The sequence below is a fragment of the Taudactylus pleione genome, unplaced genomic scaffold (genome assembly GCF_031769625.1).
Source record: "Taudactylus pleione unplaced genomic scaffold, aTauple2 ptg000372l, whole genome shotgun sequence".
Classification (NCBI taxonomy): Eukaryota; Metazoa; Chordata; class Amphibia; order Anura; family Myobatrachidae; genus Taudactylus; species Taudactylus pleione.
The window spans coordinates 6,517,967-7,094,682 of record NW_028284773.1 but is presented as its reverse complement, the minus strand read 5'-3'; the positions used below and the strand labels follow the sequence as shown (position 1 = coordinate 7,094,682).

The window sequence follows — 576,716 nt, the reverse complement described above, 5'->3', positions numbered from 1 at the left end:
TAACGCCACCTGGAGGTGGCGTTATCCAGGGTCTCCCCCGGTTACCGGGCTCCCACTCTGCTCTAACGGGGAGAGCAGAGGCGGGAGCCGGTACCAGTAATCAGCTATGTGGTCTAAATAGACTGCAAGCTGATAACTGTAAAAAAAAGAAAAAAAAATTAAACATTTTTTTTTTCCTTACCTGAATCCAGGGACCGGTGATCGGGCCTCCGGTGATGGCTCCTCTCTGGTCAGCTGGTCTCCCACAGTGCACTGGGGCCCGGTCATCAGGTGATCGGGTCCCAGTGCAGTATGGGAGATCACCTGATCGGGAAGCCCGGAGAAGATCACCGGAGGCCAGGAGGTGCAGGTAAGTGTAATGAAGGGAGGGGGGTCGCGGGGGGGGGGAGGGGGGGTCACGGGGTCCGCAATCGCGGGGGGCGGGGCTTAGCACCAGGGGGCGGGGCTTAGCGTCGGTGGGGGGTAGTAGCGACGGTGGGTCGGCGCATGCGCGGGCTCTTAGTCGCGGTATTTTTTCCGAAAATACCGCGACTAGAGTGCGGATGGGATCCGCAGGGACAGAGCTTTATCGCAAGCTCTGTCCCTGCAAGGGATTTATAGTAAATCCCTGTGATATTGCCTGAATTCGCAATGCGAATTCACTCGGTAATATCACACTACAATCCGCATTCAATATGCGGATTGTAGTAAATAGAGCCCATTGTGTGTATTGCAGTAACACATTGATATATGCACTTGCCACTTTGCATATTATACCACCTCATATAGATAACGAGGGGTATAATAGTGACAATTGGAGATTCTGATTCACACTATTATGGAGTATACAGCTAATGCTCCATTTATATTTGTGCTTGTGCAAGACGTTTTATGAATTGGTTTTCCATTTTATATTTTTATTTTATTTTATTTTATCATTTTTCTGCATGCAGAATAGGCGATTGTGGCCATTTAAACATACTGTTTGTATTATTGAATTATTATTTTTGAGAATTGAGCTATTTATTGATGGTATTGCACCTTACATGATATCAGTACAGGATTATTACAGTCCTTCTATCAAATGAGATTTTTTTTTTTTTTTTTTAAGTATTTGTCTTTTTTATTGCAATAAATATATTGTTATACTATACTTGTATTTGGTCTATCTCTTGGGTCCGTAATAGGCTATTGGCGCTATCATTTATCTATTTACATTTAAAGCTATTCATGTTTCTGGAAACAGTTTAACCCCATAAGTCACATTTCCTAAATTTCATTAGTATTAAAAGCTACATCCTTGTGTTTCCCTATAGATATGTGAAAAGACCATTCAGAATGGTCAGAAATCAGTTAGAGATCCAGTCCACATGTTACAAGAGCAATTTGCTGATTTGGCTATTATAGTAAAGAATTTGAAAGAAGAGAGAACAGAACACATCACAGGCCTGATGATGGCCCTATTTTTGTTATACTAGAACCTCAAATGAGACGGAGAGAAGACTGGTAGTAGCCGCTGCAAAGAAGTATGGGGAGACGACCCACAGACCAATTTGATGCCCATGGTCAGCCAGTTTATAAAAGGTGTAAAAGGAGTGGACATGTGTAAATAATGTACCAAAGCTCTGAGCATTTAAACTTTGAGACCCTGAGGCTGAGATCTGCCCCTCAAGCAGTGGTAAATACAGAAGAGCATTACAGCACACAATAAGATTATTCCAGGGGTATCAAGGATTTGTTATCCTGAAAGAAAAAGTCCTGGGTAAGTTATGTGGCTCAATGTGCAACTTGGCTATGGCTTCATAAACCGAGATGACACTAATAAAGATATATTTGTGAACTACATTGCCATTCGGTGGAGCAACCGCAGAAATAATTTTTTGAAGTTTGGAAGTAGGAGAGATTGTCGATTTTGACATAGCACAAGGAAGGAAAGGCATAGAAGCCACAAATGGTCTTAGTGGTGTCCTGGTACAGAGCGAGATGGTGGGAAGATCAGTGCATCAAAAAGCCTAGGTTTTGGTAGATACCCCCTCCCCTTAGGAGAGTGACAGTATTTTTGAAGGAGGTGACCTAGAATATGGTTGGTCCAGAATCCTACATGAAGATCCAACACTTTATCGCCTGATGACCATGCTGACTTACTGTAAAACTTTGACCACAGCTCAGAGACAAGAAGCAGATCCTGAAATTGTTGAGACAATGAGACCATTTAAATTCCAGAGAGGATTGTTAAACCGAGAAACTATTGACCCCAGAACTCATCAAAGAATTAAACAGATTGTATTGTCACAACAGAAAGCTGCAACTGTATTACAAGCATACTATGACTAATCAGGACACATTGGATGTAATATGTTATGTTCTGGGTTATTTGTGGACCCGGGGTGGTAGCAGGAGCGATCACAGAAGCAGATTTGTAAATAAAACTAGGATTTTTAATAAGTGCTCGAGTGGACATATAATGTGGCAGTAAATAAAAGTCCAGGAAAATATAAATGTGCACAAGAGTTCTGTGGTGGGAGCAAAAGGGTTAATGTCCAGGTAGAAACAATTAGAGCAGTCCAGGTGTGCAGGTAGTGAAACTGAAAATAAACAAGCCAGGTTTGCAGATAGTGAAACTGAAAATAAACAAGCCTGGTTTGCAGATAGTGATCTGAAGTGCAGGATGTCAGCAGGCTCAGGCACTCAGGTATGGGCAAGGGTGATGGAGGTAGCGGGGTAGTCCAGTGGGAAATAGGAGCTGACAGGCAGACTGGCAGACAGCGGATTCACAGGAACAGGAAAGCACAGAGAACTCCCTCTCAGCTAGGCTGAGATACACGTTGCACTGGCAAAGAAGGAAGGCACTGACCCTTCCTAAATACCCCATGCCGTGCTGTTACTGGCCGGAGGGAACATGTGACTCACCAGGATTGGCCAGCTGCATCACATGGCCAGAAGGCAAGATGGCAGCGCCCATGCCAAACGGAATGGAGACGCCGCCAGGCCTTACCAGCGCAGAGTGACAACAGGCCCGCACAACAACGCGTGCAGCCAAAGCCCCCCGCCAGACACCAGCTCCGCCACCAGACAGACCACGCCACAATGACCTCACAGGTAACACTCGCCTAGCGCCATGCTGAAATACCCTGGCCGTGACATAATAGAAGTGGAAACAATAAGTTGAAGAAGATTTTTTTGGATTGGGATGCATGAAGATATAGAAAAGTGGTGTGAAGAGTGTCAATTGCATTGACTGCTGACCTGTTGATGGTGGCCTGAGGGACCACTGCAGAAATCCAGCAGAGTGAGGCTGAGAGCCGAAGACCTCTCCCTCTCTCTGCTCATAGCTCCAGCTGTCTCTCTTTGCTATTTCCTCCTGGATGTCCCAGCATTTTCTTAAATTAAAAATGTCTAAAGGTGGGTACACACCTAAAATATATATAGCGGGTAAAATAAGTATTGAACACATCAACATTTTTCTCAGTAAATATATTTGTAATGGGGCTTTTGTAATGAAATTTTCACCAAATGTGAGCAGCAACCCCTGCAATCCCCACATGCAAAGAAATCAAACCATAGATGTCCATAAATTAAGTTATGTGTAATAATGTGAAATGACACAGGGAAAAAGTATTGAACACATGATGAAAGGGAGGTGCAAAAAGGCATGGAAACCCAGGACACCAGCTGAAATCCATCAGTAATTAGAAAGCAATCCTGCCCCCAGTGCAAATTAATATAAGCAGGTGTAGTCCCAACTGTTGGCCTATAAAAAGGTGTCTCATTACCAAGTTGTCACACATGAACCATTTCACGATGGGTAAAAGCAAAGAGCTCTCTCAAGTCCTTCACAACCGTATTGTTGCAAACCATACTGATGGCTTTGTTTACAGAAGGATTTCTAAACTTCTGAATGCTCCAGTGAGCACTATTGGGGCCATAATCCGGAAGTGGAAAGAACATAATTTCACCATAACCCGGCCACGACCAGGTGCTCCTCGCAAGATTTCAGGAGTGAAAATAATTATCAGAAGAGCCAAGGACCACTTGTGGAGAGCTTTAGAAAGACCTAGAATTAGCAGGTACAATTGTTTCAAAGAAAACAATAAGTAATGCACTCAACCACCATGACCTGTATGCACACTCACCACGCAAGACTCCATTGCTGAAGAAAAAGCATGTTGAAGCTTGTTTAAAGTTTGCTGCTCAACATTTGGACAAGCCTGTGAAATACTGGGAGAATATAGTCTGGTTAGATTAAACCAAAATTTTTCTCTTTGGATGCCATAATACATACCATGTTTGGAGGAGAAATGGCACTGCACATCACCCCAAAAACACCATACCAACAGTGAAGCTTGGAGCTGGGAACATCATGGGGCTGTAGATGATTGAGGGTGGACATTTCAGCAAAACAATGATCCCAAACACACAGCCAAGGACACTCTCAATTGGTTTCAGAGAAAGAAAATAAAGCAGCTAGAATGCTCCAGCCTATCACCTGACTTGAATCCAATAGAAAATCTATGGAAAGAACTAAAGATCAGAGTTCATAGAAGAGGCCCACGGAACCTTCAAGATTTGAAGACTGACTGTGTGGAAGATTGGGCCAAAATCACACCAGAGCAATGTATGCAACTAGTTTCTCCATGCAGGAGGCGTCTTGAAGCGGTCATTACCTACAAAGGCTTTTGTACGAAGTACAGTCAGGTCCATAAATATTGGGACATTGACAGAATTTTCAGATTTTGGCCTCTATTCACCACCACAATGGTTTTGAAATTAAACAAACAAGATGTGCTTTAACTGCAGACTTTCAGATTTAATTTGAGGGTAATTACATCCAAATCAGGTGAACGGTGTAGGAATTACAACAGTTTCAATATGTGCCTCCCACTTTTTAAGGGACCAAAAGTAATGGGACTATCAACTCAAAAGCTATTTCATGGACAGGTGTGGGCTATTCCCTCGTTATTTCATTATCATTTAAGCAGGTAAAAGGTCTGGAGTTGATTCTAGGTGTGACATTTGCATTTGGAATCAGTTGCTGTCAACTCTCAATATGAGATCCAAAGAGCTGTTACTATCAGTGAAGCAAGCCATCATTAGGCTGAAAAATCAAAACAAACCCATCAGAGAGATAGCAAAAACATTAGGTGTGGCCAAGTCAACTGTTTGGAACATTCTTAAAAAGAAAGGATGCACCGGAGAGCTCAGCAACACCAAAAGACCCGGAAGACCACAGAAAACAACTGTGGTGGATGACAAAATAATTATTTCCCTGGTGAAGAAAAACCCCTTCACAACAGTTGGCCAAATTAAGAACACTCTCCAGGAGGTAGGTGTATATGTGTCAAAGTCAACAATCAAGAGAAGACTTCACAAGAGTGAATATAGAGGGTTCACCACAAGATGCAAACCATTGGTGAGCCACAAAAACAGGAAGACCAGATTAGAGTTTGCCAAACAACATCTAAAAAAGCCATTACAGTTCTGGAACAACATCCTATTGACAGATGAGACAAAGATCAACTTGTACCAGTGTGATGGGAAGAGAAGAGAAGGAAAGGAACTGCTCATGATCCAAAACATACCACCTCATCAGTGAAGCATGGTGGTGGTAGTGTCATGGCGTGGGCATGTATGGCTGCCAATGGAACTGGTTCCCTTGTATTTATTGATGATGTGACTGCTGTCAAAAGCAGCAGAATGAATTCTGAAGTGTTTTGGGCAATATTATATGCTCATATTCAGTCAAATGCTTCAGAACTCATTGGATAGCACTTCACAGTGCAGATGGACAATGACCCGAAGCATACTGCAAAAGCAACCAAAGAGTTTTTTAAGGCTAAAAAGTGGAATGTTATGCAATGGCCAAGTCAATCCCCTGACCTGAATCCGATTGAGCATGCTTTTCACTTGATGAAGACAAAACTGAAGGGAAAATGCCCCAAGAACAAGCAGGAACTGAAGACATTTGCAGAAGAGACCTGGCAGAGCATCACCAGGGATGAAACCCAGCATCTGGTGATGTCTATGCGTTCCAGACTTCAGGCTGTAATTGCCTGCAAAGAATTTGCAACAAAGTATTAAAAAGTGATAGTTAGATTTAGGATTGTTTAGTTTGTCCCATTACTTTTGGCCCCTTAAAAAGTGGGAGGCACATATAGAAACCGTTGTAATTCCTACACCGTTCACCTGATTTGGATGTAATTACCCTCAAATTAAATCTGAAAGTCTGCAGTTAAAGCACATCTTGTTTGTTTCATTTCAAAGCCATTGTGGTGGTGAATAGAGGACAAAATATGAAAATTCTGTCAATGTCCCAATATTTATGGACCTGACTTGTATATAGAAGTTTCAGTAAGCGTGTTCAATACTTTTTCCCTATGTAATTTCACATAATTACACATAATTTATGGACATCTATGGTTTCATTTCTTTGCATGTGTGGATTGCATGGGTTGTTGCTGACATTTGATGAAAATTTCATTACAATAGCCACATTACAAATATATTTACTGAGAAAAATGTTGATGTGTTCAATACTTATTTTACCCGCTGTATATGCAGAGCGACTGATTTGCAGATAAAACTTCCAGATTATGTTTTTTTTATACACACTGAACAACCATCATCTGCCATCTGACCGTGGGTCCTGCTGGCCGGGGGTCGCGTCGCACCCAGGGCCGGTCCGCCCGTTACGCCGACTACGCAGCTGCGTAGGGCGCCAGCCAGCAGAGGGCGCTTGCATTAGTCACCAGGCCACAGCTCAATAGCGCGCCCACACTCCTTCCCGTCCCCTCCCGTTGCCGCACTCCTTCCCGCAATACTATGGCCGCCCCCCCCCCGATTCTACTAGCGGGCGCCCGGCTCCTCACAGCGGCAGCCGGAGCTCACTTCTGAGCTCCGACTCCCCCACAGGCACTATGGGAGACACGTCATGACATCTCTCCCATAGTAACGAGGAGCGGCGGACGGCAGAGGACGCAGGATCGGGGCTTGAGGTAAGTATTGTGTTTTTATTTGTGTGTACAGTATGTGCGGCACTCTTACATAGGGCATTAATACTGGGGGCACATTTACAGGGGGCATTACTACTGGGGGCACATTTACAAGGGGCTTTACTACTGGGGGAACTCTTACATAGGGCATTACTACTGGGGGCACTCTTACATAGGACATTACTACTGGGGGCACATTTACGGGGGCACATTTACAGGGGGCATTACTACTGGGGGCACTCTTACATAGGTCATTACTACTGGGGGCACATTTACGGGAGCATTACTACTGGGGGCACATTTACAGGGGGCATTACTACTGGGGGCACATTTACAGGGGGCATTACTACTGGGGGCACATTTACAGGGGGCATTACTACTGGGGACACTCTTACATAGGGCATTACTACTGGGGGTACTTTTACAGGGGCATTACTACTGGGGGCACATTTACAGGGGCATTACTACTGTGGGCACTTTTACATGGGCACTACTACTGGGGGCATTATAACAGGGGCATTACTACTGGGGGCACATTTACAGGGGGCATTACTACTGGGGGCACTTACATGGGCACTTCTACTGGGGGCATTATTACAGGGGCATTACTACTTGGGGCTAAGTACATAGTGCATTATTACATGGACATTACTACTGGAGGTGCTTTTACAGGGGGCATTATTACTGGGGACACTTTTACAGGGGCCTTACTATTGGCTGCAGTACTACTGGGGGCATTATTGCAGGGGCATTTCTAATGGGGGAACTGTTACATGGGGCATTACTATTGGGGACACTACTACAGGGGGCACATTTACAGGGAGCATTACGTTTGGAGGCACTATTACAGGGACACTACCACTAGGGGCATTACTACTGGGGCCACTACTAATGGGGGCATTGCAGAAGGGGTGCCACTACTGGGGGCACTGCATAAGTGGTACCACTGCTGTGGGCATTATGTGTAAGTACTAAAAGGAAATGGGGGGAGAGGGATATCATCGCACAGACAAATGAAAAAATAACCTATATATATATATATATACATATACATATAAACGACCACTGTTCCTATAATAATGTGACTAATCCTTAGAAAAGGAATGCACTAAGGTGGTGGCGGTGCTCACTAGAGTTGATGCAATTGGCAAAGAAAGGGGAAAGAGAAAAAACTCTGTTTGGTGAGCACTCTTTAAAGATAAATATGAATATTAAAACATAACTTTTAATAAATCAAATAATAATGACCAAGTATCATTGGTACATAAGAAAACTGAATACACATGAAAAAAAGAACATTAGTCTAATTGACAGATATATGACAGAACAAGGACAAACACAGACGAAAAACATCAAGGAATGGTGATGGAGGTAAATATATAGTGTGGTACATCAATCAATAAATCACTTACTGCAGCTCTATCTAAAATAAAGTAGTGCTGGATAAATGTAAGGCGAAATATAGAACGGAATACATATCATATCACAACACCGATTGGTGTGATAAATAGAGAGTCAGTTGGTATCATAAAATGCAAACATACATATGAAAAAGAAATATCAGAAAAGTCAGGAAAAAAGGTATAATGTAGGCAGCTCTGCTGTATCCCACCTGGTCCTAAGGCCGTCTATGGGAAAACTGCTAAGCCTTCTGCACATATTAATCCTTAGAAACAACAGAGTAATTGATACATTGCTCAGATATGTATTCTCACCTCTGGGCGTCTTGCTGACGTATAGGACGCACAAGGGAAGACCAGTTTTCTGAGTTATTTTTTGAATCAATCAGAAAAATAAAGTTGTGATATACTTTTAAATGAATTTTCTAAAAAGAATTTCATATGGTATTAAGGTGTGAGGATAGTGAGGGAAAAGGACCGTTACTACCAGTTCTACCACTACTCACTTGTTTTAAATAACCATAGGTGAGAAGTGTGACATGGAAGAACGGTAAACCCTCTTGAAAGAAAGAAATGAGTGATATGTTACTCAGATGATCCTTTCTGCTTTCAAGTGTCATACCAAAGCATAGGACACCTGATGAGAGAAGTACTAATCTGAGATTATAACTAATCAATATGGAAAAGATACATTGATAAGAAATAGATAGTTTTTAAACACATACATTTTATATATTCAGAATATCAATAATTCAGTGCATAGAACAGTGCAGTATCTGCCAAAGAATAAGGAAAGATGGCAATATTATGTTTTAAATAGAATACAGCTAGTCTGTGCTGTTATTATGCCATACTAAAAATGAAATACAGCTAATTTATGCTGTTTAATCACCTGTTACTGACTTGAAATACACGTTAATGAGTCTAGAACATATGGTCTGATATACTGTGCGTGTATTCAACAATGGGGATGCATATTTCAGGCACAAGTCAAACATACACATTGATTAGAGCTCATGGCTAGATAGTAATAATAAGTATTCATCGCTGTATAGTCCCTGATTACTGCAACATGTGTATAGACCGCAAAGTCAACTATACGCATGTGTATATGCTGATCGAAAAAAATATACAGATAATAGCAGAATCATTTATTCAATAGGATACAGCTAGTCTATGTTGATATTATGCCACAATTAGAATAGAGTACAGCTGATCTGTGCTGTCTGATCACCCATTTGCTGACTAGAAGCACAAAATTATGGGTCTAGTGAAAAGGCATATAGTGTGATACATTATACGTGTATTCATAAGAGGGGATTCATATTTTCTGGCACAAATCAGATATAAACATCAATTAAAGCTCATAACTGGAGAATGCTGATACTAATGAACATATATCATGATGTGATCCCCGATTGCTGCAGCACATGTATAGACCGCAAAGTCAACTATACATATGTATGCACGTTGATCGGGAAGTAATTAAAATATGGTGCAAGACCCAGTGAAAACATTGCCCATAGAACGATAAAGTAGGTGTCAGTAACACAGAGGTGAAGATACCAACTAGTTGCTGGGGTGTCTCATGCTGCGCAGCCACGAGCTGCAGCTGTTTCCACCGTGACCAAGCCCTCTCCGGCGAAACGCGCATCGGCAGGAGGGGTGCTCGTAGCTGCGCAGCATGAGACACCCCAGCAACTAGTTGGTATCTTCACCTCTGTGTTACTGACACCTACTTTATCGTTCTATGGGCAATGTTTTCACTGGGTCTTGCACCATATTTTAATTACTTCCTGATCAACGTGCATACATATGTATAGTTGACTTTGCGGTCTATACATGTGCTGCAGCAATCGGGGATCACATCATGATATATGTTCATTAGTATCAGCATTCTCCAGTTATGAGCTTTAATTGATGTTTATATCTGATTTGTGCCAGAAAATATGAATCCCCTCTTATGAATACACGTATAATGTATCACACTATATGCCTTTTCACTAGACCCATAATTTTGTGCTTCTAGTCAGCAAATGGGTGATCAGACAGCACAGATCAGCTGTACTCTATTCTAATTGTGGCATAATATCAACATAGACTAGCTGTATCCTATTGAATAAATGATTCTGCTATTATCTGTATATTTTTTTCGATCAGCATATACACATGCGTATAGTTGACTTTGCGGTCTATACACATGTTGCAGTAATCAGGGACTATACAGCGATGAATACTTATTATTACTATCTAGCCATGAGCTCTAATCAATGTGTATGTTTGACTTGTGCCTGAAATATGCATCCCCATTGTTGAATACACGCACAGTATATCAGACCATATGTTCTAGACTCATTAACGTGTATTTCAAGTCAGTAACAGGTGATTAAACAGCATAAATTAGCTGTATTTCATTTTTAGTATGGCATAATAACAGCACAGACTAGCTGTATTCTATTTAAAACATAATATTGCCATCTTTCCTTATTCTTTGGCAGATACTGCACTGTTCTATGCACTGAATTATTGATATTCTGAATATATAAAATGTATGTGTTTAAAAACTATCTATTTCTTATCAATGTATCTTTTCCATATTGATTAGTTATAATCTCAGATTAGTACTTCTCTCATCAGGTGTCCTATGCTTTGGTATGACACTTGAAAGCAGAAAGGATCATCTGAGTAACATATCACTCATTTCTTTCTTTCAAGAGGGTTTACCGTTCTTCCATGTCACACTTCTCACCTATGGTTATTTAAAACAAGTGAGTAGTGGTAGAACTGGTAGTAACGGTCCTTTTCCCTCACTATCCTCACACCTTAATACCATATGAAATTCTTTTTAGAAAATTCATTTAAAAGTATATCACAACTTTATTTTTCTGATTGATTCAAAAAATAACTCAGAAAACTGGTCTTCCCTTGTGCGTCCTATACGTCAGCAAGACGCCCAGAGGTGAGAATACATATCTGAGCAATGTATCAATTACTCTGTTGTTTCTAAGGATTAATATGTGCAGAAGGCTTAGCAGTTTTCCCATAGACGGCCTTAGGACCAGGTGGGATACAGCAGAGCTGCCTACATTATACCTTTTTTCCTGACTTTTCTGATATTTCTTTTTCATATGTATGTTTGCATTTTATGATACCAACTGACTCTCTATTTATCACATCAATCGGTGTTTTGATATGATATGTATTCCGTTCTATATTTCGCCTTACATTTATCCAGCACTACTTTATTTTAGATAGAGCTGCAGTAAGTGATTTATTGATTGATGTACCACACTATATATTTACCTCCATCACCATTCCTTGATGTTTTTCGTCTGTGTTTGTCCTTGTTCTGTCATATATCTGTCAATTAGACTAATGTTCTTTTTTTCATGTGTATTCAGTTTTCTTATGTACCAATGATACTAGGTCATTATTATTTTGTTTTAATATTCATATTTATCTTTAAAGAGTTTTTTCTCTTTCCCCTTTCTTTACCATTATGTGTAAGTGACACTATAGCTGTAGGCATTGTACAAGGGACAGTACTACTGTGGGCATTGTATTAGGGACACTACTACTGTGGACATTGTGTATAAGTGGCACTAATATTGGCACTGTGTATAAGGGGCACTACTGTGTGGTGTAGTTTGAATTGGGGATACTATTGTGTGACCACACCCCTTTCTTTTGAGACCTTTAGCATGCCTCTTAACCACCCTGATTATAGCGAGAAAGTGTCCCAGATGGGGGGGGATGGTGAATAGATGCCATGCACATGCATACGGCATTTATTGACTGGAGAAAGGGACAGAGCATGCCCAGCAGCTCCAAGAGCACTGGGCATGTACCCAGTATTATTGGAATGACAGGGCGGCGCTCATGATTATGGCTTTTTCCATTATACCACACTCCTTTCCTTTGTCGGGTGCATGCACCTTCGATACGTGCAAATTCCGCCAGGGGGTGCCAAAATGTATCTTCGCTTACCAAAAATATTAGGCTCGGGTCGGCCCTGGTCGCACCCCCTCTCCCCGCAGAATCTGCAGCAAGTGTACTGGCGGCCGGCTGACTGCCCGTACACACAGCACGATGTGCATATATATCTGCCATCGGCTGTGCTGCAGAGCCGGTGCAATATGTCTGTGAATAATGTTGTTCACAGACATATCGTACTATGTCTGCCTCCCCTCTCCTACTGTACAAGCTCTACCTCGACCCCTTTCCCCTTCAGAACCCAATCCAAACTACTCACCCTCACTTACAAAGCCCTCACCCAATCCTCTCCTTTTCATCTCTGACATTATCTCCCTTTATACTTCTGCCCATTCACTTCGATCCACAAATGAAATCTACCGCTCCTCCCAACTGATTACTTTCTCCTACTTCCGCCTCCCAGATTTTGCCAATGCTGTTCCCTGCCACTGGATCTCTCTCCCTCTCCCTATCATACACTAGAATCTCTCTGCAAGATGTCAAATGGGCTATTAAGACTGCTTTATTAAAGCTTCAAGCTCTCATCCTAACACACTGCTCCATGCGCCTTACTATCTCTCTCCTGTGTGTCACCCATCTGTCTGCCCGTCCACATTAGATTGTAAGCTTTCATGAGCAGAGCCCTCTTCCCTCATGTGCTTTTCCTTCCCTTACTTATACAATCATTTCCTCCTCACTGCCTATAATGGCACAAAACCTTTGGGTTCTGCCGGTCTGCTGCACATTTGGGTATTATGATAAATATGCAAAGATGGTCCATTATAGATTATATTGCTTCCAAAGCAAGCACGTGATGGTCTTTGAACAGCAAGTAGAACTTTGGATTTCTTGAACTCTCGCTGAGATCTAGGCAGCCTAGACCATGAGTTGGCAACCTATGGCATGCATTTTGGGTACCTCCCGGAAGGACCTCCTTGGCTAGCACCCAATGGCACCTCCCCAGGGGCCAGACATTTATGCTGCTGGATGCCACAGATGATGAGGAGAGGAACGGCTCTCTGATATCTGTTCCTCCCTTAACTTCTGCACTAAGGGCCTGATTCAGACTATCACGCAGTCCTGATTCAGATGCAAGTGTCCGATGGTTGCTGGACTGTGCATTTGCCACAGTGTGCATGCGCTACAATGCTACTGCAACCCTGTTTGCAGTACTCTGGATTCCACAGCCTGCAGGTATGCAGGAGTGGAGCAGTGGACCATTTTCCAAAATGGAGGCGTGATGCCTCCATTTTGTGGGAGTGCCAAGGTCTTCCGACACAGATTTGCTGGCCTCAGCAGTGAAGATTAGGTGCCATCTGAGTAGCCTTAGGCTCACCAGGACAGGCAGTTATACTTTTTTAATGAGAAGGGTAGGTGCTAATGTTTTAATTGGTGGGACATATTATTTTATTGGTGGAGGTCATTTATTCAATGGTGGGGATAATTTTACTTAATAGTGAAGTGAGTGTGGTGCCTGTTTATTTTAGGTGGGATGGATGGGCCTTTCTGGCTGCTTTGGTGAAAATTAATTGATGTTGGGCAGAATTTGGGGAGGAAAGTACTTATATACTTAGTGCTGTTATTTATTAATGTCAGTTTCGTTGAAAATTAGTTTCTATCTCCAGAGGTGGCATGAAGCCATGCAAGATCCCTTAAATTTCCTGCCGACTTCACCTTCAAATAAAGCATTTTCTGCTCTCCTTACTGCAGGCTCAACTTCACTGTGCCCTCATCCCTTTTGAATCTCTTTGTAAATACCATCTAACCTCCAAGGGTATGATTTCTCAGATCTATAGCATCCTCTCAGATGCTACTCTCCCTGTCTGTAATCCCCATGAATCTGCTTGGAAAGAGGACCATGGCCCTCCGCCTGATGAAGAGGCCTGGGAGGACCTGAGACTGGCGATTACTAAATCCTCCATTTCTACCTGCTTTAAGTAAGCCTCTTATAAACTATACTACTCCTGGTATTATACTCCAGTGCAACTCTCTCAAATGTTTCCTTCTGCTTCACCCCTCTGCTGGAGAAACTGTGGCCTCTGAGGTACCCTCCCTCATGTCTGGTGGACATCCTGTGCTAGAATCGTTCTGGACTTCGGTAAGCACACTGCTTACTCACTTGCTTGAGTCTTCTATAACGAAAGACACGTGGATCTTTCTTCTAGGTTATCCCTCCCCCGCTGACCTTTGTAAGGCTTCTGTCAAATTGCTGTTCCACGTATTACTTGCTACTAAAGGTCTCATAGCCCGAAATTGGAAGAACCCCCACCCGTCATCTTTCTTTGTTTTAAAATCGCAAATTAGGCACGTAGCATCAATGGAAAGTGTTACCTACTACCTCCATGACAGGGGGAACATGTTTACCAAAATATGGGCTCCATCTGACCCATGCGCGATAAACTGGTATGTTAAATCTGCCATTTCTCAACCTTGCTGACCCTCTTTTGCTTATTACTGGTCTCCACCACCTCCTTTCTCTATTTGTGTCTGCTTTTGATGTTTTCTGGCCACCATTTATTATTATTTATTTATTTATTAACAGTTTCTTATATATCGCAGCATATTCTTTTGCACTTTACAATTTGAATCAATATTATTAGAATGCAAGCTTACAATCTATAGGGAATTAGGTGTTGATACACAAGGATAGGTGCAACATATTGCAAATTGGTCCAGCCCGATTGCAGTTGATATACTCCATAGCATTTTACCTCTCCCTGTAGTCCTGTAATCCCTATTTCCCTTTCCTCCCCCCCTACTCCCTCTATTTACCTTATGCATAGTGTTTATTATTGTGTACAATTTGTTTACAAAAATTGTCTCTCTCGTTTTCCTTTCTCTTTTAGTTATTTGTCTGTTTATGTGAGCTCTCTAAATAAAGGATTAAAAAAATAGTTTCTAGTTATCTAATGTGGAGACCTAGGGCTTTTTGAGGACAAGAATATATAGTAATTGTTAGGCTGTCCATGTTTTATGAACCTATCCCATTTTTCTGAACAGGGCCCTGACAATCACCAATGACAAGAGGATCCGCAGGTAACAAAGTTTCAAGCAGAACATTGTGCTTACTGTCCTGCTTCTGGCCGGGCAATCACGAACTTGCATGACAGACCTGCTTAGTAAGGACTTTCATTCAACTACAAGGGTAGCTAGGAGATATGTCCTAATTCACGCTGTCCTGTTAGTGAAGGGGGGACTATCTGCTTTTAATGTGTGTAATGGGGTGGCATCCAAAAAAAGCTTTTTGACGTTGGTCTAGAGGTAACCGTTGGGAATATGTGTGCACAGTGATGGTTTAGCAGACAAATATACAAACTCAATGGAACTGTATTTGACCCAATCACAAGGTACAGCCATACTCTGGTTGAGGCATCAAGTGGAGCTTGTAGTGGAGTGGGGTTGGGACAACTCACCAGCCGGTGACTGTCTTCTGGATGCATGTAGCTGTGCAGGGGACTAGAAGAGCAGTATCGCAGGTAAAATCAGCAGGTCTCTTGGAGCTAAGAAGGAGCAGTGCTGTAACTAGACATTTTAGTGCCCTGTGCAAGAAAGACCATTGGTATCCCCATACCCCTCCAACTTATAGTAAAACTGGAGGGGCCATGGCCAATGATACTGTGGCAGTGTGGACCTGGGCCTCTTGGTTGTGACTAAATCTCAGTTGTTACTCCCCCTCTCCCCAAACCCCCTCTCTATGCCTCATGCTCTCCAAAATTAACTTTACCTGTCCATTAATAACCACCCAAACCCCATTCCTGTGCCTCTATTTCATTTGTAAAGTAACCTTTCTTAATATAAATATCCTCATGATTCAATGATGAAGTGAATATTACTGACAGTAAAATTTATATTTTTAATATAAATAACATTGTACAGTACTCACCCCCCCCTGTGTCATTGGGTGCTGCACTGCTCCATCACTGCTGCTGCCTGTCCCTGTAGTACTGTAGGCCAGTGGTTCTCAAACTCGGTCCTCAGGACCCCACACAGTTCACGCTTTCCAGGTCACCCAGCAGGTGCACAGGTGTATTCATTACTCACTGACACATTTTAAAAGATCCACAGGTGGAGATAATTATTTCACTTGTGATTCTGTGAGGAGACCTGGAAAACATGCACCGTTTGGGGTCCTGAGGACCGTTGAGAACCTGTGCTGTAGGCTATCCGTCAGTCCAGGGATCACTCAGTTGAGCTCACTCTGCCTTACCATCTCTTCTTCTAGGCACAGGGAACTGTGGGAATGGATGGGGAGAGATGTTATCATGTCTCTCCCAGTCCTAAGAGACACTACAGGAGACGGGGGAGGGGGCGAACCAAAAGTAGCAGGCTGTAGCGCTGCCCGCTGCAATGTGGAATGGTAGCAGTGTGCCCGGCACTGCCAGCAGAGAGGGAGCTGGATGCACCACTTCTATTATACATTGCAGTGGGCAGTGCACAGCTGCTGGCAACAGCAGCGCACACAGGCAAAGGTGATCGTGGGTGTATGCGGCCGGATCCACCCAAAGAGCATATGCGCTCTGTGCTGGTGCACCGGTCGCACCACCCTAGTTATGGCCATGTGGAGGAAACCTCCCTCTCCCGCTATGTCAGCCTGCACACACCAGTCAAGGTGGTGCGTGCGCATGCACATTAGTAACTCCGGTGGCCATCTTGGTAAGGGAAATAAGCATTATCCTTTTTTACTGAAATGGACTTTTCTCCTGCCAAGGCCTCATTTTCCCCACCCTCTCCTTCTATTGACAACATCACTCTACTCTGATCCCCAAGTCTGATATCTAAGTGTGACCACTGACTCTGCCTTTTCCACCCTCATCCCCGACATCCAATCCGTATCACAATCATACAATTTCCATTTATTTAGAGGATCAAGCCCTTCCCTGGAAGCTACTGAAACTCTCATTCATAGTCATCCTCATTTCCTGTAATCTGTTCCTCTCTGGCCTTCCTCACTGCAGCCTTGCCCCTCTGCAGTCTATCCTCAACTCTGCTACTGGTCTAATTATCGTCTCTCATCGTTCCACCTCTACTGCCCCTCTCTGCGAGTCACTCCACTGACACCTTTTACCACACTGAATTTAATTCAAACTCCTCTCACCAATGAAGCTCTCAACCTCAACACTTCCGTTACATCCACCAGCTTCATTTTCTTACATACAGTACTTCATCCCTTCCTTTTTGCTCTGCCGATGATTGCTGCCTCAACTCCTCCCTCGTCACCACTTCCCATTCTAATGTACAGGATTTCTCCATGGTCATTTCTAACCTATGGCATGTCACCCATCACCCCATTAGACTGTCATCGAGCCTCTCCATCTAATTATGTAGTCTCTGGCCTCTTTTCCAATTGTGTCTGACCATATAACATATCGATTGTAAATTTGTATGAGCAGGTCCTTCTTCCCTTTGCTTCCTATATATAATATTGAAAACAACACACTGTAAATATGGATATATGTGAATGTATATAATGTCTCTATTAGTCTGTAGCCTGTTGTAAGCTTGATCCCATTGTACAGTGCCACAGAACCCTTGTGTGTCTTATAAATAAAAGATAATAATATTAACAAAGTGTAAATGCTGGATCTTTATTACCAGGATTACAAATTCTTTCATAACATTCGTAAATGCTCCAACCTGAGAAAACATCATGATAAGCCTCCTAGATACAGTGCTATCACATCTTCTGAATTGATTAAGAACCTCAGAAATCATTTGTTTCAGCTCTGTGGGCGGCACCGCTGCTGTCCCAAGGCCCTTGCTTCTAGCTAGCAGGGTTCATGGATTGGCACCTTGCAGCCACTATCACTGCGGCAGTGCTGCCCAGGCTCGCACCATGTCATCTGTGCAGTCACTGGGCGCATCCTCAGGATGCTCCTGGCAGTACTGCACTTCCCGGTGCTGGCGCAACTGCCCTATCATGGTGTCATGCGCTCAGTGAGTGGGGCTGGCACAGGGTGTGCTGCTGTCCTATTTTTACAGCACTGCAAGTACAGTTCTTAATGCCCTTCTGTTCAGTATGGTTTTGAACTTGAGGCCAATCTCACACACTGAATAGTGGTATGGCAAGTCCAGTCGGATCCATAAGAAATTGACAATATAAACCTCTATTTCTATACTCCTGTGACTGATACACTCTTGAAACTCTACATAGAGGACACTGACAGACAGCCTTGATGCAGTGCAGTGCTATCTATGATTAGACCCAACTTCCCTTCTAATCATGATTTTCTTTTTATAGTGTCGTTATTGTGATGTCATTGGGTACCTGCCATTTTTTTATGTTGTCTATTTCCAAATAAAACCTAAATGTAAATAGTTTATTTGACATGGATGCCTTGTCTGCTTCATTGCTCTCCATGGTGATCTGATTTCATAAAAAAGGAAACACTTTCACGCCATTGTTAGAGCTAGAGGACATTCTTTTATATCTCCAATAGCTGATCTAAGAGCCTTAATGAGTTTGAATATTTTTTTCACATGGAAAATGTTAATAAACCTAATTCCAGTGGCAGAATCTTACAAAGTCAGGGCCTGATGCTGAGCGCTCGCAAGCGGGTCGATATTGGCACAGTGCGCATGCGCACGACGGACCTGGCTCCGTTGTGCGCATGCGCGAGACCCGGATAGCGATGGGCAAGCCGTCGCTATGGGTCTCGCTACAAAGGGGGCGTGCTGTCGATGGTGAGTGACAGCACTCCCCCTTTGGTGGGCGTGCCGGTTGCGTGGCCTCACCAGACGGAGGCGTTCCCATGGGAACGCCTACCGTCTGGGCCCGGCCCCACTGACATCACAAGTGATGTCAGTGGGAGTGCTTTCGGCTCTGATAAAGCCAAAAGCACTCCAGGGCTTGCGGCAACGAGACCCTACCACAAGGGTCTCGTCGCAAGCCCGATGGTCGCGATGGTCTTGACCATCGCGACCATCTTCCTGGCTGCACGCTATAGCTGTGGGTGGTCACCCACAGCTATACGAGCGGCCAGGAGGCCGGTCTAAAATTAGGAAGGACGGCCCTAATTCAGAGCAAGCGCTGTGTCAGAGCGTCCGGCTCTGAATCAGGGCCTCAGTCTCTACAACAGAGACGTAACTAGGGTCTTTGGTGCCCAGGGCGAGATGAACAATGCCCCTTGACATGCCACCCATTTCTCATCACTCTGGGAACATTCCTTTCCATTCCATATGCACCTTACCTATATGGTGGTTTCTCACAATGGGCACTGAAGAAATCACATGGTCTGGAAGATGCCTGTTTGTGTAGGAATATAACCAAGGTCATTATTATACAACAGTGGATTAACCAGACTCATGCCTCCTGTGTAACTTTCTGTCTCCTACGTCTCTCAGCCACACCATCATGTGCCTCCTGTGTCTCTCAGCCACACCATCTACCCCCATGCATCTCCCAGCCACACCATCATATCCTTCCTGCATCTTCCCTCAGCCACACCATCATCTTCTCCCTGCATCTCTCAGCCATGCCATCATCTCCCCCTGCATCTCTCAGCCATGCCATAATCTCCCCCATGCCTCTCTCAGCCGCACCATCTTTTCCTCCCTTCATCTCTCAGCCACACCATCTCCCCCTGCATCTCTCAGCCACCCCATCACCCCCTGAGTCTCTCAGCCATACCATCATCTTCCCTGCATCTCTCAGCCACACCAACATCGCCCCCTGCATCTCTCAGCCACACCATAATATCCCCCCTGCATCTCTCAACCACACCATCATCTCCTCCCTGCGTCCTCTATCAGCCACACTATCATCTTCTTCCTGCGTCTCTCAGCCACATGATCATCTCCCTTCCACATCTCTTAGCCACACCATCGGCCCTCTGCATCTCTCAACCACATCATTATCTCCTCCCTGCATCCTCTCAGCCACAGCATCATCTCCTCCCTGCATCTTCTCTCAGCCACAACATCATCTCCTCCCTACATCTCTCAGCCATGCCATCATCTCCTCCCTGCATCTCTCAGCCACACCATTTCCCCCTGTGTCTCTCAGCCATGCCATCATCTCCTCCCTGAGTCATCTTTCAGCTACACCATCATCTACCTGCATCATCTCTCAGGTAAACCATCATCTCCTCCCTGCATCATCTCTCAGCCACAACCATCATCTACTCCCTGGGTCTCTCAGCGACACCATCCCCACCTGCGTCTCTCAGCCACACCATCATCTCCTCCCTGCATCCCTCTCAGCCACACTATCATGTTCTGCCTACCTTTATCTTCCACACCATGTTCCGCCTGCATCTCTCACCATCCACCTTCACTCTGTATCTCTCACTCTCTCCCCCTTCACTCTGTGTATCCCTGTGGCCCCCCTCATTCTGTGTTTCTGTGTTTTCTCCCTCCAGTCATTGTGTGTCGCTCTGTTTCTTCCCTCCAGTCATTCTGTCTCTCTCTCTGTGTTTGCCCTCTCCAGTCAGTCTGTATTTGTCCCCTCCAGTCATTCTGTGTCTCTGTGCCCCCCATCCTGTCATTGTGTGTTTCTCTGTGTTCCCCCCTCCCCAGTTAACTGTCAGCTGCCCTCATCTCTGTTTGGATGAGCCGGAACATGGTGAGGCCAGGCAGATGCCAGGGGTCTTCTTCCCAGCAGGACATGTGACCTCATGCTCAAAGCAGCAAATGTGCAGGCCCATGGTGCTCGGCAGCCTGATGCAATAGCGGGTCTGACTTTAAGGTGGCGCAATGCCATGCGGTATGTGGGTATGCTGCCCTGGCCGGTGGCGCCCCCCTTCTCTACTGTGCCTCTCATGGCACCCAGGGCACGTGCCTTGCTCACCCCATCCATGTTACGCCACTGCTCTACAATAAGTATCTTAAAAATGACACTGGGCCTAATTTAGCAGCCTACGCAATGGCAATTACAGATGCAGATCGAGCGATATTTTGCCATTGTGCTTTCGTATAAGCCTCATTGCACGTGCGCAGCGATTGCATTGCGATTACGAATGCACAGAGTAACACATAGTTAAGTGAGTGACAGGCTGTAAGCGTTTGGGGGTGCTGATAGGGGTGGTCATAAAAACGCAGGCGTGTTTTTCCGTTTGAATGTCACCTAATGGCATAAATTAGCTACTGGGATTTTCCTAATTTTATTCCCTCATGTTTAACTGTTATAGGTACGACATTACCCTATATTGATGAAAAGGCTGTGGCAATATTAACATATATAGATATTTTGTGCTTATATACCAAATTATTTTTGTTTGTTTTTGTATATTTTTTATAAATATATAAAAATAATAAATCAAGTCCTCCCCTATTACTGATTATACTGTCTACTGACTGCAACTCACTAAAAAAAAGGATACAAACAAAAGCAGACTGTTCCTATTTTGTGAGCTGCTATATGGTATTAACTCTATTGTACAGATCAGCGCACCTGTATTTCTTTGTAGTGGAATATCAACAATAGGATAGTCCAAAGGGTTGTCTAAAGCAAATAGGTTGTCATCCAGGAGCCTTCCAGAGTTAAGGAGTCTATTTACTAAGCAGTGTTAGGAGACACAGTGAAAAGTGATAAGGTGCCAGCCAATCAGCTCCCAACTGTCATTTTTCAAACACAGCCTGTGAGATGGCAGTTAGGAGCGCATTGGCTGGCACCTTATCACTTTTCACTCTGTCTCCTAACACTGCTTAGTAACTAGATCCCGCAGTCTGAAAAAGTATAATGGAATCAACAAAGCTGTAGTAGATTGTAAACTTAAACTTTTGCCACACGATGTCATGTGGCAAGAGAAACCCAGCAATAGAAAGAGCACAACCCCTGCATGCCAACAGCGAGTCCTTAAGGGAATATGAACCAGGGTAAGACAGGGGCTGAACCAGCACTGGACCTAATATTGGGTTTATGTATGGACCTTATAAATTGCCACCACTTATAAACTATCCTGAAACTACTTTGTGGGCTTTCTCTGCACATAGGGTTGGTGAGAATCCCTCAATACTTGCAAGAAATTTTGTTTGAAATCTTTAACCTACACAATCCCAACCCCTGGTGATAATGTCCATGGAGTATTTATTGAAACATAATTTTCAAACAATTTATAGCAATGTTGGACACTACAATCTGATAGGAATGATTTTTGTTATGTAACTTAAATAGTATGTCTAGTTGTTTTCCAGAGCGCTTTCAGAGACTGTATACTTACTTATCCATATCCACTGATTCAGGACACCTAGGGGCTAATGAGTACTACTTTATGCCAGTTGTCTGAACTCATATGCACCCATTCAGATTAGAATGGGTCTACCACTTAGTACTGCCTGTATCTGAATAGGGGCATCATAGTGCAGACTGAGTACAGTGGTGCTTCGGATTAGAATGAGACCCAATAGGAGAACCCATGGACTATATTTTTCTCATCCCACCCTGGCATATTTATTAGAAATTCCTTCTCAATAGTATAGATTACTTGGATAGCACCACAATATTATTCAACACACCCCAGGCTTTGGTTTTGCATCTGGATCCATTTTCGTGTTTTGGTTTTAGTTCTGTAAAACCACCCTCATGTGTTTCGGTTTTTGGACCTGCATTTTAAAAAAATAAATTAAAAAAAAAATCTAAAATGATGACCTGTTAGCATGCAATCCAAAACCTGAATTCAGTTTTTAAATCCGAGTTCCGTACCGCGGGAACACCTAAATCAAGACTCGGTACACCAAAGTGATTCCAAACTCAGACTCGGTTCAACTCGGAACCCCTAAATTCGGTCGTAGTTGGACCCGCACATCTCTAATACTACCTGTCCCATTGAACCCTACAATTTAAATTGCCTACCGCACACAAAGACACACTAATGTTCATTTTGTCAGGTGCCAATTAATTTATCAAACAGTGTGAGGAAGGTGGGGTGTGTGAAAAACACCCACATGAACACAGGGAGAACTTGTAAACTCCACACAGTGCCCTGGTGAGAATGGGCATCCCATCTGTGTCACTCCTATTTGTCTGCCCCTCCCTTAAAGAATGTAAGCTCTTTCGAGCAAGGCCCTCTTCCCTCTTGTGCTTCTCCCTACTGTAATTTCATTTATCTCTTACTCCCCACTAGGGCAACTAACACTTGGCTGCTTATGTGGATGTAAAGGTCACTAATATAACAATGTTTATTATCCATGTCTGTGTCCTGCTTGTATTGTATTGTATGTCGCTAGTTACTTATTTGTTTATGTACTATGTAAGGCGCTGCGGAACACTTGTGGTGCCATATAAATTCAAGGTAACAATAATAATAATAATAAATGGAAATCATGGCCCCAGCACTGTGTGGCAACAATGTGAACCACTGTGCCAATGCATACTGTAGCTTGTAGACTCATTGACTCCTTTTTATGTCATTACGGTAAATTTGCCTAGCGGGTAAGCCATGAGCCTAGATCAGGATGAACACCTGCAATGTTTTCATGTGATAAAACAACTTTCTTTGTTTCAGTTTTAGGGGACTTTTGATGGCTAGGAAGCATAATCCATACTTTTCCTTAAGGACCATCTGAACATTGCCTTCAGTCATAATTAGGCAACAGGAGTGTTAGGTGCATTAACTTTCATTTATTTATTCGATTCATGGACATTTTTCCAAGGGCAAACCCTGTGCAAAGTGCTATTCAGACACAACATAATAGAAGTTATAGCATTTAGATTCATATTAAACTGTAGCCAACAAATTCTCTTTGGTGCTGTTAGAGTGTCAGAGCTCATTTACAACAGTGATTCTTCCCCGCACATTTGTCACAATCTGAACTTACCATGTCAACTCTTTAAATGATTTACAGTCCAAGTCTGCGCATATTAGGCAATCTATGTTTAAAACAGGCAGATGGGAATTCCAGATCTCTGGCAGGCTGAGACTGAATACTTTTTGTTATGGGTAACACAGAATTAATGATCTGGAATGGCTGTCACTATATAACAATATGTCTTTTGCTTGTGTTACATAACCTTCTCTCAGATATATTTTAAGGAAAATGTTAAAAAGTGAAGAACTTCCTGGAATAAGATTGGTGGGTGGAAGGTGGACAAGACTGAAAAACGGAGTATAAAGTTGGAAAGGGCTTATGTTACATGGATGGGATAGTTTTAAAGATAGTTCAGTTGGTATTTAGAGGGTTTAGGAAATCTAGTGAATATATTAGTGCTTAAGCGAAGAAGGACTAAATAAATGTTATATGTGCATCAACTATATCTCCCATACTCTCACCAATATGGATTAGTCTGACATTGGGTTGATTATTTTGTTACAGAGAAAAGGTCCCCAAAGGGTATGGTCTAACAGGAAGGAAGGGGGCTAGTGTGGTTGGCATCTCAAGCCAGGCAACTTGAAGACCTATGGCGCCCCCACGTACCTGAGCAGTTAGGTAGTTGGAAGGGGTATTTAAGGATAGTTACTACTAGGTAGTTAATTTAAGTTTAGGAAAGCAGGATATGATGGGTTATGGAATGCTTCAATAGAAAATAGCAACAAGTCATTGAAATGCTGCAGAATCAAAATATGTAATTCTAAGGAAGAGGTGGAAAACAGATTTTATTAGAGATGTGCGGGTTCAGTTTCCTGGAAACCAAACAAACCTGAACCTAGGGGAAACAAGTGATTTAGAGTCTGGGCTTGGGTCTTTCCTCCATCCCAAAACGAGGCAAAACGACATCTTCCTGGCGTCGGATCTTGCGTGTTTGGATTTGGATAAAGTTATTCCCTCATGATCGGGTGCCATTTCACACAGGAGAGCAGGAGGGAGAGGGTGTGGGACTGTGGGCTTTGGCACTGTAATAAAAAAAATGCCCTTAGCAAGCCATCAGAGTGCCATTAGCATTAAGTTGGGAGGAGTTAAGTTTAGGTTCAATAGGTAGACCTGGATACAGGAGTAGGTGTCTAGGAACTTAGTGTGACTGCAGGCATCATTGTCACTTGTCAGTGTATGTGTGTTTGTCACACACACTCAGGGCCGGACTGAGATTAAAAATAGGCCCTGGCATTTAAAGCACGCAGGCCCACCTCGCGTCAGCATCTGAACACAGAAGATGACACATCTATGCACATCAAAGCAGAGCCATAACTACACAATTTGGTGCCCTATGAGCTTTGGTGCGGAGGAATGGCAGCAGGCAGGTGTGAGTGCATCTTCACTCACAGTGAGGGGAAGACTTTTGGAGGATGGCCTGGTGTCAAGAAGGGCAGCAAAGAAGCCACTTCTCTCCAGCAAAAACATAATGAATAGACTGATATTCTGCAAAAGGTACAGGGATTGGACTGCTGAGGACTGGGGTCAAGTTATTTTCTCTGATGAATCCCCTTTCAGATTGTTTGGAGCATCTGAAAAAACGCTTGTCCGGAGAAGGAAAGGTGAGCGCTACCATCAGTCCTGGGTAATGCCAACAGTAAAGCATCCTGAGACCATTCATGTGTGGGGTTGCTTCTCAGCCAAGGGAGTTGGCTCACTCACAATTTTGCCACTAACACAGCCATGAAGAAAGAATGGTACCAAACTATCCTACAAGAGCAACTTCTCCCAACCATCCAAGAACAGTTTGGTGACAAACAATGCCTTTTCCAGCATGATGGAGCACCTTGCCATAAGACAAAAGTGATAACTAAGTGGCTCGGGGAACAAAACATCTAAATTTTTGGTCCATGGCCTGGAAACTCCTCAGACCTTAATCCCCTTAATCCCATTGAGAACTTGTGGTCAATCCTCAAGAGGCGGGTGGACAAACAAAAACCCACAAATTCTGACAAACTCCAAGCATTGATTAGGCAAGAATGGGCAGCCATCAGCTATCATAGCTATCTCAATGCTGACAATTCCTCACTCTGGAAGGGTGTCACTGTCAGTTCCTGGGCTAATGTTTGGTTAATCTTTAGTTTTTTAAGCAATCACATTCTTCTTGCGAGCAATCACATTTTTTCAAAGAAGAAGGGTGAGTAAAACTGGGCATAACGTTCTCATAGAATGAAAGTATTAGTATATTGTCAATGACTAGTATGAACCAACATTTGTACCACCATCACGACCACCACCATCATCATCATTTAATGGACGTGTAATGGTAGTGTTATCTTGGCTATGCATCAGCAGCAAAAGTGAATTGGGACTGACTTCTCTTGCCCTTATTAATCCAGTGGTTGTGTAAGGATTCTCCAGAGAACTTACTTGTTTACCCAGAAGTTTAATATGTCCATAAATCCTCATCACAAGTATGCAGGGTCACCATTTGTGATCATACTTCACATGCCACAGACGCAGTATTTTTATGCCTCTGTTTTGACACCACTCCTGGATTCAAACTCTATTGCAGTAGGGAGGCCTCTGAAGTAGGCTAAAGCTAAGTACACACACTATACAATTATTGGGCCCATTTGCCAATAATCAGGTGATTGGCCTCATTTATTGTATGGTGTGTATGAACTATCGTTTCACCGATAAAACGGTTAGAAAACATCCACAAATGCATTCCTTCCATTATCCGATCTGTCGGTCAAGACCAAAAATTTCAGCCTCAATTTCCCGATATGGAGTAGTGTGTGTGCAATCTCAATAATCTGCCCATATTTCTTATGTTCTCCTGCCACTATGTCATCCTCCTTGTCAGCAGATATATGCAAAATCAGTGTGGTGGAAAATCTGTAACTTCTAGTAAAGAAAATAGCATAATACGTAGCACAGATACTGGGGCTTTCAATTTGCTGAAAAATCACCCAGTTTGTCGTCCCGAACAAAGAAATCAGAGAGTGTGTACTTAGCTTTAGGGCCTGATTCAGGTTGGATCGCAACGGAAACAGCATACGCAGACGGACGATTGTGGCGTACTGTATATGTATAGCAGTGCGCAGAGCCAGCCCTAGACATAGACATAATAAGCAAATGCCTAGGGGCGACTGGAATGCCTAGAGGTTCTGCCGCGGTTCCCCCCTACCCTGCTGCTGCCACGATCCGATCGGGCAGCGCAGTGGCCAGTTGAACCGCTCAGGTCACAATGAGCTTCTGTCCAGAAGCTCATTCTGGCTACAGGAGGAAACAAGATGGCCGTGGGAGGGCATGCTGCGGGCCTTTGTGGAGCAGAGCCATGACTGACACGGCTCCGCCTCCCAGGTACACGGCGGTAGTGTGTTTGTTTTAGCAGCCGATGAGAGTCAGACAGACTCTCATCGGCTGCTGCGCCCACTGCCGGAGGCAGGCTTCCGACTCCCACAGTGGCTGATGGGAGTCTCTCCCATCATGCAGAGTGGGCAGCGTGGGAGGACGCTGGACGTAGGAGCGGGGAATAAGGTAAGTGGAATTTTTAGGGTTTTTTTCCGTGTGTGTCTGTCGGGCACTGCTGGAAAGGGGGATGACTAGGGGCACTGCTGGAGGGGGGGACTACTACTAGGGGCACTGTTAGGGGGGGACTACTACTAGAGGTACTGCTGGAGGGGGGACTACTACTAGGGGCACTGTTAGGGGAGGGACTACTACTAGGGACACGGCTGGGGGGGACTACTACTAGGGACACTGCTGGGGAGGACTCTAGGGGTACTGCTGGGGGGGCCGCTTGGGGGGCTACTACTGGGGGGAACTGCTTGGGGGCACTGCTGGGGAGGCTACTACTGGGGGTACTGTTGGGGGGGACTACTACTAGGGACACTGACTACTACTAGGGGCACTGCTGGGGGAGGACTAAATATATATATACACATACACACATACTGTGTATACATACACACATATATATATGTGTGTGTATATATGTGTGTGTGTATAGGAAATTTAAAGAGAGGATGGCACAACACAGGGCAGCCATCCGGGCAGCATTGTTGTCAGGTCTAGCGAACAAGCAATGGCTAGACACTTTGCAGAAGCCAGACACAACATGGCTATGTTAAGATACCGGGTTATTGACCATGTACCCCCATCTTTGCGGAGGGGTGATAGGTCGAGGAAGTTACTTCAATTGGAATGTAATTGGATCTTCCGTTTAGATACAGTGAGTCCTAGAGGGCTCAATGAAGCTTTAAGCCTTAGTTGCTTTCTGTAGAGGTTGTTGATTTCTTATTTTATGTAGGTTGTTCAGTATTGCCACATACGCCCACTAGGGAGTTGTTATGTGACATGGGGCCTGATTCAGAGCTGAACGCTCTGACCAGAGCGCTCGCTCTGAATCAGGGCCCTCCTCCATGAAAATGGAGCGGCCTCCTGGATGCTCGTATAGCTGTGGGTGACCACCCACAGCTATAGCGAGCGTCCATGATGATGGTCGCAATGGTCTTGACCATCGCGACCATCGGACTTGCGACGGAGACCCTGCGGTAGGGTCTCCCTGCCACAAGCCCTTGAGTGATTTTGGCTCTATCAGAGCCAAAATCACTCCCACTGACATCACTAGTGATGTCAGTGGGGCCGGCTTCAGACGGTAGGCGTTCCCATGGGAACGCCTCCGTCTGGCAGCCATGCCCCCTGCACGCCCACCAAAGGGGGCGTGCTGTCAATCAACATCGACAGCACGCCCCCTTTGGTGCGAGACCTGGAGTGATGGAAAGCCCGTCGCTCCCCGGGTCTCGCGCATGCGCACGACGGAGCTCCCTCCGTCGTGCGCATGCGCAGTGGGGAACATCGACCCCCTTGCGAGCGTACTGCTGCTCGCGAGCGGGTCTGAATGACCCCCATGGTTCACAAGCTAAATGTATATAGAAGGAGTCATAGATCATTTTAATTTAAAGTCTGGTTCATGTCATTTATTTGATGAGACACATTTTGTGACAGTGGGAGCTGCCATGTTAGAGGTTTGTTTTTAACTTAAAAGTTGAGCACAGTATCACTAATCATATAGGTGACCAATGTTATTTGTAATTTTGTTTCAAGTAGATGGGGACATCTCTAATATGTAACATCATTAAGCACAGTATTCAACACATATATGGTCCACATTGGGAGGTTGCACATATAGATTTTGATATTTTAGTAATTTAATTTAATATTTATGGTTTTAAAATATTTGGATATAATTTATTTAGAAATAGTTTATAGTATGTGCTCCATCACTTAGTTTTTACAATGTTTCACAGATACATGTTGTGTGTATATTTGTTCAAATGTTTTGAGGTACGATTAGTGCGGTGATAGTTTTGGTGTCACTAATTTGGCTTTATTCACAATGTTGTATTCATTGTTATTATGCAATTAGATGTACAAGTTTCACTAAAGTATCACATTTTTGCACTGACAGCAACGATGCAGCCCTGTTGACCTGCGCGTGCACCTGTCACCATGGAGACTCAGACACCAGGGAACCCTTGCTGCCCCGGGTCCATCTCATATGACGTCACTTCCGTTGTAGCGTCATTTCCGGGAGCGGAGGTGCGGCTTGTGCTGGACGCTGGGGACCCGTGGGAGGACGGGTAAGTCTTGATTAGACTTAGTATGTATTTGCACAGTTTGTCATTCACTGTATGTATGTCATCATGAAGGGGTAAATGTCCCCGAAACGTTGGCTTGAAATACACCCGTTTTTTCACAAAATCTGGGAGTGCCACCTGTTTATTTGCTATATATATATATATATATATATATATATATATATATATATACACACACATACATACATAAATACAGCCCGGCACTCTGGATACATTTACTAGTAATCTCGAGGGTGCCCTCCTAGCATAATAAACAAATTCCTGTACCGAGCTGAACAGCCCCTCAGGAAAAAAACATGCGGCACTCCTCAGTAGTTGTAACAAAGTGATATTTTGTCACAAATCACATAGGTTTTGTTGATGTTTCAAGACCCATTGTTTTTTTCATCAGGACATGTCCTGATGAAAAGACAGTTGGGTCTTAAAACGTCGATAGCACCTACTGAGGAGGGCCACCTGTATTTTTCCTGATGGGCTGTTCAGCTCGGTATGGGAAGTTGTTAAGGGGCACCAGTCAAAATTTTGCCTAGGGCACCAAATGGGCTAGGGCCGGCTCTGGCAGTGCGCGTGCTTGTACCAGTCACTGCAATCGAGACTGCAGTGACCCATCGTAGAGTGAATGACAAGAAGTGCCATTTGGGGAAGGTGACGGGGGGTGAAAAACGCAGGCGAGCCAGTGTGTTTGAACGCCATTGCAGAGGCATGCATAACTTATCCACTATGATGGCATACACAGCATGAGTTCTCGCTGCGTAGCCGAAGATTAGCAATTTCTGAGTAAGGTCTGACCTTGCGCAGGTGTGCGTGCGGCTGCAATGGTACTCGATGTTACCAATGTTTTCTCAGTCTTGCAAAGTATTATGAATGTGTGCTGCAATGGCATAGTGATCACTGAGCATTAACATATCTGCATGCATAATCGCAGCTGCGATCACACTTGCGATCCGACCTGAATCAAGCCCTTAAGTTGGCCACACACTAGACCAACTTTCATCCAACCATCCAACTAGTTGATTGGTTGGAATGAAAATCTGGTAATGTATGGGAGTAAATGATGATCAGCAATTTGCTCCTAAATGCCAGAAAACAGATGAAAATGGTCGTCAGACAAGTTTGTTAAATGTTTGATCTAAACAATTTGTTCAAACAACAGTTTTTGTCCATTTTCCGGCATTTGGGAGCAATTGCTGATTGTCATTTGCTTTCATACCTTCCCAGATTTTCATTCCAACCAATCAACTAGTTGGCTGGTTGGATGTAAGTTGGTCTAGTGTGTGGCCAGCTTTAGTTAGCAAATCTTCAACTTTCATTGATGATGTTAACCTGCACCAGAGAATGACTATATTATCTGCTTCTGGTAATTAATTGCTAACACCTGAGGCTTGTTACCACAGATTCAGCTTTATATAAACAGCTTCCTACAATACATTGGCAGTTTTTTTAAATAGTGCTCCTGAAAACTACTTGGACTGTACAATTACTACTACTGACCTGTGTTTTAATTCTATGATTTTGTACGAATTCCTTTCAGGTTCTTAACCTTTTGGCTCCAGATGACTACTTTGCTAGCTCTTATACCTTGTTTACCCTGTGGACCTTTCTACCAGCTACATATTACATAACTTCTAGACTCTGTTCTTGACACTCTGCTTTTCTCTCGTATACCTCTTATCTCAGTGAAATCACAAGCTCCTTTGTCCTCCACCCTTCACTACCATCTCTGTGCTGACAATAGTCAAATCTTCCTCTGACTTCATCCTTCTCTCTAATACCCCTTTTACACCGGAGCTAAAACCCGGGTTTTTGAAGGGTTAACCCGGGCAGCTCCCTGGTGTAAAAGGGCAGAGGGTTGGATCGCCGGGTCGAGTGACCCGGCAATCCAACCCAGGTAACTAGCAGGGTTTAACACAGGCGTAGCCCGTGAAATCCTGCTATGGGAACAGTGCACTCCGGGTCGCGATGACCTGGAGTGCGCTGCTAGCCGGCCGATTGGTCCGGCTTCAGTGGCGCTTGGAGATGACGTCATCTCCAAGTGTCCACTTTCACTCCGCAAAAGCCGGGTCTATGCAGACCCGACTGCGGTGTGAGCGGCGCTGACTCGGGAATATCCCGAGTCAGCGCCGGCAAAATTCCGGGTCTGATCCGGATAGGAACTTTGTTCCAACTCCGGGTCAGACCCCGGAATTTAGGTGGAAAAGGGGTATTATTCTATGCATCTATCTGCCTCTCTGCCATCTTCAACTGGATGAACCAATGCTACCTAAAGCTCAATGGGGTCTTCACTAAGCCTTGGAGAGAGATAAAATGGAGAAAGATAAGTCCCAGCCAATCAGTTTCTAAATGTAATTTTTCAAACACAGGGCCATATTCAATTTGAAGCAAAACGCCGTTTTTGCGTGTTTTTGGCGAAAACTTGTCGCCGATGATGTCATTTTCGCCTGTTTGGATTTTACTCCGTATTCAATTTGGAAGACTTTGCGCCTAGGCGGAAAGTCAATGCAATGTAATAGGCGAACAAGTTTCGCCTATGAATGGGAGGCGGAAAAAAGTGCAGAATTGGGGTTTTGGGCTGCAACGTTGCAGGAACCCCCGTACAGCCTTCAGACAGTCCTCCAAAGGTAAACTGTGTCAAAAATAAAAAAAAACACTTAAGAACACCCCAAAAAAATGACTTTGAATTTGGGGGGTGTAAAAAAAAATGTTGGGGGACAAAGTTAAAAACTAGCGAACTTGACTCTGTGGGGGGTCCCCAAGTATGCCCCAGGTGTTTTTTTCATTGCAGGTGCTTGCGGGAGGTGGATTTTTCATGATTTTTTCAATTTAACTTTAGCAACTTTTAAATATGCTGGCCCCCATTTTCAAGTACCCCAAATTTGCTGGGATAAGTTATTTTCTGGAAAAAATACTCCTGAATATTATTCTGCACCATGTATAGAAAACCTCTATTTAGCAGCTATTGAGCCCGTTTAAACATACCAAATACCTTCAGCAAGCCAAATCGGAGGGTACAATAGTGAACCCCAATGTCAGAGCATCTTTTGGGGGTGTCAGGCTGATTTCCCCAAATCTGACAGGACTTTCCACCTGTTCAAGTTTCGCCGGGTCCCGTTCTTGCGTACTTCCATATTGATTATGGGGTAAAGCGGGCACGGCCGCGATACTTTTCCACCTACAAAGACGCGATGTAGGCGTAAAGTCTGGGAGGCGAAAAAGTATTGCGGATCCGCTCTAATTGAATACGGCTCACAGCCTGTAAGTCAGTTAGGAGCGGATTGGCTGGGACATCTTTCTCCATTTTATCTCTCTCCAAGGCTTAGTGAATAGACTCCAATATGTCTGAAATAAATATAATCTTCCCTCCTCCTAGTGTTACAACCCCTCCTCCGGGCTCCCACAATGGTTATAATTTCAATATCACTATCTCCCCTGTTCCTCAAGCCAGCGTCCTTGGTCCAATCCGTGGCACCTCAATCACCACCACTTGATAGTACTTTGTGCTCCATTGTCTTCTCTTTGTAAACATTTCCAGAATAAGCCTCCTTTTTCACTCAAGGTAATGAAAACCCTTATCCATTCTCTCATCATCTCCCATTTAACTACTACAACCTCCTACTATCTGGCATTCCCCTCACCTCTCTTTAGACACTACAATCTATCCTTAAAAAACTCTTGTGCTAGATTCTCACTTCTTCACATCTACTGCGCCACTCTTCAGTACCCAGAACTAGCTCCCTATTGACTCCAGAAATAACTTCAAGCTTCTAACTCTCATATTCAAAGCACTCACCAACTTGTTCCCTTCATATGTCTCTGACCTTGTCACAAGATACACACCCACTCACTCTTATCTTCCTCTAACCTTGCCTCTCCTCCTTCCTGATGATCACATCTCAATGCCACTTCCAAGATTTCTCACTAGTTGGTAGATGGCTCAAAGGTGTGGCTAGATATTACTCATTGCACCTTTAAGGAACACATGAGTATAGATAAGCATATTCAAAAGTCATAGCAGTTCTGTAACAAATGATCAAATATCTCCCCCACAGCACTTAAAAGTTCAATAAAGGCCTGCTCCTGTGTATTGCCTTCATAATGGACATTGGGAGTACCCGATGGTACAAATAGTGAGTTGGTGAGGGTAGGTGTGAGGGTAGGAACATTCATTTATTGTGTGTTGGACTATCTCTGGATAGCTACTGATTGGCCTGAACCAGCCCTCGGGACTTAAAAGGATACCACAAGCTGGGAGTAAGCGTGCCCTTTTACTTGGACTAAGACCACATATGGACACAGTGTGATCTGATGATTTATACATCTGAATCTATCTATCTTCAAAGAACATTCCTCTATTGGTGATAAATATTACCATCTAGTGGACAGCCCTCACTATTTGTACCATCAGGCTCTCCCCATATCCATTACAAAGGCAATACACAGGAACAGGCCTTTATTGAACTTTTTAATATGCTTATATATACTCATTAGTTACTAAATTTATTGCGACCTTCTAAAATACTGAAGAAATAAATTTTATGAATTTTATTGCCATATATACTTATACCTATTTTCATCATTTAATATTTGAAATTGGTTTTTCTAGTGCTACTCTACCCTTTGTATCTATATTGTGTTCATTCAGGGACTGACAATCCCTTCCCTTTGAGCAGCTGTTCAGATCAACCAGTCATTCCGGCGCCTGTTTTCAGTGCCTCATTGGAATATATTTTTTTTGTGTACTTTAAGGAACACATGCCTACTATCTAGAACTAAAACCATAAAACATATAGAGCTCTATTTATTAAAATTATTTTTACTAAAATAAAGTGAAAAAGGGTTCCCTTCATATGTCTCTGCCCCGGGCATTAGTGACCCAGTGCTGGGTGTGCTTAAATATAGGGGACTAACGACGTAGGGGTCCTCCGTACTTAAGCACAACCAGCACCAGGTTAGTAAGAAGCAGCCCTGGTTGCCAAAATACGGGGGACAAACTACGTAGGGGTCCCCCGTATTCTGCACAACCAGCACCGGGCTCTGATCCGGTCCTGATTCTGGAAATACAGGGAAAAAAATTAGTAGGGTTCCCCTGTATCTTCCAGAACCAGCACCAAACTTTTTGTAGCGGGGGGCTGATGCCACAGCCAGAGGAGCCCTTTCACCAGGCACCCCAGCCACAGCATCAGCCCTGACCACTATTCAGCCCAGGCCGGGGATCCATGGAGAGCTGGGGACCCCCTCAAATAAAGGGGTCCCCCTCTCCAGGGCACCCCAGGCCCAGGCTGATAGCCCGGGGCTATCCCCGCCACCCCTGAGCGGTGGGTGGCGGGTTGATTGTGTGGTGTGGTGTAAATAATAAAAAGAACACGATTGTCTTTACAAGTAGAACTGCAGGTCCCAGCAAGCCTCCCCCACATGCTGGTACTTGGCGAACCACAAGTACCAGCATGCGGGGCATTAAGGGGCCACTGGTACATGTATTTCACCTGTAAATAAATGGTTAAAAAATACAGGACACACACACCATGACAGTATAAGTTTATTAAACATACATGCACTCACACACACACACACACGTACACATACTCACCTATCCCTGTAGCTATCGGTATCCATAGGGATACCTGTGAAAAAAAAAACATACTCACCATCTCCTATGCGAGGTTCTGTCCTCTTCGTTCCGAAGTAGGCATCCCACAATGTTTGCTATTATTTATTTACACCACACTACACAATCAACCCGTCACCCACCGCCACCAGGGGTGGTGGGGATAGCCCCGGGCTATCAGCCTGGGGTGCCCTGGAGAGGGGGAGACCTTTATTTGGAGGGGTCCCCAGCTCTCCAGGGATCCCCGGCCTGGGCTGACTAGTGGTCTGGGCTGATGCTGCAGCTGGGGGGCCCGGTGAAAGGGTCACTGATGCCCGTGGCTAGATGCTCCTTTTTTTGGGGGGGGCACGCCATTTTTTTCTTTTTTTTTTTACACAGGTTTTTTGTTTTTTACCGCGGCAGCACAGACTGGTCTCACAGAGCTCTGCGTCAATCACATAGATGCATGTAGCATGGATCTCCCGGGTCCGTGATACATGCAAATAGGCACCATAATGTTGATTGGCTTCCTGTCTGCCACTGCAGTGCCACTCCTTGATGGGCCACGTGTTTGTACCGTCCCCATTTGTGTCGCTTAGCATACTCATCCAGCTACCTTGGTGCAACCTTTTGGCCTAAAAACAATATTGTGAGGTGTTCAGAATAGACTGGAAATGAATGGAAATTAATGTTATTGAGGTTATTTTAGCTGTTTTTTTTATTTTTTTAATAAAAAATCCAGATCCAAAACACAGAGGTGAGGTTTTGGCAAAACCAATCCAGATCCAAAACCAAAACACGGGGGTCGGCACACATCTCTAATTTTTAGTAAGCATATCGCATTTCCGATAATTGTAATGGGAAATGGAATCTGGCCAAAGTTATTAAAAATAAATTGTGAAAAAATACCGGAGGAAGCCCTGTGACCTGCCACCTGGAGATGACGTTATCCACGGTTTCCCCCGGTTCCCCGACTCCTGCTCTGCTCTAACAGGCAGAGCAGAGCCGGACCCCAGTGATCAGGTGTGTGGTAGACAGACCACAAGCTGATCACAGCAAAAAAAAACCACCTGCATCCAGGTTGATTGGTGATGTCCTCCTGGGCTCTGGTCAGCTGGTCTCCCGGCTTCGGCACTGTGACCCTGGGCAGATGCTGCATAGAACAGCTGACTGGGGTTACAGTGCAGGATGGGAGACCAGCTGACCGGAGTCCTGGGGAGAACATCACTAGAGCAGCCATCACCGGAGATAAGTGACAGGGATGTCTGCTATGGTATCTCTTAAGGTGCGTACACACGGTACGATATCTATGAACGATATGAATGATAATGATATCGTTCAATGATATATCGTTCATATTGTTCATTTTTATGCAGTGAATGACCAACGATGCGCGTTTCCGCATGAACGATATCTATGATCGTCCATACATGCAGGCCAACTTGCACGATATCGTCAACTTTTCCTGTTCAGAGATGTGGCAGGATGACTTCACTGAAAGATATCTTTCAAGTCGTTGGTGGTACAGATCGTACTATGTGTATGCAGCATAACATACATCTGGGTGGTACGCAATATTTGCAGGTCCCCATTTTCGGGTGATATCACATTAATAATTGTTGAGGAGAACTGGACAACATGCACTGTTGATGGCCTGTGAGGACAAGAATTGATAAACACTAACTTAGGGCAAAACATTATCTGCATGAGAATTCAAGCTTTGCAAAATTATAGCTGGAACTGCCATAAGGTTACATGATTATAGTAATATAATATCACAAGTAATACAAGTATCATCAAGATGATGTTTTGCCACGTTCTGAGATCCGAACTTGGCGGTAAGGTCCAAGCCAAAGCAGAACCACTCGTCTCTAACATTAAGTAAATTAATTTATAGATACAGTAAGTGGCCTACTTTAGAATTAGGCACACACCCAGCTAAAGGGTGCAACTTTACACCTGAACGAGTTGTGTTATGATGAAAATGCTATATTTGTTTGCAGGCAGGTAAACTACTGGATGCATTGGAATAAATATTAGGCATATTTCTATTGACACTGTGATTTAGTGTTGCATTACACCTACTTCAAGCTCCAAATGTATCTGTTAGTACTGATCTGTCTTTTTTCTGGTTGAAATTCATTTAGCAAAATGCTACAATCCTAAAAGCAGAGGGCCTAATTCAGACCCGCTCGCGAGCGCTGAGCGCTCGCAAGCGGGTTGATGTTGGCCCAGGGCGCATGCGCACGAGGGAGCCGGCTCCATCGTGCGCATGCGCGAGACCCGGATAGCGACGGCCAAGCCGTCGCTCTGGGTCTCGCTGCAAAGGAGGTGTGCTGTCGATGGTGAGTGACAGCACGCCCCCTGATGTCAGTGGGAGTCAGTGGGAGTGCTCTCGGCTCTGATAGAGCTGAAAGCACTCCAGGGCTTGCGTCAGACGGGACCCTACCACAACGGTCTCGTCGCAAGCCCGATGGTCGCGATGGTCTTGACCATCGCTACCATCTTTTTGGCCGCTCGCTATAGCTGTGGGTGGTCACCTACAGCTATGCGAGCGTCCATGAGGCCACTCAAAAAAACCAGAAGGATGGTCCTGATTCAGAGCGAGCGCTCTGTCAGCGCGTCCGACTCTGAATCAGGGCCAGAGGGCTTCATTCAGAGCCACTCGTAAGCGGCCGCTCGTTCATTCCGAGCGATGTTCGCACATCTGCGCATGCGTACAGATGGTAATACGCATGCACGAACCAGTCAGTGCGGCCGAAAATCGTGTGCTCGCTAAATAGCGAATGCCTGCTATTTTGAGTGACAGGAGGAGGCGTATGTGGGTGGTAACAGGGGAAGGTGCTTGAAAACGGGGAGTGGAGATCAGAATGCAGGCGTGCCTAAAGGTCAAAATGGGCGCTTTAAGGGTGTGCATAATTAATACAGCAGCGTCATTGACCACGTCACTTGGTTGTTTTATAGTCAGAACTGCTCGCCAGATTGCGGTAGGAAAAACCAACCACAAGAATAGCGAGCAGTTCATACGCCATTCGATGTACTCGATTAATCTAATAAATAACGGACATGACGTATGATGCGAGCGGCCAGGGGGCGTTTTTTTCAAAATTACGATCGCAAGTTTTGTTCGCTCGTTCAGACATAGAGGCGTCAACAGACTGTAAAGAGCGAACGGTTAATTTGAATAGCTACCCCTTTTTTCTGAACGAGCGAGCGCAAATAGCGTCCGGCTCTGAATCAGGCCCAGATATCCTTAGCTAGTTTGCAGACTTCACAAATACATTTTTAAAGAACATCATTATTGTCTCTTTGTTTCAGTCCCCTTATATTCTAAGGCAGTAATTCCCAACCTCGGTCCTCAAGGCACACTAACAGTCCTGATTTTGGTGATATCCAGGCTTAAGCACAGATGGTTAAATCAAAATAACTGAGGTACTAATTAAGTCACCTGTGCTCCAGTATGGCTATCCTCAAAACCTGGACTGTTAGTGTGCCTTGAGGACCGTGGTTGAGAACCCCTGTTCTAAGGATACCCTCCACTTGCTCATTGACTGGAAGGACTATGACCTTGGGGAGCACACCTGGGTCGGAGCCTCTTTCATGCATGCTCCCCGTATTGTGCCCCCTGCAGTTCAGCTTTGTTTCTTTTTTAGCAACAATGGAAAATAAAAAACAGGATTACCCATTTCTAGTGTACTCTTTTACATCAAAACAATATTACATTAAGAAATGTATAAGAAATGTATGTACAATGCAAGGTTACAAATTCAGAAAAAAACATTCAACTAAAAATAATAATACGTGAGACAAATAATTAACAAATATGTGAATAAAATGCTGAGTAGGGTTTGCAATATTGCACAGTCTGGTTGTACTCTTAAGTCTAAGGGGTCTGTTCATCATCAAAAGTAGGTGAAAATTAAGATTTTCACCTGTTCTGGGAGATATTAAGTGCCAGGGTAATTCATCAGTCTTGCAACGCAGGAGATATCACTTATATCTCCTGGTTACAATTGTCCTCCGATAATTTCCATAGTCTTACTGTACTGGGGATGTGGAAATTATGAAATTCATCAAGTTTCGAAAAAGCATTTTATTTGAAACTTGACAGTGATACGGTGTACCACACACCCTGAGATGCTGTACAGTATCCGACAGAGCCGTAACTAGACATTTTGGTGCCCTGTATGAGAAAGAACATTGGTGTCCCTCCCCCCCCCCAAAAAAAAATTATTAAATCAGGTGCAATATTTAAAGTAAAAAATAAATGAGACAGCATGCAGACAAACCGTCCACAAACCCTCACACAGCTCCGGCACTGATCAGTCAGCTCAATGCTGGTCAGACCAGTGTCTGTAATGGCAGAAGCATGCTCCACTTCCCAGTTTTCTAGCTTGAAACAACAAACCCAACTCCCCACTGACATACTGGCCCTTTAATGTGTGTAAGAGTAGGAGGAGCTAACCTTGCAAATATCTATGGACCTGGACACCGCTGCTGGACCTATGACTAAGATCTGCTGCATGCCACTGCCGGAACCTGCTGGTGATGAATGCTGCCACCGCTGGACCTGTCACTGTAACTGGGTGGGACCTGCAGTGTGGAAGGAGAGATGTCATGACCAGGGACGGATTAAGGTCTGTGGGGGCCCCTGGGCAACAAACTTGTGGGGGCCCCTTATGTAATGTCCCCAGTAGCAGTGCCTCTTATGCAGTGCCCCCAGTAATGGTCCCCCCTATGCAGTGCCCCCAGTAGTGGTCCCCCTATGCAGTGCTTATATAATGCCCCCAGTAGTGGTCCCCCTATACAGTGCCCCCAGTAGTGCCTCTTATATAGTGCCCGCAGACCCAGTAGTGGGACATTGACAGAATTTTCATATTTTGGCCTCTATTCACCACCACAATGGCTTTGAAATGAAACAAACAAGATGTGCTTTAACTGCAGACTTTCAGATTTAATTTGAGTGTAATTACATCCAAATAAGGTGAACAGTGTAGGAATTACAACGGTTTCTTTATGTACCTCCCACTTTTTAAGGGGTCAAAAGTAATGGGACAAACTAAACAATCCTAAATCTAACTTTCACTTTTTAATACTTTGTTGCAAATCCTTTGCAGGCAATTACAGCCTAATGATGGCTTGCTGCACTGATAGTGACAGCAACTGATTCCAAATGCAAATGTCACACCTAGAATCAACTCCAGACCTTTTACCTGCTTAATTGATAATGAAATAACGAGGGAATAGCCCACACCTGTCCATGAAATAGCTTTTGAGTTGATAGTCCCATTACTTTTGGCCCCTTAAAAAGTGGGAGGCACATATTGAAACTGTTGTAATTCCTACACCGTTCACCTGATTTGGATGTAATTACCCTCAAATTAAATCTGAAAGTCTGCAGCTAAAGCACATCTAGTTTGTTTCATTTCAAAGCCATTGTGGTGGTGAATAGAGGCCAAAATATGAAAATTCTGTCAATGTCCCAATATTTATGCACCTGACTATATATATATATATATATATATATATATATATATATATATATATACATACACACACAATATCGTTTATAGGCTGTGACAGATTTGTTATACTCTGCAACAGCGTGACTGCAACGCACACACACTGCTTTTATACAATCCAAGTTCCAACTGGCAGCCGGGAGGCAGGAGCAGCCTGAGCCCTAAGTCAGTCAGAGTAAGATCAGGGATTGCCCCAGCGGCTGCTCCAACCCTGCGGGAGCCCGATCGCAGCTCAGGCTCCCCTGCTGGTGCCCCCTCCCTCCTGTCCTTCTCTCCAAACTGCAGCCCGAACTGCTGGGGGAGCAGGTCATGTACAGCTGGAAATTGCCCCCCCCCTGGATCCACCACTGCCCCCCTGGATCCACCACTGACTGTGTGGGACCGGGTCGGGAGGCAGCCGAAGAGTATGCAGGGGCGATGCTGCCACTTCAGTTTGCTGGGCACACCACACCATTATTAATATATAAAGCAGCGGGCATCCGGTGGACAGAGATTGCAGTGGGTTGCTCCCTGCTGTGTCCTCTCACCTTACATGATGCTGCCTACCGGCTCCCCGAGCTCTCCACCAGTGTGTCGGGGCAAGAGAGGACACAGCAGCAATGGGGGACTGTGGCTGCGCGGTCTCAGCGGGAGTCACAGACTCCCATGACGGCTGCAGCTCTACGGCGGAGGGGGGTGTCAGGGGACACCATCAGCGGGGTAGGCTGCGGTGAGCAGGTAGGTGCCCCGGAGTGAGAATGGGAAGGGGGGCTGCACTCCTCCGGCTTCTCCCCTGCTGCTTCACTGTCTCTTCGCAGCCTGTCTTCAAACTGCGCATGCGCAGCTTCAAGACAGGCTGCTAAGAGACAGTGAAGCTGGAGAAAAGTCCCATCTTTCTGAAAAGTTGTTTCTGCAAAAAGAGAAGCTTTTTGAAAGTGATAAGTACAGGAAGCATGATGAATGCCTCCAATACAAGGATTGAATTTGCAGGGAGTTCAATCCTTAATTATTACAGGGAATACTCTTCCCTTTACGAATAGACCTCTAAATGTGTTTTTCAATCCATTATTGCAATAGAATCAGTGGCCCTGATTCAGAGATGGACACAATGTCGATGTTGCATGTTGAGCAATTTTATTGCCAGTGCACATGTATCAAAGCTGCACTGCGCATGTGCGGCGATGAATTAGCGACAATGGTAGCAATGAGGATTTCTTTGCAAAGTGAGTGACAAGTAGCGTTTAGGAGAGCTATCGGGGGTGGCTAGTAAAACGAAGGCCAGGGACGTGCAGTCAAGGTAGGCAGAGCCTCCCCTGTTATAATCCTGATATTTGATATAAACATTATTAGAATAATACAAAGATGATATTTATAACTTATAAAAATCTTTTTGGTTTATTGTAATCATTTTTATAGTTAATACTCACCAGCTTTGTGGAGCTCATTGGGACTGCAGTGAGACAAGAGATGAGTCAGCAACAGCTCAGCCTCTCTTCTGTAGAGTCAGACACTGCTTGCAGAGCTGGGGGCAGGGCAACACAAGGGCAATAAGCTGCACAGAAAGAGAGCTAATAGAGGCGTACCTCTGAGTATGTGGGGGCATGCCTTGAGCACTGATGGATACCTTGGATGTGTCATGTGACCAGGAAGTGTAGTGTTCCGAGATCGGAGTTGAGCCAGCAGCAGCAAGAGCAGACACAGTGATGCAGGTAGGAGAATCAGTGGACACTGAAACTTAAGTGTAATGAGGGGATATTTACAGTAAGTAGAGGGTGAGACAAGCTTCCAGCTCTCAGACCCATCTCCATGTGTGCCTCACCAGCCATTGACCTCACCACACTGACGCAGGCATGGCGAGACCGTTTTCTGGTCATGCCAAAGTTAGCCACTACAGATTCATTGCATCTGGAGAGCTTTCGGTGTCTTAGGAGAGCAGATCTGTCTGAGACAGCATAGACTAAAGCTGGCCACACACTAGACCAACTTACATCCAACCAGCCAACTTGTTGATTGGTTGGAATGAAAATCTGGTAAGGAATGGGAGTAAATGATGATCAGCAATTTGCTCCTAAATGCCAGAAAGATGAAAATGGTCGTCAGACAAGTTTGTTAAATGTTTGATCTAAGCAATTTGTTCAAACAACAGTTTTTGTTCATTTTCCAGCGTTTGGGAGCAAAGTGCTGATTGTCATTTACTCCCATACCTTACCAGATTTTCATTCCAACCAATCAACTAGTTGGCTGGTTGGATGTAAGTTGGTCTAGTGTGTGGCCAGCTTTACTCAAAAATTTGATAGGTGCATCTGATGTTTCTGCTTTTGTATGCCAGCAGTGGGTGTGTCTCTATGCACAATATTGCATCGTTTCGCAATTGCACAATGAGCAAACTCGGATCTGCAAATGCATTTGTCTGCATCTCAGAATCAGACCTAATATTTTCATTGGCAGATTTGATAGCACCTTTTTACTTTATATTACTGCCAGGGTGTGTAAATGGTCATGTAACAACTTTAATCAGGGAAACATGTACTTATTTATTTATTTATTTCTGCAGCATCTGCATAAACCATATTGATTACTATGCAAGCAAAACTAGTTTTGTTTATTGGTAAATTACCATTCACTGTAGTTGGGCATCAGCCTATTTCAAAAAGAGCCTTTAAGTCTTACGCAAACAGTTTTCAGTCTACTTTGATTGTTTGTGTTTCGATGTGATTGTTTGAATGATTTATTCATTTTTTGATAAGGTGCTTGCACAGCATGGTGCAATGAGCCAATCCCAAAACTGAACACAATTACTAGGTTTATACTGTATTTACAAAAGCTAAAATTATTCACTGGGAGAGAGATTGTTCATCCAGCACTGAGTTATATTAATTTCTGCAGTGATCACTAAATCTTTTCACAAAGTATATCTATGTTTTTATTGGGTTGCTCATACTGGAACAAAGAAAATAGTTGGTTTTAGTGAGCAAGGTGTTTTATTAGTCTTTATATTCATAGAACACTGATAGGGAGGGCAGTGTGACCTTACCTTAGTCATAGTGTTTCTATAGAGAATGACTGTTCTGCAGTTAAATTACTTCCAGTAATGAAATACTGTACGCAGGGACTGGCAGGCATATTTCAGCCTGGGGGGCAAGCACACATCATTGGCCCATGAGCAGCAGTCCATCCTAAAAATATGTTTTAAAGTAAAGCTGAGTTGCCAAAGGGTGAAGACCAGTTTTGCTGGAGAAAAGATGCTTTTTTGCTGGCGATAGGGCTCATTTTTGCTTTGACCTGTATATAAATGGAATTACTGCCAGAAATAACCTCTGTTTGGGGATTCTACGATAACACCATACTCATATGGCATTGCTGGGAACAGAAGCAATAAAAAAGATCTTTCATTCTTAAGGGACAATTTGGTGAGGAGCAAGTTGGCTGTGAGCTATTATCACTGCACATTCACACCACAATTTCCATTTACATTCAATTCCAAATTTGTGCAGCATTTTTCCAGCAGTTTCACAATTTTTGTGCCCACCACCCTGAGCAGGTACAAATGTAGGGAAAGTCTTTATTTTAAGGCTAAAATGTTGGGACACAGTGCAGAGCCTCTGCTACACCTTCCCAATGAGTAATCATGCATTTGGAGGGGTTTAGATTAGAGATGAGCGGTTTGGTTTTGCTGAAAACTTAACTCACCCGAACTTTGGGGATTTCGAGTCGAACAGAGTCTTGGCTCAGGTCTTCTCCCCAAGTCTGGAACTCAGATTTAAAAAACGGATCTTGTCTGTTTTGGATTGCATATTAATCCCTCCTTCATGATTTCAGGTGTCATTTCATGCTCCAATACTACAGTTGTAGTAGGAAGATAGAGTGGGTGGAAAGCATGTAAGAGATTGCAGGCATCTTTGTCACTACAGTATGTATGTTTGTTTGTCAATCACTAGCTGGAAAAACAAAAATCAACCTAAGCGCTTAAATGACACTAGTAATGTCTATATCTGCAGCAGTTAAAAATAGGGGAAATTGCAACCCCACATGAAATGAAGACAGGCAAAAAACTGCGCTAGTGTATAGACAGATAATAAATATGGATATATACCAAAAATCAATCAGGTAGAGTATGGAGTGGTGGATATAGTAAATGGTGGCTAGATAATGGAGGCTATATAAACCACAAACCTGTAGGCGATGAAGTTATAATCAAACATATTATTTAATATTAAATAAAAAAAATTAAATACATAAAAAACATACATGTGACAGTAAAAACCACATTATCCACAGCAAAATGTATACTGGATAAATATGCTGATGCAAAAATTGATATGGATCATAAAAATGAAAAAGTTAAATGACCATCGCAATATGGAATGAATCCAATTGTATCAAGTGGCAATGTTAGTCACGCTAGTTAGTAAATAGCGTTATCTTGCAACATTGTAACTGCAAGCCTGCAATTAAATATCCTTTTCAGTATTCACAGTGGTATGTTTGCTGAAGTTTATATTGAGCAGAATATTCTTTGCAAAGTTCAGAGTTTTCACCCTGTCGGATGCACAGTGATAGGAAGGATATTAATACTGACCGGCTTCAAACTCTCAAACGGCTGTTGGTGTAAAGCGTGACTTTCTATCCAGTAATGGGATGAATAATTTTGCCGGAGAGAGGAACACGGCCTCCGTGACTCGCAGTGATAGAGTGTCAGGTGGTATGGCTCTCTATCCAACTGGACAGTGTTGATAGCCTGCCGGTGGGTAAGGCCACGGTGAGCAGGGGGTGTAGATGGATAAATATGCGCGGCCGCGGCTTTCCAATCCGCTGCATCAAACGCTTGTTAAATCTTCCCACACCAGATGGAACTGCGAGCACTGGTAGATTATGCAGGAGCTCGTTACAAGGCAAATTAAAGGCAGTCAAATACAGGCAGCTACGCGTTTCATCCCGACTCGGGACTTTTTCAAGCTGACACTCAAGCTGCTACAGTTCAGCAACCGGTTCCTGTCACTGTGGAAAAGTTGGCACTTTGGTGTCACCCCTTGGCGTGGGACACCCTGGTGCGGACTGCACCCCCCTTGTGACACCACTGATTTGACACCTTTTAAGAACCTCCAGTACTCTATGTATGGTCACTAACATCCTTTTATACTGATCTGCTATCTTAGATGACACTTTTTTGGGGTACAGGGAGATTTCCCCACTTTTCCTGCACTTCTGCCAAGTTACTATATGTAGAAGGTGCACACATTGCTGCTATTATGCAAGTTTTATGCTGAGAGTTCACTTTTGTAAACTCACATCTAAGTGAATTGACTCTTTAGAATAAAGTAGCTTAAACAGATTGATTTCTTTAAAGCAATGAAGATCTAGTTCAAAGATTAAGGGACCTATTAATTAATAGATTGCTTTCTCCAGCAAGAAGGATGATTTTTTTATACTACAATTTATCGAAAAATATTTCTAGGAGCAGAGTGGTAAGGATTAAGTTACCAATTCACTGTGCTAGTCTCTGTCCATGTATTTATTATTTATTACCAGTTATTTATATAGCACACAGATATACTGCAGGACTCAATATGTCCCATGCGACTCGACTTCTGCCAAGCAACTTTTTTACCTGAAAATGTGTCTTAGTCACAATTTCATGAGACAAAACCGCTTAATGAGACTGCACTGAGCAATTTGATGTGCAGCATTTGTACATCTGTGTGCGAATGAGTCTGAGTATGTATACAAAGTTTTTTCATGCCATGTTCCATTGTGCTTCCTCTGCGACTTTGTACATACAGTGTTTAAAACGAACTCCTGTGTGGTTAAAGTCACAGCCTAATGTCTCTGGTATAGCTAGAGTGGTGTTTTGTTGTGTCTGTGGTGCAAATAAAACACGTCTCCTGCAAATAAAACACGTCTCCTTATAACCCTCTACCTCTCCATGTCATCAACCACTGCCTTTTCCCATCATCCTCCCATGACACCATCTGCCTCTCCTTGTCACCCACTGTCTCTCCATCCCCCACTATCTCTCCCCGTCACCCACTGCCTCACCCTCTGCTTGTCACACTCTGCCTCTCTTTGGTTGTCACTATCTCCCCATTAAGGGATGTCATAGCAAAATGGCTTACCCCGCTTGGAATCTCCTCAGGATTTGTGATTTTTGAAAATGCCACAAATATTGTGAGAGCGTTACAGCTGGGTGAATTTGAGCACATCCCATATTTTGCTCACACAATCAACTTGGTGGTGCAGAAAATGACAGGGGAGTGCAGGAAATGCTGTCTGTGACCTGATTTCAAATGCCTGATTTAAACCCTCTATGTCCTTGAGCACTTACTTTAGTAGATGACATTGAAGGACTAGTATCATCATGGCTTGTGGCAGCAGCTGCTGCACTAGTACTTGGTTGCTGCTTCTGCTGTTCTATCGATTGATTGTTGTGATCCATATCGACTCACAGCACAGATAATATTAAGGCAGTGGCTCTTGATCTACTGACCATTAGTGTTTCGTAAACACAGTATCACATCTGAAATTTTTTGAACACATACAAAAAATGTTTTTTTTATTTTTATAAAACACACAACTTACAACAACAGTATCAAGGCCTGAAGTTTTTTGCACACACACAAAAAATATTTTTATAAAACAAACAACTGCCCACCAACTGCGATGCACTGCACAGACAATATTAAAGCAGAGGCCCTTCACCTACTTATCGTCAGTGTTCTTAAACACAGAGTGCTAAATGTACTAGGATGGGAGTACAAAGTCACATCATCTCGCAGCGTGTAGGATGCGAGTTTGTACTGAAACTCACACTAGATGGAAAATGCGAGTATGTCAGAGATATGAATTCATGCGAGTTTTTCTGGGTGAAAACTCGCAACTTGTAATACAAGTTTCATTACAAGGTGTTAGTTTTGCAGAATCCTAAACAGACCAGTGAGATCTGTGTAGGTTTCTCTGTGTAAAAAGGCAATGAAAGCGTTGAAATGTAAATTCCCCCCCAAAAAAACAAAAAACGAAAGCACAAACAGCACTGGGTTCTAAATACAATATTATACACTGCTGGCTGAACATGACTAATTTGTGTACACAGAAAACTGCTCCTTTATTATAAGACTCTATTAATGACAATGTACCATATAGTTTAGGAGGGGAGTGGGGGGTGCATATCAATTCCAGTTTACAACTTTTAGTTATACTGATTAAATTAGTTTATATTCATCACTAAAGTGCCAGTAAGGGATTGTTACTTTGAGCTATAATAATTAAGTAGGCATGGAATACAAATAAAAATCTGACAGCAGTCCCCATATGTTCAGAGTGTTCAAACTGTAAATTTTATTGTACATAGTGGAGGAAAGGGGTTGAGATCAAACAGAGAGGAGAAGGGATTGGAAGGAAAGGTATGAGGAATGAACACAGGGCCTGATTCAGAGCTGGACGCTCTGAACGAGTGCCCGCTATGAATCAGGGCGTGTTTTTTGTTTTTGCAAAGCGGCCTTTTGGACCATCGCATAGCTGTGGGTTACCACCCACAGCTTATGCGAGCGTCCATGATGATGGTCACGATGGTCAAGACCATCGCGACCATCGGGCTTGCGACGAGACCCTGCGGTAGAATCTCGGAGACCGCAAGCCCTGGAGTGATTTTGGCTCTATCAGAGCCAAAATCACTCCCACTGACATCACTAGTGATGTCAGTGGGGCCGGATCCAGACGGTAGGCATTCCCATGGGAATGCCTCCGTCTGGCAGCCACTCCCCCGGCAAGCCCACCAAAGGGGGCGTGCTGTCACTCACCATCGACAGCACGCCCCCTTTGGTGCGAGACCCATAACGATGGCTACCCCGTCGTTATTCGGGTCTCGCGCATGCGCACGACGGAGGCACCTCCGTCGTGCGCATGCGCATTTGGGCAACATCTACCCGCTTGCAAGCGTACATCGCTTGCGAGCGGGTCTGAATGAGACCCACAGCCTTGATCTGCAGCGTAGTGTATTTATGGATTGTCCCAGGTGATGGAACAAGCTACCAATACACTGGTAGAAGAAAACTAGCAGTGTCCTTTCTCCTTTAGACCAGTGCCAGTCCCAATGGTCCTCATAATGCAGATTACCTGCTAGACAGTCTATGCCCAGGCGTGGAGCTGGGTCACATAACAGCCCCGGTGATCAGACATGTGCTAACTTTGAATCCTCTCAGTCAGTGTTAGGATTGGCCTGCGTGTGTCAACAAATTGGGGGCAATTGGTATAACTTCTTGGCATGTAAAGGATGGTTGATTTACAGTCATACTATTTTACTAAGTAATGGCTTTTTTTGTTTCTATAACGAATGGGTAAGGATTTGTTTTTGTTTCCATAAATATTAACAACATGCATATAGTTAATTCTTCATATACAAAAACATATTTGAACATATAATAAAGGAAAACTGTCATCAACAGCTTTACTGAATAGTAAGAGGCATAGAAACACCAAATATTCAAGTGAAGCAAGATAATATTTGTGTTCACAGAGCACAAAGGTGCATTGGCACAAATCAACACAAGAACCTCATTAACCACTAACTGACTGGTGATTTTTTAACCCTTCATGACTAGACCAGTTATTTACGATTTGGAGACGCACTGATTTCACTGGGAAAACTTAGGGGCTGATAATGAGTCTCATGCAAAGTGGCTGTAGCTGTAGAAGCCTGATTTATTACTTTAGGGGAGATGTACTAAGCCTTGGAGGGAGATAACCAATCAGTTCCTAACTGTCATATTACTGGATGTATTTGAAAAATCACAGCTAAGGGGCCTATCCATTAGCAGATAAAATGAACAATTGAACAATATATCGTTCAAACGTTCATTATATCTGCTAATGGATAGGCCCTGAACGATGACAGAAGCGCACTCCTGTGGCTGATAAATCGCATCTATCATCTCTCCAACATGTTGGTCAATTATCGCCTATAGCTGTACGATATTAGCAATATCGTGCAGTTTATATGCGGTAAACGATGAACGACAAAAGATATTAGCAGCAGCTATAGAGCGCTGCAGAGAAAAAATTCCACTCCCTGAACGGAGTCATGTGATATCGTTCATCATTTGCCAAAATCTGTCATGTACATGACAGATATAGTTCAGCACAGCCACCAGAATTTTCAAGGGATATCTTTTGTCTTTCATCGCTCAGAAATACATCTGCTAATGAATAGGTCCCTGTAGGAGCTGATTGGTTGGTACATATCCCCCTTTATGCTGAAGCAGTATAATTAGATCGAATGCAGGGGGGTTGTGCGTCTGCAAGCAGTAACCAGTGCTGTCCATTGACTTTACACCGGCCGACACAACCGTCATGATTAGTATCTGCACTTGCACTAACCCCATGCTAGGTGCAAGAGAGCTGTCTGAAGCAGGTTTCCCTTACAGCACTGTTCTGCTCTCATACTGTAACTGCCCCCAATGTGTTATAGAGCAAGGACTTACAGTGTTAAACTAGTCTATGTACAGCACCAACTGACTGGTTTCCAGCACTTATACCAGACTCTCCGTCTGGGTCAAATGAATATAGAAGATTTTTTTTAATCTTTCTTTTGTGACACTGTAACTGCACATTAACTCCATTAATAAATGATATCCTAGTTTCATAAGGATTAAACCCTTACATTCATTCACAAATCCTTTATAATCCTGGGAGTGATCATACCACAAGCATGTCTTACTTCTGTATTATTATTATTGCTGATTATAATTAGTATCACCCCCTACTAGGGAGACTGTAATACAGAGCTATGAGTCATTTCAATAAAGCACATCTTCCAAGAGCCAGCCCAAAGAGAGTGCTCTGGCCACATACATTCTTCTGTGGTAACTAATCTCTTTGCACCTACTTTCTCTAGAAAAGCAGAAAGGTTACAGAAACCAGAGATCGTCCCTGCGTTCTACACAAAAAACCCTACCTCCTGCTAAGATGCCTGAGGTGTAGCAAACAAACAAGAATCTGAGCAGAAGCACAAACATCATTCAGAAAAGATACATAATTCAAGGAATTCCTAAGTTCATCCTTGGGCTGTTCTGTATATAGAAATAAACCTGCTTATGTTCCAAAATGCTGGAAGATAGTTTTTGTAAACATTTGATTTATTTAAAATAGTTTTTTTTTATCATGTAAATCTGTACAGTGGTCAGAATACATGCACTCGGTAAATCACTAAAAAAAACAATAATATACAATATTGCATTGATTTATATGTTGTAAAATACAACTGCTAGTATTATAACTATAGTCGCTAACAAACAAACTACCTATTATATTTGCTATTTTATACAGAATATCTTCTGATCATTTATGCAACGGCCGCATAGGTTCACCTTGCACATCAATAATTTATTTGTTATGTGTTACTGACACTGTGTTTATATGGTATGTAGTCATTGTGCTGATATTCACAATGTCGACATCAGTGGTGCAGAGCCATAGCTAGGGTAGTGCGGCCGGTGCCATCGCACAGGGCACCACAGGTCAGGGGGCGCTGTTTGGGCCTGTCAAATTTCTGTTTATTGTCATTCCTGCTTGACACTTCCTCTTATTTCATCCCCAGCATCTCCTGGCCTCTTCTATCTCTTCCCTGCTCCCTCCCCATGAAGCCATGGCCTTTTTTGGGTGCATTATGTCCCTTTGAAAAATTAGGGGGGCGCCAATGCTCTTTCTTCCACAGGGCACCAAAACGTCTAGTTACGGCTCTGCGGTGGTGGATACAGGGTGGTGGTGGCGGGGGGGGGGGTGATCCATTGTGATTGGCTAGCGCAGCTGCAGGTCACAGTGTAGATGCTGCCCCTGTGTGTAGCTCTCATCTGGGATGCTGCTGAGGGCAGGGAGCTGGAAACACAACAACAGCTTTTTATGTACAGTATCCCAATGTTAAAAGAACATGATAGCCATTTATCATGGATTTTTTCCAACCTTAACCATATACCGCATCTATGAATGTTTCCTGAGATACAGGTATGTTGATGTCAGTGGTGAAAGCTCAATTTATCTTGGTTTAAAAAAAAAAAAAAAAAACAAAGCAAAAAAATATTTTATGTTTTTCTTGTCTAGATTAATTCCTCCCTTACACACTCCTGTTATGGGCTTATAAATTGATTTGAGCAACCACCATTGAGTGTGTTTATTTTGGCTTTAGAAAATAAGTTATATACAGTGTCTTATTAGTAAGAACATACTTACTGTAGAAAGCAGTCAATGAATAACAGACACAGTCGCCGTCTATGTCTCTTAGCCGGTACATCCATGCTATTGTCAGCGGAAGAAACATTGATTTATTTAACTTAATCATCTGGGTCAGGTTTGTACAAAGGAAATATTGTTTTATCTTTGGCTTTTGAAGGAGGCATAAACCTTCAACCACATATGTATCTAACTATCTATCTACAATATCTATCTAATATACATCTACAACCATAAAGCACACAGCCCTAGACTCCTGACAACAATTACATCTAACTCATGCTATTGTATACTTATGGTATGAATGGCATAGTAACCTTTACTTTTAGGTCTATGCCATATTACAGAAGGGAGAGTTGCTGGTTGGATTATTGTAGCCAATTAGATGTTATCATAATGGAGTTTCATTGCACAATTCACTTGTCTTACATATTGTCCATTAAGTGATGAATGTTGTTTTTGCCTTTCCTGGATTCGATCTCAATCACATGGATATGTTGCTGCCAGGAAGGTTCTTTAATTGCATCTCTGTCCAACAAAAAAGTAAAAGCACTATTTACGCATGAAATCCCGGCTGTCGTGATGCCGCTAGTCAGAATACAGACAGCGGCATCCCGACAGCCAGAATCCCGACACCCATAGGAGTGAAGGGTGAGTATTTTTGTAACTCTTACCCTAACCCTAACCCACCCTACGCGGTGCCTAACCCTATCACCCCCCTTCTAGTGCGTAAACCTAACCTCCCCCTCATTGCACCCTAAACCTAATACCCTTCCCAAGTGCCTAAACCTAACTTCCCCACCTAGTGCCTAAACCTAACCTCCCCCTCCCTGCACCCTAAATCTAACACCCCCTCCCCAGTGCCTAAATCTAACCTCCCTCTCTAGTGCCTAAACCTAACCTCGCCTTCACCGCACCCTAATCCTAGCCCTCTCTCCCCGGTGCCTAACCCTCCCCCTAGTGCCTAACCCTAACCTCACTAACTAACCCTCCCCTCCCCCTGCACCTCGATACTTACTTTTGGGATGCCTACGATCGGGATACTGGTGCCGGGATCCCGACCTGTTGGGATTTCGGTGGTGGTATTAAGACCATTGGCATCTCGCACGCCGGGATGCCGACTACATCCTGTAACGAATACGTGTGATGCCCTAGGAGAGAACAGCAGAGTGTAGTAGTGATATGAACAATAACAGCACAGGACATCATGGTGCAGCAAGCTGTAGGTATCCTAAGTAGAAGCAAAACATGTTGATGGTGATAGTTAAAGAAATTGTGCAGAAAAAGAGGAACATTTTGTATTTCAAACAGAAAATCAGGTGCCTAACCCTCCCCCTAGTGCCTAACCCTAACCTCACTAACTAACCCTCCCCTCCCCCTGCACCTCGATACTTACTTTTGGGATGCCTACGATCGGGATACTGGTGCCGGGATCCCGACCTGTTGGGATTTCGGTGGTGGTATTAAGACCATTGGCATCTCGCACGCCGGGATGCCGACTACATCCTGTAACGAATACGTGTGATGCCCTAGGAGAGAACAGCAGAGTGTAGTAGTGATATGAACAATAACAGCACAGGACATCAGGTTGCAGGAAGCTGTAGGTATCCTAAGTAGAAGCAAAACATGTTGATGGTGATAGTTAAAGAAATTGTGCAGAAAAAGAGGAACATTTTGTATTTCAAACAGAAAATCAGGAAATGTATTTGTAAAGTGTAAATAAAATAACAATTCAACTCACTGATGTATATTATTGGCATGAACCAGAAATGTTGAAGAATACAGTAAACACAGAAGAGAATCTGGGGGTTCAAAAAAAGTGGGAAAAATCAGGAAGCTCATAACCAGGTTTTTACTTTTTTTTAATTATTATTATATAATCGGACATCTTTAATAACAATTTTTATTACTACTATTATTATTAATAAAAATAATGATTTATTTATGGGGTGACACAACAAGGGTGACATGGGTGTCACTGCGAGGTTGTGTCAGTGTATTAGGTCAGAGAGAGTGGCTTAGGATGATAAATAATAAGCTTTGGTAAAGAAATTGATGTATATGTAATAGTTTGCTCACTGATTACAGATTACCTACATCTTCCCTTTATGTCATTATGCTACTTGCTGCCTTATAGAATGAAGTACTGTATTATTAGAATGCAATTTAGGGGTTGGGTACGGGCGCTCAGGATCCTGGCGATCAGAATCTCAACTCCTAACGCCTAACTCCTAATGCCAATGCCTAAAGGTAAGTACTCCTAACCTAACCCTACCCCTAACCTTCCCTCCCCACACCCTAAACCTAACCTCCCAACCTAGTGCCTAATCTTAACCCTCCCCCTAGTGCCTAACCCTAACCCAGTGATTCCCAACCTCAGTCCTCAAGGCACACTAACAGTCCTGTTTTTGGTGATATCCATGCTTTAGCACAGATGGTTAAATCAAAATAACTGAGGTACTAATTAAGTCACCTGTGCTCAACGATGGCTATCCTTAAAACCTGGACTGTTAGTGTGCCTTGAGGACTGTGGTTGGGAACCCCTGCCCTAACCATTCCCCTAACCTTACTTTTGGGATTCCAGCAGACGGAATGCCGGCACCAGTATTCTGATAAATGCTGGGATATCCACATCAGCATTCTGACCACCGCAATTTCAGTGGTCGGAATTCTGACCGCATCCCCAATTAGACATAAAGAGGGGGACACTGAGTTGGACCCGTGTGTACACAACAAGCTGTTGTCTGTAAATATAGTGCATTCACGACCATATGTTGAGTCTGACTACATCAGATACACGTACACCCAACCAGGTCATCAGCACAAGAAAATATATTTTTGTTTTGATAGTAATGAAACACATTATCCATTAGGTTTGACTTCAACAAAAACCCCTCTCTAATACAATAGGAATCATCTTCCTACACGTTCATGAATGAAGGTAGCAGAAAATTAATTCTATAATGCGCACACAAATCACATAATAGGAGCACGCTCAATGGATAAAGCACTTTCAGCTTCAGCAACTGTCCAGCATTTGCGAGTGACATGGCTGCTGACAAGCTAATAGGCATCACAGCTTTTGCCCGCCCCTTTCCTCCCTCATTCCGCCTCTCCAAACAAAAGGAATCTGCTGCGACCAAATCTGCATACGGACATAGGCATATGCTTGTAGGCATGTGCAGTAAATTACATTTACACTAAAAAAACAGGTGTATACCCAACTCGGCATGATTCTTGCATCACTTATTCAGCACTGAAAGGATCCAGGATATTCTATCCTACTGGTCGATATTACAGAGCAGTACTGAGAAAAACAAGGACCTGGTAAGACATTTAAGGCCTATTTATCAAGCCCAAAAATATAGTAAAGTGATCATGCAATCGCTTCAATTCAAGTTGGAGCCCGTGTCCCAGCAAGAAAATACTGATGAATTGCCACGACGCAAGATCTGTTATTGCTGCGATATGCAAGCTTATCACAGACCCTCCACCATCAGCAGATTATTGCACTGACCTGGACCATTTGTACAGTGACAGCTCTGATTAACCTCACTGGGCAATTTATGTGACAGCACTCTGCATAACCAGTGACCATGAATAAGCAAGGCCATTCAGGGATCCAGCGGGCGTAATGCTGAGAAGAGGGGTGTACGGGGGACGTGGTACAAAAAATAGGATTAGGAATGTATCCAGAGTATAATATTTAGACAGAAAAACAGACAGAAAAAGAATACTCCTGTATTAGGGGAGCACTCAGTGCTATTTTGCAGCAGGAACAAATAGGAACTCAGGACCTGATTCAGACCCGCTTGCTAGGATGCGTTCGCTCGTAGCTGCCGATTGATCGGGAAGTGCTAGCTCGCTGCGCATAGACTGCTCATCAAAGTGAGTGACAGAACAAGCCGTTTGTGGCTGGTAACAGGCTGGCCATTAAAAACGGGGGAGTGGAGGTGCGAACGCAGACATGCCTGAGCGTCTCTACGCCGTTTCAGAGGCGTGCATTTTTAAGAGACAGCATCATAGTACACATCACCTGGCTGGTTTTGACACTGAAGTGCTCACAGTACTTGCGGTTGGGTATGGTCTGCCTCAAGCGCTGCGATCGCATCCGATGGTACCCGATGTACCGATGGGTTGAATACAAAAATGGTTAAAATGAAAATGCACCACGATCCATATTTGTGTAATTGAGCATAACAAATCGGTAATAGCTCTGATCTTTAGGGAACCAAAAATATTTATGCAAGGTGGATAGAGGTAATGTCAGAACCTGTGTACTTATGTGTGAGAGGATCTGCTGTCCCTGTTGTGCCGCATGGGGAGGCAGTGAAACAGATGATGAGAATCCTCCCACCCCGGCACAGTGAAAATAGATTAGGGCAGCTTCTGCTGTTGCAAGGATCACATACCAGAACACACTGTTGCTGGCAGCATTGCAGGGTGATTGGATATGCAGCCTACAATGAGAGTGCTGCAGAGTATATACTGTATAGAGGAGAGACAGTAGGAAGGTGCAAATATCTTAAGGGCATTCGCAGAGATCAAGGATTGTTGTGCAGGGGAGCCCTTGTGTGCACACGGGGAATCCCTGGAAACTGATGCACATTTCGCCGTGGATTTCTTTTTAAAGTTTCTTTACAATAAAACTCACAAATAATAAATTATATTTCAACCTAACAGTACAGGTGGAAAAATTAAACCATGAGATTTTAATGCAGTTAAGTAAGTGACAGTTAATAACAAAAGCTTAGGGTGCTGAACATATATGAAATCTGGCAGGATGTGGTTTACTAGGTTTGCACTCACCGTGGTAGAGATTCATTATGTGGACAAGATAGACTGTCGACAAGCAGTCCAGCTCCCAGTGGTCAGTTGAGGACATGTGTCAAGTAGTGTTCCAGTGTGTATTCTCCTCTTATCTCTAACCCTAATCCCTACTCCTAACCCTTCGCCCTAGTGCCCAATCCGACCCCCCTCCTCCACCACGTACCCTGACCCTAAACTCCTCTAGTGACCTAACCCTAATGCTCCCATCCTGCAGCCTAAAGCTAATATCAAGATTCATATGTCGACATTTCAGACGTGGACATTCTGAACATGTCGACATTCTGGGGATGCCAATGTGTTGCTTGTTGACATTTGAACAGTCGACTAGTTAACTGTCGACATTGTGGTGATGACATTATGATCATGACTGCATCTCATCTGGAGTCCCTCTCCACAACCTGCTCAAATTTCCAGTTACAACCCTGGCAATGGGATTATATATATGAAAAAAGGTGGAGTAGGTGCAGAAAGTCTTGTATAATTGCCACAGATGGTGTAAATGCTCAGGACTTGAACTTCGAGATCCGAGGTGAGAACTGATTTAGGCTCGGGTTTTCCCGTCTGACTCACATCCAAAAATGAGGCAAAATGTGTCATCCTTTCACTGTGGGATTTTCACAGGTTTTGGATTATATAAAGGTCCCCACGATCAGCGCTATTTTCACTCTGGCTGTAGAGAGAGAAGAAAGAGAAGCTAGCAAACATAGTCATGGTCAGTCACTCACTGACCATGACTATGTTGCTAGCTTCTCTCTCTTCTCTCTCTACAGCCAGAGTGAAAATAGCGCTGACCGTGGGGACCTTTATATAATCCAAAACCTGTGTCTAGACAGTGTCTTGGCCTATAGGCTGCTGCTGTGTTGTCCATAAAGGGGCTTAGGCTGCAGTATATAAAGGGGGGCTTCCTTCAGTGGGTGCTGCAGCTGCTGTGTCACTTGTCCTGTCAATTAACTGTGGCTGCTGCTGTGTTGTTGTCCTGTCCATTAGGCTAGGGCTGCAGTCCATAAAGGGGTGCTGTGCTGTCCAGGGGGGTGCTCTGTCAATTAGGGGCACTTTTATTTTTAATTTTTTTGTGTGTGTGTGCATTAGCAACTTAGCTGCGCTATTATTGTACGGTGACACTGCCACAGTTTATCGTCCACATATTTGTGACTCTGCAGGTGGTCTGTCCACACTTGGCAGGGGTGCTTTGTTGTCCATAAAAAAGGGGTGCTGTCTGTTTTGTTCATCAAGGGGCTGCTGCCTCATTCAGGGGTACTCTTCCCCAGTGTCAAAAAAATATTGTTCTGTGACACTGCCAGTCAGATCACAGTATAAGTTTGTTGATATGGAGGATGATCAAATGAGAGGAGAGCAGGAACCACATACCAGTCTTGCAGCTGCTGCCAGCAGTCATGATGATGATGATGTAAGGCCATCAACATCATCTATGAAGGCTGAAGGGCTTAAGTCAAAATCAAACAAGCAATGTTTTATAGTGTAAGAGAAAAAAAAAAAAAGCTAAGTTAGCTGCAGAAAAAGAAAAAAATGGCAATATGCCATTTACTACACAAAATGGCAAGGAAAGGGTAAGGCTTTGGCCTTTAGTTATGACTGGTGGTTCTGCAGCTTATGATGTAAGCTCTTCTCACTGTAGAAGTGTCAAAAAAATGACAATTGCTATGGCGCATGAACCGACTGTGTGCTCAGAAAAGTCACAGACCCCGAGGAGAGTTCAAGTGTGTCCGCGGTTGCCAAGTGTGAGCCTGACCTTTCTAATACTGTACTTGAGGAGGATCCTCCTTCCACCATTTGTGTGCCCTCTGCAAATGTGGGGATGAGCAGCACAAGTCAACATGCTGACATAGAAAATGAGGATGCTTCTGTGGAATTGCTCGAGAAGGATGAGGAGTATATATCTGTAGTTGGCGCTAACAAGGATGATGAGGATGTTGATGCTGAGGATGTTGTTTGTGTAAATCAGGCAACAGTTGTTGTCCATGGTATGAAAAAGCCCATAGTTGTCATGCCTGGGCAAAACACAAAAAAATCCACTTCTCATGTGTGGAATTATTTCCACCCAAATCCAGACAACAGTTGTCAAGCCATCTGTAAAGTTTGCCAAGCAAGAGTGAGTAGAGGTAAGGACCTTAACCATCTAGGAACCTCCTCCCTGTTACATCACTTGTAGTGCATTCATCACATTCAAAAGTATTATTCAAATTCAGAAACTTTGGCTAAAAACTTAACAATCAGTCTAGTGTCACCTAGCTGCTCCCTTCTGTCTGTTAGATCCAAGTGCCTGCAATCTAAACCACCAACACCTGCATCATCATCAACATCCTCAATCATGATTGGAAGTAACCTGCATCCAATTTCATAAGCATGACTGACTCCTCTCCTATCCGTGATTCCTCAGAAAGATCCTTGAGTGCTACGCCTGTTGCTGCTGATGCTGCTGCTGCTGCTGGGGGTAGATCTTCATCCCAGAAAGGGACCAAGAAGACTACTACTAGTAGTAATTTAAAAAAAACAATTGACTATTAAACAATCCTTTGATAGATGAAGTAAGTATAACAGCAGTCCCCCAGTTGCACAGTGGATCACTGATACCATGACGACTGTGCTAGTATTAGATGGTGAAATAATAAAAAATCAGGATGATAGTGTGGTGGAAGTGCAAAAGGAGGATGAGGGGAAAATTTGTGTCCTATCTGATGCAAATGAAGATGTTAAAAAAAAGGATGGGGAGTTTACTGTTTAGGGCGCATACACAAGCTGCCACTGATTAAGTCCAAATCCCTACAAAAATCTCACCCTGATTTTAAACAGCAACACAAAATACAAAATGGGAAATAGACAAAAAACTGCGGTGCTAAAAGGATGTGTGACAATAATACATCCCTTAATTGTGGATAATATTGCTGAGGATTTTCTTCATATTAGCAGAAATTGTTGGATAAAGATACCTTTACAGGAGCAACATCACATCATTATACGTGAGTTGGGGTACGAATCCACCCTTTACATATAAAGAAACCTTAATATGAATTAGCATCAATCATTAAGCTTGAGTAGGGGTACGCTATTCAAAGAGAAACGTCCTCCTTTAACTTATTGTTTTTTCCTGTGGGCCCATTCTGCATACATCTTATTGCGGTATTTGACCAGATGGAAGGAATAAAGATACCTTGATGTGTATTCAACTATGAGTGGGAGAAGTGAGTTTGGAATGCTATCCCTTCCTAGATGATTCCTGGCTAACATAATTTCTTTTCTTCATTGAGGATTTAGAGATATATGCAGAGGATTATACACCCGATCTATCATAAAGAGAATATTATCCACAATTAAAGGATGTATTATTGTTACACATCCTCTTAGCGCCGCAGTTTTTTGTCTATTTTCCATTCTGTATTTTGTGCAAATGAGGATGTTGATGATGAGGATGTTGTTTGCGTAAATCAGCCATCAGTGGCAGCAGTTCTTGCTCATGATAAAACGAAAGCCAGAAAAGCCACGTCTTGGGTGTGGAATTATTTTAATCTAAATTCAGACAACAGTTGTGAAGGCATCTGTTCCATTTGTAAAGCCAAAGTTAGCAGAGGAAGGAACGTTAACCATCTAGGCACCTCCTCCCTGTTACATCATTTGGAGCATTCATGCAATTTGTTTAACAAAACTATAATAATTTGTAAATTAATAACAAGCAGTCCAGTATCAGCTACCAGCAGTTTGGACCAGCTCATGCAATCTCCACCCCACCACCAACACCCTCATCATCAACCTCCTCCATAATAATTGAAGGTAGTCCTTCACAAAAATGTTTTGTCGGGGCCCAAACAAACCAAGGACTTAAGCCACAAAATTGTCAGTCCTAGTCGCTAAAGTGCTTGGTAACTATGCATGTCCTTTTTAATATCCCACATAAGAGTGGGTGGGAGGGATAATTCCATCTTGCACCTCTTTTCTTTACATTTTGCACAATTTGGGGCATTGCCAACTGACATTATTATAGTTTATTAAACTGCCATCCTGTCTGCCACTGCTGTGGGGCAATGTTTCATAGATGTCCTATTTTTTTTTAAACTGCCGTGCATTTGTGCCGCTGCTCTGTTGCTTATTTAGCCAGCCAGCTCGCTGCAGCCTTTGGCCTATATTGGTGAAAAATAGTGAAATCAATATTGTGAGCTGTGAGGTGGTTAAAAATGCCTGAAAATGATTGTTATTAAGGTTAATAATACTGTAGGAACAAAAACAGGCCCAAATGATGTGGTTTTAGCTGTTTATATAATTTTTTGGAAAAAAATACAGATCCAAAACCAAAACACGCAAGGGTGGTTTTGTAAAATCAAATCCAGATCCAAAATCTTGAAGGAGATACAGATCTAAAACAGCGGGATCGGCGCACATCCCTACTTCTAATGGGATGCAATTTTCATCTTGCATTTGCAATTTGGGAAATTGTGTTTATAGACACACTTTAACTAACTATAAAAAGTCTAGTGTAAATCTCTCCTTTCCCCTGTGAGTTATTAAAGCCATACATGATGCTACATCTGAGCAGTAGTTTAGAGAAAGTATAGAGGGGTGGTCTTAAAGACTACTGTAGGTTGTAATTTTTATTCTTCCCAGCTTGTGCCTTTTCAGGTTCATCCAAACCACATGAATAGGCTTTAATGGGAATATTTCCAAAGACATAAAATCCGGTAAACTCTTCATCTCACAATGCACTTGGCAGACAAGGCGCAGCACCAAAACTTAAATCATATTGAGTCTTTTGGATTTTACAGTTTATAAATGGCCCATAATATAATGTATAGCCTATGATCAGGGCCAGATTAACAATGGGGCCAGTAGAGCTCCAGCTCCAGGCCTTCACATAAAAATAGGCCTGTCATCATGGCAGCATGATGATTACAGATCCCCAGCTGACCACACAGTCAACCAAAAATCATAAGTATTAAAATTAGAGATGTGCGCCGATCCTCGTGTTTTGGTTTTGGATCTGGATTGGTTTTGCCAAAACCTCACCTTTGTGTTTTGTTTTTCAGTTTTGGTTTTGGATCTGGATTTTCCTTAAAAAATCATAAAAACACCTAAAATCACATAAAATGGGCCTGTTTTTGTTCCTACAGTATTATTAACCTCAATAACATTTATTTCCACTCGTTTCCCATCAATTTTGACCACCTCACAGCTCACAATATTGATTTTTTTTCATCTAGTTAAGGGTCAAAAGGTTGCATCCAGCTAGCTGGCTTGAAAATGAGTGATAAATAGAGTTGAGGACTGTGCAAAGATTATGGTTGGGGTACCCCTTGAGGATTGAAGAATTGATAGTTGATAGTTGGTGCAGCCACTGGCTGAAGAAGAGTTGATACTTGATAATTGGTGCAGACACTGGCTGAAGTAAGAATAGTTGATACTTGATAATTGGTGCAGCCACTGGCTGAAGTAAGAATAGGTGATACTTGATAATTGTGCATCCACTGGCTGAAGAATTGATAACTGGTTCAGCCAATTATCCAGAGATCCAGATTGGTTTTGTATCTGGATCTCCCCTGGTTTTGGATCTGGATTGGTTTTGCAAAAACCTCACCTCTGTGTTTTGTTTTTGGTTTTGGATATGGTTTTTTCTTAAAAAATCATAAAAACAGCTACAATCACATAAAATGGGCCTGTTTTTGTTCCTACAGTATTATTAACCTCAATAACATTTATTTCCACTCGTTTCCAGTCAATTTTGACCACCTCACAGCTCACAATATTGATTTTTTTTGCATATAGTTAAGGGCCAAAAGGTTGTATCCTGCTAGCTGGCTCAAAACTGAGTGATAAATAGAGTTGAGGACTGTGCAAAGATTATGGTTGGGGTACCCCTTGAAGATTGAAGAATTGATAGTTGATAATTGGTGCAGCTACTGGCTGAAGTAAGAAGAGCTGATATTTGATAATTGGTGCAGCCACTGGCTGAAGAAGAGTTGATATTTGACAATTGGTGCAGACACTGGCTGAAGTAAGAAGAGTTGATACTTGATAAATGGTGCAGCCACTGGCTGAAGAATTGATAGTTGATAGTCAATTGTTGATGCAGCCTCCGGGCTTTGTAGTAGTAGTGGAATACAGAGCTATGATTAGGAAGGAACCAGTCCTGCAACAGCCTTGAGGGCTTGAACTCTTGGCAAGTTGCGGCCGTTACAGCCTTGAGGGCTGGTGAGGAGTGACGACAGGTGACCTTTGGGCTATGAAGCAGAATGCGGTCTTTGGGCCATCAAGCAAAATGTGGAGTTTGGGCCATGTAGCAGCCTTGAGGGCTGAGAACCCTTGGCTGAATGTCACTGCTGTGCGACTTGTGCCGCCGGGTTAACACAACAAGCAGCAGTTGGTTCAGACTTTTCTTTAAAAAAAATGAAAGGGGCATGCAGGAGATGCTGTCTGTGGCCATTACAATTTCTGGACATTCATAAACCAAGCAATGCCCCAAACAGCACATAATGGAAAAGAAAATGGTGCATGATGGAATCATCCTTGGGCCCTCCAACCCACCCTCATGTTGTCTACATGTTGCATGAAACGGGACATGCACAGTTTAACAAACCAATCACTTCAGTGACAGGGACTGCCACTTGTGGCTGAAATGATTGGTTTGTTTGGACCCCCCACAAAACAAGCTGTCAATGAGCAGTGGACATTGGTGGCAATGATCCCGTACACAAACTGGCTTTACAACATAGGTAAGATCAGATATCGTCATCGTCATCCCCATCAGTGTGTACATCCTCTTCATACAATATTAATTTGTTGCCGCTAGAATCCACCATTACAGACGCTTCTGTATTTTTTGGACTTAAGTGCTGGTAAAGGTCTTCCTCGTGGAATTTGTAATTCATTTTGATGAACATGATCTTTTCCACATTTTGGGGAAGTAACCTACGATGATCACTGACAAGGTTCCCAGCTGCGCTGAAAACTCTTTCAGAGTACACACTGGAGGGTGGGCACTTAAGTACAGCAAAGCCAGTTTGTGTAAGGGACTCCAAATTGCCTCTTTTTCCTGCCAGTAGTGAAAGGGTCTGAGTGACATGCCTATTTGGATGCTATCCCTAAAACAATCATCCACCATTCTCTGAATGGTGACCATATCAGACAAAGTCACAGTAGACATGTCACTCATTGTAGCCGGTTCTTTGCTGACTGATCTGTTTCACCACCAGCAGTGGGTCTCTTAGGAAAATTTAGTTTTTTCCTGGCTGCTGTAGAAAATGAAGGAGATGCTGCCGCATCACGTGCCGCTTGAGCTGAAAATTTTTTCACCATCAGCTCTTTGCATCTTTTCAGATTTATGTCCATCAGAAAGAAAGATACAAGGTATGACAAACCTAGGATCAAGTATGGTCACCAAAATATAGTGATCTGATTTCAAGAGCTTGACGACCCTTGGATCCTGTCGAAGCGAATGAAAGGCTTGATCTACAAGTCCAACAATCTTAGCGGAATCACTCAGTTTCAGCTCTTCCTTCACTTTCTCCAGCTGGTTTTGCAAAAGTCTGATTAGGGGAATGGCCTGACTCAAGCTGCCAGTGTCTGAACCAACTTCACGTGTGGCAAGTTCAAGGTGTTTGAGAACCTTGCACAACACGAAAATTATTCTCCATTGCGCTTGACTAAGGTGCATTCCCCGTCCTGTCCCTATGTCATAGGCCGCAGTGTAGCCTTGGATGGCCTTTTTCTGCTCCTCCATCCGCTGAAGAATATAGAGGGTAGAATTCCACCTAGTTACTACCTCTTGCTTTAGCTGATGGCAGGGCAAATTCAACAGTACTTGCTGGTCATGCAATCTTCGACACGCAGTTGCTGAATGTCGAAAATGTCCAGAAATCTTTCGGGCCACCGAGAGCATCTCCTGCATGCCCCTGTAATTTTTTTTTAAAATGTTGCACCACCAAATTCATTGTGTGAGCGGCATGTGTTTGAATTCGCCCACATGTAATGCTCGCACAATATTGGTGGCATTGTCAGAAATCACAAATCCCGAGGAGAGTCCAAGTGTAGTATGCCATTTTGCAATGATTTCCCTGAGTTTTTCTAAGAGGTTATCAGCGGTATGCCTCTTAGTGAAACCGGTGATACACAGAGTAGCCTGCCTCTAAATGAGCTGGCATTTGTTAGATGCTGCTGCTTGCACTGTTGGAGGCAATACACCTACCCAGTGGGCTGTCACAGTCACGTAATCTTTAGTTTGCCCTGTCCCACTTGTCCACATATCTGTGATTAAGTGGACAGTGGGCACAACAGCATTTCAGAGGACATTAATATGGTTTCTTTTAATGTCCTTGTACAGATTGGGAATTGCTATTCTAGAGAAGTGGAATCTAGAAGGGACATGGTAGCAGGGCCACAGGACCTCCATTAGCTATCTAAAACCCACTGTATAAATGACGGATACTGGATGCACATCTAATACCAGCATATTTGTTATGACGTCAGTAATTTATTTATTTATTAACAGTTTCTTATATAGCGCAACAAATTCCGTCGCGCTTCCGTAATCCGCTGTGCAACTGGGTGTTTGCTGTCAAATTTGTTCGCCAATGCAAAGGATTGTGTGACAGTCAAATGTTTGGTTGAACTTGAACTACTAAAAGTAGTCTTCTTCCTGGTCCCCTTCTGGGATGAAGATCCACTCAGCAACAGCAGCAGCAGGTGTAACACTCAAGGATTCTTCTGAGGAACAACGGATAGGAGAGGAGTCAGTTCTTATGATATTGGATGTTGATGATGATGCAGGTGTTGGTGGTGGAGATTGAATCCAGATAGAAGGGAGCAGCTAGGTGATACTGGACTTATTGTTGTCAGTTTTTTTGTCCACAAAGTTTCTATACCCTTTCCAATTTGATGAATGTGCTGCAAGTGACATAACAGGGAGGAGGTTCCAAGATGGTTAAGGTCCTTAGCTCTACGCACTGTTACATGGCAACGGTTACAAATGGCTTGACAAAGGTTGTCCAGATTTGGGTGGAAATGATTCCACACATGAGATGTGGATTTTGCGGTCCTTTGCCCAGGCATGGCAACAATGGGATTGTTCCCACCATGGGCAACAACTGTTGCCTCATTTACAGTTGTTATACAAACATACTCACCATCAACATCCTCATCATCATCAACATCCTTGTTATCGCCAACTACATAAATATCCTCCTCATTCTCCTTGTGCAATTCCACAGAAGCATCCTTGATTTCTACGTCAGCATGTTGACTTGTGGTGCTCATCCCCACATTTGCAGAGGGCACACAAATGGTGGAAGGAGGATCTTCTTCAAGTACAGTATTAGAAAGGTCAGGCTCACACATGGCAACCGCAGATACACTTGGACTCTCCTCTGGGATTTGTGATTCTTCGGAGCACACAGTTGGTTCCGGTGTCTTACTCATCTTAACTATTTTTATTTTTTTTGTACCTCTCCTACAAGCACCACCAGTCATAAATAATAAAGGCCAAGGGCTTATCCTTTCCTTGCCACTTCATGTAGTGAATGGAATATTGCAAATTTTTTGTTTCTCTAAAGCTGACTTAGCTTTAAAAAAAAAATTCTTTAACAGGGTAAAGGTTGATTTTTTTAGTCTGATTTTTTGGCCTGACTTAAGCCCTGGTACATCAACCTTCATAGATGACGTTGACTGCCTTGCATCGTCATCATGATTGCTGCCGGCAGCTACAAGACTGGTATGTGGATCCTGCTGTCCTGTCATGTGACTGTCCTCCATACTCACTGCGGTCTTACAGTAGTGTTACCAAGCAATTATAGCGCAGCTAAGTTGCGGTTAACGCACACAACCAACCACACACACAAAAAATTGTTTTTATTTTTTCACTGGTGGTGTGGCTAACACACATACACAAAAAATGTATTTTTTTTTTTTTTACACTGCGGGTGAAGAGCACCCCTGATGGACAGAGCACCCCCTGGACAACACAGCAGAACAGCCAGCAGCCCCTATGGACAACAGTGAGCCAGACGCTATGGACTACAGCCAGCCAGCCCCTATGGACAGGACAACAGCCAGTCAGCCCCTATGGATTAATATGGACAACAGCCAGCCAGCCCCTATGGACAGGACAACCTCAAAACAGCCAGCCAGCCCCCATGGACTACAGCCAGCCAGCCCCAATGGACAGGACAACAGCCAGCCAGCCCCTATGGATAACAGCAAGCCAGCCCCTATGTACAGGACACCCTCAATTATGCACAACAGCAGCGCAGCACAGCTCCAAGTACAACCTCACAAGTCACAATGCACAACAACAGCACAACACAGCTCCCAGCTCCCTCCGTCTTCACTCTCCACAGCCAGAGTGAAAAAAATGGCGATCACAGGACATTTATAGCATCCAAAACCCGCGAGAATCCGACAGCGGGATGATGACGTTTTGCCTCGTTTTGAGATCTGAGTCAGCGGGAAAACCCGAGCCGACTCGGATCTGACTCGGATTCCCTAAATTCGGGTGGTTTCGGATCTCTGAGATCCGAACCTGCTCATCTTTAATTAAAATAGTATTTTTAGTTTACTAACATAAAGATGCAATTTTTCTATTTTTATGTATTCAGGGAAACATTGGGGCTGCTAGTGTAGGATTGTACATGCCAACATGGCATTGGCCACACCCATACAGCACTGGTCTCAGCTCCTTTTCTTCTCAGTATAGGCACTTGAACATTTTCAACTCCAGGCCCATGTGGCCCTTAATCTGACCCGGTTTATGTTGACTGGAGGTCAAGAGTTCCTAACAACATAGTGACAAAAAGAGGCTTTAAAAAAAAAAAGTGGGGTAAATGTATGAAGCAGTGAAAAGAGTGGAGAAATGTGCCAGTGGAGAAGTTGCCCATGGCAACCAATCAGCTTTGAGGCTGCATTTATCATGCACATTCTAAAAAAGAATAGGTAGGAGCTGATTGGTTCCCATGGGTAACTTCTCCACTGGCACATTTCTCCACACTTTTCACTGCTCATACATTTACCCCAGTACTAGGTAGTAGATTAAATTAAGACAAGGGGGAGATTTATACAATTTTGTGGAGAGAAAAAGTAAAGAAATTGCTCATAGCAACCAATCAGCTTTTTTCTAGAACAGCCTGTAAAATGAAGGATGCGGATTGATTGATTTATTGGTATAAGCATCTTTTTCACTTTGGGGGTCTATGTACTAGGGTCTGAAGAGAGATAAAGTGAACGGAGATAAAGTACCAACCAATCAGCTCCTGTCATTTTTTAAACACAGCATGTAAAGTGACATTTAGGAGCTGCTTGGTTGGTACTTTATCTCCATCCACTTTCTCTCTCTCCAAGGCTATATACTTCTCCCCCTGTGTGTGGATACATAATATGCTGGCATCTTATAAAGGATATAACCAAAAGAACGTGGTTAACAGGGTGTGCTAAATGTGTTGCAATATTAACATATCCCACAGGGATCTTGCTAAGTATAATAATGTGTTAAATAAACAGTATTACACAGAGTGTGTGCTTTCGTTATTTACTCAACAGACCATCACAAAGTAAAGATAATTGGATTCAAATTGGGAGAATGAAATATCTGATTTAATATGCTTTTGTTCCTTTAGCTGTTGATACAGCAGACAATGGAATAAAACAAGTGTCTTGTTGCCTCCACTGCATTATGGGTAATATTAAGTCAAGTTCAGTGTACTCAGAAAGTGGTTCAGTCTTGTACCAACCCATTACTTTGTTCTGACGGAATGGGTATGAAGTCGCAGCGGCTGAATATCCCGACGCCGGCAGCCCGAAGGGAGAAGAACCAGATAGGGCAGGTGAGTACCCTATCCCTACCCCTCTCCCCCCCAACCCTCCTTTAGTGGTTCTTAACCCTGACTGACCTCCCCCCAGGGGTGCCTAACCCTAACCCCCCCTTACAGTACCCTAAACCTACCAGGGGAGTGCCTAACCCTAACCCTCCTACCCTAGGGGTGCCTAACCCAAACCTCCCCCCAAAACCTAACCACACTATGCTCCCTAAACCTAACACCCACCCCCGCGGCTAACGTTAAGGGCGCCCCGGACGTACCTTGTTCGGTCTGGCGTCCTTCGGCGTTCCTGTGTCGGTATTTTGACACCTATCTTAAGTCCCTTGCCGGGATTTGGATGTCAGTATTGAGACATAACTACATCCCATCCTGACATATGAGTGGCTGCAAGTTGTTCCGGTCATATTCTTGAATTACAGTTTGCTCCTTGTACTGTACATATAGTAGACAAGAAAAATACATCTATACTGTTTCTATTACTCCACTGTCTCCGGGCACATCTGTACTTAGGTGGTAATCAAATATTATGTTTTACCAGTAAAGCTTTTATGTATTACATTGGAGTATATTCCATTCTATTCCAAAATAAGGCAGCTCATACAGCAAAGGATTAATGTCTAGAGACAGATTGCAGAGTCCTTTCCTTATTATGTATTTGAATCAAAATAGTTTACTGTTAGTTTGTTTGCTGTATTTCTTGGTTATTAAACAATACTGAATTGATTTGTGTTTCTCTTCCATGTTCTGGACACTACATAAAACATACGATCTATGAACCTATTTATGTATTATTACATACAAATAGAGGCGCTACAGTATACAAGGTGGGAGGAATTTTAAAATACATAAACATAAAAAGTTACACATAAAAAGAGGAGAACAATTTGGACTTTAAGTGGAACTATAAGAAAAACAAAACTAATCTCAGCACACCTGCACACTTCTTTATAAGAGGTGTTGCATTCATCCTTGTGTACACACAACGTGCAGGTGCCCTTATATGTACAAGTTCTCTCTTGTCACTATGTAACCTTCCCTCAATCACTGAGCCATTTCTAATGTGTGGTGTTTTTAAAGCTGGCATGTTCCACAGGACTTGTATGTTTATTGGGATAGTGTTTTGGGTCACCTACCTAAGATTTGGCTTGCAGCATTGCAGGTGTAATTTAAAGAACAGCTAATCCCCATCTTGACATTTCTCTTGGACTGCAGAAAAAAAGGAAGTTGTATACAATACACGGACACTGACTCATTTAAGTTACAACTACATCATGTTTTACATCTCACTATTCTGGCATTGCTACAGTAGCTATGAAGTGCATAGTAGTGGACATTAGCCTGTTATGTACATGCCCATCTTATATTTTACTACAGTGAACAATCTAAATATATGCAGGTATGTCCATATCAAATCAGTTACACTTGGGGACACGGAAACTCTGTCTCCGCACAGCAGACTTGATCTTAGGGACTTCTTGGCCAAAAACTAGTCACACCAGTGTAGTTGTCAACTTTTTAGCTGTGCAGGTGATCCATCCCTTTTGTTAATACATTGTAGAAGTAGAATAAAAACTACACAAACATGTTTGGTTACTAGCTAAGAACTGCTGCTGTATAATGGGCATCTCTGTAGATGGTGTGCCTGACTTATCTACAGCATTATGTGGAAACTGTGCTGTCTACAAGGGAGGTAACACTGCTACCCCTACATGCTAATTCACTTGAATGCAGACACACTGTTGCTCACAACTACACATTTACAATTGTATTTTATTTATTTTTTTACATAGATTATTAGATTGAGGGGAAATTAATACTATATACCATGATCACAAGTGCCATTACTGTGACTGAGGGCATTATGGGACAAATTGCCTCACTAAACTCCTATCTGCCCCACATAATTCACTAGATCCTGATCTTTTAAGGAATTTCAGTCTTTCTTGATTTAAGTCATTTCTTATCTTTTATTAAAGAGAGCAGTCATGATTTTGAAAACAAATTCTCCCTCCATACTACAGACTAGCAGAATGGCTGACATGGATGTTGCCATTTAAATTCTTGAGGCCTCACAGACTGGATAATTCTTGAGAGGTGAAGTCTGATCTTCCACAGCTGCCGATTGGCCATAGCATGAGTGATGTCAGTCACAGCTGCCTATTGGCCATAGCATGAGTGATGTCAGTCACAGCTGCCTATTGGCCATAGCATGAGTGATGTCAGTCACAGCTGCCTATTGGCCATAGCATAGACCTTCAGCTGAGCAAATGAGTCAAGCATACTGCAATATGGCCTGAAGAATTAAAATTTTGGACTTTAGATTTAATAAGTTGGAGAGAGCAGCCAGCAATCTGCTACTAGGACTATAGCTGGGTACACACTATACAGTGTGACAAATGCTGTGATGGTAGTCCTAATTTCACCAAGTCCCACAACACACGATATAGAGTATATAGACAATGCAATCTTCCGAACTACAGCAGAGGAAACTGCCAGTTCCGTGAGACAGTGAAATGTGTCAAGGACTTATTTTATAAATGTCTTAATACCATCAGACATACTCTGCAGGAACACTAGAAGTCGGCTGCTATTCATACTGTCAACTGACCTGCAGCACATGCACAGCTGGCACTTGATCCAGGAATACTACACACCTTAGAACTACAAAAACATTTTTGGTGCCTATAGGAGGTGTGGGGTTACTCCCAGGTGGAGGGCAGCTTTATACACATTTGTTATTCATTATCATAATTACTGATATACACCCCTTTGTGGCGCTTGGTTTTTTGTGTATTTTTGTCCATACTACACACCTTAACCGATACCCAGTAAAATATTGAAGCGGACAGTCAGCGGTAATCTCGCAACAACAGCTGCAGATAAACAGCCCTAATCATCGGGGTGTATACAGTACTAAGCGTAGAAAGCAGTGCCGGTGCAAGGTTTCTTGGCACCCTAGGCATGTCTTCAGCCTTACGCACCCCTCCCCCCTGCCCCCACCCTTGATAGCTACACAAGGCCTTATATAGTGCCCCCGGTAGTGGCCCCCCTGTGCAGTGCCCCAGTAGTGGTCACCCCATGCAGTGCCCCCAATATAGTTCCCCTTATACAGTGCCCTCAGTAGTGCCCTTTATACAGTGCCCCCAGTAGTAGTCCTTTACCTACGCAGTGCCCTTTATATAGTGACCCCAGTAGTAACCCTCCCTATGCAGTGCCCCCAGTAGTGGTCCCCCCGATGCTGTGCTTCCAGTAGTAGTCTCCCCCCCAGCAGTGCCCCCAGTAGTAAGCCCCCCAGTAGCAGCCCTCCCCCAGCAGTAATCCCTCCCTATTCAGTGCCTCCAGTAGTAGCACCCCCAGCAGTGCCCCCAGCAGTAATCCCCCCAGCAGTGGCCCCAGTAGCAGTCCCGCCCAACAGTACCCCTAGTCGTAATTCCCCTCTATGCAGTGCCCCCAGTAGTACCGCCAGCAGTGCACCTAGTAGCCCCACTAGCAGTGCTCCTAGCAGTACCCCCGCAGTGCCCCTAGTAGTACCCTCAACAGTGCTCCCAGTAGTACCCCCATCAGTGGCCCCAACAGTGCCCCTACTGTACCCCCATCAGACACACACACACCCCAAAAAAAAAAAAACCTCCGCTTAACTTAATCCCCGCTCCGGCATTTCTCCTCCGTCTGACATCCTCCCGGGCCGGCCCGCTCTGCATGATGGGATAGACGTCATGTCGTCACTCCCATCAGCCACTGTGGGAGCCGGAAGCCCGGCTCTGGCAATGGGCGCAGCAGCCGATGAGAGTCTGGCTGACTCTCATCGGCTGCTAAAACAAACACACAGCTGCCGGTGGCGGCTGTGTGTTTGTTACTAGTAGAGTAGTGCGGACGGCACTTATGTGCCGTCCACACTACCGCCCTGTAGTGGCCGGCGCTCTTAGGCAAATGCCTAAGTTTGCCTAGTGGTAGCGCCGGCCCTGGTGGAAAGATATGGACATTCATATCTGATAACAAAAGGACTGTCAACATATGGGTGAGATCATCCATTTCTATTGAACATTGTAGAAATCAGGAATACTGTACCTCAAGTTGAAAAAGAAATTACAGCAGATATATTGTGCATTCTTATTAGAAATAACAATACTTACTGGTATATATATATATATGTTTGAAAGATTTTATCCACTAATATTTGAATAGGTTCAATCTGTCTCAAAATCATGTTACATACATCTAAAAAACATATCCAAATTTCGATCATATATTACACAAGACACAGCAAAAACTGTAATCCCTGCACTCATTATTTCCCACAATGACTATTGCAATGCTGACCACCGCCATTTTTCCAGGGCTTTGCGCATGCACAGTCAGGAATGCGCTGGGAAAATGGCAGCCGCGCCATTTCCCCAGCAACCTGCGCATGTGCAGTAGACTCTTGGCACACTCTAGTGCCCAGAGTCTATCGATGCTGCGATCGGCAGTCAGATGCATCAGTCTGCTGTGGGCCGCTGGGGAGAGAGCAGGGGGCCCCAGACAGGAAATTAACATGGGCTCCCTCCTCTCTTAATACGCAGCCTAGAGAGGGAAGGGAGTCAGGGACTGAGCAGGGACATGTCTGAGGCAGACAGAGAGCCTCCAACGAACCCATGAAGATGCCCTGAAACAAACACAGTTGTCAGGTAGGAGACAGGGGAGGCATAGCTATCAGGAATAAAAAAAAAAATAACTGCCACCATGAAATAGTAAACATACTACCATTGGAACAAAAACATTAATGGTTACTAACCATCGAATTCTGATATCCATCCCTACGCTGAACCCGCAGGCAGACTTCGGCCACCACTCCACCACTGTGAAGTGCTCCCTCTCCAGCATGATGTTCCCGCTCAGCCACATGGCCTCAATGAACAGGAGGCACCTCCCATGGAAGTCAGCACTGTTGTCGGACAGTGGCACCACGGCGAGGAAGCTCAACAGGAAGCCCAGGAAATACATGGTACATTGTGTAAAGAGGACATTTTTCATTGCCATGTTCGGCAGCTGCGGAGATGTGCACATGGAGACTGCAGAGATATACACAGGTTTCCAAGCCCCGGGGACATGCTGCTGATAATGCTTACGGTAGCTGCAATACAAATCTCTCATCCATGATCGTCCTGCCAATTCCAGCATATCCCAGTGGCATGGTCCCAGCCAGCTGCAGGGCAGCAGTAGTGGGGTTGTGGTGACACTGGTGAGAAGCAGGGGGAAGGAGTGAGAAGCAGGGGATTGTGGTGAGATGCCGGGGACTGTGGTGACATGGTGTAAGTTGTTATGAGATGCCGAGGACTGTGGTGACATGGTGTAAGTTGTTATGAGATGCCGGGGACTGTAGTAACATGGTGTAAGTTGTTCTGAGATGCCGGGGACTGTGGTGACATGGTGTACCTTGTTATGAGATGCCGGGGACTGTGGTAACATGGTGTAAGTTGTTATGAGATGCCAGGGACTGTGGTAACATGGTGTAAGTTGTTATGAGATGCCGGGGGCTGTGGTGACATGGTGTAAGTTGTTATGAGATGCCGGGGACTGTGGTAACATGGTGTAAGTTGTTATGAGATGCCGGGGACTGTAGTAACATGGTGTAAGTTGTTATGAGATGCCGGGGACTGTGGTGACATGGTGTACCTTGTTATGAGATGCCGGGGACTGTGGTAACATGGTGTAAGTTGTTATGAGATGCCAGGGACTGTGGTAACATGGTGTAAGTTGTTATGAGATGCCGGGGGCTGTGGTGACATGGTGTAAGTTGTTATGAGATGCCGGGGACTGTGGTAACATGGTGTAAGTTGTTATGAGATGCCGGGGACTGTGGTGACATGGTGTAAGTTGTTATGAGATGCCGGGGACTGTGGTGACATGGTGTAAGTTGTTATGAGATGCCGGGGACTGTGGTGACATGGTGTACCTTGTTATGAGATGCCGGGGACTGTGGTAACATGGTGTACCTTGTTATGAGATGCCGGGGACTGTGGTAACATGGTGTAAGTTGTTATGAGATGCCAGGGACTGTGGTAACATGGTGTAAGTTGTTATGAGATGCCGGGGACTGTGGTGACATGGTGTAAGTTGTTATGAGATGTCGGGGACTGTGGTCACATAGTGTAAGTTGTTATGAGATGCCGGGGACTGTGGTGACATGGTGTAAGTTGTTATGAGATGCCGGGGACTGTGGTGACATGGTGTAAGTTGTTATGAGATGCCGGGAACTGTGGTGACATGGTGTAAGTTGTTATGAGATGCCGGGGACTGTGGTCACATGGTGTAAGTTGTTATGAGATGCCGGGGACTGTGGTCACATGGTGTAAGTTGTTATGAGATCCCGGGGACTGTGGTGACATGGTGTAAGTTGTTATGAGATGCCGGGGACTGTGGTGACATGGTGTACCTTGTTATGAGATGCCGGGGACTGTGGTAACATGGTGTAAGTTGTTATGAGATGCCGAGGACTGTGGTGACATGGTGTAAGTTGTTATGAGATGCCGGGGACTGTAGTAACATGGTGTAAGTTGTTATGAGATGCCGGGGACTGTGGTGACATGGTGTACCTTGTTATGAGATGCCGGGGACTGTGGTAACATGGTGTAAGTTGTTATGAGATGCCAGGGACTGTGGTAACATGGTGTAAGTTGTTATGAGATGCCGGGGGCTGTGGTGACATGGTGTAAGTTGTTATGAGATGCCGGGGACTGTGGTGACATGGTGTAAGTTGTTATGAGATGCCGGGGACTGTAGTAACATGGTGTAAGTTGTTATGAGATGCCGGGGACTGTGGTGACATGGTGTACCTTGTTATGAGATGCCGGGGACTGTGGTAACATGGTGTAAGTTGTTATGAGATGCCAGGGACTGTGGTAACATGGTGTAAGTTGTTATGAGATGCCGGGGGCTGTGGTGACATGGTGTAAGTTGTTATGAGATCCCGGGGACTGTGGTAACATGGTGTAAGTTGTTATGAGATGCCGGGGACTGTAGTAACATGGTGTAAGTTGTTATGAGATGCCGGGGACTGTGGTGACATGGTGTACCTTGTTATGAGATGCCGGGGACTGTGGTAACATGGTGTAAGTTGTTATGAGATGCCAGGGACTGTGGTAACATGGTGTAAGTTGTTATGAGATGCCGGGGGCTGTGGTGACATGGTGTAAGTTGTTATGAGATGCCGGGGACTGTGGTAACATGGTGTAAGTTGTTATGAGATGCCGGGGACTGTGGTGACATGGTGTAAGTTGTTATGAGATGCCGGGGACTGTGGTGACATGGTGTAAGTTGTTATGAGATGCCGGGGACTGTGGTGACATGGTGTACCTTGTTATGAGATGCCGGGGACTGTGGTAACATGGTGTACCTTGTTATGAGATGCCGGGGACTGTGGTAACATGGTGTAAGTTGTTATGAGATGCCAGGGACTGTGGTAACATGGTGTAAGTTGTTATGAGATGTCGGGGACTGTGGTGACATGGTGTAAGTTGTTATGAGATGTCGGGGACTGTGGTCACATAGTGTAAGTTGTTATGAGATGCCGGGGACTGTGGTGACATGGTGTAAGTTGTTATGAGATGCCGGGGACTGTGGTGACATGGTGTAAGTTGTTATGAGATGCCGGGAACTGTGGTGACATGGTGTAAGTTGTTATGAGATGCCGGGGACTGTGGTCACATGGTGTAAGTTGTTATGAGATGCCGGGGACTGTGGTCACATGGTGTAAGTTGTTATGAGATCCCGGGGACTGTGGTGACATGGTGTAAGTTGTTATGAGATGCCGGGGACTGTGGTGACATGGTGTACCTTGTTATGAGATGCCGGGGACTGTGGTAACATGGTGTAAGTTGTTATGAGATGCCAGGGACTGTGGTAACATGGTGTAAGTTGTTATGAGATGCCGGGGGCTGTGGTGACATGGTGTAAGTTGTTATGAGATGCCGGGGACTGTGGTAACATGGTGTAAGTTGTTATGAGATGCCAGGGACTGTAGTAACATGGTGTAAGTTGTTATGAGATGCCGGGGACTGTGGTGACATGGTGTACCTTGTTATGAGATGCCGGGGACTGTGGTGACATGGTGTAAGTTGTTATGAGATGCCAGGGACTGTGGTAACATGGTGTAAGTTGTTATGAGATGCCGGGGGCTGTGGTGACATGGTGTAAGTTGTTATGAGATGCCGGGGACTGTGGTGACATGGTGTAAGTTGTTATGAGATGCCGGGGACTGTGGTGACATGGTATAAGTTGTTATGAGATGCCGGGGACTGTGGTGACATGGTGTACCTTGTTATGAGATGCCGGGGACTGTGGTGACATGGTGTACCTTGTTATGAGATGCCGGGGACTGTGGTAACATGGTGTAAGTTGTTATGAGATGCCGGGGACTGTGGTAACATGGTGTAAGTTGTTATGAGATGCCGGGGGCTGTGGTGACATGGTGTAAGTTGTTATGAGATGCCGGGGACTGTGGTGACATGGTGTAAGTTGTTATGAGATGCCGGGGACTGTGGTCACATGGTGTAAGTTGTTATGAGATGCCGGGGACTGTGGTGACATGGTGTAAGTTGTTATGAGATGCCGGGGACTGTGGTCACATGGTGTAAGTTGTTATGAGATGCCGGGGACTGTGGTGACATGGTGTACCTTGTTATGAGATGCCGGGGACTGTGGTAACATGGTGTACCTTGTTATGAGATGCCGGGGACTGTGGTAACATGGTGTAAGTTGTTATGGGATGCCAGGGACTGTGGTAACATGGTGTAAGTTGTTATGAGATGCCGGGGACTGTGGTGACATGGTGTAAGTTGTTATGAGATGCCGGGGACTGTGGTCACATAGTGTAAGTTGTTATGAGATGCTGGGGACTGTGGTGACATGGTGTAAGTTGTTATGAGATGCCGGGGACTGTGGTGACATGGTGTACCTTGTTATGAGATGCCGGGGACTGTGGTAACATGGTGTACCTTGTTATGAGATGCCGGGGACTGTGGTAACATGGTGTAAGTTGTTATGGGATGCCAGGGACTGTGGTAACATGGTGTAAGTTGTTATGAGATGCCGGGGACTGTGGTGACATGGTGTAAGTTGTTATGAGATGCCGGGGACTGTGGTCACATAGTGTAAGTTGTTATGAGATGCTGGGGACTGTGGTGACATGGTGTAAGTTGTTATGAGATGCCGGGGACTGTGGTGACAGGGTGTAAGTTGTTATGAGATGCCAGGAACTGTGGTGACATGGTGTAAGTTGTTATGAGATGCCGGGGACTGTGGTCACATGGTGTAAGTTGTTATGAGATGCCGGGGACTGTGGTCACATGGTGTAAGTTGTTATGAGATGCCGGGGACTGTGGTCACATGGTGTAAGTTGTTATGAGATGCAGGCAGCTGTGGCGAGATGAAATTGCTCCCATGTGAAGCCAGGGCAGGTAGTTAGTATAATATAAAATAGAAATTGTTGATGTTGTTTTAGCTGTAGTTTCTGATTGTTGTTTTATTTCATCTAATTAATTTGGATAGCTGCAACATATTGGTATTAAACCATGTACAATAAAAGAGCATTTTTTGTTGTCAATAATCTTGTCAGGGGCGTATCTATAATGGGTGCAGGGTGTGCGGGGAACACGGGCCCCTAGGTCCAGGGGGGCCAAGCACCGCACACCCTGCACCCATAATAGTACTTAGCTATCCGGAGTCCCACATCGGCGTGGGGGTCGGGCGCTGTAAAACGACTGGAAAATGGCCGGCGGCCATTTTCTCGTCATTTTCACATGCGCAGTGCAGGGAAAATGGCCGCCGCGGCCATTTTCCCGGTGTCCTGTGCATACATTATAGACTCTGGGCACACTCTAGTGCCCAGAGTCTATAACTCCAGCGCTGGCCACGCACAGCTCAGTGCGCTGCCAGCCGCCGGAAGGAGAGGAGGGGGCCCGTGTCGGAGACCGCACATGGGCCCCCTCCTCTCTAGAAACGCCCCTGAATATGGTAAACGTTACATAGGTTTTGGACAAACAGATTTAATTATGATGTAGTATGTACAAGTCAATATTCTCCCCAGGATTCATTTATTTAGAACTTTCACCAGGTTTACAAGAGGAGACCCACCAAGGGATGTATTCAATTTAGGGGTGTGCACCGGCCACTTTTCGTGTTTTGTGTTTTGGTTTTGGATCTGGATCTTTCTTCGTGTTTTGGATCTGGATTGGTTTTGCCAAAACCACCCTTCCGTGTTTTGGGTTCTGGGTTTTGTGTTTTGGATCTGGATTTTTTCTTAAAAAATAAAAAAAAACACTAAAATCACATAAAATGGGCCTTTTTTTGTTCCTACGCTATTAATAACCCCAATAACATTAATTTCCACTCATTTCCACTCTATTCTGAACACCTCACACCTCACAATATTGTTTTTAGCCAAAAGGTTGCACCGAGGTAGCTGGATGACTATGCTAAGCGACACAAGTGGGCGGCACAAACACGTGGCCCATCTAGGAGTGGCACTGCAGTGGCAGACAGGAAGCCAATCAGCGTTATGGTGCCCATTTGCATGTAGCACGAACCCGGGAGATCCGTGCTACATGCATCTGTGTGATTGGCACAGAGCAATGACAGGTCCGTGAGACCCGTCTGTGCTGCTGTGGTAAAAAAAAACAAAAACCTGTGTAAAAAAAGAAAAAAATGGCGTGCACCCCCCAAAAAAAGAGCAACCGCAGGGTAAACTTTAATAACCTTGCGGCTCCCACCATTGACTACAATGGAGGGAGCCGTTCATTGGCTGAGAGAGACGGGAGATGGCCTCTCTCAGCCAATGAACGCTTAGCAGCGGGGTTTCCATGGTGATACCCCGCTGCTAAGCTCTCATTCGGGAAGTACCGTTCTATAGAACAGTACTAAGTTCGTGGATCGCGTTTTCGTTATTTTTTTTTGCCAAGTCCGGGGATGCCTACTTTGGAACGAAGAGGACAGAACCTCGCATAGGAGATGGTGAGTATGTTTTTTTTCACAGGTCCCCTATGGATACTTTACCGGACAAGTGGACCGATGCTACAGGGTTACATAGGTGAGTATGTGTACATGTGTGTGTGTGTGTATGTATGTTTAATAAACTTATACTGTCACGGTGTGTGTGTCCTGTGTTTTTAAAAAAATTTTTTTTACAGGTGAACTACAGGTACTAGTGGGCCCTTAATGCCCTGCATGCTGGTACTTGTGGTTTTCCAAGTACCAGCATGCGGGGCAGGCTTGCTGGGACTTGCAGTTCTACTTGTAAAGACAATGTTTGCTATTCTTTATTTACACCACACCACACAATCAACCCGCCACCCACCGCCACCAGGGGTGGTGGGGATAGCCCCGGGCTATCAGCCTGGGCCTGGGGTGCCCTGGAGAGGGTGACCCCTTTATTGGGGGGTCCCCAGCTCTCCAGGGATCCCCGGCCTGGGCTGACTAGCGGTCAGGGCTGATGCTGCGGCTGGGGGGCCCGGTGAAAGGGCTCCCCTGGCTGTGGCATCAGCCCCCCACTAGAAAAAGTCCAGTGCTGGTTCTGGAACATACAGGGGAACCCTACTCATTTTTTTCCCCTGTATTTCCAGAACCAGGACCGGATCAGAGCCCAGAGCTGGTTGCGCAGAATACGGGGGACCCCTACGTCGTTTGTCCCCCGTATTTTGGCAACCAGCTCTGGTTCTGACTAGCCCGGTGCTGGTTGTGCTTAAGTACAGGAGACCCCTATGTCGTTTGTCCCCTGTATTTAAGCACACCCAGCACTGGGTCACTAATGCCCGGGGCTGGTTGCTCTTTTTTTTGGGGGGGGCACGACATTTTTTTCTCTTTTTACACAGGTTTTTTTTTTTTTTTTACCACAGCAGCACAGACGGGTCTCACGGACCCGTTAGTGCTCTGTGTCAATGACACAGATGCAAGTAGCACGGATCTCCTGGTCCGTGCGTGCATCTGTGTCATTGAAATACACAGCAGCACAGACGGGTCTCACTGACCCATCTGTGCTCTGTGTCACTGTCAATCACACAGATGCATGTAGCACGGATCTCACGAGTCCGTGCTACATGCAAATGAGCACCATAATGCTGATTGGCTGAGAGCCGTGACAGACGGCTCTGTCAGCCAATCAGCACTTTGCCCATTAAAGGCAAAGGCATTTTTTTTTAAATGGCCGCTCGAGGCAAAACCTCGAGATCCGACAGCAGATCTCGAGGTTTTGACTCGGGAGAGGGATCCGGGGCAGACAGGGAGATCCGAGCTTGGGCTCGGATCGCCCCGGATCCCCGAAGTTCGGGTGGGTTCGGTTCTCAGGGAACCGAACCCGCTCATCCCTAATATATATATATATAGCAGTTATATTATATAGCACACACTTTTGAGGGGGCGCCATAGCACACTCGTGCTCCAGGCACACTGGCCACAAACTATACCTCTGCATGCACTATAAACATAAATTTACTATTCTAAATGAAGGAAAAAAATACCTATCTGCATTTAGTCTAAGGAGCAAAACAATCTTAAAATATTTGCAGACTATTGGATTATTATTTGGCGGACATGTGTGGATGTCTTAAAGCCCGAAGATTGACCTAAATAAATAAATATATTGAGGATATGGGAGCTATATCATTATATAGAAGTAAATAATGGAAGGTGAATAGAAAATCAATTAGGAAGTGTCAAGTAAAATGTAATTAATTTTTGCAGAAATGACGCTGCCCCCCCTCCCTTATACCTGTCAGCAGCCCAGAACATGCTGCTGTGTGCTGGGCTGCTGCAGTAGGACACCAGGGAGAGCAGCAGCAGCAGTTTCCTCTCCTCTGCCTGTGGAGGGGAGCGATCACACTGATTGCGCCCCCACCCTGGATTTGCCCCGGGGTGAGGGGCTCACAACGTCCCCCTAATACTGAGTCTGGGTCTAGACCATCACCTGTGGTGCCATAGTGACCACCTGTGACCAGGAACGAAAGACCATCTGTACCTGTGGACAGGCCAGGCCGCCAGGGACTGGCTGAGTGTGGGTGCCAGCTAAAGGCTGTGGCATGGCTGTTTGTACTTGCACTGTAGTGTAAAAAATGTGAATAAGCATGTACAGTAAAGTCATTTTCTAAATGTTTGTCTTTTTCATGTTAATACAAGTAGGCCTGGTGGGTAGAAGGAATTGTCCAGCCCCTGTATTTTTGAAAAGTGACAACCCTAGATGTGAATGCAATAGTGGCCCTCTTCCAACCACACTATGACATGCCTGACAATGATTCTCTTGGTTTTGATTTGACCTTTATAGTACATTGCACTAATTTTTGGGCCCATTGTGCTAGGGTACTGGACCAATTTCCAGGCGATTCCCCAGTAACTCTGTGTCCAGCTAGATGGCTGTGGGCACAAGTATGACTTTCAAAGACCTCTTAACAGTCCAGCTGGGTTTACTTGACAAAAAAAAATGGGGCATTTTTAAAGAAGAATTAAAAGATAAAAACGATTAATCATAATATATACTGTAGTATGGAGTAAGAATAAGATACAAATATTTAGTAATAAATTATACTGTAGTTTAAACAATAATGTGCAAGAAAAAACAATTGAATAAATAATGGTAATAAATACATGTGATGTAAGAGTAGGGCTCCTCTGATGGGCAGAACTAATTATCTGACATTACAATGCAAGGCCAACAACTGTGATAACTAAATACACTATGGGCCTGATTCAGCTTGGATCGCAGTTCCTAATGCCCATAATCCCTTTATCTTCTACCACAGCTTCTCCTAATAATCTTATTAAAGTGTAATAATCTCCTCGCAGTACAGTGTCTCGGGATAAAGCATAGCAACAAAGGATGTCAGGAATTTAGAGAAAATATGACAGAGAATGGACATAGATGTAGCAGATAGTTCTCTGTGACATATCCTGCATAGAGTACAATACACACACATAGATATCTGCTGTAAGTATGTGTGTATATATATATATATTATATATACATACAATATATATTATATAGCTATGTTTTGAGGTTGCACCTAAAGCTACATGGGGGGGGTTCACACTGCCCACCCGCAGCCCTCCCGCTGCCCGTCCACTACCGTACAAAAAAGGTGGGGTTTTTTTTGAGACCCGGTGTGTGACGTCATGACATCACACCGTGCCGCTGAAAGAGAGGAGCCGCGTCGCGTGAAGAGTAGGACTAGAAGAAGATACATGTTTGGGCTGGCTGTGGCTGGAGACACAGAAGGAGGGCTGTGCTGGAGACACAGAAGGGGGGCTGGCTGAAGATGCAGAAGGGGGGCTATTTGGAGGCACAGAAGGGGGGCTGGCTGGAGACACAGAAGTGGGCTAGCTAAACCTGGATTGACACTGCAGGACTGGAGTTGCAGAAACACGGGGGGGATGCCTATTTTGTCAGTCCTGGGCCCCATATAATAATGAATCATGCGCTCCCAGTGATAAGCAGCTTTCTTTTAAATGGCCAGATCACTGGCCAGGTAAGGGTTAATGTATGCTAAAGAAGCGCTTGTGTAGTGGATAGTGCTTAAATGTAATACCAGCAATAGTGAAACATACACACAATAACACTCAATACATATAACGTAGATAAATGTTTAAGCGCTTTCAGTGAAAAAATGAAGTGTCCTGAAAAGGTTTCCCCATTAAGACGTGGGCGCTGGATACCAGGGTAAGTGGGATAAACTGACCCTACCTTTCCTTGTGTAAGATCTTCTCCGTGCGGGGGCTGGGTGTGTCCAGGCGGCTGCAGTATAATCAGCTGTATGACAATTCCGCCTGCCGCTTGTAATATCAGAGGCTCGCCGGAGCAGCGTCTTTCTGCACTCTTCTGCCTGGTGGAAATCTGCCGTTCTCATGGAGAGGAATTCGCGCTCACTGGAATAGTGACGTCAGGGGTAGTCTAAACATCAACGCGTTTCATCCGGTAGGACTTTATCAACCTTGATAAAGTCCTACCGGATGAAACGCGTTGGTGTTTAGACTACCCCTGACGTCACTATTCCAGTGAGCGCGAATTCCTCTCCATGAGAACGGCAGATTTCCACCAGGCAGAAGAGTGCAGAAAGACGCTGCTCCGGCGAGCCACTGATATTACAAGCGGCAGACGGAATTGTCATACAGCTGATTATACTGCAGCCGCCTGGACACACCCAGCCCCCGCACGGAGAAGATCTTACACAGGGAAAGGTAGGGTCAGTTTATCCCACTTACCCTGGTATCCAGCGCCCACGTCTTAATGGGGAAACCTTTTCAGGACACTTCATTTTTTCACTGAATGCGCTTAAACATTTATCTACGTTATATATATTGAGTGTTATTGTGTGTATGTTTCACTATTGCTGGTATTACATTTAAGCACTATCCACTATACAAGCGCTTCTTTAGCATACATTAGTCCTGGGCCCCACAATTTCTGATGGCAGCCCTGTGAATAATACCTCACTAATATGACTAGGCTCTAATACAGGGGTCTTCAACCTTTATGACAGCGTGGGCCACATTAAAAAATTAAATGAAAGCAGAGGGCCACTAAGCTATGCTGCAGTATTTAGACTCTGCCCCCTCCTTACACAATTATATCCCTTAAGTGCCCCCTCCTACAATTTTAATTAGGTCCCAGAATGGCCCCCCTCCTAACACAATTATAATTATGCCCCATAACTGTCCCTCCTCCTCCATTAATTATATCAGATAGTTGCCCCATCCTCAAACAATTATGTCCCATAACTGCCCATCTCTGCAGTGCCCCTTATACAGTTCCCCAGTACTGGTCTCTCCTATGCAGTTTCCCCAGTAGTGGTCCCCATTATGCAGTGCCCCCAGTAGTAGTCCTCCCTATGCAGTGCCCCTTACATAGTGCCCCCATTAGCAGTCCCCCCTATGCAGTGCCCTTAGTAGTGGTCCTCCCTATGCAGTGCCCCCAGTAGTAGTCCCCCCTTTGCAGTGCCCCTCCAATGCAGTGCCAGTACCCCTTACATATATAGGACAAAGACACAAAAAAAAAAAACACCTGAATCTCCACTCCTGCGTCCACCATCGCCCGCTCTGCACTATGGGAGAGACGTCATGACATCTCTCCCTTCACCCACTGCAGGAGCCGGGAGGTGGAGCTCATGAGTGAGCTCCAGCCCGGCTCAGGCCATGGGTGGAGCAGCCAATGAGAGTCTGTCTGACTCTCATTGGCTGCCAAAACAAACATACCACTGCCGGGTAGTACACTTGGAGGTGGTGTGTTTGTTACTAACTGAAAAGGACCTGGACCGTGCCACTGGTGAGGAGGTGACATTAGGGTGTGCCTGTGCACATCATCAACGGGCCACGGGGAACAGCGCCATGAGTTGAAGACCTCTGCTCTAATATATATATTCTGGATAACAAACTCTGTAGCTTTTTATTAGATTTATTACACACACATTTCTCAGGGAAACACTGTGGTAGGAAGTACAACCCACCTGCCAGTCATGGATTATATTAAATAGTACTTAGGTCCAAAAATAGGATCAAGTAGTTGACAAGTAATATCTGGGCCAAGTTTTAATTCCACTGTGTTTTCATTACGGCATTTCAGGGAGGGCTGTAAGCCAGCAATCACAAGTATGTGATGTCAAGCATATACTTATTAAAGTGACAGTCATACTATTCCGTGCAAGAGTGTGAGTTTACCATGTGATCAACCTTCGAGAATTCACAAAACAAAACTTGCTGTATGGATTTTTGTTCATGGTATGGGTCTCTAATGTACAGGAAAAGAGGACAGCAGTGCTAAAGCACAGTTTTACACATCAACTTAGCAGCTGTAGAAGGGGGGTGCCGAGCAGATAGGGGCATTCCTTGAATGTGAGGAAACTGCAGTAAACAGAATTGTTCTTTGGCCATATACACAAATTGGATTTTTGTTTTGGGGAGAGTATTTTTTTTTTTTTTTAATTCAAAGGGTGCACTCATACTTGTCTACTCTCCAGGAACATCAAGAGACTCCTGAAATTCCAGAAGTCCCCCCGGACACTTGGAACGTCAGGTCACCCTGCTACATCCTGCCCATTTCAGTAGTGGGGCATTATGGCATGTTTTGCAGCAAACTGCATCATCATGATGACACAGACCCCACTACGCGATACTACTAATCACTGCACGGTGACGTATGCGTTTACTAATTGGGTCTCCCAGGTGTGGTAAGTAAATATGCTCGGAGTCTTACAGGAGGACATCCCCAATTTGCAGAGCTTGTTAAACCCAGAAAATGCACTGAAGTTACACGTCGTTGTGTACACTTTCACCTGCTTACAAATTCTCATTTCTTTAATTAGATGTCAATTGTACCATCCGATATATATTGTTTGCAAAAAACAATGTCATATACGATATAAAGTCAGATCTGATCTCTGATTACTCTTGATATATACATTGGGCTCCAGTGAGCATTTAGAAGAAAAAAAAGAAAACTTGTCATTCAGAGTTCCAGACCTAACTGTAAGCAGGAGGTTCAACTGATATTTTTGCAATTACCAGCTTATGCGTTTCCATCTTGGAACCCACTCTAACATACTGTTTACCAAAGTGTCTGTACACATGAGAGATGAGCTAAATTGCTGCGATATTTTGTGCAAATTAAGTTTCACAGTGGAAAAGGATGCTAAACAAGGGTGCAAATGTCAAGTGACACAGGGGTCTATGTACTAAGCCTTGAAGAGAGATAAAGTACCAACCAATCAGCTCCTAACTCATTTTACAGGCTGTGCTTGAAAAATGACAATTAGGAGCTGATTAACTGGTACTTTATCTTTGTCCCATTTATCTCTCTCCAAAGTTTAGTACATAGGGGGTCATTCAGACCCGCTCGCGAGCGCAGGACGCTTGCAAGCGGGTCGATGTTCCCCCACTGCGCATGCGCACGACGGAGGGAGCTCCGTCGTGCGCATGTGCGAGACCCGGTGAGCGACGGGCTCTCCATCGCTCCGGGTCTCGCATCAAAGGGGGCGTGCTGTCGATGTTGATTGACAGCATGCCCCCTTTGGTGGGTGTGCCTGCCAGACGGAGGCGTTCACATGGAAACGTCTACCGTCTGAAGCAGGCCCCACTGACATCACTAGTGATGTCAGTGGGAGTGATTTTGGCTCTGATAGAGCCAAAATCACTCCAGGACTTGCGGCAGCGAGACCCTACCGCAGGGTCTCCGTCGCAAGCCTGATGGTCGCGATGGTCAAGACCATCGTGACCATCATCATGGACGCTCGCATATGCTGTGGGTGGTCACCCTCAGCTATGCAAGCGGCCAGGAGGCCGCTCCATTTTCATGGAGGGGGGCCCTGATTCAGAGCGAGCGCTCTGGTCAGAGCGTTCAGCTCTGAATCAGGCCCATAAACCCCATAATCTTGGAGTTGCACTGACTCTGTATCATTCCACACTGTACATTTTTATTTCTCTAAATTAAAAGATGTGACAATGACAGACAATTGATTCTTATAATAATAGAATTTTATGGAAGAACATAACCTTATAGCGGATATATGGGATATGTTTTGGGTAAAATTACAGCCAAATTCAGACTGCTGAAATGTGAAAATCTAAATATGGAACAAGGTGAATATTTTACAGTGGATCTGACTAAGGAGAAAATCTAGCTACAGGGTGCAAACTTGGATCTGGACAAACCATTTTACATTGCAAGGGGTGCAAATACAATTTTTTATTCATGCAGGAACCACACATTTTGCAATTGCCCCACTAGCTTTACAATGGTGCAATATTCTACCCTCTTACTGGAGTTACTCCTAACTCATACGTGTAAAAAATGATGGGATCCAAATCATAAATTGCCCTTTGTTTCCGAATGCATTAAAGTCTTAATACCTATTGGACCTGTCAAAAAAGTAAAATGCCTAAATACATTAGCCATGAAGTCTGTCTTTGTACAAAATGTTGTATGTCAGATAACTGGTGCCATAAAATAAATACAGCAAGATTTATTTTTGAGAAATCTGTGTACCTTGAATTTAAATGGCTTGCTCTTGTTTCTGGATGACTTGTATACCACATGCCTCAAGATTAATGCAGCTGTCCTCACTGATGGGGAAACTCTCCTGTCAGAGGTCTGCTCTAGTACTTTGTGCTCTTCCATTTTGTTTGTTCGTTTGGCTGTAATGACTGCTATTATACTTTGTTAATCTGCTTTTCTGGCCTGTGCTGTTGCATTCCAACGATGCATTACTTTCTTACTTGTCTTCTGTACCTGCTACCACTTAGAGTTGGCATTGTCCAGCCATCAATAAGCAATGACAGTAAACACACACACCTATTGTCTTCCATATGTTACCTCTCACCCATATACAGGTAGGTCACCTATATCCCACTACAGTCCTTTGTAGTTAATGATGGGTCAAGCCTGCAGACTGGCATTAAATGATGAGTTAGGCAACAAGTGAACACCAACGTTTATTAAGTTATTACTAATTATCTTCTCAAAATAATCTTCAAACTAGTCCTAAATTGTCCTTTTTCCCCTCCTCATGTGTTAGGACATTATATTATTATTCAGTGCTCAATGTGTGCATTGGTGCATGATTTTCATGCTTAGTCATGTTACATATTTTCCATTGTTTTATGACAATTTTGCTACCAGGTTTGCTAGCTGAAAACATTGTGTATACTTTTGTGTATAATATTCTTCTTCACAGACATGTCAGTGGTAACATTTTATTAATTCAAGCTAAATATATCTCATCCCTTGGATTACCCTTTGCTGTCAGCCAATCACAAGTGTTTCCCATACCGGATACTTGATTGGTTAATGGCTAAGGGGTATCCATTGCTTTGATCATTTAGTAGCATTAAATGCTGGTAAGCGGTTGGGTAGTTTTGTATTAACATTTCCTCCCCTCCTCCTAGTTGACATGGCGGGTGATGAACAAATATTTATATTCAAAAAACATGGTGTGGGTGATTTTTTTTTAATGAAAATGTATTTAAAAGCTGTACTTTATTTATTTATACTAGTAGAAATTGGTTTGGCAGCTTAGCCCCCATAGGGTTCATCAGATTGGGGTTGGTTTTGGCCGGGAGACACAACAGTTGTGGTATCACTTTTATAATGGAAACTAGCTCAGCCTGTCAGCCACTGGGGCTGCTTGAGACAACTGTTATAGAAACTCTCACTAGCCTCAAATGGTGAGCAGATTTTGGAAAATGACTTTGCCTGCTGGTGAGAAATGGTATTAATTGTTTTTTTCACCTGTGTAAAGTGGAAAATCAGGCAGCTGAGTAAACTCTGTTGCATTGGAGAACTTTCTTTTCACACAAAATATGGAGCATTAAATAGCCCCATAAATGTCACTGTTTTATTGCAAGTAAATATAGCAAACAAAATGGGATGTAAGCACTGAAATTCATATATGTAGATAAATTAAGTTTGGTGGACATAGCATGAACAGAAATTATTAATAAACCAACTTGATAACATGGTGTATTTATCCTAAAGAGTTATATCTCTTTTAATGGCCAAACATTTCCATAATATGATAAATGTGCATTGTGCAATGTATGTAATGTACGGTTTTTTTTAACAAGCATCCTTGTAAAAGAGGATTTGGGCACTTGTCATTTTGGATTAAAAAATGTGCCTATAGCTTTAAATAAAACTCATCATTTGTAGTTATAAAACCATAATTTATGCATAAAATAAATTTTTGGTGTACAGTACTGTGCAAAAGTTTTAGGCAGGTGTAGAAAAAATGCTGCAAAGTAAGAATGTATAGAAGTGTTAATAGTTTTATTTTGTATCAATTAACAAAATGCAAATTGAATGAACAGAAGAGAAATCTAAATCAAATCAATATTTGGTCTGACCACCCTTTGCCTTCAGTGATATGGTTGCACCCCTGAACATCCTTAATACTTGGTAAGTTATTTTCCCTAATACTATGAACTACTAATTGGGGGTAATATATTGTCATAGGCTGTGAGTTGTTTTGTAGGCATCTGGAGACTGCTTTTGATCTCCTTACACCCCAGATTATTTATTGCATTTGTGTTTTTTTTTACCTGAATGACTATCATATATGCCATCTACTCCCCTAGAATATTTTGTCATCATGGTGGCATTACCCACTTGGGGGCTAATTCACTTAGGTGCGAAAAGTCCCATACTTTTCGCCATCATTGCTGGTTTGCCATGCGAAAAAGTATCGCGCACGTCCCTGCTTATCCCCGTATTCAATTACAAATCAGCAAAACTGTAACATGCAAAAAGTACTGTCAGATTTGGGGAAATCAGCCTGCCACCCCCCAAAAGTTGCACTGACATTGGGGATCACTATAGATACCCCCGAATAGGCCTGCTTTAGGTATTTGGGGTACTTAAATGATCTCAATAGCTGCTATTTAGCGTCTTTGCATAAGTGGTGAAGAATAGCATTTAGCAGAGTTATTTGGTGAAAATAAGTAGTCCCAGCAAAATAGGTACATGAAAATGGGTGCTAACATATTTTAAAGTTGCTAAAGTGAAGTTTTAAAAAACTTTAAAAATCCACCTGCCGCAACCACCTGCAAACTTAAAAACACCTGGGGCATACTTGGGGACCCCCCTGGAGTCTATTTTGCTAGTGTTTAACTTTGTCCCTGAACTTTGGACTTTTTCGCCCCCAAAACAAAAGTACTTTTTTGGGGTGATCTAAAGTATTTTTTAAACTTTTTTTGACGCAGTTGTACCTTTGGGGGACTGTCCCAAGGGTGCAGGGGATGTTTCTGAAGTTTGCACCCCAAAACCCCAATTCTGCACTTTTTTCGACACCTATTCATAGGCGAAACTTTTTTGCAGGTTCCAATGCATTGAGTTTCCGCACCTGGGGCATACTTGGGGGCCTCCCTGGAGTCTATTTTGCTAGGGTTTAAGTTTGTCCCCAAACTTTGGACTTTCTCACACCCAAAACAGAAGTACTTTTTTGGGGTGATCTAAAGTATTTTTAAAACTTTTTTTGACACAGTTGTACCTTTGGGGGACTGTCCCAAGGGTGCAGGGGATGTTTCTGAAGTTTGCACCCCAAAACCCAAATTCTGCACTTTTTTCGACACCTATTCATAGGCGAAACTTTTTTGCAGGTTCCAATGCATTGAGTTTCCGCACCTGGGGCATACTTGGAGGGCCTCCTGGAGTCTATTTTGCTAGGGTTTAAGTTTGTCCGCAAACTTTGGACTTTCTCACCCCCAAAACGGAAGTACTTTTTTGGGGTGATCTAAAGTATTTTTTAAACTTTTTTTGACACAGTTGTACCTTTGGGGGACTGTACCAAGGGTGCAGGGGATGTTTCTGAAGTTTGCACCCCAAAACCCCAATTCTGCACTTTTTTTCGACACCTATTCATAGGCAAAACTTTTTCGCAGGTTCCAATGCATTGAGTTTCCGCACCTGGGGCATACTTGGAGGGCCACCTGGAGTCTATTTTGCTAGGGTTTAAGTTTGTCCCCAAACTTTGGACTTTCTCACCCCCAAAACGGAAGTACTTTATTGGGGTGATCTAAAGTATTTTTTAAACTTTTTTTGACACAGTTGTACCTTTGGGGGACTGTCCCAAGGGTGCAGGGGGGTTTTCTGAAGTTTGCACCCCAAAACCCCAGTTCTGCACTTTTTTTCGACACCTATTCATAGGCGAAACTTTTTTGCAGGTTCCAATGCATCGAGTTTCCGCACCGGCGAAAAGTCTCCGGAATTGAATATGGAGGAAACTTTCACATGGCGAAACTACATTACACGTGATACTTTTTTGCAGAAAACGGCTTTTTACACCTAATTGAATTAGGGATGAGCGGGTTCGATTCCCTGAGAACCGAACCCATCCGAACTTTGGGGATCCGGGGCGATCCGAGCCCAAGCTCGGATCTCCCTGTCTGCCCCGGATCCCTCTCCCGAGGCAAAACCTCGAGATCTGCTATCGGATCTCGAGGTTTTGCCTTGAGCGGCCATTTTAAAAAAAATGCCTTTGCCTTTAATGGGCAAAGTGCTGATTGGCTGACAGAGCCGTCTGTCATGGCTCTCAGCCAATCAGCATTATGGTGCTCATTTGCATGTAGCACGGACTCGTGAGATCCGTGCTACATGCATCTGTGTGATTGACAGTGACACAGAGCACAGATGGGTCAGTGAGACCCGTCTGTGCTGCTGTGTATTTCAATGACACAGATGCACGCACGGACCAGGAGATCCGTGCTACTTGCATCTGTGTCATTGACACAGAGCACTGACGGGTCCGTGAGACCCGTCTGTGCTGCTGTGGTAAAAAAAAAAAAAAAACCTGTGTAAAAAAAAGAAAAAAATGGCGTGCCCCCCCCCCCCCCAAAAAGAGCAACCAGCCCCGGGCATTAGTGACCCAGTGCTGGGAGTGCTTAAATACAGGGGACAAACAACGTAGGGGTCTCCTGTACTTAAGCACAACCAGCACCGGGCTAGTCAGAACCAGAGCTGGTTGCCAAAATACGGGGGACAAACGACGTAGGGGTCCCCCGTATTCTGCGCAACCAGCTCTGGGCTCTGATCCGGTCCTGGTTCTGGAAATACAGGGGAAAAAAATGAGTAGGGTTCCCCTGTATGTTCCAGAACCAGCACTGGACTTTTTCTAGTGGGGGGCTGATGCCACAGCCAGGGGAGCCCTTTCACCGGGCCCCCCAGCCGCAGCATCAGCCCTGACCGCTAGTCAGCCCAGGCCGGGGATCCCTGGAGAGCTGGGGACCCCCCAATAAAGGGGTCACCCTCTCCAGGGCACCCCAGGCCCAGGCTGATAGCCCGGGGCTATCCCCACCACCCCTGGTGGCGGTGGGTGGCGGGTTGATTGTGTGGTGTGGTGTAAATAAAGAATAGCAAACATTGTCTTTACAAGTAGAACTGCAAGTCCCAGCAAGCCTGCCCCGCATGCTGGTACTTGGAAAACCACAAGTACCAGCATGCAGGGCATTAAGGGCCCACTAGTACCTGTAGTTCACCTGTAAAAAAAAATTTTTTAAAAACACAGGACACACACACCGTGACAGTATAAGTTTATTAAACATACATACACACACACACACACATGTACACATACTCACCTATGTAACCCTGTAGCATCGGTCCACTTGTCCGGTAAAGTATCCATAGGGGACCTGTGAAAAAAAACATACTCACCATCTCCTATGCGAGGTTCTGTCCTCTTCGTTCCAAAGTAGGCATCCCCGGACTTGGCAAAAAAAAATTACGAAAACGCGATCCACGAACTTAGTACTGTTCTATAGAACGGTACTTCCCGAATGAGAGCTTAGCAGCGGGGTATCACCATGGAAACCCCGCTGCTAAGCGTTCATTGGCTGAGAGAGGCCATCTCCCATCTCTCTCAGCCAACGGCTCCCTCCATTGTAGTCAATGGTGGGAGCCGCAAGGTTATTAAAGTTTACCCTGCGGTTGCTCTTTTTTGGGGGGGTGCACGCCATTTTTTTCTTTTTTTACACAGGTTTTTTTTTTTTTTTACCACAGCAGCACAGACGGGTCTCACGGACCTGTCATTGCTCTGTGCCAATCACACAGATGCATGTAGCACGGATCTCCCGGGTTCGTGCTACATGCAAATGGGCACCATAACGCTGATTGGCTTCCTGTCTGCCACTGCAGTGCCACTCCTAGATGGGCCACGTGTTTGTGCCGCCCACTTGTGTCGCTTAGCATAGTCATCCAGCTACCTCTGTGCAACCTTTTGGCTAAAAACAATATTGTGAGGTGTGAGGTGTTCAGAATAGAGTGGAAATGAGTGGAAATTAATGTTATTGGGGTTATTAATAGCGTAGGAACAAAAAAAGGCCCATTTTATGTGATTTTAGTGTTTTTTTTATTTTTTAAGAAAAAATCCAGATCCAAAACACAAAACCCAGAACCCAAAACACGGAAGGGTGGTTTTGGCAAAACCAATCCAGATCCAAAACACGAAGAAAGATCCAGATCCAAAACCAAAACACAAAACACAAAAAGTGTCCGGTGCACACCCCTAATTAATGTACAGTAGGTGGAGGCTGGAAATCCCCTCAGACTACACAGCAAGTGTAAACATTGTACTTTTCTATCTTTCACAGCTACAGTTTTACCATTATGCATGGAGAATGCTCAAAGCTATGGGTACAGGTAAGCAGAGGCAATATGATTTGTTTTTATCTTTTACTCTACTATAGAAAATGTATTTTAACTCTGCCTTCATTTTGGTTGGCCCCAGAGCAGTAACTGGACTTTTTGGTGCCCTATGCCAGAGAGAGCATTGGCGCACCCTCCCCCCCATTTTTTAAATAACGACATAACATAGTGCACCTTTGAAAGGGCCATGGCCTCATGGGTAAGGGCCAGGGAAGAGATAGGGGAGGCCAGGAGATGCTGGCGATAAGAGAAGAGGAAGCTACAAGTGAGAATGATAATAAACAGGAAAATTGACAGGCCCAGATAGTGCCCCCTGCCCTGCGGTGCCCTGTGCCATGGCACTGGTCGCACTGCCCTAGTTACGGCCCTGGTTGGCCCTACCTACATTTAATATGTTTGTGCCTATATGAGGCCATTTTCATAATTGTTTTTCAGGGCAACTTTAAGTTCCCAATCTATTTTGTTTTTTGAGTCTAACCCACCAAGGGAATATAAGTCCTGATTCAGAGCCGGACACTCTGACAGAGCGCTCGCTCTGAATCAGGGCCAGGCTATTTTTTTTAGTACGGCCTCCTGGCCACTCGCATAGCTGTGGGTGACCACCCACAGCTATAGCGAGCGGCCAGGAAGATGGTCGCGATGGTCAAGACCATCGCGACCATCGGGCTTGCGACAAGACCCTTGTGGTAGGGCATCGTTGCCGCAAGCCCCAGAGAGATTTCGGCTCTAACAGAGCCGAAATCTCTACCACTAACATCACTCGTGATGTCAGTGGGACCGCCCCCAAACGGAGGCCTTCACATGGGAACGCCTCAGTTTGGGCAGTCACTCCCCCGGCCCGCCCACCAAAGGGGGCGAGCTGTCACTGTTGCGAGACCCGGAGCAACGGAGTGCCCGTCGCTATCCGGGTCTCGCGCATGCGCACGACGGAGCTGGCTCCGTCGTGCGCATGCGCACTGGCCCACCATTGACCCGGTTGCGAGCACACAGCGTTCGCGACCGGGTCTGAATCAGGCCTTATATTTCCTTGCTGACAGACCTAGAACTGGTTGGTCATTATGCAGTGGGACCCCACTCTGTGTGCTTCCCTGCTAATGTTCCACCAGCTGTGGCTGGCAAAGCCTTGTCCTGATAGCAGTTTTTGTTGCCCTGATTTTTTTACTACCAGCCTAGGCTGGTTGCATTAACACTGTTTGATATCTGGGGGTAGGGAGTGGCAGACTATTTGTTAATGTACGTATTTATTTAGCTTAAAGAATATAGCTGAAAGGATTATAGTGGCTTTGTGGTGCTCTGACTATAATAAAAGTACAGGTATTATGGGTGGTTTTAGGTTACAAAGTCAAAGCACCCTTTAATAAATTCAGTACTTTTGACCTGTAAACCGCAGCAGACTGGATGGGTTTCAGTCTTGCTGGACTAGGAATGAATACTTCTCAAAACATTATGTAGCACACTAGCGTGGTGTGTGCTGTATGAGATGTACCTGTTATCTTTTGGGCTTTCTACTTTCACGCCAGAGAGGCAGAGGGTCTTCCAAGTCCCGACACAATGAATGACACAAATTACAGAACAACGGTCCATTTTATAAAACTGGATCTCTTCAGTTTGGATCCTGGACCACCTGAGCAAATGGTTAGGGAAGGTTATACAGTATTTAACACAGTTACACAATATGCTATATTCTAGACCACATTTAACCAAGTATTCTCAATACCTATTTAAGGAGCACTAGTTTCTAAAAAACAATTACTTATTATACGCTAAGCAGGTTGACTCTTAATGCAAGGGTTATTTCAAATAAACAACAGTATCTATAAACAATTTATATCGATAAACAATTTAGTTAGGGATATGATTTTAAAAAACCTACAACTTCGCCAAAGTCCTTACTATAGTAGTTCTTTCAGTATTCCCCTGTAGGAACAATGAAACTTTCTCAGTCCTAAGCAGCTGGAGTTAGGTTTATAAATGATAACAATGTCTATTGTCGCTGCAGACCTGATGCTGCAAGGAAATTGCCTTCTATGTTGCTGAATTATACTAAAGTTTCTCTGCTTAGTAGTCTGTTCCTGTGGACAGTTATGAGGTATACGTGGGCTATGTACGGCAGTTACCAACCTCTCCAATGTCAGCAGCTTTCTCAGGGTCACAGGAAAGCTCCTCCCCTGGGGGCCTATTCATCATTGAAGGCCGTATGGCCTCCGATGATAAAGTTTTGAACTCGCTGCGAGGGATACTTAAGTATCCAACTCGCAGCGGAGGAAATGTGACACCGGAGCAATTCATCATTGCTCCAGTGCGGGGACAACTGCTCCAAAAAGCAGTTGTCCCCATGGTTAATATCGCTGCTACTTCTGTAGCTGCATTACTTACCTGCTCTTTGTCGTCCCAGCTATGTAAAGCCGCCAGGGAGGTAGTGAGGATCCCTCTTCACATCCCCAGGAAGGAGCGGGGATCCAAAAACAATCACAGTCTGAAGCTGGCGCTTGTCCTCGGCAGCAAACGCTGAAAAATTTCAGTTTTCAGAGTTTGCTGAATAGCAATAGCAATATCGGACCCCTGATGATGAATGGCCCGGTAACATAACTATGCAGACACTAGTGGTTTTGCATGGTTACCGGTCATTTATTGTTTGATGAATAGGCCCCTAGGTCTGTAACAGATGCTCTCTGGGCTGTCAATCACTGTCGGGGACTCTGGCTGTAAGCCGGGTCAATGTGCCTGGGTATGCCTCCGGCTCAACCCCCTCCTGGGGAGCTGCGCCTAATGATTCTCCTCCCCCTGGTAGACACTTTGGGATTGGCTGGCTTGGGTGTCGTCCTGCAATTATTCTCTCCACCTCTGTTGGCCCGCTCACGGAAGCAGTCACTCGACTGCCCTGCTGCTCTCCCTGGAGCTGCCCACCACTCCCCGGTCTCTCCTTCAATAACAGCAGCTGCTGTCTGGCAGCGCCGAAGCCTTCTCCAGTCAGGTGGTGAGGCAGCAGCACAGCCCCTGTTCTCCTCCAGACTTCCCGGCAACCAGCAAAATGGCCGGTGAATCCCCTTTTTAAGCCCTCCTCTCAGGTGCCCAGATGGTTCTCTCTCTTCAGGCTCGCGGTGATCAGAAGTTTCACCCGCACTGCAGCTGCCCCAGTCCCTGCCAATGTCACCAATGTAGTACTGTACATATGCGGGCACTTATATGGGGGTATCACAATTATACTTACAAGGAAATGTATTAAATATAATGAATATAATGAAGTACCCAACCCTTCTGAAATTGTGCTTACATTCAACATTTCTCAATTTATGGTGTCACATGTGTACTGGGAATACCCCATGGAAGGCATTACCACCCACTATGGACAGCACAGTGGCCGACTACAGATGCTTAATGATCATGACCAACGGTGTCTGACCAGAATTGTCCATGGTAACAGACAAGCTACAGTGGCTCAAATCAGTGCAGGAGGAACCTCAAAGCAGGAGGTACCAGATACATATACAGCAGGTCAGTGCAGTGTTCTTTAGCTTCTATGGGATATGGGAGCAGAAGACCCACCAGAGTGCCTGTTAACATTACAACACCAAATGCAGCACCTCACCTGGGCTTGTGATGTTGCTAATTGGGCCCTGGAGGACTGGCAACATGTTGCATGGTATGATGAGTTATGGTTCCAGTTGGCTCTGGCTGATGGTAGGGTTGGGGTGTGGTGCAGACCCCAGTTGTCAACAAGGCACCATGCAGTGCAGATTGGTGGTGGTTCCATAATGGTGTGGGGTGTGTTCACATTGCATTAGTTGGGTCCGCTGGTCCATCTGAACACATCATTGACCAGTAACCACTATGTTGCATTGCTTAATGACCATTTGCAGCCCTTCATGAACTTCCCCCTCAATGATGGACTATTCCAGCAGGATAATGCACTGTGTTATCGGTTCCAAGTTGTCCAGAATTAGTTCGAGGATCATTCTGGATAGTTCCACGTTCACCCGACATGAACCCAATCAAGCATTTATAGGACATGGTGGAGAGATACATTTGCACCAAAGATCCACACCTACAAACATCAGGGAGCTGTGAGTAGGCTATCCAGATGGCATGGGGCAACATCTCCCCAGTAGTCTTCCGTCCACTTGTGGAATCAATGCCACGTCGAGTTGCTGCACTTCACCAGACTAGAGGGGGTCTTACACAAAGCTAGGCATCTATCCCATGACTTTTGAAAACTTCAGTGTATGAGTCTCCCATATCCAAATATTCCGAAATATAGATTTTTTTTAGCATGACTGAGATAGTGAAACGTTTGCTTTTTGATGGTTCAATGTACACAAAACTTTGTTTATGGCACAAGATTATTAAATATAAAGTATAAAATTACCTGCTGGCTGTGTGTATAACATGTATATGAAACATAAATGCATTGTGTTTAGATTTGGATCCCAATCTCAAGATATTTCATTATGATATGCAAATATTCCAAAACACTGAATATACCGATATCCAAAATACCCCTGGTCCCAAGCATTTTGGATATGGGAGACTCAACCTGTATATAGTTAATGTCATGAATAACTTTCTGGTTAAAAAGAATATTTTGTATATTAGCCAGAGCTGGCTATGATTTCTGATGTGCACCCTATAATGTTTATTAGGTGTTTTTAGCCAAAAGCAAGTATTACTCATAGGTGTCATGGGAGGATTAGGACTTGGACCCGGAGTGGAGCTAGGAGAGGTCTTCAGGGCAGATTGCTGGTACTGGAAGGATGCAGGTTTCAGAGAGGTATGATTCATGACTGGCCCGCTGGCAGGTGGTAGCCTAGACGGAGGTAAACCCAACAGATATGCGGAGTACGGCCGACTGGAAACTGGCTGACTGGGGAAAAGCGCAGACTGTTCAGATGTCAGCAGGAGTCCCCCTAGGGGTGGTAGCCTGGGGAAGCACTGCTGTCTCACAGAGGTCTGACAAGAGTAGCTGGAATCTACAGCAAGCAGGGTCTGTGGATAGTAGCTAGGAACAGGTAACAGCAAGCAAGCACAGAGAAATAGTACCCAGTGGGATTAACGTTGCACTGGCAAAGAAATGACTGCTCAGTGGCCCTAAAATACCAAAGGAAGTGCATGGTTCTAGGATTCCTGATAATGCTCTGGCTGGATTTGCTGAAATGAGTCACCTGATGAAATCCAAGATGGCAACGCCCATGTAGTGCTGCAGCACTGCCTAATGTGACCCAAACCGACACCTGCATTCATAACTCTGTGTCTGTGTGACCCCAAAGTATGCAGCGCTGACCTCCAGATGCCCTCGCCCCTGCCAGAAGGTCCCCGCCACAGCATCCAAACAGGTAAGGCTCGCTAGCCCTGGCCACATACAGCCCTGGTCATGACAGTACCCCCTCCTTTGTGAGTGACCTCCGGGCACCTCTTGGGTTTTTCAGGATTTTCTGAATGGAACTTCGGAAGAAGATGGGGAGCATTGACGTCTTCCTCCTTTACCCAACGTCTGTCTTCGGGACCATACCCCCTCCAGTCCAGCAAATATTGGAGTTGTCTACAGCGGTTTCGAGAAACCAGGATCTCTTTAATTTCAAACGCCTCTCCTCTCTCGGTATTGACTTTGGGAGACAGAGGCAAAACTGGAAGGAATCAATTTAGAACCAATGGCTTGATAAGAGAGTTGTGGAAGGAGTTTGGAACTTTAAGATATGCAGGAAGTCGGAGTCTATAGGCCACAGGATTGATCACTTCAATGATAGTAAAAGGACCGAAGAAGCTGGGAGCAAACTTCATGGAAGGTACTCAGAGTCGAAGATTATGAGTGGAAAGCCATACCTGGTCCCTGACTTTCATACTGGGAATGAATCTTCTCCTCCTTTCAGCCCCTAATTTGTAACGATAGGATGTTTTCAGAAGAGAGGCATGAACTTGGGCCCAAATTCAGATAAAATCTTGTAGGGAGGTGGATATGGCTGGAACATCGAAGGCAGGAAGACTTTGGAACTCAAGGACCCTGGGATGATGACCATAGACCATAAGGAAAGGAGTTTGCCTGGTAGAAGAATGATATGAGCTGTTGTGTGCAAACTCTGCCCAGGGTAAATAATCTGCCCAGTTGTCTTGTGAAGAATAGATGAACATCCTCAAGAACGTCTCTAGGTCTTGATTCACCCTTTGTGTGCACCCGTTGGTCTGGGGGTGATAGGCTGTGGAGAATTTCAACTTGACTTGCAGAGCAGAACACAAGGCTCTCCAAAATTTAGCCATGAACTGAACCCCCTGGTCAGAAACAATCTCGGTTGGGAGTCCATGCAGACGAAATATATGGAAGATGAAAATCTGGGCAAGCTCAGGAGCGGAAGGTAGTTTCTTGAGGGGAACATAGTGAACCAATTTGGAAAAATGATCAATCACGACCCAAGTAGTAGAGTAACCTTTAGAGACAGGCAGGTCAGTCACGAAGTCCATGGACAAGTGGGTACAAGGTCGAGTCAGAATGGACAGAGGTCTCAATTCACCGGCGGGTGTTCGCCGGGGAGTCTTATGTTGGGCACATTGGGTACAGCAAGAGATGAACTCAGAGATTTCAGCTTTCATGGCAGGGCACCAGTAAGTCTGTTGGAGAAATTCTAGAGTTTTGCGAATACCCATATGTCCGGAGAAACGAGACTTACAGTATGAGCCCAGGTTAGAAGCTGTATCCTAAGATTTGGGGCCATGAAGATCTACCCCGGAGGTGGTTGAATGTTAGTGGCAGCAAACACCTTGGATTCCAGGACAGGTGTCTCCCCTAGATCTTCTGCAGGATTTTCAGACAAGAAGGACCGGGACAGCGCACTCGCTTTCTGGTTTTGAGATCCTGGGCGGAAGGTTAAGGAGAAATTGAACCAGGAGAAGAAGATTGCCCATTGAGCTAAATGAGGACTGACACAATGGATGTTTTTTAGGAAGCGCAAATTCCTATAATCTATAAAAACAGTGATAGGGTGCTTAGCGCCTTCATGCAAATATCGCCATTCTTCAAAGGCAAGTTTAACAGCTAGAAACTCTTGCTCCCCAATAGGGTCATTTCTCTCAGCTGGGAGGAACTTCTTGGAGAAATAGCCACAGGGATCGACCCGATTATCCTCGAACTTTTGAGAGAGGACCGCTCCAACTGCCTCAGAAGAAGCATCCACCTCCAACTAAAAAGGTCAATCCATGTCAGGCTGCCTCAGGAATGGAGCAGAGATAAATGTTTGCTTTAATAATTGAAGGCCATTGAATTGCCCACTTACGAGTCACAGCAGGTATAGGTGCTACTAAGGTGGAGAAGCCTTTGATGAAACACCTATAATAATTGGCGAACCCCAGGAATCATTGAATGGCCTTTAAAGAGCCAGGACAGGACCAATCAAGAATGGCTTGTACCTTTTGAGGATCCTTTTTGAATCCAGAGCCGGAGATATCCCAAGAAAGAAATGGAGGACACCACGAATACACATTTTTTAAGCTTGCAGTACAACCGGTTCTTTCGTAAGCGAGACAGGACCTCTCTCACATGTTCTTGATGTTCCTCTGGAGAGGAAGAAAAAAAATCAAAATATCGTTGAGATAGACCACGACAGGGAAATACAGCAAATCTCTGAAGATTTTGTTCACAAATCCTTGGAAGACCGCAAGGGCATTGCATAGGCCAAAAGGCATCACTAGATATTCAAAATGTCCATTCCGAGTATTGAATGCGGTCTTCCATTCATCTCTAGATTGTATTCAGATGAGGTTGTAAGCCCCTCTCAAGTCCAGTTTTGTAAAATGGAAGTGCCCTTTACTCTGTCAAAAAGTTTGGTAATAAGAGGCAAGGGGTAACGGTTCTTTACAGTAATGTCATTTAGTCCCCAATAGTCAATACAGGGACGTAGGCCTCCGTCCCTTTTAGCAATGAAGAAAAATCCTGCCCCAGCTGGAGAGGTGGAATCCCTAATGAAGCCCTTTTTGCTAATTTTCCTTGATATATTCGGACATTGCTTTGGTATCAGGCAAGGACAATGGGTACGTGCGACCTCGGGGTGGCAACTTTCTGGGAATCAATTCAATAGGACAATCCCAGTCCCGATGTGGTGGCAAAGAATCAGCTCCAGTTTTACAAAAGACACCACTAAAGGATGCATACTGACAAGGAATTAGTGAATTTTCATGTATTTTCCTCATAGATTTAATACAGGGTAAGCAAGATGTTTGACAAGTCAAATCAAGACAAAATTTGCATAGCGTCCCAGTCAATCCTACGGTTATGTCGGCATAAACAGGGATATCCTAATATAATCCCATGTGAAGCCTTAGGGATAACTAAGAATTGTATGGACTAGGTATGAAGAGCCCCTATGTGGACTCGTATAGGGGAGGTAACTAAAGACACAGTTCCATTACGGATATGGCTTCCATCAACTGCTGACAGGGCGATTTCAAGGTCAAGAGTCTCGACAGGTATCAGGAACTTCTTGACAAGTTCGGCTGTGATGAAATTCTCCGCAGCTCCTGAATCAAGGAGATAAAGCACAGTTTTATTGTCCTGTACCATCTCGAGAGAAAGAGACAGAGTTGATTCTTTTTTGGATGGATGCAAAGTCATAACTCCTACCCTGGTGTCCCCGATGACAAATGGGAGCAAAAGTTTCCCGGACGCTGAGGGCAGGAAGCCACCAAATGTCCATTTCCACCACAATACAGGCATAGATTCTCTCGGTGACATCTCTGTAATGCTTCGGAAGATAGATAGATGAGCTCTATTAATTTGCACAGGCTTGTCTCCGACTGGTTCTGGCGTGGGGGTACTGGAGGGATTAGTTGGGTGAAACCGGTAGCGGTCCCCTTTAGATTTCTCAACTTGGCGTTCTTTGAATCTCTAGTCCACCTTGTTACAGAGGGAAATAACCCCATCCAGAGTAGAAGGAAGGTCTCTCGTAGCCAGGTCGTCCTTTACTCGATCTGAGAGACCGCTCCAGAAAGCCACTATCAGAGCTTCCTTGTTCCATCCCAACTCAGATGCCAGCATCTGAAACTGAATAACATACTGGCTCACAGGACAGGTGCCTTGACGGAGTCACATAATCTCAGCAGCAGCTGAGGTTGTTCTCCCTGGCTCGTCAAAAATCCTCCCAAAGGAGGCCAGGAACTCAGAATAGTTGTCCAGGATCGGGTTGGATCTTTCCCAGAGAGGAGATACCCAGTCCAAAGCAGACCCAGACAGAAGAGACACAATGTAAGCCCACCTTGGATTTAGCCATAGGGAAGTTCACTGGTTGCAGCGTGAAGTGTACGTCACACTGGTTGAGGATTCCCCTGCACTGTTTCGAGTTCCCGTCAAACTTGTTGGGTGTTGGAAGGTGCCGGTGCGATGGAGCAGTTGGAGCGGATATCACAGGGGAAACAGTCTGACTAGCAGAGGTTGGCATGTTTACGGTGACCAGCGAAGTCTGTAAATTGTCTTGGCGAAGGGACATCTTCTGTAAAAACTGGGCCAGCTGCTGCTGCGAAGCTTCCAGTCCCTCCAGGCAGCTGACAATGCCTTGAAGGATATCTGTCCTGGGATCCTGTCCACTGGCCAAATCCATTTGGCCAGTGCAAACTGTCACAGGAGGATTAGGACTTGGACCCGGAGTGGAGCTAGGAGAGGTCTTCAGGGCAGATTGCTGGTACTGGAAGGATGCAGGTTTCAGAGGGGTATGATTCATGACTGGCCCGCTGGCAGGTGGTAGCCCAGACAGAGGTAAACCCAACAGATATGCTGAATACGGCCGACTGGTAACTGGCTGACTGGGGAGAAGTGCAGACTGTTCAGATGTCAGCAGGAGTCTCCCTAGGGGTGGTAGCCTGGGGAAGCACTGCTGTCTCGCAGAGGTCTGACAAGAGTAGCTGGAATCTGCAGCAAGCAGGGTCTGTGGATAGTAGCTAGGAACAGGTAACAGCAAGCGAGCACAGAGAAATAGTACCCAGCTTGCACTGGGATTAATGTTGCACTGGCAAAGAAAGGACTGCTCAGCAGCCCTTAAATACCAAAGGAAGTACATGGTTGCTAGGATTCCTGATAATGCTCTGGCTGGATTGGCTGAAATGAGTCACCTGATGAAATCCAAGATGCAGCACTGCCTAAAGTGACCCAAAGTGACACCTGCATTCAGAACTCTGTGTCTGTGTGACCCCCGAAGTATGCAGTGCTGACCTCCAGATGCCTGCGTCCCCGCTAGAGGGACCCCACCACACCGTCCGAACAGAACATACAGCCCTTGTCATGACAATAGGTGGAGATGTAACAACCCAACCATTTTATAGGCTGCCCTAAATAAATGATAGCTAGAAGTTGATCAGTTACTATAGGCAACTTCTCCATTTGTCATCTTTAGAAGGTTTGCATACCTCCCAACATTTGCAGGCAAGAAGTCCGGGCTGAAGGCGCGTGAGCCCGAAAAGGGGGCGTGACCTGATTGTAAAGGGGGCATGGTCTGATGACACGCCCCATTTACATCACTAATGGGGCATGCCCAGCATCTCCAAGATGCTGGGCTGCCCCCAGGCTTCACCCGTACTGTGAATAGATTCTGTGCGCATGCGCACAGCATCTATTCTCGCTCTGCATACATGCTGCCCTGCATAGCAATGGTGTATGCTTCCCCAAACTTCCCCCCCATCGCGGGACACTGCGGCCCACGGGGGGAACAGCGGGACAGTCCCAGAAAAACGGGACTGTCCCGCTAAATGCAGGACAGTTGGGAGGTACGGGTTTGATACATTTCCGCCATAGTGCTTTGTTATTCTGTCCCAAGGAAAATGTCCAGCCAAAAATCAGTGATCTTCATATTGTTTTAAAACTGAATTCATTACAGTGAGTGATGGTAAAACACATATACAGTATATACAGGGAGTATCTCATACAGTTCTGGCTCGAGGGCTATTTGAGCGGAGCAACCATACGGGGGCACCACCCTATAGGAGACACAGAGTGGTCACCACCTAGGGTTATCACGGGCAGTGTCAGGACAGTGTAACTCTTGCAAAATGATCAGTTGCCACCAGGCCCACCAAGAGCCGCGGCGGGCCCGGGTAACGGGGAGTGGCCTAATCGCGGGAGGCTTAGCAATGCCTCCTTCGGGAAATTTTTTTTACATTTTCAGCGCCACAAAGCGGCGCTGCACACTGGCGAGGGGGGCACTCTGAGCCCCCTTAGCCCGGTGCAAAGCCAGGGGGGGCGTGATCAGTGTGATCGCTCCCCTCCACAGGCATAGGAGAATGCACGTGTACTGGGCTGCTGTGAGGGAGGGGGGGCGGCATCGGACCCGGGCCCCAACTGGGCCCCTCAGGAAGCCTTGGCAATTTTTACCTGCTCCCCCCCCCCTCTCGGCGCTTCTGGTTGCCGCAGGACACAGACAGAGGAGGAGGAGGATTCAGGCTTTGGCACTGTGTATTCAATTGCCGATGCAGTGCTTCTCACCTACAGTAATGTAACACTACTGTCCTGACAGGCTCTCAATATACTGATGACTGCTCTTCTTAGGAGCTACTCTCTTATACCCCTTTTACACCGGAGCTAAAACCCGGGTTTTTGAAGGGTTAACCCGGGCAGCTCCCTGGTGTAAAAGGGGAGAGAGTTGGATCGCCGGGTCGAGTGACCCGGCAATCCAACCCAGGTAACTAGCAGGGTTTAACACGGGCGTAGCCCTTGAAACCCTGCTGTGAGAACAGCGCACTCCGGGTCACGATGACCTGGAGTGCGCTTCTAGCCGGACGATTGGTCCGGCTTCAGTGGCGCTTGGAGATGACGTCATCTCCAAGCGACCACTTTCACTCCGCAAAAGCCGGGTCTATGCAGACCCGACTGCGGTGTGAGCGGCGCTGACTCGGGCATATCCTGAGTCAGCGCCGGCAAAATTCCGGGTCTGATCCGGATAGGAACTTGGGCCCTCATTCAGAGCCGTACGCTCTGAGCAGAGCGCACGCTCTGAATGAGGGCCGCCCTCCATAATTATGGAGCGTCCTCCTGGACGCTCGTATAGCTGTAGGTCACCACCCACAGCCTATACGAGCGTGCATTTTGATGGCCGCGATGGTCGTGACCATCGCGACCATCGAAACTGCGAGCCGGAGTCTGCGGTTGAGGTTTTCAACTGCAAGCCCCGGAGTGATTTTGGCTCTATCAGAGCCAAAATCACTCCCACTGACATCACTAGTGATGTCAGTGGGCCGGCTTCTGACGGTAGGCGTTCCCTTGGGAACGCCCCCGTCAGGGAGGCACGCCCCCGGCACGCCCACCAAAGGGGGCATGCTGTCAATCAACATCGACAGCACGCCCCCTTTGATCAGACACAACGAGCGAAGGAAAGTCCTTTGCTCGTCGCGTCTGGCGCATGCGCACGACGGAGCTCCCGCCGTCGTGCGCATGCGCAGTGCACAACTTCGACCCACTTGCGAGCGGACAGCCGCTTGCGAGTGGGTCTGGATCAGGCCCTTTGTTCCAACTCCGGGTCAGACCTGGAATTTAGGTCGAAAAGGGGTATTAGAAAGTGCTCCATCTTCACAACCAGCAAAGTGAACCCAGTGCAACTATTTTAGATGTTGGCCTGCTAATAAAACAGTCTCCTGCATTCTGCTGCTGAGGACTGCCTTGATTATTTAGAAGCGGATTCTTTCACTGTCAGCACTGGCGCTGCCTGGAGATCAGCTGGAAATTGAGTTAAGCTTCTTGCAGGTCTGGTGAACATTTTTATTTTTCTTTTTTTTCCTGTGGGGGATAATTTGTGTTTTTTTGTTACTGGAGGAGGGGTGTGCTCCAAAATTTCTCTAACTGGGTGTTAGTAGACCTGGTGCCCGCCCCCATTCTCATGTAAACAATGTATTCCTTGCACACTACCCTGTGGATTTTGAGCTCTCTTATTCAATATTAAAAATCTAAATAGTTTATTTTAAAAAATATGATAGATATGTAATTCACTCTTACAACACTCCTGTAACACTCCTGAAATCAATGCCATTCATAAGGAGAGGTCTGTCTTGTGTCTGCAGCAAGGCTGTCATATAACCTCTCTTATTCAGCTGACAAGACAGGTCACCTGTACTCTATCTGCCGACAACACTCAGAACAGTGTCAAGTGCTAACTAAGAGCAAACATTTACTTCAACCCCCCAGGGTGTTAAACAAAGGAGTTTACAAAGTTGCTTGAGATTTAAAAACTTGGAATTGCACTTTATCTATCAATAAAGTGTCCATTAATCATAAAAAGCTACTGATAAGAGACAAGAGGAAACTACTGACAGGTCTTCAAGAGTGAATATATTTCATAGTCCAAAATTTTAAAAGAAAAATAAAACACATAGGAGCATATTTATCACAATACGCATTTTTAATGAGCATGTGATAAACATTCTTTGCGGAAAATTGCAATGTGAATATGAATATTTTGACACAAATGTATAATTCTTCTCTTGCCAGGAGACACGCTCCAATAAAAGTCTGTCCTGGTGAAGAGATGGACACTATCACACTACTTCCTGGTTTGGGTCCCCCACAGTCAATGGGCATGCATGGCCGGACACATATACAGAGTGGAGTTCCATGGCTTAAAAGCAATGGTAGTTTGAAACAGACTGTGATATAATAACTTGGCTGTCAAATATATTAAAACCTCCAGACTGTGCAAGGGTTAAGCAGAGGGATTAACAGAATTGTATGTTTTAGTAACATGACATAAGCACATTCCTAAGACATGAAAAGATTTAATCGTTGTATTGAATAACCCTGCACCCAGACCATAAGCTTCCTAATTGTTTTTCACTAGGTACACCAACAAACCCCTCCCCTACTCCATGTGGCTTCAAAATAATTATGCTTCATTTTCAGGGGCACAAGTCAGAGCTGCACTTGTGCACTGTAATGGCTCCTTGTGTTTGCACACATTAAAGTTTCTATTTATAAAAATGCTAATTTAGAACTGATTATTTCAGAAGTGATGGACCTCATAAAAAGCAGCATTATTTTGTGCTGTAGTTCTATCATATAAAAACAAGAAAGCAAGGACTAGTGTCTAAGACCTGTAGCCAGGGCCGCAACTAGGGGGGTTTAGGGGGGCACGTGCCCCTGGTGTCAGATTTGAGAGGGTAAGGGCGCAGTGTCCCCGCACCCTTCCTGTACTTGCAGTGACTGACAGTCTCTGCATTTGTAAATGCAATGCAATAGCAAATTTGGAACCACTAAGGCAGTACTGTGATTGGCCACTTCCACACCACGTGCCCTGAAGTAACTAAAGACCCACCTGACGGTGCTGGCTGTGCTAATATACATCTACAGAGACCCTGGGAGAGCAAAGGACAGTCCTTTTGAGCCTGGGAAGGGTGGGGGCTGCTGAATGAGAGGGGACTGTGGAACCATAAGAGTCAGCTGCCTGTCTGGGTTCACTCTGCAAGGGAGTAGCTGAGAGCTAGAAGTGTTTCCCATCTGCGTCTATCGTGGTCTCCCTACACACAGTCCCCCTAAGATCTCCGAGTAAAATAAGTTAGGATTTTGACTATCATTTACTTTTATCTGTAATCAATCTGAGCATTTATAACTGTATGTCTTGTTAATTTACCTGTTTTTTTTGTCAATTAACCCCGGAGAGATTTTCTCATAAATCCTAAAACTTTATCAGCGGTATGCCTGGAGAGGTCCATGTTACATTGGTGTAATACTTGTGTGTTTGAGTGAGATTAAAGTGTCTGGCGAATGTAAAAGCGCTATTTTAATACTCTTTGTGGTGGCAGCTTAAGTAAAACCCATGTCACAACCACCCAACTGCATCAGGTTGGCATATCTGAGTGTAGGCTGGGGCAAGGTGCCATGACAGCGACCCTTACTACCCTTTAAATTCTGGCCCTGATTCAGAGCCGGACACTCTGACAGAGCGCTCGCTCTGAATCAGGGCGTCTTTTTTTTTTTATGGAGCAGCCTCCTGGCCACTCGCATTGCTGTGGGTTGCTACCCACAGATAATGCGAGTGGCCAGGATGATGGTCGCGATGGTCAAGACCATCATGACCATCGGGCTTGTGACGAGACCCTTGTGGTAGGGTCTCGTGACCGCAAGCCCCAGAGAGCTTTCGGCTCAAACAGAGCCAAAAGCTCTCCCACTGACATCACAAGTGAATGGGAACGCCTCTGTCTGGGCAGCCAACCCCCCGGCCCGCCCACCAAAGGGGGTGTGCTGTCACTCAACATCGACAGCACGACCCCTTTGGTGCGAGACCCGGAGCGACGGATTGCCCATCGCTATCCGGGTCTCGCGCATGCGCACAACGGAGCCGGCTCTGTCGTGCGCATGCGCTCTGGGCCACCATCGATGCGGTTGCGAGCGCTTGCGACCGGGTCTGAATCAGGCCCTCTGTCCCTATCATGTTTTTTTAAATTGATTCAAACCACACAATGATCAATGTACAGAGAACAGACTGAATTGTTGCCAAATAAAATAGACTCAACAACTCCTGCGGCAGTCTGAACTTTCTCAGCTGCCGCAAGAAGTACAACCTCTGCTGCACCTTCTTCACAATGACATCTATGTTGGACCCCTACTTCAAGTCCCAGGAAATCACAGAACCCAAAAACCTGAAGGTATCAACCACAGACACTACACTGTCATTAATAGTAATGGGTGACACCACCAGTGAATGCCTCCTGAAGTCCACTATCATCTCCATTTTTATTGGATTTAACTCCAAATTATTCAGACTGCACCACAGGGCCAACTGTTCAACCTCCCTTCTATAAAAGGACTCCTCACCATCCTTGATAAGTCCAATAAGCATAGTATCATTCGCAAAAGAGTTTCACAGATGGATCACTAGAGGTGCAGCATTTCCTGTTGCTAGGAGATGTGAGGAAACAGCACTGCGGACAGGTATTTTGGGGGATCGGGCTATGGGTGGTGTCAAGATCCTGACTATTTCTTTCATTTGTTAGTCTTATGACTTACCCCTGTCACCTGACTTGCGGATCTAGATATTCTAATTGCCTATCAGATCTGCTCAAACGTGCAGGCTGCAACACATTTAGACTGTGATATGTCTCCCAAACTGATTACTCATCTGAGTCCCCTTCTGTTTGTGAACTCTGCAGGTTCCTCATTGGATTAGTGGGTGTAGTCCAAATACTAGTGCTGGTCTTGAACTGCAGAGATTAATGATATAATTGCTCTCTGTGCATGCTGTTTCCTCTACAATTCCACAGCATGCTAGTACTCAGGCTAAATGCCAGAGTTTCCTCCTAAATTCAATATGGGCGCAGCCATGTTGGATTCAGTCATCTGACTTTCCTCCACTACTCTGAGCGCTCAGATGCTCTAGGCTCCAGTTCCCTGACTAGCCATCTACGGTTTACCAGTGGTTCCTGCTGCAGTTCTAGCTGCTACCTTTACCATCGGTTATAGCCGATACCCATTACCTGTTACCATCAGTTCCAGCCGATATCCATTGCCATTGGTACCAGCTGATATACATTACCATTGATTCCAGCTGATATCCATTACCATCGATTCCAGGTCCCAGCTGATATCCATTACCATTGGTCCCAGCTGATATACATTACCATTGATTCCAGCTGATATCTATTATCATCGGTGCTAGCCAATAGCTGTTATCACCAGTTCCAGCTGATACCTGTCATCATCTGTCTCAATCCGATTGTATTAAAGTCCGGTCCCAATCCAGTGTACTCTTCAAGTCCGGTCCAGTCAGGCACCGGTGGCTACTACAATGTTAATCCCAATGTTACTTCAAACCTCCCGAATCACCATCTCTCTCTCAGGCAAACCAAAGTCCCCAGCACTGACAGGTGGGCCGGGAACCTGCTGATTACACTGCTGCATAGTGTACAATACTGCATATGTACAATAGATTTTCCTGCAGTTCATAATGACATAATTTCTCTTATGAAGACAACTTATTCCTAGATTGGGTAATTAATAATACTGGCAGCCATATTCTTGTAGTAATATGAACTTTCTCATAGGTCCTAGATTATACCATTTATCTTTAAATACTGGGTGAGGTGATCCTGTGGGTCTTTATTAGAAGAGCTGACACCAAATAACCCCTAACACCAGGGCCACAACTGTGTGTCATAATGTGGTATATGGGTGATTACTTAGTGCAGGGCCATAGCTAGGGTGGTGTGGTTGGTGCCACCGCACAGAGCGCAACAGTGCTGAGGGCGGAACACCGGCCGCCTACCACATATCTGTAGACTGCTGGCACCGGGCAGCTGCTGTTGCGCAGCCATGGCAACCAGCACAGAGGAGTCGGACAGCCGCAGCCTCCCCTCCACTTTGTGTACAGTATGTATATATACTGTAACATAGGCTATTGAAATGAGGATTCCAGACAGGCAGGTACTTGGTGAAGCAGTGTCTTTTTAATGGTAGCAGACACTGCACCTTAGCGTACGTGAGTTTAGACCTTCACACATACAGGCACAGAACATAAAATAACAAATAAAGGTAAATGTCTCAGCACTCCTTGGGCTAATGTCTGTGGGCGCCCAAGGTCCTGGCACCCTAATGATAACCACCGACCTAGCCTATAGCCTAGCTAGATTATCCAGCATCAGAAGCAAGGAGCATCAGGTGTGTGGAAGTTTTAAACCCTTCCTGTGCTCTAGTGATTATTCCAGCTGGGTCTTTCAATGTGATAACCTGGAATTCCACAACTCCGCTGCTAATGCAGAATGCACAGGTTTCACTTCAGCCTCCATTTGAGGGAGCTGTTCCACCAGAATGTGGGCAATTCAGGTGAGAGACAACCCCTCTCACCACACATAACCCCCTTTTGCTTGGCGATGGCCGACACTTTTCAGTTTACAACACTGGGTTGTACTTTTCCCCGCCACTCCATGGACAACGTATCTCTCAAAGAGCCAGTGCGACATCCGATCGGTCTAGCAAGAAGTACAGGGTCTGGAATTTCTTCTTGCCAGGGTTTGAGCAAGTTGACATGGTAAATCTACTCTGCATGTCTCCTTCCTGGCTGCCTGACACAGTAATTTACCAGTCCTACAGGTTCCACCACTTCGTAGGTCCCTTGCCAATGGGCAAACAATTTATTTTCTTGTGTTGACACCAACACTAGAACTATGTCCCCTGGATGAAACTTTCGGACCTGAACTGTGGCATCATAGGCTCATTCAGAAGAATTTTCTCGAACAATGGGCCCTATTTTATAAAGCCGTTTATATAATTTTGTAACAAACTCCACAACGTTTGGTTCCTCTATTTTCTGCTGTTCCCAGCCTTCCTTCAAGATGTCTAGGACACGTCTTGGTTGCATTCCAAAGAGGAGAGCAAATGTGCTAAACCCGGTTGAGGATTTTGGTACATGAGTTAAGGGAGTACTTTATCCCACTTCTGTTAATTATCCAGGACAGCCCAGCGTATCATAGACTTTAAGGTCCTGTTAAATCTTACCACCAACCCATCCATCTGTGGGTCGTATACTGAGGTATGCAGTCATACAGTTCTGCCATTACTTGGGACATAAATGTAGTCCCCTGATCTGTAAGGATTTCTTTAGGGAACCTGAGGTGAGAAAAGAGGAGCATCAACTCCCTGGCAATAGTAGTTGTTTTGGAATGCTTCTGGATAGCAGGTGGCATAATCCAAGATCACCAGAACATATTGGTTACCCTACTTTTTCCAGTGGACCGATGAGATTCATTGCAATGTGATCAAATGGTACCCCACACTAGTGGTGCTCTCAAATAAGGCCTTGGGCCAGTCTTCTGGCACACGGGACACCGTTGGCAGTATCTGTTTACTTCAGCCATGATTCCTGACCAAAAGAATCGGAGCAGAATATGTTCCAGTGTTTTCTCTTCTCTGAGATGACCTCGCCAAGGATGGCTTTGAGCGGCTTGCAACACTAGTGGTATATGTACCCTGGGCACAAACTGCTCAACCTTCTTGCCTTGCTACATTTTGACTCTATATAGTAGAATGCCTTTAAGGACAACATATGGAGTGCCCTCCGGTGGGTAGGTAGTTTCTACGATGCCATTAACTTCTATGACACTAGTCATGACATTCCTGAGGGCAGCATCGTTTTGTTGATCTCGGGCAAAACTTCGCAGATCTATGTCAGGTGGTGTACTCAATCCGAACTGGGGCTATTCTTACTTAATATTGGTGAGTCAGACGTTCCTTCTCCAAAGAGAACTGGCCGTGCATTTCCACTCTTCACCCTTTTCCAAGGTAAGGGCCTTGGAGACTTTACATTGGCGTTGTCTCTGTAGTTCCTTCACAAGTGAAAACAAATCCTGGGAAATTGCATCCCAATATGATAGGGGAGCTTAGGACCAACCGTGGCAACGACCACATAAGTGCGCCCCTTTATGATGAGGCTCACTCGCACTCTGGAAAAGATTTCTGTTGATCCATGAATGCAGAGTACTTCAACTAACCTTGGCACTTTTTCTACTGCCCTGGGCAGGACAGCTTCTGAGATCAGGGTTAGCTCACTCCCTGAGTCTATAATAGCTGGGAGTTCTCGGCCACTCAACAACCCAGTTTCTCACATTAACAGGGGTCTGGAATCCAGGAGTACCATTGTGCAAAAAGTGGGGTACACAGCACCCGTACTATCAACTCCATACTCCATAGGCTTTGTTTTCCTAGGACAGTCCCGCCTTACATGACCTGGCTCTCCGCACTCATAGCAAATGACCCTGGCATCTCCAGTGGCATTTCCTTGAGGTCACCCATTCCCTGGTGTTTTTTCTGGCATTTTTGTCATATTTCCTTCTCATACCGCCCCAACACTGTACTTAATTCCTCTATATTTTGAGGATCAGCGTGTAAAACTAAATCTAAAACTAAATTGTTTTACCCAGCAATGAAGGGGTTAAACAGAACACAGAAAAAATCCCTATTTTTTCCTCTTTCAGCAATGCAGTGCTTAATTAAGCATGTATGTGAGGTCTGCTCTTGTTCAGTCAACAGGTGAACTTAATTACCCAGCTTGCTAGCTGGTGAAGATACTAATCAGCATTTGTTATATTTCAAGCACCTTAGTAAAAACAAAGCAAAGTAACTTTTTTTCTCAGTACACATAAAGTTTTGCACAGCAAGTTACAGTGTAAAGCAGGTTACACAATGTCCCTGATACAACTGTGGTTTTTCTGGTTCGCCAACCATACTCATGTATACCGAACATTCTGCCTTGTCAGTTCCTTTGCCACACTTGAATCAGCTGGTGTATGCACTACAACAAATCAGTGCAGAGGTCCTCATACTGGCCACCACATGTAATACGGGGTATTGTAATGAGGATTCCAGACAGGAAGGTACTTGGTAAAGCAGTGTTTTTTAATGGTAGCAGACACTGCACCTTAGCATATGTGAGCTTAGGCCTACACACATACAGGCACATAACATAAAACAAACAAACAAATATAAACATAAATGTCTTAGCACTCCTTGTGCTTATGTCTGTGGACCCTCCAGGTCCTGGCACCCTAATGCTAACCACCACCCCCAGCCTATTGCCTGGCTAGCTTATCCAGCATCAGGAGCAAGGAGCATCAGGTGTGTGGAAGTTTTAAACTCTTCCTGAGCTCCAGTGATTATTCCAGCTGGGTCTGTGTAAATGCGAAAACTTGGAATTCCACACCTCCACTGTTAATGCAGAATGCACAGGTTTCACTCCAGCCTCCCTTGGAGGGTAAAAAATGAGACAGGTGGCACAGCTAAATGTGTATATGAAAAACATATAAAATATTATATAATATATAAATATAAATTTTAATTAAAATAAAATACACTACATGTATTCTCCCGGGAGTATAATAAACAACATCAATATTTTATAAAAGTACACACCAAACAGCATTTGCAAAAATTCACAGATGAATCATTAATACACTTGGCATAGTGTTCAATGAAATATGTACACTATAACTAATCGAAGTATAAATCTCTGTATGAGAAACAAAGTTGCCAGTATTTAAAGTCTCGTAATATACAGCAGTGTGATCTGAGCAGCTCTCAAAAATGGATAACAGTCAGCTTGTAAATGGAAACAGGAGCTGATACAGGGCCGCTCGCAAGCGGCCCGATGCTTGCGCACTGCGCATGTGCCGTGTCTGGCAGGCGCGAGCCATACTGAGCAACTGAAGTTCAGTCGCTACGAGGCTCGCAACAAGGCGGGGTGGCTGTCGATGTTGATTGACAGCTCACCCTGTTTTGTGGGCGGGTAAGGGGGGTGGCTGCACAAACACAGGCGTTCCCTTAGGAAAGACTGGCGTTTGTTGGGCGGGTCAACTGACAGCACTATTGATGTCAGTAGTGGATTTCCTGCCCTATTAGAGCAGGAAGTCCACACGGCCTTGCGGCAGCTAGACCCTACCCCAGGCTCTTGCTGCAAGGCCGATGGTTGCGATTATCGCAACGGTCTCCAGCCCGCTCGCACAAGCTGTGGGTGGTCACCCACAGCTTTGTTAGTGGCCGGAGACCAAAAAAATACATGCCCACATTCAAAGCGAGTGGCCGCCAGCAGCGAGCGGCTCTGAATGAGCTCCACAATGTATGCAGGTTTTCACCAGTTGTCCTAACAAGCTTGTGCACGGGGAAGTAGCAGAGCAAAGAAATAGTAACGTGGAGACTCTCGATGTAATCCTCGTCAGTCTCTACAGGGTATACTAGATGAGTAGTAGTTACATCCCTCTTTTCAGTGCGGCAGCCTCTTATATTTTTGTGTATTTTAATACCACCACTGAGCGCCAAGACTATTTATTGATTTATTTACTCCCTTGGATTGAGCTGATTCCACCAGAATGTCGACAATTCAGGTGAGAGACAACCCCTCTCACCACAATACACACATTTATATATATATATATATATATATATATATATATACACAGCAAGAAAAATAGTCAGCACTGGAGGACTTAAATGCGAAATAGAAAGTCTTTACTCCAACGTTTCAGGGCATATACACCCCTTTTGTCAAGGTAACCTTGACAAAAGGGCTGTATATGCCCTGAAACGTTGGAGTAAAGACTTTCTATTTTGCATTTAAGTCCTCCAGTGCTGACTATTTTTCTTGCTGTATTTACCATTTTAAGGAAGGCACGGAGGCCAATATAGATTGAAGGAACAGAGTGCAGGACCGTTTGTACTATATATATATATATATATATATATATATATATATACAGTAAGGTCCATAAATATTGGGACATTGATAGAATTTTCAGATTGTGTCCTCTATTCACCACCACAATGGCTTTGAAATTAAACAAACAAGATGTGATTTAACTGCAGACTTTCAGTTTAATTTGAGGGTAATTACATCCAAATCAGGTGAACAGTGTAGGAATTACAATGGTTTCTATATGTGCCTCCCACTTTTTAATGGGCCAAAAATAATGGGACAAACTAAACAATCCTAAATCTAACTTTCACTTTTTAATACTTTGTTGCAAATCCTTTGCAGGCAATTACAGCCTGAAGTCTGGAACGCATACACATCACCAGATGCTGGGTTTCATCCCTGGTGATGCTCTGCCAGGCCTCTACTGCAAATGTCTTCAGTTCCTGCTTGTTCTTGGGGCATTTTCCCTTCAGTTTTGTCTTCATCAAGTGAAATGCATGCTCAATCGGATTCAGGTCAGGGGATTGACTTGGCCATTGCATAACATTCCACTTTTTAGCCTTAAAAAACTCTTTGGTTGCTTTTGCAGTATGCTTTGGGTCATTGTCCACCTGCACTGTGAAGCGCCGTCCAATGAGTTCTGAAGCATTTGACTGAATATGAGCATATAATATTGCCCGAAACACTTCAGAATTCATTCTGCTGCTTTTGTCAGCAGTCACATCATCAATAAATACAAGGGAACCAGTTCCATTGGCAGCCATACATGCCCACGTCATGACACTACCACCACCATGCTTCAATGATGAGGTGGTATGTTTTGGATCATGAGCAGTTCCTTTCCTTCTCCATACTCTTCTCTTTCCATCACTCTGGTACAAGTTGATCTTTGTCTCATCTGTCCATAGGATGTTGTTCCAGAACTGTAATGGCTTTTTTAGATGTTGTTTGGCAAACTCTAAACTGGTCTTCCTGTTTTTGTGGCTCACCAATGGTTTGCATCTTGTGATGAACCCTCTATATTCACTCTTGTGAAGTCTTCTCTTGATTGTTGACTTTGACACATATACATCTACCTCCTGGAGAGTGTTCTTGATTTGGCCAACTGTTGTGAAGGGGTTTTTCTTCACCAGGGAAATAATTCTTTTGTCATCCACCACAGTTGTTTTCCGTGGTCTTCTGGGTCTTTTGGTGTTGCTGAGCTCTCCAGTGCATTCTTTCTTTTTAAGAATGTTCGAAACAGTTGATTTGGCCACACCTAATGTTTTTGCTATCTCTCTGATGGGTTTGTTTTGATTTTTCAGCCTAATGATGGCTTACTTCACTGATAGTGTCAGCTCTTTGGATCTCATATTGAGAGTTGACAGCAACTGATTCCAAATGCAAATGTCACACCTAGAATCAACTCCAGACCTTTTACCTGCTTAATTGACAATGAAATAACGAGGGAATAACCCACACCTGTCCATGAAATAGCTTTTGAGTTGATAGTCCCATTACTTTTGGTCCCTTAAAAAGTGGGAGGCACATATTGAAACTGTTGTAATTCCTACACCGTTCACCCGATTTGGATGTAATTACCCTCAAATTAAATCAGAAAGTCTGCAGTTAAAGCACATCTTGTTTGTTTCATTTCAAAACCATTGTGGTGGTGAATAGAGGCCAAAATCTGAAAATTCGGTCAATGCCCCAATATTTATGGACCTGACTGTATATATATATATATATATATATATATATATATATATATATGAAAAGACAGTACAGTACCTCAAGCCCTGTTATCCAGAGGGCGACAAGGGCTCTTTGGCCCATAGTGTCCACAGATAAAGAGCTACCCTTCTTGAGAAACAAAAGACCTGTGGCCTGTTTCACTAGGGGCAGAAACATCAAAGACATTGTCATGCATACAGACGATTCGAATTTTGTATCTGATAATACCACCACATCCCCTACATTTTTGTCCAAGGGTCCGGGTTACTATAAGTGATTGAGGTGCACAACTTGCAGTCACAAGGATCATTGGGACAACTTTCTTACATCCACATACCAGCCGTGCTTTCAGTATTAGATTCATCTTGACGTAAAGCTTATTAAATGGAGGAGCGGACACTCAAACAACCTTACCTTTACAGTCTAATGTAGTGAGATCTTAAAGTGACATACTTTGCTCCATTAGCATTATATTGAGGAAAAGATTCGGCTATTGGACGCACCCACCTCTACATATAATTGCGCAGATTTCTAGCATGTTATATTGTATAGTACATCTGAATATGTATGCTTTTTATGCTTTTTTATTAATTAGATTATTTGATATAAATATATTTAAAACTATTCTGGTGTCTTGATCTTATTTGTTTCTGTCATATTTGGTAATAGTGTTGAATAGCGCAAAACCCGTTCATTTTCTAGTGATTGGCTGTGTAATTTTTTTGTGAATTTACACAGGTTCACAGGTGGGTTTGCAGCTTTATACAATTAATTTGTGCATTAAATATATTGGTATACATTGTTTTAAGTATTAGCACCCTGCTAATTAGTGTGTTAGTGTAAATATTTATATTTTAGATATATGTGATACTCGAGTCCAATGTTAACTGTTTGATATATGCCCAGTTTTACATACAACTCATAGGGGAAGTGTTGTGGGTATGTAATGTTGGATATATTTTAAATATTAGAATAAAGCTTTTTGATGTTTTAAAGTATTGGAACACTGGTGAGTGCACCTCTACACTTTACTATTTTATATATATATATATATATATATATATACACACACACAGTATATATATATATATATATATATATATATACACACACACACAGTATATAGGATCACTGGTAAAGTGGTCTGTGGCAGGTACATTTGTCCCAGATTCCTGTCTTATGTGTTTTAAACCCCCAGGAGAAAGTCTGCAGTGTAGCAGGCTTGAGTTTCGGCTTTTTGAAAAGCCGGTTTGGGACCTGGGGGTTGTGGGTGAGAGGAGAGGGAGGGCTCCACCCACGGCCACTCCAGGTTTTGGTTCTCGGAGCCTGGTAACAGGCTTGCTAGGGTTTCCACCTGAGAGTGGCCAATATAAGCCTAGTGTGTTTATTGCTGAGTGTCTCACCTGGGAGAGCAGGCAGGGAGTTTGCTCAGAGACACTTGGAAACCTAACTGTGAGTGTTGTGCTGTGCCTTTGTTGCTGGCGAGGGCATTAGGCCCTGCCAGGTTCTGGTAGTGAGGGAACTACCTGTGAAGTTAGTGCCCCGACAGGGCTAGGATTTATATTTATGTTTTCTTTATATTTCTGACATTGTACAATAAAGACTGGCGCCGACCAGCTTGTACTTGCATCCAGACTGGTGTGCTGCTTCCCTGCTGCTGTGTGTGTGTAAGGAAGGAGTCCTCTACCCAGGAGAGGGACCCCCTAACCTAACTGTGTCACAATATATATATATATATATATATATATATATATACACACACACACACACACACAGTATATATATATATATATATATATATATATATATATATATATATATATAAAGTGGCTGGCCGGCACTCATTTATTTAATCTAATAGTGCCTGGGTGCCTCCAGAGAGAAAAGTTAATATCAAGCAGGGTTGCTGCGGCACATACATGACTTGTATCATAGTTAAACAGAATAGATTGGTGACACAACACCTAACAGGTGTTGTATCACCAATCTACTCTGTTTAACTATACAAGTCTTGTGAGTGCTGCAGCAACCCTGCTTTTTATATATATATATATATATATATACATACACAGATGCGCATAGGTTCATTGTGGCTGATCGCGCCACAAACATGCGCACATCGCGCTATGCACCATGAGTGCATCTCCATTCAATCCTATGGACATGCAAATGACCGTCTCCGATTGCGGGAGGGCGTCTCCCATTCAATCCCGTGGAGACGCAAATGCGCTTCTCCGATTGCGGGAGTCCGTCGCTGTGCTACAGGCAAGGATGTAGCTGGGCATATCTGTATATATATTAGGGATGTGCGCCGACCCCCGTGTTTTGGTTTTGGATCTGTATCTCCTTCAAGTTTTTTGGGTTTTGCAAAACCACCCTCAAGTGTTTTGGATCTGTTTTTTTTTTTTTTTAAATCGATAAAAAGTTTTAAAAACAGCTAAAATTATGTAATTTTTGCAATCCGAAATCCAAACCGCAAAAAGATCAGAACCGCAACTCGGATTTACCCGGATTCATGAAATTCGGGTGGATTCAGATTTCTGGAGAACCGAACCGCACATCTCTAATATATAATGGTGAGTGCAGGTTTGCACCCCAAATCTGGGAGTGGCGAGTGCAGTCGATTTCTGACTTTGTTTGGTTAATTTATAATTAACCTTTTTGTGATTACAGCTTTCTCATGCACCCCCTTGCAAGCTCATTTGTATTAACCTGTGTCAGCTGCCTTTTTGGTAGTATGATAGAAGCTATGTTTGGTGACTGTCTTGCCTTTAAAAGCCATAAGTTAGTTGGCAGGTGAGTAAACCAGTTAACATTTTTTCAGTTTAACTCTGTGATAGCAGTTACCAGGTTTCCATAAGTATGACAGATAGTGTAGTACCTGCAGAGAAGTGGGGTCCCGCATACCTCCCAACATTTGCTGGGAGGGAGTCGGGACCTGCGCCCGCCGAAGGGGCGCGCGCCTAAATAGGGGGTGTGACCTAATCATAAAGGGGGCATGGTCCGATGACACGCCCCTGTTGGCATCACTAATGGAGCGTGCTCAGCATCTCCGAGATGCTGGGCAGCCCCCGGGCTTCCCCCCTGTACTCCCAATAGATACTGTGCGCATGCGCACAGCATCTATTCTTCCTCTGCATACACGCTGCTCTGCATAGCAGAGCAGCGTGTATGCTTCCCCCAACTTCCCCCCCCACCGCGGGACACTGCGGCCCACGGGCGGGATAGTCCCAGAAAAATGGGAGGTATGGTCCCGTGATATGGGCTGCAGGCTTAAATGCATTGATCAATCCATGAACCAAAACCCCATTATTTATGTATTATGGTGAGTGATTTAACAATGGTGAGCGCTGAGTTATCAGATAATATATATAAATTTATATATATACACACACACACACACACATTACCAAAGTAAATCGCTCGTCTTTTATAACCAAGACTACTGCAGAAATCAGTAGTTGTTTTTTCTCCTGATGTCAACACGAAGAGATTTTGGGGTATATTCATATAGCAGTAATTTTATTTATCCTATTCATAGAAGATGTTACCGTGGAGAAATCTATGATCACTTCAGCGGTGCCCCTGATCAGTATACACGTCGCTTCCCCATACAGCAGTATGGAGAAAGTGATTTCACTTCTACAATGAACTTCACCATGTCATGACGGCATAATGTGCCTCCTGAGGGGAGAAGAGCAGAGAAGACTCCTGTCTCTATGTCTTCTCCCTGTTCTCCCACCCCCAACTCAGTTACCAGCCAATCAGAGGAGCACGGGGGAAGGAAAAAAAACTGCTACCCTACCACCACCACTCTGAACTGTATGTGCCGGGTCACCCACCTCAATGTTCTGCTGACTGGCTCGCTCTAAACCCAGCTCAATATATTAGGTTTCCAGACATTTGCATATGCCGTATCACCCCTGACTGCCCCTTGCCCCCATGGGCGACTTGTTCTCTGGCAGCAGCATGCGCAGTAAAGAGTTCAAAACTGTGCATGCACTGAACAGTAAAGGGAAAAAAAATGAAGACACACTGAAAAAACAGAGTAGACCAGACCACTGTGTACAGGATTTACTGCATCACTTCTCTAAACAGGTCAGGGTACATGAATTGCTATTTAGCAAAGCTATAGATTCCATCAAAATGATGCGTTCTCTAGTGATAAGTAACAATTCTGTACCACAGATCTACCTTAATAGACCCCTTAGTTTTGGCGTGACACGTGAAAGGGACACGTAAAGTTATCCATGAGATAAACAGTCTCCACTTAGGTCAACTCCACCCACATTAAGTGTCTGTCCCTGTGCTTTATTTATTGTCATGCCAAAGCAGACTCTTACCGTGAAATGGAAGCCATGAAAGTGCTTGGACAGCCGTTTTTTCATTGACTTGCTTCACTAAAAACATCACCGCTCTGCTCCCCTTTGTTATATATTAATGTTAAAGCTCTATAGCATAGTGAAAAATGCATCAAAATCTGTCCAGTGGTTCTCGAGATTAGCCCGAACGAACAGGCAGCCCCCAAAATGGGAACTTTATTTTATATATGCAGTATATACAGATAGAAATAATCTAAATAAAAGAAGGGTGTGAATTAGTGGTGCAGTATATTTAAGTAGTCTTTTACTCAATCCAAACATACGCCTACCTGGGACTTTATTTTATACAGTGTATAGATTATAGATCATTTCCCTGTGGTAGCTATTTAGTACATTAATGGAAGTTGATCTACAATCTATATGCACCTTCCAGCAGAAGTGCACTGGAGCAGCTGACAGAGACAGGGGAGCATCTCCATACATACACGCTGTATGGAGGTGTTCTCTATTCACAGCAATGGTCAGATGGATTAGACACATTTGAAACCAAACTGAACTATCCAGACTGTTTTTCCGACTGTTTTTTTGACAGATCATCGCTCAATACTATACACCGTCATTTGGTCGGCTGGTCTGCACAATTATCGTGCAGTGTATGGCCAACTTAACATTTAAGATTAAAATAAACTAATTTAATGTAAATTATAAACAGATCCACGTGCACTCTATACATGAAAATTTCACACCATTACAGTATTTCAAACACAAAATTACATGAACTACCTTACTAAACAAAATAATAAAATTTACACTAATACTCAATGTGTATATGAGACAGAAACACACATGGAGGCCAACATAAGTCATGTCTGTACAAATCTGAATTATAGAGCCAAGAGGGCTAATAGAGAAGTACTATGGTATTTGGGTCCATCAATAAAATAGATGGGTTTTGTGGAATGTGGATAATGTATAATATGCACATGGTGGACCTACAAAGTACTGATATCAATAAACTCTTGTTGAACTATTTGCTGTCAGTGTCCAGTCACATTTGTCTATATAGTGTAGCTGGCAATCACTGAAGCCCTAACCTGCCTCCCAATTTGTGTGCTCACAGAGTCACCAGATGTAACCAATAGCCCTGCCTGCTCACTCTCTTTTGCATAATCTAGTGGGGGAGGTTGTTGCAAGCACAGATTATACAATAGACAGCATCTAAGCGCTAGGGCAGATATTTTATCAAAGAAATACAGCAAAATCCCACCGGACTTATCAACACAGTGGAACTAAGATTTTAGTAGCCCAAATGTACATTCTATCACAGATCTAGTGAACTTGCGTTCAATGGAGGAAGCGACAATGGAGTCAGTAGCCAGGAGAAACAGCCATACCCTGAATCCCCTGTAAGGCAAATGTAGAAATGCAGGTGAAGGTTGACATGATATAATTTATAGGTGTAGAGTAACAATATAACCATTGCAATGTGTACTTACCCAGAAGCCATCCTTCCAGCATTTGTCCCTCCTTGAACTTTGCATAGAGAGATGACTGACTGAGGATGAAGGCATCATGACATGAACCAGAATAGCCCACCACAACACTCATAATTCATTGTTTTGCATCACAAACCACTTGTACGTTGATAGAATGTCCATGGTGTCTGTTGAGGTAAATGTGGGTCCTAGTGCTAGGTGGTCTCAGCCCAATATATGTGCCATCTATAGCACAAAAGACATTTGGAATGCCTGAGATGCTATAAAAAGCTAACCTGACATCATACCACTGTGAGTCCTGGCTAGGGAAGCAGATATAGGTATAGGAGAGGGTCTTGAGTATGGCTAGGACTTGGCCCAGGTAGCTTGTGATATTCCACCACTCTCCCGGTCACTGCCTGAAAGTTCCCAGTAGAAAGTTCCCAGTAACCAAAAAGTGCAAAACAGCCATCAGTTTGTGTAAGCCTGATATGACTTGTGACTGTGCAGTATCTGGCTCAAGGTGAGTTTTAACAAGGTCATACAGGTGCATTAAATAGTGAAAGAAGTTCCTGTGCCCACATGAAAGAAAACCCTGCCTGCCTAAGCCAAGTTTAGAATCACAGAGAGTGCTGCAGCTAAGTTAGGTGCCTTTTATAAGCATCATGATTGAAACTGTCCTAATTAAAATGGTTTGCACATGCAAACTTGCCACTGATTTGGTAGTCTATTCATTTTGTGAATGGTGTTGCGAATTTTGTGCAAGATCAGTCATGTTGTCCAACACGATTATTAGTAAATTTGTGATTTGCTTTGATGACAATGTTAATCATACAATATTTGGTCAGATGGTGATTTACTGTGATTTGGAGTGTGAAGTCATGTTTGACATGCGATAACCATGTGTGTTGTCCTTTAGTAAATTCCCGATTTGCAAACCGACGGTTTTATTACTAAAAATCATCAAATTGCACCAACATGATTCTTAGTAAATTTCCCCCCAGTTCTCATATATGTCTGTACTATCAGTTTATTGTGTGGATTTCCTTGTAGAGAGATTCATATCATTAACTATTAAGGACATTGTTGAGAAACACTACTCCATGCATTCATATTGATATACGTTCTTCAAAAGCTAATGGCCGCCCTCTAGTGGTTTATTTAGAAGATTCAGCATATGTAAGCCATTACAACCAGCAGAAACAGGCAAACAAGTCATACAAAATGTGTCACTTTATGATCACAAATATGTATTTTCAATTCTTTGATTGGATAACAAAAAAATAAATAAATAAATAAACTTTGACTCACGCTGCAAAATGTCCGCACTTGTTGTGTGGTGGTACATGTTTTATAATCATTTTATTTTGAAATGAACTGCAGATAATAATATACTTGAAGGAAGCATGATAGTTTAAATCAGCAGTTTTCACCTTCTTTATTTATCACCATGTTTATTTCTTATAACATTAATTTTAGATGAACACCTCCTCCCTCAATTAATTGCTCTCTGTCTGGCATTTAGGGCTGTGTCAAATGGGAGTAAACATAAAACAAAAATATAAAAAATATCTTTCTAAAGGGATTAAATGCTCCTATACTTTGAAATGACACTGAACTGAGTACACCGTTCAACTTACAGATAGGAGTGCTTCAGTTGTTAATGTGTTCTGTGCTTTACAACATTATGTTGCATATTTGGGTCTAGCCTGAATAATTTTAATTTCAAATCGCCGCTCAATATATTATTGTTTGCTTGAATGTATTAATCACATGCAGGGACAGGAGCTCTGCAAGGAGCCCATCCCTGCAATGTGTAAGAAGTAGGGGTGTGCACCGGCCACTTTTCGTGTTTTGGTTTTGGATCTGGATCTTTCTTCGTGTTTTGGATCTGGATTGGTTTTGCCAAAACCACCCTTCCGTGTTTTGGGTTCTGGGTTTTGTGTTTTGGATCTGTATTTTTTTTTTAAAAAGCATAAAAACAGCTAAAATCACAGAATTTGTTGGTTTCTCTGCTCCTATGCTATTATTAACCTCAATAACCTTAATTTCCACTCATTTCCAGTCTATTCTGAACACCTCACACCTCACAATAGTGTTTTCATGTCCAAAAGGTTGCACCGAGGTAGCTGGATGACTATGCTAAGCGACACGAGTGGGCGGCACAAACACGTGACCCATCTAGGAGTGACACTGCAGTGGCAGACAGGATGGCAGTTAGAAAAACTAGGCCCCAAACTGTACATAATGCAAAGAAAAAAAAGAAGTGCAAGATGGAATTGTCCTTGGGCCCTCCCACCCACCCTTATGTTGTATAAACAGGACATGCACACTTTAACAAATCAATCATTTCAGCGCCAGGGTCTGCCACACAACTGTGGCTGAAATGATTGGTTCGTTTGGGCCCCCACAAAACAAGCTGGCAATTAATGTGTCCCTGCACAAACTGGCTCTACGGAGGCAAGATGTCATCCTCATCCTCCTCATCCACCGATTCCTCACCCTCTTCAGTGTGTACATCCTCATCCTCACAAAGTATTAACTCGTCCCCACTTGAATCCACCACCACAGGTCCCTCTGTACCTTCTGGAGGCTGGTCTCCCTGGAAGAGCTGATAATTCATTTTGATGAACATCATCTTCTCCACATTCTGTGGAAGCAACCTCCTACGCCTTTCGCTGACAAGGTTCCCGGCTGCACTAAACACTCTTTCGGAGTACACACTGGAGGGGGGGCAACTCAGGTAAAATAGAGCCAGCTTGTACAGGGGCTTCCAAATTGCCTCTTTTTCCTGCCAGTACAGGTATGGACTGTCTGACATGCCTACTTGGATGCTGTCACCGATGTAATCCTCCACCATTCTGTCAATGGTGACAGTATCATATGCAGTGACAGTAGACATGTCAGAAATTGTTGCCAGGTCCTTCAGTCCGGACCAGATGTCCAAACTTGGTCCTGCCTACCCTGCATCACCGCCAGCGGGTTGCTTAGGATACCTAAGTTTTTTCCTGGCAGCCCCAGTTGCGGGAGAAAATGAAGAAGGAGCCGTTGACGTGTCACGTTCCGCTTCAGCTGACAGTGTGTTCACCAGCAGGTCTTTGCACCTCTGCAGGCTTGTGTCGGCCGGAAAGAGAGACACCACATAGGCTTTAAACCTAGGATCAAGCACGGTGGCCAAAATGTAGTGGTCTGATTTCAACAGATTGACCACCCTGGAATCCTGGCAAAGCGAATGAAGGGCTTCATCCACAAGTCCCACATGCCGAGCGGAATCGCTCCGTCTTAGCTCCTCCTTCACTTTCTCCAGCTGCTTCTGCAAAAGCCTGATGAGGGGAATGACCTGACTCAAGCTGGCTGTGTCTGAACTGACTTCACGTGTGGCAAGTTCGAAGGGCTGGAGAACCTTGCACAACACGGAAATCATTCTCCACTGCGCTTGAGTCAGGTGCATACCCCCTCCTTTGCCTATGTCATAGGTGGATGTATAGGCTTGTATGGCCTTTTGCTGCTCCTCCATCCTCTGAAGCATATAGAGGGTTGAGTTCCACCGCGTCACAACCTCTTGCTTCAGGTGATGGCGGGGCAGGTTCAAGAGTGTTTGCTGGCGCTCCAGTCTTCGGCACGCAGTCGCTGAATGGCGAAAGTGGCCAGAAATTTTTCGGGCCACCCAAAGCGTCTCCTGCACGCCCCTGTCGCTTTTCAGAAAATTCTGCACCACCAAGTTTATTGTGTGAGCAAAACATGGGACGTGCTGGAATTTGCCCAGATGTAATGCCCGCACAATATTGGTGGCGTTGTCAGATATCACAAATCCCCAGGAGAGTCTAAGTGGGGTAAGCCACTGGGCGATGATTTCCCTCAGTTTCTCTAAGAGGTTGTCGGCGGTGTGCCTCTTACTGAAACCGGTGATACACAGCGTAGCCTGCCTTGTAACGAGCTGGCGTTTCTGAGATGCTGCTACTGGTGACGCTGCTGCTGTTGCTGCGTAAGGTGATACATCTACCCAGTGGGCTGTCACAGTCATATAGTCCTTAGTCTGCCCTGTTCCACTTGTCCACATGTCCGTGGTTAAGTGGACATTGTGTACAACGGCATTTTTCAGGACACTGAGGACACTTTTTCTGACGTTTCTGTACAGTCTCGGTATCGCCTGCCTAGTGAAGTGGAATCTAGACGGGATTTGGAACCGGGGACACACTACCTCCATCAATTGTCTAAATCCCACTGCACTAATGGCGGATACCGGACGCACGTCTAACACCAACATAGCAGTCAAGGCCTCAGTTATACGTTTTGCTTCAGGATGACTGCTGTCGTACTTCATCCTCCTCGCTAAGGACTGTTGGAGGGTCAATTGTTTAGTAAAAGTAGTGGTGTTCCTACTTCCTCTCTGGGATGATGAACGACTCCCAGCAGCTGCAACAGCAGCAGCGGCAGCAGTAGGCGTAGCAATGCAGGATCCTCCAGAGGAATCCCGGATAGGAGAGTCAGTCATGCCAGTGACATGGCCTGCAGGACTACTTCCGATCCTGACTAAGGAGGAAATTGACGAGGAGGGAGTTGACGGTGTGGTTTGCAGGCGCTTGGATACAACAGGACAACGGGATTTAGGTGTCCCTGGACTGCTTACGGTCTTAGCCAAAGTTTCTGAACTTGACAGTAACTTTTTATGAACGCGCTGCAGGTGCCGTATAAGGGAGGATGTTCCTAGGTGGTTGACGTCCCTACCCCTACTTATTTCACCTTTACATATGGTACATATGGCAAGACAGTTGTTGTCCGGATTTGGATAGAAATATTGCCAGACCAAAGAGGTGGAATGTTTGGTCTTCTGCCCAGGCATGACCGTGATGGGCTTTTTCATCCCACGGACAACAACTGTCTCCCCCGGAGCCTGATTTAAACAAACCACATCACCATCAGAATCCTCCTCGCCAACTTCCTCCTCAGCGCCAGCTACACCAGTATCCTCATCCTGTTGTACTTCAACAGTGACATCTTCAATTTGCATATCAGCAAGTGGACTGTGGGTGCTCCTTTCAGCACTTGCAGGGGGCGTGCAAATGGTGGAAAGAGCCACCTCTTCCCGTCCAGTGCTGGGAAGGTCAGGCATCGCAACCACCACCACACTTGGACTCTCCTTGGGGATTTGTGATATCTTCTTAGAAAGCACAGTTCTTCGCTGTGCTTTTGCCAGCTTAACTCTTTTGATTTTTTTAGTGGGAGGAGGGCTTCCATCGTCATGTGAAGCTGAACCACTAGTCATGAACATACTAGGGATCGACCTTAGCCGTTCCTTGCCACTCCGTGTCGTAAATGGCATATTGGCAAGTTTACGTTTCTCTTCAGCTGATTTAAATGTCTTTTTCAAGGTCATTTTCCTGAACTTTGCCATTTGGGATTGTATGTGCCCTCTACTATGACATTGGGCATCGGCCTTGGCAGACGACGTTGATGGCATGTTATCGTCTATGTCATGACTAGTGGCAGCAGCTTCAGCACTAGGAGGAAGTGGTTCTTGATCTTTCTCTATTTTATTTTTATCGGAGAAAGTTTGGTCCTCCATTTATGTTATATCGATTTGATATATACGTGCGGCTAAACCCAGAAAATAATTTTTTTTTTGGTTTGGACTGGAGTGTACTTTGGGGGTTACAGCACCCTTTAACGGTCAAGCCAGCCGGCCCTTTACTTATGACACAGGCGCACGCTTGGCACTACTTTGTTGATGCACGTGCGGCTACTGCGCACACAATTCACAAACACAGAAAATAATTTGTTTTTGGTTTGGACTGGAGTGTACTTTCGGGGGTTACAGCACCCTTTAACGGTCAAGCCAGCCGGCCCTTTACTTATGACACAGGCGCACGCTTGGCACTACTTTGTTGATGCACGTGCGGCTACTGCGCACACAATTCACAAACACAGAAAATAATTTTTTTTTTGGTTTGGACTGGAGTGTACTTTGGGGGTTACAGCACCCTTTAACGGTCAAGCCAGCCGGCCCTTTACTTATGACACAGGCGCACGCTTGGCACTACTTTGTTGATGCACGTGCGGCTACTGCGCACACAATTCACAAACACAGAAAATAATTTTTTTTTTGGTTTGGACTGGAGTGTACTTTCGGGGGTTACAGCACCCTTAACGGTCAAGCCAGCCGGCCCTTTACTTATGACACAGGCGCACGCTTGGCACTACTTTGTTGATGCACGTGCGGCTACTGCGCACACAATTCACAAACACAGAAAATAATTTTTTTTTTGGTTTGGACTGGAGTGTACTTTCGGGGGTTACAGCACCCTTAACGGTCAAGCCAGCCGGCCCTTTACTTATGACACAGGCGCACGCTTGGCACTACTTTGTTGATGCACGTGCGGCTACTGCGCACACAATTCACAAACACAGAAAATAATTTTTTTTTTGGTTTGGACTGGAGTGTACTTTCGGGGGTTACAGCACCCTTAACGGTCAAGCCAGCCGGCCCTTTACTTATGACACAGGCGCACGCTTGGCACTACTTTGTTGATGCACGTGCGGCTACTGCGCACACAATTCACAAACACAGAAAATAATTTTTTTTTTGGTTTGGACTGGAGTGTACTTTCGGGGGTTACAGCACCCTTAACGGTCAAGCCAGCCGGCCCTTTACTTATGACACAGGCGCACGCTTGGCACTACTTTGTTGATGCACGTGCGGCTACTGCGCACACAATTCACAAACACAGAAAATAATTTTTTTTTTGGTTTGGACTGGAGTGTACTTTCGGGGGTTACAGCACCCTTAACGGTCAAGCCAGCCGGCCCTTTACTTATGACACAGGCGCACGCTTGGCACTACTTTGTTGATGCACGTGCGGCTACTGCGCACACAATTCACAAACACAGAAAATAATTTTTTTTTTGGTTTGGACTGGAGTGTACTTTCGGGGGTTACAGCACCCTTAACGGTCAAGCCAGCCGGCCCTTTACTTATGACACAGGCGCACGCTTGGCACTACTTTGTTGATGCACGTGCGGCTACTGCGCACACAATTCACAAACACAGAAAATAATTTTTTTTTTGGTTTGGACTGGAGTGTACTTTCGGGGGTTACAGCACCCTTAACGGTCAAGCCAGCCGGCCCTTTACTTATGACACAGGCGCACGCTTGGCACTACTTTGTTGATGCACGTGCGGCTACTGCGCACACAATTCACAAACACAGAAAATAATTTTTTTTTTGGTTTGGACTGGAGTGTACTTTCGGGGGTTACAGCACCCTTAACGGTCAAGCCAGCCGGCCCTTTACTTATGACACAGGCGCACGCTTGGCACTACTTTGTTGATGCACGTGCGGCTACTGCGCACACAATTCACAAACACAGAAAATAATTTTTTTTTTGGTTTGGACTGGAGTGTACTTTCGGGGGTTACAGCACCCTTAACGGTCAAGCCAGCCGGCCCTTTACTTATGACACAGGCGCACGCTTGGCACTACTTTGTTGATGCACGTGCGGCTACTGCGCACACAATTCACAAACACAGAAAATATATTATTTTTTTAGCACTTGGGGGGAGCACCCCTGATGGACAGAGCACCCCCTGGACAACACTGCAGCACTCCTTTAGGACTGGGACACTGCACAGGACTTTGGAGTGGACACAGCCCCTATGGAGAACTGACTGCACAACACAGTCCAGCCAGCCCCTATGGACTTTGAAGTAGTGGACACAGCCCCTATTAACAACAGCAGCACAGCACAACACAGCCAGCCCCTATGGACTTTGAAGTAGTGGACAACAGCAGCACTACACTACACTACACTACACAGCCCTAACTCCCACCCTCCCTCTTCACTGTCCACAGCCGAGTGAGAAAATGGCGCCGACGTGGGTACCTTATATAGGATCCAAAACCCGCGAGACTCGGAAGGCGGGATGATGACGTTTTGCCTCGATTTCAGATCCGAGTCAGGCGGGAAAAGTCGAGCCTGATTCGGATCGGACTCGGATCGGGGGGGCTCGGGGGGGTTCGGATTTCAGAAATCCGAACCCGCTCACCCCTAGTAAGAAGTGAAGTGATTACTAATGCGATGACTTCCCACTTTCTTCAGGACCCACCATGCTACTGCGCATGCATGGTCTGCTGACCACGCATGTGTGGGCGGCCATTGCCAGGTAGAGATCCTATGGATCCCTCTCCCACTAAATGCTGCGATAAGTTGTCCATAGGCTACAATGGCTAACACCATCTAAAAATGGCGTTAGCTGCCAGAGCCAAGCTCTGGAATACTTTGCATCCTTGAGCTTGGTAAGTTCCACAATTAAGCAACCCCCATAGGGGGAGGGTTAGGATACGGACCATCAGTTGTCGTTATCCTAACCCTGTCGGGATGCTGGAGTCAGTATTTTGACCACCGGGATCCTGAGCACTGGCATCCCGTACCCATCCCATATGTAGTACTCAGGACTTATAATCTACTAGACCAGTGTGTCAGGATGCGGTCTGGGATCGGCTGCTACTCACCTCCACACTGGCATCCTTGGACTTAGGTGCTCAGTCGCTGAGAGTGGAGGTGAGTGATGACTGAGTATTCTAACCAGGGTCTGCTAGGGCTTCCATGTTGGGCATGGGCGCAGCCATGTTGCCTCCCTGTGTTACTGGTGTCAGCTTTCATGCTAATTTCTAGTTAGCTCTCAGCTGGACTCTTTACAATTCACAGTGCATTGCTGTGTTACATTTCCCAGCATTTCTCAGTGCAAGTCAGCAACTGGATCTTTTATAATTGTCAGTGCATTCCTGTGTTACATTTCCCTGTGTTTCTCAGTGCAAGTCAGCGACTGGTTCCTTTACAATTCTCAGTGCATTCCTGTGTTATGTTTCCCTGTGTTCTCAGGGCCTGATTCAGAGCCGGACACTCTGGGAACACTTCCATCTGGGCAGCAACACCCCTGACACGCCCACCAAAGGGGGCATGCTGTCACTCACCATCGACAGCATGCCCCCTTTGGTGCGAGACCCATAGTGACGGCTTGGCCGTCGCTATTCGGGTCTCGCGCATGCGCACGATGGAGCTCCCTCCGTCGTGCCCATGCACACTAGAGCACCATCGACACACACACGTACACACATCTAGAAACTCAGATTTTGTGGTGTATTGGTGAAACCGGGCGCTCCTGTTGAGGGTAAGCGGGCCGTGAATGGTAATGGGTTTTCCCTAGTGAAAACCAAAGTCTGAATTATGTGTCTAAAGGTAGGTATTACCATGTATTTAGGCGCTCCTCAACATAAATGCTGTGACGGAGTCGACCGTATAGATGACATAGGTCAGTGTAGACATAAAATAAAATTTATTAATGAATACAAGGTGATGCATGGAATATAAATGCATACAGTCAAGACGTGCTGTAGATTCAAAAGGGATGAGAATTCACAGAATCAGTTGATAAATACTGGGTGAGGCAGAAAAATGGTATCTGCCATGGACATTAGACATATGCAATAGGTGAATTATATATATTGTGGATGAATCAAGGCATGAAACATAAGACAAATGACAGGTCTGGTGAGTTCTGATTGCAGCAGGAAATGTGACTCCTGTTTTTAAAATAAGCACTATCGTGCAATGTACAAATAAATGGTAATAATTGTACACTTGGTAGTAGGCAAAAAAGTACAGGATATCATACCCGGTGGGTGATGGGGAGCCAGCGGGTGTTGAATTGCAGGGTGCCCGGGTTGCCCTGCAAGGCTCCTTACGCTTTACCCAAACGGAAATCAGATCCTGTGGAAAAAGTCCAGAGTCCTTGGAAGTGATTACAGGTGTAGCTTGCCGACGCGTTTCGAGATACTGGGTCTCTTCTTCAAGGCTGTAGCATACCTGTATTGCTGGGGGTCTTTTATAGCAGTCTCTGGGTATGAGGTGCACTTGCTAAAGCTTCCTCCTTGCCCCACTTATGGTTTTGGGCGGAAGTGATGTCATCAGTACTTTAGATCTTCTTTTTAAGGAATCCTGGCATCTTTCTGTGCGGCCCAGGATAGCAATGTGTTGATTACCAGAGTAGGTATCTTTATTGAAGGCTGTTGATGATGGTTATCATATCAATGTGTGGTTATGTTCGCCAAACCGGAAGTGCTCCAGCGGCCATCTTGGTAGTGCAAAAAAAAAAAAAAAAAAAAAAAAAAAAAAGATTTTTTTTTTTCTTTTTTTTTTTTTTTCTCTTCTTTCTTCCTTTTTTTTTTTCCTTCTTTTCCCTTTTCCCCCATTCTCTTCCTCTCTTTCTTCCTATGTCTCCTTTTTGCAAGCTGACATTTTGTAGGAATAGAAGAATGTGTCCATATATGTTATTGTTAGCTTGATTGGTGTTCTGTATTCCACTTGTAGATGACTTTTCTTGGTATGTGATGCCTCGTGAAAGGAAAGAAGGTGAGATTAGTTAGAGGATGTATCAGATGACATGAAGTGGGGATGGGATATAGGGGTATACAGGATGATCACAGAAACCATTTTATTTCGAAATCTGCATTTAAGCCTTTTGGTACAAGGGTTTGTAAATTGAATATACTTTTCATCTCTGTACGTGCCAGGTTTCTCTCAACAGTTCTATCTCGCCAGGTGGGTTTTATCTGTTTGAGACCTGTGAAATATTTTATGTGATTGGCTGAACATTGATGGTGTGTACGAAAGTGATCAGACAGATTATGAGTCATGACCCCTTTCTTGATATTTCGGAGATGTTCTCCTAACCGAGTTTTGAGAGGTCTTGATGTTCTTCCAACATATCCTTTTTCGCAAGAACAGACAATCATTGTGCATTGGAAGTAAAACCCCCTAACCCAATCAGGACAAAAGGCTTTCATCGCTGTGGCATGTGCATAGCCTGTAGACAAATCAAAGACACAACCACCAAATACACAGAAATAGAGATGAATGGCTCTAAATTAAAAATTAGAGACTTTATTACCTGTAACTCCATCAACGTAGTGTACCTGATTGTCTGTTCTTGCGAAAAAGGATATGTTGGAAGAACATCAAGACCTCTCAAAACTCGGTTAGGAAAAAAAGGAAGAAGAGAAAAAAAGAAAAAAAAAAAAAAAGGAAAAAAAAAATTTTTTTTTCTTTTTTTTTCTTTTTTTTTTTGCACTACCAAGATGGCCGCTGGAGCACTTCCGGTTTGGCGAACATAACCACACATTGATATGATAACCATCATCAACAGCCTTCAATAAAGATACCTACTCTGGTAATCAACACATTGCTATACTGGGCCGCACAGAAAGATGCCAGGATTCCTTAAAAAGAAGATCTAAAGTACTGATGACATCACTTCCGCCCAAAACCGGATGTGGGGCAAGGAGGAAGCTTTAGCAAGTGCACCTCATACCCAGAGACTGCTATAAAAGACCCCCAGCAATACAGGTATGCTACAGCCTTGAAGAAGAGACCCAGTATCTCGAAACGCGTCGGCAAGCTACACCTGTAATCACTTCCAAGGACTCTGGACTTTTTCCACAGGATCTGATTTCCGTTTGGGTAAAGCGTAAGGAGCCTTGCAGGGCAACCCGGGCACCCTGCAATTCAACACCCGCTGGCTCCCCATCACCCACCGGGTATGATATCCTGTACTTTTTTGCCTACTACCAAGTGTACAATTATTACCATTTATTTGTACATTGCACGATAGTGCTTATTTTAAAAACAGGAGTCACATTTCCTGCTGCAATCAGAACTCACCAGACCTGTCATTTGTCTTATGTTTCATGCCTTGATTCATCCACAATATATATAATTCACCTATTGCATATGTCTAATGTCCATGGCAGATACCATTTTTCTGCCTCACCCAGTATTTATCAACTGATTCTGTGAATTCTCATCCCTTTTGAATCTTAATGTCTTAATGCCGATACTGAATAGAGTACCAAGATGTCCGCCGTTTGAAACTTAATAAGGTGCAGCAACATGGCCGCTAACAATACAACAACATGTACACGTATGGGCGGAAGTGATGAGAGAAGCCATAACACAGCCGGGCGGAAACCACACAGTGGACAGCAGATGATGATCCAGCACATACGAGCGGTGTAACGTGAGTGAATGGGCGGAAGTGACGCAAGAGGCTGCATCAAACAGGGCGGAAGTGAGGAAGCGGACATCACGTGACGACTAGGCTCATTCCGCATAAAACACCAAAAAAACTAGTTTCAGTATCTAAAATCACACACTGTGGAAGCGATCTACTTTTATAAATGAACTTTACCTTAGCTATGTATTAGCCACGATGTTTGAAAAACTTTTTTAGTAAAAAAAAATAAATAAAAAAAAGGGAAGTGGTCATAATTGTAAGCACCTCCCACCATCCTTATTGAAGGGGTATATATATCAGGTCCCAGACAGGAGAGGTACATCCCTTGAAGAAGTCCACCTTACGGACGAAACGCGTTGGCGACTCCTGGTTCCAGCCTTACATGAACTTACCTAATTGCGATCCAGATAAGCTCCTATTCCTTATCCCTACCCCTTCTATTGTTTTTTATATGTGCTTTTTTCCACTTTTTAATTGTATTGTACTGCCCTATATATTAGGGTCAGCTGTTATTTGTAATAAATTACCCCTTTTTTATCTTATTTATATTTGTCATTTATACAAAATTATATGCACTTTATAATAATTCGCTACCACATTTATTTGTGTTTATTTGCACATATTTTCAGTCTTGCATATTTGCACATTATTTATTGATTTATTTTGCACTTTATCAAAGTATTTATTAGCACATTGGTCACTCTTTTATCAGTTTCACTTTCTCTATGTGTATATATATATATATAGATAGATAGATAGATAATCACAAATGGCGGCACTCTATGTCTTGGGGCTGTATTTACTACAATCCGCATATTGAATGCAGATTGTAGTGTGATATTACCGAGTGAATTCGCATTGCGAATTCAGGCAATATCACAGGGATTTACTACAAATCCCTTACAGGGACAGAGCTTGCGATAAAGCTCTGTCCCTGCAAATCCCCTTCGGAGCCTTATAACGGTATTTTTGCAAAGAATACAGCGATTAAGTGCCCGCGCATGCGCCGACCTGTCGCCGCTGCTACCCTCCCCGGCGCTAAGCCCCACCCCCAGTGCTAAGCCCCGCCCCTGTGATCACGGACCTCCTGCGACACCCCCCCCGCGACACCCCCTCCCTTAATTACACTTACCTGCATGCTCCAGGCCTCCGGTGATGTTCTCCATTCCTCCGGTCAGGTGATCTCCCACACTGCCTAATCACCTGATGACCGGGCAGCAGTGTACTATGGGAGACCAGCTGACCGGAGGGGAGTCATCACCGGAGGCCCGATCACCGGTCCCTGCAGTCAGGTAAGTGAATTTTTTTTTTTTACTATTTTTTTTTTCTTTTTTTTTTTTACAGTAATCAGCTTGCGGTCTGTTTAGACCACACAGCTGATTACTGGGACAGACTCTCGGCTCTGCTCTCCCCGTTAGAGCAGGGCAGGAGTCCGGTAACCGGGGGAGACCCTGGATAACGCCACCTCCAGGTGGCGTTATTATCACAGGGCTTTCCCCGATATTTTTTCACATTTTATTTTTAGTAACTCTGGTCGGATCACATTTCCCATTACAATTATGGGAAATGCGATCTGCTTTACTAAAAATAAGTGATACTAGGGGTTGGAGTAGAATTTTACGAATTCTACTCCAATTGCCCTGTAATAACTATAGGTGATACTAAAATAATGTGAAAAGGGTGTGAAAACACCCTTTTTCACTTTATTTTAGTCAAAATAATGTTAATAAGTAGAGCCCTTGATCAGATATAAACAGGCTTTAATCCAACGACCATTTCGGGCACATGCCCGTCATCAGGGTATCCCTCGTATTAGCGTCCATCTCTGAATCAGCTGGGGAAGTGTGTGTAAGATGAAAAAAATAATACAGTATATATAGCTTACCATGTACTACAAGCCCTGCCATGCTGAGAGTTGTAATCCCACAAGAGACTGCAAAAGATGCAAAAGAAGTTTGAGCCTGATTTCAATATTTGATTGAATATTTGAAATAAAAATTTTATAAAATGTATGCAGGGGCGGATTGGACCATTGAAAAAGCAAGAAAGTTCCTGCTGGGTCAGTCTCATGCTCCCCTCTGCCAGGCCGGCTCACACTGCTTGCTAGACTTGACAGTTGCTTTCGCAATCAGAATTTAGCTCCGATCGGGCAGCAGCAATAAGCTTTTGCGCATACGGTTTAATGTCTGGTGCCTGTGTGCTTAACTTTGTATGGCCTGGTGTAGGAGTCTGACATAATGTATATTTACAGGGCTCCTGCCTATGAAGACCAGTGTAATGATGCTAATGTGGTCTGGCTGCTTCCTGTATACTGTGTACTGCTATTTACTCTCATGCCTTTTGGCAGTGAAGAGGTTATTACTATTACTACTACTATTTTTATTATGTGCAGTGTTAATTAAATATCGTGGGTGCATTCTTATGCACTTTCTTATATAAATATATAGTCACAGCTGGGATGCCACATTTATTATTTATTTATTACCAGTTAATTATATCGCGCAGACATATTCCGCAGCACTTTACAGAGCAGAGCCGTAACTAGACATTTTGGTGCCCGGTGCCAGAGAGAGCATTGGCACCCGCCCCCCATTTTTTAACTAGGGACATAAGATAGTGCACCTGTAAAAAGGGCCATGGCTTTTTTGGAAGGGTCAGGTAAGCGATAGGGGAGACCAGGAGATGATGGGGATAAAAGAAGAGGAAGCTACAAGTGAGAATAATAATGAACAGGAAATTGACAGGCCCAAACAGCCCCCCTTGCCCTGCGGTGCCCTGTGCCATGGCACTGGTCACACCACCCTAGTTACGGTGGTGGATGTGGTGGAGCAATGTTTTTCATCTGGTGTTCTTACAGAGTCACAGTACTTATTCAGATGAATACACATGAAGAAGTGTATTAGAAACGTGTTGGGCATTCCTGGGTAGTTTCAGGTGGTTGGCTAATCAGACATAGAGGTAATGTAGTATGGGTGTGTTATTGGAGTGACAGCGGAGTGTTGCTTAAAGCAGGGCTCGACAAATCCTGGGGGCCAGGTCGCCATGGTTTTGCTGCCTGGCTACTAGATTTTGCAGTGAGGGAGGAAGCAGATCCTCATCAGCTCCGGAGGAGATTTGTGCCTATATTACTGCGACGTTCATATAATGCACAGGAGTGCATGTGCTGAGTGTCGCCTGCGGTGACTGCTGTGCCTCTGTCCATCCCGGCCTGTGCTGACGACTCCTCTCCATCCTGGCCTGCTCTAATCCCTGTTGTCTGTCCCAGTCTACGCTGATCCTCCTGTATGTCCTTGGCTGTCTACTGTCTCCTATCTCCAGTTGCACAGAGCTCTCTGGTAGTAGGGTCTATGTGTGGCCAGGGATTGCGTAGCGGCTTCAGAGGGATAGTGGTGTGACCACGAGGGGAGGGGGGTTTTGTTGTACTTTCTGGCACCATTATTTTATGTGAAATGTGGTCTGTTATTACTGGAGGGTGGGGGGTGGAGCAGGGGAGCCGTACAGAGCAGGGAGGGGGCCTCCATTTTACTGTATCCATTCAACTGTGACCATTTTGTGGACTAGTATAGTGTGTATAACAATTGCATAACACACAGAGCTGTGCTCCTTACTTACTCCTGTAATTATTTGGGTCTGGCTGGTCTGGCTCCTACACTTTCATCCTGGCTCCTAGATTTTCGAAAAATGTGTCAAGCCCTGGCTTAAAGTAGTTATGTACAGAGACACTGAATCACTCACATTGGAGGCCTTACTCAGACGGATGTTCTGCACCTAGCATCAATGATGCAACCAATGGTGACGTCTAAGGCTGCACAAAGCTTGATTGCAGCATCTGTAGACACTGACAGTGGGCGTCTCAGTCCTTGCACATTCTTACGCATGAGGAAAGGGCTTTGTAGCAGCATTAGCAAAAAGGTTGCAGACGCAGCTGAAGCAAAAGACTCAAGGAAGTCCGCAACTGTGTCCAACTCAGAATTAGGTTCGATGAGGAGTGATCCCGTCCTCCTCAACAGACTCCACCCCCTCAACAGACCACGCCTTCATTAGGGCTGCTTCCAGAATTTTCCCGGGCTGGTTTTCCATCCCAATCCGCCCCTGGATATATAGGATAAGAGGGTTAAAAGGGAGACAGACACATAAAGGAAAGAAAGAAATGGGGGCACACACAATGCATAGATTTGGGAATGGTTATAATACAGTATAGAGACTAGTAGAATCTGGGCAGAGAGAGGAGTAAAAAAGACAGAAGCTAGACAGAAAGAGACAGACAGAAGCTGGTCAGAGAGAGAGAGAGACAGGCAGAAACTAGAAAGTAGACAAGTACAGGGAGACAGACAGAAGCTGGACAGAGAGAGGTGGGAGAGAAACAGAAGCCGGGCATACAATATAGAGAGAGACAAAAAGAAAGATGCAGAAGAGGTATAGAGATACAGTGTGTGTGAAAAGGGGAGACTGACAGTAGCTGTGCAGCGATCATGGGAGAAACACGCAGGAGTTTAGAAGTAAAATACATATACGGAATGTACTGAGTGGTGCTAAGACAAGCAAGGACTGTGCAGAGGGCAATGAGATGCACAGGATATGTACAGTGAGAAGGAAAAGACAAGAAGGGGCTGTTCGAAGGGAAACCAAACATACAGGAGATCCATCTAAAGGGGGGGGGGGAGAAACCTGTAGCAAAGGATAAAAACACATGTAGGATGTATACTGAGAGGGGAAGGAGACAGGTAGGAGCTGTACAGAGGGGAAAAAGACATGCAAGAGATGTACAGAATTTACAAGGACAAGACAGGAGCAGTGTAGAGAATGAGAAATACAGGCAAGTGACAGATAGGATACAGAGAGAGGCCCATGCAGAGAGAATAATGTCCACCTACATCATTCCAGGGGTCTTAGGAGCATATGCAGAGATCCTCCATTTAGGGCTTAGCACATGCTCCTCTTACCACAGTTACTCTAGAGACAGTATATTGTACTATAGGAATAGCTGTACATGCTACACATTACCCTACATTCAGAATCAAGGCCCCAGTGCCTTCAAGGCAATTTTTATTTAGGGAAAAAAATTCAAACAGCTGGTAGGACCAAGAGGGCCCCTTGGGGCCCACTAGGCCCTATAGGTCTGCCTAGATCACGTTATCTGTAAACCAGCTCTGCATAGAGCCAGTCCAAAACTAGGCAAAACATAATGCTGATATAGTTAGAACAAGAGTCCCACAGTTTAAACAAATATTTGACTGATGAGTACTTAAACATTTATGGCTTCTAAGAAGTTTATCTGCAGTCTGGTTACCAAGACAAAATTACAACATAGATAAACAAAAGTGTGTTATTAAGAGGGGAGAAACCATATCTTACTGTAATTATCGTGTTCAAATAATCACACACCTGGACAGCAGTGTAAATGCATTGCATAACCCAAGAAAAGGTACTTAAACCAAGGCAAATTCCGAAAAGGAAGTTGGAGCAGTAGAGATGTGTCAAAAGGTCATCTTCTAATCAAACTTCCATCATAAGGGTTTGGACTAAATATATCTAATACTGGGCATACACTATACAATTATCTGTCATATCTATCCAATCTGGCTGGTTGGAATGAAAACCTGGTAATGCATGGGAGCAAATGACAATCGAACATTTGTTTACAAACACTGGAAAAAAGACAAAAATGGACGTTCAGACAAATTTGTTAAATAAAACAAATTTAACCAATCTGTACAATTGTTTGTCTGTTTTACAGTGTTTATAACCATATAATTGACTGTCATTGGCTCCCATACATTACCAGGTTTTCATTCCAACCAGCCAGATTGGACAGATATCTGACATAAAATTGTATAGTGGATGCCCAGCATCAGTCTTTTTGTCTGTCTGTCTCTCTCTCTCTATATATACACATACACACACACACACATACAGTATATACAGTACTGTGCAACAGTTTTAGGCAGGTGTGGAAAAAATGCTGCAAAGTAAGAATGCTGAAATAGAAGTGTTTAATAGTTTATTTTTAGCAATTAACAGAATACAAAGTGAATGAACAGAAGATAAATCTAATTCAAATCATTATTTGATGTGACCTCCCTTTGTCTTCAAAACAGCATCAATTCTTTTTGGTACACTTGCACACAGCTTTTGAAGGAACTCGGCAGAGAGGTTGTTCCAAACATCTTGGAGAACTAACCACAGATCTTCTGTGGATGTAGGCTTGCTCAAATCCTCCTGTCTCTTCATGTAATGCCAGGCAGACTCGATGATGTTGAGATCAGGGCTCTGTGGGGGCCATATCATCACTTCCAGGACTCCTTGTTCTTCTTTATGCTGAAGATAGTTCTTAATGACATTGACTGTATGTTTGGGGTCATTTTCCTGCTGCAGAAAAAAATTGGAGTTACTCAGACACCTCCTTGATGGTACTGCATGATGGATAAGTACCTGCCTGTATTTCTCAGTATTGAGGACACCATTAATCCTGACTAAACCCCCAACTCCATTTGAGCAAGCCTACATCCACAGAAGACCTGTGTGCAAGTGTACCTAGGAGAATTGATGCTGTTTTTGTTAATTGATAAAAATAAATTATTAACACTGCTATTTCTGAAAACATTCTTACTTTGCAGAATTTTTTCCACAACTGCCTAAGACTTTCACAAAGTACTGTACATACACGTGTCCTCATAAACCTAGAGTCCATGCACCATATGGCGCGCCAAACTCAGAGAAGTAGCATACCTTTTTTTTCTTACAATGTCGCATCTTATTCGTATTGCAGATGAAATTAAACACCACCAAAGTGTAGTAGAGACACTGGGCTGTGACTTTTACCACACAGGAATTTGTTTGAAACATGTACAAAGTCGCACATTTAGCACAACGGAACTTGGCGTGAGAAAAAGCTGCAGCTGCTACATTGTAGCACTTTGCATACAGATTCAGACTCAGTTGCACACAAATATACAAATGTTACATATCAAATTGATCACCACAATCTAGGATTGTATTTTTGACCCTCCCAGTTGTTTTATTTATGTGAATAAGGTGCACTTCTTGAGCAAAAAAGATGCTCAGAGCCGCCAAGTCACCCGGGACCTGGCGTGCCAAGAAGGGGCTATTTGTTCTGAGGACACATCTGTGTGTATATAGATATATACATATAAAAGTGGAGTCAGAGATCTTGTGAAAGTGCAAAAAAGTTTAATTAAACTTGAAGAATTGCAAGAAATTACAATGGTGTGGGGATAGTTAGGCGAGAGAGATAGATCAGAATAGCAAACTGATAGCAAGATGCCAACAACCCAGGATTGCAATAGGTAACAAAGAGACAGGGACACCAGATTTTACATGGATGGCAGAGTGAAAGAAACTCAGAAATTCACATCGATAATATTATCAGAAACCCAGGATTGCACACAGGTAGCAGGCTGTCATAGATTCAGAATTGTGCAAGTAGCAAAGCGTAAAGGTCCATAGCAGAGTGTCAGGGGCTCACAAATGGTCTAAAGTGGGAAAATGTTGGGAACGCAGGACTGCACACTGAAGCAGAATGCCAGGTGCTCACAAATGGACAATGGTAGCAAAATGTTAGGACACTCTGGTAATAGTGTCAGGAACTCACACTTAACAATTTGTAGCAGAGTGTGAGGATCTGAGAATTGCAAAAAAATGCTGTAGCAAAATATTAATTATCAGGATTGCATTCTAGTGACAGGAAGGTTGAACCTCAGGATTGTACACTGCAAACAGGGAGATAGGAACTCCTAACTATACACTGAGAACAGGGTACCAGGAACTCATGATTGCTCACCAGGAACAAGATGACAGCAACTCAGATTTTTAAGATCAAAATACCAGGGATTCAGGGTTGTAGGAGCTTAGGATAGCAGGAACATGATCAGGACCCATTACAGCATAAAATACTGTAAGTAATAATATGGCCATGACTGCATGAAGGTCCATAGGTCAAAGGCCAAGCAATAGGAGCAGCTCAATGAATGATGCAAAATGCAGATTAACTGCTGATTTTCAAGGTATAGCTGCACCTCTGGTTGGAATATGATATTGCAACAGTCAGCAGGACCAGGGCTTGAAAGCCTGACAGTAACCTTCCCCCCTCCCCCTATGCACACATATGATGGTAATTTCCAGGTGCAATAACACACAGTTCTGGGGTTTTATCAATAATTTTTATTAGAATTTTTCAAGATATGATCAATTAAATTGGGTACAGAAAAAAGAAAAGGAAATACATAAGGGGGGGAAGCATTTGTCATACAATAAAATTACAAAACATAACATGTATTTCAGAATAAAGGACATATAAATTTTGCAAATCTACAGGAATATTAAGATTTCTTTCAGAATACTGGCTCCAAGACAAACATTTTATTAATGGTGAATTAGTAAGTTGGTATGAGGACAGTTTAAAGTTTCCATTTGGAAACTATAATTTAATTTAGATATAATTAAATGAAAAGGAGGATAAATTGAGCTATAGCAGCTTTTGTTGAAAAAAAATATGGGTTATAAGATATCTATGATGTTTTGGGATATTATCTGTAAATATATGTAGTAGTGAAATAGCAGGTATTAAAGAAATTTGAAGACCGGTAACTTGTAGCAACAAATCTACTATTTCAAGCCATAGGGAATGAATATTTGGACAATCCCAGAAAATATGTATCAATTCACCAACTTGACCACATCCTCTCCAACATAAATTAGAATATGAAGAATACATTTTGTGCATTTTAGCTGGAGTTAAATATATATGATAAAATAATTTAATGAATATTTCAATATGTGAAGTAGATTTAGACATTTAAAAAACAGATAAAAACATCTGAGACCAAACATGTGATTCCAGACTTATTTAATGGTTATGTTCCCATTTTAAATGAAATTTTGTTTTATCTGGTGCATCTACTGCAAGAAGCAAGGAATACCAGTAAGAGATACCTCCTTTTCGATAGGGGGAGGAGATATACGAGATAAAATATATGTAGGAATTTTACACCTATTTATTTGCACTAAAGGGAAGGATTGAACCCAATGTCTAATCTGAAGAAATGTATAAAATTCAGCATGAGGTAAAGAGAATTGGGATTGTATTTGAGAGAATGATCGAAAGGATTCTCCAAGAAATAAATCATTAAGATTACGAATACTATGAGTAATCCATATAGATAAATTTAAATCTGGGATAAGACAAGATAGACCTTATATAGAAAAATTACTTGCAGGTACATGTATTTCAAAAAGGTTAATAAAACTATCCCATGCCTTTAAACTCTCAAGAGTAGCTCTAGAAGTAAATCTAGAGATTACTCTGGAACCAGATAGAATCCATAATAAATCAAATAAAGACATTTTACCTATCAAGACATCTTCCAGGATCATCAAAGGTTTATAGTTTGGGGCCAGAACCCAGTCGCTAATTTGGTTGATCATACAGGAAAGTTGATATAATTCAAGTATAGGAAATGCGAATCCTCCCGTAGATTTGGGCATCATTAAATATTTTTTAGCCAATTTAGTTTTTTTTATGCCATACGTATTTATTAAGAACAGCATAAAAGCGGTTCAGCCAATTTGAAGGAAGGATCCTAGGAATAGATCTAAAGAAATATAAAATTTTAGGCAATAAAACCATTTTAATTACTGCTATCCTACCCAACCAGGAGATCTTGTGATTCATCCAGTCATTTGTAAAAGTTGAAATTTGTTTCAAGAGGGGACAATAATTATACTCTAAAAGAAAATCTTCAGAAGCAGATAGGAAAATATCTAAATATTGAAGAGAATCGGTTTTTCAATTATACTTATACTTCGATTTGAGAGATTTAAGGATTAAAGAAGAGATATTAAATGGTAAAACTTCAGTTTTAGAAGTATTTAAATGGTAATATGAGGCTTCAGAGTGTTTCTGTAACACCTAATGAACAGCTGGGAGAAAAGATTTTGGATTAATTATAAAAAGTAAGACATCATCTGCAAAGAGACACATTTTATGTTGTAGGCCACTAATAAGAGGACCTTCAATAAATGGAGACTTACGGATACTCTCAGCTAGTGATTCCATTGCTAGAGAAAATATCAAGGGAGAGAGAGGACAACCCTGTCTCGTACGTTTTGAATAGATGAAAAAAAAAAAAAAAAAAAAAAAGGATGTTGGCCAATATGTTTTATGGGTACAAAGAATACTTAATCTGAAGGAAATTGTGACTGAGAAACATCAGAAAGAGGCACATGCAAGCTACAAGTATGAAGGATGTAATTTCCTGCACATAAGGAACTATTGAGACAGTTTGCATGGCTCTTTGGTTTTGCAGCAAGGGATGGCAGAATTACTGAGGCATGCAATGGATCTGATGCCATATACAAGTCTGCACAGCTTGGGATCACATGCAGTAACTGACGGAACTGTGTGTTGGTCAGCACTCACAAAATAATGATAATGGGTTTAACCACTACCTGCTCTTTTTTATCAGAGATATTCCACACTCCTATTATTCAAACATAACTTTTGGCAAATGGGGGGGTATGGGGAGAGTGTGAGGAAAAAAATATAGGGACGGGGATGGAAAGAACTAGTTAGACAGTCAAGGATAAGCGCTCTGTGGTTAACAATGTATGTTGTCTTGTATCGGAAATTATAATCCTTTAGCGCATAGAATCCTAAATTTGAGCTGTTGTGTGGATCATGTATAGCCGTCGCTTAACAGTCCAGGTGGGCAATAACTGTAGGCATGTACTTGTGGTATGTAGGTGGTTATGATCATCTTTAAACCGGTGGGCAAAAGCTTTGGGCTGTATCTTGAGACAATGTTAGTATTCCTTAAATAGATACAGTCATGTGTGATGTAAATAGTCTTGTCTCTGGTGGGCAAAAACTTGAGGCAGATTGTTCCTAATGATTAAAAGCATCTCAATCTGCTTGTCAGATCGCCTCAGCACCTTCAGTTCCACTTCAAACTTTTCATAATATTAATGGGTAATTGTGGTGTCCCCAAATGTGGTACCTCAGAAATAATAAGAGCGCAGTATCAGAGTGGGTGGACAATTATGCACCTGGTAAGTGTAGGGTTACTTTTGCTTACCTGCGATGCTGCTGGTCCTTTTCCTCCCTGTGTCTGCTTGCTTGAGACAGGTTGAGTTCAAGTGAGAGGGCTGGGGTGCAAAATTGAGGCTATATGTCGCTAAAATCAAACTATATTTAAATTACATCAACAAAATGGATAGGCAAATAGCTATAGAGTCAATGTCCATGGTGCAGACCCAATGCGTTTCATCCCTTATATGGACATTTTTAAAGGGCAAAAGGTGGTGCTGTGTGTTACCGTAGGCTGCTTTAATTCTCTCTGTGGTTCCTCTGTTTGCGCGCTCTTTCACTTGGCTGCCGCAGTTCCGGGTTCCAGTCAGAGCTTCCTGGATTCCCGGCTAGCGGTGGTGCACATGCGCGGCCTTGTTTTGGATAGTTAGCACATTGTCTTGTGATCTTCCAATTGCCAGTATAACAGAGTCTGGTATTGGGTGTGGGCTACAGTCTTTACTTATGGTGGTGGCCATTTTATTGTGGATCATTTTACAATCTTGGCATATTCATTTTGCTGCAGTGATTCAATGTTAATGCTTTGATGTTTATGTTCCAAACTGCTTGACTAGTTGTTAATGTAGATGGCTCAAAGAATGGAATCTTCATTGTGGTTGACCTAATGACTCTCTATGTGTCTTCTCAACATCATAAAAATGTATACCAAAAATCTGCATGTAGTTCAAATGATGTCTGATATCTTCCAATGTGGTACCTAATTGTACATGTCCTGCATAGGATGACAATCATTCTTCACATGGTATGTTCTGGAGTGAACAATCACCCGAGATGGACTAATAGAGTATCAGGTACCATTGTACATTTTGTGCCTTTACTGATTAAATATTGAGTGGGTAGTTTTAGGACAATGTTCTGGTTCACAGTGTGGTTCATATATGATTTAAGGTGATCTCTGTATATATAAGTGTGTATGTGGGTAGAGATTGGTGGATTAGTTTCAGGACCCAGAGTGTGGGGATAATGGGTTCTAAAATACATCTGGACCTGATAGTTGCCCCCCTTAATATACAGACTTATGTGTATGATATGTGGGGATGTAGATATATCTCATCCAGTGCGCATGCACGCCATGCACAATCCGCGTGCACAAGCCCCGGAGTGAGTGAGAACTTCTATTAGAGCAAGAAGTTCACTCGAGCTTGCGGGAGCCGAAACCCTACCACAAGGATCTCGTCGCAATTTCTTATATAGCGCAGCATATTCTGTTGCACTTTACAATTGGAAGCATTAATAGAACAAAACTGGGCAATAACAGACAGATATATAGGTAGGAAGGCCCTGCTCGCAATCTTACAATCTATAGGGAAATAGGCATTGATACACAAGGATAGGTGCTATATATTGCATTTTGGTCCAGCCAGAATGCAGAGTTTCTTGGTGGGCTGCATGATCCAGTCACACAGGAATGTCGGACAAATATCAGGAGGATGTGAAAGAAAGACAAATGTGTGAGGTTGTGTGTGGACTGTGAAAGGGGATGTAATTAGATATGGAAGCTATGAAGGTTATGTGGGCAGTCCTGGAATCTGATAAGCTTGCCTGAAGAGGTGAGTTTTCAGGGAACGCTTGAAGGATTGGAGACTAGAGGAAAGTCTTATTGTGCATGGTAAAGCATTCCAGACAGTGGGTGCAGCCCTAAGAAAGTTGTGTAACTGTGAATGGGAGTAAGTAATGCGTGGGGATGAGAGACACAGATCTTGTGCTGAGCGGAGAGGTCGGGTTGGGAGATATTTTGAGATGAGTGAAGAGATGTATGTAGGTGTGGTTTGGTTAATAGCCTTATATGTAAGTAAAAGTATTTTATATTAAATACGGTAGAAAACCGGCAACCAAAGGAGGGACTGACAGAGTGGGGCAGCAGACGATGAATATTTGGCAAGGAAGATAAACCTCGCAACTGCATTCATAATGAATTGTAATGGCGATAGCCTGCTTTTGAGAAGACCAGTAAGGAGACTATTGCAATAGTCAATGCGGGAAATAATGAGTGCCGGGATTAGAGTTTTTGCAGTGTCTTGTGTGAGATATGATCGAAGTTTGGATATGTTTTTTAGATGTATGTAACATGATTTTGAGACGGATTGAATGTTGGAAACAAAGGACAATTCAGAGTCAAGGATGACAACTAGGCAGCAAGCTTGTGGGGCAGGGCAGATTGTCGAGTTATCAACAGTGATAGAGAGATCAGGTTGGTAACTGTTATTGGCTGATGGAAATATATTTAATTCTGTGTTAGAAATATTAAGTTTCAGGTGGCGAGATGACATCCAAGATGAAATGGCAGAAAGACATTCAGTGACACGGACCAATACAGATGGTGATAAATCTGGGGAGGATAGGTAGATTTGAGTATCATCCGCATACAGATGGTACTGGAATTCAAAAGAGCGGATTAGTTTGCCAAGAGAGGTGGTATAGATTGAGAATAGCACAGGACCTAAGACAGAGCCTTGCGGTACTCCAACTGATAGAGGTAGTGAAGAGGAGGCAGAATCCGAAAAACAAACAGTAAAAGAGTGATCAGATAGGTAGGAAGAGAACCAAGAAAGAGCTGTGTCCTTAAGACCTAGGGATTGTTGTGTTTGTATGAGAAGAGAGTGGTCAACAGTGTCAACAGCAGCAGAGAGATCTAGAACAATTTGGAGTGAGTAATGGCCTTTAGCCTTGGCAGTAACCAGGTCATTCACTACCTTAGTCAGTGCTGTCTCTGTAGAGTGTTGGGAATGAAAGCTGGACTGAAGTGGGTCCAATAAGTTGTGTGAGTTAAGAAAGTGTGTGAGGTGGGTGTAGACAAGTCTCTCAAGTAGCTTGGAGGGGCATGGGAGCTGGGAGATAGGACGTTAATTTGAGAGAGTGTTAGGGTCAGAATTTTGTTTTTTCAGAATGGGAGTAATCACTGCATGCTTGAACAGTGATGGAAAGATGCCAGTAGAGAGAGAGATTACATATTTTAGTTAGGGTTGGGATGAGCACAGGAGACAGAGCTTTACTGATTTGTGAGGGTATAGGATCTAGAGGAGCGGTATTAGAGTAGGAGGATGAGAAGAGAGTAGATACTTCATCTTCATTTGTGGGACAAATGAAGAGAATGTGCCAGAGGGTTCAGGTAGGGAATTGAGCAGGACACTAACTGAGGAAGAGCATACCATTTCATTTCAGATCTTATCAATCTTGTCCTTGAAATAGGAAGCAAGATCTTGCACAGATAGTAGCAGGTGGGTTGGGTGAGGGAGGGGTAGGAAGCAGTTTAAATGTATTAGAAAGTTGCTTGGGGTTAGAGGCTTGAGGAGAGATTAGAGATTGGAAATATGTTTGTTTGGCAGCATCCAGAGCAGTACGATAAGAGTTGTAGATAGTCTTGTATGTGAGGAAGTCACTTGGAGTACGAGACTTTCGCCACTGACGTTCTACTTTACGTGGGTTCTTGTAGATGCCTTGTTAAGATAGAATGCCATGGTTTACATCAAAGTCTACGTGGTGTGTGATGGGTAGCTGGAGCCAGTGAATGTAGAAATTGGTGAGAGTAGTTGTTGTAGAGAGGTAGATAGTTGTTGAAAGTCAATAGCATTAATATTTCTGCATGTTTTAGGAGGTTTGGTTGATTTCAATGACATTGAGGTTGATGTAATGGAGGAGAGTGTGCAGGTGATAAGGTTGTGATCTGAGAGAGGGAAAGGAAGATTAGTAAAATCAGAAACTGAGCATAGTCTGGTGAATACAAGATCAAGGCAGTGGCCCTCCCGATGAGTAGAGGAGTCAGTCCATTGGGAGAGGCCAAGAGAGGAGGTTAAGGAGAGAAGTTTGGAGGCATGAGGGGATTGTGGACTGTCAATGGGGATATTGAAATCACCCATAATGATGGTGGAGATGTCTGAGGATAGGAAGTGAGGGAGTCAGGCAGAAAAATGTTCCAGAAATTGTTGAAGTGGCTCAGGTGGGCGATAGATAGCAGCAGCTCGCAGAGAGGAAGAGGTGAAAGTCCTGATAGAATGTACTTCAAATTATGTAAATGTGAGTGAAGGTACCTGTGGGAGAATGGTGTATGTGAAAGATTGGGACAGTAATACTCCTATCCCACCTCCTTTACTATTACCAGGCCTGGAGCTATGTGAGAAGTGTAGGTCACCATGTGAAAGTGCAGAAGGGGAGACAGTGATAGATATATACATATATATATATCTTTGACTGCTTCTCATCTCAGCTATAGGCACTGTAGCAGCTGCATCCACTGTTGCTTAGTCGTCATAGAAATTCTGCATTTGGGTGTTATTTTCCTGTACTGTATACAGTATATACTGTATACTGTGTCCTGTACTAAAGAATCAGGAGATGCAGTTTTAGAGCTATTGACTAGTGTATATTGAATCCTGCCACTAGGTGGAGACAGAGTACTGTTCATTTTTTTCTGTAGCTATTTGACATACCAGTAGTAAAGCACATATATCAAGTTGGGACAAGAGAACATTTGCCAATGTACATAAACAACATTAAAAAAAACTAAGTTTTCAGCCCCAACCTGTGCCCTTACAAATAATGTTCACCTACATGTTCAACAAAGCAACAATAATACAGCGTTTCACACTTACGAAACAGATTTTCATGTTATAAACATGTACTTATATAGCACAAGCATACCCTGCAGAACTTTAAAATTGGGGTAAAAAAATATAGTAATAATCTAGATTGAGTGTTCGCAAATAGCCATAAGCCAATGTATCCAAGTTATAAGAACAACTCATACATAATGTGTGTTTGAACACAAGGACATGCTGTTGAATGATGTGTATGGAGAGATTGTAAACATACTGCATGAAAGAGGTTTATACAGTATTTATAGTGACCAACCTTCTATGTCCTTATATATAAAAGATCAGTAGAGTAGGCTGCTATGTTACTAATAAATACATTACATTGGATGTTAGAAGGTTCTATAAGCAAAATAGAAGACAACTGTTATTTTGTATTCACAGTAAGGACAGCAAATATGCATAATATACTGTTGTCAGCTGCATATACACTTTGCTTTGGAGAGAAGAAAGAAATTAAAGTGACTTCACTGCTTTCTCTTACTCTGCATCATTGTTGAAGTCATACAATACAATAGAGCTGAATTTGACGGACTTCTGTCTAGGTTTCAGATCTTTTAATAATAACTTTACTATATCAAACCTTGAAACTCTCATTGATCTCATCATGCACTCAGTCTTTACCTCCTAGAAGGTTGTTGCTTTTGGTGTTGGGTAAAGATAACACATCTAAAAAATAATAGTATTAGTCGCTCCTGCATTACACAATGACCAGCTGTGTTTCTGCAATGTGACAATGTATGTGACATGGGATAGGATTGGCTGTCCTCCAGTACAGTTGTGTCTCACAGTACCTTGGATGGATTATAAAATTATAGCGCGACAGCCGTTTCCTACTACTGAGAAACACAGCTGGTAGCGAAGATTTATGCAGCAGACATTTACTGCTTACTCACAACGCAATGCATAAATTAAAGATTTGTATTTGGGGAAGCTGGAATAATTTATCTTGTACATAATTTTAAAATGTTGTGTTTTTTTTATTAAAGTCACAATTTTCCTTTTAGCTACTGTTTTACACAATGCATGGATTGAGCATCATTCACATGGAGTATTGAAGGCACCTAAAACCATATCAGTACCATGAGAATTGAATGGACATGCAGATTTACTGTGGCAAGATCAAGAAGCCTATGATGCCTCAGCAGTAGCTGGTTCACATCATTGTTTTATAAGTCTTGTACTCTATCCCTGCATGCCATAATATACAATTACAATTCTTCAGATTATAGTAGACTAATCACCACAGTTATGTCTCCCACTACATCATTTTATCATTTTGGAACACAATCAGTTTGCCAATATGTAAGATCTTCTTTTATGTATATCACATTTTTTCTAAGCCTCGTATAAATCTCTTTATAGTCATAGAGGCCATTATGAGCACAGGCATCAATACAGCAACGTGTTCTTTCCACTCAAATCAATAGCCTGGTTGAAATGAAAAAGAAAAATAACTGCTTGAAGATAACATTGTAACATAGTCATATGATCTTCATCTTCCACCAAATGTGTCTGTGGACAACACACACACACACACACACACACACACACACACACACACACACACACACACACACACACACACACGAGTGACACTATCACTTATACAACAGTCTCATTTTCTATTTAAACCCTGACTCTCATTTGTCCGTTTCCTTCCTTCCTTCCCTTTTGTTTGATTTAAGGAGCACAAGCATTCCCTACACAACACATAATAGAATAAAAAGGAAAACATACAATTCAAGCTTATAAACGAGGTGCTTACTTTGTTTTGTTCTTTATATTATATATCACTTTGGCAAACATCATCCCTGCATGAAGTTGAAGCTAGTATAATCCTATTCACCCACATGTTTTAGCATAGAAGCTTAGCACAGATGACATTATAGACCACTTCAATTTATCATATTTCTGGAAGATTCCTGCAAAATGTGTCTGCATTATAGTTGCACTCAGTGGTGACATTGGGCTGGTATATGGTGGCATGCCATGCTGTCACTTCTTCAAATGCTGATTGCAAAACTATCACATTTATTTCACTTACATTTTTCTTTTCTACCACTCTATGCCAGTCTCAGGTACACAAGGGGCATGGTTATGTATGAGCATAGGAGAAATTACTCCAAACGTTGCAGCATACTCAGAATCTGACAAACGGTCTTGTCATGTGACTTTATTGGACACAGCTAAGGGCAATCACAGTGGGATTTCCGCTGTGGTGGAGACAGACTGGCAGGTATTTTCTACCACACTGGGCCTTCACTCCTTATTCCATTGCGTGTAGGTAGCTAGAGCAATTGAAGTGAAAACTATTCTCAGCCATGTAATGAGATCTGTTTGCGCACCATTTGTGCCCAATGCATGGCTGAGCAACATGAGAAATAAACACATGGGAGAGGGAGCCACAGTCATTACAACGGGACAGTGTGTCATTGAGGTCGCAGCATTGAAAAGACACAAGTAGCACAATAAGTGCAATAAAAAGGCATATGTGGGGGAGAGAATCACATATATATGGAGGAGAGGGCATTTAGTTCCATTAAAGAATATGTATGAAGGACTGGAATTGTTGGCAGTTGTGAATTTGGATTAGTTATCCTGTGGTACAAAAAAAAACATACCAAACTCAAACTGCAGGTGATGTTCGGCATTATGTGGTAACTTTAATACCGGAGTATTAGAAAATGATTATGTTTTTGACTGTCCGTTTCATTACATACTTACATTAGTTGTTAGGGGTTGAAGAGCTATCAGGGTAGAAAGAGAAGATAAGTTAATTCTTGATGATATATAAATTTGTATTGTCTTGTTTATTATTTAAGTGTTGTTATCCCTCTTGTTGACTTTTTTGGGATACATTTGTGTCTGTGTCTTACCTAATATTGAAAAATCATTTTAAGGATATTAACTCAGAAATGTACCATGTATAATGTGCTATCCAGCTAAGGGAGCCAGTCCAGATCCAATCAAGGGGCATGTCTAGTTCCACCCATGGGGTGTACCTAGTGCTGTCCAGCACCACTCAGAACTCCTCATATGACACTTAAGTCATCTCGAATGCCACTCAGACCTCCCACATGCCAGCTGCCCATAATGGCATAATATGTAATCGAGTCCTTAACGTATGTATTTAAATAATGCACAGCCCACCTCTGCATTCACTCAAAGATTAATATAGTTTTGACATTTGCTGAAAGTTTTTACTTTTTCTCCTGCCCATCTCTGCAGTGCCCTCTCATGTACCTCCAGTATAAAATAAATACTTTCATTCTACAAGAAATGTAAATGATCATTGGTGTTTTTATGCCAGTAGACATATACAAGGAAAAAAAATGTGGTAAGATTTCAATCTGAACTGTATGTGGCTAAATTGTCATAAAGAACAAAAAGGTCCAATGACATTATTACAATTAATAATATTTGAATAAGGCATCACTATAATGGGTGCACCCTGCACCAATTATAGATACGCCCCTGCCCCAGAGGTGCTGTGACTGGGAGCGTCAGGACTGCAGACTGGATGCTGAAAAGGGGGTGCTGGGACTAGGGGAGGGGAGTGACAGCAGACTGGGAGCAGGGGTACTGGGACTGGGAGGGGAATGGTCATCAGACTGGGAAAAGTGTTTTGAGACTGGGAGCAGGGGTGCTGGGACGAGACCACATACACTGGATGAATGTGTGCTGGGACTGGGGAGAGCAGCAACTTGGAAAAGGTGTGCTGGGAGAGGGAGACACACCGAAACCCTCTACTTACAAGAAGCCGCAGTCTGCAGGCAGAGCAGCAGAAAAGGCCTCCCAATGAGTCACTCCCATGAGGCTTTGCTGCAGCTGATCTCCTCGGGTGAGAGCAGCATATAATGGGCTCCTCCAATCAGAGCTCAGCACATGCTCCTCTGACTCCTTTGCAGAGGCTCATGGGAATTAACCAGTAGTGCATTGTCACGATCCCCTTTGTTTAGCTGCCGGCTGGGACAGTCGAAAAAACTGCCTTGATGACTGCCCGGTAAGGAACTGCACTGCAGCCTGATCCATTCTATAGTGAATGTCGCCATAGGACCCACCCGCCCATGCTAGAGTAGAGCCCACTGGGGATCTCCCAGACTCACTAGTCCGAGCCTGGTTGGAGCTGAGCAGAGAGTAGAGCTGGGTAATGCCATTGAGCAATGTGCAGCAGATAAACAGATAAGCAGCTAAAAGCTGGATTCAAGTAGCCACGAAAAGCAGAGATCATCGAAAAGTGCAATGTTTTCGCCTCAATGCGCGCACCCGCTTTTCGCCCTATTCAATCATAAAACGGGTGAAAACGCATAATGGCGAATGCAGAGAATAGCAGAACTGGCAAAAAGGTCAGTTTTTTGGGGGGAAATCAGTCTGTACCCCCAATAAAGCCTAACTCAGCCAGGGAAACAATATAGAAGTGTTATATGCATATTTGCATAAGTGTGGAAAAATAATAGAAAGCATTTTTTGGGGGGGTATAATAATTGCTGTTGTTAAATTGGGGGTACATTAAAATGGGTACTAGTATATTTTTGTGTCTATAAAGTGCAGATTTAAAAAAAAAAAAAAAATACACCTGCCACAGCCACCTGCAATCCTAAAAACACCTGCCTACTTTAGACCCATGTTCTAACACTTTTAACATCTTCACACCAAAAATTACAGTCAGTTATTTATTTATTTTTTTTGCCTAGTCATTAGGGGGCGGTGCCCAAAGGGTTCTGAACCAAGTCCTTGAATTGAGTGCAGCCGTTTTCCGCAAACTTTTTGCGGAACGCGGCTTTTCGCCTCAATTGAATACGGGACAAAGAGGGAGAGACTGCAGCAAACAGACTGGCTGAGACTCCCCCATAGTTTGTGGTACGTTTATATACATATAAGCACTGCAACGGTGCCATCTGACTGCTACTGTAGTTGTATATACACTTTAAGGGCCCCAATGTGCCCATGAAGGCTCAGACGTGGCTCAATTACCAGCATTTAGAGTTTATCAGATTTCATAGTGTTGTGGACATTGATATTTGGGTTAACTGACTCACAATTACTTAAAAGGACATTTGTAGAGTACTAGCAGAATGTATATTATGTTAGGTTTATGGGAATATCTAGTTTTTGGGTATTTTATGTATATAGAATTTGTCGTAAAGAAACGTTCTGTAGTTTTATAGTGATAATTCATTAGTGATATAGTTATCAGTAATTGTGAGACTGTATTTTGATTTATTGTAAATTTAATTTATTATAACCATCTTGCTGCCCCATCCAGGTCTCACCTGGGGTCAGTTAAATAAAATATTCCATTCTTGCGCATACCAGCCTGGTTGTGCATTTACTGTGTCTAGAGGAAGAACCCTTGCCTCTCTGCTGGGAAGAGTGAGAAGTTGCCACCAAACAAAGGGCCTGATTTAGAGTAGTACGCAAACCTAACGGCCGTTTGGGGGCGGAGAGTGGGTGGGGGTGTCCGTCGTTCCCAGAAATGGGGGCGTGTCTCTCCCATTATCTGGGAGTGCTGAGGCCAGGGTCTGTGTGCAGACTTACTGGCCTCAGCACCTCAGGGTTACTCAGATACCTATTGGTATTGCAGAGAATCCAATGCTGCAACTTAGGATGCAGCACTTGGATCTGCGATGCAGTAAGGAAGCATCTATTTACACCGGACTCCACCTTCTGCATTTGCATATAAACTGTATGGAATTGCAGAGCTGATTCCCTGCAGCTGTGCAATACCAACCATTAGGTTGCGCAGAGGGGGCGGGGCCACCAGCACCTGTAAGTGCAGTACTGCCCGGAGCATCCTGAGGATGCTCCGAGCAGCTGCAGACTGTCTGCCTGAAACATGTTACAGCCTTGCATATCATCACCTTAAGTAGGGAATCACAGATGAAGGCTCTAAATCATCTATCACCTGCCCATAAAGATTCTGGAGGTTGGCGCGGTTGAACAAAAATATCTGCATGACCTTCTAATCTGAGTCCAGGGCCAATTATGCTCCAAAACACATCTGGTGCTGAGGCTCCTCCTCCTGTCTGCACAAGTCCTCCTCAATGTTAAACCCAACCAGCCACAATTACATGTGGCACTGGGTAGCTCTTCATAGGCTTCTTCCTGTGTCTGACTTGAGCCATTCCATTGACAAGAGGCACCTCTATTGTATTGCTATTTTTCTGGTGTGTTTAACAGATAATTTGTTAATTCACAGCTCTCTGCATCCAGTGCTTTGTATTCAGAATACTGTTTGAAAATCAGTTTTCTGGCTATTTTGCCTTTAATACATCCTGTGTTTCGCAACACGCCCAAATATTGCACTGCATTGCATTTGCCCTAAGTGGATGTACAGAAAATAGGTGGATTAGGGTCACATTCAAATCCTAATAGGCCAAAGATCCTTCTCCGTTTTGGAAACAGATTTTTATTATTTTGGGTTTTGGCAGGAGTAGCAATTCTGCTTATGTGACTATTTTTTATTTCACTTTCCCTGTAGCTCCTGTCTAGCTATATTAAACAGACCTATTTATTATTGTTGTCTGTACAATTACATATCAAGTGTGCATGTGATGGAACAATGAATATGCTTGGCTTGGCTGAGGAATGACCCTTGGATGTGGGATAGCTCCCACTGTCATTTGAGAACCTAGAATTACAGCTGTAGAATTTGAACTACTATATTAAATTGTTTGACATATTCCTTGCACATAAGCCATTTATTACATGTTCTTATTATTTACAGTTCTTTTGGAACAGCCAGTGATAACTTTGAAGCAGCATCTGCTTATTCATACCTCCCAACATTTAAAGATGCAAAAATTGGGGCCAAATAAGAGCCACTCCTAATCTGCCCATACTCCTCCCCTCTCTGCTAGAAATGCCTACTTTTGGGCAAAACTTGACCTATTTCAAGGTTCCCAAACAGTACGCCAAAATTGGGAAATTACAGCTTTTGACAGTTATCAACTGGTTCCAGCATGATATGCCAGCTTCAAGGCTTGTGCTCTGCCTTGAATATGGCATAACATCCCAAATGTCATAGGAGATCACTCTGAATGAGAAGAGAAGGCTTGTTATACAGTATATACATTATCACTACCACTTACAGTATGATTTGCACTTAGAGTTCCTTTTTTGAAAGAGACTTTTGTATACAAGTGTATCAGAGATAGACATCACATTGTTTCACTCCAATGTGATGTCTATCACATTGTAGCTACCCTCTACCTCCTATTCTTTTGAGTTTTTCCTTTTTCCTGTTTTTTTTTCCGTTAACATGAAATTAAATTTTTAAGATCAAGTATATAGATGATGTTTTGTTGCAGCATTTCGTGAAATCCTACAGAGAGCAGAAATTGTACATCGTTTTGTTTCAACTAAAGACTTGGAAAGTAAATTGATTATGATTGATAATTCTTGACTACTTACCAATGATCTTTGTTTTTTACATCAAGTGGCCTACTGAATGAAAATACATGTTTGACCACTATGAATATCGAATCATAAATTAATGAATAATATCCACAACAATCAGCAAAATATAAGTGATTGGATAAATTAATTCATCTATTACTCCGGTATCTGTGGGCTTTATGTACAAAGTTGTGTATTCTGTAAACCACCGCTTGCCAGCAGGTTACAGAGGAAAATTTAAAAAGCCACTCACAGTAATCATTCAACCTGGCGTGCTCTACACTGTTTGCGAGTGACGTTTTAAAATTTCACCTCCAACCCGCCGGCAAGTGTTGGTTTACAGAAGCCGCCTCTTTGTAAATAATGTCCTAAGTCTCTAAATAATTAATTTTGATACAGTAATAAAGAATTCAAACACTTTTGTTTAATATAGTACTTAGCAGGGTCTGATTAAGGCTTCTGGCTGTCCAAGGCTAATAAATTGTAGCATCCTCTAACACATACACTCTCTACCCAGCTCTTGTATGTCCTGCAACATAATCCTACTGTCAGTATAATCCATACTGCTCAGGAATAATTTCTAAAGTAATATCTGAAGTCAATTCAGAAGTGATGAGACTGAGAGCTTCAGTGTGCAGACCTTCATCTACACTCTCAGTAATGTAGTTCCAGTCGCAAGTAGATCCACTCCTCCCAGTCTGCACACAGTGATTCTGGGACAGGTTGTAGCATCATTAGAAGATATCCGTGACCTGAAAGGACAGGTGGGCAATGGCGCCCCAAACAGCTCATATTATAAGGATAGGAATATTTTGGTGAAGAGTAAAATTAAATCCCCTGTGGTTTTTAACATGGGGGAACATGTCATTTCATGGGGGAACATATTACATGGCAAGCTCCTATAAAATGGTAACATTGTTTAGGCTTTGGTCATCTCCACCCTAATCAATATACAGCCATGGTCAAAGTTTTGAGAATGACACCAGTATTGGTTTTCACAAAGTTTGCTGCTTCAGTGTTAGACCTTTTTGTCAGATGTTACTATGTTATACTGAAGTTAAATTACAAGCATTTCATAAGTGTCAAAGGCTTTTATTGGCAATTACATTAAGTTTATGCAAAGAGTCAATATTTTCAGTGTTGACCCTTCTTTTTCAAGACCATAGGGATTGACCATAAGTTCTCAATGGGATTAAGGTCTGGGGAGTGTCCTGGCCATGGACCCAACATTTTGATGTTTTGTTCCCCGAGTCACTAAGTTATCACTTTTGCCTTATGGCAAGGTGCTCCATCATGCTGGAATAGGCATTGTTCGTCATCAAACTGTTCTTGGATGGTTGGGAGAAGTTGCTCTTGGAGGTTGTTTTGGTACCATTCTTTATTCATGGCTGTGTTCTTAGGCAAAATTGTGAGTGAACCCACTCCCTTGGCTGAGAAGCAACCCCACATATGAATGGTCTCAGGAGGCTTTACTGTTGGCATGAGTGATAATTAAATGGTTTGGGGAACAAAACATTGGAATTTTGGGTCCATGGCCAGGAAACTACCCAGACCTTAATCTCATTGAGAACTTGTGGTCAATCCTCAAGAGGCAGGTGGACAACAAAATCCCACAAATTCTGACAAACTCCAAGCATTGATTAGGCAAGAATGGGTGGCCATCGGTCAGTATGTGGCCCAGAAGTTGATTAACAGCATGCCAGGGTGAATTGCAGAGGTCTTGAAAAAGAGGGGTCAACACTGAAAATATTGACTCTTTGAATAAACTTAATGTAATTGTCAATAAAAGACACTTATGAAATGCTTGTAATTTTACTTCAGTATACCATAGTAACATCTGACAAAAAGGTCTAAAAACACTAAAGCAGTAAACTTTGTGAAAACCAATACTTGTGTCATTCTCAAAACTTTTGGCCATGGCTGTAGGTACTTATCTGTTCCCTGTAAACAATGACAATGAAAGTTGCCACTTGTTAACTTGAAGTCAGTGCCTAAATAGCAGCACCAAGGGGATAGTGAATGGGCATTGTGGTTGAGATGGAGCTAAAAGTGATGAGTATGTCCTGTACATGATAGACACGAGGATGCTATTCTAAACATAGAACTGTATACAGAACTATGTGGTTACACATGATGGCCATGGTACTGTACATTAGCATAGAAACATGTAATGTGCTGGACATTTAGATTTGCTTTGTTTTTCCCTTAGTTCACAGTTTTAAGGCATGTGTGTGTGTACATGTAATGCCTCCTCCAGAGCATAATTGCATAATCCAAGTCATCTGGCACTAGTGCTCATGGGAGATGGGGATGGAGCCTAACCATGTGTTTGGAGCATACTTGCCGACTTTGCTGTCCCCTTCTCCAGGAGGGGGCAGCCAGGTCAACACAGAGGGGGCATGATGGCCAGAAAGGTGGGCCGTGCAGGGCATGTGGTGGCATGATCACATCATCAGTGCGGAGAAAACAGGCATTGTATAGCAGTGGCGAGGCTACTATGACAAGATTCAGAGCGAATTGCATCAATGCTTGCCCCCCAGGACTGCCCACTTGTGCTCTTTAAATGGATGGCTGGGGGGGTTGCAAGTGGGTCAGGGGAGGGTGTGGGCATCTCCAGGGGTGTGTGGACTTGTCCACTTTTACGGGTGGCCCGGAGAATAGACAACTATGGTTTGGAGACTGCAAAACTCCAGAATAAGAGGGTAGCAGACCAGGAAGTGATCAGTTGCCAGAGGCCCAAAATAGGAGGGGAGGAGGTCCTGGGCAGTATGTGGGTCACAGGATATAAAGAGGGAGAGCCCCAGTGCAGAGAAGGCCTCCTGGCATCAAAGGGGGAACACCTACAATGAGAGAGCCCACAGATTCTGAGTGGAGGAGTTCCTGTGAGAGAAAGGAAAGTGCTGATCAGAGGCAGCAAGGCTGCATAGTACTGCACTGAGGCAATGTGTGAGATTCCTGGAGGGGCAGTGATGACACAAAGAGAGTGTGTTACAGTCCAATGGATATGAACCCGAGTGAGGAGTTTAAGTGGTAGGCCAGAGGCAGCAAGGCTGCATAAGCAATGTGTGAGATACCTCCCTCCAGGTATCACACACATTGATTATGCAGCCTTGCTGCCTCTAGGCAGAGAAAATGTGTGTTTTAGCCCAAGGAATATTATCCCTATTGAAGAATATATATATTTTGAAAGTGGTGGGTTAAAATTACAGAAATCCCACTAACATGATTGGACACACTAAATCACATGACCATGCATTATTTCCCAACAACCGCACACCTCCCAGCATGTTTGCACGCACTGAACTGCTCCCACTGTGAACAAAACCTAATCACAAAGCAGCACATCACTGCCTCACTCTGATAGAAATACAAATATCTAAAAAGAAAAACAGAAATACCACATACTGTACCTCAAAGGAGCTGATATCAATCCTCAACAAAGATGACTGGTACAATTATGATATCTTCAAAGAACTTGAACAGGACTAACCTGAGCAGCCACTTCAGAATCCAACATAGCAAACAGTGAGCAGACATGCCAGTCCTGACCCTGTAGAAGCATTACGCACTTCCTGCCAGTACAAATCACGTTTTCATTCCAAAATGAACCACTCTTAAAGTGACAGTAGTCATTAATGTTCAACTGTTTAAACAGCCTACTCTGAATGTTCAACTGTTTTAATCACTTACACTGTTATTCACTTATTTATTTATTTATTAACAGTTTCTTATATAGCGCAGCATATTCCGTTGCGCTTTACAATTGGAAACATTGATAGAACAAAACAGGGTAATAACAGACAGACATAGAGGTAAGAGGGCCCTGCTTGCAAGCTTACAATCTATTCACTTAAATGCTTATTCATTAAAAATAATTTAATTAGCCTATACAGAACATTTTTTTCCTCCTATTCTGTATCTGTTTATACGTAGAACTATTTAGTCACAAAAGAGGCCACTTTATAAGATAGATATACCACTGTTGGGTGTGCTCTGATATACTGTACGCATGCTTTGGGTGGTTGAATGCACTCAATCTTTGGCCTCATACGTCAGAACACACCAAGGTGTGTGTATATCAGAGCGCGACTGCACAGCCGAGCGGCATATCTATTACATATACTATATATGTTTTTTAGACGGAGCAAGGCCAAAAGTTGCCAGCCCTCCCATCCTGAGACACACCATTAAAGAAAGTGATCAGTATAATTCAGCCATGGTTCATGAGTGAAGGATACAAAATTGTGACCGTAAAGCAGGCTGCATAATATAGATTCTCTTTCTCAGCAATGTGTGGTTATATTCCTGCACAGTGTGATGACAATCTTGTACATTGTGTTTTAGAGTCTAGATGTAAATTGGTCTATTTACTCCACCGCTCCATATCACATACATATTTGTCTGTCATCTCTGCAGGGACTCTCAGCTGAGATTTGCAGCCCAGCATGTCTGTATTTCAAACACACTGTAAATGGAAAAGATTCCAGCAATACAATTACCCAGTCTACTGACCTTATTGAATGCTGTCTGCCCCAGTTTGCAGCAGGTCTGATTTATGACATGTCAACCTCCTGACCATTGCAGCCCCTTCGCTGAAGATATAAGAAGAGTCCCAGGATGCTGTCAAATGTTTTTTAAGCGTTATTATATTTTACAGATTCTCAGATGCTAGACATACAGCAGCATGCGATAAATGGAGGAGCATGAAATATAGAGAGTCAGAGAACCATAGATCAATCTGATTGTTTGGAAAGTGTAAGAACGCCATGTAGTCTGACAGATATTTAGTATCCTGTGCTGGGTAGACACTACAGAATGCCATAATGGTTTTGAAATATTTTACAGTTCTAGGAACCACACCAGGTCACATCTGACATCCAGCGAAGAATAGATGCATATAATATAAATTACTGTGAAATATCTTGTTTTTTTTTCACTCAAAGGGGTCTATGTGCTAAGCCTTGCAGAGAGAAAGTGCACAAAGATAAGTACCAACCAATCAGCTCCTAACTGTATTTTTTTTCAAACTTAGGGGTCTATTGGATGGAGATAAAGTGAACGGAGATAAAGCCCCAACCATACTTGCCTACTCTCCTGGGACGGTCAGGAGCCTCCCAGAAATCGGGTGGCGGTCCCAGCCCCCCGGTAGAGTGGGCAAATCTCCCGGCTGGCGCTGCCCACCCGCACCCCTCTGCCGTTTTTCGCTCCCCCTCCCTTGCCGGCTCCTCCTTGTAAGTGGGCGTTGCGGAGTAGCCGAAGACGCGAATCGTGCTGAAACACAAACACAGCCTGTGACATGGCAATTAGGAGCTGAACTTGTGAATTTATCTCAATTTGCTTTATCTCCATCCAAGGCGTAGCAAATAGACCCCACAGGCTGTAGAGTGACAGTTAAGAGCTGATTGCTTGGTACTTTATCTTCTTCCACTTTATCTCACTCCAAGGCTTAGCACAGTGGTTCTCAAAATTGGTCCTCAGGACGCCACACAGCTCACGTTTTTCAGCTCACCCAGCAGGTGTACAGGTGTAGAAATTACTCACCGACACATTTTAAAAGATTCACAGGTAGAGCTAATTATTTCACTTGTGATTCTGTGAGGAGACCTGGAAAACATGTACTGCTTGGGATCCTGAGGACCGAGTTTGAGAACCTGTGGCTTAGCATATAGACCCCAAAATAACTAACGCTGGACATAACACAGAGAACTACAATTATGTGAAAAAAATGCACTCATTGGTTTTTAGTAACATCTGAATGATTTTCTATTGACATACAATAGTGTGACAGCTAAATTGTTAGACATTTGCAGATAACGTAAAGAAAAGTGATTTCCTCAAGTATCTGCTTTCATACATTACCGAGGTCCCAATAGCGCCGGTTATAGCGAATTTGACACTGCCTCTTCTTACATCTCCGCCAATGTTGCTAGATCAAATAATAAAAGTGATACAAATGTTAAGGGATAATGACAAGAATCAAGTGCCAATAACTTTTGGAAATTGGTGGCTAGCACTATTAGGGAAATAAATGTTCCTCTTTTTTAAATATGTCCATATATGGAGCTTTATAACGGATGATCATGGTATTATAGTGATCCTCTTTTCAGTGCAGCAAGTGTTTATCTAACAACTGAGGTGGTCACAAACTCTACAAGTGACTGCTCACTTATGGCACATATCCACTAGACGTTTGAAAATAGTTTGAGAAAATGTCTAAAATGACCAGCGATGCGTGCTCCCGCTGGTTGTTTAGACATCTATAATAGGGCAAACATGTTGTACAACCTGACGATAACGTCAGGTTCAACATGTTAGCAGATGATTGATGTTCCTGCACTGAACAACTGCTCATTCAGTGTAGGCACAGCGTTCAGTGTTTGTACACTGACAAACAACTGCATGATTACAATGTCATAATCATGCAGTTGTTTGCCTGTCTTCTAGTGGATGTGTGACATATTTAATAAAGCTTGGTGGGAGATAAAATTGGAGATCAATAGCACCAACCAATCAGCTCCTAACTGACACTTTCCAGGCTGTTTGAAAAATGACAGTTAGGAGCTGATTGGTTGGTGCTATTTATCTCCAATTTTATCTCTCTCCAAGCTTTATTAACCTCCCCCTATGTACTTTATAGTGAGCCCTGCATACTGTACTATACAGGTTGGGTAAGAAATGCAAATAGTCGGTATCCTGGCTTTCAGAATCCCGATGCCGGGATTCCAACAGGGTTAACATACTTGTTGGTCGGCATGCTACTTCTCCACCTCCTATTTTGGTGCCTGAACCTAACCTCCCCCTCCCCGCACCCTAACTCTCCCCCCTTAGTGACTAACCCTAATCCTCCCCCTAGTGCCTAACCCAAATCCCCTAAACCTAACCCTCCTATTGATTCCTACCTATCTATACACTCTAAATGTCGCTATTTAGCATTATGAGTCACACAAGAAATAATTGCTCTCCAGACTTTGATTGTGGTTCCAAAGCACAAAAAGATATTATTCACCAAAAACAGATAGTTACACGCTGTGATCTAAATACAATTAGCGCAAACAAATTATACAATCACAAGGTATAGATGATACATATGCAAGCGCACCGGTCCCAGTTACAGTCATCAATCCAGAGGTCTGTGGTCATCCCAGAGAATGGCTACTAACTGGGACCGGGACACAGGCTATATACCCTAACAGATCATGATAACAACAATGTAGACAGACAAACATAATTCCATTGGTTCTTTCTCTTGGTCTTTGTAGTACGCTGTAGTTCATAGGGCAGTTCACTAGGGGTATGTCCCAATTCTCCAGATTACATTGTCGTTCTTTAATTGATTTAAATTAGATACACTACATTACAGTGTACACATTCTAACCAATAATTTCCTATATTCCATAACCATCGAACGCAAGATGCGACTCCCTCGCTGATAGGTTCAGATATCTGGAAATAAACAGTGTATCAGTTTAGTACCAAACATGCCATGTTTATCATGTTGTATACCATAAATATTAAATACATGCATTTTATATCATAATTAATAACTTTAATATAAACCATAATGTGATGGTTTAAGTGTATATATATATATGTACATATACAGACAATATATGTACATACATATACACATTCACATATATATATATCCTCAAACTGGTTATTATTTATTTTACTTCTGTCTGAATTAAAACAATGACAGACAATGGGGTTTTGTCCTGTTCATGGATGGAGGAAGCCTTGGCAAACAATCTGATAATTTTAACAAAAGGCTCCCCTAATACAACTTAAATACATCAGCATTGGATATTTGTTAACAATAGCTACATGTCTGGCAATTATTTACTCATCTACATTTAGGACACTTCAATCGTGCATATCAGTGTCTGGGTTATATTTCAATTGCCACAGATATACTGAGTATATTATTTGAAGTAGACACTCACAGTATCTTTGTGTATTCTTGATTATTTGTCACAGACATGTCTACAAGACAAGTCTGTCATCACTGAATATATGAAGTCTTTAAATATATATATTTAAATGTGTGTCCGTGCGTATGGGGTATGATAGGGTTTTAAACAGTATACAGTGGTAATGCGATCGCACGATGCTAACAATAGCATATTAGCATCACACACCATGATTTCATGCTGACAACACAAGATGGCGTCGTCAGAGGCAACCTAAAATGGCATTACTCGATATTAATTTTAAGATCTGGTCTCAGCCAATCATCCGGCTTCGACACTCCCCCCAACCCCACTACATACCTTTGGCATCCCGGTGGTCAGGGTGCTGGCGTAGGGATTCTGACTGACATCGGCAATGTGAATGTCGGCATCCCGACTACACCATCCATTCCGACCCAAAATGTTACACAGGAAGCAACAATTAAACAAGAAATTGAACATGGCTCCAACAACAAGCATGTTACTAGTATTGCTTTTTTTTTTCTAAATGAACTGTTTTAGGATGGTACAATGCTTGAGAATTAATGAGATTTCCATGTTCTAAACATCATAAATGTTCTATGCATAACTATATTTTAATGCCTGATTATTTAGCTAATAGTCAAAATATTGCAATTTTCTCCCAAAGTTTTATGAATTCCTACCTATCTATACACCCTAAATGTCACTATTTAGCGTTATAAGTCGCACAAGAAATAATTGCTTTCCAGACTTTGATTGTGATTCCAAAGCACAAAAAGATATTATTCACCAAAAAGCAGATAGTTACACGCTGTGATCTAAATACAATTAGCGCAAACAGATTATACAATCACTAGGTACAGTCGAACACATACGCATGCGCTCTGAATCCAGATTCCCGGCATCAACTATGAAACCTCCGTCAACAGCAAAGAAAAGATGACTGACTAGCAGATTGAGGGTGCTTGCATATAATATGCAAGCAAAGATAGGCAATACAATAGAACAAGTTGGCATAATCCCATTGGTTCTTCTTCCTGGTTCTCCTGTTACGATGCAGTTCATAGGTCAGTTTGTAATAGTACAGCCTCCAACAGCTTCTTTGTGTCCGTTTTCCCGCTGAAGAACAAGTCTAAACTGGCTAATTACATTACATGAACAGAGTACATTTCAATGCCTATCTCTCTATGATCCATAATTCCCAGATGCATGTTGCGATTTCCTTGCCGATGGAACCGGAAATCTGCAAATAAACAGTGGTTCAGAATGGCACCAAACACAGTCTGTTTATCATGTACTAAACCTGAGATCATAAATACAGTCGCTTTATTACATAATTAATAATGAATATAACCTTGAATATTAACCTTAATGGTGGGGAATCTTTCGATGTAAGTGTGCAATGTGTAAGTATAAGGAAATTAAGAAAAGACGCTAGTTAGCGTTGTGCGACAATGTATTTGTGGAGTACACCGTGGTACGTGTTTTGCAGAGTAATTCATATTATATGTTTTAGAAAATGTATGTATTTATATGAGGATTTCATTGCGTGGGAATCGCACAATGCTAAATAATAGTATCGCCGTATGTACTGATCATGTGGGATTCGCTAAAATGGCATTGTGCGGCCATTCACAAAATGGCGTCTTGTTGCCATTCGCAAAATGGCATTGTGCAGATTTTAATTTTAACATATTCTGTCTCAGCCAATTATCCGGCTTCGACAGTTTATAGGCTTACAATTGCTGTAAAAACATTCTGGGCCTTATACAGAGCTAGACGTAGCCTCAATTTGCTATTCTTGTGCATATGCGTGTCATGTGACTCAGATGCATCTTGCACTTGCAAGTACTGTACGTATGTCAAAGGTGCCGGGAGGGCCAGGGAGAGGGTGTGTAGACATGACCTACTGTAGGTACAGCAAGATGGGCAAATAAAGCACAAATGTGCCTGTTTGGAGGAACAGGACTTGTTACTGCTCAGGTCATGGTGTAAATTGTAAGATGATGATGATGATCATGTTCAACAGAATTTTACAAAACAAATCTGAAATTATTGTTTTAGGCCTCCACTAAGGAGGGTGACGTGTTTCTTTGTCAAGTTAAAAGTCAGGGTAGGCAGAGCCTCCCGTCATATTTCTCTATCATACTCCCTGTCATACTTCAGAGCTTTGAAATAAAAACTATTTTTATACAGGCGTGCCTCATCAGCCACTGACCTCACCGCACGTCACTTGTTAAAAGGATACCATTATCTATAAATAGTTGTATTTATATAAATATTATTCTTTTTCCTCCATAAGCATTTGAGGACCATTCACTTCCAATAAGATAGAATAGGCCAGTACAACATTTGCTGAGAAGTGCAACCAAAGTGAAAACAATATATACAGTATATATATATCTTAGAAATGAGAACGTCTGCTTGTTTGTCTGATTGCGATAAACTTCGTAACCACTAAACGATTGTGATGTGGTTTTCACCATTGTGCAGGTAATTTTCCTAGGCAGGTTTTAGGCTAAGGATCATCAGGGTCGGTTGTCAGGGGCTGTGGATGGGGCACCGCGTGCAGTGGTCCCCTTCATTGCTCTCGGCAAGTCCAAATTACTTTCAGCCCTATGCTCTGAAGAGGAGCTTTTGCTGTGAGCATGAGAGAGGAATCCAGATCTTACAGTAAAGAGGCAGCCGACACCTGAGGAGACCCATTACAAAAGCGCTGGTGTACCTGCTGTTCAGGGTCCTCTTATGTGCGGTGATCGGTGGAGCTCCCTGTCATCTGGGGAGGCTGCAGCACTGTCTTCGGTGACGAGAATGCCAGAGGGCAGTCACTGAAGAGAACAGAGGGGACGGCTCAGTACATGTTCTTAGAGGTGGTTCCTGTGCAGGAGGCGCAGCTCAGTACAACTGAGGTGCAGCCCACTGACGGAGGGAGCCGGCTGCATAGGGAGAGACAGATCACTGACTTCCACCTGAGTGGAGTCGGGTACTGTACACACACATGTATACAGGGCTGTTTAAATAAAGTTAAATTAGAATAGCAATAATAAATAATAAAATACATAATAATGTATCCCCATTTAGAGCACTTTGGGTGAGTTCTAAGGTTAGTGATGAAGTTAATTTTGTTAATTAATAAAGCAAAGAGATTAGTTATATAAAATACCCATTTCATAATATAACCACAACTTTCAATTCGCTTGTTTCTCCAATCCAAAATCCTTGCAAACGGACAATCTCAACCTCTGCTGTACTCATCTCCTTCCATAACTGTATTAGAACAAAACCTGACCTGAATCATTCTCTATATGAAGCAAAAGATTGGCAATTAAAGGGTCAGTTTACAGGATCAAATAGGTGAGCTAAAATTGAAAGCTGTGTTTGTCCTTTAAAAATCTGATACAAAGCAAAGGAAGATTATCCTTTATTAAACAATCCCACATAGCTTCCTTCTACTTTAAATAGCAAGTTGCTGTAAAAACCTTTTAAGCATGCATCTGTCATTTTCTTAGCCTGCTCTATCAATCTAAAGGTGCATACACACGTAGCGATGTTTTGAACGATTTGTCGATAGCGACATCGTTATCGCTAAATTGTTCAGTTTATGAGTTATAACGATAAACGATAATAACAAATGCGCACTCCAGTTTGTAGTTATCGTCCATTTCAGACTGTCCAACATGACTATTTTCATTAAGGGAAGGAACAATATTCGTTCATCGTTCAACAAAAATCGTTCATTACACTTCAAAAAATCGGTCACTTTTTCAAGGGAAAAAAACTAAGAAATTGGTGAATTAAATTGGGCCAGATCATTGCTCCCGGGGGGAAAAATGTAAAAATCCCTTCACACCGTTCAACGATTTGCAGGTAAATGTTTTTGGGTTACGCAAGGTGCGCACTATAACTTATCACAGCGCACATAAGTCTTGTAAGCCGCTGACTTCCACCTACTTACACTCTGAATGGTAGCAGGAGAAGCCCCTACAAGAGTAGTGCAAATAGCCGCACCTATGCAAAATGAATGGGTACCATAAGCTGTGACATCTAAACCCAATTCCACTAAAGCATGCCTAAAAATAGCAGCAAATTGAAACTTGGTAAGAGGAGTGAGATCAGCATGTAATAACCATTGCACCCCTCCAGATGGGCACAAACCCATGTAGATGGACACCAGGCGAACCGGGCCAAAAGATCATCCTGCCGAGGCAGGGTCATCCATCTACCCCACCCCGTCTGATCCGTCTTAGAGAATCTCAGTTTAAAAAGAACAGAAGAATCCCCCAAAACAATATCAGATAACAAAAGGCCCGGAGGAAACGGGCGCCTTACTGGCACCCACCAATTCGCCCACCCTAAAAGCACCGGAAAATGCGACCGCAAATGCCAAATGGAAAAAGGCAGCTTCAAATGCATCAGAAGCCACCTTCTCCAGGACTGTCAGCAAAGACTGCAGCAGCTGACTGTCAATGGACCGACAGAAGTAGGCACGAGCAGGGAACCCCTTCACTCAACCTCTAAGGGCTCTTGCCAGCACAAATGACTTAGTAGGGTCGTAAAGACCTTTAAGTTGACAAAAGAATGAGATTCCCGTTAGCGTCGCCACCATGCAGGCCCAAGACCGACCCTTCTGGTAACGACCCCAAACAAAAGAGGAAATCAAATCCTGAGCAGACCTACCCTCCAGGGATGGCTGAGCGCAATAAGCCTGCCAGTCCTGCCAAGCAAACAATTAGGTTCTGAGGGTCGATGGGACAAGAGACTGTTACACCAAGCGAGCAAACATGCACAAATTGAAAACAGGACAAAGCATCAGCAATCTAATAGCTACCCGAGGGACATGGCTGGCCCTAAACTCAATATTCGCCTACAAGCAATGCAAAAGCAAATGACACAAAAGCCGCAACACCAAGGAAGGGGCGTTCTTTGGTTGTTAATAGCGTGGATGACAAACAGGTTGTCGCACCAGAAATTAACATGATGATAACGCAAAGATCAGAGCTCAACAGCAACCATGATTGGAAAAAGCTGCAAAAGTCACAAATTTCTGGTAAGACCCCCATCATGCCATTCCGTGTGCCACGGGGAAGCGCACCACTCCCCATAAAAATATGCAGCAAAGCGAAAAGAAACAGACAGGGGGTGGATTGCCAAGGGTAAAAGTAAAGGTGGTGAGAGGAACATAGGGGGAGGAGTAAGAAGGGAAAGAGGACGGAAGGAAAAGGGGGATGCCAGGGGCTGAAGGAGCCACAGAAGCAAAATGGTAAACTGGTAGGGCAACCCCAGCACTAATGCAGCCTGACCCCAGGAAGGGCCAGCAACAGAAGACACCTGGGCAGGATATGGTAAGGTGCAACCATGGTAAGGAACCATGAAACCTGCTGGGCAGCAGTTGAAATGAGATGGCCAGGGACACCAGGCATGAGCAACTGTTGCCAAGGGGCAGCAGATGTAGCAGCTGGAAAGAGGGTATAAAGCTGGCCAGGGCGGCTGGATGGCACTGTGGAAGTACCACTCAAAATGGAATGTAGCGCGTGTAATGACCGCCGGACTACTAACAGCCGCGCTGCCTAACACGGCTGCCGGGGACACCGCTGAGGCGCTAATCACCGGGGGGGGGGGGTAGCAATGCAGAGTAACCAGCAGGAGCCACGGAAGCAAGCGCAGCAGAGGTCAAAGGACTGACAAGGGACCGCACAAGGGGAAGGTCCCTGGCATCGGGAGAAAACAGGGAAGGTAGCAGGGAAGGGAGGGATGCCCACCCGTGTGCAGCAGCAGCAGTGCACAGCGGGCAAGCAAAATCAGACAGCCGGTGGGGCGGGGGGAGGGTGGTCAGAGCAGCGTGGACGGGGCATTGCAATGACAATTATGAGGGCAAACAAAAGATAAGGAAAATAAAGAGCAAATAGACAAGCACAATAGAAAGTATATATGTAAGAGGTACTAAGGGCCTGATTCAGAGCTGCTCGTAAGCGGCCGCTCGTTCGCTCCGAGCGATGTTTGCCCAACTGCGCATGCGTACGGATCGTTATACGCATGCGCGAACCAGTCAGTGTGTTCGAAATTCATGTGCTCGCAAAATAGCGAATACCTGCTATTTTGAGTGACAGGAGGAGGCGTATGTGGGTGGTAACAGGGGAAGGTGCTTGAAAACGGGGAGTGGAGATCCGAACGCAGGCGTGCTTAAAGGTCAAACGGGCGTTTTATGGGTGTACATAATTAAAACAGCAGCGTCATTGACCACGTCACTGGGTTATTTTATAGCCCGAACTGCTCGCAAAATTGTGGTAGCAAAAACCAACCACAAGAATAGCGAGCAGTTCAAACGCTGGTCGATGTACTCGATTAATCTAATAAATAGCGGACATGACGTAGGATGCAAGCGGCCAGGGGGCATAGTTTCCCAAAAAACGACCGCAAGTTTTGTTCGCTCGTTCAGACCTAGAGGCATGAACAGACCGCAAAGAGTGAACGGTTCATTTGAATAGCCACCCCTATTTTCTGGACGAGCGAGCGCTAATTGCGTCCGGCTCTGAATCAGGCCCTAAGCCTGATCACTTTCAGAGAACCTGCAAAAGAGGCTGACCCCATGTAAATACCTCCTTTAAATACTAAAAGCACCAGACACACCAACAAGATTCCTATTGGCCCAAACTACACCCCTGACCAAATGACACCAACTAAACTACCCGGCAACAAGGCTGTCTTCTTATTTATTCTCAAGCTTAAACAGCTTTCGCCAACTATTATGAATTTATTGTGATTGAATTTGTTTTTACCCAACTGTATTCTGCTTACTGTAGTTTCATTAACACTGTGTACCTTTTTTTTCTCGTGCTTGCAGTACTTTTATTGGGGTACTAGGAGAACCTCTTCCCAGCTGCTGTGATGAGCAGGGGCCCGGGTCTGATGCCGCACCCCCTCTCCCTCTTACCTGTCAGCAGCCCAACACACTCAGCAGTGTGCTGGGCTGCTGTGGGAGACTGGTGCTGCTGAGCAGCAGTCTCCTCACTTCTGCCTGTGGGGGAGCGATCACCACCCCCTGGATTTGCGCTGGGCTTAGAGGGTCATAGCACCCCCCCTTCCCTCAGCACACAGTCCGTGGCCATGTCTCCTGCGATTAGGCCATGCTTTTGAGTGTGCTGAAAATCCTTGGCAGTGTTCTCTAATTTTTGTTAGAAACTGCAATAAAAGATTTTTGTTAACTCCTTGGGATTTGATCCCAGGACTTTGGAGACTTGAGGCCAATGCTCCAGCCAGTTGAGACACAGCAGAGGCAGTTTGCAGGGGTGTAATTAGGGTTCTGTGCGCCCCTGGCAAAGTAATGGACTGGCACTCCCCTCCCTCCATACTTACTGAATAATTACATTCTGCCTCCCCAGTCATTAGCCTTTCCCTTTCTGTGTCCCCTGCCATCCCCCTTCTTTGTCCCAGGCAGGGGCAAATGCAGGATTTTTAGGGGGGGTTCCAAATATCTCTCTCCCTCTCTATATACACACACAAATATATGTGAGATACACCCCCATGTTTAGTTATGTGTATCTGTATTGTGACCCTTATGCAGTGCCCCCTATATTTGTGCCCTATATGCAGTGTCCCTATAGCAGTGCCCCTTCTGCAGTGCCCCCAGTAGTTTTGCCCCATATGCAGGTCCCCCTAAAGAAGTGTTCCTTATGCAGTACCCCATATGCAGGGCCCCTAAAGTAGTGCCCCCAGTAGTTTTGCTCCATATGCAGTGCCCCTTGTAGTTTTGACCCATATGCAGGTCCCCCTAAAGTAGTGCCCCTTATGCAGTGCCCCTAAAGTAGTGCCCTCAGTAGTTTTGCCCCATATACAGCACCCCTTATGCAGTGCCCCCTGTTGTTTTGACCCAAAAGCAGGTCCCCTAAAGTAGTAGTGTCCCTTATGCAGTGCCCCATATGCCCAGTACTTACCTCATCACCACGCTGGCTCCCTCTCCGGCTGGCTCCTGCTGCGCCGTTGTATCTTCCTGCTGTTGTGAGGCTGCGGCAGGCTCCTTAGTAAGAGCAGCAATGCGGCGCACGTGATGTCATGACATCACGCACGCCTTGTGTAAAAAACTTTATGAATCATTTACTCGTACCACTGGCAGCCGCTGGTGATTGCCGGCGGCTGCCAGTGGTACGAGCAAATGATTCATAAAGTTTTTTTTACACAAGACGTGCGTGACGTCATGCGTGCCGCATTGCTGCTCTTACTGAGGAGCCTGCCGCAGCCACAAGGTAAGTATCTGTGTGGACTGTGGAGGCTCGGTGGTGGGGGGGAGCAGAAGGGGCCCTAAACATCTACCCCTTGTGCATGGGTGGCACCACCGGATAGCGCCCCCCCTCAGCCAGCGCCCCCTGGCAAGTGCCATCCTGGCCATTGGGTAAATACACCCCTGGTGGTTTGTTTAATCCTTGCTTCTGGTTAGCTTGACATAGTTGAACAATCCCTGCTCTCCACCCATTTATGGCCACATCCAATCTCCAGCAGGCTGTAGGTATATAAAGCAGAAAGTAAACACATTCAGGAGCTCATTCAGACCCGTTCACCAGCGGCCGCTCATTCCTATGTGACCAATGTTAAGCGACCGCGCATGCTTCGTACTGCACGTGCGCGAACTACTCAGCGCGATCAGAATCCACTCGCGTGCCAAGCAAAGACAGCCCAGTGTTATGAGTGACAGGAGAGGCCATTTGTGGGTGGTAACAGGGACAGGATACTAAAAACGGGGGAGTGGAGGTGCGAACGCAGGCGTGCCTGAGTGTTGCAACACCGTTTCTAAAGTGCGCATAATTAACAGACAGCATCATAGTACACGTTACCAGCCTTTTTTTTACAAATGATTTCTGTAATAAAGCAGCAGATATTTGGCCACCTTATTGTCCATATGATTGTGGTAATGATTTGGTTCAAGGAGCCAAACTTGCCAAGGGAGATTATTTTCTCTATGTCTGTCCCTGAAGTCCGTCGAGGACTACATTGAGGAAAATCTGAAAGAGATTTTATTAGATCCTCTGGGTCTCCTTTAGGGGCAGATCCTCCAAAATAGTCTTAAAATGCTACTAAGACTCCTGGCGCTATATTCCAAATCATTCAATGAGAAACACCTGCAGCAAATGAATGAAGTCCTGCTAAGCCTCCACAAACACAAAATAGCACAAAAATGGATAATAAATATATATATATATATATTAGGGGTGAGCGGGTTCGGATTTCTGAAATTCCGAACCCCCCCGAGCCCCCCCGATCCGAGTCCGATCCGAGTCAGGCTCGACTTTTCCCGCCTGACTCGGATCTGAAATCGAGGCAAAACGTCATCATCCCGCCTTCCGAGTCTCGCGGGTTTTGGATCCTATATAAGGTACCCGCGTCGGCGCCATTTTCTCACTCGGCTGTGGACAGTGAAGAGGGAGGGTGGGAGTTAGGGCTGTGTAGTGTAGTGTAGTGTAGTGCTGCTGTTGTCCACTACTTCAAAGTCCATAGGGGCTGGCTGTGTTGTGCTGTGCTGCTGTTGTTAATAGGGGCTGTGTCCACTACTTCAAAGTCCATAGGGGCTGGCTGGACTGTGTTGTGCAGTCAGTTCTCCATAGGGGCTGTGTCCACTCCAAAGTCCTGTGCAGTGTCTCAGTCCTAAAGGAGTGCTGTAGTGTTGTCCAGGGGGTGCTCTGTCCATCAGGGGTGCTCCCCCCAAGTGCTAAAAAAATAATATATTTTCTGTGTTTGTGAATTGTGTGCGCAGTAGCCGCACGTGCATCAACAAAGTAGTGCCAAGCGTGCGCCTGTGTCATAAGTAAAGGGCCGGCTGGCTTGACCGTTAAAGGGTGCTGTAACCCCCGAAAGTACACTCCAGTTCAAACCAAAAAAAAATTATTTTCTGTGTTTGTGAATTGTGTGCGCAGTAGCCGCACGTGCATCAACAAAGTAGTGCCAAGCGTGCGCCTGTGTCATAAGTAAAGGGCCGGCTGGCTTGACCGTTAAGGGTGCTGTAACCCCCGAAAGTACACTCCAGTCCAAACCAAAAAAAAAATGATTTTCTGTGTTTGTGAATTGTGTGCGCAGTAGCCGCACGTGCATCAACAAAGTAGTGCCAAGCGTGCGCCTGTGTCATAAGTAAAGGGCCGGCTGGCTTGACCGTTAAGGGTGCTGTAACCCCCGAGAGTACACTCCAGTCCAAACCAAAAAAAAAATTATTTTCTGTGTTTGTGAATTGTGTGCGCAGTAGCCGCACGTGCATCAACAAAGTAGTGCCAAGCGTGCACCTGTGTCATAAGTAAAGGGCCGGCTGGCTTGACCGTTAAGGGTGCTGTAACCCCCGAAAGTACACTCCAGTCCAAACCAAAAAAAAAATTATTTTCTGTGTTTGTGAATTGTGTGCGCAGTAGCCGCACGTGCATCAACAAAGTAGTGCCAAGCGTGCGCCTGTGTCATAAGTAAAGGGCCGGCTGGCTTGACCGTTAAAGGGTGCTGTAACCCCCAAAGTACACTCCAGTCCAAACCAAAAAAAAAATTATTTTCTGTGTTTGTGAATTGTGTGCGCAGTAGCCGCACGTGCATCAACAAAGTAGTGCCAAGCGTGCGCCTGTGTCATAAGTAAAGGGCCGGCTGGCTTGACCGTTAAAGGGTGCTGTAACCCCCAAAGTACACTCCAGTCCAAACCAAAAAAAAAATTATTTTCTGTGTTTGTGAATTGTGTGCGCAGTAGCCGCACGTGCATCAACAAAGTAGTGCCAAGCGTGCGCCTGTGTCATAAGTAAAGGGCCGGCTGGCTTGACCGTTAAAGGGTGCTGTAACCCCCAAAGTACACTCCAGTCCAAACCAAAAAAAAAATTATTTTCTGTGTTTGTGAATTGTGTGCGCAGTAGCCGCACGTGCATCAACAAAGTAGTGCCAAGCGTGCGCCTGTGTCATAAGTAAAGGGCCGGCTGGCTTGACCGTTAAAGGGTGCTGTAACCCCCGAAAGTACACTCCAGTCCAAACCAAAAAAAAATTATTTTCTGTGTTTGTGAATTGTGTGCGCAGTAGCCGCACGTGCATCAACAAAGTAGTGCCAAGCGTGCGCCTGTGTCATAAGTAAAGGGCCGGCTGGCTTGACCGTTAAAGGGTGCTGTAACCCCCAAAGTACACTCAAGTCCAAACCAAAAAAAAAATTATTTTCTGTGTTTGTGAATTGTGTGCGCAGTAGCCGCATGTGCATCAACAAAGTAGTGCCAAGCGTGCGCCTGTGTCATAAGTAAAGGGCCGGCTGGCTTGACCGTTAAAGGGTGCTGTAACCCCCAAAGTACACTCCAGTCCAAACCAAAAAAAAAATTATTTTCGGTGTTTGTGAATTGTGTGCGCAGTAGCCGCACGTGCATCAACAAAGTAGTGCCAAGCGTGCGCCTGTGTCATAAGTAAAGGGCCGGCTGGCTTGACCGTTAAAGGGTGCTGTAACCCCCAAAGTACACTCCAGTCCAAACCAAAAAAAATATTATTTTCTGTGTTTGTGAATTTTGTGCGCAGTAGCTGCACGTGCATCAACAAAGTAGTGCCAAGCGTGCGCCTGTGTCATAAGTAAAGGGCCGGCTGGCTTGACCGTTAAAGGGTGCTGTAACCCCCAAAGTACACTCCAGTCCAAACCAAAAAAAAAATTATTTTCTGTGTTTGTGAATTGTGTGCGCAGTAGCCGCACGTGCATCAACAAAGTAGTGCCAAGCGTGCGCCTGTGTCATAAGTAAAGGGCCGGCTGGCTTGACCGTTAAAGGGTGCTGTAACCCCCGAAAGTACACTCCAGTCCAAACCAAAAAAAAAATTATTTTCTGTGTTTGTGAATTGTGTGCGCAGTAGCCGCACGTGCATCAACAAAGTAGTGCCAAGCGTGCGCCTGTGTCATAAGTAAAGGGCCGGCTGGCTTGACCGTTAAAGGGTGCTGTAACCCCCGAAAGTACACTCCAGTCCAAACCAAAAAAAAATTATTTTCTGTGTTTGTGAATTGTGTGCGCAGTAGCCGCACGTGCATCAACAAAGTAGTGCCAAGCGTGCGCCTGTGTCATAAGTAAAGGGCCGGCTGGCTTGACCGTTAAAGGGTGCTGTAACCCACAAAATACACTCCAGTCCAAACCAAAAAAAAAATTATTTTCTGTGTTTAGCCGCACGTATATATCAAATCGATATAACATAAATGGAGGACCAAACTTTCTCCGATAAAAATAAAATAGAGAAAGATCAAGAACCACTTCCTCCTAGTGCTGAAGCTGCTGCCACTAGTCATGACATAGACGATAACATGCCATCAACGTCGTCTGGCAATGCCGATGCCCAATGTCATAGTAGAGGGCACATACAATCCCAAATGGCAAAGTTCAGGAAAATGACCTTGAAAAAGACATTTAAATCAGCTGAAGAGAAACGTAAACTTGCCAATATGCCATTTACGACACGGAGTGGCAAGGAACGGCTAAGGTCGATCCCTAGTATGTTCATGACTAGTGGTTCAGCTTCACATGACGATGGAAGCCCTCCTCCCACTAAAAAAATCAAAAGAGTTAAGCTGGCAAAAGCACAGCGAAGAACTGTGCTTTCTAAGAAGATATCACAAATCCCCAAGGAGAGTCCAAGTGTGGTGGTGGTTGCGATGCCTGACCTTCCCAGCACTGGACGGGAAGAGGTGGCTCTTTCCACCATTTGCACGCCCCCTGCAAGTGCTGAAAGGAGCACCCACAGTCCACTTGCTGATATGCAAATTGAAGATGTCACTGTTGAAGTACAACAGGATGAGGATACTGGTGTAGCTGGCGCTGAGGAGGAAGTTGGCGAGGAGGATTCTGATGGTGATGTGGTCTGTTTAAATCAGGCTCCGGGGGAGACAGTTGTTGTCCGTGGGATGAAAAAGCCCATCACGGTCATGCCTGGGCAGAAGACCAAACATTCCACCTCTTTGGTCTGGCAATATTTCTATCCAAATCCGGACAACAACTGTCTTGCCATATGTACCATATGTAAAGGTGAAATAAGTAGGGGTAGGGACGTTAACCACCTAGGAACATCCTCCCTTATACGGCACCTGCAGCGCGTTCATAAAAAGTTACTGTCAAGTTCAGAAACTTTGGCTAAGACCGTAAGCAGTCCAGGGACACCTAAATCCCGTTGTCCTGTTGTATCCAAGCGCCTGCAAACCACACCGTCAACTCCCTCCTCGTCAATTTCCTCCTTAGTCAGGATCGGAAGTAGTCCTGCAGACCATGTCACTGGCATGACTGACTCTCCTATCCGGGATTCCTCTGGAGGATCCTGCATTGCTACGCCTACTGCTGCCGCTGCTGCTGTTGCTGCTGCTGGGAGTCGTTCATCATCCCAGAGAGGAAGTAGGAACACCACTACTTTTACTAAACAATTGACCCTCCAACAGTCCTTAGCGAGGAGGATGAAGTACGACAGCAGTCATCCTGAAGCAAAACGTATAACTGAGGCCTTGACTGCTATGTTGGTGTTAGACGTGCGTCCGGTATCCGCCATTAGTGCAGTGGGATTTAGACAATTGATGGAGGTAGTGTGTCCCCGGTTCCAAATCCCGTCTAGATTCCACTTCACTAGGCAGGCGATACCGAGACTGTACAGAAACGTCAGAAAAAGTGTCCTCAGTGTCCTGAAAAATGCCGTTGTACACAATGTCCACTTAACCACGGACATGTGGACAAGTGGAACAGGGCAGACTAAGGACTATATGACTGTGACAGCCCACTGGGTAGATGTATCACCTTACGCAGCAACAGCAGCAGCGTCACCAGTAGCAGCATCTCAGAAACGCCAGCTCGTTACAAGGCAGGCTACGCTGTGTATCACCGGTTTCAGTAAGAGGCACACCGCCGACAACCTCTTAGAGAAACTGAGGGAAATCATCGCCCAGTGGCTTACCCCACTTAGACTCTCCTGGGGATTTGTGATATCTGACAACGCCACCAATATTGTGCGGGCATTACATCTGGGCAAATTCCAGCACGTCCCATGTTTTGCTCACACAATAAACTTGGTGGTGCAGAATTTTCTGAAAAGCGACAGGGGCGTGCAGGAGACGCTTTGGGTGGCCCGAAAAATTTCTGGCCACTTTCGCCATTCAGCGACTGCGTGCCGAAGACTGGAGCGCCAGCAAACACTCTTGAACCTGCCCTGCCATCACCTGAAGCAAGAGGTTGTGACGCGGTGGAACTCAACCCTCTATATGCTTCAGAGGATGGAGGAGCAGCAAAAGGCCATACAAGCCTATACATCCACCTATGACATAGGCAAAGGAGGGGGTATGCACCTGACTCAAGCGCAGTGGAGAATGATTTCTGTGTTGTGCAAGGTTCTCCAGCCCTTTGAACTTGCCACACGTGAAGTCAGTTCAGACACAGCCAGCTTGAGTCAGGTCATTCCCCTCATCAGGCTTTTGCAGAAGCAGCTGGAGAAAGTGAAGGAGGAGCTAAGACGGAGCGATTCCGCTCGGCATGTGGGACTTGTGGATGAAGCCCTTCATTTGCTTTGCCAGGATTCCAGGGTGGTCAATCTGTTGAAATCAGACCACTACATTTTGGCCACCGTGCTCGATCCTAGGTTTAAAGCCTATGTGGTGTCTCTCTTTCCGGCCGACACAAGCCTGCAGAGGTGCAAAGACCTGCTGGTGAACACACTGTCAGCTGAAGCGGAACGTGACACGTCAACGGCTCCTTCTTCATTTTCTCCCGCAACTGGGGCTGCCAGGAAAAAACTTAGGTATCCTAAGCAACCCGCTGGCGGTGATGCAGGGCAGGCAGGACCAAGTTTGGACATCTGGTCCGGACTGAAGGACCTGGCAACACTTTCTGACATGTCTACTGTCACTGCATATGATACTGTCACCATTGACAGAATGGTGGAGGATTACATCGGTGACAGCATCCAAGTAGGCATGTCAGACAGTCCATACCTGTACTGGCAGGAAAAAGAGGCAATTTGGAGGCCCCTGTACAAGCTGGCTCTATTTTACCTGAGTTGCCCCCCCTCCAGTGTGTACTCCGAAAGAGTGTTTAGTGCAGCCGGGAACCTTGTCAGCGAAAGGCGTAGGAGGTTGCTTCCACAGAATGTGGAGAAGATGATGTTCATCAAAATGAATTATCAGCTCTTCCAGGGAGACCAGCCTCCAGAAGGTACAGAGGGACCTGTGGTGGTGGATTCAAGTGGGGACGAGTTAATACTTTGTGAGGATGAGGATGTACACACTGAAGAGGGTGAGGAATCGGTGGATGAGGAGGATGAGGATGACATCTTGCCTCCGTAGAGCCAGTTTGTGCAGGGACACATTAATTGCCAGCTTGTTTTGTGGGGGCCCAAACGAACCAATCATTTCAGCCACAGTTGTGTGGCAGACCCTGGCGCTGAAATGATTGATTTGTTAAAGTGTGCATGTCCTGTTTATACAACATAAGGGTGGGTGGGAGGGCCCAAGGACAATTCCATCTTGCACTTCTTTTTTTTCTTTGCATTATGTACAGTTTGGGGCCTAGTTTTTCTAACTGCCATCCTGTCTGCCACTGCAGTGTCACTCCTAGATGGGTCACGTGTTTGTGCCGCCCACTCGTGTCGCTTAGCATAGTCATCCAGCTACCTCGGTGCAACCTTTTGGACATGAAAACACTATTGTGAGGTGTGAGGTGTTCAGAATAGACTGGAAATGAGTGGAAATTAAGGTTATTGAGGTTAATAATAGCATAGGAGCAGAGAAACCAACAAATTCTGTGATTTTAGCTGTTTTTATGCTTTTTAAAAAAAAAATACAGATCCAAAACACAAAACCCAGAACCCAAAACACGGAAGGGTGGTTTTGGCAAAACCAATCCAGATCCAAAACACGAAGAAAGATCCAGATCCAAAACCAAAACACAAAAAGTGGCCGGTGCACACCCCTAATATATATATATATATCCCTGTGCTGGGGTACTCAAATATTGTGAAATATAGAAATATATATGGATGCTTGCTCCTTGTTAAAAGGGGATCGGTATGAATTCGTGCAGACCTATGTCCAGCAAATTCCGATGCCAGAAGACCGGCAGCAGTGAAGATCCCGACAGGGGATTAAGGTAACACTAACCCTATCCCCGCCTCTAATCTTCCCTTAGGGGTGCCTAACCCTAACCTCCCCCCCTAGTGCCTACCCCTAAACCCCCCGTGGGTGCCTAAACCTAACCCTCTCGGGGGGTGCCTAACCTCCCTTCCCCTAGCCTGATCCTAACCCTCCCTGGGGGTGCCTAACCCTAAGTCCCCTCCGGGAACCCTTAACCCAACCCTCCCCACCCCCCACGGCTGTCTGCACCTGACTTACCTTTTCATTCGGCATGCTGGGCGTCAGTATGACAGGCGTCGAGATTTAAACGCATGTCATTAGTCCCCTGCCGGGATTTGACAGTCAGGAAGCCGGCGGTCGGCATTTCAACCATCGGCGTCCTGACTGCATCCCACTAAAAGACCAATGAGGCTCACTTGTAAATATTTTACAAGTTTAATATATAAAAGTTTATTTTCTTACCATAAAATATAATAAACACAAAATCAGATTTAGGAAAGGTGTAGAAAAACAGACACCTATCATAATCCCGACGCCGGAACGCCATCCCGAACCAAGCTAAGTTTGGGGAGCCCTTAGCGTTAGCTGTGGGGGTGGAGGGTTAGGATTAGGGAGTCTATTGGGGTTAGGTTTTGGGGGGATTAGAGTTACGGACCCCTAGGGAGAGGATTTGGCACCCCCACGGAGAGGTTAGGCACCCCACCTGGGAGGGTTAGGTTTATGGAGCAGTAAGGGGGCATTAGGCACCCCCAGGGGTGGGGTAGGTTAGGCACTAAGGAGTGAGGTTATGCACCACTAAAGGAGGGTTAGGGGGGGAAAGGGGAGGTTAGGTTACTTACCTGCCCGTCGGGATCTTGATCCTGTCGGGCATCTGCTGTCGGGATTTGAACAGGCGGCTAAACAGCTGCCAGCAATTCAATCCCATTCCTAACTATCAATTATGCAGCAATATCCTGCTCATATGTGTATATAAGCTGTAGTCCAGTTTCAATTACTCATTTATACGGGTTGAGTATGGGATGCTGGCACTCTAGATCCTAGCAGTCAGAATCCCGATGCCGGCATCCCAACAGGGTTAGGATATCAACATTTGTCAGTCAGTATACTAACCCCCCCTCCCCCTGTTGCCTAAACCTATCCTCCCCCTAGTGCCTAACTCTAAACCCTAACCTTTCCCCCAACCCCAGTACTTACCGTTGGGATGCCGGTGTTGGGATTCAGGAGCCGGCATTCTAAGCGCTGGCATCCCGACTGTCGCAATTGGACTGGATACCATTTATACTCAGAGACATATCCTGAATAAACAAAAAGGAGATCTTGATCCAGTTTGTAATATATAAATCACTTCTGTACCTGTACTAGGCGGCACATTGGAGAGTATATATCTGCTCTACGACTTCAATTGAAGGAGTGCTCTGGCTAGGTGCTGGCATCCCATCAGCAGTTGTATAGCCAGTAATTGGGAGCTGTAAGGCTAGTGGTGTGACCGTCTGAAGTGTCCCAAGGATGCTACAGGCTACACTGCTGCATAGATTCAGGCTGCAGGGTTCCATTCTAGGCACCCTGCTAGCCAGATGAGGCTAGCAGAAAAAAGCTCAGAGGGCCAGACCAAATGATTCCGAGGGCCTTATATGGCCCCCGGGCCTGAGGTTCCCCATCCCTGATATAGTGGGTTAGATTGAACCACTAGGGGTGGTGGTGTGGACATGTCCTTATAGGCTTTCAAGGGGGAAACGAAAGCAGGCATTCAAGGAGAAACTTCACCAACCGGGACACCTACATAAGAATGTGAACTTTTATCCCAAACAAGGCTGGGGAATCGGGCTTCAGACAAGGACAATTCAGAATCACCCTTTAACGGAAGAGGAATGTTGGAGAGTGGATCTCTTCCACATTTGAGGTAACAGTTAACCTTCTGTGGCTCAGGGGAGAACCACACCCTCAAATGAGAAGAGTTCAGGTACAGTATATAAACCTGCTAGTGTGTGTGTCAGTTAGGGGGAGAGACAGGAAGATGTGCACCTTTAGCATCCCTCTGGGTACTGGATGGGAATGGGTATGTAATACCAGCAGTCAGGATGCCTCCTGTCACAATACCGACAACGGCATCCCGATGATCGGTATCCTGACAGGGGATACTAACCCTCCCCCTTTCTTCCCAAAACCTTCCCTTCTTGTAGCCTAACATAACCCTCCCCACCCTGAACCCTCCTCGTTAGTGCCTAAACCCAAGTCTCCCCCCTTTGTGCCTAAACCTAACCCTTACCCCCACAGTGGTGCCTAACCCTAATCCCGCTATGCTGCCTAAACCCAATACTCCCCTCCCGCGTCCAGCAGCTAAGATGCCCCTAGCTTACCTCATTCAGGATGACATCTGTCTGTATTCCGGCATCGGGATTAAGATAGGCGTCAGTATTTCAGCGCCTATCTTAAGTCCTATGTCGGGCTTCCACCGCCGGGATTTAGACTGGTGGCATTCCGTCTGCTAACTACATATCGCTGGATACTATAGACCCTGACTTGCCTGTGAATGCTGTACTTCTATGAAGGATGCTGGCTATGGGTTGGGTCGGGATGCCAGCGGTCAGAATCCTGACGCCAGCATCCCAACAGGGTTAGGATAGACACCTGTCAGTCAGTATCCTAATCCTCAACCTCCTCCCCACTGCCAAAGCCTAGCCTCTCTAGTCCCTGCACCCCTTAGTGCCAAACTCTAACCCTCCCCCTAACTGTAGCACTTACCATGAAGATGCCGACGCCGGGATTCTAACAGTTGTTGGGATTCCGACGCCGGCATTCTAATCGCCGGCCTCCTGACTGTCGGGATTATAACTACATCCCCTGGATACTACAGACCCTGACTTAAGGTGCCCACACACATAGCGATCTGCACACGATCCCACGATGTGTGCGATTTCCCCTGAACTCTCCCCAGGCAGCTCCCCGGCAGTCCTACTCACGATTTGCAATAAAAAATGTCCAATCTGACTTAAAGATTTATCGTGCATCCAGTGCATTGTGTCCCAGATTGGCAAATCTGCCCTACAGCACAGCAGACCTGAAGATGCGATGTACGACGAGCGGGACACGCATTGGCATCGTGAGTGGACACTCATGATTTGGCCATATTGTACACGATTTGTCATCACGATTCGTCGAAATCAGCCAAATCGGGTAAATTATCACTATGTGTGTGGGCAGCTTTACCTGTGAATGCTGTACTCCTGTGTACGCTGTTCTTTGAAAGCTGTACTTTTAGGTTAGTAATAATGTGTAAGAAGCCATTGCACTGGCTTTGCCTTTCTTACTCATTTTGAAACACTTCAGCCTCCTATTGTTGACTGAAATGTACCCGCTATAGTTATGTTAAATACACCCCCTTTATACCCTGCACCTAGATATCAATTATAATAAAAAACAAACATGTTTTTGCATGTTATTGCCTATGTATTACCATGCCTGCCATTCTTTTGGAGCAAAAAATATTTGTACACATTGGCATCTTGTTATATGAGCCATTGTAACCATCTATAAAATAAACACGGGTATAGCTAAAAATAAGTGCATGTCACAAGTCAGTTAAAATTGTTTTGTTTTTTTTCCTTATAAGAAAGATTAATAAAGAAACAGCCTATCACTTTGGAGAACACTCAAACTGTCTCTTGTGGCACATTTTATTTTGTAAAACCTAGAAATGCTATTTTATTGCAGCAAATTTCTAAATAGGTGTTAAGAGTTAGCATTGATTAAAGATACTTGGATATTTTTCAATGAACTGATCATATACAAATCTATGGTAATTTGTGTAAAGGATGCGAAATACATAATTTCTGTTACCACAATTGGCAGCAGAATGACTGGGCACATTCCAGAATAAAAGGTGAAGTACTATAGTCAAGAAATAGAATACACATAAAATATATGATGCTCAGCAAGTACAAACGGTACATGTATTACATCAAAATACTTTAAAATATAATAAAGTAATTTACTCTGCATAAATAAAGAACTACTTAAAATATAATAAAGTAATTTACTCTGCATAAATAAAGAACTACTAAAAAATTAAATACATTTAAGCTTAATGCATGCCTTGAAACTAAATATAGGAAATACTGTACATACTGAAATATCTAGTAATGACATGTACATTAATCATTGCAATCATAAATAATTATCCATTTACATGTAATGAAAAGCCTAATTAAGATACCGGACATAAATAAATTACATATTAGTCTTTATTTGCGTTTGTGGTTCAGAATAGAATGATCAATGTACAATCAATCATTTTCCGTGATAAGTACTGTATTGGCTGGACAATGATTTTGACTGCTAATATTAATCCTAAGTAAATTTGCAGTAACTCTATTCCTAAACACAATTTGAGTTCATAGCTGTCAAAGTGTTTTCATTTGTTTTGATGTGCTTAAGCTCAGAATCTCACACAATGCTGCAAGTTTTCTTCATCACTCTTTTTTTTTTGCTTAGCTGTACAAAGATGTAAGAAAATCACTAAAACTCTAAGAAAGTAATTTAAAAATCAGAAAAGTGCATGAGGCACAATACAAAAACCATTTTTCTTTTTTCGTGAAGTCATGTGGCTATTTCTATGCAGTTGTTCTTGTTTTCCCCAGGTTAGTATGGCTGGATATCATTTAATCATATGGTAGCAAATGATTCTGCTTGTGAGTTTTGGGAGAAAAGTTAGTTTGTAACCAACCAACATAAATAATTGTAAACAAACAGTGAGAAGGACCAGAGAAAACCTATACTAATGCTCTCTAAGGGGATGATCCACATCAGGGCCGTAACTAGGGTGGTTTGACATGTACCATGGCACCAAAGGTGCTGCTTGGGCCTGCCAATTTTCTGTTTATAATCAATCTCACTTGTAGATTCCTTTTCTTTTATCCCCAGCAACTCCTAGCCGCCCCTATCGCCTTCCTGGCCAACCCCCCTCCATCTGGCCACCTACCCAAGCACCTTCAGTCACATCCTTTCATTCAACAAACACATTTCAAAATACTATCATACCCGTGACTCGAACCCATCACCTTTCAACATGATAGTCGGACAGCATACACATGGAGCTATCTGCCCCACAATTTTAATGGCAGATCATGAGACCACATCCAATTTTTGGGTTCACGTCCTATGTCTCAATTTGAAAAACAGGTTGGTGGGGGGCTGCCAATGCTCTTTCTGTCCCAGGCCACTGCTCTGATCCACATGTTAGTAGACTGTAGTTTGTGGAGATGTGTTTACTCAGCTAGAGGCGTGGGACACTGTGGATGAGCAAAAATAGGAAAATGCCTATGCGCCCTAATGTATGTGCATGGCATATAAATATTCACCTTTAAATAAAACAGACAGGAGATCCACTTCTCAAGCGCAATTCAAGCAGCCACTATCAACAAGAACTTCTAGTGTCCACCCAACACCAAATACATATATTATACCAAAGAGAAGAAAGTTCTCAGATGTAGGCGCTCTAGCTAAAACAGAAATCAAATCAATCCTGGGGTTTGTACTTCCGATTATGTCCCAATCTTGCATCTTCTCTTTATCACTCGATATTTCAGAGATGCACATAAAAAAAGGGAAAGGGGGGGCAAACGTTGGTCTTTCTTTTACCCAGCAATATAATTTCTTAACATCAGCAGGCAAGGAAAAATTGTTCCTATCACGTACCCCTCACATATGTACATGAGAGGTTAGACGTATACAGGGTATCTTTAATCTTCCAACTTCAAAGACCGTCTGACCACACTTGTAACATTAGCAATATAGCGTTGGTGAGCGTACCATACTCACGTGAAATTTCAGATGTTCTTTCCCATAAAGGTATCTTTGACCAATCATACAGCTAGATCCGAGGTAAAATAAAAATATTTTAATTCCCAAATGGGTAAATATTTAAAATTTTAAAAATAAAAAATGACGAAATAGCCTCACACAATTGGTCCTATATAGTCAAACAAATAAAAGATTACAGTCTGCCAACGCGTTTCAACCCACACATCTTTTTGAAGGCATCAATCATATACAACTCGGATCTAACTTAAATGTCCTCCCCTCCTAATCAATTATAATAAAAATACACTTTTAGCAGCTCAGCACAGTATAAAAACATCACTCCAGTAGATATTAATCTCACCTCTAGCACCAGTAGTTATACTTCTATTATATCAAAATGTAGGGGGCACATCCTCTCACTAGAGGCTAAATCACTCACCTCTAGTGTCCGGTGGTGAGAACTGGTCCACCTAGCAAATGTCCTCCCTCCGTCCACTTCCGCATTTCCCTAATGGAACGCTAGAGGTGCACCCTCTCACTAGGGGGAAAAAAATACTTCCCTCCAGTGCCGGGAAAGGGGAATGAGCCTGTCCGTCAGACATCTTCCCCCCCGTCCACTTCTGCATTACTCTATTGGCATGCATGCCAGGAACGCACGCCACGTGATTGTCCTGATGTGCGTCAATCGGCAACAGGGGTAGTTTCACTTCCGCGTTCCACTCCTGGAACGCAAATACACTCAATATAAACTTTCTAAACTGCTCATATACTTTTTAAAGGGATATCGGATTTCTTCCATTATATTGATCTGTCCTTCATCAATGGTGCTTATACGAAAGCAATTCATTAATTCACATAGGTAAATGAATTCCTCCTTCTTAATTAGATCAAGAACCATTTTAATTCAAAATCAGAGTTGAGCCCCTTGGGTGCAAGGGTCCCCAACTCAAAAATTGCCCGCATTTCTGCCGTAGCCAGCCTCTCCTCCTCATCGCTCTTCCTTCACATACTAGGTATATGTAGAATACCACAAACAAAGGTTAGATGGGCTGGGTTGCGGCCATGTACGCTATCAAAATGTGCTGACACACTATGTGTCGCCAAACCTTTTTTGATATTGCGCACATGCTCTGCTAAACGTTCCTTTAATCTACGTGTGGTCCTTCCCACATACTGTATGTTGCAAGAACATTGTAATAGATAAACTACATTATTAATTTTACGTTTCAATTTGTTAGAGCTAGATACATAGGCCCTGATTCAGACACAAGTGGCCGGTCGCACGTTCGGCGTACGTGCCGAAAAATGCAAATTCAAGCGCTCGCTCGTAATTTCGTACGCAGCTAATCTTCCGCCCCATAGTCTCCCAACCCCACCTCTAGCTAACGAGCGAGCCAAATTGTGACCGTACATCTCCAATTTTGCAGGCAGGGAACGCTCGCACAAGTCCAAACCGGAAGTGGGCCTGTCAGTTTTCGATTACCTGCTCTTTCATTCTGCATACATCCTTTAATCGTATCATGCCAATCAACAGATCAATTAGCTTAATTGCTCTTCACATGTTTTTTTTTTCATTTGCAATAAACTTTACTCTTGTCCATGTTTGTTTTTTCACGCAGAATACGTACGGATTAAACAATGGTTTCCTTTATCCAAAATACATGTTTGTGTCATTTTTCATATTGTTTTCCGTGTTTTGTCTGACGCATATTTTACTTGTTTCATTTTTTGATTTAAATTAGCTAACGCATGTCACTGCATTAAGCCAATCATAACTCACATTAGATTTTTAAGCCTGTCGAACACATGACTCATACACTAACCAATAGAATGTTTCCTGTTAATTTTCCAAATGCATTAGCCAATCAAAATTATTTTCTTGGCTTTATTAAAACAGTTTTTTCCTAAATCCACCATGGCCACAATAATACGACCAACATCAACCTGAAATGGTAAGAATTGTAGTTAAGGTATGTTGCCCCCCAAAAAGTCAAAAAAATACTTATCTTTACGATACAATCCAAAGATGCTTACATGCTGGGGTATTGTCATGATTTCAAAAACCTACATTTCAAAAGAGCATAAAAAGTTAAGATTTTGGGGTGGCCATTTTGTCATCTTGTTTTTTGAAAATGCACAAAAATAAAGGGGGGAAACACACATTTCGAACAATAGGAAACCGACATTGAGAGGACTTCTACAATTTGGCCCGAAAAAAACAACCAAGAATTTGAACGCTAAATGGTTCGTATTTTTCCAAAGGGAATCAAGCCTACAAAAGTACTCTAAATGGTTCGCATTTTTACAAGGGGAATCAAGCCTACAAAAGTGCGCTAAATGGTTCGCATTTTTACAAGGGGAATCAAGCCTACAAAAGTACACTAAATGGTTCGCATTTTTCACATCCCCAAAAACCTGGAAAAAAAACGTAATGACCCCAAAATATGCGAAGAACAAGACATGAACATTTAACAAACAAGTTAAAATCAAAACTTACCAATACACGATAAATAAGTCACAGAACAAAAACGTTGTTGGGGCACAGCCAAAAAAACCTACAAACAAAAATAAAAATAATTTTTTGCCAAAAAAAAAAAAAAAAGGAGATCCATATTTTACACAAGGATGACGGGAAAAACCGTACACAAAAAAAACACCACAACTAAAAGAACCACACCAAAAAATGCGAACGGAAAGTTATCACAAAAAAAAAAAACGCCTCTAACACAATCCAAAAAACCTCCAAACACAACTCCATCCAACAATCCACTCCGGACAATGTAACCTCCAACAAACAACACCCGCCACCTCGACTCGAGTCACCAAAAGCCATAAATAGTGTTTCTTTTCCCACTCAAATTAAGGACGGATCATAGGAACGCACAATCAATGATGCGGCCGAATAATAAGGACGCATGTATAAATACGTCACGGAAAAAAACAAACGGTCTGGTGTAGTACAAGTTTGGGCATGAAAAATGGCTACAGACCAGCCAAACAATGGCCAAGAGGCGGCCGGTAAGTATTTCTCACATTTCTAATCAAGGTTTATTTTGAACCAGAATATAGTGAAAGATTGACATCTAAATTTTAATTAATTTAATGTAAATAGGTGTTGAGGATGACATGGAAGAGGCTGCTGGGCCCAGTATTCCGGCCAAAGCTGGCAAAAAGAAAAGGCAGCCACAATTCACAAGAAAGGAGATGGAGGTTTTGGTTCAGAAGTGTGTGGACATCCTGCCACAGGCAGACAGGAATATGGGTGTAAGCCAGAAGTGGAGAATGTGGGAGGAGATAGCCAGTGCTGTCAATAGGGTGGGTGATTATGTCCGTCTAGCCCGGGATGTCAAACGCCGGTAAGTAAAAACTTAAAAAAAAAAAAAACAGGGTCAAATAATGCAGGAATAATGCCTACTTTTTCACCCACAGATGGCAAGACTTCAAATATCGCCTGAAGCAAAAAATGGCTGACAGGGCTAGGCATGCAAGGGGGACAGGTGGGGGTCCCACCCCTGTGTCATTGGAGTTGAATGATTTGGAAGAGCTGGCACAGGGGTGTGTGCAGGATGTGGAGGTGTTTGGCGTGTCCAACATGGATACGGACATGCCAGACTTTGCGGCTCCTCATGTTGTCCCAGGTAAATGTTGTGATGTCACCAACTCTGAAATGTTATTGTGACAATATGTAGATTCTAATGTTCCTCTTTTCTCTTTTTTCTCACAGAGACACAGGCGGATGAGTCTGCTCCAGAGGGGAGCCTTGGCCGCGGAATTTCTGCTGGCTCTGCAGGGGAGGAACCAGTACATCCGGCTGAGGACCCTTGCAGAAGCCAGTCCAGGGCAATCCCTCTCGCAGGCAGTGGCACTCCTCACAGAACTCAATTTTAAATCGGATTACCATACGGAGATTCTGCAGAGGATGGACGCCAGTCTGCTACGGGTGGCTGAGGCCCTGGAGCAAAATGCTGCGGCCAACGTGACCATTGGTCAGGCCCTGGCTGAAAATACCAGGGCCAACATCAGAATAGCCAATGCCCTGGAGCAGCTCGTTCGCCAGCACATGGTGGAGCCGACCTCCCTTCCTGCCGGAACATCAGGATCCTCCACCTCTGGCCCAACAACAGCCATTCCTCCAAATGTGCCTAGCCCTGTGCCTATTCCAGAGGCCACAACATCTGCCTCTGGACAGGCCAGCCAGAGGACATCCCGGACCCGGTCTGGCGCCCACCCTACCCCAGCCAAACGGGGAAAAAAACGATGTCAGCACTGGCTACTTTTCCCACACTCCTTCTGTGCTTGCCCCATATTCCTTTAGGGCCAAAACTTCCCTCTCCTTTCTTGTGAATTGTTTTTAATGTGTTTGTTTAAGTTGGCCAACACTGGTAATATGTTTTACAGATTTATTTACGTTATTATTGCCTAACACTGCCCAAAAAGTGTATTTGCAAAATGCACCCCAAAACTTGAAAAATTTGTCTCAGAAATTAAAAATTTGAAAAATGTTCTCCATTGTATTGTGACATTATTTAAAAAATGGTTTAGAGTTAATCCTGGCCCACAAGCCAAAAACGTCCTCCCAAAAATAAAAAAATGTGTTTTTTAAAAAGGTTTCTTTAAGGAACACTGTAAAATTAAAAAAAGGATGCAAATTCTCCTTGCCAAAGCAAAATGGTATAATACACACAAACATGATGACATTATTGTTACAATAGCACAAAAATAAAAACATTCAAACAAATGTACGCTAATTGATTGTGTAATCCTGAAATTAGCAGCTGAGATTTTCACCTGCGTACGGTTTTGTGCTAACCCAAAAAACTCTTTTCAAAACACATTACAAGCTGGTTTGCAATTCAAAGTTGATTGTTTTTCTGACAAGCCGTGATAAATCGAAGAAACATCGAGGAGGCCCGGACTGGAGGACAAGGCCATCGCCATTGTGGTCGAGTAATCCACACCCCAAGCTGTGCAAGCAAGTTGAACGGAAAGAGGATCAGCCAGTGACGTATAACTTGGTACGAACACATTTGACTTACGCATCTGAAAATTTATGTACGCCCCAAAAACGCCTCGCCACGCCTGCGTTTTTCCATCTCCACCCACGTCAACGCCCAAAAACAGCCTGTTCTGTCAATCACATTTGACATGTCACTTCCTGTTCGCTATTTGACGAACGAGACAAAAAAAGCTCACAATCTGCCGTATGCACATGCGCAGGGTAACACCGGCGCATGCGTGGTTTAACAACATCGGAACGCAACGAGCATACTGATGCTAACGAACGGCTCTGAATGAGGGCCATAATCAGTAATTTTTGTCTGTTCCATTTTAAAGTTCTTACACATAGAACACTCTCCGCATCTATAACAGCCTTTTGAGGTTACCAGGCTCCTCGTAGGGAGGTTACCTCAGCATAGGTAACCTCCTTTTGAGGTTACCTAGGCTGAGGTATTAAAGCACTTTTGACTATATTCTGTTTGATATGGTCTGCTCTCCGATAAACAAACTTTGGTCTTTCCGTAATATATTTACTGATCTCCCTATCTCTACTCAAAATATTCCAGTATTTATTAATTATCTTTTCTAAACCTCTATGTTGTCCATTAAATTTAGTAATAAATGGAATAATCTGATTGTCCACCTGTTTCTCTCTACCTTCTTGGTTCAATAGAGAGGATCTATCTACACTTGCATATTTATTAAAATATTTCTCCACCTGATCCTCTTTATATCCTCTTTTAATAAATTTAATTTTCATTTCTAAGCCCTGAGTCTCATAGTCCTCCTGTTTCGTGCAGTTCCTACAAACACGATGGAACTGACTATTGGGTATAGCTGATTAATATGGTGGTTGCTTGTGAAATCAATAAAGGAATTACTGTCAGTGGGTTTCGAAAAGACTTTTGTGCAAATATTACCATCCTCAATAAATATAGATAAATCCAAAAAATTTACTAGTTCTTTGCTTTTGGTGACGGTTAGTCTAATATTCTTAGTATTAGAGTTCAGGTACTCACAAAACTTATCTAAAGTCTCGCCGTCACCTCTCCATATAAATAAAACATCATCTATATACTGCATCCAGGACCCCAGGTTCGCCCCGTATTCATGGCCCTCCTGGATGGATGTTTTTTCCCAGAAGGCCATGAACAGATTAGCATAACTTGGTGCAAACCTGGTGCCCATTGCAGTCCCTTTAAACTGCAAATAGAACGTATCCTGAAACCAGAAAAAGTTATTTGTCAGTATAAACTCAATACCATCCAAAATAAAATTCCTCTGTTCAGATTCCACACCTTCCTGTTCCAAAAAATATCTAGTAGCTTCTACACCATGAACATGTTCAATAATGGTATACAGCGAGGTGACATCCGCTGTCACCAAAAACATATCTTTATCCCATTTGACTTCCTCCAATTTTTTAATAACTTGAAGAGAATCTTTCAAGTAGGAAGGAGTCTTAACCACTATCAGTTGCAATTTATGGTCAATAAATTGGGACAGGTTTGAGGAGATAGAATCCACACCTGCTACAATAGGTCTGCCCGGGGGATGATTTCGATCTTTATGGATTTTTGGTAATGTATATAGCACTGGAATAAATGGATGTATTACTTTAATAAACTTACATTCTTTGTCTGTTAGTACTATTTTTTCTTTATATTTCAATAACAAATTATCAAGTGTCTTACTAATATTGGCCGAAGGGTTACGTCTCAATCTTTTATAGGTGTCTATATTAGATAACTGATTGTCAATTTCATGGATGTAATCATCGATGTTTTGCACTACCCCTCCTCCTCCCTTATCGGACGGTTTAACCACTATTTTTTCATTTGTTTTTACATTTTCCAGTGCTTCTCTTTCTAATTTACTAATATTCCCTCTGACGGGCTTAAAATTTGTGCTCTCGATCTCTTCCTTTACCAACCTCTCAAATGTTTTGATATAACAGCCTTTTATAAACACTGGGAAGAAAACGGATTTTGGTTTAAAGGTCGAAATATTATCCGTCCTTCATTATTGTCCTTATCATTAAAGAATTTTTTTAAAGTGAGTTTATGTACGAACCGTTGTAAATCTAAGTAAGCTTGAAATTTGTCCATTTTGCTAGATGGTGCAAACTTCAAACCCTTTTGCAAAACTGTTCTTTCAGGGTCTGTTAATACATGATCACTTAAAATTATAGATTTTTGTAAATTCCTCTTCCTTAACCCGCATTTTTTGTGGATTCACTGATACTTACATTAGTATTTATCCTCTTATGTTTACGTTTTAAATTTATGTTTGCCCCCCCTTTTTCCCCTATGTGTATATTTATGGTGGATTACTTCCACCTCTGATCTAAAAAATAATTTTCATTGGTATTAACCAGTATTGCAAATCGATTGGAGCGTAAAGTCTGGGACATTGGAGAAAGTATCGATGGGGAATCCGAAAAACGTGTATCTAATTTCTGATTCTGATTCCTATTGTCTATACGTCTAGGCTGAATCTGAGTCATAGGCCTATAGCGAGTTCTATCTGGTCTGGAAGTTGCCTCTGTATGCCTTGATTTCTCTATATTATAATGCGGGGTATCGATTCTTTGGCGTTCTCTTTCATACTCCCTATTAGGGCCATACTTAGCACCGTGATTTATCACGTGTTAATTCACATTTAAATGTATATGTAATATATCTAACAAACAGCATTATGCGGCCATCATTTTCCTTTTGCAAATAATATCCTATGTTAAAGTACAAAAACATAAAATTAGTGAATTGCTTCTAAAATGTTTTAAAATAAACAAGGACAATTGTCTAACGATTTGGCATGTTTGACCAATCAATATTTTGCAATTGGTCGTGGAAATAGGCAGTACAATTATCTGGGCAATCCACCAATATCAACATTACGAATAGTGATTAAAAGTAAAATTAAAAATGTATATTAAACATTACAAAATCACTAAGTGGAAAAGTACAGTAATAATTACAAAAGTTATGAATTAAATCAGAAAAATCTGAAAGGTTTCACTTAAAATGTCATGGATACATAAATAAGTCTCAGTTTTACTAATCAACATCTTCTCTGATGAATCTTGGGAATACTCACAAACTAGAAAAAGAAAACTAGGGAAGGGAGATAATCATCTAGTGTAGGTCACTCATTTTGTGAAATCTATACAATATATAAAAACAAAGTAGCACAACCACAAAATAAGTTTGGTACGCGATCCTGGCGGTCAGGATGGAGAATCAGACTGCTGTCGGGATTACGGTGCTGAAATTTTGACCGCCAGCTTCCTGACAGTTGGGATGTCGACTACATCCCCACAAAATATGGCGGCTTATTACAAAAGTAAAGCCATATCACAGATGGGATGAAGCTCCTTGGTAGGGCTGAGTGAAGCTTGTGTGTCCCTTTACTTTTAGGGATGCTGAGGTTTTGTACAGTTTTAAAGAAGGGAACACTGTTCACAAAATGTACCAGGAGGGCATTTTTGCACTGCAAGTAGTTTAGAATTTTTCATTATAAAATGCATGCCACATATTTACTATCCTAACATACCATGCATTATATATCCATTTATTGCAACATATAATTTAACCAATTGTTGCTGCATTGGACTCAAAACTAAATCTGGTCAGAGTAATACTATAAAAAATGAATGTCTTAATAAACAAGTTATTTGTGTAGATATCTTGTCACTTATGTTATAACTTTGTTTAAAAACGTAGTCATATGGTTCCCAGTCTCAATGCACTTCATCAGTTACCTAGGAAACATGTATGTTTAGCTCATGCAATTCATTTGGGATGGTTCGTTATCTACACATAGACATTCTTTCTGCTACAACTCAAATAGAATACGTACTTACGTTTTAATGAGCTGTAAAGTTATTTCTGAAATGTTAGGCTATACATTGATTGAAAAGCTTATTTGCTCCTAATGTCATTGTGTGAAAATGGCAGTGCCAAGTGTACAAACAGAGAGCAATCATTAATTTAAGAGCTTCAAGTTTAATGTACCGATAGATACATAATTTGTCCAAGATTTGCACTATATATGGTAATAAAAATTTCTACAACTGCTATAGGCTGAATGTTTTAGGGCTTGTGCACATGGAAGCTAATTAATTCTGTCCCTCTGTTCTATTTTTGACAGGTGAACGGAGGAGAGACTGAAACTAATACAGATTGTTATAGAGATTGCCAATGTAGTGCACACAGCAGTCTAGCAAGGTGGACACAGCAGTGATGGGGGGAAAAAACAGTACTATTCTTCATCATTGTACTGTCATCAGCTTTAGAAACACTGGGCCTGATTCACTAACCATTGCAACTGCGATTACGCACGCAATCGGACAATGGTTACATACTGCGCATGCATCACAGTGCGCGAACCGGCCACTGCGATAGGGACTGCGATTGCAGTGACTACGCAGACCCATCGCAGAGTGATTGACAGGAAGTGCAGTTTGTGGGTTGTGACGAAGGGGTGGTCGGGAAAATGCAGGCGTGCCAGTGCGTTTGAACGCCGTTGCAGGGGCATGCATAAATTAGCCACTGCAATGCCTTACACAGCTTGAGACCTCATAGCATGCGATGAATTTAGCAATTTCTGAGTAAGCTACTTTCCTATCCTGTTCTCTCTTTACGATGTAAATAAATAAAGCCAAACAAATGCCTATTGGGCATGGTATAGGCATTTGTTTGGCTTTATTTAGCCTTTTTAAGATTGATTTATATGTTTGTGTGTTTTAATAAATTCACCTGATCTTTTCAATATTACACTATTGTGCTTATCTCTCTTTTACATATTGGGAACTCCCTGGTACATCGTCCCAAGAGAGAACAGGATAGGAAAGTAGCCTATTCATTTTTTGTATTGATTGGCTTAGTTTAGCGCCACACGGTGGTCACACATGTTATTACTATTGTCACTTATTTTTATTTAGGGGTTTAAGGTACCCTAGTGTCTCCACTGTTGGCAGCTTTACTTTTGATGTGCTGAGGTGTTGTATTAAACAAATTTTGATCACCAATTTCTGAGTAAGGTCAGAGCTTGTGCAAGTGTGCGTGAGGTAGCAATGGTACTCGATGTTTCCAATGGTTTTGCAGTCTTACTAAACATTATGGCTGCGTGTAAGGTAAAGTGGGCGACGGCATAGCTTTCGCAATGGATTAGTATACTATCGCAGTGAGACTGTGGGCGAAATCGCTATTGCAATATCAGTTGTGATTAGGGGTGAGCGGGTTCGGATTTCTGAAATCCAAACCCCCCCCGATCCGAGGCCGACCCGAGTCAGGCTCGACTTTTCCCGCCTGACTCGGATCTGAAATCGAGGCAAAACGTCATCATCCCGCCTTCCGGGTCTCGCGGGTTTTGGATCCTATATAAGGTACCCGTTTCGGCGCAATTTTCTCACTCAGCTGTGGACAGTGAAGAGGGAGGGTGGGAGTTAGGGCTGGCTGGGCTGTGTAGTGTAGTGCAGTGTTGTGCTGCGCTGTGCTGCTGTTGTCCATAGTGGCTGTGTCCACTACTTCAAAGTCCATAGGGGCTGGCTGGACTGTGTTGCGCAGTCAGTTGTCCATAGGGGCTGTGTCCACTCCAAAGTCCTGTGCAGTGTCCCAGTCCTAAAGGGGTGCTGTAGTGTTGTCCAGGGGGTGCTCTGTCCATCAGGGGTGCTCCCCCCAAGTGCAAAAAACATTTTTTTTCTGTGTTTGTGAATTGAGTGCACTGTGGCTGCACGTGCATCAACAAAGGAGCAGCGCCAAGCGTGCGCCTGTGTCCCATAAGTAAAAGGCCGGCTGGCTTGTCCGTTAAAGGGTGCTGTAACCCCCAAAGGGCACTCCAAACAAAATAAAAAAATATTTTTTTGTGTTTGTGAATTGTGTGCGCAGTAGCCGCACGTGCATCAACAAAGTAGTGGCAAGCGTGCGCCTGTGTCCCATAAATAAAGGGCCGGCTGGAATGATGCTAAAGGGTGCTGTAACCCCCAAAGGGCACTCCAAACAAAATAAAAATATATATTTTTTTGTGTTTGTGATTGTGTGCGCAGTAGCCGCACGTGCATCAACAAAGTAGTGCCAAGCGTGCGCCTGTGTCCCATAAATAAAGGGCCGGCTGGATTGACCGCTAAAGGGTGCTGTAACCCCCAAAGGGCACTCCAAACAAAATAAAAATGTTTTTTTTGTGTGTTTGTGAATTGTGTGCGCAGTAGCCGCACGTGCATCAACAAAGTAGTGCCAAGCGTGCGCCTGTGTCCCATAAATAAAGGGCCAGCTGACTTGTCCGTTAAAGGGTGCTGTAACCCCCAAAGTACACTCCAAACAAAATAAAAAAATATTTTCTGTGTTTCTGAATTGTGTGCACTGTGGCTGCACGTGCATCAACAAAGGAGCAGCGCCAAGCATGCGCCTGTGTCCCATAAGTAAAGGGCCGGCTGGCTTGTCCGTTAAAGGGTGCTGTAACCCCCTAAGTACACTCCAAACAAAATAAAAAAATATTTTCTGTGTTTGTGAATTGTGTGCACTGTGGCTGCACGTGCATCAACAAAGGAGCAGCGCCAAGCATGCGCCTGTGTCCCATAAGTAAAGGGCCGGCTGGCTCATTTCTTAAAGGGTGGTGTAACTCACAAAGTGCACTACTCTCCAGCAAAAATAAAAAAATATTTTCTGTGTTTGTGTGCGCCTTAGCTGCACGTATATCAATATAACATAAATGGAAGACCAAACTTTCTCCGATAAAAATAAAATAGGGAAAGATCAAGAACCACTTCCTCCTAGTGCTGTTGCTGCTGCTGGGAGTTGTTCATCATCCCAGAGAGGAAGTAGGAACACCACTACTTTTACTAAACAATTGACCATCCAACAGTCCCTAGCGAGGAGGATGAAGTACGACAGCAGTCATCCTGAAGCAAAACGTATAACTGAGGCCTTGACTGCTATGTTGGTGTTAGACGTGCGTCCGGTATCCGCCATTAGTGCAGTGGGATTTAGACAATTGATGGAGGTAGTGTGTCCACGGTTCCAAATCCCATCTAGATTCCACCTGCATCCTCGAAGCAGCAGCGACAAGCGTGCATCTGTCTGTTAAAGGGTGGTGTAACCCTCTAAGTGCGCTCCACAAACAATAAAAAAATTCTTTTCTTTTTCTGTCTTTGTGAAATGTGTGGGCTGTAGCCACACCTGCATCCTCAAAGCAGCAGCGACAAGCGTGCGTCTGTCTGTTAAAGGGTGGTGTAACCCTCAAAGTGCACTCCACAAACAATAAAAAAAAAATGTTTTTTCTGTCTTTGTGAATTGTGTGGGCTGTAGCCGCACCTGCATCCTCAAAGCAGCAGTGACAAGCGTGCGTCTGTTAAAGGATTACATCGGTGACAGCATCCAAGTAGGCATGTCAGACAGTGCGTACATGTACTGGCAGGAAAAAGAAGCAATTTGGAGGCCCCTGTACAAACTGGCTCTATTTTACCGGAGTTGCCCCCCTCCTGTGTGTACTCCGAAAGAGTGTTTAGTGCAGCCGGAAACCTTGTCAGCGAAAGGCGTAGGAGGTTGCTTCCACAAAATGTGGAGATGATGTTCATAAAAATGAATTATCAACTCTTCCAGAGAGACCAGCCTCCATAACGTACAGAGGGACCTGTGGTGGTGGATTCCAGCGGGGACGAATTAATACTCTGTGTGGCTGAGGATGTACACAACACTGAAGAGGGTGAGGAATCGGTGAATGAGGAGGATGAGGATGACATCTTGCCTCCGTAGAGCCAGTTTGTGCAGGGACAGCTTGTTTTGTGGGGGCCCAAACGAACCAATCATTTCAGCCACAGTCGTGTGGCAGACCCTGGCGCTGAAAGGATTGGTTTGTTAAAGTGTGCATGTCCTGTTTATACAACATAAGGGTGGGTGGGAGGGCCCAAGGACAATTCTATCTTGCACCTCTTTTTTTTCTTTGCATTATGTACTGTTTGATGCCTAGTTTTTCAAAACTGTCATCCTGTCTGCCACTGCAGTGTCACTCCTAGATGGGCCACGTGTTTGTGCCGCCCACTCGTGTCGCTTAGCATAGTCATCCAGCTACCTCGGTGCAACCTTTTGGACATAAAAACACTATTGTGAGGTGTTCAGAATAGACTGGAAATGAATGGAAATTAAGGTTATTGAGGTTAATAATAGCATAGGAGCAGAAAACCCCCAAAATTCAGTGATTTTAGCTGTTTTTATGCTTTTTTAAAAAAAAATACAGAACCAAAACACAAAACCCAGAATCCAAAACACGGAAGGGTGGTTTTGGCAAAACCAATCCAGATCCAAAACATGAAGAAAGATCCAGATCCAAAACCAAAACACGAAAAGAGGCCGCTGCACACCCCTAGTTGCGATCGGTAGTGAATCAGGCTCTCTGTCATATGCAGTACACCAACTTCTTACCATAAAGATTAGTGACATCTATGAGAGCAAAAAATATTAGACTTTAGGTAGCATGGAATTTGTTTAACACCTGTGTGCACAGAGCCTGGGTCTGACCTGCACACAGCTCCTTATACAGCCAAAAATAGCTAATTTGGGAAGTAAATAATTGACACATTTTTGCGTATGTCCGGGCGATTCGGAGTCAGATCTCTCCATCCATGAAATGGGCGTTTCTGGAAGACAACACTGAGAACACACAAGAGATGCGTCTTGTGGGAGTAATATCGTGGAAGGGTCGTGGGCGTGTACCCAGAGCTTCATGCTTTTCTGAGGCGTACATACAGTGAAGAGATTCCCGTTTCTATCGGATCTCTTGCACCCAGCATGGGGCCTGTGTAAGTGGTGATAGATACTAATGGTGATTGTTGTGGACGGAAAAGCAGTGGGCGGTGCAGCTTACCACTTGAAGTTTTATGGATACTTCCATTAGGAAAAGAGAGTAAATCTGGCTGCTGCAGCCCCCCGCTATGCATGTGACTCAGAATCATGCCCACAAACTTCAAAATCAAAAGACTAAAGTTTTTTGGAGACCACTGAATTGAACTTATATGGTGATTCACTTTCATTTTTATTTTAAAATAACCCAAGATGACACAGGCCACATACATTATATTTCCACCAGACAGGTGGAGAAGTGTGCAATAAGAAAGAACATAAGGAAGAGTACATTTGATTTGGTAAATTAGATGCACACTTTTTTCAAGGTAGATGCATAAAATTGTAATCACTGGATACATTATACACTGTACAGATAGATGGAGAATCTGAATTCCTGCTGTAAATAGGGCTACCACTTTACCCAAACATTATTATTTATTAAGATCACCTAGACAACATGGGCCAGAGACTTTCTGTTTGGAGGTGGCAGACCTCTGAAGCGACATAAAATACTTTATTCACCTACTTTAGAGGAACTATACCCAATTTCTCTTTGTAAAATTAAATACAGTATTGAAATAGTTTTAATCCAACTTTTAAATTTCACAGTTGGTCATATTTCCGACAACAGCTTTTCTGTTGTGCTACCTGTTAAAATGACCAAATAATGATGGGGATACAAATGTGACAAATTAGAAAATACTATGCCATTATGAACCACCTATGCAAGCTAAGATTGTTACATGTACATTCATTTAATAGGCGTCTAAACAGGTGCTCTTCACAAGTCTCTGTGGTAGTCATAGTCACCACCAATCATAGTACTGGGGCAATGAAACAGGCAAATGTTCCGTTCTAACCATTGTTTCACTGTAAACATCCCATATTATATACCAAGTGATATTTTTAAATACGACAGAAAAAGACCGAATCTGTCCCGCTATTGTAGATAGAAAAACTTGTATTAATAAAAATGTGTAATCATGAAATTCTACACCCAAGGACATCAGTCAGCCAAAGTGCCCATTACTTTTACTCATTTTGTAGACAGATTGTGTTATATCTAAGTTGATAAGATGCCGTTATACTAGATTTATTATCTTTACAAATGCCTGTTAAGGGTTGGCAAGAGTGCAGAGATTTATTTATCATGTTATTATATCTTACATTAGATCGGGTTGCGGTGGAGGAAGACGAGAGTCTCTTCGGTGACTTGATGGAGGAAGAGATTAACTGAATCAGTGCATGGTGACAGCAGGGAAGACAGTCCACATGTCATACACAGAAAATGCATTGTTTGGTTTCAAAATAAAGGATATTCCAGACAACTGTACTAAAACGGTTTTAACATCATATCCAAATATATGGCATGAACTCAAAAAGGTTTTACTTTTACCATTTACCATCAATGCTCGCATTGAAATAAATGCATTGTTTTAGAATCTGTCAATTGTAGTGATAGTCCGCTAAAGTCTCCTTACTGCATCCAGCTCCTGGAAACAGATATAAAGCTTTAATTTTAACTTTTCAGGGACATAGTTGCATTGCTTAGGCCTTAAGCAGTAATGGGTTGTTCTTGAGACAAATTGTTGTTGAACAATTAATGTCAACTGTCGGTGTTATTCAGTATTAAAGGACATAAAAGTCACTGTTGTTGTTGGATAAATCTGTATACTGCTGTAGACTGAATGCTGCTACAGGGGGTTGTGCAGGCACCTGCTGGGATGTACCATTTTGAACCCAATGAGTTTTATTTCCATATGTTACGGGTTTACATAAATGTGTTTCCCATTTAGGCTTTGCTCCTGCCCTACATTTACTCTTAAGTCTGTTGTCACTATCACAGTAAGTCACACAACACTGGCAGGCTTTTCCACCCTTGGGCCCATTTCTCCCTTTTACTGTGCCTGCAGGCACATTTTTATCTTTGTTACTGGTCTTTGCAGGTTGTGTAGAGGATGTTTCTTTTAAACGTCTCTTCTTTTTCTGAATCTGGTCAAGACTTATATCTGACTGAGAAGAACAGCTTTCGTTCCAGCTTGACCTTGTATTCAGGCTGCGTAAAGGCAAAGCCAATCTTAAGGCCTTCCAGAACTTGGAGCTGCTGCGTCTGGAACCTTCTCCTTCCCAGCGGACAAAGGGAACACTCTCCTTGAGTTTAGAAATGGTGGTCTGTGCTCCATGGAGCCGCTTATATTCCACAATGACAAGACTGGTGCAGACAGCATTTTGGCAGACAATACCTATCTTAAACTCTAGCATACTAATGCTTTTATCTGTCAGGTAGTCAGGACTCAACACAACAATCATTCTTCGACTTCTTTGAATGAAATCAAACACAGCTTCCACGGTATCTAGGAAGTGCAAGGGGAAGCATGGTAGGGAAAGATGAAATGAAAGAGGTATCAGAGAGAGAGAGAAAAAAAGTGTTAACATTGAGAAACAGATGGAAACAGATTGAGGCGGAAAATGTGATTAGTAATCTAGAATCCAAGAAATGTTAATACAAATATAGCATAATAAGTAGCAGGTTAGAGTTGTGCCTTGTTTTTTACACACTCAAATAACTTTGTTTTGCCCACAGGCATGTCATCTGTGTAAAGGAAATATGGGTATCCTTTCCAGGATACCCATCATGGTACCTTGGTCCCTTAGCTTAAACTGCCTTACACAGCGGAAACAACAAAACCTACTGTACAGCTCAAATAGTGACACCATTGTTGTATGTGGGTTATCAATAAGTGCAACACAACTGGATGGGAAAAAAATTGTTCAAACATGGCAGAAGGTGTAAGTGAGGGAACAGATGTCCTCTTCAAGAATTGTGGTTAAACGGCATATGCAATCATTTAATTTTTTTTTTTTACTAAAATTTATTTTATTTCACATATGTCAAAAAACAGCCCTGTAAACACATACCAACATTAGGGTGACAACTTACAAAGCTCAATTCATATCATTAACATGATCCTTTTCATAATCACGTTCACCTTATACAAAGAAATATTTCCCAAACATTAACAGAAAACATAGTTACTGTAAAAATCATTATTATTTAAACAAAGATAAAATGTCACTACAGAGCTATAAATTTACAGTATCCTTAATTTATTTTTAAATACTTGTATGTCTGAATGATGCAAGGTCCATTATATTTTTATTGTATTACACTGCACAACAATGAAAATGTTTCCGATGTGAAAATAGTTACTTCTAATTGATTTCAGCATGCAAAGAATGAATATGACATTTAAAGCTCTGTTAGCTCTGAGTTCCGAGATATAGCCCATTTATGACGATGTAGGGGTATTCCTAGTGAAGTGGGCAGAATGGAGAGAATCTTACCAGCAATCTGCTCTCCGCGCAGAGGTGGCGGGGCCTAATGACCCAATTAAATGAATCATACCCCTTTCAGACATCTCGAGATTCCCGGGAATTTGGCCTGCCTCAGCCAAATTCCTGGGTAGCTGTGTCTGTCTGGAAGGTACCTACCCGGGAACACGTTCCTGGGTAGCCGCCCCTTCAATCGACCAGGGTTTTTCCCAGGACTTAAGTCCTGGGAAATTACCCTGCTTCTGTCTGAATGGTGCTACCCAGAAATTTAATACTCCCGGGCAGCACCAAGCAGCTTTGACATGGAGTTGACAGCGCAGAGCGTTCTATAGGACGCTCAGTGCTGCTGCTTTGAGTTGACAGCGCAGAGCGTCCTATAGGACGCTCTGCGCTGCTGCTCACCACCCCCAATGCCGGCCGGCTGTGTACAAAGAACCCCAGCCGGACGGTGTGGACACCCACCAGCGGGTCTCTGCCACAGCGGGCCGCCTGCCACGCCGGTCGCTGTGTCAGCAACACAGGACCCCAGCCGGACACCGGGGACACCCGCGCTGGAGACCGCCGACTGGTCCCAGCCATAGCGGGCCACCCGCACTCCCGCTGGACCACCCGGCAATTAAAAGAAATTTTAAAAAAATAATAAAAAAAATGTCTGCATTATGATTGGCCGGCTTCCGGCAGCTGAATGATGACATCATCAACATCAGCCAGAGAGGGGATAGGCTAGGAGGAGCAGACGGCAGAGAAGAGGCAGGTAAGCAGAAAAACCCTGCTCTTGTCTGAAAGGGGTCTACCTGGGAATTTCCCAGGTGGGCACTGTAGTGTGAAAGGGGGGTCTCGTCCAAATACCCGGGAATTTGCACAGGAGAAATTCTCGGGTCTGAGCAGGAAATTTCCCGGGGTTGTATATCTCTAAGGGGTATCAGTTATTTGTCCCCTCCACTATTCAAATATATGCGATTCACGGGATTACCCACACAAGATAACTGTGGTGCACTGAGAGACAAGCATAATGAGTGATTCCACCAAGACATTTCAGCAATGGAACAAAGATATCAGGGTCGGTGAATCACTACTGTTGGACAGTGACAAGAGATGCCCCAGAAGAGGAGTACAAGCGACAAGCAAAGAGAAAGCACCCCCATGAATAGGCCACTATATTAGATAGTACTTTTGTATACTGTATGTTTGTTTCGTTTTGTGTTCTTATTTGTGATTGATAGAAAATAACAGTTGTTTTAATTCAATCAAGAAAATATCAGATTATTTTAAAATAGCTTTTCACTATGACTATATTACTAATGTACATACAGTATAGTGCAAGTAGTGTAGCTGAAAAAATAGAGCTAGTAAAAACATTCTGAAATCATTTTAGTTTTTCTTGACCTCAAATTAGTAATGTATGACTATTTTTCAGTGTTATCAAGAGAAAAACAATCTTAAACTAAACAGAACAATAGCTATAAAACTTTGGAGTGTGTAATGTGTAGATAAGGGGGAGAAGAGGGGGTAATTATCACCTGCCAGCAAATTACATATATCCTATTTTTTTTTCATTCTGAACGAAGTTATGAAATAATACTTTGAACTGCTTCATTATTAATGAACTGGAGGTGTTGCATGAATTGATTTAAAAAAGGGGTCCTCTAAGAATTTCCAGTTTGCTGAAATGGAACATCAAGCAGCTACTCAGACATGATTAATTAGCATTATAATAAAACTGGAAACTTTATGATAAGACTAAGGACCTCATTCAGAGTTGGTCGTTGCGGCCGCACGGTCGTAAGGGAAAAGGGGCCGGATATGCAAATGATGCACTTGCAAGTTGCGTCGCTAAGATGAGATCGTTAGCTGAACGACCGAGGGTAAGAAGCGGTCATAAGACTAAAACACACCCCCTTCTCGATCACAACACACGTCATCTCCTGGGATATAAGGATTAATCGCGACCATCTGAGCTGATCGCAGTGCTTAAGGTTGACCATACCCTCTCTTAAGCACTACGATTTAGTCAGTGTAATAACCACCCTTTTCATGTGTGCCATGACACTACTTTGTTAATTATGCACTCCCATTAAACGCCGTTCGCATAGTCAGGCACGCCTGCGTTCGGATCTCCACGCCTCCGTTTTCAAGCACCTTCCCCTGCAACCACCCACAAACGGTTCATTCTGTCACTCAAACTAACAACCTGGCTGTGTTCAAGGGGAGAGAAATTTTTGATCGTAACAGCTAGCTTGCGCACGTGCATTGCGAATTTTACGCATGCGCAGTTTAGCGAAGATCAGCTGCGTACGACCGAGCGGCCGCAACGACAGACTCAGAATGAGGTCCTAAATTATCAAAACAGAAACTATGGACTTTAGAACTGAACCTCATACATTGTTCCACCAATCAAAGTCTTGCGAGAATTATATAAATCCTATTATGGGGCTCATGTAGTATGCATGCTGTATGCATTTGGCAATAAAAAAAAACATAACATATGCACACTGTGCATGGTTTGCAAAGTTGGATGCACCTCAAAACGCATACATCCAATCACAAATGGCTGCCAATTATCGTTGTCATCAATGCATATTTTAACAAGTGATATGCTTTCTGAATGGTGTACAGAATGGGGCATATCCAATTAGCCGCGGGAGTTCACCCGCGACTAATTGCTGGGTAAAAGTCCTGCAACGCAGGGATTAGCTATTCAATTAAATAGGTTTTTCCCCATGTCATTAGAATGGAAATCGCACGGGGGAACACGGATTCCGCGAGAACTGTGGAATCAGTGTTATTCCCTCTCGTGCGAGGCCGAATAGGACGGCTTTACTTGGTGCGAGGTAAAGTCCGACAGCAGGGACTCGCGCACGGGGTCTCCCGCGCATGGAATGCCCGCTAACTGAATCCCGATCAGCGCGACAATAAGCTGCGGGGCAAACCCCACGGCTAATTGGATATGCCCCTATGTGTGTATTTCTAGTCATCTGCATGGGATGAATTTGTGAATACCCCCTATGCATACAAATCTGTGTAGGTATAGATTCACTGTTGCATGTGCAGTAAGGATATTTGAGCAGTAAATCATAATCACAGAAAACTGGGTTTGAAAAAAAAAAAAAAAGACTGTGGGCTCTAACTTTGGCAAGCATTAGTAATCGTATAAAACAAGTTATTTATAAGTGAATTGCCTTCAGGAGCTCCATAGTCCTCTAAGGGCTCAAGTCAAGATTATGCCTAGGAATCCAGTGTTGCTACCCTTTGTTCAATTTCTAATTAATAATGCATTTCACTTTAATTACTTGATTGCACATGATTATGAAAGGCAACAGAAAGGAGATGTGTCTAAAATAAAAAGATTAATAATTTATTAAAAAAAAAAAAAAAGGGAAGACTCAGTGAACCAACAGTCCTTGACACTTTCAATGAATGTGTCATTTAAAAGAGAATAGTAATTTCTTATAGTAGAGTGTAACTGCACTTAAGCTTCAGTGTCCATTGATTCTCCTACCTGCATCACTGTGTCTTCTTTTGTTACTGTTGACTCAGCTCTGCTCTCTACACACTGCAGGTCACTTCCTGGTCACATGACACATCCAAGGTGTCCATCAGTGCTGAAGCAACACCCCCCATACTCAGAGGCATGCCTCCATTAACTCTTTCTGCGCAGCTTACTGTCCGTGGTGTGGCCCTGCCCCCAGCTCTGCAAGCAGTGTCGGACTCTACAGAAGCGAGGCTGAGCTGTTGCTGCCTCATCTCTCATCTCCCTGCAGTCCCAGGGAGCTCCACAAAGCTGGTGAGTGTTAATTATAAAAATGATTACAATAAACAAAGAAGATGTTTATAAATTATAAATATATTCTTTGTATTATTCTCATCATTTTTGCATCAAATCTCAGGAGTATGACAGGGGAGGTTCTGCCCTGCTCTTTCCTGGAGCTTAAACCCTATATTCTCTATCGCATGCTCTTACACATACACACTAGGGTTAAATTTTGGCATGAGCCAATTAACTGACCAGTATATTTTTGGTGTGTGGTAGGAAACTGGAGCACAGTAGGAAACCCACGCAAGCACGGGGAGAATATACAACTATAATTCTACCAGCAACTTAAAGTTGGAGACAATAAATGGCTTGATGTGGAAAGTAATGCTGGGTACACAATGGCCCATCAATTGATCAGACAACATATCTGCTGCCAGTCGGCCAGTGTGCACAGACGATATGTCTGTGAACGACGTTGTTCACAGACATATCACATTGGCTGTGCTGCACAGCCGATGGACAGATATGTCTGCCGACACATCCGTCCATCGGCAAGTGTGTACAGGTGGTCTGTACAATATGCAGCGGCAGCCCCGACCTGCCCCCGGCCAGCGGGACCAGTGGCTGCCAGATAGATGATGATAGTTCAGTGTGTATGAACGACCATCATCTACAGATAAATCTGCAGATCACTCGATCTGCAGATATATCTGTCAGGTGTGTACCCACTTTAATACATGGTGGTCAGAGGTTTTATAATCTAAAACTTTGCTGACTGGGAGGGCAGAGTTCATCACTTAACTAAGGTCTTCAAATAGAAAATGATTCATTAAGAAAAGTTAGCGGCCCTGACAATAAAGGAAAAAGTAACACTGCCTAGCAAGTGATTAATTCATAAACTGTTTTTCATATTTAAAAATGTAACACCCCTAAATTATAACTTACTAGTCCGGTAAGGCAAGCATAAAACCTGTAATGTCACCTAAAAAATATTATGGCAATCAAAAGGGGATCCCAGTGAAAGATGGCCATCATTTGCCTTTTGCGGATTTCTGGCTGAGCATAACATTTGAAAAATCTGTGACATATTCAATATTTTATAATATTTATCGCTAATACTGTATGCGCAGTGCTAAAGTACAGACTAGAAATACAACCAGAAAACACAAAGGGCGATATTCAATTGTTATAGCGCGCCCGATCTACCGTCTAAAGTGACTGGAGATCACGTGGCGCTATTCAATTGTTGCTGTTTTTCGCGCTGATAGCGCCCAAAGTGGTCGGGTTTAGCCACATAAAATGGCTACCCCTGACCAAAGTGCTGGGCGCGATCGCGAAAAGTGCTGTTTGGGCACCCAAACAGTTCACTTGTCGCCCATTTAAGCTCGCACCCCCCTGGGGCTGCAAGCTGAAATGGTGCGCTAGCAGCTGATCGCGCCCAACAGGAGCAACAATTGAATAGCTCCTGTCGGGCGCATAAAGGGGCAAAACAATTGAATATCGCCCAAAGTGTCCAAAGCAGGCACAACTACTTACGGACCTTTAAAATTTTATTTTTGCGACATGCAATTGATCATGGATGGCCAAGGATACAAAATGAAAGCTGGAATAATATAGGATTTTGATATAAGCTTAATAGTACATGAGCAGTTTAGTGCTACCTGTCTGGACTTTCTGCAAACTCATGTGTTTACACTAGCCGAACTAATAAATAATGGAATGTTAAGATTTGCTTTTTAGAAGATATATATGTCCAGACAGTAAATAAGAAACCAGACAAGATAAGCCTCAAAATTTAATGATTAATGTATTCTTTATTTTAGACTGTATAAAAGGCTCTGCTGTAAAGTTATATAGTAGCATTCAATCCTTGAAAGCTCTGTACATATGGACATTTAAATAAACTGCTGTTTATAATAAGACTTGTAATTTCTGTTACTAAAAGGGAAGTTCCCCAAAACATTTTATCATTGATTGTAAAAAAAGACGGATATTAGAATTATGGAAATGTTCAATTACACACAACACTGTAGACATAAGGATATATTTTAAATCAGTGGCATTATGTCACTACAATAAGTGTAAATCATTATATTCATATTAATTCACCTTGTATATCCTAACAGTACAAACTGAGTGCAGAGACCATGACTACTGTATATTTGTAGTCATAAATATGAATGGGAGTTGACAAATTACTTTCTTCATAAAATGTAAGTACAAGCTTTGTACAGTCATAACATTTAGTGATACAGGTTGAGCCTCCCATATCCAAAATGCTTGGGACCAGGGGTATTTTGGATATCAGAATATTCCGTATTTTGGAATATTTGCATACCATAATGAGATATCTTGGGATTAGGGACCCAAATCTAATCACAGAATGCATTTATGTTTTATATACACCTTATACACTCAGCCTGCAGGTCATTTTAGACAATATTTTCAATAATTTTGTGGGTCAAACAAAGTTTATGTACATACATGAAATTCATTTATGTTTCATATACACCTTATGCACAAAGCCTGATGGTAATTTATACAATAGTTTTAATAATTTTTTGTGCCTTAAACAAAGTTTGTGTACACTGAACCATCAAAAAGCAAAGGTTTCACTATCTCAGTCGTGCTAAAAAAATATCTGTATTTTGGAATATTTTGGTATGGGAGACTCAACCTGTAATATAAAAATGAAAAAAATGCCACCATTCATAAACTTACCAAAGAGAATAACAATGACTTAAGTTATAATTTATGAACAGTGGGACTACTGAAAATAACTTGATATCTTAGCAATTTTCTTTAATTGTAAACTAAAAAAACAAAATAGAACAAAACATAAAACACCATATAATTTCACATATACCAAATAACAAAAGAAACAAATGACAATAAACAGAAAATAAATCTCACCTAGCTACTGCATGGGAGACAACATTTCTAATACACAGTAGAGTCAAACTTGGAATATAATGCAGAATATGCTCCCATTACACAATAATATTAGATCATTGAATTGTGCTGCATTTTATATTGCTTCTCATAAATATTCCTGAGACATTTTAATGCACACTGTGAAATCTCTTTGCAAATATTAAGCAATTTTATCACTTTTATCTAACAGTGCCAGGCATAAGGAAATCTGTTTGCATGATACACCTCTTGGAAGCTGACATGACGACACGTTGCGCTGATGCTTGTAAACTTTGCAAATGATGTAGGAAAGAAATGGATGGAGGATTTCCTTTGGGTGAACATAAGGAAGTTAATTGAGTTTAAAGGTACAGAAGAGCATTTCTGAATATATAATTTTACAGTGTAGCACTAATAAAGTATAAGATAGGGACATCATTAATCTTATTCATTGCCTCCCTCTGCCTAATTGTTTCTCTTTCCCTGAATATTGATGTGCATATTCAATACTGTCTGCCAAATGGGACTGGTTTGTTCTGAGATTTGCAGAGTTAATTCTGCCTCATTGTACTCTAATCTCCGATCTTGATTCAAATTCAGTGTGGCAGACGCCGCTGCACACAAGATAACGTATTCTCCTGACAGTCGTCTTAACCAGAAATTGAAATTGATTCTTTATGATTAGACTTACAAAAAAAAAAACCACTTGCTGCCGAGGTTCTACAGCATATTCTGGGTGATGCACATTGTTATTTTATGGAGGAAAAGAAACGTAAGAATGAGTATGTTACATTAGACATAAGTGAGAAATGCATGGCTCTGCAAATGCTGGGGAACTGAAAGTTCCAGCATACCCATGTTAGAAGTCTGTAGTTTCTCAAATACTGAATAATCAGAGCCAGATTAGCAATATGCACAATGCTGAACTCAAGCACTGCAAGTAAAACTTAACACACAATCTGAGGGGTATGTTTACTGAAGTGCGGGTTTTTAGAAGTGGAGATGTTGCCCATAGCAACCAGATTCTAGCTATTATCTTTCAGAAGGTGCTAGATGATGTAAAGTATTATTGTATGCTATGGCCAAAATCTCCACTACTACAAATGCGCACTTTAGAAAATATACCCCTAAGTGTCTTATAGAGAGAAAACAATCCTAAAACAAAACATGCAGTGAAATTTGAACATTTACATTAAATTAAAGGAAAAAGCATGCATATCATTATGCCAAGTAGTATAATACTGAGGGCGGATTGAATTAAACAGAAAAATATGGTAAAACCCCTGAAAATGCTGTTTTTACCGCATTCCCCATATGTACTAAGCACTGGAATGCGATGCATTCAGATCCCTTCCATCTCCCCCAGCGACATGTGTCCTTCTGTGCATGCGCAAAAGGAAGCCAGAGGGACTTCTGGGTGTTAAACCCAGAAGTCCCTCTATTCGGGGGTATCGCAAAGGTCAGCTCTTATCTGGAGAGCTGTCCTTTGTTATGTAAATCGCATTTCTAGGTACATATGGCGGTAATCAACTACGGTATGTATCCGATAAGAGGCAGGATGTACCACATCGCTGATGCTTACACTGGCAAGATGTGCCATGTAAGCACTTTTTGTGTTTCTACTATTAATCAAACCCCATCATGACTGGGTAATTTTTTACCTTTATGATCTGACTACATTTTAAAGTTTAGGTATGTGTAGGTCAAATAAATATTTTAAGCATTTAACAATGATTTTCTACCTTACAAGTGTCACTGGCACAATGGTCTCTAGAAACCATAATTGCATCACATGGCTACTAGTAAAGCGATCAGACATCTCCTCTAAAGCAGGATGGTGATAAACTGTAGATAGTCTATGCTATGAAGAAAGAAATCGCTTTATTCCACTTGTAACAAATATCTAGTGACCTTTACTATTATAACATTAGGGGCAGATTCCATTAGCTGCGGGCTGTGTCACATGCTCTCCTCTCAAAGAGTTTTATCATTCACAACGAGTGATAAAACTCGTTGTTTATGATAATGGTGCTCCAGCCAATCAGCACCCAACTGTCATCTGTTTGAAAAATGACCATTGGGGGCTGATTGGCTGGAGCACCATTTATCATACGCAACAAGTTTTATCACTCGTTGTAAATGATAAAACTAGTTGATAAATGAGGCCCAGTTCAAACCCAAGATCAAGATGCGAACAGTCCCTAAGCAGCGGTTAAAGCGGATTTCTGCTTGCAGCCTGTTTGTATGAGCAGAAATAAGCATTAACTGCTACTTTGGGACTCCTTGTGGTTCTCTAACTGAATAGCACCGGACACTTTACCAGGGGGAAGAGACCACGCGACACCACCCGTGGAAAATTGAATTGGTTTATTCCCCAATCCAAAAGAATGTGGATTTTTTTTTTGGCATATTATAAATTTGTACACATTTTAAAATGACTATATATTTAAGATAAAAAAAATGCTTTGTGTACAGAAGAATTATCAAAAAATATGGTTTCAGGGCTATATGGGTACAAACACCAGCTGAACTAGATCAACATCTGATTTGGATCTATTAGTTATTGCCCAGAAGGAAAATGATCTAATCCAGCAGTTCGATCTAAGCACTGATAATTTATATTTGGTCACACATGGACTAAAATGTATGGCCTAATATGATAGAGATCGAGCTGCTTGATGGTCAGGTCAACATTGTATGGCTGGTTTTACACTGTTACTAGCACTGCAGGCCCAATGAATTTGTTTGCAAGCACAAAAAATACTAATACATTAGACTAATGCCCTCTCAAGGAGACCTTTGTATTACATTTATAAGTTGCAATAAATAGTTATTTTCTAAAGTTTATATATAGGTGATATTGCACCTCTTTACATGAGGAATATAAAACTGTTCAGCAACTTGCTTAATTGTGTGACTAAGCAGCTCAGGTCAACCTAGTCCTTCCCAGTGGAGCTCTATTGAAATGGGCTGAAAAGATTCTGTTCTTCAGAAACAGTATGCAATGGTGGGGTAGGTTATTCTTAACATGCTCAATTGATGTTAAATAAAAAAAATTATCTTTGCCCAAGTTGTTTGTCTCTAAGTATGATCTGGCACACTCCAGAGGCTCTCTGCTACAAACATTCGTTGGCTCCCATAGACTCACTAGCTTCAGAATTGTTCTACAATCTCTCCATTCTGGAATATTAGTGTTTAATTACCTGCGTCTCTCCCCAATTCTTTCCTATCACACATTCCTTAATATCACTACCTCTAACCATAGCTTGATGCAGTACTGGGAATATATTGATTAACATGACTTCCTATTCACCAATTACTAGTCTTTTCCCTAAGGTAACAATTGGAGTTGAACTGGTAAGTAATGCTGAAGAAAGGTGGGATGGAAAAATAGAGCCAATGATGGCATATGCAACCATTAATATCACTTTGTATCTGTTTCAGTAGAATTACTTGTGTACTAGTGTTTTATGTGAAATAATGCATGCCTGCCAACACAGAATATGATGGCAGTAGAGATTGCTGTATCTAGACTGCCTGGATGTGGATCACTAAGAAGAAAAAGTGTTTCCTTATTATTCTTGCTTCAGAATAAACTACTGTATAACATACTGTATGTATAGAGGAAAAACGGTAGAGCTAGCAGTGGTGGATTTTGCCTATAAGCTGCAGCCCCCCCCAGTAAAATCCGCCACACTCAGTGAGCCAGTTGGAGTCTGTGCACTGCCTCAGGCTTCCCGTTGGGAGTGTTATCACAAACACAGGACAGGCAGTCCCAGAGGGAGGTGTTTTCTCCCAGGGCTGGAGCTACCAGTTCGGGCCGCTATTAACAGCAAGAGCCACTCCTTTGGTCTCTCCTCCACAAAGATCACAACTATCTCCAGATCCTCGAGACTGAAAGCTAGCTGTCTCTTTATTGCAGGGGTCCTACGTGGCTCTGAGGATGACATCCAGCTTGTTACTGGAGTCTACTGGTCACTTCATTCCCACACAGCGCTTCTTCCTAGAAGTACAGCAGGTCAGCTTGGCTGCTGCTGGATCAGCAGGTGGAATGGATGCTAGAAGAGCATTCCAAGCCTCCCTAGCAGCAGCACTTGCCCTCTCCAACACCCCACAGATTTTCTCATGATATTTGACTTTCCATAAATGGGAAACTTGGTAGCCCATGTCTTTATTCAGACACGCATGTGCGTGCGATTCAAAGTACATGTGTAAAAGGTGGACCAAATGCATTCATGCCACTGATTGGTCCTTCCAGGGCCCTGGCTGCTGGTGTAATCACCCAGAGACTGCAGGAAATGCATCCGCGCTGGGAGAGGCTGTTGTGAGACGGCCTGGAAGGAGAGCAGGACGCAGACAGGCAGAGCTGGGCTTAGCCCTCTCGCTCAGAAATTGTGCTCTCCTCCTCTTCAAATGACACTGAATTAGGCAGCACAGTGTCACAAGCTGTCATGCTCTCAGTTGCTGTGTGAAACAGCAGAAAGCTGCAAACAATCAGGAACTCTAGACTACACACTGGTAACTCGTCGGCCATCATTGCTGCAGTGCTGTGAGCAGTCCCCACCTCTCCCTTTTGTTTCCTTTCTGTGACCTCATCTTTGTGAGCCTGAATAAAGGCCATTATTTATAACATCCATACGTTTTGCTGGCCTTTCCCGGGTTCAGTTCAGAGACGACCCGGGAAAAACCTGGGACGAGGGTGCAGTGGAAAAGGTGTAAAAGCAGAGAACAACCCGGCAAAATACCGGGTCAAATAACTCGGGACAGACCTGGGATTTTGGTGGAAAAGGGGTATAAGTGTGTATAAGGGAAATTTAGCAAATCTTCCAGTAGTTTAAAAAAACTGCCCATCTTTAGTAACACAAAATGTAAATCTAGTTTAGAAAAATGCTAATAACGTAGGGATAGTTGACTTTTTCCCTTCAGACTATGTGCCTTTTTTGTAAATGCAAATGTAAAGCACTTTTAGTCCTATTGGGAGAAAAGTGCTATATAAATAACATTATTATTATTTAGAGATAGTTTTAGTGTTAAATAGCTGAGAAATATGTTGTGGTGCCCTTCTGATGAGAAATCTATGTACTATGAAATATTATGTAATTGGTTTTCACCATAAAAGACTGCCTGCAACATGTTCATACTGATTGTGTGTCTCAATTCACTAAGTATTATATATTGGGCCACTTAAGAAAAATACAAAACCAATAATCAAAAAAGAGGCCACTCAAATACAGCTAAATGAAATGGAAATTGTTTGAGTTCCTGTTCTACTATTAATTTAGGATTACCAGGTGCTTCCACGATAGAAGTGATCTTTCTTTCCTGCATAGGAGTTCCGCTGTAACAGGTATTGAGTTATTATCTTTAGCCGACCTCCCAGTTACGTCAGACAGGCTTAAATTTTGGTCTCCCAAATGTTTTTTGGTCTTCCAACATTACATTTTCCATTGAATGCAAGCTTCTCTATGTCTGTGTGTTATGGTACATTGTGACTAATGTCAGAAATTCTACTACTGCTGCTATTGGCCTAAATGGAAACTTTTTCCCTTACCGCTCCCTCTGTAATTTCTCCTTCACGAGTCCCCTAATTAATTTACAATTACCCTTTCCATAAATGAATTTGCTACAACTACCTTTTCCTTCCCTGTAGTTAATTTCTTTCCTGCAATTCATTCCCCACAATAATTCAAGACTTATCACTTTCTGTAATTCATTTTGCTTCTCTTTCCCCTGTAATTCATTCTTCCCAGCCCATTCTTACTGTACCTCATATGCAAGAAGTAGACAGGAGTCCATGGTATCAATCAATCCCAGCACCCCCTAGCCACTGCTTGTAATGAAAAATAGAGTGGCACATGTATTGTAACAAGAGTAAGAGGGATCTTCTTTTTTTACATTCCTACAAAACAGTACAAGGGTTTGCACTGCAAATTAAAATAATTTGTGTGCCATTGGAAGGTGTCATTCCATAATTTTGCACCCTGTTATTAAGTAGACATTTAGCTAACACCACTGTACTGATGTGAGCCAATCTCTTACCTGAAGTGAACAAATTTAGGGAATCAGTATAATTTACCGCCGGCCGGCAGTTCAAATCCCGACGGCGGAAGCCCGATAGTGGTAAAAATCCCGAAGCTACAAAAGGTAAGTATTAACTAACTTTTTTTTACCCCCTAACCCTTTAGGGGTGCCTAACCCTAACCTCCCCCCCTCAGTGCCTAACCCTAACCCCCTCTTCCCCACAGCCTAAACCTAAGTCTCCTGGGGGGGTGTCTAACCCTAGCCCCCCCTTCCCCTAGCCTAACCCTAAGTCCCCCCCGAGGGCCCCTAACCTACCTCCCCCCCTCGTGGCTGCGGTCCGAGTCCGGCTTACCTTCGATCGGTAAGCCGGATGTCGGGCTCCCAGTGTAGGTCTAATGACAGGCATCGGGCTTTCGACACCTGTCATTAGTACCTTGGCGGGATTAGACAGTCGGGAATTCGGCGGTCTGGATTTCGTCTGTCGGCTTGAGTCAGATACTATAATAATATTCTACTTAAATAACATAATATTGTCTAAATATGGTAAATATTTCTGCTGATCCTCTTTAGAGATTGCAACTAATTTCCAATAATATAAACCTTTACACTAAATTACCTACTTAGATTGATCTGTATTCAAGCAAAATGCGTGTTCCTTAATGGATACAGCAAAAAGAAAGAGCGCTAACCATTAACAGTATCACAATTTATTGATACCAACAATTCACTATACTATATATACCAATAAGAATTGCTGGTCACATAGACCTAATCACAATATTACAAATATGAATACATAGATCAATAAATGAAAAATAAAAAATAAGAAATAAAAAGAACACAATATATAAAATCACTTGATAAGGCCAAGCTTCTTATCCGTTAGTAGCTGCTACCAATACAGTAATCGCATGTTATGATTCAAGTAGGATTTCATTTATATTAATTATTTGTGTATAACCGTTTATTTTGTTAGTCACATTAGCACCTTTGTGAGGATTTTACCTCAGTGTGTGTTTTGTGTTCCTTAATGACCTTATGACAGCTAGTTTTACAATAACCAGGAAAAAAATCATAACTTTATTACATATAACTAACAAGAGTTCTTATCAACAACATGGCATCAGGCTGTAAATTTTAATCTATTGACTGTTTCAACAAATTCAAAAAGATCTTGCGATGCTGATGTTGTGATGCTCAGTTTCTGTACAAAAGCCAGGACAGGTTCGAACCTCTTAACTGTTAAAAATACTGATACACTGAAATTAATATGGTATGATAAATAAGTCTACAGTCCAGTTGAGTTCTATATTGCACAGAAACTATATCTATATGCAACAACAGAGTGAATAGTACAGCTTTATATATGATATATACATAAAATATAGAAAGTGTTTCATAGAAAACATGCTTTCAATAATATAAATCCCTGAGCTAGGAATAGGTGTAAATAAGTTGGCTCCATAAACGAGCGATACTGCGGCAGCCACCTGCTGGTTTAAAGCATATTAAAAAGGCAGATTTCAGTAGTTTGCTGAGGGGATGCATGACAGGTGGATGTATAAAAGTATGCTACTGGTTTGCTACATATTTGCTTGCCTAGAGAGAGCTACTTAATTCACTTTCACATTTATGCAAAATGGTTTGGCTGGTCCCGTGGGACCACTCAGAACATCTTCCTCCCAGACCTCTCTGATTTAGCTAAGTGGAGAATTTTTAACATACGCTATCAGACTCCTTGTAATTGCCTAGTCAGCAATTATATGTGCTGCTTCATTGAATGTGCAGTAAAAATGCAGCTCTCATGCTGTTAAAGACATGAATTATATGTATGATCAGGAGAGATTTGTATTATATGTGATGCTCAACTATAGTGGATAGTGATTTGAAATACATTAATTTATCAGAGCCTACTGTACTTAAATAACTTCAATAGACACAAAGAAAAACAGTTTTGGATGAAGTTTGATGAGATCAATTACAAATTAAAATATTAAGTTCTCACCATCAGTGCTCCTTTTAATAACACTGCAATAACAGGTCTATGGGTAAGGGATGCGGACAATAACTCAGCTTGACAAACCGGCCAAGCGGAGATAAGAGTGGAATGTTGGGTAGGAGCATTAGACCCACCAGATGGGATGGGACCATTAGACCCATAGGAATGTGGTGTAGGACTCTTGGACCTACCATAGACATTGCCAGACTTGGAAAGTCATTAAAAATATATTTTATCTCAGCAAACTATAATTTTATTTATTTTTTTGGCCGGAGTTATCCTTTAATGGTAGTCTATCAGGCCACAGAGTTTACGGCTTTTCTACAGTTTTATAAATATACTATCTATTTTATTCAATGTCTTAGCATGTAGCACGTTACAACATACAGTAAAGAATCAACTTTAAAATTCTTTGGTTGCAGCTCCTTCAAACTTCTTTACATAGTCACTGCACACCTCAGGTCATCCATTTATAATATTACATATCTCCCTTCACTCTCAAAGTTCATATGTTTAAGTTCTTGGGACTCTCTTATCAAAAAGATCCCATTTGCTCCTTTTCATAACATGCACGCTTCTTTCAGGCTTGTCAAATAAAATCAAAAATGGGGCGATACGCCATCTTACTCACTGAGCAAACTGGAATACATTTGGATAGGTGATATCTGGAAGTTTTAGCTACTGTATGCCAAACCCCTTCTACTTTTCCAAACACTAGAAAGCATCTAACAACTGCAAATATAGCAATACCTGGAACTGAAGTCCATATCGTGGACCTCTTAACTTTCAAGAATAGAATGTTTAATTTAGTATCATTCTATACTGCACATGGGGGACTGAGAGATCATGTGGAAACTACAACTGTCTTTTGTGGAAGATGTTTTCTTTACAGGCAGCGCAACGTGGAGCTGTTTCCAAAACCTACCCCCAGGATAATGTGATTTTTCACCTTTCCATTTAATCACACTGAGTACTGATTGAGCTAGTTTCAATTCTTTAACCTTCTCTCTGTTCTTAATAGGCTTAAATTGAACTAGCACAAGCTGGATATTGCCCTGGGTAGCCATGTTTTCCAAGCCAGCTTTCAGCTCCAGGAGGGCCTGTGTACCTTGGTGGACATAACTGGGGCTAATCACAACAAGCAGACGTCGGCTTTTCTTAATGAAGCTCAGCGTCTCGTCTGTAATGACTGGGAAAAGAAAGGCAATATGTTAGTGAATCAGAAAACTGCACAACTCTGCTTGTAGTGTACCAGGATTCATAGTAATAATAATATTAATAACCAGGAGATAGGAATCTGCAGACATAGGGGGCAATTCAAATGTTTTGCCGGTGGCTTTTTTTTTTTTTTAAGATGCCCAACAGAGCAATTCAATTGTTGCTCTGTCAGGGTGCGATAGCCGCCGGCGCCGGCATTTCTGCACGCACTCAGGAGGGTGCAAGCAGAAATGTGTGAGAAACCCCCTGGTTAGGGTTCGATAACCGCAGTTAGCACGCCCTAACTAGAATTTTAGATGGGTTTAGCCGTTTTACACGGCTAAACCTGGTCTTATAGGGGGCGAAGAGGGCGATAATTAATGAGTGCCCAGAACAATTGAACAGCAAAACTGGGCGCTCATTAATTATCATGGCTTAATAAACAATTGAATCGCCCTCATGGTGTTTGTACCTATAAACACTGTAAACGTTCAATATCAAACAGATTCAAACTTTGTGCAATAATTATAACAGGATGCAGGGAAACACTATAATGGACTGGAGAGTGCTAGCTGTGTTATGAATCATGAAAAGCAAATTATTATACCTTATAAACAGAGAAAAACCATGCCGTGGTATGCTTGTTTATCTCCATGTCCAACTGTAATCTAGTCACGTTAGAGTCTAGACCATTATCAAAAGTGTTATATACATACTCAATACACCAGATGGTCACAGCAACGAGACATATGTTTCGTACTGAAAACGTAACCAAGTACTTGCAAAGAATAACCAAATTATCTTGATGGGCCCTCCAGCAAAGTAAAAATAGATGTGTCTGGTGCTGTGAAGGTCATTTTAAAATGTTTTTCTTGTGCCCAAATACTCTGAAGATTGTCCAATTGCCTTCCACATGTTCACTTTTATAAATTACAGTATATTACAAGGAACTTAGAAGTTGTTCTCATACAACACATCTAATAATAATAACTTCACGAAATCAAATGCAACATATTGGGGCTAATTCAATTAGCTACATTAAGCTGAGATTTTACCACTGATCAACTATACACACAGGGCCTGATTCAGAGCCGGACGCTCTGACAAGAGCGCTAGCTCTGAATCAGGGCCCTCCTACCTAAAATTGGAGCGGCCTCCTGGCCACTCGCATAGCTGTGGATGACCACCCACAGCTTATGTGAGCGGCCAAAAAGATGGTCGCGATGGTCAAGACCATCGCGACCATCGGGCTTGCGACAAGACCCTGCGGTAGGGTCTCGCTGCCGCAAGCCCAGGAGTGCTTTTGGCTCTATCAGAGCCAAAAGCACTCCCACTGACATCACTAGTGATGTCAGTGGGGCCGGCCCCAGACGGTAGGCGTTCCAATGGGAACTCCTCCGTCTGGGTAGCAACGCCCCCGGCACGCCCACCAAAGGGGGCGTGCTGTCACTCACCATCAACAGCACGCCCCCTTTGGTGCGGGTCTCGCGCATGCGCACGACGGAGCTCCCTTCATCGTGCGCATGCGCACTAGGGCACCATCGACCCGCTTGCGAGCGCTCCGCATCATGCCCACAGTTCGCAGGCTACATTCATCATGCGCACTCCCGCGATCGCTGCTATTCACAATTAGAAAATGCTTGTCGTGGCACCCCTGCGGTACTTCTACAGTGCGCAAACTGGGGGAAGTGCATGAGAAAGTAGGGAAATCATCCTGAACCCCAAAAAAATTTCAAATAACAATGGATAACAGTATAGAAGGCTATTAGTGGCCATAAGCAAAATATTTGAGATTTTTAAAAGGGGATGTAATCATAATATCGACAATCGATATTCATAATGTTGACTTCACAATGTTGACAGTTATGATGTCGACATTGTTGAAATGACGACATTTGCAGGAACCAGGTTAGGGTTAGACTATGGGAGAAGAGGACCCGCTTGAAGTCATCCAGACATCACTGCCAGACACCGCTGTAGACCCACCAGGGACATTTTGTTGGCATTCTAATCATGTTGACATTTCATCATTGTTGGCATGATGAATGTCAACTTGGTTAGTGTCAAAATTATGACTGTCGATAAAATATACCATACCCCATAAAAAGTTAGTAAAAATTAGTATCCAAGTGTTCTTTACCATATGAAAGGCTGTAGATTATTTTGGGGTACAGATGAATAACGTGATTTTTAATTGTTTTTAAGAAAGTCTAAAGATATTGGGAAAAAAAAGACTCTTAACTCCCATTTACAAGTTCAAAAACCACTTTTCCACCTATACAATACCCCAAAATACATCTCACATAATTCACCCCATTTTTGAGCTTTTTACAATCAATCACCTGATAAATGACATGTTGTTGTTGCCCATTGGATCATGCTATTTAAATGCATACTTGCTGACTATATGGCTGCTCCCTCTGGGAGGAGGTAGCCAGGTCGGCACAGTGGCATGGTGCGGCATATGTGGGCGGCATGATGAAGTGATAACGTCATTGTGGCCCACACTCTGCTATACAATGCAAAGATTACCGGCATTGTAAAGCGGGGGCTGTGACTACGATGGTGTAAATCAGCGCATATCGCGTCAATGGCCACCCGGACCACCCACTTTACACGGGAAGTGGGCAGCATAGGTGGACACGGTACTGCTCTGGGAGACTTCAAATCTTCCGGGAGGTCGGGAGCGCCACCTGAGATTTGGTTCAAACACCTTCAAGTGCATTATTATTAATTGGGAGGGGTGTATCAAAGGTTCTGTCCCAATGTTTATACCTTAAAACAGATTTTTTTTTTCTACTTTTCACCAACTCAGTGGTGGCAAACTAAAATCTATGTCATCTCCCATTGAGACGCTTGTTAACACAATTTTTAATTAAATAACACAATCTCATGGCCATGAGTTTTTGACCCGCGCTAAGCCATTTTCTGCCAACATGTACCAATTAATTCGCCCCATTAATGAGGAAAATTCAAATGGTTACTTACTTCCACCGGGCAAACTGTCTCTGTCAAATATACACAGCTTGTAGCCAAATTCATTTTCCAGGACCCCTCTCAGTGTCACCAGAACAAACTCCTCTTCCTCTGCATTCCTCGCATAGGATACATATACATCGTATTCCTTTCCATCTACCAAAACCACAAAATGTGAGAAACAAAACATATGGCAGCAATACAAAAGTCCAAAAGCTGCACAAAAGAGCAGAGACATGATTCTGGTCAAGCTACTGTGTATTCTTTTTACCTGTATATCACATTTAGTATTTTTATAGAACATACATACTTTATTTAAAAAGAAAAATATATTGAGTGTAAGTCTAAAACATCAGTATAATAGTGACATATCTATATCAAATATTGTCTACACGTAACATACATCCCATAATAGTAACCATGAAAATGAGTAGCATATAATATTTTAAGCTATAAATTACCTCCAATTGTTTCATCTGTACCAAAGTGAGCCCTGTAGAACAGCACCATTTCCAGCCAGTAAACGTGGTACACCACAATGAAGCAGACCACCAGAAACAGGGTAGCTCCTAGACCACATGCCAGCTCAGTGATGTATCTTGGGGTGCCAACTGCAAGAAATGTGCCATTGTCATTGCCATGTTAATATGATGCTCATGTCAGCACTAAAACTACAAATCACATTCAAATTAATTGCAGTGATGTCCCTACTGTCTTCTTACAGACAGATTTCATCAGTAAAGGTACTGTATACATGGTCTTTACAGCACACGTCAATACAGTATATGCATAATAGAGTACAACAGCTACAAAACATAATTGGATGCATTTTTAGCACATTTCATTTCAAATACTTACAATTGGGATTAGGGAAAGTTCTCATTTATAATTTAAAATTAATCATGACTGGCTGTCTAAAGAAATCCTAATAGGCACACTAGCGTATCAACCATGCCTTTAATTGTGACTTCTTGTTATTCTTGTTGATGTCAATTATTCAACAGACAATTTAAAGAGGGAAAAAGAATGCTGAGCATTCTCATGGGACACTGAACAGATAGCTCTGCAGCAAAGGGGCATGTCAAGAGTTCATCAGAGTCATTTCCATTAAGACTGATAATGGTTAACTGGTCAAATAGTATCAAGAGAGCATGAACCCTAGAATAATGATCAGATCGCATCTCTGTAATTATATTGACTGACATGGAAATATGCCCAAAACATGTACAAACACAGCTCAAAAGACTCGCAGTTGATTCAGAAGATATTTTTGTCTTTATACAGTAACACAGGAATTTGACTTCCATGTTGGTAGTGAAAAATGCAGGGATAATTAGATGGAAAAAGAGGAAATGAAAGAGAGGGGAGAGACAGGGCTGAAGAGACAAGAGAGGAAGAGAATATAAACTACCCCAGGCAATGCCGAAGACATCAGCTAGAATATTATAGTATTGGAGGGTTAATTATAAATACAGGGAGGGGGGTAGGTGCGTAATGTAGAAGGTGGGGAGCAGAACATGCAGAGTTTGGGTGCTGTGGGAACAGTGGCGTAACTTCATCCCAGGTGCCCGAAGGCAAGATAAATGTTGGTGGACCACCCCCAATTTTAAATTTACCCCGCCGCACCTATGCCAGCCCCAGCTACCGCCGCCCCCTTATGCAGTTCCTTTTATACAGTGCCCACAGTAGTGCCCCATATACAGTGCCCCCAGTAGTGGTCCCCTATGCAGTGCCCCCAGTAGTGGTCCCCCCTATGCAGTGCCCCCAGGGCTGCATCTTATACAGTGCCCCTTATGTAGTGCATCTTATACAGTGCCCCCAGAAGTGGTCCCCCTATGAAGTGACCCCAGTAGTGCCCGCCTATGTAGTGTCCCCCAGTAGTGGTCCCCCCTATGCAGTGCCTCCAGTAGTGCCCCTTATGCAGTGCCCACCTATGTAGTGCACCCCAGGAATGGTTCCCCTATGCAGTGCTTCCAGTAGTGCCCCCCAGTAATGGTCCCCCTATGCAGTGCCTTCAGTAGTGCCCCTTATACAATGCCCCAAGTAGTGGTCCTCCTATGCAGTAACCACAGTAGTGCCCTTTATACAGTGCCCTCAGTAGTGGCCCTTCCTATGCAGTGCCCTAAGTAATGCCCTTTATACAGTGCCTTCAGTAGTGGTCCTTCCTATGCAGTGCCCCCAGTAGTACCCCTTATACAGTGCCCCATTATATAGTGTGTCCCCCTATGTAGTGCCCCGTTATGTAGTGCCCCCAGTAGTTGGTCCCCCCTATGCAGTGCCCCTTACAGATCTAACACAAGATACACACAGATTACTTACCTAAATCCCCGTTCCTGCGCCCGCCACCATCCACTCCTCTGTCCTCCCGCTCGGCACTATGGGAGAAACGTCATGACGTCTCTCCCATCACCACTGCGAGAGCCAGAAGGCTCCCTCTGTGGATACAGCAGCTAATGAGAGTCTGTCTGACTCTCAGGCTGCTAAAACAAACACATTGCCGGCTGCGTGCTTGTTACTGATCGGCGGGCAGGGGGGGTTTCTGTTTACTCAGAAATCCCCCCTGCATGCGTGTATGGTGCTTTAGGTAGGTAACGGCGGTCACATGCTACGTGACATCCGCAACCATAGAGCACTCCGGCAGCAGCAGGTCATGGAGGTGGATCGCCGATCATCATCAGCGCTCCTCCTCCATGCGGCTCCTCAGCCCTGCAACAGGTGGACATAGAACGGCCGGGTGACAATGAAGCCGGGTGCCCCCTTATGGGCTGGCGCCCGGCGGCAAATGACTCCATTGTCTCCGGGAGAACCGCCAATGTGTAGGAGGTGGGAAGAGCACATTCTGTTTTGCTGCAGTAGGTGGAAAGTCGCCAGTTAAATTCGGGCTCTAGGGCAGTGTGTGTGTGTGTATGTATATACACTCACATTCAGTTCCAAAAAGGCTTTATTCCAAAAGCATGGCAAACATACAGACTGGCGTGATGTTAGGTGCAGTTTGGAAGCCTTTTTGGAACTGAAAGCGAGTGCCGGTCTTTCACTTTACCCTTGGGTAAGAGATGAGTGTGTTTACATTAACTACCTCTGGACTTGTGCAACTCCTATTACAAGTACCGAGTGCAGTTTCGGCCAGACATACAATATATATATAAATATATATAAATATATACACACACACACCAGAAAATGCATGAATAGAGCATTGAAACATTGGTATCAAGTTTTTAAAATGTAAATTAAGACAGGTTTTGCTACTTTTTTACGAGCTTAATATTGATTAGGATGTATAATCGCTATATTAACCATGTGTTGGTCTTGATTTGGACTCGCTCTGGTTTCTAAGTGGGAGGTTTCTCAAATCTTGAACGGTGTGTCTTAGGGGTGATTAACTGCTATGTAAGTCAGCTCTGGGCACTGGGTTGTTCATTCTGGGTTGAGGAGTTGACTGGTTTGCATACTATGTGGCTGTCCAGATGAAAGTCCACAATGGGACCGAAACGTTGACTAAGTATGAATTTTTGTAAGTCAGAATAAATATCTCCATTTTTTTGCTGCTATTGATGAGTACCTTTTATTTGTTATATATTATATATACTATATATATATTTATATATATATATATATATATTGTGATAGAAGCACTGGAGAAGTTAGGGTTGGCGTGTATTTGTGTCCCAGATTCCTGTAATATGTGTTTTAACCCCCAGGAAGAGTCTGTTTTACAAGCAGATCTGAGTGTCGGCTTTTGGTAAAAGCCGGAGAATGGATCCTGGGGGTGTGCATGTGAGAGAGAAGCGAGGGCTCCATCCACAGGGCCATTTCAGGTGTTAGGCCTTTCAGCCTGAGAGCAGGCTAATGAGTGATTACACCTGGAAGTGGCTCATAAGAGCTGTGTAGTGTCTTGGTGCAGTGTCTCACACACCCTGGGGAGAACAGACACTGAGGTTTTGTTCTGAGACACTGTGACATTGGTATGTACTATGTTTGTGGTAAGGCAGTAGGTCCTGCCACATGTAGAGAGGGAGTTACCTGTCTAGTTAGAGCCCAGACGTGCTAGGGTTTATTTTTATGTTTTGTTTGATTACACTGTACAACAAATTAATACTTTTAATTTGTTTCCTTTCTAAAAATAGTCATGCATTACTAATTTGAGGTCAAGAAAAACTAAAATGATTTCAGAATGTTTTTACTAGCTCTATTTTTTGAGCTACACTACTTGCACTATACTGTATGTACATTAGTAATATAGTCATAGTGAAAAGCTATTTTAAAATAATCTATTTTCTTGATAGAAAATAAATAACTGGTTTTAATCCAATCAATCACAAATAAGAACACAAAATGAAACAAACATACAGCAAACGAAACAAACATACAGCATACGAAAGTACTATCTAATATAGTGGCCTACTCATGGGGGTGCTTTCTCTTTGCTTGTCACTTGTACTCCTCTTCTGGGGCATCTCTTGTCACTGTCCAACAGTAGTGATTCACCTACCCTGATATCTTTGTTCCATTGCTGAAATGTTTTGGTGGAATCACTCACTATGCTTGTCTCTCAGTGCACCACAGTTATCTTGTGTGGGTAATCCCGTGAATCGCATATATTTGAATAGGGGAGGGGACAAATAACTAATTTAATTGGGTCATTAGGCCCTGCCCCCTCTGCGCGGAACGCAGATTGCTGGTAAGATTCTCTCCATTCTGCCAACTTCACTAGGAATACCCCTACATCGTCATAAATGGGCTATATCTCGGAACTCAGAGCTAACAGAGTTTTAAATGTCATATTCATTCTTTGCATTCTGAAATCCATTAGAAGTAACTATTTTCACATCGGAAACATATTCATTGTTGTGCAGTGTTATTGGTGTCACAATAAAAAATGGTGCCGACCAGCTTGCACGAAAAGCCACGACTAGTGCTGTTTCCTGGCTGCTGTGTGTAAGGAGGTGTCCAGCTACCCCAGGAGAGGGACCCCTACCCCGATCATATCACAATATACACATATACACACAAGTTTTGGGCAGGTGTGGAAAAAACGCTGCAAAGTGAGAATGCTTTCAAAAATAGAAGTGTTAATAGTTTATTTTTGTCAAACAACAAGATGCAAAGTGAATGAACAGAAGAGAAATCTAAATCAAATAAATATTTGGTGTGACTACCCTTTGCCTTCAAAATAGCATCAATTCTTCTAGGTACACTTGCACAAAGTCAGGGATTTTGTAGGATTATAGTCAGGCGTATGATTAACCATTCATACCAAACAGGTGATAATGACCATCATTTTCATATGTAGGTTGAAACACAGTCATTAACTGAAATAGAAACAGATGTGTAGGAGGCTTAAAACTGGGTGAGGAACAGCCAAACAATACTACAAAGGTGAGGTTGTGTAAGACCCTTTCATGTCACAGATCATACACCATGACAAGGTCTCTCCCAGGCAAAGATTTAAAGTAGACTGGGGTTTCAAGATGTGCTGTTCAAGCTCTTCTGAAGAAGCACTAAGAAATGGGTAATGTTGAGGACCGTAGATGCAGTGGTCGGCCAAGACACATCATGATTCCCTTCAAAATCGGAAGATATCAAGCAACGCCATCAGCTCAGAACTGGAAGAAACCAGTGGGACCCAGGTACACCCATCTACTATTTAGAGAAGTCTGACCATACCTTTGACGTGGAAACAAGGCCAAGCGACTCAACTATGCAGGAAAACATAGGAACTGCAGTGCAGAAAAATGGCAGCAGGTGCTCTGGACTGATGGATCAAAATTTTAAATATTTGGCTGTAACAGAAGGCAGTTTGTTCGCCGAAGGGCTGGAGAGTGGTACAATAATGAGTGTCTGCAGACAACAGTGAAGCATGGTGGATGCTCCTTGCAAGTTTGTGGCTGCATTTCAGCAAATGGAACTGGGGATTTGGTAAAGATTAATGGTGTCATCAATGCTGATAAATACAGGCAGGTACTTATCCATCATGCAATATCATAAGGGATGCGTCTGATTGACTCCAAATTTATTCTGCAGCAGGATAACTACCCCAAACATACAGCCAATGTCATTAAGAACTATCTTCAGTATAAATAAGAACAAGGCGTCCTGGAAGTGATGATACGGCCCCCACAGAGCCCTAATCTCAACATCATCATTACATAAAGAGACAGAAGGATTTGAGCAAACCTATATCCACAGAATATCTGTGGTTATTTCTCCAAGATGTTTGGAACAACCTTCATGCCGAGTTCCTTTAAAAATTGTGTGCAAGTGAACCTAGAAGAATTGATGCTGTTTTCAAAGGGTGGTCACACCAAATATTGAATTGATTTAGATTTCTCTTCTGTTCATTCACTTTGCATTTTGTTAAATGATGAATATAAACTATTAACACTTCTATTCCTTTAAACCATTCTTACTTTGCAGCATTTTTTCCACACCTGCCTAAAGCATTTGCACAGTACTGTGTGTGTATATATATATATATATATATATATATATATATATATACACCAAACTTTTATCAAGATAAGAAATATGCATAACAAACATACCTTTATACATGAAAAGCACCACGTGTAAAGCCGGGAGCCGGGACCACTCACCCGTCTGGTGGCACCAAAAGATGACGTCATGACGCACAAGCGTCTAGGCTCGGCCTCCCTCAATCGTGTCACCATCACCATAACTACCATATAAACAAAGACAAAGTCTAAAATCAATCGGCACAGATATAGAGCAACTTACAGATAACACAGACGGGATCAATCATACTAATAATTATTGGGTATTGGCAAATTATGTCCTATAGTGAATGAAATTATTAGTATGATTGATCCCGTCTGTGTTATCTGTAAGTTGCTCTATATCTGTGCCGATTGATTTTAGACTTTGTCTTTGTTTATATGGTAGTTATGGTGATGGTGACACGATTGAGGGATGCCGAGCCTAGACGCTTGTGCGTCATGACGTCATCTTTTGGTGCCGCCAGACGGGTGAGTGGTCCCAGCCCCAGCTTTACACGTGGTGCTTTTCATGTATAAAGGTATGTTTGTTATGCATATTTGTTATCTTGATAAAATTTCAGTAAAGAACTGAAACGTTGAACACTAAACGTCACGCATCGATTATTTATTGAAGTTATGCCGCGAGTGCCGCACCTTGGCTATTTGTATTCTAGGAATCTGTGAGGGCACCGGCAGCAGATACTTTTCGTGTGTTATTGGGAGTGCCAGGCCATCTGTGATTGTGTGTGTATATATATGTGTGTATATGTATATATATATATATAGTCAGGTGCATAAATATTGGGACATTGACAGAATTTTCATATTTTGGCCTCTATTCACCACCACAATGGCTTTGAAATGAAACAAACAAGATGTGCTTTAACTGCAGACTTTCAGATTTAATTTGAGGGTAATTACATCCAAATCAGGTGAACGGTGTAGGAATTACAACTGTTTCTATATGTGCCTCCCACTTTTTAAGGGGCCAAAAGTAATGGGGCTTTCAACTCAAAAGCTATTTCATGGACAGGTGTGGGCTATTCCCTCGTTATTTCATTATCAATTAAGCAGGTAAAAGGTCTGGAGTTGATTCTAGGTGACATTTGCATTTGGAATCAGTTGCTGTCGACTCTCAATATGAGATCCAAAGAGCTGTCACTATCAGTGAAGCAAGCCATCATTAGGCTGAAAAATCAAAACAAACCCATCAGAGAGATAGCAAAAACATTAGGTGTGGCCAGATCAACTGTTTGGAACATTCTTAAAAGAAAGAACGCACTGTAGAGCTCAGCAACACCAAAAGACCCGGAAGACCACGGAAATCAACTGAGGTGGATGACAGAAGAATTATTTCCCTGGTGAAGAAAAACCCCTTCACAACAGTTGGCCAAATCAAGAACACTCTCCAGGAGGTAGGTGTATATGTGTCAAAGTCAACAATCAAGAGAAGACTTCACAAGAGTGAATATAGAGGGTTCACCACAAGATGCAAACCATTGGTGAGCCTCAAAAACAGGAAGCCCAGATTAGAGTTTGCCAAACAACATCTAAAAAAGCCATTACAGTTCTGGAACAACATCCTATTGACAGATGAGACAAAGATCAACTTGTACCAGAGTTATGGGAAGAGAAGAGTATGGAGAAGGAAAGGAACTGCTCATGATCCAAAACATACCACCTCATCAGTGAAGCATGGTGGTGGTAGTGTCATGGCGTGGGCATGTATGGCTGCCAATGGAACTGGTTCCCTTGTATTTATTGATGATGTGACTGCTGACAAAAGCAGCAGAATGAATTCTGAAGTGTTTCGGGCAATATTATATGCTCATATTCAGTCAAATGCTTCAGAACTCATTGGACGGCGCTTCACAGTGCAGATGGACAATGACCCGAAGCATACTGCAAAAGCAACCAAAGAGTTTTTTAAGGCTAAAAAGTGGAATGTTATATAATGGCCAAGTCAATCCCTTGACCTGAATCCGACTGAGCATGCATTTCACTTGATGAAGACAAAACTGAAGGGAAAATGCCCCAAGAACAAGCAGGAACTGAAGACATTTGCAGTAGAGGCCTGGCAGAGCATCACCAGGGATGAAACCCAGCGTCTGGTGATGTCTATGCATTCCAGACTTCAGGCTGTAATTGCTTGCAAAGGATTTGCAACAAAGTATTAAAAAGTGAAAGTTAGATTTAGGATTGTTTAGTTTGTCCCATTACTTTTGGCCCCTTAAAAAGTGGGAGGCACATATAGAAACCATTGTAATTCCTACACCGTTCACTTGATTTGGATGTAATTACCCTCAAATTAAATCTGAAAGTCTGCAGTTAAAGCACATCTTGTTTGTGTCATTTCAAAATTATTGTGGTGGTGAATAGAGGCCAAAATAGGAAATTCTGTCAATGTCCCAATATTTATGCACCTGACTGTATATATAAATATATATATATATATATATATATATATATATATGACAAATGGCACTCCACATAAGTCCATAAATTTCCCTTGCCTTGGTGTCCTCCCCAGGGATTTCTCACCGTATAGTATCATACATGTAAAACGGCGGCACTCATAGGGCTCCAGCTTATATAAACAGAATCAACTCTAAGGCAATGGTACTGCCAAAATTTCAATATCCTTTATTAGAGATTTTCCTCAGGGACCAACATAGTACACCGAAACACTAATAAATATATATATATATATATATTAAGAAAGAACACTCACGCATGTGCCAAACCACCAGGAGCCGGCGCCGGGGGAGGTGACATCACATTGCAGCGTCCCACTGCGGATGTGCTCACACCGCGGGCGGCGTCTGGGTCTGAAGACAGGGCTTCGGCCCAGAAACGGTCGTAGACCTGACAATATATGTTTTTGTTCTGTAAATTCTCTGAGTGCCGTTTCTTTCTTGGAGATATATAGATATATATATATATATATATATACACACATACATACACACGCACACATATCATTTTTTTTAATAACCACACACTTGACTAGATTCATTTTTGCTATGAAGTTTATATTGTATATATTGTGTTAAATTATCAAAATATATTGTGTTAAATTATCAAAATGTGTCAAGAACATACAGTACATGGACAAAAGCAAAAAGAAAGCGGTTATAATATTAGCCTGTTTTCAGCAAATAAAAATGTGTGTTCTGCAGAAAACCTACATGGGAATGCTTTCAATTTATGCTTAATATTGACAAGAGTGCCTGACCCACAAAAACATCTGAATAAAAATTAAATTATCTAGTTGCAGAATTGACCCACAATTTTTTTTCCCTATTTTCCATAATTAACATTTTCCATTTGTCTAGCCCACACCTGTATGCATTTTGCAGTTTCAGATTTTCTCTCCTTTATTTTGAGACATTGCGTGCCAGATTCAATTAGCCACTGTAATTTACAGCATGAGGAAAAGGGTGGCAGTCTTGGGCTATTCAATGACAATCCCTTTTGCTCGCGTGGTAAAATTGCGGATAGCGTTTGTTAACCAATAGGTTCCAGGATAAGTACCCGCAGCTATGGGTTAACACGTTCATGGTACCCACGATAAGGGCACTTACCACGTATGTTACCTCCCTCAGGTCGAACAGAGATCCACATTGAGTGCAGCCTGCAGTTAATTACTATGGTTAACTGAATCTGGCCCTACTGCAGTTAATTACTGTGGTTAACTGAATCTGGCCCTACTGTAGGTTTAGGTTTCCTTTTTTGTTCTTTAAAATTTCTTTTTTCATTTATTTCTTTTTTCAATATTATATTGAGTTACACATTTCCTCAAACAGGAAGAAAAGACATCGGATTTATAGAGAAAACAAAAAAAATAACAAATCTGTGTGTGCTGTCTGGTCACCTTTCTCTTTGACAAGTGCTTGCCTGGAGACTGCACCCAAACGGTTTTTTGCAGAGCAGGTATAGTTGTGCTTGAGTTCATCTGGAGTGATATTTTTAATTTGTAGATTCTTTATTATGGTCTTGGCTCCAAGTCTGGTACTATCAACTGTAATGCTAGAAAAGAAATTGAAAAAACACAGTATTCACTTGTTGCTTTAATGTGCAATAATGTAGACAGTGAAGCACAAACTCATGCTTACACGCTAGTTTACCAACAAGTTCACTCAGAGGGTATGTAAATGGTTGAAATATCAGTGTTTGTCCTCAGTTGCCTCCAAGAACATTTAAAAAAAAAAACAAATAGCAAAGCAAACTAGATGGAAAGTTTTGTGCGCCAAACCATTTTTATTTTACAGTTCATTGAAACACAAATACAGTGTATAGGGTAATTCCACACCAAATCAACATAGGGTTTCAACCTGACCGTTTCAAGTGTAATGAAATTTGGTACATTACTTGATTCCTTTGGTGTGAAGATAAATTAAAAATCTTAGGCTGATATGTATACTGGTTTTGAAGTTATATGCCTTTAAAGCTTCCATATTTAATGAAAAATGTGCTATTAATAGTAGTTTAAATTGCTTTTCCATCTCACCTAATTGAGCTAGAGAGTTGGATAAGGTCTCATTTTAAACATCTTTTTGTGGGCTTCCATATTCTATATAACAAAGCAGCATGTTTTAATAATAAAAAAAAAATTAAATACATTTTTTTTTCTCAAAGTCATATTTTTTAATTTTTGAAAAAGCTCTCAAGAAGTGTTCATACAGTTGTTAATAAATCCCCAAATATTCATTTTGGGATCATCTGCTACATGAGGTTTTCACTTTGGACTGTTTGTTAAAATAATGAAGGAGAACATTCTAGGGCTGTTCTTTACTTTTAATTTATTTCCTTAAACTATCCCCCTGATGTATATTATGTACAATGACACAGTATGTTAATACTAAAATATTTTAAACTTTTATGATAATTTTATGTCTTTCACATACTTTAAGAAAGCATACTACAGATCATTAACATTTGGTGCTACTTGATGGGTTGGAGCTGGCTGAAGGTTTCATTTGTTTTTAGTATTTCCATTTCAGAAAGGGTGTACATTCGACCTGTTGGAGTTAATGGATTCACCTTACACAGAATATCTACCACAGGAATCCATAAAACATCTGACTTCCCTTGGTATGAAAAAGATGGTGAAGGACCAGCTGGGTGGAGGAATGTCATATACACTTCATCGATGTTGTCATCTTTCTCCAGAATAAATGTGAGCCACCATTTGTTTTCATAGACAGCAGTTACATACCCTCTATGGGTTCTACGCGACTATGGCAACAGCGCTGGTGGCTTTACCAGAGTGCAATGCAGCTGCTTAGTCATCATGACTGTTTTGACTGTCCCGGCAGCGGCTGCAGGTGGCTGGAGGGTTACTGGGGTCCGGCAGTTACTGGGGCAATGCACTACTGGGAAATCATTCCCATGAGACTCTGCTGAGGGGTGAAAGGAGCATGTGCTGAGCTCTAATTGCAGGAGCACATCATATGCTCCTCTGACCTGTGGAGATTAGCAGCAGCCCCATGGGCTGTGCCTTCTCTTCTCTGCCTGGCCGGGTGACTGAGGCTTCTTTTCTTCACTAATTCAAGCCTACCCAAACCTCACCTATCACTGGACCACTTGTAATGGTCCAGGGAAATGTAAAATGTGGGCATATTCAACATAATTGCAGTGTCTTTCCACATGGAGTATCTTTCCACTTAAGTTTATGCACCTGCGCAAAAGTGGGAGCAGGCGCTGTCAGTAGAATCTTGTCCCCAAACACACCTGAAGTGGAACGTGCATTCCTATAATGAAGTGAACTGAAAAAAAATATTGTTTTGTTGATTTTCTCTGATGTGTAGTTCCTCAATAAATACAATTTTCATGAATCACTCAAAAATGAAAGCTCTTATAGCAAGTGATACCATTATGATCCAAAATAAAACTTTGGGCATTTATTAACAATTTGAGAGTTTTTAAAAAAATTTAAATATATGGCTTTTTGCCAAAAATCAAAATTTTGATTTAAACATTTTACATGTTTTATTTTTATTGAAACATACTGCTGTGTTATATATCATATGAAAGTCCATAAAAAGAGGTTTAAAATGAGACCTTGCCAAACTCTCTAGCTCAATTAGGGGAACTGCAAAAGCAATTAAAATACTATTACAAGCAAATTGTTCATTACGAATTTGCAGTTTTAAAGGCATATAACTTCAAAACCAGTGTACTTATCAGGCTAAGATTTGTTCTTTTTTTACACCCATAGTAGGATTTATTATACCAAATTTAATTGAAATTAGAGAATGTAATGTAGAATTTTTGGAAAATTGTGTTGATTTAATGCAAAATGAACCTATACATCAACAAAAGTGTTTTATAGAACAAAAATGCATACATACTGATCACTACGTAGAGCACTGTTTATACAAAGATAAATTTTATCAGCGAAGCACAAAAATGTTCAGTCTATATTGACATATATAGGAAGTGGAATTAATAAGGTTAGCCTTTACAAATCAGAAATATTGTACTTGGCTACTACAAAAAATAAAATGATCGAAGCACACAAGTCTAGCAAACCGACCCAACTGTGAGACCAATATATCTGTATTACCTTGTACTAACATTTACTCTGGGGACAGTAATTCCTTCTGCATTCTTCCCATTCACTGTCCAAAAAATATTATTATTGGAATTATTTACATTCGGGAAATTAACTTCGCATAGGAGCAGCATGTCTTCCCCTAAACAAAATGTCAATAAGAAAATAATTAAAACAACCATTACTTAAATAACTTTTTTCAATATAATTTTGCAAAAGACTGTCATTTTTAATACCCGTGCCATGAAAAAGGCTTTGTGTGTATGTGTTTGAAATGGAGAAATGAGGATAATATTTGGATGTGGTCAGTATTATCCTAAAAAGTTTATTAAATGTTTACTATTGTTAAAATTGTGTATAATATAATTAGTGAAGTGGGCGGCACAGTCAGCCGATGACGCAATTCGCTTTGAATCGCGTCATCGTGTCTCTCCACAATGCTGGTAATCTCAACATTGCATAGTGGAGGGCTGGGCTACAATGACACAATTGCGTTGTCATGCCCACAGACCCTCCCCCCCATCGCCAACCCAACACCTGCCACCACCTCTCGGCAGCCAGGTTGGCTGGAGGTAGCCAAAAGGTTGGCATGTATGGGTAGTATTGCTTTACAGAGAAGTTTCGAAAGGCATCTCTTGATGCTGGGTTATTTTTGAACAGTCTGTGGTTAGTGAGGGTTAGTACTGTTTGGCACCATGTACTCTGGGCCTGATTCAGAGCCGGATGCTCTTGACGAGCGCTCGCTCTGAATCAGGGCGGTTTTTTGTTGTTGTTGTTGCGGCCTCCTGGCCACTCGCTAAGCTGTGGGTGAACACCCACAGCTTTTGCGAGCGGCCAGGTGATGGTCGCGATGGTCACGACCATTCGGGCTTGCAACAAGAACCTTGTTAGGGTCTCGTCCGTCGCAAGCCCCAGAGAGCTTCCTGCTCTAACAGAGCAGGAAGCTCTCCACTGACATCACTGGTGATTTCTTCTGCATTCTTCCCATTCACTGTCCAAAAAATATTATTATTGGAATTATTTACTGGCCGGGTCTCGCGCATGCGCAGTGAGGGACCATCGACCCACTTGCGAGTGCTGTGTGCTCGCGAGCGGGTATGAATCAGGCCCTCTGTCTCCACTATGACTCAATAGATGACAGTGAGAAAACTATGGTGGAAAGAGAGGTTAATGTCAGCATTGAGGGCTTGAGTGAGGAAGAAACTGACTTTTGTTTGCGTCTTGTGTTCTTAGTAGAGATGTGCGCAGACCCTGGTATTTTGGTTTTAAAACATCATTATGTTTTGGTAAAACCGCCAACAAATATTTTGGTTTTGGATTTCTTGAAAAATTGATAAATGCAGCGGTTTTTGTTCCTACAGTTCTTAAACATCAATTTAATTATGTCCAGTCAATTTTGACCACCTCACAATATTGTTTTCACTAATATTGGCCAAAGCCAACATCCTCTGCATCACCTTCATCACGTTTGCTAATATCATCATCCCACAATATTAGCTCATCCCCACTGGAATCCATAGGTACATTCTCTGTTTATTGTAATTGGTGGCAAAGGTCTTCCTCAAAGAATTTGTAGTTCCTTTTGATTAACATCAGTTTTTCAGCATTTTTTGGAAGTAGCCTCCTACGCTGATTGGTCACTAAGTTTCCAGATGTTCTAAACACTCTGAGTACACACTGGAGGCTGGGCAGTTTAAGTACCCCATATCTAGTTTATATAAGGGGCTCCAAATTGCCTATCTTTCCTTCCAGTATTCAAAGGTACTGTATGAGATGATAATTTGTACATTATCATCAAAGTAATCCTCCACCAATCTATTGATGCATACTGTATCAGAAAGAGTCAAGGTAGAAGCCTCAATTAATGTGAGCAATTCTTTTAAGCCTGACCAGATGTGATAATGTTTCACTCCTGTCCGCTGAGTTGACTCATCTTTTATCACCAGTGGGATCTCTTGAAAAAGGCCAGTCTTCCTGGCAGCAACATTTGCAGGAGAAAGTGAAGCAGGAGACATTGTTGTGTCATGTACTGTACCACTTGAACTGACAACTTGCTCGCAAGGAGCTCTTTGCATATCTTAATATCTATGTCAGCTGGAAAAAAAGACATTACAAAGGACTAAATCTGGGTACACAATGGCAGATATATTGGCCAATATATTGTGTGCACATCAGCCAGTGTGTACCAGTGATATGTCTAAACAATGTCATTCACAGACATATTGCATGCACAGCCGATGGCAGACATATCTGTCCATTAGGCTGTGTGTACGTGCAGTCAGCCGACTGCCAGTACAATTGCAGCAGAGGCTTTTGTGACGCAACCACCAGCCAGCGGGACCTGCAACCAGATGATGGTTGTTCAATGTGTGGGAATCCTGGATAGGGGAGGAGTCAGTGTGCTCTTGCAAATTGAGTGCAGGACTACCTCTGTTCATTTATGAGGAGGTTGATTATGAAGGTGTTGGTGGTGGATATTGGACATGCTGGGACCTATCCATGCTACTGTTACCGGATGCTGGACTGCTTATTATTATTTCACATATTTGATAAATAATTTGCATGATGGCATAACAGGGAGGAGGTGCATAGATTGACCTCTACTTACTTTGGCTTCAGAAATGCTACAGATGGAAGAGGTAACTTTTTTGTTCTATGCCCCGATATGACAATGTCCTTCTTGTCACTGGCAAGAACTACTGCCACTGGTGGCTGACTTACTTTGACACAAATAAAATCATCCTTCTGAATTTTATCAACTTATTCTTGTGCAACACATTCATCATCAACATCCTAATTAGTGTCAGATCAGATACACAATTATCCTCATCATTCCTTTTGCACTTCAAAAGTAGCATCCTCAATTTCTATGTCTAAATCATTATTACTTTTACCACTACTCGACACATTTGCAGAGGGTTCAAAAATGGTTAAGGGAGGGTTCTCTGGGATTACAGTGTCAGAAATGTGAGACACACACATAGCACTGGCGGACACCCTTAGATTCTACTCAGGAATCTGTGAAGCCCTTGAACACACAGTTTATTCTTCAGCTTTAGTGCTCTTTTTATGCAATGATTTGGTGTTGTATGTGAGGTTACAAAAGATGCCTGACTGTTGTCCCTGGGTTTTACAATAGGCATTCTAGTGCATAAAAGAGCAATAGCAGGACCACAACTTGCAAAGAAAGGCCATGGTCTGAGCCTTTCCTTGCCACTTCTTGTGGTTTTGGCAATTTTCAGGTTTTTTTCATAGTAACTTTTCCCTTCATAGTTTATGTTGTATTTAAGATTGTTAAATACTTTTAGATTTGAGGCGCCCTTTCTTACATCTTATTTCCCGTTGATCTCCTTTAAAAGCAAATGTTGAATAACTATGACTGGCGCACTACTATGATCCATGATTGATGTTATTTTTTTACAGCAGGACAGGAGTATAGATAGCTACTCTTATTTGAATTTAATTATTCACATCAAGTGAACGTACAATGAGATAGGAAATGAGGGACTGCTATCTTTACCATGCAGTTTTATTAAAAGAATGAGGAATCTTTTTGACACAGGAAAAAAAATATATATATTTTTTCCACTTTTTTGGGGGGGTATAGCCAATGGTAACACATTAACACCCAGAGTAAGTAGAGTAATATACGCTGCCTTTCCAAGACACACACTCTTGAAATTGAATTATAAAAGAATGCAGATAAAAAAATGTTTTTTTTGTTTTGCAATTTTTTTTTTATAACGGAAAAAATAGGGATGGCCATCGATGGGGCCATCGGTGATTACCATCGATGGCACACAAACCATCTATGGTGAACCTTTGATGGTCACCTATGCTGTGGGCACGCCGGGCCAATCAAACATGGGGACGGGGCTTAGCGGCCGCTGCGGGGCGTGGCTAAGCTTCGTCTTGCCACTAAAAAAACAACCAATGGTTCTCTGCCATCGATGGATGAACAGGAGCCGATGGTTTTACTGCCATCGATGGCAAAAGTAGTTGACATCGGCCAGCAACCAACAATGTTCTGGAAACATCGATAGGATACCTCTTTAACTGTAGGGATGACTTTCTTTGTGGTGCAGCTCAGTTAGACAACACAGCACAGTGGACCTCATTCAGAGTCTCTTGCTAGCGCTGTGCGCTCGCAAACAGTCTGATGGTTTGCATAAACGCATGCGCACGCTTCGTTCTGCGAGTGCGCAAACTACTCCGTGCGATCGCAGGCCGCTCGCTCGCCCAGCAAAGACAGCCCAGTGAAATGAGTGACAGGAGAGGCTGTTTGTGGGTGGTAACAGGGGCAGGACACTAATAACGGGGGAGTGGAGGTGCGAACGCAGGCGTGCCTGAGTGTTTCAACGCCGTTTTAGAGGCATGCATAATTAATAAGCAGTGTCATAGTACACGTCACATGCTTGTTTTTTACACTGAAGTCCTCACAGTGCTTACGGTAGGGTAAAGCAACCACAAGCGCTGCGATCGCTTCCGATTGTCCACGATGTACCAATTTTTTAATACACTTCTTGGAGATGACGTGTGCTGGTGGGCGGCTCTGCCTGTGCGATTGGGCGTATGCTGGCAGCTCGCTAAGACATGGCGGGCGTGCTTATGCCTTGGCAAGCGATCGCTTCCCGTGGCGTCAATTTGACAAATTTGCATAAGCTGGGGGTGAGCGATCGCATCTAGCGAGAGACTCTGAATGAGGTCCAGTTTTTTTTATACAAATGATCTTGAAATCACACCGTCTCTAATCTCTACCCTCATACACAAATGGAAATATAAACTATATACTGCAGTGTAGATAAACATATACAACAGCCTGTTTGCAGCACTGGATTGCAGGTGATACTATGTCTGACAAACAAACACACAGTTGCCTGTTTGCAGTGCACTGGATTGCAGTTGCTAGCTACTGTGTCTGACAAAGAAACAAACACACACCGTGACAAATATGCCTAATCCCAGCTACTGTAACTACTACAACTCTCTATAATCTTCTTAATGGCATCTTTTGAAGAGCAAGTGCAGCTCACACCCTCTCCCTACACTCTCCTGTGTGAAATGGCGCCAGACCACAAAGGGAGGGACTGTTATATGCAATCTAAAACTAGCGAGATCCAAGATTTCTGGAAAAATTTAGTTTTGACTCGTTTGAGATCGTAACTTGACAGGAAAACCTGAGATGGTTCTCCTCAGAAGTATCATGTTCGGGTGGGTTCGCTTTTCTCTAAAACCAAACCACTTATCTCTAGTTCTTAGCAGTTATGAGAAAGTATAAAAGAGTACTCAAAGGAAGAATGTAAAATCTTAGCAAGTACGGCAAGCATACTTATTTTATACAAATGCTGTGTGGCTGGCCAAATATCAGTGCCCTCAATGCATTATACATTTACTCTAGAATGGAATCTTGATGTGCTCTTTAATAATAATAGGTCTATACTATGCAATAGTAAAAACAGGGCTTTTTACCTGCTCGAAACTCATAAAGCACTTTATCGTTTGGAGTTACCATATTAGGTGGCTCCTCAATGAATGAAGCTGAAAGAAATAATTACATTGAAAACATGAAGTTATGTAAATATACAATTACATGAAGCATGTTATTTTAAAACACATGATTTACCCGCTCGTTCCCTGCAAATACAAGCTCTCTCTCCTGACTGATACACAGGAGCTAGGAAAATAACTTTCTGAAATAAGTACATAGAGTAACTGGTCGATAATTCTGTGGCAGGCACATTAAAATTGAAAAAATTTCATTAAATAATTACATATTCTCAGCTATGGTAGGCAAATTCTAGGGGAAATAAAATATCTATTTACATCATCCAAAAAATAAGGCTTCATCTGTACCAAATACTTCTGATGATGTTGCAGGGCAATAGGATTTGTTCGTCGAGAGGCTTGCCACCTAGCCACAGCTGGTGGGTAGGAGAGCAAGCCTCCCGACTGCTGCTGGAGAGTATAAAGTGAAAAAAAGAGTTTAATATACCTGCTCCACAGTTGGGGGAGCGGGCTGGCGCTGTTGCTATGATTCGCGCATGATGAACACATATGATGTGCACAGTCCCACGCATCACGTGCCTTTAAATGCCATACTCCCCGCACACTGGTCACGTGTGCCATATCCCACCCACTGCAGATTTTACTTCAGCGGCTGAAGATGGAGGATACAGTCTCTGTCTGCCACAGATACTTTGCCTATGTCCCCGTCTATCAGTAATATCAACTGCCAAGAGAAAACATGTGAGTAATATTTCTACAGGACAACGCCTGTTCAGGACGAAATGTCTCTTTTCCAGGTATTGCCCGTAGCTGGAATTCCTCAATGGTGTGTAACTGACCAGCATCTACTGTCCACGGTCGGCATATATCTCCAGCCATTGACCGGTACCATGTGCAACTGTATTCCTATGGGTCGTGTAAGCAGTGCTCCTTGGTTACACACCCATGCTCCGTCAAAGGTGCAGGGCTACTCTCTGTTCTCCTAAGACACCTCTGCAAACCCGAAGTTCATCTAGGTGTGAGAGGTGAATGGTGAAAATCTGAAAAGATGCACTGTGTAAAAATGCAAATGCCACATCCAAAATCCAACTGTCCTCATTTGGCATGACCATTCTGTTGAGCGGACCTCAAAAGGAGAGGAGCTATAACAAAGAGTGAACATTTCACGATGGACAGAGGCGGGTTTGGACAAATCCAGGTAGAGTTTGTCAGGGCTTATTTTACTTGTCTAAATATTAGGAGGTATGTAAACATGTGGTTCATTCTCTGACCACTTTAAAAGCATATTTTAATTAAATATAAATTAATCAACTTTAATTTTTTTAACTCCTAAAATACTAATCAGTTTAGCTTTATCTACATCTTAAATGAATAATGCGAGTGAGGGGTCATTGTGGCTTCCTTAACTTTTTTTCTTACATTGAGCAAAGTGCATGAAGCAAGGTGCCTCCTATTAAAAGTACAGCTGCACTAATGCTCCATACCTTTATCGCATTTCAAAACGCTCCCACCCCCAAATTAATATGGTCTTTTGTGCTATTCTGCAAATCTAAGCATACTGATGCCCTGCCCTCACTCTACCAAACTCCTCCCATTGGCTGATGTAAACATTGCCATCTTGCTCTGTAAGCCAATGCACTTTGGCAGATATATAGGCGCAGTTCCCCCCAAAAATCAAAAGTGTGGGTAACTATCAAAGAGTGTTTTGCACTGTGCTTAAAATGTTTGATCTTTGTGAAAACATTTACATACCGGTGAATATACACAAAAAAGAGAAAATAATAAGAATACACCTTCAACGCGCTAAAATGTCAAATTGCTAACAACCACATTTTATGTTATCCCAGTGGGTTAAGGAGCCTGATGTAATTGTAAAACTATGGACGTAACTACAATTTTGACTTAACTGACAATTTTGGGCACATTTCAACCAGATCCTCATCCAAGCACATCAGTATTGACAAATGCAGATTGTTTGTCAGAAGATATCATGGTAATTTAAATACATGAGCCATGAGAAGAAACGCAATTACAGTATCAGCATAATATTACGAGGCCTAAGAGCAAATTCACTAATCACAAACAGTATGTCTGCAATTCATTTGGAAATCATCATGTTAAACCTTGTTTGGTTACATCATCATCATCTTTAAGGGTGAAATAAATGGCTCCTTTCCTCCAATCAGCAATTGGCTGTCATTTACAGCCACTCTATTGGATCTCTCCAGCCCTGGACAGACCTCAGCAATGCAAAAGGGAGAATGGCACAGATACAGTACCAGGTATGTGCAGGAACAAATGGTGGGGTCACAGAAGACGGGCCCCACTGCAACACTATTGTTGGGAAGGGGAACAGGGATATGACAAAACAAGTGAACATATACAATATATTCTATATACAACAAAATATATTGGTACAAGTTCAAAATATGACAGTGCATGGAAAGAAAAAAATTATAAATACATCACTGTAACACATCTTTATTTTATATCACAGGTGTTTCTATGCATATTCCTAGTGCCAATGTAGGAACCAGCCCTAAACTCTATACCAGCTGACATTTCTTGTTTTGCTCCTTTAATTTTCCTACAAGTGTCAATGTAAATCCAATACTTCAGTACTTCCTATTTGACATCTTAGCTTTTAATAGGCTAGCATTTATTATTAAGAATTCAAAAACTTTATGTACTTTTAAAGTAAGTTAAACATTTCAAATAGTATGGAAGACAATCCAGTAAATTACTTCTTTTAAACAGTTAACAGTCAACTCTTTCATTTCTCACCTATCGCCTTGACATAAAGCGTCCTTGTAAGATTATAAACTCTTCCATTTTCCTCATATGATACAATACAGGTATAGTTTCCTTCATACCGCGGTAACATATTAAAAAATATTAGATTGAGGCCATCGGGTTCCCTATCCAGATACTTGTGGACTTTGGAACAATTCTAAAAAAAAAACAAAGTTAAGAAAATCCATAAAGATATAACATAATATCCAAATGTATCTCATCATGTCTCAAGAGACATAAACAGAGAGTTTTATTATTTAGCTGAATAAGGAACCATAAATTGATATTTATCTCAGAGTGGAAAAGGCTAGCAAAAAACATAATAGAGACTAGCAGAGCATATACAGGAGTCCAAGATAAGGACTCGAAATAATATGAGTTTAAATTGATATTTTACAGGCTGCAAGCTTAATATTTAAACCAAATGTAATTTTATTCAGACTGTTATGAAGGGATTAAAAAATAAGTTGCCACTTTGAAGTAAATCCCACAAGAAAGTGTGACCTATGTGTAACATTTCTAAGATGGCAAGAATAATAAGCAGATTTAATCATGCAGCACACAGAAAATTATATTTTTATTGGGCATCAGAAAAGTTTCCATTGGGAGATCTGCTTCATTTCCTTGACCTCCAGATTTCAGTTTGAATGGTGAATTTAGTTACTACAGTTCTACAACTATTCACAGACTGTACAAATCTTCGAAACATATAGTAACACAGGAAGATAGAATTTGACGGCAGATAAGAATCACTTGGCCCATCTAGTCTGCCCCTTTAGGATTAGGGTATTCACTTCTAGTGTAACTTGTAAAATACTTCTTAGTTTACATCAGGTACATTAAAGTATCCCATGATTATTACCCTCTCCCTTTAATGCCATTTTAGTGATGTCCTGTAATAGGTTCATGTCCAGTTTGTCTTCCTGGCCTGGTGGTCTATAGGTCACCCCAGTGTGAATTATCTCCTTCTGTCCCATTTCTATAGTCACTAAAAGGGCCTCAGTTTTTTCTTCAATATTTTGTATTAAAGAAGTATTTACGTTTTTTTCCCCACATACATTGCTACTCTTCCTCGGATTTTTCCCATTCTGTCCTTTCTAAATAAATTATATCCTGGTATAGCAATGTACCAGTCTGGTGCTGGTTGTGGAAAATTCAGAGGACAAAATGAGTAGGAGTCCCCCGTATTATCCACAACTAGCACTGGGCTCTAACTAGCAGGTGTAAATGCTACAGCTGGGGGACACATTTCACGGGATTCCCCCCTCCTGAGTATACCCCAGGCTGATAGCCTAGGGCTATCCACCACACCCCAGGATGGTGGGTGCGGGGTTTATTTTGTAAAAAAATAGTAAAAATAAAATTGTCCTTTATAGTGGGACTACTGGTCCCAGCAAGACGGTACCGGCACTTGGAGATCCGCAAGTACCGGCCGGCATTGCTGGACTTAAGGGCCTGCTGGCACCTCTAGTCCCACTGTAAAATAAATATTAAAATAAAAACACTACACACACACACAGATTGTTGTATTCTTTTATTGCATACACATGCTCACCCACATATAGACAAAATACTTACCTGTTTCCCTGGGGCAGGTCGGTCCCCTAGTCCAAGTAGCATCCAGGCTTTTGACAAGATAATGAAATGAGATGCCGATCCACCGGACATTCAAGCGCCTGTATATACATACTGTATCCAACCAGCACTTGGCCGACAATGACATTTCCCACATGGGTCATGCGCTTATTGGCTGAGAAGTGACTCTCAGCCAGTCAGTGCATTAAGGAATCCCTGGCCTGGGCTGACTAGCATGGGGTAATGGATGCTGTGGCCAGGGGGCCCACTGTAAAGTGTCCCTCGCTAGTTAAAGCCCAGTGCTGGTTGTGGATAATACAGGGGACCCCTACTAATTTTGTCCTCATTTTCATAACCAGGACCGGCTCACATAGCCTGGTGTTGGTTGACATCTCCCCCCCCCCACCCCCCCATATTTTGACAACCAGGACAGGCTCACAAAACCCGGTGCTGGTTGTGCTTTTAGGGGGAACCCCACGTAATTTTATTCTTTTATTTTAACATTTTCATTGCTTTTACACACAGAAGCCTTTACGGATCTCACTGCTACGTGAAGGCTCCTGCGAAATTCGTAACTTGTAATGAAACTTGCATTAAAAGTTACAAGCTTTCCCCAAGGAAAAACACACACTCACTCGCATTATTACACACTCTCACCCTCCAACTCACACTCTATTATGCTAGCTGCGAGATGATATGACTTTGCGCTCGCACATTAACTCACACCCTATTACATTTAGCTATTTATTTCTGCTGTGTGTGTACCAAAAGAAACAAAAACATAGAAAAACAGAACTTAAAGACATAGAACAACCTTGCCTGCCCTTTTCATTTGCTGATTTGAAAACAAAATCCACCTACAATTGAATATCACATCACATTAACAAATTGTTTAGTACTACAAGGGACATAAGTAGGGTGTGCTGATTTAAATCTCATGATTTTTTATAAAAAAATCATTGATTTAAATCAGAAACCGTAGCTGGTAATGAAAATATCATGGTAGCAGTAGAGCAATTGCTAACAGCTGCAGCATCATCAGCTTCAGTAGAAAGAATATTTTCAATATTTGGTTTGGTGCAGTCAAAACTGAGAAACCGCATGGGTACTGACAAAGCTGCAAAACTTGTGATCTTTTTAAGGCGCTCAATAAACCTAATGTGTAGGTTTATTCAGATTTACAAATCAGACAATTGCCAACTATTGTAACTTTTAAAATCATTGCTGTTTCTTTCCTTTTGCAGTTTGTGTGATTTGTGTGTAGTTTACTGTGCCATGCCATGATTCATGGTGACACTGTCAAGTCATTTAAATTAAATATATTAAAGTTACAGTATTTTAAAAGAACTTTGTATTATTGTTTTTACTTGATTTATTTGTTTACTTGATCATTTTTATAAAAATCCAATTTAAATAAAAAAAAAAAAAAAGATTTTTGAAATCATGATTTTTTCACACCCTCGACATAAGTAGCACTTATATAGTGACAGAAGTAGCCCTGAAGTAGTGGAGGCAAAAGAGACTATTTATGAAAAAGCAGTGATAGAAAAAGGAGTTATGGTAAAACTTATCCTTGTTAATAACTCTCTTTTTTTCGAAGTCCATAGGGTCCACAGATAGACACTGGGGTGTAGATGGTACTTGGAGGACCGGAGACCAACAGCAAAGCTCTTTTCTATCCCAGGACGCTCCGGTCCTTCAACCTATAACCCGCCCACAGCCTGAAGGCAACTCAGTTTTTTTAGTAAGCCCAAGGCCGGAGCAGGATAGGAGAGAAGGAAGACTGGTACACTGAAGAATGACACTCTCACGCAGAGAAGGAAACAAATGACCAAAAGAAAAAACCCATATAAGCCCGGTGTGTCAGGATGGGTGTCCTGTGGACCTTATGGACTTCAAAGAAAGAGAGCTAACAAGGGTAAATTTTACCATAACACTCCCTTTCTTCTTCAGGGCCCATAGGGCTCCACAGGGAGACAATGGGGATGTCCCAAAGCAGTTGTTCAAGGGCGGGGACGCTCCTGAGCTGAGAGGAGAAACCGGTGCCCGAAGGAACCACCCAGAGAGGCAAATGTATCATAGGCATAGGACCTAAGAAAGGTGTGGACAGAAGACCACGTGGCCACCATGCATAGTTGTTTTGTAGGCACAGCGGGCTGCCCATGAGGGACCCACAGAGCGAGTAGAATGAACAGATTTTGTAGCTGGCACAGGAAGGCCAGTCTACGTGTAAGCCTGTGAGATAGTGATGCAAAGTCATCTGGCCAGACTTTTTGTTAGCTGGCCATCCCTTCTTGTGGAATCCATATAGGACAAAGAGGGAGTCTGATTTCCTCATGGATCTAGTACGGTCCACGTAGACCTTCAGAACACGGACGATATCCAAAGAGGCCTCATCTGCCAAAAGTTCTGGTGATTGAAAGACCGGAACCACAATTTCCTCATTAAGGTGTAAACAAGAGACCACCTTGGGAAGGAAATCAGGGCAGGTTCGAAGAATAGCCGTCCGGATGAAGGATTAGAAATGGGAAGCGGCAGGAAACCACCCCTAAATCAGATACCCTATGGGCAGATTCTATAGCCAGAAGAAACAGAGTCTTCGCAGTGAGCCATTTGATATCTACTGAATCCAGGGGTTCGAATGGAGGTTCCTGAAGTGCGTGGAGAACCACTGACAAATCCCATGGAGCCACAAGAGGGACAAAGGGAGGTTGTATACATAGAACACCTTGCAGGAAGGTGTGAACCTCCGGTAGAGGAGCAATCCTGTGCTGGAACCAGATGGACAGAGCAGAGACGTGCACTTTTAGAGAGGCTAGGCAGAGTCCGATAGCCAATCCAGCTTGTAGAAAGGCAAGGATTCTAGAAACCCTAAAAACCTGAGGGTTATAGTTTCTAGTAGCACACCACTGGAAATATGTATGCCACACCCAGTGATAAGTCCTGGCAGAGGCCGGTTTACGCTCTCTGAGCATGGTCTAGATTACAGAGCTAGAAAACCCTTTATAGACCTTAGGAGGGAAGTCTCAAGAGCCAAGCTGTTAAAGACAGATGGGCCAGGTCTGGATGAAGACAGGGACCCTGAGACAATAGTTCTGGTCTTAGAGGAAGTTGGAGAAGAACATCAATGGAGAGACTTGAAAATCGGAGTACAAATGGCGTCTGGGCCAAGCCGGAGCAACAGGACCATGCCCCCCTCTTCCTAAGAACCCGAGGCAGAAGGGAGACTGGAGGAAAGAGGTACGCCAAATGGAAGGTCCACCTCACAGATAATGCATCCACGAAGGCTGCGTCGGGGACCCTCCATCTGGCCCCGTACACTGGAAGCTTGTGGTTGTGTTGTGAGGCCATGAGGTCCATGTCCAATAGACCAAGTTTGTCTACTAGGAGCTGAAAGACTACTGGATTGAGAGACCACTCCCCTGCATATGCGTCGTGATGGCTGAGGAAATCCGCCTCCCAATTGAGAATTCCCAGGATGAACACTGTAGAGATTGGTGGGAGATGGCGTTCAGCCCATGGGAGAATGTGGGGCACTTCTACCAATGCTGGCCGACTTCGAGTGCCTCCTTGGTGATTGAGGTAGGCCACTGCCGTGGCGTTGTCGGACTGTACTTGTACTGGCCTGTGGGACAGGTATGTGGAAGTGCAAACGATGTGGGACAGGTATGTGGAAGTGCAAACGATGTGGGACAGGTATGTGGAGGTGTAAATTATGTGGGACAGGTATGTGGAGGTGTAAATGATGTGGGACAGCTATGTGGAGGTGTAAATTATGTGAGACAGGTATGTGGAGGTGTAAATGATGTGGGACAGGTATGTGGAAGTGCAAACGATGTGGGACAGGTATGTGGAAGTGCAAACGATGTGGGACAGGTATGTGGAGGTGTAAATGATGTGGGACAGGTATGTGGAAGTGCAAACGATGTGGGACATGTATGTGGAGGTGTAAATTTATTTATTACCAGTTATTTATATAGCGCACACATATTCCGCAGCGCTTTACAGAGAATATACAAACTCCACACAGGTAGGCCGTGGTGGAAATCGAACCCATGACCTCAGTGCTGTGAGGCAGTGATGCTAACCAAATGATGTGGGACAGGTATGTGGAAGTGTAAACGATGTGGGACAGATACGTGGAGGTGTAAATAATGTTAGACAGGTATGTGGATGTGTAAATGAATGTCGGACAGGTATGTGGGGGTGTTGTATTTATGGAAGAGGTGTTTTGAACTTGCAGATGAGGTAAAAGTGTTTATTCCGATTTTTACATATATTACTATACATATATTTTTTCTGTACCCAAAATGCTGGACAGACTTTAATTTGCTGAAAAACACTTATTTGCTATAATTTTTACCATTACTAAAAAGTGTAAAAATCAGCCATATGACACCTTTTAATAGCTCCACTACTTTCCTTATGGTCACTAACAGCCTTCTATATGGGCCAGCTCTCAGTTGCCTCTCTTTTGGGTTCCAGGGTGGTTTCCCCACTTTTTCATGCTTTTCTCCCAGGTTGCATTTTGCAGAAAAGTCGCAAAACCCTGCCCTGAGTACAGAGCATTGGCATTCCTAATTGGATCTCGCATTTCTCAGGTGCGCGCAGCCTGGCAATGCATGTGAGTATCATGAAACAAACTTGTTCCTAATTGGATTGGGCCCTATGTGTTTGATACTAATTTATCGGACTCAATTTACTAATTGCTTATCAAGCTAGGTAGTGCTATGTGTAAGGAAAGTCTGTAAAAATCATCACTTACATCATCACTCAAATTAAATTAAATGAGTCATTAGTTATATCTCTTATAAGACATCAATGATGCATTCAGTGCCGACCATATGATTGGTTTCAAAAAGTACAAAAAGTGTCTTAAATACTGTATTGTTTTAGTTTTTCAACTATTCTTAGCTTAGATCGGTTATCTTTTTTATCTCTATGGCTATGTAGTTGTGTTTGTATTTGACATACATTTTCTATGGCATTAATAAAATCTAATTCTTTATTCATGGCTGTGTTCTTAGGCAAAATTGTGAGTGAGCCCACTCCCTTGGCTGAGAAGCAACCCCACACATGAATGGTCTCAGGATGCTTTACTGTTGGCATAACACAGGACTGATGGTAGCACTCATCTTTCCTTCTCCGGACAAGCGTTTTTCCAGATGCCCCAAACAATCTGAAAGGGGATTCATCAGAGAAAATAACTTTACCCCAGTCCTCAGCAGTCCAATCCCTGTACCTTTTGCATAATATCAGTCTGTCCCTGATGTTTTTCCTGGATAGAAGTTGCTTCTCTGCTGCCCTTCTTGACACCAGGCCATCCTCCAAAAGTCTTTGTCATGTGTCATACCAACAGTAAAGCATCCTGAGACCATTCATATGTGGGGTTGCTTCTCAGACAAGGGAGTGGGATCACTCACAATTTTGCCTAAGAACACAGCCATAAATAAAGAATGGTACCAAAACATCCTCCACGAGCAACTTCTCCCAACCATCCAAAAACAGTTTGGTGACGAACAATGCCTTTTCCAGCATGATGGAGCACCTTGCCATAAGGCAAAAGTGGTAACTAAGTGGCTTGGGGAACAAAACATCTAAATTTTAGGTCAATGGCCAGGAAACTCCCCAGACCTTAATCCCATTGAGAATTTATGGTCAATCATCAAGAGGCGGGTGGACAAACAAAAACCCACAAATTCTGACAAACTCCAAGCATTGATTGGGCAAGAATGGGTAGCCATCAGTCAGCATGTGGCCGAGAATTTGATTGACAGCATGCCAGGGCGGATTGCAGAAGTCTTGAAAAAGAAGGGTCAACACTGCATATATTGACTCTTTGCATAAACTTAATGTAATTGTCAAAAAAAGCCTTTGACACTTATGAAATGTTTGTAATTTTACTTCAGTATACCATAGTAACATCTGACAAAAAGGTCTAAAAACACTGAAGCAGCAAACTTTGGGAAAAACAATACTTGTGTCATGCTCCATAGACTGGTGGCAGATTTGCATGACCAGGCCAGGCAGTCTGTCATTAGCAGTGGAGAAAAATCATACCACAAGCGTTCACCATATAATTTTAAACAGAGAAGGTACGGCAAATACATTTCTCCATGCTCACAAGGCACTAAGGGCGGCGCTTCTCAGCGTGTTGGAGCTGAAAATGTAAAGCTGCAATAACATTCAGTGTAAAGCCTGGCGTGCTATACACTTAATGTCAGTGCTGCTTTAAATTTTCAACCAACCTACTGAGAAGCGACGGCTTCAGAAAAGTCATCAATTTGTATATATAGCCTTAAGACAATGGACACAATGAAAGTGCCACGGAAAAACAAGACTTTCCTTTGAGGAGGAAGTATTCTAAAGGCACACTACAAAGACAACTGATCAACAAGATCAATTATTCCAAGATTTACCATGTGGCACCAGAGAAATGAAAGGCTATGAGGCCTCTGACTAGCAATCAGCAGCAGACTACGGGAATACAGAAAATAGAGGCTTTGCAAGAGAAATCTGTGATTTCTCTGTGGCATCCATCTTGTTACATAGGAGTAAGCAGTGATAACCCCTTTTTCTGGCAAAAAAAAGCTATACGACCCCATTGAGACTTCTCCTTCCCACAAACCTTGATTACACCTGCTGATCATCTCTCATATAACTCATATAGTAGGATAAATTACTTTTTTTATATCCCAAAGAATCTGACATCAGCATCAACTGAGGTACAGGTTAAGACCACGCTAATTTTCTAATTCTAGTTACTATATTTGCACAGATATTATTGAATGCCAAGTATATACTATTTCAGTCCGGTTAGGTTTGCATTGCAGATCCCTTGTGGGATCCTATTAAGAAAGGATAATAATAATACTATGTACTAATAGGCTTATCGATCCAACATGGCAACAAAATAAATAAGTAAATAAATAAAAGCAAAAGAAAACAAAAAATGAAAAGAAACTTAACATTACAGAAATCTCTAGGTTGAAATCCTCACATAAGGCCTCATTTTCAGTAAGTACATGAAATGCCCTTACTCAGATACGCTTAGAACTCAAAGAAGTATTATCTCACCAGACAGCAAGGTTATACACTTTATTAAGATATTTTAAATAATAGAAATAAGAGCAGCAAAACGTCAGAGTCTTGCGGCAGATACAAGCAATTAACTACGTCTCCCATATAAACAGACAAATCAGGATTAAGGAGAGTGCATGACACAGCAACAACATTTTCAAGCTTTCTCCTTAGATCTGACATTGAAGCCTATCGGCTAATAAGATGAGCAAATCTCAAGAGACTCACATACTGTAGTATGCTAGCTTGCAATCAGACAAACCATTCTCTCTGATGCAGCTAAAGAGAAGCATTTAAATCTACAAATGTGTGCAACAGCCCTGGTGGGCATTATTTTTTTTTTGTTTTTGAGCAGGCAAGTTGGCCTCCCAGACTTTGAAACTTGGGAATTTTGGATCATGTTGAAAAATAAACACATCCAATAGCATTGGCTCTGTATAATTGGATTTGTATATTTTTAAAGTAGATCAAGTTTCTTGGCTAACGGCAAATCACTGTATCTTGCACCATTTACAGTGTCCTGTGTTACCATTTATTTGTTCTTTACCGTTTTTTTCCCCCCCAATACCTATCCCTCGACTCCAACATATAAAGAACATGTTAATTAGATGTTGCTCGGACAACATTAAAATTCTGTTGAATGTTTTCAGACGGTTCTAGAGCTGTAGTACATGTGTATGAAATCTTTGTACCCGTTTACAGGAATGTACACGTTAAATCTTTGAACTGGAATAAAATTCTGTAATAATAATAAAAAAAAAAACAGAGAAAACGAACGGGAGAGAAAAAGATGTACAGTGTACAGAAAGAGAAAATGAATAGCATATGGCTTATAAAATAAGTTATAAGGGCAAGTGTACAGTGTGATGTGCAGATGTTCTAAAGGTGGATGGTGTAAAACAAGTGTGGACTTTCATTATGTATACAAATAATCTGAGTTGCGTAAAACCCTGATCAGATGACACCAGATATTACACAATAGGGTACATAAAAAAAAAAAACATTAGTAAATGGTAATGGTGAGTAGTAATTAGTATTGTTCAATAAAGTACAGTAGTGATATAAAGTTTGTGAACACCTTAGAATTTTCTCAAAACTGTATAAATGTGACCTACAGTATATATACTTAGATAAAGATCTAAGTCCTAACAATATATAAAGAAAATCAAATAAATCAATTAACACACAAAATAATATGCTTTTACATTCCTTGATAAAAAAATTGCCTCCCTGGTTGTGGCAGCAAAGCAGCTCCAGACCCAGATACTGTTGTTATCATGCTTCATAGTTGGGTTGAGGTTCTTTTGATGTAATACTATGTTGGGTTTTATCCAAACAATGTTTCTGTTATAGCCAAAAAGTAAAATTTTAGACTCATCCATCTAAAGAAGATTATATCAGTAGTCTTCTGACTCAAACAGCAGCAATTGCAGAGGCTTCATTCTAGCAATCCCCTTATGCACACAATTCATGTTCAGTGTTTGCGTTATGCTAGACTCAAAAATGATATTAGCCAGTACAAGAGAGGCCTGCGGATCATTTGACATTACCCTCAGTTTTCTTTTTGAGATTTCCTGAAATATTACATGCCTAGCTCTTGGATTGATTGTTGTTGTATGTCGACTACTACTGAGAGTAACAATGATGCAGAACGTTCACTATTTATACACGGTCTAACTATAGATTGGTGAATCCCAAAATATAAAAAATTATTTTGTAACCTTTTCCTATCTGGTGGTATAGCACCTTTTGTGAGAAGGCATATGTTCACAAACTAGTGAGGTGAAGGCCAGATGTGGTAGTGAGAATTTTTAATAGGACAGTGCCATTTTGATTATTAAATTAATAAATGAAAAAGTATATTATTTTGTGTTATCTGATTTACTGAGTTCTCTATTTTTATGATTTAAATGAAAATCTGAACACATTTTAAGGTTACATTTATGTAGAAACTGAGAAAAGTCTAAAGAGATCATAAACTTTCTAGCAGCACTGTACCTCCTGATGTTAGGAAAACAAATATATTATTGCTACTGCATGTACAATTTTATATGACATTGCAACCTTTGATTCAAAGACATGCATGTCCTTACCAGGTACCAGTTTACAGTAGGAGTTATGTTTGCAGAAAAATAGCCCTTGGTCTCTGGACAAGTCAATGTAGCTCTATCATCCAAAAAGAACTGTTTTACCTCAGCTGCCTTGGTGCTGGAAACACAGGAATTTTGGTCTTTTTTCAGCACTTCCAAGGGAATAGCAACTTTGCTGCAAAAAGTGCTGTTCCTGGAAAAAAATATATTCGTGTAAAATGATTCTGAGACCACATATTTCTCTTCACTTTCAACTGGAACATTGAAACACAGTTTAATAAAGTTTACACGCTATAGTATAAAAGCAATATATTCTCACAGGTACCTTGAAGATTAAAAAAGAAATATCAAATCAATAAAAAGCTGTACAAGCTTATCAAACTTGCAATAACAATTCCTTTTATTGCATTTGCAGAAAGTTTGTAATGTAGAAATTGTGTAAAGACCTGCATTATACTTCACTCAAGGGATTGAAAAAAAAATATTATTTCTTGCAAAATGCGTGACAAGGATGATTCCCTACTGATATCTGTAGCCTGGAAGTATACCGTAATTGTCTACATTAGCAAAAATACAACGAGGGGAAAAGCACACACACATACCACACAAAAATTCCAATTTGTAAATAGTCCAGCAATATAAAGTTCAATCCGCCAGTAGTGCACCTTCAGAGCAGCAGTAGGGTGGGTTGTTGTGACACTGGTGAGAAGCAGGGGGCAGGAGTGAGAAGCAAGGGTTGTGGTGAGATGCAGGGGGCTGTGGTAAGAACCAGTGGCAGGAGTTAGAAACAGGGGCCTGTGGTGAGATGCAAGGGGATGTGGTGAAATATAGGATACTGTGGTGAAATGCAGGGGGCAGTAGTGAGAAGCAAGAGGCTGTTGTGAGATGCAGGGGACTGTGGTGACATGGCATAGATTGTTATGAGATGCAGGGGGCTGTGGCGAGATAAAATTTCACCCGTGCAAAGCCAGGGCGGGTCGCTAGTATATATGTAAAATAAATTCCCTGGTTTAGGGGTCTGTCTGTTCGTTCGGACTAATCTCTTGAACCACTGGACGGATTAAGATGGGGTTTTAACTATTCGATACAGCATTGGTCGAGGAAGGCTAAAGATGTCTACACATTATATTTTACAATTCAATCTTTATACTGCCTTGTGTCTTTGAGCGCTAGCTAATACATTCTTTTTGTATTTTACACAATTCGCCCGATTTCTACGCATTGGAACGTCAAGTTGTGTAAAATATGTCCAAATTGTGAGTGTCCACTCACTATCACGATGCACGTACCCGCTGGTCGTACATCACATCTTCAGATATTGCCTGCTGCAGGTAAGATTTGCCAATATCATACACGATTTAGTGCAATAGATATTTTTTGTGCAAGATAGATCTTTAGTCAGATTGGACACGTTTTAGCACCATATCGTGTCCTGGAGAGCCTGGGACCTGCTGGGGAGAGTTCAAGGGAAATTGCTCACGATATTGCATCGTGAGCACAATGTCTAGTGTGTAGGCACCTTTAGGTGTATGACCCATTAGTTTGTGACAAAAGGCAGCGAAGCAGTAACAATTATAGTGAAGCAAGTCACAGAAAAAAAATCTTGCACCACGCTGCTGTTTAGGAGCTGGTCAGGGTGCTTAAACAGCAAGAAAGCATCTGAAGCTTGGCATGAAGTAAGTCACAAAAAAAAACTGTTGTGCTGTGTGAATGACTGACTGCTGCTGCAAGGCCGAGAGAAGCACTTTGATTGGCTCTCTGAAACAGTGAGAGCCAATCAGAGATAGTAATGTACCCTGTTGCTTAGCAGAAGCCTAGAGGGGAGGGACTGGGGAGTCAGGGACTGAACAGGGTCACTTCAGAGGTAACCAGAGAATAAGAGACAGCTTCCAACGAACCCATGAAGATGCCCTGATGCAGGCACAGTAGCCAGGAAAGAGCCGGGGAGGCATAGCTATCAGGAATTAAAAAAATAAACAACAAAAAACATCGGAACACCATCAAATGATTTCCATTTGATGGTGACAAACATCGAACTGTCACCATCAGATTCCGATGTCCATCCCTACGCTGAACCTGCAAGCAGACTTTGGCCACCACTCCCCCACTGTGAAGTGCTCCTTCAGTGTGATGTTCCCACTCAGCCATCCGCCCTCGGTGAACAGGGGGCACCTCCCATGGTAATCAGCGCTGTTCCCAGACAGGGGGACCACGGTGAGGAAGCGCAACAGAAAGCCCAGGAAATACAGGGTACATTGTGCAAAGAGGACATTGCTCATCGCCATGTTCGGCAGCTACGAAGGGGTGCGCATGGAGGCTGCGGAAATATGCCCAGGTGCCCCAGAACATGCTGCTGATAATGCTGACACTAGCTTCAATACAAATCTCTCCTCCATGATTAACCTGTCCGTCCCAGTACATCCCAGTGACCGGGCCCCAGCCAACTGCAGGGCAGCAGCAGTGGGTGTTGTGGTGACACTAGCACTTTTGTGACATGGCGTAGGTTGTTATGAGATGCAGGGGGCTGTGGCGGGGATGAAATTGCGCCCGTGTGAAACACAGGAATCACAATTCTAAGGAGCTTATTTACTAACAACAAGCGGTAATTGAAACATTATTGCAGAAGTAAAATAATTATGTCGTTATTACCACAATATAATAGTAATGAGGAAGCCGAGAGATATTGAGCTGGTGTGGCAAAATTGGCCTGGAAATAACAATACAAGTATTAGGAAGATACAAGCAGTGTCATTGAAGCTTTCGTCTGTGGATCTTATCACCAGTGGTAACCCTTTGACGGTTGTTTTGGCTATTGGTTGGTGTAGCGAGTCATAGCATGGAGGTTGTGGGTCTGGTTCCTAATACGGCAGTATCTGTGTGGAGTGATATGTTCGCCCTGTGTTTGTGGGTGGTTCTCTCTGGGTGCTATGGTTTCCGCCCACAATCCAAAAACATACTGGTGGGTATGATAAAAATAAAATAAAACATAACCTTCGCGAATATGGGATTGTATATGTAATATAGGGGCCCATTTATTAATGATCGCATTTTGCAATGCGATCAGGGCATGCAGTACCGCCCATGATCGCATTGCAAAATGCGATCATACCGGACTAAATGTATGACCCGGCACATGCAGGGAGACGGGCTCCGAAAAGAGCCCGTCCCTGCGATGTGGTCGGAGCGCATTCTGGGCTGCTGCGCATGCGCAGTCCCGCGGACTGCACATGAGCGGCGCCCATTGCCGGCGGAGGCATCTGGAAGATCCCTCCGCCGGCTGAAATGCGGGTAAGTGCCCATAGGACACAGCAGCTAACACTATCTTCAGATAGCATTAGCTGCTGGGGTCAATATCGGGAATGCTTCGCATTCCCGATATTGATACATTTGGCAGCATCGCATCCCCCATAGCAACCTATGGGGGAGGCGGCTGCCGGCGGCAATGGAGGGATCGCAGCAGGTATCGGAGATACCTGCTGCGGTCCCTCCTTCATACATTCTGGGGATACTTATTATTTGAGGTAAACCCCCGAAAATAGGTGTTTCCGGGGAATTTACCTCAAATGCACTTTGATAAATGGGCCCCATAGACTGTAAGCTCCACTGGGGAATGTGAATGACCAAATATTTTCTGTACAGTGCTGCCGAATATACTTGCGATATATAAATAACGGTTAATAAATAAATTGTCAAATCACAATCACACTGTGAGGTTGATGAATACTTGCACAGGTGCATATTTCTTTATTTCTTTGTTTGAAAGATGATAGATTGTGCTAAAAATGTTGCCTATATAAAATATATTTCCTCAAGTACACTATATAGTTAACACTTGCATGAACCCTTAGTTAAAGCTGTATAAACACTGCAGCTCTTTTGGTAACTAGGTAAACTAGGATTAGAAATGGGCTCTATAAAATGGGCCACTAGTGAATGTGCTTTATTATACATCATAGATTGCTCATAGTACACTAGCCACCTATCAATAGGCTCTGTGTTATATAATAACTACCATGTAACGGTCTCTGTATTGTACACTAACCACCAGGCTTTGAGTTTTGTATTATATTGCTATGCCTTACAGCAAATGTTTGAATACATTTCATCTATTTTAGATCAAAAAAGACAAAACAAATAAAGAAAAACATTGTATCTACAGTATAAACAGGGTAAGGGCCTGGCAAATGCTGAATCAGCTGTCAAACACATTGTGCTCCCTTATGCATGCTCTCACCTCTCCCATCACTACAGATCGGATAGAAGAACACTCTGGCATGGACAGTCTGAGGGCTCCTGCCAGGTAATGGCCTTTATTGTACACTTGGCAACCACGCCAAATGAGCTCTGCATTATACTGTAGTTACAAGGCAATGAGCTCTGTATCATATGCTGTTTATTTGTAAAAGCACCATAGCGCTCTGCAGTGCTGGACAGTGGGGGAAAAAAGTCGTACATGCAGTAAAATAGACGAGGCTGAAGTTAGCTTCTTATTCACTTCTTATTCAAGCTCCAGCTACTTATTTATTTTCCAGCTTCTTATTCAGAACATGTTATATTAAAAAAAAAAATTTCATATAGAATCAATAAGCTTACATTGAATAAACAAAATATGGTATCTATTACACAAATTTCAATTGTATTTTGCTTGGAGCACAAAGCATTTGGGCATGAAATAGGGTGGTAAAGTGGGCACAGGGACCAGATTTTCTATATTTGAATAAGTAGCTGTAGTTGTGCATGGGCTAACTAGCCTTGGGCAACAAATTTGACACTTGGAATCCACAAAGGGGGGAATAAGAAGTGAATAAGAAGCTGGCCGAAAAAGAAGCAAACCTCAGCTTCGTGTAAAACAGGGAAATATAATGTAGACAAATAAATGCAGACATGAAAATAAGGATAGGGAGGGCTTTGCTCACGAAGAGCTTACATTCTAAGTGGAAAAGGACCCATTTTAAACAACAGGAGCAAGTGCGACTCAGAGTGGAGATTGGAAAAGCTGAAAGAAGGTGTTAGTGTGAGTAGCATAGGGAGCTGTGGGAGTGTCTGATCGGGTAATGTGGAACGTATGTGGCCAGGGGCGCCGAGGGGGGGGTACTATTTACCCGGGCCTGCTGGAGGGGCCCAAGTCCTGCGGCCCACCCCTTGCCCCTACTAGTTTAGGTTGGACAAGGAGAGAGAGGATTGACTACTGCTGAACCAGCCTCTCTCCCCAGCACACACGCTGCAGCAGCCTCTCCCCCTAGCACACACGCTGCAGCAGCTACTCTCCCCAGCACACACGCTGCACCAGCCACTCTCCCCAGCACACACGCTGCAGCAGCCACTCTCCCCAGCACACACGCTGCAGCAGCCTCTCCCCCAGCACACACGCTGCAGCAGCCACTCTCCCCAGCACACACGCTGCAGCAGCCTCTCCCCCAGCACACACGCTGCAGCAGCCACTCTCTCCAGCACACATGATGCAGCAGCCACTCTCCCCAGCACACACGCTGCAGCAGCCACTCTCCCCAGCACACATGCTGCAGCAGCCACTCTCCCCAGCACACACGCTGCAGCAGCCTCTCCCCCAGCACACACGCTGCAGCAGCCACTCTCCCCAGCACACATGCTGCAGCAGCCACTCTCCCCAGCACACACGCTGCAGCAGCTACTCTCCCCAGCACACACGCTGCAGCAGCCTCTCCCCCAGCACACACGCTGCAGCAGCCACTCTCCCCAGCACACACGCTGCAGCAGCTACTCTCCCCAGCACACACGCTGCAGCAGCCTCTCCCCCAGCACACACGCTGCAGCAGCCACTCTCCCCAGCACACATGCTGCAGCAGCCACTCTCCCCAGTACACACGCTGCAGCAGCTACTCTCCCCAGCACACACGCTGCAGCAGCCACTCTCCCCAGCACACACGCTGCAGCAGCCTCTCCCCCAGCACACACGCTGCAGCAGCCACTCTCCCCAGCACACAGGCTGCAGCAGCCACTCTCCCCAGCACACACGCTGCAGCAGTCAGTTCTCTCTCTCCCCAGCACACACGCTGCAGCAGTCAGTTCTCTCTCTCCCCAGCACACACGCTGCAGCAGTCAGTTCTCTCTCTCCCCAGCACACACGCTGCAGCAGTCAGCTCTCTCTCTCCGCAGCCACGAAGATGTTACATTGTTTATTTTTTGTAAGGAGGGGGTCTGGCCACACTTTCTTGGGTTGGCCATGTCCCTCCCTGCACAGAGCTGTCGGTAGCCCTGTATGTGGGCATGAGAGCTGGTTACCAGAGATGATTTGAGGTTGATGAAGGGGTGATGTTGAGGGCTTTGTAGGTAAGGATTACACAGGAAGCCGGTGAAGGGATTTGCAAAGTTGTGCAGCAGATGTTTAGGTAAAAGAGAGGAAGATCAATTTTGTGGTGGCATTTAAGGTGGATTTAAGTGGTATAGATGGGTGAGGGGCATGCCAGATTGGAGGAGACTGCGGAAGTCCAAGTAAAAGATAAGAGAGGTGTTTAGTCTTAAAAACACATTATAGTTGGCAGGTAATATTGAAATGTTTGCATACATGACAGAAATATTAGCATATTATACTAGTTACTGGATATAGTTTATTTTTTTATACTTGACAAAAGATATTGGTCAGCATATAGAAGCTCATAAATATTGGAAGCAGATATTAAATTTGGAATTTGTGCAATTGGTGGTTTGCCAGGTACATGATCGCTCCACAATGGAACCGAGACCATTGTCCAGCATTCTCGTGTAAAAGACTCAACCATGATTTCTGCCCCGGCTTTAATAAATATGGGCAGGTTTATTTTGTATTTTAATCACATGGTCATGTCACCAGGCTTGTGTTATATGAGGTGTGGCTATTAAATAAAGCTTTGCAAGTTTCACCCCTCTCGCACAGGGAGCCTGATTCAGAGATGTACATTCATCCGATGATGAACGTTCATCTCCGATGTTCCCGGGTCTGCGTCGGCGGGGTCTTGGACATTTCTATTCACATATAGCAAAAACCTGGGCCGATGCGCATTCACGGCATAAAACCCGAGTTTTTGCTGCATGTGTGAAAGGGGTATTACTGAGGTAAAGAAGTAAACGACTGAGCTGTTGAGACAGCTGACAGAAAATGAGCTACAGCATGGCTTTGGCCAATAAAACAAATAGAATGCAGCAGTGTGTGGATGCAGAAGGGGAGTACATAGAAGGGGTTAAAATGTACCTACTGTAATATAATTAAACATAAATTATAGCATCAGTCTCATTATTAATTGCCATATCTCGTATATTAGACAGCTGACAGAACTTTTATACAAGTTATCAAAGCATGAGCACTGTATTGTACACTAGCCACCAAAGAAAGTGGTCTATATTGGAAGAGAGTTAGAAGAATGGGCTATAAGGTCACTGTATTGGTATATTGCGAGGTTTCACTGCTTCAGATGTTACATATGGTTACTTGGGAATGTTAAATAGGTAGGGAATGGGAATATTTGTATTTGCTCCCCAAGCTTAGAATAGTCACCTAATCGGTGCCTATGCTGGTCCCGGCATACACCTTAAAAGACACTCCCTGCACAGAGCTGTCGGTAGCCCTGTATGTGGGCATGAGAGCTGGTTACCAGAGATGATTTGAGGTTGATGAAGGGGTGATGTTGAGGGCTTTGTAGGTAAGGATTACACAGGAAGCCGGTGAAGGGATTTGCAAAGTTGTGCAGCAGATGTTTAGGTAAAAGAGAGGAAGATCAATTTTGTGGTGGCATTTAAGGTGGATTTAAGTGGTATAGATGGGTGAGGGGCATGCCAGATTGGAGGAGACTGCGGAAGTCCAAGTAAAAGATAAGAGAGGTGTTTAGTCTTAAAAACACATTATAGTTGGCAGGTAATATTGAAATGTTTGCATACATGACAGAAATATTAGCATATTATACTAGTTACTGGATATAGTTTATTTTTTTATACTTGACAAAAGATATTGGTCAGCATATGGAAGCTCATAAATATTGGAAGCAGATCTTAAATTTGGAATTTGTGCAATTGGTGGTTTGCCAGGTACATGATCACTCCACAATGGAACCGAGACCATTGTCCAGCATTCTCGTGTAAAAGACTCAACCATGATTTCTGCCCCGGCTTTAATAAATATGGGCAGGTTTATTTTGTATTTTAATCACATGGTCATGTCACCAGGCTTGTGTTATATGAGGTGTGGCTATTAAATAAAGCTTTGCAAGTTTCACCCCTCTCGCACAGGGAGCCTGATTCAGAGATGTACATTCATCCGATGATGACCGTTCATCTCCGATGTTTCCGGGTCTGCGTCGGCGGGGTCTTGGACATTTCTATTCACATATAGCAAAAACCTGGGCCGATGCGCATTCACGGCATAAAACCCGAGTTTTTGCTGCATGTGTGAAAGGGGTATTACTGAGGTAAAGAAGTAAACGACTGAGCTGTTGAGACAGCTGACAGAAAATGAGCTACAGCATGGCTTTGGCCAATAAAACAAATAGAATGCAGCAGTGTGTGGATGCAGAAGGGGAGTACATAGAAGGGGTTAAAATGTACCTACTGTAATATAATTAAACATAAATTATAGCATCAGTCTCATTATTAATTGCCATATCTCGTATATTAGACAGCTGACAGAACTTTTATACAAGTTATCAAAGCATGAGCACTGTATTGTACACTAGCCACCAAAGAAAGTGGTCTATATTGGAAGAGAGTTAGAAGAATGGGCTATAAGGTCACTGTATTGGTATATTGCGAGGTTTCACTGCTTCAGATGTTACATATGGTTACTTGGGAATGTTAAATAGGTAGGGAATGGGAATATTTGTATTTGCTCCCCAAGCTTAGAATAGTCACCTAATCGGTGCCTATGCTGGTCCCGGCATACACCTTAAAAGACACTCCCTGCACAGAGCTGTCGGTAGCCCTGTATGTGGGCATGAGAGCTGGTTACCAGAGATGATTTGAGGTTGATGAAGGGGTGATGTTGAGGGCTTTGTAGGTAAGGATTACACAGGAAGCCGGTGAAGGGATTTGCAAAGTTGTGCAGCAGATGTTTAGGTAAAAGAGAGGAAGATCAATTTTGTGGTGGCATTTAAGGTGGATTTAAGTGGTATAGATGGGTGAGGGGCATGCCAGATTGGAGGAGACTGCGGAAGTCCAAGTAAAAGATAAGAGAGGTGTTTAGTCTTAAAAACACATTATAGTTGGCAGGTAATATTGAAATGTTTGCATACATGACAGAAATATTAGCATATTATACTAGTTACTGGATATAGTTTATTTTTTTATACTTGACAAAAGATATTGGTCAGCATATGGAAGCTCATAAATATTGGAAGCAGATCTTAAATTTGGAATTTGTGCAATTGGTGGTTTGCCAGGTACATGATCACTCCACAATGGAACCGAGACCATTGTCCAGCATTCTCGTGTAAAAGACTCAACCATGATTTCTGCCCCGGCTTTAATAAATATGGGCAGGTTTATTTTGTATTTTAATCACATGGTCATGTCACCAGGCTTGTGTTATATGAGGTGTGGCTATTAAATAAAGCTTTGCAAGTTTCACCCCTCTCGCACAGGGAGCCTGATTCAGAGATGTACATTCATCCGATGATGACCGTTCATCTCCGATGTTTCCGGGTCTGCGTCGGCGGGGTCTTGGACATTTCTATTCACATATAGCAAAAACCTGGGCCGATGCGCATTCACGGCATAAAACCCGAGTTTTTGCTGCATGTGTGAAAGGGGTATTACTGAGGTAAAGAAGTAAACGACTGAGCTGTTGAGACAGCTGACAGAAAATGAGCTACAGCATGGCTTTGGCCAATAAAACAAATAGAATGCAGCAGTGTGTGGATGCAGAAGGGGAGTACATAGAAGGGGTTAAAATGTACCTACTGTAATATAATTAAACATAAATTATAGCATCAGTCTCATTATTAATTGCCATATCTCGTATATTAGACAGCTGACAGAACTTTTATACAAGTTATCAAAGCATGAGCACTGTATTGTACACTAGCCACCAAAGAAAGTGGTCTATATTGGAAGAGAGTTAGAAGAATGGGCTATAAGGTCACTGTATTGGTATATTGCGAGGTTTCACTGCTTCAGATGTTACATATGGTTACTTGGGAATGTTAAATAGGTAGGGAATGGGAATATTTGTATTTGCTCCCCAAGCTTAGAATAGTCACCTAATCGGTGCCTATGCTGGTCCCGGCATACACCTTAAAAGACACTCAAATTCTGACAGAAGTGGAGGCAGAAAGAACTCGAGGATAACATGCATGTGGTAAGTTTGTATGCATGTGTGTGGGGGCTTGGTTGATGTTAAAAGCACAATACAAAATACAGATGGGGTGGAGCAGAACAGTATAGAACATGCAAATGGGGAGAGAGAGCACAAAACAAAAACCTAGAATGGGGGGGTACACTATAAGACACTGATGAGAGGAAGGACACAATACAAACCATTTTTGTTGTATTTGGGGGGTATAGAACATAATACAATACAATATAATTTTTTTCTTCCATAAATCTCTCCTGCATACTTTCATTTATATATCCTGCAAGTTTCACTGAAATCCGATTTTATGCCGGGTACACACCAGAACATCATCTGCACGATTTGTCGTTTCTGGGAAACTCGGAACGACATATCGTGCATGTCGTTCAGTATGTGCCCTCAATTGCGCGCTCCTACAGGTTGTACACAATATCTTCTGTTTGGCCATGCTGCACTGTCAAACAGAAGATATCGTGAATGATGCCATGCTGCCAATTGCAGCATGGCATTGTACATTATGCCGTTGTACTACTACTGCATCATGCAGTGTGTACGCACAGTGCGATATGTCGGCCGATCGTCCGGGAACTAATTTTTCTGATGTATACCCGGCCTAACACCCAAAATAAAGATTGCAAAATTCCCAGGTGTTTCCCATGTGCCCTTATATACACCGATTAGCCATAACATTAAAATCACTGACAGGTGAAGGGAACAACATGTGAATTGATTATCTTGTAACAAATGCACCTGTCTGGGTGGGATATATTATGCAGCAAATGAAGAGTCAGTTGTTGAAGTTGATGTGTTGGAAGTAGGAAATAAGGGCAAGCGTATGGATCTGAGCGACAAATTGTGATGTCCAGACGACTGGGTCTGAGCATATACAAAACCGTTTGGATATGCAGGCTCATATATGGGGAGCTAAGGCTAGCCTGTCTGACCCTATCCCACAGAAGAGCTACTGTACTGTAGTACAAATTGTTAATGCTCGCTATGAAAGAAAGGTGTTAGAACACACAGTACATCGCAACTTGCTGTGTATGGTGCTGAGTAGCTGCACATCAGTCAGAGCGCCCATGCTGACCCCTGTCCACCAGTGCAAGTGCCTACAATGGGCATTTGAGCGTCAGAACGGGACCATGGAGCAATGGAAGAAGGTGGCCTGGTCTGATGAATCATGTTTTCTTTTACATCATGTGGACAGCCCAGGTGCGCGTGTGTCATTTACCTGGGGAAGTTATGCACCATGATGCACTATGGGAAAAAGTCAAGTCGGCAGATGCAATAATATACTCTGGGCAATGTTCATCTGGGAGACTTTGGATCCTGGCATTCATGCGGACGTCACTTTGACACGTACCGCCTATCTAAACATTGTTGCAGACCAATTACACACCTACATGGCAACAGTATTCCCCAAACTTTTTTTTTTTTGCATAATATGGTATCACTACTTAAATACTAATTATTAGGTTTTAGTGGACTTTTTAACAATTTAGGAAATCAATAATAAGCAGCATTATCTGCTCACTATTAGCGACCATGATCCTGAATGTTGGTATGCAGGGCGTGATTCAGAGTTGCGCGCAATGCTGTCACTGCTGTGAACCCGTACGCAGCAGACATGCAAAAATATGCTAATGACTTAGCTGCCATCTTGTGCACAGAGATGGCCACCTCCGGCGTTTCACATCAGCCGCTTACGTACAAAAGATGAAACATCAGTTGCACATCAAACCTCTGAGCAACCTATGCTGTCTCAGAATGTCTAGCTCACCTAAGACAACAGGGCCTTTTCAGCTGCATACATTTTCGTGGAGGCTCACTAGGCCACACTCAGAGAACAGTTCTGACACACCTGCATTTTGTAGCCACTCCCTCTTACCTCCCCCAAAATGCTATTTACCTGTCACTCACTTCCTGAATAAATCCACACTGCAATCACCACCTCAAACCCATTGCGCAGGTGCGCAGATTAGCTTTGGTGCATGCGCAGTAGCCAAAAATCGATCCACTGTGTCCGACCTAGACACTGCGTCCCACTTTGAATAAGGCCCACAGTGCATAACCCATCCTCCATGGCAAGACAAATCTCCTGCCCTATATTACATAAACCTCCTAGTTCACCGTCAGATAATCTGAAACATAATGTTTTCTTAAACATTTGAAGTTGTACCAGATGTGCCGTAACATCATCTCACATATTCTTAATTAGTGAAACATTTAAACAAAAGGAATATATTTAGCCTCATTTTTAGGGCTGTATCATTCAAATAAATTGTAGTAATAATAATTAAAAATAGTACAAAATATTGCTCTACAGTAGTTTGCTCACATTATGGATTGGTGCACTGCATTTTAATGCTGCAAACACACAGAACTGTGCATCTGCAGGATTTTACATTATATTTCTAAAGGGAAGATTAAAGCTATAAATTGCACTGCAATGCTGCAAAATGATAGTTCACTTAGGAATTGCTTTGTGATCTCCTGGATCCAGAATGCCGTACACCAGGTTAGGGAGTCACAGTTTAGGATGCAGCTTTACTACTATTGCAGAGGAGGAAATAATTATAGAGGCTCAGATTTACTAACTTGTGATTTAAGGTCAAATGTATCAACACCTTTAGAATATACATTTCTCATCCTAGCCTGTCCAGAACTAGGCCTGTGATTTAGATGAAATACTGTATCATGATTTATTGGAGAATAAAAAAAAAAAAGGCATGCTAGTCTTAGAACTGTTACCATGAGCATACTAATTAATTCTTTTGGAACCCATTGCAATATTAATAAGTCTGAAACTTGATAATTAAATTTGAGAAATTCTGTTTCATAGAATCTTAAGTAAAAAAAATAATGGAGGAGATGATCACAAATTAATATGGAACACAACCCAAAAGGAGGTGGCCAAATGGTCATGCTGCAAGTATATCAAATGGCTGCTGCATAGTAGTTGCACCAAAAGGGTGCTGCACTGTGTCCTGGTTAAACATAGTATGTTAATGTAATGAAAGTTTTCAGCATTGCATGTGCCTACTTTGTCTCACAAAGTGGCAGCAAGGTCAGCTATAAGGACATTTTCTCTTGCGGTAATACTGAAACTCAGGACAGTCTCTTCTGGAAAATCAAAAGAGAGAGGATGAAGTTAAAAAGGTGGGTGCTGTGGTTGTATAATTTCATATAAACATTATCATAATGTAATTAGTCACTGCAAGTTGTAGTTCTGGCCGTAACAGCATATTGTTTTAAGAAAGGGTTAGATGCTGTTTTAGCAGTCTGATCCTAACATACGATATATTCTACCACAAATTATTTACTATAAATGTATAGCTAAAATTTTTACAAGCCAAAATAAATAGTACTTTAGGTGGTACATAATGTTTGTATAAAACTCCCCCTCCCCCAAATAATGTAATCCGTTACTTAGCCTTTTTAGCAAACACATGCCTATTGTCTGTATACTGACATATATCCATAGGACAACTTACCTCAACATGCAGGTGTAATTCCCTGTGTCATTGAGAATAATTGGCCGAAACCAGAGTATGTCCTTATCTTTGCTGATCCTGTTATCTGGAAGACGGATGTTTATTGGCTCTTCAAGATCCTTCCCTTGACCAGTCCAATACCACATTAAGGTAAGGCCTGCTGAATGTGCTGTACTATAATTATGCTTCAGGTAGTCCTCAAAAAGAGGGCATCTTATGCAGACAGGTTCTCCATCATAAGCTTGGGTCAGCTTCCTGCTGTCTAACCCCCAGTCATCACACCGCTCTAGAAAACAAATGAATGATTCTGTAAGTATTCTATTTCTCTCATTCTTCTACAAAATTCTACATGCACATGAATTTTAAGCAAATAAAGCTGTAGGTAAGTGTCCTTATACACCTATCCCTTTTGTGCCATCGCCTGGCACTATTCCTGTGCTGCGCACTACTTCCTCAACTTTCCTACTTTTTTTCTGTCACCTCAATTTGAGGATTATTCTTTTATAGCAAAGAAAATTGGTATACAATTGCAGATCAAATTATAATGCTGCATGGTGAGGGTCATTCGTATCAGATCTGCTCTGTGCCTGTTTAACCTGGATTGTGTACTTTTTTCTCAACTTTGCTTTTTCCTTCATTGTGCTACTTTTTCCAGGTGCCTGATTCAGAGATGGACACAATGCCGATATTTGGGCAATTGAGAGATATGGATGCTCTGCGCATGAGTCAAACTGTATGTGTCAAGTTTCATTACAGTAGATGCTCGCAGTGAAGATCTAGTCACAAAGTAAGTGACGGGCAGGGACCGTTTGTTGGCAACAACAGGGGGGGGGACGACTAAAATGCAGTCACATCGTAAATATTTTCGGAGTGCCTCAGCCTGCGACTGTGATCCCGTACGCAATAAAAAAAGACTCCAGCGCCTCAATTCATGCGGCCATCCTGCGCAACCATAGGGTTACTCAGAAGGCCTGATCTGCGACCTATACTGCGTTTTTGTACAGTCGCTTGGATCTGCGTAGTTGCCAGTGGGCGTCTCAATACAAAAATCCTAGGAGCAGTGACATTTGCATATTTCACAGAGTCGCTGCGTACGAATTCCGCAGTAGCGGCATTAGCGTATATCTCTGAATCAGGCAAATAGTGTACTACAGATGTGTCCTTTCTCATCTAGCCTCAAAATGCCATGCAGCGTGACATGCCTGGCGGAAGTGATTCGCCAGGTCCTGTGTTAGCTTCAGGTGTCTTTTTTGCAGAAAATGCATCTTAGTCACAATGTGATGCGACTAGGACGCACCTGGAGACTGTGTTGAATAATTTGCTATGTGACACTTTTGTATCTGTGTGCACCGGAGACTGAATACAGAATTTGATTGGGAAAAAAGCTGCAGCTGTTGCATCGTAGCACTTCGTAAGCTGATTCAGAGACTCAGTCGCACACAGATATACAAGCGTCACATATCAAATTAATCAGGCAAAAAAGACGCCCGGTGCTAGCAGAGTCTCAAGGGGCCAGGCACGCCAAGAGGGGCTGTTTTGCGCGACTGCAGCAAAGACGAGTGAGGACACATCTGTAGGTACTTAGGATTAGTGTTTTGGCATGGCTACATAGTAAAGTCTGTGGTGTGATAAACTGGGCTATTTGGTGAGATCTGAGGATACTGTAGGCGGACACATATGTATTATTGTAATGTGCACAAGATATACCAAAAACACATGAAGTTCACTGATAGTCACTGATAAAATACCACGCTTCTACAGTAGTGTGAATGTGATAGCTTTCAGTGAATTTCAAATAATTTAAATACACAGACAAAACAATTGCATTTGAAGATAAAATATTTGATGATAAAATATTTGATGTAAATACACTTAGAAATATGCTACCCCAATAAGCAATATTTGTATGTTATTATAATTTATTAAGAACTTATTTTTATATTTATACACACAGTGTAATGACTCAGCAGCATTGCATAAGATGCTGCAATTGTTGCTTGATCATCACAAAGCTGTAATTACAAACCATGATTCATTCGCAGAATGATTAGTGGACCTACTTTGAAAAGGGCATCATCTGCTCTATACAATGACACATGCTTAAAAGCAGAGTATAACACAGGATATCTAGATGATCAGTAGACGGTAGAGTATGTACACTTGAAGGATTTCCTGATTTTGGAGGACACAGCAGTTTTTTGGTTTTCATATACAGTAGTGCGGGTGGAGAACCTGGCGCAGGTGCTCTGAGTGCTGATGGTAGTGAAGGGCACGGTCTGGCATCTTCAAGCACTGCAGCATAGGAGTGGGGGACAGCAACTACAGGCTCGCAGGTGGCCTGGAGCAAATGATTACATGATTGTCCACCTGATTGTGTCACGTGGCATCCCGCTCCCTTCTTGTTGGCTGCTGCTGTCAGGTAATGGTCATGTGGGTGTCTTCTAATGATGCCACATGATGCTGCCTTTCACAGTGAGCCGAGGTGGCAGAGCTGGGATGTGAGGAGCAGCCGTTTTAACGTTCTTTATATAATTGAAGCTATGCCAGTGACAGCTTGATTACCAAAACAACTCAGGAGTGAACTGTGATTCACGGATAGCTTACTGCTTTGTGTACTGTATGAAGGTTCCAAATAAATGTATATGTGTGCTGAATTTGATTGGAAATCCAATGGGGGAGTGGGGAGTGTTAGGAGATATAGTGTAATACAAAAGAGGGGAGAGAAAAGGACATAATACAATGGAGGGTGGGGGCAAATAGCATTGTCTTACCAAATATTAAAGGAGAGTATACAGCATAAAACAAAATAGGGGTGGATGCTGCATAATACAAAAGAGGGAAGGGGGAGGGAAGGGTATAGAGAATATTACATAATAGCAACCGGGGTAGGAAGAAAGAACAGCACATAATACAAACTAAAGGAAATGAGGGAATGTTACATAATACAAACCAGAGGTAAAGAATACTACATTATTCAAAATGGGGGGCATGTGGATAAGTGTGATGGCATACTAGGTGTATGTGGCAGGATCTTGTTGCATACAAGTTGCAAGTGGAGAGGTCTCTCGGCATAAAAGGGGCATGTGGAGGAGTTTGGTGGCATAAAAAGGGTCATGTAGAAAAGTTTGGTGACATAAAATAGGCATGTGAATGAATCTGATGGCATAAAAGGGGCATGTGGGTATGTAAAAGTGCAACTTATATCTGTTATAATCTCTATATAGATGTATCACTCATTTTTTTAAACTGATTAAACAATAAATTGTCCATTTATTATACAGTAGAAGAGGATCTCCATTTATGATTTGTTTTTCCACTTCAAGTTAACCTAACATGCTAGCCACGTCCCCTTTTTCAAAATGCAATAGTACGGGGAAGGGGCTCACCACTGCTTAGGCATTCTTCAAGTGCCTTGGCTTCATGCTACACCTCTGCTCATATATACCGCAGAGTTTCACTACCCTGAGAATGGCTGAATTGAGAACACACGTACTTTTCCAACCTAAATCATAGCAAGACCTTTGCTCAGCCAAATGTGCAAATGCTTCACAATCTTCATAAATAATTGCCACTTGAATAATGCCTCCTTACTTTCAGGAGATATATGAAACACTGGCATAGATATATGAAGAGCTGACAGAGTTATTGCCTCACTCTCGAGCTGTCATGCATACAATCTAACACAGACGCCAAGAGCTATTACTCATTGGTAAATTCCTCCTTTGACATACTGCAATATAAACACTAAGGTGATTGAAGTTATTATAGCCCCCTATCCTCACAATAAGTATATTTCATCACTGTGATATGGAAAACAAAATTGCCTGAATTATCAACAGAATAATGAAGGAGGCAGCTGACCGTCACTCAAGTGCCCTGGTAGTACTGGCTGGAGCGGTAACAGCAGGTTTCCATTTCACTGCCCCAGTTTCCACAGTTGTGCACATATGCAATGGTACTGAAAGCTGAAACCCCATATTTCAGTTCCTGTAGCAATGATTTAAAAAGAAATACATAATGTATTAAAAGATATTTTATTTATTTTACTAGTTAATATTGTGACACATTAAAGCTTTAAAAGAAATTTATGCTAAGAATAAAGCATTTTTTTATTACTTCTGTTTTGTAAAATGGTGTTAATAGGACAAGTATTTACAGTGTACTTGATAAATAGACTTCCCCAAGCCAAGAAATGAGTTCAAATTTATTGGCTGAGAAGACAATGACACTGGTATAATTGTCAAGCTCATCAAGACACTGGATGGAGGCACAGACATCCTACTGTCAGGAAAGAAGTGCTGCAAGATTAGGTGAAGGTGATCGCTACGGACAATTAAGCAACAATTACTTTTGACCCTACCGTCTAAAGCCGAGTACACACTTAAAGGATGAAACGGCCGACCAGTTGTCGCGCTGATCGAGCAGCCAATTAGGTAAGCTATACACACTTACCAATCGGCTGCTCGAAATGTCTGATCATACATCGCAACTGGGGGGCATTTAAATTTGCTGACCCAGTTGCGAAGTCAGTGTCGGCAGTCAGTGTAGCCAGTATATAGGCGGTCGGCGGTTCGTCCGTACACGCTTCCAGACGTACCGATAGATCTGTAAGATATATTGTCATCGTCTGTGCTGCAGGGTCGACCTGATAGGTCTGTAAACAAATATGTAAAAAAGCAGCAGACGAAATCTTTTCCTGACTGTTAGCAGAATGATGTCTTGGGACTGGGAATTATTACATTCTACTGTGCCACATTGACAGGTTTCCATTATCCAAATGTCACATACCGAGGACTGTGACACTAAAGCGCTGCTAATCCTCTGGGCGTCAAATTTAAACCATTTGCTTAATCTGTAGCACAGTTACACAATTATTAAATGGATAGCCTGGATGTCAATGACAAAGCTAATGATCGCATACATGTCGCTTTGCTTCTCTAGGTGCTATTTCTTACACTTAAAGATGTGCAGTGACATATAACCTTGTAAAAACAGTTTAATCCATTGCAAGAACTCCTTCTCAAGATTTTGCTAGATAAACCCGGTAAATAATTTCACCAAAGTCCCTTTAGTAGATATAGAGAAGCCCTAACTCAGATGAGAACACCTGTGTTCACTGGAGAAAGGGCTCATCTCCCATTAATACATAGACCACAATGTAATTATACTTCCATCCATTCTTTAAATGAACAATACTATGGAGACGTCATTCTAGTAAAATGCCTGCTGAATCTGTCTCTGTAATCTCTCTCTACTGAAAAATGAATGTCACATGCACAAGAGAAGATACCATATATTTTTTTACTAAAAACTATAACCAAAATGTTTTTTATCAATGTTGGGTACAGTAAAAAGTAGGTAAAAAGCTTTCATCATTCTTAAACTTTTGCTAGTGTAAAAACTGTAAGGAACTTTTGAGATCATTTTCTATTCCATCCTTAAATATAACATAAGTACAGGTTGAGTCTCCCATATCCAAAATGCTTGGGACCAAGGGTATTTTGGATATGGGAATATTCCGTATTTTGGAATAATTGCATACCATATTGAAATGTCTTAGGAATAGGGCCCAAATCTAAACCGAGAATGCATTTATGGTTTATATACACCTTATACACACAGCCGGAAGATAATTTTATACAATATTTGCAATAATTTTGTGGCTCAAACAAAGTTTGTGTAGATACATGAAATTCATTTATATGTCATATACACCTTATACACACAACCTATAGGTCATTTTATACTTTATTTTTTATAATTTTGTGCCTTAAACAAAGTTTGTGTACATTGAACAATCAAAAATCAAAGGTTTCACTATCTCAGTCATGCTAAAAATATTTCGTATATTTGGATATGGGAGACTCAACCTGTACTTAAATGTAAAGTTCTGGTCAACCTTATTGGCCTTCTTTACTTTTCAGTACAACCTATATAATATATTCAGAAATAAATGGAAATGCACCAACTTCGTATCATCAGAACATTTTAATAGGATGTCCAAAAACTATGAACCAAATTTTAGTAATGTCAAAGGCAAAATAAAAAACATCTGACCTGGACGGTATTAAATGCACCATTCCTTAACCACTTGCCTGGCATGGTCGCATCAGATGCAAACACAACAGACTGGGCTTTCCCTGACATGGTCACATCTGATGCGACCAGTCAGAAACGCCCACTAGGAGGCTGCGGGAGCGTGCAAAGATGAGCAAGGATGTATCTGTAGAAACAAATTGCTGGTTTGCATTGCCAAAGAGTTTTCTTTTGGTTTAGTTTGTCCACAGAACATTTGCCCAGAAGGATTGTGGTTCGTCTAGGTAACTTTTGGCAAAGATCAGTTGCTCCTTTTTTTTTCAGCAGATGTGCCCACAACCGGCCTAGTCCCACAAAGTCCTTAGTATGCAGCGTATGGCACAGGTTGAAACCATTATTCCAGACGGTACCAGGTCTTTGGATGTTTTACGTGGTGTTTTTGCTACAGTTTGTACCAACCTTCGAAGATTTCTTTCACTGATTTTTCTATTTCCCACTCATCTAGTGTGGTTCTTCACAATTACATGAGAACACATTTCTTAATAACATTGCAAAACTATATACAATATAACTATAGGTAATTGCCTATAATTGTATTGTATATGGTATGTGTATAGGGGTTAGGTGGCCCTTAAGTTTGTAGGTGGCAGCAAAGGTATTGTTTGTGCCTTGGGAGTCTGCTTAAAATATTTTTTAAACATTGCAAAACTGTTGAAACAGGGATGCCAAGGTTTTTGGAGATGGTCTTGTACCTTTTAGAGGTCTTGTGTTTGGTGATAATAATACTTCTGATGCTTTAGACGGCCCTCTGGTCTTTACCATTGTGATAAAATAACAGGGAATAGAAAGTTTTCAAACATCGAAGCTTTCATTCATTGGATAAATGAAATCATGTGAGCACTGGCAATTTATCAGATTACTAATTTCTAATGTATCACACTTCAGTCTAATCTAGCTCTTTTAAAAAGAAAAATGTGAAATGCTCAAATGAGTGCCAATAATAGTCATGACAATCTTGAAATATTTTTTTCTCTCCTATTGCTTCTTCTAATTGTTATTGTTTTATCCTGTTCTGTGCGAAACATGAGTGTCTTTAGACCAAAGCTGTATCACTACATTCCTTCTGTTCAAGATAAACTTAAAATTCAAGGGTGTTACTAAAAGTTGACCAGAAGTGTATTTTTCACTAATAGAATGAATGCTGAATCTGTGTCTTCTGTTACCTTTGCATAACTGTCAATTGCACAAATGTTTCAGCAACTAAATTAATCAATTTTGACTAATTTTAATATGCTAAATAAAACTATAGGCTAAACTTACTAAGCCGCTGTTTTGGTGTCATTTAGAAACAGTCGTCAATTGACGGCGATTTCTATGTCTAATTAACAGCATTTGCTAAAGGTCGGGTTTGATTTCTAAACTGGAAACCCCCCGTCGTTCCATGGCGGTTTCTAAAGGACAACCCGCTGTGGAGTCTTTTATTTGGCTGTGGTTTCTAATAAAATTCTATTGAAACCACTGCATATTAGAAGCTATTCTATTCATATTCATTTAATTATGCTTTTATAGAAACAACATTCAATTGACATTATTAAAATAGTCCACTGTGGATTAGAAACTATTCTATTCATTTAATGGTGCATTTGCAGAAACAATTCACATGACATATAGAAACAGACAGCTGGCTACTTTCACTTTGTGTGCCTGTGAGGAGATTAAGTGGAGAAAGAGAAAGTTGTAGGAAATTATAAGGAGAAACATATAAAAGTTATTGCCAATTGTGATTTTTTTTTTATTCATAAATTGTTTTGCTTCTTGTTCTGTATTTGTCTATTTGAAGTCTGTTTTCCATATAGACTTTTTTTTTTTTTAAGTCCTGTGTGTGATTTTTCTGTGTGTGGATGTAGTGTGATTGTATATGCATATATATATATATATATATATATATATATATATATATAGTCATTCCATGTGACTCATTACATTTTAAGTTAATTTTTAGAAGTTTAAATGCTCCACACACACAAAATAATGATGATGAAATTCAACATTGTGAATATATGACAATAATATATGGCATAGGTAGTCATAATTAATGCTTAGAAGCAGAAAAAAATGTACACTCTTAATAGTTAAAGTTTATTGTTTCTATGCGTGACTCATGTTACAGCAGTACTGACATAGGAATTGATGGAACTTATGCTCTCCTAATTATTTTTACAATATACATTTTATACTATACAGTTATAAAACCCTAAACTTATGATTGACACGCAAACAACAAACTGAATGGTAACCAGACTGTACTAAAAAAAAAAATCTATAAATTTTGATATGTGACTCATGTTACATACTAATGTGAATCACGTTACATTTCTGTAAATGGGCTAAGATACAAATTACTCAAACCTGTAGATTTCAGGTGAATTAATCAATGTAGGCCTGTTTATCTTCCTGATTAACTATGAAGATGTATAAAATATTTAATTTGGAGAGGATGGCCATTTCCAGTTGCTGCCAGCTTGCTCCATTGTGCTCACTAATACCCATTTTCCACCAAAAACCTGGTCTGACATGGGTTTTTGGACATGGTTCCAACCCAGTTCAGACCCTGTTTACACGATCCGGGTTATTCCTGGGTCAGCCCCGTTCACACTGAACACGGGTCAGCCCTGCTAAACTTCTGAGGTCATAAAAAGTGGGAGGTGACTGCTCCACAGCCACCAATCAGCTCAATTAAGGCATGACCCAGGTTGGATAACCCGTGACGTGCCATTTACACTGCACCACTAACCAGGTCATCCTGGGTCCAACCCTGATAGCTACCTGGGTTACATTTATAGGTCACTTGACCCGGGCTATATTTCAGAGACCCTTTTCCACTGAGCCGCTACCCAGGAAGAACCAGCAATAACCTGGGTTATTGCAGCAGTGGAAAAGGGGTATAAGTGTTCACCATCTCTGATGTCCTTGAACTCACCTGGGTAACTCTTTCCATCATATTCAACATAGAACCAGTCACCAATGTTAACTACATTATCTGAAGTCACTGTGACAGTTACATTAAGTTCATCTGTAGAAAGAAATGAAGTTGAAAATGTATTGGCATCTGCTGTGAAACAATCTAATTTTCATGTATTCTGTGCTATATATCGTGGAATGACCCACATCTATCTAATATATATATATATATACATATATATATATATATATATACACACACAAACACACACATACAGACATACATACATTATATATATATATATATATATATATACATATATTATTTGTTTGTGTATTTCTGTTTACCAGTCATGTCTGGTGTGAGACATAATCCTTTTAGTCCAATTGGCTGAAATTTCTGTCAGTTAATTGTTGCCGGTCAAAATCAATGCATAGTTGGCTTCATGGTGATTTTCAAAACCCCCACTTGATAAATCGTTTCAATTCTATATTATTATATTATATTCTAATATAATTCTTTAAACACATATTTTCATCTGTGTTGTGGTCTGCTTTGTGATATCACATTCTAGTAAATAATTATATTAAAACCTACACCCCATAATCATTAGAGGACTTTCTTTTGGTGAATTTGCCAGGTTAAGATATATTTTTTACATTCTCCCACTAGATGTTATGGTAGAAACATTTATTTGTCAGATTCTATAGCCGACAGGACCCACTCTTCTATCTAATGCAAAGAGTATACAATTTATGACCTCAGAATTACTGTATGTACTGTGGGTAACTGTCACTCAACGGTGCTTTGGATCACACATTTTCACCTTGACAATTCAGATTATGGTGGAAGGAGTATACAATTACCTATTTTTTTATGTGAACACTTACAATCCTTTCCATTTTTATACATAAGGGGGGAATCAATTAGACGGGATAATGCAAAAAGTAACGTCTGAAGTTTTCGCACACTTTGGGATTTTTTTGCGATTTTTTTTGTGTCTTGTCTAAGCGCACACCAATTTTTCGCACAATACTATTACAAAAGACGTGATGCGGCATTCGGACGAAAACTGTTCCTTGAGTAACCTGCGAAAAGTACAGCTGAATTTGGGGAAATCTGTCTGTACCCCATAAAAAGGCTAACTGACATAAGAAATCAATATAAAAGTATATTAGTGACCCAATAAAAGTATTTGAGGTTATTAAATTGTGTTAAATGGTTGCTATATGCATTTTGTTTAACAATGGAAAAATTATAGAAAAATAGTTTTTGGGCAAAATAAATACTGCAGTTAAATTAGGGGTACATTAAAATGGGTGCAAGTATTTTTTGTGTCATTTTAGGGCACTTTTAAAAAAATATTAAAAATACACCTGGTCCAGCCATCTGCAATACTTAAAACACATGTCCCATCCATACAGCCCCTCAAAATACCAGACTCACTACTTTTAAACCCATTTTCAAACACTCCTACATTTTTCACCCCAAACATGATATGTTACTATTGGCCAAATTAAGCTAATTAAAAAAATATTTTTGCCCAATTTGTCATGGAGGGGTTTCCAAAGGGTTCTGACATTTTTACCCCAAAATAGGGATTTTGCACAACTTTTCACCTACTCTGAGATGGTGAATGAATTCGCACGTGCAAAAACTTCGGCAATAGGATTGCACGATACACATTTTTTGCAAAACCGCAGCTTTTTGCGGCTAATTGAATCCAGCCCTAAGTGTATATTACATTCAAGATTGCAATCAGGGTTTATAGTAATAGATGTTTTAAGAAAAACAAGTCAACATTCTGAGACTTGTTATTATAATATTTTATTGAATTATTTATTAAAAGTAAAATTTTAAAAACACACATTTATCTAAAAGCATGCTCCCAAAAAGAGTCTCTCTTTTTGTTTTGTTGCTCTGCATCAATGGGAACAAACTATAAATACATATTGGTATAAATTTTGGCTTTGGGGAGCACCACCAACATCACAAATTAAGAACATTCTGCTAGGCACAGAATAAAGAGTATTTCTTATATGGTTGGTTTGACTTATATTCATCTTTCATCATATGTATACTCTCTAGTATATTTGTTGTCAACTCCTGTGCGGGATCACACCTTTTACAGATTACAGCCTCCTGAAGTGCGGATGGAGTAAAAACCGGAATGGTCCGGACTATACAGGGAGGCTAAAGGATAGATTTATCTGAAGGTTCGTGCTTTTGTGTTGTAGTACGTCTAGCTGCTGCAATACGGGAAGGTATCCCAACCTTCCTAAATAATATGAAAATTGGGATGTGGTGTCCGCGCTCTGAGGTCCTATTCTACCAATGCAAGGTTGTAATCTATGGGCTACGTTATAGATATGCTTGGTATGATGTGTATGCTTGTATTGAATTATTGCCAAACTCTGTTAGGAATGTCCTGGTGCAATCCATCTGAAACCAGGGTAGGTTCCCTTGAAAAAGTCCCCACATAGGATGAAACGCGTTGGGGAATCAGCAACACCAGTTTGTATATTGATTTTGTATATTGACCTTGACCTTTTAACTATTATCTTCAAACCATGATGTCTGCATGATTTGTAATATACTGCATGTTTTTAGCGCTCTCTGTCACCACAATCTGCCACTACCAGGCATGTGGACAGAGCAATAAACGTGTTATTGTACCCTTCCACGTACCTAGTGTTTCTGCATAGGTTATCATTGGACCTAGTGTCCCCTGCCACCCATACCCACAAACAGCAACCATGCAGAGAGAGTGCATCTGGTGAACCAGCAGGATGGCGTCGAGACCTGGGTAAGTCGCAACTGTTTACCCGCCTTCTGCACAATAGTGTCCATCAGCACCTGATACTCTGGTTTGTTTATGTGAATCTTTGAGGTGGAGCGGCAGTTTTCTGAAGCAGATACCAGTTGGAGAGGGGAAGACACATCTATACTACGACACTGCCCACCAGGGACTCAATTGACTATCGCCTATTATAACCCTCACATAAGATACAGATGAATATAACTGCCTAGAGTTTTTGCAAACCAGCGACCAGTACCAGGATTGATGTTATAAGAACATCCACCCTACAGTTTTTTTTCAGGTGGATTACACCAGGACATTGCTAACAGAGTTTAACAATAATTCTGTCACAAACCGTGCAAGAGACCTCCGGTTGAGACCCCTACATCTCCCATGCGCTTATGTCATTGCGAGTTGCTGAGCCGCCGGCCACTCCTGTCAGTGGAATCCAGAGTGGGGCCTATGCCTGAAGGTGCTTTCTTGCATCCCCGCTGTTGCCTAGGTGTCCCAGCCACACTTCCATGCACTTCCTGCACTTCTGCATGCCAGACATCCGGATCATGGGTGCGGCCATCTTGGATCAGGTCAGGTGATCCAACCCCATCCAGTCAGCAGCGCTCTCCAGTGACTCCAGCCAATCACCATCCAACTAGGGATATAAAAGCCCTTCCCTGACTCTGTCTCATTGCCAGTACAATAGTGCACCCTGCCACAGCAAGACCTATGTTCCTGTGCTCCGCTGTTCCTGCTCCAGTTTATTTGTTCCTAGTTCCTGTATACTCCAGCTGGGAGTACTCCTGCTCCCAATCCAGCACACTCTATCCCGGAGTCCTATTCTAAGTGCTTCACCCAATCCAGCACACTCCAACCCGGAGTCCTAATCAAAGTGCTCGCCCAATCCAGCACACTCCATCCCAAAGTCCTATTCAAAGTGCTTCACCCAATCCAGCACACTCCATCCCGGAGTCCTATTCAAAGTGCTTCACCCAAACCAGTATACTCCATCCCAGAGTCTGACTCAAGTTCATTTCCCAGTCCTGCATACTCCATCCAGGAGTCATATTCAATTACCCTCCAGTATTCAACGTATCTTCAAGTTCTACAGCATTCAACCTTACAGTTCTTCTCCGCAGTACCCCCTGAACCTCAGAGACTTTTTACCTTTTGCTTTACAGTATCTACAGTTGTGCATCCCTGTACTAAGGACTATATTTACCATCTCTCATTAGTTCTCATTTAACTGTATGCAACGGAATTATATCAAACCATCTAAATTCCAACTCTCTCCTGGTCCTGGTGTCTCTGTACCACAACCCAGTTCGGGTCGACCCCCTCCAATACCTCGAGCAATGACAAATTCAATACAAGCAAACACATCATACCAAGCATATCTATAAGATAGCCCATAGATTAAAACCTTGCATTGGTATACAGGGAGGCTGTAATCTCTCCATAGTGACGGTTGTCAAAGACACAGTTACATTTCTTAACCAATCCCTATGCTGTAAACTTGACCCGGTCGCATGACCCAGGTTACCCGTTTACACTGCCCCTTAACCCGGGTCCTACCAGTGTCCAACTCTGCTTGCTTCCCAGGTTATTATTTTGGGACCCTTTTCCACTGAGCAACGACTCGTGTTATCATGGCAATAACCCGGGTTTTAGCGGCAGTGGAAAAGGGGCAATGCAGAGACTGTGTATGTAGCGTTCCCGCTAGGCTGTTTTAGCGGGGCGCGGCGCCCTGCCCTCTCTCTGGAGGGCAAAAAGCACCCTGCCCTCCAGGAGGAGGGCAAAAAGCGCCCTGCCCTCACAGCCTGCGGGAGCCGTTCTCACCCGCGGGACGCAGTGTCCCGCGGGTGGAGAAACATGCGGTGACCCGGTCACCGCCGGAGAATAGACGCCGGGCGCATGCGCCCGGCATCTATTCTCCCTGTCTGCAGGGCTTGGGGGCTGCCCGGCGTGTCCGTAAGTGCCGGGCACGCCCCCAAGAGTGACGAAAAGGGGACGCGTCTTATAGACATGCCCCCTTTTCCGATGACCACGCCCCCTTCGGCGCGCGCACGGGCATGCCCTCTCTAGCTCCGGCGCCCTGCCTCCCGCCGGAGCTAGAGGGAACACTAGTGTATGTACACTATTTTCTAAACACAATACTACCAAATTGTTCATTCATAAAAGCAGACAAATGTAATGTTTTAAAGTGGTACTAAACACAAAATACAAACAATTTTAATCTTCATGCATGATGTCTTGCTGCATAGCTGGGGCCTATAATTTATTTATGAACGTCACTGCATACAGTATATTTAACTTTCTACCTATAATACCTACATTTATAACTGATCCAGCTAATATTGAGTCACACATATCTGCCCAGCCGTAACTGCTAGAAACAGTTTTATACTGTAATATGTTTCTCATTATATCATGTAAAATAGTAAAAAAAAAATCTGTGCTCATGATTTCACTAATAAACTGCTCATATTACATTTTTTAATGAAGACAGTTTAGAAAATATAATATAGATTTCAAAGGCAATGTCGACACAAGAGCATATTTCTGTCAGCTGACAATAACACTGAAACCCAGTCCACACTGAAAGCAGAAGTGCTCTATGCAAGAAAACTGTTTGAATCTCTCCATCACTTAACTATTCCCACACAAATATGCATACACTGTATATACTGTATATAATCATTCAGAACAGGTGGTAGGTATGCTGTAGGCCATACATACAAAACAACTACAAATCTAAAAGTGACACGGAGAAGTGACAATAAATAGGTTTTCATTGATAAGGCTTATAATCTTACCTATTGGTAGAAGCGGGAAAGTCCCGTTTTGAGGGGTTTGTCTATCTGTTAACACGCATTGGAAGGTTCAGATGTATGAACCACTCAATGCTGCTCTGCACAGCAGACGCATAGCAAACTCTACCCATGGAGAATGTAGCAGCAAACGGGTGTTTATTAGGGAGGGAGTGGGAGGGATCTGGGGGCAGCCCAGTACTTTAGGAAGCTTAGGACACACCGCAGTGATGTACAATTTTGCCCCGTTAAGTGCAATGTCTGATGCACATCTTATAACAAAAATGATGAGGATTACAAAAAAAGAATAGTGGTATTGTGGCACTTGCACAGAACACACTGTACATCATTTTGTGTCAACAGTATGAATCAGAGCTGCAAATAGCGTAAGGAATACAGTGGAATATATATATATTTCATGGTCATGAAAGGAAAGAGGAACCTTCAGCATGAAATATACTAGAGATGAGTGGTTCAGTTTTTCTGTAAACCAAACACACCTGTACTTAGGGGATCCGAGTGAATCTGAGTCCAGGAATGGGTCTTTCCGCCAAGTTTGATCTCAAAACGAGGCAAAATGTCAATCTCCCGGAAATGTCAGATCTCATATGTTTTGGATTACATACAAGAGTCCTTCCTTTGTGATCAGACACCATTTCAAACAGGAGAGTGGAGGGAGAGGATTTGGACAGTGGGCTGTGCATAAAAAAACAACATTCGAACGCCATTAAGGCAGAGAGAGTTGCAGTAGGTAGATGGCATTGGTGGGAAGGGAGACTGCAGGAATCTTTGTCACTGTAGAGCAAAGGGTAACTAACGCGCTGTCACTAAAGCAGCTGGAGAAAGGGGTTGTCAGTCCCAAAGTAAATTCAAAATCAGTAACCATAAAACCAGCGCTGAAAATAACCAAATAGATGGACGGTTTCAAAAAACAAAAAGCATATGTATTTATTAGTTGTCTAAAATAATTTCCAAAATTAGCAAATTCATATGCATCAATTCATAAGAAACGATCACAGATAAAAACATACACAATAAAAATGTATATACGGTGCATTCATATTAGCTGTAAGGAGTTCCCAAATACTGTAAACTGGGGTTAGGACTCTCTCCCTTGTGTCCATAAATGGATTACAGTAAGCAGCAATTAAGTTACCAGTCTGTGGAGCAAGTTTATTCAGGAAAATCCTTTAGCATCCACGATGTGAGAAGTACGCTGAAGCAAACTCCAATTGGTGAATTCCAAATGCCGCAATATGTCCAAGAGGAGATGAGTAGTCCAAATAAAGTCCAGTAAGTAATGGGAGGTTCCCAAAGTAGTCTCAACACATTTCGCTGGATATATGGTCTCCCAGCTTCTTCAGGAGTGTGAATAAGGTTTGTGTGGGTCACGGATAATCCTTAAGTACCCACTCCGTGATCACAAATTCAAAACACATGCAGTTAATAAATAATCATAAACTCAAACCGGCCATCATTTTAAATAACAAATTCTTATCAAGGCAATCTTTCTTAAGAACCAATGGTTATAATGATTCTGAGATAGAGAATAATATAAATAAACTTACTTATAAACCTTATTTCATCTGCTCGTCATCCACAGTCTCCCTGTATTCCGATCATGTGATTAGTCACATGGTCCAGTTGTACCAATGATACTAATGATCTATGAGATCAGCGTTATAGTCTATGACAGTGGTGGCAAACCCTGGCACTGCAGCTGCTGTGGGACTACATATCCCAGCATGTCCTGCCACAGCTTTAGCATTCCCTAATAGCAAAACTCTGGCAGTGCATGCTTGGATATGTAGTCCCACAGCAGATGGTAGTAAAGCGATTCGTTTTACGATGGATCTCAATACATAATTAAAGTGTTCAATCCTAATCAGTGAGTAGACAAGTCTACTCATTCTTAGGACACTATGTAAAAACAACAGGTGTAATGTTCATTACTCAGTTAATCGCTGACACTAATCATATATCGTTTTAAGATCATAATATAAAAAAAGATTATTAGATGTCCCGAGTAGATGCTTCACTATATATGTTGTGCTGAACTAATAAGTGACCATAATGAGATATTTATAAGTATTGTGGGGATATCTCGCTCACATGATTAAATTGTTCATGTGATGCAGAAATTCCTCACATCAAAATGTAATGAAATTAGAATAGGTATCGTTATACGTTCAAATGTTTTTAACCAAAATCAGTGATCCTGAGGATAAGTCATCTCCTAATTGCACCTCATATGTGGTCGACCAGCGTAGATAATTTTAATGAACAGATAGTATAACAACAAACTGAACATTTTGGAATTCCATGGTCTCCCAGTGACTTTATGTTAATATTAATAAACCTAACATTCATTACTATAAATACCTTTTGTCACTGTGTATGTGTGTTTGACAGACACACACTATAAACTGGCTACTGCAGAGGTTCCCAAACTCGGTCCTCAAGGCATCCTAACAGCCCAGGTTTTAAGGATATCTATGCTTGTGCATAGATGGTATAAACAAACTGAGGTACTATTAATTAAGAGCCTGATTCAGCAGGGATCGCAGCTGGATAATCGTAAGCAATGCAGCTGCGAAAATATGCTAATGACTGCCACAGCTCAGCCAGCATAGAGACGCCCACTGCTGCTTTCTCACATCCATAATACCTCACAGTCCTGCGTATACATCGGTAACATCGAAACACATCGACCCGTCACGCACAATTACAGCAGGTCTGACCTGTCTCAGAAATTGCAAGTCTCGTCACACGCAGTAAGTACTCAAGCTGCATAGGCAATCGCAGTAGCTACTTTATGCATGCCAATGCAACAGCATTCAAACGAACATGCATGTCTGCGTCTCTGCAAACACTTCCCCGTCACCACTCTCCAAACGCTCACGGCCTGTCACTCATTCTGTGATGGATTACTGTCTGTGTGTGTAATCTCAGTGCGTTCGCTGTGCACGTACAGTGCGGTGCATGCGCAGTACGAAACAATCGGGCAATCTGCGTACGCAGTTGCAATCTGTGGAGTGGTATCCCCATCATTGCACCCCAAAATAATTCTTGCAAAGGAGCTTTTTTCTGTTCCTGATGTGAAAAAAAAAAAAACCTGCCAGTCTTATAATAAAACTGCATGGTAAAGGTAACAGTCCCACCTTTCCCTATCACATGGTACATTCACTTGGTGTGAAAACAGTAGCTTTACTCCTGTCCTGGTGTAAAAAATTAAACCAATCATGGATCAGTCAATAGAAGAGCAGGACCAACCCCGAACTAGTGCTGCCAGTCATAGTACTTCTTCAACATCTACTAAAGAAGCCCAAGGGAAAATAAATTGTAAAGGGCACCTCAAATCTAAACAGTATTTCATAATCATGAAAAATATCACCTCTAATTATGAATGGAAAATTTACTGCCGAAAAAGTAAAACCGTCAACATGCCATACAGTTACTGCTGTTTAATTCACTAGAATGCCTGTATTTTTAGAGGTGAACACGGCCGTTCTGAAGTTAAAATGCACCAGTTAATACAGCTAGAAATGAATACACCATCCTCTGAACACGGCAGTACTTTCCATAGACCGGAATATAACAAAGGAATTTACCAAGAATCAGGATTATAATCACGGGTGTAATAAAAGTTAACACGGTTAAAAAATAGAACTTTCAAATAGACCACATCCTCAGCAGCGTGTCTTGTAGAACATACACAGATCAGTGTGATCAGTGTATGTTTCTGCATGTAATTACAAAAATAAAGGATTTATTAAAAAAATTATGATGTGGGGGGTGGAAATAGGGGAAAATGTATTCATGATCTGTACAAATCTAATATTGCCAGAATTTTGAATGATCTAACTGTTGAATTGGGGGGACTGAGACATCTTCAGTTATCTTATTTGTTTAGGGTGAACCTCCTACGTATGGTATACTTTCCAAAACTCCTTTACCCTCTCCAAGTACTTCCTATTCTTTTGTCTCATAAAGATGTTACCTAATTAACTCGCTTATTTCGCAATTTTATTTGAAACAAGCAGCGTGTGCGGATTAGACTGATTAAATTATACCAACCAAAGTATAATGGGGTATTAATTTTCCGGATATATTGACATATAATTATGCTGCCCTATTTCGTTATCTGAAGGATTGGTTGATGACTCATCAGATCTATGCAAACACTCCATTAGAACAACATTTTTTGCCTAATATCTCTCCGGTTGCTTTTCTACATTTGACAGATCGGGAAATACCTTCTGAGATACTTGACAACCCTCTTCTCATGACCACAAGAAAAATATGGCTGATTTTAAGTCACAAATTTAAATTACGCCAGTCCTGTTCAATCAATTTACCTTTCCTACATAATCTGAATTTTCAAAATGGAGAAGCGGCACCTATTTTGTCTGTCTGAAAATCAGGAGGACTTCATTCGGTGGGTCAATTGATTGACCCCAATCACATAAACCGCTATCTTACTCTGCAGCTATAGCTCAATTCCCTGTTATTGGTGTTTTTGGATTATCTTTCTTCCAGGTCCAATATTATGTAAATAAATTTTCTCATATAATCCCGGCGGGGGACTGGGACAATCCTCTGAACACCTTTTTATTGCAGCCTCCTCATACTAGGGGAGCTATTTCTTGTTATTATAGATTTTTTAGAACCTCTGAGGACTACTCTTCCTTAAAAACTAGTATGTCTCAATGGTTGGAATTTTTTCCTTCCTTATCTATAGACGACCTTCTTAATATGTTATTATACTCCATTGAGACATTTCCTGCTGCTAAATATACATAAATGTATTTTAATATATTTAATTTCTCCTATATTTCCCCTCATAGAGGTCTTCTCATGGGAATCTTGGTTGATTCTGCCTGCCCCAAATGTGGACATTCTGATGATCTTTACTTCTGTTTCTGGCATGTCCCCTTAATAGACTATTTTGGTTGGGGGTTGAGCATTTTGCTACTGCTCATCTAGTTGATTATGCCCCACTAACAACTGAATGGGCTATACTTGGCTTTATACCTGTTGATACTTGGGTTCCTAGAGATGTTAAAAAGTTGCTATTGGCAATTTCTTCTGCTGCTCGCAAAACCACTTTGCATCAATGGATACAGAGCTCTCCACCAACCATTGAAATGTTTAAAGACAAAATTTTCTTTATTTTCCATATGGATTGGCTGGAAGCTTTCCTTCAGAAAGAAACACAATTCTTTGCAACATGGGAGAGTTATATTGAGGTTCTCCCTGCTTCCACAAAAGAGGCTATCCAACAATGCTTCTGTAACACTTTGTGGCATGAGACTCGTATTCCTCCTTCAGGACCCACCAATATCTTTTTAATATACTGGTGTTGTTTGGCCGGGTTCCGGAGTTCCTCCATATAATCTTTGTTTTTGTATTGTAAACAAATATGTGATGTTATAATTGACTCTAAAATGTTTTTTGTTTATAATTTTGTACTATAATTGAATCTATTTACTATGTGTATTTTGATGCTTCAATAAAGAAAAAAGTGAAGAAAAAAAACACACAAGCAGCCTGCACATATCTCACTGCTTGTTCGGAAGTGTTTAGGCAAGGGAAACACAGGGATTAAACAGTAGAAGTAGGAATGATCACATACACCATCGAAAAACGTGATCCTGACAAACACGTGAGTTTAGTAAATTCCCAAATTTCTTTTACAAAAAAACCCATATGTCTGATCGTTCCTACCCGTGTTTACTCTCGGACAAACATGGACAAAACACTGAGCTTAGTAAATTTACCCCTAAATGTCTACATGTGTCACATTTAAAACAGGCATATCAGTGCACAAAAAGAACACTAAAACTGAAGAACAAACTGTATGTTCACAAACTTCACAGATGCTTTAGGAGAGTCTAAGGGTGTCCACGAGGTCTATGTGTGACTTTCACATTTCTGACACTGTAATAATAGAGAAGCCTCCTTCCACAATTTCTGAACCCTCTGCAAATGTGAGTATGCGTAGTAGCAAAAGTAATTATGATGACATAGAAATTGAGGATGCTACTGTGGAAGTGCAGCAGCATGGATAGATCCCAGCACATGCTGTTATCTCCAACACCAGCACCTCATTAATGATGGTAGGAGTCCTCCTGCATTCAAATTACAAAGGCTGACTCTTCCCCTATCCAGGATTCCAAAAAAATAATGCTTGTGCGCTAGGGCTGCTGCTGCTGGGAATGAATCTTCATCACAGAAAAGGTCCAAGTACAGATGTGTCCTCATACATTTTAACATCAATATACCACGCAGCATGACTTGCTGGGTGTGAGTGAGCCACTAGGTCCCGTGCTACTTTGCCAGCGGTGGGCATCTTTTTTGTGATGTGGCTAGGACGCACCAGCAGACTATGCTGATTAATTTGATATGTGACACTTGTATATCTGTGTGTACCTGAATTTGTATATGAACCACAATGGAACTTGGAATTAAAAAAGCTGTGGCCACTACATTGTAGCACTTCATAAACAGATTCAGAGACTCAGATGCAAGTGTTGCATATCAAATTAATCAGCACAGTCTGCTGGTGGGTTCTAGTGACATCGCAACTTAGACGCATTTTTTCGTGGTGGACAAAGATGCAAAAAAAGACATCCGGCACTAGCAGTGTCACGGGACCTGGCACTCCAAAAGGGGCATTTTAGCGTGACTGCAGCAAAAATGTATATGGACACATCTGTAGTTTCAAACAACAATTGACTGTGAAACAAGCATTTGCAAGAGGAACAAAGTATGACAGCTGCCATCCTGTTGCACATTGGATCACTGAAGCCATGACTGCTAGGTTAGCATTAAATCTGCATCCAATATCCGCCATCAATGCATCTGGTTTTAGACAATAATTTGAGGTATGTGTCCCAACTACCAAATTCCATCTCTATTCTTTTTTTTTACCACTCCAGCAATTCCTCACCTGTACGGAGACATTAAAAAAAAAGAAATGCCACTGTACAGACTGTAAATCTAATTACATATATATATACAAGTGGTACTGGTCAACCTAAAGATTACATGACTGTGACAGCCCACTGGGTAGGTGCATTGCTTCAGCAGCAGCAGTAACACACAATGCCAGCTCATTCACAGGTTACTCTCTGTATCACTGGCTGCACTAAGATGCATACTGGTGTCAATCTGTTGGAAAAACTCAGGGACAGATAGCAAAATGGTTTACCAAGCTAATACACTCAGTAGGATTTCTCATGTCCGATAATGCAAGTAACATTGTATGAGCATTACAACTGGGTGGTTTTGACCACGAACCATGTTTTGTACACACAATAAGCTTGGTGGTTCAGAATTTCTTACAAACAGGTGCGTGCAGGACATGCTGACTGTGGCTCACAAAATTTCTGCCCATTTCTGGCATTCAGCAACTGCATGTAGAAGATTGCAGAGGCTGCAACAGTATTACTGACAATGATACCAACTGAAGCAAGGGGTAGTAACCAAATGGAATTCCACCCTTTATATGCTTCAGCGACTGGAAGAACAGCAAAAAGCCATCCAAGTGTATATAAACCATGAGATATGGGTGGAATGTTACCCTAGTCCAGCACAGTTGAGAATACTCTCTGTATAATGCAAGCTAAAGAAACCATTTGAAATTGTAACCAATGAGTTCAGACACTGCCAGCCTGATTCAGGTCATACCCTTAATTAAACTACCGGAAAAGCAGCTAGAGAATGTGAAGGAGGAGATGACATGAACATATTCCACAAAGTATGTTGGATTTGTAGATCAAGTTATTTATTTCAAATTACCAGGACCAAAGAGTTTGCAATATCTTATCTTGCAATTGGATTACTACATTTTGGCAACCATTCTTGATCCTAGGTTCAAGCCAAATGTAATGTTTTTCTTTTCAACTGACACAGATCTTAAGAAATGCAAAAAGCACCTGGCAAGCAAGTTTATCAGCTCAAGTGGCACATGACACAACAATGTTACAGTTTCTCCTGCAAATGCTGCTGCCAGGAAAAAAATACATATTCCAAGAGACACACTGGTGATGATGATGATGAGTTAACTCAGCAACCCCAAAGTGAAAAATTATAACATTGTGTCAGGCTTAAAAGAATTGCCTACATATACTGACACCTCTACCATGACTCAATCTGATACAGTAAGCATCAACAGAATGGTGGAATATAGTTTTAATGATAAAATGTCACACAGTCCCTTTGAATACTGGGAGGAAAAATGGTAATTTGGAGCCCCTTACAAAAATCATCTCCTTTTGTTAAACAATACAACAGAAATTATTATTCACCTTATACTACTGCCCAAGGGGAGTTAAATGACATTTACCAAACTTACAAAGCCTCTTCCATGGCTGCTGTTAAAGCTGTTTACCTTGAAAAGAAAGTTGCTTTTGATAATGTGTTATCCCATTTAGGTGACCGTTCTCTATTTAAGAGAGACTACTGCTTTCATAAGTTTGGTAACAAGACTGGTCTTCTAACAAAAAAAAATGATGGTTTAGCAGGGGACTATTTTAAGATTCTCACACCGAGAATTTGTGACACTTTACAATCTGTCTATAATTCCATTATTAAAGACTGTATTGCCATGTTATTTTAACCGGGCTCTTATAGACTCATTTCGCTGCTCTAAACAGATTTACAGGATACTCACTAAGATTCTGGCTGAGATGCTTAAACTTGTTCTCCCCTCTGTAGTGCATAAAGATCAGATTGGATTTATCATGGGCTGGCACTCGGTGGGTAACCTACTCCCTTTGCTATACATTATCAAATCAAATGTGTGTATTATAATGTAAGTGTAACATCCCTGTTAATGCTCTGTTAAATATGTGTATAAACAGTCTTGCATTCTATCTTGAATGCAATCTGATTTCTCTATGCACTTACTTCACGTATCTCCGTGCAGAGATACGTGAAGTGCATAGAGAAATCAGATGTCTCTTTAAGTAAACCACTATTTGCTTTATTATAAACTGACTGAAGGGAAACAAATTGACAACCCTTTGTCTTTAAAAAAACAAACCATTGTTAACAAAAAAAGAAAACAAAGAAAAACCAGAAGGATTGAGTATGGTAGAAATAGAGTGAAAGGAAAACCTCTAAAGCGATACAAGCTGAACTCCAAAGTCAAGGTATGTTTTCATCACACTATCCGTACTTTTTGTGCGACAGTGGGCTCCATGGAAGAAGACCCAGGAGGATCCCACTTTTGAAAAATCAACTTAAAGCCAGACTGTAATTTGCTAAAATCCTTAATGACAAACCACAATGCCTTTGGGCAGATGAGTCAAAACTGGAGCATTGTTGCAAGTCACATCAGCTCTATGTTTACAGATGAAAAAATGAAGCTTTCATAGAAAAGAACACCATAGCTACTGTGATAAATGGAGGAGGCTCGGTTATGTTTGGGGGCTGCCTTGTGCATCTGGCACAAGGTGCTTTGGTCATGTGCAATAAAATTTCAAGACTATTAAGGAATACTAGAGCAAAACATACTGCCCAGTATCAGAAAGCCCAGCTGCAGATCATGGGTCCTTCAACAGGATAATGACCCAAAATATACAACTAACAGAACCAAAAAATGGATAAGAACAAAACATTGGAATATTCTGAAGTGACCTTCCATGAGCCCTCATTTGAATCCTATCAAGTATTCTATGCAAAGAGCTGAAATATGAGGTCTGGAGAAGGCACCCATCAAACCTAAGACAGCTGGAGCAGTTTGCTTAGGAAGAGTGCCTCATTGAGAGTTATAGATTTACTTGATTACAGTGATTGCGGCTAAAGATTGTGCAACAAAATATTAGGTTAAGGGTCCCATAATATTTTTTTCATTTACTTTATTATTTAACATTTTGTTGAATCAAAAAATCAAATGCAAAGTCTGATCTCTATTTAACATGGAACAAACAATGATGGATGCCAATTACTTTTGTCAGTTTCAAGTTTTTTTCAGGGATATTTATGTATTCTTTTTCTGTGGAAAGGTATCAACAAATTTGATATTTTAATACAATGTTATAATTATCTGTGGAATACCAGCTTGTAAAAAAATAGTATCTGCATTCTCAGAATAAGTAGCCACAGAATGAAAAGAATTTGGCAGTGCTAGATTGCAATTTAACAGATTTGCTGAATTCGTCCTGTGGAAACAGAGCAGGATTATTCTTTATGGAAACCGCCATCTTTTTTGTAAACATACAACAAGCCAGATATGTTCACTACAAGAGCTGTGAGAATATACTTACCAAGACTATTCATTTCTTTATAACAAGCTAATTCACTGGAGGGATTTTATATAGTTCCATAGATCTGTGCTATACCACCAAGAAATCAATATATATTTGGCTCGCTCCTATGGACTAATTAATTAGGGACTTTGTGTTCAGTTTCATGTTGAAATTATTGATCTACACCAACCTGTTCCACAAGCAGCTATTTAATTTTATTGATGTGCGCTTACCTATATTTTATGTTGTGTAAGACCTAGAATATATTTTATATATATATGTATATATATATATAATGGATGCCCCCTTAATCGCTATTTAGCGCAGAAAGTCGCTAAATTGAAATGATTGCTTTCCAATCCAATTATGGTTCCAAAGCACAAAAAGTTATATTTTGCAAGAAAAGTATAACGCGCTGTGATCTAAACAATTAGCGCAAAAAGCAAGTAAAATACAAGGTACAGCTGATACATATGCTAGTGCTCTGGATCCAGTTCTCAATCATCAATCCTGAAGCCTGCGGTCATCAAAGAAGTGAAAATGACTCCCTTATGGTGTCCAGAGCACTAGTCTATATACCTTACAGGTCACAGATAGAACAATAGAGACAAGCTGGCATAATTCCATTGGTCCTTGCTCCTGGTCATTGGTTAGTTCATACGGTGTCATCAGGGGTATGTCTTGGTTTTCCAACAGTTGCTTTGTGTAGTTTCCCACCGAATAACTGGTTAAACTGGTTACAGACACTACATACAAAATGTTAACATGCTAACCAATAACTCCCTATAGTTCGTAACTTGCGGACGCATGATGCGATCTCCTTGCCGATAGAACCGGAGATCTGCAAATGAACAGTGATTTAATATAATACGAAACATGATATGTCTACTATGTTCTAAACCTTAGATCTTATTAAAGTACATATTGCATCATAATTACTTGTTAAAAAGATCTTTAATAACTCTCTTTATTAACTTATTGTAACTAGGAACCATTATATACATATGCTTTTTCATAGGTGCGTCTGTGCTGTGATGTAGGAAATGTTCATATGTATGTATGCACGTGGGCATCTATGTGTACGCATGTGGTGACGCAAAATGGCGTCTATGTGTAAGCATATAAGTCTATGTGTGCGCGTCATGTGAATCAGTGTATGTGTGTGGTGGGTTCGCAATTGTGCGCATTGGATTGCGCCGATGCAAAGTAGCGTCCGATTTACCCTTTATCAGACAACAGACTACTGGATTGTCAGATAATTGCAACCGATCATACTCAATTATTTGTCTTCGACAATATATACACTACCGTTCAAAAGATTGGGGTCACTCAGAAATGTCCTTATTTTTTAAATAAAAGCATTGTTTTTTTCAATGAAGATAACATTAAATTAATCAGAAATACACTCTATACATTGTTAATGTGGTAAATGACTATACTAGCTGCAAACGTCTGGTTTTTAAAGGAATATCTACATAGGTGTATAGAGGCCCATTTCCAGCAACCATCACACCAGTGTTCTAATGATACATTGTGTTTGCTAAGCACGTTGAAGACTAATGGAGGATTAGAAAACCCTTGAAAACCCTTGTGCAATTATGTTAGCACAGCTGAAAACAGGTTTGCTTTTTAGAGAAGCTATAAAACTGGCCTTCCTTTGAGCTAGTTGAGTATCTGCAGCATCACATTTGTGGGTTTGATTATACTCTCCAAATGGCCAGAAAAGAGAACTTTCATGTGAAACTCGACAGTCTATTCTTGTTCTTAGAAATTAAGGCTATTCTATGCTAGAAATTGCCAAGAAACTGAACATTTCCTACAATGCTGTGTACTACACCCTTCATAGAACAGCCCAAACAGGTTCTAACCAGAGTAGAAAGAGAAGTGGGAGGCCCCAGTGCACAACTGTGCAAGAAGACAAGTACATTAGAGTCTCTAGTTTGAGAAATAGATGCCTCACAAGTCCTCAACTGGCAGCTTCATTAAATGGTACCCGCAAAACGCCAGTGTCAACGTCTACAGTGAAGAGGCGACTCCAAGATGCTGGCCTTCTAGGCAGAGTGGCAAAGAAAAAGCCATATCTGAGACTGGCCAATAAAAGGAAAAGATTAATATGGACAAAAGAACACAGACATTTGACAGATGAAGATTGGAAAAAAGTGTTATGGACACAGACAAATCAAAGTTTGAGGTGTTTGGATCACACAGAAGAAAATTTGTGAGACGCAGAACAAGTGAAAAGAGGCTGGAAGAGTGCCTGACGCCATCTGTCAAGCATGGTGGAGGTAATGTGATGGTCTGGGGCTGCTTTGGTGCTAGTAAAGTGGGAGATTTGTACAAGGTAAAAGGGATTTTGAATAAGGAAGGCTATCACTCCATTTTGCAATGCCATACCATACCCTGTGGATAGCGCTTGATTGGAGCCAATTTCCTCCTCCAACAGGACAATGACCCAAAGCAGGACACCTCCAAATTATGCAAGAACTATTTAGGGAAGAAGCAGGCAGCTGGTATTCTGTCTGTAATGGAGTGGCCAACGCAGTCACCAGAACTCAACCCCATTGAGCTGTTGTGGGAGCAGCTTGATCGTATGGTATGCAAGAATTGCAGATCAAGCCAATCCAACTTGTGGGAGGTGCTTCAGGAAGCGTGGGGTGAAATTTCTTCAGATTACCTCAACAAATTAACATCTAGAATGCCAAAGGTCTGCAATGCTGCAAAAGGAGCATTCTTTGATGAAAGCAAAGTTTGAAGGACAAAATTATTATTTCAAACAAAAATCATTATTTCTAACCTTGCCAATGTCTTGACTATGGGCCTGATTCAGAGCCACTCGTAAGCGGCCGCTCGTTCGCTCCGAGCGATGTTTGCCCAACTGCGCATGCATACGGATCGTTATACGCATGCGCGAACCAGTCAGTGCGGTCGAAATTCATGTGCTCGCAAAATAGCGAATGCCTGATAATTTGAGTGACAGAAAGAGGCGTATGTAGGTGGTAACAGGGGAAGGTGCTTGAAAACGGGGAGTGGAGATCCGATCGCAGGCGTGCTTAAAGGTCAAAACGGGCGTTTTATGGGTGTGCATAATTAAAACAGCAGCGTCATTGAGCACGTCACTGGGTTATTTTATAGCCAGAACTGCTCGCAAAATTGTGGTAGCAAAAACCAACCACAAGAATAGCGAGCAGCTCATACCCTGGTCGATGTACTTGATTAATCTAATAAATAGCGGACATGATGTAGGATGTGAGCGGCCAGGGGGCGTATTTTTTAAAAAAATGACCGCAAGTTTTGTTCGCACGTTCTAGAGGTGTGAACAGACAGCAAATAGCGAACGGTTGATTTGAATAGCCACCCCTATTTTCTGGACGAGCGAGCGCTAATTGCGTCCGGCTCTGAATCAGGCCCTATATGTTCTATTCATTTTGCAACTCATTTGATAAATAAAAGTAATTTTTCATGTTAAACACGAAATTGTCTGGGTGACCCTAAACTTTTGAACGTAGTATATATATATATATATATATATATATATATATATACATATATATATATATATATTTTTTTTTTTCGTATAAAATATAATTAATTAATTATTCAAAATTATTCATTAATTAATGTTAACAAAGGTTTTGTAGAAGATGAATCAAGATACATACTTGACAATCAGTGGCTGACTGAGCTGACAAGCCAGTGGCAGGAGAGAGAGAAAAAAATACTGTGAAAAAGGAGATGGAAGGGAAAGGGTGGGCATGAAAAAGAATACAGCTCATCGGTGGCTGATCCCGCAGGAAGGGCCAGACACCAGTAAACAAAACAAAAAAGTAACGAAAAAGCTGCCCAGGAAGATGTGATCGTGCGTCACTTGCTATAACAATACTAGTTGCTATGGTGAATGACGTGGCCGCACAGAAGGAAACATCGCTACCAAATAGATTATATATATTAAGGCCGAATCAAAAAAAAAAAAACGTAAGTCTCCATAGAGAATTCCGGAGGGGAAGGGGGTGACATGGTGTGTAAGGCGCTACAACTCAAATGCTATTGGAGGTACCGAACTGAAATTTGACATGGGCAGGTAGAACTGTCGCTTGGTGCATGTCAAATTTCAGGGCAAAAACATAAAAAATTAGGATTTTGGAGTGATCTACAGTTCCAACTGTCCGTTTTTTCTGACACTCTCGGGACAACTTTTCTGCTGTTCTCTATGGGGCGAATTTAGACTTGGGGTTTGTTTTATTAGGTAGCTATTGTTCCAGGGGTTCGGGTAAATTAGAAAGTTACAGTTTTTAAACTACCTGACGAATGCGCCATTATACAGATAGGAAGCTTCAACTTGTTGCGCAGCCTCAGTTTGTGCCTTCAGCAGGTGTACTCACTGTGGCTTCACTTGGGTGCACAAAGATGGCTGGCCAGTAGCAGCAGTGGGACTCGGGTAAGGAGGCGGGCGTTAGCTGCAGCCGGGATCCGGGGTGGTGGGTGGGGGGGTAGGCGGCGGCGGCAGACAGATGCAGGCTCGGATCAGGGATATCCGTGATGCCTGCATCTGTGTGTGATAAAAATAAACAGGTCCATTAAGGCGTGAGCCTTAATGATCGAAATGTCATTGCTTTTTTAAGTTTAAGTTTGAGTGGCACAAGTTCAGTAGGTTTTGTGAAATTTTTGATAATGTCTAAGATAAGAAGCCTTACTGGGACATGGGAAACCGTAAGGTTTTTTGTCTATGGAATATATATATATATATATATATATATATTAGGGATGTGCAGGCTCGGATAGGTTCGAGTTTGCACGTGGAGTTCGGATTTTTCCCTCCAAAAAAACGGAACTCAGAACGAGGCAAAACGTCATCTTACATGGACGAACATCATCATTCCTGGACAAAAGACCAGGAATGATGATGTTCGTCCATGTAAGATGACGTTTTGCCTCGTTCTGAGTTACGTTTTTTTGGAGGGAAAAATCCGAACTCCACGTGCAAACTCGAACCTATCCGAGCCTGCACATCCCTAATATATATATATATATATATATATATATATATATATACATACACACACACTGGTTTTGGCTGTAGATTAATATTTTCTAAGGTGCTTCCCAGCACTGCCAAACAATATTGCCTCTATAAAACATACTGCACCTGGATATAGTAGATATTTTAAGAAAGTAATCTGACTAAACCTCACTGCCAGCATAAAATCCAAATGTCAGTATACAATCTACAACAATGTTGTGACAGCTACTCGCTACTTTAATGCCCCAGGTTACAATTTAAAGGGCATAATGTGACCCATGCTTATTACTAGCATTATTATTGGCTCCTGGATATAAATGATGGCACGAGTGCCTTTGAAAGTAACAGTAACAAGCTACAGTATGCTTGAGGATCACCATTCCGTCCATCTGAGCAGCACCATAATATACAGAGCTGTAATACTCACTAGACATTTTTCAAGAGATTCTAATACGTACTAACGAATACAAGAAGGCTGAATTTTATTTATTTTTAAAGAAAGAAATCACAATTTAGCTATAAAATAAATTTTATTCCAACATTGCAGATTTAAACTACAAATGTTAAACAAACTAATCAGTGCCATCACTGCGTTAAAGTTAATTGTTGATACTGTCATTTTTTTCCCATAATCTTCATCGATTGGCACTAGCTCTGGTGAAATCCCACAATGTGTTTTAATCTGCAGTTATAGCAGTGAAATAAGGAGGTATAAACTTTAAACTGGGATCCTTCTTATTTCACTGTTACAGTATAATAGCAGCTTAAATGGCTTATGTCCAGATTCAAACATAATTCATCTTTGGGATAGGATGTGTATGATGGCACCGGTATCAGAGACAACAATAATATATAATACTTTATTGTACTATACACACACTGCCAACATACTGTACATCTGTTAAATCCATTGGTGACTGTTTACAGATGTGTTATCCTAGATGTATCCTAAATACGAGACACATCGCAACATGCTTGGCATGAGTGAGCCGATAGGTCCTGCGCAACTCTGCTAGCATCGGGTGTCTTTATTTGCCGAATATGCTTCTATTATAGCTTTTCCACCAAAATTCTGGGTGTGTGGACCATTAAAACTGCAAGGATACCCATCAAAAAAAGAGGAATGAGTTATCAGAGTCGCAGTGAATTTGCTGCAGTGCAGGCATCTGTCACGTGTGGAACTCAAAGGATGACTTTATTAAAAGGGAAGTGGGTTGGGTCTCCCGTTAGTGCTGGTCATGCACCCGTGAGGTGTGAACACAAAGGATATGTGCGAAACGCAGTGATCACGATACTAAACTTAAACTTTCGGAGGTATGCATAACAGCTTTTAAATTAACAAAAAAAGTCTAAAGCATACATATCACTGAGCCAATTATGTCATATATTTTTACATAGAACAAGAGTTCTGCAGACCTGCCAGCTTGAATTTTGTTTCCCACAGTGTGATCCTTGTTTGTCACTGCATACTACAGTAAAAAGGATACAGTGAGTTCACTTTTCAGTGAGGTGAAATAAATATAATCTCGAACATGCATAATATTGCATAATAGAAATCACTGTACTTATTGACACATAAAAGTGAATTATTAACAGACATGTTGTGGTAAATTCGATACACTTCCAATCTCTCATCTCAGCTCAGGAATTTAGCCCCAAATGCCTCCAATACATTTAATTCTCCTCTAAGTATGCACCACATGGCGTCACCATGCTAGTCAGCAGGCACTGTACTTTACAATTTGCTCTTTGTAGTCAACCAATTTGTAGAATTCCACTATATATATATATATATATATATATATCTATCTCGGTATGTAGTTATGTGACCGGCGGCCGGCATGATGTCGGCTATAGATTTATTGTAGGCATTGAGATACGGACGCCTATCACAATCCTGGTGCCAGAATCCAGGACGATGCGGGCCCGAACCAGGTAAGTCCGGGGTGCCCGTCCTCTTAGTCGCGGGGAAAGAGTTAGGTTTAGGGCACCCCGGGGGGCACTTAGGGTTACGCACCCCCCCGGGGAGGGTTAGGTTAGGGTGGAAAAAGGGGGGGGGTTAGGCGCCACCAGGGGGAGGTTAGGCATCCCCCCGGGGTGGGTTAGGTTTAGGCACCCCTTGGGGAGGTTAGGGTTAGGCACCTCTTCGGGAGGATGGGGGGGGGAGAGGGGAGGGTTAGGTTACTTACGTGCTGCTGTCAGGATTTCCTCCCTTCGGGCAGCCGCTGTCGGGATTTCAATCCCATTCCATATATCTCTTATATATAAAATGTTTTTGTCTGTTTGTCTGTCTGTCTGTTCGGTTTTGCATTCAGACACCCCTGCACTGATTGGGATGAAACCAACGTGAGGTCATCCAGTTGAGTCCTGGCCAGGTTTTAGGGGGGTTACCAGGTCGAACCTCCCGGGAGCCTGTTCTGAGTCTTCCACTGGATGGATTTGGATGAAAACTACACAGAGGGGTAACAATGGATCCCAGAAGACATACTAGGGGGTTTAGGTCCCGGTCAGACCTCCCGTTGGTGTACGCTGCAAAGAACTTTAACCTGGGGAGTTTGTTCTGGGCATTCCACTGGATGGATTTGGACGACATGCCATAATAAAACTTAATAACTTTAAACACGGGCAATGTCACACACAGAGGTGAGGTGAGGTGAATAACATTGATTATCATGTTACAATAGCTCCTGTTACGGGCTGGGATATATTAGGCAGCAAGTGAACACTCAATTCTTAAGGTTGATGTGTTGGAAGCAGCTAAAATGGGCAAGCGTAAGAATCTGAGCGAAAAGGACCAAATTGTGATGGCTAAATGACTGGGTCACAGCAGCTGCAAAACGACAGGTCTTTTGGGGTGTTCCCAGGTAGGCAGTGGCTAATACCTACCAAACGAATTCCAAGGAAGGACAACCGGTTAACCTAAAACAAGGTCATGGGTACCCAAGGCTCATTGATGTGCATGGGGTGCAAAAATCAGAGTTATAGTAGATTTATCTAGATAACTCCTGTTCTTCGAGGTCCATAGGGTTCACAGGTATACCATGGGGATTATTATGGTTGGAGACCAGGCATCAAACAGTTAAAGCTACAGCTCCCGGGATGTCTCGGGTCTGCCTCCATATATACCCCGCCCCTAGCCATAGGACTTCAGTTTAGTTAACAAGCCTCAAGGCAGGAGAAGGAGAGAGGAGGAGGAAGAGCAATCGTACACCAGAAACACTCTTACACAAGTTGAGGGACTCTGTGACCAAAAGAAAAAATTAACCATGCAGCCAGGTGCGTCAGGGTGGGTGCCATGTGAACCCTATGGACTTTGAATTTTCTTCTTCGGGGTCCATAGGGATACCATGGGGATGTCCCAAAGCAGTTCCCCTAGGGTTTGGGGACGCTGCTGAGCAGAAAGGAAAACTCGTTGCCCAAAGGAAGCATCCTGAGAGGCAATAGTATCAATAGTATCAAAGGCATAAAACCTAAGAAAGGTGTGGACAGAAGACCACGTGGCTGCATTGCACAACTGTTCAGCAGAGGCACCATGACTAAATGCCCACGATGGCCCTACAAACCGAGTAGAATGTGCTGTCACCGTGCTTGGGACTGGGAGATCAGCCTGTGTGTACACCTGAAAGATAGTAATACGTAACCATCGAGCAAGGGTCTACTTGTTAGCTTGCCATCCTCGATTGTGAAAACCATATAATACAAAAAGAGCATCTGATTTTCTAACAATTTGTACGCTCCACATAGATACGGAGAGCACAAACTACATCCAGGGAGGCTTCATCTACATAAAGATCTGAAGACTGAAAAGCTGGAACAACAATTTCTTAATTCACATTAAAACCAGACACTACCTTAGGAAGGTAACCCTACCTAGTATGAAGAACAGCTTTATCCTGGTGAAATCAAAACTGGGGAGCAACAAGACAGCGCTGCAAATCAGAGACTCTGCGTGCAGAAGAGATAGCGAGGAGAAAAAGTGTCTTCGCTGTCAACCACTTCAGTCCCCATAGATGGCAGACCTGCTGACTTTGAAACTGCCAGAGTAGCTATTATTTTATCCAACTCTGCTCCAAAAAGTACTTTTCCATAGAAAGGTAAAACTTCCAGCGCCTTCATTGATTCTGTATCAGCTTTCCAGGATCTTGACCAAAGGGCCCTGCATGCCACTATTGAAGCTGCTGATGCTTTAGAAGCTAAAATTACACAATCTACAGCTGCTCTTCCCAGATAGGAAGCCGTTTCCATATATGGGAGCTATACATCATCTGTTCTCTAGTAGCATTTGGTAGAGAATTTTCTAATGCTCCCATCCATTCTTCAACGGCTTTGGTTACCCAGGCTAAAGCCATAGCTGGACGAGTAACCACTCCAGATGATGAAAATATTGTTTTAAGACATGTTTCAATCTTTTTATCCGTTGAATCCTACAGGGAAAATGCTGACGAAATAGGCAATGTAGCATTTCTGATTAAATGCGTCACATGAGCAGCCACAGTAGGAGGTACCTCCCAGAAGCCGGGAAAGGATACAACGCTGTTAATTTCTTATTCACATAAAAACGTTTGTCAGGGTTACCCCATGCCTCATCCATAAGCTCAGTGAGCTGTTCAGATATAGGAAACTCCATTTTGACCACCTTTCGGTGGTGACTAAACACTGGAGGCTTCTTACTATGAGCTGGTTCATCATCCTGATTATCTAGGATTGATTTAACTGCCCTCACCAAAGAAGGAACATTCACGGTGGATGGATGGTCCTCCTCCCCTAAGCTACACTCTGGAGGGGAACCTTGTGCATCATCTGATTCCTCTGATGATGCATCTGAATCCATATGTTGAGCAGACTGATAAAAAGATAACTTGCACTTAGGCACCTTAGTAACTACCGGTCTGCTATCAACTTTAGATGGTGCCATACTCTGACTAGAATGGGCATAAACATCCTTCCAGGAAGGATGCATAGGAGGTGCAAACATAGCATGCTGTGTACACCCCATCCAAGGAGGCATAGTTAGAGCAGCCATACAATCCTCAAACTGCTTCATTACCTGGGACAAAGAGGATACCCAAGAAGGCTCTTGTCCAGGGACAGGTAAACTGGACTGGTGAGGTGGCTCTTTATAACAGACAATACACAAACCATCCTTAATGTTCTGAGGGGAAAAATAGGCCATACATGATTTACATGAAACCAGAACAGAGAACTCCACCTTCTGTATCCTTTAACTTTTGACATGTTCAAATAAGGGCAATAATTACAATGTTATGTGACAGCCTTTGCAAAATCTTAATGAATGTGAAGTACTCAGAGAAAAACCTCCACCCCAAGAGGATGGAGAGAAAAAACAGTGATAGTTATAATTAACAGACAGAAATAAAAGATAGTGTCAATACAGCAGCTAGCAAACAGTCACATACAATGCATATGTAATAAAATTACAATCGACTCTAAATCAACTATACAAACACAGGAATGGTAGGATATAGAGTACTATATACCTTAACCATGGGAGAGGTATACAGGGAGACTGACCCAAACTCTCCTGAGACCAACAGCTACATGGCGCACTGAGCGTGGACAGTGAGCATCTCATACACACGTGGAGGGTAGTCGGAGCAATCCACACGCGTGAAACCCTTTGTAGAGACTGTGTCTGGGTTGGAGGAGGAGCTGCTGGGGGAGCGCCTACCTCCCCTAAGCTGCGTTAACCAGCCGGGTATGCTGGCCTTGTGGCAGCAGAAGAGTGTGCTGCCGATCCCCTGCATCAGACAATATGGCCCCGATGGTGTAGTGAGGACGGGAACAATCCTGGGCCCTGACTGCAGCGGCTTCTGATCAGTCTCTGACACAAGAAGCAAAGACTGCCTGCGTGATTTCCCGTAAACGAGGAATCTCCTTAACGGACGTGCGTCCGGTTGCAGTCCGGGTCACAGCATTGCTTCTAGCAAGCTCTGCCGCGACCCGCTGAAATCACCAGCCCAGTTACTGGTGTTGCGGCCCGACGGAAGTAGATGGAGTCGCAGTAAATGCGTCTCAATTCAGACGCTCAGTACTGCCAACCCAAAAACATAATAATAAAATAAAACATAAAATAAAAAGCTTAGGACTGCCTGAGCAGTCCCGTTACAAAGGTGCGTCTTGATCCTGCCGCAACAAACGAACAACTGAAGTCCTATGGCTAGGGGTGGGGCATATATGGAGGAGGATTCAAGGCATCCTGGGAGCTCCGTCGTGCGCATGCGCAGTGGGGAACATCGACCCGCTTGCGAGCGTCCTGCCGCTCGCGAGCGGGTCTGAATGTCCCCCACAGTCCATTCAGAACCATATACCTTATTTGAAACTTTATATAAAGCATTACGCCCATTAAAAAAAAAAATACAATATATCTGCAGTATACCAGATGAAAATCTTGTAACTGTCCTGATTTTGGCAGGACAGCCAAAACTTAAAGGCCGTCCAATAGTTAGCATTACTGTCTCTACCTAAATTCAGTGGTATGTCTCCACTCCCCATCGTCATCCAACACCCCTCCCTTCCTTTAAGTCAGCATTCAATTGCCACATACACTAGATATGCCTGCCTCTTATGCCTAATAAGAGGCAGGCATATCTAGTGTATGTGGCAATTGAACGCTGACTTAAAGGAAGGGAGGGGTGTTGGATGCAGTCATGGGAGTGTCTGGTTACGCTCATTGGGAGTTGACAATGAATCCTAATGTAACACAATAATTTTGCATTTCATAGAAGGTGGGGCTGTGTCCAAATTTAGAGATTTCATATGCTGGGAAGTATGCACATGTTCAACAGGAGAACAAATCACTCTGCTGGCTATGAAATCTGGTATAGCGAATGAAATATGCTAATTCCACAGGAAACATGCAGCAACATTAAAAATGGCATTGCCAAATGCTCTGTCAACAACCTTAAATGAACAATTCTTTAAGTGGTTACACAAAGCTTACACCACCACATCAAAGCTGCTTAAGACAGCAAATTAACTCAAGCACTATCTGGCATCCAAAGTTTATCTGGTCTCTCAGTTGAAGCATGAAAAACTGTTCTGGGATTTAATTATACTGCATATAAACAAAGCGCATGTACTATAGAGGCTAACGGTAAAGTTTAATGATTTAGTTGAACAATATGATACAATAAGGAGCCCATGACATGCAGTGAAAACACAAAAATATTCCCAAGATGATTTTTCCAAGCTAAAAACTCCATTCAACACATTGCTCATAGCTCCACAGCATCTGCTGACTGACATACTGCAAAACAGTGGTTCAACAAAATGTCCTAATGTAATTGCCGTCTACTGTAGGTATCACGTTTATTCTCGATCAGGGGTAGGTAAAATTTTTCTCTTTGGGTGCCAGATGTTCAAATTATGAGCCAAATTTATATTTTGGAATGCCATTATCATTACAACACATACAAACGTTTACAAAACCTTTGTTACGACCCTGGAGAGGGTCTAACTTGCCTTAAAAGTCTCCCCTATGAGAGAAGGAGGTGGAGTAGGAGGGGAGGAGCAGCACACCTACTCATAGAGGAAGTGACTCCACTCAAAACATCCTCCATTGCCACCTTGTGGCACTTGTTCAACAAAAAACTTAGTACTGCAATAATGAGTGAAGGGTGTGCTATGTGGGACACACCACACACCCTGCAGCCATGTAGTATACTTAACTCTATGGAGTCCCGCATCGACACTGCAGAAATTACCAGAAAAATAGCGAGGCCCACATTTCCCGGAGATTTGCATGTGCACAGTACAGAAATCACTGGGAACATGGCGCGGGTGCCATGTTCTCGGACACCCGCAGTAGACTCTGACACAATGCCAGAGTCTACTCGCAACTCTCCTGCAGAGAGAGGAGGGGGTCCACATGGAGACTACACATGCCCCCCCCCCTCTCTGCACCTGACTGTAATACAGGAGCACTTGCAGGACTTGTGTGAAGTTCTGGTACTGAGGATTAGCAGCACTGTTAGGTACTTGCTTTCAGTGAGACTGCAGCGGCAGGGCATAATGCTCAGAGTGATCAAGGTGCTGCTGGGGCAAAATGCGATTTGTAGAACCGCAGAAGGGCTCTCTCTAATGCAATGAGTTGGGAGAGACACTGCAGGGGAAGTTTATAATGCAGCAAATTGGGGAGACACTGCAGGTGCATTGCAACTTAAAGAATCACATGACCTGGTGGCTAACTTGCGCCAGGCAAGTTGCGTTGTGTGGTGTATTGAGGCTAGATGTATGAGGACACATCTGTAGCTGCCTGGGCCCGGTCAGAAGGTTTTGTGCTTTGGAGAACTCTACAGGTGACTGAAGGGGAGTCAGTCACTGCGCGGACCTGAAATAGTGTCAGCCGTGGTAGGGCAGTTTATGATACCTCCTAAAGTTTAGTATTCTTCCTGAAAACAATTTCACAGGCGTTCCACCCGACTTTTTCTTTTTTTATTTACAGGGGTCTGACAGTCAAAATCAGAGTTTCACTGCACTTAAGTTACTGTGATAGAGTAACAAAGATCATTCCCCCTGCCTTTAAGAGGCAGGGCGCAATTCTGGCGGCTGGAACATTGTAGAAAGGATAGAAAGAGAGTGCAGACATGCAGTGTCTTAGGGGCAAATTTACTAAAGTGAGAGTTTTTAGAAGTAGAGATGTTGCCCATAGCAACCAGATTCTAGATATTATCTAGATGGTGCTAGTTAAATGTTAACTAAAATCTGATTGGTTGCAATGGGCAACATCTCCATTACTAAAAACTCTCACTTTAGTAAATATACACCTTAGTGTGCACTGCTGGACAAAATTATGTGTCCAGCCAGCAAATGGGCGTTATCTGCAGGAGTGTTTCAAATTATTTATTTTAAACTGTTGATCTAGAGTTCAAATCAATATAACAATTTTAACATTTTTCATTATTGCGAAGTGTTACCCTGCTCCCACCCGGCTACTGCCTGGATTTTTTCTCTCCTTCTGTTTCCTCCTCTCTCGTCAACCCCCTGAAATCTTTCTTCTCCTCCACTCTCTCTCCTTCCTTACTCTATCTTTCTTGTTCCTCATCTGTATATTTCAGCACTTAAGTTTATTATATAGATTATCTTTAGCATTAAAGTAACAATTTTTTTTCATCACCATTATTGTTACTCACCACATAACTCATGATGAAAACACAGACACTCCTAAAACATCACCCAACAACATCACACAAACCACATGCAGAAAGTAAAAACAAAGTGATAAGAAAAAGGGGAGATAGGCCCTCATTCAGAGCCGCTCGTTAGGGGCAGTACGCTCGTTCCGAGCGATGTTTGCACATCTGCGCATGCGTACGCTTTTTAGTACGCATGCGCGAACCAGTCAGTGCGGCCGAAAATCGTTTGTTCGCTATATAGCGAGTGCCTGCTACTTTGAGTGACAGAATGAGGCGTATGTGGGTGGTAACAGGGGAAGGTGCTTGAAAATGGGGAGTGGAGATCCGAACGCAGGCGTGCTTAAAGGTCAAAGCGGGCGTTTTATGGGTGTGTATATTTAAAACAGCAGCGTCATTGACCACGTCACTGGGTTATTTTATAGCCAGAACTGCACGCAAATTTGTGGTAGCAAACACCAACCACAAGAATAGCGAGCAGTTCATACGCTGGTCGATGTACTCGATTAATCAAATAAATAGCGGACATGACGTAGGATGCGTGCGGCCAGGGGGCGTTTTTAACAAATAAACGAGCGTATGTTTTGCTCGTTCGTTCAGACTTAGAGGCGTGAACAGACTGCAATGTGCGTACGGATCATTTGAATAGCCACCCCTTGTTTTTAAACGAACGACCGCAAATAGCGTATGGCTCTGAATGAGGGCCATAATCCCAAAAAGTAAACCTAGGTACAATCATAATTTTGATTCAATTTTACTTTCGATTACACTTCCGATTCGTGTGTACACACCTTTACAATCTAACTTGTGATCTATGAAACTCATCTGCCTTTCTCTACAGATATGTGACTATGCTACTGTCAGATCAGTGGCGTAACTAGGGTATTTGGAGCACAGAGTAAATTGAAAAATGGAGCACCCACCCACTACGAGAAATGGGTGTGGTCACAAGGGGTGTGGTCACTTAAAATGGGGCATGTCAACATGACACACACCCCTTTCTCGTCACTGAACATTCCTTTCCATTCCATATGCACCTTAATGCAGTCCCCTTATACAGTCCCCCCTATGCAGTAGTCCACCAGTAGTGCCCCTTATATAACCCCAGTATGCAATGTCCCCAGTAGTGGTCCCTCTTATGCAGTTCCCTTATACAGTGCCCCCAGTAGTGGCCCCCCTTATACAGGCCCCCAGTAGTGCCCCTTATACAGTGCCCCCAGTAGTGGTCTCCCTTATGCAGGCCCCCAGAAGTGCCCCTTATACAGAGCCCCCAATAGTGATCCCCCCTATGCAGTGCTCCTAGTAGTGGTCCCCCTTATGCAGGCCCCCAGTAGTGATCCCCCCTATCCAGTGCCCCCTGCAGTGGTCCTCCCTATGCAGTGCCCCTTATATAGTGCTCCCAGTAGCAGTCCTTCCCACATGCAGAGCCCCCAATAGTGGTACCCCCAAGCAGTGCCCTTTAGAAAGTGCCCCCAGTAGTGTTCCCCCCTATGCAGTGCCCCCAGTAGTGGTCCCCCGATGCAATGCCCCCAGTAGTAGTCCACCCCAGTAGTGCCCCCAGTAGAGGCCCCACAGTAGTGCCCCCTGCAGAGGCCCCCCCAGTAGTGCCCACAGTAGTGACCCCCCCGATGCAGTGCCCCCAGTAGTAGTCTCTCTCCAGTAGTAGTCCCCAGTATAGGTCCCCCCTGATGCAGTGCCCCCAGTAGTAGCCCCCCAGTAGTAGTCCCCAGTAGATGTCCCCCCCCCCGAAGCAGTGCCCCAGTAGAGGTCCCCCCCCGGTGCAGTGCCCCCAGTCCAGTAGTGCAGACACACAAGTGAAAAAAACTAAAAAAAACCCACTTACCTGAATCCCCGCTTTGGCTCCTGCTCCAGCCGCCCGTCCGCACCTCGGTCTTCTTGGGCTGGCGTGCTCTGCATTATGGGAGAGACGTCTCTCCCATTACCCACTGCAGGAGGCGGAAGGCGGAGCTCCTGAGTGAGCTCCAGTCCGGCTCTTGCAGTGGGAGCAGCAGCAGCCAATGAGTCTGTCTGACTCTCATTGGCTGCTGAAACACACACATCACCGCCGCGTCAGGGGAGATGTGTGTGTAAATGCACTGGCTAGCCTGAGCCCACCTCCCACCCTTCGCCTGGCGCTACTGGGTAAGCACTCAGGTGGAGGGAAGGGGCGCAGCGGTGCAGCACAGGACGACGCTGGGCACAGGGAAGCCTACCGCAGGTCCTGAGTAAATGTGTAGTGCTGACTGCACTGGTTTTTGGCTACTGGTAGTGCCGTCACAAGGGAGTGCTGACCGCAACCGGGTGTCACCCGCTGAGGGGTGACACAAAAGTACCGACTCCTCCTTAGTGACAGGAGTCGGGTACTGCACTGCAGCATTATGTGCAGCACTCCGCTCCTGACACGGTGAGGGAGCCGGCACAGCATACAAACTGGTCCCCGGGGCAGTCCGCATCTCCGGGACCACGGGAATGGCTAAAACAGGGGTTCAGGTCGTGAGGCCAGGCCCCCTGCCTATGAGGTGACGCCCCTACCCATGAGGCAACGCCCTCTCTTGCTGGTGCGCGACTTCGCCGCAAGCACTACAATCATGACCGCACCGGGTGTCACCACAAGGAAGGATGCCGGCTAATATGAGGAACAGCACAGTTATATCTACTCAAGCTCTGAGGCCATCACTGAAGTTCTTCAGGAGCAATACTTAAATACAAAGTTATTACTTTGGAAATCAATGTTTTTTTTAATAAATTAACAACCAACCAACCACAAATAAACACATATTATATTATATAAATATATAAAAATATAAAGCAAACTACTCAATAATAAATATTAACCTATAAAAAAAGCAAATAAAAATATAAATATATATAAATTTGCTTATTTATTAACAGTTATTTATATAGCGCACACATATTCCGCAGCGCTTTTCTAAACTAATAAGAACTAAAAATAATTAAATATGTTCATATTCCAAACGGTCTATGGAAGATGTGGTTTTCCCAAAGTGCAACAAGCTTTTATTTCCAGTCATAGCAACAGTTGTTGATGTGGAGGGCAGGAAGTCTCAGAAATTGGGGAAAGTGCCTCTGTGGGTATGAGAACGGCTGAGGTAATGGGGTAGGACAGATGGGCCTAAACTCTTCCCGTCTGGTCATTGGGTTATGTTCTGCAAGTCCAGTGTATTGGGTTAGTTCACCCCTATTTCTCCTATATAGGAGTTCATTGATCATCCTCTCTACCTCAGCCCTATTCTAAGGATCCATCCTCTTCAGTTTTTTGTAATGGTGGCTTTCACTGGGTCCAGCTCGTCCTCATATTTGTCCATGAGCCTGCTAGCAGACTCCAGGATGTGGTGAGTCAAGACCCCAGCTTGAACCCCTCCCTCATGTGGACTTTTTCTTCCCCTCTTGAAGGACAAGCTGGATTGCTGGGAGGGTTGCTGTATGGTGGGGGTACTAAACTGGCTGGGAGATTGTGTGTCAGCCATGTCCTCCTTAGTAGGCAATGTCCCCTCCTCGATGACCAGTGATGGCTGTGTAGTAAAATAGTAAAAATATATATGTAAATATATAATTCATGAGACTATGGATTTTACATTTCCTCAATTTTTCATTTCAGTTCCCATCAATGGTGGAAGAATGGCAACCTATTGCTCAAGATTTTGAAGAACAATGTAATATCACAAACTGTTGGTGGAGACATAGATGGAAAACATGTCCATACTATGCCACCCGCTAATAGTGGATCTTATTTCTATAATTATTTAGTATAGTTCTAATGACCATTGTAAGTAGCCAAATATGAATTTATATTTACAGTGGACACTGGGAGAAATGGTAAAGTGTCAGGTGATGGTGCATTGGAACAGACACAGTTTCATGAGAACCTGGAAAATAATGCACTGATCATAACACCATGTCGGAAAAATTAGGGATCGATTTGCTTTTGAACTCTATGTTAATGTTTTAAAGCCCTAGCCACAAAAAACTCACTCAAGAAAGGAGAATTTTCAAAAATAGATTGTCTAGAGTCATAAAAGTGGTCGAGAATGCACTTAACATACTCAGCCACAGGTTTAGGATTTTTCATACTGCCATCATAGATGGACATTGTGGTTATTGTGGTTATGGCATGTTCTGTACTGCACAACTATTTACAGTGGAGGATACGGAATGTTGATGAAGTGGTAGGATTGACACAATTGGTGCCAAATCAGTGCAGAAATCCCAGTGTTTGGGCCAAATTAAGCAGAGATGAGTATTTGCAGTATGACAATGGTGCAGTTTATGGCAGAATGACATAGTATTATGTCAACATGTGTGTTGAAATTTGAATATTTTACCTTCTGTTCATGTTATATTTTTACAAATAAATAGTTTAAACATGTATTTTTATTTATAAGTGAGTGTGTACTTACAATGCCACTTGAGGGAGTATCTTCTGGATCCAGCGATGTAATCGAGGATGTAGAGGCACCCAAATTGATGGACTATGCCAAATTCACGATGGATGGCCTGGCTAGTTCTTGATCCGCTGTGAAGGACAGCAGATCAAAATACCACAATTTGGGCACATACACCTCGTCTGCTCCTGTTTTGATGCATCTCTCTTGTTCAGTTCCTTCTTGATTACTGTGCTCATATTAGCAATTTTCCATTTGACTCAATCAGTAGTGGCCTGATGAAAATGTGGCTGTCTCACCATTACCAGGCCTCAAGTTCCTTGACTCTCTTCTGCCTGTTGGAGTAGTCTTTGCATATTTTTGGGGCATAAGCAGGTATCAGACCATTAGGCCTTAATAAAGTCTTTAGTGAATTCAACATTTTTGTTGCCATGATAGCAATCTGTAAATATAAAAAAAAAATCAATAAATAATAAATGCATAATTACTGCACAATTCCCATAAACAGAAACAGTGTCAATATAGCCATCAAATATAAATCAAGTGTATACTACACAATATTCATGTGTCTTGGTAATGTGTTTCAGACACATAGTGAAACAATGGATAGGATAACCTCCAAAATTTCTAAAAGTTGTGCACACTAAATATAAAATGTCATTAATATTCAAATCCACAAGTAACTATTTAGTGTTTTAACAGTATACAGGTATGGTCAAGTAATTATACAATTGATGCAATTAAACTAGATGGTGTGTTAAAAGCAATCATAAACATACGCACAACATAAATTAAAAAAAAACAAGTACTCACCAAAGTTGAATCAGAAATTATGAAAGTATGCAAATACCAAAACTTTGCAGACTCTGGAAATCGATGTCCTTTTGCAAGTGAACGTTAATGGAAAATGATTGTTCTGTGATGTTATGAGATTGATCCATACCAAATGATAATTAAAATTGGTTTCCATTCTTCACATATAGATTTATAGTAATTGCTTACGAAAAAGGTCAGAAAGAAAAATGAATACAATGGCAATTTCTTAAATGGTAGACATAATAGGAAAAAGCAGGTGACGTTTTGAGAGGATAAATCCTCTTTTCAAGAACTCACTTAATAAAATGTCTTTACACAATATTGTTTATCCGTACTGTATATGAATCTTTCTAACTGGAAACTAAATCATCATCACATAGAGATTATTTATAGATACAAGGAAATTTGCTAAGCCACGCATTACGGTAGTGTTAGCTCATGTGTAATTTAAATAAATGTGCAACAATAGTACATAAACTGCAAATGATGCTGCAAGAGACTACATAGAGTGACTGCTGCTTAAATTGTATTAAAGTGAGCACTACAGCTATGCTTGAATGCACAAAAGTACATTGTGTTTCTTATGCTGTTGGAGAAGAAAAATTACCACCATAAGCCTTTGTTCTTCTGCGGTTGCATCAGCACTAATGCAGAAAGCAGTGCAGCTATCTACATAAAAAACTTAAGGAGTGAGGACCAGCTTTGTAAAAGAGGTTCTGCAGTTCTGTCAGTAACATAGAAGTAAAAAAGAAAGAAAGAATAATAATACAGCACTCTTCTTGACAATGTGTGAAGACACTTAGGAAATTTCTGAAGTGGGAGACATAATAGGAAACAGCCAGTGACGTTTCAAGAGGACAAATCCTCTTTTATCAAGAGCTCACTCAATAAAATGTCTTTGCGCATTATTTTTTATCAGTATTAAGGTCCTGTATATGAAAGTTTCTAACTGAACACTATATTTTAGTGACATCGCTGCCAAATTTTATATTGAAGCACACATTTTGTACCAGAATTATAAGCCTATCCACTTAAAGTGGTAATTTATGTTTTATTTTTGTAAACTGCAAAAAAAAGTTGACTGTTTTTTCTTTGTGTGTCTGCCCGATTGCCCCAACAGGGCATTTCAGATTGCAGATTGTCCACTTCCTGGTACATGGATCTAACCCTGGAAAAAGTACCAATTTCTGTGAATTACTTGCTACACCACAAAATGCACATGGAGTCAAAAATGTGAATGCGTATCCAATGTCCAACTTACTACCACTTAGAAACACCTCTTCATTAACCTAAACTCAGGAAGAGGACAAAGGGACTGTTATAATTACACGTGCCACTTTTGCATAATTGTAGGGTATTGCTTTGGTCCAAGTGCACCTAGAAATGCTCTATTCCTCCAAACAACTGGAAGACGCAAAGCTTCTGTTATGCAACCTATGAGTAGGTGCGGGTAGAAATGTAGTGCACCTACCAATAGAACTGGTAACTCACAGCTAAATGTGCCTTGTTCAACCACACCGGCTCATTTTAAAAATCTAGTTTCAAAGTATCAAATTTTAATTTATTTACACTTGGGTGCAAAATCTGTTGCATATGTGCACTAACCAGTACTTAGCATGACACACTTGTTTCACCTAACTCCTTCCATTGGTAGCTACAAACCTTTGCATCAATGCAGAAGCTGTCACTTTGGCCCCCATATCCATACATATTTCTGTAAAACTGGGAAAACTTACACAAATATCAGAGTTCATGCCAGAGTAAACAGTTGATATTGCAGTACATGAGTCTCCCGAGTTCCAAGACCTTCACAGGCCAGGTGATATCACTTCCCCACACATAAAGGACGTCATTCAGACCCGCTCCCAAGCGGGTCGATGTTTAGGACATTCTCTCGCTCCGGAGCTCACTACAAAAGAGGCGGCTGTCGATGTTGATCGACAACTTGCCCCGTTTTGTAGGCGTGGCGGGGGGGTGGTTTCACAAACGGAGGCGTTCCTAAAGGAAAGCCTGCCATTTTGTGGGGCGACCGCACTGACATCAGCAGTGATGTCAGTGGGGAGCTTCCTGCTCGATCGGAGCAGGAAGCTCCCTGGGGCTTGCGGTTGCCGAGACCCAACCTTAGGGTCTCGTCGCAAGTCCCGATGGTTGCGATGGTCTTGACCATCGCGACCATCAACCTGGTCGGTCGTTAAAGCTGTGGGTGGTAAACCCACAGCTTAGCTAGCGACCAGGAGGCTGCACTTCAAAACCCAATCAGCCGCCCACATTCAGAGCGACCGCTCGCCTCTGAATGAGGGCCAAAGTCTCATAATCTACATGTCTTTATAAAATGGGGATAAGCTGCATGGCAACATTAGCCAGCGTCTGCATATGTAGCAGGGTCTCATATTGTGTATTTTATTACAAAATGTCTTAGAGCATTATAAAAAAAAAATCTTTGAGCTGAAAACTGTTACAGCCCCTGCTAAAACAATGATTGCTGTGTGAATTTCATCAGAATCAATTCTGTATGGTAAGGGAAGTAAATTCTTTGGAAACACAAACCTTGTCCACATTTTCTGTTTCTATAATACAATTTTTATTTTATATTTTGCCAATAGAAAACTACTTTTGTCTCTATTGGTATTTAAGACTTGGGACTGATTATTAGCAATATCATTCTAAAACTAATGAACTTTCTGCACCAGCCTAGTTTTGGCAGATGATCAACAAATTCAAATAAGCTTGACTGTATTATAACAACACAATAATGAATGAGGAATAAAATATGCGTTGTTCCCATAAGTCTAATATTTAATGGCTTATATTCCAATTCAAAGGACGCATAGATATGATAAATGAGCCCAGCTATCTGTGCCATGACATTTCCAAGGCAGCAGACCAGACAAGTATCAAGAAACGTGTTTTGCTGTGGTTTTTTTTTTTGAGACACATCACGCATTGCGGCTCTGCAAAAAGGCTTTCTTTAGTTCAAAAGCTTCTGCACGCTAAGCACTACCTTTTCACACTACAGAAACCAGACACCAAACAAAAAGAATTTGACCTTTAACTCAATAAATGCTTATTAGCTTTGCAAAGTTTGAGCTTCAGTGTATCTTTGCTAATTAAAATCTAGCTAATTTGACTAATTAATTCACCCAGACCTTGAATTCGCTTTGGCCAACTATGGCCTTTTATGCTTTGAATAGATTTTTTTATTTTTTTTTAACTTGGTTAAACTTTCTATATAGCAATTACAACTGTTACTGGTGAATTTCACATTTACTTTCCCCTATCCACTTGCATATTATTGTCCAGACAGGTGCTATAGGCCCCAGGTGCACAGAGTACAGCACAGTGTTGTATACATTTATCTAATTTCCGCCTCTGCAAATAGTATTTTTAATTTGTACATGAAGGTCCTGATGCGGAGTTACAGTAGATGGAAATCAGGCTTATGTACTCCACCATTGCAGACACGGAAACAATGGGCATATTTGCCCGTATGCAGAGTTGTTTGCATTTTGCAGTGCGCAGCCTCTACCTGCTTGGTTTGCTACAGGACTTCATCATAAGTGCGAAGTTCGCCCACCGTCTGGAAAGGGGGCAGGGGATGTGATATGACAGCAGTGTTGAGAAGGTGGGGAGTAAAGGGTGAAAGGGAGCTGAGGTGAGTGTGCGAGGAGGGGGCAGTGCTTGAGACTGGGTAGTGATGGACAGTTTGGTACTTGATCATCGAGCAGCTCTCGCCCCCTGAAAGGGATGTGGCAGAATTTATGGAGGGACGGGGGCAGGGGCGTCAGACAAATGTTTGTTGTCTGTGATGCCTGTTCTGATGATGGAATGAAAGATGAATGTTGTGGTATGAGAAGGTGGGTGGGAGTCAGAGTCACCAGCATTACGTGGCGGAAGATGGTGGCGGGGCATTGTGCCTGCTACAGACAGCTACACACTTCACCACAAATAAAACAGCTAAACCCACCTATTGTCCTGGGTAGCAAGCCCAAAAAGCAGTTTGGACGCCCAAACCATGGACTTATTGCACATTTCTGCTCGCCACCTAAGGAGTGTGCAAGCAGAAATGTGTGCTCCCACAACTACTTGTGCCCTAACGGAACAACAATTGAATTGCTTCGTCGGGTGCCCATTACACCAGAGCCACACTAAAAATAACTGAATTTCCCCCTTTGAATTCCCACAAGGGAACTTTAGTATCATGGAGTCTGATTTTTCAACAAATAGAAGAGCCCCTTTAAACGAGAGAAAAGCATAGCTATGTTTAGACTGGACATCTGCTGCTCATCAGCATAACCATAGGGCTCTTAGCCGCTACTTTTGATGCCAACGATCTTGGAAGACATTTTGTCTAAAGAAGCTTCAAACATATATGTAGTCTATGTATGATGCCCAAATTTCTTAACAGATACTCCCTGTTTACTTAGTCTTGAATATCTGTATGGAGTATCTCTCCATAACCTTAGTTTCTGGCTACTGAGGCAACATCAGATTTCAAAGCGGGACCTGCAGATATATGAAGCTTTTAGAAAGAAATGTCCATCTACCTATAGGAACTATAAGTGAACGCCTTTCTTCAAGAGGAATTGTAGTTGGAGAATGTTGGTAATGGCTGCAAATACCTTAAAAGGACCAGACCCCATTTCTGTATCTCTTCTTCATTAATTGATGCATGTGTTTGTCGTTTAATATTAGGCTGAGTTTTTGCCAGAAGTGCCTATTCATTATGGATTAAATCATTAACCAGCTGTTGTGCGTGGAAAACTTTTCTTACTGCTGCATCCCTCAAAAGGGATTTTTGCTATGATATGGATGCTGTTACCTCATTCATCTCCATGGACTTGTAAACGTGATTAAGTAGGATATCAACATCATGTATAGATGTGTCCACATACATCTTACTTCCTTGCGTGTTTAACAGCCCTTCTAGTTGTGCCATGCTGTGGCGTGACTCGGTAGCATTGAGCGTCTTTTTCGTGTGACTTTTTACCTGCAAATGTATCTTATTCACATAGTAATGCAAATAGGACGCACGATCAGCTTCTGCTGATTAAAATGATATGCAACATGCTATATTCTGTGTGCAACTGCAGGTGTATCTGCATGCAAAATGATACGTTATAGTGTCACAGCCACTGACACTGTAACATAGCATTTTGTATGTAGATACACCTGCAGTTGCATACAGAATATATGCATGCCACATATCATTTTACTCAGCAGAAGCTGCTTGTGCGTCCTATTTGCATAATTTTGTGTTAAGAAGCATTTGAAGAGAAAAACTTGCACATAAGTTGCTCAGAAACTCCGAATTGCACGGCGCTCATGCTTTAGGTTTAATGTGACTAGTAGAGCACGGAGGTAAGATATATGTGGACACATCTGTAGATCAATGTCCCTAGGTGCTTCATCAATTTCCCCAGAATCTTTAGACAAGTTTCCTACAGCTCCTGAAGAATCACATTCTGAACGGCAACATCTGTCTCCTATATCCATTCTTATCAGGGATCTTATTCATTTAAGCCTTGCTTATCATAGGGATTCTCTTTGATAGCAAAGATTCCTTCATCCAGGCAATAAGTGCTTTAAACTGTTCTGAAGGATGACTTTTAGTTTGAGAATTGCACTTAGTACAAAAAAGCCACAGTCATATTTAGCAGAAAAAGTTCCATCGCAGGTGGCATACATTTTTAGATTGTGTGACTTGCAATTCGCATTAGCTTTACTGAAGAGAAATACAGTCACTAATCTAAAATCTGATAAAGCAATGTCCCATATCTTCAACATCACAAACTTAACCTTCAGCAGATGTCTTTTAGCTGCGTGGGGTCACAGGGATAGTGAATGCTCAGCGCTGTTCCCGATCTTCTTTCAATGTCCCCAAGTCTATCCTGGCATCCTCTTAGTGACTTGATACATGCACATGGGCAGTGCAACCTCCATTGTTCAGACACACTTTGTTGAAAATCTCGCAGCCAGATATCACATGGTGCATAGTGGATTACCAGATAAACACAAGTGAAAAACAAACCAATACCTACCTAGCTAGACAGGAAACAAGGTAAGAGGAGTAGGCGCTTTATATACCATCCACGATTATCTGTCTGTCTCTACTAAATTTAGGAGGGAGCTAATCCATTGTAAGAGCTGGCATGGGTGGTGTATTGAAGGAAAATGTAGAACACTCAAGATTGAAAACTCTGATCACTCAGCAATTTGAAAGTAAATTGTATCACAAATGGTGCATACACATGGTCAGATCTGTCAGATGAACCATTGAACGATTTTACCAACGATTTGAACGACTGAACGATTTCAGACAGTATTAAAATGAATGAATTTGTCAAAATCTGACTCCAAACACAGACGATATCAGATATCGTTATCTGATATGCAGGAACGCGCATCGTTTATCGTTGCAGGCCCACATGTCAGATTTTCTTTCAGATATGATCGATTTTTAAAATAATTATCGTTCATATCTAACAACAAATTTGACCGTGTGTATGCACCATTAGTGTATGGGCAGATTAGGCAATTCGAATTATATGATCTCTTCTCTGAACATAAGCAGTATGTGAAATGATCAGATTTAGACTTTTCTCTCAATGTACAAATCAATTTAAAAATAAATTAATAAAAAATGTAAAAGGATAATTTGGGAAAAGAGCTATTGATTTAAATACAAAATAGGTTTCATGTATGGGTATAGTAAGGATCCAACTTCTGAATAAAGAAGTGAGAACCTCTAACTGTTCAAACATATGGATCATAGACTGATTAAACAAAAGAAAAAATCTGCATATAGGCTTCATGAATAAAAAGTGTTATTTAAACAATGCTGCTTGTTCATGGACTTATCAATTCCTTCAACAACTTCCTAAAATGTCTAGCTGCAAATAGCCAGCACCTTGACCTATTTTCTTACAGTCATCTGGTTCTTGTCCATCTGTTGTCAATAATCCGGCACATTAACTTTAAGAATTTTTATGCAAGCAGGTTCTTTTTCAGTGCAATCTGGATGTAACACATTAAATGCACCAAACTAGCCAAATGGCTCCTTAACCAATTATATATCGGATCAACATAACATTACATTCCACTGGACTAAAGGGTTACTGAAAATAATTTCTTAGATGTTACTCTAAGTTATCATATATTTTAACTTCACTTTGCACAAAGCTAGTGATGACGTGCAGACTTCCAATAATACAATCATTAAAAGTTATGCATCTGAATCACAAATTCACAGAACGGCTTTCTATACTGTACCTCTAATGTCCACTACATGGTCAGTTCATTCTCCTCTGAAGAGTGGTTGGAGAATTTCAGGCTGAAAAGTTGTAATTTCTCTCAACATTGGGTAATTGCAAAATTGTGTTGGGGACATAACTGCAGGAATCTGGGGGCGTCGTCCTCTTACTGTAGATCGACCTCTGTCCTGCACCTTGCCTCAAATAACCACTTATCATCTATGGAAATCCAGCTCAATCTGATCACACTCTCCCAGAGCCTTCAAAGCTTTAATCTCGCAAAACAATAATACAGTAATAGACAAAATGTACATTTTGTCTATTACTGTATTTTTGTTTTATATTTCGCCGTTTAAGAGGTACCTAGGATTATATCCGACTGTCCTCTTACTTTCACTTGTTAGCACCTACTGTATACCCCTGTTTTGTTTTAATTTGTAAGTATTTTAATATTTTTGTAGTTTATAATAAAAGTTATGTTTTATAACCTTCTAATTCTTGCTATAAGTGTGCTCCCATTATAGAGTTCTGTTTGGTCTTTTAGACCTCCTTTTTTATTTTGACATAGAGACCACTCCCACGGATGGAGAGTGCAATACACTACCACTGTTTACTAGGTGCTACTGCTTAAAATACTGGTAACCGCTCCACCTCAACTAGCCCATGGGCATTGATATAAAATATGATGCAAACATGTAACTAGCAATCATGACCATACAATGAACTATAGCCAGATATTTTCTCATACATATAGTTAATTCTGTCTTTAAAGGTATGCAAATTGTCTACAGTTCAGTGGTAAAAATCAATTGCCAGAATAAAAGAACACATTGACTAAACTATTCTGGGAGTCTGTTAGATGTTGTATTCTGGATTTAGAGGTCCTTTAACAGGTACAGATGTGTCCTCATACACCTATACAGCTGGCACAATTCCTGTACTGCATACTCTTTACTCAGTACACTAGGCTTAATTTTTTGTCTCAAAGGAAGTGGTATAGAGTTGCAAATAAAGCATAATGATGCATGACGCAGACCCCTGGTGTCTGACATGATTTTTGCCTTCTTACACAGACTGAACACTTTTTCCTCAATTTGCGCCTTCGTTTGCATATAATTTACTAGGTACTTGGGGTTAGATTTATTTCTTACTATTTGTAGCAAAGGAATTGGTATTAAGTTGCAGAGGAAGCATAACCATATATGGCGCAGGTCACTCATACCGTACATTTCTTCTGCCTGTTTAACCTAGATTGTGTAATTTGTCCTCAGCTTTGCATCTTAGTTCGTTTATAGTGTACTAGGTACTTAGGATCAGTGTTTTGGCGTGGCTAAGTAGCAATGTCTGTGGCGCGGCAAACGGGTGTATGTGACACAATTTGAGGATATGTGGACACATCTGTATGGCACAATTTTGAGAATGTAAAATGTGGAAACCATGCCAGTGATTTAGAATGAATGATATTAGATAATTAAAAACTAAAAAAAGCTAATGACTTTAGTTTTAAAGGATTTTACTTACCACAGATGAAACCCCTTCTGATTGTGAAGACAAATACACATGTCAAAAGGAAACCGAACTTCATCCTACAAAGAAAGAAAAAAGTTTATCAAATAGATGAAAAAGGTAATTTTTTTTATGACAAAGTCTCCCTTTTTTTAAGTTATAGCTCAACATTACACTATATTAAAACAAGATTGACGTAATGAAGATACATCAGACATTTTCAATTGCAGGGATGGGCAATTAATTAAAGTGGTGGCCACTTAACAAGTTTTAATAAACTGTTGGGGGCCACACAAAATATTTTTCCTTTTCCCTCATAGAGAAGCATACTCCTGGATCCTCAGTATACACTGCCTCAGAACTCCCTTAAGTCTGAGCTGCATGCTAGGGAATTCTGAGGAACTTGGAATTAAACTTGGAATAAAAGGTTATTGTCGATTACGTGGGATTTATGAAAGTTTGTGATCAAGTATAAAGATACCTTGATATGCGGATCCCCACCTGTATGTGAGTTGGATACGCCCCATCATTAGCCCTACTTGAGTGACACATGGTGAAATATAGCAAGTAAAGAAACCATTATATAGAAATACATCATACTAAGTGAGTTTTCAGTATGTTTATTTTGAATACTTCAGCGGTGTTGAGGCTCCTTTTCTTCTAATTTACCCTCTGGATTATAGGAGTATTATCACTATTTTCCCTATCCAGAATTCCCAAAGGGGGCTTATCTTAAGTTTTCAGCAGTACTTCATATTTGTTTTCCTTTTTTATTTATTTTGCATATCCTTGTTGATGCTTTGGAGTTGCCATTCATGAGAGGAAGGACTTATGATGACAGCCTGTGGGATATTGCAAACGGTTTGATGTTGGACTATCTTGTTCTGATTAATTTGTTTTATTTCATTTTTATTTTTTAATTATTTAAATCTGTATTGCCTTTGATACTTTCCTGACATCATTTTATTATATGTTTTCAACCTGATTGGGCAGGAATTTAAGGAGTAGGATTGGGCTGACACCGTTTTTATTGCGCCATAATTCAACTCATCTTTTTACATTTAAAATTATGAGTGAGCTCACTCCCTTGGCTGAGAAGCAACCCCACACATGAATGGTCTCAGGATGCTTTACTCTTGGCATGACACAGGACTGATGGTAGCGCTCACCTTTCCTTCTCCGGACAAGCATTTTTCCAGATGCCCCAAACAATCTGAGAGGGGATTCATCAGAGAAAATAACTTTACACCAGTCTTCAGCAGCACAATCCCTGTATCTTTTGCAGAATATCAGCCTATCCCTGATGTGAAGAGCAGCAAAGAAGTGGCTTCTTTGCTGCCCTTCTTGACACCAGGCCATCCTCCAAAAGTCTTCGCCTCACTGTGCATGAAGATTCCTGAGCAAGCTCTGCACTGGTGGTGCCCCGATCCCGCAGATGAGTCAACATTAGGAGATGGTCCTGGTGCTTCCTGGAGGTTCTTTGGCGCCCTGGAGCCTTCTTCACAACTTTTGAATCCCTCTCCTTGAAGTTCTTACTAGCAGCAATATCCTTGCCTGTTAAGCCCTTTTGGTGCAAAGCAATGATGACTGCACGTGTTTCCTTGCAGGTAACCATGGTTAACAGAGGAAGAACAATGATTTCAAGCACCACCCTCCTTTTAAAGCTTTCAGTCTGTTATTCTAACTCAGTCAGCATGGCAGAGTGATCTCCAGCCTTGTCCTTGTCGACACTCTCACCTGTGTTAATGAGAGAATCACTGACATGATGTCAGCTGGTCCTTTTGTGGCAGGGCTGAAATGCAGTGGAAATGTTGTTTTTGGGATTCAGGGCTCGATTCAGAACCGCTCGCTAGATGTGTATGCAAATTCCGCAAGTCAGGCGATTGCACGGCTAGGCATTAGCACGGCCACTATGTCTTATGGTCATCTCCAGGAAGTGTATGTAACCGTCGGTAACATCGGAAGCAATCGCAGCGCTTGTGAGTGAACATACCCTGCTGCAAGTACTGCGAGTGATTCAGCATAAATTTTAGCCAAGTGACGTGTACTGTGACGCTGCCTCTTAATTATGCACGCCTCTGAGACAGCGATAAGACGCTCAGGCACGCCTGTGTTCGCACCTCCACTCCCGTTTCTAGCAGCCAGCCCTTCACCAACCACAAACTGCTTCTCCTGTCACTCATCTTGCATGGCTGTCTATGCGCAGCTAGCGAACGTTTCCAGATTGCTCGCACTGGTGCGCGCACGCGCATTGCGATGCATACGCATGCACAGAATGCAAACAATCGGCTGGCTGCTTGCGAACGCATCCTAGCGAGCGGGTTTGAATCAGGCCCTAAGTTCATTGACATGGCAAAGAGGGACTTTGCATATACTCCAGAATGTCATGAAGAGTGATCAGATGAATTGCAATTACTTGCAAATTGCCATCATAAAAACTGAAGCAGCAGACTTTGTGAAAACTAATACTTGTGTCATTCTCAAAACTTTTGGCCATGGCTGTATTGTATTGTTAAGAGACTACATTTAAAAAAAAATGTTATGCTACTATATTCCCCACCCCTTTCCAGTTAGATACATTTCATTTCAATCTGATAGAGATGTTACCAAATCTCCATTCCAAACAATTTGTTGTTATTTTTTTATTAGTTTATCACAGCAATATTTAATAGAGACACAAACTTGATGCGTCTCAATAGAATATATTTATTTATATATTTTTTCTTTATATTCTTCTCTCATTATGGATATTCAATATATATTATTGGCCTCTATACAAAAGATGTTCTCATCTGCTCTATCTTAGTAGATCACCTGTTGAGGTCAGCTATATTTGGTTACAGATTGCTTTGCATACCTAAGTCTTCTCTGTGTGTGCATGTATGCTTTCAGCTGTCATTAATGACTGATTGATACATATGTGTCCTATTAAATGAATCTATGAGGAATTTCTAAACAGATACCCTTCTACCAATATTATGTATACATAATTATATTATATATATATATATATATATATATATATATAAAATGATTACTATGTCTATTTTATTAGTCTTAAGTAACACTTAAGTAATTAAGATATATTTATCAATACTAGTATCACTATTATTTTGATTATTATATTATCATTGTTATCATCAATATGGTTATTACTACTACTAATATTTGCATTACATATAGTATGATCTCTCTTGACTTAAAATTAACCTATATTTATGATATATAAAATATGTATTTAAAATCCTATTAGGATAATTAGAATTGTAAATAATATTTTTATCTGTCTTTTATCTTTTCCTGTTTGTACAAGTGTCCAATTGCCGTTTGTGGTTTTCTTTTTGTTTGTTTATTATTAAATATTATTTTTTATTATTTGATTATGAATTCTTATGTTAAGTTATTTTTTATTATACACATATTTCTAATTATTGTACACTTCTATGACATTACTGGTAAATTTACTAAAGTGAGAGTTTTTAGAAGTGAGTTTTAAAAGAGATGTTGCCCATAGCAACAAATAAGATTCTACTTAACATTTAACTAGCACCTTCCAGAAGATAATGGCTAGAATCTGATTGGTAGCTATGGGCAACATCTCCACTTCTAAAAACTCTCTTTTAAAACTCTCTTCTAAAAACTCTCACTTTAGCAAATTTACCCCTAGGAGTGATTTATATGCTTTCAATCGCTAAATTGTACTATCTCATGTGTCATTGATTAGTAATCACTCACAAGTTTAAAAATGGAGTATTTGGATAAGCTAGCCACATCTGATGAAACGGCCCTTTCAATTGGCTGAGAAACGCACCAGCTGACAGGTCTAGGATCCTGACCAAGAGAGCTTCCGATTGGTCATACCATCCGACTATAGACGGAGACGCTGCTGTTTTCCCAGCCGCCGGGACCTGCACACGGAAGTGTAGCCAGTCTCCTCAGCGGCTAAGGCTCTCATTACCGGGAACATCCAACAACGTAACTCTACTTTCAAGGCTGCAGAGAGCCGCATCATTGCCGGAAAATCGGAAACGCAGGTACCTGTTACAGCACTGATTTGACCGGGACACCGGCATACAGTGCATTAACACATTGGTGTTGTGTGGACTTTAACATAGATACACCACTGGCTGATACTCTTATCAGATCTAATCAGACCTAATTCCCTACATTCAGTTCCCTGATTGACTTTATGAGCCATTTCTAGTTTATTATTTCTCTGCTGGGTTGGATTGCATGTGCGGGACTCTTGCCCATTGTACCTATGCAGCTATACACACACGCTTTTTGGCTGAATGTGGACTTTTCATTAGAGATGAGCAGTTCGGATTCTGTGATATCCGAACCGCTCCGAACATTGGGGATCCGAGTCCACCCGAACGCTGTTCGGTTGTTCCCTGCCTGACTCGGATCCCCATTCGAGGCCGAGCCGCAGCCTCCTGATGTCGGATTCTCGCGAGAGAATCCGACGTCAGGGCTCCTGTAGTGTAGGGCAGACCACTGTGATAGCGGTCTGCCCTACACAGATCAAACACACAGCCACCAGCGGCAGCTGTGTCTTTGTAATAGCAGCCAATGAGAGTCAGGCAGACTCTCATTGCTGCTGCACGGAGGGAGCCAGTTGGAGCTCACTCATGAGCTCCGTCTTCTGGCTCCCTCCGCGTGTTAATGGGGGCACTACTACTAGGGGCATGTTAATGGGGGCAATGCTACTGGGGGGGCATACTACTTGGGGCATGCTAATGGGGGCACTACTACTGGGGTCTGCTAATGGGGGCACTGCTACTGGGGGGCATACTACTGGAGGCACTGCATAGGGGGCCCTACTACTAAGGGGACTGCATAGGGGGCACCACTACTGGGGCCATTGTGTAAGGGACACCACTGCTGGGGGCATTGTATAAGTGGCACTACTACTGTGGGCATTGTATAAGGGGCATTACTACTGTGGGCTTTGTGTAGAAGGGTCACTACTCTGGGCATTGTGTAAAAGGGTCACTACTGTGGACATTGTGTAAAAGGGTCACTACTGTGGGCATTGTGTAAAAGGGGCACTACTGTGTGTCGTAACATAAATAAGAGACACTACTTTATTGTGTAATGTGAATCAGGGGCACTATGTGATGAAATGTGAATAAGATTGTGCACTGTGACTCCTTGGGCCGTAGCCCACTATGTAAACAAGTACTGTGATTCTGCTGGCCGTACCCCACTGGGTGGGTGCACTTCTTTTCATTTCTGCCACTGCTGTGTGGCAATATTTCATAGATGTGCTTTAAATTGTGGTGTCTGTGCCGCTGCGCCGCTGCTTTGTCGCTTAGTAACCAGTCAGCTCACTGCACCCTTTGGCCAATAATGTTGAAAACAATATTATTAGCTGTGAGGTGGTCTAAATTGACTATAAATGACTGGAAATTAAGGTTATTGAGGTTAATAATACTCTAAGAATAAAAAAAGGACCAATTTATGTGATTTTAGCTTTTCTTGTCAATTTTTGTAAAAAAAATCCAAATCCAGTCACCGCAGTTTGGCAAATCCAAATCCGGACAACGAATTAGAACCAAATCCAAATCCGGCAAAAATGGTCCGGCACACATCCCTACTTTTAATACATGAGATGCTTTTTCATCTATATCTGTGCTTGCACTAACAACTGCTGCTTTCTACGTTTATTGCACTAACAGACCATTTTTTGACCTTATGAGAAGCTCTGAACCATTTTTAACCATTTATTATATTTGAAGAACCAGTTGATCCTACGTTTGAATATTCAATTATTTTTTATTTTGTCTATTATTGTGATATCAATTTATTGTGCTATTGTACTTATATATTGTATTATGTGCTTTTTATAAGTAACATTAAATATAAAATTTTTGTCCAGCGCTCTGCTTATTTTTCTTTTTTCTTTCCTATATATGGATTAATAAACTAGATATTTCCCTGCAAGAAAGAGAATCGGTATGTAATACCGCCAGCCGCATGGCCGGCAGTTCGAATCCCGGCAGCGGCAGCCGGACAGCTCTGGAAATCCTGATCGTCCCCAGGTAAGTACTAACTAACCTAACCTACCCCCCTAACCCTCCCTTAGGGGTGTCTAACCCTAACCTCCCCCCTAAGTGCCTAACCCTAATCCCCCTCTAAGTGCATAAACCTAACCCCCCCCTTCCCCGCTGCCTAAACCTGTCCCCCTGGGGGGTGCCTAAACTAACCTCCCCCCGGGGGTGCCTATCCATAACCTCCCCTTCCCCTAGCCTAAACCTAACCCTCCTGGGGGGGTGCCTAACCCTAAGTCCCCCCCGGGAGCCCTATCCCGGGTGCCGGTCTCCCGGCGTAGGGGTAATGACAGGCGTCTAGATTTTAGACTCCTGTCATTTAACCCTAGCCGGGACTGAGGAGTCGGGAAGCCAGCGGTCAGTATTGCGTCCGCCGGCATCATAAACGGATACCCAAGAAAGACAGTGACACTGTGTTTGTTTTGCCTTTTGGAAATGTAGAGGGTCAGCTCCTCTTGTAGCAGCAGTCTTTCACTTTCAATATAAAGGGAGGGCTCTGTTTCTGTTAGTGCTAAATTGGTGTTTATCCATTAAAAAAAAACAATCATACTGTATTTGCAGTTGAACAGTACAGAGAAAATAACATCACTGATTTGAAAATTGTTAACGGAAGCCAAAATGTAATGCACCTAAAACGGCATACTGAACGCTATACATGCCTAAAATATGATAAATGAAACAGCAGCCAAATCAACTTTAAACAGGACTTCAACATTAACATCACTTTAATTTATAGGTTTGTACGTGTTTTCCAGCAGTTTTTACTAAATATATTATTTTCTCTTTATCTTCCATCTGGAGCTTTCAGTTATGTCTTTATAATAAAGAGGTTTCTTGGTAAAATTTATATCCCAGGCTAAGAAAACACCAGAACTGTCATATCCCAGGAAAATAAAACATAAACAACTCCTCTTCAGACATAGCTAAAAAACACAAAAAATCTATAACAATAAAGCTATTAATTTAGTAAGAAATATAGGCTGGCCTTTACAAAATAAAAAGTCAAACACGTGTAGACATCACCCAATACCCATTATTTTGAATGAAAACTTTCATGGGCATTGTCCTCTTACCCTATGCGTCATGTATGTTCACTTCACTCTCTACTACCTGTTTATTCACCAGGATGTAACTGGTACCCATATGTGTGTTAGTTGTAATAGCGAGCACATGACTCATTCTGATCTGTACCTCACATTACTATAATGGATTGTCATAGTCCTGTATGTGTCTCTATACTTAATTGTCAGGGCCGTACCTTGGGTAGTTGCGGCCGGTGCCATCGCACAGGGCACCACAGGTCAGGGGGCACTGTTTGGGCATGTCAAATTATTGTTTATTATCATTCTTTCTTGTAACTTCCGCTTATTTCATCCCCAGCATCTCCTGGCCTCTCCTATCTCTTCCCTGGCCCTTCCCCATGAAGCCATAGCTATTTTTTAGGTGCATTAAGTCTAGTTACGGCTCTGTTAATTGTGCTCTTGTATCGGTAGGGTTTGCCTGTTTTAGTTTATGTCATATCTGTAGGATACTTGTCCAGTGCTACAATCTCCGTGGTGTCTTATAAATAAATGATGAATGATCCTCTAAATGACAAAGTTTATCACTAGGTTTTTACTACTGGTACAGCTAACATTTGTGCATAAATGATTATAGTGCATGATTTAGAACGGCTTATTTAATTGCTTACTATACAGTGAAAACCACTTTGAATGCTGACTGGTGCGAGTAAATATTATAGATATGTTACAGGCAAAGTCTCAAATCCAAGCAGGTTGCTATTAGACATCGTATGAAACAGGTGCTCTATGACAAAATAAGTTGGTTACAAAAAAAAAATGGCAGCGACTGTTTCACCTGCCAGCATCCCCATGAGCCAGGCAGCACATTCTGGTGTATATCTACATGGCATTTATAAAAACAATAAGAAAAAAAGGTTATAGGATTGAATGGAGAGATGATGGGAGTGAGGCTTAGAAGGACCTTTCAAAGCTAACTCATAAGAGAGCTTCTAATCAGCTTTATGGGTCACTACTTAACTGACAGGTGTGGTATAAAAGGTCTACAGTAAAAAGGTTGACATTCAGAAGGTCGACCCCAGAAAGTTAACTGGTTCTGAATGTCGACACTGAAAAGGTCGCCCATTATTCAGTAGACATGTTACTATGTAAATGTCACAGCCACCTGGATTTGAATTGAGATGCACACCAGAGGCTTCGCAAATCCAAGCGACTGCTTGGCTGCAGATCAGTCGATTATCGGACTTCTGAGTGACCCTGTGGTCACCCAGCCATGTTGACTGCGTAATGGGATCGCAGTGGCTGGCAGTTACACACCCCAAAAACGGTCACGACATTTCTGTGGTTGAGTCACCACCTGCCTGTTGCTGCTCACAAATGGTCGCTGTCAATCCCATTGCGAACAAATCTTAACTGCGAGCAACATGTGCAGACCAACGATAATCGCTCAACTGCATAAACATCGGTATAGCGTTCATCTCTGAATCAGGCCCTTAGCCTACATGGACTGTGTGATTAGTGTGTTGTGATGGGATCATAAAAGTAACCCTTGTCCTGCATGCTCTCCCTCCCTCTGAGTGAGTGAGTGACAGGTCATTTACATAACAAAGTGCAGGGGGAAATAGTCTTTTGTCATAGCCTGCCCATCCCCACAACTGTTGTGCAGATGAATTGAGCCAAACCCATTTTATTCTTCACTCTGTAACATTTTAGAAAAACGTGAGAAATAGCTATAGAAAACATTCAGTCTTAAAATAAATACGTTTTGCACTGTAAGTTTGTGGCGAAGAACTAAAAGTAAAACTACTTGTTTTGGTAATTGTTCTTTCTATTGTAAATCACATCATATACAGATACTGTATAGTCCATAAACAAACAACTAAAGTCATTTTAAAGGAAGGAAACCGTAAAGAAACCAGGCTGACCCGTCAGCACTTTAATATGACAGAAAGGCAACCCACATCATCATAGAGTGAATGAATTAATACAATGGAATGTAAATAAATCCATCAAATATTGTGCAACACCACATTTAACTTAACATATGTACAGTATTGCATAGCTAATCAAGAAACACCTAAATTAATACAGATGTTATACAGAATAACTGAAGTAGCTTGTATCTATTATAGAAAATATAAAGGGGTACAAATTAATAGAATCCTGACAAACAAGAGTTTAGATTCCCAGTATTCTTCCTGCAAAGCTTTGAATAATTACATTTAATATCCTAAAGGGACATGGCCAAATACCCATGAGAAACCACAAAGCATTCACACTAATTTCAGCCCTAATATAGGTCAGTACTTTTGGTTACAAAAAATAAGAGAACAGTAAAATGTAATATTTCTCCATAGCCGTAGGATAGCAGTTAATGGAACCCTTATCATAAAGATAGCTGTCCTTTTACCAGGGACAAGATATGACAAACTTGCCTTAGTTTGTTTATCTCTTGGCACAAGCTCTTTTCTGTACCTGGAGAAAAAAAAGCAATTCTTCCAGGTTCTTTTACAATTGTGCAATAAATATATTTGTACAGACAGTTCTGCAAACTTGGTGTTGAAAAACCCTGCTATGCAATCTAAATTCCATTCTATATATTCCATGGTTTCAACAAGCCTGTAACTGAAGAGTATTCTTTGCGCTAGCAAGCAAGTTCCCTGCACAGTTTAGGCTAGATAGTAAAGTTTACCATTAAAACGTTGTTCTTACACCGGACAGTCACTATAATAATAGGCTACGCTTACCATTAAAACTTTGTTCTTACACCAGACAGTCACTATAATTATAGACTCTACTGATGCTAAATCAGGGCCTTGTGTGTGTGAGATTTGGTGGGCATTCCTGTTGGCTGCTCAGGATTTCATAGGGAGGTGGAACTTTGTCAGTGGCATTAGGGTTTAGGCATAGAACGAAGTGCTGTAAAGGACCTCTGAGGTCACAACCACATGACCCGCAGCAAAAAAGGGGAGGGGCAAGTTCAGAACGGTGGCCAAAAGTGTCCACTTACCACAGGTTTATATTGCCCCTCTATGCCCACGTGGATAGTAAAACTGGTAGTGGATCGCCCCTGCTGTTGCGGTCACGTGGTTGTGACGTCAGAGATCCATTCTTAACTTGCATCTAGAAAAAAACCTGGCATTAGCGCAGGAGATGGGTACATTGGACCTAGGTCTCGTTTTTGAACGGGAATCTCTCAAAGCTAGGTCTGAATACTCAGAGCTGTGCCGTTATACAGTGTTGGGTGAGCTCCATTATATACTTTATCGTGTGCTAGTAGTTATCCCTGGCTGTCGGTGTTTTTTTCCCATCTCTCTCCCTCCCCTTTCCTACCTATTTGGATTTTTGGAAATTATTTTCTTGATTTAATTCTCTTTTTAACTAAATATATATAGCAGTGTGGCTGAGGCTGAAAGTTGGATTGTTTTTGTTGCCTGCTTGTATTATTGTGAAAGGCCCGAGTGCCGCACTTTCTTTGGTTCCCCGTCTGGAACAGAACCACCGGGAAGGCAAAGGGCAAAATACTGAGCCACTGGGTTAATCGTGACTGCCATCCACCTGCATATTACATATTATAAGGGCAAAGTCGTGCCCTTATATGAAGGCTGCATCTAAAAAAACAGATTTCACATAGAGAATTCCGAAGGGGGGGGGGGGTCAGGGTGTTTAAAGGGCTACACCTCAAAAGCTATAGGAGGTACCAAGTTGAAATTTGGTAGGGTCGGGTAGAACTGTCGCATGGTGCTGCATGCAAAATTTCATGGCATAAACATAAAAAATGAGGACATGGAAGTAATCTAAAGCTCCAACTGTCACATTTTTCTGACATTCTCAATTAGGAACCCTCTTCTGCTATAGTCTATGGGGGATTTTTGGGAAGGCACAACTCAGGGTAGGGGTAGAATTTAGACTTGGGGTTTGTTTTATTAGGTAGCTATTGTGCCAGGGTACGTGCTTTTGTGGTTCACGTTAATTAGAAAGTTACAGTTTTTAAAGTGTTACCTCAAGAATGCGCCATTGTAGAGATAGGACTTTTCAACTTGTTGCGCAGCCTCAGTAGGAGCCTCCAGCAGGTGTAGTCATAGTGGCTTCACTTGGGTGCAGCAAGATGGGCGTCATTTGCGGGCGATAGTGGCGCTGGAAAAAAACAATGGTAGCAGCGGCGGGGACACGGATGCGGCGATGGGGACATCTGGTGTTGGCGGTGGGTTGCGGGTGTCGGCAGGACCCAGCATCGGCGGAGGCTTTGGCGGCGGCGCGGGCGTTGGCGGCGGGCCTGGATCCGAGAGGATCCAGTCCCACCCAGCCATTCTGCCGAATACGGCAGCGTAGCCCATTTAAAAAATGGCACTGAGGCGCCGTTTTGTAAATTCATTGATGGCCGCCATAAGCCAATCACTGCTCACGGCGGCCATCTTTGAATTTCAAAAATGGCGCTGAGGCGCAGTTTTTGAAATGGGCGCCGCTGCCATACTTGGCAGAATGGCTGGCAGGGACTGGATCCTCTCGGCCTACATGCGAACAGGCGCCGGTCCCACAGCTGCCGGGTGTCGATGACGTCGCGAGCCTTGATTGGCTCGCGGTGGCCATCTTTGATTTTCAAAGATATCCGCCGCGAGCCAATCATGACTCATGACGTCATTGGAGGCGGCGGCATCTGAAGAGGACCACAGAAGCCCTGGGGAGGTGGCAGCCACCCCCCAGGTGAAGACACCAGAAGTCCTGGCGGTTGGGCGCCCGCCAGGCGAAGACACCAGAAGTCCTAGTGGGAGGCAGCCATGAAAAAAAGCTAACACATGTTGCCGCCCACTAGGTGAAGACGCCGAAGCCCTGGCGGGTTGGTGCCCACCAGGTGAAGACGCCAAAGCCCTAGGGGGTTGGCGCCTGCCAAGCGAAGACGCCATAAGTCCTAGTGGGCGGCAGCCATGAAAAAGAGCTGACACAGGCTGTCACCCACTAGGTGAAGACGTGGAAACACTGGCAGGTTGGCGTCCTCCAGGCGAAAACACCAGAAGTCCTAGTGGGAGGCAGCCACGAAAAAGAGCTAACACAGACGGCCGTCCACTAGGCGAAGTCACTGAATCCCTGGCGGGTTGGTGCCTGTCAGGCGACGCCGGAAGTCCTAGTGGGAGGCAGCCACGGAAAAGAGCTGACACAGGCTGGCGCCCACCAGGCGAAGACGCGAAGCCCTGGTGGGTTGGCATCCGCCAGGTGAAAACGCTGAAGCCCTGGCAGGTTGGCGCCCGCCAGGCAAAGTTGCCGATACCCTGGTTGGTTGGCGCCCACAAGGCGAAGAGGCCTAAGCCCTGGGGTGGTGGCGGTCACGTAAAAGAGCTTAAAGGCCGCTGTCCCCCAGGTTAAGACCTGTAAAATAAAATATTACAATATTAAAGTGTGTTGTGTTATTTTAATATTTTTTTTGCAGGTGGACTACAGGTGGCAGTGGGCCCCAATACCCAGCATGCTGGTACTTGTGGTTTTCCAAGTACCAGCATGCAGGGAGGCGTGCTGGGACCTATAGTTCATGTGCAAAACAAAATATTCTTTAAAATGCACCACATCACACAATCAACTTGGCACCCACTGCCCACAGGTGCTGGGGATAGCCCCGGGCTATCAGCCTAAGCCTGGGGTGTCCCTTTTGGGGGGGTCCCCAGCTACTCAGGGATCCCCGGCCTGGACTAACTAGCGGTCAGGGTTGATGCTGCGGCTGGAGGGCTCGGTGAAAGGGCTCCCCTGGCTCTGGCATCAGCCCCCGTTAGAAATTGTCCGGTGCTGGTCCTGGAGAATACAGGGGTACCCTACTCATTTTTTCCCTCTGTATTTCCAGAACCAGGATCAGATCAGAGCCCAGTGCTGGTTGCACAACTTACGGGGGACCCTTACATCATTTGTCCCCCGTATTTTGGCAACCAGGGCTGGTTCTGGTTGTGCTTTAAATATGGGGGACCCCTATGTCATTTGTCCCTTGCATTTAAGCACAACCAGGACTGGCTGCCTGTATTTAAAAAAAAAAACTGTAAAAAAATGGCATGGTCCCACCCCCCAAACAACAACAACCAGCACCGGGTTTTGGAGACCCAGTACTGGGTGTGCTAAATACAGGGGACAAACGACGTAGGGGTCCCCTGTATTAAGCACAACCAGCAAGAGGCTTTTCAGAACCTGTCCTGGTTGCCAAAATACGGGGGACAAATGACGTAGCGCAACCAGCACAGGGCTCTGAGTCGGTCCTGGTTTTGGAAATATAGGGGGGAAAAATGCATAGGGCATTTTCCCAGAACCAGCACTGAACTCCTTCTAGCGGGGGGGGGGGGGGTGATGCCACTGCCATGGGAGCTCTTTCACTGGGCCCCCCTGCCGCGGCATCACCCCTGACTGGTAGTCAGCCCAACAAAGGGGTCCCCCTCCTCAGGGCACCCCAGGCCCAGGCTGATAGCCCAGGGCCTGGGGTGCTGGGTTGATTATGTAAAGTGTGGTGCATTTGAAAATATAAATATTGGCTTTTGCTGTGGAACTACAGTTTCCAGCAAGCCTCCCCCGCATGCTGGTACTTGGAGAACCACAAGTATCAGCATGCGGGGCATTACTGGCTTGCTGGTACTTTTAGTTCCACAGCAAAAGCAATATTAAAAAAAACACACAACACACACCGTAGAAAAGTATAATTTTATTAAAACAAACATGCACGCACTATCTCACATACTCACCTAGTATCCCTGAAGCCATTCTGTCCTCTTCTCCAGTAGATAATCCAATGGGGAGTACCTGTAATAAAAATTCCATACTCGCCTCCTCCTATGCGTAGATCAGGTCCTCTTCACACAATCCAGGGTCTTGGCAAAAAAAACCAAGATACCCGGCCCCTCGCACATTAGTAGTGTTCTCTAAGAACACTACTACCCGAATGACAGCTCTGCCCGGGATTTCATAACAGAAATCCCGGTGCGGAGCGCTCATTGGCTGAAAGAGGCGAGTCATTTGAAATTCAAAGATGGCCACCGCGAGCCAATCACAGCTTGTGACGTCATCGCCCCGCCCCTCGGCTAGCTTAAATACTGCCAGCGCGAGTTGCCGTGCACTCAGTCGGTGGTGGGGAGACAGCAGAGAAGAGCTGCCGAAGACAGAAGACAGAAGATGCCGCAGAAGCCCTGGATGGGCGACGGCCAGGAAAAATAGCTCAAAGGCCGTCGCCTTCCAGGTGAAGTCGCCATAGAAGTCCTGGGGGAGCGGCAGCCATGTAGGTGAAGGTGCGGCTAAATAAAATATTTAAATAAACGGTGTCCATCTGTTTTATTTGAATATTTATTTTGCAGGGGTACTATAGTTACCAGAAGGCCCTTAGCGCCCCGTCTGCTGGTACTTGTGGTTCTCCAAGTGCCAGTATGCGGGGGATGCCTGCTGGGACCTGTAGTACTACTGCAAAAGACAATATATATTCATACACAACACAAATCAACACAGCACCCACCGCCCAGGGGTGCTGGGTATAGCCCCGTGCTATCAGCCTGGGGTGCCCTGGATAGGGGGGACCCCTTTAATGGCAGGTCCCCAACTCCCCTGGGATCCCCGGCCTAGGCTGACTAGCAGTCAGGGGTGATTCTTCGGCTGGGGGGCCCAGTGAAAGGGCTCCCCTGGCTGTGGCATCACCCCCCTGCTAGAAGGAGTCCGGTGCTGGTTCTGGGAAATACAGGTGGGCCCTATGCATTTTCCCACCCCTGTATTTCCAGAACCAGTACCGACAGAGCCCAGTGCTGGTTGCGCTAAATACGGGGGACCTCTACGTCATTTGCCCCCCGTATTTTGGCAACCAGGACTGGTTCTCAAAAGCCTGGTGCTGGTTGTGCATCATATACCTTTCCCTTTTTTTTTTTACACATTAAATTTTTAATAGATGCGTAGATGGATCTCACTGCTGCATTCGTGCATCTGTGACTTATTGATTTGATTTTCTCACGTGGATACGCACTACCAGTGAGCCCTCTGTCACACACTGCTACCCCCTTTGCACTGCCACTGCTCTGCATCACCGCTGCTGCTGCTACCCCACACGCATACAGCTGTCTCGCATTCTGCACCTCCCAAACCAACCTCCTGTGTGCTGCCCCCTCTTCCAACCTGCATTAGTGTACCATTTTGTTGCCCTTCTCTCCTGCAGGTGGACCTGCAGGTTTTGCTCATCCAAAACCTGATAGTTAATAAATTTTAAAAAAAGCTATGAAACCTTACGGTTTCACATGTCCCATTAAGGCTGCTCAGACATGATCTGAAAATTCACAAAACCTATTGATTTTCTGCAACTCAGACAAAAAGCAATAAAATTACAATCATTAAGGCTGACACCTTAATGGATGTGTTCCTTGCGCAATACATATATGGTATGCCGTCACACCCTGTGGTTTACTGCAGATTCAGCACTCTCACAGAATGAGATTGCCGTCACTCACAAAATAGTGAAGCTGCTAATTCACAGAATTGTGTGCTCATTGGAATACACACATATCAGTATTGCGCAAGGAACACGTCCATTAAGGAGTCAGCCTTAATGAATTTTCAGATCATGTCTAAGCAGCCTTAATGGGACATGTGAAACCGTAAGGTTTTATATATACACACGTAAGGTTTTATATATACACACACACGCATTATATATTATATTATATATATATAAATAAGGGCTGAGACGCAGCATTCTGGTCTTGACAAACTGATGTTTCAGTATTGAACGGACTTCAGTGATCCTGAAGAAAGTAAAATACTGAAACACTTATCTTATGCTGCTCTAGCAGTTTGGCAAGACCTGAGTGCCACACCTCAGCACCTTGCGTGTTAACAGCATCGCTCCCAGCACTTAATTCGGAGATTGGCGATTACCACAAATAAACCCTTGACATTAGGTGGAGCAAACTGCATCTCCCAATTTAAGTATTTATCTGTTAAGCCCAAGGAAGTCAAGCATTTGGAGGTTAGAAAATGTGCGTTTTACCTGCTTGATTGATTGCAGTGCATTTCTCTCTGAGATGGGGACGGGATGCTGGCGCTCGGGATCGACAGGGTTAGAATACTGACACTTGTCGGTCAGTATTCTAACCCTCCCTCTCTCCCTACCCTAACCCTCCCCGATGCCTGACCCTAACCTACCCCCCTTGTGCCTAAAACTTAACTTCCCCCTCCCCGCACCCTAAACCTAACCCTCCCCCCAACCCCGCTACTTACCTTTGGGATTCCGGCGGTCAGCATTCTCAGCGCCGGATTTCCTGCGGTCGAGATATTGACCGCATCCCTTCTCTGTTGCTGCCTGGTGCAGCTGAAGGCATGTGACTGATTAAACAGAGCAGCTGTGAGGAACTGCCTTAAAAAGGCAAAGTAGGAGTGTCGTTTGCCTGTTAATCTGGGAGGGGGAGGGGAGGAGTTTAAGATATAAAAAGACTTCTGGGGCATTTATTTGGGCAACTAATGCCGGAAAAGATGGCCGGTGGCTAGAGAGAAGGTCTCTGTTAGTCAATGTTAGGACCATTTGGGAAGTCTCTGTACGAAGTTGAGAACTTTTGTCAAAGGCTCGTATGAACATGAACTGAGAGATGGTTACTGGTCTGCGGTCATCATTACAAAATAAAAAAAAACGGTAGGGCACAAGTCCAGAGTCAGTGGGGGTGGGATAATGGGAGGTGATAATTAATGAGCGCCCGGTTTTGCAAATCAATTGTTCTCGGTGCTCATTAATATTCACTAACTTCATGCCTTTTTAGACCAGGTTTAGCAGTGTAAATTGGCTAAACCCATCTAAAGTTCTAATTAGGTCACCCTAACCACAGATTGCTTGCACATTTTTGCTCGCAATTGAACTGCTCCGTTGGGCACCTTAAAAAAATAGCCGCCTGCTGAACAACTGAATCACCCCCAGTGTGTTCTACCACTTCACAGCTGTGGTAGACAGATACATTTATTTGAGCAACTACCATTCTGTTTATTACTGTCCAGAGAAGAGCGGATGGGAACAGTAGGTTATGCTGATCCTTGTATTACCAAATTGGAGGATCTTGGGGTGCATCTCACTCCTCTTTCTATGGGCTCAGAGTGAAATGACAACATTCATTGTGTCGACACTGTCAGAATGTCGACATGTTTTATGTCGGTATTATGAATGTTGACAATCACATATTAGCCTAACCTTACCCATAGCTTTGCCCTAATTTCACAATTACATTCTGACCATATCGACATTCTGAATGCCGACATGCTGACCACATGCCCTCACTACATTTCCTGCATGTCTCTTTTCTCTCGCACAGTTCTAATCTGTCTCTCAGAACATCTCTTGCACGTCCATTCCTCTCCCCCCCTCCCCCTTCTCCTTTGCCTCTGCCTTTCTATGCCACCCACTCTGCACAGCTTTTGGCTCTCTACCTGCTCTCTTTCTTTTACATATTTCTTGTTTTTGTCTCTCTATATTCTATAGCCAGCATTTGGCTGTCTGCCCCATCGCTATATCAAGCATCTGGCTGTCAGCACCACCCCCACCCTCTCTGCGGCATTTATGATAGCGGGACTGCCACAACTGGCAGGATGATACCAGTTGCTACACAGAGGCAACATACACGCCTCTCTGTATACAAAAATGGCACAGTCTCTTTCTGAGCACAAAATGTGCCCCGACCCCTACATCTACTCCTCTTTAACTGGTTGTACAACTCCTTAGAACATCTCCTTTCCATTCTTTCTTCATTGTTCCTCTGTCTGCATTATGACCACTCCCTCATCCATGTTTATGTCTCCATCTACCTCCCCCTTTCTGTTTTCCTCTCTGTGTCCAATTTTGGATGTGTAAATCTCTACCTCCATGTATGCCACAACCCTCCTTTTACAAGTCCATGTATCAACCTCCTCCTTGCGTGTCTGTCCTATCTTTCCCATATGTTTGTCTCTAAATTTGAATGTGCACCTTTGCCTCTTAATACCCCTTACTATCTCAGCATTGTGTGCATCTGTCCTTTATTTCTCCCTTTTATAGGTCTGTCTCCTTTTACCCATTCTATAAGATCTGTCCCAACCTTCCTCTTTTTAGCTCTAAACACTAATTTTTTCCTTGTGCCCCTCACAAACCACTTTCTCTCTTGCCCTGTGCCTTCTCCCACTGGCAGGTACGCTCAATTGTTTTCATTTTATTAATTTGTACTGAGGTACTGAAGGGATGTAGTTTAAATCCCGGCTGTTGGGGCTCAGGATGAAGGCGCTGGAATCCCGACACTAGTCAGAATTCCAGCACCAGCATCCTGACCTCCTGACCACCAGCATCCCAACGGTAAGTATTGCGCTTACGGAAAAGGTTAGGCACTAGTGGGAGGGTATGAGTTAGGTACTAGGGGGGGCAGGTTTGGTTTAGGCTGCGGGGGTGGGGGGGGGGGGGTTAGGTTTAGGCAGTGGGGAGGGAGAGTTAGGGGTAGGACACTTACCAGCAGGTGTCGGTATCCTAACCATCAGGATGCCAGCATCTGGATTCTGACCGCCGGGATCTGGGCGCTGGCATCCCGTTCCAAACCCGTACTGAATAGGAACCTAATAATATTCATAAAGTTCAAAATTCCAATAGCAAATATGCTAACAGGGTGTTTAGACACTGATAGTTAGGGATTTCTTGTGCAATATATCAAGAGCAAAAAGCTACATTACCGAGTGAGGTGAGGCTCTTTGTGCTAAAGAGACAAATAAAATATTAAGCTTTCAGACCCACTGGACAAACAAGCATAGCAATCTCCAACAAAATAAATAACGCTTGTTAGGTGGTGGCCATGGATTTGCACAGCCAGTGACATGTACTGTACAACATTTACAATTTCAAAGAATTATAATCAAATTTCAAAGTGCTCTATCAGACCAGTAAACAATGACGGTGTAATGAATTACAGACACTAGACAATTTCAAAGATTAATTAAAAAATGTTCATGCATCACTGTACCACTTACAGTGCTTGTAGATAAAAAAAAAAAAAAAATCAGGAATCTATGCCACCCAAACCATCTGAACAGACAAAAAAAAAAAAACTTAGGTCAAAAGACCTCACCCATATGTTTAATCTGCCGCCATCAACTGCAATATTGGGCCTCGTAAGCACTGTAATACCCCTTTCACACTTCCAGCAATAACCTGGGTTATTGCATGTCAGCGTGCAGCAAACCGGGTCACTGTACAGTGTGAAAGGGTCAGGGTGAAATAACCCGGTTCGAACGACCTGGCATTTCAACCCGGGTAACAAGCAGGGTTGAACAAGTGTTCAACCCAGCTCGCGGCGCAGTGTGGACGGGTGACCCGGGTCGCGTTCTCAGCATAGGAATAGCCGGTGCTTGGAGATCATATCAGGCACGTGATATCGGTGACGTCATCGACCCAGCAATTAGCCGGGTCAGGACGTCAGTCTGAAAGGGGTTCTCAGGTCGCACCAGGGTTTGACCAGTGTACAAAATCCTTGGTGCAACCCAGCATTGCGATGTGAAAGGGGTATTACTAGACAAACTCACACTCCTTCCATGCTCTCAACTCACAAACCACCCATTTCACTCTATCACTAGTACGGTGTGTTAAATTAAATAATTTAACAATAAGCCGTTTGTGGGTGGTTGCAGGGGATGATCGATGAAAACGGGGGAGTGGTGGTGCGAACGCAGGCGTGCCGTAGCGTCTTAACGCCGTTTAAGAGGCGTGCATAATTAAGACACAGCGTCATAGTACGTCACATGGTTGAAAATCACACTGAATCACTTGTAGTGCTTGCGGTAGGGTATGGTCAGCCACAAGTGCTGCGATAGCTTCCGATGGTATTCGATGTTACCGATGGTTGCATACACTTCCTGGATATGACGTGGGAAAGTGGGTGTCTTAAGACAGGCTGGTGGACATCTGCATACACAGAGCGATCGCGCGCTAAGACATAGTGGGCGTGCTATTGCCTTGCGATCGCGGATTTGCATACTTTCACTGTGTGCAAACGCATCTAGCGAGCGGGTCTGAATCGAGCCCTGTATACTAAGTGCAACAATGCAGCGGCTGCTGCTTTTTTCCACGCCAAGATCTGTTGTGCTTTAGATACAGATTCAGACTCAGTCGCACACAGATATACAAATGTCACATATCATATTAATCAGTGCAGTCTCGTGAAGCTGTTTGTCTCATCCTTTTGTGATCATTTTCAGGCTAAAAAGATGCTTAGCCCAAGCTGAGTTGCACAGGACCGAGCGGATGACAAGCTAGGCGTCTCACGTAGCATTGTGTACTGAGGCTAGGTGTATGAGAACACATCTGTGTATCAACAGTTACAGGCCCAGCAAAGCAATAAGTTTACTCTTACTGCCATGGGCATTTTTTTTCAGTTACCCCAGAAACATTTTTTTTCCTATAAAATATGGTGATAAGAGATCTAAAAGCCGGCCTTATCATCGCAAACAAAGGCCTCTTGATAAATAGGCCAAAAAGTCTGATGAAAAAAGTAAAGCATAACTTGTAATGAAGAGTAGTCACAAACAATGACTGCCTTAAATATCAGAGTAGTGTAGTACATAAAACATGCTCTGCAGTGGGTAGTTTGGGATCCAGTCACATTGTCGACAGTTACCAAGTTGATATTAAACATGTCGTCAGTTCCAATGCCATTTTGGCTTAGGCGATGACAGGAGGGTTCGGGTTAGGCACTAGGGGGTGGTTAGTGTTGGCTGTGGGGGCGATAGGCAGAAAATACTCAAACAGCCGCTCCATCAGGTGTCTGCTTCGGAAGTGATGGTCACATAACCATCGAGACCTGGAAGCTATGATGGAGCAGCTGCAGCTGTTGGGACCAGGTAAGTGACCGCTGGACCACGAGGGACATTATGTTGACATGCTATCATTGCGACATGTAACTTGTCTAGAAATTATGAATGTCAAAAGGGTCCCTGTCGATACGCTAAGTTTCTCAACATTTTGTCCATGTCGACATAATAACCGTCAACCTAACAAATAATAGTATAATACAATAAAGAACGTAAACGGATAAGAACTTCATGGTGAGGTGCCAAGCACTTCAAAATAAAATATCATGGAAAACGTTCTACAAAATATTTCTCAGAATAATGGGCTTACAAACAAGCTATGACTGATCACCTTTTAAAGCAAAGCGTGTACATGTGCTGTGAGTTTATACTTATTTCACATCCAATTTGTATGTGGAGAAATTCCCAATAAAGGGTGTATTGCATATAAATACATATTCACAATATCCTAAATGGAGAGCTCCTGTGGTCATCAAAATAAAGCAGCACAAAAAAGTTAATCAAGCAGAAGGATTAGCCATATGGGAATAGTAAAAGCACACATCACAATATTAGTCCTGCAGAGCTGAATTACAATGCGCAGAAATGGGTGAAATGGTCTGGCAAAGGGGAGACAGAGTAATCATAAATTTAGCAAAGAAACTGTCCAAATATACAAATGAAAACGCTGCGGATTAAGTTCTAGTTTGCAAATATATTTTCTTATGTATTCTGTTATTCAGCATTACATGCTTAATTGCTGTAAAGAACAAAACATTGGGACACACTTTTTTCCAACTATGATTAATGTTGAATTTCTAAATAACTGATGTGCACTTGGCAAACACATAACTGACACATGCCTGCCAAACTTATTTTCCAATGTGATTAAAAAATTGGCCCGTAACCAACCAATGCAGCTACTGAAATTACTACATATATGGGGGAAGTCGACGAACGTAATCCCGACCGCCGGCTTCCCGACTGTCTAATCCCGGCAAGGCACTAATGACAGGTATCGAAATTCCGATGCCTGTCATTAGACCTACGCCGGCTTACCGATCGAAGATAAGCCGGGCGCGGACAGACGCGCGGGGGGGTATGGTTAGGGGCACCCTGGGGGAATTAGGTTTAGGCTGTGGGGAAGGGGTGGTTAGGTTTAGGCACTTAGGGGGGGGATTATGGTTAGGCACTTGAGGGAAGGTTAGGGTTAGGCACTCCTAAGGGAGGGTTAGGGTGTAGAATAGGGTTAATGAATACTTACCTTTTGATGATCGGGATTTTCAACCCTGCCGGGCTGCCGCTGTCGGGATTTGAACATGCGGCTGGCGGTAAATAATCCTGCTTCCATATATGGTTTACCTAATACATAATCATATTTTCAAATACGATTCGTATTGCTTTAAATCTGTCTACTGTACTGTGACTCAGACCCGGTCAAGAAGAAGCTCTCAATGTAACTTTGGTTGCATCAATTACCGCATCCACTGGAACCAGCACCTTTTTTTGAATAATCACAACACTTACCTGTTATCCTTGCTACTGTCTCCTCCTCGCATTTCAGCCAGTTCCCAGGGAAGAGTCAGGCTCATTTTAAAACCAAGATGGCCAACATGAAACTGCTGTATACACAGAGCAGTTTCACAACAGCCATCTTTGGATTGTCTTGCCAACAGTGCAAGTTGAGGGGGAAAGTGTGTGTGTGGGGGGCGGGGGAGAGTTGCTGTGCTTAGAGGGGGGGGGGGGTAGTGACTAGCTCCTGCACAAGGCTGGAGGGCTGTGTGATAAGCTGTGGAAAGTATCTGATAGCATATTTTTTTTATCTTCTGTTTATTATAGTGTAAGGTCACATTTTTACCAGGTTCGAATCGATCAGAGAGGGAAGCTGCATGAAATGTTGCAGACACAATGACAGACATTACTTATAAGGATACAACACAATTTTAATTATTTGAGAAATAAGTAACACAACTGTACATTTAGTGCATTGCATCTCAGTAACCATTTCTTAAAACAACTACTTTCAGCAAAGCAACTACACTTCTGACCATATAAATAAAAAACCACACAGTAGAGCATTACAGTTAATCTATGGGTTTTGCATACAAATAAGCGGCCTTAGTTTTGGGCAAAGTCAGTCCAGCTTTAGAGAAAAGAACAGCAAAGTTTGGCGGCTTTAGCTTTAAACTCAGTCCAGCATTAAGAAATATAGAGATCTGCATATAGTTCATGGCTTAAGCTTTAAGCACAGTCCAGCATAAAGGAAAAAATAGCGCTTAGCATAGAGTTCATGGCTTAAGCTTTTATGCATAGTCCCACATTGAAGAAAAACTTAGAGATTAGCGTACAAGACAGTTCATGGTTTAAGCTTTAAGCACAGTAAGACTTATGTTGCATACACATGGTCAGATTTTGTATCAGATATGAATGGATATGTTTGCAGTCAGATTTTACCAATTTCATTCATTTTAATACTATCAGAAATCGTTCAAAGCATTGTAAAAATCGTTCAATCGTTCATCTGACAAATCTGACCGTGTGTAGGCACCATTATGACCCCCTCTGTCTGTCCATTGGATTGAGGATGATATCCGGAATAAAGGATGAAGCCAAGAGAAGAATAAAAGATTTTCCAAAAACTAGCTCTAAATTGAATTCCTCGGTTTGAAACAATGTCCACTGGTAGTCCATGAAGTCGGAAAGTATGTTGGATGAGTAAAACAGATAATTCTTTGGCAGAAGGCAGTTTGGAGAGTGGAACGACATGTGCCATTTTACTAAAACTGTCAACTACAGAGCATTGAGAAGAAGGTAGATCAACAATGCAATCCATTGCAATATGAGTCCAGGGTTTAGACGGAGTTGAGAGAGGAAGAAGGCCAAAAAGAGCAGTACGAGGAGATTAATTACGAGCACAGACATCACAGGCCACAAGATAAATTTGCGAACATCCTGAAATAAAGATTGCCACCATAACCAGCGGGAGAGTAGCTCAGCAGTTTTGTAAATGCCGGGGTGACCAATGGCTTTAGAGGAATGGAAGTCCACCAGGATTGCTTTGCAAAATTTTTCGGGAACGAAGTGTAATCTTGGCAGGTTTCCAGAAGGAGCTTCAGACCGACAGGTACGAAGAGCATCGGCTAAATATTACGAGTCAAGGCCAAATTAATATGAGGAGCCGGAATTATGGTTTCTTTCGATGCTGTATTAGGTTGAAGCTTTGTGAAAGAGCATCTGCCTTGAAATTTCTAGAGCCGGGCGGAAAACAAATAATGTAATTAAAGCGAGTAAAAAATAGAGCCCAACGTGCTTGTCTAGCATTTAACCTTTTTGCAGTCTCAATATAAGACAAGTTCTTATGGTCGGTCAAGACAGTGATCAGATGTTTTGCTCCTTCCAACCAGTGTCTTCGAAAGCCCACTTGATGGCGAACAACTCCCAATTACCTATATCATAATTACTTTCGGCAGCAGCAAATTTGCGTGAGAATAAGGCGCATGGATGAAACTTGTTATCCTGGGGGTCCTTTTGGGATAAAATGGCAACAACACCAACTTCGGAAGCATCCACCTCAACAAGAAACAAAAGATCTGGATTTGGATGACAAAGGTGATGAAAGCTGACTTCAGAGCATTAAAGGCCTGTACCGCCTTGACAGGCCAGTTGGTTGTGTCAGACCCTTTGTTAGACAGTTCCACAATAGGTGCCACAATGGAAGAAAGTTTGCAAAACCGAGAAAGCGTTGGATGGCTTTAAGTGTGGTTGGCTGAACCCAATCCAAGATGGCTTAAACTTTACTAGGGTCCATGGAGAATCCCTGTGAAGAGAGGATATATCCCAAAAACGAGACCTACTTTTCAAGTTTTGCATATAGATGGTTCTCCTGGAGTTTCCGTAATACCTGTCTAACATGATGGCGATGTTGTTCCAGAGATTTAGAATAGATGAGAACATTGTCTAGGTAAATTCCAGCAAAAACTCCAAGGAATTCTCTAAGTACATCGTTTATGAGATCTTGTAAGACGGCGGGAGCATTAGAGACCAAAAGGCATGACCAGGTACTCATAATGGACAGAATGAATATTGAAGGCTGTTTTCCATTCATCTCCTTCCTTGATCCGGATCAGGTAATAGGCCCCTCGAAGATCAATTTTAGAAAAGATGGATGCTTCACGAAGTTGGTCAAAAAGGACAGGTATTAATGGCAATGGGTAAGAATTTTTGATAGTGATTTTATTCAATCCCAGGTAGTCGATATATGGACGGAGTGACCCGTCTTTCTTCATGGGGAAGAATCCAGCACCCACAGGAGATTTGGATGGACGAATGAAGCCCTTTTGTAAGCCATCTTGGATATATTCCTGCATGGATTTACTCTCCAGTATGGACAAAGCATATAACCTGCCTTTAGGAAGTTTGACTCCAGTCTGTAATTTGATAGCACAGTCATATGGACGATGAGGTGGAAGAGTATCAGCTTTCTTCTTAGAGAAGACTTCAGAAAGATCACGATAGAGCAGGAATAGCAGAGTTGCAGCCTTGAGGGCTGATGTGTACTTGGCTGAAGTGTGGCCTTGGGGCCAAGTTGCAGCCTTGAGAGCTGATGTGTACTTGGCTGAGGTTTGGCCTTGGGTCCAAGTTGCAGCCTTGAGAGCTGATGTGTACTTGGCAGAGGTGTAAGCCTAGTGGCCAAGTTGCGACTGAAACAGAGTCTTTGCTGAGCAGTGACCTTATGGCCATGATGCGGCTGAGACAGCCGTGATGGTAATGGCAAAGTCCACTCAGACGCTGCAGTGCGGCTGAGATACCGTGAAGTTGTATAATCAAACAGACTATGCTGTGCAGCGGAGGGCGCTGTGATGGTAATAGCAAGTCCACTCAGATGCTTCAATACAGCTAGTGCTGCCGTGATGGGGAAATTACGGTTAGGAACCCCACCAGGAGGGTTAGGCTAGGCTACGGGGAGAGGGAGTTAGGGTTAGGAACCACCAGGCGGAGGATAGGGTTAGGTACCCCCCTCGGAGGTTAGAGTTAGGCACCACCAAGAGAGGGTTAGGATTAGAGGGGGGACAGGGAAGGGATAGTATACTTACTAACCTCCGTCGGGATCTTCACCTATTGGGCCTCCGGGGAGCTGTTCATCCGCCAAGTCAACAGCTCTGCGACAATACATTCAAAATCCAGTGGCATCAGAGAACAACTATAATGAGCTAAAGGATGTTATGTTCAAGTTATAGTATACAGTTTTATTGTCCTTTTGTTAATGTCATCTATTATCTAACACAAAAATTGCCTATCTTGTGTAGAATGCTTAGGGTTCAATTCAATTAGGTGCAAGGTAAGCAAAGTGCTGTTGAATTGCATGTAAACACAAGCAATGGCACATCAGCTTGCCCCCTTCCCGCCACAGAAATGTGGATTTTGGTACACAACCTATGGGATTGCAGACAAAAATCAGCAAGTCTAGTGCTACCATTTGTGTCACATATGCACACACTCTCACCTACTCGCGGGGCAAGGCTAATCAAACCATTAACGTTTTTTGGATAATGTGTTTTTCTGTAATTTATAGCACCAAATTCTGGTGAACTTTACAAGGATAGATTACCCAAGGAAAGAAAAGCACAATTTTTTTCAATGAAGATAACATTAAATTAATCAGAAATACATTCCATAAGTTGTTAATGTGGTAAATGACTATACTAGCTGCAAACATCTAGTTCTTAAAGGAATATCTACATAGGTGTATAGAGGCCCGTTTCCAGCAACCACCACTCTAGTGTTCTAATGGTACATTGTATTTGCTAAGCATGTTAGAAGACAAATGGATGATTAGAAAACCCTGGAAAAACCTTGTGCAATTATGTTAGCACAGCTGAAAACGGGTTTGCTCATTAGAGAAGCTATAAAACTGGCCTTCCTTTGAGCTAGTTGAGTATCTGGAGCATCACATTTGTGGATTCGATTGTACTCTCCAAATGGCCAGAAAAAGAGAACTTTCATGTGAAACTCGACAGTCTAGTCTTGTTCTTAGAAATGAAGGCTATTCCATGCGAGAAATTGCCAAGAAACTGAATGTTTCCTACAACGATGTGTACTACTCCCTTCAGAGAACAGCACAAACAGCCTCTAACCAGAGTAAAAAGAGAAGTGGGAGGCCTCGGTGCACAACTGTGCAAGAAGACAAGTACATTAGAGTCTCTAGTTTTAGAAATAGACACCTCTCAAGTCCTCAACTGGCAGCTTCATTAAATGGTACCCGCAAAATGCCAGTGTCAACGTCTACAGTGTAGAGGCGACTCCGGGATGCTGGTCTTCAAGGCAGAGTGGCAAAGAAAAAGCCATATATGAGCCTGGCCAATAAAAGGAAAAGATTAATATGGGCAAAATAATACACAGACATTGGACAGAGGAAGATTGGAAAAAAGTGTTATGGACAGACGAATCGAAGTCTGAGGTGTTTGGATCACACAGAACAATATTTGTGAGAAGCAGAACAAGTGAAAATATGCTGGAAGAGTGCCTGACGCCATCTGTGAAGCATGGTGGAGGTAAGGTGATGGTCTGGGGCTGCTTTGGTGCTGGTAAAGTGGGATATTTGTAAAAGGAAAAAGGAATTTTGAATAAGGAAGGCTATCACTCCATTTTGCAATGCCATGCCATACCCTGTGGACAGCGCTTGATTGGGGCCAAGTTCTCCAACAGGACAATGAGCCAAAGCACACATTCAAATTATGCAAGAACTATTTAGGGAAGAAGCAGGCAGCTGGTATTCTATCTGTAATGGAGTGGCCAGCGCAGTCACCAGATCTCAACCCCATTGAGCTGTTGTGGGAGCACTTGAAAATATGGTACCCAAGAAGTGCCCATCAAGCCAATCCAACTTGTGGGAGGTGCTTCAGGAAGCGTGGGGTGAAATTTCTTCAGATTACCTCAACAAATTAACAGCTAGAATGCCAAAGGTCTGCAATGCTGTAATTGCTGCAAAAGGAGCATTCTTTGACAAAAGCAAAGTTTGAAGGCCAAAATTATTATTTCAAATAAAAATCATTATTTCTAACATTGCCAATGTCTTGACTATATGATCTATTCATTTTGCAACTCATTTGATAAATGATAGTCAGTTTTCATGTAAAACACGAAAAATTGTCTGGGTGACCAGAAACATATACATACATTATATATATATATATATATATACACATATATATATATATACACACACATATATACACACACACATATATATACATATATATATATATATATATATATACACACACACACATATATATATATATAAATAGATAGATAGATATATATATATATATATACACACACACACACATATATATATATATTTTTTTTTTTTTTGTAAGTCCCGTGTTTTGAGGTCTGTGTTTGTTCGGGCTAATCTCTTGGACCACTGAGCGGATTTTGATGGGGTTATCTCTGTTCTATACAGCTTTGGTCGGGGAAGGTTGAGGTGCATGAAACATTAATCTGTGACAAAAGGTAGCTGAGCAGTGACGATTTTAGTGAAGCAAGTCGCAGAGAAAAAAATCTTACACCAAGCTGCTCTATAGAAGCTGGTAAGGGTGCTGAAACAGCAAGGGCGCATCTGAAACCGAGGCATGGAATGAAACAAATCACATAAAAAAAAGCTTTGCTGTGAGACTGACTGCTGCCGCAGGGCCGAGTGCTGCGTTCTGATTGCCATCTTTGGCTCTCACGGTCCCAGAGAGCCAATGTGCCCTGTGAGGAGATGAGTCAGGAACTGAGCAGGGTCACATCTGAGGGAGACAAAGAGTGAGAGAGCCTCCAACGAACCCATGAAGATGCCTGATGCAGACAGAGTAGTCAGGAAGGAGCCAAAGGAAACAGATATCATGAATTAAAAAAGAAAAACATCTGTACACCATTGAATGATTTCTATTCGATGGTGGAAATCATCAGATGGTAAAAAAAAAAAAATACCATTGGAACAATAATAAATAAATAATAAAAAAAATTGACGGGTAGTAACCATCAAATTCCGATGTCCATCCCTACACTGACCTTGAAGGCAGACACCAGCCACCACCGTGAAGTGCTCCCTCCCAGTGTGATGTTCCCACTCAACCACATACCCTCCCATGGAAGTTCGCGCTGTTCTCTTCTCGGACAGGGGCGCCATGGTGAGGAAATTTAACAGGAAGTCCAGGAAATACAGGGTACATTGTGCAAAGAGGACATTGCTCATCGCCATGTTTGGCAGCTAGGAAGGGGTGCACATGGAGGCTGTGGAAATATGCCCAGGTGCCCCAGCCCCAGGGCCATGCTGCTGATAATGCTGCTGATAGCTGCAATACTGTAAGCATACTCTTATCCATGATCCTCCTGCCCTTTCCAGCACTTCCCGGTGACCGGGCCCAAGCCAGCTGCAGGGCAGCAGCAGTGGGGGTTGTGGTGACATTGATGAGATGCAGGGGGCAGGAGTGAGAAGCAGGGGTTGTGGTTAGATGCAGGGGGCTTTGGAGAAATGAAATTGCTCCTTTGCGGAGCCTGGGCAGGTCGCTACACAGCAATCAGCCATAATAATAAAATCACCTGCCTAATATTGTGCAGGCCCCCTCATTCTGCCAAAACAGCTCTGACCCACCGAGGCATGGATTCCACAAGACCTGTGAAGGTGTCCTGTGGTATCTGGCAGCAAGATGTTAGCAGCAGATCCTTTAAATTGTGAGACCGGGCCTCCATGGCTTTGACTTGTTTTACCAGCATATCCCACAGAACTCGATTAGATTGAGATCTGAGGAATACTGTTGCCATGAAGATATGCAAGTAGTTTGTAATAATGTTTAGGTAGGTGGTACGTTTAAAAGTAACATCCACATGAATGCCAGGACCCAATGTTTCCCAGCAGAACATTGTCCAGAGCTTCACACCACCTCTGCCAGCTTGCCTTCTTCCCATAGTGCAGAGGCTCCCAAACTTTCTTGAATCACAGCGCCCTAAAGTATCAGCATTTTTTTGACATCACTCCAAGGCCAAAAGTTTTTTATTAGGAAATTCATAAAAAAATTATTAAATGAAGTAATTTGTGCTTACCAATCATAGTTAGGTACAGTTTTGTGGTGTTGGTCAGTGTTGAACTTGTTTGTCCACATATTTTATGATTGGCAGCCACTTTCACTAGATTTGGTATCACACCGAACATAAATAATTTGATTTGGTCCTGAATCACCAACCCATGGCACCCTTGTAAGTGCACCGTGGCACCTAGTTTAGGAACCACTGCCATAGTGCATTCTGGTGCCATTTCTTTCCTGGGTAAACACACAAGGCCATCCACATGATGTAAAAAAAAAAAAAAACATGATTCATCAGACCATGCCACCTTCTTCCATTGCTCTATGGTCCTGTCCTTATGCTCACATGACCATTGTAGATACTTTTAGAGATGGACAGGCAAAGCATGGGCACTCTGACTGGTCTGTGGCTACACAGTCTCATACACAGCAAGCTGAAAAGCACCGTGTGTTCTGACACCTATTATAGCCAGCATTACCTTTTTCAGCAATTTGCAGCAAGTAGCTTTTCTGTGGGATAGGACAAGATAGTCTAGCCTTCATGACCCACGCAAATCAATGAGCCTTCGACGGCCATGACCCTGTCGCTGGTTGTCCTACCTTGGGCCACTTTTGGTAGGTACTAAGTGTTCACTTGCTGCCAAATATACCCCACCCCTTGGCAGGTGCCTTTCCCAGTGTTAATATAAATCCCAGTGTATACAGATTGCACTTGGGGTCTCAGCAACGCCAGTATTTTTAATATATATATATATATATATATATATACACACATACATACATACATACACACATACACACGTGTACATACATACACACACACACACACACACTTTTGGATATGCTGGCACTCCCCTGCTGGGATTCTAACAACTGCATCAGGTGCCTTCCTGCATGCACCGCCGTGCAGCAACCACACAAAAATATTTGGGAAAAGGCGGCACTCACAGCCCAGTGATGTCAACGTTTCAGAACAGTGATGAAATAATGACAAAATATGTTCTGAAACGTTGACATCACTGGGCTGTGTGACTGTTTTATTCAAAGTCATCTGAGTGTCACCTTTTCCCAAATATCTTTGTATAATATTATATATATATATATATATATATATATATATATATATACACATACATTTACATATATACCCCCGCAAGCCTTCCCAGACAGTTCCCTTTAATTCTGGAAGATATTTTAAATCAATGCTTGAATTAACTACCTATATCGATTATTTTAAATACATAATCAATAATTGTTCCCATACAGTTAATCATGCACAGTTATAGGTCTTATTTCTGCCAATGTAAGCAACATGGAATGAGCTTATCAAGCCACATTGACAGATATATATTTTGCACATCAGGTTGCACAGTTCCTTCCAGAGACAATACAGGACATTTTTCACCCTGACAAACATCTAACTGTCAGGAGGGTAGAAAAGTTTGTGTAGAACTAAATGAGACCCAACTGATTTATAGGCATATGAAAATGGTACTTGTTATCAATTTATACAGCTGTATTTCAATGGTTTTGTAGACACGATTATACTGGCAAGCAATACATCTCTAATCATTTTTTTATTTTCAATACTTCTGCTTAACTCTCCACCATTAGCTCACATGTCACTGTTCGTCTACATCATTATCCAGAAATGATTGCAGAAGTCTACATTAGCATGAAAAATACCAGCAAAGTATAGAAGAAAATGGCATCAACTCAAGGCAGCACAATCAGTGTAACAAATAAAAAGAAATGTTCTTTGTCTACACTATAATGTGATGTTTTACATAAAGTAATTCAGCATGCATTTATGCACACAAAGCATATCCTTTATTCTGCTGCAGTTACAGACACAACCAAAACAAGTAATTGCTCAGGAGGGCTCCAAGTAGATGCCTTAATTTGACACATCAAAGGCATTTCTTCTCAGACCACTGCTTCAGGTAAACTCTCTCAACTGATAGTCCTTGTTTTAGAGCAACAGTACTGTACAATAGTTAAAAATAACACCTGTAGATTTTAGGCTACATCTAGAATAGTTACAATCACAAAGTAGTTTTGCTATTTTCTGGGACTCTTTGGATCACCATTATTTGATTTTTATTGTGTACAAAGTCCATATACTCTGCTTGCGCCTCAGTGCATTACCAGACGTTAAACATAAATCAGTTAAAGCCGGAATAAATCATTGAATTTGAAAGAGATAATTGAAACAAACAAAGAAACTGGTTGGCTAATGTGCCCATTGACATTTGCTAGTTTATCCAATAATAGAACATATTTTCCCCATAGCAATCTAGTTGTTTGGTACAAACACTGACCAACCAAATTTGTGAATTCAATAACCCAGATGTGTGAATATATTCGAAAAATAATAAAATATTAATTGGTCGGATTACCAAATACGAGACCATACTAAGCAGCCCTACGAGAGATCTACAGAAAGTTTTTAAAGACGTTGGCAGTTTTTCCAATCAAGTGTCTGGTATTATGAAACAATGACCTGGAATGTAAAGACACTATTGCTTCTCTACTACTCACCAAACAGTAACAAAAGGGCATTATTCCTCTATTAAGCCTGGAGGAATAATGCTGATAATGTACATGCGCTTCTTAATGCTTTAAGCTTACAAGAACAGTCTAGTATGGCGAATCGATCTATCTGAGGTTATAAACTATTTTTTTCATATTGTGGTATATGATGGCATATTGGGTTGCTGAAAGACTTGCATGGTAGGAAAAAAAAGGAGGGCATGGGGACCAATACCCCTTTGACACTGAAGCAGCTCCAACCCGGGATACTGAACACGGTTTCAACCTGTCTTACAGCTCTTCACACTGCTACTTGGACTTTCCTGGATCGACCCCTTTGACCATGGACCGGCCTCTGCTCTGTGAAATGTGTGAGTCATTGGAAGTGGATGTTTTGTTACAGGCTCACAAAGATGAGTCATGAAAAGTGGGAGTCAGAGCTCCTGAATCGCCAATGACATCCTTTTACTGCAACCCGGGATGAATAACGTGGGTCGCACCTTTCACACTGCAGCCTCACACTGCAGCCTACCTGCGTCGGTCATGGGAATAACCCTGATCGCGACCCGGGTAGTGGACCTGGGACACACAACCTGGGTCGAGCCTTTCACACTGAGACATGACCCAGGCAATATCCCGGGTCAGAGGCTCAGTGTGAAAGGGGTATTAAAGAGAGATCTAAAACCTGGAACAGTTGTAAGTTGCATAAATACCAATTCTCACTTTATAGCAAATTTACTTTTGTTGCAGTTGGAATGCTCACTTGAACGATAAGCAAATTGTATTTTTCACATAAAATAATGTAGCTTATGAAAGATATAATACAGGCATTTTAAAACTGCAGTTGAAAAAGTATTTGCATAAGTATTTAATTTTCCTTACAGGCAAATGCTAACAATCTCAATATTTGTTCCCTGGCGGAAACACAAATGGACAAATTATCTTCTGGATTGATGGAGAGCGCAGTGGGTCCAAAACAGAATCCTGCTGCTGTTTTATTGACCGATTTTTCTGCTAGCAGGCACTGTAAGGAATCGTGTGTGCACAAACTCTAATTGTGTTGTTGGGGATGAGTGGGATGAATTTAATTTTTTCCCTCAGGTAAAAAGAAACAGTTTCTAAAAAGTATAAAGAAAAAAAACCTGTATTATAAGTCCTGCAGATAGAGGATATGTAAAATAGTTGTAGCGGTCTCTGAAAACATTTAGAAGATAGAAATAAGTTCTTCCTTTATCGGTTTACATGTGTGAGCTGGAGGGTATGTTTGGGCATTCAGCATATATACGAGATCCTGACACCCGCTTACCTACAGAAGGAAAGCACAGTTTTATTTTCTATTTTACTTACTTTAAAATAATTGCACAAGAACTACATAAATCATGTAGCCCACTGGCAATTATTAAAGATTATAGCTCTGCATTTTTCATCCACGCTCCCACAGAAACTGCATATTTAGTCACTTACGGTCATAGCTCTTTATTACACACCAGCTGAATTATGCACAGGATAAACCATGGATCTTCAAACTAAAATGAGATTACTTTAAAAGTGCCCCTGTGATCTGGCTGCAGAGTTAGATAATGCAATACAATGAAGAGAGAAGATCCAGACTTTCCAATGCCGACAATTATTTTAAAGCTGGTTTGACACTTTTAATGAACCTAATTGTAGCTAGTCATTTGTATCTGTAAATGGGATGTCACAGTAGCTGCTTATAAACTCAAAAGCGATAACACCTGACTATGCAAGTTCTCTGCACAATGCTTAGAGATACTCCCTAATGAAGTCCATGGTATTCAATTATCTCTCACAATTACTTATTTCTTGGGAACATTTCTGGTGCAAAAAAAAAAAGCCATCTGACCTTTCAGCTGTAATAGCATATATAAGCGACCAGACTTTCATGGCTCATCAGTCAAAGAGAAAGCTACTACTGGATATAAGACTATTTGGTGAAAGGGACTCTAATAATAACAATTAAAAAAAACAAAACAGAAAAACACTAATACTGTCACCAAAACGGAAGTATAAACAGGTAGAGGACTTTAGAGTCTCTAGGTATGTTGCAGAATGAGCACAGCAACACTCATATGTGTATCATCACACTGCACATAGCCAGAAAGTGAACGTGTACAGATGTGTGATTGCAGAAAGGGGCACAATATCAAGAAATTGAGCCCTATCACCAGAGAAGCAAAACAGGGGTGGGAAGTGCCATTCTCAAGTAGGCTTTTAGGTGTATCTTTTGCTCCTATAGTACTATATACAATTACAATCTACAATTATACACTGAAGATTTATTGCAAACTAAATGCATATGTTACGGATACAGATTCGGACACATCTAGAGACGTGCACAGCTCCGCATGTGTGTGGCAATGCAGAATTTTTGCATGCAATTATTTGAGTCATTTGCAGTCATTTTGGTATCAACCAAAACCACAGAGTAATTACAAGATCATAACAAAAAATAAATAAATGATACATCTATATTATTATAAGAAGGTTGTGTCTGTTTATTCCAAGTCGTCACAAAAACTACTTGTATGGGGTCTATTTACTAAGCCTTGGCTGGAGATAAAGTTGAATGAGAAGGTGCCAGCCAGTCAGCTCCTAACTGTCATTTTTTAAACACAGCCTGTGACATGGCAGTTAGGAGCTCATTGGCTGGTACCTGATCTCTGTTCACTTTATCTCCATCCAAGGCTTAGTAAATAGACCCCTAGCTATCTGGTTACCATGGTGATTGCTGGGCCAGCTTTAGAGGGAGGGAGGGGGGGGCCGGGGCACACAGGCAGCTCCCCAGAGGCTAGACGATGACAGATATTCAGTGCGCAATCCTGCAGCTAGGATTGATGCTAGAACCAAGCGGGCTGAAAAACCTCTGATGTCACAACCATGTGATCCACAAAAACAGGGGGAGGGGCAAGGTCAGTGGGCGAGCAATTTTACTATCCACGTGGACATCTATTGGGAATAGTAACATGTGGCGAGCGAAGCAAGTCACCGTGCCCAATGTCTTGCGAGCGAAGCGAGCCCGCGAGGGTACACATTGGGTCCTTGTTGAGCCGACCTTGCTCCTCCCCTTGCCATCGTGGGTCACATGGTTGTGATATCAGTGGTCCTTTAGCCTAGTTGACTTTACACCTAACCCTGCAGATAGGGCACATAAAATGACGGATGCGCACGATGGACTAACTGCCTCTACCACCTCTTTATCCAACATAAGGTGCATATACCCTAGCTCCCACTGCACGCGCTGTGCTCTTTGAGGTTAGGTGTGACATGCACGTTGCCGACACAATGACAGAACAGAAGACCACCCAGAGATGAGGGCTGAGTACTGAGCAAGTATAAGGGTAGGGGTGGGCTGGTAGAGGAGACCCTGCAGAAGCCAGATCCATTGGGACAGAATGAGATCAGGATTGGGGTACAATGGGGGACGAGCAAGGGATGGGGCGGTGACAGCTGAGGTGATATGACACAGCATCTTGGTCTATATACTAGTAATTTTATATTAAATGCATGTATTAACTATTGTCCATTACTAAACTGGATACTGTAATATAACATTAAAGTGTACATTTATAAAGTGTACAAATGGATCCCCATATGTACTAAGGTCTGATTCTGCAGCACAGCAGTCCCCATAGGATTCAATAAGGCTGCAATGTGCCCGTATGCAGCAAGCTCCAGAAAGCGCAAGTTTTCTGAGCTTGTGCTTCCTAGCCAATACCATCAATAGCAGGCGCTGGCTATAGAAGCCTAGGAACTTCTTATTGCAAATTTCTCTTTAGCTTCACTCTATTTTTCTTATGACTCCCTTCCCCTAACTTTACCCTGAACCCTAACCTTCCCCTTTGGCAGCCTAACCCTAACCTTCCCCTCCCGCAACCTAACACCAACCGTCCCCCTAGTGTCTACCTCTAACCCCAATACTCACCGTCGGGATGTTAACCATCGGGATTCTGGAGCTGGGATTCTGTACGTCTGCACCGGGATGCTGACTACATCCCTGATGGTGTGAGCCATGTTGCGTCTTTTTGTACCTAGAGGCAGATCTGAAATGTAGGCAGTGGGCGTCTCTGTACACAAGACAACTGTTGACTAATTAGCATATTATTACAAGTCTGCTACGTCCGAAATCGCACTGAAGAACTTAACCTCATCCATTTCCGAATCATGTCTATATTATGAGAAGAGCTGTCCCGGCGGTTAAGTATTATAATCCTGCAAACCAGTTGGTACTCTGTGCATGCAAATCTTGATCTCCCCTAAATCACAAATTGCCTTGCAGTCATTTAAGAGACCTATTTATCAAGCCTTAAATCATGATGACAGGCAAATTTAAGTGTCGGGGTTATCTAACAGAAGACGAACACAGGAGGTATGTGAATACCACAGTCCCTATAATTCTCAATAGGACTGCATTCTTGAGATAAACTTTTCGGAGCTTGACCCTTATAGTGAACACCATCTGAGGTTCCCATGTATAGCCAATAGGCTACAGCATCACCAAAATGGGATCTCTGAACCCTTCCTCGGCAGGCAGGACTATGTGAATGCTCTGACTGATAGTCAAATATGTGCATTAAAGACACTGGGTCAGAGCCCAGAAGATCATTATTTTGCCACTGTAATAAACAAAGTAGTAAACTAACTCTGAATGGCATAACCTTATCCAACGTGATGTCCTAGCATGACTAGAATAACAAATTGCTCCATCTGTTATCGCTGAGAATAACTTTATGTGCTCTGTACATTATTAGTTCTATCACTGAAAGTTTGTAGGGGCGTGTTACTTTTTGATGCATGAGCTTTTATCCCGTGTCAGACTTTTAAACACTGGAGGTAATTTACAAAGCACAAAACAGGTGAGATAGAGCAAAATCCTTTGCTGATGTCACAGGCTCAAATGCGCAGATATGCCTGGATTGTACCTAAATAGCATTCTTAATGGTGTTCATTGCTTTATGGAAAAGAGCACAAATGTTTTCGCTTTGCATATACCAGTTTCTTTATGTCATCCAGTTGCAATGTAGTAGAGAAGTGAATTTCTTGGAGCACAATTAAAAACAAGTTTCATAAATACTTGCAACATGACTAAATGCTATAGTCACAACTCCACACTCTGATGATTAATTTATGCAATAAATGAGACTAAGCCAGGCTGTTGGGAGGGGGGTGGGGAGTATGGAGATTGTTCTGTTTTGCCTCCTGACAGAGTGTAGGGGCTATCTTACTGTAAATGCATGGGCATAAGAATTTAATAATTAACACTACATTTCCTCCATGTTTCATGCATAAAAAATACCACTTTGCGGATTTCATTTATCTTTGAATTATACACAATTTATTTTTTACTGGTATAATCCCCATTAGAAAAGCATATCTCTATGATTATGTTCATCAGGAGGCAGCACATTTAATTTGCTTCTTTTTACTGATCCAAATCCATCTTGGTGAAGCTGGCCGGGGTTTACAGCACATTGCAGACTCCTCTAGCAGACAATGTAAACAATCAATCATTTTCCATCTGCCATGGTGTCAGATTTTGTGTAAAAGAATTACCTGGCTTCCATCTTTTATTCACATAGTTATACCATAGTCACATCAGTCATTAACATCCAAGTCTTGCAGAGTAAAATAAAGGGGGGTCATCCATTACATTACTCAATGCTGCACAATTACTCATTCATAAGACTGAACTTGCAGTTATTTCATACAATACTGACTGTAAATAACACAGCACAATGTTCCCGTGTGCCTTGGAGGATTTGTAGTGATTTAAAAAAAACAAAAATAAACTTACAGCTGCATCAAATAAGGGGCTTGAATATAGCAAGAGGATTTACCCACAAAGCCTAATCTGGACAATCTTCTAAAGAATAAAAGATAAATAAAAAAATAAAAGTTGTGTTTTGCATGAACCAGTATCTGGTATGCTTACCCCCTCCCTCTCCCTCTCCCCATTTACAACTAATGCTGGGTACACACTGGTCAATATATTGGCCGATCAATTGATCAGCCAATATACCTGCTGGCCGCCGGCCAGTGTGTACAGGCGATAGGTCTGTGAACCGTGTAATTCTCAGACATATCGCATTGGCTGTGCTGCATCAGCCGATGGGCAGATATGTCTGCAGACATATCTGTCCATCGGCAAGTGTGTACCAGCGGTCTGCAGACCGCCCATACACACACAGTGGCAGCTGCGGGGAGGGGGCGGCCCCGCCCTGCCTCCCTGCCAGCGGGAGCAGTGGTTGCCGGATAGATGATGGCCGATCAGTGTGTATGAATGACTGTCATCTAAAGATATAATTCTGCAGATCACTCGATCTGCAGATATATCTTTCAGGTGTGTTCCAACAGTTAAAGTCGATATTGTCAGTAGTTACTAATTATTATAATAGTTACTTTTTTCAATAGTGCCCCCCCCCTATCTTCTCACTTGCTGCCAAGACTGCATATGTTATTGCTGCCCTGTGTTTTCTGGGATGTTTGTATTTTTTAATTATGAACATATTTTAAACCTTAGATTGTACAAGAAGATTGTTGTAGAATACAGTTCAACATTTTAAAAACATGATTTTATTTTTTTGCTGTAGTAAAATAAAAGGTAATTGTAGGTGAGACAGATGGATGAATGGAACTTGTCACATTCATGGCTTTAAACAATAAGAAGCTCAGGTTGTTTAGACCAGGTGCGATTTTGTTTTAGATGCCAGCTGCACATTTGCTTGAGAATGAGTAAAGGGCCGTTTAGCATACTTCTCTAATAAGGCATCAGTCGTTTTCAGACCTTCCCTCTGTAGTTTAGTAAATGGGTAATGACGCTGTACCGTTTGGATTCCCCAGAAAAGGTGAAAATATTGATTTATGGGAATTAAAATTTATGCTTAGGTCATAAAATGTGCCACAATGTGTTTGTTTATCATAGAAGTGGGTTATTTTGCAATAGTCCAGAGATCTCAGCATCAGGTTAGTATAAAAATCCCAGCAGGCCACAATCTGGTATGAAATGCTGCTGAATCAATCAATCAATGTGTTTGCATACATATCCTATCCATGTAGCCAGTTGTTTAAATATGTGAATATGACTGCATGATTACAATATAAAATATTTGGAAAATTGATTCTCCCATTACGTTTGGTCTGCTGCAGCTTAATTAAACCAATGAGAGGCCACTTAGCCTACCAAATGAATTTTCAAAATAAAGAATTCAATAATTGTAAATCCCTCCGAGAGAAAAATAGTGTATGTTTTTTTTTTTTTTTTTTTAAATGAAATCGTGTTGGCTAAATTTTAAATAGATGTTCTTTACCTAATTTAAGCATTAAAAAAAACAGACAATTTTTGAGCGATTTTTGGAAAATATATTAGTCCAGTAAGTCGGTAAATGTGGTCAGAATAACATTATCTGCTCTATTTGAACTCACTATCTGACTTATGCAACATTGGAGTGATTGATCCATTTACTCGGTAGATGTTCCAAAAAGCCAAAGCTTGTTAAAATTGGCCACTCATATACTGTATGAATGTATGTAATAAGATAAAGACATTAAAGAGCCCTTAAAGGGCTACAACAAAGGCCAAAAGACCATCATAATCAGACACTCAGTTGGAACAGAACATAAACACATTGTTAGCCCAGGCTGTTGTTGTGATATAGAGCATTCTTGCCTACTCTCTCTGAATTTCCAGACGATTACCAAATATAGGTAGACTACACACCCACATACCGTCTCCGGTGAAGTGAGCTGTTGGGGCAAGCATGATGACGTGATTGCCGGTGAGTCAGGTCACTGTGTTGCTGCAGGATAATGCCACAATTGATTATGTCGCAGCAGCACGATGATGCAATTTTTTTGGACCACACACACATGCCCTCCCCCCCTCACAGTATCTCCCTGACTTTCTACCAAAAAAAGGGGGGGGGGGGGGGGAATGTGGAGTCTAGAGCAGCAGTTTATGTATTTCCATTTTAAAATTTATTTCTATTCTTTATCAACCAGTTATTTTATAAGTAACAAAGAGTGTCTGTTAAGCTGGGTACATACCTCTGCAATGTGCCAACCCTCCGACACGGCATGCATCACATGGCTGTACACACTACACAATGCACCGTGCGATGATGCAATAAATTGTAACTACACCTAGTCTTCATTCTAGCACCTTGCACCTGTCACAAACCGTGCAGTTCCTGGGGTGTCACACTCTGCTCTGGTGCTTCTAGCACACTCAGCTGATGGAACAAACTGCTGATACACAGACCAGTTTGTCCTAGAAGAACCAGAGCAGAGGAGTGACACCCCAGGCAGGAAAGAGGAACTGCACAGGTTGTGACAGGTGCAGGGTGCTAGAATGAAGACTATACAACGCATCGTCCCATCTGATGTGCAGCATTGGGTGGAAAGAGGCTGTTGCGTTCCATCGTGGATCGTAAGGTTGACCAACACATTGTATAATGTTGTATAGTGTACACAGCTTTTGGTAGAGTGGCATGAGTATATGGTATGCAGATTCACTAATTTAGGATGTATTAGCTCACAATGCATAGGGCAGCTCTGAACATATCCTATTACTAGCATAAGATTAGCCAAGTATTTACCAGCTAACAGGTTTTATATCAAGCTGTAATCAGTGGCTGCTAAATCCATTCATCTACCTTCCCTTAAATGGCAAATAATATCCTTAATTGGAATATATTGTTTGGGATTCTATACACCAGAGCAAGCTAAAAAAAAATACAACAAAACAAAGAACAAAAATGAAAAAAAAAAAAAAAAAACTGGCAGTCAAAAATGGACTCCTGACACACTAAATAACAAAACAAAAACCTGTGTGTTTTAACGATGAGAGTCAATTATATAGAAGCCACTATACATGTTTGGCTTCAGTCACAACATTATGAATGAACAGGATTGGACAGAAGTGAGTCAGCACCATAAATACATACAAGAACAAATTACACTGTCAAAGAGTTCAATAAATAACGAGGATACATTCCACTTTTAGAACTGCTCATTGTGAAGCCCACATTTTGTGCAATTGTGGCCTTTCACATGAGATTACTCTATTCCAGGAGAGTATAGAAACCTTTCTGTTTATGGTATAGTGCAATTTTTCATCAACCAACAATTTGGGAAAATTTACTGAAATAGCCAACTCAATCTATTTTATTTGTACATACAATATTCAGTTATGGATCCTGCCATTACCTTATGGCTATATTATGTTGCAGGACATATTTTAGAAATGTTGTTCCTGGCAAAGTCCCAAAGCATTAACTAAGCCGGAGTATCTAATAATGATCTGGCTACAGTTGATTTTTTTAAGCAAAGAGACATTTCTTATGGAGTAAAACCTTGGCTTATGCCGGCTGACAGACCGATTTGATGTGTATGCAGGTGTGCATACACACTTACCGACTAACCAACCTATATGTCTGGCCACAGGATACGGTAGTGCGGTCATTGTCTGTGGTTCCGGCAGCCGGCATATTGGTAAATTGTCCATCCGTCCATGCACACAGGCAGATGTGCACAAATATATCTGAAAGATATACTGCATCTGTGGTGCTGCAAGGCCTACACGACATATGTGAAAGACATAGTTTGCAGATATGTTGGGTGTACACACTGGTGTATGGCCGGGAAGATATATCGTTCATCCAGGGAGTCCAGGGGGATGGGGACGACAACTCTACGGATGATAAATATGAGCCCCTCAATGTTGATCAATTTAGATACATTTTAAATTGTTCTAAATCGACCTTTAGTAAGTTTATCCCATAGTATCAGGCAATACAGGGGTAGGCAATCTATGGCACTCCAGCTACTGTGGAACTATACAGCCCAGCATGTCCTATCACAGTTTTGCTGTAAGATCATGCTAAAACTGTGTCAGGGCATACTGGGATGTATAGTTCCAGAGTAGCTGGAGTGCCACAGGTTGCCTGTCCCTGAGGTATTTAATGAACGCTTCCATGCAAGAATTTCCATTCATGGTGATTCTAAGTGACACAAGGTTTCATTCTGGTATAATTGAGTATTTTTGTAATATAACCCAGCTAAAGGTGCCCACACACATAGCGATCTGCACACGATCAGCCGATGTGTACGATTTCCCATGAAACTCTCCCCGGCAGCTCTGCACACGATGTGCACACAATCTGCACACAATTTGGTGTCCAATCTTCATATGATCTCTCCTGCAGTCAGACTTTCACAGTGCATTGGGTCCTAGATTGTCAGATCTGCCCTACTGCAAGGCAGACCTGAAGATGCGATGTGCGACCAGCAGAGATGCGTATCGCATCGTGATCGTGAGTGGGGACTCACGATTTTCTCACGATTTTGCCATATTTTACATGATCTGTCGTTCCAATGCATCGGAATCGGCCAGAACGGGTAAAATATCGCTACGTGTGTAGGCACCTTAAGATACTTCAGATTGTCAACAGATCTAGGCTCTATTTTTTCCCATGGATTTCCCATTTTGGTTCCTTTTAAGGAAATATTAAACTGAATTCCACTAAAAATAATTACGCTTGTGCCATATAACTTTGCTCATGCCAGATCCACAAAAATGGTTGTCTATGGTTTAATGTACAGCATGAAACAGAGAAATTACATAAATCAGTATCCCCTCTTTGCTAGGAATGCTCCACATGGTTTAATAACTAGGTCAAGAACAGGTATAAAACACAAAATTAACTAAAGAAGAAAAATAAAATGAAGGGTTCTTTTTGAGCCAAAAAGAAACAGTCGGGTTCTGCGCTCTGTGGCTTCTAAAAGCTGAATGAGGTTTTTAATATTTTCAAAAGCCTGTATATATCAGTGGTTCCTAAATTCTGTCCTCAAGACACCATAATAGTCCAGGTTTTAAGGATATTCATCCTTAAGTAGAGATGACTTAATTAAAAAATCTGTGCTGTTAGGGAAAGTAAAGCTGGGTATACACTGACAGATCTATTGGCCGATCAGTTGATCGGCCAATATATCTACTGCCCATTGGCCAGCGTGTACACACAATATGTCTGAACTGCGTCGTTCACAGACATATCACATTGGCTGTGCTGCACAGCCGATGGACAGACATGTCTGCAGACATATCTGTCCATCGGCAAGTTTGTACGGGCAGTCTGCATACCGCCCATACACATACAGTGGCAGACGTGGTGAGTGGGGCGGGATATGCCCCCAACCTGCCTGCTGGGTCCTGCCCCCTGGGACCCGGGGGCACAAGCAGATGATGGCCGTTCAGTGTGTATGAACGACCATCATATGCAGATATATCTGCAGGTGTGTACCCACCATTAGGGACAGAGTTTGGGAAACCATGCTGTATATCATCATCAATGAATAAACTTCAGTCCACAAAATAATCAGGACACTATGAACATGGTCTTATCCATGTTGGACAGATGGTATGTAGTTTGTCGACATAGACATGTCGACACTGTCATTTGACATTGTGAATAACAACAAAATATACCGCACCTGGAGAGACAACATTTAAACAGGATGCCGGCACTCGGAATCCCGGCGTCAAAACCCGGACGCCGACATCCCGACAGGGTTAGGATACCGACACTAGGCGGTAGGTATCCTAACCCTCCCCCTCTCCCTACCCCTGAAGGGCAGGATTCTGACATGTGTGGGGATTCCCGGCGCCGGTATTCTGAGCGCCGGCATCCACTAAACATATATAATTTAAACAACAGTAAATATAAGTTCACATTGATCTAGCGGAAATAAATAGGGTCACTACTGAATTGACATTTATAGGTTAGCTACAGAACACTGTTACCAGAGTTTATAATAATATTCTATTTATAAATAGCATCTCTATATAGATCATAAAAACATGGGAGGAAAAAAAATAAAGAATTTCCAGACATGACATATAGGACAATATATTTTATTTCAAAAGTATTGTTCCAAAAAAAAAGGATAAACCTTATAATTATATTTACAGTATAAATTAAGTTGGTTTCTGTTCTCAATATTAGTAAAGTATTTTTGAAAAGTTCCACAATAGGAAAAAGACATGCAACAACAACATATACAAGTAATGTAAAACTGTTGTAAAGTACTAATGCATCATGTCATTCAAATTGAAAGAACATTTAAAATAAAATTATTTAAAGTATTTATCAACTAAAGTGCATTAACAAGATATGAACGAACCCATAGTGCAAATCAATCAGTAGTCAACAGACTGAGGCCAATTAAAACAAAGCAAGGTTTTATTTAATTGGGTTGCACACATATTGTGTAGATTTGCCTTTACACAAAGGAATTTATAAGTGAGGATGTAAAGTTTACTATCATAGAAACAGATAGTGTATATATGCCTCCCAAATCTCTTTAGATGGGATAGAATAGATTTGGGGGCTTTATCACACCACCCAGATAGAGACAGCTTTGTCCCATTTGTGAAGGAATTTCAGTTGTGAAGGAATTTCACGTTTATTGCTGAAGAACAAAAGTTATGTGCAAATGTTGTTTTTCAGGCAAGGAGCTGTCCAGTGCATCAAAAATGCTTGTCACACCCTTCTGCCACATGGTCATAAGACTTTTGGTGCAAGCAAAGCAAGAGCGTATCAGCAATGTTTCAACCCACAAACAGTAAATGTTACGAGGTACGCATACGTAGTATAAATGTACCAGACTGTTGGTTCTGTTGTGTTCTTTGGTGTATTTATACAGTAGCATCACTAGGAGGGTGCGGGCTGCACCGGGTGACACCAAAATAGCAGAGCTACTCTGCTATTTAGGTGTCGCCCCCTCGGATGGTGTCACAGAGCAGCTTTACAGCGGCGATGGATGATGCGCACGTCATCCACACTATGCTGGGTGAGGCTGGGGACTTCCCCGCAGCTCTCCCAGCATGAGGAGGACAGGGGTGTGACACGTGGTACTGCCCCCAAAATGTCACACATCAGGGGGCATGGCCTCACATGCACAAGTTCACGCCCCCTTTCACATGCGAGAGGTAGATGAATGCTGCAGCAGGTGTCTTCACACCCGGTGACACCTCTGTATTTATACTAGTGATCCGAACCCCCCTGATCCGAGCCGGGAACAGAGTCAGGTTCGGGTTTTCCCACCTGGTTCGGAATGGAAATCGAGGCAAAACTTCATCATCCCGCTGTCGGATTCTCGCGGGTTTTGGATTCTATAAAAGGTCCCGCGATCGCCGCCATTTTTCATTTTGACTGTGGAGCGTGCAGAGGGAGGGACGTGGGATCTGTTGTTTAGTACTTTACTGTCGTGTTACTGTATTATACATTATTTTACATATTGGACTGGCTGGCTGGCTACTGTTAAGAGGGAGGGAGCTGTTGCTAATGCTGACCATAGGGGCTGGCAGGCTGGCTACTGTTGTCTAATCCAAGTCCACTCCAGTCCATATACAATACATAGGGGCTGGCTACTGTGAAGAGGGAGGGAGCTGGGAGCTGTTCCTAACGCTGATTGTAATGCTGTGTTGTCCAGGGGGTGCTCTTCACCCACCTCCAGTGTGAAAAAATAATAAATAAAAATTTTCTCTGTGCGTGTTAGTCACACCTGTCATCAGTGTAGGTGCGAAGGGGTGCTATGTAGATGTCTCTTTCAGTGGTTCACCCCCAGTGTTCCCAAAAAAATAATAAAAAAAATTGTGTGTGTTAGCCACATCTGTCATTGGCGTAGGTGCACAGGAGTGCTGTGCTCCTATCTGTCAAGGGGCTACAGGTGCTATCCTTTGTGTTGTGGTGTAGGCCACTGCCCTTCTTATTCTTACATTACAAGTGCTGTCCTGTGTGTTGTGGTGTAGCCCACTGCCATTCTTATTCTTACATTACAGGTGCTGTCCTGTGTGTTGTGGTGTAGGCCACTGCCCTTCTTATTCTTACATTATAGGTGCTGTTCTCTGTGCTGTGGTGTAGGCCGCTGCCCTTCTTATTCTTACATTACAGGTGCTGTCCTGTGTGTTGTGGTGTAGGCTGCGGCCCTTCTTATTCTTACATTACAGGTGCTGTCCTGTGTGTTGTGGTGTAGGCTGCTGCCCTTCTTATTCTTACATTACAGGTGCTGTCCTGTGTGTTGTGGTGTAGGCCGCTGCTCTTCTTATTCTTACATTACAGGTGCTGTTCTGTCTGTTGTGGTGTAGGCCGCTGCCCTTCTTATCTTACATTACAGGTGCTGTCCTGTGTGTTGTGGTGTAGGCCACTGCCCTTACATTACAGGTGCTGTCCTGTGTGCTGTGGTGTAGGCTGCTGCCATTCTTATTCTTACATTACAGGTGCTATCCTGTGTGTTGTGGTGTAGGCCACTGCCTTTCTTATTCTTACATTACAGGTGCTGTCCTGTGTGTTGTGGTGTAGCCCACTGCCCTACTTATTCTTACATTACAGGTGCTGTCCTGTGTGTTGTGGGGTAGGCTGCTGCCCTTCTTATTCTTACATTACAGGTGCGGTCCTGTGTGTTGTGGTGTAGGCCACTGCCCTTCTTATTCTTACATTACAGGTGCTGTCCTAAGTGTTGTGGGGTAGGCCACTGCCCTTCTTATTCTTACATTACAGGTGCGGTCCTGTGTGTTGTGGTGTAGGCCACTGCCCTTCTTATTCTTACATTACAGGTGCTGTCCTAAGTGTTGTGGGGTAGGCCACTGCCCTTCTTATTCTTACATTACAGGTGCTGTCCTGAGTGTTGTGGGGTAGGCCGCTGCCCTTCTTATTCTTACATTACAGGTGCTGTCCTGTGTGTTGTGGTGTAGTCCGCTGCCCTTCTTATTCTTACATTACAGGTGCTGTCCTGAGTGTTGTGGGGTAGGCCGCTGCCCTTCTTATTCTTACATTACAGGTGCTGTCCTGTGTGTTGTGGTGTAGCCCACTGCCCTTCTTATTCTTACATTACAGGTGCTGTCCTGTGTGTTGTGGTGTAGGCCGCTGCTCTTCTTATTCTTACATTACAGGTGCTGTTCTGTCTGTTGTGGTGTAGGCCGCTGCCCTTCTTATCTTACATTACAGGTGCTGTCCTGTGTGTTGTGGTGTAGGCCACTGCCCTTACATTACAGGTGCTGTCCTGTGTGCTGTGGTGTAGGCTGCTGCCATTCTTATTCTTACATTACAGGTGCTATCCTGTGTGTTGTGGTGTAGGCCACTGCCTTTCTTATTCTTACATTACAGGTGCTGTCCTGTGTGTTGTGGTGTAGCCCACTGCCCTACTTATTCTTACATTACAGGTGCTGTCCTGTGTGTTGTGGGGTAGGCTGCTGCCCTTCTTATTCTTACATTACAGGTGCGGTCCTGTGTGTTGTGGTGTAGGCCACTGCCCTTCTTATTCTTACATTACAGGTGCTGTCCTAAGTAGGGGTGTGCACCGGCCACTTTTCGTGTTTTGTGTTTTGGTTTTGGATCTGGATCTTTCTTCGTGTTTTGGATCTGGATTGGTTTTGCCAAAACCACCCTTCCGTGTTTTGGGTTCTGGGTTTTGTGTTTTGGATCTGTATTTTTTTGAAAAAAAGCATAAAAACAGCTAAAATCACAGAATTTGTAGGTTTTTCTGCTCCTATGCTATTATTAACCTCAATAACCTTAATTTCCACTCATTTCCAGTCTATTCTGAACACCTCACACCTCACAATAGTGTTTTTATGTCCAAAAGGTTGCACCGAGGTAGCTGGATGACTATGCTAAGCGACACGAGTGGGCGGCACAAACACGTGACCCATCTAGGAGTGACACTGCAGTGGCAGGCAGGATGGCAGTTAGAAAAACTAGGCCCCAAACTGTACATAATGCAAAGAAAAAAAGAGGTGCAAGATGGAATTGTCCTTGGGCCCTCCCACCCACCCTTATGTTGTATAAACAGGACATGCACACTTTAACAAATCAATCATTTCAGCGCCAGGGTCTGCCACACAACTGTGGCTGAAATGATTGGTTCGTTTGGGCCCCCACAAAACAAGCTGGCAATTAATGTGTCCCTGCACAAACTGGCTCTACGGAGGCAAGATGTCATCCTCATCCTCCTCATCCACCGATTCCTCACCCTCTTCAGTGTGTACATCCTCATCCTCACAAAGTATTAACTCGTCCCCACTTGAATCCACCACCACAGGTCCCTCTGTACCTTCTGGAGGCTGGTCTCCCTGGAAGAGCTGATAATTCATTTTGATGAACATCATCTTCTCCACATTCTGTGGAAGCAACCTCCTACGCCTTTCGCTGACAAGGTTCCCGGCTGCACTAAACACTCTTTCGGAGTACACACTGGAGGGGGGGCAACTCAGGTAAAATAGAGCCAGTTTGTACAGGGGCCTCCAAATTGCCTCTTTTTCCTGCCAGTACAGGTATGGACTGTCTGACATGCCTACTTGGATGCTGTCACCGATGTAATCCTCCACCATTCTGTCAATGGTGACAGTATCATATGCAGTGACAGTAGACATGTCAGAAATTGTTGCCAGGTCCTTCAGTCCGGACCAGATGTCCAAACTTGGTCCTGCCTGCCCTGCATCACCGCCAGCGGGTTGCTTAGGATACCTAAGTTTTTTCCTGGCAGCCCCAGTTGCGGGAGAAAATGAAGAAGGAGCCGTTGACGTGTCACGTTCCGCTTCAGCTGACAGTGTGTTCACCAGCAGGTCTTTGCACCTCTGCAGGCTTGTGTCGGCCGGAAAGAGAGACACCACATAGGCTTTAAACCTAGGATCGAGCACGGTGGCCAAAATGTAGTGGTCTGATTTCAACAGATTGACCACCCTGGAATCCTGGCAAAGCGAATGAAGGGCTTCATCCACAAGTCCCACATGCCGAGCGGAATCGCTCCGTCTTAGCTCCTCCTTCACTTTCTCCAGCTGCTTCTGCAAAAGCCTGATGAGGGGAATGACCTGACTCAAGCTGGCAGTGTCTGAACTGACTTCACGTGTGGCAAGTTCGAAGGGCTGAAGAACCTTGCACAACACGGAAATCATTCTCCACTGCGCTTGAGTCAGGTGCATACCCCCTCCTTTGCCTATGTCATAGGTGGATGTATAGGCTTGTATGGCCTTTTGCTGCTCCTCCATCCTCTGAAGCATATAGAGGGTTGAGTTCCACCGCGTCACAACCTCTTGCTTCAGGTGATGGCGGGGCAGGTTCAAGAGTGTTTGCTGGCGCTCCAGTCTTCGGCACGCAGTCGCTGAATGGCGAAAGTGGCCAGAAATTTTTCGGGCCACCCAAAGCGTCTCCTGCACGCCCCTGTCGCTTTTCAGAAAATTCTGCACCACCAAGTTTATTGTGTGAGCAAAACATGGGACGTGCTGGAATTTGCCCAGATGTAATGCCCGCACAATATTGGTGGCGTTGTCAGATATCACAAATCCCCAGGAGAGTCTAAGTGGGGTAAGCCACTGGGCGATGATTTCCCTCAGTTTCTCTAAGAGGTTGTCGGCGGTGTGCCTCTTACTGAAACCGGTGATACACAGCGTAGCCTGCCTTGTAACGAGCTGGCGTTTCTGAGATGCTGCTACTGGTGACGCTGCTGCTGTTGCTGCGTAAGGTGATACATCTACCCAGTGGGCTGTCACAGTCATATAGTCCTTAGTCTGCCCTGTTCCACTTGTCCACATGTCCGTGGTTAAGTGGACATTGTGTACAACGGCATTTTTCAGGACACTGAGGACACTTTTTCTGACGTTTCTGTACAGTCTCGGTATCGCCTGCCTAGTGAAGTGGAATCTAGACGGGATTTGGAACCGGGGACACACTACCTCCATCAATTGTCTAAATCCCACTGCACTAATGGCGGATACCGGACGCACGTCTAACACCAACATAGCAGTCAAGGCCTCAGTTATACGTTTTGCTTCAGGATGACTGCTGTCGTACTTCATCCTCCTCGCTAAGGACTGTTGGAGGGTCAATTGTTTAGTAAAAGTAGTGGTGTTCCTACTTCCTCTCTGGGATGATGAACGACTCCCAGCAGCAGCAGCAACAGCAGCAGCGGCAGCAGTAGGCGTAGCAATGCAGGATCCTCCGGAGGAATCCCGGATAGGAGAGTCAGTCATGCCAGTGATATGGCCTGCAGGACTACTTCCGATCCTGACTAAGGAGGAAATTGACGAGGAGGGAGTTGACGGTGTGGTTTGCAGGCGCTTGGATACAACAGGACAACGGGATTTAGGTGTCCCTGGACTGCTTACGGTCTGAGCCAAAGTTTCTGAACTTGACAGTAACTTTTTATGAACGCGCTGCAGGTGCCGTATAAGGGAGGATGTTCCTAGGTGGTTGACGTCCCTACCCCTACTTATTTCACCTTTACATATGGTACATATGGCAAGACAGTTGTTGTCCGGATTTGGATAGAAATATTGCCAGACCAAAGAGGTGGAATGTTTGGTCTTCTGCCCAGGCATGACCGTGATGGGCTTTTTCATCCCACGGACAACAACTGTCTCCCCCGGAGCCTGATTTAAACAAACCACATCACCATCAGAATCCTCCTCGCCAACTTCCTCCTCAGCGCCAGCTACACCAGTATCCTCATCCTGTTGTACTTCAACAGTGACATCTTCAATTTGCATATCAGCAAGTGGACTGTGGGTGCTCCTTTCAGCACTTGCAGGGGGCGTGCAAATGGTGGAAAGAGCCACCTCTTCCCGTCCAGTGCTGGGAAGGTCAGGCATCGCAACCACCACCACACTTGGACTCTCTTTGGGGATTTGTGATATCTTCTTAGAAAGCACAGTTCTTCGCTGTGCTTTTGCCAGCTTAACTCTTTTGATTTTTTTAGTGGGAGGAGGGCTTCCATCGTCATGTGAAGCTGAACCACTAGTCATGAACATACTAGGGATCGACCTTAGCCGTTCCTTGCCACTCCGTGTCGTAAATGGCATATTGGCAAGTTTATGTTTCTCTTCAGCTGATTTAAATGTCTTTTTCAAGGTCATTTTCCTGAACTTTGCCATTTGGGATTGTATGTGCCCTCTACTATGACATTGGGCATCGGCCTTGGCAGACGACGTTGATGGCATGTTATCGTCTATGTCATGACTAGTGGCAGCAGCTTCAGCACTAGGAGGAAGTGGTTCTTGATCTTTCTCTATTTTATTTTTATCGGAGAAAGTTTGGTCCTCCATTTATGTTATATCGATTTGATATATACGTGCGGCTAAACACAGAAAATAAATTTTTTTTTGGTTCGGACTGGAGTGTACTTTGTGGGTTACAGCACCCTTTAATGGTCAAGCCAGCCGGCCCTTTACTTATGACACAGGCGCACTCTTGGCACTACTTTGTTGATGCACGTGCGGCTACTGCGCACACAATTCACAAACACAGAAAATAATTTTTTTTTGGTTTGGCTTTGGACTGGAGTGTACTTTCGGGGGTTACAGCACCCTTTAACGGTCAAGCCAGCCGGCCCTTTACTTATGACACAGGCGCACGCTTGGCACTACTTTGTTGATGCACGTGCGGCTACTGCGCACACAATTCACAAACACAGAAAATAATTTTTTTTTGGTTTGGACTGGAGTGTACTTTCAGGGGTTACAGCACCCTTTAACGGTCAAGCCAGCCGGCCCTTTACTTATGACACAGGCGCATGCTTGGCACTACTTTGTTGATGCACGTGCGGCTACTGCGCACACAATTCACAAACACAGAAAATAATTTTTTTTTGGTTTGGACTGGAGTGTACTTTGGGGGTTACAGCACCCTTTAACGGTCAAGCCAGCCGGCCCTTTACTTATGACACAGGCGCACGCTTGGCACTACTTTGTTGATGCACGTGCGGCTACTGCGCACACAATTCACAAACACAGAAAATAATTTTTTTTTTGGTTTGGACTGGAGTGTACTTTCGGGGGTTACAGCACCCTTAACGGTCAAGCCAGCCGGCCCTTTACTTATGACACAGGCGCACGCTTGGCACTACTTTGTTGATGCACGTGCGACTACTGCGCACACAATTCACAAACACAGAAAATAATATTTTTTTTGGTTTGGACTGGAGTGTACTTTCGGGGGTTACAGCACCCTTTAACGGTCAAGCCAGCCGGCCCTTTACTTATGACACAGGCGCACGCTTGGCACTACTTTGTTGATGCACGTGCGGCTACTGCGCACACAATTCACAAACACAGAAAATAATTTTTTTTTTGGTTTGGACTGGAGTGTACTTTGGGGGTTACAGCACCCTTTAACGGTCAAGCCAGCCGGCCCTTTACTTATGACACAGGCGCACGCTTGGCACTACTTTGTTGATGCACGTGCGACTACTGCGCACACAATTCACAAACACAGAAAATAATATTTTTTTTGGTTTGGACTGGAGTGTACTTTCGGGGGTTACAGCACCCTTAACGGTCAAGCCAGCCGGCCCTTTACTTATGACACAGGCGCACGCTTGGCACTACTTTGTTGATGCACGTGCGGCTACTGCGCACACAATTCACAAACACAGAAAATAATTTTTTTTTTGGTTTGGACTGGAGTGTACTTTCGGGGGTTACAGCACCCTTAACGGTCAAGCCAGCCGGCCCTTTACTTATGACACAGGCGCACGCTTGGCACTACTTTGTTGATGCACGTGCGGCTACTGCGCACACAATTCACAAACACAGAAAATAATTTTTTTTTTGGTTTGGACTGGAGTGTACTTTCGGGGGTTACAGCACCCTTAACGGTCAAGCCAGCCGGCCCTTTACTTATGACACAGGCGCACGCTTGGCACTACTTTGTTGATGCACGTGCGGCTACTGCGCACACAATTCACAAACACAGAAAATAATTTTTTTTTTGGTTTGGACTGGAGTGTACTTTCGGGGGTTACAGCACCCTTAACGGTCAAGCCAGCCGGCCCTTTACTTATGACACAGGCGCACTCTTGGCACTACTTTGTTGATGCACGTGCGGCTACTGCGCACACAATTCACAAACACAGAAAATAATTTTTTTTTGGTTAGGACTGGAGTGTACTTTCGGGGGTTACAGCACCCTTTAACGGTCAAGCCAGCCGGCCCTTTACTTATGACACAGGCGCACGCTTGGCACTACTTTGTTGATGCACGTGCGGCTACTGCGCACACAATTCACAAACACAGAAAATAATTTTTTTTTTGGTTTGGACTGGAGTGTACTTTCGGGGGTTACAGCACCCTTAACGGTCAAGCCAGCCGGCCCTTTACTTATGACACAGGCGCACGCTTGGCACTACTTTGTTGATGCACGTGCGGCTACTGCGCACACAATTCACAAACACAGAAAATAATTTTTTTTTTGGTTTGGACTGGAGTGTACTTTCGGGGGTTACAGCACCCTTAACGGTCAAGCCAGCCGGCCCTTTACTTATGACACAGGCGCACGCTTGGCACTACTTTGTTGATGCACGTGCGGCTACTGCGCACACAATTCACAAACACAGAAAATAATTTTTTTTTGGTTTGGACTGGAGTGTACTTTCGGGGGTTACAGCACCCTTAACGGTCAAGCCAGCCGGCCCTTTACTTATGACACAGGCGCACGCTTGGCACTACTTTGTTGATGCACGTGCGGCTACTGCGCACACAATTCACAAACACAGAAAATATATTATTTGTTTAGCACTTGGGGGGAGCACCCCTGATGGACAGAGCACCCCCTGGACAACACTACAGCACTCCTTTAGGACTGGGACACTGCACAGGACTTTGGAGTGGACACAGCCCCTATGGAGAACTGACTGCACAACACAGTCCAGCCAGCCCCTATGGACTTTGAAGTAGTGGACACAGCCCCTATTAACAACAGCAGCACAGCACAACACAGCCAGCCCCTATGGACTTTGAAGTAGTGGACAACAGCAGCACTACACTACACTACACTACACAGCCCTAACTCCCACCCTCCCTCTTCACTGTCCACAGCCGAGTGAGAAAATGGCGCCGACGTGTGTACCTTATATAGGATCCAAAACCCGCGAGACTCGGAAGGCGGGAAGATGACGTTTTGCCTCGATTTCAGATCCGAGTCAGGCGGGAAAAGTCGAGCCTGACTCGGATCGGACTCGGATCGGGGGGGCTCGGGGGGGTTCGGATTTCAGAAATCCGAACCCGCTCACCCCTAGTCCTAAGTGTTGTGGGGTAGGCCACTGCCCTTCTTATTCTTACATTACAGGTGCGGTCCTGTGTGTTGTGGTGTAGGCCACTGCCCTTCTTATTCTTACATTACAGGTGCTGTCCTAAGTGTTGTGGGGTAGGCCACTGCCCTTCTTATTCTTACATTACAGGTGCTGTCCTGAGTGTTGTGGGGTAGGCCGCTGCCCTTCTTATTCTTACATTACAGGTGCTGTCCTGTGTGTTGTGGTGTAGTCCGCTGCCCTTCTTATTCTTACATTACAGGTGCTGTCCTGAGTGTTGTGGGGTAGGCCGCTGCCCTTCTTATTCTTACATTACAGGTGCTGTCCTGTGTGTTGTGGTGTAGCCCGCTGCCCTACTTATTCTTACATTACAGGTGCTGTCCTGTGTGTTGTGGGGTAGGCCGCTGCCCTTCTTATTCTTACATTACAGGTGCTGTCCTGTGTGTTGTGGTGTAGGCCACTGCCCTTCAATAAAAATATAAATACTATTACAGGGGTTATTCACTCCATAAAAAAAATGGAGGATAATATAGGGAAAGCTCAAGAACCACTTCTTCCTAGTGCTGAAGCTGCTGCCACTAGTCATGACATAGACGTTGAAATGCCATCAACTTCGTCTGCCAAGGCCGATGCCCAATGTCATAGTAGAGGGCATGTAAAATCCAAAAAGCCAAAGTTCAGTAAAATGACCTTAAAAATAAATTTAAATCATCTGAGGAGAAACGTAAACTTGCCAATATACCATTTACGACACAGAGTAGCAAGGAACGGCGAAGGTCCTTCTCTATGTTCATGACTAGTGGTTCAGCTTCACATGGCGATGGAAGCCCTCCTCCTGCCGCTAAAAAATAAAAAGAGTTAAGCCGGCAAAAGCACAGCAAAGAACTGTGCGTTCTAAGTCTAAGAAGATATCACAAATCCCCAAGGAGAGTCCAAGTGTGGCACACCACCGACAACCTCTTAGAGAAACTGAGGGAAATCATCGCCCAATGGCTTATCCCACTTAGACTCTCCTGGGGATTTGTGATATCTGACAACGCCACCAATATTGTGCGAGCATTACATCTCGGCAAATTCCAGCACGTCCCATGTTTTGCTCACACAATAAATTTCGTGATGCATAATTTTCTGAAAAACGACAAGGGCGTGCAGCAGACGCTTTGGGTGGCCCGAAACACACTTTTGCCATTCAGCGACTGCGTACCGAAGACTGGAGCACCAGCAAAAACTCTTGAACCTGTCCTGCCATCACCTGAAGCAAGAGGTTGTGATGCCGTGGAACTCAACCCTCTATATGCTTCAGAGGATGGAGGAGCAGCAAAAGGCCATTCAAGCCTATACATCCACCTATTACATAGGCAAAGGAGGGGGTATGCACATGACTCAAGCGCAGTGGAGAATGATTTCAGTGTTGTGCAAGGTTCCCCAGCCCTTCGAATTTGCCACACGTGAAGTCAGTTCAGACACTGCCAGCTTGAGTCAGGTCATTCCCCTCATCAGGCTTTTGCAGAAGCAGCTGGAGAAAGTGAAGGAGGAGCTAAGACAGAGCGATTCAGCTCGGTATGTGAGACTTGTGGATGAAGCCCTTCATTCGCTTTGCCAGGATTCGAGGGTAGTCAATCTGTTGAAATCAGACCACTACATTTTATCCACCATGCTCGATCCTGGGTTTAAAGCTTATGTGATGTCTCTCTTTCCGGTGGATACAAGCCTGCAGAGGTGCAAAGACCTGCTGGTGAAAACACTGTCAGCTGAAGCGGAACGTGACACCTCAATAGCTCCTTCTTCATTTTTTCCAGCAATTGGGGCTGCCAGGAAACAACTTAGGTATCCTAAGCAACCCGCTGGCGGTGATGCAGGGCAGGCAGGACCAAGTTTGGACATCTGGTCCAGACTGAAGGACCTGCCAACAATTTCTGACATGTCCACTATCACTGCATGTGATGCGGTGACCATTGAAAGAATGGTGGAGGATTACATCCGTGACAACATCCAAGTAGGCATGTCAGACAGTCTGTACCTGTACTGGCAGGAAAAAAAGGCAATTTGGAGGTCCCTGTACAAACTGGCTCTAATTTACCTAAGTTGCCCCCCCTCCAGTGTGTACTCCGAAAGAGTTTTTAGTGCAGCCGGGAACCTTGTCAGCGAAAGGCTTCGGAGGTTGCTTCCACAAAATGTGGAGAAGATGATGTTCTTCAAAATGAATTATCAATTCTTCCGGGAAGACCAGCCTCCGGAAAGTACAGAGGGACCTGTGGTGAAGGATTCCAATGGGGACGAATTAATACTCTGTGAAGATGAGGATGTACACAACACTGAAGTGGGTGAGGAATCGGTGGATGAGGACGATATCTTATCTCTGTAGAGCCAGTTTATGCAGGGATAGATTAATTGCCAGCTTGTTTTGTGGGGGCCCAAACGAACTAATCATTTCAGCCACAGTCGTGTGGCAGACCCTGTCACTGAAATAATTGGTTTGTTAAAGTGAGCATGTCCTGTTTATACAACATAAGGGTGGGTAGGAGGGCACAATGAGAATTCCATCTTGCACATCTTTTTTTTTTTTTTTTTTGGCATTATGTACTCTTCGGGGCCTAGTGTTTCAAACTGCCATCCTGTCTGCCACTACAGTGTCACTCCTAGATGGGCCACGTGTTTGTGCCACCCACTTGTGTTGCTTAGCATAGTCATCCACGTACCTTGGTGCAACCTTTTGGCTTAAAAACAATATTGTGAGGTGCTCAGAATACACTGAAAATTAGTGGAAATTAATGTTATTGAGGTTAATAAAAGCGTAGGAACAAAAAAAAACCCAAATTATGTGATTTTAGTTGTTTTTATGCTTTTTTCCAAAAAAATACAGATCCAAAACACAAACCCAAAACACGGAAGGGTGGTTTTGGCAAAACCAATACAGATCCAACACACGAAGAAAGATCCAGATCCAAAACACGAAAAGTGGCCGATGCACACCTCTAATTTATACTTCACACAGAAGAGTTTTTTTAACCAGTGGCACGTTTACAGGTTGAGTCTCCCATATCCAAAATGCTTGGGACCAGGGGTATTTTGGATATCGGAATATTCCGTATTTTGGAATATTTGCATATCATATTGAAATGTCTTAGGAATAGGGCCCAAATCTAAACACAGAATGCATTTATGATTCATATACACCTTATACACACAGCCTGAAGGTAATTTTATACAATACTTTCAATAATTTTGTGGCTCAAACAAAGTTTGTGTAGATACATGAAATTCATTATATGTCATAAACACCTTATACACACAGCCTATATGTCATTTTATACTTTATTTTTAACAATTTTGTGCATTAAACAAAGTTTGCGTACATTGAACCATCAAAAATCAAAGGTTTCACTATCTCAGTCATGCTAAAAATATCCGTATTTCGGAATATTCTGTGTTTCAGAATATTTGGATATGGGAGACTCAACCTGTACCAGATTAGTAAAATACCCCATTGAAACTGAGTTACCTAGTCTATAAAATAAATAATATGGTTTCCTAAGAGTAAAATCAATACATAATTAGGGAATGTGAGTCAGGGAAAAAAAAACCCTGCCATAGACCAAGAAATAGAGGTGTAAACTAAAGATGCTGGAGGCGGTCGGATATTGATTCCCAAGCAAGATTTACAACTGGGTCTAAAATTTGCCTGAACTTCTAAACTTTGACATCTATTAAAAAAAAAAAATGAATTAGCTTTGAGAAAGTCACACAGGTTTGACCAAGTCTTAACCAAAGCAACCACTTGATGACAAAATTAAAGTGGTCAACACAGATTCTCGACTGTGGGTCATATTCAGTTGTCGGCGAAAAGTCTCGGACATTTCACATGCCGGAGTTTTCGCCGTCTTCGCCAGTTTTGCCTCCGGAAAAGTATCAGACTCGTCACAGCGATTCACCCTATGCAATTTCAAAGGACCCGAGAACGCGTCCTGGCGAAACTGAAATCTGCGAAAAGTGCTGTCAGATTTGGGGAAATCAGCCTGACACCCCCAAAAGATGCACTGACATGGGGGATCACTATGGATACCCTCTATTAGCCCTGCTGAAGGAATTTGGGGTGCTTTAATGCTCTCAATTGGTGCTATTTAGTGTCTTTGCATAAGTGGTGAAGAATAGCATTTATTCGTTTTTTTGGGGGAAAATAAGTAGTCCCAGCAAATTTGGAGTACTTCAATATGGGTGTAAGCATGGTTAAAATGTGCTAAATGGCGTTTTTAAAAAACCTAAAAAAACGCACCTTCAGCAAGCACCTGCAAACCAAAAAACAGCTTGAGCATACTTGGGTGACCCCCTGGAGTCGATTTCGTTGGTTTTTAAGTTTGTCCCCCAACTTTCGTTTTTTTTACGCAGTTTACCTTTGGGGGACTGTCCCAAGGCTGCAGGGGTGTTTCCGCAACTTTGCACCCCAAACTCCCAATTCTGCATTTTTTTCCGCAGCGAATCTTGTCTGCTGGTTTGAAGGCGCAGGACTTTTTGCACCGGCGAAAACTCTTTACAATTGAATACGAGGAAAATTTCTCACCTGGCGAAATGAAGTCACCGGCGAGAACTTTTCGCCGGCAATTGAATACGGCCCTATATCTTCAGCTATGGTGCACTGTTCAGAAATTGATACATTCGGGTGGAATTCAATTGTTTTAACCCCCCTTCGCGTTGACGGAGCTATTAAATTGGTGCTCCTGTTGGGTGCAATCAGCTGCACACGCCAGCACTTCAGCTCGCACGCCCAGGGGGGTGCGAGCTGAAATGCACAAAAAGTGACCCGTTTGGGCGCCTACACGGCACTTTCCGCGATCGTGTCCAACACATTGGTCGGGTGTAGCTGTTTTCCGCGAATAAACCTAACCTCTGGGCGTGATCAACGTGAAGATCGGCATCAATTTAATAGCAACCCACGATCTCTCTTCACTTTAGATGAGCGATCAGGCGTGTTAAATCAACTGAACACCGCCCATAGTCTTTAAGAAATATCTAAAACTATGCCAACAGAGCCATCACTGGGAAATAAAAAAAACACCTTAAAAAAAATGGCATTTGTTATGTCAAAAATAACCATTAGAAATGCTATAGTACAAATCAATACAAGTATGCAAAATGCAAATCAGTCTGTTATAGTACATTTAGCTTCCAAAAGCAGAGTGAAGAGAGAGATTAAGAGAGAGACATCTTCTAAATGTGTAAAGGTCACAATAAATAGCAAACTCAATTTTCTGTGAGCCATGAATAAGATCTAGCATAAGACGACGGACCGTCAAGACGGAGGAGCCTTAAATGTAATCCAAGAACAAGAAATGCTATAAGATGTGAGAACATAGCAAACAAACAAAAAAAAGTAATAAAGAATAGTTTATCAACCTAAGTAATTGGTGCAAGACTCAGGAGTCCAATTTAAACAGTAATAGAGCCATAACCTTATCCTCAACTTGCACTTCACTTACTGTTTGTTATTATCCACAAAGATTATACGCTGCTTACCCATTTCTTACTAGGCCCATGTGATGCCACTGTGCACATAATACCATTACAATGCCTTAGGTATCGGCCACCAGCATACATATTTAAACCACTCATTCCGAAAATAATTCTATTGTAGCTAAATATCAAGCTTCTGTTACTATTTACCACTATACAGAATTATGACAAACAGAATCCCTGGATGTAGGAAAAGTGAGCTCCCACCATGAGCCACTTTAACCCCGATGCTGCTCTGTGCCGAGCACATTCTCTCAGTTTTTGGGCTGATCACAACTAAACATCTATATCAGTACAGTGCCAGCACAAATTATACCAGGGTTTTTTTTCTGAAGACTTTGAATTGAGAGATAATAGTATTAGTTTGTTTATATATCCTCACATGACAAAGAAAAAATACCCAACTGCAAGAAAGTGAACTAAACAAATATGTGAATTTTATTTTCTAGCTACCAGCTAGACTTACTCTGTGGTTCTTGCTTTGGGTGTTGTATGTTATATGACAGTTATGTCGAGGTGCAACAGGTCGACAGGAGAATGACATCCTGCTTAGTATGCCGACAGTGACCCTGTTGACACTCATCATGTCTACAGGGATGACATGTTGACATTATAGAAGAATGTCAATATAACAGTGGCCCAGCGCTCACCTACCTGGTCACGGTGGTCATGTGACGAGCAGTTTCGGAGCAGATATGTGAGTAGCGCCGGTTCCAGTGAGTATTCTTTCCCCCACCCCTAACCTCCCCCTAGTGACTAACCATAACTCCCCAAGCGGCACCTAAACCTAAGTGTCTGTATTCTGAGAACGTCGACATTATGAACATATCAACATGTTGAGCCATGTCAACATTATAAATGTCGGTATGGTAACTGTCAACAATGTGACCGGATACCCTTGCTTTAGTACATAGATTTGTTTTCCAATATTGTTTTTCTTCACATACAGTAACTTATGATATTGCCATGTGAGAGGTTTCACATTAAACTGTCAGTATGCACTTAGCAACTACTGAATGTTATCCGAATAAACAACTGTATACTCATCGAAAGATAGAAACATACACACTTCTCTGCACTGTATCAAAACTGGGGGGGAGATTTATCAAACCTTGGAGAGAGATCAAGCACCAACCAATCCACTCCTAACTGCCATTTTGCAAACATCCTGTAAAGTGACAGTTAGAAGCGGATTGGTTGGTACTATCTCTCCAAGGCATGATACATCTCCCCCTTAGTTTTCAAGTAGGAGAGGCAGTTGTGGACAAAAAAAAAAAAAAAAAGCAATAATGAGAGTAGAATTCTTAAATAGCCATTGTGGGCCACATATAGACTGATGAACTGGGCTTCCCAATGCATATTCCAGATTTTCGCTAACGGTCCCCTTCTTCAGTGCACACCTCTCTTTATAGTAACTGGGAGGTTTTCGGAGGAGGATCCAAACCTGAATATTTTGACATCTGGCCATTAACACAAAGTGGACAACCATTTTAAGTATGTAACATTGCTGGGGCCTCATGTTATTTAATTGCTTACACTTACCTTAAAGCTACTCTGTTTAATTGGTAAAAGTGTGGCTCCCTATACTTGTTATCCCAGTCATTATTCTGCTGACGAGATGGCTTACAATCATACATGAGGTAAACTGACTGCAGGCATCGGCGAGCTCCATGCAAGACTGCCTGATGTTTTAAGTAGCGGTCATTTAAAAGGCAAAATCAAACTGGTTTTGCCTTTTAAATGACTGCTACTCTAAAACATTGGGTAGTCTCACTGAGAAGTTGCCAATGCCTGCAGTCCGCAGGCTATTTTTACATGTACCCCATAGTCTATAAAATATTTTCATTCCTTCACAATTTATTCCTAAATATTGGCATCAAGTAGATTTATTTAGGAATACTTGTTACTGATCATTAAACACTGTCTTTTGTTGCAGTTGCGTCTGTAACTTTATGCTAAGGCCGCTACAAAGCCCTTTATTGGTTTATATTAGGTCACATAATTTGAAAGGGGTTCAAATGTACAGCGGCATATCTGGACAGCAGTATGCCATACCATCCTGAGCGCATTACATCATGATGTCACACAGGGTGGGCTGCAAGAGGGTATACAGACTGCAGGGTGCGCGTGCCTGGAGCACACCGGAAGACACTGAAGCAGCGATACTGGCCAGAAGGGCAGCAGGTCAGCAACTGTGCTGCCCACAGGGCCCTGCACTCTATGCAACAGCACCACTCGCACACCCCTAGTTATGGCCCTGACTAAGCATGTAGGCGGCAGGGTGGGAGACATAGGCCACTTTTAATGTTCACACCTTCACACCCATTTACTGGCTTTTGGAAATGTCTGCAGTGTTTTTTCTGAAAGGATGGGGTTTAATTACATCATCACATTCCTGTCCTTAGCAGTGAAGCTCCATTAACTGCAATTATGAAAAGCTGAGATCGGCAAAAAGTTTCGCCAATGACGTCATTTCGCCAGGCAGAAAAGTCTTGCCGTATTCAATTTCCATAAATGTAATAGGCGAAAAAGTTTCGCCTATGAATTGCAGGCGAAAAAAAGTGCAGATATGGGGTTCTGGGGTGCAACGTTGCGGGAACCCCCGTGCAGGCTTAACACAGTCCACCAAAGGTAAACTGTCAAAAAAAATGTTTAAAAGACTTTACAAGACCCCAAAAAAGTACTTTAATTTTGGGGGCAAAAAAAAACGAAAGTTGGGGGACACACTTAAAAACTAGCGAAATAGACTCCAGGGGGTTCCTCAAGTATGCCCCAGGTGTTTTTTTTACAGGTGCTTGCGGCAGGTAGATTTTTCTCGATTTTTTAAACTTTACTTTAGCAACTCTTAAATATGCTACCCCCCATTTTCAGGTACCCCAAATTTTGCTAGTTATTTTCACACAAAAAAACTGCTAAATGCTATTCTTCACCACTTATGCAAAGACGCTAAATAGAACCTATTGAGAACATTTAAGTACCCCAAAAACCTTCAGCAAGCCTATTCGGGGGTATCCATAGTGAACCCCCATGTCAGTGCATCTTTTGGGGGGTGTCAGGCTGATTTCCCCAAATCCGACAGGACTTTTCGCCTGTTTTCAGTTTCGCCGGGTGCCATTTTCGCGTCCTTTCAAATTGAATAGGGCAAAAAGCGCATGCACGGGGAAGTGTTTTCTCCAAAAACACGCGATGTAGGCGAAAAGTCTGGGGCTTTTCGCCTCAAATTGAATACGGGCCTAATATTTTGATTAAGCCACTACCACACCCCGACATTGTCATTTTCAGCAACCTTTTGCACTACTACAAGTTCCATCATGTTGTACGGGGGAAAGGGGAGCCGGCCTAACAAAAGGGCAAAGCTATGCTCACAATTTGGTGTGGCCACACCCCATTCAGCGACATGTGGGACCACTGTACCTGTACTCCCACTCATGGCCAGATAAGCCTTTTTTGTGTTAAAATCTTGTGTGATTGTGGATTTTATATGGAGCAAATGTGTTCCTAAAAAGGGTATATAATAATCATCTATCAATCATACAGTGTTACACACTTTGTTGCACTCTTCTTTTTTTATTTCATGAAACCAATAAGGGTCATTTAACCAAAGATACTACTACCAGATAAGTTGACATTCATTACCAAACACGGGTGTAAGTGTAATTTATATATATATATATATATATATATATTTATATATATTATATATACACATATACATACATACATACACACACACACTTCACAAATGTTCTTTTTAAAACACATTTTGACGCTGACACTTTTCACTATTAATGTTTTTTCTTTTTATTTATGTGATCACCAGCACATTCCTTATATTGAGTAAGTAGCAGCCACTCATTTATTGAGGAGTGTCACATTCTAAATTTGTTTTTAGAATTTATTGTTACTTGCACTTTCACCTGTGCGCCCCCATGTCTATTATTATAATATATATATATATATATATATATATATATTGTGATAGGATCACTGGTAAAGTGGTCTGTGACAGGGACATTTATCCCAGATTCCTGTCTCATGTGTTTTAAATCCCCAGGAGAAAGTCTGCAGTGAAGCAGGCTTGAGTTTCGGCTTTTTGAAAAGCCGGTTTGGGACCTGGGGGTTGTGGGTGAGAGGAGAGGGAGGGCTCCACCCACGGCCACTCCAGGTTTTGGTTCTCTTAGCCTGGTAACAGGCTTGTTAAGGTTTCCACCTGAGAGTGGCCAATATAAGCCTAGTGTGTTGAGGGCTGATTGTCTCACCTGGGAGAGCAAACAGGGAGTTTGCTCAGAGACACTTGAAAACCTAACTGTAAGTGTTGTGCTGTGCCCTTGTTGCTGGTGAGGGCATTAGGCCCTGCCAGGTTCTGGTAGTGAGGGAACTACCTGTGAAGTTAGTGCCCCGACGGGGCTATGTTTTCTTTATGTTTGTTTCTGACATTGTACAATAAAGACTGGCGCCGACCAGCTTGTACTTGCATCCAGACTGGTGTGCTGCTTCCCTGCTGCTGTGTGTGTGTGTGTAAGGAAGGAGTCCTCTACCCAGGAGAGGGACCCCCTAACCTAACTGTGTCACAATATATATATATATATATATATACACACACCCACACACATATATTATCATGTTGAATTAGTTTTAAATACAGTGCCTTGCAAAAGTATTCACCCCCCTTTGCATTTTTGCATTTTTCATGTTTTGTTGCCTCACAACCTGGAATTAAAATGGATTGTTTGAAGGTGTGCATCATTTCATTCACAGAACATGCCTAAAAATGTGAAGTTGTGTTTTTTTTTATATTGTGAATCAAACAACATTTAGGACAACATAACAGAGAATTTTAGCGTGCATAACTATTCATCCTCCTAAAGTCAGTACTTTGTCGAGACACCTTTTGTGGCGATTACAGCTGCAAGTCACTTTGGGTAAGTCTATGAGCTTGCCACATCTTGCCCCTGGGATTTTTGCCCATTCCTCAAGGAAAAACTGCTCCAGCTCCTTCATGTTGGATGGTTTCCGCTTGTGAACAGCAATCTTCAAGTCTGACCACAGATTCTCAATTGGATTGAGATCTGGGTTTTGACTAGGCCATTCCAACACATTTAAATGTTTCCCCTTAAACCACTCGAGTGTTGCTTTAGCAGTATGCTTCTGGTCATTGTCCTGCTGGAAGGTCAACCTCAGTCCCAGTCTCAAATCACAGGCAGACTGAAACAGGTTTTGCTCAAGAATATCCCTGTATTTAGCACCTTCGACCTTTCCCTCGACTCGAATCAGTTTCCCAGTCCCTGCTGCTGAAAAACATCCCCACAGCATGATGCTGCCACCACCATGTTTCACAGTGGGGATGGTGTTCTTGGGGTGATGGAATGTGTTGGGTTTGAGCCAGACAAAGCGTTTTCCTTGGTGGCTGAAAAGTTAAATTTTAGTCTCATCTGACCAGAGCACCTTCCTCCATTTGGGGAGTCGCCCACATGCCTTTTGGCAAACTCAAATTGTGTCTTCTTATTAGGCTTTTTTCTGGCCACTCTTCCATAATGCCCAGCTCTATGGAGTGTACGGCTTATTGCGGTCACATGCACAGATACACCAGTCTCTGCTGTGGAACTCTGCAGCTCCTTCAGGGTTACCTTTGGTCTCTGTGCTGCCTCTCTGATTAATGCCCTCCTTGCCCGGTCTGTGAGTTTTGGTGGACGGCCCTCTCTTGGCAGGTTTGTTGTGGTACCATGTTCTTTCCATTTGATGATGATGGATTTGATGGTGCTCTGGGGGATCATCAAAGTTGTGGATATTTTTTATTTTATAACCCAACCCAGAATTGTACTTCTCAACAACTTTGTCCCTGACTTGTTTGGAGAGCTCCTTGGTCTTCATGGTGTGATGCCTCTTGCTTAGTGGTGTTGCAGCCTTTGGGGCCTTTCAGAAAAGGTGTGTTTATACCGACCGATCATGTGACACTTAGATTTCACACAGGTGGACTTCATTTCACTAATTATATGACTTCTGAAGGTAATTGGTTGCACCAGAACTTTTGAGGGGCTTCATAGCAAAGGGGTGATTACATATGCACATGCCAATTTTCTGAATTTTATTTACAAAGATTCTTTTTTATATATATTTTTCTCATTTCACTTCACCAAATTAGACTATTTTGTGCAGATCCATCACATAAAATTCAGATAAAAAAAAGAAATAAATTACAGGTTGTAATGTAACAAAAAAGGTAAAAAGCCAGGGGAGAGAATACTTTTGCAAGGCACTGTAGATGTTCATGACCCAATTCAATCATACAAAACAATTTATGAGCAGTTTTTGGAAAGAAAAATTAGTCAGTGGTTAAGGGATATTATATGTGAATAAGTTTTATGAATGATTAATTTATAGTTTCATCTTGTTTATCAAAGATGAGGTTATAGACAGTGTTTTTCTGGTCTTTCCTCCTGCAAAAAGGGCTGCAAGCCCACTATACATTTAAGAAGGAAGTGACAAGATTTCAGTGCAGAAATACTTTGCATTCTTGAATCCTATAGGAGAAAAGCACTATATAAATAAAATGTATTACTATTATTATGATTATATGCCAATCATATTCATTTATTACCAAACTGCCATCTCACAGGGGACATGCAAGGGCCTTCTGTTGCTTATATTTATTTTTTCAATGTATTACACGGCTCCCTAAAGCGTTTACTTGGTGACTATTTGGATTTTATTATATGGATGTTTGGTATCTTAACATCAGTCCATTTACTATAAGAATTAAACAATACAATATTCATTATTTGAAAATACACTATATTATTCTTTGCTTTATTGAAAGCATTGTATGTCTCTTCTCCAGGATTAAAGTCTAATTTTACCAGAGGAATTTACAGTGTCTTGTGGGACATTGTATCTAAAAAGTGTTTTTGGATTTTATTGTTTCCACCTGTGATGTGTAGGAGTCTTGTAATTACAATCTTGTACAATTTTTGTTTACATTTTAATGCATGTTTTTTCAACAATGCTTTTTTTATTGCTACCTTCCCAAAACTTGTGGAGTGCCTGGCTTATTGTTTCTCTCATCGACGCCAAAAAGTGAATGATTTGTAATCAACGATTCTACAACGAAGAACGAAATATGGGCCTGATTCAGACCCGGTCACAAGCGCCGAGCGCTCGCAGCCAGGTCGATGGTGGCCCACAGAGCATGTGCACGACGAGCCGGCTCTGTCATGCACATACGCGAGACCCAGCTAGCGACGGGCACTCCGTTGCTCCGGGTCTCGCAACAAAGGGGGAGAGCTGTCGATGTTGAGTAACAGTTCGCCCCTTTTGGTGGGCGGGCCGGGGGGGGGTGGCTGCCCAAACGGAGGCGTTCCCATGAGAACACCTGTCGTTTGGGGGCAGCCACACTGACATCACAAGTGAAGTCAGTGGAGAGCTTCCGGCTCTGTTAGAGCCAAAAGCTCTCTGGGGCTTGCGGCCACGAGACCCTACCACAAGGGTCTCGTCGCAAGCCTGATGGTGGCGATGGTCTTGACCATCGCGACCATCATCATGGCCGCTCGCTGTAGCTGTGAGCGCTCGGCCCTGATTCAGAGCGAGCGCTCTGTCAGAGCGACCGGGTCTGAATCAGGCCCTATGTTCCTTCCCTTAATGAAAATCGTCATGTTGGACAGTCTGAAATGAACTACAAACTACAAACGGGAGCGTGCTTGAACAATTTTCGTTCATCGTTATAACTCAGAAACTGAAAGATTTTTTGAACGCTAACGACGTTGTTAACGACAAATCGTTAAAAAAATCGGTACGAGTATATGCACCTTTACACACATGTTCAGTTTTTTAGAACTGGCTACTCTAGACCAGTGCTTCACAAATCCAGTCCTCAGGACACATTAGGGTATATTTACTAAAGTGCAGGTTTTTAGAAGTGGAGATGTTGCCCATGGCAACCAAGAAGATTCTACTTAACATTTATCTAGCACATTCTAAAAGATAATAGCTGGAATCTGATTGGTTGCTATGGGCAACATCTCCACTTCTAAAACCCCACACTTTAGTAAATATACCCCTGCATGGTTTCCATACCTTCTTGCTGGAGCACAGATGTATTCATTACAGACTGACATTTTAAAAGATCCACATGGGGCTCTAATGATTTCACTTGTGACTGTGAGGGGACCTGGAAAACATACACTGTTAAGGTGCATACACATGTAACGATTTTTTGAACGATTTGTCGATAACGATGTCGTTATCGTTAAAAAAATCGTTCAGTTTGAGTTTTAACGATGAACGATAATCACAAATGCGCACTCCCGTTTGTAGTTTGAAGTTATCGTTCATCGTCCATTTCAGACTGTCCAACATGACGATTTTCATTAAGGGAAGGAACATAGGGCCTGATACAGAGCTGAACGCTCTGACCAGAGCACTCTCTCTGAATCAGTGCCCTCCTACCTGAAAATGGAGCGGCCTCCTGATTTGAGAAAATGTGCTCTAAAAATATTTCACAATACTATAAATGTGTCCACTTCTTTAGAATCACTTCTAGTGCTCCGAAGATATAAAAACACATTTGGAATTTTTAAATAAACCTTTCTACAAATGTTGTTTATGTTCACAATGATGCTTCTAAACTGAGTACATACTTTTTGATATTTTGAACGATTTGCCCAATTCTGGCGGATCAGAACGTCAAAGTCGATCAAAATGTGCAGTGTGTACCCACTCTGTCGGGCAGTGCGCACTCCCATGGGGTCGTCAGCCACATCATTGTCTCTACATGCAGCTTAACCCGACGATGTGACTGACGACCCCATGCAGCGTGATGTGGCATGGACCGACATATCAGGCAGTCGGGAAGTGGATCGTCTAATGTGTACCTGCCATCCGATATATCGTCCTGTTGGCGGGGGGATTGCACGTCAGATCACTGGGTACACACATTGGACCTTATTCAGAGTCGGTCGCGAGCGCCGATGCGCTCGTAACCATCTCGATGGTTATGCCTGAGCGTGCGCAGCGGCCGCACTGCACGTGCGCAAGCCCCGGAACGACAGAGAAACTCTGTCGCTCCGGAGCTCGCTACCAAAGGGGCAGCTGACGATGTTGATCGACAGCTGCCCCTGTTTGGTAGGCGGGCCGGGGGGGTGGTTTACAAAACGGAGGCGTTCCTTTACGAACGCCTACCGTTTTGTGGGCGGCCGCACTGACATCATCAGTGATGTCAGTGGGGAGCTTCCTGCTCCATCAGAGCAGAAAGCTCCCTGGGGCTTGCGAGTGCCCAGACCCAACCTTAGGGTCTAGTCGTAAGCCCCGATGGTCACGATAGTGATCACCATCGCGACCATCAACCTGGTCGGTCGTTAAGCTGTGGGTGCTAACCCACAGCTTAATGATCGACAAGGAGGCAGCCGTTCAGGATGCAAGCGGCCGCCCTGATTCAGGGCGACCGCTTGCATCTAACGACCGCCTCTGAATGAGGGCCATTGTGTGTGTGTGTGTACCAAGCTTTAGTTTGTAAGTACACTAATTTTGGGACCTCAAACAAACGAGTATTTAGTTTAAAATCAGAAGATATACTTTAATCAAATGATGTAACCTCTAAAGGCAAATATAGAGCATCTGGGATTAGATTTGGTAAATATATGCCTCAGTACAAAAGGGAGAATACTTATATAGTTAATTGAAGTCTTTTTTTATTTGTAATTAATACATTTTTGTCATAGAAATTAGTATTTGGGTTAGTTTAATAATTCCTAAACTAATCCTTTTTGATTTCATGATGTAAGAAAATGTGAAAAAACGCCAAAAGGAATGAATATATATTTTGTAGCTGCTGTACAAACTTTAAACACACAGTTAAAGGTTACAGCTGAATGTGGAAACAAGTTAAACATCAAGACTTTCTAACACCTTTTTATGATTTGTTAACATTTACTAGAATAGACTCAATGTGATTTATCAAATTTAAAAACTATTTATTCACCCTGTCTGTAGCTGAACGTGCCAAACTGTATTATGTTAATTTGCGATCTGAAGCCAGTTAAGATGTGTTTGTTTGGCAATCTATATAGCTGTAATGAAAGCAATAGAGCAATGGTTTTCATAGTACACTGTATTTCACTATTTGAACTTGAGATTGACCGGTATATTCTCATAGCAATTTGTTCAATATATACCATTACTGCGTTTGAACAGTTAGACTGTGATTTACCTTCAGACAGGTTTCAATTGGGTTATCTCCTGCGACTTTCACTATTTATTACTTTTTATTTCTAGTTTTCCTTCTATGCTTTTCAGCAAAGCCTTTATATTGCTAGTAAAAGTGGGCAGTATGGGAATAATAATACCTGGAATCGTGGTCCGTGAAGAAGGCAGTGGGGCCTAGAGACACGATTCTATGTTAATGCCATCTAGAAACGATAACTTCTACTGAACTCAGTGGTAGTATCAATGTGTCAGGGGGTCTGAACCGCTGCAGGGACCATCAGTGTCAGTCGTCTTTACGACATACAATCGCACACACCAAAGCCAGCCCAGCTATGGCGCCCAGTGGCAATCAGTGTAGCTCTGCCTTCAACCCTGTGTAACACCACATCATGCAGATCCGCCCCTATAGTGACAGAGGAAGTCACCAGAGCTTGGAGTGGGAGGACAGTGATCATCAGATCAGTTGCTTTAAAGTTTTACTGAATTAAATGGCCTGCGCAGCAGCAGTTTCATAGAACATGTAGGCTAGTCGAAGCGACCTCTGGCCACACATTGGGGGGAATTCAATGCAGCGCAATGATGAATAGTCGCGGGAGGGAGCTCCCGCAGCTATTTAATTCAATGCGTTGTGTGCCTTGTCGGGAAGCAGGCAAGTCAGAGAATGCCGGTTCTCGCGACTTAACCTGAGTGTTAAGGCGCAGTAACTGGCATACTCCAACTAAAGTGCTGGGTGCGCGGCTGTTAGCGACGCGCTAAGCCGGCAAAGAGCTGCGTGCCCGGCACTTTTATCGGATTTCTCCTCGCATCCCCAGGGGGGTGCAAGAAGAAATCCTTTGCCCGCCCAAACAGCGCGTTGAATTGAATAGCTGCGGGAGCTCCCAACCGTAGCTATTCTACATCGCACTGAATTGAATTCCCCCCATTGTGCAGAGTGAGGAGAGCTAGGTGCAGGCCCTGTAGGTTCTCTGGGTCCCGTAGCAACTGTACCTCTTGCACCCATGGTAGCTACGCAGCTGCATGCAGGGTAAATAATGGCTGCTTTTGCATGTAGAACACAAATGCTGGACAGCTATATTTTTATACTGCAATTTACTTACACCCCTCTCAAATCTAAATCTCTGCACATTTTAAACCTGCACCCCCGTCCCCCTGTAGTGCAACATGGTTTTACGCAAGCACACAGTTACTTGCTCTATTTTGTTTCACTCCCAACTCCATTTTGTGTTATATACTGGTAGATGTGTGCCTTCAAGAGAGGCAGTAATCGGGGTATCAGGAAGGTCATTGGAGGCAAGAAATAAAAAAATATATATATACCATATTCTTGCTGTACACTATTATAAATGGGATGCGGTCAATCCCAACTGCGGAGATTCCGGTGCTCAAAATGCTGGCGCCGGAATCCCGACACCTGTCAGAATCCCAAAGGTAAGTAGCGGGATTAGGAGGGTTAGGTTTAGGGTGCGGGGAGGTTAGGTTTAGGCACTAGGGGGGAAGGGGTTAGGTTTAGGCACCAGAGAGGGAGGGTTAGGGTAGGAAGAGGGGCAGGGATAGGATACCAACCGTCAGGTGTCGTTATCCTAACCCTGTCAGGATGCCAGCGTCGGGATTCTGACTGCCGACATCCTATACTCAACCCTTATAAATAGGTTAGAACTAATGATACTGCACTGAGGAGGTCCCTGAGAGCGGCTTAAGCATGGGTCATTTATAGTCTAACTTAGCTTCAATTTGCTTTCCTACACTGATCACCGCCAATCAATGGCAACCCAAGATATAGGATAGAATTGGAGGTATGGATTTGGAACTCACTCAAGGTGTCTTGTTCGATTCAGGAGGATCACCTACTGAGGAGCTGAAAGCTGAGGTCCCGGGTTGGGGAAGGAAACGGAGGCTAGGGGCCTGGATGTATGTCCTCCTCATCCACAAGTATCTGACGTTGTCCTTACCAAAAGGCGCGTAGTCTAACTTGTTGAGAGGTGTTCACCAGTGACCCCTTCAAGCGGGATATGAATTTAGCTGCACCCAGCAAGCAGGTCGCGGTCCTTTGGCCAGGTATCCGATACAAGTGGGAAATGGAGGGAGAAAAAAACTATGAGGCCCAGGAGGATCTACTTCTGGGAGAAACACTAGCGAGGATTCTGTACCTCTCTGGTACTGTATTGGTACCATAAAGAAACTTCCAGGAGTAGTACACTGAACGGCAATGGATAAGGCCCAATGCGGACCTAGACGCACCACTAGCGCAGGAGAGGCACTTAGGCAGTATTTGGATGTTGTACTGAGTACTCGGGCAGAGGACCCAGATGCACCGCTGGCACAGGAGAGTGGCACTGTAATGCTACTCGGATGTTATTCTGAGTACATGGGCTGAGACGCACAGCTGTAGTTGTACTCGGATTTTGGACAGAGTACAGGGCTGAAAACCCAGACGCACTGCTAGCACTGCTAGCACAGGAGAGAAACTAGAAATGAATTGAGAGCGGAAGAAGCAAGAAACCTGGGGCCTGATTCAGACCCGGTTGCAAGGCTGCGTTCGCACGCAGCTGTCCGCATCCAAAGTATGCAAATCCCGCGATCGCTAGCAAGACATTAGCATGCTCACTATATCTTGCCGTGCGATCGCGGTGTGAAGTTAGATGCCTGACACAAGACACCCACTTTCCCTTAGTAACATACTGTACATCATCTCCAGGAGTCTCTTAAACAATCAGTAAACATCGAGTAACAGCAGACCCATACGCACCACTTGTGGCTGACCATACCTTACCGCAAGCACTGCGAGTGCTGCTCTGTTTAAATCAGCCATGCGACGTGTATGCGGACAATGCATCTTAATTATGCACGCCCCTGAAATGGCGTTCTAACACACAGACACACCTGCGTTCACACCACCACCCCCCCGTTGCCATCGACCTGTAACTCATACTTGCGGTGTGTCTATGTACAGGCTGCGAACGCTTCCGATCGCACTGACTGGTTCGCGCACGAGCACTGCGTATGATACGCATGTGCAGATTACAAACATCGGCAGGCTGCATATGAACGCAGCCTTGCGACCGGGTCTGAATCAGGCCTCTGGAACGAAATTACGGCAAGCATACACCAGTAGTAACGACGTTGTACAGGCAACTTCCTGCTGTCCAGAGCCCAGTTATATACCCTAAGGTAGCAGTCCATTGGGGGACAGCGTCAGTCAGGTGATTAAAGACAATCATGGCTGCGCCCATGACGGCAAGCTCAGTAACCAAGTCACAGAGCCACACATGGGAGTCCAAGTGAACCTAAGGCATAATCCTCAGCGCGTCACTCGCCGCCACATCTGACATCTGAGCGCTTGAGAAGTCAGGGGAAGTCGGCGCTGGGGTGAGTAACGGCTGATCCTAGGCCGTAACCTGACAAGGATCTTGGTGCTGGACTGAACTCTGGGCCTGATTCAGAGCTGAACGCTCTGACCAGAGCGCTCGCTCTGAATCAGGGCCCTCCTACCTTTTTTTGGAGCGTCCTCATGGACGCCTGCATAGCTGTGGGTTACCACCCACAGCTATAGCGAGCGTCCATGATGATGGTCGCGATGGTCTTGACCATCGCGACCATCGGGCTTGCAACGGAGACCCTGCGGTAGGGTCTTGCTGTCGCAAGCCCTGGAGTGATTTTGGCTCCATTAGAGCCAAAATCACTCCCACTGACATCACTAGTGATGTCAGTGGGGCCGGCTTGAGACGGTAGGCATTCCCATGGGAACGCCTCCGTCTGGCAGGCACGCCCCCGGCACGCCCACCAAAGGGGGCATGCTGTCAATCAACTTCGACAGCACGCCCCCTTTGGTGCGAGACCCGGAGCGATGGTGAGCCAGTCGCTCGCTGGGTCTCGCGCATGCGCACGACGGAGCTCCCGCCGTCGTGCGCATGCGCAGTGGGGAACATCGACCTGCTTGCGAGCGTCCTGCCGCTCGCGAGCGGGTCTGAATGACCCCCTCTGTCCATTGGGAGATTGAATTTATAAGAATGTTTATATTACAAAAGTTCATATTTCTTCTGGTAATGGTTTATTTGTTCTTATTTCAACTCAAATATCATGTAGTGCTACAATGTGTCTAAAATGGAGATATACAATCTGTTTCATCCTTCACATTTGGCCCACACCAATATATACCCTAGATCAGTGACGGGACACAGGCGAACCTCCGTGCCTTCACCTGCAGCTCCCAGCTTCATTCTTGTTTTACTGCCAGGTGTGTGGCATATAAGTTTGACATTCATCATATCGACATTCATAATTTTAACATGGTTGAAATGTCGATATCCATCATGTTAACAATGCTGAAATGTCAACATGATAAAATGTTGACAGACTGCCCCTGGTGGTCTAGAGGTGACTAACCTGCTGAAAGCGGTAGCAGCATCTCCAGCAGCGGCTTTCAGGTTCTGGCAGTCACATGTGAAGCAGTTCCTTCACACACATCTAATGGAGCTGCAGTTCCGGTGAGTATTCTTCCTCTATTCTTAACCCTAACCTCCCATTAGTGCCTAAGCCTAATGTCTACATTCTGAGAATATCAAAATTTTAGATGTCGACTTTGTGAAAATGTTGACATTCTGAGGATGTAGACATTATCTGTTGACATTTCAACATAACTGTCGACACAGTAGTGTCTACATTATGAATGTAGACCTTATGACATCATCCCTCCTCCAGATTTAGTTGTTACAGCTTTAAACATTTGTTAAAAATGCCTGGTGGGACTTCCGCTTCCGGCTGCATGGCGTGAGCATCTCACTCACGGAGCTCCGCTAATATCCCGACTATTTATATAGTTTAAAGGCTTTTTCTAGCCTCCATCGGGGATTCCCCTCCGCGGCTTACCTCTCTGAGTAGCTGGTATATGGAGAGATTCTTCCCTCCCGTGCCTGTACCTGCCGCTAAGCCGCTCCAACCGCGGCAAGAGAAACGCAGGGCTGGAGTCACTATGGCGCCGGACTCTGACAACGAGGCTGCCTCTCCAGCACACAAGAAATCTGCGGCTGATGCTTATGATGCCCCGCAGGTAAGGAGGAGATCTACCTCCCCTGTATCCTATAATGAAGTGGTAGATGCTATTACAGCCACCATGGGACCTCTGCTCAAGCAGGCTGTCAGTGATATCACTGTACAATTGCAGCAATTAACACACAGAGTGGCAGATTCGTAAAACAGGATCGGATCACTTTCTCATCATATGGCTGAGGTTCAGGGATCTGTAATTAAGCTGGAAAAATAAAGGCCCTGATTCAGACCCACTCGCGAGCGGCTGTCCGCTCGCAAGTGGGTCGATGTGCACTGCACATGCGCACGACGGCGGGAGCTCCGTCGTGCGCATGTGCCAGATGCGACGAGCGAAGGACTTTCCTTCGCTCGTTGTGTCTGATCAAAGGGGGCGTGCTGTCGATGTTGATTGACAGCACGCCCCCTTTGGTGGGCGTGCCGGGGGCGTGCCTCCCTGACGGGGGCGTTCCCAAGGGAACGCCTACCGCCAGAAGCCGGCCCACTGACATCACTAGTGATGTCAGTGGGAGTGATTTTGGCTCTGATAGAGCCAAAATCACTCCGGGCCTTGCGGTTGAAAACCTCAACCGCAGGCTCCGGCTCGCAGTTTCGATGGTCGCGATGGTCACGACCATCGCGGCCATCAAACTGCACGCTCGTATAGGCTGTGGGTGGTGACCCACAGCTATACGAGCGTCCATGAGGACGCTCCATAATTATGGAGGGCGGCCCTCATTCAGAGCGTGCGCTCTGCTCAGAGCGTACGGCTCTGAATGAGGGCCTAAATCTCCAGTTGAAAAATAAGATTGATGACCTAGAAAACAGGTCACAGCGGAATAACTTGAGGTTAGTGGGCCTTCCCGAATCCGTCAAAGGCCTGGCACTAGCACAGTTTGTCCAGTCCACGCTCCCTTCCTTGCTGGGAATTACTAAAGAATGTAAAGATCTTATTGTGGAAAGAGTACACAGAATAGGCCCCTTTTCCAGAGCCACAGAGGCCGGACCTAGGGTCATCTTATTCAAGTGCTTAAATTATCTTCACAAAATAGCCTTTTGGGATGCCTCAAAAAAAAGAAATATTACATGGGAGAGCCATAAGTTATTCCTCTTCCAGGATTTCTCAGTGGAGCTAACGCGTGCTCGAAAGGCGTTTTCACCCATTTGCACTCAATTATTTAAAGATCGCAAGACATTTGCTATGATATATCCTGCCAGATTGCGTATATTCGAAGGAGACTCCTTTGTGGATTTTACCAACTCAAAGGACGCGCAGGCTTATCTCCAGGAAGCGGCTCAGGAACGTAACTGGGACATTTCGGATCTGACATCCTCACAACAGACCTGAGGCCTGCAGTGTTCCTTCTCTTCAAGATTCCCTGTCATGCTACCTTGGTGAGATGTCGCCATATACTGGACTTTTTTTTCTAAATCTTATGTGTAGATATGTGGCAGTTGTCCTCACTGCAACAAAAGTTAAGTCAAAAGGATAACTTGCCTTGATCACTTTGTTGTATAGGCCCACCTATACGTGGTATATAGGTTTCTTTTACTTCTTTAAATTGGTGGCGGAAGATTATCGATTGCCTTAATTTGATCCCATCAGTGGTTCATAATACAATATATGGTACTCTTTATCTATGTCATGTTTGTTTCTTACTATATTACCCCCTATCCGGTTTATGCTATCGGGATATTAGGTCGGAGCTCAGCCCCGGAATTATTTTAGTTGTTGATCTACTTCAATTATTTCTGAAATAATAGGAAGTTCAAGATTTAGGTATATTTACCTACCCTATTTTAGGGATGTTCTTTGTATGCTTATTATTATTGTTGTTTCATATTACTTTGTACCCCTTGTCTATTTTTATTTGTTTTTCTCCCTTATGTTCTTTCCCCTCCATTCCTTGCCCTCCCCTGGTCAATGCGGTCTTAAGTAAGTCCGGGATGAAGTATAGAAAAGCTCTTTTTTTCCCCTTTTAAAGTTTCATGATATCACAGCTAAGCATAGGTTCTTGGAACATAGGAGGAATCAACTCCCCTGCCAAGCGACGTCAAATTTTAATGTATCTGTCTAAACAAAATATAGATATAGCGTTATTACAGGAAACCCATCTGACAGCTTCAGAAACATGTAAATTACAAATGATGCAGTGGTGTTTAGTTGCCTCGGCTCCGTTTACTTAAAAAAGAGAGGTGTCGTTATATTGGCCAAACGTTACCTACAATTGAAGGTTTCTTCTGTATGCTCTGATCCAGAGGGCAGATATGTTGTAACTGAGTTATTATATAACATGCCTTTAGTAATATGTAATGTGTACGCCCCTAATATATATTCAAGACAATTTTTCCAAAAATTATTAGCTAAACTCATTACTCATAGTAATTCTAGGTTGATAGTAGGAGGAGACTTCAATCTAATTTCATCTACATACCTTGATAAATCGAAGCCCACTTTGCACTCTTCTACACTCCCTAAATTAGGGATTCCTCTTTTTGCTTCTAGATTGCAACTAATAGATGCTTGGAGAGCGTTAAATCCTACCGAAAAATAATTTACTTGTATCTCAGCTGCTCACAGTTCTTTATCTAGAATTGATTACTTGTTAGTATCCAAATCTATATTCCCACAAGTAATAGAAACCCATATAGATCCTATCGTTATCTCAGACCATTCCCTAATTAGGATTAAGATCCACCTACATATTGATAAAGGTCCACATAAGTTATGGCGTTTCCCTCCAAATTCAAAAACAGACTTGAGGCGGTCTGGGAGGAATTTCGAATTAACAACTCAGAACACGCCGAAACTAATCCTCCTTTGTTTTGGCAGGCTGCTAAGTCAGTGATCAGAGGAGCCATTATTTCATATGTAGCAGATATAAATAGAAAATATACCTCATCATACCTAACTCTTCAGAATGTTCTTACCAATGCATATCAAGCATATAAATCTAACCCATCACCTAGTACCAAGGGTCAGTATCTTGTAGAAAAAATCCATTTTGAGGAATTTCTTAATGATATGGGAGATAAATATCTTTATGCTATCAATTATAAGTTCCATAAATTCGGGAACAAATCTGGGAGAATTCTCACTAATTTAATAAATAGTTAGCGTCCTTCCATGTTAGTACATCCACTCAAGACTATATCAGGTACATTTACCTCCTCTGATAGCCAAATCTCAGATATCATGCGGGATTTTTATAAATCCTTATATGCTTTTGATACGTCTCAGTTAGTCAATACTTCAGATAGTTCTGTTTCCAATGCTCATTGGCCCGAACTCCAATATCCACATCTCACACCTGACCAATCTGATACAAAACTGGCTCCGGTGACTGCGGCGGAAGTGCTGAAGGTAATTCAAAATCTGAAACCATATAAAGCTCCTGGTCCTGACGGGCCAGGAAGTGACTTTTATAAATTGCTCTCATCTAGTATTGTAGATACCTTGGTATTAGTTTTGAACCATTTAATATCCGGAAATGCACCACCCTTATACTTTAATCATGCAATCATAAAGGTCCTTCCGAAATCAGGAAGAGATCTATCATCTCCGGCATCCTACAGGCAGATATCCCTTTTAAACTCAGATTACAAAATTCTAACAAAAATATTGGCTGATAGGGTTAAATTATTGTTGCCCAGTATAATACACCGGGACCAAACGGGCTTCATTTGGGGCAGGCATTCTGTCCTAAATGTGCGAAGAGTTTTGTCTGTGATTCAACATTTGCAGTGTAATGAGACCCCTATTTCTGATCTAAACCTCATTCTTTCCTTAGACGCTGAAAAGGCCTTTGACCTTATCACCTGGCCCCACCTTCTAAATTCATTAAATAAATTCGGATTTCCTACTTCTTTCTGTAATTTAATTACCTCACTTTATGCTAACTCACAATCACAAGTATATTGCAATGGTTTTCTGTCGTCACCCTTCCCCATACTAAAAGGCACCAGACAGGGATGTCCACTATCCCCTCTTTTATTTGCCATTGCAATTGAACCCCTAGCCATAGCTCTTAGATCTTCTACTGCATTTACGGGTATTTCTATAGGAGAGGTGACTCTTAAAGTGGCCCTCTACGCAGATGACATGTTGTTATTTGTTTCCACCCCAGCTCACTCACTTTCCGCAATAATAGATCTGATTAATTCTTTCGGCTCCTTTTTTGGATATAGAATTAATTTCGACAAATCCGAAATACTTCCGATCTCAGGTAATATAACACATTTGAAAGATATTCCTTTAGTGAAAACTTTCAAGCTTAATAAATCACAGATAAAATATTTAGGGGTGCAAATTCCTGCCACCTTACCAGACCTATATAAATTTAATTTTCCCCCTAAGTTTACTCAGGTGTCTGCATTGCTGGATAATTGGAAGCTCCTTCCGCTTTCATTGCTGGGACGCATTGCGGTTATAAAGACGGTGATCTTTCCAAAAATATTTTATTTATTACAGATGCTTCCTATTAGTATTTCTAAACGAGACTTGCATCATATCCAAAAATTAATGTCTACATTTATCTGGCAGAATAAAAAACCCTGGATTGCTATAGCAAAATTATCCCTATCTAGACAGAAGGGTGGTGTAGGTTACCCTGACTTCTCAACATACTCCTTATCGATCTTTTTTAGGTATATTAGCGATTGGCTTCTTGACAGAGAGATATATACTGACATGGAACTTGATGCAGCCATATTTTCGCCTTACTCTCCAGCTGCGCTATTGCATTCAAAACCCCAAGACATTCCCCCTTGTATTTTATCCCATATCATCTTTAAAGATACATATCTTGCTTGGAGAACCTTAAATAAAAGATTTCACAGACATTTTAATTCCTCACCCTATATTCCTCTCTGGGGCAACCCCTCCTTCCCACCAACTCTGACTAATGCAACTTTTCGAACCTGGCGTGCAAAAGGCTTATCTATTACAGCCAAAGTTTTTGATCCAGGAGGATCTTTACTCAGTTTCTCGGATCTTAGACAACAATTTAACTTACCAAACTCAAACTTTTATATGTATTTCCAAACAAGACATTTCATCTCATCCATACCTCAGGCCATGAAAGAGGATTCTTCCAAAGACCCTATAAGCGTGTTGCTAAAAAATAATCTTAATATGCCATACAAAATTAAATATCTCTATACGATATTGGTGGATCTGTCTCACAATACTCAGAGGAATAGAACATTATCCTTATGGAAGTCGGATTGGTCTGATATGGGAGATGATGAAAATATATTTCTACACTACAATTCCACTCTTAAGACTTTAAGATCCTCCTATCTTCAAGAGGGTCACATTAGGACAGTATTTAGAGCCTATGTAGCACCTATTCAAAGACAACATTTTAATGTCTCATACACTGCAGAGTGTCCAAAGTGTCATATCTCAGTCGCAGGTTTTCTGCACTGTGGGCCTCATTCAGAGGCAGTCGGAGGATGCAAGCAGTCGCTCAAACTGGGCGGCCACTTGCATCCTGACCGACCGCCTCTGTTGCGGTCGTTAGGCTGTGGGTTAACACCCACAGCTCTAACGACCGCTCGGGTGATGGTCGCGATTGTCAGAGACCATCGGGGCTTACGACGAGACCCTAGGGTAGGGTCTCACTTGTTGTAAGCCCCGGAGAGCTTCTGGCTCTGTCTGAGCAGGAAGCTCTCCACTGACATCATTAGTGATGTCAGTGGGGCCTCCCCCAAACGGCAGGCATTCCCATAGGAACGCCTCCGTTTGGGCTGCCACCCCCCGGCCCGCCTTCCAAACGGGGCGAGCTGTCAATCAACATCGACAGCTCGCCCCCTTTGGAAGAGACCCGCTACAACCAGCGCTGTCGGTCGTAGCGGGTCTCACGCATGCGCACGAGGGAGCCGGCTCCCTCGTGCGCATGCGCACTGGCAAAACATCGAGGCGGCCGTGCGGTCGTAGACCGTACGGCCGCCTCTGAATAAGCTCCTGTATGTGGACATGCAGGAAAATCAAAAAAAACTGGCATAAATTAATAAACTATATAAATTCCTTATGTTCACTCCTGCTAACTCCAGACCCAAAAGCCTGCCTGTGGTCAGATTTTTCGAACTGGGATTTGGGTACCAAAAAAGAGCAGTTGATCCCATTCCTCACGATTACAGTTACAGTAGCAAGGAAAGTAATTCTATGTCACTGGACAAAAATGTCCTCTCCTTCAATCTCGGAAGTCAAAATAAAACTCCTCCAGCTCTTATATTTTGATAGGAGAGACACCTTTCCGGATATTAATAGAGGAGCTGAAAATTTCTATTCTAAATGGTATTTTATATAGAATCCTTAGATCCTCCATCTCGCACTCACATTCTAAATATTTTTAAATCCACAGAGTGGTTCTGGTCTAGACAACTCTCAGAATCTACACGTATAGAAATGTAATATACTCTCATCTCGCTTATGGAACCTAATATTAAGGACAGCTCAAACATATTTACTTTGTCATTATTTGCTTATGTCTCTATTACTCCTGATATATAAATATTTGCAAATCTAAGATGGATGGATATTGGCTATTGACATTCATATAAAGTGATAAAACTATTTGAGATGATCCTATGATGTTATACTATACCTGTAATAGATAGATAGATAGATCTATGTTACACCATGCCTCTAATAGATTGATAGATGGAGCTCTGTTATTGGCATTCAGATGAAGCTATAAAACTATATGAGATGATATCATGATGTTACAATATACTTGTGATCTCTAATCACGTACATATGACCAGGCCCTTTCCCTCCTTCCCTACACCTTTCCCTTTCCATCCTATCCAATTTCTTTTTATTTTCGTTTAATGTTTTGTCCATTGTCTCCCCCCAAAGTCGTCTTAATATACTGTTTCATAATTATTATATGTTTGACCTCAGCTAGGTCATAATATGTTATTGTAATTGATTTATTTAATGTCTGTCATAAAACAAATGTGCAAGACATATACTAACTGATCTTCAGATATATATACAACTGTTTATAGCACTGTTTATATGTAATGTTGGTCATGCTCTGTTCTATATCTGATGTTACAAATTTGATGTCTTTTGACCTCTTCGGTATACTGGCTTATACCTTAAGTATTATCATTTCATTGTATAATTTTTTGAAAACTCTTAATAAAAACAGATTTAAACAAAAATGCCTGGTGATACATTATCACAGATAGGGATCACTTTTTTTTATTACGTTTATTTTGTTGCCCTTGAAAGGAGGGCCGCATGGGGCACCCAAAATGTATGAGGATGCCAATCACTGTTCTAGATATGCCATGTGCTCCATGAACAACAAGCAAGCACAACAGAAGTGACACAGAGAAAAACAAGCATTCTTTAATAACTTACAGACCAACTAATAGAGCCACAAAAACAAAATTTCTTAACCTGCTGTGCTGAGGAAATCCAGTAATGTATTGTCCAGGTCCATAAAAAAAAAAAAAAAATAAGGTCACTGAGACAGTCATGATGTACAGGCATATACAGTAGACCGCTGAGTCACAAAGAACCATTACGGTCTGGTAAAGATTAGCATAACATAGGATACTGAAGGAAAGCAGTTTCACAAGTACAGGACCAGTAGGCCACAAGTTTGGACATGACAGAAAATATATTAAACTATGGCACTTTCTGGATTCATGAGGATTCTTTATAAACAATTTCTAATCTGCCACAACAGCATTATTATCAGATATCAATATTACATTTAGATATAATTCAGCCATGGGTTTAACTAGAGTCAGCACAATTTAGATGTAAATTAAATAGAATTCTTTGAGGATATATTCTACACAGTATATTTCTAACCTAGTGCTGCTATTGATTACTAAATGAAATAGTCCCTAATCAGAGTCATCCATTAGGTTTCAGGTCTCTGCTGTGATATAGCCAATTTGATTTAAAAATGCTTAACTACTGATTGAGGATTACATGAATGATTACTAATAGGTAGCAATTGCATTAAGAGTCATTCTTCAGCTGTATGGCATACAGTAGATAGGTTTATTTGCATTATTAATCATAAGCCGTATACAGTTCAACTACAAAACTGGTGAAAGCTCATTTTTATAGATGTGCACTAATTATGAAAGAGAACATCAGTTATAGGAATCCACATTACTGTACTTTAAAAGATTACATAATAAGAGCACTAAGGCAAGTCACGATTCAAAATACAGTTTTGCAGCTTAGTTCCTCAGCAATAATAATTTTTTAAAACCATTTGATTTGTTCGGCGTAAATTTTAATATGGAAAATTATCAAAATGGCACAAAACAGGCAGACGGAGTATACACAAATTTCATAAGAATTCAACTGGAATCTTGGCAAATGTCCATAACAAAGCATTTACTAAATATGGTCAGTGAAGATTTCCGATTAGGTCACAGAAGGTACTTATTTAATGGAGTTATGTGTTAAGGTGGGTACACACTACACGATATCTTGAGTGATATGGCCGATTCCGACGCATCGGAACAACAAATTGTGCAAATCGGGTAGTGTGTACCCACTATCACGATGCGCGCTCCCGCAGGTCGTCCGTCACATCCTCAGATCTTTTGTAAATGCAGAAAGATCTGAGGATGTCGCTACTGGTGCCCCGCGGTATGCAGTCGGGAAGCTGGGGGACCTAATCCCGACAGCCGGCTTTCCAACTGCTTCACCCCGGCGAGAGTAGATTTAGACGCCTGTCATTTAAGACGCCTGTCATTTTACCGACGCCGGAAGACCAGCGCCCGGCATCCCGATCATAGGGACACCGGGCACCGAGTGCAGATAGACGCGGGGAGGGGGACGGGGGATGGGTTAGGTTAGGGTTCCCGCGGGGGACTTAGGGTTAGGCACCCCCCCCCGGGAGGTTAGGTTTAGGCTAGGGGAAGGGGGGACTTAGGGTTAGGCACACCCTGGGGGACTTAGGTTTAGGTGGCGGGTAAGGGGGGGGCTGGGTTTAGGCACTGGGGAGAAGGTTAGGGTTAGGCACCCCTAAGGGAGGGATAGGATTAGGGGAGGGAAATGGGTTAGTCAATACTTACCTTAGGGACGATCAGGATTTTCACCCATGTCGGGCAGCCGCTGTCGGAATTCCAACCGGAATCATACCGATTCATACCCGCTAACCCCCCTGCCGCCATTCGCAAGTGTATATGCACCTGCCGATGCAGGCATTCCCGCCGGGTCCGTCGCACACGATAGATCGGCTGGGTACACATCGTCTAATGTGTACCCAGCTTTAGACCTCAACATTATCTGCACTACTGTATTTGGTAAATACAATCACTCCTGGTGATATGTATATTTTCATTGTGAAAAAGTCAGGCATGTATTTCTATATTTCATAACAGAAACCATTGGCAGCTATCTAGCCAGGCAGCAACTGTGCTACAACAAAGTAATATATAGTCTATGTGAGTTAATGCCTAGAAACTCTCTCACCCTATGTCACATTTAATTCACATCAGACCACTGAGACACAGACAACATTGACTTTGAATAAAGGTATGGTATTTTTTTTTTTTACTTTAAAGATGTGACTTTTTGCTACATCTTACAATTCCACACACCAACCTTTCACCCAATGCCAATGCCCTTACTGCACTGAACTCAAAACTGCCTCCTCGTACCTCAATAGTTATTCAGGCTTCTTTCTTTAGAGTACTAAAATGAATTCATCACGAAACTATATGTCAAATACGCTGGAGTTGATCACAAGGAAAAAAAATGCATTAGTAAATTGTGTATATCCACACACATGCAGAGACTGACACATCTAGAACTACATACAGGTCCGCGTTGGCAACACGTGTCTAGTCTTCATCAGTAGCATGTTTTTGCACCGACCCAGTAACAAGTGCAAAAAAATAAATCTTTTGACGGGATGTATTTACCATCCCGGCATTCGGGATGCCAGCGCTCAGAATAGTGTGTCCCCAGCAGTGGTGTGCTCAATGTCCTGAGCGGCATTGAGCACACACACTGAATGATATTCACGATATCATTCAGTGCCGACACCCTCCCTCATCCCCGAACCTACACAACCTGACGATATAGTCAGGTTGGACAGCAGGTTCGGGCCATGAGCGACGTCGTCAATGACCAGCGGGAGCGCGCATTGCTGGTCGTTGACGGCATATCCACTGGCCGATATATAATGAACGATTGAACGATATAGTTATCGTTCATTATAATGGCTAGTGGATATGCAGCTTTAGTTTTACAAGTTGAACCTCAGTAGCAGAGACAGTATGGGGAATCTCGTGGTCAGGCAAACCCGGTTTGGTACACTGAGCCAACAAGGCAAGTCTGAATACAAATCAAGGCCTGGTAAAATGAAGTTCAGGTTTGAGCAGTAGTGTTTAGACAATAATCAAATCCAAGTAACACAGCTGGGTCAGTACACACAAATGCAAAGAGTAGAACAGGCAGAAGTAAGGTAAACAAAGGCGGGTCAGTAGACAGGGATCCACAAGGTAGCACAGGCAGAAATTCAGGTAAAAGGTATTGGATCGGTACACAGAGATCCACAAGTAGTACATCAAACAGAAGGGTAGTTAGGTTCTAAGACTCAGGAGGAAATCACCTATCCCTGATGGTCAGGTGAGTTCTCAGTTTAAGAAAATGGTGGGTGTGACAGGTGTCAAATTTAAGCATGCGTGCTCACTGGGAACCACGAGGCCAGGAACTGCTTCTCTGTCAGCAGCCTCAAGCAATGTCGCAAAACGTCCAAGACCCATAGCTTAAAGGAGCACCAAAGCACTACTGAATACATTGCAAAATGTGACAGGCACTACGCTGTTGGTAATGCGAATGTTCATAAAGTGACTAACAACCGCAATGCAGCTCATTTTACCTCACACCCCCATTGGGGTGCATAGTAAAATGAGTGATGGCTGATTTGGGGATACCGTAAGTATCAGTGCCCCAGCATCACATTTAATTGAATTGTCCCCTAAGCCTCTAAAGAAGCTCCCCTCCACTTACAAAGTCACTACTGATTTACTCATCACAATCTTGTGAATAATTTTCCATTAAACAAGGTTTTTTTTTTACCTGCTAGACCACCCTAAATGGAGTCTCCTCAAACAGCACTTTTCATCCGATGTGTCTCTCAACACACTGCTGACAAACGTGCTGCAATTTCAGATTCTCCAGGAGTTGCCAACTGTAAAACATCCATTTCTAACTGCCTGGGAGATTTTTAATTTGAAAAGGATTTTTCCCTCTCTCATTAGATTTTATAATTGTTATATTCCTTTTAATTCTATTACTATTATTATTTTTGGTCTCATGCTGTTTATTCCGATCTTTGGTTTTTTTGCCTGGGTAGCAATTTATTTTATTTATTTTGTGTTATTTCGCTACTTAAATACGAATTTCTGAAAGGCAAATGTATAGCATTTTATTATATTAATATATATATATATTTTAAACTTATTCCAAACAATTTCAATTGGGGCTATTACAATCTCTATTTGATATCAATTCTATCCAATACGTTTCTAAAGAACCTAAAGGTGTGGATCTAGGTGTTAGCACTGTGTAATGGAGGTCAATCCATACGATGAACAACTTAACCAGTTTCCCGTTTATTATACAGGCAGAAAAGACTGCAAAATTACACACAGGGTTAATGCAGGTATGAAGTAGGCACATAGCAGGTTCAACAGATTCAGTCAGGAACATATGTGGTTAAAGCAGGTAGTGTGCAGTGTAGTGAAGCACACAACTGTGTATACAGTATACATATATCATATAACACATAACACAGTCAGTGGTGGCACCACTGCTGCTATGGAAGACAGAGAAGAGAAGATCCACGGACAGTAGTGATGACCATCAATCATTCATAATCATTGATGGTTTATGGCCAAATGTTGAATGCTTTTACCATTGATGGGGTGAACCAGATGGTTTCCCTCCATTGATGGAACAGCATAACTGTTTTTTGTATTGTTTTTTTACAAGGTGCAGGAACAAGGAACATAGCCCCGCCCCTGGCACCTGTGAAGCCCCGCGCCCAGGTTCTGATTGGCCCATAGGCCAGTCAAAAAACAGGGATGACCATCGATTGGTGAAATCATCTATTGAATAGTTGGTAACCATCAATGACCACTTGCTATATTGCCAACTATGGTAACACCACCAATGGCCATCACAAGAGAACAGACCGGCAAAGCTCAGTAGCGCATTTCGGCTGGCCGGGTTGGAGGTCCCACTGTGACGTCAGTGCACCTTCGTGCAGTAAGGGGTCCCGGCGGTTCATTGCAGAGAGCTCTCCTCTAACAATACTGGCAGATATCTTGTGCATTACAATAAATGTTCAAAGCTGAAACATCAACAACCATGGGCGAGTACAACTGTGTTTGATTGCACCATACCACTACCTGGAAGATACACACTATAATCTCCCATTTTCTGTCCTTATCCTGAGGGCTGCATATCCATTATCCAAGATTCAGAGAAATCTAGGACTTGGCGTTACCACCACCGTAGGACAACGGCGTGAACTTGTATAAAGCATGCTATCAACTACTGTGAGTTGAGTATACATGATTTTAGGACCATATGTATTCAACAGTACACAGTATGTTCCCCTTTCTCATTTTGTTTTAATATATATGCACACATTAAGTGAAAGTTTAAACACCAACCATGAAAGCAAAATAGCACCTGGACATACCTACTCAACTGTTAAACACTGAAAGCAGAGGAAACAGTGTAAATAACTGCCATGTAAATGGTGTAGGTCCCAATGTGATTTTAATACAGTAAAAAGAGTTTCAATTAAAATGTTATCATGACTAAGGTTGCCTTTAAACACTTTTAGATGTCATCATAAAAGTATCCTTCATCGCTTTTTGAGATACTTTTAATTACGCCATGGATCACATTTTCTTTATTTGTCCTGTAGAATGCTCACTGCATGACTCCGCACATGGCCTGTTCTTAATAGACTTTGAAAACTTTATTAACAATACTTACAACTCCATTATTATGATCTCCCATAACAATCACATTTTCATTAATCACCTTTTTTTTCCCTGAATCACAATTGGTTATTTATTAAATCTTCGCAATAGATACAAATACTGTAAGTCTGCTTCTCCTACACAAAGAAACCAAGATTCTAATCAAATTAATTACTACACTGATTAGAACAACTTCATGGGGACGATTCAATCCAGCGGGAGTTGAATAGCGATGGGAGGTAGATCCTGGAGCTATTCAATTGGCCACGCTGTTAGGGCTACTATATGATTTCTCCTCGCACCCTCCTGTCATTCTCCGACTTAACTTGTGTCGGACTAAACAGCATGCTGAATTGAATAACTCTGGGACCAGCTTCCTGGCGCTATTCAACTCCCGCTTGTTGTTTCTTATTTCCCCCTCTGTCCCTCCTTACAAAAGCAACCTTATGTATATCTGAATATGTCCAACATAGGATTGAAACTATATACATATCTTAATGCTTTTCACTTTTCTCCTTGCCTTATAAATTGGGGAAATACCATCCCCCCTGTGGCATTTTTTTTTTAGAATTATTGGGTGGGGTGTTTATATACACACACACGTTATATATCTGAATACACCATAGGTAACGGCGTGGCAGACTGTGTGCTTATTTTCTTACTTCCCAACGGTGCCTATTTTGGTGGGAAGGTAAAGACTCACTGGCCGCAAAATGGGGCGGGGGAGGAGATTTATACCAAAAGTTGGCATTTCTGATTAGATAGTGGTAGGAATAGGGTGAATGGAGTTGTCGCATTGGGCAGGGCTCATTTTGTCCTGGTATGGCATGTGTAAATCTGTTGGAATCTGGTGCAATATGCGGCTGCATACATTTCTAATTTGTATGTTAGGTAAAACCTTGCTTACTTTTCGTTGCACCTCTAAGGGATGTGAGCAACAGCCAGAACAAGCTCAATAACCTTGCAGCTAATTGAATGTGACTCCACATGTGTAGTTTTTGCCCAGATTTTTTTTTTCTTCTGATATACAATGCATATTTAAAACTGTATGAAGCCCTTTGGATTAAATATTGAAATCTCTACCATTTGCCTAACCTTCAGTGTTAATGTCACAAGCTTTGTAGCTTTCTCTTGCCTCAATTAGAGAAATTATTGGTGCTGTACACAAAATAAAAATACCTTTTTCTAACTAAGACCTGTGTACTTGTTAAAAAGGGACGGACAATGGCAAACTTATAATACAGCTGCTTATACATATAAAATTTTAACTTTTGCAAGTTTATATCTTCTAACATTCTCCAGGGCAATAGTTAATTGAGCTAATAAAATTCTAAATATTTTATATAGCAATGTACTCTGTCAGCTCTTTCTGAGCATAGTTTAATATTAATGTGCCTAATCACATACCATGTGCACCCATGTAGTCATGGTAAATATTTATATATTTCTGTAGTATGCATAATATTACACATTTAGTTACACAAATTCGTTTTGCATAAGGACGTGTGCACAAATTTTTTCAGCCTTGCATTTATTGTCATAAACACTCACATCCCCTGCAGTCTGGGTGCCTAAATTAATGTCACTGAAATGTCAACCATTAATTGGGAGGAAAAAATAAAAGCTACACGACAAATGTGAATTAATACACAATGCAAGAGAGAGGTTAGCTTATGATTACAGGGTGGGAACTTTTAACATTTCCCAACTACCACACTGAATGCAGGATAATATTTGCAAGTAATCACACTTTAACACTACACTTAGCATGTTGAGTAATGTATGTATTTATCCCTCACTAAAAGCAGAGGACATTATATGGTAAAAAAAAAAAAAAAAACGGCAGATCTCACTTAATTCTAGGATAGAGTAAAGCTAAAGAATAAAAGTAATTGTACTGCTGAGATATGAGTGTAGTAAAACAAATATTACACATTTTATTTGACATTTTAAAAATGTTCTTGACATTCTGTATGAAGAAAAAGGAAGAGATGTACTAGAACACGAGGACATGCACTGAAACTGGAGGGAAGTAGGTCCACTGAAAATGTAAGAAAAATGACTTCATAGTAAGGCTCGTAGATAAGTGGAATAGCCTCATATCAGTGGTTGTAGAGGCTAAAGGTGGGTACACACCTGATCGAGTGATCTGCAGATGTATCTGTCCATCGGCTGTGCAGCAGAGCCAATGCGATATGTCTGTGAACGACGCCGTTCACAGACATATCGCTGGTACGCACTGGCCGACGTGCAGCAGATATATTGGCCCATCAATTGATCGGCCAATATATCGGTCAGTGTGTACCCTGCATAATACAGTAGAGCAATTTAAACATGTTTGGGACAGGCATCAGGATATCCTTACAAAGGACTAAGGATAAAATAGGGTTTGAGGTTACCCAAAGGTTAAAAAGGTGCAGACTAAAAGGGCCAAGTGGTTCTTATCTGCCCCCAAATGCTATGTTACTATTATAAGCACAACCTTTTAACCATTTAGTTCAGTGCACCATTTTATCTGACTGTAAATTGATGGACATACACTTTGAGTAATTACATCTAGGCATAACTAAAAGAGAAAACAATCAAGCACTACAAATACTGAGCTCCCTCTTAAACACATCAGCATACAGGCCACAACTGGTGCTCTAGCGAGTGTGGTGTGGCAAAGAGGGTGGTGTTTTAAAGAGACTGCATTGTATATAAATCTTCATGGTAGCCCTTACTATAGATTCATTATATTCTAGATACCTTGAGACAGATATATTTTTTAAATGCTCTTGGATGGTAAATATAATGGAGGCTCCTCTTCTTCCTCAATGTCTTCGATTGACTTCTGAAGCGATCTCAAAAAATATAAACATATTGAAACAGTACAAGTGAAAAACCTGGGTGGTCATGGAGAATATAAAAGAAAAGGAATTATAAGTGAGCATATTCCGCTGTGTTCTATATACTGCATGAACCCAAGCAATATAATAGCGAGGGCAACATAAATCACAAAAAATAAAAAAAGCCACACATTTTTCTGCATAATCAAATATTTAAGTGTCTTTGTAGAGATCAAGTTTACCATTTTGAGGGGTAAATTTACTAAGAATTCTTGCAAACCGATGGGCGTAGTCACGGATTGATGCCAGGTTCTAAGTGCAAACTGTAACATTTACTAAATATAGTTTGTCATTCTAAAACTAACCTACCATCAAACTCTATTGGTTTGTATAGCCCTCCCTAGGATCTAGTCAAGCTTCTTTTTCTAAAGACAATTAAATAAAATGCTAAAATTCACAAAATACAACAAAACAAGCGGTGAGTACAGTGTAGTAGTGTGAAGAAATAGATATATTACATGCTGCCTTTGCATGGCTTGGTAACCAAAAAGGACTTCAGACAACAATGGTCATTTGTTCGACGCTTCAGACAAACAGACTTTTATCAACAACAAAAGAAACAGAAACAGGTACATACAAAGTGGTCTCTATGTAAGATCTGTATTGTGTCAGGGTTCAGCCTAGGATCGGCTATCTCTTACCTCCGTGCCGGCTTCCCCTGACTTCCTTGTGGTCAGACGCCTGGTGCAGTGAGGGGTGAGATGCTGAGTATTCTACCTTAGGTGCTTTTGCGGACCTCCATGGTCGGCTGTGTGTTTTGGGGATCGGAGTTCCCATCATGGGCGCCGCCATGACAGTTCCTCTCATGTGACAGTCCTCCTAACCAATGGTAGCATAATCTCAGTCAGCTGACGCTGTGCTCCAATAATCTGCTACCCCTGGGTATAAATCCGCCCCCAGAACTTCAGGAAGATGCTGTTCAACTTCGTTATTCCAAGTGCCTGTGTTACTCCAACTGTTGCTCTGTGCTAAATCCTTCAGCGTGTTACTTCAGCCTGCTCAGTTTCCCAGTTTCCTGTATTAGCTTCCATGCTAAACCTTACTCTGAGACTTTAGCTTTCTCACAGTACTTCAGTGTTTCATGTCCCTTCCCTTTGTGTCTTTGTATATGTGCTGCTAATTCTATTGCAGCTTTCCTGTGGCTATTACCCTGTATCACTGAAGTGTCAGATTACCTGCTGGTATTAATTAGCTCACAGCTGGACCCCCCAGCACATGTCTGTGTCAATCTGCTCTGTGTCTTGTCAGTGCAAATCTGCACTTGCAGTTAGCACTCTCCCGGTGTATGCCTATCTTCTCTATATGTCTTGTCTGTGCAATCTGCATCTGCATATATAATTATTCCCAGTATTTTGCCTTTGCCCAGCACCAGCATTTCTAGCTGTCCCAGTATTTGGCCTTTGTCCAGTAGCACATTTCTAGCATTCCCAATATATTCCTTGAGTCCACTCTACTCTTGTATGTGCAATCCCCAGTATATGTTTGTGTTTTCCTGCATATTTAGCAAACTCCAGTACCTGCCTGTGTCCACATCTCCCTGAGCTGCTGAGCTAGTCAGCTCCTGGATTTCTTAGTGATTCTTAGTACATTCTCAGTAATCTCATGCAAGCCGGTGATCAGGATTTCTAATTGTGTTCCAGTGTATCTCCAGTGTTCTAGCAATAACTTAACGTAATATAGTTTCCGGTCTTCTGCCATTCCCAGGTACCTGTCCAGAGGGCCGCGACCTGCTCACTTGGTGCAGCGGAAAACCAAATCCCAATTGGAGGGGTCACTGGAGAAAACCACCAAGTGAGTTAGACTCCGCGCCTCTGGGCAGGTCTAGCCAAACCTGGGTTCGGCCGCAAATAGGAGACCTAGCCACAGTCACTCCGATATTCACGTGAACCCCCCGGCTCACCGTCCTCCACAGAGGATCACTTTCACCGGATTGTGACATATTGTTTTTACAAATCTTACATAGGGACCACTTTGTATTGGGGTTTTGAGACAGCTATTTATATGGCTGCCCTAAAAGACTACATTATTGTTCGTGGCTCTGCAATAACTTGTAAATCCCTTTTTGAGCCCATTTCCACTTACACGAGAGGCAATATTTACTTCAGATCCAAAAGGATTTTGATTCTCTCATTTTCTATTGTTGCAACATCGGTCCTATACTCCACGCATTACACTGTACACAGTCTTATGACAGGATAGGCTCTCAGGATAACTTTATCCTTAAAAATATTTCTTTTAAAAAAGTATATTTGCACCATAGTGACTGTAACTCCCCAAACCTTCTGGTAGAACTAATTGTCACTAGAAAAGCTATGGAGCATCCATTACTGCTCTGAGTACAACATTGAGTTTCCATGTAGTCACAAATATCCTGATGGAAAGACAAATAATTCTTCTGAAGCCAATTTGGTCACCCAGAAAAATACATGGTACTTACACCTGTACTTTGGGTGCGGATAAAGCAAGAGCCCATCTTAGAACCACTAGTGGATTTAATCAATCTGGGTGAAGCCTGGAAGAAGATTTACTCATGAAAAGTAGTTCCCAGGCTAGCGGAAACCAGGGATGCCATGACCAACATGGAAGATGTGAAAGTCTTCCTGTGGTATGGTCCTCAAGGCGCATAACGTTTAGCATCTCTAAACTTGAATAATATCTTGTGTCGAGGCCGGATGATTGGCTGAGACCGAATCTGTAAAAATCTAAATTTGCACGACGCCATTTTGCGAACGGCAACAAAACGCCATTTTGCGAATGGCAACAAGACGCCATTTTGCGAATGGGCACCCAACCCATTTTGGCGAATCTCACACAATATCAGTACATACGGCGATATTATTTAGCGTCGTGCGATTCCCATGCAATAGAACAATGTTAAAAGTCCTCATTATATAAATACATACATTTACTAAAACATATAATATGAACAATCCTGCAAAACACGTACCACGGTGTACTCCACAAACACGTAGACGCACAACGCTAACTAACGTCTTTTCTTAAATATCCCTACACTTACACATTGCACACTTACTCAGAAAAGTTCTCTAGCATTAACTTAGTATTAATTCCTTTACGTTTAAAACTGCCGATACCAAAATTGTAATTGTAAAATATCAAGGTAAAGTTAGTATAACTGACCGAATGAGCTGATAAGCTTTCTAAATGAGGAAGCAAAGGGGGCCAATAATCCACCCTTGAAGAGCACTGACTGAGGGAAAGTGGGAAGGGAGGCATTGTACACAGAGGAAGAGACAGGCCCTAGAATGAGAGAACCATAGGGGGAAGTAGTGTTGGTAGTGCAGAGACAATTTTTAATTATGGCAAAAAGGGTAAGAGTTAGAAATAAAGCAGTTATACAAGGTGGCTAGTTTGCTGCAGACAGACCTGGAGTTCAAGAGGGCACAAGAGAAAGGTAGGAAGTGACAAGAGGAAAAGGAGATTAGTTCAGCATGGTTAGTGGTGCATATATATGTTTCATGATAATGGCCAAACTAGTGAGAGGGGAAAAGCATCTTGATTGGACAGGTAGGGAAGGATCAAGAGTTGAAGTGGCAGGGAGGGAAGTGGTAAGAGCTGTGAGGGAGTTTGTTGGGGTTGAATGGGAAGGGAAGTGGTGAGAGAGCCAAAGCAAGAAAGTGGAGGATTGGAGGGGAGGTAGAATGAATGTGGGAGAGAGAAAAAAGGCACAGGGAGAGGCACTACTTAAGGCGGGTATCCACTACCCGATTAAACAGAGCGATTGAATGATAACATAGTTATCGTTCAATTGCTCATTAAATCGGCAATGCAAATGTTAGAAACTGTCATTTCCGACATCAATCATCACCCAAACATGCTGGTCAATATGCCGATAATGACAGATTGATCATGTACGTGGATGATGGAGGGTGCCTACACTGAACGGCTGATCGTTCAGTGTAGGCACTGCAGGGGATGGGGGAACGACGGTACGATGTCGTAATCGTACGGTGTTCCCTGGATCGGGTAGTGTATATGTGCGGCTTTAGAGAAGAAGAGTGTGGCAGATAAATAGAGCAGGGGCATAGAAGAGCAGGGATGGGAACAGAAGAGGGGAGGAGTGATGGCTGTAGAAGAGATGAGTGGAAAGCAAGGTGATGATAGCAGATGGAATAGTATGAGACAGTGGGAGAGAAGACAGGAGTACAGAGATATTAGTGGGAGGACATTGGCAATGGGGACAGGCAAGAAAAGACAGTTAAGTGGCTGAATGGCAAACAGGATAAAGTGATAATGTAGTAAATGCAAGATAACCAAAGGATTATCGGATAAAATAAAAGATACAGAGGGGGAGGATATGATGTGTGATGTGGATGACTGTGGATTAGCTACCTAGGTAGGTTTTGAAAGAGTGGGAAGAAAAATTGACCCAAGGTGTGAACCGCATACGATCCATGAGACTCCCAGCTGGGCTCAGATGATTCAGCAGCCAAACAAGGATATCAACAGCAACCACAGTTGAACTCAGTGGACAGCTAAACAGATGCAGAAATAGCAATGCCATTTGATTTCAAAGGGTCAAGCAGCTTTATAGAGACTGAAGATCCATAGATCTTTAAAGCACATTTGTTTTTGATGTGATGACAGTCCTAATAACTATACTGTGTCACTTACAAACAGTTTCTACACATTTCCGACACTATATATTCATGAGAGTAGAAATAGTTTGATGTAGGACTCCACTTATAATAATTTTGCAACTAACAATGTATATTGTACGATTTCAACTAACAGTCACATACAAAGTAATACTATAAATGCAGAATACCACACAATTGGTGAAAACCTTGCCACTTAAACCTATTACAATGCTAATAATTTAGAAAACTTTACAAGCATACAATGTAGAGAGGGTGGTAATGAATAACTATGCTCTCGTTGTATAATGAACTAGCTGGAATACCAGGCGTTGCCCGGGATTTTAAGAATGTTTGTTTACACATCAACCTCCAACCAACCTCTCCTAAGGCAGGCCTCACGAAAAGTGTGACAAACTTCCCCATCAACAGTCCTAAGGTCTTCGAAGGAAGTAGAACTTGTAACGGTGTAAAGCAAACTTCAGAGATAGAAGAATTCAAAATTTGCAGGATGTACAGTGTAAACACGGCCAAGAGCTTCTGTTGCTCTGATACCAGGATGACCATCTAAAGTGGCTCCCTGTTTTCTGCGCAGAAAAACTTTGGGAGAAGCATTCCATGTGTAATATTTTGGCAGCTCACAGTACAGCAGGGTCCTTGCAAAATCATCATTTTGACACAGTTGGAAGAAAGAAGTAAATGTTGTTGCGTAATGTGGTATAGTCAAAAAGCAGAGAATGCTGGCAAAGCCTGCTAAAGCTCTCTTCGATAATAAACATTAAGATCATGCCAAAACATGACAACACAAAACGCTTGCTCCGAGGCCCTACCCATATGCCGTGAGGCCCCACAATGAGCTTCCGGCAAAAATTGTGGTTTTAAATTAATTAAAAATTAACAGTAATTTCGATTGAAACATTTTTTTTGTTGCCTCCGTGTTTTAATACGCTAGTATGTAAAATGTCACGATCTTCGCTTGTGAACTGTGGATTTGTATAGAAAGACAGAAGGACAAATTTTCGCTTTGATATAGTAGAGAAGATAGAACAGAAAAAATAGTAGATAAGCTAAATAATTTTGTAATTCCGTATCTGACCTGTAGAGGGCGAATGCTATGCAAAAATTGTGTTTTTTTAATTAATTAAAAAGTAACAGTAATTAATTTCTATTTCAAAATTTTGTAGCCGTCTCCGCCGTGTTTTAATACGCTCGTGGCTTGTAAACTGGATTTGTATAGAAAGACAGAAGGACAAATTTTCGCTTTAATATAGTAGATGAATATTGTCCCTTGATTAACAGCCAACGTTTGAACCAAACAGCAAAGCATACCATAAATTAAAATAATAAAAAAAAATAGTAGAATGCCATTTGCTCCCATACATTACCAGATGTGTTCCAAAGAGCCAGCTAGTTGGAATCGGTTCGATTCCCGGCAGCGCCTGGCCGGCAAAAGCAGAGTTCCTGGCAGCGGAAGCCAGAAAGCGCTGGAAATCCCAATCGTCGCTAAGGTAAGCATAAACTAACCTAACCCCCTAACCCTAACCCTCCTTAGGGGTGCCTAACCCTAATCCCCCCTTTCCTCGCTGCCTAAACCCAAGTCCCCCGGAGGGGTGCCTAACCCTAAGTCCCCCCCAGGGGTGCCTAACCCTAACACTCCCTCCCCCTAGCCTAACCCTAACCCTCCCGGGGCGGTGTCTAACCCTAAGTCCCCCCGGGTGCCCTAAACCTAACCTTCCCCCCCGCGGCTGTCAGCTCGCGGCGCCCAGCATCCCTTCGATCGGGATGCCGGGCGCCTGTCTCCCGGTGTCGGGAAAATGTCAGGTGTCTACATCTAGACGCCCGGCATTTCACCCTCGCCGGGATATGACAGTCGGTAAGCCGGCTGTCGGTATTAAGGCAGCCAGTTTCCCTATTGTATACCAGCTAGTTGGATGGTTGGACAGATAATCTTCAGGAGTATGGCCAACTTTAGGCTGGGTACACATTAGAACGATGCCAAAACTACATGATGGTCATTCCAATTTCTCTTCATTCCAGAACAAACGATAGAGTGTACACACTGTGCAGTCCTCCAAGTGACGGAGAGATTTAAAATGTCGTTTGATCGTATACGATTTATCGCTGCTCCTGTACACACTAGAACAACAGTCTTTAAGTTCACTGGCTGGGAGTGGCAAGAGGTGAGGTCTTCAGAGGCCAAATCATAACGATCTATCGCCTGGTCATCCGGTTGGCCGCACACACTACACGACGTCAACCACATAGTTCACGGTATCTTCTGATTGACCGTGAAGCACTACCAACCAGAAGAGGTCGTATACGCATGGGAACGCGCAATTGAGTATACACACTGTGATCCGCACTATATCTAATTTGCCTCAAATCGTGCAGATATCACTCTAGTGTGTATGCAGCCTTAGTCATAAGCCTCTATGTAAAAACAGTCATTAGTATAGAATACCAGCATTTTGGAACAAAGCTGTAAACCACACAATATACTAAAAGTCTAACATGGTTTCTAGTCTTTAAATCCCTTAAAATGTAAAAAGATGTAAACGACAACTCCTGAGAACTCCAACTGGATCCTAATAGTAAATTCATAGAATTATTGGCAGTTCTGCCTGACCAAACATTAACCTCAACACTACATTCCATGAACATGATATAAATCTATAATTAAAAGGCAGGAAAAAAATTGCTACAACACAGCCTTTTACAGAGTTCCCGCTTACTCCATGGAAGAAACAGTGCATACAAACATACTTGAATAGGATACATTCTTTTGCATAGCTGTGGTTTAAAAAGAGGATGTGAAGACCATTTAGTGTTTTTTATATACAGAACTAAAAAAATAAATATACTGTACATACTACTATTCTAACATTTCATTCTACTTCTGTTTATTTCGATTTTACATAAACATGATTTTAGACTCTGGTAAATTTTGCCAAACCAACCTTTAGATAACCAATACATATTAAAAGCTGCAGGGCACTTGTCGGGATTTTTATTTATTTGTTTTAATTTTTTTCATAAAATTAAACTCATTAGCCACAAAGTGGTCAATTGTGTAAATTACAGTGCTTGTTAACTTGGTTTTCATCGATTAAATTCTTTAACAGAATAAACCAATACCTGGATCTGAACAATTTTCTCTTCCATGGAAGAGATTATATTGCAGTCTCTGCATACAGGGGTGCCAAAAAGAGAAGAGTGGGCACTATCAGGACTGGGCTTGTTGGAGGGGTCCGAGTCCACCGCCCCCCTTCTTCTTACCTGTTAGCGTCAATAACCTCTCTCCTCATCAGCACCACAATTAATATTTTTCCATAAGTTTTAGGGTGTGTGGCCATGCTTGCAGGATTAGGCCACAACCCCAACAGTACCCAGGTCCAGCACTGCTCTCTCTGAATACAACTGTTTAATCACCCCTTCCACATGATCTACCCAACAGAGGTTTTCTGAGGGCTTACCAATGAGGTAAAATAATTTGACCTAAGGCATTGCCTCAGACCCCAGAAAGATGCACAGACTGTTTTTGAATTCAATAAATGTTTTACTAATTTGTTATTATTACATCTTGAACCTGAGTTTTCTTAGTTGGTCAACAGCTATGTCGACATGAGAATATTCAAGATGGTTGAATTGTCATCATGCAGCATTGTGACATTCATCAGGTCTAAAAGGATATGTCGACATGATGAACTGTCGACAAACAGTCCCTGGTGGTCTAGCATTGTCTTACTTTGTTCTGACAGCTGCAGTGGCTTTTGCCTTCTTCCGGATCCCAGCAGTCACATGAGGATCACTTATGGCGACGATGTCTCAGAAGAAGCGTTCAAATTAGTATTTTCCTTACTATCCCTAAGCCTGATCCCTACCCCTTCCTCTTGTCACTGTTTGACGCGACTGCAGCACAGCAAAAAGACAAGTGAGGGCACATCTGTAGAGTCATGATTTGTTTTGTAAACAAAATAACACTATTTGGTAATTTTGCTGTAAGCGAAAAAATATGATTTTTACTCACCGTAAAATCTCTTCCTTGGAGTCCATCTGGGGGATGACATTATTTCTGGGTTAGGCATAGTGAGGTGTGGAGTCGGGCACTAATTAGGACTGGCTCCCACCCCCTATATAATCACTCCACTAGAACCTCAGTCTATGTTTAACAAAGTCGGAGAAAGACCCACGGAAGAATTGAGAAAACAGAAACCAACAGTTCACTAGTATCAAACCAAACTAGTATCAAACCAAAACAAACCAAACAAGGGAGGGATCCCAGCATCCCCCAGATGGACTCCAAGGAAGAGGAGATTTTACGGTGAGTAAAAATCGTATTTCCTTTTTCATTCATCTTGGGGATGTAATTACTTCTTGGATATACCAAAGCAAGCCAATTAAGGTGGGGGAGCGTCGGAACCAACCGCTCAAAGAATTTTTCGTCCAACAATGGTGTACCTCGCTCCAAATGTATGGAAGCGGTAACATTTTGTAAAAGTGTGTACGGATGACCAGGAAGCCGCTTTGCACAGCTGCTCAACCGAGGCACCACGCCGCACAGCCCAAAAAGACCCGACAGATCGAGTCGAGTGGGCCCAAACTGAGGCCGGAACCTTCACATTTGAAGACAAATATGCCTGCCGAATGGCAGAAGTGGCCCATCTAGCGATGCATCCTTTCGAAACTAGCCAGCCTCTTTTGGTGCATCAACCAACATCAGCAAAGAATCGGTATGCCTCAAAGACGCAGTGTGCTCCAAGTAAATCCGTAACTGGGAAGTGACTGGTTTGCGAGCCTCACAACAGATTCCGAAAACCCTTTGGACCTCAAAATATTGGATTCAAGATGCATGCCGTCAAAGCCAAGTGAGGCAAATCATACGACATGGACCCTGAATTAACAGATCTGGACACAGGGGCAGACGATACGGAACATCTGCCAGAAAGAACTGTGTACCAATAAGGGAGCAGCCAGTCTGGAGCCACCATTTGGTAACATTACCACAGGAGGAGAGCTGTATTCCAGCTGGAACACCCAAGGTGCTGTCATTGCATCCGCCATACATGCCCGAGGATCCAGGGACAGAGTTACATACCTAGGAAGTTACTCGTTGAGACAAGAAGCCATTAGATCTAGGTCTGGAGATCCCCATCTGGAAACTATTTCCGCAAAACCTCCTGGTGTAATTCCCATTCCCCTGGATGCACACTTCGGCGACTTAAGAAGTCTGCCTCCCAGTTGTCCACCCCTGGAAAGTGAATTGCCAAAATAGCTGGAACCCAATTTTCTGCCCAATGAAGGATGTGAGAAACCTCCCTCATTGCTCGCCAGCTGCGTGTGCCACCCTGCTTGTTTATATAAGAAACTGCCGTGGCATTGTCCGATTGGATTCGACTGGTAGGCTCCTTAGATGGAATTGAGCCTGAACCAATGCATACCGATTTGTAATTAATTCCATATATTGATGGAACAAGAAGCTTCCTGGATGGCCCAAAGACTGTCTAGAACCACTGCCCCCCCAGCCTGGGCCCATCTGGGCTCTACCGAGGGATCAGACAAAGTAGGAGCTTGAGCACAGAGTAACATAATTTGTTTGAGTATTTTTTCGTGGAAAATAAATAGTCCAGTCAAATTTGTGGTACTTGAAAATGGGTGCTAGCATATTTTTGTCTCTCTAAAGTGCACTTTTAAAAATTTTTAAAAATCCACTTGTTGCATGCACCTGCAATCCTAAAAACACCTGTCCCATCCATACAGCCCCCCAAGAAACCTATTTCGCTACTTTTTATCCTTGTCCCCCCACTTTGAACATTTTCACCCCAAAAAGGACATGGCTTTTTTGGGGTGTTCAATGTTTTTTCTTTTTTTTTGCCGATTTGTCCTTTGGGGGGTGTCCAAAGGGTTCTGAATAAATTTCCCACATTTGCACCCCAAAATATAGATTTTGCACTGTTTTCCGCCAATTCAGTGGAGAAACTTTTCCACCTGTTTCAGTGCATTGATTTTCCGCTTAGTCGAATCGGTCCCGGAATTGAATTTGGAAATTATTCGCAAACAGGCGAAAAGTGGCAATAGGCGACACTTTCGCCGATTTCGCGTCTCATTGAATTCGGCACTAACAGAGAAAGACAAGTCTAACCAATACAGATAGCTACCTAAATTCTTCTGGACAAAGTGTAGCACTGTTTGAATATTAAAAAAAAAAAAATCAATAACATCCACTGCTTCTGAAATGACAGCAAAAGTGAAGAGGCTAATAAGACTCTTAGGCCCGTATTCAATTAGAGACGAAAAGACGCATTCAGAGAACAGGTTTTGCCAATGCGAGGTATTTGCCTGTTTCCAAAGTTTCGCCCTATTCAATTCCAGGACATTTTCACCTAGGTAAAACTCCACAGGCAAAAACAGGCGAAAAAATTTTTCCACCAAAAGGCAGGAGAAAGAAGTGCAAAATCCCCAATTTTGAGTAAAAAAGTGGGGACTTGGTTCAGAACCCTTTGGGCACCCCCCTTCCCCTAATGATCAATTAGGCAAAAACTATTTTTATTTTTTTTAAATACCCCCTAAAAACGCCATATAATTTTTGGGGTGAAAAATGAAAAAGTGCTTGTAAATTGGGCTCAAGAACTGGGATAGGTATTTTGGGGTGCACTATGGATGGGACAGGTGTTTTTAGAATTGCAGGAGGCTGCAGCAGGTTTATTTTTTACATTTTTTAATTCTGCACTTTACAAACCCCAAAATCTACTAGTATCCATTTACATGTACCCCAATTTAACTACAAAAATTATTTTTCATAAAAGACATTGTCACGGTTGGTGCTTGAGAGTTACCGGACTCAGGTGTTGAACTGGAGTCAGCGGAGACCGGCTTGACTGGAACCATGGATGATGTAAATAGCTCTATTTGCATATGAATTGTATAGCAGTGAGAACTGCCTTTGATGATAAATGACAGGAACAGGAAACTTGTAACGTTGGAGTGGAACCAGTAGATAACTTGGAGGAACCGGACTGGGACCAGCATGAAGGTTTGCCGAGCTGGACGGGGTACCAGTAGGTAGGCTTGCTGAATTGGACTGTGAACCAGTAGGATTTCCAGATGCGCCAGATATAGCCATTAGCAGGATTGCTGATTGAACTGGTCTGTGAACCAGCAGGATTTCCAGATGCACCAGGTATAGCTGTTAGCAGGATTATTAGATGAACTGGTCTGGAAACCAGCAGGATTTCTGGATATGCCAAGTATTGCTATTAGCAGGAGCCTGGGATACACCTGTACACAGAGAGACAGAAATAGCACTTTTTGTGCACCACAGGAAGTAACGAGATGTACAGGCCCTGAATGCTATCAGAGGAAGATGTTTATACCCTGGGTCTCGCAGGAATTGGTGGATACAGTCAGGTGGTCTAGCAGTAGCATTCTGAGTGGTGGAGGGCACAACATGCAGAGGGAGAAAACATATCTGCAGTACTGAGAGTCAGAACTACACCTGCGATTCCAATCAAGACTAGCAGTGTCCACAGACAGGAAAGGACCCAGGTGAATAATCAATGTGGAAAGGAGAGCACAGTCCAAATGCATACACAGAAGTGTTGCAGCCAGCATGATTAGGACAGATCTCCCAGTCAAATTACACTCAGATCCACGGGACAGTTGACAGGGGCAGGTCTCAAGACAAAAGGTGAAAAACTAGCCAGGGTCGTGACACATTGCTTAATATAATTTTTCCACACATATGCAAATATTTATATAACAACCCCTTGACTCAAAATAAGAACCCAAATTACTTTTGTTATGGCGAATAATACACTATTGTATTGATTCCCCGGGTGAGTTAGGCTTTATTGTGGGTACAGACTGATTTCCCCCCCCCAAAAAAAACTGACCTTTTTGCCAGTTCCACGATTCTCTGCATTTGCCCATAAGTTTTTTCGCCTGTTTTACAATTGAATAGTGCAAAAAGCAGGTGCGCACATTGAGTAAGCAGGCAAAAACATCACCTCAAAACACACGAATGAGGCGAGAACATCGCGCTTTTGCCCGATCTCTGCTTTTCCCGGCTAATTGAATCCACCCCTAAATCACCTATCTGTTTAAATACAAAAAAACCCAGACTCCTTGAACTCCACATTCACTTGCAAAAAAATCAAAGGCAAACAAAGAATCGTTAGTACATCCATGTAGGTTACTGCCTAGATTCCTGAGAAACCATGCAGTAAAGCTGCTTATACAGTCAGGCCCATAAATATTGGGACATTGACAGAATTTTCATATTTTGGCCTCTATTCACCACCACAATGGCTTTGAAATGAAACAAACAAGATGTGATTTAACTGCAGACTTTCAGATTTAATTTGAGGGTAATTACATCCAAATCAGGTTGTAGAAATTACAACGGTTTCTATATGTGCCTCCCACTTTTTATGGGACCAAAAGTAATGGGACAAACTAAACAATCCTAAATCTAACTTTCACTTTTTAATACTTTGTTGCAAATCCTTTGCAGCCAATTACAGCCTGAAATCTGGAACGCATAGACATCACCTGGTGATGCTCTGCCAGGCCTCTACTGCAAATGTCTTCAATTCCTGCTTGTTCTTGGGGCATTTTCCCTTCAGTTTTGTCTTCATCAAGTGAAATGCATGCTCAATCTGATTCAGGTCAGGGGATTGACTTGGCCATTGCATAACATTCCACTTTTTAGCCTTAAAAAACTCCTTGGTTGCTTATGCAGTATGCTTCGGGTCATTGTCCATCTGTACTGTGAAGCGCTGTCCAATGAGTTCTGAAGTATTTGACTGTATATGAGTATATAATATTGCCCGAAACACTTCAGAATTCATTCTGCTGCTTTTGTCAGCAGTCACATCATCAATAAATACAAGGGAACCAGTTCCATTGGCAGCCATACATGCCCACGCCATGACACTACCCCCACCATGCTTCACTGATGAGGATCATGAGCAGTTCCTTTCCTTCTCTTCTCTTCCCATCACTCTGGTACAAGTTGATCTTTGTCTTATCTGTCCATAGGATGTTGTTCCAGAACTGTAATGGATTTTTTACATGTTGTTTGGCAAACTCTAATCTGGTCTTCCTGTTTTTGTGGCTCACCAATGGTTTGCATCTTGTGGTGAACCCTCTATATTCACTCTTGTGAAGTCTTCTCTTGATTGTTGACTTCGACACATATACATCTACCTCCTGCAGAGTGTTCTTGATTTGGGGTTTTTCTTCACCAAGGAAATAATTATTTTGTCATCCACCACAGTTGTTTTCCGTGGTCTTCCGGATCTTTTGGTGTTGCTGAGCTCTCCGATGCATTATTTCTTTTTAAGAATGTTCCAAACAGTTGATTTGGCCACACCTAATGTTTTTGCTATCTCTCTGATGGGTTTGTTTTGATTTTTCAGCCTAATGATGGCTTGCTTCACTGATAGTGACAGCTCTTTGGATCTCATATTGAGAGTTGATAGCAACTGATTCCAAATGCAAATGTCACACCTAGAATCAACTCCAGACCTTTTACCTGCTTAATTGATAATGAAATAACGAGGGAATAGCTCACACCTGTCCATGAAATAGCTTTTGAGTTGATAGTCCCATTACTTTTGGTCCCTTAAAAAGTGGGAGGCACATATTGAAACTGTTGTAATTCCTACACCGTTCACCCGCTTTGGATGTAATTACCCTCAAATTAAATCTGAAAGTCTGCAGTTAAAGCACATCTTGATTGTTTCATTTCAAAACCATTGTGGTGGTGAATAGAGGCCAAAATCTGAAAATTCTGTCAATGTCCCAATATTTATGGACCTGACTGTATATACATAACATAAGACCAATATATATCACCAGGTTAATACCCAAACGCAATAATCCCAGTTTAACATCTTATCTTATAATAGACAGTCATCCACCTGTTTTTTGCAGTGAGTCTTAGCCAAACAGAACTCCAGCAGTGCTCAACACCATCCATATAATGTTTGGGCGTGGCTCTGAAGCCCCATGAGCCTGCTGTCACTCAAATACCTGGGGGAGGGGGGTGGCCGAGCACGCCATCAGCGTCTGGCTTCATTATGGACGCTTGACGTCATCCTAGGCGTTTACCTAGCTTCCAGCTTTTCCATCCAGAGAATCGCAGAGCTCTGATGTTACCGCGGCTAATAGTGATGACGTCACAGATGGCACGGCAGTACGTGCAGCACCGCCACCTCCATGGGGTCTTCAACAAGCCTCCCACTCCCACAAAATCCAGTAGCATGTTCCACTCTGTAATCTCAGCTGGCGGTCCCCCGGGAGGAACAGTCGGATCATCCAGCGGTGGTTGAAAACGGCAGGTGCTGCGGAAGCTTGGGGAGGTGGAGGCACATGCACCGGCACATATAGCTGCTGCCACGCGAGTAATGACATGCCCAGCCGCTTAAAAGTGGCATGCCTAGAAGCAGAAAATACAGCAACAAGGTCTTTTACATATAAAATGTATCAAGCTTACCTTTTTGCCAGTGGCCCCTTCAGATGTGTGTCTGTTATGGAGAGAGACCCAGGGATTGTGTAGTTTGGTGACTCTCCCAATGGTCGTCTTTAGAGTGGGATACAGGGTTCACACAAACCTCTATTCTATCTAATTCCTACTCTGCTAGTGCTTGTCGCCTGTTGCCAGGAACTAAACACCCAAACCAAAACAGAAAAATAAAGAAATTACACCTAACTAAAAGCTAAGACCTAGCTATTGCCTTACTCCAAGGCACTAAAAACATGACTGAGGCGGAAGCCAGTCTTAGTTAGTGCCTGACTCCAAACCTCACTATGCATAACCCAGAAGTAATGGCATCCCCAGATGGACGATAAAGGAAAGTGAACAAGAGCGCCTGGAACAAAAAATACAGCTCATCAATATGATTATTTTCATATGGTACACTTATAATTTATTTCAACAACTTTGCAAGCAAAATAACATTAAAACACAATGTGATAATTATTGTAAGAATAGATTATGGATTCCGGGGGATATTATAGTCCGCAAATTAGGATAAGAAAGGAAGGTACAGTACACCAGTTTGCAAGTCCTTGTGTAAATGTTGGGAAGCTATGTCAATTAATAGCATGAGGATTATGATAACAAAAACAGTCCAAGGAGTATTTCAGGATTGGTTTTTGCCGATTCATATCTGAAAGATATATATTTACTTAGGAAAAAATAAATTGCATCTCCAGAGCATGTAATTTTGGTATAAGCTAATTTTTAAACGTATTTTCTAGATGGTGATAAAACAATGTGGTAGAGAGCATGTGTTTCCTTAAGCAGTAATTAACCTAAAATCTTCCCATTCAATGTATTTGTATTCACACAGAAATCATCAGAGTCATAGCGGGCAAATCATCCTACATGGATCAATAAATGTGGCAGGATACAATTTATGGTCATTGTCTGTAGGTTTCAAGTCTGGAGAGCTCAGACTGTCATATTGCAGCACAAAAGCAACATATACACTGGCAAATAAAATGCAGTCAATGAAAAAAATAATTATGTATCTAAACCACACTATGTATTTAGATAATTTTTTTTTTAAAGTATAAATTGAATGCACTTGTAAAACATGCATCTGTGGCAAATCTGGAAGTATTGCTTTTGAAGACATAGGATATAGACACTCGTATGTAAACACTTATAAGCCACATCTCATTGCAATTACAAGAAGAGGAGGAATAGCATACAGAACTATAAATGTACACAGATCTGAGGGTTTGGAAGGTATGTAATGCTATGTTGCTAAATCTATTCACCTTATCTGGAAACCAATGAATGTGTATCATGTAGTTTGTGATGGAGGTAATGAATTTCCAGCACATTTGCTGCTTAATAAAGCTACAATGGAAAGTCAGGATAAGAGTTTAGGTAGTGCGATAAGTGTAGCAGGTTTTGCCATTGGAATAATGCACTAGCGTAGTATAGAAGAGATAAAAGAGCAAGGAACATCTGAAAGTGGATGAGCATTGCTTTGCCACCCAAAAAGAATGTATTTTAAAAAAATATGTCTAGGTGAAGATCACAAAATAATTGATTATAATTTATTAGCCACTCAGATCACTGCAAATGTTCAAAGCACATTTTAGAATGGAAGGTGGCAGGCTGGCCACTCGTGATTTAAGAATGATGGGGCTACATGTGACAGGTACAATGTCATGGCATGAGAAGTGAAATGCAGACAAAAAGGAAACTATGGACTGAGAATTAGATAGTGAAAGAAGCATGTCTACAATCTTGTAGAACAGGGATGAGGAACCTCAGGCCCGGGGGCCATATGAGGCCCGCAGAATCATTTGGTCAGGCCCTTCAGATCTTTTTTCTGCTAGCCTCATCTGGCTAGCAGGGTGCCTAGAACTGCACCATGCAGCCAGAATCTATGCAGCAGTGCTGCCTGGAGCGTCCTTAGGACGTTTCAGATGGTTACACTGCTGTCCTTACAGCTCCATGGAGCATCCTCAGGATGCTCCGAGCATTGCTGTAATCACCAGCTATTGTGACCATGCCCCCATGTGACGTCACATGGAGGTGGTGTGGCCTGCACCGTGTCCGCAAATAATGTTATATATATATCAACATGGCCCTCGACATAATAAGGTTCCCCACCCCTGTTGTAGAATATAAAAAATTAAACAACATTTGCACATAAAATAAAAAGTTAGATGGTGTGTGTGTTTACATTTACTAAAGTGAGAGTTTTTAGAAATGAGTTTTAGAAGAGATGTTGTCCATAGCAACCAATCAGATTCTAGCTATTATCTTCTAGAAGGTGCTAGTTAATCCAGTCCTCAGGACACATTAGGGGATATTTACTAAAGTGCGGGTTTTTAGAAGTGGACATGTTGTCTATGGCAACCAGATTCTACTTAACATTTGTCTAGCACCTTCTAAAAGATAATAGCTGGAATCTGATTGGTTGCTATGGGAAACATCTCCTCTAAAAACTCACTTCTAAAAACTCTCACTTTAGTAAATTAACCCCCTAGACTTTAGTATTCTAATTCTTTTTTTCTTTAGATGTATTTTTATTTTATTTTATTTTTATCTATTTACCTAAAATATCTTTCATGGAAAACAAATTTTAGATGAATATAAGAACAAAAGAAATTAATATGAATATAATCAAAACAAAATACATTAAAATGTTTTCCCTTCTCCCACCTCTCTCTGTTCTGCTATAATATTTTGAAATTATTGAAAGTCAAAGTATCATCGCTTAACTCTTGTATGGTAACATTAAAGAAATTAAAACAATTCTTCAAAATGTTTATTTATTAGATTTGACTAAAATAATTTGTACAGGTTAATCCGGATCCCTTAATACATTTTAAACCAGCGTTTCCCCAAACTCATTCTCGGGGAGAACTAACAGTGCGTGGTTTCCATTTTTTCTGAGTTGGTGCACAGGTGTATTCATTACTGGCTGACACAGTTTAAAAAGTTCCACATGTGAAGCTAATTATTTCACTTGTGATTCTGTGAGAAGACATGGAAAACATGCACTGTTAAACCAACACAGAATCCTTAAGTTGGGTACACACTGATAGAGTTATCTATAGTGCATCACTGGGTGCGTACAGCAGATGTGTTTGTGAACGACGTAGTTCACAGACATACAAGTTCTGATGTGCAGCACAGCAGATGGCAGATATATCTGAAAGACACATGCTGCAGGGACCCGGCAGTGATTGACAGCTCAACTGGGCGAATAGATTCAAAAGCCCACGCAGTTGAGCTGTCAAGCCCGGCAGATGATTGGTAAATTGCGAATCGTCGGACAGGTCGATCGACCGACCCTTCGACCTATCTGATGATTGGTAAGATGTATCGACCTAGTGTGTACTGGGCTTTAGTCTTGGATTATATATTTACTGCAAATTTTCTGCAGCTCCAATCCAATGGCTTGCTCTGCACAGTATACGCATCCTAGATGGATCTGATCACAGAGATAACAGATCACAAAACTTTAGGCATTCTATGCTTCCACTCTGGGGGATTTAAGTGTGATGATTTGGAGAGGAAGAGGGTGTAATCTACATAATCAAGAACCAAGGGGAATGGGGTCTTTAATTATTCTATTCACTTTGAATCATGTCATGAAAACTCTGGGATTCAGGAGGTTGGTCAACTCTTGCAGGAGTTTGGGAGTCTCCTGGACATTCCGGGACAGTAGGCAAGTAATACAGATCATTAGCAGGGCTGCACCGACTACATTAAAGCTGGTTACACACTATTAAATGTGTGTACCCAGTGACTGATATCGCTCACGTGCCATACACACAGCAGGATCCGGCGTACGACCACATAATATATATCATTACATGCTCACTGTAGCAGCATGGCGTCATTCATTGCATCGTGCTATCTGTTGTGCAGCACAGTAAACTGGATGTTGCAATGATCGACCACTGTGCATGCGAAATCAGGCATTCACACTATGCGATCGTTCTGTTCCCCATCGGAACAACATATCTTATAATGTGTATCCAGCTTAAGAATTTCTTTCACAAGATGGCCAAACATGAACATTGCTTGTAATTCTTGTTCGGTGACAGCATGTAACAAAAATGGCAATGGCTAGACAATGTGGTTCCCATAGAGATCAATGATCCCCTGCAATTACCTTAAATAACAGTGCAGTAATTGAACAGTGACTGCAGAAGAATTAACATTTTATGATGTATATGTACCTGTAACTAAATGAAAGGATAAAACATGCTTTTAAGAACTGTAAACATATAGCCTCATCATAATAAATGAAATGAGTGTATTTATAAAGGTCTAAACATTCACAATGTAAGACAAATGAAGGTTACAGAAAAAATTTGAAGGAGTAATGCTAAACGGGAAGCAGTCTGGAAGCCGACGGACGGAATCCCGACTGTCTGCTTCCCGACAGTCTAATCCCGGCAAGGGGTTAAATGACAGGCGTCGAAATTCTGACGCCTGTCATTTTACCTACGCCGGGAGCCCGACACCTGGCTTACCGATCGGGGTTGGTGGGGGGGGGGGGGGGGGGGGGGGGAGTCCGGAGGGTTAGGTTTAGGGTTCCTGGGGGGTGACTTAGGGTTAGGCACCCCCCCGTGAGTTTAGTGTTAGGCTAGGGGAAGGGTGGGTTGGGGTTAGGAACCCCTAAAAGAGGGTAGAATAGGGTAGGAAATACTTACCTTGGGACGATCGGGATTTTCACTGCTGCCGGATGACGCTGTCGCGATTTGTACCGCTGGCCATGCGGCCGACGGTCAATCATACTGAATCCATGCTAAACATGGGCACAAACAGAATAGGAAAAATATTATTCAGAATACTAAACTAAAAAATAAAATGTTTGTTAATATCATTCCCCCACCATAAAAAAGATCAATTTTTTTTTAAAAAAAAAGCCTAAATTCATTTTACATAAAACAATATCCAATTTTCTTATTTTAAATAAATTTTTTTAACTAAAAAGAAAAATGTATATTTTCTGGTAAAAACAATACCGATAATTGTGGCGATTCATGGATATATTTGATATACAAACAGCAGAGGCATATTTCACAGTTCCTTATATAAACATGCCAGTGATATTTTGAGATCCATAAATTGTGATGTTGTTTCAGTGTTATATACTGTAATTTAATGCCAATTTAATTACCTAAGCAAAATAGCACAATATATACGATTTAGTAAGATGAGGCTTTGTACCATTAAAAACTATGTAGTAATAATTGTATTTAATCTTCACATTGAAGATAATTAACACCTAATTAAGACAAAGCTGTGACAGAAGGGTGATGTGGAATAATTGTACTAATTCAAGCAGATGGCTACAAAACATATTTTTGAATGTGAAGCCATACAGGACAGGATTATTATACACAGTACTAAATATACACTAGCATTACATAAGGAATGTCACCATACTATATATTAAATCTATAGAAAAAATGTTCTTGTAAATGAAATTAAATGTAAATGGTTGAGTCTCCCATATCCAAATATTCCTAAATATGGAATATTCCGAAATACGGAATATTTTTAGCATGACTGAGATAGTTAAACCTTTGCTATTTGATGGTTAAATGTACACAAACTTTGTTTAAGGCACAAAAATATTAAAAATAAAGTATAAAATGACCTATAGGCTGTGTGTATAAGGTGTATATGAAACATAAAATGAATTTCATGTATATACACAAACTTTGTTTGGGCCACAAAATTATTTAAAATATTGTATAAAATGACCGACAGGCTGTGTGTATAAGGTGTATATGAAACATAAATTCATTCTGTGTTTAGATTTGGGCCCTATTCCTAAGATATTTCAATATGGTATGCAAATATTCCAAAATACGGAATATTCCGATATCCAAAATACCCCTGGTCCCAAGCATTTTGAATATGGGACACTCAACCTGTATCAGGGTTTTCCACAACTGAGATTGTTCTCCTATCATTTTGAAAGTAAAAATTGGGAACTGAGGTTTGCATTTACAGGTGTTTATTCCATGCAGGCTCATAAGTAGTTTAATAAATGGGAACAATTTGAATTGAGTTGAATAGACTTTAGGTGGGAAAAGCGGGGACTTCCCAGGGAAAAACCAAGAACCCAAAAGGAGCACAAAATTTGGCACGACGTACCTAAATATACACCATATTATGCTCCTCACTGTAGGGATTGTAGAGATAGGCTTAGCAATTATGTAAGTATCACATTATTATGGAACAGACAATTATTTACATTTTTAGGTTTGTTTTTTCCCCACCGAACATTCTGTAGAATTGGTTTCCAACTTAAGAGACATTCCATACCTGTATACGTATTGCCTTAAGACAGAGCTTACTATACATGATGGACTGCCATGGTGGCACATCCGTATGAGGCCTAATGGTTTACCAAATGGCTACAGCATTGCTATGTGTTCATAGCAGCACTCTTTTAGCTGAAACGGCTATTCACATAAATTGCACAGTTTAAATAGGACCCCTGGTGCTTCATCCCATTATACATGAAGGTTTCATAATGAAAGCCATCTGTAGTTTCAACTGTAGGATGCCAAACAATTGGATCAAACTGAGATGTTTCCACTCAATTGGCATTCCACACTACTGTAGCAGGGCATTTCTAAAGTCGGCTAGAGTGGTGAAAACACTAATCCACTGATATAATGATGAAGGGTATGTGAACTGTTGTGAGGGTAAATGAGCCTAATGCAATGTTATATTGTGCGTGCAAGGGTCAAAGGTTGCACAGTATATGGTGTGTATATGGTGGGTATGGGACATAGGGATGTCAATTCTTCCACATTCCACAGGCTTGTACTGTATGAGGGATATGGAGGCAGTACATCTGCACACATGGTTGTATGTGGTTGGCAGAAGCTTGGCGCAATGATGTATGAGATGGCCAAGAGAATGTTATGCTGAGCAACAGGCTGCATGCGGTTGGCATGGAGCCATTATGCAGGCTGCATATAAAGCATATTGGGACATTGGACTATGGGCCTGATTCAGATATGCATGGAATTGCACAGCCGCACACAAGCGGCTCTGCAATTCCGTCCATTTAAAATGCAAATGCAGAAGGAGGTGTCACACACATCCTTGCTGCATTTGCGTGATCCCAGCGCTTTGACCTAGGTCACAGCCTGGGGTCACCATCGGGACAATCGCAACCATCGGATGCGATTGTTGCCGATGCTCCTTCGGCCAAGCAGCAGGAGCTAAAGCTTTCCGCAGCCTGGCCAGGCAGCCTGCGTGGCCAAGAATTCTGCCTGCACCCATGCAGACTCTGGCCTCGTCCCTACCGGAAAACGGGTCGACACCCCGTTTCCATGAGCGCTGCCATGGAACTCCCCCGCTCTGCCTGCCAACTGCGAGCGGACTCGCAGTCGGAGAGCTGCACATGCGCAGTACACCACCTGCGCATGTGCAGTCCTCTCACCATCAGAGATGTGCGCTAACCATCGGGTTAGCGTATATCGCTGTATCAGGCCCTATGGGGTCTAGTTCAAGCCCATAGGGCCTGTGGGGTCTATCAAGCAGTGAAAAGCGTGAAGTTGCCCATAGCAACCGATCAGCTGCTCCCTATTATTTTATAGACTGTACTTAATAAATGCTACTACAAAGCAGATTGGTTGCTATGGGCAACTTCTCCACACTTTTCACTGCTTGATAAATAGACCCTTATATGTGGTGAGCATTAAGTGTTTATGCACCCATGGAGCTTCTTGTGGTGAGCATAGTTTTGCGCAGTAGGTTTTTCTCCCTACTGCACGCAATACAGATATACATTTTTGTTGTGCCAGGGCTGCATGTGCGGATATTAACTTAACTTGTGATGCAGACTGGGGTACTTAATTTTGGTGGAGCTCACTAGCCTATGATAAAATAAAGATGTATTCTACAGAATGGCATTACCCTCATCCAGGAAGACCAATTGGCGCAGAGACAGACCCTTCAGAGGCCACATTACGTGGCCCACTAATCTTTAAAAGGGCCGCATGTTACGCTTAATCTCAATAACTAAGTTAATACATTTAATTAATGAGAGACATTATCTGTAATAACATATCAGCAGGCCTTCTAAACAAGCATGACAAGCTATAACAGACAAATATGACAAAGCTGGAAGGAGTTGGGGGCTGCAAGTTAATGGCTCAGAGCATGCAGCCCCAGGGCCGCCTGTCGCCCATCACTACCTTGAATGCTAATAGCCTAGCACTGCTCTCCTTACAGTTGCCTTGATTTACACGAATCAAGCATGCACTACTGTTGATGAGCACTCCCTGTGCACTTTTTAAACATGCCAATAAGTAATATACATTTGAGGGGCATCACTGACTGTATTTTTTTGAAGCAGACTACCTTAATAAAACTAGGCCAGAGGTTCTCTCAAATTCGGTCCTCAGGACCCCACACAGGTCATGTTTTCCAGGTCACCAAGCAGGTGCACATGAGTATTCATTACTCACGGATACATTTTTAAAGATCCACAGGTGCAGCTAATTATTTCACCTGTGATTCTGTGAGGAGACTTGGAAAACATGCACTGTTTGGGGTCCTGAGGACCGAGTTTGAGAACCTGTGGACTAGGCCATTAGGCCCTTCAAGAGGAACCAGACAGATTAAGGGAACTGCACACCAGTTAAAAAGAACTATGGGGGAGATGTATCAAACCTTCTGAAGTTGTCAGTAGTGGGATGTAGTTATGATCCCGGGGGTGGGGATGCCAGTGCTCAGCATCCTGACGATAAGTATGAGGGTTAAGGTGCCTACATACTTGGCGATGTGCTCGCGATGTACGATTTCCCCTGAACTCTCCCCCGGCAGCTCCCCGGCAGTCCTACACACGATTTGGAGTACAAAATGTCCAATCTGCCTTAAAATCTATCGTGCATCCAGTGCATTGTGTCCCAGATTTGCAAAACAGCCCTACAACACGGCAAATCTGAAGATGTGATGTGCGACCAGTGGGGATGCGCATCGCATCGTGAGTGGGGACTCACAATTTGGGCATTTTTTACATGATCTGTCGTTCCAATGCGTCGGAATTGGCCAGATCGTGTAAAAAAATCTCCAAGTGTGCAAGCGCCTTTAGGTTTAGGGTTTAGGCACTAGATGGAGGGTTAGGGTTAGGCTGAGGGGCAGGGAAGGGTTAGGTTTATGTTGTGGGAGGGGGGTGGGTTATGTTTAGGGTTAGCGTCGGGATACTTATCTGCAGGTGTCGCCATTCTCATCTGGTCGGGATTCTGGTGTCTGGATTCTGAGCGCCGGCATCCCGTCCATAGCAACCAATTAGCTTTTAGCTATCATTTTATAGAATTTAATCAATAAAAAATAGCTGGAGGTTGTGATTTATGCTATGGGCAATATGTCCACCTGTCCTTTTTAGAAGGTTTGATACATCTACCCCTATTATATCTTCGCATACATTGTTTTTTCCTAGTGAAATCTGTGCACTTTTTGCCTTTATATATAAATGCATACGTAGTGCTGTGAATAGATGTAATAACGGTCTTACAAGACTAACTCGCAGCTCAGCAGCAACACTGCTGGATTTCTGCCACTGCTGAGGAAAACAGCAATTGTGTCAGCCAGCGACTCTCCTCACACAGTGGCTGAGAGCGTCACACTGTTATTATTCACACCTTCATGGATCACAGAAACACTCACATCTCTCCTTTATGTCACATACAAACAGGTGCAAAGCAGAAAACCAGCAGTGACTTATATATGGTATAATCATCTTCCCAGCAATGCAATCACATCCTGGGGTTTTCTTCTGAATGTAGCGATGAAAAGCAGCCAGCAAGCTGATTTCTCTCATGACAGTGAAGTCTTTTTATGAAGGCATTAAAGCCGCAATCTGTGACAGTCAGTGAGAACCGCTGACCTCAACATAACCAACAGGGCCCTGTCTGCAAAGAACTATTCATAGTAAAAACATAATGCTTTCTTCTTCATAAAATCCAAAATATTCTACACTGTTATGCAATAAGTAACAGCAGGCACTCAAATAATGGTACTCGGTATATGCTCTAACCAACAAGACTGCTGTCCATTTTAGACACTCATACAAAATTTAAGTGGATAGATTTGCATAAAGGCTGATTAACTGGACCACTATAGTTAAAAGAAATTTCTGTGCATACGCGCATAAATAGGTAAAAATATGCAGCAATTTGTATTAAAGGGAAGGTTCACACAACTACCCACATACAATGACAAAAGTGGAAAATAATATAATACAGATATAGCGCAAACATGAAAACATATACAAGAAAATATACATGAAAATAAATCACCCTTGAAAGTCCAGAAACAGGAAGTCTGTATAAACCTTGGTGATTAAACTTTCTAAAGATGTAATTGGTCAATCCATAAAGCTTCTTCTTATTCAAATGGACCATATAGTGGATAGTGATTCCAATACATATAGCACCAACGTCAAAGGAATGACATAAAAATGAAAAGAAAAAGACAAATAGTGCAGACACCTTTATGACAGTAAAAAGATGTTTAATAGATAAAAAATGCACTCACAAACATAGTAAAATATTAAGCATATAACATAGACACCATGTGTGGGGGATCAGCATATACTCATCGGGCCAAATGAAAAACAGGATGATAATCAGAGCTTCGGATACTGCTCAATCCTAGGCCAACAACGATGGATAGGTAGCCCCCCAACCACATCCAGTAGTCAATGCAGCCACACCGCTTGAAAGCGGTGTGGCTGCATTGGCCTAGGATTCAGGAGTATCCGGAGCTCTGATTATCATCCTGTTTTTCATTTGGCACGATGAGTATATGCTGATCCCCCACACATGCTCATCCTCAATCCTAGGCCAATGCAGCCACACCGCTTTCAAGCGGTGTGGCTGCATTGACTACTGGATGTGGTTGGGGGGCTACCTATCCATCGTTGTTGGCCTAGGATTGAGGAGTATCCGGAGCTCTGATTATCATCCTGTTTTTCATTTGGCCCGATGAGTATATGTTGATCCCCCACACATGGTGTCTATGTTATATGCTTAATATTTTACTATGTTTGTGAGTGCATTTTTTATCTATTAAACACCTTTTTACTGTCATAAAGGTGTCTGCACTATTTGTCTTTTTCTTTTCATTTTTATGTCATTCCTTTGACGTTGGTGCTATATGTATTGGAATGACTATCTACTATATGGTCCATTTGAATAAGAAGAAGCTTTATGGATTGACCAATTACATCTTTAGAAAGTTTAATCACCAAGGTTTATACAGACTTCCTGTTTCTGGACTTTCAAGGGTGATTTATTTTCATATATTTTTTCTTGTATATGTTTTCATGGAAATAGGTTTTGTGCTATATCTGTATTATATTATTTTCCACTTTTGTAACTGGACCACTATGTCATTTAGATAACAATGAGAACTGTAGCTTGCTTATGGGACCACACATGGAAGGCAAGACCTTGGGGCCAATATGGTCTGCAAGGACTGCTGCAATCATGGGCAGATTTAAAAAGGCAAAGAGTTAAGTTCCTTGAAGTGTAACATCACAAAAACCATAAAAATCCCCCAGAAAACATGACTTGTCAATTTTTGGGGCAATAACATTAAGAGTACTGTGCGGATTCCAACCACATGCATCTTCACCTCTCTTAGCAGGATTATACAGATTTGCTGGGTCTGCTTTCTTCAGGTATTCATTCTGCATAATGGTTAAAATCCAATTTGCATGCAAACTTTTATAGTAGTATTTTGAATGTAATACATCACAGCATAAGTTTAATTACTGCTCTCAGTGTGGGTTTAAATGGATGCATTAACTATTCTTAAATTTAGATATGTGGCAAATGACTATTGGAGACTCAATTAGTCATTCCTATGAATTAGTGTGTACATTGTCCTGTGACTGAAGAGATTTAACAGCGGGACAAAAATTCTTATGACCATATCTAAGACAGCAAATGTAATCCTAAAAGACGTTCTATAATTATAGTTGCCAAAATGCATAACCAATATGTTGAATAATAATCAAATGCTATTTTTTTTTTCCACATTCATTGCATTCACTTTCATAATAAGATCATTCAGCTTCCATGCTTACTTCCTGCCCTGGCCATTGGAATAAAGGAACTGAAATCATATTAGTTATTCCCTGGAGCGGTGCTCTGCAGCTTCCTCTAACATAAAGCACGGTCGCCATTCTACTCAATCAGAAATCAGGGAAAAGCACAGGCAGCAATTTTCTAGTTTCCTCCAGCAAATATTTCATTCTAGATGCTATGACAACATCTAGGTTTGTGAGAAAACAGAATCAACAAAGTGTGACATAAGCACGGTGCTTTAGTGGGTAATATTGCTGCCTCACAACATAGAGGTCATGAGTTCAATTCCCAATGGGGCAATGACTATACACCCTGCAGCCAGTACAGCCGATCGGAGCTTCCTCAGGACTCTCCGGTCAGTGCTGCAATTACTGGTGCTGCATTCGAGCCCTGTTACAGCGCTGGACACCCTTAACAGGTGGGGGAGTCAGAGTTAATACCAACTGTTATTACCTGCCAATATGACGACAATTTTTATAGGCAATCGATTTTATTATATAGGTTATATAATCTATAAATGTCATGGCTCTTTATTACAGCTGCATAACTTAGAAATGGTCACTGGTTCTCAAGAGGTGGAAAATAGCCAGATTTTACTATTACTGCTCCAAGGAATACAACTAGTTTGTGCATACATAGTGTTTTGCCAAAAGCTCACTGGCTTGCTCCCCTATAATAAAATTGAGGTTATATAAATCAGCAAAACAATTTTTCTATCACGTGCCAAAGTAAATGCCCAATAGGTAGTAGTACGGCGCATAGTTCTAGAAGCAGATCACAATCTTCTAACATATATTTACTATTATTAGTGTGAAGGTTTTTTTGTTGACCATAAACAGAAAATAAATCAACCACACTGGTAGCCTGGACGGGTGGGCACAAGGAAATTTATTTTGTGGGGCTGCTTTACCCGCCACTGCGGAGGATGAATGGGGCTCGTCTTCCGTAGTCTAGTTGTATTCAAGAAGACTAGCCCCACTCATCCTCAGGAGCAAAAGGGTTGATTATTATATCAAAATATTTGTTCTGCGAGCCATTACAAATGAATATATAGTAGCAAAACAATGTAACCTTATAAAAGGCTTGACAGTAGCTTTTACAAGTAGGAGGGTGCTACACACTTACCTCTTCATGGAAACTAATACGAGTCTAAGTGTGCAGTGACTTCAGTTGGTTTCGCATAGGTCGTTTGCACTCCACATTTAAAGCACAGTGTCGATTCATTCAAAACTGCAATATTTCATGTCTGTAAGTAAAACAGAGAAAACACCTTATGAACCCTTCAATTGCTCAATTTCTTAAACACTAACATCAGGTCAAGTGTCTAAAGCCCTTAACAAAAAAAATGCTCTCCAAGTGAACACACATCTGAACATACAAAATTAAACAGCACATTTAACTATAGGACTTGCAGGGGTGGACTGGGGGACAGGGTGACATCTGCCCCATGGGCCGGTGCGTATTAAGCCCCGTGGGGGTTGCCACTGTCTGCAGCCCCGTGCTTCATACACATGCCTGACAGCCGAGGGACAGACAGAGGGTGTTCACCGGCTGCTCCTTTTGTATTACACACATGAACGGAGCAGCTGATCAGCACCTTCTGTCAGTCTCCCAACTGCAGCAAACATCTTCCTATAGCTCCACGGCCGTCCGGCTTGCGCTGCTAGGCTGCCTCTGTGGCCAATCTGGGGGGTGGGGGCAGTTTTTTCAATTCCATAACTACTGGAGGAGGGAGTGGTTTTCAGCCAACAGCTCTGCCTCCTTCCTGAAAAGCCTCACCTCCCTTTGATAAGCTCCACCTCACATCTCCAATTAGGAAGCACTGCAAATGTGATTTCATTGCATCCCGATTCCCACCTTCTGTGAAGAAGAGGAGCAAAACACTGCCCCCTACAAGAGATGCGAATGAAGCAGTGTGAACCCAAGCAAAGCCTGTAAGTGCTTATATCTATATCTATTAGTTTTTCGTCAAAATGAATTTTTATTTTTTTGTAGAACAGCCTGAGCCATTTTGTTGTGTTTTCCCCCCAGTATAAAAGTAGCCGGTCCATATACACACATATACATAAACACACTATTTATGGAATGTACTTAATAATTTCCAAATCAGGAATACAGCCCAGCACCAAACAAGCGGAAAAGGTTCAAGGTATAGTAGATTAGAATTTTACATAAAACTGTAAGACTAAGAACATTTACAAGATAAAAGACTTGACAATAACCATATCAATAAATACACTTCACCCGAACACAGGAAAGGAATGGTCCAACAGCTGTAAATTGCTCTCAGCCAAGTAGGAGCTCCCAATGGCAGTGGATCTTGCTTGTCAAATGCATCTTTAAATATGCACAGGGGAGGGGTGTGGCCTGGCTGGTCTATGGAGTAGAAGTCTCTCATATCGGCTCCTGAGTGATGTCATCTATTTGACCCACAAACGGCTTCTCCCTGGACTTGAGGGGCTACCCATCGACACTATTGTGTCTCTGGGGCTTGGTGTTCCAGGAAATATAGTCTGCGGAATCGGGGGACACCTCCTGTGTCTTCGCGGATTGTGCTTATCTACCCTGCCACAGCCTGGGCTAAATTTCCATCCCGACCCGGTGAAGAGACTCTGTATCCTGGTCTAGGGTCTATGGTCCTGGTCATCCGCTTGCCTGTGACTGCTGCCCCTGATGTTCCACTGAGCTCCACTGGACCCCAGTGTTGCCTATACTCCCCCCGCCTGTGAAGGAGTGACTCCAGACTGGTGTCCCTAGCCGCGATCTCAGTCTGCTCTCAGGCGTGGCTTCCGGTATTCTGCGGCTGCGGCCCAGCTGTTCGTTTGGGGCTGCTTCTCCTGGCTCTCCCACGCCACTTTCCTGCTGCACCCTCCGGATATGGAGGCCATCAGCAACGCAGTCAAAAGGCTCTTCTGCCCAGATGCAAAGCGGACACACTGCTGCTGGATCCCTTAAGATTGTTGTTGTCGGAGGGGACCCTCTACAGGCGTCCCTGTGGTCCTACTGACTCCCTGACACTACTGGTGAGTGTGGGGTGCTTCCCTATCCCAGTGGCCTCAGATACCAGTCACCCAGCCACTTGATCACCTGGGAAGGTTTGTGTTACAGCCACTCTGCTGCTACAAGGCGGACTTTCCTAAACCGCCTTACTGAGGTTTTGGCTCCATCTTTTGGTTTGCTGTTGTAACCACACTCTAACCACATTATATAATCTTCTTTATTGATACCCTCTTCATCTATTTTAGTCAAATATTTTAAGGCATCCCCCACAATACACTACTATTTTACTATATGGGGTGCCCGGTGCTCAGACTCCTGCTCCATTGAAGATGTGATTACGATTTCTGTTATGGATGCCTAGCCATTGGCCTCTGGGGGTCTGTGGGCATCTGTAGACCCTCTATGTGACATATTTTTATATATTCCACTCCGCCAGCCCCATTTCACATTTATATCATCCTATTATCTTTAACTATGGGCAAAGATAAGAAATCTGCTAAATAAAAAATAAATTAAAAAAAAGGACAACCCTCGTCCCCGGAATGATTCCTTTAAACCAGACTTGAGACCCTTCCTTCTTCTGACTCCCTCCAAAGAGGGTCCCACCCTCGACTCTCCTCCGGCTCCGTCCAATCCAACAAGCCCTTCCTCTACTGAAGATTCTTCCCTTCAACCCTCCTCCAAACTGGGTAACGAGATTAAAGAAATCTTGACATATCTCAAAACACTGCCGACCAAACAAGATCTACAAACCAGTATCAGACAGGAAATGGCATCTGTTAAGCGAGACGTGTAACTACTATCAGATCACCTTACATCTTTGAAAGAGAGTCAAGAATCAACAGACACCACCCTCTCTAAATTGACAGACATCTCATCATAGTCGGCTGAATTGCAATCTCTGAAGTCGAGGATGGATGATCTCGAAATCAGAGGGAGAGACGGAACAATATCCATATCAGAGGCCTACCTGAGGATGTCCAAGCCCCTAACCTCATTGATGCGCTGACAAAGATTTTTAATGAGATCCTCGGCAATGATCCGAATGGCAAAATAATCTTCGACAGAGCTCATCAGGCCCTACGTCCTTGTGGTCTCTCTTCTGACAGGCCAAGAGATGTAATTTGTCGCTTACACTACTTTTCTCAAAAGGACGAGATAATGCGTAAAGTCAGGCAATTTGATGGAGTGGATTTCAATGGAGACACTATCCATATCTATCAAGAGTTATCTTGGCATACACTGCAACTTCGTAGAACCTTAAAACCGCTGACAGATGAACTCCGCAAACGTCAGTTGAAGTACCGATGGGGTTTTCAGTTTCATCTTCAGGTGACTTTTTCCGGTAAAGCACATTCACTTCATTCTCCCTCAGATCTTCCTACATTCTGCTGCACACTGGGCCTTCCCCCAGTTGAGATGCCTGAATGGAAGGATCCTTTGGCATAGATGGATTTTCCTTCTCGCATGGAAATACATTCTTATTGGCTGCTGATCCACAATTCAAGACGGCGACCGAGAAGTCATCCTAATCCTCCTGAATTGGAAGACACAAGTTTTTTTCTTGGCAGTATGATTTTGTGGTATCTCACGGTTCTACATTATGTTCCGGTCTAGGTTCCTTATCATGCACATGGCCTTGGAAACTGATTTCTGATATTGTATCTATTTTAGTTTATCTATTATATTTTTGGTAACATTGCTTTCCAGGTGTCTATGTTATATGAACCACGTTTTACATGTTATAATTCAAACTTTATAACTATTTTCTGATATATATATTTGTATATGCTTTCTCCATTGATGAGAGGTCACTCTTTAGAATTTTTATTTCTCTTTATATTATTGGGACTACGTGTCACGAACCCGGGCTGACTCGCAGATACAACAATCTGGATCAGCTGGTTGTGATGCCGGCGCTCCGCGGTCACTTACCAAAATACACGGTTCTTCTGCCACCACGCAGACTGTTCTCCGGAGGTCTGCGATCTCCCAACAGATTAATAATAAATCACATTCAAATGACACACAAATATGTAGCATGGGTTATCCAGGCACGCAAGTTCAATAAGAATCATGGAGAATATGCTAGATTAAATGTGTTTAATCCAAAAAATATTTTCAAGGCTTAGTTACAAAAATATTAATAAAATGACAAACAGATTATAATGCAAATATTCTCTTACAAAATAAAAGGGAGAAATAATTCAGAGTCCCTAAGACAATTTACACTAAAGTTCTTAGCACTGCTGATGGGGTGGGGGATCTCACCCACAGGAATATCCTGATGCACTCCCAGACCTGACTGTCTGAACCCCAAGGAGTGGACATTGAATGCTGGATGGTATTCTCTTTTTATACATCCCTAATTCTTTGTTCATACTTAACAGGTTCTCCCAATCAGGTCAGCAGGGTTTGAGATTAATAGATTTCCAGTACAGGGTTACCTGGCCAAACTAGCAGGGTCCCTGCTTTAAAGATAAGTGATGATATAACTCACTCTTCAACTTCCCCCTTCTAGACCTATAGTAAATACCAGAATCCTTATCTCAGCCTCGATAGCATAACATGAATCTTTAGAATTAGGGCACTGAAGTAACAGGAGGTCTGGTTCTGGGATTATGATCTAGGACACTGACTTCAAGGGTCATAAAAAGGGAGAGTTGTTCACACATGGCCTCACACGGTGAGGGATATACATCATTTTGTTACCTGAAAGCCATTCACTTGCTAATTCCAGCCCTTTCTGCACACCAAATAGCAATGGACATACCATGTTTATACAGTCTATAAAACTAAAGGACACACAGTTATATAACACTCCTCAAATCACAGGACATAGATCATTATCAACCCCTCTTCCTGGAATGCCTATCTTCAAAAGAGGTGGGGTAATACCTCAGGCCTTCTAGACACACACAGTTCAATTAAAGGACTTCATAGTTCATAAAATATTATTTCTGGTGATTATTCTTGCGATTAATCGTCACACTACGTTTGACCATAACCCCCAACCCGTTCTTCGTGTTCCTACTTACTGGAATATTGGATTATTATATGTTTTCCACTGTCTCAGACGTGGGAATTCTATTGTTCTTAATAATGTACAACATTTTATTTTGGTCGGTTTTTCTTTTTATCTTTATTTTAATATTTCCCCCCCTTTTTTTTTCCCCTTGTCCTAGGGATCATCATTACACTATTCTCCATGTCTCCCCTGATAACTACAGCAACTAAGCTTATAGTTTCCTCTAGTAACGCTCGAGGACTAAGCATCCCTGAAAAAAGATCCAACTACTGCACTCTCTATGGGCTGGCAGAGTAGATGTAGCTATGATTCAAAAAACCCACTTTAAATCTGGCGTTCCCTCCATGATCGTCGCTTTCCTACCGCTTTCTTTAGCAACAGTCTTTAAGGGAGGTCTAAAGCATAGCAATTCTTTTTTCAGAGATTACCCATCTCCGATGTTAATGTTCATAAACTGATTCCAGGCTTATACTTACTGTACCTGTCAACTTTTTAACCAGGCGTTTACATTTATTAACATATATGCCCCTAACCATGCCCAACAGGTTTTTCTAAAAACAGCTCTAGACCAGATCGATTCTATGGTGAAGGGTATCATAATTTTAGGGGGAGATCTTAACTAGACTTTAGACCCCATACTTGACGTTTCTACTAACTCCCCTCCGTTCTCACCAGATAAATACCGTCAAGTTAGATGGAGTTTCCATGACCACCAGCTGGCCAATTCTTGGAGAATCTTGCACCCTACAGGTCACAATTACACATTCTACTCCAACCCCCACAAAATGTATTCTTGTTTAGATTATCTATTTTTGAGCTACAGACATCTCCATATGCTCGCTGACACTACTATTGGACCAATTACCTGGTCAGAACATGCCCCAAGCTATATGACATTGACATTACCTTGCTTCACTCCCGGACAGTGGACCTGGCGGCTTAACTAGTCTCTTCTACAAGACGCATATTGTAAGGTTGCGGTTGACTCGGCTCTTTTGGACTATCTAGCCCTTAATAATACTCCCGGTGTTTCCCAGATTACTATCTGGGAGTCTCATAAGTGTCTCCTTAGAGGCAAATTTATTCAGCTCGGTTCTTATATTAAACAAATCTCAGCCTTGCTCCAGCGTATCAACCTACTTGAGACCTCACACAATCATCCTTATCCGGCGATATTTACCTGGAACTGTCAGAGCTCAAGCAGCACTTAATAAGCAACTTTCCGTTAAAATAAAATCATCTTTGCGGAAATGTAAAAGCCGGTTATACCAATGGGGGAACAAGTCAGGGAGGCTTCTGGCCCAGGGCTGGAGAGCTCAGTGAGCATCTTGATTTATATCTACTTTTAAAGACAGTTCAAGCACATCCCACTCATGGACCTTGCTTCTTGCTTTAGACAATATCTTTATAACCAGGCGGGTTCCTCTTCTGGATTGTCACCCCACTCTACTTCCCAAGATGTATAAGATTATCTCTCTACAGTTTCCTTTCCCACCTGGTCTCCCTCAGATAGAGGATTCCCTGGAACTTCCGTTCACGTTAAAAGAAATTGAATCAGTTATATCTTCTTCCAACTTGGGTAAGAGCCCTGGCCCAGGTGGTCTAACAATCGCCTATTATAAAACTTCAAAGATAAATTGGCTCCTATGCTTCTACATTCTTTTAACGCAATCTATATAGATTCTCAATTTTCTAAGCAATCTTTGGAAGCATATATATCGGTTATCCCTAAATCAGGCAAGGATCCCTCCCTGTGTCCAAGCTATAGACCCATTTCACTCCTTAATGTTGACCTTAAATTATATGGTAAACTCATAACCAATAGGATACATCCACTTCTCTCGTAACTAATCCACAATGACCAGGTGGGATTCGTCAGAGGTAGAGAAGCTCTTTATAATACAACAAATTCTTAATCTGATTCAATTAGCGCCACAGATAAACGTGCCCACCAATCTTCTATCAACTGACGCTGAAAAAGCATTTGATAGGATTAGTTGGTCATTTATGAGGTCTGTTCTTGGTCACGTGGGATTAGGTCCTCTTGCCCTACAAAGGATCCTAGCCTTGTACGAGTCTCAATCAGCGACAGTGAAGGTCAATGGCACTTTATCGGATGCCTTCTCCATAAGCAACGGTACCAGATAGGAATGCCCGTTATCCTCACTAATTTTTGTGCTTTGCATAGAAACCCTAGCGAGGTCCATTAGAGCCAATACTCATATCTCTGGCATACAAGTTGGTGAGATAGAGCATAAACTCGCATTGTTTGCAGACGATCTCTTAGCTACCATCTCTCAACCGGTCACATCATTGCCAAACTTAATGTTAGAATTTGAAACGTCTGGGAAATTATGAAACTTCAAAATTAACTTCTTGAAATCCAGGGCCCTTAATATATCCACTTCCTCTTCTACAATAGCGGGACTTCAAGCGTCCTTTCCATTCACCTGGCATCCTTCCCATATCACATATTTAGGGATTAAATATACCAGAAATTTGTCAAAATTATTTCAAAACTAAATTCCTTCCCCCTTCTTTCCTCGATTCGCTCAGACTATAAACAATGGCACTTGAAGCAGCTTTCTTGGCTAGGGAAAATTAAATGTGGTGAAGATAAATACATTGCTCAAATTGCTCTATATCTTCAAGGCCTTGCCGATTGCTGTGCTGGAGTCTTGATTTCGATCACTTACTTCACTGATCTGTCAGTTAATTTGGTCCCGAAAGAGACCCAGAATCAGACGTGATTTATTATCACGCCTAAAACAGATGGGTGGTCTTCAGCTTCCAGACATTAAATCTTATTACCATGCCATTCACCTAAACAGAGTCATTGAATGGACCAGAAACAGAGATATTAAACAATGGGTTGCCATTGAAGGCTGCTTCATGAAACAACACCTTGAGATAGTGCCATGGTTACCTTCTCTTCCTAGGATCTCCCCTCCTCACCCAACCATCTCTCCCACTCTCTCTCTATGGAAGACTTTGTGGCTTCTCCCTGGTATCTCCTCACTATTTGGCCCTCTCATTTAATTTCTGGCTCATCCCAGGTTCTCGCCAGGCATTAACCCTTCCCACTTCCCCAATTGGACCGCGGCGGACCTCTTTAGAGTCGGACAGCTGGTGAATGCTTCTGGCATTAAACAATTCTCAGAGATACGAGAAAGATGGGACATCCCTCATTCTGATTTTTGGAAATTCCTGCAAGTGCGTCATTTCCTCACCTCAGACAATAGGCTTATCCTGGTGAAAAGGGACCTTACTAATTTCGAGAAACTGTATGTTTCCCCTGTATCCCCCTCTCATATAGTGTCTGCCCTTTATCAACTACTACTATCTAGCCAGGTATCCTCTATTCCATCTTGGGCTAAAGCCTGGGAGAGGGATTTAGGTCTTACTCTCTCTGACTTGGAGTGGCAGACTATTTTTCTTAAAGCGCACACTAGCTCTATTTGTATTACTGTTAGGGAGACACAATATAAGATCTTAATGCGAAGGTATAGACATCCTACTTTGATGCATACCATGTTTCCATCTGTTTCAAATTCCTGCTGGAGATGTTCTATCGCCTTGGGCTCCTTACGACATTTGGTGGGATTGTCCCGTACTATCAAGTTTTTGGTCTGATATTATTTCCGTTTCCCAACAAATTCTAAGCTTTTCCATTCCTACAGGCCACACATTCTGGCTGCTAAATCACTCTTCAATCCCAGTTGCCCAGTTCAGGAAATCTTTGCTTTGCCATCTCAGTAACACAGCATGTGCTGTAATACCTGTAATCTGGAGATCTACTACTCCCCCTACACTTAAAAGATTGGTTCCAAAGGCTTGACTATTTTATATCAATGGAGGATATTTTGTGTTCCTCTTCAGATAAGTCCTCTGATTTTGCCAGTACCTGGTTCCTTAGATGGAATTTAAGTTCTCAGATGAATACAAGACTTATATGTATTCCACTTCACCTATCACATAAATTATGACTCAAAAAGTAACTACTATTTTTTTAATTTTTTGAGAAGATCCCTCCCCTGCTCTCATTATTTTCTCCTTTGTTTCTTTTTGCCTCTTCTAATAGTTTGTATTTTTAATGGTTTTATTGTTTTCTTTTAGAAGATATTTTATATTTGAAATATAATACAATAATTGTGTAACTGAGTTTTTCAGAATGTTTTTTCGAGTAAGATTTCCAATGTGAAATGTCTATTTTATTTAGGTTTCCCTAAATATTCTAATAAAAACAGAATGCATTAAAAAAAATAAAATGTCCACAGGGACCTCTTACTCAGGAGGAAGTTTACACCATTAAAATCACCTTCCTAATATTGTGTAGGTCCCCTTCGTGTCACCAAAACAGGAGAGTCATCGAGGCACAGACTCTACAATACATCTGAAGGTGTCCACGGTAAATGGCACCAAGACGTTAGCAGCAGATCCTTTAAGTCCATCCCAGTTTTCTTAGTTATGTCTGTTACATGCTCATGTGCTTTTATCTGTGCTCTGTCTCTCCTTACTACAGCATTTCTGTTCTTTTTCCTCTCTGTAATTCCCCGGCCCACTGCATGTTACACTTCTGTGAGTTGCTCATACTGCCCATTGCAACCTATGTAGTGTGCCCTAGATGGCTGTCTGGCCTGGTACTCTCAAGGGCAGGATGAGAAACAAATTGAAATGGTGATGCAGGGAATATCCCATTAGCTCACTATTCATTTTATCCTTGCACGTCTTCTCTCCATGTATTGCATATTCGCACACTGTAACCAATGTAGTACGTCCAACATGGCTGCTTCACCTGGTGCTCTGTGTGGAATGAAAAATGCATGGGTCTGAAGTACTTGCAAGGATCTCGCCTAGCAATTTTCTCTCTCCCATTATGTGTCATCAATTCCAGACAGTGCCTATTCTGGCCAGTGTGATCCTATGCAGTGTTATGTTAGATTATATTCTTGAATTCTATACTATTTTGAATATGTAAACCTCTGAATCATGTTATTTCGATCTGTTAAGCACCTTGAGTCCTATTTGGCGAAAAAGCGCTATAGAAAAATAATAATAATAATTAATAAATAAGAATATAAAGATTATTATTGAGTCCTGTTAGTTGCAAGGTGGGGCCATCATAGCTCGGACATGTATTTCCAGTACATCCCACAGATGTACGATCGGACTGAGATCTGGGGATTTTGGAGACCAATATCTTGAACTCTAGGTCATGGTCCTCAAACAATTCCTGGATTAATTTGTGCAGTGTGGCAGGGAGCATTGTCCTGCTATAAGAGGTCATTGCCAAGAAGGGAATTACTTGGTCTGCAATGTTTAGTTAGGAGGTACGTGTGAAAGTAACATCCACATGAATGCCAGGACCAAAGGTTTTCTAGCAGAACATTGCCCAAAGCATCACACTGCCTCCGCTGGCTTGCCTTTTTACCATAGTGCATCCTGGTGCCATTAATGATGCACACAAACCCAGCCGTCCACATGATGTAAAAGAAAACGTGATTCATCAGTCCAGACCACCTTCTTTCAGTGCTCCATGAGCCAGTTTTGACGCTCTCAGGTGCTTTCAGTGGTGGGCAGGGTTCATCATGGGGTTTCTGACCGGTCTGTGACTAAGCAGCATACTAAGATGCACTGTGTGTTCCAACACCTCTCTATCATAGCCAGCAAATCCTTTAGCAGCAATTTTTCAGCAATTTGTGTTACTGTAGTTCTTCTGTGGGACAGGACCAGCCCTAGCTCCCCACGAGCATAAGTGAGCCTTGGGTGCCCATGACCCTGTCGCTGGTTCACTGGTTGTCCTCCCTTGGATCTCTTTTAGCCCTTGTCAAAGTCGTTTAGGTCCTTACGCTTGCCCATTTTTCATGTTTCAAAACACATCAATTTAAAGAACCGAGGGTCTGATGCAGAGATTTACGCTAACGCAATCGCAACTACATTCTCTCATGGAAAGCAGTTGCTAAAATATGTTAACTGCTGCCTTCTCATATCCGTTTGGGTATGAAAGAAAGACAGTTAGTGCTGGATAGTATACCTGGCTTGATCAATTGGGCTCTGATGATGATGGAGATAAATAGCATAATACCAGGTCTTATATCTCCATCTGTAGTTGGACATTAGAATGGTGTCATTTTATTATATAACAATTTATGATATAACTGTGTCTACCAATTGCAGAAGATATAGTGGAGAACACAGCCATTCCATCTATTCAAGAACATTTTTTCCATCAAGGTCAATTCTGAGTCTCCTGGTAATCACTAACTGTTTTTCTCCGAGAACTCACTACTGCTATTCAGGAACATATCTTTTTTTCCCCCCATCAAGGTAAAAACTGGGTCTCCTGCTTACTCAATTCTTTCTCCGAGGCGTATAAATTTGCTATCTGTATATAAAACTACTGCAGTTCTTAATTCCTTCCACTGGAGAAATCTGCAATTATAGATCATTATTTGCCTGACATATCTGTTGCTTAATGAGAACAGAATGTATGTTTTTTAATGTGGTGTCCACCAGTTTCACCGTTTAATAAATTAACCAAGTGAGAGTAGGCGATTCATTTTGTTCTCTCGAGAATCTATTGCTGCTACATTTTCTTATACTATCCAGCCCTTCCTGTCTTTCCTTCATACCCTAAAAGCCCGCATACACGATAAAGCAGGCGATCCGACTGATTGGTGTGATTTGCCTGCTATATCGCAGAGTGTATGGCCCTGATGTCAAGCCGAGCACGCTCCCGTGGGGTCGTACATCGCACCCCCTGATCTTTCTGCAGAACCATAAGATCAGGGGATGTGATGTGCAATCCCATGGATTGCTATGCGGGTGAGAGAGGGGGGAGCCGACATATCGAACGGTCGGCCACCCGATCGTACAGTGTGCGCAGACCGCACGATATGTCAGACGACGGATCCCCTGTCACATCGCACAGTGTATGGGGACCTTAACTCCGTTACATACCACTCACTTGCCATCAATGCCTTCACAATGATAAGCAGCAGCGTATGTCTCTGTTGAAAAATTAGAAAAAAGTATGTCCAGCATAATCACTCTTTGTCTACTACTTTTCCATTTCAGGTACTCATTGCACCAGAGCTGGTTTGTGGGCTCCTGTGCTCATATCAGGCCCCCCTAGACATCACAGTGCAACAGGAGATACTCCATTAGCATTGCCACTAGACTGCGGGCAGGACAGGGCACTGGGGAAGCCGGTAGGGAGCCTCTGCATGTGCTCCCAAAGAGAGGGCACGGCAAGCTGGGGAGGGGGCCTGTCATTGACACGCCTCCAATTTGTCACACTTGGGGGCGTGCCCAGCACTTACGGAGGTGCTGGGCTTCCCCCAAGCTCTCTCTTCACGTGAGTATATGATGTGCACATGCACATGGCATCTATTCACCTGGCAGTGATTGCCCACCACAACTTTTCTCACCCGCGGGTGGGGAAGGTTCAGGGCATGCTGTTTTAGTGGGGCACCGCACATTTTTTCCCTATTAAAATCTGCCAGGTTGCAGCGCACCCCGCTAAAACACTACTCCATTAACATATTCATATCCCCGGAGTATAACGTTCGTTCTCTCTCTCTCTCTCTCTCTCTCTCATTTTCATTAACTAGGTACTAAACCAGAATTTTTTCTGTGATTGCTTTTGCCATCAATAGAATTATCAGAGAGCATAAGTGTTTTCTAATAAACATCTCATATTTCATTATAGTGTTGCAGTGTTAATATTTATCTATCTGACATGAAGTAAAACATTATGCAGGAAAGATTCCTGGACTGTACATTGTAAGCTAGGTACACATTAAATGATGGGTGTACCCAGCGATCCGATTGGACGAGATATCGTACGGCTGATACACATTAGACGATCCAGTGCCCAACCTCCCGAATTGTCGTCCCTTGTCGCATCCTGCTCCATGTCGCATCGTCAGATTGAGCTGAATGTAGGGCCGACCTGATGATGCAACTGACTACCAAAACTTACACATTAGACGATACTGACAATATACAATAATGATCCATCGGATCATCTGAAATATCATCATATATATATTCACCTTACTGGGAATTTTACCGCTAAGGTCTTATTAAAATATGATTGTGCAATTCTGTTAAATTTGAGTTATGACATAATATGTGCCATAGATGATTCATATCTGGGATGGCAGGTACAAATTGCGATATGTAATGTCCTGAGAAGTCTATACACAACTGGGTATTTCCTGCTAAACTGATATAGATATCTAAAGTGAACAGGTATTACTATTCTGATATATATCATACACCTAATGCTTAAGATGGGGTGCAGTCAAAATACCGGCGGCAGCTATCCCGGCCGCCAAAATCCTGACACTAAAAGCCCGACATGGGACTAAAGATAGGCATTGGGATCATTAGCCTATCATTAGCCCCACGACGAAATCCCGACACATTGAACAAAGGTAAGCTGGGTGTCTTAGGTTCTAGCCGAGGGTTAGCTTTAGGAACCCCCGGGGGGACTTGGGGTTAGGCACCCCCACCGGGAGGGTTAGGTTTAGGGTGCAGGAAGGGGGGGGGTTATGTTTAGGCACCAACAGGGTGAGGTTAGGCACTAAGGGGGGAGGTTAGGGTTAGCCACCACTAAGGGAGGGTTAGGGTAGGGAAAGGGGAGGGTTAGGGTACTTGCCACCCTGTCGGGATTTCGAACAGTCGGTGATCCAGCAGCTATTCAGCCGCCGGCATTATATACAGATTCCCTCAAGATACCCTTTTTTTCCTTTTCCCTGATATTTATATACTTGAGAAGGTCATATCATCAAAAATAACACATATGCATCAAATATGACCAACACCTTATCCATCAAAAATAGTTTGATATTAATCAAGTCCCACAACAATTAGCACTCCCCAGTACAGGTAAATAGGGTGGCTGCTCTTTTTTGTATATCCAAACAGTAAAGTTGGTTCAAAACAAATCCTTAAAGAAAAATAGTCAAAGGCGCCTGTTAGAGCAGTCTTCAATTTATGCTGTATAATGCCATCTAAAATATCAACTTATGAGTAATATTCTTTTTATAAGCATATTACTAATACACCGATACTGAAGATAGTATTATACAGCATAAATTTTAGACTCCACTAGAAGACCACTTGATAAAAAGTGAATATTAGTCCATATGCAGCGCTGTACCCATCTTGACGTAGCCCTGGTTTGCTGCTAGACGTCATCATTTGTACTTGCACTTGCTCTATACTAGGTGCAAAAGATACTTTTTGAAAAAGCTGTATATAAAAACTTACAAACAGAACTACTGTACATTGGCCCTTCAAAAAGTGAGCCTATGCCACAGCACCACTTCACACGTCTTCTCAGTATTAACTAAGTAGACTTGCAATTGATATAAGTATTTATCGGTCTTGCCCATACTTATGCAAACAGACAGACATTCAGCTCTGCAGCAGCCTCATAATTTTAGGCACATCCATTTTACTTCCATTACATTTTCTGTACAGTTGACTGGAGGAAAGATGGAAGTTCAGAGAGATAACACAGATCTCTATGGAGATACAATGGTCCAGTGCACACTTTCCCAAGTACAGTATATATATGCCTGAATGTGGTTGGTGAATACTATTACCTGCCCTAATTTCTCTTTTCCTTGCTTCATCATCATACTTGCCACAACAACCTTGTGCACTGTATCAATGTCTCTCCATAGAGATCAATGATCTCTCTGTGAGCTTCAGTCTCTCCTCCGCTCCCTTAGCAAAAATGGAAAGCAGGAAAAGCTGAATAAATTAACGCCTTTGTGCATATACTGTAGCTAAAGGTTGCAGTGGATTTTCTGTATAGTTATATGCTGTATAAAACATATAACCATGCAAATGTCCCGGTGATGAGATTGATCATATCTTAACTTACGTGGCAGCAGGACCTCCTTCTCCACTACTCTGGCATCCTGCTCCGTCAGTGGGATTCATACAGCGGGTCACTCCATACTTCGTTCACCGCAGCAGCTCCTGGCTGTAAAGAGATTCAGGGCCTGATGATTCAGACCCGGTCGCTAGATGCGTACGCTCGCACTGAGCGTATGCAAATTTTCCAAATTGACGTCATGGGATGCGATCGATCGCCAAGGCATAAGCACAGACTTTGGCTGTGCGAGCGATCGCTTTGTGCATGCAGACACCCCTTACGTATGTAGAGACGTCCACTGGCACACGCCATCTCCAGGAAGTGTATGAAAACATTGGTACATCGAGGACCATCGGATGTGAACGCAGTGCTTGTGGTAGCCTTACCCTACCGCAAGCTCTGCGAGCATTTAAAAAGCCAAGTGACGTGTACTATGAAGCATGCCTGTTAATTATGCACGCCTCTGAACGGCGTTGAAACACTCAGGCATGCCTGCGTTCGCATCGCCAACCCCGTTTTTACTGGACTGCCCCTGTTACCAACCACAAATGGCCTCTCCTGTCACTCATTACGCTGGGCTGTCTTTGCAGGGCGAGCGAGCGGTATGCGATCACAGTGAGTAGTTCGTGCACGCGCAGAACGAAGCGTGCGCATGCACATACGCAGAACATCGGGGTCATTTGCGAGCGCACACACATAGCGAATGGGTCTGAATCAGCTGAATCAGGCCCTCAGTCTCTTGGTCTTCTGTGGAGCTGTAGCACCCGTTAGCGGCAAATACCAGGTACTGCAGTTTGTGCCTGTTGGTCTGATAACAAAGTGACCATGAACTTCACAGCCAATATTGATGTCAGACTATAAAGTCTGCAGTCTGTGCTCTAGAGTCCCTCTACTCTTTGTCCAATTGAACTTCAGCGTACTCCAGTTTGTTCCTCATTCTGCATCTCTGCCCGTGACCATGACCATCACTCATACATTGTTCCGCAACTTTGCTTGTGACCTTGACCTCAGCTTGGGTACCCATTTTGCACCTCCACGTGTGTCCCCGAACCTTGGTTTGCCCGACTACCCACTCACTCCCTTAATTATCTACCTCACCTGTACTCCCACTCAGTCACCTCTGTGAGGCAGTGAGAGGGCTGTGACCAGCAGATCTGCAGCAGCTACGTTCATCCAGTCTTGCGGTGGCTCTTAATGAAAACCCAGGTGGGTTAGACTCCGCACTTAGGGCCTGATTCAGAGCCAGGCGTTCACAATCAGGGCGTCTTTTTTTTTATGGAGCGGCCTCCTGCCCACCCACAGCTAATGCGAGCGGCCAGGATGATGGTCGCGATGGTCAAGACCATCGCGACCATCGGGCTTGCGACGTGACCCTTGTGGTAGGTTCTCGTGGCCGCAAGCGTCAGAGAGCTTTCGGCTCAAACAGAACCGAAAGCTCTCCCAATGACATCACTTGTGATGTCAGTGGGGCCGCCCCCAAGCTGTAGGCATTCTCATGGGAACGCCTCCGTCTGGGCTGCCACCCCCCCGGCCCACCCACCAAAGGGGGCGTGCTGTCACTCAACATCGACAGCACGCCCCCTTTGGTGCAAGACCTGGAGCGACGCATTGCCCGTCGCTATCTGGGTCTCGCGCACGGCTTCGTCGTGCGCATGTGCTCTGGGCCACCATCGACCCGGTTGCGAGCGCTCAGCGCTTGCGCCCGGGTCTGAATCAGGCCCTTAGACTCTGCTAGAGCTAACCCTAGTCTGAGACCTGTATCACTGAATTGTGACATTAAAACTGTACCAGGGTAAATATAGTAATAAACAAAAAGGCCACACAATCTTCTAAGCATGCACTATTATATAGCTCATGAAGAACATGTTTGCTGAAATGCCAAAGTGCTTGTTTAAGATGTAGACTATAGGATATATGGTTCTTTGACAAAGGTTGCATCACACCATGTTTCAGTGAACTCCTAAAGCTTGGTACACACTGAGCGAGGTGTACGCAGCCGATATGTCGGCCCGATGGGCTGACATAGCAGATCCTGGTTACACATCAGAACAACGGAACGATCCCTCGTTCCATCCTTCATTGCATGCAAAGGGGCCGCTTGCGATATCGTTGGACATGCAGCACAGCCGATCGAACTGTACCGCATGCAACCGCGGGAGTGCGCATATTGGCCATACACACTGAGCGATGCAGCAAATATGTTGTTCCGATTAGGCCGGAAACTACATATCGTGCCGACATAGTCTCAGTGTGTACCCAGCTTTAGGGTTATGGTGGTGGATTATGAATACAGCTCAGAATTAAAACATCTATACAAGAATATAAGATCTCTGATCAATAATTACATCTGCTTCCATTCTTTATTGCATTGACAAGCTCCTCCGTATCAGTAAACCTATTCATTTTATATCACAAATCTTGGAAAATGACCGTGTAACCTGCCATAATGGGTAAAAACTTCTTAGAAAATGTTCACTCAGAAGTAATCACCAGTAACACTTGCTAATCCATATTTCCCCGTTGAAAAAATTATATCCTTTGGTAGTGAGCTTTTTACACATACTGCGTGGCAGCATCTTATCACAAAACTTAATGCAAATATTTAGGGGTCAAATCAATTAGCGTGAAGTGCTGAAACGCCGGCAACACCTCTTCTTGCCCTCATCTCACATACTGTAGACTCGAAGATTTTTGTATGTAGCCCCATGGGTCTGCAAACAAAACCCTGTAGGATGGGGGCTGCCATAAGTGCAGATAATCAAATCAACCCCATAAAGTCTATACACACACACACTTTGTGCTTAAAGGCATTTCAAAATGACTAGAACTGATTGCAATGCTTGTTGTTAGTTTTGTGTCCATTCCCAATAAAATGTAAGGACACTGCCTGTAGGATGGGGGCTGCCATAAGTGCAGATAATCAAATCAACCCCATAAAGTCTATACACACACACACTTTGTGCTTAAAGGCATTTCAAAATGACTAGAACTGATTGCAATGCTTGTTGTTAGTTTTGTGTCCATTCCCAATAAAATGTAAGGACACTGGCGGTTTCAAATGTACTACATCGGTCCTTAAGAGGTTAAAAATGACCAAGTGATGCACAGCTAAAGAATTCTGTGTGGGAGTGAATCAAGTTACTCAAGGAGCAAAGATTTTCTATCACAGAAGAATTATGCTCACTTCCTGCTGCAAAGCATTAAATTATAAACTGCTGTATGGGTAAGGTTCATGCTAGTGGCAGATCTATAATGGGTGCAGGGTGTGCAATGCAAAAGTGTTCACAGGGTCAAGTGGCTGGCTCAGGGCCACCCTGACTTGCAGGCCCTACCCTGCACAAATTTGTATAGGTGGGCCATTCCTCTCTCTGATGCAGTATAAGAGCTGGAGTACATGTGATGAGGCAGCCTCTAGTCACTGATAAGACTGTGAGCATAACCAGATGATGACTTCAATACCAAGGGGCACGCTACCAACCTAACAGTAACTGGAAGCCACCGCGTCACATAATCTAGAGAAAGGACTACAGCTCTGCTACTATCTGTGCAAACAAAAGGTTGAGAATAGGTCCAAACTGTCAAGCATCTCGGTGCGGGTCCCCGTAACCTGGGCCAGTGGTGTCACATTACTGCCACCTGCGTCCCAGCTGCCCGTTTGCAGCATTCCTGAGACCTGTGGTCACTCATCTGTAAATGTGGCTGGAGTTCCACTCCCGGTGGTTTCTGCTGTTCTGCAACATGAACTAGAAGGGCCGTTTAACGTGCAAGGAGGCTAGATGTATGTTGTTGACCCATCTATACATACTCCATCCTATCCGCTCTGGTGTTGGCCAATAGATGCCCCCCTTCCTCCCTTCTGGTTACTACACAACACTCCCGAATCCAAGATTTCTCCAACACTGCCCCCCACCACTGTAATGATCTCCCTTGTTCTATCAAAATAACCACCAGCCTCCATAGCTTCAAACAGGTGCTGAAAACTCACCTGTTCATAAAAGCATACCAGTCCACCACTTAACCTTGCTACCACCTAGTTTACCCCACCCATCTCTCCCATTCCTGCTTGTTGCCCCAAGCATCTCTTAGGCTGGCTCACGCCTTGTGTTATCCAACCCCACTCCTTCATTGGCTCTAAAACCGTTAGTTGCACTCATGCAAATGGGTACAGGTTTGTATATTTCCCCTGCAGCCCTTGCTTCAATAGCTGTGTTGATAGTTGTAGTGTTATTGGTTTGCTGCATTGTACTGTTCTACCTTGTACTATCTTATTGTCTGCCCTCTGTACGGCGCTGCGGACCACTTGTTGCTTCCTATAACTAAAGTTTATCAATAAAATATAATAATTAAACAGTACGCCATACTGCAAAAAGCACCTGCCATAGGGCTTGTGCAAGTTTCAATGATTTACCAATGGTGCGTCTAAAGACGCACAGAGACTGATTTGAACAAGCATAAGGTGCTGCAAATGGGCATCTCAGTTTTAATTAAATCGGCCACGGTATTAGCATAAAGACACGGCTGTGGAAAAAAAAAAAAAATGTAGAAGCGTCTGCATTAGACTCAAAACCAGGCTCACAATGTCTGATCGACATAAGAATGTTACCACCATTTCTCCAACTTCAGCAGGCCTATTGAATGTGCCACAAAGTTAATTTTCCTTGGATGTGGTTATATACCCACCTTATCCACCAAGCTGCTCACAGCTCCTAATAGTTTACGTGGTGACTTTCAAATTTATATTTACTGCCTTACCAAGAATCTGTGGGATTCTATAAAGGTGAATTTAGAGAGAAAGAAGCAGTGGAGACACACAACTTTTATATCCATCAACTTTTATATCCTTCTTCTAGGCAGTTCTACATTTCCTCTGTCATTCCTTAGTTTGGGGACTATTTAGCAATAATAGCAATATTGGTTTGAATATTTTTCCGCCAATATCTTTGCGATTATTTCCATTTTTCCTTATTCAGGAAAAATCCTTACAGGGACAGCGGTTGCGTTAAAACGCTTTCCCTGCCAAGTCTACGCCGGCATTCTTCGCTGTCTGTACATGCACCATCTATGCACAGTAGATAGATTATATGGACAAAAGTATTCGGACGCCTGACCATTATACCAGGGACTGTAATGACAATGTATTCAAATACATATACTTTAATATGGACTCTGTCCGCCTTTTGCAGCTGTAACAGCTTCCACTCTTCTTGGAAAGCTTTCCACAATATTTTGGAGTGTTTATGTGGAAATTTGAGCCCATTCATTCTGTAGAGCATTTAGGTCAGGCACTGATGTTGAACGAGAAGGCCTAACTTGGCAACGAGTCTGATTGAAACACCTCAATTCAATAATTAACAGGTGTGGCCAAATACTTTTGTCAATATAGTGTGTAATATACACTGTAAATTATATATATATATATATATATATATATATATTGTGATAGGATCATTGGTAAAGTGGTCTGTGGCAGGTATTTTTGTCCCAGATTCCTGTCTTATGTGTTTTAAACCCCCAGGAGAAAGTCTGCAGTGTAGCAGGCTTGAGTTTCGGCTTTTTGAAAAGCCGCTTTGGGACCTGGGGGTTGTGGGTGAGAGGAGAGGGAGGGCTCCACCCACGGCCACTCCAGGTTTTGGTTCTCGCAGCCTGGTAACAGGCTTGTTAGGGTTTCCACCTGAGAGTGGCCAATATAAGCCTAGTTTGGATAAGGCTGAGTGTCTCACCTGGGAGAGCAGGCAGGGAGTTTGCTCAGAGACACTTGGAAAACCTATTTGTGAGTACTGTGCTGTGCCTTGTTGCTGGTGAGGGCATTAGGCCCTGCCAGGTTCTTGTAGTGAGGGAACTACCTGTAAAGTTAGAGCCCAGCCAGGGCTAGGATTTACGTTTATGATTTCTTTATGTTATTTCTGTTTTGCACAATAAAGACTGGCGCCGACCAGCTTGTACTTGAATCCAGTCTGGCGTACTGTTTCCCAGCTGCTGTGTGTGTAAGGAAGGAGTCCTCTACCCAGGAGAGGAACCCCTAATCTGACTGTGTCACAATATATATATATATATATATATATATATATATATATTAATATATTACACACATCTATACATAAACGTGCATACATGCACACTCTTTTCTGCCTTGAATTCATATTGATCCCTCCTACACCTCTCATATGGAGTTTTCATGGAGAACCATGTGGTGGAGGGAACAATATGAATTTAAAGCAGACAAGCGCTGTGAATGGCTGTAAAATATATTATTTATATATATATATATATATATATATTATATACACACACACACACATACATACACGCATACACACACACACTACTGTGCAAAAGTTTTAGGCAGGTGTGGAAAGAATGCAGTAACGTAAGAATGCTTTCAAAAATAGAGGTGTCAATAGTTTATTTTTATTAATTAACAAAATGCAAAGTGAATGAACAGAAAAAAATCTAAATCAAATTAATATTTGGAGTGACCACCCTTTTTTACCTTGAAAACAGCATCAACTAAATGGCCGATATATCGTGGGAGTGTCGGCTGGCGTGTACCAGCGATATGTCTGAACTATGTCGTTCACAGACATATTGCATTAGCTGTGCAGCACAGCCAATAGCAGATATATGTACAGATGTATTGGTGCATCGTGCTGTGTGTACAGGTGGTCAGCCAACTGTCCATACAATCGGGCCGACGATTGGTAAGTGTGTATGCACTTGCAAATCGTCAGATAGGAAGCCGCATCGGTCACATGGCCGATCAGTCGTCCTAATGTGTACTCAGCTTAAGAAATGTCCTTAATTCCACGGAACAATAGCATTTTAGGTAACTTTGTCACAGATAAGATTGTCAGGAAGTAGGTTACAGTTCACACTGCTATCCCATTCTACCCCTACCAGCAACTCTTACCATGTGCACGGGAAGTGAAGGAAGTGGAAGAGGGGTCAGAGTGTAGCTCTGCACTACAGATATTACTGCTCCACGGTGCTACCATGTGCATGGGATGAAGAGTAGGTGGAAGAGTGGTCAGAGAGCCTGATTCAGCAAGGATCGCAGCTGCAAAGCAGCATGCAGGCAACTGCAAATGCAACAGGAGGTGTATGACACACCTTCCTGCAGTTGCGATCACAACACTGCGACGGAGGTCGCGATGGTGGACGGCGCCGGGCGGCCAGACAGCTGAGCAAGCCTCAGCGTACTCAGGCTGGCCAGCTTGCGAGCTCAGAAGACTGCGTACGTCTAAGCAGTCTCTAGGCTGGCCACTCCTAGAAATGGGGCGGACAACGTCCGTTTCCGGGAACGCTGGCCGCCCCCGCACCTCCCCTTAAATGCCTCTGCCTGTCAATCAGGCAGAGGCATTCAAGGGCATGCATGCGATTGAGCACGACCCATTCTGCACACTCGCTGAATGGGTCCTGCGCACGCGCAGATTCCCGATAATTCAGCTTTACACGCACTGCTGAATCAGTCACATATGAGGAATGCCAATTATAAAGTACGTAAATTACAAGTTGTGTATTTTTTCAGAAATGCGTCGCTGCTGAGCTTATATGCTGCGGAGTCTGACTTTCTGGAACAAAGGACAAATCTGCAGTGGGAACCTGGTATTCCCAGACATACGAGCACAGAAACTTCCACTCTGATCTGTTCTTGTTCCACAGCAGTCCAATACACAGTTAAGCTTGGTTTTCATGGATATTATTTATTTAGACACTTTGTTATAGAAACTTAATTTTTTTTTTTACAATTAAATAAGCAGTTTTACAGTAGAAGAAACACTTTTGCTCCTTGAACCTCAGGACAAAAACAATAGTGACCTAAATCAGTCTTCCGGTCTTAAAGAAGCTGGTCCAACTTAAGAGAGGTGCATTGTGACAAAGATATAAAGTGCAAGTAGAATACATCTACTCTATTCAACCCTATTGTTATCGATCTACACAGGTTTTTCTTTTTCTTACTCCTTTAAGGGTTATATGAAAACTTCAAAAGGAGAAAGATCTCTTCATATATGGACAATTTATTGAGAATTATCACAGAGTGATTTGCATATTCCGTCTGCTTAGTCTATCCCTGTAGGAAGCGCTTTACTTTTTTTTTTGTTTATTGTACCAATCTTGCACAGCCCACAGTTCTTAAATCACCCCTGGTTTATGCAGATCTGTGCCGAAGTGCAACACAGAATGTAAAGACATGAGAAACAGCTCTATGACAGATAGCTCCTAATGTCCTGTAATCTAGATGTAATCCCCCTTTTACCTCTATAAAAGGGACCATAGGTAATAACCTTTGTGTATATATGTACACACCTTTTACCTCCCATCGAGTGGTGTACCATTTTCTAGTATTTCAGTGCCTCCACTCAAGCTTAAATATAATAATGAATATAATGGTTAAGGCTCGTCTGGGTAAGCCTAAGATGTCTGTAGGGTTATGTACCATGCAACCTGTATATTATAGGTGCAACACAATATATACATATAAGACTAAATACCATGCTTACAAGTTTTCCTCACAATTCAAGATGCATTGATTGTTATTTTATTTTGCTACCGGCTCAAAGCCGCACCATTAGCTTCAAAGCCACACCATCGGTTCACTAAGTCATATCTTCAACTCCCAAGTCTACCTGAATCTGTTTCTGTTCCTGTCGGTCCTCACCACTGAATCCCATTGAACCTTTGTGTGAATCTCTGTTACCCCGAGTGATAAGTCCAGGCGGCCGCCTAAGTACTGGTGAACGTTACCTAGTTCTAAGGGAACAACGGGCGATTGTTATTGGCTGAAGACCTCGCTAGCCTGGGTTCTAGGGGGTTCAAACATAGCAGGCTTTGGGTATCATAACAAATACACACCCATGTTTGGAGGAGAAATGGCATTGCTGTTACAAGTCGCAGGCATGACTTGTCTCCCTCGAGCAGTTTACCCAGTCAGGATGGAGTTACTCCAGTTTCCCCTGTTGCTAGGCACCGGCTGCATGGTCAGCATTCTGTTCCTCCTCATGGTGAAGAGTTTGGTTTTCCAGTAGTGGCTTCCGTGCTATATCCAGCTCCCCAGCTTCTTCTACGGCTCCCTAGCCGCACCAATACCACCGTGCTGCCATCGGCTCTCCAAGCCGCAGCACCGACTACCTACTCCACTACCATCAGCTCTTGCCACACCTTTGCCGCACCAACAGCTTCCGTGCTGTCCCCGGCTCTCCAGCTTCTTCTATGGCTCCCTAGCCGCACTAATACCACCGTGCGCCATCGGCACTCCTCTACCATCGGCACATTTGCCACACCAATGGCTCACAAGCCGCACCAACGGCTCCCAAAGCCTCAACATCTACTACTGTCTACCACTGGCTATTGCCGCACCATCTGCACATTTGCTGCATCATCGCCACATTTGCCGCACCATCGGCTCCCAAAGCCGCAGCATCTACTGTTAAACTGTCTACCATCAGCTATTGCCACACAAGCCGCACCATATAGCACATTTGCCGCACCATTGGCTCTCAAATCCGCAGCACTCATTATCAGCTTCCTACCATCGGCTCTGGCTGCATCATCAGCATATTGGCCACACCATCGGCTCCCAAGCCGCATCTCTCTAAACTGCATCATTATTTCTTCCTGAACTTGACTCTTGTCCTCATCATAGGATTACAGTGGACACCCCTGTAAGATGCTACTAATCCGAGCAGTAAGTCCAGACGGCCGCCTAAGTACCAGTGAGCAATTCAAAGGGAAAAACGGGTGGTTATTAGTGGCGGAAGACCTCATAGCCCGAGTTCTAGACAGCTTACTAGGGGTGGTCACTGGAAATCGTAACATTATAGTCGGCCCAAAAATATATAAGTGAAAAAAAGAGTTTATCGGACTGATAGCTTCAGTTAACATGGAACATGGGCGAAACCCTGCTCAGGTGCTTGCAGCTCAAATTCATGTTCTCACCCAGAAGGTCCAGGAGCTCTCCTTACGTGTCAAAGAGACCCATTCTCCTGTTCTTCAAATTCCTCTCCAAGAACCGAAAATGAACTTGCCAGATCGGTTTTCTTGAAAACTTTATTTTAAGCTTCGTCCAGTTTCTTCAGGGATACAGTTGCAACGAGTGGGACTGGTAATCTCTCTCCTTCAGGGGGATCCACAGACTTGGGCCTTCAGATTGCCTTCAACCCAAGCTGATTTACAGACAGTTGATGCATTCTTCACAAGGCCGTCTACTGTATGATGACCCGGACCGGACTGCTCTGGCAGAGTCTAAATTGCGTTCCCTCAAACAAGGTCAGAAGGCGGCGGAAGAGTACTCCTCAGAATTCCGCAGATGGGCAATCGACTCAGGTTGGAATGATCCAGCTCTATACGCAGCCAATACCGTCTCTCTTTCTGAGGCCATCAAGGACATTCTCGGTCAGCATTCTCCTTCTGTCCTTGGATGATCTCATGCAACAGACCATTAGGATTGACTGGCGTCTACGGGAACGAAGACGAGAGCAGAACCTTCACACCAGTTCGCCTCGTTCTCAGAGTTGGGTTCCACCTTCGGACACAGAAGAGCCTATGCAGATTGGTGCCTCTCGCCTATTGCCTGAAGAGAGAGGCAGGAGACAGTCTCTAAAACTTTGTGTTTATGTATTTCTGAGACAAGGGGCATACCATGAATAATTGTCCGCTCAAACCGGTAAAAAAGGCAAGGCCTAGGTGTTCGGGAGGAATTGCACCTAAGCCTGGCTCCCGTTTCCTCCAAAAACTCAGTGTTAGTTCCACCAGCCATCCAACTTGCTAACTCCACTCTGGACTACTTCAGCATTTTTGGATAGTGGGGCGGCTGGCAACTTCAGGGATTTCCTTTTCTTCCGCACACTAGCCATCCCTTTGGATCAGAAAATACCAATCTGTGGTCTGGAAGGAGGATTGATTTCATCAACTCATGTTAAGTTAAAAACACCTCCTCTCCGTTTGTCAGTCGGAATTTTGCATTCAGAGACCATGTCTTTCTATCTCCTCCATTGTCCCTTGGCCCCTGTCGTTTTCAGTCTCCCCTCGCTCAGGGATCATAACCCCATAGTAGATTGGCCCTCCGTGCCTGCCAGAACTGATGTCTAGCACTCCCTTTTCGGACAGTTCAACCTGCAGTTGCCAAGGTTCCTCCGGCCATCCCACTTCAGTACCGAGATTTTGACGTTGTTTTTCCCAAGCAGCTGGCAGATGTACTCCCTCCGCACCGGGCTTACGATTGTGCCATCAATTTAATACCGGGTGCCAAATTACCCAAAGGTCAGTTGTATTCCCCTTCTGTTCCAGAGGATAAAGCCATGAGGGATTACATCGAGGGCGCCAAAGGATTTATCCATCCCTCTAAGTCACCAGTGGGAGCTGGTTTCTTCTTTGTGGAGAAGAAGGATGGATCTCTCAGTCCCTGTATTGATTACAGGGGTTGAAACAATATCACGATTAAAAACTCCTACCCACTGCCTCTCATCTCGGTACTCTTTGTTCAGCTGCGCCAGGCCCACATCTTTTCAAAGATTGACCTACGAGGAGCATACAACCTCATCCACATCAGAAGTGGTGAGGAGTGGAAGACGGCATTTAGTACCCATTCAGGACATTATGAGTACCTGGTCATGCCGTTTGGCCTCTTCAATGCTCCGGCAGTCTTCCAGGATCTCATCAATGATGTCCTTAGGGAATTCCTAGGGATATTTGTTGTCGTGTATCTGGATAACATACTAATTTTCTCCCAGTCGCTGGAACAACATCAGCAGCATGTATGCCTAGTTCTTCAGAAACTACGGGAAAACCACCTCTATGCCAAGATGGACAAGTGTGATTTTGATGTCACCTAGATTTCCTTCCTTGGCTAGGTCATCTCTTCCCAAGGATTCTCCATGGATCCAAGTAAAGTGGAGGCCAAAAGTGGGTCCAGCCGTCTTCTCTCAAAGCGATCCAGTGCTTCCTCGGTTTCTCCAACTATTACCGCAGATTCATCAGACCTCTATCCACCATCATTGCGCCCATTGTTGAATTGACCAAAAAAGGAGCGGACACCTTTAATTGGTCAGCCAAAGCAATCCAGGATTTCGCAGCTCTTAAGCTAGCATTCACTCAGGCCCCAGTGCTTTGGCATCCCGATCCAGATCTTCCATTCATCCTTAAAGTGGATGCCTCGGAAGTTGGAGTTGGAGCCATTCGGTCTCAGAAGGATCTTGCCGATAATAAATTGCACCCTTGTGCCTTTTTTCCCCTCACAAATTCATCTCAGCAGAGCACAACTACGATGTGGGAAATCGGGAGTTGTTGGCAATTAAATGGGCATTCGAGGACTGGAGACACTGGTTAGATGGGGTGAAACATCGGATCACGCTTCTTGCTGACCACACAAACCTGTCTAACATTGTTTGCAAACAGGTTGAAATTGCGGCAAGCACGTTGGGCATTATTTTTTGCCAGATTCAACTTTCTCATTTCCTTCCATCCTGATTCAAAGAACATCAAGGCTGACGCCCTATCCAGGAGCTTTGAACTTATACAACAGGTCTCCAGGACAGACCAAGCTAACATTCCAGACTCCTCCTTTCATTGTGCCATCACCTGAAATCTGGCTGAACTCATTCGGTCATGTCAATCAGAGTCACCTCCTGATAAGCCGTCTGGTCTTCTGTTCATTCCAGAGAAATTTAGAAGATCAGTTCTACTGGATTTTCACGCTTATCGAGCTTCTGGTCACCCAGGCATCAGTAAGACCTTAGAGTTGCTCTCCTGCTCTGTTTGGTGGCCTTCGTTGACCAAAGATGTGCGGGAATTTGTCCTGGCATGTGGGGTCTGTGCCCGGAATAAGACACCTCGGACAGCACCTTCAGGTCTATTACTTCCACTTTCCATACCTAGGTGACCCTGGACTCACATCGCCATGGATTTTATCGTCGACCTCCCAATGTCTGCTCGATGTTCCGTGATCTGTACAGTGGTGGACCATTTTAGCAAAATGGCACACTTCATACCATTGCCAAAACTCCCTTCTGCCAAAGAACTCTCCGGCCTGTTTCTCTAACATATCTTTCGTATACACGGCTTACCAATGGATATCGTGTCGAGGAACACAATTTGTGGCACAGTTCTGGAGAGCTGTCTGTGCTTCCTTGGGCATTGACCTTAGCCTTTCTTCAGGGTACCATCAGCAGTCCAATGGCCAAACTGAGCGCGTTTACCAGTGTCTGGAGCAATATCTACGCTGTTACATCTCCAAGTGTCATAATGACTGGGTATCTCATCTACCGCTTGCAGAGTTTGCATTCAACAATTCGTGCCATTCTGCATCTTCGGTATCCCCATTCTTCTGTGTTACAGGGCAACATCAGAGGGCAAACGCTTTAGACTCTAGTTCACCAGCCTCATCTTCTGTCTCTCGGCTTCATCATATTTGAAGTAAGGTTCATCAAAGCCTTCAGAAGGTATCTCTCAAATCCAAATATTCTGCTGACATACATCGGAGGTTGTGTGGATTTAAGAAGGGTGACTTGGTTTGGCACTCCACCAAAAACATTAAACTCCGCCAACCTAGGCAGAAGTTGGGTCCTAGTTTTATTGGTCCATTTCGTATCATTTCACAGGTGAGCCTGGTAGCCTTCGAACTTCAATTACCCAACTCTCTCTCCGTATCAACAATACCTTCCACTGCTCCTTGCTCAAGCCGGTCTTCTGTTCAGCCAAGTTCAACCCTAGGTTCTCATCCAGGCCTGCTTCAGTTGTGGTCCACGGTCAACACGAGTTTGTAGTGGAGAAGATCTTGAACTCGAGAATTTCCAAGGGTCGTCTACAGTTCTTAGTCCACTGGAATGGCTATGGTCTGGTGGAACGCTAATGGGTCCCTGAAACTGCTCTACATGATCCCAGGCTGAGAAGAGGTTTCTTTCAAAATTTTCCAGACAAACCAGGTTCTAGGGGTTCTTCAACCCCACGTCAAGGGCAAGTCTTGTCTCCCTCGAGCAGTTTACACAGTCAGGACAGGGTTACTCCAGTTTCCCCTGTTGCTAGGTTCAACCGGCACGCCTCAGGAAGTGACGTGTCATCCACAGTGCAGCGTGATTGGTGGTTCCTCCTATTTGTACACAGTGGACGTTTGCCGCCTCGTCGAATATAGCGGATTTGTGAGTTGCCTCGGCTCAGCTGCATGGTCAGCATTCTATTCCTCCTCGTGGTGAAGACTTTGGTTTTTCCGTAGTGGCTTCCATGCTATCTCCGGCTCCCCAGCTTCTTCTACGGCTCCCTAGCCGCACCAATACCACAGTGCTGCCATCGGCTCTCCAAGCCGCAGCACCGACTAACTACTCCTCTACCATCGGCTATTGCCACACAATTGGCACACAAGCCCCACCATCGGCAAATTTGCTGCACCATCAGCACATTTGCCTCACCATCGGCTCTCAAATCTGCAGCACTCATCAGCTTCCTACCATCGGCTCTGGCCGCTCCATTGGCATGTTGGCCACACCAAGCCGCATCTCTCTAACCTTCACCATTATAATTATTCCTGAACTAGACTCTTTCCCTCATCATAGGATTCCAGTCGACACCCCTGTAAGCTGCTACTACTCCGAGCAGTAAGTCCAGGAAGCCGCCTAAGTACCGGTGAGCAATTCATCTCTAAGGGAACAACGGGCGGTTGTTCGTGGCAGAAGACCTCGTAGCCTGAGTTCTAGATGGCTTACTGGGGGTGGTCACTGGAAATCGTAACAGCTGCACATCCCCCAAAAAACACCATACCAACAGTGAAGTTTGGAGGTGGGAACATCATGGTGTGGGGCTGTTTTTCAGCATACGGTACTGACATACATATATTTTGAAGGAAGGATGAATGGAAAAATTTACCGAGACATTCTTGATAAAAATCTTCTGCCTTCTACCAGGACATTTCAGCAAGACAATGATCCCAAACACACAGCCAAAGACACCCTCAGTTGGTTTCAGACAAAGAAAATAAAGCTGCTGGAATGGCCCAGCCAATCACCCAACTTGAATCCAATTGAAAATCTATGGAAAGAACTACAGATCAGAGTTCAATGAAGAGGCATACAGAACCTTCAAGATTTTAAGAATATTTGTGTGGAAGAATGGGCCAAATTCACACCTGAGCAATGCATGCGACTAGTTTCTCCATACAGGAGGGGTCTTGAAGCGGTCATTACCAACAAAAACTGTTGTACGAAGTACAAATCAAATACATTTCAGTAAGCGTGTTCAATACTTATTCCTGTGTCATTTCACATTATTACATTATACACATAACTTAATTTATGGACATCCATTTGAATTCTTGACACTTTGTGGATTGCATGGGTTGTAGCTAACATTTGGTGAAAATGTCATTACAGAGGCCCCATTACAAATATATTTACCGAGTAAAATGCTGATGTGATCAATACTTATTTTACCCACTGATTTTATTTTCTGTAATAAATTTTTTTATATATATATATATATATATATTTTTTTTTTTTTTTTTTTTTTTTATTATTTATTTTATTAAGATTTACCATATCATCCCTTTAAACTGGGACACTCATGGATTACACAAGTTCTGTGGCTGATTACAACCTGGTGAAATCTAGACTTAAAGTCAGCCAGCCACATAACCTGTGTAGCCTATGAATGACGCTTTAGGTAATAAGAGGCATATTTATCAAAGGATATATGTGGTATATTCTAGAAGGCAACCATTTTCTGAGGTGGTATATAAATATTGAAAACTATGAGACAACAGCAAATACACCAGATATCTGCTATAAAGCCCTAGTCGTCTGGTTAGGGTAGGCAGTGGACGCCATTCAGAAAGGGACACTCAGAGCGCCTTTGGCACGTGCCCGAAAAAAGGTGTCGGTCATTTAGAAAAGGGGACATGTCCTTGAGATGCGATCCCTTTTCATCAGTGTAGGGGGCGTGCCCAGCACTCACGGAGATGCTGGGCTGCCCTCAAGCTCTCCCTGCAGTGTGAATACATGCCATGCTGGTCACTGTGGCCCACGAGTGGGGATGGCTGTTTTAGCTTTTCACTGTATAGTAGGCCTTATTCACATTATGTCACACAGTCGTGCACCTTATAACATATCTCTGCCACGCAGTGATGCCCTTCACACATTACGCCACATATTAATATCCTTTACACAATATGACACACAGCCATGCCCAGCCTTTACACATTAATGCCCTTTACACACTATGCCTCACAGCAGTGCCCGGCCTTTACACATTATTCCATTATACCCCTTATACATTATGCATTCCCCTCCACAGCAGCCTCTTACCTACTGTAAATGTGTACCTCTAGCAGACCAAACCTGCTGCCTGGCCCCCCGTGCCTGCACTCATCACAGCCCTTGAAAATAGCGCTGCTGCCATACAAATCTGGCGCCCCGTGCGAGCCAATTGGAACTCGCAGACCGGCAGCTGCTGCTAATTGTCTGCCGGTCCGCGAGCTCCCAAATGGCTCACGACCGGAGCCTATTAGATTGACAATAGCGCTTTAAAGCTGTATACACACGTAAAGATTTTCTATCCAACTAGTTGATTGGTTGGAATAAAAATCTGGTAACGTACGGGAGTAACTGATGATCAGCAATTTCTCCTAAATGCCAGTAAACAGATGAAAATGGTCGGTCAGACAAGTTTGTTATATATTTGATCTAAACAATTTGTTCAAACAACAGTTTTTGTCCATTTTCCGGTGCTTGGGAGCAAATTGCTGATTGTCATTTGCTTTTATACGTTACCAGATTTTCATTCCAACCAATCAACTAGTTGGATGGTTGGACAGAAAATCTTTACGTGTGTATGCAGCATTACTGATGCAGACAGGGCGGCTGGGCCGTGTAACCGTAGACGCACTGTGCTGCAGCCAATCCCCGACAACTTGAGAGGGATTGGCAGCGGCACAGAGCATCCCCGGAGACCTGGCTCTTAAAATGGAGTCCCCGGTCCTTAATACCGGGTAAAAATATGCGCTATAGCGCATATTTGCGATCACTGAGATGTATTGTAAACTAGAAATAAACTTACACTTGCAGAATAATACCCCTTTTCCACCAAAAGCCCGGGTCTGACCGGGAGTCCTTAAGGAAGTCTGATATCACAGCTGTCAGCAGGGACAAGGGCAGGGAGAAATTACAGCCTCCCTGTATAAAGCGGGGTTGGTGTAAAAACCTGAATGGTCCGGACCATACGGGAAAGGCTGTAATCTCTCCCTCCCCGGTGACAGCTGTCAAATACAGCTTTCGGTTTCAGCCAAATCAGCATGCTGTAAATGGGTCCCGCGTCAGAAAACCTGGGGTACCCGTTTACACTGAGCGAGACATGGGTTTTTCCCCGTGTAGAACCCAGCTCACAACCCGGGAAGAAATTCCTGGTCAATCAGATTTTTTCCTAGGACCATTTTCCACTGAGCCGCAACCTGGGTTGACACGGCAATAACCTGGGTTTTTGTGGCAGTGGAGATATAAACATCAACAATTACCGTATATACTCGAGTATAAGCCGACCCGAATATAAGCCAAGGTACCTACTTTTACCACAAAAAACTGGGAAAACTTATTGACTCGAGTATAAGCCTAGTGTGGGAAATGGCAGCAGCTGGTAGAGCCCCCAGTAGTAATTCCCCCTGGTTGTGCCCCCAGTAGTCATCCCTCCTGGTAGTACCCCAGTGGTAATCCCCCCTTTTAGTGCCCCCTGTAGTAATCCCCCCTGTAGTAATCCCCCCCTGGTAGTGCCCCCTGTATTAATCCCCCCCTGGTAGTTCCCCAGTGGTAATCCCCCCTTTTAGTGCCCCCTGTAGTAATCGCCCCCTGTAGTAATGGCCCCCTGGTAGTGCCACCTGTAGTAATCCCCCCTGGTAGTGCCCCCTGTAGTAATCCCCCCCTGGTAGTTCCCCCAGTGGTAATCCCCCCTTTTAGTGCCCCCTGTAGTAATCGCCCCCTGTAGTAATGGCCCCCTGGTAGTGCCCCCTGTAGTAATCGCCCCCTGTAGTCCCCCCCCCCCCAGTAGAGAGAGACGTGACAATAATAAAAAAAAATAAATTACTTACCTGAAACTCCAGCTCCTGGTCCCGCCGCTGTCCGCTCCTCCGGCTGCTTTGCATGGGAGAGACGTCGTCATGACGACGTGTCTCCCATCACCCACTGCGGGAGCTGGAAGATGGCTCCCGCAGTGGGAGCAGCAGCAGCCGCTGAGAGTCTGACAGACTCTCAGCGGCTGCTGATTACACCAAACACGCAGCTGCCGGCTCCGGCGGCTGTGTGTTTGGCAGTGTGTAGCGCTGACCGAACTCCGTCCGGTCAGCGCTACACTTGACTCGAGTATAAGCCGAGGGGGTACTTTTTCAGCACATTTTTTGTGCTGAAAAACTCGGCTTATACTCGAGTATATACGGTATCTTATTATATATTGGTATTGCTTTGTGTGACAAATATATATATTATATATATATAGGCTCTACCACAGACAACCACATAAAAATAAGTTGTGCTAAATAGATTAGAATGAGTCTCCGGCTGACAATATACAAGTCCTCCTCTCTTGGTACTTCCCGTGCTCCTTACTCACACTGTATCCTATATGCAAGTGTACATTATTGGGTTGCTTCCCTTTAGTTACAGGTAGATATCTTAATATTTTCTGCCTTTAATAGTCACTGAAGAGAATCTGAAAGGGCTCCCCCATATTTTTATCTAACTGTCCTCAGGGTTATTTGCCCCATTACATCCATATGCCTCCACGCTCCCATCACTTGTGCTGCTGCTAAGTCCTGGGTGAGGGCAAGTATAAGGAGATCACTCACTAGTGGTAGGGCGCTACAGCCACTGCGAACCTGCCCCAGCAGTACTTCCAGCAGCTGCCTTGCTTAGGGCTGGTCCAGCCATTAACTAAAGCCTACCGGAGCCTTCATCAGATAGGATAGCCAATAAGCTGTTCGGGAAAGAGCTATGCTGTCATCCTCACTGCCAACAGCTTCCACTGTTGCCACTGCTCGCCAGTCCAGGAGATGGCTTTTTCAGAGCTGCCAGCCAGGGTGCCTCTGTCTTGTACCCACTCCTAACACACATCAGCACCGACAGCCGCCTTTCTGGCAAGGCAGGAACCATTGCTCCTACCAGCTTCCATTCTCCCTTTCCAAATCCACCCTTCTGTGCCCAGGAGCCTACCTACCGCTCAGCTGCCACCTGGGACACAGGGAGGGGAGCACTCCAGGGCACTCTGTCTGCTGGCAGCTCCTCTTATCTCTCTGTCCCTGCCCTTCTTGCCCTGACAGGAAGCAAACCACTCCAGCTATATCACTCCGCCCCTTCTTCTAGTGCAGGGATAGGGAACCTCCTGCTCGGGGGCCGTATCAGGCCCTCGGAATAATTTGGTCTGGCCCTCTGAACTTTTTTCTTCTAGCCTCATCTGGCTAGCAGGGTGCCTAGTAGAGATGAGCGGTTCGGATTCTGTGGAATAGATAGATTTAAGAAGAGTTGCCAAGAAAGTAAATTTCAAGTGCTCTGTACTGTAAAATTCAGGGAAGTAATCACCAAACTAAAGTGACTATCGGTTTTATTGATTTGGAATTGATCTGTGTACAGACGTGCTGCATTGGGTAACAATTAGGTTTCACTTTGTGCTATTTCTTGATCCATTCAATTCAAAACAGCCTAACACAGATTACATAAGAGAAGCAACACTTTCAGCTAGTCAGGAAAAACTCACAAACAGCATTGTAGCTCAATAAAAAGGATTTCCATAAAGTATTACAACATTCAAATAATGTGAAGTTAAAAGCAAATCACTGAATATGGGGAGTAGTTAGTTATCCGACAGTAATGTGGTCAACAATCAAAATGTCAAAGGGACAATGCTGTCACATCTGTAATGTTATTTAAAGTAGTTTAACAGTGTCGGCATTATAACTTTAAAATTGACTGGACAGCATCATGTTTAAAAAGTTGTGTGGTTTAGATGCGTTAAACAACATTACGACTCATGGCATTGTCTCATCAACATAATGTTGTCAACATATTAACTCCTCAGCTCCTTGTTTGACAAGCAAGTGTCCATAAATCATATATTCTATTTGCAGTTATAGCATTCTGGATAAACAGGATGTAGTAGTCTTTGCCCACACATGGAAACCAATTCCAAGAATGACATCCAACTGAAACCGCACTTAAATAATTTATACTTCTTTGTTAAAGAACGAGTGTAGTTGAAACAGGAGGAATGGATTCTTAAGGGTGGTATTTCCCAAATTCATTCCTCAAGGGATATGACCAGTGCATGTTTTCCAGGTTAGAGGGCACTTACATCAGTCTATACTTGGTACAAAAGATATGCATGAAGATTTATGGGGCACATATAACATGCAGTTATTGGGGAAATTCCCCGTTCTGCCAACACGGACGGAGTGGAGAAATCAAACATGTTGGATCATCTTCATTCCCCGATTCAGACACAAAAATGGTCGTAATCGGCGCATCAGGAAGTTTGAACGTGTTGAATTTCCCCGATTCCCATATGGATGTCCACCAACTAACATTATTTTCCTGTCACATCCCCCTAAAGGCCCTTTAGATAGAATTTTCTTGGACTCTGCAAACCCATGTATATTATTTTCCATAGCTTATTCAATATCACAGTTGGCCCCAGAACAGCTTCTCTGATACGTATCCATCTTACTCACAAACAGCTTAGGGAGACAGCCTGATTTAGGCAGTGTAGTTGTAATGTAATGCCTACACCAATACAATGAATTTCCAATGTGTTGTTCATTTCTGCTCCTACTACCAAGTTAGAAAAAACAAAAACGCACCTTTTTTCTCAGCACTTCATGAAAAAGCTGCCAACAATTTAGAGGGTGCATATGTGTGTCATTGAGGATGCGGTTAGGACCCAGACAACTGGGATGCCATCTGCCAACACCGGCGCCGAAATCCCGACATGTCTCAGGATACAGACGTCATCCCGATCTTAAGGACATCGGGGAAAGGTAAGTATCAGCCGAAGGGGGGGCGGACAGGTAGGTATAGGCAGCTGGGGGGACTTAGGGGTATGCTGCGGGAGGGGGGAGGTTAGGGTTAGGCTCTGGGCAGGGGGGGGTTAGGTTCAGGCACCATCGGGGGTTGGGGGGGGAAGGTGTTAGGCACTAAGTGGGGAGGGATAGGGTTTAGTCACTTACTGGGAGGGATAGTGTGCAGGGTAGGGAGAGTTAGTATAAGGGTGCAGGAATGGAGGGTTAGGGGGTAAATAGGACAGGGGAACATTACTTACCGTTCCCCTGATGGGATTTGAACCATCGGGATGGCGCTGTCTGTGTACTGACAGCCGACATCCCGTCCATCAGCATTTCATACCGATTCCCTTGGAGCCATCACATCACTTTAGCAGACTAGGCCAAAGCACAGTATTTGGGAACTTTCATACAGGCAACCAAAATGAAATGGTGTGTTAAGAACTTCTCAAAAGCACTGAACAATGAGAATGGATTATGCTTAATATTATTTTTATTAATAACAAAAATTTTTATTTATATAGTGCTTTTCTCCAAAAGAACTCAAGGCACTTAAGGTCTCATTCAGACCCGCTCGCAAAAGGGTCGACGGTTGTGCATTGTGTGCGCAAGCCCCGTAGCGAATGAGAAATTCACTCGCTCCGGGGCTCGCTACAAATGGGGCGGCTGTAGATGTTGATCGACAGCTCGCCCCATTTTGTAGGTGTGGTGGCTGGACAAACGGAGGCGTTCCTGAAGCAACGCCTGCCGTTTGTGGGCGGCCCTACTGACATCACCAGTGATGTCAGTAATGAGCTTCCGGCTCTATTAGAGCCGGAAGCTCACTGGGGCTTGCGGCAGACGAGACCCTACCACAAGGGTCTGGTCGCATGCCCCATGGTCGCGATGGTGGTGACCATCACCTGGCCGCTCGCAAAAGGTGTGGGTGACCAGCCACAGCTTAGCGAGCGGCCAGGAGGCCAGCTTAAAAAAAAAAAAAACAGCCGCCCTTTTTGCAAGCGGCTCTGAATGAGGTCCATAATGTTCTCCTAGAACATGGTGGTTAGAACCTTGCTCTGATCAGAATATGCAATTCAACAGTGCATTTAACTTTACGCCAATACATTTAAACATAAATGCCCACGTATTTTGATAAGTGGCTTCATGCAAATGCTGTGCATGTAATTTTTTACATTAGTAGAAACATACAAATAATGTACAGAAACAGTGGAAAAAGTATGTACATCACCTGCTTCTGTCACTTCAGGACCACCCCCTATAACATTTCAAATTATTCTCCCATCCACCTACCCTAAATTATTATTTCAGGTTCCACCTAGATTTTGAACAAATGAGCTGCTGCGGGTCCTGATGTGTTTCTGTTTGCCCTATCTATACAAGGACTGATGAACATAGGGTAACCATCATGTATCACTACAATTTGCCTATAAAGGAACATTTTTAATCTCATTTTACAAAATCGGTGTTAAATATATATGTTTCCCATGTCCAAACCTCTGTCTCAAATATCTTAAGCAGCACAGCCATTATACAAGGTTGTTTTAAACCATACTGACCCGAATTGAACAGATGGTCTGAAATGACACTACTGGGACACTTTTATCATACGTTTTAGGGGACTTTTTTATTCTAGCAAAATGTATAGTAGTATTAGCTGCATGCATACTACTGTGTATATTATTTTTTCTAGTTACTTATGTTCCTAAGGTTTTTATTATAGTTCTGATCAGGAAATAACCAGTCTATTTATTCTTTAAACTTTTATAGTTATTTTAATTCTGGTTCTTTCATACTATTCTCAAAGAATCGCTTGAAACACAAATATGGAACGTTAAATTTACAGCAAATGGAAATGTCTTCTCACATTGAGAAGAGAGAGAGAGAAAAATAAATAAAAAAATAAGAGACATTCTTTACCAGTTCATGGATGACATTCTGCTTTACAATTATATCTGGGTAATAATGTCCTTTAATTTATTCTTCATCTTAAATAAATCCGGGGATCGCTTTATCATTTCCATTGCAGACTTGGAAAACATTGCAATTCTCCAGATAATGATGAATAGGTAATAATACTGATATAAAGATGGTTTTTGTAATCCAATTTTCAGCTCGAACTCTATGACGTCTAAAAATTTTCCTGCTATCAGAGATATGGTATGTGCACATAAAGGCACAGAGGAACATGCTGCATGACTGAACAAACAAAAGTAATAATAAAAAAGGTATTTTTGTTTCACTAATAAGTCAAATCTAATTCCATCAAATCGCTGTTCATTTTATAATTTTAAATTAAAGGGTTTTTGTTTGTATTTTTTACCATTACTTTTGAAATGCAAGACCACCAAATACTAAACATATTCACTAGAAGTGAATAATAAACCTACCCACAGGATGGGACTATGGGCTTGATTTAAAGTTGTACGTAAACCCGATGGTTTGCGAACAACTCCGATGGAGGGTGGACTGCGCATTTGCTGAACGGGTCCTCTATCGTCGCACACAGGGGGTGGCACCAGACAGCATTCCTGACAGTGCCGAGGGCAGCGCCTGCAGATTTAATGGCCTCAGCTACGATGTGAAACAGCCATTCCGAGTATGGTCGATTTTCTCGCAAGTGATTCGATGTTGTGTCCTCGGTAGCAGCAGCAGAGAGAATCTTGCAGGAAGCATTTACACAAGACGTCTCCTACAGCATTAACACATTTACACACAACAGCTGCGTCCAAAGACACAGCTTCTGTTTCCTGCATAAAAAAATTTACTTTGTTCATCCTAACAACAAGGGATAGGAGGAGAATAGTTATTGTTAGGATGAATATTCACCGCACTATTATTTTCCTGGTCAGAAAATTGTGGTTTAGTAAAGGTCCTGTCTTATAACAGACTACAATCCTAGAACAGCTTAGCAATTTTCAGTACGTCCATTGTTACACTAAGTTTTTTGACACATAGGTGGCGATTCAATTAAACGCGAGATGAATAGCGATGGGAAGTTGGTCCCAGAGCTATTCAATTCATTGCGTTGTTTAGTCAAACTACTGCAACTTAAGTCAGAGAACGCCGGTTCTCGTGACTTAACATGGGTGTTAAATCACGAGAACTGGCATTCTCTGACTAAAGTGCCGGTCGTGAGACTGTTAGCGCCGTGCAAAGCTAGAGAACAGCCTCGCAGCCGTGACTTTAGTCAGCCTAACAGTACGCTGAATTGAATAGCTCTGGGAACTCCTTCCCGGCGCTATCAACAGCATGCTTAATTGAATCGCCCCCATACAGTAAATATCACCATGATTATTTAATGTATGGCACCTCAAATTACACAGTACCTGACATAACTGACATACAGTAAAGTTGGCCACACACATAGCGATATTTTACCCGATCTGGCAGATTCCGACACATTGGAAAGACAGATCGTGTAAAATATGGCCAAATTGATGGTAAATCGTGACTCCCAACTCACGATCACGATGCGATGCGCGTCCCCGCTGGTCGCACATCGCATCTTCAGATCTGCCGTGCAGTAGGGCAGATCTGACAATCTAGGACACGATGCACTGTGAAAGTCTGGATGCAGGAGAGATCGTTTGAAGATTGGACACCAAATCGTGTGTAGATCGTGTGCAGAGCTGCCGGGGACAGTTTTGAGGGAGATCGTACACATCGGCTGATCGTTTGCAGATCAGCTTTAGTATAACAAGTACATGGGTACAAATGAGTAGAATTATAAATGCATGGATGCAATTAACAGAAAAAAATTGCAAGGCAAAATCAGACATGACAAGGGATATTCATTATACAAGGTTGACAAACTGCGTACAAAGGAGACAGAAGGTATAGATAATCCTGCATGCGAGATCTTCTATTCTGATGGGAGGAGGGAAGGGAGGTATGAAGCAAGACCAATGAATCTGTTGGGAGAGTTTAGATTGGTGTATGAACCAGGTGGGGCAATGTGAAGAAACCTGAAGAATATTGCAAAAATGTAGGAGGTACAAAGTGGTGTATACCCCTTTCATACTGCCAGCAATAACGCGGGTTATTTCAAGTGAACGCGCAGCAAAATGGTTTATTGTGCAGTGTGAAATGGCCCAGTTGAAATAACCCGGGTCGAGCCAGCATTTCAACCAGATAACGAGCTGGGTTGAATACGGGTTCAACCCGGCTCACAGTGCAGTGTGAACGGGTAACCTGGGTCGACACATCCCGGGACCCGTTCACAGAATAAGAAGAGCCGGCGCTTGGAGTTGAGCTCAGCACGTGATGGCAGTGACGCCATCGACCAGGCAATTCGGGATTTCGGTGCATCGTTGTCTCGGCAATCGGGATTCCGATGCTGGGGTTCCGGCAGACGGCATCCCGCTTGTCAGGATCCTAACCACATACCAATCTCCACCATAAGAGAACCCAGGAGGATGCATCTGACGTTGAGGGGGGGAATGAATAGAAGGAGTAGGCTGGCGTAAGAAGATATGCACATGGGTGCTGGAAACAATAGTGAACCGTAGCAAACAGTATGGTAGGTAAGTGGATCAGTACTATAGCACAAAGTGGCTAGCTGGCATGCAGGCAGGCGGGGCGGCGTTCTGGGGGATACGGAGAGTAGCTGCTACTTCGAGAAAATTTGTGTCAGTGGACCCACTTTTAGTAAATAAGCAGGTCCCACAGGAATGTAATTTACAGCGTTATTCATAACCAGCACCTTACCCCACTTCTACCCCCAGCACTGCCTATGGAGAACATTCATTTCCCCAGCTGCTATCTACCCTATCCCTTCACTACCCCCAGCACTCCCTTCCCCTAACCTCCACCTTGCACTGCAGTACTTCCCCAGCTGCCATCTACCCTTATCTCCTCCCTAACCCCAGCACTGCCTGCCCCTAACCCCCTCCTTGCCCTCCAATACTGTACAAAATGCTATCTACACTTATCCCCCCTTCCTACCCCAACTGACACATCCTTAAACCCCCCTACCCAAGCGTTACCTGCCCCCAGCACTGCCCAAGCTGCCACCTGGCCCTACCCCAGCACTGTCCCAACTACTGTCTCCACTTATCCCCTCCCTACTCCCAGCTCTACCCCAACTGCTTCTTGTACTTAACCCCCTTTACCTCAACTACTACCTGATTCCAGCACTGCCCAAGCTGCCACCTTACCCAGCACTGTTTCAACTGCTCCCAGCACTGCACCTGTTGGCTACGTGAGATCAAGGCAATGTAATTATAAGCATTGGGCCAGAGTCAGAGTCAGAGATGGACAGATTTACACAGCCGCACACAAGCAGCTGTGCAAATCCGTCCATATCAGATGCAAATGCAGAAGTGGGTGTCGGACACCTCCTTGCTGCATTTGGGGTTGCAGGCTGGGATCACCAGCGGAACCATTGCAAAAGTTGTGCCTTCGATCAGGCTGTGGGAGCACCGGCCACAGCCTGGCCGGTGCTCGGGATTCTGCAAAAGAGAACACAGGACCAGTTCTCCACATGCGCAGAATGGAATGGGATTGAAATGCCGGGGGCTGCTTAGCTGGTTCAAATACCGACAGCGGATGCCCGAAAGGATAAAGATCCCGACAGGGGCTGGTAAGTACCCTAACCTCCCCTGTCCCCCCCTACCCTATCATAATGGTGATTACCCTAACCTCCCCCCTTTGTGCCTAACCCCAACCATCCCTTACCGCTCCCTAAACCTAACCCTCCCGGGGGGGTGGGGAGGTGCCTAATCCTAACACTCCCCCACCCCACAAACCTAACCCCGCTACACTCCTTAATCCTAACCCCCCACACACAGCTAACGCTTAGGGCGCCCCAGACTTACCTTAGTTCGGGATAGCGTCCTCGGCGTTCCGGCATTGGGATTATGATAGACGTCGGTATTTCAACGCCTATCATAAATCCCTAGCTGACATTCAGCTGTCGGGATTGTGACCGGCCTACTACATCCCGTGCAGAACGGTTTCTGCGCAGACGCAGACCCCTAAACATCAGAGTTGTGCGTTCATCCTCGGATGAATGTGCATCTCTGAATCAGGAACATTATATGTACTGTAAAATATGTGGTGGACTGATGATATCAAAAGCAGTGGGAGTAGGACTCCAGTTTTTTAAAGTGAGGGGTCCCAGGGACCCACAATTTTTTTCATTGAGTGTCATCACTGCTACAGTGATGCCAGATTTTTATTTTTTTAACTTTTCCCTGAAATAGGTCATAGGTGCTCCCCCATATGGCAACCCTCAAAAGGTGAGTCCTCACATGTCTGTCCCCCGGGTGCTCGCTAGAGGAAAATATTAATTTAAGGGAATTGATGAGAATTTTAGGAAAATACCTGAAACAAACAACTTCTAATACCCTACAAAAGGCTACAAGGATGAAGCCCCAAGGCTTTACTAGGGCTGCCATTTTTATACTATTTCCAAGATGCCAAATGAATGCTTGAACACTAAAACAGCTAAATACAGTATTAGCCAGCATTTGTAATTTTCAGAAGTAGCCCAGGAAGCATACAGTTGTGCCCGATATAAGTTTCTAGTAGTACATCAACCACTGTATTAGGCAGAGTATCCCAACCAGTGGCGTAACCATAAATTTTGCTCCATCATGCCAAAAAAGTTTCAGGCGCCCCCCCCGCCCAAAGATCAAACACACCCAAAGACTACGTTTAAGGTGTGTGGTTACATGATACAGCAACGTGCCTTACACATTATGACACACTAAGTAATGCCACTTATAACACAGTGTGCCACACCGGAATGCCCCTTACAACACATTATGCCACACCGGAGAGCCCCTTACAACACATTATGCCACACAGCAATGCCCCTTACACATCCCACACAATAATGCCACATATAACACATAATGACATACAGTAAAGTGCTTATAACAAATTTATGCCATGCTGTAATGACCCTATTTGACATTATGCCACACTGTGATGCCACATACAACAGATTATGCCACATACAACACATTATGCCACACAGTAATGCCCCTAATAGCACATTGTGCACACAGTAATGCCAAATACACATTATGCCAAACAGTAATGCCCATTACATCCCACCCTGACAGATCTACTTCACCAACCATCCTTTCTGCTCCTGCCAGTCCGTCACCTCAGCTCAAGACAGGTTGCACAGTTTTTATGTCCGTGTAGAACCAGATTATTGGGAACATAGTTTATAACCTGTAAACTGTGTATCAAATTAGTGCCCCTTATACAGTGCCCCCTGTAGTTGTGCCCCAAAATGCAATGCCCCCTATACTAGTGCCCCTTATGCAATGCCCCTTATGCAATGCCCCCTGTAGTAGTGCCCCTTTTGCAATGTCCCCTGTAGTAGTGCCAATTATGCAATGCCCCCTGTAGTAGTGCCCCTTATGCAATGCCCCCTGTAGTAGTGCCCCTTATGCAAGATCCCCTGTAGTAGTGCCCCTTATGCAATGCACCCTGTAGTAGTGCCCCTTCTGCAATGCCCCCTGTAGTAGTGCCCATTATGCAGGGCCCCTTGTAGTAGTGCCCATTAAAGTAATGCACCCTGTAGTAGTGCCCATTAAAATAATGCCCCCTGTAGTAGTGCCCATTATGCAGGGCCCCCTGTAGTGCCCCTTCTAGTAGTTAGCCGCCTGTAGTTGCTCCCCCCCTCCGCGCGCACACAAACAAACACACACACACACACAAAAGAAAAAAACACAAACACTTACCTTTATCCCCGCTCCAGTGCTGCTGCCGTCCATACCCCGGCGTCCGCTCCTCGGCACTATGGGAGTGACGTCATTACGTCACTCCCATAGTGCTCTGCGGGACCCGGAAGACGGAGCTCACTCCTGAGCTCCGTCCCCGGCGTCCGCTCCTCGGCACTATGGGAGTGAAGTCATTAAGTCACTCCCATAGTGCCCTGCGAGACCCGGAACACGGAGGGAGCTCCGTCCTCCGGCTGCCGCCGGGGGTTTGAATAGGAGCCGGGCGCCCGCTGGTAACACACTCAGCGGGTGCCCGGCAGATGGAGGGTGCAGGGGGTGCAACCGCACCCCCTGCACCCTCCGTAGTTACTACTACTGCCCCCATCGCCCCCAAGCTACCCAGCGCCTCCAATCCACCGCGGGGGCTGCGGGGGCAGTAGTTACGCCACTGATCCCAACTGAACATTTAATTGTAAAATAATGTATTTTTTTATATTATATGACTGGCTTGTTTGTTCTACATTATGTACAGTTGTAAGTAAAAAGGTCTGCTGAAAACAAATCTGGGTAAATGGTGAATATTAGACTAAGGCCCTCATTCAGAGCCGTACGCTCTGAGCAGAGCGCACGCTCTGAATGAGGGCCGGCCTCCATGAAAATGGAGCGTCCTTCTGGACGCTCGTATAGCTGTGGGTCACCACCAACAGGCTATACGAGCGTGCATTTTGATGGCCGCGATGGTCGAGACCATCGCGACCATCGAAATTGCGAGCCGGAGCCTGCGGTTGAGGTTTTCAACCGCAAGCTCCGGAGTGATTTTGGCTCTCTCAGAGCCAAAATCACTCCCACTGACATCACTAGTGATGTCAGTGGGCCGGCTTCTGACGGGAAGTGTTCCCGTGGGAACGCCCCCGTCAGGGAGGCACGCCCCCGGCACGCCTACCAAAGGGGGCGTGCTGTCAATCAACATTGACAGCACGCCCCCTTTGATCGGACACAACGAGCGAAGGACTTTCCTTCGCTCGTCGCGTCTGGCGCATGCGCACGACGGAGCTCCCTCCGTCGTGCGCATGCTCAGTCCAGAACATCGACACACTTGCGAGCGGACAGCCGCTCGCGAGTGGGTCTGAATCAGGCCCTAAGTTTATTAGCATATGGACCTTAAATCACTTTTTATTCATTTAACAAGCAGGTGAAAAGTAGCCATGCCACTAGAATTCCAGATCAGTACATTTCTCTACAAAACTTCTTACTTGCTTTTTCCAAAATACCTTCCCTTTTAGAACCTTAGAATTGTGTAAAAAGATCCATATCACACATTAGCTGCCTCAACAAACAGTGTTCCATTTATTGCAATATGAAGATTGTCTATGATCAACAAGCCAATTTAATAAAGGGGAAACAAGTACTTGTAATGTGACTGAATTGCAATGTAATTTACATGTGAATAAAGCACCGCTTATTACAATAATCTTGTATGGAGGTCCTCTTTATAAGAAAAAAAAAAAGTTTCAAGGCAACTTATTGTGTTATTTTATCTGTATGGTAGCAGATTATATAATGACTTGTCTTCCCTTTTTCTTTGGTCTTCAGTTCAACAGACTCCATTGTAGGAAGCTTTTTACTGGCTTTTTAGACATCTGCTATATATTCTAATCCAAAAAGGTAGAATACAGAAACCAGCAGAATATATTACAGAGGAAGGGAAGATGAGCATCTACTAGCCGATAATAAAACTGAATAAGTAAAGTTAGAGTAGCATGTTGTATTCAGCCGCAAGAATCAGAATATATTCGGTCTGTGGGGTCTATTCAGCAAGTAAATTTTTACTTAAATTACTGTATGTGGAAACGATTTAAGTATCCCAGCTATGCAGGACGGGATAATGGAGAAGATAACAAAATGATCTTCTCCATTAATACCCGACTCCTATAACATCGCACTGTAGAGAGCAAGCCATTATAGTGATAGACAGCGGGACTTAAGAGGCTTAAGAAATGTAATGTGATGTGTCACATAGCAGACCAACATTTCAGGGCAAATCGAATATCCATATTCAGGCTGTGTCTTCAACGTCAAATACGTTCTGACGTGCATCTCTTCCATTATTGTCCCGCCCGTATAGCCTCAGTTACGTAGGCAAGACCACAAGAACCATGAGGGAGCGAATGGCCCTCCATCGGTCAGCGAGCAAGGCCGCCTATCTGGTAAACCTTCGGATCAACTAGTAGCTAGGCACTTTGCAGAGAAAAATCATCCATTCTCTACGTTAAAATATAAGACAATAAATAAATCATGTGCCAAAATCCTTTTGCAAGTCGCCAGCGCGCCTTGTTACTTACTCACAGCTGTCTCTTCTCCAGGTCGCCAGCCACACTCCCGGAATTCTGCTTATGTAAAACGTATACGCCATACTAGGACAGCATTTCCAGTTGCTAAGAGACCGTAACACACCTATGGATTCCATTAATCACCTGCCTTGTATCCATTTGTCCAGCACCTTTCTTAAGCCTGGTGGTTCATCACCGGCTATAGGGTGTTTGTACGTGTCCTTACGTTTCCTGCCAGTCGTGGTCCTGCTAGTCTGTGCCTGTTCTGCCGTTGCCTTGAGTACTTGTCTAACACTCTCATTCCTCCATCTAGAGTTATCATTTACTGCTGTCTTCGGAGTTCCCTGGGACGTGCTGTTCCTGCAGCCTCGCCGCTCAATCGGCCATTTATTACCATCTCTCAGACTGTTTCCACCTCGGCTCTCAAAGCCGCATCCTGGCCTGCAAGGCCGCATCACAGCCTGTGAACATTTCGGCTCTCAAAGCCACATCCAGGCCCGCAAGGCCGCATCACAGCCTATTTACACCCCGGTTCTCAAAGCCACATTCCGGCTGTCTAAGCTGCACCTCGGTCCTCAATGTTGCATCACTCTGAATACATCCCATCTCATTAGCCGCACCTCAACTCTCAAAGCCACATCACAGCTTATTTACATCTCGGCTCTCAAGGCTGCATCTCAGTCTTAATATCAACCGGCACATTAGCCGCACCTCGGCTCTCAAAGCCAAATCACAGCCTGTTTTCACCTCGGCAGTCCAAGCTGCGTCTCTACTGCCTCAGGCTCTACCTTTAAGACTTTGATGAAGTTACCTCACCTTGCCCAGTTCACTATCAGTCGCATAACATCCTGTGGCCTTAGGATAACAGTGTAAGCCCTACTATCCTGAGTTTTAAGACCAGGGGACCACCTAAGTAGCGGTGAACGTGTCGTGTTCTAAGGGAACAATGTTTGGTTGCAATTGGCAGAAGACCTCACCAGAGTGGTTCTAGGGGTCTTACACTGTGATTCCTAAGAGACTGTAACAAATCCCTTAGGTGGAGATGGGACAGGTTGTCTACTTCAAATTGAAGCTAGATGGATCTTCAACCCTAACACAATCAGTCCGCATGGCCTTAACGAAAATATTATCTAGAGTGTCTCATTAATTCATGTACATTTGATTTTAGTGTAGCCTGGCACTTCCAGCCAACATGTTTTTTTTTAGGGACCCCTTCTGGCTCTCCCTGACCACTAGATAATTTGACCTATCAACAGTTTTGCTACCCCAATGTTTTTTGTCTTTTGTCTTCTCTTTGATTCATTTCTCAGCAGGACTGCCAGCCGCGTCTAGCTGCCGACATTCTAGTTGCTCTGACAACCGTCCAGTGCCGCAACGACGTCATCACAGTGAGACCCTGACCGCCACGTCCAGCCGATTCACTTGGCGGGTTTTCTCCTTATTTAAGGTAAACATTGCTCTATTGCTAGTGTACTCATCTTGACAAAAGGGCTTACATGCCCCGAAGCGTTGGTCTGCTAAGTAAGACATCACATTAAAATTTCTTAAGTCTCCAAGTGCCGCTGTCTATCATTCCTCTATTGATATCTCTGAATTTCTATGACCATATAGTCTTCATATATTGTTGCAGGTATTATTCAGTGTGCTGAGGTACAATAGGGGGTTAAATCCCCCTCCTTTCTCTACTTAGTATGACCCCTCCCTTTCATGCACCTGATTAGTACTGCTAGATTGATTGAGCAGCTGCCATTTTTGTTTGTTTGTTATGAGTTGCATGAAGGAGCCAGCATTAGTAGGGCATGCTGGTTCTAGTAGTGCTAGTTGGAGTTCCCAGGGGTGACTCCCAGGTAAGCTGGCTCTCAATTTGGATGCATTTATGTATGTGCCTTTATCATGAGGCCTTACATTTGACAAAATTATATATGTGCCTTTATCATGAGGCCTTATAATTGGGATATTTTACATTTGGGGTGAGCGTTTGGGCGTAGGGCCCCCGGGACTGGTCTGGTTGGGCCTCCTCAGGCATCACCACTTAATACACATAGTTGCTTTTCACATCACCTTTTATGTTTGTTTATTATTCATGTATTTTTTCACATATATTTTAACCTCTCATTCCACACTTAATGATTACTCACACACAGCTATACTTTGCACTGCACTGTCACTCTTTTTCCATTTTCGTGTGATGCCCTGGGGGGGTCCTGGGCTGGACGTTTTTTGGGGTGCACTGCGTCCCGGACGTGAACCCCTTAGTGTTAGGGACTGCTGGTAACAGAGAAGCCGTGACGTGGCCCAGCAGCCTCCCATGTGTTTGCAAATGCATGCAACTAATATCTCTGAATTTCTATGACCATATAGTCTTCATATATTGTTGCAGGTATTATTCAGTGTGCTGAGGTACAATAGGGGGTTAAATCCCCTCCTTTCTCTACTTAGTATGACCCCTCCCTTTCATGCACCTGATTAGTACTGCTAGATTGATTGAGCAGCTGCCATTTTTGTTTGTTTGTTATGAGTTGCATGAAGGAGCCAGCATTAGTAGGGCATGCTGGTTCTAGTAGTGCTAGTTGGAGTTCCCAGGGGTGACTCCCAGGTAAGCTGGCTCTCAATTTGGATGCATTTATGTATGTGCTTTTATCATGAGGCCTTACATTTGACAAAATTATATATGTGCCTTTATCATGAGGCCTTATAATTGGGATATTTTACATTTGGGGTGAGCGTTTGGGCGTAGAGGGCCCCCGGGACTGGTCTGGTTGGGCCTCCTCAGGCATCACCACTTAATACACATAGTTGCTTTTCACATCACCTTTTATGTTTGTTTATTATTCATGTATTTTTTCACATATATTTTAACCTCTCATTCCACACTTAATGATTACTCACACACAGCTATACTTTGCACTGCACTGTCACTCTTTTTCCATTTTCGTGTGATGCCCTGGGGGGGTCCTGGGCTGGACGTTTTTTGGGGTGCACTGCGTCCCGGACGTGAACCCCTTAGTGTTAGGGACTGCTGGTAACAGAGAAGCCGTGACGTGGCCCAGCAGCCTCCCATGTGTTTGCAAATGCATGCAACTAATATCTCTGAATTTCTATGACCATATAGTCTTCATATATTGTTGCAGGTATTATTCAGTGTGCTGAGGTACAATAGGGGGTTAAATCCCCCTCCTTTCTCTACTTAGTATGACCCCTCCCTTTCATGCACCTGATTAGTACTGCTAGATTGATTGAGCAGCTGCCATTTTTGTTTGTTTCTCTATTGATAGTCCATCAGAGAGCACAGGAGCATCTCTTCAAGCAGAGTGCCGGTCTACCAGGATATAGAGATATAAAACACAAGGTGGAAAGAGAGCGCCTCCTAGCGCAGTATCATAAATAAGGGGGTATCCTTCACCAGGTATAATCACCCTCAGTGGAGTGGAGGTATACCTTATGAAGTGGAATTCACCACTTAATTACCAGCATGAACAATCAATAGGTCCTCAGTTTCCACTCTCTTTATCCCACCAGGTATCTTACATCATGGACATTAGGCTTTATACCTAACGTAATTTCATATGCAAAGAAAAGGCATTTATACCATGGTTGGTGACAAATGATGTAAGATACCTAGTGGGATCAGGAGAGTGGAGACTGAGGACCTATTGATTGTTCATGCTGGTAATTAAGTGGTGAATTCCACTCCATAAGGTACACCTCCACTACACAGAGGGTGATTATACCTGGTGAAGGATACCCCCTTTTTTATGATACTGCACTAGGAGGCACTCTCTTTCCACCTTGTGTGTTTTAGGATTTCAACGCTGTCAAAACAACAGTTGATGGGAGAAGGAGCTGCCACCCTTAATGCTTGGGGAGTGCATCATTTGATGAGACACATCATACAGTGATTTTATTAAAGGAAACATATATATTACATATACACACACACACACACACCTAAATGAGGAGTGCGCAATATGTTTCTGGATGTGCAGTGCATAGGTAGACTAGACATTATCTGGCTGTCTGGTTGTGAACTGCAATCTGACTAAGGGGGTCATTCAGACCTGCTCGCGAGCGCAGGACGCTCGCAAGCGGGTCGATGTTCCCCCACTGCGCATGCGCACGACGGAGGGAGCTCCGTCGTGCGCATGCGCTAGACCCAGCGAGCGACGGGCTCTCCATCGCTCCGGGTCTCGCACCAAAGGGGGCGTGCTGTCGATGTTGATTGACAGCACGCCCCCTTTGGTGGGCGTGCCTGCCAGACGGAGGCGTTCCCATGGGAACGCCTACCATCTGAAGCCGGCCCCACTGACATCACTAGTGATGTCAGTGGGAGTGATTTTGGCTCTGATAGAGCCAAAATCACTCCAGGGCTTGCGGCAGCGAGACCCTACCGCAAGGTCTCCGTCGCAAGCCCGATGGACAAGACCATCGCGACCATCATCATGGACGCTCGCATACGCTGTGGGTGGTTACCCACAGCTATGCGAGCGGCCGGGAGGCCGCTCCATTTTCATGGAGGAGGGCACTGATTCAGAGCGAGCGGTCTGGTCAGAGCGTTCGGCTCTGAATCAGGCCCTAAATTTCTTGAGAAATTTTAGGGCACAGAACCGTATATAAGCAGCACTGCACACCAAAGAGGTCAGCTTGTTCACTTCCTTCAAGAAACTTGTGAAGAGTGGTCTACGACAGCAGGAGAGTTTTGACCTACTGCGAGCTGCCTTTGGGGAGGAAGCACCATCCCGAACCACTGTGTTGAGTGGTTTGCTGAATTTTGACATGGAAGAGAGTCCCTGGAAGATGAGGAGCGCTGCAGCCGACCTGTATTGGCCATCATGAGGACAACATTGCTGCCGTGCGGGCCATAGTTTAAGTGGAATCCAGGGTAACCGTGGCCCAGTTAGAGGAGACAGGCATTCCATTGGGATCCATCCGCACGATACACCACGAAAAGATTGGCCTGAACAAAGAATCTGCATGCTGGGTGACCCATCAGCTGACTCGAGAGCAGAAGTAGGCTCGGGTGACTTGGAGCCGCAACATGTTGCAGTGTTCTCCCAAGGAACTTTTGCCAAACGGGTGGCATCAAAAAGTAGTTAGGCGGGGACCTCAGCATTAATGAACTGTTGAAATCCTGAACTTATATTGATTTATACTCGAGATAAACATATTATGTATTAAATATTCTCTTCTTTTAGAGGCCCAGTTGTCTGCAGCTTTTTCATAATCAAAGTCAGTAGGATCTGGTTTCTTTAGTGAAATAAACATCAGATTATTTAGTGTGCTCTGCATCCAGAAGCTTGGTCATCAGTCGTACAGTCCAGACCCGGCACCGTGCGACTTCTTTGTGTTCCCACAAATCAAGCACAAGATGCATGGGATTCTTTAAGTCACTGGAAGCTGCAGTGGAGAACTTCATCCAGCATGTAGAAGACATACTTTACCTGCTTCGGGATGGTCCAGCTGCTTCACCAAGTGGTTTGAGCACATTCAACTTTGCATAGACTCCACTGGTGAATACTTTGAAAAAATGTAACGTTCACTTTGTTTGTATATTTAATACTAGTTGTGCAGACAACCACTGTCCCTGGGAAGAATTTAGCTAAATAGCTGGGCAAAGCAGGGAGAAAAAAATAAAAACATTGTGTTGTTATTGTCCAACAATATTCAGGACAATATCGACACTGATGCTGAATAGAGCCCAATGTGTCTTCATTCCATATAGTAAGCAGTACATCACACTCTCCTTAACAATATTATTTTATGGATGCACAACACTACCTCAAACTTCATATTAACCTGAAGGAAAATACTTTGAATGCTGCAAAAAACATGAACACTAAAAATCCAAACAACAGGCTTGGGTATCATGTTTTGCAGCCCATCGATAGCTCAATGTTTCCTATCATAAGACGGTTGCCCTTTTGTAAAGACATTAAGTTACAGGAATAGGTTAAGCATTACTATTTATATTTACACATTAAGTCACACTGGACATCACAATTCACAGGTGAATATCCCCCTTCACTCCCACACAGATAGCTATAATGAGTTGGCGACCTTGGCCAAATCACCTAGTACAGCTTTTTCAGTGCCAGAAAGAACTGCAATCAATCGCCCTGGGTGTGTTTGATTTGCAATGTACTGCATGTCCCTCTAGTAGCAAAATAAATCTGTAAACCAGATATCCTGCACCCAGAGCTGCATATATTCATTGTGAAAAAAAAAAAAGTATTAAAGCAATACGACAGCACATGCCATCTGTTAGGGAGATAGTAACTGTAGCTGTGGCAATCCAACCATCATGATATGTTTAAGGCTAACACTTCAGTAACCTTCACTCATGTCTGGGAATAAAATATGAATTCTTTATTGATCCACTTTTACAGTAATGGCAAATAGCAGATATACATGGAAGATGAAGGGGGAGGACCAGTCATCCAGAAATTAATGTTAGTAGCCATTAACTACACTAACAATTTCATGAAAGACATTTGGGGGGGGGATTGAATTAGCTGCGATAACTCATTTACGCTGGCTAACGCAGGTAACTGACAACGCGGCCTATTCAATTATCCGCACAAGTTAACCTGAGCTAACTGTCAATAGGATTTAAAGTAGATTTTTGTTCTCAGCCCCTAAGCAGATGTCGGGGAAAATCCCTATTTTAAAAAATGTAAAAATGTTGGCACTTGGGGCTCGATTCAGACCCGCTAGCACGCTAGATGCGTATGCAAGTTTTGGCAAAGCAAGTGATCGCACAGCAAGGCATTAGCACGCCCACTATGTCTTGGCGTGAGAACAATCTGTGTATGCAGACGCCCACCAGTCTGTCTTAAGACGCCCACTTGCTCAAGTCATCTCCAGGAAGTGTATGCAACCATTGGGACATAGAGTAGCATCAGAAGCGAACGCCGCGTTTGTGGGTGACCATACCCTACCGCAAGCACTGTGAGTGCTTCAGCGTGAAATACAACCAAGTGACGTGTACTATGACGCTGCCTCTTAATTATGCATGCCTCTGAAACGGCGTTAAAACGCTCAGGCACATCTGCGTCCGCACCTCCACTCCTCTGTTTCTAGCAGCCAGCTCCTGTCACCACCAACAAACGCCTCTCCTGTCACTCATTCTGCAGGGCTGTCTATGGGCGGTGAGCGTACGCTAACCGCTCGCACTGGTTCACGCATGTGCATCGCGATGCGTATGCAGAATGCAAACAACCGGCTGGCTGCGTGCGAACGCATCTTAGCGAGCGGATCTGAATCAGGTCCTTGATCCACAGCCCCTGGGACACTAAACATACACACACACACAGAATGATAAATTAGGAACGTAGAAGTTTTTAAAATGCTTAATTTAGCCAATAATGACATATAGGGCCTGATTCAGACCCACTCGCAAGCGGCTGTCCGCTCGCAAGTGGGTCGATGTTGTGCACTGAGTATGCGCACGACGGCGGGAGCTCCGTCGTGCGCATGCGCCAGACGCGACGAGCGAAGGACTTTCCTTCGCTCGTTGTGTCTGATCAAAGGGGGCGTGCTGTCGATGTTGATTGACAGCACGCCCCCTTTGGCGGGCGTGCCGGGGGCGTGCCTCCCTGACGGGGGCGTTCCCAAGGGAACGCCTACCGTCAGAAGCCGGCCCACTGACATCACTAGTGATGTCAGTGGGAGTGATTTTGGCTCTGATAGAGCCAAAATCACTCCGGGCCTTGCGGTTGAAAAACTCAACCGCAGGCTCCGGCTCGCAGTGGCGATGGTCGCGATGGTCAAGACAATCGCGGCCATCAAACTGCACGCTCGTATAGGCTGTGGGTGGTGACCCACAGCTATACGAGCGTACAGGAGGACGCTCCATAATTATGGAGGGCGGCCCTCATTCAAAGCGTGCGCTCTGCTCAGAGCGTACGGCTCTGAATGAGGGCTATAATTTTTACGGTGATGGGTTAATGGGTTAAGATATGTGGGGCAGGCATAATGGGGTGCTGTTGGATGGGCCAGGTGTTTTTAAGCTTGCAGGTGGAGGTTACAGATGTTTTTTTACAAATGTTTAAAAGTAGCTTTAAATTACACAAAAATCACCGTAGACATTTTTATACACCCCAAACTAATCTAGAGCATTTAATTTGCAGAAACAACACTTGCTTTCTATATATTTTTTCTCTATTATTGCAAAAAAACAGCCATTTGACAAATTTTAAAGGGGCCAATTCAATTGTTTTCAGCCGTGGCTGTGACTAATGGGCGCCCGACCGAGCAATTCAATTGTTGTTCTGTTTGGGCGCGAATGCCGCGTGTGGACACATTTCTGCTCGCACCCTCCAGAGGTGACGAGAGATCAGGTGCAAATAAACAACTGAATTGCTCCCTAAAAGCCCCAAATGCTTTGCTTTTGCCCACTAAATGACTTCTATATACGGTTATTAGCCAGTATTAGTTTGCACTTTTCTGGAGTACAGGCCGATTTCCCCATTCTTAACATGGGTATTACCAGCCAGAAATACTGGGCAATATGCGCGTTAAGTTAAGCCATGATAAACAGAAATTTTTCCCCAGCTATTTGATTTCGGACATTAAAGTTGCACCTACAGTTTTGTAAAATGTTGCTAGCATGCTCTTCCCCCTAGCTGGGGTTATGGGAAGCCCCGTCCAGTCGATTCTGGGATTGAACCGCAGTTTTTGGTGGAGTAATGAGAGGAACATAGGAAACAGTCAGATAAGCACGTTAGTATACATTTTATAAATGGCAGTGCAGCTTTAAGCAGGGGCTTTTTGTGGTCCTCTGAGATCATTTCTAAACAAGTGTTAGTGCTCCACAAAGGAAATTATAGTCATGTGAAAAAAGATAGAAACACCTTGGACTAAATTTACTATGCAGTGCTTTCAAAAAACGCTGTGTCTTCAGCCACTAGATTTAAAGGGGCAATTATATTCAATAGCAAACACGCCTTGCTTGTATTGAATATAAATGCCCTTTTAAATCCAGTGTCTAAAAGTGCCGAAGACACGGCAGGTTTGAAAAGCGCTGCATAGTAAATTTAGCTATTTATTTTAAGAAAGTGGTTTTACATATCAGGACTTTAGTGTTCATTCTAGGTCCGGCGCCGGACTGCAGAAAGAGCACTTTTGCGCGTGCCTCAGGCCGAAAAGGGGGCGTGTGTCTTTAAAATGCGGCCCCTTTCTTCACTCTTAAGTTCTAAAATGTGGTACATGTAATTTGTTTTTGTTTTTATGTAATCTGTGTCTATTTAAACAGGCACAAAATAACAATAACATCCCGTAAACAACACAGGCAGTGTAAAGATAAGACCAGAAAATAAAAAAATTAAAAAAGGCATAAAGTAACCACCAAGAAGCACATATGACATTGAAAACCAGTGACGGTAGGGCGTAAGAAATAATCAGTAAACAGCAAGAATGATACATGTAGCTTAGTGTGACAAATAACCATCCACTTTTACCTTATCATGAATAAGTCAACAAAAATTAAGCCAGATTAACATATCTATATACCCCTCAAGTAATAAAACTAACCTATTAGCTAGATACTGTCCATCCATACACAAAAAAGGTAATTTGATTTAGGTGCTGCTACTGAAAAGCACTTCATTATTTGGTTGTCAGCAATGCTAACATCTCTATATAAAAGCATAAGCTCTGTTCGGAGCATTCATGATTAACACCACGACAAGGAAAATACACATCTGAAATGATCACAAAGAAAGCAATTGTTGCTGCTTCTTATGGTGCGTACACACGGTACGATCAGTCAGTGATAACAATATCGCTGACTGATTGTCCTGCACCTTCCAGGAGCGCTGGATGATCGTTGTCGTTCATCCAGCACACCACCGACGGGCCAGCGACCCGCGGTCCCTATGTAACCTGGTCGATATCGACCAGGTTGGCCTGCATGCATGGTCGATGGACAATTTCATTATCATCCATACATGCCCGTGCAACACTGGTCGTTTAAAGGTTGGAAGGCACCTAAACATTAACGATTACGATATGAACGATATCGTTATCGCTCATGTTGTGCATTTTTATCGTACAGTGTGTACGCACCATTAGTCTGGAAAGGGTTAAAAAGGTATTTTCCAAACAATTTGAAATCCAGCATTCTACAGCAAGATGATTGTTTACAAGTGGAGAACAAAGACTACAGTGGCCAATCTTCTAACACTAGGCCCACCAGTAAATTCACTGAAAAGGTCAAACTGTACAATACTCTGCAGAACCCAAATGTTGCATCAGATGATGCACAGGCCTCGGTCAACATGAAAAAATTTTAACAACTAAGATGCGAGGATCAGAAAAAGACTGAATAATTATGGCTTTAATAGAAAGGTAGCATGGAGAAAGCCACTTATGCCCCATTTTTTTTTTCTAAAAAAAGACTTCATGGCTTAAGGTGGGTACACACCATACGATGGTGCAACTCAGTGATGGTGCACCGTACACACTGCACGAATCGGTGTATAACGGCGTACTGTATTGTTACATTCTGCATGTAACAGCCCCACGTCGTTCATTGCATCGGCCCATCTACCTTGCAGAACAGCAGATGGGACAATGCGATGAATGACAGATCAGGCATATATAGTCAGGTGCATAAATATTGGGACATTGACAGAATTGAAACAAATGAGATGTGCTTTAACTGCAGACTTTCAAATTTAATTTGAGGATAATTACATCCAAATTTCATTTCAAAGCCATTGTGGTGGTGAAGAGAGGCCAAAATATGAAAATTCTGTCAATGTCCCAATATTTATGCACCTGACTGTAAATGATTACTTCCCCCTACTCGCGCCTCCAAGATTTTGCCGGTGCTGCTCGGAACTCTCTCCCTCTCCCCATCATACTCTGCACCTCTCTACAAATCTTCAATCGGGCTCTCCAGACCCACTACTTCATCAAAGCCTTCCAGCTCTCATCCTAACCCGCTGCTACAGGGCCCTCTACCCTGTTGTATTTCTCCTTACTTATGCTTTCATCTACTCCTCACAAGGGCACCTATCACTTGGTTGCTTATGCCCTGTTGCTTGAGTTTTATGATCACTAATGCAGCAATGTATATCCTGAATTGTATTTTACTGTAAGTCACTGGTTTCTTGTTCAATTATTTATGTACTTTGGAAAACACTTGTAGCGCCATATAAATAAAAGGATAACAACAACACACACTATACGGACGATATATTGTATAGTGTGTGTACCCAGCTTTAGGTTTGTAAATTTGCATTTGAACAAAACACATGTGTACACACAGGTGTACCCACCTTAAACACAGTGTGATGATGATTTTGAGTTGTTTTGCAGCCACAAAATCTGGATGCCTCACAATAAATGGGGGGATTCAAGTCAGCGTGAATTGAATAGCGCCAGGAGGGACCTCCCGGAGCTATTCGACCACACTGTTAAGTCCGACTAATGATTTCTCCTCGCACCGTCCTGAGGATATAAGGAGAAAGCAGACTAAAGTGCTGGCTGCGAGGCTGATTTCCAGCTTAGCATGGCACTAACAGCCTCGCGGCCAGCAGTTTAGTCTGAGAATGCCAGTTCTCGTGACTAAACACCCAGGTTAAGTCGCGAGAACCAGCATTCTCCGACTTAACTACTTCCCATCGGAGTAAACACTGCGGTGAATTGGAAGCTCGGGGAGCTCCCTCCTGGCACTATTCAATTCAAGCTGAACTGAATCACCCCCAATGAGTCCACCCATTAACTTCTCCTCATACCAGAGTATTCTAGAGGAAAATGTCCAGCAGTTTAAGTTTTGCTTAAATTGGATTATCCAACAGGACAATGATCCTTTGCACACCAGCAAATCGACAATTGAATGGCTGAAAGAAGAATTAAGGCTTTGGAATGGCCAAGTCACAGCCAAGACTGTAACTCCATGAAGAAGTAGCAGCAGGATAGAGATTGGTGGATAAATTACTGTCCTAGATGTGCCCCAATAGTATGCACTACTAGCAAATGTATATAAATATATGACATTAAGATAAACAGGTACATTTGATATTAGGACCCAGCAATGTTTCTACTAACATTTTAAATATGGATAATTTAGCAACTGACATTTAAATTTACATATCAATTTCTTCATTTCACCCAACCCAAGTGTCATATGTTCCCCAAAATTATATAACTAGTACAGTGGTGACAGGATGGAAAATAGATCTCTCCAGAAATCATAGCCAGTAAGTACGGTCTCATTCATTTTCTGTGCCTCAGGCATCATCAGCTTCCAGTAAATAAGTCTCACCCAGGACAGTGCAATCTCATCTAATTATAAAACCAGTCTCTCTCATGCTCAGTCTAAATCCATCCTACTAGTGGGAACAGTAACATCTCCGTGTCATTCGCTGGTAACATGTCATTCATGAAGAGGCAATCTTTTGCTATACAGTGACTATAAGGCAGTGTCATCGTGTAGACTGTGACCATCGCCTATGAGAGATGCTGTATGGATAGATAGATAGATAGATAGATAGATAGATAGATAGATAGATAGATAGATAGATAGATAGATATCGGCACAGCAGCTCCATCCTATGCAATAGCAACACACCCGCGGAATACACAACGAAAGAATAAGTTTCCAATCCTCACACATCTTTTACATACAACTAAACACACTGGGAGACAGCGTCCCTACACACAGAAGTCACTTTATTATGTATTGAAGTCACTTGCTCTATAGCGATTCCTGCAGTCAGAAATGTTCGCCCAGTGCAGCCGGGACTCTGAGGTGTCCTCAGTCCCTATCTCAGGTGCTGCCCATTGTGTTATCTCACCTGTGCCAGACGGTCACTCTCCAGCCCGGGACTCTGGTTACCAGCAGCTCTGTAGGGCTGCGCTGCTCTCCTGGCTGTCAGCGCTGCAGCAGCCGGATACCTCAGCCGCAGACCTTACGCGGGTCACCCAGACACTTTCCATGGCACTTTTCTTTCTCCTTGCCTCTCTTCTTTTCTGCCCGCTCCTACGGCACCTCCCCCGTATCCAGCGATTGGTTCAGGCCGGCTGACGGCCGTACCGAAGGATTTCTCCACCCTGCTCCTGGATAGGGGGGTGGAGCTCGGGTCGGGGTAGGTGGTGGCTGGTGTTGCTGCAGAACCGGAGCAGCGCCCTGATTTAATGAATTTTGAGCGACGTTTTAGGTAATCTGTCAGCGTCAGTGACTCATAAGCTGCTGCACACTGTCAAGTCTCCATTTCACAGGAAAAGGATATTGTGCAATGGCATTGTTTACCTTCAGCGAGCACAAGTTTGTGATGTCAACTGCTTGTATAGTACTTTCTAACTCAGGGGTAGCCAACTGATCAAGCCACATTACTGCGCAGTGCCATACGTGGGCGCTAGCACTATTCTCTGTCATGTGTGCTGGAAACCGCAGCGCACATTGCTCTTTAGTCCTTCCCTGCCTGCTGAGTGCCTATTGTACACAGCTATTATGCAATATTTATTTCGTGTTCAAATTTGTGTCACAATCAGCCAAGATTGCGAAACATAATGTCAGTGTGTTTTGGGTATGTACAGTATGTACAGTATGCACTAATAATTTACAGTTACAACAATTATAATTTTAAAGGGAAATTCACTGAAACTTAATAGTATCCACAACCTTAGTCAATTTAATTAGGTGCAAGTCATGGCAAACGTTCAGGCCTGTAACGGTGTGTGACCTCTGCTGCCGCCAGAGGTCACACACCGTGAATTGGACATCTGGCACTTCGGATGGATTGGCCATCTGGCACTTCTGGCATTTGCCATTGGTCTCAGGGCCGGTTCGAGGATGGCGCAAATACCCCCACAGCCGATTACATGCTATTAGCTCTGGGGGAGGAAAGGGGTGGCGCAGTGGGCCCGGGAAGAGAGGGGGGCGTGCCGCGAGGCCAGGCCCCCGTGACTCGTGTCGTGTTCCCTTTGCGAGCGGCTTTTTATAGGGCTGAGCAAGAAATACCAAAGACCATAGATGCTAAATCGAAATAACGGGGAGATTTATCAAACCTTCCAAAGAGAAAAAGTGTAGCTTTTGCCCAGGTCTATTAAGAGCCGGTCCGGGTGAATTGAGCTTAATCGTGGGAGGTGTGGTCATGCCCCCTTAGAAAAAAGAAAAGCAGAAAACCTAGTTGTAGTGCGCTGGGGAGGGGGGTGCTGTGATGTGACCACGCCCCCTTGAGCTAAAATAAATAAACACTTTTGCAGTGCCGCTGCACACTGGGGAGGGGGGCGTTGTGAACCCCTCAGCCCAGCGCAAATCCGGGGGGCACAATCAGGATGATCGCTCCCCCTATAGGCAGAGGAGACTGCTGCTGATCTGCAGCAGCAAGCAGTCTCCCTTTGCAGCCCAGCACACAGCAGCATGTGCTGGGCTGCTCAGCTGACAGGCAGGAGCACTGAGAGGGGGGGGAGCGGGTAGAATTTACCCGCCCAGGGCTTGCTAGAGGGGCCCGGGTCCGTCAATGCCCCCGTCACTTCTACATCACAGCAGCCCAGCACACGCTGCTGTGTGCTGGGCTGCAGTGGGAGACTGCTCGCAGCTGCTAAGCAGCAGCTGGACCAGTCTCCTATGCCTATGGGAGAAGTGATCATGATCGCGCCCCCCATTGGCTGTGCACCAGGCTGAGGGGCTCACAGCGCCCTCCCTCCCAGCGTGCAGCGGCGCTGCTAAAATGTTTTTTTTACCTGTGTTTTTTCCCCTAAGGGAGCGTGGCCATGCCTCCCGTGATTAGGCCACGCCTCCTGTCACCCGGGCTCAGCATGGCTCTTGACAGGTAAGAGGGAGGGGGGGGAGCGGCGTCAGAACCCAGGCACCCACCGACCCCCTCCATGGATACATTTATGGCTACTCCTACTTCCTCTAAAGCCCAGCACCAAAAGGGAGCTCACATAATTCTGATACTGCTAATGTTTTTATGGACTTGCACCCTCGACGGCTCCTCTTCCAGCTTACCTAGTTTCATCATCAGCTTCATCCTCATGAGTTTGCTCCTCTCCTCCTTAATGTTACTGCAGAACTCAAAACACCAGGAAATCGAAAGTACCCATTGTTTGGGATCTCTACGAGACACTTACAACTCTGATTTAGCATGGATTGCTAGTGCCATCGCATCTGCGATTATACACGGGGTCAGCTGCGAAAATATGCTAATGCAATTGCAGAGCCGTCACCCAGCCAGCATAGAGACGCCCCCTACTGCTATCTCACATCCGTAATACCTTACAGCCCTGCGTATACATCGGCCCCTCATGCAGAATTACAGCAGGTCTGACCTGCCGCAGAAACTGCACGTCTTGTTGAACGTAGTGAGTACTCAAGCTGCGTATGCTGTCTCAGTGGCTAGTTTATGCACGCCTAGGAAACAACGTTCAAACGGACAGGCACGTCTGCGTTTCTCTGACCACTCCCCCGTCACCACCCCCAAACTCCAGCCCGTCACTCACACTGCGATGGCTTTCATTCTGCTTGAGTAATCGCAAAGCGATAGCAATGTTAACACACATGCGCACTGCGCCGCATATGCATGCGCAGTAAGCACCATCGACCGATCTGCATACACTGTTGCAATAGCGATCCATGCTGAATCAGGCCCCCTGTTCTGTCATCTTTAAATGCCTTACCTTTATTCATGTAAATAATATCTAGTCTGCAGCCTGAAAATTGTGCTCTCTTTGAATGGGAGGGCCATCGACTTTTAATTTTCTGGGACTATTCCGTTAAGTTACTGAGAGCTAGAAAGGAAATGTTCCCCATCTGTTCACAGTTTGTAGTGTTCTCTCTAGGTCTGGAGCAGGGCAGGGCGCCAGACCATAGAAAGGGCACTCCAGAGCGTGCCTGAAAAGGGGTAGGACTTTAAGATGCGCCCTTTTTAATCACTCTTGGGGGCATGCCAGGCACTTACGGACATATAGGGCTGCCCCCAAGCTCTCCCCTGTCTGTGAATAGAGGTCATGCACACGGCATCTACTCACCGGCGGTGATCGATGCACCGCAATTTTTCCCACCCATGGGACACTGCAGCTACTGGGTGGGTACGGCACCCAGCATGTTGTTTTAGGGGGCGCAGCCAAAAGGGCAGGCCGCATTCTGCCTTTTTGAAATTGGGCAGGGCGCAGCACCCCGCTAAAACAGCCTAGCGGGAACGCTAGTTTGTACAGGCAGGGAGGAAGTTGGCTCTCCCTTACCCGACAAGGGGGTAGATGTACTAAGCCATGGAGAGAGATAAAGTACAAACCAATCAGCTCCTAAATGCCACTTTACTGGCTGTGTTTCAAAAATGGCAGTTAGGAGCTGATTGGTTTGTACTTTATCTCTCCCCAATCTATCACTCTCCAAGGCTTAGTACATCTTCCTCAAGATTACATATTTTCACCAAGCATGGCCTGAAAGATTTCACTACAGCTGATGACGCCAAGGCCTATTTGCAGGAAGAATCAGAGTCGACTAGTTCTGTTGTCTTGGAAGCGACCCCTCTCTCCACGACCTTTCATTTCAATGTTCACTCTAATTACATTTATTCAATTTTCTAGGTATTTCATGATTCATATGTTTAGAGACTTAGTTTCTGTTTTTTTATTTACCAGTATATTCAGGCGCAGATGCTCTGGACTGTTTTAATGTTCTTTTAGTTACTTATCCATATATTGCTGTCTTTACCTGAATATTTCTTTACCTTCATTTCATTTTAGTTTTCCAGTTATGTCTTTGGGCCTACAACTAGGATAGTATTCTATATACCACAGTGATGCCTAGTATTGTATGTGTTCTTTGTTATACTCAATAGATTTACTTTGAAAATATAGTCTAGCTTATAGTAGCCATGGTTGCTGTTTTCTTTTTTTGTTATCCTTCCTTGCCAATTTTACTCTCTATTTTCATAGCAATTTCCCATGTTATGTCTCTTTTTAAACCCTATTTTTTTCTACCAGCTTCTTGTGTATCATTGTCAGTGGGGCTTCTGCCCTAATCATTTTTATTATTTGTGATGTCACAGAATAAACTGTGCTCGTGGAATGTGAGGGGAATGAGTTCTCAGTTAGCGTATCCTGACGCTCCCTCGTAAGATAAAAGCGGACCTGGTGTTTCTCCATGACTTCCACCTGTCCCCCCCGCTGCACCTTAAATTAAATATGCTCCATTTTGGATTACTGGTCTCCTCCTATTCATCTAATCTAGAGCTGTTGCCATCCTGTTTCGAAAGATTATTCCAGTTGAAAATCATTCCTTTGACACAGATGACTCTGGCCGTTACAATATAATTGATGATTCTATAGATGAGATCCTTACATTTTGTGGAATTTATATGCCCCGACACCATCTGACAAATGCTTTCAGGGGTTCAGTATTAATAAACTTTATCCCACTTTGATTCCAAATTAATACTCAGTGGAGACTAACTTGGTGATTTTCCTGTCCCTAGATAGAAAACCAACGTTCCCCTGCTCAGTCACCAACCTAAAATAGGTATCCCTTATATGAAGCACCAGTTGAGTCTCCTGGATATATAGATAAAAAGATCCCCTCAATCCGGCGCTATAATGTTAATATTAAATACTGATCACGCAGCTGTGGGGAGGAGTGTCAAACCTCCTAATTATGTAAACGTTTAGTTATATAGCGCTCACCTTGATATGTATAATGAAATTTAATAGACAGCGCCGATCACCAACGGCTGCTGTATCTGGCTAGCAGGGTGCCTGTAATGCACCCTGCTGCTGGACTGTCCTTAGGACGCTCCAGATGGTCACAACGCTGCCCTTACAGCACCCAGGAGCATTCTGAGGATGTTACAGGTATTGCTGTAATCAGGGGCGCCGAGAGGGGGGGAAGCGGGTACAGTTTACCCAGGCCCGGGCTTCCAGAGGGGCCCGGCGGGGGCCCGGGTCTGGCGCCGCCCCCCCTCACTTCCTCCCTCCCTCTGTAGGAGCCCAGCACACGCTGTGTGCTGGGCTGCAGCGGGAGATTGCTTGCGGCTGCTAAGTAGCAGCCACAGCAATCTCCTATGCCTGAAGAGGGGAGCGATCACACTGATCGCGCCCCCCACTGGCTTTGCGCCTGGCTGAGGGGCTCACAACACTTTTTTTTCAAGGGGGCGTGGCCACGCCTTCTGAAATTAGGCCACGCCCCCTCTTTACCGGGGCCCGGCGTGGCTCTCTACGCCCCTGGCTGTGATTTCCCGCTCCCGTCGCCGGTTGCAGACCACGCCCCCTCCACATAACTACATACTGAGGGGGCGTGGCCTGCACCGGGCTCCGGGAGCGCTAGCTTCGGCACTGTGCTCAGTAGTACATAAACCTAGAAGTACTGTACTGATAGTAACCCAATCTTGAAACCCATCAGTTGATGGTCCTCTGTGGAAAACAAATTGGAGTGACTAATACTTCAGAAACATTTGACTACTGAGGTGTCGAGTACTGCTCATGCATTCATTTTATCCTTGTTGCACTATGGTTGTATCTGAGGAATAGGGAAATGCATTGGCAAACTAGATACCTTTTTTGCACATAGGGGCTTATTCTGTGCTGGACTCGCACCTTCGTTTTCCAACAAATTGCGTTTTATTTGCTCCAATGGGTAAATTTACTAAGATTCGCGATTGGTCGAGATGCCAATCTCGGGTGAGTTTAGGCATAATTTTCATCTCGCAAATTTACTAAAGGCAAACTCGGGTGTGTTATAGAGAGATTTCTCTCACTCGTAAAACTCGTGTGAGATCGCAAACTCAAATCAACTCACCATCAGGCCAACTCGGAAGCACTTTTCACCTAAAATATACATCTCTCAAATTTACGAGGAAATGAAAGTGTAAAATTACACATACATACAACAATAAAATATAAAAGCAGGAGATGCAATATACACTAATTCCAGCAAATTAGATGATGTCAAAGCCATAAAAAGTCACTGTACTCAATAATATTGCCAGCAGGGGATAGGTCCATATACAGTAAGCTGGAGTCCTTAAATGCTGCCCTCCATATAGGAAGTCGAGGATATAATGTTGTAAATGTGCTGGTTAGGTATGCAAGCTTATGTGCCGGATCACCCTGTGAGTGGAAAGTCTATGAGAGTTGGGTATTGGTCTCACCACATACTGCGCTGTCGGATGGGATAAGATCACTGCATGAATAACTTTTGGATAGGACTCGCAGATTCGGCCGCAGCCTGCTCCCAGTATTGCGGCTCACAGGTGGACAGTGTGCCGTCACGTGCTGGACAAACCGGCGAGCTGGGCCCGTTCTGGACGTGACTTGCACGTACGGTTAGGCTTGCTTTTCGCATTTTTCCATGGCTCTTCCCACAACTTCGTCAGAGGCATATGCCTGGGGCAGCACAGACAGTGTAATAGTTAGCATTACTGCCTCACAGCACTGAGGTCGTGGGTTAGTTTCCCACTATGATCCTAAGTGTGCGGAGTTTGTATATTCTCCCTGTGCTAGCGTGGGTTTCCTCCCACACTCCAAAAATATGGTCCCAACAAAATTTAACCCAAGTGTGTAAGTGTGTGTGCATTTGGTAGGGAAGTTAGGCCCTGATTCAGAGCCGAACGCTCTGACAGAGCGCTCGCTCTGACAGAGCGCTCGCTCTGAATTAGGGCCGTCCCTCTGAATTTAAGAGCGGCCTCCTGCGAGCGGCCAAAATGATGGTCGCGATACCATCGGGCTTGCGACGAGACCCTTGCGGTAGGGTCTCGTTGCCGCAAGCCCTGGAGTACTTTTGGCTCTATCAGAGTCAAAAGCACTCCCACTGACATCACTTGTGATGTCAGTGGGGCCGGCCCCAGACGGTAGGCGTTCCCATGGGAATGCCTCTTTATTCGTTACTCGAGTCTTGCACATGCGCACAACGGAGCCGCCTCCGTTGTGCGCATGTGCACTTGGCCAACATCGACCCGCTTGTGAGCGCTCAGCGCTCACGAGCGGGTCTGAATTAGCCCTTAGATTGTAAGCTCCACTGGGACAGGGAATGATGTGAATGGACCAATATTCTCTGTAAAGTGCTGCGGAATATGTGTGCGCTATATGAACTGTTAATAAATAATAAATAAATATGTCGCTTACACCAAGGGACAAGTTAAATAGAGCTTCTGATAAACAAATAGATGTCAGCTGTAACTAAGTAGTTCATTGGTATCCATGGTGTAGTAAAAAGAAACATAAGTAGAAACAGTGTCAGATATTTAGCAACAGTAATCCAATACAATCTACTGTTTAACTAGGGCAATCTAAAGCAAAGGGAAAATGGCATCATTAATAAAATATATAAATATATTATCCACAATGATACATAAATTAGAAGTACTTCTGTAATTCACCATTAAATGTTAGAAAAATTAAGGTGTTCAACGTTAATTGTTCCTGTTTAAAATGGTAGTCATTTCCATAAACTATATAAAATAAAAATATAAATGTTGAATAACGCCATGTGTATATACCTAACATATACAGTGCATCCGGAAATTATTCACAGCACTTCACTTTTACCACATTTTGTTATGTTACAGCCTTATTCTAAAATGGAATAAATTCATTTTTGTCCTCAAAATTCTACACACAATACCCCATAATGGCAACGTGTTAAACGTTTTTTGATATTTTTGCAAGTTGAATTAAAAAAAAAATATATAAGAAATCACATGTACATAAGTAAAAACAGTCTTTGCTCAATACTCTGTTGATGCACCTTTGGTAACAATTACAGCCTCAAGTCTTTTTGAATATGATGCCACAAGCTTGGCACACCTATCTTTGGGCAGTTTCGCCTATTCCTCTTTGCAGCACCTCTCAAGCTCCATCAGGTTGGATGGGAAGCCGGTGCACAGCCATTTTCAGATCTCTCCAGAGATGTTCAATTGGATTCAAGTATGAGCTCTGGCTGGGCCACTTAAGGACATTCACAGAGTTGTCCTGAAGCCACTCCTTTGATATCTTGGCTGTGCGCTTAGGGTCGTTGTCCTGCTGAAAGATGAACCGTCGTCCCAGTCTGAGGTCAAGAGCGCTCTGGAGCATGTTTTCATCCAGGATGTCTCTGTACATTGCTGCATTCATCTTTCCCTCTATCCTGACTAGTCTCCCAGTTCCTGCCGCTGAAAAACATCCCCACAGCATGATATTGCCACCACCATGCTTCACTGTAGGGATGGTATTGGCCTGGTGATGAGCGGTGCCTGGTTTCCTCCAAACATAACGCCTGGCATTCACGCCAAAGAGTTCAATCTTTGGCCCTCATTCAGAGCCGTACGCTCTGAGCAGAGCGCACGCTCTGAATGAGGGCCGCCCTCCTTAATTCTGGAGCGTCCTCCTGGACGCTCGTATAGCTGTGGGTCACCACCCACAGCCTATACGAGCGTGCAGTTTGATGGAAACCAGGTTGAGGTTTTCAACCGCAAGGCCCGGAGTGATTTTGGCTCTATCAGAGCCAAAATCACTCCCAGTGACATCACTAGTGATGTCAGTGGGCCGGCTTCTGACGGTAGGCGTTCCCTTGATTCCCTTGATTGACAGCACGCCCACCAAAGGGGGCGTGCTGTCAATCAACATTGACAGCACGCCCCCTTTGATCAGACACAACGAGCGAAGGACTTTCCTTCGCTCGTCGCGTCTGGCGCATGCGCACGATGGAGCTCCCTCCGTCGTGCGCATGCTCAGTGCAGACCATCGACCCACTTGCGAGCGGACAGCCGCTTGCGAGTGGGTCTGAATCAGGGCCTTTGTCTCATCAGACCAGAGAATTTTGTTTCTCATGGTCTAAGAGTCCTTCAGTTGCATTTTGGCAAACTTCAGGCGGGCTGCCATGTGCTTTTTTACTAAGGAGTGGCTTCCGTCTGGCCACTCTACCATACAGGCCTGATTGGTGAATTGCTGCAGAGATGTTTGTCCTTCTGTCCACAGAGGAATGCTGTAGATCTGGCAGAATGACCATCAGGTTCATGGTCACCTCCCTGACTAGGGTCCTTCTCCCACAATCGCTCAGTTTAGACGGCCGGCCAATTCTAGGAAGAGTCCTGGTGGTTCCGACCTTCTTCCATTTGCGGATGATGGCAGTCACTGTGCTCATTGGGACCTTCAAAGGAGCAGATATTTTTCTATACCCTTCCCCAGATTTGTGCCTCGAGACAATCCTATCCCGGAGGTCTACAGACAATTCCTTGGACTTAATGCTTGTTTTGTGCTCTGACATGCACTGTCAAGTGTGGGACCTTATATAGACAGGTGTATGCCTTTCCATATCATATCCAAACAACTGAATTTACCACAGGTAGATTCCAGTTAAGCTGTAGGAACATCTCAAGAATGATCAGTGGAAAAAGGATGCACCTGAGCTCAATTTTGAGCTTCATGGAAAAGGCTGTGAATACTTATGTACATGTGATTTCTTAGTTTTTTTATTTTAATTAAATTTGCAAAAATCTCCCAAAAACTTTTTACACATTGTCATTATGGGGTATTGGACCTCATTCAGACCCGCTCACAAGCGGGTCGATGTTTAGGCCCTTCGCACGCGCAGCGGCCGCACTGCGCGTGCGCAAGCCCCGGAGCGAGAGAGAAATTAATTCACTCCGGAGCTCACTACAAAAGGGGCAGCTGTCAATGTTGATCGACAGCTTGCCCCGTTTTGTAGGCGTGGCGGGGGGTGGTTTCACAAATGGAGGCGTTCCTTAAGCAGTGATGTCAGTGGGGAGCTTCCTGCTCGATCAGAGAAGGAAGCTCCCTGGGGCTTGCGGTTGCAGAGACCCAACCTTAGGGTCTCGTCGCAAGCCGCGATGGTCTTGACCATCGCGACCATCAACCTGGTCGGTCGCTAATGCTGTGGGTGGTAACCCACAGCTTAGCTAGTGACCAGGAGGCCGCATTTCAAAATGCAAGCGGCTGCCCACATTCAGAACGAGCGCTCGCATTTTGCGAGAGCCTCTGAATGAGGGCCATTGTGTGTAGAATTTTGAGGAAAAAAATGAATTTATTCCATTTTGGAATAAGGCTGTAAGAACTAAGGACCTCATTCAGAGTCGGTCGTTGCGGCCGCACGGTCGTACGCCACCGATGTTCGCTAAACTGTGCATGCGTAAAGTTTGCAATGCGAGTGCGCAAACTAGCTGCTACGATCAGAAATTTCTCTCTCCTTGAACACAGCCAGGTCGGTAGTTTGAGTGACAGAATGAGGCGTTTGTGGGTGGTAACAGGAGAAGGTGCTTGAAAACGGGGGAGTGGAGATCCGAACGCAGGCGTGCCTAATTATGCGAACGGCGTTTTATGGGAGTGCATAATTAACAAAGTAGTGTCATGGCACACGTGCTATGGGTGGTTTGTACACTGACCTGATCGTAGTGCTTAAGAGAGGGTATGGTCAACCTTAAGCTCTACGACCAGTTCCGATGGTTACCGATGGTCTCGATTAATCCTTATATGGCCGGAGATGACGTGTAATGCGTACGAGAAGGAGGCGTATTTTTTGTCTTACGGCCGCATCGTCCCCTTGGTCGGCCAGCTAACGATCCGATCTTAAGGACGCAACTTGCGAGTTCATCATTTGCATATCCGGCCCCTTTTCCCTTACGACCGTGCGGCCACAACGACCGACTCTGAATGAGGTCCTAAATGTGGAAAAAGTGAAGCGCTGTGAATACTTTCCGGATGCACTGTATTTGTCCCCAAAGCAAGAACATCAAAAATATATACGAGGGTGAGAAAAGAGAAAGAATAGTGAATGTATCAAACTATTATAGTGGACCTACTGGTTTACGGACCTAAATATATATTGAGTCAAAGGACAGAATTAAGGGCCTGATTCAGACCTGCTCGCTAGAAAGCGTTCGCATGCAGCCAGCCAAATTTTGCATTCCGCGCATGCGTATGCATCACAGTGGGCGTGCGCTTACCAGTTCGAGCGATCAGGAAGCATTCGCTCACCACGCATAGAGAGCCCTGCTGATTGAGTGACAGGAGAAGCCGTTTGTGGGTGGTGACAGGGGCTAGCCATTAAAAACGGGGGAGTGGAGGTGCGAATGCAGGCGTGCCTGAGCGTCTCAACGCCGTTTCAGAGGTATGCATAATTAAGAGGCAGCGTCATAGTAAACGTCACTTGGTTGAATATTACACTGAAGTGCTTGCAGTGCTTGCGGTAGGGTATGGTCAGCCACAAGTGCTGCGTATGGGTCTGATGGTTGCATACACTTCCTGGAGATGACGTGCGCAAGTGGGCGTCTTAAGACAGGCTGGTGGGCGTCTGCATACACAGAGCGATCGCACGCCAAGACATAGTGGGCGTGCTATTGCCTTGCCGTGCGTTCGCCTGCCTTTGACAGATTTGCATATGCTGGGTGCGTGTGAACGCATCTAGCAAGCAAGTCTGAATCGAGCCCTAAGTTCTATATTTTAAGACCCTCTGGATCAAGAGATCCCAACCTGAACATCCAGAGAATCTCCTGTTTGCAGAGTTTTTGGAACCTCAACATTAGGGGGTATAATTTCCAAGCCTATCAGCACTCCAGATTCATGTGCTTCATTAAAGTGTCTGGAGACACTGTGTTTTTGATATTTATTGATAATGTTGTGACAATGTTCCATGAAGCGAAGCTTCAAGGATCTCGTTGTCTGGCCAACATAAACCAGGTTACAGTCACATTTTAACATGTAAAATTGAAGCTTTGCTTCATGGAACATCGTCGCAACAATAAATAATACACTTGGAATCACAATTAATAAAGCTTTCAATCTCATATGCCCTATCTTCACTAGTATAGTATATGGACTTAGGACCTGATTCAGACCCTCTCGCTAGGATGCGTTAGCTCGCAGCCAGCCGATTTTCGCATTGTGCGCATGCATATGCATCGCAGTGTGCGAACCAGTGCGAGAGATCGGGAAGCATTCGCTCACTGCATAGACTGCCCAGTAGAGTGAGTGACAGGAGAAGCCGTTTGTGGGTGGTGACAGGAACTAGCCGCTAGAAACGGGGGAGTGATGGTGCGAACGCAGGCATGCCCCAGCATCTCAATGCCATCTCAGAGGCGTGCATAATTTGGAGACGGCCTCATAGTACACGTCGCCTGGACGGATTTTACACTGAAGTGCTTGCGGTAGCGTATGGTCAGCCACAAGCGCTGAGATCGCATCCATGGTACCGATGGTTGCATACACTTCCTGGAGATGACGTGCGCAAGTGGACATCTTAAAACAGGCTGGTGGGCATCTGCATACACAATGCGATCGCACACCAACAAATAGCGGGCGTGCTAATACCCTGCCGTGCGTTCGCCTGCCTTCCCAAATTTGTAGACTCATCGAGCGAGCGAACGCATATAGCGAGCGGGTCTGAATGAGGTCCTTTTTTACTGGAGACAAAGTGACAAGTGGTACATCTCAATTTTCCACATTTAAAAAACCTTTAGGTCTGGTGTGTAACCAATTTTTTTGTGGCTAACTTTGGTTCATCTATAAGTCTCAAAAAACTGGTAACGAGCAATGTTTTAAGGGATCTCTTGATCCAGAGGGTCTTAATGAAAATATAGAATTTAGGAGCTATTTCAGACCTGCTCGCTATGATGCGAACGCTCATAGCTGGGCGATTTTCGCAATATGCACATGCGTATGCATAGACAGCCCAGCAGAGTGAGTGACTGGAGAAGACGTTTGTGGGTGGTAACATGGGCAGGCCACTAGAAATGGGGGAGTGGAGGTGCAAACGTTGGCGATGCCTGACCGTCTTAACGCCGTTGCAGAGGCATGCATAAATAACAGGCAGCATCATTGTACACGTCACTTGGTTGAATTTCACACTGAAGTGATCGCAGTGCTTGCGGCAGGGTATAATTAACCTCAAGCGCTGCAATCGCATCCGATGGTGCTCGAAGTACCAATGGTTTCATGCACTTCCAGTAGTAGGGCGTCTTAAGACAGGCTGGTGGGCGTCTGCATACATTAAGTGATCACACGCCAAGACATATTGGGCATGCTAATGCCTTGCCGTGCGATCGCCTGCCTTGCTGGGTGTATGCCAGATTTGCATACGCTGGGTGCGAGCGAACGCATCTAGCGAGTGGGTCTGAATGAGCTCCTTAATTCTGTCCTGTGACTCAATATATATTTAGGTCCATAAACCAGTAGGTCGACTATATTAGTTTAATCCATTCACTATTCTTCCTCTTTTCTAACCCTCGTATATATTTTTGATGTTCTTGCTTTGGGGATATACTGTATATGTTAGGTATATATACATGGTGTTATTCACCATGTATATTTTTATTTTATATAGCTTATGGAAATGACTACCATCTTATACAGGAACAATAAACGTTGAACATAGTTTTTCTAACATTTAATGATGCATTACACAATTACTTCTTATTTATGTATTATTGTGGATATTTATATATTTTATTAATGATGCCATTTTCCTTTTGTATTAGATTGCCCTCTAGTTAAACAGCAGATTATATTGGATTACTGTTGCTAAATATCTGACACTGTTTCTCCTCATGTTTATTTTACTACACCATGGATACCAATGAACTACTTAGTTACAGCTGACATCTATTTGCTTATCAGAAGCTCTATTTAACTTGTCCCTTGGAGTAATGGGGCCCATCCATCAGCGATCGTGATCGTCAAATCGCCGACATTTAAAATGGAAAATGTCTGCGATCCGGCGATGGATCGCAGAACATCGATGGTGGGAGATCGGCATTTCCACCCGGTAACGCCAGCACTTCCCATCGCATCGCCGGATCGCATAATCCGGGGTCTGATGTATGGCCACCTTAAGCCGCATATGCCTCTGACAAAGCCGTGGGGAAATGCTTCAGGACCTGCCGCTTGCATGTGAACTTTGCAGGAGTTTTCCTCTACATAACCAGCTACTTGTCATCGCCACCTGACGGCTCACTGTTCACATAGGAAGCCAAGCCGTACGTGCCAGTCAACGGGCCCTCTTGGCATTCCCAGCCCGATGGTTTGTTCAGCACGTGACGGCACACTGTCCATCCGTGAGCCGCAATACTGGAAGCAAGCTGTGGCCGCGTCTGCCAGTCCTATCCGAAGTAGATTCATGCAGTGATCTTATCCCATCGGACAGCTCAGTATGCAGTGAGACCAATACCCAACTCTCATAGACTTTACACTCACGGGGTGATCCGGCACATAGGCTTGTATACCTAACCACCATATTTACATTGGGATATCCTCCTACCATCAGTTAAGCTTCATAGGAGACCTCCTGTATGGAGGGCAGCATTTAAGGACTCCAGCTTATAAGGACCTATCTCTGCTGGTAATATTATTGAGTACAGTTACTTTTTATGGCTTTGACATGATCTAATTTGCTGGAATTAGTGTATACTGCATCTCCTGCTTTTATATTTTATTGTTGTTTGTATTTGTAATTTTACACTTTCATTGTGTGATATTAAAATTATATTATACCATTAATGTTATTATTTATACTAAGCTCCTGCGCTGTGTTTTCCTTCCTCCTGGATACATTGGGAATACAACATCCTGTGGATCTGGATTATTCATATAACTTTGTTAAGGCCCCCATACATCAGCAATCTGAAAACCACAATTGAACAATTTGAAGATTTATTGCCCGATTTTAGGATTTCCCAATCTAGCAATCTGCGTCCATACATTACAGATCTTTTTCAGTGATTTGCAGATCGATTGCTGCAAACACAGATCGGCCTATCTTGAAAGGCCCATCATTTTACTAGTAACGGTCTGCAAATCTGCTGATCATGTAAATACACTAGCAATCTACAGCCCCAATCATTCTGTGAAATCCAACATGTTGGACAATCTGATTTAACAATTCCAATCTCTTTTTGGTTGCAATCTGCGATCTGTGAAGCCCATACATTGCAGATTTTTATACACAATTGATTGCAAATTGCAGAATTGCCACACTCTATTGCTGATGTATGGGGGCCTTAACTCACAATGCCTTTTCTCAAGTAGACTATATTTTAGTTTCTGAGTTATTATTCTCTAATGTACTGGAATCACACATAGAGTTTATCTCCTTTTCAGATTATGTCAGATTTGGTTGTTTTTGTAAAACCACTTTGCATTGGGGAGCTCTGGGCCTAATTCAGACTGAGCGCTCGCAAGCGGGTCGATGTTGCCCAAGTGCGCATGCGCACGATGGAGGCGGCTCCAACGTGCGCATGCGCGAGACCCGAATAACGACGGCCAAGCCGTCGTTAAGGGTCTCGCACCAAAGGGGGCATGCTGTCGATGGTGATTGACAGCACGCCCCCTTTGGTGGGCATGCTGGGGGCGTGGCTGGCCAGACAGAGGCATTCCCATGGGAACGCCTACCGTCTGGGGCCGGCCTCACTGACATCACTAGTGCTGTCAGTGGGAGTGCTTTTGGCTCTGATAGAGCCAAAAGCACTCCAGGGCTTGCGGCAGCGAGACCCTACCGCAAGGGTCTCGTCGCAAGCCCGATGGTCTTGACCATCGTGACCATCATTTTGGCCGCTTGCTATAGCTGTGGGTGGTCACCCACAGCTATGCGATCGGCCGGGAGGCCGCTCCAAAAAGTAGGAGGGACGGCCCTGATTCAGAGCGAGCGCTCTGTCAGAGCGTCCGGCTCTGAATCAGGGTCTCTGTGCAATGGTGCTTTCCTGCTAGACTGGTATCTTCTTTGCAGTTTCGCTCAATGTTAGATTTGGCTTGGATAAATTGTCTTCATAATAATTTGCATCACTTAGACAACCCAGGTTTGTTTTGACAGGCTACAAAGGTGGTACTTTTTGGGGATATAATTGATTTCCTTGCTAAATATAAAGGGAAAATGAGTTAATTATATTCTGAGTCTCAATCAGCTTTAACAGCTGCCTATCAATTATTTAAGTTATCCACCACACTCTCTCATAAAACTACTTCCTATGCCTGTAGGGCAAACTTTGACCAAGTGGTGGGCCAAATTGATCATTGACTGTCAGATTACATTTCTTTAGACATGATAATAGGTCTAGCCAACTGCTCTCTAATCTGTTGAAAGGCGAGAGTGGTAGTTTCACGCATGTGCAATGGCAAACAATCGCTCAATTAGAGTAAATATCGGAATTGCGTAAATCTCTAAATTAGGCCCACAGTTTGGACCTCATTCAGACCCGGTCGCAAGCACTGAGCGCTCGCAAGCGGGTCGATGTTTAGGCCCTATGCACGCGCAGTGGCCGCACTGCGCGTGCGCAAGCCCCGTAGCGAGAGAGAAATTCTCTCACTCTGGAGCTCACTACAAAAGGGGCGGCTGTCTATGTTGATAGTTTTGTAGGCGTGGCGGGGGGGTGGTTTCACAAACAGAGGTGTTCCTTAAGGAATGCCTGCCGTTTTGTGGGCGGCCGCACTGACATCAGCAGTGATGTCAGTGGGGAGCTTCCTGCTGGACCAGAGCAGGAAGCTCCCTGGGGCCTGTGGTTGCCGAGACCTAACCTTAGGGTCTTGTCGCAAGCCCCGATGGTCGCGATGGTCTGGACCATCGCGACCATCAACCTGGTCGGTCGCTAAAGCTGTGTCTAGACATGGGGGATCACTATGGGTACGTACCCCCATTTTTATCTCCTGAAGGAAGTCTGGGTTTCTAATAGCCGCGGCAAGTGCATATTTGCGGCTATGAAGTGATGAAGAATAGCACTTGGATTTTTTTTTTTTTTAACACCTATTCCTATGAAATTTGGGGTACATGAAAATGGGGGTAAGCATATTTTTAAGTCCCTAAAATTATATTTTAAAATTCTGCTAAAATGCTAGTCGGCATTATAAGTTTGTCGGTATTACATGCAGTGGGATAATAAATAGCTTATTATCCCGTATTATCCCGAATTTTGTTTTGACGGTACTGTACACAGTCGGCATTATAAGTCTGTCGGTATTGTACACAGTCGGCATATCAGTCATTGGTATTTAACCACAATCTGTATTTTATACTTTAGTTTTTTTAAAGATTAAAGTATTATCATATGGAGGGATAACAGCCGTTTCGGGAATTTAACGTGTCGGTATAATATATTTCGGATTTTTACTATTATCGGGTTTTAAATATGTTCGCTAAATGAAATGTCTGTATACAGGACCTCATTCAGAGTCGGTCGAAGCGGCCGCACGGTCGTATGGAAAAAGGGGCCGGATATTCAAATGATTCCCTCGCAAGTTGCGTCCCTAAGTTCGGATCGGTAGTTGGCCGACCAAGGGGAGGAAGTGGTCGGAAGACAAAAAAATACGCCCCCTTCTCGCACGCTTTGCACGTCATCTCCGGGCATATAAGGATTAATCGAGACCATCGGGAACCATCTGCACTGGTCGTAGAGCTTAAGGTTGACCATACCCTCTCTTAAGCTCTACGATCATGTCAGTGTAAAAACCTCCCATGTCACATGTGCCATGACGCTACTTTGTTAATTATGCACTCCCATAATCCGTATGCACTCCCATAAAACGCCGTTCGCATAATGAGGCACGCCTGCGTTCGGATCTCCACTCCCCCGTTTTCAAGCACCTTCCCCTGTTACCACCCACAAACGCCTCCATCTGTCACTCAAACTACCGACCTGGCTGTGTTCAAGGAGAGAGAAATTTCTGATCGTAGCGGCTAGTTTGCGCACGCGCATTGCGAACTTTACGCATGCGCAGTATAGCGAACATCGGTGGCATACGACCATGCGGCCGCTTCGACCGACTCTGAATGAGGTCCACAGTGTGAAGGGATTTCATACACTTTGTGATTTCATACTTCAGCTTTTTCAATAGATCGGTATTATGCTGTCTGTATAACAATTGTAGGTCTGTAGTTTGCCAGTAAATCATACCGAACCCGCCTAAACCAGTGCAGGGTTGAGTATTTTAGGAACTAGACTGGTTTAAACTGATTGGTGACATATTAAATACAGGACTCTGAAATATTTTAGGGTATTTTGTGCAATTGTTTAATAGAAAACAACATTATCACTGGTAGAGCGCTATTGATGTAAGTTTTCAAATTAAGATTTGATTGATATGCAATATTCAGTTGTGTTTTTTTATCGCTACAAAGCCAGAGGATCTTCTACCTCTTTCTTGACTAGTCTTTTGTCATGTATTTCATCAGGAATATTTTATTTTCTTTTGTGAAAGATACACCTTTGCTTTGGTACAGTGTTAAAATACATATATTTAAGACCACTATGTAAGAAAAATAAGCAAGTTTAAAAAGAAAAATGTCTATGTTTTGTTTAATATAATTCTACAATTACTGTAAGCCATAATTTACCTAAAACATAAATCAGCTAGTTCTTATGGGCACAGAGATCCCAAAGATATGTTGCTTATTTTAGACTAGCTGTTGGCCCTGGCGCTGCCTGTTTTTCTCTCTCTCACTGGCTGACACAAGCATGGATTGTGTTTTTAAACTTTATGGAGGGCTGATGTACTTAATATTTGTTTAGCGGGGACAGGGTTGTGGTAACATCATATTTGTTAGCACTTGATTTTATTATATACAGTAGGTTATCCTTAGAAGTACTTTTATCTTTTCATATTTACTATTGTACTTTTTGGGACGTTCTTGCTTTTTGTACTCTGTATGTGACCTGTACATCTCTGTGTGTCTTTTTCCTTTCTTTAATAGTTATTTACTGTATTTTTGTTTGTGGTATTGTTATTGGTTGATTTTCAGGGGGGCGCCTTTGCTTTTTTCAGGGGGGTGCCGGCGGTCAGAATACTGATAGTGGCATCCAGACAGTCAGAATCCCAAAAGAATTTGGTAAGTAACCCTAACCCTTATTCTAACCCTACCCCTACCGCCGGTGCGAAAAGGCAATAAAAAAAAAACTGCAGATTAGGGGTGCAGGCTTAAAAAAAATAGCCCCCTTAAAACGAAATATGCAAAAAAAAGTTTAAAAAAAAAATGGGACACCCCAAAAAGATCATTTAAAATTTTGGGGTGAAAAACAAAAAAAGGGAGAACAGTGTTTAAAAATAGCTAAATAGGTTCAGGGGTGTTCTGTAAGTATGCGGTAGGTGTTTTCTAGAATAGACTATTAGCGGCTGGTACATTTTTGCATAATTTTAAAAAAAAATTAGTTTAGGGAATTCATTTCATGTACCCCAAATTTGATGGAACCACTTTTAAAAACGAAAAAAAAAAGCTAAGTGCTCTTCTGCATCACTTCTTCAATGCCGGGAAAAAAACACCTGCCGCCGCTATTTAAAAACCTTTCTTCTGCAGGCAAAAACGGGGGTACCCATAGTGATCTCCCAGGTCTGGACATTTTTAGGGGGGTCCTACAATTAAATCCTGAAAATTCACGTATTTTTTCGCAGATCCAAGTTTCGCAGGTTCCTGATTTCGCCTACTTTGGAATTGAATACGGGGACTAGCGGGCAGCGCACGATACTTTTCCACCTGGAAAACAGGCGAAGGAGGCAAAAAGTCCAGCAGGCGAAAAGTCTGGACTTTTCGCCTCAAATTGAATACGGGCCATGGTCGGTGAAGTGTCCCAATAGAAACTTCTAATGCTTTCATATATGGAGTGGATACATTTGCTTGAATTATGTAATTTCCTAAACTCTTATATCCACTATAGGTGCTACCAATTCTATTGACAAGTGCAGATGAAAATATGGGGCATTTAGAAATTTTATATGGAGTAACAAATGCACAAGAATTGGATTGTTGAAATAGATTCTGGCAAATGGTGGTATTAATATCCTTAATTTACAATTATATAGCCATGCAGGCATTTTGTGGCATGTTCGAGATTGACTGCATCGCATTGATCTCTAAACAAATTCCCTTGTTGATCAATCATGTTTACCGGATCAACATTTACTTTCATTGCTACATTCCAATAAACAAGAGCTCGTGGATGACATTTTTTTATAATTCTTTGTCTGTGTGGCGAGTATGGCATTATATGCGTAAACATTAGAAACTCAGTTGTTGTTATTCCTTATTTCTCCCACTGACCCTCAATCCGGCATTTCAATATAGCCAAGCCTCTGTGCCTTTCTTGTTATGGGCCCGTAGGGGTATTTCTTATCTTTATGCACTGGCCAACATTAGAACTCATAAGCCTCTTTGAATTCAAGATATCATGGACAAATATGCTCTCCCCCAATCACACACACTGGCACTGTTTCAAGCACAGCACTGTATGGGTTCGGTGGTACGCAATCTGTCTCCTTGCAATTGGTCTAATTCACGGGATCATTTACTTGCTCGTCCCCTTGGTGGGTAAGGGGGCTCTTTGAATACACTAAAAAGTCCTTCACATTCCCTTAGAGCACAGTAAGAGTCAAATTGGGATCTCTTTGTAGAGAGACACCTTTCCACACATTTCTTTGGACAGTGCCGTAACTAGGGTATTTGGCGCCCAGGGCAAGATGAAAAATTACGGCGCCCCACCAAATTTGTGCGCGCTCTGAAGGGGTGTGCGTCCAAACAGTGGGCATTGCCACATGAGACGCCACCATTTCTCTTCACTCTGTGAGGATTCCTTTCCATTCCATATGCACCTTAATGCCCCCAGTAGTAGTGCCCCTTACGCAGTGCCCTTAGTACTAGTGCCCCTTATGCAATACCCACTGTTTTAGAGCCCCTTATGCAGTGCCCCCAGTAGCAGTGCCCCAGTAGTAGTGCCCCTTATGCAATGCCCCCTGTAGTAGCGCCCCAGTAGTGCCCTTTATGCAATGCCCCCTGTAGTAGTGCCCTGTATGCAGTGCCCCAGTAGTATCCCTTATGCAGTGCCCATTATACAGTGTCCCTTATGCAGTGCCCCTTATACAATGCCCCCAGCAGTGCCCCTTATTCAGTGCCCACAGTAGTGCCCCTTTTGCAGTGCCCCCAGTAGTAGTGCCCCTTACACATAAAACACACAGACACACAGGAGGCAAAACTACCTACCCGAATCCCCGCTCCTGCGACTACAACTTCTGCTCCTACTGTCCCACTCGGCACAATGGGAGAGACGTCATGACGTCTCTCCCTTCACCCACTGCGGAAGCCGGAGGCGATACTCATGAGTGAACTCCAGCGCGGTGCTGACCTTGGGTGCAGCAGCCAATAAGAGTCTTTCTGCATCTTATTGGCTGCTAAAACAAACACACCACCGCCGGGTAGTACTCTCACTGTCAGCGAATATACCACCCGGCGCCGGTGTGTTTTTGTATTAGTGTGTACTGTAGTGCCGCGGACCGCAGTGACCTGGATGGTGGCCGATGGCATCCCCACCCCTGCCACCGTGTCCGACAGCGCCCAGGGCAATGTGCCCCGTTCGACCACCCTCCTGACTGCTTTCAATCTTTTTCTGTACCATTTGTTTTTGCTCCAATAAATTTTATTTAAAAAAATAATAGAGAAGGGAGAAGCAGGGCAAAATTCAAATCACAATAAGCTATTTTTCTTTTCTTATTTTACCGCAATGCTAATTTGTGAGAAGGTTACTGTGCCTCTACCTCTGCTATCCTTAACGTTATATGTTTAATGTAAATTAGATGGTTAGCTTTATTGTCATATTGCCTATATGTAATTATAGGTTATGTTGATGCAATATAAAGTAAGATATTGATGGCAAAAGAATTTTCATTCACCTTATTATCTGTTGAACCAAAAGCACAATAATATCTACACCATTGTTAAAGGAGATCCAATATTAATGTATAATGTTTAACATTTCATTTTCTTATTAACAATGTTAACAAAAAAACCCCACTTTTTTTAGTTTATAATTTTAAAGCGTGGCCTATCAGTGAGTTTACTGCTCTTTGCCTCTTCCTCTCCCACCACTGTTGTGTACACTATACCTTGAGTACTCCGTGTCAAGCATTGAGGTCTTAGCCCTCATTACCTGGTCAGGCGATGTCATGTCCTCTCCATCTATGCCCCTACTGTTGTGCCTGGCTTTCCTTAGTCCTAGACTGGCACATCTCAATGTGGACCTGGCAAATCTCTCCTGGTAGTACTCCATACATGCCTACTCTCCCGGGATGGCCAGGAGTCTCCCGAAAATCGGGTGTTGCTCCCTGCCCCCCAGAAAAGTAGGCAAATCTCCTACCTCCTGCAACCCCCCACATCGCCCCGACCCCCCTGCATCCCAATACATACACCCCAGCAGCGAAGCGGGGTGGTGACACAATTTGCGCTGAATCGTGTCGTCGTGGCCCCTCCACCCCGGTTTTACAATGCCATTAATCTCAAACAGTAGGTGGAGCTCAACTTGTGAGTGAACCTGCAGCCATGAGGAGGATACAGTCACAGACGCCAGAGCCTACCTACGTGAGACAGATAGTCTGCAAGGTAAGAGCTGTGGAATTTTTTTATTTTTTTCATTTTATTTGTGACATGTGGGGGGCTAGAGTGACCCGTGGAGAGGGAGGGAGTGTGGGGGAAGATGGCTGGACTGGAGAAGCCCAGGGAGAGAGGGAGGGCTGGAGTGGTCCGGGGAGATAGGGAGGGCTGGAGTGGCACATGTGGGTCTGCTGTTGTGACACATGAGGGTTTGCTGGAGTGACACGTGAGGGGCTGCTGAATTGACACATGGGAGGTTGCTGGAGTGCCAAATGGGGGCCTGAAGTAACACATGAGGGGGACTGGAGTGACACACGGAGGGCCGGAGTGACACATGGAGGGGTCCTGGATTGTATTATGCAAATCTGTTTTATTTTTTTTTCAATGTATTTTTTGTGGATGTGGCTTTTTCAGTGTATTTTATGAGGATCTATCTTGCTTGAGTGTATTTTATGTGGATCTGTTTCTCAAATGTTTTTTTTTTATATTGTTTTGGCTTTCTCTTTCCCTTTAATAGTTACCTCCACAGTGATTGTGTGCATACGCTTTTAAATGCTCCTACAAAATCATACCAGGGGCGTGGCCTAGCTGGCACAATGCCACACCTCTTTTTGCATGTGCGCCTTCGGCACGCGCATGATCTTGGCTCTTTGACATACCTAAAGATATTTTTTGGCTCTTTGTCTCTGACTGGTTGGCCACCCCTGCACTAGACGATATGTCGTCTGATCCAGCCGGATCGGATGACATATTGGGCACATCGTCTAGTGTATACCCTCATTGTCACTGACAATGTGCGTTCCCATACCTGCATGCAGGTCCGACGGACAACATCAGCTGAATGCAGCATGGCCCCCGCTTTTGCACCGTTTCTCTCCCTGCCGGCACCCCACCGGGACACATCGCTAATAAGGTCGGTACACACTAGTGTAGTCTTGTGTGTACCGGCCTTAAGTGGTGAGCGAAGGCACTGCTACCACCATTCTATGTAGCGCAGCTGGTTACCTGGGTCACTCCTGCGACAAGGCCCCTAATCAAAGCAATACAACTATAACACCTCAAAGAAAAATTGTTGGGAGAAGCGATTTCATCGGGGGCGAAGCCGCGGGCAACAACTAGTCAACTAGAAATATTCCAAAACTAGTATGTGTTTGTTGTAGTCACTGTGTATGAAACATTACTGTGTGACAAAAGGGAGCGAAAAACGGACATCCAAGCACTTTCTTGGCATATGCTGCCTAAACTGTTAAAGATGTATCACAGTGATGGACTTTATTTTATATGTAAGCCCTGTTTACTGTTAAAAATTTTCAGTTTTTCCATTTTATTACCGTTCCTATTTCATTTATGTAAAAAACGATTCTTTAACTTCAAACGAGTCCAATTCCCGTTAAGTTTGCTTTGGCATGACAATAAATAAAGCACAGGGACAGACACAAGGGGTAAATTTACTAAAGTGAGAGGTTTTAGAAGTGAGTTTTTGAAGAGATGTTGCCCATAGCAACCAATCAGATTCTAGCTATTATCTTCTAGAAGGTGCTAGTTAAATGTTAAGTAGAATCTGATTGGTTGCTATGGGCAACATCTCTTCTAAAACTCACTTCTAAAAACTCTCACTTTAGTAATTTTACCCCCTTAACGTGGCTGGAGTTGTCCTACTGTATGTAGAGACTATATTGCTCATGGACAGCTTTACGTGGCCCTTTTGCGTGTCACATCAAAACTAAATATTTTTGTGTTGACGTAAGGAGGAAAAATTACTAATGTTGTACAAAGCAATCTTATAAGACCTCGGTCAAAAAAGACAATCGCTGTAAATTAAAAAGTGCTACGTGCGAAGCCAGGGTGGTTCGCTAGTATATATTTATATTTTTTACCTATTTTAACAAATGATGTACATAGGAAGCAAAAGAAAAGTGTTACCCTGTAGCCAAAATATAACCATATTGGAATAACAAGCAAATAATATGAATGAAACATTATATATAGCAGTAATAATATAAAGTTACTTTATTTATGTATTTGCAAAAATCATGCACAAATATGGTGTAGGACAGAAGTACCGTGCCTACATTTATAAATACTGTACTGACATTATATAAATTTCTCATGCATGGTACCTTGTACTTTTTCTATACCAGATAAGACTGTACACAGGAGTGTGAGCTCTTCTAAGTAATACAGTCATCTCATAAATAAGCCCTGATCCCAACACATACCACTACCACTCCTCCCGTTTCCTTTGATGGAAATGTATTATGTATCCTCGAGTGTTTTGATGAACACCTTACTTGGAAATTAATTCATTCTCACAAGCTCTTTCTAAATAGCCTTATTTGAGCTCTACCTGCGGCTCTAGATTGGTCAGATAAGTATCAAACAAGGGATTTCATTTTAATTAAAAGGTCTTTTCTACACTGTTTTTTTTTCTTAGTATTTTCCTATTTGGCTCTACAGGCCAAACGGGATATGCTGGTTCTTGTATTTCTATGTATCTAGCTGTGCTTTAAATGTATCTTAATGCAAATGTATTTAACATCCTATTTTCAGCAGCTCTTAATTTAAGATATGTATAACTCAAAATTAAACCATGAACGCTTTGAACCCATTGTTACTTGATTATTGTAACCCAGGGCTGTTTTTGTGGGGTTCCGGAATAAATTAAAATAATTTTTTTGCGCAATAATTTTATCTGCAACTCTTTGTGACTGTTGGGGGACCCTTGCGTCTCTGCTGGGACATGGGATAGAGCAGAGCTGCTGCCGAAGAAAGAATCCACCACCAAGGTAATTGTAACCTATGCCACACCATCTGAATCCTTACCACACCAGAGTATTACATACAGTTTGTTGAAATAAGACGATTATAATAGTTTATAGAGTGAATATAAAGGAATCTGATAATGTAAAATGCAGTGTCCACTGCTAATACATCTCTGAACAGCATTCTTAAATTTTTACTAAATGACCATTCCAACATCAACATCAGTAATTTATGAATACAATACCCAAACAAATTATACTTTATTTTCTCCAGAATGCTTTGATTTTGTAGAAAACACCATTAGTTTGTTTATACATATATAGTATTTCACCTCCTGTGCCTCCTTTATTAATTATAATCATAGGTAACTGAAGTTGACTGTGACTGCAAAGTATTTCACCTCCTGTGCCTCCTTTATTAATTATAATCATAGGTAACTGAAGTTGACTGTGACTGCAAAGTATTTCACCTCCTGTGCCTCCTTTATTAATTATAATCATAGGTAACTAGCTTATTCTTTACTGAATCCTTATGCTATAGTTTCTAATGCCTTATGATTTGAAATAGTTAAATTGTATTAAGGATTCTCTCGGTCTATTGACTAAATTGAATGCTTGATGTATTTGTAGCCTTAGATGTATGGTATGTGGTCATTGTTGACTTAAGCCATTTTTATTGCTCTCTCTCTCTGGCTGGCCAATTGGGGGTTTTCATTAATTAGTGTCCACACTTGCTTGCACCCCTGTTTAAGTGTCAGTAGTTTGGCTGGTATAGCCTTGGCTGGGTGCAGCTTTTCTAAGTGCAGTGTTTTTAAGTGCATAACTAGCGTTAGACCTGCGTTAAACCGAGGAGAAACAGAAGGAGAAAAGGTCCAGCAAGCAACAAACCTCAACAATCTAAAGACTCAGACTATAACTGGACTCCCTGTACATTCACGGCAAGAACACTTCTATTGCTATTAATAATGCTGGCCTTCTGATTCTCGCTTACAATTCAATGCTTATCGTACTTTTTCCCATGTCAGTTTACATCTATCTACTTTGAAACACTGTCCTTTATACCAGCTTTCTTGCCTAGCCTCACACCCTCTATCTGCTTACAATCTGCATTATTTTTCAAATTCTGCACACATTAGAACCCCACTTTTAATACTCCCAATAACAGTCTTGTTAATCTGCGCACATATTGATACACTGTTTTTTTCACTTGCATTCATACAAATCTCTTGCACTCATATCTCATTTACAATTCCAAATTTCATTCCTCTTGTTTACTTATAAACACCATGACAAGGTTTTCGTCAACTCCCTCCTTCACTCAGTCTCTACCTAATCCTCTATTCTGCCCCCTGCTTCCACCTTTATCCTTTCCCCCTTATCTCTTCCACCTCCTCCTCCCCTTCTCCCCTCTCTGTCTGCCTACTCTTCCCTCCTCTCCCATTACTCCACTTTCTTCCTGTTCTACCCCCCCTCTGTCCTACTACCCCACCACCAAACCCTCCTCCTACACTCCTCTCCCTGTCACTTCACCCCACTGCCATCCACATCTCCCTCCGTGCCCACCTCCTATAGGTTTCCTTGCTAGCTCAGGTGCCCGCACCATCACTAAACTCGCTTCATATCGGTCCCCCAAATTAAGCTTACCTCCACGTTACAACAACCCAGATAATCTTATTCACATCTCCCCCACAAATGCTATCTCTCTATCCTGTGCCCTCTGGAATGCCAGGTCAGTCTGTAATAAACTGGTCCCCACCCATGACCTTTTTATCTCCAACTCTCTGAATCTTCTAGCCATCACTGAAACTTGGACCTCACCCTCTGACACCACTTCTCCTGCTGCTCTATCCTCTGGGGGCCTCACCTTCTCCCACACCCCCCGGCCTGGGGGTCGCCATGGTGGTGGTGTTGGGGTCCTTCTATCCACCAGTTACTCCTACCAGCTAATACCCTCTGAACCATCCTTTACATTCCCCACATTTGAGGTTCATGCTATACGCCTCTTCCAACCAGTAAACCTCAGAGTAGCTGTCATTTACCGTCCCCCTGGCTCTCCCTCCAAATTCCTTGACAACTTCGCTTCCTGGCTCCCTCACTTTCTCTCCTCAGATCTTCCCTCCATTATCCTAGGTGATTTTAACATTCCTATTGACATTCCCACAGAATCCTCTGCAGGTAAACTCCTTACCCTCACCTCTTCATTTGGTCTCGCCCAATGGACCTCCTCACCCTCCCATGTGAGTGGGCACTCACTTGACCTGGTCTTTACGCACCGTTGTGATATTTCTGATTACTCCAATTGCCCATTCCCCCTCTCTGACCATCACCTTCTCTCTTTTAACCTATCCCTCTCTCCTTCCCCTCCTCTAACTCCTAAGGCTACCATTACTAAGCGTAATATTGAGGCTATTGACACTGTTGCTTTTTCCTCCCTGCTGGACTCTCTTCTCTCCCCTATCATTTCTCTCTCCTGTCCTGAACAAGCTACTTCCCTGTACAAAGCTTCCCTTGCTTCTGCTCTTGATTCTGTTGCTCCAGCAATAACCACTCACCCTCGCAGATCCACACCACAACCCTGGCATTCCAAAAGCACCAGATACCTACAAAAGTGTTCAAGAATTGCAGAGCGTCAGTGGAGAAAGTCACGCTCTAAGGCTGACTTCCTCCATTTCAAATTTATTCTCTCTTCCTACAGTGCTGCCCTGTCTCTCTCCAAACAAACATATTTCAAGAGCCTCATCTCCTCCCAGTCCTCAAACCCCCGGCGTCTCTTTGCCACTTTCAACTCCCTACTCTGCCCTTCCCCTCCTTGCCTTCCCTCCTCGCTCTCTGCCCTTGACTTTGCCACCTACTTTACATCTAAAACTGACTCCATACGTGAGGACATCATATCCCAACAGACCCTCAGCACTCCTCCCCCTCCTCGCCCTTACCACCCCTCCCCTTCTGTCTCTCCTTCTGCCTGTTCCCATCTGGCTCACCTCCTTAATCTCTCCCTATCATCTGGCACTGTCCCTTTTGCATTCAAACATGCTCTTGTCTCCCCCATTCTTAAAAAACCTACTCTTGATCCTAACATACTTTCCAACTATCGACCCATCTCTCTTCTCCCTTTTGCTTCCAAACTCCTTGAGCGTATTGTCTACAACCGCCTTACCACCTTTCTTTCCTCCCACTCCCTCCTTGACTCATTTCAATCTGGCTTCCGATCTCTCCACTCTACTGAAACTGCCCTCACGAAAGTCAGCAACGACCTCCTTGCTGCCAAATCCAAGGGCCACTACTCTCTGCTCATTCTCCTTGACCTCTCTGCAGCATTTGACACTGTAGACCACCCTCTCCTCCTGCAAATCCTTTACTCTCTCGGTTTACGTGACACTGCCCTCTCCTGGCTTTCCTCCTACCTCTCTGATCGTTCCTTCGCTGTGTCCTCTCATGACTCCTCTTCCCCTCCACTTCCACTAAAGGTAGGAGTTCCCCAAGGTTCTGTTCTTGGACCTCTCCTTTTCTCCCTATATACATCCTCTTTAGGTGAACTCATTAACTCCTTTGACCTCCAATATCATCTCTATGCAGATGATACTCAAATTTACCTTTCCACCCCTGAGCTCACCCCTGAGCTCCTTACCCGTATCTCCAACTGTCTCTCGGCTGTCTCTTCGTGGATGTCCCAGCGCTTTCTTAAACTTAACATGTCTAAGACTGAGCTGATCATCTTCCCACCCTCTTCCACTACATCACTTTCCACAATTTCATTATCTATTGATGGCACAACTATCTCCTCTAGCCCCAAAGTGCGCTGTCTTGGAGTTATCTTAGACTCCTCCCTCTCCTTTAAACCGCACATTCAGCACCTCTCGCAGTCCTGCCGTTTTCACCTAAAAAATATTTCCAGGATTAGACCCTTCCTCACCCAGGATGCCACTAAAACCCTCATCCACTCACTGGTCATATCCAGATTGGACTACTGTAACCTTCTCCTAGCTGGCCTCCCAGTCTCTCACCTCTCTCCACTACAATCTGTTCTTAATGCTGCTGCTCGGCTCATCTTCCTCTCCAGACATTCGACATCTGCTTCCCCTCTCCTTCAAGCCTTACACTGGCTCCCCTTCCCCTTCAGATGCCAATTCAAGGTTCTTACATTCGCCTACAAAGCCCTCACCAAATCCTCTCCCGCATACATTTCTGACCTTCTCTCCCTTCACACTCCCGCCTGCCCACTTCGCTCAACTAATGCATGCCGCCTCTCTTGCCAACTGATTACTTCCTCCCACTCCCGCATCCGAGATTTTGCCCATGCTGCTCCCTACCTTTGGAATGCTCTCCCTCTCCCCATCAGACTCTCCACCTCTCTACAAATCTTCAAACGGGCTCTCAAGACCCACTACTTCATCAAGGCCTTCCAGCACTCATCCTAACCCACCTCATGCTCTTTCCTTCCTATCTTCCCCTTCTGTGTCACACCTGTCTGTCTGCCCCTCCCCTTAGAATGTAAGCTCTCATGAGCAGGGACCTCTTCCCTCATGTGCTTCTTTTTAAATTTTCTTCTACTCTCTACTCCCCATAGGGCACCTAACACGTGACTGCCAACTCCCGGCAGCTTATTGTGAGTGCTTTAATCACTCTTTCAGCAATGTATATAAGTTGTGTCCTTGTCCTGCACTGTAATGTACTGTAAGTTACTTGTTTCTTGTTCACCTATTAGTTCTATGTACTATGTAAGGCGCTGCGGAACACTTGTGGCGCCATATAAATAAACGATAATAATAATAATAATAATAATAAATTATACCGCCGCACATGACAAAGAAAATATACCAAAATGTAAAAAAAAAAAAAAACTTTTATTGAAACTGCAAGAAAGCAAGCTTTAATTTTCTTTTGGAAGCCACCAAGAAATATTTGTGGTTCTGACATCAGTATTAATCTACTTTGCTAAAACAGCATAAAGCAAGATTCTAGACATAGGTTTTCATAGTAATATTTACACTTAAAGACTGAAGTGACCTATTTTTGGCAGTTCAAATAAAATGCATAACATGAGTAGGAATAATACAGCAGCCTAACAAGGCAAACATACTCGTATTTTGAAAAGCACACAACCTACTGGATCAAATGAAGGTATCCCTGTCTTTACTAATGCCAGGATGGTGAAGATCTGGGAATTAGAACACTCTACCTTCATTTATAGACTTGGCACTTTCTGTAGTATACAGTATTATTGTCAAATGATCATCAGACAGTAACTACTAAGGGGGCACATTGTATGAAAAGGATAACTCTGGATGAAGAACAGGGCCGGATTAAGGGAGTGGCGACAGGGGCGGTCGTCCAGGGGCCCCCACACACAGAGGGCCCCACACAGGGCCAGGCCCGGCGACAGGGGGTACACCCGTGCTGGGTCCCGTGCTCCAAAGGGGCCCCGAGATTGAAAGGGCTCTGTAGCAAAATGGCATCTGCAGCGGTCCGCGGATAATAGGATACAATAAATTGACCACCCGTATCCTCCCCCCCAGCGGCTGCACCTGGCCAGCCCGGCCCGTGTGCCGTGTATTCTATGAAAGCTCCGCCCCCAAAGTTAAAGCCAACTGCCCCATCACCTGGTCCGTAGCTGACGCATATTGCAGAATGGCGTCAGTGCGCATGACACTGCACCACCCCTTCTTGTCCCTGGAGTACTGCCACTGAGATCCATCCACCGAGGAACAACAGGACCACCACCGGGAACACAGACCGCACACAACTTCAAGCTGTGCTGTAAGCTGCAGCTCCTCTCCTCCACTGTCCTAGCGGCTGTTAGTGAGGATAAGTGTAAATTCTACTACATGCTGTTTGAATTTTATTTAGAATCGATATGGACAGTTAGTGAGTGCCCCCTTTTCTAATTTTACAAATAGCCCCAGCTACTATATATATATATATATATATATAATATATATACATATATATTACATATTGGCCCAGCCTTCAATTCAATATATGTATATGCATAAGTTGAGGGTACATATATAATTTATTATAACCCTCCACTTATGCATATATTGAACGGGAGACGGGACCTATATGTAATATATATATATATATATTCACCGTTTCTGAGTACCTAGAACCCCCCCCTGACGCACAGATTCCCCCCGACAGTGACCGGCCGCATTGGGGCGGAGCCAATATGACAAGCCCCGCCCCCATATAACCACCAATTGCGGCATTACATCGCGGAGGGCGCGGGTCCTAATGAATCGAGGTGCCCCAGGACTGGTCCTGCACCAGCTGCTGCATCAAGTGAAGGTATGTTTGTGTACTGTTTCAGTGTGTGTGTATGTATGTATGTACTGTATATGTATGTGATCCTTTGTGTATATGTGTTATGTGTATACTGTGTATGTGTATATATGTTTCAGTGTTAATGTGTATATATGTGTGTACCGTTTATGTGTGAGTGTATGTTATAAATATATATATATATATATTGTAATAATTATACAATTTATATTTAGGACCGCCCCCCCCCCCAAAAAAAAGAATCTTGTGTGTGCCCGTCTTCATGTGGCTGGGAAGGGGGAGAGGTAGGCTCTGTGTGGGGCTTTCAGGGTGGGGGCGGGGGGTAGGCTCCGTGCAGCTTGGAGGGGGCCCCCACAACTTAGTTGCCCTGGGGCCCCCACAAGCCTTAATACGGCCCTGATGAAGAAAATCAGACACATTTATGGCCTGATACAGAGATGGAGACTATTGCAGCCGCAGTTATGATTTTGGCTTCCAAGTCTCTAGGTGCCAAGATGTGGAGAGATTTTAGAGCACTAAGACCAGTCTAGGACAGGGAAAGAAGGTCAGACTAAATGAATGCAATGGTAGGAGACCATGCACTGCGGTGACCTGCCGAAGGGACAAGGCCACCTGCTAGAGAGGATGAGCACAGCTCATAGATGACATGACTAACGCCACAGTGTAGTACAGGGTTAGGCAATGTTTTTCACTTAGGTGCCAGATCATCGACATTCCAAGTCAAAACATTTTTCAAAATATAGACACATAAATGTTAAGAAGCGTAATAGATGGGCATTTACATAAAATGCTAGTGGTTTTCCTGTCCTTTTCTTAAGTTAATATGTTCATGTTTGGTTGATAATTTGTAGTTTAGAGATGAAGACATGCCTCAGAATTTTGCACTCTTTATTAAATGTACGCTGGACTGTGTTTTTAGTTTTGTAAAAACTTGCTTACAAGAATAACTTGTTCCAATAGCAGATAACAGAGAGAATGCAACTTTCTTCATTGCTGAAAATTTTGATGGCAGTCACCCCATGTAATTGCTATAATATCTAGGAATCTATTTTCATTTTTTTTCAAATTTCATTACTTATACCAGCAAACTTCTCCACCCAGACATGACAGCACTAAAAATCAATTAATTCCATTTCCAGATATTTTATATGGAGAAACTTAAAATAGATAAGTTCCAGAGTACTTTCTGTTACTTTCTCAAGGTTAAAAATATATTGAAACATTGGGCCGTGAATTTGGAGATCTTGAAAAATTGTCTTGTATCTCTTCAGCTGTTGCATGATTAATTCTGCATGCTTATCCACAAAAATATGATCTGTTGTATGTATAATTCTGCATGCTTATCCACAAAAATATGATCTGTTGTATGTATAATTCTGCATGCTTATCCACAAAAATATGATCTGTTGTATGTATAATTCTGCATGCTTATCCACAAAAAATATGAACTGTTGTATGTTTAATTCTACATGCTTATCCACAACAATATGAACTGTTGTACTGTATGTTTAATTCTGCATGCTTATCCACAAACATATGAACTGTTGTATGTTTAATTCTGCATGCTTATCCACAAAAATATGAACTGTTGTATGTTTAATTCTGCATGCTAATCCACAAACATATGATCTGTTGTATGTATAATTCTGCATGCTTATCCACAACAATATGATCTGTTGTATGTATAATTCTGCATGCTAATCCACAAAAAATATGTTGTATGTTTAATTCTGCATGCTTATCCACAACAATATGAACTGTTGTACTGTATGTTTAATTCTGCATGCTTATCCACAAACATATGAACTGTTGTATGTTTAATTCTGCATGCTTATCCACAAAAATATGATCTGTTGTATGTATAATTCTGCATGCTTATCCACAAAAATATGATCTGTTGTATGTATAATTCTGCATGCTTATCCACAAAAATATGATCTGTTGTATGTATAATTCTGCATGCTTATCCACAAAAATATGATCTGTTGTATGTATAATTCTGCATGCATATCCACAAAAAATATGAACTGTTGTATGTATAATTCTGCATGCTTATCCACAAAAATATGATCTGTTGTATGTTTAATTCTGCATGCTTATCCACAAAAATATGAACTGTTGTATGTTTAATTCTGCATGCTTATCCACAAACATATGATCTGTTGTATGTATAATTCTGCATGCTTATCCACAACAATATGAACTGTTGTACTGTATGTTTAATTCTGCATGCTTATCCACAAAAATATGATCTGTTGTATGTTTAATTCTGCATGCTTATCCACAAAAATATGATCTGTTGCATGTATAATTCTGCATGCTTATCCACAAAAATATGATCTGTTGTATGTATAATTCTGCATGCTTATCCACAAAAAATATGAACTGTTGTATGTTTAATTCTGCATGCTTATCCACAAAAAATATGAACTGTTGTATGTTTAATTCTGCATGCTTATCCACAACAATATGAACTGTTGTACTGTATGTTTAATTCTGCATGCTTATCCACAAACATATGAACTGTTGTATGTTTAATTCTGCATGCTTATCCACAAAAATATGAACTGTTGTATGTTTAATTCTGCATGCTTATCCACAACCATATGAACTGTTGTATGTTTAATTCTGCATGCTTATCCACAAAAAATATGAACTGTTGTATGTTTAATTCTGCATGCTTATCCACAAAAATATGATCTGTTGTATGTTTAATTCTGCATGCTTATCCACAAAAAATATGATCTGTTGTATGTTTAATTCTGCATGCTTATCCACAACAATATGAACTGTTGTACTGTATGTTTAATTCTGCATGCTTATCCACAAACATATGAACTGTTGTATGTTTAATTCTGCATGCTTATCCACAAAAATATGAACTGTTGTATGTTTAATTCTGCATGCTTATCCACAACCATATGAACTGTTGTATGTTTAATTCTGCATGCTTATCCACATAAAATATGAACTGTTGTATGTTTAATTCTGCATGCTTATCCACAAACATATGAACTGTTTTATGTTTAATTCTGCATGCTTATCCACAAACATATGAACTGTTGTATGTTTAATTCTGCATGCTTATCCACAAAAATATGAACTGTTGTATGTTTAATTCTGCATGCTTATCCACAAACATATGAACTGTTGTATGTTTAATTCTGCATGCTTATCCACAAAAAATATGAACTGTTGTATGTTTAATTCTGCATGCTTATCCAAAAAAATATGAACTGTTGTACTGTATGTTTAATTCTGCATGCTTATCCACAACAATATGAACTGTTGTACTGTATGTTTAATTCTGCATGCTTATCCACAAACATATGAACTGTTGTATGTTTAATTCTGCATGCTTATCCACAAACATATGAACTGTTGTATGTTTAATTCTGCATGCTTATCCAAAAAAAATATGAACTGTTGTATGTTTAATTCTGCATGCTTATGCACAAACATATGAACTGTTGTATGTTTAATTCTGCATGCTTATCCACAAACATATGAACTGTTGTATGGTTAATTCTGCATGCTTATCCACAAACATATGAACTGTTGGAAAGTATCTCATGATATGCCCCTCTTCTGTTTCTAGACACCGGAAGTGATGTAAATCGCTATTGAATTCGCAGTTGCGTTCCGTAGTGAATCAGGTCCTCTGTCTCCTGTGTGACATAACGGTACTCAAAATGGCTGAGCTCTAACCAAGAAAGGGTGGAGCAGTGGCGGCCAAGAAGAAGAAGGAAGGGTGGGGACAAACGCGCAGCGCAACCGCACAACATGACCGACTGCCCACATGACAGACCTCGTGACGGGAGATATCCCTCGAGTCATCCTTAGTGGTGACAGACATCTTAGAGTTCCCCCTAATTCCAAGTAACCAGCACCAGGCTGAACCAGCCATGGGGCTGGTGCTATAGCAGGGGGACACACAGCGTGGGGTCCCCCTGCCATAATGGCAAACAGCCAAAACTGGTCAGCCCAGGGCTGAAATCCCTCAGGAAGTGTAGACCCTCCACAAACAAATGATGTCTCCTCTCCCCAAGGACAACCACCCCTGGGCTCTTCTCCACTCCCCTAGTGGCAGTGGGTGTAAAGGTAATAGTCATAAAATAGTTAAATCATATTGTTCTTTACAGGTGGCCTACAAGTCCCAGCAAGCCTGTTGTGGCTTTTCCTGTCCAGAAACTCTGCATTGGACTATGATAGCGATATGAGTACAGCGGCAGTACTTTTGTAACCTCTGTCTTTGTTAAATAGGTTTCTTTATGCTTTGCATTAGGAAATTGTCGCCAAAAGTAGCCGGTGAAAGCTATTGCTAGGGGGCTTCTTATATAGGGAGAAGTTCTAATGAGTGTTTTCGGCATTTTAGGGCATTTGATCTATCATAAGTAGACCTAAATTATGTTAAGATTTGTAACTGCCAGCCACATACCCAGGCCATGAGAAAAAGGAAAAGTTTTAAAATGCAAATACAATGGTGGACAAACTTTGTAGCAATGATATATACTGTATGTACTAGAACATGGAAAAAAAGAAAATCTGTAAAATGCTACTTTTAATTGCCATTTTAATGACCACAATTTGTGAATTTATTTCCAAGTAATATATTAAAATTTTTCGACGCAAATACAAACATTCCCGTTACAAAATAAATGTACTGTATATAAATATTATATATAATACAATTCATGATCTCTAGTGGTTATAAAGACAGGGCTGCTGCTCAGTATGATGCATTATTGTAGGAAAGTGGCATTTACTGTATCCCACTCAGGACTTATGCATCTTTGGCAAGAATATAAGACAAATCCTGCAAATGGATCCTATTTAACCACTTAACTGACAAATTTTTTTTCCAAAAACCGCTCCGAAATTGTCGTTTTTTTTTAAGAGTGAATTAGGTCAAGAACACCTTTTTAAAACTTATCCAACACTATTTTGTAAAAAAAAATGTTTTTTTAAACGCTGTATACCATAAAAATGGCAATTTTTATGGTATATAGTAGTGACGGCCATCGATAGAAACCATCAATGGTCACATCGATTGAGACCACAGCTGCTGATGTTTCCTTAACATCGTTTGAGGGGCTGCCATCTATATACGTGTGTGTGTGTGTGCATATATATATATATATATATATATATATATAACCGAACCATCGGCGGCACTCCGGATGAATATAGCTATGAATACAGCTATGAGTCTCTAGCTATTTTTCATTATTTTTTGCAAAGCCCTGGAGTGACCTGTTTGGTTTAGTACTTTCTTATAAGTACCTTTCCGATCACCTCTATATATAGATATATATATATATTTTAAGGCAGTGTATACTATGAGGGGTGGAGCTTGCTTCTGTTCCTCCGGGCTCTAGCACGGCTGGGGGAGGGAGAGGACTGGGGACCGCAGGCTGATCCTTGCTGTGTGAGGGGTGCCGTCGGGCTGACGCTCGCAGCAGGGCAGGGGGAGGGAGACTGACAGCGCCGAGCACTGTGTTCTTTATTTTCCCGGGGGCTGCTCTGACCTTTGCACCCACCGGGTGTGGGGAGTCCCGCTGGGCTGCTGCTTGCAGCAGGGCAGGGGGCGGTAGACTATGACAGCGCCGAAAGTGTGCTGTCAAATTCTATATTCACGGTAGCTGCTCTTTCCCTTTTTGCAGCTGCCGGGTGTAGGAGCTGCTGGCACCGTGCTCTAGCAGGGCTGGGGGAGGGAGAGGAGGCACACAAGGATTATTGAAAAGTGCAGTGGGAGATGGAGGTCCCTCCTAGTTAGGCGGCTGCTAGAAGATCATCTTCCAGCAGCTGCCCACTGAGCTTTTCTGACTGGTATCAGATACGCCCTTGTCAGGGAAAGCCCAGTCTGGTATGGTCATATTTGATACGACCATGCCAGGCAAGTGGTTAAGTGATGCAGGCTTACACTAGACAAGCATAGTACCACTTCCTCACAAGTCATATTTGAGTCCCTAACGCCACATTCACAGACCTCAAGTGAGCAGAGCTTACACTGAATGGGTGGAGCTATGCCAAAAAGTGGGCATTTCTGGGCAGCTTGGAAAATGGGAGGCCAGGGCCGGCACTACCTAGAAAGCGCCACTTATGCTGTCTGCAACAAGAATGATCCTTCAAGAATGATGGCCGTGGACCTTACCACCTGCAGCCGCTACTTTCCCCTGCTGTCTGGGCTACCTAATTGTGCTGTGCTTTCACATTTACACAGTGGATCATGTCCGCTGGTGTGTATCCACTCTCCTTCCTTACATCCCAACCAAGCAAGAGAAATTCCACCTCCCAGATAAGACAAAGGCCCTCATTCAGAGGCAGTCGCAAGAAGTGATCGCTCTCTCTGAATGAGGGCGGGCGCTTCTTTTTTTTTTTGTGCGGCCTCCTGGTTGCTAGCTAAGCTGTGGGTTACCACCCACAGCTTAGCGACTGACCAGGGTGATGGTCTCGATGGTCAAGACCATCGCGACCATCGGGGCTTGCGACGAGGCCCTAAGGTTGGGTCTCGGCAACCGCAAGCCCCAGGGAGCTTCCTGCTCTGATCGAGCAGGTAACTCCCCACTGACATCACTGCTGATGTCAGTGCGGCCGCCCACAAAATGGCAAGCGTTCCGTCAGTGATACCCAGTGTGGCCAATAGACCCACAGCGTGCACCTCTGAATAGGGGGCATAGCCTCGAGGACAAGGGGCATGGTCTCATGACACACCCCTGTTTTATCACTATGAGGAATGCCCAGCACTCCTGGTGATGCCAGGTTGTCCCCAGAGATTCTTTCCGCACTGTAGGCTCCTCAGTGATCAGGACCTGTGCGCTGCACAATAACATCGGAGGGTAACCATTGATGGTGGTGAGGCCAATGGCTGGGGAGGCACACATGGAGATGAGTCTGATGCTTGGAGCCTGTCTCACCCTCTACTCACTGTAACTCTCCCCTCACTACACTAAGCTTCAGTGTCCATTGATTCTCTCTGATCATAACACTGCAGTGCACTTCCTGTTCACATGACACATCCAATGTGTCCATCAGTGCTCAAGACACTCCCCCATAATCAGAGGCATGCCTGTATTAGATCTCTATATGTGCAGCTTGCTGCCTGTGGTGTGCCCCCACCCCCAGCTCTGCAAGCAGTGTATGACTATACAGAAGCGAGACTGAGCTGGTTCTGCCTCATCTCTTGTCTACCTTCAGTCCCAGGGAGCTCCACAAAGCTGGTGAGTGTTAACTATAAAAATTATTACAATAAACAAAGATGTTTATGAGTTATAAATACAGTATCTTGTATTATTCTCCCCTGCCTACCCTGACTGCACGTTCCTGAGGGTACCTAGTGATGCCACTACCTGAGTCAAATGTTACCTGACACCCAGTTGCCAGAATTGCGGTTCTGATAATATGAATTATCATATTACCATGTGAGTGGACATTCCTTGATCTGGTCTTCACTCACCGTTGTGATATTTCTGATTATTCCAATTCCCCATTCCCCCTTTCTGACCATAACCTTCTTTCTTTTAACTTATCCCTCTCTCCTTCCCTTCCTCTACCTCCTAAGACCACTATCACTAGGCGTAACATTGAGGCTATCGTCTCTTTTTCTTCCCCACTTGACTTGCTTCTTTCCCCTTTGCTCTCTCTCTCTCCTGCCCTGAACAAGCTGCTTCCCTATACAATGTCTCCCTTACTTCTGCTCTTGACTCGGTTGCTCCAACAATCACTACTCGCAGATCCACACTTCAACCCTGGCATTCCAAATGCACCAGATATCCGCAAAAGTGTTCACGAACTGCCTAGTGACAGTGGAGAAGGTCACGATCCATTTCTCCATTTCAAATTTATGCTCTCATCCTACAGTGCTGCCCTTTACCTCTGTAAACAGTCATATTTCAAGCACCTCATCTCCTCCCAGTCCTCAAATCCTCAGCGTCTCTCCACCACCCTGAACTCCCTCTGCCCTCCCCCTCCTCGCCTTCCCTCCTTGCTCACTACCCTTGACTTTGCTACCTACTTTACATCTAAAATTGACTCCTTACATCAGGATATCATATCCCACCAGTCCCCCAGCACTATACCTCCTTTCCTGGATCATCCCTCTCCTTCTATTTTACCTACACTGGCATCCTTCTTTCCTGTATGTGGAGTGGGTCATGGCTCTTATCCAGTCCTCCCCCCCTTCCACCTCCCCCCTTGACCCTATCCCTTCCTGTCTCCTCTGCTATCTCTCTCCTTGTGCCTGTTGCCATCTTGCCCATCTCCTCAATCTCTCCCTCTCATCTGGCACTGTCCCTTCTGCATTCAAACATGCTCTTGTCTCCCCCATTCTTAAAAAACCTACCCTTGATCCTAACACTCTCACCAACTACCGACCCATCTCTCTCCTCCCTTTTGCATCCAAACTCCGTGAGCATATTGTTTACAACTGCCTTACCACCTTTCTTTCCTCCCACTCCCTCCTTGACCCTTTTCAGTCTGGCTTCCGTTCTCACCACTCCACTGAAACTGCCCTCACAAAAATCAGCAATGACCTCCTTGCTGCTAAATCCAAAGGCCACTACTCTCTACTCATTCTCCTTGACCTCTCTGCTGCTTTCGACACTGTGGACCACCCTCTCCTGCAAATCCTTCACTTCCTTGGTCTACGTGACACTGCCCTCTCCTGGCTATCCTCCTACCTCTCTGACTGATCCTTCTCTGTCTCCTCTCATGGCTTATCTTCCACCCCACATCCTCTCACAGTAGGTGTTTCCCAAGGTTCTGTTCTTTGACCATTCCTTTTCTCCCTCTATACATCCTCTCTAGGTAAACTCATCAGCTCTTTTTTTTTTTTCATCAATACATTTTTATTGAGTATAATGCTAAATATTTATGGGGGTACAGAAAAAAGAAAAAAGGGAAACATACATAAAGTAAATTAAAGGGAAGTGACAGTACATTCAAAAACATGAAACAAAAACTAAAAAAAAACACAATTACCAGAATAGATAATTAAATTAAATGTTTTGGTCACCCTCTGGAATCTCATTTAGATCAACAGGAGAGGCACTTTGAGGGATTGGAGAGGGCAGGGACAGGGGCGCCGCTCCTCCATCTGTAGCATACAGATGCCAAGGATACCATTTCACAATAGGGGATGAAATAGCCGTAGAGTAAGCAACCTCCCTCGTCTCCATTTCAAAATGGGATTGTGTTTTAGTTATAACTTTGGCAAATGGGGGAGGGGAAGGGGACTTCCAATGCTGAGCTATAGTGGCTTTGGCAGATATCAGAATGTGGCCGAGAATATACCGGTCAGATTTGGTAACGGAGATTGGATACCAGTGGAGAAGGGCGAGGGAGGGATCTAGAGTTAAAGTGAGACCTAGGACATCTTTAATAAGATTGAATACTTCTTCCCAGAAGGGGCGTACTAAAGGGCAATCCCATAAGACATGAAAAATAGAGCCTTCAGAATGACAGAGACGCCAACAGAACTTTCAGACTGTAGGCCAGATTTTGTGTAATCTAGAGGGTGCCAAATATAATCTATTTAAAAGTTTTACATACATTTCAATGTGATTAGTACATTTAGATATAGAGAAGGTAGAGAGATAAATAGTCTCCCATTGTGAGGAGGTGAAGGTACATTGAAGATCTGCCTCCCACCGGAGCTGAGCAGGGGACTTAACTGTCGGGCTATGGGAGACAGGAATACCAAAAAGATATAGCTCCACTAGAGGAGGGTTTATTAAATTTACTCAGAATTAGGTGTGGTGGAGTCTGGAATACGGTAGGGCCTGTGTTCATCAAAGCATACCAATGTGTAAGTTGGTGATAGTAAAACCAGGCTGGGGGTCCCAATGGATACTTAGTGCAGAGGTCTGAATACGATAGTATAGAGGACGGGGGAAAAAAGTCTGCTAAGGACACAATACCCAAAGTCATCCAGTAGGACATATTAAGACTAGGTAAAACCCTGCTCAGCGCCTGAAGGGAAACATTTCTGGTAGGTAGGGTAAAATCAAAATGGGCCGGGAGACTATAATCCCAAACTTTTAAAGTACCCAAGATTGTTTTAGGGAATAAGGGGAATTGTGGTCGCAATCTATGGGGTAATCCATAAAAGGTCAGGAAGGGGAAATTGCCGGAGGAGAGCATGTTCCAGATATACCCAAGGTTTAACAGAAGGGGGGAGAAACCAGTCGCATATTTGAGAGAGAAGGGCTGCTTCATGATATGTGGTCAGGTCAGGGAGATTATGGCCTCCCTGAGGTTTAGGACGAACCATACGACTATAAGCCATTTTATGGGCTTTACCCTTCAATACATAAGAAATCATCAAGCGGCGCATCTGTTGCAATAATTTACCTGGGATAGCATACGGAATAGCACAAAATAGATACATAAATTTTGGTAATAGCATCATTTTGAACGCCGCTATAGGGCCCAACCAGGAGATCTTGTGGCTCATCCAAGCAGTAGCTAGAGAGGACAATTGCATCAAAAGGGGAACATAATTTTCAGTAAAAACATCATTAATAGAGGATGGTATATTAATTCCCAGATAGGATAGGGAAGACTTCTTCCAAATAAAAGGGAAACGACTCTTTAATGAACGTAGAGAGAAAGGTGGAATATTAATAGGTAAAGCTTCAGTTTTTGTAACATTCAATTTATAGTAGGATGCTGCACTATAGTTGTCTAAAATGCTGTGGAGCGATGGCAACGAGATCTCCGGGTCGGTGACAAACAACAAAACATCATCTGCAAACAGACATAATTTATGAGAGGTGTCATAGATAGAAAGCCCTGGAAACTGAGACGATTGGCGGATTTTTTGAGCAAGGGGTTCTATGGCCAACACGTATATTAGTGGGGAAAGGGGGCACCCCTGTTTGGTGCCATTGGAAATTGAGAAGGGTGAGGAGAGAAACCCGTTACTAAAAACACGAGCAGAGGGATCAGAATAAAGGGCATTAATGGACCGGAGAATATCACCCCAAAATCCATACCTATATAAAACCTGACGCATATAATCCCAGTGGAGCCGGTCGAACGCCTTCTCAGCGTCAAGAGATAAAAGGAGGCATTGTAATTTATTGAACGACACCCATTCAACCAAATCTAAAACCCTCCGGGTGTTATCAGGAGCCTGGCGTCCATGATCAAAACCCACCTGATCAGGGTGTATCACCCGGGGAAGTAATGGGTTTAAACGGTTGGCTATCAATTTAGCAAAAATTTTCACATCCGTATTAAGGAGCGCGATGGGTCTATAATTTTTGCTCTCAGAGGGATCTTTACCAGGTTTCAGAATGGTGACTATTTGTGCTTCTACCATTTCGGGTGGGAAAGATCCGATATCTGAAGCTTCTGTAAACAAGTTTAGAAGAATTGGGGAAAGGGCTTCAGTAAATACAGAATAAAAAGAGTTTGAAAAGCCGTCAGGGCCGGGAGCTTTGCCCTTGGTAATTTCTGAATGACTTCCTGAATTTCCTTCAAAGACCAAGGGGCATTCAGGGACGCCAGGCCATCTGCATTTAGAGAGGGAAAAGATAAATTGTCTAAAAAAGAGGAGATAACATTAGCCGAAGGTTGGGGGATTGAAGGGTCCTCACGTAAATTATATAATTTCGCATAATAGTCCGAAAATAGATTAGGAATGTCAAGAGGATTAAGGCATTTCGATCCAGAGGGGGTTAAAAGACATCTAATTCTATTGCGAGCTTGATGACCACGCAGCTTACTGGCCATATAAAATTTATGTCGAAGACGGGTAAAAGCCGCTTGCATACGTGACATAAAAAGTTTTAGGAGTTGCGCTCGCACTTCTTGAAGTTGTTTGCGCAATACTCTAGTGGGGTGAATTTGATTCTGGGACTCTAAAGACCGTAAGGTAGATTCCAGACTATTCTGTAATTCATGACAGCGAGCCTTAAATTGAGCTCCTTTTTGGATGGAGGTACCACGGAGTACTGCTTTTAAGGCACACCAATGTGTAAAAACAGAAGTATCAGTAGGAGAATTAGTCTGTATATATAATTTAAGAGAATCAGTAAGGGCCTGCACAGTCTCAGGATCTTTTAGTTGGTACTCAGGAAGACGCCAGGGACACCTGGTAGAAATTTGATGGCCTATATCCCAGATCCATAAGACAGGTGCATGGTCAGGCGAAGTAATAGGGAGGATCTTAACCCTTTTAGTAGATTGTAGAATTCTTTTATCCAGAAGGACAAAATCAATTCTAGAGTAACTATTATGGACTGAGGAAAAAAAGGTATAATCTCTCTCATCTGGTAGATAAGTACGCCAAGCGTCATTCAAATCGTTCTCCGCCAATAATTTCTTAAAGGCCAATGATGGGCCCATATCACGAGGGGAAGAAGAATGTCCCTGAGGAGAGGATCTGTCTAGTTTTGGGTGGAGAACTAAATTAAAGTCACCCAGCAAAATAAGTGCTCCTTGCCGAACTTTAGATATTTCCTCAAAAGTGTCTCGTAAAAAGGGGACCTGTCGGAATTAGGAGCATAGAAAGAAACCAAAGTGACTAGAGTCTCCTCAACCTTCCCAATAAGAATGAGAAACCTGGTGTTCCCATCCTCTATTTTTCTATGTAACTCAAATGGGGTATTAGGGTGAAACTGTATAGCAACTCCATCACGTTTGAGAGGGCTATTAGCAGTATAGCATACAGGGTATCTATGGTCCTTAAATATGGGGGGTGCTGAGGATGAGAAGTGCGTCTCCTGGAGAGCTACAATATTAGCCTTATTATGATGGAAAGTAGAAAGAGCCAAGCGTCTCTTTTGTGGGGAGTTAAGTCCCTTGACATTTAGCGAAAGGACTTTAACCATTGGAACATTTAAAACAGTGGATAATGGAGAATGTTTTAAATATACGTGTCACACAACAAAACAAAAAAAAAGGTTACAGATGTAAATAGGGAAAAGGGGAAAAAATAAAAAACAAAGGCAAAAAAGGGAAATAGAAAACCCAAAAGGCCCGGTATATCGGGCCACAGCAGTTACCGTGAATAAACAGTACGGCAAAATGGTTAACATGTGGGGCGGGCTGTGTTGTTCCCCATCCCTGAGACCTATTATGAAACATATTATAAACATATAGTAATATATCACATTTACCATCCCCTCTCCAACCTAACAACAGAGAAACAATCTCAATACATACTGTGGTGAGAAAGAAGGCGGGAGAAGGGGAAAAAATTATTGTAATCAAACAGTTAACCACTTACTTTAAATGGAACAATAAACAGAAATTGTAAGGATACAACAGACCTTACACCGGAAATGCTCTTATTTAAGAGGTACAGCATGGAGCGTCCACAACAGAAATCCAGATCTATAGCTATGGAAGAAACATAGGGCCTGATTCAGACTCACTCGCAAGCGGCTGTCCGCTCGCAAGTGGGTCGATGTTGTGCACTGCGCATGCGCACGACGGCGGGAGCTCCGTCGTGCGCATGCGCCAGACGCGACGAGCGAAGGAAAGTCCTTCGCTCGTTGTGTCTGATCAAAGGGGGCATGCTGTCGATGTTGATTGACAGCACGCCCCCTTTGGTGGGCGTGCCGGGGGCGTGCCTCCCTGACGGGGGCGTTCCCAAGGGAACGCCTACCGTCAGAAGCCGGCCCACTGACAACTAGTGATGTCAGTGGGAGTAATTTTGGCTCTGATAGAGCCAAAATCACTCCGGGCCTTGCGGTTGAAAACCTCAACCGCAGGCTCTGGCTCACAGTTTCGATGGTCGCGATGGTCACGACTCACGACCATCGCGGCCATCAAACTGCACGCTCGTATAGGCTGTGGGTGGTGACCCACAGCTATACGAGCGTCCAGGAGGATGCTCCAGAATTATGGAGGGCGGCCCTCATTCAGAGCGTGCGCTCTGCTCAGAGGCCCTCATTCAGAGCCGTACGCTCTTAGCAGAGCGCACGCTCTGAATGAGGGCCGCCCTCCATAATTTTGGAGCGTCCTCCTGGATGCTCGTATAGCTGTGGGTCACCACCCACAGCCTATACGAGCGTGCAGTTTGATGGCCGCGATGGTCGTGACCATCGCGTCCATCGAAACTGCGAGCCGGAGCCTGCGGTTGAGGTTTTCAACCGCAAGGCCCGGAGTGATTTTGGCTCTATCAGAGCCAAAATCACTCATACTGACATCACTAGTGATGTCAGTGGGCCGGCTTCTGACGGTAGGCGTTCCCTTGGGAACGCCCCTGTCAGGGAGGCACGCCCCTGGCACGCCCACCAAAGGGGGCGTGCTGTCAATCAACATCGACAGCACGCCCCCTTTGATCAGACACAACGAGCGAAGGACTTTCCTTCGCTCGTCGCATCTGGCGCATGCGCACGACGGAGCTCCCGCCGTCGTACGCATGCGCAGTGCACAACATCGACCCACTTGCGAGCGGACAGCTGCTTGTGAGTGGGTCTGAATCAGGCCCATAGTTCCCAAAGAAGGACCTTGGCTGTGGCGAGTAGCTGAAGAATATTGAAATGGTTCGCAGTAGTCCGTTACTGAACAAATCTAGATGTATCCAATATGAGGCCAGAAGACTTCGAAAAAATTCCAAAAAGGCAGCATAAATCAGCTTCATCCCACTCAAGATCACTCCGATTGTAGAGGAGGAGCTTGTGAAGATGTAGGAATCGAGACAGGAATCTCCCATTCTGCTAACAATTTGACGTCAACTTCCAGTGAAGAGATATAATTGTTGAACCTTCTTTTCGCACCAGAAGCTTCACCGGGAAACCCAATCTATATTGGATGTCGCTATCCCGAAGCGCTTTCGTGAGAGGTTGGAATGTTCTCCGTGTATTAATAGTGTGGATCGAGAAGTCGGGAAACAACTGGAGATTATTAAGAACTTCCGCATCCGTCGAATCTCATGCCGCCCTTAATATCTCTTCTTTGATATGGAAGAAGTGAAGTCGCAGGAGGACATCTCTGGGAGAGCCTGCTGGAGCTCAGTGGGGCTTAGGTAAACGGTGGATGCAATCGATCAACAAGTCGCGAACCTCTGCAGATGGCAATAACTTCTGGAAGATGTTCAAAGCAAAGTTCTGGAGTTCTGCATTTGATACCGATTCCGGGACGCCTCTGATTTTAATGTTGTTCCTCCTAGATCTATCTTCCAAATCCGCCAATTTGTTTTTGACAGCCATCAACTCCGTGAGGACCGAGTTATGAGAGGTTAGAAGATCTTGCATCTTAGTCTCCAAGTTGTTCGTACGGTCCCCAATACCAGTCACTTCACTGGTGAGTTGTTTAATAGACACTTGAAAGTCAGAGGTAAGGTCCGTGTGGAATGCCTGAAGCATTTGATGGTGAGGGCGGACAGTAAGCGGAGCATCAGCAGAAAGATCAAGGTTGACATCAGGGCTAGGAGAAGGGACAACCTTGGTTGTCAGCGGAGACTTCCCAGCAGAGGATGAATCGGTGGTTTTCTGTGCTACAAATTTAATAGGAGGTGCGAGAGTAGACAACTTGCTTCTTTTGTTGGGCATACTTTCGTGTTCGTATAACGAATATGAAAAGTCAAATGGTTACTGTTGCGGTCAATGTAATATTAGGTAAATATGGGCTGTGGAGGTCTCATAGCAATGAGTGATGGAAATCACTGAAAAAACATGGCAGCAATGGATGCTACTACCCTGCTATTGGGGAGATGTTGAGGGGTGAAATATTCATCCAATAGCAGGAGTGTAGTATTGAAATGGATAGGGCATGTATACTGTACAGCAGGGTGTTAGGAGCAGAGCAAGCTGTAAGCAGATACGTTGTGGGTATGGGGCCCTGGTCCAAAATGGCGCCTGTGGCTTCCCCAAAGGTGTCTGTATCAAACCTGGTGGCCAGCAGCCCCTGGGTTGGAGAGGTCCAGCACAGCAGGGGGAAGCAGGAGGCAGGAACAAGGTGTCCAGGTGCGCCGGGCGGCACCCGCGGCAGTGACGTCACGCGGGCCCACAGCTCCCGGAAGGTGAGTAGGCCGCAGGGCTCTGGCAGACGCTGAGACTTCAGGAGGGATCAAGGGTCTCACGAGAGGGCGTCAGGCACCACCGGACAGATTGGGGATGAGGCAGCAACCGCGGTGGCAAGTCTCGCGGGTCCCCGTCCGGGCTCCAACTCGAGGCCGCAGCTTCAAGGTGGGAGGTAGGCCAGAGAGCGCCGGAGGCCCCAAGAGACTCAGGGATTGCAGGTAAGTGAACGGGGGGGGAAGCCGGCACCCTTAGGGAGTTGATGGTGAGTAGCAGGCTCCCAATAGCCAGCAAAACAGGCTCCCTACTTGCATATATTGCAGGAGCTTCTCCAAAACACATCCGTGCCAGCAAACAGTCAGGCCACGTCCCCCTCATCAGCTCTTTTGACCTCCATTATCATCTCCATGCTGATGACACTCAGATCTACCTTTCCTCCGCTGACCTCTCTCCCTCTCTCCTCACCCGTATCTCCAACTGTCTCTCTGCTATATCTTCATGCATGTCCCAGCGATTTCTTAAACTATGTCTAAGACTGAGATGATCATTTTCCCACCCTCTCACTTAACCTCACTTCCCACTATTTCTTTATGAATTGATGGCACATCTATCTCAGCTAGCCCCAAAGTGCGCTGTCTTGAAGTTATCCTGGACTCCTCCTTTTCCTTCAAATCACATATCCAGAACCTCTCACAGTCCTGTTGTTTCCATCTCAAAAATGTTTCCAGGATCAGACCCTTTCTCACCCAGGATGTTACTAAGACCCTAATAGACTCACTGGTCATCTCCAGATTGGATTACTGTAACCTCCTCCTATCTGGCCTCCCCAACTCCCATCTCTCCTCTCCAGTCTGTCCTTATTGCTGCCGCTCGACTCATCTTTCTCTCCAAATGCTCTACATCTGCCTCCCCTTCCCATATTCAAGGTTCTCACACTCGCTTACAAAGCCCTCACAGACTCCTCTCCCATTTACATCTCTGACCTCATCTCCCTTCACTCTCCTGCCCGCCCTCTTCGTTCAACAAATGCACGCTGCCTCTCATGCCAACTGATTACTTCCTCCCACTCCCGCCTACAAAATTTTGCCCGTGCTGCTCCCCACCTTTGGAAATCTCCCTCTCCCCATCAGACTCTCCACCTTTCTACAATCATTCAAACGGGCTCTCAAGAACCACTACTTCATCAATGCTTTCCAGCTCTCATCCTAACTTGCTGCTACATGCTTCCTCCTCCCTGTCTTCCCCATCTGTATCATGCCTGTCTGTCTGCCCCTCCCCTTGAGAATGTAAGCTCTTGCGAGCAGGGCCCTCTACCCTCTTGTGCTTCTCCTTACTTTATTTTCATCTATTTGATACTCACCACTAGGACATCTAACATTTGGTTGCTTATGATATGTTGCTTAATTGGGTGTTATGGCCACCAATGTATCAATGTATATTATCCATGCCCTTGTCCTGCATTGTATTGTACTGTAAGTCACTTATTTGGTTATGTACTTTGTAAGCACGGGCAAAATTTTGTGGCGCCATATAAATAAACGATAATAATTAGAAAATGCTAGGTTCTGCCCTCCCCTGGTGTAGTTGTCAAGTGTCTGAATGGGCAAGCACTGAAACACCCACTTTAAGCATCTCTGCATGCTGTAACACTGGCGGACATGGACACAGGGACCGTAAATCCCTTCTCAAGTCTAAGTAGTGATGTATGCAAATGAGAGCGCCATTGTATACTTGGGTTTGTAAGGGATTCCTGGACTTTTCGTGCATGCACACTAACAAAACATTGATCAACTGTGTAAATATCAGCCCTGCATCAGGGCACCCGGTGTAAAGAATTGAGCATATAGGTCCCTGCATCAGGGGCAAATGCAGGATTTTTACAGGGGGGTTTCCACACACACACATGTATACTGTGTGTGTCCACAGCAGTAACTAGACTTTTTGGTTCCCTGTGCCAGAAAGAGCATTGGTGGGTATACAATCTGGAAGCCGGCAGCCGGCTTCCTGACTGTCATATCCCGGCGAGGGATGACAGGCCGGGTGTCTAGATGTAGGCGCCTGACATTTCCCCGATGCCGGGAGCCAGGCGCCCGGCATCCCGATCGAAGAGATGCCGCGCGCCGCGAGCGGACAGCCATGGGGGGGAGGGTTAGATTTAGGGCACCCGGGGGGGACTTAGGGTTAGGCACCCCCCCGGGAGGGTTAGGGTTAGGCTAGGGGGAGGGGGGACACCCCCAGGGTTAGGCTAGGGGGAGGGTTTGGCACCCCCAGGGGGGACTTAGGGTTAGGCACCCCCCGGGGGACTTGGGTTTAGGCAGCGGGGAAGGGGGGGGGTTAGGGTTAGGCACTTGGGGGGGAGGTTAGGATTAGGCACCACTAAGGAGGGTTAGGGGGTTAGGTTAGTTAGTACTTACCTATCCACGATCGGGATTTCCAGCACTGTCGGGCTTCCGCTGCTGGGATCTCTGCATTTGTCAGGCTGTCACTGCCGGGAATCCATGGGGCCGGCGGTATTTCATACCGATTCCCATTGGTGCCCCCCCCCACATTTTTTAAATAGGGACATAAGATAGTGCACCTGAAAAAGGGCCATATCCTCATGGGGAAGGGCCAGAGAAGAGATAGGGGATGCCAGGAGATGCTGGGGATAAAAGAAGAGGAAGCTACAAGTGAGAATGATAATAAACAGGAAAATTGACAGGCCCAAACAGCTCCCCCTGCCATGTGGTGCCCTGTGCCATGGCACTGGTCGCACTACGGTAGTTACGGCCCTGTGTGTGTGTATATATTTTATACATACAGTCAGGTCCATAAATATTGGGACATTGACAGAATTTTCATATTTTGGCCTCTATTCACCACCACAATGGCTTTGAAATGAAACAAACAAGATGTGCTTTAACTGCAGACTTTCAGATTTAATTTGAGGGTAATTACATCCAAATCAGGTGAACGGTGTAGGAATTATAACGGTTTCTATATGTGCCTCCCACTTTTTAAGGGGCCAAAAGTAATGGGACAAACTAAACAATCCTAAATCTAATTTTCACTTTTTAATACTTTGTTGCAAATCCTTTGCAGGCAATTACAGCCTGAAGTCTGGAACGCATAGACATCACCAGACGCTGGGTTTCATCCCTGGTGATGCTCTGCCAGGCCTCTACTGCAAATGTCTTCAGTTTCTGCTTGTTCTTGGTGCATTTTCCCTTCAGTTTTGTCTTCATCAAGTGAAATGCATGCTCAGTAGGATTCAGGTCAGGGGATTGACGTGGCCATTGAATAACATTCCACTTTTTAGCCTTAAAAACTCTTTAGTTGCTTTTGCAGTATGCTTCAGGTCATTGTCCATCTGCACTGTGAAGCGCTGTCCAATGAGTTCTGAAGCATTTGACTGAATATGAGCATATAATATTGCCCAAAACACTTCAGAATTCATTCTGCTGCTTTTGTCAGCAGTCACATCATCAATAAATACAAGGGAACCAGTTCCAGTGGCAGCCATACATGCCCACCCCATGCTTCACTGATGAGGTGGTATGTTTTGGATCATGAGCAGTTCCTTTCCTTCTCCATACTCTTCTCTTCCCATCACTGAGGTACAAGTTGATCTTTGTCTCATCTGTCCATAGGATGTTGTTCCAGAATTGTAATGTCTTTTTTAGATGTTGTTTTTCAAACTCTAATCTGGGCTTTCTGTTTTTGTGGCTCACCAATGGTTTACATCTTGTGGTGAACCCTCTATGGGCCTGATTCAGAGCCGGACGCAATTAGCGCTCGCTCGTCCAGAAAATAGGGGTGGCTATTCAAATGACCCGTTCGCTGTTTGCGGTCTGTTCACGCCTCTAGGTCTGAACGAGCGAACAAAACTTGCGGTCGTTTTTTGGGAAACTACGCCCCCTGGCAGCTCGCATCCTACGTCATGTCCGCTATTTATTAGATTAATTGAGTACATCGACCAGGGTATGAACTGCTCGCTATTCTTGGGGTTGGTTTTTGCTACCACAATTTTGCGAGCAGTTCTGGCTATAAAATAACCCAGTGACGTGGTCAATGACGCTGCTGTTTTAATTATGCACACCCATAAAACGCCCGTTTTGACCTTTAAGCACGCCTGCGTTCTGATCTCCACTCCCCATTTTCAAGCATCTTCCCCTGTTCCCACCCACATACACCTCATTCTGTCACTCAAATTGTCAGACATTCGCTATTTTGCGAGCACATGAATTTCGACCGCACTGACTGGTTCGCGCATGCGTATAACGATCCGTACGCATGCGCAGTTGAGCAAACATCGCTCGGAGCGAACGAGAGGCCGCTTATGAGCGACTCTGAATCAGGCCCTATATTCACTCTTGTGAAGTCTTCTCTTGATTGTTGACTTTGACACATATACACCTACCTCCTGGAGAGTGTTCTTGATTTGGCCAACTGTTGTGAAGGGGTTTTTCTTCACCAGGGAAATAATTCTTCTGTCAACCACAACAGTTGTTTTCCGTGGTCTTCTGGGTCTTTTGGTGTTGCTGAGCTCTCTGGTGCATTCTTTCTTTTTAAGAATGTTCCAAACAGTTGACTTGGCCACACCTAATGTTTTTGCTATCTCTCTGATGGGTTTGTTTTGATTTTTCAGCCTAATGATGGCTTGCTTCACTGATAGTGACAGCTCTTTGGATCTCATATTGAGAGTCGACAGCAACTGATTCCAAATGCAAATGTCACACCTAGAATCAGGTCCAGACCTTTTACCTGCTTAATTGATAATGAAATAATGAGGGAATAGCCCACACCTGCCCATGAAATAGCTTTTGAGTTGATAGTCCCATTACTTTTGGCCCCTTAAAAAGTGTGAGGCACATATAGAAACCGTTGTAATTCCTACACCGTTCACCTGATTTGGATGTAATTACCCTCAAATTAAATCTGAAAGTCTGCAGTTAAAGCACATCTTGTTTGTTTCATTTCAAAGCCATTGTGGTGGTGAATAGAGGCCAAAATATGAAAATTCTGTCAATGTCCCAATATTTATGGACCTGACTGTATGTGTGTGTATATACTAGTATATATATATATATATATATATATATATATACACATATATATACATATATATATATATATTAGGGGTGTGCACCGGCCACTTTTCGTGTTTTGTGTTTTGGTTTTGGATCTGGATCTTTCTTCGTGTTTTGCCAAAACCACCCTTCCGTGTTTTGGGTTCTGGGTTTTGTGTTTTGGATCTGTATTTTTTTTTTAAAAAAGCATAAAAACAGCTTAAATCACAGAATTTGTGGGTTTTTCTGCTCCTATGCAATTATTAACCTCAATAACCTTCATTTCCACTCATTTCCAGTCTATTCTGAACACCTCACACCTCACAATATTGTTTTTATGGCCAAAAGATTGCACCGAGGTAGCTGGATGACTATGCTAAGCGACACGAGTGGGCGGCACAAACACGTGGCCCATCTAGGAGTGACACTGCAGTGGCAGACAGGATGGCAGTTTGAAAAACTAGGCCCCAAACAGTACATACTGCAAAGAAAAAAAAGAGGTGCAAGATGGAATTGCCCTTGGGCCCTCCCACCCACCCTTATGTTGTATAAATAGGATATGCACACTTTAACAAACCAATCATTTCAGCGCCAGGGTCTGCCACATGACTGTGGCTGAAATGATTGGTTCATTTGGGCCCCCACAAAACAAGCTGGCAATTAATGTGTCCCTGCACAAACTGGCTCTACGGAGGCAAGATGTCGTCCTCATCCTCCTCTTCCACCGATTCCTTGGATAAAACAGGAAAAAGGGATTTAGGTGTCCCTGGACTGCTTACGGTCTTAGCAAAAGTTTCTGAACTTGACAGTAACTTTTTATGAACGTGCTGCAGGTGACGTTTAAGGGAGGATGTTCCTAGGTGGTTAACGTCCCTACCCCTACTTATTTCACCTTTACATATGGCAAGACAGTTGTCCGGATTTGGATAGAAATATTGCCAGACCAAAGAGGTGGAATGTTTGGTCTTCTGCCCAGGCATGACCGTGATGGGCTTTTTCATCCCACAGATAACAACTGTCTCCCCCGGAGCCTGATTTAAACAAACCACATCACCATTAGAATCCTCCTCGCCAACTTCCTCCTCAACGCCAGCTACACCAGTATCCTCATCCTGTTGTACTTCAACAGTGACATCTTCAATTTGCATATCAGTAAGTGAACTGTGGGTGCTCCTTTCAGCACTTGCAGGGGGCGTGCAAATGGTGGAAAGAGCCACCTCTTCCCGTCCAGTGCGGGGAAGGTCAGGCATCGCAACCGCCACCACACTTGGACTCTCCTTGCGGATTTGTGATATCTTCTTAGAACGCACAGTTCTTCGCTGTGCTTTTGCCAGCTTAACTCGTTTGATTTTTTTAGCGGGAGGAGGGCTTCCATCGTCATGTGAAGCTGAACCACTAGTCATGAACATAGGGAAAGACCTTAGCCGTTCCTTGCCACTCCGTGTCGTAAATGGCATATTTGCAAGTTTACGTTTCTCTTCAGATGATTTAAATGTTTTTTTCAAGGTCATTTTCCTGAACTTTGTCATTTGGGATTGTATGTGCCCTCTACTATGACATTGGGCATCGGCCTTGGCAGACGACGTTGATGGCATGTTATCGTCTATGTCATGACTAGTGGCAGCAGCTTCAGCACTAGGCGGAAGTGGTTCTTGATCTTTCCCTATTTTATTTTTATCGGAGAAAGTTTGGTCCTCCATTTATGTTATATTAATATATACGTGCGGTCAAGGCGCACACAAACACAGAAAATAATTTTTTATTTTTGTTGGAGACTAGTGCACTTTGTGGGTTACACCACCCTTTAAGAAATGAGCCAGCCGGCCTTTTACTTATGGGACACAGGCGCACGCTTGGCGCTGCTCCTTCGTTGATGCACGTGCAGCCACAGTGCACACAATTCACAAACACAGAAAAATTTTTTTTATTTTGTTTGGAGTGACCTTTGGGGGTTACAGCACCCTTTAGCGGTCAATCCAGCCGGCCCTTTATTTATGGGACACAGGCGCACGCTTAGCACTACTTTGTTGATGCACGTGCGGCTACTGCGCACACAATTCACAAACACAGAAAATATTTTTTAATTTTGTTTGGAGTGTACTTTGGGGGTTACAGCACCCTTTAACGGTCAAGCCAGATGGCCCTTTACTTATGACACAGGCGCACGCTTGGCACTACTTTGTTGATGCACGTGCGGCTACTGCGCACACAATTCACAAACACAAAAAAATATATATTTTTATTTTGTTTGGAGTGCCCTTTGGGGGTTACAGCACCCTTTGATGGACAAGCCAGCCGGCCTTTTACTTATGGGACACAGGCGCACGCTTGGCGCTGCTCCTTTGTTGATGCACGTGCAGCCACAGTGCACACAATTCACAAACACAGAAAAAATATTTTTTTTTTAGCACTTGGGGGGAGCACCCCTGACGGACAAAGCACCCCCTGGACAACACTACAGCACCCCTTTAGGACTGGGACACTGCACAAGACTTTGGAGTGGACACAGCCCCTATGGACAACTGACTGCACAACACAGTCCAGCCAGCCCCTATGGACTTTGAAGTAGTGGACACAGCCCCTATGGACAACAGCAGCACAGCGCAGCACAACACTACACTGCACTACACAACACTACACTACACTACACAGCCCAGCCAGCCCTAACTACCACCCTCCCTCTTCACTGTCCACAGACGAGTGAGAAAATGGCGCCGACGCGGGTACCTTATATAGGATCCAAAACCCGCAAGACCCGGAAGGCGGGATGATGACGTTTTGCCTCGATTTCAGATCCGAGTCAGGCGGGAAAAGTCGAGCCTGATTCGGATCGGGGGGGCTCTGGGGGCTCACCCCTAATATATATATATATATATATATATACATACATACATACATACACATATATTATATACACACATATACATATGTCACCGATGTCCATCCAATGGCTGACAGCTTCTATGCAGCTGCAAACACCTAAAAGTTGTTGTCTGCAACTTAGCTATTGTGTGCATGTGTACTAATAGCCATGGAATCGTGGATTTGATGTTGGAAGCCCGGCGACCATTCGATGCCGGTCTTCCAATGTTAATTTCTAATGAATCCTTGTGTCCTTGCTGAATGTGTAATTTGCAGAATTGCATGTTACCATTGTGATGTACTAATTTGTATATATACAGAAGGTCAGTGGGGCAGCATAGTGTGCAAACAGCATTGTGTTGTGAAGTGCAACACTCTGATGCTGCATGTGCTTGAATATGGGTTTAGCTTAATTAAATATTGACATTTGTCAGTATGTGTATTGCAGCGATAATGCAATGTTATTAATGATGTGGGCCTTTATGCACCTCTACCCTTTGTCACAAATAATTCTGAGAAGAGTTATGGTAGATTTTATTTTTTGTATGCATCCTTGTTGTTTTTTTCGAGTTTTGTGAGAAAGTTCTTGGAAATATAAATATGGGATTAGATGGTACAGTATTATTATTAGTTGAAGTGACTTGGTGATAAATTTTACTATGCCGGTGCAGATATCCATCAAGCACCTATCCTGTATGTGGTAACATTACTGTATATTTAGTGTTGCATAAACAAGACAAAGGAAAGGTATAAATGCATGTAAAAAGTTAATACGTGCTTTGTACAAAAGAATGTGTTTTAGAACATGAAGCACACCTATCAATTGGTTGTCTATTATTTGGGTGGGTTGGCCGTCGGTTTGTGGTCTTTTTTTGTCGGTTTCCAAACCAATGCTTAGTAAAGCTGTGTACTTGTGTACTTGTCTATGCAGGGCCGGATTAAGGGGGTCATTCAGACCCGGTCGTTAGCGCCGATGCGCTCGGACTGGTTCGATGGCCCCCCACAGAGCATGCGCACGACGGCGCCGGCGCCGTTGTGCGCATGCGTGAGACCCGCTACGACCGATAGCGCCGATCGTAGCGGGTCTCGATCCAAAGGGGGCGAGCTGTCGATGTTCATTGACAGCTCGCCCCGTTTGGAAGGCGGGCCGGGGGGGGTGGCAGCCCAAACGGGGGCTGTGACCCAAGTAGTCATGCCCCCTGTGTGTGCCCAATAGTAATGCCCTCAGTAGTAATACCCCTGTAGTTGTGCCCCCTGTGGTAGTGGCACCAGTAGTAATGCCCCCTGTGGTAGTGGCACCAGTAGTAATGCCACCCCACCACCCCCGAGTAATGTCCCCTGTAGTAATGTCCCCCTTGAGTAATGACCCCCCCCGAGTAATGTCCCCAGTAGTAATGTCCCCTCCAGCAGTGGAAAAGCCACTTGCGCTAAAGAGAAAAAAAAATCATACTTACCTTAAGCCCCGCTCCTGCTGCCTTCTGATCCGCTCGGCAGGCGCTGCTCCTCTGCACTATGGGAGAGACGCATGACATCTCTCCCATAGTTCACTGCCTGAGCCAGAAGCCGGAGCTCACGAGTGAGCTCTAGTCTCCGGCTCTGGCTGCCGCTGCGGGGAGGGAGCCGGGCGCCCGCTGGTTACAATCTCAGCAGACGCCTGGTGTCTCCGTGCGGCACCGGGGTTAGTTGTCCGGAGGAAGCGGAACTTGTTCCGTCTCCTCCGGTTCACTTTAACCCGATGGCTGGGTGTGGGGGCCCTTCAGGTGTGGGGGCCCAGGGACGATCGCCCCTGTCGCCCCCCCCTTTAATCCGGCCCTGTGTCTATGTAAAATAATCGGGTTGGACCTATGTTCTAAAATTGGTCATTTGGTAGTTATACCGTCAGTTTGGTCTTTAGTAAATGGTCGGATTGCAAATCCAACGGTAAAACTACCAAAATTCCAAAATCTACCTTTAGTAAATATACCCCCTGGTCTTCTCTGCCCATACATGACCTGGCTTTGACGGCTCACACATTGTATAACCAACAGAATATCGCTCAAAAAATAAAACTGACGGTTAGTAAATTTAACCTTTAAAGTCTGTAAAATTATAAGCTCTATTTACTACTAGCTGGGATACCCAGCGTTGAAGAATGAACCTTAAAGTACATCAGCAGCCTTAATTTTTCACATTTAACCCATTCTATTGATCCTGAAAAGGACCCCACTGTTTGCTAACATGGTTTTAGCCTTGAAAAGGACCTATATATCCATATATACAGTATTCAGACACTGAGGTACTGTATAAACAATGTTTGTTTATCCATTAGGAGCCAGAATGAAAAGTCTGTTGAAAGCCTCTACTCTTGAACATGTCACATATAACTACCCATTGAAAAAGCAAGGAGTTTGCAAATAAATACCTACTACCTTCAAAGATTGACCTTAGGCCTTACTGATGGTCATTTGAAAAGAGAGTTGGATTGGATATTGCAATCTCTTGAATTCAAATTGCATGTCTGTTGGTATGAGTGGGATGCGAGGAACGAACACATCCTCTCCTGTACCAGATCCTGTTATAATAGTTACTTGAATGACATGAGCTTTGAGAGTTTTTATGCAAAGTCTTGTACCATTGCAAAGCTTTGGAGCATCCAGGTTTCGAAGCAGCATCATTGGTGCACCTACCTTGAAAAATAATTTGTGCAGAGGCATGCGCGTTGGGAATGGGGGGAGGGCGATGGGGCGGCTCGCCTCCCCCAAACATGTGAATGGAGTGGTGGGTGGCCATGGATGGTCAGGGTGTGCTTTATAGTAATAGGCTGCATGGCCCCTGCACCGCACGGAGGAGGTGGTGGAATGTGCGGTCTTTAAGTTAAAACACAGCACATTACATCTCCTCCTCCATGGGGTGCAGACAGGGCTGTGCAGCTTATTGCTATAAAGCACAGACCCTGACCATCTGCGCCAACCACCCGCCGCTCAGTCGGGTAAGAGAGAAGGAAGGAGAAGGGGAGACATCCTGAGCAAACTTAGTTAAACAAAAATTTAAGATCAGAGACTCCAAAGCCTACTTGGTGGGCACCATAGTAGACTTCCATGGCCCTGATGAACTTCAAACAGCCAAAACCTAATCCTGCTCAAATTACACTACCATGAAGTGTACTACCATAAAGGGTCACGATTGTGTATGCAGTGAACGACCAACGAAGCGCGCTCCCGTGGGTCGTTAACAATGTCTTTTGTCGTCCGTACATGCAGGCCAATCTGACAATGTCGTCCAGAATTTCCTGTTCAGAGATGTGGCAGGATGACTTCACTGAAAGATATCTTTCAATGTGTACACCCAATATAATTTGTCCTGCACTACAGAAAATCCAAGGGAAATCTTTCACAATATCGTTCATACAGCACATCGTCTAGTGTGTATGAGAATTTAGAATAATACCTAAACAGAATTTTTTTGTCTGCAAGTTTCATTTCTTTTTGTGCGCTTGGGAGATGTATTAAGCTCTGAAAAGTGAAAAACTGGAGAGTGATAAAGTACCAGCCACTCAGCTCCCAACTGTCATGTTACAGGCTGTGTTTGAAAAATGACAGTTGGGAGCTGATTGGCTGGTGGTTTATCACTCTCCAGTTTATCACTTTTCAGAGCTTAGTACATCTGGCCCGCAGGTTTGTGTCTTTACACAGCTGTAGTCTGACTTGCGACTGTATATGACTAGGGGTCTGGAATAGATGTGGCAGAGTGGCAGAGTGTGTTGGGAAAGAAGGGTCGGAATAGCTTTGCATAGGGTGCCTGTAAACCTTGCATCAGACCTGCAGGAGGGTTTAGTCAGATTGGGGTGGGACATCATATTCCACATTGTTTGTCTCCTCCTACAGTCACGAGATCACTGAAAAGACTGCAGTTTGTACACTGTATATATACAGTGCACAATCTCTGTAGGGTGTGGGGCCCTGCCGCAGTGAGGGATTTCTGACACTGTCGGAGTAGTCCTATCCATTAGCCGACTTTGTGAACAATCCGACCAAAACCAGGAGGTTTTGGTCGCATTGTTCACAAAGTCGAGTAATGGATAGTCGGCAAGGACCAGCGATGCGCATGCACGCTGGGTCCTTGCCATCCCCGACTATCTACTGAACATGCCCGTCAACCTGATGACGCTCATCAGGTTCGGCATGTTCAGAGATAGGAGGTCGGGCTCCTTCACTGAACGACGTTCATTGAACGCTGTTCAGTGTGGGCACCGCACCTCGGTGACCTGAAGGTCTGAACGCTAGACGTTCAGTCTTTCAGGTCGCCTAGTGGATAGGCCCCTTAAGACTCTAAACCCATTCACAGGATTTTTACAAGTTAGTGTAGGGCGAGGCTTAATGAAACACTGCTACGATTTGTCAGTAAGACCCCCACAGTGCTCTCCAGCAGCAAACAGCAAGGAGGACTTTTAGCTAGGCACCAACTCCCCCCAAATCCCCCATAACCCCACTGTGCTTTCTTAGGCCAAGTGTGACTCTTCTTTAGCACTTTTGAGTTTTATTTTGAGATCCATTAACATGCTAGACTGTAAGCCCCATTTAGACAGGAACTAATGTGAATGATTAAAAATTATTGTAATACAGTATACTCTTAGTAATAAGGGGTGTTCCTAGCTTTGTGGAAGTACACACAGACATTTTCACTTCTTTAAAAATACTTATATTTTGCACCAGCTCTTACTACTTCAACTTGCAGTTTGGTGGATATTCCTAGGTGCTCTTTGTACAGTGTTAAACAAAGTTTCAAACACACAAAAGTATCACACGGGTTTTGGGATGTTACTGTGGGGTGGATAGCCAGGCGTGGGCGTGTTGCTGGCAGCTGCTGCACCTAAAGATGCACCAACTGCTTACACAGATGGAGAAATTGCAACCGCCATACGGCTGGTGCAAACGTCGATGGTACATCTGATGGTGCATTTCCACAGGTGCAGGACAGCAGAAGTGGGTGTCTCACTTTTGAATAAATGAGCTGTGGCATTAGCATAAAGACCTGCGCTACTCAAAGTCTGGCTCACTGCATGCATTTCTATGCGATCAGTCAGGCACAATTGTCACGGATACGTTTTTCTATTTTGTTCTGGTTTTTTTTTTTGCTTTTTTTAGTTTTATATATAAGCAACAGTGTAAAGTTCTTCTTGCATGTTAAACTTACGGAATCTCGATGGTACCAGGTAAGCACTTTACATTTGTTTCCACCAATGTATTGGGCACATCTGTTACATTCTTCTTCCAACTTGTTATTTTATACATAATGAACATAACTCTTATTTATTCTCTATTGTGACAGAGTACATAAGAAATCAATATGTGTGAAACTTCAGAAGTGAAGCTTACTAGTTCATAAATCTTTTTCTAAAGCATTTACTTCACGTTTCTAGGTCTCACTTTGTTTACACAGCGCCGAGGAGATCATTAGAAAGAAAGAAAGGTCAAAATGTAACAAACCATTGCTTATAATCATCCTATAAATAAGAAACACGAGGGAATGCTATTGAAATAAGTAAGCGTGAAAATATATTTTTTCATAAATCTTCTCCAGGTGAACCTAGGACCTGATTCAGACCCGGTCGCAAGCGGTGAGCGCTCGCCACCTGATGGTGGCCCACAGCGCATGCTACGTCGTCGCATGCGCGAGACCCGGCTAGCGATGGGCAATCCGTCGCTCCGGGTCTCGCACCAAAGGGGGCGAGCTGTCGATGTTGACTGACAGCTCGCCCCCTTTGGTGGGCGGGCCGGGGGGGTGGCTGCCCAAACAGAGGCGTTCCCATGAGAATGCCTGCCATTTGGGGGCGGCCCCACTGACATCACGAGTGATGTCAGTGGAGAGAAATCTCTCTGGGGCTTGCGGCCACGAGACCCTACCACAAGGGTCTCGTCGCAAGCTTGACCATCGCGACCATTAACTTGGCCGCTCGCTATAGCTGTGGGTGGTCACCCACAGCTATGCGAGCGGTCAGGAGGCCGCACTAAAAAAAACAAAAAACACCCTGATTCAGAGCGAGCGCTCTTTCAGAGCGTCCGGCTCTGAATCAGGACCCTAGATCCTTATGTTCCACTGATAAACACATTACATTTAGAGCTTACAATATGGCACTGATGCCCGACCAAGCTCTTAAATATAATGCCATCTGTTACATACATCTTACACAGCTGTTATTAAATATCATTTTAAGAGATAAAAAGTAACAATATTGTAGACTTCAAAAATATTTAAAACAATCAACCAGAAGCAATTGAAAATTGTTTCTGTCGCTGTACTTGTTTATATTACAGCGTAAAAAATGATGAAGAAAAACTGTCACACCCATTTAATAGTGAAGATCATTTCTAAAGTGTGAAAAGAATGCAGCTTTGGACCTGCTCTGGTTCTCAATATGGGCCTGATTCTAAGTTGTATGCAGCAGCATTCAGAAGGCAGACATTTTGCTAGCGAAATGCTAATGTAACTACTTTGATTTCTGCTGTACTGCAGTGCTGACCAATGCAGGACTCCAGAGAGGTAACTAAGTATAATTATGGTGTGTTGTGTTGCCAGTGGCCCATGTGCACTGCACACACTGCACCCATTATAGATATCAGGGCCGTAGGGAGGGTGGTGCGGCCGGTGCCTCCGCACAGGGCAGAATCCTGCAAGGTCATCGGCCGCTACCTGCCCGGCTCCGGAGGTCTGCAGGAAGAGACCTCCTGGAGTGCTACGAGGATCTCACAGAGCAACGACAGAGCAACGCTAAAGAAATCCCGGCCCTCCACCCATCGGGCGGGTGAAAAGATATGCGCTTACGGGGAGGAGGGAGCGAGAGGGGCGGCAGTGCAGCACAGAGCGCACTGCCGTCCTGCTACGGCACTGATAGACATGCCAATGGCATATGAACATGCACGCAAATAAACATCAGGCCCTATGAGATGATCTGCACAAGTGGTGGGTGCAGGTGTGGCTTGTTTTGTCAAGTAGTGACAAAATAAAAACCTGTTTTTTACGAATGAGATCATTGTATATAGATAAAAGGGTGGAGATGGTGTATTTTGCATTCATTTCCTTCTAAAATAAAAAATCCAGAAAGGAAACTGTATAAATCTTCAAATTACTAGCTGTAACTTGTAGGGACAGAAGTAGCAATAACCCTGGGGATAATAATGGCGACTGCGGCCTGCAGTGGAAATTAGACTTTTGCAAGAGATATATGTGAAATATTCTGCATTAGGCTATTAGTTCATAGCAACAATTCATAAAATGATGCAGAAATTGCAGTTTCTACATCATTTTATGAAAAAAACCTTGCTAAATATGCCCTTTAATCTTATGGTGGCACAGCGCTGAATTCTACAAGTTTCCTAGCAAATTTACATTTTTAACTCTATAATTTCCAGATCACTCAGCAAGGGGCAACAGCGCTCATGTCCATTTCCCCAGTACAAGTGGACATGAATTTTGCAACTGCGCAATGTACTATGATGCGCCACTGTGTTGCTCTTCCATCAGAGAAGCACATTTCAAGATACACTCCAAGCAATGTGGTCAAAAAGATTCACACACAAAATGGTACATTTTTATACAGACAGTCCCAATGCTCTAAATAAATTGAGAAGTGTGTTAGGAGAAAAAAATCTGAATGTTTGCCCAAATCTCATCCCTCCTACTATCACTTTGGTCTAATTGTAATCCAGATTTCCCTCCTGGGCTAGTCACCTCAGCATTCTCTCTATGGGACCCATTTATCATTGAATATTTGAGGTATAATCCCCGAAAACAGACGTATTCGGGGGTTTACCTCAAATATCTAGTATGTATTAAGGAGCAACCACATCAGTTATCTCTGATACCTGCTGTGATCCCTTCAATAACGCAGAGCCAGGCAGCCGCATAGGTTTCTATGGGGAATGCGATGCTGCCAGATTTAACAATATCCGGAATGCGATGCATTCCTCATATTGGCCCCCTCTGCTAACACCATCTGAAGATGGCATTTGCCGCTGTAGCCTATGGGCTACCACTGCATGATTAACCGTTCCCGGCTATGGCCTCTGCACATGTGCAGTCAGCGTGACTGCGCATGCACAGCAGCCCTGGCACATGTCCCGGATGATACATCCGCCCACTACGATCGCATTTTGCAATGCGATCATGAGCAGTACTGTCATGCCCTGATCGCATTGCAAATGCGATCATTAATAAATGAGGGCCTTTGGCTTAGATCGGGAATTAGATTCCTTAATGATCTTGACCTCAAAGATGTGTTCCCTACATTTCCTCAACTCCAGGAGCATTTTCTCTTACCAGGGCCGGCTCCAGGGGTTGGAGCACCCTGTGCCGGCTCTTAAGAGGGCGCCTTAACAGGCGACCGAAAATGGGGGTGTGACTTAATCACCATAGGCAACGCCCCATATGTGAAGTTATTTGGAGGCGTGCCCGCATGGCGCGCCTCCAAATAACGTCAGGCTGGGGGGAGCCTCACTAGCTGGGCTTCCTCCAGCCCTCTACCGTCACTGAATGGATGCCGCGCAGCATCCATTCAGACTCCGGCACCGTTTTTTTATTCATGGGCGGGCTACTGGCACTGACAGGTGGGCTGTACGCCAGCACATTAGTTAGTCAAACACACGGCCTGCCTGCCAGTGCCAGCAGCCAGCTTGAGCCCATGATGGGGGGATGAGCCGTGAGTGGCATTCACTTACCATCTCCTCCGCACCACGGATACCCTCCTTGCCTCATCCAGGCCTCCGCCCAGTGCAGCTCAGCTTCAGAGTTGCTGATGGTGAGGTGAGCCCCACACACTCGTGACCGCTGTCCGCCCGCCCGCAGTCTGCAGTCCGTCTGTGAGGTGAGTGAGCCCACTTCCCCAGTGCCCCACACACTCGTCCGGTGGCCGCAGTCCGCACGTCCGCACTAGGCTAGCTGTGAAGCAGGCTAGTAGCAGCAGTGCTGCAGCCCTGGTATATGCACCGCACAGCCACCGCCGCCTGCCGAAATCCGAGACTGTGCGTGCAGGGATGACATGTGACGTCACACCCAGCCCGCCCAGCTCAATCTAGCTAGGAGGAGGGACAGTGTCAGTGCTGGTGGTGGTGATGTTAAGGGTAGGGGACAGCGGCAGCAGCATCAGCGGGGTCGGTAGGCTGAGCAGAGCCCGGCATGACATGACAGTGACAGCCAAGGCCGGGCCAGCCAGGGAAGATCCCGGCAGAATATCGGCGTGCCCCCTGTAGGTGGCGCCCTTCAGCGGCCACTCAGGTTGAACATGCCTGGAGCCGGCCCTGTCCCTTACCAACATCTACGTTTCGCCAATACCTGCAGCTTCAACACTTTTTCCACACACACTCTCTAAGGGGTATTTTTACTAAAGGTTTATCTAATAGATTTTGGGGGCTATTTAATAAACACAATTATCTCATTTTTCCAGTATAAAAGCTGGAAAATGTGATATTTATGTTTTCTCCATATTTAAGTGTAGTGAAAAGTATGGAGAAATCGCTGATGTAACACACATTTGACTGTTTTCTGAGAACACTGCCTCCCCCATAGAATCTAATGGGGGTTTTCTTCTGCCGATATTTATATAAACTGGAGAAGAGATATTTGTCTTTTTTTAACAAACTTATCTCCAGTTGGTGATAAGTACACTTTCCCCTTCAGTACCTGAGCTATCAGCACTACATTCCCATATACATATAATGGGTCTCTTTACCAGATGGTGATAAGTACACTTTCCCCTTCAGTACCTGAACTATCAGCACTACATTCCCATATACATATAATGGGCCTCAGTACCAGATGGTGATAAGTACACTTTCCCCTTCAGTACCTGAGCTATCAGCACTACATTCTCATATACATATAATGGGCCTCTGTACCAGATGGTGATAAGTACACTTTCCCCTTCAGTACCTGAACTATCAGCACTACATTCCCATATACATATAATGGGCCTCAGTACCAGATGGTGATAAGTACACTTTCCCCTTCAGTACCTGAGCTATCAGCACTACATTCTCATATACATATAATGGGTCTCTGTACCAGATGGTGATAAGTACACTTTCCCCTTCAGTACCTGAGCTATCAGCACTACATTCTCATATACATATAATGGGCCTCTGTACCAGATGGTGATAAGTACACTTTCCCCTTCAGTACCTGAGCTATCAGCACTACATTCCCATATACATATAATGGGTCTCTTTACCAGATGGTGATAAGTACACTTTCCCCTTCAGTACCTGAACTATCAGCACTACATTCCCATATACATATAATGGGTCTCTGTACCAGATGGTGATAAGTACACTTTCCCCTTCAGTACCTGAGCTATCAGCACTACATTCCCATATACATATAATGGGCCTCAGTACCAGATGGTGATAAGTACACTTTCCCCTTCAGTACCTGAACTATCAGAACTACATTCTCATATACATATAATGGGCCTCTGTACCAGATAGTGATAAGTACACTTTCCCCTTCAGTACCTGAACTATCAGAACTACATTCTCATATACATATAATGGGCCTCTGTACCAGATAGTGATAAGTACACTTTCCCCTTCAGTACCTGAACTATCAGAACTACATTCTCATATACATATAATGGGCCTCAGTACCAGATGGTGATAAGTACACTTTCCCCTTCAGTACCTGAACTATCAGAACTACATTCTCATATACATATAATGGGCCTCTGTACCAGATGGCGATAAGTACACTTTCCCCTTCAGTACCTTACCTATCAGCACTACATTCTCATATACATATAATGGGCCTCAGTACCAGATAGTGATAAGTACACTTTCCCCTTCAGTACCTTACCTATCAGCACTACATTCTCATATACATATAATGGGCCTCAGTACCAGATGGTGGGTTCACTTGCCAAGATGGTGGTGTCTAAACATGTACATAATTTGTCTCCTCCTGATAAAAGGAACTAGACAACTCTGGGTGTTTTTGCAGAACGTGAGCTAACTACAGTAATGTAGGTGATACTGCAGCTAATAGACAAGAATATATAATGCAGAAACAGCACCTGCACTGCCATTAGGCAATCTAGGTGATTACCAAGGACACCAATGCATAGGGAATCCTAAAACACTGACATAATGACACTCATCCAGGGTGTTCAAAGTCCCACAGTGCCTCCACATAGAGTGCCAGCCACTAACATTAATGAGAAGCAGCTCCTTTTATATATGTGAACCTGCCGGGATGAAGTCTGCATCCCGGTGTGTGGGATGCCAACGGTCTAAATACTGGAACAGAAATCCCGACAGCGTTGGGATCCCGGCACCGATATCCCAATCGCTGGCATCCCTAAGGTAAGTATCGGCAGTTAGGGTGCAGGGTTAGGCACTAGGGGGAGAGTTAGGCACCAGGGAGGGAGGGTTAGGTTTAGGGTGCAGGGAAGGGTAGGTTAAGTTTAGGCACTGGGGGTGAGGTTAGGTTTAAGCACCAGGGAGGGAGTGTTAGGTTTAGGGTGTGGGGAGGGGGAGGTTAGGCTTAGGCACTAGGGGGAAGGTTAGGTTTAGGCACCGAGGAGGGAGGGTACTTTTTAGGGTTAGTGCTACCATACTTACCTATTGACAGGCTTGGACTGGAATGCCGGGGATTCGAGGTAATCCCCGGTGGGCCCTTGTGATTTATAGCCACACCCACTATTGCGGGAGGGCGTGGCTTAACCCCTGTAACCGGCGCTGTGGTTTTTTTTATGTCAATGTGGAAGGTGATCGGCGGGTGGTCAGCGGCCCGCGAGTGATGTGCTCCGGCGGGCTGTGTGCAGCAGGCGGCGGGCTGTGCATTGTAAACTGCGGGGCCTCTAACACCACTGATTCCTTCATCCGGAATCAGTGGTGATGTCACGGGGACGTAGCTTAAGCTCCGCTGTTACTATCAAGGTGTGGGGGCCCCCATCAACAAAATTGATTATGCAAACTTATTTTATAGATGTATTAATTATAAATATAAGTGGACCAATTGGTGTATTATTAAGTTGTGCACAGGATATTGCAAACTGTCAATGTGTCAGCAATACTATCTATTTATTATTTATATAGTGCACACATAGGGCCTCTTTCAGCAAGGATCGCTATTCTGCTAATACGCATGCACCACAGTTGTTAAAATCAGCAGTGAAATGCAAATGTTTGCAATCGTGTGGTGATCACAGCTCAACATAAGGACGCCCACTTCCCCTTACTCACATCCGTATACTTGGCCAACATAGCAAAATAATCGGTAACATCGAGTAACATCGGACCCTTATGTACAGATAAGGCAGGTCAGACCTCACGCAGGAATTGCTAACTTCAGCGCAAGCTATCAGGCCTCAGGCTGCATATGGTATTGTAGTGGATAATTTATGCGCGCCCCTGCGACGGTGTTGCAATGCACTGGCACGCCTGCGTTCGCCCGACCTCCCTCACCGTCACCACCCACAAACGGCACTTCCTGTCAATCATTCTGCTCTGGGTCTGCGTAGCCTCTGCAGACGCAGTTCCCATTGCAATTGGTAGTTCGTGCACGCGCATTGCGATGCATACGCATTGGTCGAGTGTGTGCGTTCTCTCCTTTGCATTCCTTGCTAGATCAGGCCCATATGCCACAGAGCTTTAGAGAGAATTTATGGCTTTTCACGTCAGTCCCTGCCCAGTGGATCTTAAAATCTATATTCCCTACCACACTAGGGTTAATTTTTTGGATTGCATGAGGAAACCCGGAGGACACACACACAAGCAAGGGGAGAACGTGCAAACTCCAACAGTTAGGGCAATGGAGGGGATTAAACTCAGTGCTGTGAGACAGTAATGCTGACTATTACACCGACCATGCTGCCCCTATCTGATAGATGGCAAAAAATAAAGTCACATAAAAGTGTGATTGGAGTGGTGAGATGTTGCAGCGGGCATCCACATAGGGTATCCACAGGATACCTTGGGGTATAGGTGATGATGTCAGGCATCGGGCACCATAGTGTTAAGTTTTCAGCCTCCCAGGATGCACTAGGATCCCCCTCCTATACCCCGCCCCCGAGCCAAGGCATCTCAGTTTCGTTGGTACCCGGCTCGGAGTCGGAGCACATGTTTAGAGGGGGGCTAAAAATAGCCCCTGAAGTTTCTTCAAGGCAGCTGTGGCTGCACATCTGGGAGTACAGCATGGACAGTCACTGCTGACGTCCATGCTGTCTCCCCTACACCCCGCCGGTATCAGAACTGGGATGCTGGTAAGGATCTGGGGTGACGGCTAGCGGCGACCCCAGATGCTTCAGACCATGGCCGGATTCTAGGGGAGCAGGTAAGCAGCGGGGGTCCCGTGGTGGGTCCTTGCTGAGAACATGGTCCACATGGAACATGGGCTCCCTGGGGACTGGCTGCAGTGTGGAGCCAGGTACTAACCTGCGCATCCACTATCCACCTGGGACAGCGGGCCGCAGCTGAGCGGCAAGCGTTGCGGTGTCCCAGGGGTTAATTGCATGCCAGGGGAGCGCGCCTTCCCTGTATACAGCTGGCACCTCCCCCGCTGCACACAGCCCTCTCTGCACTGCCGATTGGTCCTGTGGCAGCGCTCCTCCCCCAGGCCGGCCTCCTCTCTGGTCCTCAGTGGCCATCTTTGCAGCTGGAAGCTGCTGATCGGTGGCATCACGGTCTGGGTCCCCCAGCATACCTCTTCTTTGGCTTAAGGTCAGTGTATGCAGCGCTGTGTCCTACCAGACTGTGGGCCTGATTCAGACCCGCTCGCATTGTATGTGACTTTTGCTAGCGCTGCTGCCTGTACTTTCACTTTCTACTGTCAGCCATTTTACTGTCCCTGCTCTTACTCTGCTAAAGCCCTTTCGGTGCGGTGATTGCAGGGTGGTTCTCCCACTATACTAACAAGTATCAGTGAGAGGGGTCACATACTTACCATCATGTCTGAGAGTGAATTTCCTCTCCAGCTTATGTGTACTAAGTGCAATGTACCAATAGCGGAGGGGGAGGGTAACGCGGAGGGGCTATGTCGGCAGTGTTATTTATTGGCACGGCAATTACTGTCATGGCTCCGGTACAGGAACCTCCCTGGGCTTGTTTCACTAAGGCGCTTACAACCTTAGTGGGCCAGTTAGCTCCACCACCTGCGTTTTCCCAGATGGGATTGTCCCTGCAGTCAGTGGTGTCGTCACCCATGCAGGGTTTCCCAAGACAATTGATGGTACCCCACAGTCTCCCTATATCCCCACCCCAGGTTTCACAAGAGTCTGTGTGGGTTAATTCTCTGACAAATTCAGTACCGCATTTGTCGGAAGTGTTACAAGGGGAGTCTGTGTTGTGACCACATAAGCGGCCTGTGGCGTCTCTGTCTGCTCCTTATGAGGATGACGACGTGACGTCCGATGATGGGGAGATTCTGGATCTATCTGACCAGGAACCTCTCCGTACTAAAGAGTCGGACGCTAAGTCAAAGGTTTATATTCCTGGCCTTATTCGGGCAGTCCGCACGGCTTTAGTTATTGAGGATGATGATCCTCCGGTGTCCAAATCCAAATATGCCTTTTTCAAGGATATTAAGGGTGACACCACAGTGTTTCCTCTTTCGGGTCAGTTAGTAGACCAATTAGAGGAGGCGTGGAAACACCACGGAAAACGGTATCAGCCTCAGAGGCGCTTAGCCGTGGCTTATGCGTTTGCTGACAATTATTTTTCTAAGTGGAAATCCCCTCCACAGATGGATTCTCATGTGACACGCCTAGTCAGAAGTGCCACTTTGCCCATGCCTTCCATGTCCTCCTTGAAGGATGCTACGGACCGCAAGGGGGAAATCTGCCTAAAGTCCATTTATTTCCTTGCGGGGGGGCGTCCAGACCGGCTATGGCCGTGTGTTGGGTAGCCAGAGCTATGGAGCGCTGGGCTGATAGTTTGGAGGCGTCTTTGGACTCTGACTGTTCGGCTGAACAGGCCGAGTTGGTGGGCAATCTCCGGGAGTCGGCCACTTACATCAATGAAGTGGCCTTGGATATCAGTATCCTCACATCTAGGATTTCTTCTGCAGCTGTTGCTGCTCGTCGCACCTTATGGTTGCGATCTTGGAAAGCAGATGCTGATTCCAAAAAGGGCTTAGAAGCTCTGCCTTTTAATGGAGAAGTCCTATTTGGTCCGGATCTGGACAAAATTGTAGCTACGCTGGCAGCAGCCAAATCTGCATGTCTCCCGTCTGCTGCGGTCCCTTCAAGTTCTGGTACATCGTCCTTTCGGCCTTACAGGGCCCAGGGTAGGGCTTAAGCACAGTCTTTTCCCCGACAGGCTGGGCCCAAGAAATCGGCCAAGCCCAGGAAACAGGCCTGGAGTACCAGACGTCCGGCCCCTAAGTCAGATGACAAGCCTGCGGCCTTGTGGCCTAACGGTCCGGGCCTCCCTTTGGGGGTTCCCAAAGTGGGAGGCCGCCTGCTTTAGTTTGGCCAGTGTTGGTCGGTAACTATGACAGATAATTGGGTTCACGAGGTGGTTTCTCACGGGTATGCCCTCTCCTTTCGGCACAGGCCCTGATCCCGGTTCTTCACTACAGGCCTTCCTTTAGACCGGAACAAAGCCTTGGAACTGCGGAAGGTTTTGCACACTATGCTCCAGGCTGAAGTTATAGTGCCTGTTCCATTCTCCCAGAACGGCCAGGGTTTCTATTCCAATCTATTTTTGGTGCAGAAACCCAATGGGTCGTACCGTCCAATACTCAACCTCAAGGCCCTCAACAAGTCCTTGAGGGTGCCTCGGTTTCGGATGGAGACCCTACGGTCCATCATTCTGGCACTGGAACCTGGGGATTACATGGTGTCATTGGACATCCAGGACGCTTACCTGCATGTCCCTATTCTTTTGCGCCATCAGCAATTCCTCAGGTTTGCAATCCGCAACGATCACTTCCAGTTCCGGGTGCTGCCTTTTGGCCTGGCGGCAGCACCACGAGCGTTCACCAAGGTCATGGTGGCTCACCTGCGGATGCAGGGAGTCCGAATGTTACCGTATCTGGATGACCTTCTGTTGTTGGCAGGGTCCCCAGAGCTCCTTCTACGCCATCTGGACCTGACGATTGCAGTGCTGCAACATCACGGCTGGTTGATAAACTGGCAAAACTCCACCCTGACCCTGTCTCAGAGGATCCTGCACCTCGGGGCCTTGTTGGACTCCAGGCAGGAGCGGATCTTTGTGACGGTGGAAAAGATCTCAGCTTTGCAGTTGAGGGTGCGCAGTTGTCTACAGTGTCGCCGAGTGTCTCTGCACTCGGCGATGAGGTTGCTGGGCTCCATGGTGTCAGTATTCGATATGGTGGAATATGCCCAGTTTCACTCCAGACCTCTGCAGCAATTGGTCCTGTCCAAATGGAATGGACTGCCTCAGAGTCTAAAGTCCCAGACGATGGTGCTCACTCCGAAGGTTCGTCTGTCTCTAGCCTGGTGGTTGCAGACGACCCACCTCAACAAAGGTCGCCCATTTTGGGATGCGAACTGGGTCCTGTTAACAATGGATGCCAGTCTCCGGGGCTGGGGAGCTGTCATGGGTCCACACTTGTTCCAGGGCAGGTGGACCCAGGCAGAAAAGGAGCTTCCAATAAACATTTTGGAACTCCGCGCGGTTTTCAATGCTCTCCAGCAGGCACATCGGGTTCTCCAAGGTCACCCCGTGCAGGTCCAGTCGGACAACGCCACCACCGTGGCCTACATAAATCGACAAGGAGGAACCCGAAGTCGGGCGGCACTCGCAGAGGTGTCCCGCATCCTGGTCTGGGCGGAGCGCAATCTCCCAGCTATATCAGCAGTATTCATCCCGGGAGTCCTCAACTGGGAAGCGGATTTTCTCAGTCGGCAGGAAGCACGTCCGGTCTTTGCACCAGGACGTCTTTAAACTTCAGGTGGACAGGTGGGGTCTTCCAGAGATAGACCTCATGGCGTCACGGCACAACAACAACTTGCCGGTGTACGGGTCTCGAACAAGAGACGAAAAGGCGTCTCTGGTGGATGCTCTGTCCGTCCAGTGGATGTTCCAGTTTGCCTATCTCTTTCCTCCGTTTTCCCTTCTTCCGCGGGTGATCCAGAAATTCAAACAGGAAGGGGGTACACCGCTGTTGATAGCTCCCGAGTGGCCCAGGTGGCACTGGCTCTCGGACCTCCAGAGTCTGTCTGTGGACATTCCTCTGCGGTTGCCGCTGCGACCGGACCTGCTATCACAGGGTCCTTGTCTTCACCCGGACCTGGCTTGGCTGTCTTTGACGGCGTGGCTGTTGAGACGGCCATGTTAAGGTCCAGGGGGTTTTCCGGCTCTGTGGTGCAAACCATGCTAAGAGCTCGGAAGCCATCCTCTGCAAGAATATACCATCGTGTGTGGCATACGTTCTTCCAGTGTTGTCGACCTAGAGGTTGTGCCCCTCTGGAGTTCCACCTGTCTAGAGTGTTGACTTTCCTACAGGTGAGCCTAGACCATGGGCTTCGCCTTGCTTCCTTGAAAGTGCAGTTGTCTGCCCTGTCAGTCTGGTTCCATCGTAGGATTGCTTCGCTCCCTGATGTGCGCACCTTTATGCAAGGTGTTCTTCGCATTCAGCCTTTGTTCCACCGGTGGCTCCTTGGGATTTGGCTGTGGTCCTGAGAGCTCTCCAGGGACCGCCGTTTGAACCACTGGGCTCAGTGGACCTTAAATTTCTTACAGCTAAAACAATATTCCTTCTGGTCATTGCTTCAGTCAGATGTGTTTCTGACTTAGAGGCTCTCTCCTGTAGACCCCCTTTTCTGATTTTTCATAGGAACAGGGCGGTGCTGCGCACTCGTCCTGGATTCCTTCCTAAAGTTGTTTCAAGTTTCCACATCAACGAGGAAATGGTTGTGCCGGCTTTTAACTCACCTGATCTTTCAGTGGGTGAGGCCACTTTGGATGTTGTGTGGGCCTTAAGGATTTATGTTGACCGCACTTCTTCTTTTAGGAAGTCGGACGCCTTATTTGTTCTCTATGGCTTCCGTAAAAAGGGTTGGCCTGCTTCAAAGCAAACTTTGGCAGGTTGGATTCGTATGGCTATTTCAGAAGCTTATCTTCATAAAGGCCTTCCGGTTCCATCCTCTGTGAGGGCACACTCCACTAGGTCTGTGGGTCCTTCGTGGGCAGCTCAACGTGGTGCCTCTGCAGTCCAGATCTGCAAGGCTGCCATGTAGTCCTCTGACCATACCTTTGTGAGGTATTACGCTTTTGACACCTTTGCCTCTCAGGATGCTTCCTTCGGGCGGCGGATTCTCCTTTCAGCACAGGAGCGTCCCCACCCTTAAAGGATACTGCTTTGGGACATCCCCAAGGTATCCTGTGGATACCCTATGGACCCTGATGTAGAAAATATGAGATATGGTAAGAACTTACCTTTGTTATCTCTATTTCTACGAAGTCCATAGGGTTCAAAAGGACTCACGCCCTGTCGCACCTGTGCTGCAGATGGGCTTTACTCTGGTCACCGTTTTTTTTCCGTCTCCCTCTGGTGAGAATGTGATTCTTGTGTGTGTCCAGATCTTTCTTCGCTCTCTTCCTTCTCCTCCTCCGACCTATGGTTTGGTACATAACTGAGATGCCTTGGCTCAGGGGCGGGGTATAGGAGGGGGACCCTAGTGCATCCTGGGAGGCTGAAAACTTAACTATGGTGCCCGATGCCTGACGTCATCACCTATACCCCAAGGTATCCTGTGGAACCCTATGGACTTCGTAGAAATAGAGATAACAAAGGTAAGTTCTTACCATATCTAATATTATTTTAAACCAGGAGTCTCTATGATAAGCTTTCAGGGTAGCAACATTATTTCTCACCCGGACTCCACGAGTGCCGATACAGTCATCTGGCTTTGCTGGTGACTGGACTAGGCCCTGGTTCCTGGTCTTCACGGTATTTGCATTCCAGTGTGTGTGGACTACACAGACTGGCGTGGTGTTGTAATGACTGCCAGTTGTCTGTGAGGCTTGTGGGTCCTTAGTCTCGTAAGACAACAAATTATATTATTGTGTGTACTAAATTTCCAGATAAGTGGTATTGGCACATATAGTTTAGTCCCAGACACATGTGGGCCGGTTAAGTTACCCACGAAAGCGGCGCCCTAACTTCAGAAGGCATATTCTATGGAGGTGCAAGCAGAATCTGCCTATCATAATGTGTGGAAAAAATGTGCAACACCAGCTGCCGATGGCTAATTAAATCTGTCCTTTGGTGTTAATATTCCAATAAACACACATGGACGTAGCTAAAGTGGGTGCAGGGAGTGCCATTGACAAAGGCTTAGGGGGCCCACATCTGGGGCCCAACTAAGCTGCACCCAGGTCATAAAGTTATCTACCACGTTCCCAGTAATTCCCACTAAGCACTGTGTGGCATGGAATCGGTACCGATCCCCGGCAGCGGCAGCCGACAGGTGGACAGATCCCGGCAGCGGCAGCCTGACAGCACTGGAAATCCTGATCGTCCTCAGGTAAGTATATACTAACCTAACCCCCCCTAACCCTAACACTCCTTAGGGGTGCCTAACCCTAACCTCCCCCCAAGTGCCTAACCCTAATCCCCCCTGTAAGTGCCTAACCCTAACCCCCCCTTCCCCGCTGCCTAAACTTAAGTCCCCCACAGGGGTGCCTAACCCTAAGTCCCCCTCGGGGGTGCCTAACCCTCCCTCCCCCTAGCCTAACCCTCCAGGGGGGTGCCTAATGCTAAGTCCCCCCCGGGAGCCCTAGACCTAACCTTCCCCCCCAGCGGCTGTCCACTCGCGGTGCCCGGCATCCCTTCGATTGGGATGCCGGGCGCCTGTCTCCCGATGTCGGGAAAATGACAGGCGTCTAGATATAGAGGCCTGTCATTTAACCCACGCTGGGATAAAGAATCGGGAAGCCGGCTGTCGGGATCACGTCA

The 576,716-nt window shown here is 43.4% G+C and overlaps 1 protein-coding gene across 3 annotated transcripts; it reads right to left on the bottom strand.

The window, feature by feature from the left end:
- Positions 1-202,402: 202,402 nt before the first annotated feature.
- IL1RAP (interleukin 1 receptor accessory protein) lies at positions 202,403-501,749 on the bottom strand. 3 transcript variants are annotated; one of them, XM_088444804.1, is made up of 13 exons: positions 501,430-501,749; positions 442,813-442,933; positions 323,337-323,401; positions 270,320-270,605; positions 256,535-256,724; positions 245,778-245,943; positions 242,958-243,026; positions 237,501-237,630; positions 234,807-234,961; positions 224,897-225,046; positions 224,448-224,591; positions 221,371-221,451; positions 202,403-204,596 (listed from the first exon to the last, which is right to left on the bottom strand). In XM_088444804.1, exons 2-13 carry the CDS (start codon positions 442,818-442,820, stop codon positions 203,872-203,874), a joined length of 2,169 nt encoding a protein of 722 aa, XP_088300930.1. In that variant the 5' UTR covers positions 442,821-442,933; positions 501,430-501,749; the 3' UTR covers positions 202,403-203,871. The 3 variants fall into 3 exon arrangements, with proteins under 3 accessions (XP_088300930.1, XP_088300931.1, XP_088300932.1); XM_088444805.1 differs by lacking the exon at positions 221,371-221,451; XM_088444806.1 differs by lacking the exon at positions 202,403-204,596 and having other exon boundaries at positions 219,313-221,451.
- Between the last annotated feature and the right edge of the window lie 74,967 nt (positions 501,750-576,716).

Bases quoted from the DNA above. Each gene is read 5' to 3' on its own strand.
- IL1RAP (XM_088444804.1), bottom strand. The intron at 256,725-270,319 runs GTAAGTTGTCCT...ATTTTTTTCCAG, and splicing joins AATTACACCTGCATGTTGAG to GAACAGCACTTTTTGCAGCA. The intron at 221,452-224,447 runs GTAAGTAACCAT...TTCTTTTCCCAG, and splicing joins AGACAGTTTGCCCGGTGGAA to TCATTACAGACGAGACGCTG.